Below are 572,411 nucleotides of genomic sequence, written 5' to 3'. Positions count from 1 at the left end.
GCCTGCCCACACCTGGGTCTCAGACCTCCAGCCTTCAGAACTGTAAGAAACAAAATGTCTGTTGTACTCTGCTGACAGCCCTAGCAGGAGAGCACAGTCTGATAAGTGCTTCTAGAGGAAAGTAAATGATGTTGGTTCCGGTTTGCAGGATAGTAAAATGTTTGGTATGCCTGGATGAAAACCAGAAGCTCCCCGTCTCCTGACCTGAGTGAGGTGGCCCATGTGTAGGGGGGTTAACAGCTAGGAAGCTGCAAGTGTTCAGCAGAGACGTGTGGATCCCCAGGGACCATCCTGAGCATCCTGGCTATGCCCAGTGCTGGCCTAACCTGCTCTGTTGTCTTGAGCTGCTCGGGCCACCTCACCCTCCTTTCTTGCCCTTTGCCCCTTTCCTCCTCCCTACATTTCGCAGGGGAGGGATGTAGGGAAGAGAAGCCTCTCTGGCATTGCTTGAGGCCAGCAGCAAGGTCTCCTGCAACCCTGCCTGGAAATGTCAACACTCAGAAGGTTCTTCTTGGCATTTGCTTACTCAGCTGTCTGCCTACCACGGGAGGAACTCAGGAGGACGAGCCCATCAGAAAGATACAAGGTCAGATATACGTCATAAACAACATTTGTTTGGGAAAACAAGAGGCTGTTTGGAAGGCTCAGAAGAAGGTGCCCTTGTTGTCCGAGCCTGTGAGGTGCCCTCAATGAAATAAGGGTCTCATAACAAGGTCTGGGATTTAGTAACTCTTAAGTTATTTTACAGATTTCATGTCTTTCTACACATGGCCAACAGGTACATGAAAAGATGCCCGTCATCAGGAAACACAAATCAAAACCATGAGATACCACCTCACACCAGTCAGAATGGCTAAAATCAACAATACAAGAAACAACGGATGTTGGTGAGGATGAGGAGAAAGGGGAGCCCTCTTACACTGTTGGCGGGAACGCAAACTGGTGCAGCCACTCTGGAGAACAGTACGGAGGTTCCTCAAAAAGTTGAAAATAGAACTACCCTACGATCCAGCAATTGCACTACCGGGTATTTACCCAAAGAATACAAAAATACTAATTCAAAGGGGTACATGCACCCCTATGTTTATAGCAACATTATTTACAATAGCCCAATTATAGAAACAGCCCAAATGTCCACCAACTGATGAATGGATGAAGAAGAGGTGGTGTTTATATACAATGGAATATTATTCAGTCATAAGAAAGAATGAAATCTTGCCATTTTTAGTGGGGAGGGGCAGAGGAAGAGGAAGAGGAAGAGAGGGAATCTCAAGCAGGCTCCACACCCAGTGCGGAGCCCCATGTGGGGCTCGATCTCACAAACCTTAGATCATGACCTGAGCCGAAATCAAGAGTTGGATGCTCAACCAACTGACCCATCCAGGCGCCCCAAAATCTTGCCATTTGCAAAAACATGGGTGGAGCTAGAGAGTATGATGTTGATTGAAATAAGTCAGTTGGAGAAAGACAAATACCATATGATTTCACTCATGCATGTAATTCAAGAACCAAAACAAATGAGCAAAGAGAAAAAGAAAGAGAGAAAGAGAGAGAGGAAAAATTAAAAAAAAAAAAAACAAACCCAAGACACAGCCTCTGAACTATAGAGAATATACTGATGGTGACCAGAGGGGACAAGGGTGGGACATTGGGTTGAACAAGTGATGGGGATGAAGGAATACACTTGTGATGAGCACCAGGTGATGTATAGAATTGTTGACTCACTATATTGCACACCTGAAACTAATGTAACACTGTATGTTAACTAACGGGAATTTAAAGAATAACTAACTAACTAAAGATCGCTTGTCTTTCTTTAGAGGGTGACACTTAAAACTGGATCCCAAAATGAGATGTTAGGGATGAAAATCCACGTCTGAAACACTGTGGCTGCGAGTGTGAGTGTTTCCATGTTCTGTGGCCAACAGGTGCAGTGCTGCCCTGAACAGGTGCAGTACCAGAGCAAACACACCCCAGTTCCATGAACATTCTAGTAATGTGGCAATGCTGATTTTAAAGTAACGTGTTTGGTCTATAGTTTGGCATCTTTAGATTTCAAGATTAAATTTAGATTGTGACGATTATAAATTACCGAGTTTGGCTTTTCAGGAAATATCTGGATCCTATTTTAATCTGAACATAAAGAAAGCAACACATTAGTAGTGTCAAATTCCAGCAGTTACTTAGGGACATGGTGGGCAGTGGGGAGAGACATTCAATAGAAAAGGAAAGTAGATAAAATAATATTTCAACAATTCTGAAGTCTCTTCACATGCAGACTAGGTTTGAGCAAATAAGCAATGTGGCGTGCACAGTAGGAGCCGGGTTTCTCCTTGTCAGAGAAGGAAGGCACAGATCAGCAAGGGGAGGCCAGAATGAACCCGTGGTGCTGGAGGGGAGTCAGGGACCCCAGTGTGGACTCGTCCTCACTTAACGTACCTACAGACAGGCAGATACAGAAATACAGACGTGTGTACATGTGGCCAGCATGCACACATCCATCCCCCCACTCTGGCCCCCAGAAGCCTTGTCATCTCAGATGCGATGAGCATGCCCAGCACGCAAATCTTATGTTCTAACACTGTTGTGCAATAAAAGGAGCCCAGGGTCCTGGGAGAAATGGCTGATGCTAGTGCTGGCCCAGGAGACGAATCTGGAATAGTTCCCTACCAGCAAGTAGGGAAGGACAAGAAAGATCCCAATGGCCAATGCTGGAACGAGTAGAGCAACAGAACAAGTAACGTAGCTTTGGACTGTGACCCAAAGGATGTAATAAATACATAAGCCCAAAGCAATGGAGACAAATGGTTGAAGAAGTAACTAAATAAGCTGGGGAGGAGGGACAAATATTCCCTTCTGTACAAAAATTGTACAGACTCCCCCTTTAGCAGGTGGAGATTAATTACCTCCCGCTGACTGTTGGCTAGATGTGGTGACTGGCTCCCAGAACTGGCTGTGGAAAGGAAAAAGCAGCCTCTACTCTGCACTGGAGAGGTCTAGCAGATACCGGGCTGGTCAGCAATCAAGGTTCACATCATCAGTGATGGACGTGATGAGAAGAGTTCTTCACTCTGGAGTCTTCCTACCCAAAACCCTTAACTCCAGCCTAATCATGAGAAACATCAGACAACCCCAAACTAGGGACGTGCTACAATACCTGACCAGTATTCTTCAGAAGTGTCAAGGTCATGAACAACAAGGAAGAGAAACTGTCCCAGATCAGACCAAGGAGCTGTGGTAACTCAATGCAATGGGGACCCGGGATGGGACTATGTGTGGGACCATGGGAGGGATCCTGGAACACACAAAGGGGGAAAACTGGAGAAAGCCAAATAAAGTCTAAAGTTTAGTTCAGTGATGTACCAACATTAATTTCTTAGTTTCGACAAATGTATCACTGTTTTGCAAGATATTAACATTAGGGGGAACTAAGAAAATGGTATATGGGAACTCTCTGTACTGTCTTTGCAACTTTTTTGTAAACTCAAATTATTCCAAAATAAAAAGTTTATTTAAAAAGAAAAGAAGTCTTGCTCCCATTCTCGTCCTCCACAGAAAGGCACAGGTGGGAGCGGCCAGAGGCTGACTGACCCCTGTCCGCGCACGAGGGTGTGGACATGTCATCGGGCAGTCTTGTTTGCTTGGAGAAGACAGGCTCAGTGATCTGAGCAGGTAACAGAGGCAGATTTTTTTGTGTTTATCAACCCAAGACGGTTGGCGGTTAGCAGGGCAGAAGAGTATTTTTAGACCACACATTCTGAATCTCAAACGCAGCGCATTGGCGTGTGAGGGTTGCTAGGCAACGGTGCCCGTTTTTGCTGAACTGTCAGAGCGAATGAACAGACGAGCACATGGCCCAGATCCGTGGCTCCCAAGGCTTCGGACGCCTGGGAGCCCCATGGGAACGTGGAGCGGGTTCACGTCCCTGCCCCAGGAAGGAGGGCCCGGAGCTCCGGCACCTGGTCTGCTTTTAAGCCAGGCTTTACACTGGGAAGCAGTGGTGGAGAGGAGGGTTCAGTTGCACTGAACAGCATTCAGCTTCATTAATTAGGAAAGGGCGTGGCTCACCTCACCTGTCCTCCCAAGCAAGAGACTCACGCTCAGGGAGAGTAAGATGACAAATCCAACCTGCTATTTGAAAAAAAAAAATGGCAGAAGCTACACAAAATTTGCGGTCTCTGTAAACACAAGGAGCCCGTGGGCGCTAAGGGAACCTGGCGCTGTCAGCCCGCAGGGGATTCGGTGATGAAAACATCGGTCCCTGCAAGGATGACGGCGAGCTTAGACTCCAAAAGAAATTCTCAAATAACGAACAATTTTCCCCAGCAACTGATGTTTCCTTGAAAAAAATTACTCTTTGTCTGCACAAGAAGACAGAATTAATTCATTTTAAATTAGTACCCCTTATTCCAGGGAGTCCGTCTTCCGGCCACCCATGGTGCTCGATTGTCCCGGGTGTCCGCTGGACCTCACCTAACCTCGTCTGCCCAGTCCCGACAAGGCTCTGCCGGACAGGCTCTTCTGTCCTCGGCAGGAAAAGGACAGTGAAAACCGTCATCATTCCTGCATCTCAGGGAGAAAGAAAGCCAAGCATTTTCACTGCAGTCATCTGAAACATCTAAGGAATTACTGCATGGGCTATGATGTGACCCCTACCCCTGTCCCCTGCCTGACTTTAAACATGTGAATACTTGAAAAATTCCCATGAGCTCAGAGACGTCGGCCAACATGGTGGGAAGCAAGATGGCATGTGCGTGCGCCGGGAACGCACTGGGTGTCTCACTCCTGCACGCAGATGCTGAAAGAAATTCTCTCCTGATGCTCACCAGGTGACCTGACCTGGCCCGGGTTTATGGCTCTGGACTGCCAAAAAACCTAAGGTGTTTCTGCTTGCCACTCCTCATGGAATCAGTACTTCCCTGCAGCGACCCTGCGAGCCCAGCTGTGAACAGTTTCTGTCACTGCTGCAGCCACATTCGATGGTGGCTCGGAGTTGCACACAGGCTTGTCACCTGCTTCAGGAGTGTACGAAAGCCTCCTGCACCCCCGAGGTGTTGGGGAGGCCGTGAAGCCCGGACCCCCAAATCCAGCAACACTGCATTTGTGTGAAGATGTTTTTCCAGCTGTTCTGTGAGCTGGCCACAACGCAGCTCGTAAGAAAGGAGCCACCGCGGGGGCACCGAGGCCACGATGACTGAGGTCCTGTGTGCTTCTCCTTGGTGGTGGGGACAGCAGCCAGGCCCCCGCCCTTGTGCTGTTTGTGGATTGGCCTGACCCGTTCTCTAGCCCCCAGGTGTTTCCCAGTGCGGGGCTGGGGGTGATGTCACGAGGGGAAGAGGCTCTCTTCGGAGCCAAGTCGTGGGGCGTCCCACACCCACTCCCCATCTCAGGCTGTAGACGGGCCTATGGGAAACTCAGGGCTGTCATTTTCACTCACCTCCCAAAATGGAAGCCCTTGGCCACCAGCTTTGTACGTGTGCCACCCACACCCCTGCCTCCTGCCTCTCCCCTAGTGGCGGCTCTGACACCCCTCAGCTACGGCTCATCTCACCATGGAGAGCATACCCTCGGCTGACACAACACAGACGCCCCCCAGACAGCCCAATCCCTGGGCTGTCACTGACTCCCTCATCAGGTCCTCCTGCTCCGATCGCCATGGGCCTCCCCGGCCTCCTGTTGGACCTCTGCTCCTAGGCTCCGGCCACTCCCTGTGCACCCGGACCCACTGCTATTGTCCTGTGCTTCATGGTGACCGTGACGTCCCTCCTCCAGGTGGCCCTCACATGGGGGAGTGCGGCACTCCGTGCCCAGCACCCCACGCAGAAGCCTTAGGTCCGGCAGCCCAGCACTGGGGGCCCCTGCTGTCAGGGCCACTGACCCCTGTGTGGTTATCCGCCCCTCCTCCACTGTGTCTCTCTCGCTGCCCGGCCCCATGGGGCCTTGTGTCCCACACACAGACGCCCATCACCTGGTTCAAACTCGGGTGGCCTCTCTCCCATGTTGCACCCTGTGTAAGCTCGGCTGGTGGCATGTCACGGCCTCCTGTCCTCTGCTCTGTGGGTGGCTGAGCCTCGGGGGCACCAGGCGGCTCCACACGTGCTCACACCGCCCCCCACTCTCCCGGCCAGCTCCAGAGACTGCCCAACAGGACGGCGGGGCTCTGGGCCGAAGCCCCAGGTCTGTGCCCAAATCCCAGTTCTGCCCTCAGAGCCCGGGCCTTGCAAGCACCCTGGCCCCTGCGCTCTGCTCCGTGGCCCCACGAGCGTGCGTGAGAGCGTGCCTGCCTGGCAGGCTCTGTCAGGGATCCCCAAACACTAAACGGGCACACGGTGAACCCCAGCAACGCCTCGGTCGCGGCTGTCGTGCCCGGCGCTCCGTGAGAACCCTGCTAACTCCTCTCCCATGGTGACAAAGCTTCCCGTGGTCCCCAGAAAAAGGGCAGCCCTCCTCCGGACCAAGAGGGACCCCTCTGTCCCCCTGACCCTCTCATTCCTCGTCCTCACGTCCTCATTCAGCTCCCCACCTTCTCCTTTACCGGCCCCTTCCCCTGCATCCTCCTGTGTCTCAGTCCCTGACTTTGCATCTAAATGCTCACACACCGGGTGCTGAGCCCTGCAACAACCACCTCTGGGGCTGAGTCCCCAGCAGGGTCCTCTCTCTGCCTCTGCTTGTCTGCCCTCAGACCCTCACCCTGGGGACGCTGCGCCCCAGGCCACACGGCCCGCCCGCCAGCTGGCCCAGTGGCTTCCTGCACGCTGTGCCCTCAGGCCGGAAGTTCTGTCTTGTTTGATCTGCTTCCCCTGCCTCCTGCTCTGCCCTGCGGCCGCCTCAATGGGACTCTGTTTTGTCTTCCGTGAACGCAGCAGCCCCTTGTCCCCCCATAACCCGATGGGGCTGACCTTGTCGTTTCCCACCTGGACCCTTTCTGCTGTTTGTACCAAAGCTGAGCAAAGCTGGACCCCTCCCCAGGCAGGCTGGGGCCCCTGTCAGGCCCCCAGACTCTCCATCTCACCCCAGCACCCTGGCCCAGTCTGTCCCCTCAGTGTGTCCCATCTGCTGTGACCAGAACACTTGTGTCCCCCAAATTCATAGGGTGAACCCTAACCCCTAGGTGACAGTGTTAGGAGGTGGGGCCTCCGGGGGGCGATGAGGTCTTGAGGCGGAGCCCCCATGAGCTGGATTTGTGTCCTTACAAGCGGTCTCCAAAGAGCTCCCTTGTCCCTCCCGCCATGTGAGGAACAGCAAGAAGATGGCTCTATGAACCAGGAAGTGGCCTCTCCGGACACAGACTCTGCACCGTGGTCTCAGCCTTACAGCCTCCCTCCCAGCGCCCCAGCCTCCCCTGGCTCCCCCACCGCTGCGGCCTCCCACACTACCGCCCTGCCCAAGGACTGTTAGTCGGGCCCTGACTCAGGCCTGATCCCCAGGCCTCCCGCTGACCTCCCCTCCCACTCCCAACTCAGTTTCCCAGAAAACTGCACCCTGGTCCCAGTGCCCCTTGCTTGGCTGCTGTCACAGTGACCTGTCCCCTCTTCCACTTGGAGGTTACACATCTCTCTCCCCGTCGGGGCCGAGGGTGCCTAGAAGGCTTCTCCAGCCCCATGGTTCCAGCACCCAGCACATGGGCCGTGTCGCTGCTCGGGGACGAACACAAAGCCACGAGGGGTCCGCCATGCTTAGGGAAAAAGGTTGTGCCCGTGGCTGACTTCCTTCTTTTGCAGCCTGGGTTTGAACAAACGCTCCAATCCAAGTAAGCACCTGGAGCACGCTTGGTCCCTGTTTGTGTCCTGCTCTAGGCTCGCTGCAAGGCGCATCACCTCCCCAGGGGGCCCTGGGTCGGCGGGTCCTTTGCCTGCCATGTGTCCCCCACGCTGGCCTAGGTAGGGACCCCCGAGAGGAGACTCACCATTGTTCTGTGTCTGCCAGACAGCGTCGGCCACGCCCCAAAGGCCGGAAAACACGAAGAACACAGCCAGCTGGTGGGGATGAGGTTTCCACAGCAAGAGAGCGATGATGCAAGACAGGTGGGTCACCGCACCTGCGGGCGTGGAGGGTAGAAACCAGCAGGAAGTGAGCGCAGCCCCAGGGAGGCTTGGACGAGGCGATGCTCAGGGAACCTCTTTGTTTGCTTCAACCTGTAAGTAACGGTTCCTGGAAATACTCCAAACTGCCTTCCTCAGCTGGATGTAAACACTGAACACGCCGGCAGACCCGGGGGTGTGCCCTTCACAGCCTCTCACTGCAGCGCGCACCTGGCCGGGGGAGCCGCTCTGCTCATCTTTGGCCCCCCACCATCCAGGCAGGGCTGGGGTGACGAGCCCTGAGCCTTGCAGGGAGTGTCATTATGTCCTGGCTGGGGAGACCCCAGAGTGATGGAAGGGGGGGGTGGGCTGTCGTGGGTCGGACTGTCAGCGAGTGCTGGGGGCGTGGGGACGGCGCTGGGCTCCCTAGCAGGTGCAGATGTGAACGGAGAGGTGGGCAGAGACACGCAGGCTCATCCCCCCTGACTTTACCCCAGTGGGTGGTGAGTTCTGGCCTCATGATTCCTGCGGACACTGCGGCATCTATGGTTACAATGTAGTCACAGAACAGCTTATGGTGTTGCTGAAACTGCTGCCGGGTCAAAGGGCAAGTCACTACTCTCCCCTGTTCCTGCATTTCCTCATCTGTAGAGTGAGCACTGTCCACTCCCCAGGGCCATCGTAAGGATGAAACAGGAAAACCTGAGCAGGTGACGTGGCCCCTGCTGGGCGCCAACTAATGCTTATTCTTTCCCTCCTTGCTGTGTCCCTGCGCAGACACGGGAGACCCCGACTGGGCCGCCAGGTCACGGTCTCGTCAATGCCCTTACTATTCTCACTGTCTCTGCTTCTTTCTTCCCTTCCCAAGAGGCACAGAGGGGGAGGTGTGCTTAGAACGCAGTCTTGTCCCACCAGGCGGGAACGGGAAGCCTCCCCGCAGGGCCGCGCACACCCAGCCTGCACGCCCTCGCTGAGCAGAGCACGCCCTTCCGTCTGGCCGCCACCATTCCCCCCTACCCGAGTGGCACGGGGTCTGCCTACCCAGCGCGTAGAGAGCGATTCTGCCCGTGTGCTGGGACAGCCTTCCGTAGAGCATGGAGCACAGCGAGTTGGTGGCCGAGAAGCAGATCATCACGTACCCGACAAACTGGATCCCCAGGGCGCAGGTGGTGTAGGACTGCGGGGGAAGCACAGGGCACGTTACCCCCCGGCCGCGCTTGGTGTGGTGGCGAGTCTGGATCAGGGATCGCGGGCGACACTAACACGTGTTCTGCTGTGGGACGGCCGGCGTGCGGGGTTGGCCTCCCGGTGCCAACCGGAGGAGAACAGGCCCATGCTCGGTGGGAACTAACAAGCACAGAAACCTGCGCGCAATGCCCCCACGCCTCCTGTGCCGTGTGTTCCTGTGAATTACGTGGGGGCTGGCGGAGTGGGTCGCTCCCTATTCTGCACACCGGGCGGCTGCCAGAAGGTGGGGAGGGATGAAAGGGCAGAGCACAGAGGACTCTCGGGGCAGCGAAGCCACTCCGTGTGATACCATAATGCTGGACACGTGTCCTTACGCACGTGTCCGTACCCATGGAACGCAAGCACCAGGAGTGACTCTTGACGTGGGCGATGGTGACGTATCATGACAGGTTCACAGGTTGGAACAAACGTCCCCTCTGGGGCAGGACGCTGATAACGGGGAGGCTGTGCGTGTGTGGGGCCGGGCAATGTGGGGCTCTCGGCACCTTCTGTCAATTTTTCTGGGAACCTGAAACAGCTCCATAAATAAAACCCTAAGGGCAAAGAAGCAGATGTGAAGGAAATGAAGGGAATCTCCGTGGAGGCCAGAAGACAGAGGAGTGTTCCTGCACCGGACGGTGGGGTACAGAGCGGCCCCACCCTGGACCCCGGGGCAGCGCGTGCTGTCACCGCCCGTGCCCTCTCACCCACACCCGCCACTCCTGTCCCTGGGCAGAATCAGGACAGATACACAGACGAGCGGGCTGGACAGGAAGCTCTACTGCTTCGGGACAGGGTGGGCCATGGCTGAGGTCACACGCCACGCAGTCTACTGCAATGGGAGGGGCCGTGGCCAAATGCCAAAGGACTGTTTTGTCATTTTTGCCTTTAGTCTTTGAAACGCCTAGACCCTCCGTCAAGGCTGTCCCAGGAGTGGGGGGTGCCAGAGGATCTAGGACGCACGAATCCTGCACAGAGCATCTGTGTCCTAAAAGATATTTGTGGTTAACCTGAAATTCGGATTTAACTGGGCATCTTGCTGGTTCGGCACGTCTACCTGGGAGGGAGCTGTGGTGGGCATGAAGCTGGAGAAGTTTCCTGGTCGAGGAAGGGCAATCCCCGAGAAGCAGCCTTGGTCCTGGCTCTCTGGCCCCTTGGAACCCCAGCTCCCACCCAGCACTTTCTGGAAAAGGGGGTCTCTACTCTCTACCACCCCCATTTGAGGCATCCGTCCCATGGGACCCCGGGATGATCTTTAGGACAAGACACCCATGGGTGGGGTGCAATGGAGGCAGAACCTCAGCGAGCATGCCACGGCCACGAGAGTTGGTGGTGGACAGTGGCCTCGTATTCCTGCTACGCCAGCCCCAGGGGACAGGTACTTCCTCTGCTGGCCTGCCCCCAAAGAGACCTTCCCTACGCACCAAGTGGGCAGCCAGGCATCTAGGGAAACACAGGGCGACAGTGCCTGAGAGCCACGTCCATTTCCAGATTGAAATGCATAATTTGAAAACTAGCATGAGGAGTTCCAGTGTCCTCGTGGGTTTCGTGTTTTTTCCTAAAATAAGGGCACAGGGTGAGAGGCAGGTAGGCCTGACACAAGGCCGTGTTATGTCCAGGGAGCTTGGGCCGTGATGAATCCAGGGAGCTTGGGCCCTTTCCCTGAAGACACATCTCCAGTGAGAGCTGGTCCCTGGAGATAAGGCCCAGCTTGGGGGGGGGGGGGGGCGGAAAAGGGGGGAGGGGGAGGGGGGACGAGGGGGGGCAGGGGAGGGGGATGGAGGAAGTGACCTGAGGCTGAGCTCCTGAACCATAAACTCTGCTCTCCTGCAGCGGGGAAGGATGACCCCCCGGCTCCGGCAGCCCCGCCCCCACCTGGCCCCGGGCAGGTGGCCCGGAGACGCGCACGCGCAGGTGTTAGGGCGCACGCGCAGGTGTTAGGGCGCGCGTCCCGTCCAGCTCCCTCGTACCCTGGTGTAGTCGCCCGCGAGGAAGGCTTGCTCGAATCCGCTGTACATCGGCAGCAGCACCAGGAGGCGCAGGCGCCGGTCTCGAAGCAGCCTGAAGGTCGACAGCAGGGTGGACCAGAAAGGTAATTCCTTCTCCCCTTCACTTTTCTGCTGAGCGTCTTTGATGGGTTCGAGAAACACGGCTACGAGCAGGACCGCCAGGACGCCGCTCCCTGGAGGGAAGCAGAGGGCAGGTGCTGGGGTGCTCACAGGAGCCGGGGCTACTGGCTACTCCTTCACTCCTCTGGGGCATCGGTTTCAAATCCTGGTTTAAGTGAAACGAGGCTGCGGAGCCTGAGCAGAGCCTCTGGCCCGCACCACACACCCTGCGAGATGCCCAGGTCCTCCGCGCCCCTCACCGCTGCTGTTCCCCTCGTCCTCGCTCTCAGGTAACCTCCAGCAACAGCCAGTCTTCCTTTTCAGGACTACGAGTCCTAGGAGGTTATCGTTGGCTGAGCTTTATGTTTATTCTACATGTGTTTACCCACAAGTCCGGGGTGGGAACTGGGGGATCCTGAATGCGAGGGGATACCGCACATTCGAAGACAAGAAATGAAGCAGCTCTTTATAGGCTAAGGAGGGAACTCCCCACGGGGAGCAGCTGGGGAAAGACCGGTGAAGGCTGTGAGGCGCACTGTCCCTCGTGCCGCCTGTGTCCAGCAATGACTGACCACGGGGGTGGGCTGGGGCCGACAACGGTGAGGAGGAGGGACAGCTGGGGCTTTCCCTCTCACGGTGGGTGTGTTTTGAACCACGTGAATGGGCTGACTATGCAAACGCACTCTATTCAAGACGCCCCCTGGAGGAGACACCTGTGCCCTCCTAATCCCGCAGGTGTGACTGCCCCTCTTTCTGCACCATGCACCCCTGTGTCGTTTGGATCAAGGCTAACATTTACTCCTTTTCCTCTTTACCCAGAAGCCTTCTCAGTCCTTGCTGGTTTTGTGATACCTGTGCACCTGTTTCAGGTTTCTCCTCTCTGGCGACACTAGTGACCCTCAGTGCTCTGGCAGCCACAGATTAATCCAGGAGCCTGATGCGCTTCCCGTTTCTCTGAAAGGCAGTGAAAACCCTCCAAAACGGTTTTCAGCCGTGATTTCTAGTCCGATAGCTCAGACCCGTCAGCCTCTAAAGATGGCTTTAATTATTTTTTCTCTGTGCTCCATCTCACCAGCCTGATGTGATACCAAGTTCGTCCCGCCACGATGTGCTGGCTGGGCATTCCTGAGACCACCAGTTTACAAAGCCAGCCCTCTCCCAAGCTGTGGGCAGAGCTGGGGCAGGCACGCAGAGGGGAACCTCACGTGGGGGTGAGGATACAGAAAATGCATTTCCATGGCCTGGGCTGTTCCTTGAGACCAACAATCCTCGACGTTGTGACTTCGGAACAGTATTTTTAATTCAGTTAATAAAAATAGAAAAAAAGCACACATGGCTACTATATTGAACTTTGCAAAAGAAAAATGATGTTATCATCATAGGAAACTGTTAGACAGCCCTGTTCTGCTGTATTTGATTTCACGTGAAAAATACCTAGGTACAACCCAGGTGAACACATTTTGCAGGAATATTTATACTTTGGGAAGATACTCTTTTTCACCACAGGAAGGAGTTCGGTTTGCTGTCCCTGGGACTCCACCCTCTGTGAGCACATACCCGTGTAGATGCCCAGCAGGGTGTAGATGAGAGTCTGCGAGGGACGCTGGGTGCTGTTGGTGGACGCCGTGGCCATCAGACAGTCACTGGCCCCACAAGACAGGAGCTGCTCCTCTGGGATGGCCTCTGTGCCGTCGGAAGCAGAAAGGTGACGTGAGAACACGGGAAACTGATAGGGCAAGGGGCACGGGGAATGAAGCGTGTAGCTAACAGGAGCCTGGACACCCCATAGGCAAGAGTCGTGATAGGTCAAAGTCAGGGGACACGGGCTTGTTTGACCACGTACTTGTCGTATGACTTTCTGGACCTAATGTAAATGCTCAACGTTTCCAAACTAATCAAGAAGAAATAAGGTACATTAACATTAGAACAGGTGTCAGAGCCGCTGGGATCTCTTTCAGATTCATCTGTAGCCATTCCTTGACCTTGGGCAGGTCATTTCTTACCTCTTCTGAGGGTGAGTTTCCCTATCTGCTAAAATACTAAAACGTGCACTGTCAATGACTCTCAGACCATGTCAGAGTCCCTGGAGAGAAGGAGAAGATGTCTTGGAAGAAAGAACATTTGTCGTAACAGGAATCTCATCACATAGAACTTGGCTGGTGAGATCCGCAGCACAGAGAATGAGAGGTGCGGTGGAGGGAGGTGGAGAAGCCTTGCAGGGCTCTCGGGATGCCTCACTCCTTGGAGTCTGTGTCCGGGGATCGCTTGGAGAATTAAGCTTGCTTGCCTGAATGTCTTTCAAAGTAAAGCTGTTCACTCCATTTCACACCAGTCGTGTGCTAGAGACGAAACCTTAATCCCAGTTTCTGTTGCATTATTGCTGATCTTGGCAGCAGTAATGAGTATGGACGGGTCTCCATCCACCCGATGGTTTCCCTTCTTCAGATGCACTTAGCAAGTGATGACATCACATGAGAAACTGGGGAAGGAGGATTTTGGAGTTTCCCAAAGGTGGGACTTTATAGGGGATTGCAGGATGGAAGACCAGATCAGAGAGATAGGGATAATCCTGGTAAGAGTCAGGAGTCAGGACTTTCCCCCGCACCCCACCCCACCCCAATAAAGGTTGCCTGTGAGAATCAGAGAGTTTATTTCCTCTGCCCTTGGTTTAAATCCTCAGACATCCAAGGGTGCAGACATTAAACAGATACACACTTTATATCCATGTCTGGACAAGGTCAGGTAAAGATGTGATTTAAGACAACAGCTGTCAAATTTTGAAATCAGTTAAGGGACAACTGGTCTTACGTGGAACATTTAAGACACTGGACAGTGGATCAATTCAGCAGGACAGTGAATCAGTTGAACCTGTTGGTCTAAAAGGATAGTGATGATTCTATGAACCCAAGTTCCACTGGCAGTGGCCCTTCATTTCCCACGGGCACTGCTCTGCAAGCCCTCTCCCTGCCCCTGGAAGGGCAGGGTCAGAATGGCTGAGGCACTTGTGGATGAGACAGCCCCTCAGACCTACACAGACTGCCCTGAAGAAGAGCTGGCAACCAGGAGAGGCTGGGGCGCGGGCAGCTGAGAACCACATCTTTAGGCTCCTTTCAGGAGCCATCACTGAGCCCTGTTCCCTTTTACCTTGAGTGGGCGTCTGGCCAAACACCAGGGAGGAGATCAGGTTGCCCCACACACCGGATGACTGGAATATGAGAAAGAAGATGCCAAAATACTGGTTCACCACATCTCTGCCAACTTTTCCCACCTTCTCTGCTTGTGTGTTTCCCATGATGGTGAGGTACGTGCATTGAGCGGACCACAGCGGGGCTGCTCCAAGACCCAGCAGTATGGAGGTGGGAATCAAGGTGTACCTGTAAAATAAAATGCAAACAGCGCCTCTTCCTCCTCCATTCTTCCCTACCTCTGTGGAGAAGGAAACTCCATGTCTGGTCTATTGTAAGCATTATTATGTTTATGGATTGGCTAGATGGATTCACCATCCGTCAGACTCAGATAAATGACCAAACCCAGTGCCCTTTCTGGTTTAGAAGAGAAATTCACTGCCAGTGAAGTTCTTGGTGTTTGAAAGCAACTGCCAATGAGCTGGGGTTACGAGTAAGGTTGGGTGGTTTTTGACTATTTCTAACAGCTAAATGTTGAAAATGATTTATTTAGTTTTTGAAACATTGATTGATTGATTTACCCTCTTCACTGAAGACTGCATGAAAACTCTATGGCAATAAGAAAGAGAAGAATGTGAAGTCATCATAATCATTATGTCCTGGATGACAACAGGCATCCCTCCAGAGAGATGCTTGACAGGTGTGTTCTTGGGAATAAGGGTGTGAGGCTGGTGCTCTTAAATCTTGGTCCCAGAGGACTCCTCTCAATCAGGGAGTAAGCAGAGCTCAGCCTGGGCCCCTGCACCAGCTCCAGCCCTGCCACGTCCACTTCCTGTGATGGGGTGAGGGTATGGTGTTGGGTCCATTGGTCACATTCTGCTAAATCCCCTGGAATTCACCCTGGACATCTTAGTCAGGGTCTAGCTCTCATCGCTGGGGCCACAAAGGAGCCCTGGTGCAGGGGGAAGCTCAAGGCCCACAACAGACCTGAGGGAAGGTCAGGGCTGGGAACTGGGAGAAGGAGATGGGCCCAGCAAAAGGGACAGAGACATCTTGATGGGAAAAACTGGGAAGAAAGCCTCCACATTATCCTGTTCCAGACGCAGAGAGGAATTTCAGGAAACAGCACTCATGTTAAAGGGGATACAGTGAGGCATCATGGGGCAGGTGCCAGCTGAGTGCTTGTGAGCAGCTAAACCTGAGCAGGGTGGGGCTGTGCGGGCTATACCAGCTGGCGTAGAAGTTGCCCAGGGAGAAGGCCACGTAACAGCACATGGAGATGACGATGGTCCACTTGCAGCCAAACTTCTTAATCAGGAGCGGCGGGAGGAACATGGAGGACAGGAGCACCCCACCATACAGCGTGCTGAGTGCTGTCACCCCCAGGCCTTCCTCACTGTACAGGCTGCTCTGTGGGGGACAAAACCGCCCTGGTCAGAGGGGCCACTGGCCAAGGGGAAAGAGCTGTAGGTCAGCACTAGGTTCCTGAGACCACCAGCAATAGGCTTTTCCTGGCGGGTGGCCCCCACCCAGCTGACAGGTGAGGCGTGGGGGGAAACCAGCACAGTCCCAATGGAGAGTCAGCTGCTGCTAGAGACCAGGGAGGGGGAAAGCCTGAGGCCCAGGGTGCTGGGGTCACAGGGGGGCAGAAGGCCTCACGCCTTCTGTGATATCTGCTTTCATCTATAGGACAGCTGTGCATTCTTCCCCTTTAACGCTGAGAAATGGGTGCTATTTTCCCCACGCTAGAGATAAAGAAGGGGACACTGTCTCCTTGTAGACTCATACGCACAGAGAGAGAGTTAGATGATCTGGAAGCTGGTACTTTAATGCCTGGACTGTTCACATTCCTTCCTAGCTGCCCCCCCCCAAGACAATGTCCCGCAGCAAGGGACCCTGCACAGCGCAGGTGCAGCCCCTTGGTACTCCCTCACTGTCATTCTGTCCGCTGTGGACCCCAAACCCGTGGGCTGAGTTCTGACTCTGCGTGGCACCCACCACTCCAGGATTCTCTCTTCTCTCTCTCTTCCTTTCCTGCCTCACCCCTCGACGTGCTCTGACTTTCCTTGTGCTTGCTTTCCAAAGGGTGCCCATTCCTCAAGTGCAGATCAAGGGTCTCCAAGAGCCCCTGGATAATGTCATCCATAGACACCTCTGCTTTAATCCTGTGCTAGAATTTCACCTGACCTCTAGCACGCACGACCTGGTGACCTGTGGTGTCACCCCAGCTGACGATGATCCCTGAACTTGGGAAATGTTCTGCGTGTTCCAAATCTCTCCTGACGCCTTGCCCAAAGCAGGCACATAACACAATTTGTGGATTAACTGAGACTGAAAGTAACAACAGTTAGTCCCATGAAAATTCTGAAATCTGGCTGGAAGATGGAGATTGAGCACTCTGCTCTGACGTGGGGGTTATCTGGAAATTTCTGCTTGTGACTCTGGTTGCTAGGAGTTGGTTCAGCCTGAGCCTTTTGTTTCCTTAATACAAACATATGAGTTCCTCCTGTATTACTGAGCTGGTCTCCTCGTATTCCTGAGAAGCATGCAGCACTTCCGTGCGCTGGAATTTCTCTTCCACACGCAGTGCGGCTGCAAATCAGCAAGGCATGCTGGTCACTTACAATCGAATCTGACTGCAAACCACTGAAAAGGAAGACAAATTTCAGTAGCCAAAGTGGGAATCAAGTTTTAAAAGCAAATTTCTTTCCTACGTGAACACCGGGGTTCAAACACCTGTGTCTGCATGTGTTGGGAGAGCAGAGCTGCAGAATTCGGTGTGAGGATGAGGATGTGGGCGTGTGAATCTGAATCAGGCAAGACCTGCTCTCAGAAGCAAGTAGGACATTCACTCAAGTCACTCAACAAATACATCCTTAAGCACATACCAGTAGAGGCTCTGTGCACGGCTCTAGTGAAACCAAAGGAAATGACAACAGCCACTGCTCTCTAAGAGTGCACGGTGGATGGGAGCTGACAGAGTAACACCAGCAAACAGGCCATTGCAATCGAGCCTGAGTCCTGCAAGGGAAGCTAGCCCAGTGCAGTCAGAAAGACCTTCTAGAAGGCATGAAGACCAAATGAGATCTGGAGGATGAGGGGGCAACCTGAGGAAGGGTGGGAGGTGTGGGAGGCAGGAGATGTGGGGGATGAGTTTGCATGGGCCTCGTCCTCAGCTGAGAGGCAGCAGGGAACATCGAGCTGCTTTGTCCAGAGCCGTGAAGCTCTTCTGGGGAGATGAGTCTGAACAGACTGCCGGACTAGACCATGAGGAGTCCCGGCTCAGTCCTGGGCAGTAGGTCGGATCTCTAAACCCATGGAGAGCCTGGGAAGGGAGGTAAGCTGGAGACTGGCGCGCACCGCTGACTTTCACGCACAGAGTTATCCGTCGATTGCCTCCTGGGTGTCGAGCACTGTCTTAGTCAGGGGGACATGGTCATGGAGTAGTGACTGTCCTCCTGGCATCAGAGACTCACGGGCATACTGCGGAGCCTGCCATAGTACCAGGGGAGCACACACAGCTGTGCCCCATCCAGACTTCGGTTCCAGGGAGCAGGGAAGGGGGAGAGGGTGACATCCAAGTGGAGATCCGAATGACCGTTAGCCGCAGGAGTGAGAGGGGCACAGCTGCTGCAGGGGGAGGCTGTGAGAGGGGCACAGCTGCTGCAGGGGGAGGCTGTGTAGGTGTGTGCCTGGGTCCCGCGGTGAGTTCAGATTAGGGCTGGGACCCTGGGGATGCCTGGGACAATCTGTGTCACCCCCTGGAGGCCTGAGAATGAAGCTAACCAGATGAAAGCAGAAGGAATGACAGGGACAGGGAGCCGCCTCCAAGCTTGTGGGGACGCAGCTGCACCAAAGGTCGCTACTGTGCATGTCATTGCATTCTTTGCTAGGCCGGTCCTGACTGAGGGAGACAATGGTCCCAGTTAAACCACGTTTACGTATTCTGGACCAACAGGTGAGGAAATATGGCGGGTTAGGGCAGGACAGAAGGCACGAACTGGGCGAGGGGACTGCCGCACGCCAGAGTTGGAGGTCTGCTTCCCTAACGTCTCTGGTCTTCCAAGGAAGAGGGGGCCTTAGCAATGACCGTGGGTGCTTCTACTCCTGGGAACCCAGGCAGACTGTGGGGGGGGGGGACGTCTGCTCTCTCTGGGCTGCTGCCCCATGCCAGCTACACTTGGAAAAAAAAATAAAAAAGTAACTATCTGGGGAAATATATAGCAAAACTACTCCTTGGCAATGTGACCCCTGCCACAGCTGCTTGGAGAGGCCTGAGGAGGAAAGAGCGCCATGGGGGTCAAACTTACAGAAAGCACTTTGACAAGGTCACTGTGTTGCTTAAAGAGGCTTAGAATCTATATAGTTTAGTGAAACCTGGTAAATTCATGTTACTACCTACTACCCCAACCACAAAGCCAGTCATGAAACCATAGAATTCACAATGATTCATCCTGTGTCTCTCCCTCTAACTATCCAAAGGCAAAGAACATCTTATCGCATCACTAACCCAAGACCCACACCCCTTGTCCAAGGGTCAAGCGCACACTTTCTGCTGGGCAATCCTGCTGGACTGGGTGAGGCTCTGCGTTGCAAGTTCGCACATAAAAACCACTGTTTGCGAGGCTTGGGGAGTGAATTGGTTCATGAGAAACCCTGCGTTCCTCGTCTTCTGTGACCATGGGGATTCCTGGAGGCCAAGAGACAGATGTTCACTCAGGAGTGCTCTCACTTACCTGCAGGCTCTGAAGGCCTCCGTAGGCTGTAAAGAGAAGCAGGAATCCAAAAGAAACCACAAGGACATTCTTCAGGCTTCTTTCCATCCTGCTGATTAAAGATGTCAACCATCAGTGGGCACGCAGACTCGTCGTTCCTAAGAGAAACCAATCGGGGCGTAGGAAAAGCAGTCTGTACCAAGAAGTCACACTCTCTCTCTCGTCTGCGTGACAGGCACAGGTGAGTTAATGGACTCGGTTATCACTGACACCGTGAAGCACCATGGGGTTGTTATTCATTCCCCTTCTCTGTCAGCTACAACAGCCAGTTTCTAACGGGGCAAAAGATTAGGACTTTGATCAGCCTGTATGTACTTGCAGGTTTCCCCTATTAATTTCTAGTAGATAGAGTCCTTAAGGTAATAATGATTTACATATATATATATATATATATATGACGGTACCTTTCGCATTAAAAGAAATTGTCAATTTGCAGAATGTGGATGTACCTGAGTCTTAAAGAACAAAGTATGAATGTGAGCTTCAAGATACATAGCTCAACTTCTGAAAAAGACGTAACATGATTGTAAGATCCAGGGGCCAAAGTATTGGTCTCTCAAAGGCTACGTGATTTTGTAACACTGCAAAAATTAAAAAACAAACAAACGAAAGCCACAATGCCTCCTGAGTATAGTATTTTATAATTGACAAAGGACTTTACATGCATCATTTTATGTTGTCCCAGAGGGAGCTGTGATAATTGTCACTGGAACTCTCAGACATTACTAGACAGGGAGCTGAACTTCAGTACAGGTCACAGATTTTGAATTTTTGGAAGAGAGCAATGCTGTCCAAGGGAACTTTCTGCACTGTCCCTGGCAGCCACTCGAAACATGGCTATAGTGCAATTGAGGAACTGAAATCATCACTGCACTTAATTTTAATTAATTTAAATTTAAATAGCTACCTGTCGCGGTGCCTACCATACTGGGTAGCACCCGTCTGGTTTTAAACAACTTAACCGTATCTCACAGCTAATAAGCAAAACCACTTGTTTACCCAATTGTTTGTTCAATTCTTTCATTCAGTTGTTGGTGAACTTGATGTTTGAAGATTGTTTCCAAAGTTCTGTGAAATCAGCGATCTTTATTTAATTTGGATCTGCAAGAAAAACCTGGCGGTGTTGGTGAGCCTAACATGGTTAGGTTACTGGCAGCACCATCCATGGGAGCATGTCATTCTGTTTGAAGAGCACGATGAAGCCCTTGCAGCTTAATTTAGTCTTGTGAAAATAAAATTTTTAGGAAAATAATGGTTTTATGTGCAGGCAAAATGTGGATTGTCATACTTACTACAGATATGTAAGCAGCATTGTCCCATAAAAGACATCAACATGGAAACAAGTGAGACCTGTGGGTTCAAACACTAACCCTGTCACTTCTCTGCCGGGGAGTCTCACGGGAATCGCACCACTTTCCAAACCCACTTTCCTCTTGAAAAAGAAGAGTTTCAAAAGTTCAGGAAGCTAATAATTGTGAAAGCCCCCAAAACAGCTCTAAAACGTCGTCATCACCAGGAAATATTAGTTGGCTAAGATGACATTTTAACTTTCAGAGAAAATACCACTTGGAACAGTTTTTAAAGAAATCTAATACTTAGTATAACATTCACTTTTTCACACCAATCTTACCGATTAATGAACTCTGGCTTCTTTTTTACTTCCAGCAGCATTCTAGCTTACTTCAGCACTGGTCCGTCTATAACGATTCACAATTGACTTCCACTCTGATTTTAGAAGACCCAACTGAGGTTTTCTTCTGTCACCCACTGTGAAACGTACCTGGTCCACCTGCTGGGATTTGCTCACGGACTCCGGGGAGCAGCTCCAGGGAGCTGCCGCCCTAGCTCTGTGCTGATGCCGCGAAGCCTCAGTCTGCTCCTGTCTTTGCAAGCCACGTCCGTCCCTGCCCCTCTAGCTGTCCTTCTGGTCGTCAGGAGTTCACATGGAAATAACTGCTTTCATACTATCTGCTTCCACTTTCCCTCCTGGTTCTTCCCTTTTATCCCTCATAATAGCGACTTCTTAAACGAACAGTATTTTACAATCTGCCTGGGCTCTCTAGCAGAACAAAATGCTCCCCCCGCCCAGTTTTAATGAGAAACAGTTCACATATAGCACTGTGTCAGCTTGAGGTACGCAGCATGGTTTGATTCACATCTGTTGTGAAATGATTTCCACGACCGGTCCAGCTACCACCCACCTTCTCATGTAGATACAATAAAGAGGAAAGAGAGGAAAGAGAAAAAAAACCCACATTTTTTTGTGATGAAGTCTTAGGATTTAAAAACGTCCCTCTATTTCCTAGACATACATCCAGCAGTGTTACCTGTAGTTGTATCTATATACACAACTTACAACTTACTATCCATTCATTCACTGATGGGCACTTAGGTTGTTTCCATGTCTTGGCTATTATAAATAATGCTGCTATGGACATGGGGGTGCAGGTATATTTTTGAGTTAGCGTTTTCATTTTTTAAAAAAGATTCCATTTATTTATTTGTCAGAGAGAGAGAGAGAGAGAGCACAAGCAGGGAGAGCTGCAGGCAGAGGGAGAGGGAGAAACAGGCTCCCCACTGAGTAAAGAGCCCAATGAGGGACTCGATCCCAGAACTCTGGGATTATGACCTGAGCTGAAGGCAGACGCTTAACCATCTGAGCCATCCAGGCATCCCAGTGTTTTCATTTTCTTTGGATACACACCCAGAAGTGAGATTGCTAGATCATACTGTAGTTTTATTTATTTATTTATTTATTTATTTATTTATTTATTTATTTTAAGATTTTTATTTATTTATTCGACAGAGATAGAGACAGCCAGCGAGAGAGGGAACACAAGCAGGGGGAGTGGGAGAGGAAGAAGCAGGCTCATAGCGGAGGAGCCTGATGTGGGGCTCGATCCCATAACGCCGGGATCACGCCCTGAGCCGAACGCAGGCGCTTAACCGCTGTGCCACCCAGGCACCCCTGTAGTTTTATTTTTAACTTTTTGAGGAACCTCGATTCTGTTTTCCACAGTGACTGCACCAATTTACATTCCTACAGTGCACAAGGGATCCTTTTCTCCACATCCTTGCCAGCTTTTGTTATCTCTTGTCTTTTTGATGATGGCCATTCTAACAGGTGTGAGGTGATATCTCATCGTGGTTTTGATTTACATTTTTGTGATGATTCGAGATATTGTGCATTTTTTCACGTACCTGTTAGTTTTTGGTGTATCTTCTTTGGAGAAATGGCTGTTCAGGTCCTTGCCCATTTTAAAATTCTTTTTTGTTTGTTTGTTTTTTTGCTATTGAGTTGTATGCATTCTTTATGTATAGTACATATTAATCCCTTATCAGATATATGGTTTGCAAATATTTTCCCCCTTCCACAGGTTTTCTTTCCACTTTGTTGATGGTTTCTTTTGCTGTGCAGAGCTTTTTAGTTTGATGTCATTCCACTCATTTACTTTTGATTTTGTTGTTTGTGCTGTAGACATCACATCCAGAGCTTTAGTCCTGTGTTTTCTTCTAGGAGGTTCATGGCGGCAGGTCTCATATTTAAGTCTTTAATCCATTTTGAGTTAATTTTGTGCGTGAAATAAGATATGGGCCCAGTTTCATTCCTTTACATGTGAATATCCAATTATCCCAGCACCATTTATTAAAAAGACTGTCTTCTCTCCATTGAGTATTCTTGACTCCCTGTCAAAGATTAGTTAACTTTATAATGCTTGGGTTTATTTCTTACTTCTGTTCCATGGGTCTATTCATCTGTTTTATGCCAATACCATACTCTTTTGATGAATATTGCTTTATAGTATCGCTTGAAATCAGGAAGTGTGATGCTTTCTGCTTTATTCTTAGGATTTCTTTGGCTTTGTGGGGTCTTTTGTGGTTCCATATGAAATTTTAAGAGGTTTTTTTTTTTTTTCCTGCTTCTGTAAAAAATGCCTTTGGAAACCTGATAGAGATTGACTTAAACCTATAGGTGGCTTATGGTATCACTGACATTTAAACAATATGAATTCTTCCAATCCATGAACGTGGGATACTTCTCCATTTATTTGTGTTCTCTTTGATATCTTTCATCAGTGTCTTGTAGTTTTCAGAGTACAGATCTTTCACCTCCTTAAATTTATTCCTGAATATTTTATTGTTTTTGATGTTACTGTAAGTGGGATCAATTTCAATTATTTCCTTTTCTGAAAATTTGTTGTTGGTGTATAGAAATGCTACTTATTTTCATATGTTGATTTTGTATCCTGCAACTTCACTGAATTCATTGATTAGATCTAATAGTTTCTTGGTTGAACCTTTAGGATTTTCTATATATAAGATAATGTACTTTAAAAATAGAGACAATTTTACTTCTTGCTTTTTAATTCTGACAACTTTTATTTCTCTTTCTTGCGTGATTGCTCTGGCTAGGACTTCTAGTACTATGTTGAATAGAAGCAGTGAGTGGACACCATTGTCTTCTTCCTGATTCTAGAGGAAAAGTTTCAACCTTTCACCATTGAGCATGGTATTAGCTATGGGCTTGTGATATATGGTCTTTATTATGTTGAGATATGTTTTTTCTATGCCTAATTTGTTAAGAGTTTTTATTGAGAATAAATGTTGAATTTTGTCAAATGCCTCTTCTGCTTCTATTGAAATGATTGATTCTTTTCTTTCATTCCATTAATGTGATGTATCACAATGATTGATTTATACATGTCAAACTATCCGTCCTCACATTCCAAATGGTAAATCCTATTTGTTCATGGTGAATGGTCCTTTTAATGTGCTGCTGAATTTGTTTTGCTTGTATTTTGTGGAAAATTTTTGCACTGATATTCACCAGGGATATTGGCCTGTAGTTTTTTTGTTTGTTTGTTTTTCTGGCAGCAACCTTTTTTGGACTTGGTATCAGGATAATGCTGACCTCATAAAATGAGTTTGGGAATGGCCCCCTTCCTTGATTTTTTGGAAGAGCTTGGGAAGAATTGGTATTAATTCTTCTTTGAATGTTTGGCAAAATTCACTGATAAAGCCATCTGGTCTTGGGTTTTTCTTCATTGGGAAATTTTTTATTATGGAGTCAATCTCCTTACTAGTAATTTGTCTGTTCATATTTTTTTATTTCTTCCTTATTCAGTCTTAGTAATTTATAGACTTCTAAAAAATTTTCCATTTTTATTAGGTTGTCCAGTTTGTGGGCTTAGAGTTGCTTATCCTTTGAATTTCTGTAGTATGCATGGTAATATCTCCTTTCCTATTTATAATTTAGGTGATTTTGGTCCTTTTTCTTTTTTCTTTGGTTAGATGAGGGTTTGTAAATGTTATCATTTCAAAGAACCAAGTCTTACTTTGGTTAATCTTTTCTATTGTTCTTCCATTCTCTATTTCATTTATTTCTGCTCTAGTATTTACTATTTCCTTTCTTCTAACTTTGTATTCAGTTTGTACCTTAAAGCATAAAGATTGGTTGCTTATTTGGGATCTTTCTTGCTTCTTAATATAGGCATTTATTGCAATGAACTTTGCTCTTAGAACTGGTTTTCCTGCACCCCACAAGTTCTGATATGTTGCATTTCCATTTTTGTTTGTATCAAAAAACTTTTTTATTTCTCCTTTAATTTCTTCTTTGATCCATTGGTTGTTCTGGTGAGTGTTGTTTAATTTTCACGTGTTCATAAATTTTCAGTTTTCCTTTCATTATTGATTTCTGGGTTCATGACATTTTGGTCAGAGAAGATACTTGATATTATTTCAACCATTTAGAATTTGCTCAGACTTGTTTTGTGGTCTAACTTATAGTTTATCCTAGAAAATGATCCATGTGCCCCTGAGAAGAATGTGTATTCTGTTGTTGGATAGAATGCTCTGCATATGTCTATTAGGGCCATTTGGTATATAATGTTGTTCAAATCTGTTGTTCCCATATTGATTCTCTGTCTGTATGATCCCTCCATTGTTGAGAATAGGGTATTAAAGTCCCCCACTAGTGTCGTATTTCTGCTGATTTCTTCTTTCAGTTCTGTTAGTTTTCGCTTTATATATTTAGGTGCTCCAATGTTGAGTGCAGAAATATTATATATAACAATATAACAATTGTATCTTTTTGATGTATTGACACTTTTATCACCATTTAATAATCTTCTTTGTCTTTTTTTTTTTTTACCATTTTTAGTTTAAAGTCTGTTTTGTCCAATATAGATACAGCTACCTCTGCTTTTTTGTTGTTGTTGTTTCATTGGCTCAAAACGTCATTTTCCATCCCTTCACTCTGTCTATGTGTGTCTTTAAGGCTAAAGTGAATCCCTTCTAGACAGCATATTGTTAGATCTTGTTTTTTTTAATCCACCCAGCCATTCTATGTCTTTAATTGGAGAATTTAATCCCTTTATGTTTAAAGTGATTACTGATAATTAAGAACTCACTGTTGTCCTTTTGTTAATTGTTTTCTGGTTGTTTTATAAATCGGTTGTTCCTTGCTTCTTATCATACTGCTTTTTTTGTGTCTTAATGTCTTTTGGTATCAGGAAGATTTGACTTCTTTATCGTGTTCTTTTTGTACATTTACTACAGGATTTTCCCCTGTGGTTATCATGAGGCTGACATAAAAAATCTTAAAATTATAACTCTTATTTTAAACTGATCATAACTCAACTCCAATAAAATTCATAGACTTCATAGTTTTACTTCTCCTCCCCTTCACATTTTAGCTTATTGTTATTGCAATTTATATTTTTTATATTGTATAACTAAGACTATTGTAGTTATGGTTATTTTTAATATTTTCATTTTTTAACTACTTTTAAACTAGAGTTGGAAGTGAATTATGCACTGCTATTATCATATTGCAGAATCTAACCATGGCTATATATTTCTCATTACCAGTGAGGTTTACACTATCTTTTTATGTTTTTATTGATGTTAATAGCATTCTTTTCCTTCATTCAGAGAATCCCTTTAACATTTCTTTTAAGGCAGGTCTGGTGATAATGAACTCTTTGGGCTTTTGTTTGTTCAGTAAAGTTTTTAGTCCTCCTTCATTTCTGAAGGACAGATTCACCAGGTATAGAATTCCTGGTCGACAGTTATTTTCTTTCAATATTTTGTATATGTCATTCCATTTTCTCCTGGCCTGAAAAGTTTCTATTGAGAAATCTGTTTCTAGTCTTATGGGGCTTCCTTTGTAATTTTTATCTTTTCTTTTGCTGCTCTTAATTTTTTTTTTTTTTGGTCTTTGTTGATAATTTAAGTACAATGTGCCTCAGTTTAGCCCTAATTGGTTTCAACTTATTTGGGATCCTTTGGACCTCAAGGATCTGGACATCCATTTCTCTCCTTAGGTTTGGAAAGTTCTCAGCCATTGTTACTTTAAATATGCTTTCTGGTCCTTTCTCTTTCTCTTGTCCTTCTTGAATTTCCATAATGTGAATATTGTTTCTTTTCATCGTGTTCTGTAATTCCCATACTCTTTCTTCACTCTTTCATTCTTTTTTCTTTTTGCTCCTCTGACTGAATAATTTCTAATGTCCTGTCCTCCAGGTCATTGATTCTTTATTCTCCTTGGTTGAGTCTACTTTTAAAACCTTCTACTGAATTCGTCAGTTCAGTTACTGTATTTTTTTGACTCCAGGATTTCATTTGTTTGTTTGTTTTGATGGTTGCTATTCCTTGTTGAACTTCTTGTTTTGTTCATGCATTGTTTTCCTAATTTCGTTTAGTTGTCTGTCTGTTTTCTTGCAGTCCACTAAACTTCCTTAAGAGGATTGTTCTGAATTCTCTGTCCAACAGTTCATAGATCTCCATTTCTTTAGGGTCAGTTATTGGAGCTTTATTAGTTTCCTTTGGTGGTGTCATACGCACCTGATTTTCATGATCCTTGATTCATTACATTGGTATCTGTGCATCTGAGTAATTGAACTCTTCTAGATGTTACAGGTTTGCTTTGGCAGAGACAGCTCCTCACCAGTCAGCTCTGTTTGGGTTTCTGGGTGTGTCTGCTGATAATGTTCTTGGGGAGATGGGCTCTGATACTATGGTCTATTTTTGGCAAGGCAACTTTTCCAGCTCTGTGAATAGGAACCGGGGTTGTGCTATTGGCTGAGAAAAGTTGAATAGGACTGCTGGTTTGGTTCCCTACGCAAGCGAGGCTGTAGGATGGGCTCCACAGTTGGATGGATTCTCTGTTCAGGTTTACTAGATGGTCAGGACTGGGTACTACATTCAGTACTAGATAGGGCTATGAATTAGTTTCCCTGACTTGGCAGGACAGCAGGACCAGAGCCTGTATAGCTCATGGGTTGGGGACCTGAATCACACTAGAATTCCCAGGTCAGTTGAGGCTCCTGGTTTTGCTCTGCAGATGGGGGGAAATCACTGACTGGTCTCTGTTCAAGTGGCACTGTACGTAGGACTATTGAATGGGCTATGCAACTTCCCGTGTGCTTTGTTTAGGTTGCTTACAGGCTGAAGGCTGTACTCAGTGATGAGCTGGGCTATGAATTAGATGTGCAGGGATGGCCAGGAACTGCAGGGGATGCAGCTCTAAAGCTGATAAAGTTCTTTGTTTCTTGTCTTAACTGAAGCCAACCCACACCCCAAGTTCCCTGGAAGAACAGGGCCACTAGCTTTGCCCTGCAAACTGCAGCTATGCCTGCCCTTCTCTCCACTCTAGCACTGCTGGTCGCACAGCTTTCAGGAGTTGTCACCAAGCCCTCTGGTTATATGGGGCTGGAAGACACTCTGCACAGTGGGTGGGACCATGTCTCAGCCCCTACGCCTGGAAGGGAAGGGGAAAAGCTGCTCTCAATTTCCCAAACAAGCTCTCTGGTTGGAAGTGGCTGGGAGTGACCCTGGGACTTGGCCATGTATTCATTTCCCTGCTTGTGTGCAGCAAGGAAGTGTCCACGCTTGGTACTGGCTTTGCTCTGGGGGCAATTAGCTCTGCCTGCTCGCTTCTCAGCTCATGCACAGCGGGGCTGCACAGCCTCCAGGAGCTCTTGCCAGTCCTTCTGGCCAGATGGGGCTGGAAGGCACTCTCCATAGTGAGTGGGGCTGTGACTCAGCACCCTGCCTGGGCACGGGCAGACTGGGCTCTAGGGCTGGCAGAGCTCCTTGCTTGAGGATCCCAATCAGGCAGATCTGCACCCCACTAAGTTCCCTGGTCAGACCGTACCCCCGACTTGGTTTTGCAGATGAACAAGGCCTCTTGTGGGGATGACTACTTGGGCACTGCAAATATGAACTTGGTCTGCTCAGATCCCAGGGCTGGTTGTGGCAAGCGCCTCCCCCCTTCTCCCTCACAGTCGAAATTCCCAGTGGTTGAGTCTTGCACATTCCCCTGCAATCCCCATGGTATGAAATCAGATTAGGGGCTCCCACAGAATGACCCACACTGCTGGGGAGGCTAGTTGTTACCCCAGTCCCTTTTCCCACTGCATGGACCAGAGGCTCAGGGGAGACGTCTCCGCGTGGGGCTGTGCTGGCCTGGGGGAGGAGCAATGTGGTCAATGTGTGGCCATGTGGTGGCTCCTCTTACCCAGCTGACGCGGTCGACGCGGTCTGTCCTGGTCCTGAGATGTAGGCCCTGCTTCAGCCTCAGGCCCGTGCTCCAGGCTCCTCTCAGGGTGCTGTTCTCTGATAGTTGTCAGCTATTCTTGTGAGAGGGAACGAAGTCAGGGGCACACATAGGTATGTCGCCATCTTAGTGATGTCACTCTCCCAAAATATTTCTTAAGAGATGTCCGCGAGGACCATGCCCAAACCGTTCATGTGATGAGGGCGAGCTTAGTTGAAGCCACAGTGCTTTCTTCATAATTAGAGGGACCCAGCCTCAGAAGTGTGTGTCCACTAAGTTATACATTCCTGCAGATACGCGGCTGGGACGGGGACGGGAATGGGGAATTCCAGAAACCCAAAAGCTGTTTGGACTTGTCAGCCAGTGTCAGCACTGTTAGCAATGCATGACTGGCACCATGAACCCCGGGCCAGGGGGAGCCTCGAACAGCTGGAAACTTAGATATAAATGGCTCAAAATACCAATGATCACTTCATTCCTTACAATTAACATCAACACCTTATCACTTTGAGGAAGAGAGATGATCTCCTGGATCTGCTTGAGTCCTCACCTTACCTGAGACTCAGGAGGTGACAGGCAGGGGGTTTACCAGCCACTAGATGCCACTGTTTTGCCGACCCTGAGCTCGGCAAAAGCTCCCGGAGGGGTGCGTCCTACATCCGTAAACGTCCTGCGGCGAAGCTAAGCTCAGCCTCAATTCCAAGGAAGTCTCATCAGGGATTTGCTCTTTTGAAGAAATTACTTATATAAGCAAGTTAATATCAATTTTCTTGACATTTAGACCTGATACCTTTGTTAATAAAAGCAGCATGGCACAAAGTCAAATCTGTCCTATTCATTAACTATACTTTCTTCTAATAAAGATGAACAATGTATTTGTAAGGAAGGGAGCCAATTATTGCTTACGTTTGGAATTCTTACACTTGGAAAATAAGTGTATTTGGTGCTTTTTGTTCTTTTTTAAAGTAAGAGCAATTTATATTCTCTCAACTCTGGCTTCAGAAAGCATTCTGTTAATCTCTTAGCAAGTGTTTCAAAACAGCGGGAGCCTCGCGGGGGCAGCTGGCCTGCTGGCTGGTGGGTGAGGCCGGCGGCCGTGAGGACCGAGCTGGCCACAGTGCTCTGGAGGCGGGGGGGGGGGTCCTCCTGGATCCCGTCCTCCCCCAGCAGAAGCCCCTTCAGCTCCTTCCCATCACTTCTCAGAGAGCAGAGCCCCTCCTCAAACTCAGCGGAATCAGGGCCCAGAGAGAGACCTGAAATATTCTGAAATATGTTTACTCTCACAGCGCTCGCAAAGCGTATCAGCCCGGGAGCTGTGCTGAGATCCTGGCTCTTCCCTGCCCCCAGGCCCCTCGCAAGCATTTCCACTTGGGCCACGTGAGCGGCTGGACTGCAGCCTGCATCTCAGCAGGAATCTGCCAAGCTCCCCAAGCCACCGCGCCTGCAAAGGCCAAACCCCGTCATCTTGTCCCAGAGAGAAGGAGACAGGCAGGCCATGGGGAGCACTTGGGATGCCCTACATGTGCCCTGCCAGCATCACAACACGAAGGAGTCGGAGAGGGGAAAGTCCTCACGCCATTCTCCCGTATTTGAGAGGCAAGGGAGGCGCCTGGCTTAGCACACACTCGTGTGTGCCCATGTATTCACACACACCTCTTTGTTTTTCAAGTGCACGGTCGGAGGGAAAGCTACTTGGCCGGGCCTGCCCTGTACCAGAGACGACTCTGGGTGCTGAGACCACCGCTCCGATGGTCAGCAAGGGCCCCGTTCCATGGAGGCTTAGTACTGTTGGCGGGAACAGGCAGTAAACCACAAATAGAGAAATCACACCAGTTCAGATGGGGTACACACTGTCCCCCAAATAAAGCAGGTAACGCGACAGAACGGATGGGGAGGGTGATCACATCGGCCCCCCACCCCACATCTCCACGAAGGTGACAGAGCCCACCACTCATGCAGCTGCTCAGCTCTGCAGGGGCTGAGCCCGACCAGTCTGCTCCCCACAGAAAGTGAAAGTTCCAGCCCCGCAGCTCTCAAGCCCAGCAGACCAGAGCCCGAGGCCCTCTGATTGCACAGGGTCCCGCTGAGCCCAGGCAGCAGCTAGGAAAGCTGGACCTGTAACTGGGACAGCCAAGAGCCAAACGCACATTTGCCCACGATCCCCTGAAGAGGGCAAAGTGGTGATTATGCCCGAATGTTCTGGGTAGTTCTCAATCCATTATTTTGTCTGCACAGGCAGAGCTGCAGGATATAAAAGTACCTTGGTAAATCTCCAGAGATAATTGTGTGCCTTTGATCCCACAGCACACAGATATCCAGGAAGTTTGAATTACGTCTGCCCAGACTAAACAACGCCCCGCGTGACGATTTTACCTAGTTTTGTGCCTCCTTAGTTGCCGTCATTATCCTGGCATAGGCCTTCATAGACCTTGGAGGACGCTGGACATTTTCCTGGTTTGCTTTTGGTGGCAAGGAGAATGACTGACTTCTCCAAAGCGCGTTGGGAAATCATTCACAACACCTGCTTCGCTTCAGCAAGCGGCATAACCTGTTTGCAACTACAGGTCCCCCCGGCTGCTTATCTGGGAACTACTTGACTCTCTGGGAAAGATTTGCCGGCGAGATGTGGAAAGGCAGACTGGGACAGAGCCTGGTGTGGCTGAGAACATTTTATGAAGACTTCTACTGAAGTCTTGGTTTTCGCACAAAAACACCTTAAGCTCATTTTAATTAAAAAAAAAAGATCTCTTGGAATTTAAGAAACAAAACAAATCAATAAATAAAGAGAAAAGAAACACACCAAAAACCCCCAGACTCTTAATGGCAGAGAACACACTGGTGACTGTGGGGGAGGGGGAGGGGCGGGGATTCGGGGTACATGCATGAGGACAGGCACTGTGTAGGGTAGAGAAGGGTCGACTCACTATGTCGTACACCAGAAGCTACTATAACACTGTGTTAATTATATTTCAATAAAACAATTAAGAAATTAAAAGAGTTAAAAGAAAAAAAGAGAAAAAACATGCCCATATGGGCACATGTGAGTACAAACACACACACATACGTGTGCATACCTACATACGGTGAGTCTCCAGGCAGACTCACGCCAAATCCTTCCTGGACAACAGAAGCGTGGAAGTTGGGGGCATGTGTCCTCCATTTGATGTCCCTGTTTACTATTCCCATGTTTTTAGAAAAAGCATTTAATTTAAAAAAGAATAAAGGTTTTTAAAGGAAAACAGACTTATATAAAGAAATTTTGTTACAAAGAACTCTAAACATTAAACCAAAACTCCAACTTATGTTTAGGCCTCTGATTTAATCATTAACCTGTTCACCTCTTAGCTTCTCTTGAATGTTCTTGGGCCCCACCTGCTCTAAAAGCCAGTGGTTTACGAAGCGAATGCAAACAGGCCCCCAGGTATCTGCCACCTGCTCACAGCTTCCGGGGCTTCCAGCCTCACTCTGTCCCCCGCCCCGCCCCGCTCCGAGTGCTGCCGTGCAGGCCATCCTTCAGAAGTGTGGCGATGCTACCTCTGTGATCACTTAGCCTTGAGCTGGTCCACACGGATCAGCAGCTCCCGGAGGCCTGCACTGTCTGTGCTGAGCTGGAAAGAAGCGAGACGTGTGGTTGGGCCCCCGGAGGCAGCCTGGCAGCCAGCTGTGCAGAGGGCTCCCCCGTGTTCTGCTCCCGTTTCCCGAGTCCAGCTCCGCACTGGCCGCAGAGGGACGTGCGGTGGACAGAGGGCAGGCCCCTCTCCCAGCCTGAGACCCGCGTGAGGGCCTGCCTTCAGTGGCAGCCGGCACGACTGACGGGTGTTCTCTGGCCCCAAGGATCTGCTGCCCCCCGGCTGGGAGGGGACCACGTACCTCCTTGTGCCATTTGGTGAAGAGGCCACTCGTGCCCTGTGATGGTACGCGCGGCGGGACTGCAGGTCATCACAGGGTGGGGAGTGCGCTTTTGCTCCGAGGGGGGAACATCAGGCTGATGATGTGTTTTGAGAACTGGGAGGGATTGTGACTCACAGGTGAGGAAGGGTTCTGTGCTTACAGTGTATCGCCTGTGGGGCAGCTCGGCCTTTGTGGGCCTGGCTTCCGCCCCCGCGCGCCCCGCGTTCCCAGGCAGGATGCCCCGCGGGTGTGAACCCAAGAATCTCCGCACAGAGTTGTCTCCCGAGTGTTCTTAGCCCGCCGAGAGTGGGCAGTGCACCGCTGGGTCAGCTGGCCTTCTGAACCTGACAGCGGGTCTGCCCCTGGACGCGGGACCGAGTTTTCTTGGGAAAACGGGCTGTGTGTATGGGTTCTACAAGCAAAATCAGGTTTTCTCCGAGTAATCCCTAATATCCTGGCTTTTTAAACATGGTGTGTCCAGTTGATGTCACGGTATTTCACTGCACCCCCGGTGGCCGTGGCTCCAGCTCTGTTTTGTGAAGTGTGTTGGGAGCAAGGACGTAGGGGGAAGCCCACGCTCCTGGCCTTCACACTAGTTTCTCGTCTGCATCTTTCCCTTGCCCTCCCCAGCCACCATGCACCAAGCGGCTCATCCTCACTGCCTCCACAATGCGGTTCTTGTGTGTTCTGAGAGCTGCATGCTCGACCCCTGATTAGCAGCTCTTCACCCCGTGCCGTCCACCGTGCTGAGTAGCCTCTAGTCCTCAGGGTCTACGGCAGAAAATGCGACTTACAGTTTAAAAAGAAACCCACAGAAAAGCCTTCCCCTGCTGTGGTCAAGGTGGCCGGGGTTTGAAAATGTCCGTGCACGTCCCTGCAGCCTCCCCTGGGCTTGTGCGTCTGCAGGAGCCTCGGTGCTCGGCAGGGCGGCCGGGCTGAGGAGCTGGGGCTCGCCCGGTATCTGACGGTCCGCAGCCGGGTGTCCTGGGGTCTGACCGGCGTGTGCGCCTGGGTTTGGCCTCGGCGTGAGTAAAATATTTTGGATTTAGAACATAGACTCCAGCAAATAAGAGAATGTGTGACTTGTGACTACAACCTTCCCAGAAGGGACCGAACATTCTGTGAGATTCACTATAAAATCGTTTACTGAAGTGGCCTGGTGTCTGGAGGAGCCAATTTATTGTTGAAACATTTGCAAATTACGGTACTTCTGGCGTCCTAAGTGAGGACTGGGGCCGCTTGCTGGAAGTTCGTCTTTCTTAGCACGCTCTTGCAATAAGTAAGCAGCCGTAACGTCTCCTTCATCATTACGAGGGGTCTCTGATGCCGTGTCTCTTGTTCTTCAGACCCACGCCTAAAGAGTCAAGTTAGGATGTGTGTGTGTGCGCGTCTATGCAGTACGTGTGCTTACGTGTGTGTGCGTGTGTGTTTGTGTCTCCGTTTCCGCCCCATTCCTCTCCAGCTGCGAGGCCACGAGGGGAACAAGGGAGCACGCATATTCAGGGCTGGGTTTATCGCACAGATAATGTCCTCCGGAGAGACTGCCAACCCACCTGTTTCTCCCACCTCCCCACCTCCCTTCACTTTCGTATATGGGTCCGCACATCTACCTGGGACTCGGGAAGGAAGGAATCAACCTCACTGTCCTTCGTGAAACATGCTGTTTTTCACTGGGAACACTGTACTTTTTCTGATGGGAGCCCGGTGCCTCTTTTTGTGCCCCAGGCAAGGACTCACCAGGAGGAGCTCCCACCGCCCCCATGCGACATAGATGAGACCCTGGTCCACACGTTCTCATGACTCCATCGCACTCACAGAGGACCCCTTGACACCTGTGCTGAGGCAGACCGGCCGTCCAGCTGCCCCTGTCTCATGGTTGAGCAGCTGAGCCGGGAGCTGTCTGGCCCCCTGGAACCATCTCGATGCAGGGGAAGTCCTTTCCTGACCAGCTGACCAGCTGAGGCTCCTCTGAGTGTGTTTGCTGGGCTGTGGGGCCCATCCGAAGCCTGCCCGCTCTTCCCCAGGGAAGTCCAAAGCCAACCCTTGCCGACTCGGATCTGCACACGGGTCAACCCGACCGCAGCCCCCAGGATACAGCCTGTCTCCCAGCCTGTTTGCTGCTTGACTGTGACCTCACCTGCGTGCTTACATTCAGATCCTGAGCAAAGACTGGACGGAGCCTAACTCCTCTTTCTCAGGACACGGAGGACTGGCTCTGCCCTTGGTCTTCACTAGGAGGTAAACTGTTTCCTCCCGGGAGCGTGGTTAAACCTTTTCTCTCACTGAGGGCTAAGATGTCTGTCTCCTCAAAGAGAAATATCAGGAGACCCACCAGGGTGAGAGGACACCCGTCGGGGTCAGGGGAGGCCGCCCGGGGTCAGGGGAGGCCCGCCACAAGGGGGAGCGGCCCCGGCCCAGCCTCCCCGCAGACGTGGTGGTGGACGAGCCTTGTCAACTGCCCTGTTCAGGGGACTTACTGGGCATGAGCACCTGCAGAAAACAAGGCCCACTCACAGGGCCAGGCTCCCCCCTCTCCCGTGTGCCCTTCGAACAGACAAGTCTGGGCCCTTCCAGGAATCTCCCCTCACCACAGACCCTGCTGTGAAAATACCCACTTTCTGAAGTGCTAGCTGCCTGACCTGGCTTGACCATTGAAGTGGCCCCCCAGATGCATTTTCCTCCCCCTCTCCATCTCTAATGAACTCCTTTGTGTTCCTGGAGCTCTTTGAGGCCAGGGAGCAAGTGTTGGGGGCGGGCTCTAGTCCCGAGTCTCCTGTTGCCTTTTACTGAAAATGAGGTCGGCCACCTCGTCCTGTGCTACACGCGTACTCGTTCCGCTCCCGGTCGGGGAGGACGTGCGCTGTCTTCTGACTGAACGGTGCACAGGCAGCTCGGGCGGGCTGGGATGGATCACTAACATGGCCCGCTGGACTCCCACCTGGGATGTCCTCCGGGACGGTGATGAGTTTCAGTAGAAGCTTCTAGAGAGTGGGTGGGTTTCCTACGGTGTTCACGTTGGATACGATTCCCCGAGCTGGCCCATCGCAGCTAAGTTGCAGGTAAGACCACAGTGAGGTCAAGCTGAGGGCCCTTTGATGGGCATAACCAGGGCCAGTCCCGGTGAGACAGGTTACCTGATTCAGCCACTGCTCTACTCATGTTTAAATTTTTCCCTTCAATTCTATCCCCAAGCAAAGGCTGCTTCAGTTCTCTAAGTTCCAAAGTCAAAGTCTTAGGACAGAAGGAGGCAGATTGGGACCAGCTTGAGTCAGATTTCCACCGCTGGTCTGATTCAGCCATGGTGTGGCAGGATGTTCAGGGAGCCCTCATCTGGCACGAGGCCATCCCTGGGGCTGGGAGAGACCCCCCACCCCCAGGGAGAGCATGCAGGGTCCCAGGCCCGGCCACACCCTGCCAGCTTCCCCTGCAAATGGGCTTCAGGAGAGCTCTAATCCCTGACCTCTCTGTTGAGGCCGGCGGGGACATCTTCTGGTCCCACCAAGTGTCACGGTTTGGAGTCACCGAGAATCTCTGTGGAGGGATGGCTCATCACACCAGTTCTTTCTTCATTTATCGCTCGGCTACCAGCGGTCTGAGTCCTGAGCCAACTTTGATGTTTTCAAGCACCGAAAACATAAAATAAAATTACTTGCAGTATAACCTTGCCTCAGAGAAAATTGTAATGTACCAGAAAATCCTGTTTCTCTTCTAGGGTTTGAATCCTCAGTCCCGAGTGCATGGTCAGTATTCCCGTCGGATCCGTCGTGCTCAGGTCGCAGCATCAAGGAACTCAGTCGGGACCATCGCTGGAAGCCCCATTCTTTTCTCTGATCCACAGACAGTTGTGTTCTGGTTCACCTGGAGTCCTGCTTGCAGACGTGACCTCTGCAACGATGGGGTGCTGTGCAGCCCAGCCCCGCTCCCTTCCCCCAGTGCTCTCAGCTCACGCAGGGGGCATGTATTTGCTGGGCGCCCGAGGTGCAGGAGCTGCGGAAGGACCCAGAGACAACGCTGTGCGCGGTCACCGTCCTTGGACCTTCAGCAGGAGATCCAGACAAACTAACGGGCATCTACATTGAGATGGCCCACGACACAGGGCCTGCAGGTGTTTCTGAACAGCTGGAAGGACAGGTCCGTGTGCAGGAGGAGGGCCTCACAGAGCAACACCAAAGCCAGAACCTGGGGGGCACTTGGTGGACGGGAGTCAACTCCACAAGCAGAAGGAACAGTTCTGAAATGGGCAGGAGGATCCCTGGCTCCCCAGACAAATCCAGACTCAGTGTGGTGGAAAAGTAGCCGGGACTCATCCCGGTCTGGTAAGGAGCCTGCCCACCGTTAGCACTGACAGACGGGGTCGAGATCACCGTCCCTGACTCCCACCTCTGTCTCCAGACCTATTTTAAGTCTGTCTTAACTCAGATGCAGACTTTTTTTTATGTAGGTGGAATTATTTTCTATCCTTTTTAAAGACGGTAGACCTCATGTTAACTGTTCTTACCAAAAATAAAACAGGACAATGAAACTAGCCCTTCTTTTGTTTAAAGCTGTATTTGGCCATGCACGGATTTTAAGATTTAGTTTATTAGAACATGTAATGGCATATTTTTTGTTGTGTTTATGAAAACCACACCAAATATATTTCTAAAAATTTTCTTTTCTGGGGCGCCCAGGTGGCTCAGTCGTTAAGCGTCTGTCTTTGGCTCAGGGCGTGATCCCAGGGTCCTGGGATTGAGCCCCTCTTCGGGCTCCCTGCTCTGCTGGGAGTCTGTTTCTTCCTCTCCCACTCCCCCTGCTGGTGTTCCCTCTCTCGCTGGCTGTCTCTCTCTCTGTCAAATAAACAAATAAAATATAAAAAATAAAAAAATAAAAAAATTCTTTTGTCCTTATGTGTTATCTTTTTTTTTTTTTTGGTACATTTAAGTCTTTGATCAACTGGAATTTATGTTGGTAAAGGGACTGACTTTGCTTTTTCAAAATCACTAGCTTTTTGCCTCAATGGTATGTATTGGCTAATCCACGTTTTTCACACCATTTTGCACTGACGTTTTATCAGGCGTTACCTTCTTACACTTACACCTGCATACATGCTGTCCTGTCGTTCTGTCTTTGCAGTAACTTCCCACTGTTCACATCACCGAAGCTCTATATGTCCTGATAGCTGGTGGGACCAGCTCTTTCAGTGTCCTTATCTTCAGGATTTTCCAGATGTCCCTGGAAAGCAGATGCCGAGATGGACAGTTGGCAAGGCATGTAGGGAAGGAGGCAGGGCAGGGCATAGGGGAAACAGGAGGAGGGAGGAGGGGCAACGGAGGGGGAAGAGGTTGTGTAAGATGTGCTGATCCCATCAGAGTAGGGACACCACTTGTCATGTTCTCAGGATGTTTACCCCTCTGCAACTCCCCTGTGGCTTGTCTCGCTGTGGGAGCCCCTGGAAAAGCTCATATTCCAAGAATGAGTATGTGGGGGGGGTGCTGGCCAGCCTGGGTGCAGGGACTCGACGCCCATGTCACTGGCTCCCTGGGGTCCTGCCCTGACTTGACCCTGACAGTGTTGGCTGACATGCTTTCTGTGCATTCGGGGTCCTGGGGAGGAATCAGCCTTAGCTGACCAGCTGTGCACTACACTGGCTCTTTCTAGCAAAAAGCATCCAAATCCAGCCATTGCCAGAGGCACAGAATTTTCAGGAATCTTTTCCTTTCCACAGGTCACTCTCCAGGAAGGCCGAGTGAGGGATTTCAGGGTTTGCTTTCAGCTCAGGCTCGCTCTGCATTTTCTTGGCAGGCCCAGCTAGGAAGGAATGCTGGATTCCCACCAAAATGCCTGGGACAAAGGCCCCAGCTCGCTCGGTGCCCTGACTCTGGGCTGACCCTTTGGGGTTATCCGGCTGTCCGCTCTGTCAGGCTACTTTTACTGCGTCATCCCTCTTAAAAAATAACAGATGACATTAATTGAACCAGCTGATGTTCCCAACACTTCCAATTTTTTATGTCTTTTAATGTAGTGAAATTTATTATGTTTAACAAAGGCCTGTTAGCATTTTCATTGGGTTGGTGTGCATTTATACATGAATATAACATGATATCAGCACAGACTGCAGGAGAGGCCAGGTTCATGCCGAGCTCAGCTGTTAGGCCAGTTCAAGATGGAAAGTGGGTTACAGTTACAAGCCCTGGTCATTTGATCTATGAAGCATCACGGGTGCTCAGCTCCTGAACTGTTGGTGTGAAGCCAGCCTTTTAATACTCTAGTTGTTGGATAAAAGTTAGCATTTGACGATTTCAGTTGTCCCCTGGAGAGGAGAATTGTCACTGTTGTTGGAGAGGACATCTTCCATGGCGACTCAGCCTATGGCCAGAATGCGGTTTTTCCTACGTGTGTTCCATGCGTTCATTAGCTAAGGCCAGACTTGGCTCTGAGGACCATCAAGTCCGGTGGCTCTCCCTGGGAACGTGCCCTCCTCTCTCAGCTAAAAGGAGGTCTCCCTTGGGGGCGTCCCCTTGGTTGTCAGGGCTCCTGGCTCCTTTCTTCCCATCTCACCTCACAGCTCACAGTCACGCCTTTGCCGGCCTCTGGAGCCACCCAGACCCCTTCCAGACGGCAAGGAGGACGAGAAGGCTGATCCCCGGCTGCCCAGGACCTTCTTGGATGCTTTACACATTGCTTCTGATTTTTACACTCTCTAGAGACCCAGAGAGAAAGATGCTTTAACCCAAAAGAGGGCCCAGTAGGGCCAGCTTCCAGAAGTTGTTCCCAGCGATAGATTACGTCGGTTAGTGTGATTTCCCGCCACCATGGTGTGTGAGGCCGGGACTGCCCCCCACCCTCCGAGCCGTGCCTTCTTGAAGACGCATGCCAGATGTCACCCAGTGCTGCACAGAGTGGCTGCCAGATGGATGTGGGTGCCACGCCCTGAAGCTGGGGAGCCGGGGCCTTCTTGCAGAGAGTCAGAGTCGTGGCTGCTACGGGCGCTGGGGCTGCTGAGGAATACGTGGACCAGCCCCTAGTGTCCCTAGCGGCTCACTTCCCAAACTTCCCGAGCCACGGAGCCCCCTCCCCACTCCCCCACCAGGGGGCCTAAGCTCAGATGAGTGGGTGCGGGAAGTGCTTTACGCAGTGGGGGTTCCAAAGCCAAGCCGGGTGGTGCTTCCTGCTGTCCTCTGAGGGGGCAGCCCGGGTGCCCCCAGCGCGGAGGCCTGTCTGAGGCACCCGGTCTCTTCATGGGCAGGAGCCTTGTGTCCACCTCTGGGTGAGTCTGCTGGTCAGGCCCTGCTGCCTCCTCCCGCCACGGCCTCCTCCCGCCACGGCCTGCCCAGCCTGACCACACGGGTCTGGGGGACAGCCCCCTGCTCACCATGAGTGGTATCCATGGCTCAGCGGTCTTCATAGTCATCCACTGGGCATTGTTAATTTATTTTTTTATTTTTATTTTTATCTTTATTTTTTTTATTGAAAGTTCGATGATTCATTAGTTGCGTATTACACCCAGTGCACCATGCAATATGTGCCCTCCTTACTAGCCATCACCAGCCTATCCCATTCCCCCACCCACCTCCCCTCTGAGGCCCTCAGTTTGTTTCTCAGAGTCCATAGTCTCTCATGCTTCATTCCCCCTTCTGATTACCCCCCTTTCTTTATCCCTTTCTTCCCCTACCAATCTTTCTACTTCTTATGTTCCATAGATGAGAGAAATCATATGGTAATTGTCTTTCTCTGCTTGACTTATTTCACTTAGCATAATGCCCTCCAGTCCTGTCCATGTTGCTGCAAATGTTGGTTAATCGTTCTTTCTGATGGCTGAGTAATATTCAATTGTATATATAGACCACAACTTCTTAATCCAGTCATCTGTTGAAGGGCATCTCGGCTCCTTCCACGATTTAGCTATTGTGGACAATGCTGCCATGAACGTTGGGGTACATATGGCCCTTCTCTTCACTATGTCTGTCTCTTTGGGGTAAACTCCCAGTAGTGCAATGGCTGGGTCATAGGGTAGCTCAATTTTTAACTTTTTAAGGGACCTCCACACTGTTTTCCAGAGTGGTTGTACCAACTTGCATTCCCACCAACAATGTAGGAGGGATCCCCTTTCTCCACATCTTCTCCAACATTTGTTGTTTCTTGCCTTGTCAATTTTTGCCATTCTAACTGGCGTAAGGTAGTATCTTAGTGTGGTTTTGATTTGAATTTCCCTGATGGCTAATGATTTTGAACATTTTTTTTTGTTAAAGCATAATTTTCAAAAAGGTAAAATCATGATTCTCATGCGAATTTTCAACAGACACATATCACAGATTTTACTCACGTCATTAATCAGTGAGGGAGCCAGACTGTTGTTACACCTAGTTAGGAAGAGAATCTGAAGAACAGAACGCATACGGCTGGCCCTGGGGTTGTGTGGGTGTGGGGCACCGATCCCTGCCCAGGAAAAAACCCAGGTGTAATTTTGACCACCCAAAAACTGGCCTAATAGCCTGCTGTTGACCAGAGGCCTTACCAATCACACAAACAGTTGACTGACACATTTTACACAAAATATGGTACCTTTTCTTACAGTAAAGTAAGCTAGAAAAAAAGAAAATATTAAGAAAATCATTAAAGAAGAGAAAATGTATTTACAGTACAACACTGTAATTATAGAAAAAAGCCCTGCATGTAAGTGGATTCGTGCAGACCTGTGTCGTTCAAGGGTCAGCTGTACACTTGTGTGTGTGTGTGTGTGTGTGCTTGTATACGTCAACACACATACAGAAACACAGTCAGAATGTTGAAATAAATTTTCTAGTACTTGTAAAATCGGTTAAAATACCTAATAGGAAAGTAGCATCTGGGGTTATTTTTCCACAGGAAATTCACTGACTCTCTACGGAACAAAGTTGGTTTTGCTTTACTATGTACACGGGTGATTTGCATAACCATCCACTTTCAGTAAGTCGGCTTATTATCCCTGTGGAGCTGATCCGTAGTGTAGTCAGCAGGAAATCGGTCCGCGATGCATACTCCCGTGGAGTCACCGTGCAGGGTGGGGCTTAGACCCGTCCTGGTGTTCCGCTGAAGGGAAAGGGGACCATTCCTCCGTCTCACTGCTCCGTCTGGGCAGGCTCTCCGGCTGGCAGCCGGCTAGTGGGGTGCTTTACGTATGGTACTTAATGATGTTCTCATGGCAACCCTGTGAGGTGCAGACGGTTCCCCACCTCGCAGGTGAGGCAGTGTGGATTCAGGGAACTTACGGGGTTTGCCCGAAGCCACGCTGCGGCAGCGCTCCTGTTCTCTGCAGAACTCGACTACTGCAAAGACAGTACCAGCCGGTGACTCGTGGCTGGTGGAGACGCAGGGCTGGTGCCACGCCCGGAGGCACGCTCTGAGTACCAGACAAACACTGAATAACACTATGAATTTTTAAAAATAAAAACCATTTGCAAAGGAAGAAAATGGAAGCTGGAGAGCTGGCAGTGTTGGGTTTTAGATGGCAGACCGAGGCCCGTGGCCTGTGCCCGACCCCAAAGGCAGATTTCCTGACGGTGAGAAAGCAGCTTCTCTGCTCCTGGGTCTCCTTTGCATGTGCTTTCCGTTTGGCCCAACACTTTATGCTGTTCATTCTGTGAGACCAACCCCACGAAGGGCCCGGGTCGGGCTGGGCCCCTGCGGTCCAAGGCAGAGAGCGCGGACTCTGCCCTCTCATTAGAGCCTCGCCTGTTCCAGCACACCATGTCACCCGCGCCGTTACGAGCTTCTCTTACTGGGCTGTAGATATCCTTAGTCTGAAGGTTCGAGTCATGAACTGGCTTCTGATAACCACACGTGCACGAGAGCACCGAGGGGGGTCATGGTGGCTGTTTCCCAGGAGCCCTGGGCTCAGGCAGAGCCCCTTTCTCCGGTGTGACTTCCTTTCAGCTTCATGAGAAAGAAGTGCTTATGGAAACTAAGTATTCTTTCAGAAATGTAGAAACTAACCCAGAGGTTTCTCAAGTACACATGATCTCGGATAATCTTTGGTAGATAAGAGCTAGTTTGCATTTGTTGCTTTAATTAAAATAGGCATGTCTCAGAGTTATCCGTATCAAATACGATGTGACATACAACTTTAATTCCACCTGCGTTTACTGAAGGTCAAGTGCCCTCATGTTACTGCTCTTAAGGAATTTTTCAGTAGGAGAAAGAACTTAAGATGATGGAGAGTCCCATAAAATTTTTGTGAACAATCTAACTATAATCATTAAGAGCAAGCAAATTAAATAGATATAAGTTAAAGGTTTATAAATACAGTTTTCAAGAATAACTATGTTTTATGGTACATCTACTTAAAAATATTTTCCAAAATCTTTTTGATAACTTGAAACCTTAAAATTTTAGTGAACTAAATGATATAGTCATTAAATACCTTGATCTCCAAAAAAGATAAAATACTGAAACATAGATTAGCTACTTTGGCTCCTTATTGAAGAGGAACTGAAGATATTTGAGCCAGTTTGTAAACATTTTTGTGCCATGTTGATATATTTACTATGAGGAAGAATATACTTCTGGGGATTAGGAGATATATTTATAAACTTGCCAATCCCCGGAACGGCAGTGTAAGAGAGTCCACGAGTTTTCTTGGCTTTTACTAAAATGAAGGATTTTAAGGGTTAAATTTTTGAGGGGGCGCCTGGGTGGCACAGCGGTTAAGCGTCTGCCTTTGGCTCAGGGCGTGATCCCGGCGTTATTGGATCGAGCCCCACATCAGGCTCCTCCGCTAGGAGCCTGCTTCTTCCTCTCCCACTCCCCCTGCTTGTGTTCCCTCTCTCGCTGGCTGTCTCTATCTATGTTGAATAAATAAATAAAATCTTTAAAAAAATTTTTTTTTGAATCACTACATGTAATTAAAAACCACTAGAAATAATAAAGCTGAAAGGAAACCACTGTCTAAGGAAAGTAGACTGTGTTTTTTGCTTGAGGAAAGAGGTATGAAGGACAGATCTGTTTTTGTTGTTGTTAAGCAGACAAGTGAGTAATTTTGTCCTAAGGTAGAATGACTAGTTGTTCCAGAATGAGGAACAAAATCTGAATGGATATAAAGAAGTTGCCGAAGATTGTAGAAAAGGAAACGTGGAAAAGGAAATTTGTACGTGGTCAAGCTGGCTGAGGTCAGAATGGATTTAAGTTCTCAAAGAATGAATCTTGCTATCAAAGTACATCCATTCAAAATGAGAATTTGTTTTTCTCTGGTTAAAAGGACAAAGTTTTCTTGGAACGATTGGTCTGCTCTTGGTAAGAGGTCGTGAAAAGTTTTTCTTTGCCTTTTCGGTAATCTGCCTGGAAAGCAAAGACTGCGTGTCTCACCAGAGTGTCCCGTAGCTCATGTCCTCATCGAGTCCTCGACTGTGTGGACGACGGGTCTGCTCAATGAAGCAGCTGAGTCCCATTCACGACCGTGTAGCCTCCTGTATCTGTCTTTAGCAGTCGGTTTGGTTCTATAGATAATGAAACATTTTCAGTTTCCACTTTCATCTTGGTGCAATAGATAATTAAGCATTACTTCATAATGCTCTGTGATCCTATTTGATCAACTTTCAAATTCTCTGAGATTTTGACCACTTCCCCAAATCAAGTTCTTTTTTTTTTTTAAGATTTTATTTATTTATTTGACAGAGATAGAGACAGCCAGCGAGAGAGGGAACACAAGCAGGGGGAGTGGGAGAGGAAGAAGCAGGCTCACAGCCAAGGAGCCTGATGTGGGGCTCGATCCCACAATGCTGGGATCATGCCCTGAGCCGAAGGCAGACGCTTAACCGCTGTGCCACCCAGGCGCCCCCCCAAATCAAGTTCTAAATGGAGTCTTTCTGACCTTGGACTAACTTGGAGATTCCCCAGGAGGTCCCTGGCCGAAGAGACGTCAAGCTAAGCAGGCTTACGTGGCACGTTCGCTGCGTGGGAAGCGTTGTCAGACAGGAGTTGATACAAGCCGCCCGGGGTCACGCGTGTATGGGTGCTCGTTACCGTCACCAGCGCACGTATCAGAAATTGCCTGAACCTTGTGAACTTTGTCAGTACCCTCCTCGTCCACTTATGATCTTAACTTGCTGACGGTCACAACAATGACGACGTTTCCTTATCAAGAGCACACTCCTCATGTCTTTAACTGGCCGTTTAAGAGCAGCGTTTTTGCCATTTGCAGGAAGTCTTTGCTCTGACGCTTCGGCAAAGGTGTTTCATCTTCACAAGGATTCGTGGAAGGACCGACAAGAACAGGTTTCTGATGACTTTGAAAAGACCACTGACCCGGAACAAGGACTGACCTGGAGCCTCCCTGCAGGGGCCAGGCCAGGGACTTGCCCCTTGGGTCCACATCTCTCAATTAGAAGGGGCTCCTGGAGATGCCGTGAGCTCACAGCAGCTGCAGACCTCACACTAAAGCTGACCAGAGAGGTCACGAAGCAGACGGCGTCTGCACGTCACAGCTCTCCCCAGGTCACAGATCCAACCTCATCCCTGGTGTGAAGCCTCTATTCCTCCTTTTGCCTTTTTGTTATTTGATTTTTCTGTCCCTTAACACAAGGAAGACAATGCTCCCTAAGTCTGGTTACTACTGCTGAGTCTCCGCCAGGCCGTGGCTGCGTGGCGAGGTCGCTCCGCTTCCTTGCTGGGGTGGTGGTAGATAATAGGATTGCTGTCGTGTACTTCTGGGCCCAGTCGGTGTGTACCAGAGCCAATCCCTCCTGCTGCCCCCGATCCACGCCGCTGGCGTCCTAGCGAACACAGGAAAATGACAGACGAGCCCCTTGGCGAACCCAGGCTTGACGCCCCTTCGGGCACATTCTCCTATTTATTTCATACCAGCTGGTGGGGCTTCATCCCCCTCGTGGCCGTCTGGTGGCCTCGCGTGCACCGTGTTCTGTCTGTCCCAGGCCCGAAGTGTGAGTTGCTGGCCACGCGTGAACCGCTCGACTCCCTTGTGCCCGAGAGTGGCGCGAATGCCAAAGTCACGGTCAGCCCCTTGCCCATGGAGGAGGACATGAGGCAGAGGTTAACGTACTTCACCAAGGAGGCCGCGAGGCTGAGCCTAGGAACCAAAACAAGATTTAAGCCTGAAATGCCGCAAGGCTAAGACGTGAAAGCTAAGGACAGCCCATCAGAAAGCCCGCTAGGCTTTACGCTACAGCCAAGCAGCGATTCCCTTCCTCGGCCTTTCTCTCTACGGGTCCGTCCGCCCAGGCTCCCGTGGGCCCAGGGCCGCCAACCCCTTCTGGCTTGTTGCTGCCCAGTTGAAATCCATGTTGCTCAAGTCAACTCTTAAAATGGCTACTACGCCTCAGTTTACCTTGTGTCTTCCTCACCTTGCTCATCAGTTTCTCCACCTCTGGCAGATGCCTGATGAATCGAGGAGGGGATCAATAACTACGCATCTTACACATTTCCCGGTTGTATCAGGCCAATGATCTTACATTTTGCTAAGCTGACTTTGTTCAATCACTCAAAGGGAAGGAGGAGTCTGAATTTCCAGCTCTCCTTTGTAAAAATGACACTTGACCTGGGGTCATGTTGGGGAGGAGGAAATAATTCTTCTTTTTTTTATAATATATTTTTTTATTATATTATGTTAGTCACCATACAGTACATCCCTGGTTTCTGATGTAAAGTTCAGTGATTCATTAGTTGTGTATAACACCCAGTGCACCATGCAATACGTGCCCTCCTTACTACCCATCACCAGCCTATCCCATTCCCCCACCCCCCTCCCCTCGGAAGCCCTCAGTTTGTTTCTCTATGGAAATAATTCTTCTACCCTTCTAAGCTCTCAGCTGGAAGCCTATAGCCAGAGACAGGTTTACGAGGGAAAAACAAATGTAAGTTTATTAACATGTGTATGTGGGAGACACCCTGGGAAAAGTGGCTCAGAGCTCAGGCTTAACTACCATCTTTAGCTGAAGACAAGAAGAAGAAGGGGTGGGGAGAGCAGTTATGGGCGGTGACCAGGAGCGCGGTGAACACGGGGAAGGCTGTTGGCTTGTGCACTGACAAGATTCCCTCGTGACTGAGTCACCCCCTCTTCCCAGTACAGGAGGGAGACGCCCTCGTAGATGGAGATTCCCTTTATAGATGTAATTGTCCCCTACAAAAGGTTAGCTTCTCTATTTTATAACATCTCCTGTGTCTGCCGTTTCTTAAAATAACTTTATGCCAAAGAGGCATTTTCGGGGTGACATATTTGGCCACTCTTTAGTGGGGACCTTCCGGTACCTATGCCCCCTGCAGGCTACAGCTCGGACTTTGGGGTCTAGACTCACCCAGGCACGCAGGCCCTGCCAGCTCCATGCACCTGCCACAGAGAGGCTTAGGCCGGGGCGCACCCTCGCACATTCCTGTGCTGGGAGTCCGGGTCCCCAGGCACCGCAGCCTTGCCCTTTGCTCACCCGGGAGGGGCTGTGAGCCCAGCTGTGTGCCCCACAGTGGAGTTGCTCAAGGCCTCCAAACCAGCCTGCTTCAGGCTATCTTGAAACTCTTAAAACTGGAATGATTGTCCTTCCAAATGCAGGACCACACCCGGGAGGAGCTCCCCCATGCCTGGTTAGGCGAGGGAAGTCTTTAGAAGAGAAGCCTCAAGGCAGGGAGTGAAGCTGTGAAAGGCGCAGTTTGACAGAGACGTGCGGGCGCCCACTGCCTTCTCCGAGCACAGTCATTAGGATGCCGCGGTCATGCCTTTAGCATTTTCCCGGTAAAGCACGAAGCTCTTTTTCTCATAAGCAAGTAGGAGAAGACCCACCTCTGCTCCATCCTCTGCAAACGTCTGAAAGGGCACATACGGCAGCCCAGGCAGGCGGCCAGGAGGCTGCTCTCCAAGCCGGGAGGTTCGTCTGCTGAGGGTGGGACCTGGCTCTCTGCTTCCGAACATCAGATACTCAGGTGTTTCCGTAGCTTCCAAGATGAGCTTGGGTTTGCAGATCCCGAACTAGCAGGTGGCCAGGAAAGGCCACGGCAGGAGCTGAAGGGACAGGCGCTGGGGTTCACCCAGAGCAAACCCTTTCTTGAGCTCACAGCGGCCCGCGCTCTCTTGGACTTCTCGGAGAACACGCTTTATTCCACAGCTTAACAATAAATTGTGCGTTACCTCGTATTTTCTTTGAGGTATTTCGTGTGGTCCTATTTTCCCAGATTCAACCAGGACACTTGGCCTCTCACCCCAGGCCAGGGTGTTGTGAGCTCTTTCAAGCACTCTCCTTTCTTCTTCTTGGCTCTCCTGCCCCTCGCGGACACACAGTTGGTGCTAACTAAATGCTTCGCCCCTTCCTGTTTTTGCGGCAGTGCCCTGCCTGAAGCAAACTGTGCAAGTACTTTCTGCGGACGTGCCATGCACACGTCGCTAGGGCAACACTCAGAGCAGAATCAAGAGGAGAATGTTTCTGATTCCTGGACGCCCGTAGCCGAACGCGGTCACACATGCCGAACAGAACGTCAGCAGCGGATCGCAAGTCTCAAGAGTACAATGCGTTCCGTGTGTTGTGTCTGTGTATTACGTCCGGAAGAGGGTTTTCAGGAAGGCTTTCCGCCTGGGGTCACCAGTCATCCCTCCATCTGGGTGTTCTCGAACAAACAGCACCCCAAGGTCCCTGCATGGCCCCACACAGAGTAAGAATTTGTCAGTACCGTCAGGAAAAGGCCCCCTTTTTGAGAGTCTTACGAAACTTCTTGGCTTTTGAGAAAAAAGTTCTTATCTTCCCTGTGACTGATAATATTCTTAAATTCCTCCAACCTCAATGTTCCTGGAGCCCATCCTTGTCCTCTCTGTGCTGATCCCAGAGAATTTAGCTCAGATCCAAACCAAAAGCAGCTGCCTTGTCGGGGTGCCAGAGCCCGTGCCTCCAGAGGAGCCCGGGTGTGCCCAGACAGGTGCAGGCGCCACGGCGGGGCCGCAGGCCTCATGGAGCACTGTGTGTCCCCGTCGTCCTGGGCGGGAGCACCCCGCTGGCTCTGCTGGAGGGCAGGTGTGACCCGGGGGAAACCGGCCGGTCGGGCAAGTCTGCACACTTTGTGACTTCCACGAAGCCAGGCCCACTGCCTCGGACCATTCAGGACACATCAGACATGGGCCATCTGGCCACGTTTGCACAGACTTCTCAGGGGTTCCTTCTGCAGCTGGCGGGAGCCAGAAAAGCTACACCCGTGGCCCCTTAGCCACAGCTAAGCCCGGCAAGCTTCTGGGGGTCAGAGCATGCCACCCCACCTACGGCCCTCAGGCGTAGGAGCATTCCAAGCTGAGGGCAGCTGACAGGCAGACCCAGAACAACTCTCTGTCCTCTCCCAACCAGGAAGGGCAGGGTGATTCTTAATCACAAGACGAGTCTAGACTCGCCCCAGAGATGGCATCAGAGGACACTCATAGCAAACCCTGTGCACACCACCCCATCTTCCCTCCCTCTCCCCCTTGTATTTGTCTTCCCATCCTTTGTCCACATAGAAACTCAAGGCCCGTTTCTTCTCTTGTCACTTGTCTATAGGACAAGTGTTCCTTTGCGGAGAGGATGCCGGAGCCCGGATTTTAACCAAGCCCGAAGTTACTCGTCCCCAGCTCCGCCATGTGGTGCAGTTCTGTCCCCTCTCTCCTGGCCATCTGCTGGGGCCCAACAATGACCCTAAGATGGCCAAGTGCCTAGGACGTGCTGGGAGCGGGGGAGTGGCCGCCAGGAGTCAGCAGAGTCCACGTCTGGCGTCCACTTCCTGGACACCGCTCTGTGTTTGGGGGGCAGGCTTGAGAATCATCTGGAAAACGGAAGAAGATCAGACTGTCCTAAGCAGATGGATGCACGATGCCCACAGTGCCCAATGTCCTGAAGCAGCCAGCTGTGTCCACAGTGACCGATCCTTCCCCAGGCCAGCAGCTGGCCCAGGGTCAGGGAGGAGGTGGCAGGGCTGTAGGCTGGAGCCACAAAGACTGGGGGCTCTGGCAGGACAGCCAGGCAACGTGGCACAAGGCAGCTTTGCCAGACCACCACTTACGGACAGTGTCAGCCCTAGAGAAGCTTGTCAGAGATCGTGAGGGCTCCCTTAGTGTGTGCCAGGGAGCCAGTCCACGGGGCGAGGCCGAGGAGGGGCCACAGGTCATCCGTCCAGCCACGGATGAGGCCTGGGTTTGAACCCGCCTCTACTGGGTCTGCAACCGCAGTGGAGGAAAAGGTTCTCTGTCCCTTGGAGGCGGTTTTACAGCTGGTAACACAAAGTGGCTTTCCCACGCAGACCTGGACTCCTTGTGTAGTGAGAGGGAAGGAGCCCAGGGTAGGGGTGTATGAGAAGAGCAGCAGAAGGAAGTGACCCCCCTGTCACCAGGCTGCAGAGGAACACTGGTTACTGTACACAGGAAATGACCCTGCCCTGTCACCAGCTGCAGAGGGACACTGGTCACTGTACACAGGAAATGACCCTGCCCTGTCACCAGCTGCAGAGGGACACTGGTCACTGCACACAGGAAATGACCCTGCCCTGTCACCAGCTGCAGAGGGACACTGGTCACTGCACATAGGAAATGACCCTGCCCTGTTACCAGCTGCAGAAGGACACTGGTCACTGCACACAGGACATGACCCTGCCCTGTCACCAGCTGCAGAGGGACATGTGGTCAGTGTGCAAATCCTTTGCCTGGAGGATGGAGGAGGGAAATGGGATAGCTGTGGTCTTGCTCTCAGCCTGAGTCTATAAACCAGATTGAAAGAGGTTAAAGGAGCATAAATATGTATCTTTGAAAAAGTCTAGTCAGAAAAAACATCTTTTTTTTTTCTTTTAAGGATTTTATTTATTTATTTGACAGAGATAGAGACAGCCAGCGAGAGAGGGAACACAGCAGGGGGAGTGGGAGAGGAAGAAGCAGGCTCACAGCGGAGGAGACTGATGTTGGGCTCGATCCCAGAACGCCAGGATCACGCCCTGAGCTGAAGGGAGACACTTAACAACTGTGCCACCCAGGCGCCCCAGAAAAAAAATCTTTATCACGCATTGAGACCCAGAGGTTTCTGGCTGCATGTTGGTTATTCTAGTTGCCAGAACCAGGTGCGAAGCCCCGAGCAAAGTCCCCCCACAGTGGGCCTGACGGGGAAGCAGCTGCAGGTGTGCAGTTCTCTTTCACACGTGTGGACAGAGGTATGGCCCCCTCACGACACGGGCCGGGCTGCACCCCGAGTTGGCAGGGACGGTCTGGATCGCTGCTTCTTTTCTCTGATGCCCAAAGGGCCACCAGTGACGGGAAGACTATCCTGGACCCCCAAGTGCACAGACCGTGGGAGGAAAGGGGAGGACACGCAGACACACAGAGACACATGCAGAGACACGCAAAGGCACACACATAGACACACACAGAGACACGCAGACACACATGGGTGCACACACACAGACACACACAGAGACACGCAGACACACATGGGTGCACACACAGACACACACACAGAGACACGCACATGTGATTTCTCTTTGTGGACAGCGTGGTTTCATCTGACCGCCTGGCCATGCTCCTCCCCATCGCGGGTGCGGACGCCCAGACCATGTCCCTTCCCTTCTCCATTGGTGCTGCTCCCGCCTTCCCTGCACGGCCAGCTAGGTGTCTCCCTGGCGTCCTGCTCTCCGTCCGGAGTTTGCTGTTTCTGGGAAGCGCACACCCTCATTCTAGTCTGCCCCCTGCAGACTCCCATCCAGTCCTCTGAGGTATTAATGCCCCAGGGGAGTATCCTCCCTCCCCGGAGGGGAAGTCTGGGAGCTGGGGCTTGTGTCCCGCAGCATCCGTACCGCGCCCTCCGAGCACGGCTGTTGAAGGATGGTGTGGGCAGTCACGGCACTGGGTGCGTCGTGAGAGTGCGGGGACGAGCGCCAGGCCGTGGGGCTTCACGACGGTGGCCTGCAAGTGCGCCCTCGTGTTACCGTTCCCATCTTCCAGACGGAAAAGAGAGGTCCGCTCTGACTCCCCTGCGTGCGTGCCATCCCTCGGTGGACTAGGGCCACATGCAGAAATAAGGGTCGTGGCTTGTTCGTCGGGACTCTGTGTGCCCAGCATGTGGTCCTGCTCTCCGTCAGACAGCTCTGTCCTCCTGTCTTAGCTCCTATCAGGGTGAGCCACAGAGTTTGGGGGGCTCAGTGGAAAACAAAGAAGGAAGGAAGGACCCTTGTTCACAGCGCGGGCAAGTGTGGGAGGGCAGGGAGACATCAGAGCGTCCCTCCCCTGCGGCCGCTCTCGGCCTGTCATGCTGTTCTTCTGCTTGCCACTTCAAGCCAACCTAGACAAGAAAATGAAAACTTATTTGCATCAGTTTTACTGGTCACCTTTATTCTGGGGAATGCCAATTTTAAATGCAAGCATAAAAATGTCTCATTTGCAACATCATTAAAATCGCTGGATGTGTATTTTGAGGCTTATGCGTACATGGGCATTTCGTTCTTATCAGAGCAGTGAACGCGTGCAAGAACGACTCCCCTGCTCTGCTCTCCCTTCCCTCCCAGCACCCCTGCCTGCCTCGCTGGTGAGCAGCAAGGACAGAAGGAAGGGGACCTCTGGGCGCCCCATCCTCCCCTCCCCCGTGTCCTCATTCTCAGGGTAAACACAACGGCCGACCCAGGGGAGCAACGAGTGAGCATGCAGAGAGGAAGGCTGGCCTTTTGGGGGAGGGGTGCCAGCACCCCCTTTCCTGGACCGGAGACGGTTACCCTAAACTCCCACCTCCGCGGGCACCCAGATCCTGAGCTCTCGGGGCATCGTAATGGCTCCGTGCGGAGGGGGAGGCCAGGAGCAGAGCAGACACATGGGAGCCCCTCTCTCCACACACGCTCCACGGCCCTGTGGACTGAGCGCGACGCCACGGACGGGACTGTGAAGCATCCCAGCACAACAGCGGAGTCAAGCATGGGCCCTTCTGAGTGAGGGCAGGGCGACAATGCAGATCTCCTGTGAGGTCTGCCCTGCTCCCTCCTGGCCTCCCCCCGATGCAGGGGGTGTCACTCAGGTCACCTCTCTGTCCCCCTTCACCTTCCCCTGCTGGTCACTGAGGAACAGGTTATTTTGTCGGAGCCTCTGTATTTGGAGCCGAATGGGTACCTGTTCCCGACCTGCATCATCCCTGCTGTGTCTGTCCCTCCTGTCCCAGCTCACAGCTGCTCGCATGGCCACTCTCCGCCCTCCTCAATGCTGGCTCAGCTTGTCAAGCTTCCTTACCACTCAGCTGCTTGATATTCGTCCAGAACACGCCACCCCGAAATACGCCCCTTCGGTATGTTGACTGCTTTGTTCTCCAGAAGCAGCGGGTGCAGACGCGCTCTCTGCCCTCCCTCTTTCTACCTAACAGCGCGTCCTAAGATCCCCCGTGGGAAGGTGCCCTCCCCACACCAGGAAGAGAACATTCTCGTCCCAGAGGCGGGCGTCCCGACATGGAAGTGCGTCTGGACAGACGGACCTGGTACAACCACCCAACTGCCGTGGCTCCCGCGGCCGCCTCCTGCCGCTGCCAATGAGCTGGCGGCCCGGCCCGAGCCGTTGGTCCCGTCGCCCCCAGGGCGCTCTGTTCCTCGTGCAGGATGGCACATGCCCTCCGGTACGTACAAACCAAACAGAATATACGTGTTTCTTCAGGTTTCCGTTTTCCTTTCTGAAGATTCCCGTGTGCACACAGACACGAAACGCATCTGTGTGCTTTCCTGCGGTCGAACAGTGTGCGTGAGCTTTAATTCTGAGTCCAGCCACAGAGCCACAGAGGACGGGAGCAAGGCTTTCTTCTCTCGGCTCACCCGCTGGGACCCTCTGGCTGCCGTGGGCTGGTCCCCCAGTGGACCACCGGGTAAGTGTCACCTTCATGAACAGAGTTGATTAGAATCCGCACGTCAAGCTGGCTCAGTCTGTCTCAGCACAAGAGGGCTGCTGCAAAATTCACGGGGATTCGAGAGAAGCGGAAATTCGTCCCGCTCCCGGCCCTCAGCTGCGTAACGGCCTCTGATGCTGGACACCAAACGGCCGCAGACGGGGACCCGGGCCGGTTTCAGGCCACAGGAGAGCAGGCCCTGCAGTTCTCACCCGGAACCTGAGGCGAGCGGTTGTGAACACGCTGATGTGAGGTAACACGTACAGCACGTGCCCGGGACACAGTGACGGGCTCGGGATGATCCACGAGTGTGCGTGACACGTGTGGTGTGTAACACATGGGACGGATGTGCGGTGTGCAGCGTGTGCGTGACGTACTGTGTGTGTGTGGTGCATGGACCGTGTGTCAATGTACGCGTGTGCATGTTGCAGTCGTCCACTGTGCGTCTGGCCTTGGGAACTTGCTTGGGCCTGCGTCTGTCCCTCGGGAGAGCGTCCTCTACAGGCCTGTCCCCTGAGCCGCCCGCCGTGTGCCATGTGCAGTAGGAAACCTGCCGGCGTTCCCCCTTCGATGGGGCACAGGGCTCGCAGACAGCTCTGGGCCTGATGGAGCCTCCGTGGGCAGTGGGGAGCCTGTGCGGGGAGGGTGGACAGGCTGCCATCTGCGCGGATGAGCCTGGGGCGTCAGGGCACATGGGACAGCTTTGCGCAGGAAGACCGAGCGTCCCGACGGGACAGCGGAAGTCACTTCCCCAGGGAGCGGACGGGGCCAGGGCGGCTGGGGTCCTGACCCCCATTCAAAGCTGGGTCGGTCCTGGGTCTGCCGCTCAGCACAGCCCCTCTAGCCAACCGCCCTGTTCTGTGTACTGAGTTTGCGCGGACGGCAGACGCTCAGTGTTCTCAGCGCCAGAAGGACAAGGGTTTGTCTGTCAGGTGATGATGGGGGATGAACTCGATGCGGACTCATTTCACACGTGGGCCTACGTGGAAGCCTCACGCCGGACACCCCACATAGACAGCTTCCACTTGTCAACTACTCCTCGGTAAAGCTGAGCAAATATGAATTATTGCTTCACCAGAGGTGGGCCTGCTCTGCGGGACCCCGGGGGCCTTGCTCGGCACGGCTCTGTGGGATGTGGGCGCTGCAGAGATGCGTGATCACGAGCTGCTCCGCCGTGATTTCAGTCTGGCTCTGCCAGCAGCGGCCTCATCATCGGATAAGCGTGGGACTCAGGCTCTTCCATTATTTGGCGGGGGTTTGACGAGAGGCCCGTGTGTCCCGGGTTCCGATTTCTGTCCCACTTCCTGCAACAAACGAAACGGGGGGATATCACCACAAAAGGATTCTGCGGCGGGAGACAGGGCGCAGCCAACGCTGAGCCACGGCGCCTCCCTCACTGAAACACCCGGCAGGTGCAGGCGGCAGGTGCAGCCACAGCTCTCTTGCAGCGGTGGGGACAGTTCACCGAAGGAGCTACGTGAGCTGCACAGACAGACAGGCGGCCTTCAAAGCAGGGAAACGGTATTTCTCAAGCACTACCGAGGCCGGACACTGGCCAAGGAGGGCCCGCAGGTTTCATGGCGTGGATCTGGGCGGGACCACAGCAGGCAAGTCGCACTGCCCCTGCCCCCCATGGAGGAGAAATGGAAGGCCTGGAGTGGCGAGCAACAACGGCCCACGTCTTCATGTTGTTGGGGCGGTGCTAGGTCCTCCACGCATATCGGAGCTTAGCCGAGAGAGTTAATGTTTGCTTAGAAAAGCACACTGTATTCCTGGTCAGTAAGTGACCTTCTCTGCGGTCATGCTGGGATCCCTCGGAGTCCCCACCCTTCTGCCCCTGCAGGCCGTGCCCCTGCCCGCCGATCCAGCCACAGAACGGGGAAGGAGAGCGGTCCTCCCTCTTTCGGACGGTTCCAGACATTCCCGCCAGCAGGAGCGTAGGCTCCTCTGCCCACTTCCCATTGGCCAGAATCAGAGCCGTGGCCTGGCCTGCTGGCGGGGAGGCTGGGGGGAGAGAGCGAGGCCCCCACACGTGGCTGCCGGGGCCGCACGCCCCACCTCTCTCAGCCTGAGGCCCTGCCCGTGCTCTCTCACACTTCTGTTCTGAACCCCAGGGCCTCCCCTACAGAGCGGAGGAAATTCTGGAATGAAAACAAGAATGCCCGAGGACCTGGTCTACGAAGGACCGGGTCACAGCAGGAGCCCCGGGGCAAGGCTGCAGCTTCCCTGCCCCTCACTGGGGCACAGCAGGCACCAGGCCTCTCCCCTCCCCGGCCTCCCTCCATGTCTGCCTCGCACCGGGCAGTCAGTTTCGGGAAGCAGGGTGGGCAAACGGCTGGGGCAGAGCCGGAGGTGGGAGGACATGAAAGGATGCTTTTACCGCCTTTGCGGGAACCCGGAGTAGAGGAGAGCACAAGCTGTGGGCTGGTGGGCACACGGTCACCACATCCCCCAAGCCACTTGCAAACGCGAGATGCGGCTGTGGCCCCAGTGGCCTCCTCAGTCTCGGACTCTGCAGACATGGCTGGGGATCCCTGCACACAGTGTGCACCGTGGCTCTCCGCGAGGACACTTCCGAGCAGCCTGCGCTGCGTTCCAAGATTCCGGTTTGTGCTCCTTCCCTCCCGCGCCGGGAGGAGAGGGAGGAAACTGTGGGATTGCAGCCTGCGTGAGGCCGGCAAGTCCCACCATGCGCTCTCTCTTGGCTAACTGGGTAACGGGGACAGAAACGGGGGTCTATCCGCCTGAGGCCCCCAGTAGCTGCCTCTGCTTGCCCACGTGGTGTGCTAAGGGGCGTGAGGCACCAGAACCCCTTCCTGTGGAGTTCCCCGTGCACCCCGCAGAGGCAGCTTCCAGACCTGCAGGTCCTCGTTGTCAGGGAGCTCGCAACCTGCACCAGGCTCCGAGAGCCAAATCAGGCTGCATGACGTCTCCAGAAGAACTGAGACATCAGCAGAGAGAAGGGAGTGAAGCCCCTACGGGCCATAGGCCACGCACTGCCGTCCGAGTGGCTCATCTCAGCAGTGGGACCAGAGGAAGCTGACTTGGAAGGCGTGCCGTCCCCGCCCTCTGCCCAGACGCCCATGACAGGAGCCCTTCTCTCCTGGCCTGATCATCACATTAATCCCGTGCTTGGCTCAAAAGTAATCATTCTTTCAGACTTCAGAAGTCTGGACCCCGCTGACGAAACTGCTGTTTCTCTTGTAAAGCGCAGACTCCAGGAGCTGCCTGTGACGTGTGGTTTGAGGGGCCTCCAGAAAATTCCCCACTTACCCCTGAATTTTCTGTCATGTTTTCTGAGATCTCCCTGTTAGAAATGATTCTTGCTAGACCTTTAAGATTTTGTCTTTTTAAAAGTATTTTATTTATTTATTTGTTTGTTTTCTTATTTTTTAGAGAGGGAGGGAGAGAGAGGAGGTGCAGCAGGAGAGGGAGAGAGAGAATCTTAAGCAAACTCCATGTACAGCAGAGCCTAGGCGTGGGGCTCGATCTCACAACCCTGAGTCATGACCTGAGCCAAAACCAAAATCCGATGCTTAACCGACTGAGCCCCCCAGGCGCCCCTAAGCGTTTGTCTTTAAGGGGGCTGGACGGAAACACCATGCCTCTGAGGACAGGAACAGCACAGCCTCCAGGTCATCAGACCCACGCCCCTCCCCCACAGCAACTACTTGCAATGCTCCTGTGGGATCTTCGCTGGATTCATGGATGGCACGCCTGTCTAAAAAGCAATCTGATGCCTTCGTTTTGTATGAAGGAGAAGCAGGAGGAAAGCAAGGCTGTGGATAAGGTTGTGTGTTAACCCGACAGTCCGTGGGTGCCCGACGGGACAGTGTCCTGCCTGTGTTTGCGACGGAACTTGCAGATGAGAGGCGCTTCTGAGCCTGTGACTCGGGGAAGCAGTTGGCCTCCCCACATGAGCAGGCCTCGTGCAAACTCGTGAGGCCGAAGAGAACAAAAGACAGAGGACCAGAATGTGCCCCCTTCTCCTGCCTCATCTCCGCCTCTCCTGCCCTCTCCCCAGGGTCACACCGCTGGCTGTGGCTCTCCAGACGGCAGGTCCTGGGACTTGTCGGCCTCCATGGCCGCGTGAGCCAGCGTCTCTCATGTATCTCCTCTCATATATATCTTTGTATATATCCCATCAGTTCAGTTCTCAGGAGAACCTTATCCAATAATTTAATAAAATGTGCATTTTTATGGCGGAACTCCTGGGTATAAAAACCCAGAAGATTCAGTGGAGTCGTCTGATGCTGGCTGACCACTCCCTAACTAAGGTCACCAGTTACAGTGATCAAAGCTGCAGACTGACCCCAAGATATCATACAGTGACTCATGTATCACCAATTAGTGGAAGTTTCAAAGCAAGCCCACTGCAATTCACCTCCAAGCCTGGAGGCTGTGCATTCCAGGCACATTCGAAGCACGTTGAGAAGGTGCACGAAGACTGCTGGGGGTGGGTGAAACAGGCTCAGATTCTGGGCACACAGCTGGAAGCTTTTCTCGGCTGTGGGATTATCCTCTTCGCTGCAGGATATTAGCATCCTGCTCCCTGCTCCCACGCCCTGAAGGCCAGAGACTTCTGAAAACGTGACGCCATGCTGAAAGTGTCCCCTAGGGGGCAACGTCACACCGGTCAAGACGCGCTAGGATTAGCAGCAGGTGCAATGCTGGTCCCCAGGAGAAAAGGAGGAGCAAGGGGAAAGGCAGTCAGTGGGAGGCTGCAGAGGAAGATGGGCAGGGTTCTCGGGGGGATGCAGGCCTCAGGGGTCCCATGTCACTTGGGGAAGTGGTATCGTATTTAAGCTCATAAACATGAAAGGAAATTATGACACAGATACTGCCCACCTCTCATTCGTGCCCATGACTGAGTGTGGGTTCTTCCCCTGCCATCAGCCCACACAACCCCACATCCAAACCGTGCACACAGGCACCCAGAAATGCCTGATAAGGGAATGGGGGGGGCCTCATTTTTGTGTTGAAACATTATTTATAAGGCTAGGGAGAAATGGCAGGAAAGGTCTATCCAATCCCTTCTTCGGCGATATAAGGGGGAGCAGGCTTGCTTCGGGACCCTTTGGGGAGCCCAATCCCATTCCACCAGCCTCAGGCTGAGGTTCTTTCTAAGGCGTCTGCGAGACCCAAAGTATTAATCAGCTTCATTGCTCCGAAAGACCTCAATAGAATTTCACAGCAGGCTTTAGATCTCATCTACTTACAAATTCTTATTTAGAAAGAGGGAAACTGGATCCATAAAAAACAAAGGCAGGGAACTAGCAGTTTCAAAAAAAGCTACTGAATATCAGGTGCTTTCTGTACACTGTCCCACTGTCATCCCTTCTGTAAGGATCAGGGGAGTTAAGTAACTTCTCCCGAGGTGCACAGCCAGGGAACTGCCGGGGAGGGCATCCATGCCCACCGTCCTCCAGAGGAAGAACTTGTGGAGGCCAGGACCTCTCATAGCTTTTCACATTGCTTCCTATTTCCTGGGGCTGAAGGGACACTTTGCAGAAAGTAAGATTGTGTGTTTAGGCAGAGAATCTCATGGACTTTAGCTATTGACAGTCCACAAGAGAGTAGCACTAGACTTTGTCCTCCATCGGTCACCTTAAGACAAGTAAACCCAGCAGGTCATCCTCATTTTGTTTTGCACTGAGCCCAGAGCAAGCTTGCCGGAACCAAGGACACCAGTGTGGGGGCTCTGAGCTGCCCCCGCCCCAGGGCTGAGGAGCACCGAGAAGCCCCGTCACTACAAACTGTATGCTAATCTTTTCAAGTGGGGTTTCAGACTGTGCTCTGGAAAGCCAGATTAGACCTGAAAAAAAGGCTAATTCAGAAGCAGATTCTTTTCACTAAGCTGGGAGTCTATGAGGTCATTGCTAGAACAAGAAGAAAAATATTTTGATGATAAATGTCATTGTTTAAAATGTAAAGAATTTAGAGTTTAATTTTTTAATTAAAATTTTTTAAAATAGTGGTATAATTATATCAACAAAAATAATGTCATTTCAGTACTTGAGAATTAACACCATATATCAGACGCCCAGAATAGAAAATACTTATTGCTATCATTATTACTACAAAGGGTTTTATGAAAAATGTAAGTATTTGACGGTTCCTTGAAACTCGTCCATCACCACAGCCTCTTTGGATGACTCTTTGAAGCCGATCATAACCTTAAATTTGAGGCATAATTAGGAAAGGCTAGGGGATTAGGAACCAGAATTTGAGACTAGATGTCTTTGTTTTCAACTATAGAGTAAGATTTCCACCTTTGAAATACTGAGTATTGCTTTCGGGAAATGACTGTCCCTATAGTCCTTACTGATCAATTTTGGGAATTTTGGGGTCTTTGTTTCAAAGCCTTCTCAATTCTTAAGGAAGGATTCATTTGGTTACTTTAGAATGGAGGCCAATTCATTTTCTAAATGTTTACATTTCCGAATTGTATCAGAATATCAAAGCCTATGCAGCCCACACCTATAAACTGTGGTTTACTTTAGGAAATGGGCCTGAGTAGTAATATGGCTTAATTCCCAGCTCCAGCCTTAAGACAACTCTCATAACCACCAACAGAGCATGATTGATTATAGAAAGAGAAACAATGGGATCTGAGTTTACCCACTGGAACCTCTGTCATTTTAAGGGGAGGCCATCCTAGGAGTCAAAATTGGTCTGAGTTTATAATCATACCCTATGAATTAATCAAGCATTTGATAAAGTATGCAATTGTGCAAATGTACTGAATGATGTTGGCAAAGAACGTGCGATCATAAAATGCCCTTCCTACTCCACTTGCATTTACCATGATATTATTCGCAGGGATAATTGCATGTCTTCCAGCAAAAACTATAACTCAGCACGTTTCCTAACCCACCAAGGACAACAGGTAAGCCTAAAATGTGACTGTTTACAATGATCAGACCAGGGCATAGTCACATCTGAAAGGCAAATGTGAGAGTCCATTGAGTTGAAATTTGGATAATTAAAGCATTTTAGTTTTAAAAAAGCGTAAAAAAGTATGAGATGCTAATTATTTCAAGTCATTAATGTGTCTTCTGAAATCGAGTGGAAGGGCAGAAGAAGCTACAACGGAGGAGCTGAGGGAGCGCCGCCCGGCTGGGTGGGCCCGCTAACCCCAGGAAGGGAAGTGAGGCTGCACGTACCGTCTCACGCACCGCACCTGCTCTCCGCGCTGCCCAAAGTTTGCTGCTTCCCAAGGAACCTGGTCCCAACATGCTTTAGAGTCTGGTTTCAAGTTTTAAAGCCATATGTTGGGGTTTTTGTCTGAAGCTGAAAATTCACCTGGAGTACGAATGGGTCGGATTTTCCTCATCAGCCAGGAAGGCATTTTTGAGATTGCTTATCATTAGCAATAAGACAGATAGTGTCCTTGACAAGTGTGGGGAATTCAGCCCCAGAGGCAAGAAACAGAAAGGCAGGAGAGGAAGGGGGAAGGGGGCGAAGGGGATAAGGAGGGGGAGGGGTCTGAAGCCGGCGTGCCTGACACTGGCTCAGTGAGACTGTTCTCTAATTGGAGGCCAGCCTTCCTGTCTCTCAAGCAAGAGCAAGGAGAGGCAGACAAAGGGGAGTTTGGGGGCCACAGGCAGGAACACCAACTGACAGAATGCCTTTTCCCCTTGGGCTTGGACACCCCATGTAGCAAAGCAACCGTTGGGGAATAAACATTTTAATAGCTTCTTTCAGGTTGCTGCCTTTTAAAGTTCATGTCTCTTGACAGATGCCTTGGGTCCCTTCTGAAAGGACTGCAGCACGAAGAAAAATAATTTGGGTAGCTAGGCTTCGTCCAGCAACACAAGCACCTCGTTGCAGGCTTCCAGTTTGTGTCTCCAATGAATGGGCCCGTTGAAATGTTTGAGCCTCTGGCTTTTCTTCTTGTGTCTACTACACTGCGCTGGGGGTGAGGCGAAGCTACGGTCTGTCACATCTGTGTTTGCACCCTGGGGTTCACGTCCTTGTTATCTGTACCTCTGAGATACCTAGTAATTGAGTGATTCACGAGATACATCAGAAGAGTTCCAAGCGACCACAGATTGGAATGGACAAACGCTGCTGGCATGAGCTGTAGCAGTCTGAAGCAGGGCTTCTAGAATCCACAACCCTGGGACATGCTTGGTAGAAGAAAGCTAGCCCATTTCGAGTGGATGAAAGACACGCAGATTACGTAGCCGAAATAGTGCAATCGCCGAAGAGCATCGAACTACACTGATGATTATGTGACCATGAGCAAACCACTCAGTTCTCTGAGACTCTGTTTCCCCGTCTGTGAAATAGCGATATTGCTACTTTTCTAGGTGCAGGAGGCTGGATTGCTAATCCCAGTTCTTCTGTCATCAGTGAAGGATTATATACCTACCCCCTGCCACATGATTTAGCAGTGTTCTCCCCAAGAAGGCGAGATGACGTGTCCCAGGCCATTAATAGTGGGCAAGGTCATGGGACTTGCCTGCCGGTGAACCGTGGGCAGGAAGGTCAGTGTGCCTGCTCTGGGAGGAATCTTCAGTGGCTCCTGTGTGCTCCCGCTAACTCTCCTGTGTTCACTAAGCAGCACCGTCAGAGACAATGTGCCCTGATGAGCTGCGGTCCTTCAGCTGCAGCCCCAGAGTAACATGAACGGCACAGGAAACTTCAGCCTACAGCTTGGAACCATGCCACCCGGGCAACCCAGCCAAGCAAGCCCTGTGCCCATCCGTTGAGCCGCTGTTGACCTAGAGACCCGTGAAAGTGAAAAATAGTACTTGTTCTTGGAAACCACTGAGTCTGGGATGGCTTGTCGCCTGGCCTTACTATGGTAATTGCTGACTAATACACCAGGCGCCTCACAGGTTCCTGCAAAGTTCTCAGAAAACAATTGATATGAAAATGCTTTATGAACTGCTTTACGAAAGTACTCATCTGGAGTGAACTCTCTGTAAGGCAGGAATTTCTGCTACCTCGCAGAGTTCCTAGCACAAAGTAGCAGCTCAGTAAAAACAGTATTAATTGAATTAAAAGATGAATAGATAGATGGATGGATGGACTGATGGATGGGATAAAATATACGTGTATTAACCTTGGAACTTCTACCATAGACAATTTTCTCTTGGAATTTAGTCACTCATTTTTATCAAATATAAATAACCCTGAGAAAGGTAAATTTTTGTTTATCCTAACACCTTAATTTGAGGATGTTCAATGCTAGATACTTGGAGTGCCTATATAGACATTGTAGATAATCAGAGGTGAAGAGTGGGGATGTAACAGACGGACTTCCCACTGTGGCTCGTGGCTTGTTTATATCGAACCTTGGCAAAGGCTTTGGGAGTTTTACTAAAACTAGTATCCTTCCCCAGGTACGTTGTATTTCATAAAATACAGGCACACAGATACACACCCAGACACGCACACTAATGTTGTCCTACATACATTTACATACACTGTATCTGTGTGTCCGCCTGTCTCTTTATCTTCTGTGTCAATGCAAAAAGATTTGAAGGAACAACGAAGTAATGGCTACGGTTCCTCCCCTGATGCTCTGCTCTGGGAGGTTAAATACAGAGTTTTGAGAGGATTATTTGAATTGTTCTGAATCTAAGCACAGAATGTGTGTGCTTCAATGAGGCATTGCCCAGAAATGTGAGCCAGAGCCTTTGTTTCTAATGTTGGTTGTGGGACCTTGAGCAAAACGTAAAATAAGGGAGTTGGGTTAGATGAACTCCAAATTCCCTGAAATTTAACTCTTTTCTGTAGCTTATAATGGGAAGAAGAAGTGTGTTTCCCGGAATCGCTTGGGGACTGAAGCAGGCTGGTGTAGGCCTGGCCCCACCCAGAGCACACAATCCCTTGAAGGAGTCACCGGCAGACTTTCGATTTCCCGGTCTGCACAGGGATGACTGCCACGTTCCCATCATTCCACCATTCCACCAGTCCAAATGGCTTATTCCAGCATATTTGCTAGGAAACCTGCAGTTCTCAGAGGAAAGAGTGAATGTGGCACGCTGCTTTTGTGGTTAAGAGAGATTTGCATGATGGCGTAAGAACCAAAGGACGCCACGTGCAGCCGCGACACATTGCTTCTGGGTGTTTGTTTGGTTTGTTTCCTCTGCTCGTTTTTGCAATGGTCAAAAGTTTCTCTAAGCTTGGATGCTCCTAGGGGACAAATGCAGCCCCCTGGACATGTTTGGCTAACTCTCTGATCTTCGCCACATGCCAAACGGTATCCTGGCCAGCCAACTACACTCATGCTTCCAAGGCAGACAGGTGGTGGCTCAACTCCTTGTGGGCGGTTACGATCCAGGGGCCATTTGTTCCCCTGTTTGGGGTGGCAAGGACCACTTGGAACCCTCCCAGGTTGTGTCAAGGTTCACACTGGGTCTCACCCCCACCCATGCAAACCGTGCTTTATTTATATTTTAATATGCACAATGAAACCATTCATTTTAACTGCTCTGTGCTTGCTTGGAGTCACTGTTGTTGGTGACAAACAGGACAGCATGACCCCAGCCCTGGCCCCGGGTGCACGACAAGGACTGGGAGGGATCAGCATCCCCAGGCTAGCAGCTGTCCTCGCTGTGACCAGCACTGGGCCTCACTGCTCGGAAGGCACACCCTCACCGGAGCAGCAGAGCGAGAGCTGTGCCCACCGGGGCTGTTGGATCCACCTGCCTGCCCTTACCTTTCTGAATGCCGGAGCAACTGTCATCCTGGTCAGGGATGGGGATCCAGCTGCTGCATTTTTAGGGTGCTGGAGCATGTGGCCCAGGACGGAAAGCTCCACTGGAGCATGGTCATGAGAGAGGCATTTGTCATGCACCCACACTCCCCACAGAGACACTGGGTGGGCAGTGAGGCACAAGCCTGTCCAGACCCAGAGCCACGGGGGTTTGGGAAGAAGGCCAGGGCCAGTCCCTCAGGTCAGGGGTGCCTGCCACTATCAGAAGGCTTTCCCTCCTCCCTCAGGTCTGTGGCCCGTAGCTTGGAGCCCACCTTCTCTAGTCTGTTGAACAGTGTGGCTCAGAACGGCTGCTGGTGGGATGGGACCCCCGAGTCTCCCTGCAGCCGGGGCGCTGGAGACCTCTTCCAGGCTCAGGGCTCTGGGGTGCTGTGGGAGACGGTGGGTGTGCCGACAGGGAGGAAGGGAACACGGGAGAGGGATCACAGGGCTGCGGTGGAGCTTGGCGGCCTCTAACTTGCCCCCCACCTCATGCCCCCAGCCTCCCTGAGTCCACGCCAACAGGCAGGAGCCCTTTCTTGCTCTCCTCTGGTCCGTGTGCAGCTGCGTTTCCGTTCAGCTGCTCACTGCGGAGCAGAGAGGACTGTGGCGTGTGCCTGTGTCCCCAACAGCAAGAACGAGTCCTCTCATCTCCTTCCAGGGACCCAGGCATGGCCCCCCAGGGGGAAGTGCATTAAAACGAAGGAGGTCAGGGCTTCAGACCAAGTTGGCATTGATGACACGGAACTGCACAGGCCATGCCTTGGTCTCCCTTCATCAGACCTGCTGTTGCCATGTCGAGGTAAGGCTTCTGCACCGCGGGGCCCAGGCATGTGTCCCGACAGCTGTCCCGCTGGGCTCTCTGCTGAGAGCACAGTGGAGGTCAAGGGCTAAGGACCGTTAGGTATGTGGCTTTCAGCTTGAAACCACTTGTGCCTCAGCTCCCCCCACTGTCAACAGGGTGATAGTAACAGCGTCTGACCCCGGAGTTGTGTAGGGTTTGGAGTGATTCAAGCACAATGTGCTGGAAACAGCCGGAATCTCAGAAAAGCCTCGGTAGGTACAACTGCCATCCCCCCCCAACCCCCATATGTCCCCTGATGGAGTACTAATCCTCTCTCTCCTATCTCTCTCTCTCTGTGGTCCTTCCACCTGCTGTCCACACTGCACGCCAGCCCCAGCCTGGGCCCTGGCCTGCAGACCTGAGCCCGGCCAGCCCATTGCATGTGGATGCCCAGGTCTTGGTCTTCATCCTACAAGGGGCTCTGCATCCAATAAGCAGGTGCAAGGGCAGCCGAATCCTAGGAGCCATGGCTCTGATGTTGTCACACACGCTGGGCCACCGGCCCGTCTCACAGCCGATCCCATTAATTGCACAGAACTGACTATTATGATACCCACTTAGAGAAAACTAAGACCCAGAGAGGGTACATCATTATTTGACACCACACGGCATAGTTGGGGCTTCAAGCCAGCCTCTCCCAACCCCAAAGCCTGCATTAGCCATTGGCCCCTCGGCGTCAGTGTTTGTCCTTCACCATGGACCCCATTCCATGAGGCAGGACTCCAGTGCCTTGTCCTGACGTTTCTGCAGGACCCCCAGATCTGTCCCTCCCCCCGGTTGCTGCCGACACCTAGTTCAGAGTCGTAGGAGTGAAACATCTGCCCTATGTGCACAGCAGCCAACGCCCTGGAGGCAGACAGGGAACTGCGGGCAGGCACGTCTATGCAGCACAATAGGCCAGAACGCAAATATAGCCTCGCCTTCCTTCTGGTCAGCCTATCAAAGTCTTTTACACTCCGATTTTCTCTTCTCAGGAAGAAACCCAAAATCGATACTGTGGGGGGTCTTATAGAAGCACGGCCCTCTCTGAGCCCGGCCCTTATGTCTGCAGGGAGCCCCATCTGTTCAGACAGAGCAGATGGGGTGGTCAGGGCCACCCAGGGAACTGCAGGAAGGCGAGCGCTTCTCCACCCTGTGCACCCGACAGGTCCCCTGGGGTTACTGTTCCTACCGCAGAACTACTTTCACAGGAGTTTCATGGTGTCTAGGTGTCAGTGGTCAGCCTTTGGGCAGAACCATGTGTGTCGTTTGCGGTATGGATCGTCATGAGCCTGTGGGTCGGAGTGGACCACAGTGTATGTACCACAGGAGGCTAACAATTTGTACAGTAAACATGTTTAACAGTCAAAAGGCTGATATCATAGCTGGAAACCTTAGAATAGATTTAAGCCAAGAGTTTCAGAACTTAAGCACTTAGCTAATATTTCCGCAAGACTGGGCGTTGGGTCACCTGAGGCTGATACGTGGTTTGGTTAGCTTGTTCCCGGCAAATTGGAGACCTCTGACTTACTTTGCCATAACTGGGAGTCATCCACACAAATCTGTCCCTTCACTGGAATAAATTTTCACTGAAAATCCTTCGTGGTGTGTTTACGAATTAATACCCTCTCCTTCTGACAAGGAAAACATCACAGATGAGCAGGGTTTCCTCGTAGCTGGAGTTTCACTGCTTAGGGAAGGGGTCTGCCCCGCATCTCGTGAACTGGTCTTGAGAACAGGTCTGCTCAGTTGAACAGTGGTCACGCTTCAGGTGGCCCTGCAGGTGGGCTCTCTAAGTTCATGTAGTTAATAAGAAGCATTTCTTATGGAAACAAAAGAAAAATACAGGTCAACGGTTAGAGCAAATTATGGACCCAGTGTCTGAGTCCAGAGTGCCGCCAGTGAGAAGACCCCAGGGGTCGGGCTGGAAGCATCCTCGGATGGGGTGGGAGCAGGCACTGGCCATCTGACGGGTTTTCCGGGTCCACAGCTGGGATGTCTCTGGTGATCCTTCTCTGCGGCCCATCCAGCAGCAGGCATGGAGATTGTGTCAACACATGGGCTGTCGCGACAATTTCTCTGAAGTATAGCCCAAGTCGTCAAGCAGCAGTGTCCAGGGTTTCAGGAAGAAGGGCACTTTTTGTTCTCAACGATTCCAAGTCAAAAGAATGGGAACAAATTGGAAATCTTAGTTTGGAGAATCAGCCAGATATTCCAGATATTTGAGAAAACCAGAAGAATACAGGACCTAGCCCAGTTTTGTAGGAAAGTGACAACCACTCAAAGACAGTTTATCAGAACTAGAGTCTAATGTCCACAAAAGTGTGTTACTAAAACATAATTTTTCTCTCTAAAATCACCCCATTTCCATTAAAGATAGTAAGGGCCACTGGCAGGCTGCCTCAAGATGGGCCACTTTGACCTGAAGATCATTTTGAGCTGAAGGCAATCGAGACCCTATGGGCTCAAGGGGAACTTTTGCTCCTTCCTTAATTACCTAGAAGAATCTCAGCTGGGGGTCTTTCCCAGAATAGGGTTATTGCCAGTGATGAGTTTTATCCGAGTGACCCATCTGTATGGCAGGGCGAGCATCTAATTACCAAACACCTGCTCTTCTTATCAATCCTGTCAACTGTCTTCCTTCCCTCTGAAGTCCCAGACCCTTGCCCCCTTCTCCTTAGTTCAGAACGACACACATGCCTCATCTTGCCCTACTGTCTCTAGAACTTCTATGTCTGTGTGGATTCCCTGTATGTAAACTGCTACATTTGATTTTCTCCTATTAATGTGTCTCATGGCAACTCGATTCTCTGTCCGGTTAGGAGGACCTTGCGGGTGGCAGGAATTCTTGCTCCCAAACAATAGCCAAATTAAGACTAGTTTGTTCATAAAATAAGTCCAATTTCAGCAGACTGGTCCTGATTATTTACATAAACACAGCAAGAATAGAGGCTGACTATATAGGTTTTTAAAAATCTGCTTTGCTGGAACTTTTCATAAGGAGTTTCAGATCAAGTCTCTAAGAGCCTTTGAAGGCTGAGAGCCAAGCCAAATACTTGCTGTTGTAGATTTGGGGTAATTCCTGCCTTCTCGAGGTCCCCTAAATATCCTGAGGTTCCTGAGCCTGCCAGGAAGTGATCTCCTTACTCACCTGGTGACTCTCCAGGAACCTTGCAAGCAAGGCGTCGGGGTGGTATTTCCAAGGGGCTTCATTGGCTCCATAAAGTCACCCTGAGCCCCTTAAAGCTGTCTGGTCATATCTGAGTCTATGTGTGTCTCCCTCGGATACCACTTTCCAGTCAAAGTCTCGGTGATATGACCAGTGTTTCCAATGGTGTCCTGTTACCAGGAGAACAAATCCTTATTGACTTATGCTGATAATTATAATTGCCATGAAAGGAAGATCACTCACTGAGAGTTTCTGAATTCCGGTGGGTTCGGCTGGGGAGAAAAGGTCAATGGTTCAATTTGTTTGAATGTTTTGTCAAATTTCTGTAAGTCACAGATATCCTAAGAGAAAGTTCCCTTGATTCTGGAAGAGCAAACATTAGAGAACCAGCAATGCTTCGAACAGAAGTCACAAAAACTGTCACATCTTCCTCAACTCATTCAGTCCCGTGTTACTAATTCTTGCCCTGATTGAATGCAGCTCTCCTACTAGTTCTAGAAATCTTAGTTTATTTAGTTTTCTGATCTTAAGGGTGACAGAAACTTGTTTTTGTCAAAAGTCCTTTCTCCTAGTCTCCTTCAAGCTGAAACATATTTGCAAGAGCATCAGAATACACTAGTAACTGTGACAAGTCTCAAAACCGCCACAGTTAAAATTCGCTGAGGAGAGTTCATTACAAAGCAGGCGACAGGGGGTTTGATTATTCTGTGGCACGCAGCACTTCAATAATTAGAATTACCTGTGATGACACTATATCAGAAAACGTCAGAACTTTGGGAATTTTCGTATTGATCTCTGGAGCGGTTATTTCAACAGTGCTCACCCCTACAACAGAACCCAAGACGGCTTCCCAGGAATTTGACATAACAAATAAACAAGCCTAATTAGCCCAAAACACTTCATTTATAATGTAAATTTCAGGAATTTAAAAAATATCAGAAGGTTTAAAGCACATGCCTGAATAGGAGTACAGATCATTGCAAACTTAATATTTAACCATCTGTTCAACCAAGGTGACAATAGGAGATTCCAAAGGCAAATACAATAGGCTGCCCGGTCGTTACCAAACTTTGCTCTTTTAAACCTTGAGCAAATTCAACTTTCTTAAGCAGCCAGAGATCTGATAAAGACAAAACACACAAACCTTGTGTTTCTAGGCAGATTACATTTAAGACAAAGAAAAGCCTTTTCTGATCATTTATTAAGAGTAGACCAATAATCTAGGAAAGTTGTCCTTTTAGCAGAGAAAAAAACAAATTCTAATCTTACACCAGAGTCCCTTTGACATTAAAGCTCATTCATTCCAATTTTAGTCAGTCCTGAGAATGCATAAAGTTATTTTCCAAAGATTCTTTTCTCAAAAACTTTCTACAAGTTTTTTACATTTAGATTTTGTCCCAGGTTTTCCCTCTGTAAAGAACCAGTCTCATTTGGGCACAAAATTATTTTCTTTTCCCTCGACAAAAAGGTATTCCTGTTCTTCACATCTCCTCCCCTTTTATTTTAACCAAAAACAGAAGTCGAAGTGGATTAAAACTGTGTTTGGTAATGAAAGATCTTATGTTCAGTACTTTTTTTTTTTTTTAAGATTTTATGTATTTATTTGACAGAGAGAGAGACAGCTAGCGAGAGAGGGAACACAAGCAGGGGGAGTGGGAGAGGAAGAAGCAGGCTCATAGCGAAGGAGCCTGATGTGGGGCTCGATCCCAGGACCCTGGGATCACACCCTAAGCTGAAGGCAGATGCTTAACGACTGATCCATCCAGGCGCCCCAGTACTTTATCTTATTTGGGAATGATCTAGATATTTAATGACTATCCATCATGTAATTTACTTTGCAAAACTCTAAGGTTTCAAGTTACCAAAAAAAGATTTGGGGAAACCATTTAAGTAGATACAAATATTGCTGAAAAATTCCTCAACTTTTATCTTACTTACATCTTTCCAATTCGCTTGTTCTTAATAATTATGTTGGGATGAGTCAGGAAAGTTTCAGGAGGCATTACAAGCTGTCCATCATGTTTACCTGCCTCTCTTGCTGACAAATTCTGTAACCGAGCTAATTTGACTTTTAGTAAACGTAGGTAGAGCAAAGTATCCGCTTTAATGCTGACAACCTTACAAACACACCTGTTTTAATTAAACCTGTAAACTTCAATTAACTTTGCTTAGTAAAGAGTAATCTTAGATCACGTGAACTTGGAACTTATTTGGGTTAGTTCTCGTCTGTTTTTGAGAATTTGTTTGAGTGTTTAATTTCCTTTAAGCCAATTAAATAGAGCTCTTTTACAAATTAATTTTGGCAATACCCTCTGGAGGTTGAAAATACCACATATCCACACACATCCAAACAGACACAAATAAAAACCTCATAATTATTGTTTGAAACGTTTTAGCCAAGGGTAGGTACGGTGACACGGCACTCACTAGTTTATAAAAGAACAGTCAGAGCCAAACTGGTTTCCTGCACATAGAGTAAGTTAAGTTCACCTGCTGGGAAGGCTAAAGCTTTTTTCTACTAATATTTGTGGAGAAGACCCTTGAGGTTCTTTTTTATCCTTCTAAGTAATCTCGTGGAAGCTGCGGGCTAGATTTGGGGCAAGGGCACTTCTACAGACATTTGTATTTTTAAAAGTCCTCTTTCTCCTTTTTGTTTTGTGTCTGAGGAATAGGGAATGATGTAGATTAGAGCTCCCAGATGTTACGAGACTTCTGAGATAAATGGGAGATCCGGGGATCGGCAAGAAGGACAGATTGAAGGACCTTGAATTGTTTCCAGTTTCACAAAGCTTTGTTAGGTCGGGGCAGTCGCTTTGCATCCTTCAAGGACATGCAGTCTGAGCGACAGCCCTTGGGGCTGCTTCTCCCCGGACACGTCCTGATTTTAATGCAGTGGGGAGGGCCTTACGAACAGCCCCTGCAGGCTCTGAACATCAGCTCGGCTCACAGGGCTGGTGGCAGCGGGAGGGCTGGATGCCGGTCCTCGCCCCGGGCATCTCGTTTGAGGGACACGAAGAAGGTGGAGCGGCAGGAACCAGCCTTCCGGAGTTGATCAGTTTCAGCTCAGTGTCCTCACTATGTCAGAAAGCGTCTCACCATTGCTCACCTAGATGGTATCTTGTCAGCATTCTTTAGGAAGCTTCTGAGTACCAGTGCAATCACGCATCCCGCTCCGGGCTTTAGTTCACCAGCTGGCTCTCTGGGGCTGGTGTGCGGACACACTAATTAGGTGTTTCAAAGGAGCCTCATTTAGGCCATTTGAGTGCCACAATCATCCTCAGGATAACTTTACATTTAGTTAGAAACTTGCCGTGTATCATCCATGTGTGTTGCCCGTGAATCGTTGCCCGGGGTGTGGGAAGGCAGTTCTCCCGCCGCGCTGGTCCATCTCCACGCTAGCAGCTGCGGTGCCCTGCACTACCGAAGGGTTCTGCCGTGGGCCTCTGTGCTGACCGGAGCCATCTCGCCCTCCCGGGGTCACCCTGGAGCCAGCGGGTGGCATTCTGTGGCTTGGTTTCCTCTCGGTTTAGCCTGGCTCAGTGGAAAGTGCCGGAGCGCGGAGGGCCGACGCTTGGCCGCTAAATTACCAGGGCAGGAGGGCTGCGGGCGTTCACCTGCGCTCTCCAAGGGAAGGAGCGAGTGTCCCCTGCCTGTGGGTTCACTCAGAATCTCATCTACGCAGCTGGAGCAGCAAGCGTTCAAACCGGCAGTACTGCGAAGAGTTTCATTTCTGGACGGCTTCTTTCTCTGTAAACTCGCACCATGCTTACATCACGTCACATCGAACTCAGTTATGGGAACACTCGTCAGTGACCCGCCCGGAAACACATTCTACAAACAGAGAGATTTCCCGAGTTGTTTCCATTTGTGTGTTGGTTGCAGATCTGGCCCTGGGAGGATAGGGTCAAAGTGAGGAGCCTCGCGTGTTGATGTCGCCCTCCTGACACCCATTTGTAAGGACTGATACCTTAACCGTGCCCTGAATTCCATTAAGCACCTGCTTTCACACATTTTAAAGGAGTGCAGAAAATCACCCAGGCTCTTGCTAGGAGGGTGTCAGTGTGCTCATCAGTGAGGTCGTTATTTATAAGTAAGACCGTGAATGCCCATAAAATGCTTAGCTCAATGCCCGGCTTCTGATAAGAACTCAAAAACATGAGCTTCAGTGATCTGTGATTAATATTGAAGTTGATTTACTTCTAATCCTTTTTAATTTTTTATTTCTTTTCATGCTCTTTTTTTTTTTTAAGATTTTATTTATTTATTTGACAGAGAGAGACAGCCAGTGAGAGAGGGAACACAAGCAGGGGGAGTGGGAGAGGAAGAAGCAGGCTCCTAGTGGAGAAGCCTAATGCAGGGCTCGATCCCAGAATGCCAGGATCACGCCCTGAGCCAAAGGCAGACACTTACCGACTGAGCCACCCAGGCGCCCCTCATGGTCTTTATTTTTAATCCAGCTTGAGGTTGGCTTGATGGGCTCCCTTCCTGCACCCTCTCTCTCCAGGTGAGCTGCGGTCACAAGAGAGGGTGGGTGATTCAGACTCTGCCCGTGGGGCGGAGCGCACAGAGCTAGGGTGGGCTTCGGAGCCTCTGCACGCACTACTCTGTACACATTCTGAGAGCTGCCGTCCTTCCAAGAGACCTGAGCCTTCCTGGGCTCCAGAGCCCAGCACACCAGCAGCCTGAGGCAGAGCTGTCCAGTGGACTCACCGTGAGGAAGGAAGGGATATTGTTGTGAGCTGCTAAGATCATGGGCTTGTTTGTTACACAGCAAAAAGCTGACTAATGTGTGTTAATGCATACCGACTTTGTTCAAAATTCCAAAGTACAGAAGTGTTTATGGTCCAGGACAACCAGAATTATTATAACAATTCTCAATTGTCGTACAGCTGTCTATGATTCTAGGGAGAGACATTAAAAATAGCAACAATAGTGTGGTCTCTGCAAAGTGTTGCAAAATCATACAGTAAGAGACCAAGAGCGGGTCATAGTTCAGTATGTATTATCTGGAAGGTCCCCCTGCCCCATGGCTCTCCACCTGCAGGAAGAAAAAGGAAGAGAAGAGGAAGCATGGGGAGAGAGGAGAAAGCAGTGGGGGGAGTGGAAGAGAAGAAGCAATTAGAGAGTGAGATTGATGGGGAGTGCACTTTGAGCCGGTTCAAATGTGAATTTCAGGTTATTTTCTATGTGATAATCATAGCCTCCGTCTAGCCAAATGCTAAGCAGTTCACCTTCTGACAGATAAAATGCAGCTCTGCGCTCAGTTTGTGCTGGATAATTTGGAGCCGTCAGTCCCTCCTTTCTCAGCACTGACGCAGGTGAGCGGCTTGGAGGCAGGGGAGGTGGGCTGCTGGGTGCTGTCTCTGGGGTCTGCTCTTTGGGTGTGCACTTTCTGACCGGGTGCCACTGCTCATTCTGCGTCCTTCTCCCACCCCTCCTTCGTGTCTGTCCTCATGTCTTGCATGTTTATGGATCTAGAAATCATTTCTGCAGTGGTAGCCTGGAGGATTCACACCAGCTGTTTCCCCCCATGCCACAAAAGACACTAACAAGTGGCTTTAGGATACAAATCTTCAGAGGCCAGAGGAAGAGAGAAGTAAGCATGGGCAGATGGCATTTCTCCACTCGCAGTAAGATGCCAAGCGGAGTGTGGGAGGGTGAGGATCGAGGACACCCTTCTGTGCTCCTGGCAACCAGGGTGTCCCCTCACTCTGGCCGAGTGTCATCAGACTTAGCTGCCAGACCTCTTTCTGTTCACTGCGTCCTGCCCCCCGTTATACCCTGACACTCCCCACACGCCTCACTGAGGGGTGTAGTGCCCACAGGTCTGACCTGACCTCAATGGTTACACCTCCATGCCAGAAGTTACGGAAATTAGAAAAATTAGCCCCTTGCTATCACCTTGTCCCTGGAACCCCTCTCACTGATCCCTGCCTGTTCTCTCACCTGGGGGATGAGATCAAGATAAAAAATACTGAAGAGGTTAAAAGAAATCTTCCCAGAGCTAGCAGCAGATGCTCCTAATGGAAGGAAATGGTTTTATCTTCACAGGTTGTTTGGGGTAGAACGAGTCTTCCAGTACCTGCATGGCCAATGATGTTGTGGCATCGAGAACATGACGTCAGAGCCTAAAAAACAAATGAGGCACCCCAGAGGGCTGCGTGTCCCGGGCATGGAACCATCCTTCTACTTTCCATCTCTGTGGACTTGCCGGTTCCAGGAGCACCACACCAGTGGGTCATACGGTACTTATTTATTAATCTTTGTACCTGGCGTGTTTCACTTAGCATAACGTCTTTAAGTACCACCCATGGGGTAGCACATCTTAGTTTGAGTTTCTCTAACAAAATACTGTAATAGGGTGGCTTAAACAGCGGAAATTTATTTTTCACGGTTCTAGAGGCTGGAAGGGCAAGAACAAGACGCCAATTTGGCTCCCAGTGAGCTCACTCCGCGGTTGGTCGTCTTCCTGCCGGGTCCTCATGCGGTAGAGAAAGCCATCCCTTCGGGGTCTCTCTTAGGATGACCTTTTCCCTAAATGGAGCTTGGTCGATGAGATTACAAAGTAGTAAAGTCCAGAGAGATCATAGATCTAATTGTGGGAAATAAAACAGAGATGTATTTAGGAGAAGATACAGGATTCACTGTTGCTGCTGCTGCCGTCCAGCCCGAAGGAACCGCTCCGTCCACCTGCACCCCTGCAGGGGCTGCACCTGTGGCCTCATCCCTGTCATCTCCTCATTGGGCAGGTCTGCAGATAGCACCAGAGTGCTCTTCCGAAAACATGAATCAGATCGCGTCTCACTGCTCCTTCGTGGCCTTCCGTGGCACAGTGCGCAGACACAGCCCACACTGCTCGCCATGCCCTGAAAGCCTAAGGTATCCAGCCCTGCCTCTGTCTCCGGCTTGGTCTCCTCCCGCTCTCGGCTGCAAGTTGGCTGACCTGACCTGCTCGCTTTCCCTCCGGCTGGCCGAGCTCACTCCCATGCTGGCCGGCCATTCTGCGCGGAGCGTCCTTCTCCCGAGACAGTCACGTGGCTCGGACGCTTCCACCGCTCCAGTGTCTGCTCAGACATCACCTTCCCCGAGCCTCTGTCACTCCCCCACCTTAAATCACCACCGTCTGCCCACACGCCGTCCCATTCGCATGCCGTGGTATTCCTTCTCGCCTTTCCTGGCATTGTATTACATACATATCCGTTCGTTGTTCCTTCTCTGCTGGGGTATAAGCTCCATGACGGCAGCGAGATTTTGAATTCTTAAATTTTCCATACCCTGCCAAAGAAAATAAAGAAAATATGGCCCGAATATTTTCATGACCTTGGAGTAGGCAGAGATTTCCCTCGTAAGACATGAAAAACTACCGTAATCAGGAAGTAAAAACCAAGATGAAGTGGGCTGCATTAAAATTCAGGACTTCTGTCCATCAGAAGACACCGTTTAGAGGTGTGTTAAAAGAAGGGTAAAAGCAAGTCACGCCGTGGGAGAAGACACTGGCCGTACATAACCCAACAAAAACCTCACTGCCTGAATATAAAAAAAAAAAAAAGACAGATCATTAAAAAAAAAAAAAAAAAGCAGACAACTCAATGAAAAAATGGGCAAAACGACCTGAACAGATTCTTTACAAAGAGGACATCCCAATGGCCAAAATCATGCAAAGACATGTCTCAATTCACTCGTCATCAAGGAAGTGCATGTTAAATCCACAATAGGCACCACTGGAAGAGCGGCATGGCCAGGCAGCGTCGGGCGTTGCCGGGGGTGTGGGCCCCAGACGTCTCACACACTCCTGCTGGCGGCATGAGTCGGTGCAGGTGTTTGGGGAAACGGGGGGCGCCCGTCAGGGAGGATGGACATGCGCAGGGACATGCAGTTCTACTCGAGGCATATTCCCGGCATGAATTGTTCATATATTCACCAAAATACGTGCAGGAGAACACCGATGCAGTGCTTTCGTAACAGGCCAAACTAGATGAGTAAGTGTGCCCTCGTCACACGGAGGAAGGAATGAACAACTGTTGTCCACAAAATCATGAGTGAGTCTGACATAATATGCAGCAAAAGAGGCCACACACTAATAGGTCCACTTAGATTTAGAAAAAAGTTCAGAAATAGAAAAAAACTAATTTATGGCATTAGAAGTGAGGATGGGGGTGGGGTCCATAGGGAGGCGAGGGGCTTCAGATGCAGTTCGTGCATTTTCTGTATGCGTGTTGTACTTTAATCACTTTTGCTTTTAAGGACGCTGCCAAGGAAAGCACAAAGCCCAGATGTCTTGTGGTTGAGTTCCATCAAACGTCCCCAGAATACTAGTTTACTTCATGTTGGGTGGGTAACCTTGATTCCAACACCAGAGAAGGACAGAATAGGGAAAGAAAAAGAACAGTAACGTTCATGTGCAAAGGCACAACCCTTTAACAGAAAGCATTAGCAAAGCAAATACACACATCTCTTTTCACCCTCAGCACAAGTGAGACAAGATAAAAATCAAGACGAAGAAATGGAGTAGAAGAATCCACATAGTTATTTTTCAGAGACGTGATTATCAATGTAGAAAACCCAAAGGAATCAACAACTATTAACTGGCAAAGTCAGTGGACAGAGACAAGTGCATTGCAACACAGTAAAAAAGTAGTTCGAAAATAGAATTTGAGGGGTGCCTGGGTGGCTCAGTCATTAGATGTCTGCCTTCGGCTCAGGGCGTGATCCTGGGATCAAGCCCCGCATCGGGGTCCCTCCTCTGCTGGGAGCCTGCTTCTTCCTCTCCCACTCCCCCTGCTTGTGTTCCCTCTCTTGCTGGCTGTCTCTCTCTCTGTCAAAGAAATAAATGAGTAAATAATCTTTAAAAAAAGAAAAAGAAAAGAAAATAGAATTTGAAAAGCATATAACAGCAGCAACAATGAAAAATAAGGCACCTGGGTATAAACTGGACAAAATCGATGCCGGACCTTTCTGTAGAAAATAAAAAGCCAAGCTGAAGACCTTCATAAGGGCGGAAGCACACGGAGCAACACGCCTGTTCGTGGCTGGGAAACGGGAGGGTGTAGAGATGCCAATTTTTTCCAAATCGACCCAGACTCAATGCGGTCCAAACAACGTGCCAGGAGGTCTTTTTGTGGAGACTGACCGGCTGACTTGTTGGAAGAGCAAACATTCAGGGAAAGCCAAGCCCACGTCTGACAAAGAACAACCAGGATGCGGGGGTTTGCTCCCCAAATGTCCACTTGGGTCATTCTTTTATTGTTGCTCCATAAGTTGGACCACATTCAATAGCTGTGCTAGGAAAGTGAGAAAGCAGCCCGCACAACACACACATAAATGATGACGTGAGTGTCTGGAACGTGCTTCGGAAGCTGCTATAAATGAATAATGAAACGAGAAGCCAGGAGAAAAATGGGCAAAGGACACAAACAGGCATTTCCTAGAAAGGAAGGCACCCAAGGAACAGGGACAGTGTCCCACCTGACAGGGCACTGGGGCAGCAGGGGCTCCGGCAGCAGACGGGGGGCAGGTCAGTCCATCCGCCGGGATTCTCCGCGCCTGGGGTCCCTGCGGGTCCAGAGAACCGGCTGCTTTTCCTCCTTACAGGTTGGCTGTAAGCTTCCAGGTGGAAGCAGAGCTGGCCGAGTCGGGCGCCCTTGAGCAGAGGGAGGCTTCAGCAAGGCCCCCCGACCGGATGTTTGACCCAGGCATAATCTGGCTCTTAACCCCAGGGTCCCAGAATCTCAAGGCTATCTCTGGACTTGGTGACTTTTCTCCTTTTGTGGAAAGTTAGAGAGACACTCCCATCGATGTCTGAAATCAACAGCTGCTCTTATGGGATGAACTATGTCCCCCTAAATGTATATGTCAGAGTCCTAATCACGAGGACCTCAGACTGTGACTGCATTTGGAGAGGGGGGTCTTTACAGAGGTGAGTAAGGTAAAATGAGGTCATTCGGCTAGGCCCTGACCCAATGGGGCTGTCGTCCTTATAAGAAAACAAGGTCAGGGCACAGACACGTGCAGAGGGGACACCCCTGAGGACACAGGGAGAAGATGGGCATCTACAGACCCAGGACAGGGACCACAGAAGAACCAGGCTCACCCACGCCTGAATCTGACCTCCGGCCTCCAGGGTGGGAGATGTCAATGTGTGCCATGGAAGCCGCGTGGTCTGCGGGACGTGTTTACGGCAGCCCCCTGGGATAATCCATGGAGCGCCTGGAGTACGTGAAGCATTCCAACAGGTGTTTCAGATCTTTAACGTGCCACACCAAAGGACCCTTGAGGGTGACATGCAATAAAGGACCGAGCAGGAAGAGTGGGTGAAGAGCAGAATTCTGTTCCACCTTCTGCCCCTCGGGCGGCTTCAAGTCCTATGGAAAGGACTCAGCGATTCACTGCCAATCATTGCATCGTTAGATAAGACAGCAAGTGTGGGTCTTGGGGTTGAGTGGCAAGGAGAGGGGGCCACGGACTTGCTTGTGGAAAATGGGAGCATTCTGGCTCCAGGAAGAAGGGGAACCCGGTCAGGGAACGTCGCCACTGAAAGGGGAGCTGGATTCTTGAGAGAAACTGTCTTTAGAAGGAACCCATTTAAGCAATGAGAGGTTAACATGATGCTTATTTGCTCAAAGTACTTCCAGAGTCTGAGTAAGAACCCAGAGCACATCCTCGGGACGATCTGGGACTTAGTGAAGAAAGCCAGGCCCCAGTCTGTGATACTGCAGGACTGTCGAGAGAACTGCTGTGTTGACAGCAGCCTGATGGGCTGCATGTGACTTTAAAAACCTCCGCGCAGCCCAGGGGGGCTGGGGACGCTCACTGGCGGGGGGCAGAGGCAAGCCCCCACGTACAGGAGTCTCAAAGGCTCTGGGTGCCCAACTATGCCGGAGTGAAAACTTGAGTTGCCAGGAAGCTGATCCTGGGAAGGAAGCCCTGTGGAGGGGGAAACAGATACCGCCTTCACGGGGAAGCCCCTGCAAGCAAACATCGTCATTCTGATGACGCCCTACACTGGGTTCCCTACACCGGGTTCCCTACACCGGGTTCCCTACACCGGGTTCGCAGGGGGCGAGGCACTTCTTTGAGTCCCAACGCTGCAGGTGAAAATGCAAAATCACCGCCCTGGTAAAGGGGGGCCTCCGCTCTGTTGATGCCCCATGACCGGTCCTGCAGGAGCCGCTAACCACCTGCTGTGCCTCTAACATCAGACACCCCCGCAGCAATGAGAACCTCAATGTAGGGCCTCAAAACCGAGGGCTTTTTTCAAAACAGCAAAATCATGAAGGTGGCCCTTGACCTTGTTTGCAAAGCAGGTCGGTACATGATAAAGGACTTATTTTTCAATCTCCTTTCTTGGCCTTGTTAAAAAAACACAACAAAACAAAACAAAAGTACCATGAGCGGAAGCTACGGACTCTTGGCAACATCTGGCGGGAGTGAGCTGCTGGCGCCGCGCCCGGGAGAGGAGGGGCTGTGGCGCCTGCGTCCCACGCACCTCCCGCCGCAGCTGGACGCACGTCTGGAGGGCGTACCAGCGCGAGGCTTGACTCGGGATCCGCTCGAGGGCTTCGCATCTCAGGGTCGTGGGAGTGGCAGGCGTGTTTGCCCTGCCGCAGAGCGGACAGCTGGCGGGTGGGGAGCACAGAGCGTGCCAGCCCCGCCAACACCACCCATCACAGTGCCACCTGCTTCCTCACATTGTGACAACTTCTGACGTGTGACTGGAGATGACACAAGCAGGAGGCTCTGGAATGGGTGGCTTTGGGCTTTCTGCTTCCAGAGATACCGGATCACAGACAGAAATCCTTTCGGGTCCACTTCTTTGCAGCCTCAAGAACGGTGACGCTAAGACGGCCGCAGGGACGGTCTCCCTCCGGAGTTTGTGGCTCGACGGCGGCAGGGCCGAGTGCCGTGGGCTTTTCCAGCAGAGACAGACTCACTGACTCTGAAAAGATCAAATCAAAACCACACCTTCTGTTGACACGGGCAGGACTGTTCCTCTGAAGCTGTGAGTGACTCCCAGAGCACCACACTTTCCCGCATCCCTGTCTCTACACACCCCGCAGCGAGGGCGCGGGCCGAAGCGCCAGGAGTTGGGCATACCTGTTGTTTAACTTAACCGTAATTAAAAATCACCTCGTGTAACCTTTCGGTTAGGTAAGTGATGTTCTAAGAGTTAATAAATGCACAAATGCACGATTCCCACGGTTCTACTGCCCTGCAGTCTCTGCTTCTGAGCCAAGTCACGTGTGCGCGCGCGCGCGGGGAAGCCACGTCGTGGGGCTCAGTGCGCGGTGGCGGCGTGGAATCAGCGAGGTCTTGGCAGACTCCGCAGATGAGGGCTGGCTTTGTGCTTCTGTGGGTTGTCCAGACTTGGGGAAGGGCTGGAGAAAATGTTCACCGTGCAGATTAACTGAGCGTCGAGTCTGCTGCTGAAGCTGCAAGAAGCTCAGCTTCACGTCTGTGATTTGTGCGAGTGTGGGAGGAGTGTCAGCGCAGATCCCAGGTCAACGACGGCGACTTTCTGGGGAAAGAGCCGGCGGCCATGTCATCGGAGGTGTCAGATCACGGTCCAGCAAGCGTGCATGAGAGCATCCTGTAGGAACACGTGGGCCACGCGGGCGTCATGACGGAGGGTCCCGCACACTGTGTGCTCCGTATTGTTCATACCGGTAAACCTAACTACAGACATACATGTTTTATACTCACACAGTTTTTGGAAACCGTAACTCTTGTCTTTATCAGCACACCACTAGATACACAATCATGTCGACAGGAAATGCACACATGAGTCAGACTCCTCCCATCCCAAACACCGGTACCCACGAGATGCACCCTGACGAGAGGGAGGGCGGGACCTACAGTAATGGGGCCGTGCCCCTGTCCACTGTCCTGTGATCTGTTGGGTCTGTGACCCAGGCTGCTCTCCGGGGTTCTGAGTCGGTACATCTGGGGGCCTGGGGTCCTACGTGCGGGGATCCCACAGGAGTCCAGTCTGGGACACCCTGGCCCCACCACATATACCACAAAGGCTCTCCCTACTGGACGCACGTCCCTGCTGTCGGGCCTCCTTGTGGCATCAGGGTTTCCGAGTGCCCCCACGACAGGCTTAGCCTCGTGATGCCGAGTGAGTGTATTCGCAGGGCTTCTCCAGGGACACAGAGCTGGCAGAAGATTACAGATCTTGTGGAAGGAGATTTACAGGGATTGGCTCACAGAGCTGTGGAGGCAGAAAAGTCCCACCATCTGCCGTCTGCAAGCTGGAGACAGGAGGCTAGGGTGCAGTTCATTGTGATCAGGGAGCCGATGGTGCAGACCCCAGAAATGACAGGAGACGCCCCAGCCCAAGCAATGGGGCAGGGAGAAGGGGGCGAGTCCTCTCCCTCTTCTGCTCTCCCCAGACCCTCCACAGGTGCTTTGATCTGGGCGCCCCAGACCGTGGCCGGCCAAGTGGACACACAAAATTAGCCACATTGAGCCGATACAGTATTCCAAATGGAGAATAAAATTTAGGAGATGTAGAAATGGAGCCTTTGCCCACGGTCAAGTTTCCGTTTGAATTATGTAAAGGAAGTGATCAGACTTGAATTTGATTAACTTTCCCAGCCCCCCGTGATTCATTTTCTTCTCTGGCATTTCTCTGCTTCCCATACAGGACGGGAGCGAGAAGCCAGGCGCTGGGTTAGCGCGGCGTCGCAGAGCCCGCTGGCCGCCCCTTCACCTGGAGGCTGAGCCCCGCTGGCTCCCAAGGGCAGCTCCCTGGTCACAGGGTCAGCAAGCGTCCCCACATCAAAACGTCCGAGTCCTGAGAAAGCGCTTCGCTAGAATTCTCTTCCAACGTTATCATTCTCTCCAAAGAATGTGAAACTAACAGTCAAATGTGGATTAAAATATTTTTTAAAATAATGACCTGAGAGAGAAGCAGGGTGTGTGTGAATAACAAACGCAGTGCCAAATACGGTGGGCTGTCCCCGCGCCTCCCCCCCCCCCCAGAGTTCAGGGCAGCCCTCAGGGGTCCCACGGAGGCTTGGACGCGGTCCTCTCCATTCTCCACTTGGCGCTTCCATTCAACTCCTTTCTCTTTTTTTGGTTTTGGTTTTTTATATACCCCTCTCCGCACACTTGCCTGTAAGTTGCTCTTGGTTTAACGGTGCGGTGGGTCATGCCCCCGCAGGCAGGGTGTGTGGGTCTGCTTCTCTGACATGGTGGCCCTATGCCCCCCTCCCCGGCCGGCCGTTCCCCTCGGACAGGCATTGGGACGGTTTCCACTTGCTCGTTACTGCCACCAACCCTGTCCATCCTCCCTGGCTACTCTCCAGGCAGCTCCCTTGCCCACAGCTCGGGCGACACTCCTGAGCCCCACCTGCATAGCCCCGTGGGAGAGGAGGAGGCAGGTGAGTGCTTCTGCGGCCAGCGGGTGGGACATCTGTCACCTCCGCGACAAAGGACCCCCCAGGCTCTCTTCCCCTTCCACAGACAGTGACTTCCTTACAGTGGAATTTCAACCAGCGGCGTTTGTTTTTCAAAAGTGCTCTGCTCTTCTCCACCGAGTGATGACTGACCTCAAATCTGACTCGAGACAGAAAACGTTCATAGAAAGGAGCAGAGATAGGTATTCCAACAAGACAAATCAAATATAGAAATACATTATTTAAAATAACTCTTGGGGGGGTGGTTAAAACCTCTACACATTCACACACATAACATGTTTTATGTTCCACATGAGAGAATCCCTTTATAAATTTGGAATGTGAAAGGATTTTAAAATTATTTCTCCAAATCCAAAATTCATAAAAGATGAGACTGATAAGTTTGATCACATAGAAAATTTTAAAACCTCCATGGCAAAAGGAAAATGGCATATATCAAAGTAAGGGCAAAACAGCAGCTGAGGAAAACATCTGTGGTTTATATCACAGTCAAAGACTAACCTTTGTAATAGATGAGATCAAAACTGATAAAGAGAGCGAGGGAGGGAGGGAAGAGAGGGAGGAAAGGAAAGGAAAGGAAAGGAAAGGAAAGGAAAGGAAAGGAAGAAAGAAAGAAAGAAAGAAAGAAAGAAAGAGAAAGAAAGAAAGAAAGAAAGAAAGAAAGAAAGAAAGAAAGAAAGAAGGGAGGGAGGGAGGGAAGGAGGGAGAGAGGAAGAAGGAAAAGAAGGAAGGAAGGGAGGGAGGGAGGGAAAAAGAAATTCCAACAGTTCAGTAGAAAGACAGGCAACGGATATGAACTGGTATTTCGCAGCCAGGGGAACACAAACAGCTCTTACTCTGATACAGAGATGCTCAATTTTATTTGCAGTAATGAAGGTGTAGTTGAAGCCGCCCTGGCGGATTGGCTCCATGGAGTTGCAGAGAGCGAGGCTGTGGGGACTAGTGTACGTGTGAATTGGTACAAATCTTTGGAAAGCAAGTCACAGTATTTCTCAAAATTACAAACGCACATTCTTTTGACCTAAAAGGACCACTTTAGGGACTTTTTGTGAGATACACTTGCTCACATGCAGGTGGTGTGAATCCAGTCACTCCTCTTTGCCACAGAGCCTCCACCGGGGACAGACCGGGAGCCGCCTGCACACGCATCCGTGAGGACCCAGTACTGAAGCACTGCCCCCCCCCCCCCCCCCAGCGCCGAGGTTTAGCGCTGCTACTGTTTCTGCGGGTGGTTTTCTCCATATTTCTAAATGGTCTGGTTTCTACTATTTCTCAATTATTTTATTATTTCTCCATGAGTGCGTTTACTGTTGGTGTTTAGTAAACAGCTCTCATCGACATAAAACAGTTTGTTTCCACTTTCTTCGTTTGAAGTAAACTGCTGTGGAACTTTATCCAATCACCTTGTTCCGCTTCCTGAGACGGTCACGTGAGTGTCTCCTTTGGCTCATTAACGTCACTTATTGGTGCATTTTCTAATGTAAAACCATCGTGATAGTTCTGACCCCATTTAGTCATTAGTGGATTTGAAAATCAGTGTGCTCACTGACCAATAGATGTTTGTTAAATTGGTCTCCATATTTTTGACATCATTCTGCATCCAGTTGGAATCAAAGTTATATTAGCCTTTTTAAAAATTAGCCTTATGAAAGAAATGACCAGCTTGATTCTTTTCTCCTTTTCTGGAACAAATTATGTAAAATAAGGAATTATCCACTTCTTATGAAGTTGAGACATCAAGACGAAAGAACTCCAAGATATATATTTTAAATAAGAATGACAAGGTACAGAATGGTGTAATACAGTGCTTTTCTATTGTGGGAAAATACACACAAGAAGTTCGCATCAGAGCCGTTTTTAGGTGTGCAGTTCAGGGGCGTTGACTGCTCTCCGTGCAGCTGTCCCCGCGGAGCAGCTCCAGGACGCTTCCATCTTCCAGAACCAAACTCTGTCCCCACCAAACTGTGCCTCCCCATCCTGCCTCGCCCTCACCTCCTGGCACACACGCTTCTACCTGCTGTCTCAGGAATCTGACTACTTTGGGTTCCTCGTGCAAGTGGACTCACACAGTGTTTGGTGTTTTGTGACCGACTGCTTTCGGTCGCATAATGTCCTCAAGGTTCCCCACCTGCAGCAGGTGCCTGAACCCCACTCCTTTCTAAGGCTGATGAGCGTTCACTGAGTGATATACCGTGCTTTGTCCGTTCATCTGAGCTGCTCCCCCCGTGGGGAACGACGCTGCTGGGAGCACGGGGTGCCCCGTACGTGACACGTGGAGCCTACTTTGAATGTGCTGCCTACTTTGTCTGTCCCCGGGCGCCGGCCCGAGAGCAGCACTGTCAGCCCCGCGGGGACTCCGTGGCCTCGGGCTGGTGCCGAGCTCGCGCCACTTTTGGGCTCCAGTGGTGCCGGGTGTGCAGATGAGAATGGCTTGGGGACAGGCCTCGTGCTCTTGCAGACTGTCACCCCCCGCACGGGAATGCATCCCGTCCTCCCTCTCTAACACGCGTCTATGTGCTCGTGTGTGTTGGGCTCTGGGGTCCGCCGCTGTGCCTCTGGCTTCCCTAGCACCTCCAGGTCTGGGGTCAAGGCCGTGAACAAAGGGGCCTCCACGTAGTTTAATTTAACCCTCTTGGCAGGGCTGAGATCACTGGTGTTAATCCCATTTATACAGGAGAAAATCAAGGTTCAGACTTACTTTGGCCAGGCTCACATTCTGATACGTGGAAAGGTGATAACACAATGCGTGTTCACACGATTCTTCTTTGAAAGAAAACATCACTAAATTATGCTCGTAACTCGACCACATCAGGAGGCTACAACTGCTTAAAACTAAGCACCGTGTTTGTAGGGAGAAACTGAGGCTGAAAGAAGAAAACGGTGAGATGATAAATTAGCACTAACTACAGGTTGTCCTGATACCATGAGCAAACTGGAAAAGACGAATGCTTCCGTTCAAATCTTGCTCTGGTCTGGTCCGATCTGTGTGAACACCAGCAGGGACGTCATCCGGGGCTGCAGCAAACGGCCGGGGCTCCCTCCGCACCTACGTCCCTGCAGTCTGTGTTGGGCCCTGCAGGGGCGCCTCCCCCCACCCCGACAGCCATGCTCGCATGGGGCTCACGTGGACGGATCTGCAGGAGAGTCCGTAGGGTACTGCGCGTAACCATGGGGTAACCGTCTGCCTGGCTCATGGAGGTGCAGTAATCAAGTCGGGTCAGGGAGGGCGTCGGTGGCGAGGGCACCGGGCCTGATGTGAATGACAGGAGTGGAGCTCGCGGGACGGGCGCGTCAGTGAGACACAGGCCTAGAGGGGCGGGTCTAGGAGAGGAAGTGGAAGGCCCCACCCTGGCAAGTTCTCCTCCTGGGTGACCCGGGGGCAGGTCATCGCTGGGACAGAGGTGTGAGCGGGCGGGAGAGTGTGAGGTGTGCCGTCAGGGTTGGCCCAGCAGTTGGTGGAGGGGGAGGGGGCCGCCGGGAGGGAGCACTTGCTCAGCATGCCCAGTGGGCGGGGACAGTGGGTCCCACTAGTTCGGGACTCGCAAGGGCCTGGTTTCTCTGGGACGTGGGCAATGCTTCCTCCTCGCCTGCAAATGAAATAGATAAAATCCAGTGATTTACTCAGCTGAACTGTGACATCATCGCAGGTGTAAGGCTTGTTCTCAGTCCTGAATGTCCCATGCCTGCTCTGTCCATCTGCCGCTCCCCCTGCCTCCCCCACCCCCAGCACCAGCAGAGGCCCCAGACACACAGGTCTCCCTGCCTAGATCACCTACTGTCTACGTGGCCACAGAGACCAGGTGGGTGACCGTGGCTCATAAAGGATCGAGGGCTGGAAACGTGGGTGGGGAGCCTTCCCTCCTGCCCAGCTGTCTGGAGCCTGGCGGGCTCGTATTTCCAGCAGCCTCCCTGCCTCCGTCTGCTCCCGTGCCTTGCCTCCCCCATCCTCCTGCTGATTTGTGCCCCCTGCCCCCACAGCAAGGCAGCGTGGGTCCCAGAGAACCGGAGCCCCTCTGCCCGTGTGCTCGTTGACCTCGGGGCCCTCCGAGGCTCCTGCTCTGTGTGTTTGCCGGCGAGCTGCTGTTTTTGCAGGCGGCGGGAATGGGTGTCCCATGCATGGAAAGCAGAGATGAAAGTAGAAGCAAGGTGAGGTCACATCAAGGTCAAGCCAATGGGGTGTGTGAGCCGCTTAGTCGTTCCTGTGCCAGTTTCCAAAAGTGCGTATAAGGAGTCACAAGCAGCCCTAAGGGAAACGGAGGCTGATGACAGGACCTCCAGCCTTCAGTGTCAGAGGTTTTCAAAAGCCAAACAGGTTGTGAAAGACTCCCTCCCCCCCACATTCTGGGAGGGACCCTTGGTCACGAAGAGCATGCTGCATAGTGTCCTTGGGCTCAAGAACAGGACGTTTGCCTCTAGAAGCTGGAGTTCACGTCACCCGTTAGCACGGCTTGCAGCTGGAATGAGCTCGTTTCCCCGAAGCCCTTGGCTTCCGACAGGACAGACCAGGGCGTTCCCCGGTTGGCCAAGCAAGAGCAGACGGGGAGCAGGCATGCTCCTAGCGGGACCTTCCGTCTCTTACCCCGAGAGCACACACCCAGCCCGGGGCCAGCGTCCGCCGCGGAGGGGTTCGCTGGCACACAGGGCCGCTGGCCACGGAGTTACTGCCCAGCCAGGACACTGAATGTCTCACCTGCACGGTGTTCCCGTGAGAGCTGGGGACGGCCGGGCAATGGGGACGGGGCAGTGCTGCTGATGTTTCCCCTCGGAATGTCGCCGAGGAGAAAACAGAGCCTCTCCCGCTGTACTGTGGAACGAGCTCAGGTGAGCTCCTGGCGGGCCCTGCAGTTGTCCAAGCCAATGGGGGCTGTGGTGCGTCCTTCCTCACCTGCCTCCTGGCCTCCAGGAGCGCCTTCCTGCGAGGGGCGGCGAGTTCCCCAGAAGACTGACAAGGATGGGGTTCTAGTCAGGACCATGCGGTGTCCCCAGGCGGCAAGAAGAATGAAGGGGTCCTCATGGGATGCTGGGTCCCAGGGGCTACGTGTTTTTGCCTGGTGCAGGGGTCGACCTCGGAGGAAGAAGGGAGAGCCACTGTGCACTGGGGAAACTAGACGAGGTTTTCTAAAGTGGTCTCCCCTTTACTGAGCAGAAATGATCCCTTCTTGCACTGTAATCTCCTCTCTTCCATTCAAAATAAAGTGAACAAAAGATAAAATAAGTACATCATGGTAAAAAGGAAAAATTCTAAGATAAAATACAACAGAAGTTCAAGTAAAGTACAACAGAAGGTCAAGTAGATAAGCATAATACAATTATTTTGTTCGTTAAAAACAAAACAAAAGCTCCAGGAGCTGCCTTGACTAAGTCTAAAAGTCTTAGAGCCGTTGGGAGATCCGCTGAGGTAGCGACGTCCCGTGGAAATAGAACGCAGGCCTCTTACGTAATTTTACACTTTCTGGAGTCGCCTTAAAAAAGTAAAGAAGAACAGTGGGAATTAACTCAAACTGTGTGTTTTGTACAACTCCGTACACCCTAACGCCCTCATGCCAGCGCGTGGCCGGTACAAAGCCTGTGAGAGGGTCTCACACGACGTTGCTCCTTCCTGACCCAGCGTGATTTGCACCCTCACCATGCGGCTCAGTTCGGAGCTCAGGGGCCGCGTGGGGCTGACGAGCGGCACCGGATCCGCCAGCTCAGTCTCGGCATAAAGGGCGGAGGCGTCAGGTCACCACGGAGAAGGGAAGGCACTCCAGCACCAACCAGAGGCCGGGGAACAGCATCCGATGAGGGGAGCAAGCGGGAGCCGTCAGGGAAGGGGCCATCCACCCCCCGCGGGGAGTGTCTCTCCAGCCTCAGCCTCAGCAGCAGCAGCGAGGGGCGCTGCCCGTCTCCCCGGACTCCAGGCCCAGCGGACAGTGTTGTCATTTGCATTCAATTAGTGGTGAAGCAAAACAATAGGTTATTTTTATTCCCGACTTTATGCTTAGAACCAAATGACAGAATTAGAAGACTATCACAGACACTTCACTTGGAATTAAGATCAGATGGGAGGGAGGGGAGGGGAGAGAGGGAGACGGGCAGGGGGAGGGTTGTGACGCAGTCAAGAGTCAGTGGCGCCGTCATGTTGGCCAGGAGCCCACATCCACATTCCACGTCAGCAGACGCCTTACCATCCGGGGCCCATCCCCCCCGATGCCCTGAGCCACACCACCTGCGACCCTCCCGCGAGAGGCTGTGTGTATTTCTCCACCCCGTGGTGTTGACTTTGGCCACATGACTTGCTTTGCTCCTGAACACCTCCCGCAGCACGAGGAGGACGTGGCCACAGTAGCGGCTCAGAGGAGAGGCCCGTGGAGCAGGGCATCCCTGCGGATTGCAGCCCTGCAGCTGAGACTGCGGACCCCGCGAGCAGGCCGTGCGTGCCCACGGTGGCTCACCACGGAGGGGGAGCAGTCACCGGGTCTAAGCTTGTGCCGACCCGGGGCAGGCGATGCGCCAACACACCACGGGGGCACCCCCGAACTACGCACATGTGGGGCTCACCGCGAAGGCTCCAGGCGGAGCCCTGGGGGAGCATCCCACAGAAACGCGGAGCGGCGAGTTCTCAGAACTGCACGTGGGACCAACTCCACCACCTCCCGCGGGGAGGAACGAGATCACACGGCATCGGGGCCTTCCTGAGACACTGAATCTGAGAAGCAGGATTACAGAGACTTTGAGAGAAAGAGTGGAGAGACCAGAACTTTACACTCAGCCGAACTATTGTGTAACGTTGAGAGCAAAGGAAAGAGGTTTACCACCCAGGCACTCTTCCTGAGAACAAACACATTACTCAATAAAGCACACCACCCACACCAAAAATGAAAGAAAACTCCCCGAAGATCTGCAGTCCAGCTCCCAAATCCACTCTTTTTCCACTGCCCAGCTTTTTCAAAAATGTGTTCTGAGAAGCATTAGTCTCCCGAGATGTTGGGAAGAGTAGGATTTATTGGTCTGATGGGCGTGGGGACCAAGCCTCTGTCACCAGGGCATTCAGTCAGCAGCTCTGGCGAGGGCTCCCCGCTGTGGTGCTGTCACGGCTGCCACGCCATGGGCGAGGAGGGCTAGTTGCCAGGATGCTGGGCGATTCGTCCCGGTCCCACAGCTGCTGAGTAGCGGGCAGGGGTCCGGGTGCTCATCCCGAAGTGGAGCACGGCCCGCGGCCTCCGCCCAGCCCTGAACACGCGCTTCTCTGTGGTCCTGTCCGCCAGGGGGAAGCTCAGACGCCACAGACCGGAACGAAATGTCCGGCTGCTGTCTCCGTCTGCCCAGGGCTCCACTTCTGTTGGGAGGGGTCCTTCCCAGCTGCGTGTGTTGCCCACGGATGAGAGTGTGACGTTCTTCTGACCTCAGTGTTGGGCCCTGGAGGAGAAGGGACACAAGCTGGGATCACGAGTGACCTTTCCCGAGTGTTATTTTGGGGAACGGGGAGGAAGGCTTTGCCCTCTGGGTTGCAGGATGTGACCGTGCAGGTGGGGAATGCTGAAGGCTAGCAGTCACCCCCTGTCAAGTGGACGAAGCCCCGTGCTCCGCCGGCGATACAGCTGCTACAACTTGGCTTCCTCAAAGCCATCTCTTCCTTGTAAAGGACAGAGACTCTTGGTCTGTGGGATGCTGCTTGGGGACGCTCGTCCTGGTAGAAAGAAGCATTTTTGCAGTGAGGGCTGGAGCTGGTGTTGTCAGAGACCGCGGTGGGGGTATTAATCAGGCGGGGTAACCGCTGTCACAAACAGCTCCCAAATCTGTCAGTTATTAGCTTTGCCAAATCCTAATTCTGCTGGTGGCTGGTCTGCAGCAGCTGAGGGACGCCCTGACAACCAGCAAGAATGTGACAGGATTTCCTTCTCCTTTGGTGCCCGCGGCCCTTGCTCATGCTGCTCCGAAGAATGAAGAGGTGGACCAGAGTGGTGGGCAGCAAAGCAAGGTTTATTGAGCGCTAGTAAAGGTTACTGAATGATAGAGTACAAATCTCCTGGGAGGGAGGGGACCCGAGACGGCTGCGCCTGGCGCTTCTAAGTCGAGGGGTTCTGTGGGCTTGTTGGCGGGCTGTTTTGATCTGATGAACCCTCCCTGCGGGTGTTGTCCAATCAGGTTTTTGTTATCTACCGTCATGTGGAACAGGGTGGAGGGCTCCTTCCAGGCTGGGTGTAAACTCCTTTTATGGGTGGTTTCCTTTTAGGGCGGAAGGTCCCCTTGTCCCCGCCTGTCTGTCTTCCAATTATCCTTCATCAAAAAGACAAGGACCTCAGTCCCAACCCTGAGGAACTGAATTGTACCAGCAACCCCAGGGCAGGAAGAGGACCTGAACCAGACAGGGAGGCCGCCGTGAGCAGAGCACGGCACGCGGGGCCCACTCGCAGCCAGGGACACCGTGAGATCCCAAACGCATGCTGTGGAGGTCTCGGGCCTGTGACCCCTTGTTACAAAGCACCCCGGGAGCACGGGGTTCTCAGGCCTGGGCTGACGAGGGGACCGTGGCTCTGTGCTCACTCACGTAGTGGTAGCCACAGAAAGTCCTCTGTAAACGCGTGGCAGGAAGCAGGCGCTCGAGTCCGCGTGAGGCGGCCAGGTGTGGCGCTGCGAGGAGGCGGCCGCCCACTCCGGGAGGGAGAGCGCCGTCTAAGAGCGACTTTTCACCCCCACCCCAGTAGCTGCCACCGAGTCCCCGGCCCCCTGTGGCGAGGGCTCCTTTTTAAAGAAAATCCAGAAATCCAAATTTCCATCTGAAATCTCTTGATACTTAAACATTTGACAACTGGTAATTATTTCTCTTTTGTAACCAATTTTAAAAATGCTAAATTTTCTTCAGGCAACCAGAACATGTTTGTCGGTTCCTGATTTGCGATTTTCTTTTAATCATAAAAGGCCCTTAGTGCTTTACACAAAAACTGGGGGCAGTCTGGTCTGTCTCCAGGTCTAGTGACTTGGGAAAACATCTCCAAAGACTTTTTTTTTTTTTTAAGATTTTATTTATTTATGTGACAGAGAGACAGCCAGCAAGAGAGGGAACACAGGCAGGGGGAGTGGGAGAGGAAGAAGCAGGCTCCCAGCGGAGGAGCCTGATGTGGCGCTGGATCCCAGAACGCTGGGATCACGTCCTGAGCCGAAGGCAGATGCTTAAGGACTGCACTACCCAGGCGCCCCCAAAGCCTTTTTTTTTTTAAGATTTATTTATTTATTTGAGAGAGAGTGCGTGAGCATGAGGGGGAGGGGCAGAGGCAGAGGGAGAGCGAGAATCTCAAGCAGACTCCCGCTGAGTGCGGAGCCTGACCTGGGACTCGATCTCATGACCCTGAGATCATGACCTGAGTTGAAACCAAGAGTTGGACGCTCAACCGATGGAGCCACCCAGGCACCCCGATGAACACACTTTAAACATAAAGGTGCGAATAGGTTAGAAGCAAAGTGACGGAGGAAGATACGCTGTGCAAATGGGAGTCACAGGAAGCTGGAAAAGCTCTATTAACAGCCTAAAAGCAGATGCACCTAATAATAGCTTCAAAACAGACGAAGCAAAGACTGACATCTGAAAGAAGAACCGAAGGAAGCTACCCTTAGAGCTCTCAGTAACTGCTCGACAGAGAAACAGTAAGGACACAGGTTTGAGAAACACCGCCAACCCCCTTCACCAGCGGACATGCACAGGGTGTCATAGTCACTCACAGAGTAGGGCAGACCGCCTTCTGGGCTGTAAAACAGGTCTCAATAAATGTAAAGGGGCTGATATCATACAGAATTTAATTCAACAGAATTAAATTAGAAACCAGTAACACAAAGATAGCTGGGAAATCTCCAAACATCTGGAAATTGAGTAAAGCACTTCTCAATAACCCATGGATAAAAAAAAAAAAAAAATCAGAAAGTGCATTGGCTTCTTGGGTCCACTGTAACAAACTACCACAGACGGGTGCTTCGAACAGCAGAACGTTATTCTCTCAGAGTCGTGGAGGTCGGAAGTCCGTAACCAGTTTTAATGGACTGAAACCAGGGTGCCGTGGAGTGGGGTTTGACCGAGGCTCCCGGGGAGCCTCCTTCCTGCCTCCTGCAGTTCCTGGGGGCCCCAGGGTGCGGTGGGTGTGAGCCTCCCTCCCTCCCGCCCTTACGTTGCCCCTCTGCCTCTCTCGCGAGGATGCACTTAGCCCACCTGGAGGGTCCGGGATAAAGTCCCCTCACAGGACCCTCAGCACAATGACATCTTTGCCATGTCAGGTGATAGCCACAGTTTCCAGGGATGAGGATGTGGACATATTTTTGGGGCCACCAGTCAACTCACCACACAAAGGAAAACAGAAAATGAAAATGCAAAATATTGAAATCTTGGGATGCAACTAAAGTCATAAGTAGAGGGAAATTCATAGTTGTGAATGTTTGTATCACAAAAGAAGAAAAGTATAAAATTAGCGGCTAAGCTCCTGCAAAAGAAGCTAGAAGAAGAAGAACAAAACAAACCTAAGTTAAGTACATGGAAGGAAATAATAAAATAAGGGAAGAAATTCAGGGAATGGAAAATGGAAACATAATAATAATGAATAAAACCCAAAGCTGATTCTTTGAAATAGTCAATAGAATTGATAAGCTTCTAGACTGATCAGGGAAAACAGAAAAAACAGAAATTACCAGTATCAGGAACAAGAGAGTGGACATTGCTACAGAGGCCGCAGACGTGATATGGTAAGAAACGTCACCAACACCGATGCCAACAGACAGATTAGATGGACAAGTTCTCTGAAAGACCCAAATCATCACTGTTGACACAACAATGAATTCTAAAATAAGAATAGCCTTATATCTAACAGACAGATTGAACTTGAAATAAAAACAGAGAGAACTCCAGATGGTTCCAGTGGTGAATTCTAACAGACATTTGGGGAGGAAAGATACCAACCACACACAAACTCTTACCAGAAAGCAAGCAAGGATGGAGACTCCCAGCTCGCTCACTGGAGCTGGCACTCTGCTCGTACTAAATCCAGACAACCTATTATAAGACAAGAAAATTACAAAAGAATATCTCTCATGAGCATAAATGCAAATACTCTCATCAAAGATCAGCAAATTGAATCCAGAAATATACAAAAAGGATAGTATATCATGGTTATAGTGAGTTGAATTGTAGCCCCTAAAAAGATTTGCTAAAATTCTAACCCCAGATACCTGTGCATGTGCCCATATTTGGAAATAGAGTCTCTGTGGGGATAATTAAATTATGACAAGGTCATCCTGGATTAGTGTGGGCCCGCCATCCCATGTGATTGTCGTCCCAGCAAGAACAGCAGGAGACAGGCAGGGAAGAGCAGGTCTCAGGAAGACAGATGCACAGAGAGAGAGCACCATATGACAGGTGCAGAAGTTATAAACCCAGGAACAGCAAGAGTCACTGGACACCACCAGAATCTGGAGACAGCAAGGAAGGGTCCTCCCCTAGAGCCTCAGGAGAGAACATGGCCTGGCCCACCCTTGCTATTTCTGCTGTTTCTATTAATGGCACTCAGGGACAGCAGCCTCAGGAAACTAACGCGGTGATCAGTGGGGTTCATTCCGGGACAGCAAGTCTGGTTTATTATGTGAAAAGCCAAGAATGAAATTCATCCTATTCAGAGGAAAAGGCATAATCATTTCAGTGGGTCTAGAAAAACATATTTAACATCCATAATTGAATAAATAGACCTCAGCAAACTAGAAATAAAAGGAATTTCTCTATTCTGATTAAGGGCATTTACCAAAAGCCTACAGCTAATATACTTCATCCTGGAAGACTTACCTTCTGTCCTAAGACTGTGAACAAGAGGAGGATATGTGTTCTCACTATTTCTATGCAACATTATAGTAGCCAGTGAGATTAGCCAAGGAAAGAAATAGAAGACATGCATATTGGTAAGGCAGAAGAAAAGCTATCTTTATTTGCCAATGCCATGACAAAGTTGCAGAAAATTCTAAGTAATTGCCAAAAAAACTTCTAGATCGCTGAAGTAATTTAGCAAGGCTGCGGAATGTATGGCAAATACAACAATAAAACACATGTTTAAGGAGAAATTTAACAAAATAATTGCAAGACCTAAAAAATTCAGTCAAGGAATGCCTGGCTGGCTCAGTCAGTAGAGCGTGTGACTCTTGCTGTCGGGGCTGTGAGTTCGAGCCCCACGTTGGGGGTAGAGAGTACTTAAAAATAAAATCTTTTAAAAAAATACACTGAAAACAGAATACTTGCTGAGAGAAAGTATAGAAGACTTAACTAAATGGAGACCATGTCCATGGACTGGACAGCAAATATTGCTGGAATGTTAGTTCTCCCCAGACTGATCGATAGCTCCAACACACCAGACATAGAGATGCGTGCACCCCTCCAGGCACCCGCCTGAAGATTTCAATCCATGAGGCCGCGAGGTAGTGGGGAACCTGGAAACACTCTCACCCCCCGCCCCCGGGACTCTCGGGCACATCAAGGGCTTCAGGAACAAGTGTCTAGAAAACTGGCAATGCTGACTCAGAAGCAGGGATGTTCTGTTAAAGGTGCAAGATCGCCTCCTCCTTGAAGATCGGTAGGGGAAGAAAGGGATAAAGAAAGGGGGGTGATCAGAAGGGGGAATGAAGCATGAGAGACTATGGACTCTGGGAAACAAACTGAGGGCTTCAGAGGGGAGGGGGTGGGGGATGGGCTAGCCCGGTGATGGGTAGTAAGGAGGGCACGTATTGCATGGTGCACTGGGTGTTATACACAACTAATGAATCATGGAACTTTACATCAAAAACCAGGGATGTACTGTATGGTGACTAACATAATATAATAAAAAAATATTATTATGATAGAAAAAAAGATCACCTCCTCTTGAATTCTTGAAATTTAAAACATAAACGACCGTGCTGCTATTACTTGAGATTGGAATTACTATAGAATTTCCAAAAAGAGGGTTTTTTTCTTCCTTGTCTTTCTACAACCTGCCCAGACTTTCAGGCTAGAACCAGTCACCACAGAAAACCAGGGACGGTCCCTCTGGGAAGGGCACCAGCAGAGAACGTGGCATAGGACTTCGGAGCTGCCGGTGGACCACTGCCGATCACCATGGTATTCTCAGGTGTGTGTTGTTGAAGGGGATGGTGGTCGTCAATAGTTAGGGAATACTGACACAGTCACGTGAACTAACACGTTACTGGGGGTAGGAATCACAGGTTGGACTGTCCCAGTGCACTAGGAACAGATGTTTCTTAAAGTTAGTTTAGAAGTGGAACGGACCCCCTCCAACCGGGCACTCTGGAGTCAAAGAACAGAAGATGACATTTTAAGAACATGACTTCACTCTCCGCCAGTCACTGGATGCCACGCCACCTGGAGACTCTCACTCTAGATCTTGCCTTCAAACACCCTCGCTTGGCAGCCACCGGGGGGGGGGGGGGTTCAGGACTTTGAGCATCAGCTCCCTGACATCCGGATGGCACCCCCCACCAGTAAAGAGCCTACCTTTCTTCACTGCAAAAGCTCTGTGTCGGTTTTTTTCATTGGCTTGCCAGGCATCAGGCAGGTGAACTCCTGTTTGGTTTGGTTCTAAAAACCAAACAGAACTGCCTGCCCCAGCAGGTGATGGCATGGAGGCTGATGTGACAGGTTGATTGAAGGAAGACGTGCAAAGTCCATCCCTGGGAGGGGTCTGCACGATGCGAAGCACTCCCCAGCTTCGTTTGCAAATTCTGTTTGCAAGGACAAGACTGCTCCCAGGACCCAAAGAGATAACCCCCGCCAGCAGCACAAAGAACAAAGTGCTGGTGACAGGCACCGCCGCCCCCGGGCGCGAGCTCTTGCTGCTTTGACTCACACATACCGAGGACTATTTCAAGAGGGTGGCATTCCCTGATTCCTGCCCACTTGATTGTTCTGAGAGATTAAATCCATACTTTGTCCCCAGCTCCACAACCTGAGAAAATTTTACTCCGCATTATGTAAATACGAAGCACACCCGGGTATTCCTAATTGGACCAGCCTCGTGTCCCTGACCCCTGGCCCCGGGCAGCCCCTCCCCGCGCGGAGGCACAATGCCCCTCCTCAGCTGGGCCCATTATGCATGCGTCGCCAGCAGACGCAGCCAGGCCAGGGACAAAGGAGTGCCGCCGGCCTGCATCCCGCTTTTGTGGCCGCCAGCCATCTTTTGTGGTGTGGCCTGGGAAAAATCTGAAGGGGCCGCCCCTCTGCAGAAACCCTTGTCGGAGAAGAGGGGGCCCTGCCTCCACCTGGCTCGGGAGCGCAGAGCGCAGCCGCAGATCTCATTTCCTAGGCAACCGGAGGCCGGGAAACCAGATGCCACCGGAGATGGGTTCCGTATTGGGAAGGCGAGGTTGGGAAGCGAAGCAGGGAGGCTGCCCCACAAAACGTCATGGCTGACAACCGTCCGAGGTGGGGGGAGGGGAGCCCCCCCCACCTCCTCCAGGAAGGCTGCAGGCACGCGGCCCCTGCTCTCTGCTCCCTTCTCTGCACACTGGTTGAATGATGGACCTAATTGTAAACCCCTGAGTCATTGCGGTGGAGCCAGCCAGGGTTGATTGAATAACAAAATCATTAAAACTGACGAGGAGGCAGAATGCTGCAAAAACATGAAATCCGTGCGAGATAGATGGAGCAAAAAACGAACACACAGTCGTTTGGGCACGCCGCTGGGTAATAACACGCCACTGCATAGACACGAATTGGAAATACATTTTGAGCTAAGGAGCTCCGCATTCTTCACTGGGTGCTTGTCGGAGGCTGTCAAATAAAACTGGGGGCCCATGTCTGTCCGTGGTCGCCCACCTCCCCTGCGCCTGAGGCCCCGAGGCCCCGCCTGAGTGCCTGCGTGCCAGATTCGGCATCCACAACGAGCTCTGCCTCCCCTCCAGCGACACTCACAGTGCTGCCTGAGAGACAAGACACATTTACAAACCAGTCATGTCTTGGATTCGTGTGGTTTTGAGCAGGACACAAGAGACAGGAGTGATTTTCTGCCGGGTGGAGGGCTCCGCTTCAGGCATGGGTGGGGCTCGAGGCTGAGGAAGGGGAAGAAGACGGGGACTTGCAGGCAGGGACAACAGCAAGAGCAGACAAAGCCCCTCGGGAGCAGAGGGACCTCAGGGGCGCTGCCACCCCCCCCCCCCCCACTAACAGCTGAAAGCAAGGGCTGAGTGAACTCATTTTGCGTCTGTAGAATTGAGGAAAATGCACGTAGTATGCATTTTAGGCACTTGGATATTTTTTCACACAGATAGATAATTGTTATAATCTGGAAAAAACCAACCAACCAACCCTGCTTCCTGCTGGGGGAAAAGGGCTTGAGGTTCTTTTCACAACCTATTCGGACCTCGTGTCAACAGAACGAACAGAAAAATGACGTCTGCACATGAGCCAGCTCAAGCTCTTGGATGTCTCCAACCTGCTGCTAAAGGTCTTCCTGCACTGGAAGCCCGGGACGGCTGTGTTGCTTGCGGGGGGACAGCCAGCCTGGCGTCCATCAATATTTGTCCTACAGAAAATGACGGCACTCGGCGACACAAATCCTCTAGCCTTGGCCGTCTTTCCAGCCAGTCCCGTCAGGCAGATTCTGAGCGCCCTCCATGCTTCTACCGGGGGCGGCACAGCGGCTGCTGGGTGAGCACCTGCTCTGGTCTACACGAGCAGGCAGATGAGGCCATGGGTCTGGGGTGTGCCCGTGAGGAGGGAGGACGGTGTGACGGGGGCTCCCAGAGCCATCGGGAAGGGCAGAGCCATCACGGAAGCGAGTCAGGTCGCTCCTTAAGGCAGAGAGTTCTGCTCTCAAAGCCCCACCAACAAGTGACACGGCAGTTGGAGGCGCTGGGGCACCTGCCCGGCTATTTCCAGCTCTCAGTAATAACTCGTTATAAACTGCTGAGGAGTTTATAGTAATCCGTCCTGAATCTGCCTAAGGATTCTGCTCATCATTTCATGCGGAGTTTGCTGAGGGCAGAGAGAGCCTGCGAGAGGTCGTGGGGGTCTGTGGACACCTCCTAGGAGCGACTTCACGTTTTTAAGCAGAACTCCCCCGTCTCAGTCATACTTTGCTATCATCCATCTCCCTTTGTGAATATAAAGTCTTTTGTTCCATCCGCATGTAGAAAACCAGTTTCTCTCCCATCTTCGATTGCTTTCCGCCTGGGTGTGCTCACTTCGGGGGGGTAGGTAATCCTGCCCGTGGCCCCCCTCGCACCCGCCATCCCCTCCGGCTGCTGCCAGCCTCTTCAGATCCCAGTGGGGGGGCCACTCCCCCACACGTGCACCTTGTGGTGGATGCCATCTCCTCGCCGGGCTGGAGGCTGGACTTTGTGCAGGCACCTCGGTGCTATAGCACATTCCTGTTGGACCAAGAGAAAGTGCTGCAGATCTACACTGTAGGCAAGATTTTGTTTGCTTTTCTTATTTGGGGCACATGCTTACAAAAATTAGCTGGACTTTTGCCTGGTGTTCTGATGTACAGTGTACCTTCTTCCATTGGCATTTAATAAAATGTTTTAAGATGGTCTCTAGGCTCCCTGCGGGCTTTTAGTTTTAAATATTTTGCCATAATTTCCCCCAACTAATAACCCTAACTGGTTGCCCCGACATGCGGTCTTGCACATTTTCTTTCTGCTTCTCTTCCTCTTTTGGAAGATGACAGCCCAGAGCACCTTAATTATTGATGATTCTATTTCTCATGCAAATTTCATCATTTTGCAGAAATACTGATATTTTCTTAATGCCTCAGCAATCTGTAGGAGCCATATAGCACTGATGCTGTGGATGATGGCCAAGTGGGAGTGGAGGGGAGGAGGGCTCAGTGACCCCCAGAAGCTGGGACACCGCGGTCTCAGAGAGGAATCCCCAGAACACCCAGTTTCTTTGGCCAGGAGTCCACAGATGGGTCAAGTGGCCCAGGATTCTCCCAACGCCCCAGCACGGCCACCCCGCATGTCCACCTGAGACCCCAGAGGCACAGGCTGGGCTGCCCAAGATGAAGGAGGCTTTGCCAGGAAGGATGTGGGCAGGGACTGAGGGGAGAGGTGAGGGTAACAGGGCTGACTGCGCTCTGGGGAAGGGGAAAGCTGACTGGGGTTGCACCTGACAAGGTGTCTTGCTTTGGAAAACAGTCATGCAGAACGGAAGCTCCCACTGTGGGGGCAGGAGCGGCGGATGCCTCACCGGCTGTTCTCCCTGAACTTGATGGTCTTCTGCAGACATTAGGATGTTCTGGGGTGGCCCGCACCCCTAGCATCTTATGAGCTAAACCACCCCTGAAGGACACGAATGGTTCTCATCATATCAAGTCCAGGGTGTCTATACGATGAAAGCACTCATTCTCGATAAGAAGTAATTGAGACTTTTTCTAAGAGAAACGTGGAAGGTGGTAAAGCTGAATAAAGCGAACGTATGTTTGTGTGTGTACGTGTACGTTGATGTATGTATACATATGCACACACACACACGTGCACACACGTGCATCTGTTAATATATATTCACAGAAGAAAAGAGCATTAACATAACAGAAGGGCCCCAAAACTGCTAACTTCACAGCACAGATGGTATATGGAAGATCTCATGTTCTCACTTTGTTATATTAGAAACACAGTCATGGCTCTGTGGTTCATAATCTCACACAATCTGCTTTAGCTCCACCATTTCTATGGGTTGTCCGGAAAATGCCCTTCCATGTCAGGAAGAACCATTCCCACTGTCTGGGGTTCTGGGGCGTGCTCGCTGGACGCTGAGCCATCGGTCTGTAGATGGATGGTAAAGAAATTTAATTTATGAACGTCCTGCACTCCATAAAGTCATGGGTCCTTCAGAAATCAATCCACCTAGCTTCTGGTCCCGACACCATTACTTTTGTGACAATGTAACTAAGCCTTCAGTACCTTTTTACCAACCGTGAAAATAAAGATACGGCCAGCTCTATCCACCTGCCTGATTATTGGAAATTATTTGGAGACTTATGGGAGAGCACCCTGATACAAGCAGAGACACCTCACCACGAATGTGCTCTGGGGTGACATGGCCAAAGGGCATGGACAGAGGGCGTGGTCAGGGGCGTGGAGAGGGGGAGTGGACAGAGGATGTGGTTAGAGGGCGTGGTCAGGGCGTGTGGTCAGAGAACGTGGTCAGAGGGCTCGGACAACAGAAGGAAAGGAGCTCCTGCGTTTCTTTCTCGGCGCATGAGTTGTCCATGAGCGCAGCGCTCAGGTCCGTTAAGAACTGCGGTCTCGTTATCTGAGATGGAGAAGCGGGGAAGCTGAGCAGATGCTCTGTGAGCTCAGAGCTTGGCTCCGAAGCCCGTCTGGCTTTGCAGAGCCTGTGTGAGCGGGTCTGAATCTCATGCGCGTTCTGGTGTGCTTTCCCGTACCCAGAGCCCCTGAACTACCTTCATACACGGTGTATGTGGTGCATCCACGCATCTCAGCGTGTGCTGGATTGCGTCGGACCCTGAACTGTTGTCTGCTTATGAGAGCGACAAGTGAGCACGTAGGAGAAGAAATGGACTGAGCCCAAGGCCAGGCGGCCTCGCAGACCCCCCTCTGCACAGCAGCGCCCCACCCCGCGTGCGCGGAGGCCTCGGAAGGGTCGTGGGTCCCCGCGGGGCCTCGGCTGATGTCTCCAGCAGGAGTCTGTAGGGCACGGGCGCCTCACGTTGTGTTCAGGTGCTGGTGATTTTTTACAACACAAATGCATTTTCTCATGAAAGCCATGGTTTGTTCCCCAGGCAGGAACCTTGTCCCAGGGCACCGTTCCCCACCCCGTCATCACAGACACACAACCACACAGAACCTCACTCACACGTGGCGAAGACCGCGCCTTTCCAGAACCCTCTCCACGCAGCCATTCTTGTGAAATTCCGCTCTGGGGCAGACATGTGCGAGCTCAGGATCCAACCAGCACCCGCCCTCCCCGGGAGCTGCCCTCACCGCTGCCAGGATCGGAACAAGGGACTGGAGTGGGGTTCATATACCGTGAAGTTGGGGGACTCGCGGCCCTAAAAGCACGGTATACAAATGTGAATATAATGCATTGGCTGTAGAAGGGTCCAGTTTGCAGGGCACTCACACACATGACCATGGTCTGAATCTCGGTGTCCCCCCACATTCATAAGCTGGAAAGCTAACCCCCAAGGTGAGTATTGGCAGTGGGTCCTTTGGGAGCTGATCCGGTCATGAGGGTGTGGCCCTCATGAATGGGACTAGTGCCTGATAAAGGGGCCCTGGGAGCTCCCTGTCCTTGTGCTCTGGAAGCACACGGTGAGAAGACGGCCATCTGCCCCCGAAGACAGCACTCGCCCCAGTAGGCTGGCACCCCGAACCGGGATGTGAGGATACGGTTCTGCTGTCGTAAGTCGCCTGGTCTGTGTGATGCTCTTACGGCAGTCCAGATGGACGAAGACACGGGTTGTTCCGTTCGGCCAGGGTGTATGTGACTCATGTCTGCAGCTGCCGCGGGACAAGCATTATGCCTGCATCACACAGATGGGAACCCCGTTAACTGAACTGTCTCCCCAAGTACAGCTGGGAGATGGGGATGCTGTGGGCCAGTGAGGGCTCTCTGACCGCAAGCAAAAACAGACTCCTGCTGCCCCGGGCATGACGGGCATTCAGAGGGCAACCACACAGGCTCAAAGCCACAGGGATAGTGAGGTCAGAAAGGGCAAGAACGGGATCATTCCCAACACCCCATGTCAACTCCTTACAGATACTGACACCGGGACACAGAAACAATTTGCTTCAGTCTTTGAGTCATATTCCAGGGGGAGACGGGGGTCAGCCCCTTCCTGGCCCTGAGGCAGGCAATGTTCTCAATAGTCAGTCCCACCAAAATATATTTGAAATCATTGCAGACAATGACATTTTTTTTTAAAGATTTTATTTATTTATTTGACAGAGATAGAGACAGCCAGCGAGAGAGGGAACACAAGCAGGGGGAGTGGGAGAGGAAGAAGCAGGCTCATAGTGGAGGAGCCTGATGTGGGGCTCGATCCCATAACGCCGGGATCATGCCCTGAGCCCAAGGCAGACGCTTAACCGCTGTGCACCCAGGCGCCCCGACAATGACAATTTTTGTTGTTGTTGTTGTTGTTTCCCACTTTCTCTTTAAATTGATTTTGTGATGATTTTTTTCCTATTTACTTGGATGAAATTTGGACAAATCCCAGGATTTTTCTGGTCAGTCTCAAGCTCTAAAATGTTCTTCATTTTTAACCACAAACATAGCCTGCTTAGCTATTAAGAAGCCCAGCCCTGTCTAGTGATCACATTTTCACTCTTGATGTGAAGTAGGCGTCTCAGCCAGGGAAGGGGAGGTGCTCACTTTTCACTTTTTAGTCAGAAGGTTCTCTTCCACCCACCTGGCACGTGGCGGTCTACACCAGCTCTGGAAGGGGGCTCAGAGCACAGGCAATGAGGCGACGGTGGAGGTCTCACGGGGCCAGGGCGGTGGTCTGGCCCGATGCTCTGTGCGCTGGCGGGGGAACCGGCCCCTTTCCTCGGGGCTGCGCTCCTGGCTCTGTGGAGGCCTCTGCCCTCCTCTCCACCGTTGGGGATCTCTTGTCTGCCATGTTGTCCTCAGGCCTGAGCCCCTCAAAGGATGTGTCCAAGTCCTCACCCTTAGTACCTGTGAATATGGCCTCGTTTGGAAAAGTGTCTTTGCAGTTGGATTTGAGATCTCAGGATGAGATCCCCCTGGACTTAAGGTGGGCTCTAAATCTGACAGCTGGTGTCCTCAAATAGAAAGGGGGGGAAGATCCGAGGCAAGGAAGGAGCACTCCTGGAAGGAGGCCCATGAAGACAGAGGCAGAGGTGGTCCCACCCAAAGCAAGGACAGGTGGTCCCAGCAGGAGCACGAGAGGCAGCAGGGCTCCTTCCCTAGAGCCTTCTGAGGTCTGATTTCAGACACTGGCCTCCAGACCCGAAAGGGGCACGTTCTCCTTGTTGCAAGCCCCAGTCTGTGGTGATTTCCGTGGCAGCCCCAGGAGACTGATCAGGACCCCAGGACTTGGACAGTGGCTCCTCTGTCACGTGGCCAACATGGCATCCATGTTCTCCCCACACACAGCCTTTGCTTTTCTCACTAACATGCGTGTGCTTGCAGAGATGCGTGCATTCATACATACACACACACACCGTTCATTAGCACCCCGGGGTCAGAAAACCTCAAAGGTCCACCTGGATCCTGGGAAGGCCGTCTCCCCTTGGAGCCGCTTTTGTAGTCCTGAGCCACCCCTTCTCCCCCAAGTTTTCTGGGAGGGATCAGACACGAGCCCTCTGCCATCTGTAGGCTACGGGGCACTCGGGGAACGTGCAGAGTCCCTAAGGCTGTTCTCGAAGCCGGCTCCCTGAATTGAGGTGGAGATGGAGGTGCCTACCACTCCCCCCCGAAGGAAGAGGGAAGTCCCATTCTCTGTTCCCAGCAGCCCCCCGCCGTCTGTACTTATGGGACTCGCGCCTCACTCTGGCACTCAGCGTCAGCTGGATCTTGGTGACCATGAAAACGCCGACTTCAACACTGTGCTGCTCATTAAATAGGGGAAAGCTGGTTCCTCATTGCAGAATGGATGCTAGTCCAAGCAAGAGGCAGTTGATATGAGCAGACAGAACCCAAGAACGTGACTTAGAACAGAGACGAGGTTCACTCCCCCAGCCTGCCCCCTCTTACCTGAAACCAGAATGGCCAGTAAATACCCCCAAAGAGCTAACCTTGTGGCCAAAGCCCCAGAAGGAGGTCTGAAGCTCAAAGGTCATGGGGGAGCATGGGAAGGGGGCAGTTAATCAGGCATGAAGGAAAGAAGGGGAACTTGTATCCCCCATCCCGAGGAGAACAATCTGCATTCATATGGCGTTCCAAAGTTGAGTAACCAAGCTCACATTCTTCCTCGCTGTGAAAACAATTGATCTTGAATGTTCTAGGGAACCTCTGCTGATAGCTGAGGACCATGTTTTAAAGCCCAAAAAGGAGAGGACTGCAGTACAGGGAGGAGAACGAGGTTTGGGGGGGTTATGGTTCCGGGAAGAGTTCCAGGAGCAAATATGGTTATGTTACTAAGTCTGCAGGTATGTAGCTGGAGCCGATTCCGTATTCCAGAACAGGGGCTGTGCAAGTCACTGGGTAGATGTTTCCTATCTGCATTTTATTTCATTTATTTATTTTTATGGATTATTTATTTGTTTATTTGTCAGAAAGAGAGAGAAAACACAAGCAGGGGCAGCGGCAGGCAGAGGGAGAAGCAGGCTCCCTGCTGAGCAAGGAGCCTGATGTGGGGCTCGATCCCAGGACCCCAGGATCATGATCTGAGCCGAAGGCAGATGCCTAACTGACTGAGCCACCCAGGCGTTCCCCTACCTGCATTTTAATTCAGAGACTGAGCTATAATAAATGGAGCTAGAATTAAATGAAAGCCTTTCATCAAATATATTTTCAAAACAGGGAAGACAATGAACAGATGAACAGATCGTTGTCAGCTCCCCTGGTACCTTCATCAGCACAGTCCCCAGAACAGCGGTCAGATGCCCGCCAGGCACCGGTTCTGCCAGCACCCTGCCCGCCGCTGACCTCGCAAGCCATGACTTGATTGGAAAAGGAGGTCAGGCAAAGCAGGAGCTTAAAGTCAGGGTGTCAAGCTGCATTAACTCACCCCAGAGGATTCAGGGACTACAGTCTGGAAACTCTAATTTGAAGGAAAAATTATGTGGCGCTGTCGACTTCCACTCAAGAGCAAGCAAAGGCTCCCTTGCAGGGGTGAAGGTCCTCCCCGCACAGGCTGTGTCACCCAGCTCGTGACATCTAGAAGTCAGGTGGGCCCTGGCCTGCCCCTGACTTCCAGAAGCCGCCAGGGTGAGCTGCGGGGAGGGAGGAAGGAAGACCACGGTAGCTGAGTTTTCGGTCAGGACCCTGAGGTTCCCACCATGGAGCACGGCCAGAAACAGAGGCAGGAGCCCAGAGGCGGCCATCAGCTTCCTGAGCAGAAGGGTCAGACAGGCGAGATGTCCCCCGGCACCTCAGTCCTGCTCTTCCATGCCCTCCCCATCCAGCCCCAGCACCTTCCCCGGCTCTCGTGGGGCAGGGCGTAGATCGGGGCTCGCAGCCCCAGTGGACACCTGTGTCGCCCGGGGCTCAGTGTCTCTGAACCTCAGCATTGTCACCTGGAAGGATGGTAATGACATGCCCATTTCATAGCATGTGCACTTGGAAGGTGAAATAGTTGTGGCCGGGAATCCAGCTCACAAGCCATGAGGCCCCTCACTCACTCTAGCCAGAGATCTTCGTATGCTGTGTGTGCTTGGCTGGGCCGCCGCTGCAGGAACACACCCCAAAGACCAGGGGCCCAAGCACAGGAGCGGTCTCCCCACCGTCTGCAGGCGGGTTCTCCGGAAGCCTCGCTCTCTCTCAGACCCGTCCTCCCCCGTCTTCACATTATCTTCCCTCTGTGAACATCTGTGTCCCAACTTCCCCTGTTTATGAGTCGTATTGGATCAGGGCCCCCCAAGACCTCATTTTAGCTTGATTACAAGTATAAAGACCCTAACTCCAAATAAGGTGAGGTCCTGGGGGTTAGAGCTTCAGCATGGGAATTTAGGGGAACATAAGTCAACCCATAACAGAATGGACCTGCCCAGCAATGCTCATGGTTTCGTGTCTCCTTTCTAAGAACTGGAGGTCACTTCCTGGCTGTAGTCATGGCGCTCAATCTTGGCTGCTGTTAGAACAGTTCAGGGTGATTTAAAAAAAAATCCTGATGGACAGGCCACACCCAGATCAGCCAAGTCAGAAGCCTTGGGAGTGGGGTCCGGGCCTGGCCGGTGTCAATGCTCCCGCAGGACTGACGAGCTCTACTCGATCAGAAATTTAGAGCGATGTGATTCCTGAGTGGGTTTTGGATGAGTCAGAATGTTGGAGTGAGGCTAGAAGATGGTCTCCGTAATGAACAACACGATGGTTCTCCCCGCAGCAGACCCTGAAGAGATGCTCATCGCAGTGCCCACCCTGGGGAAGGATCGGACCCCAGCTGCCTGCCCAGGGGACTCGCCCCCCGGGGTCTTGCTGGCAAAGGCTTCAGCGTCTTCAGGGGGCTGCTGGCCAGCACCAGGCGTGGAGACCCTGCGCTTCTGGATCAAGGTGGCCAGGGCCCTTGGCAAGACCCCTGTGAGTGCTGCCAGCCTTTGTGGCCAGAGGAAAGCCAGCTGGGGAGGGGATGTGGAAAGGGAGGGACTCGGAGCTCTGAAAGCCCAGGTGAGGAGACACTTTTTAGGGTTCACTAATGAAAGCTTCAGTGATGTCGAAGGGAACCCAGAGAAGTGAGCCTGCCCCTGGTGGACCAGGCTTCGGCGGGAAGCACCACACCCTTGGGTCCTGTGGGTGCTACAGCAGGGTCGGCGAGAGACCCCTGGCTGGAGGTGAGACTGGAGCACAGAGCAAGGGGGTTCCTCAGTCATTTCTCCTCTGCTGGACCTGCCCTTCCCCTCCCTCCCTCCTCTGTCCTTCCTCCCTCCCTCCTACCCCCCCTCCATCATCCATCACCCCATACTCACAGAGAACTCCATGTAGAACACCCTGTCTGTCCCTGTGGGTAAGGAGCTAGTGGAGAAGCTCCTCCTGGAGCTTGCAAGTTTCTGGAGCAGGTGTCCAAAAAGTAAGTTAATGGTACGTGTACATCAGCTTCAGATGGTGAGAAACACCATGAAGCAAAGCAGAGCTGGGTCGGTGGACAGAGAAAGAGCAAGTGGGTGGGGGAGGGCTCCATCGCATCTGGGTGACCAAGGAGACCCAGGTGGAAAGGAGACGCAGCCGAAGCGTATTGTTGGACTTCTTCACCTTCTTATCACCAGTTCCCGAGGGCTGGTGTTGCCTTAGCTTGGCCGTCTGTAGGGCAACCCTCCGTCCCCTGCCCAAGATCATGCCCACACTGACCCCAAAGTGGGTGCCCTAGTCTACAGATGAGTAATCTGCACAGGCCACTCAGGGATGTGCTGGGACGTGCTCACACCTGACTGTCTCCCCACCGTCCCTCATCTTCCACCTCACCTGACGTGTTCCCCACGCCCCCATGCCCGAGTGGAGATGAAGGGAGAGAGCAGCCCAGCAGCGAGCCTGCTGCCCACCCCCCTCTGCAGGCACCTGGGCTGGTACTGCGTCACTCCTGACCTGTCTTCTTCCAGGGTTTCCTGGGCTCCGTGTGTGGGACTCTTCACATCCATCTGGCAAACTTCTTAGCTTGCTGTTCAGACTGGGATCCATGGATTTTTTTTCTTTTGTTTTGTATGTTTTTAAATGGAACTCAAGTTCATATCACTGAATTGGTTTTTCTTATACTGGACTCTCCAGCTCCCTTGCATTTTATTAATTTCATGTATTCACGTCCCTGTTTTCAGTAATGCAATGAAAGCCCTACACTCCCAGCACTCCCCCACCAGACACCTTCCACACTGATGATCCCATCTGTGCCCCTCCCCACCCACCCCTGTAGCAGCACTGCCCTCAGCCGGTGCTCCCCCTTCTCCTGTGGCTTCCTGCTGTGGCCTTAGCAGGTGTGTGCGTGACCTCAAGCCTAAGGAGGAGCATTTTATTCAGCTTTTGTCGTTTTTGTACTTTCTGTATTAAAAGATATTCTTTCAGCCAGCAGTTATGGAAGTTAAGTCTCCGCACTGAGGCATCTGAGAACTGGAACTCTTCAGAAATGCAAATTCGTGTATCCCCCCACCCCAGACCTCCAAATCAGGAACCCTGATTTGCATTTCTCTGATTAGTAAGGAGGCCAACAACCTCTTAATTTTCTTATGGGGTGTTTGTGTTCTCTCTTTCCTGAAATGCCTGGCAGAGTTTTGCTCCTTTTTGCTACAGGGTTATTTATCATTTTCTTATTGGTTTTAGTTATTTATATATTCTTGACACTGATTCTTTCAGGTTAAACGCACTGAGAATATTTTCTCCCATTTATAGTCTGTGTTTTCTCTGTGTTGTCTTTGTGATGAGTAGAATTTCTAATTTTAATAGAATCACATGTATTATTTTTGTGGTTAACACTTATGATTCTTATTTAAGAATTCCTTCCTTACCACAAGGACAGAGAGAAATACACCAGTATTTTCTACCAGAGGTTTTAAAGTGTTTTCTTTGGACGTATAAGTCCTAAGACCTTTTGGAATTGCTTTGGATGTGGCGTGAAGCAGGAATCCACGCTCACTGGTTTTTCCAAGTGAATAATCACTTTTTCTGGCTTTATGAGATGGGTTATTCCTCTTTTTCCCTCTGCAATGCTGTGACTGCTCTGTCATGAAGCTAAGGTCCTGTGGGTGTGGGCTTGCGTCTGGGCTGTCTGCTGTAATCCACTGACCATTTTCTATATTCTTATATTATCAGCAACTGTCTTTTTTTCCCTATTTTTAATTTTTTTTAAAATTTAAATTCAATTTAGTTAACATATAGTGTATTATCAGTTTCAGGGGTACATCTAGTGATTCATTCCATCACGTGCCCTCTCCAATGACCATCACCCAGTTACCCCATCCCCCCACCTGCCTCACCTCCAGCAACCCTCAGTCTGTTTCCTAAAGTTAAGAATCTCTTATGGTTTGTCTCCCTCTCTGTTTTTATCTTATTGTATGTTTTCCCCCCCTTCCCCTATGATCTTCTGTGCTGCTTCTCATATTCCATATATGAGTGAGACCGTATGATAATTTTCTTTCTCTGACTTATCTTGCTTAGCGTAATACCCTCCAGTTCCATCCACATTGTTGTAAATGGCAAGATTTCATTCTTTTTGATGGCTGAGTACTATTCCATTGTATATTTATACCACATCTTCTCTATCCACTCAACCGTCGATGGACATCTGGGCTCTTTCCATAGTTTGGCTACTGTGGACATTGTGCTATGAACACTGGGGCGCAGGTGTCCCTACGGATCACTGTGTTTGCATCCTAATAGCTCATAATGAATGTTATCTGGTTTTCACATTCCCTCTCCCTGCGTGTGTTGACCATTCATGGGCTTTTAACGTTTCATCTTTTTATTTTGTTTTGTTTTGTTTTAGAATCAGCTTGTAAAGCTCCACGAACATCTCTGTGGGGCAGTTGGTTGGGCGTGCATTAAACTGATAGTTCAAATTTGGGCGAATTACCACATCTGGCGCTTTGTCCTGATGCTGCCTACGGACACCCGGGATTCCTGCTTAAGTCCTCAACCTCACTGTCCTGGCATTGCCCATGTTACTTGCTGTACTGCTTGCCAAGTCTCCCCTGCCCCACAACCGAGAACCCGGCTCTTCCCTCAGTCGGGAGGCTCCTTCTGAAAGCTGGGGCCCAGCGATGTCTCTGCCTTAACATTAGCCGCCCCTGGAAAAGCAAGCTCTTCCACGTCAGCTCTCACAATATTCTGTCAATAGTTCCCTGATTCACTGTGAGGTATTTTTAGGAAGGCAATTTATTTCCTCTTACTTTAAAACATTTCCCCAAAATTACTATAATTCTTAAAATGCTCTATTATTATTGGAAACCAAAGCAAAGAGGAGCACAGAGTGACTTCCAAGCATTCTTCCCCCAACTTCCCCAGATAAGTTGTTAAAACGGGGCGGGGGGGGGGGGCTTGCCACCTGCTAACATTTTATCCCAACTCAGTTGACAGCGTTTTCCCATATCATCCCCAGTGTAGATTCTGAATGTTTGTGAAATGAGAATCCGGTCCACAAACAGCCGGTCCCTTTTTAGAAATGTCCTCTCTGCCTGGTGCACAAAGTGTGAGATCAGAGGGTCTGGGGCACACAACGTGACAGGTCAGTTTAGAGGCCGTGAAGACGCATTCGGGGTGGCCCACAGTTTTTGTTTCTGTTTGTGTCAAATTAGTAAATCTGCTGTTCTTGTGTCATTGGTTTTGCTTCCAAAACAAACACCCTACTTTTTGATCACAGTCTCAGTGATCTAATCAGGATTATCTGAAATTATAAATGTTAAGGCAAATAGTCAGATTTTACTGCTTCACGGGTTATGTGTTGAAGTAAAGCTTGGTGAGCGTCTGTGTTTCTGGGATCATTCGGTGAGACGGGGTTGAAGGCCCAATGTCATTCAGCTTTCTTCAATTTAAAAATAAATTATTTGGGGCACGGGGGAGAGACTTGTGGATGAAAGAGAATTACTGAGATTCTTGAGACCCGAGTCTTGTCTTAAGACCCAGGACCAAGACATGATAATTCACATAATAAAAGGAAAAAAATCTCAGACTTGAATCCTTAGTAAATTTCCCTTCCACCAGAACGATGGTTACTGAAAGGTCATCCCAAATGCCACGCAGATCGCTGATTGTCAAGCGGTAAGAATTCATTACCTACTCTAATTCTAAACTAAAAATAACTGCATCTCATAAACATTCATGATTTGAAAACTATATCATCATCTCAAAAATGTAATTCAAGTCGGTGAACATTCCCCGAGGCCCTAAGTCAGGCCCAACTCTAGGCTCTGGAAGATGAACGCGGCCCAGGCCCGGCCTTGGAGCTACGCAGCCAAATGCGCCGGGTGCCTCCCCACGGACATCGATCATCACCGCCTGACGGTTTACAGCATCCCTGCTCTTTCTTCCCGATGGTTGGATTCTGCATCAACACGGGTATTGATTAGCTATGAGTCTTGATTGATGGAACACGTCGCTACTCCGCTGCGCCTCGGTTATGTATCTAAAAGACAAGGGCAATCAGCCTGACCTTGGGAGAGTTGGTAGGGGAAAGAATGTAAGGCACCTCCCAACGTCTCAAAAAATGACGTGCACCCCATGCTTCCGTCGGGATGGACCATCGGTCCTTTAATAGGTGCCGTCATGAGTCAGTCAGCAAACGCCTCCCTCCCTTCCCCGAGGTGATGGGTACGGGGAACCAAACAAGGCGTTACGCGGGAAAGACACTGCTGAGAGAGGGAATAAAAAAGGTGAATTGGGAAAATGTCTATCAAAAGGCCACATTTGCCTACTCTTAGGTGGTAAGAATCCTATATTCTGTTCCATAAGCCACAGCACATGGGCATAAATTCGACGAGGCGGGGAGGCTGGCTCCGTCGCAGGCGTGAAGCCTCACTCTGTCAAGCGGTGACCACTGACGGTCTCAACGTTTTACCCGATGGAACAACAGTTTTGCTGCGCTTGTGGGGACGCACTTCGCCACTCTTCTGGATCCTCAATATCGTGTTTGTCTTCAGACCAGGCCTTGAGCACCTGCCTCTTGAGGGTTTGGACACTATCCTCGCAAAACGTTACCTGTAATTAGTCGCACCATGGTAGCATTTTATGACGGAAACGGGAAGAAACGTCCAGCACTGATGGGCTCCACTTCCAGAGAGCAAAAGGAATGAACACTGAAGGCCACAGCACACATGAACTAGGAGGTCACCATTAAATACAGATTTAAAGCAAGAGTGTTTGCCCTTCCGAAGACTCCTTTACAGGTTCCTACTGTCAGGCATCTCTTTGCATTGAAAACACTACTCAGTTTACAAAAAGAGAGAGGGAGAGAGAGAAAGTTGGAGGCTGTGTGGACGGCACGGGCCGCCCCGTGAGGAGGGAGGCCGTGCGCGTGGGCCTGGGCCTCTCCTTTGTGTTGATTTACTGGAATCCTGGGGGGTCTTTCAGGATGACAAAAATGACAGCAACAACCCCTCAAACACGGGAACTAAAGATCGTTGCGAACAAAGGAAATGTTTTGGTAAGAAATTTGCTTCTATAAAAGGAAGTGAAGAAATATAAGTACGTATAACCAGGGGACACATGTTTCTGAAAAGTATTTTGGGGAGAGAATGAGTCTGTTGAAATCCATCCTATGAAAAACGACAACAGACTCCATTTTAAGAAGTATCCTAGGTGGGGATCATTGCTTCATAGCTGACTTGCTCAAGACTAGGCCCCGGAGAAGCCGTTGGTAAATCTGTGGCCTCTACCACCATCGTCCGTGCGCCGGGCTCTCTACCTGCTGGTCATTCACGGTTCACACGTGATCCGATGTCCTGTTTACAAACAGGTGGGTGGAAACGTGGCTGCCGATTTCATGAGAGTCACACAAACGTCCTTGAGGAATAGCTGATGGGAGATGGGGGTTATCTCTGCTATTGGACTAAGGGCCATAAAAGCTCCAGGGTATCCTAAAAACCTTTGAGAGGTTTTTTTTTTTTTTTTTTTTCAAAATCCTAACCACTCCTTCCTTCTTTAAAGAGTAGACCATGTGACCCATGATGGATGAGACTGTTCCTTGTTTAAGGCTTCCCTGCTGAGCGGGGCTCCCGATGGTGGAGCTGCCGCTTGTTTTGACAAGACGGATCTACCTCCAAAGGAAATGAAATACATTTCCTGAGCTCTGAGCACCAGCAGCCTCCCTTGCTCGCCAGCTTTGATGACAGTGCCGAGAGCGGACAGAACGGAGGAGGAAGAGGCCAACACCACGGCCTCGAAGCAACCCAACAGTCCAGACCCCTGTCCTCGAGCGGATCCATGACAACGAGGAGGCTGAGTGCTTGTCCGTCAAAATACTCATTTTTGTTCAATTTGTTATGCAGTTCTCAGTGTGAATTCAGAAATGAAAACACGAGAGTACTGTTCGTTGCGCACGGTGGCTGAGGGGGACAAAGCACGTTTCTGAATGCACACGGATGGGCAATGAAAGGTGGCATGAAATCTGTTTACGTAGCCTCTTTCCCAAGCTTGCTTCAGAATTCCCTTCCAAGGGTTAAACAAACAGCGGCGTGCAGAAGGACAGAGCTGACATCAAAAGCAGTTCTGGCCCCAGAGGGGAAGTAAAACAGAAGCAGAGCCTGAACTCTGGTCTCCGGGGTGGAAGGTTAGGGCCTCACTGCCTCCTCCCGGGACTTGCAAGCCGCGCTGGGAGGGACAGCGGGCAGCGCTGCAGCACGCCGAGAAGCCAGGGGGAACTTGAGGAACGCAGGCTTCTGGAGAAATTGCTGTAATAAATACCTTTGATTATGAAATGCAATTTCCCCAGGAGCTCAGAGAACTACTGCATATTTTGCTTCTAGTCATCTCATGATGGATTTGGGAATTTATTAGAGGCAGGTGTTTTCAGCCTCCAATTGTTCCTTTATTGAAAAATCAAAGCCCACAGAAGTTAAACGCAACCCTCAACAATACAGTGAATCACCCCAAATAAAAATCACCCCGCCATGTTTGTCTGTTTTTTAATTTTTTTTTTTAGAGTTCGTCTATGCTTGAACTTTTCACTTGTAGAATAAATGTGAAACCAGAGGTAGGGGTGCTGGATTTAGTAAACAAAAATACAGGATATTAAATGTGAATTTCGGATAGGCAACAAACACATGTTGGTATAAATGTGTCCTTTGCAATATTCGGTACACACTGAAATTTTAAAATAGGTGTTTGTTGTCCATCTGAAATTCATATTCAGCTGGGGTCCTCTGTTTGATCTGGAACCCTAACCAGAGGGTTTAGTTTCAGCCAAGAAAAAGGCTGGATGTCCTCTTGCCATATTGGCAAGAACTGACTTTTTGAAGCCCCCTCCCCTTCATTAACCCCCCCGGCAAACCTCGGCCCCCAAACCTTCTAGCCCTACCCCGAAACCCCGGCTTTCCCCTCGTAAGTCACTTCGATGGAAGGCCTGTCTCTGTGTCCCCCACGTCATGGGCCTGGTCTAGATGTGCATGTCACAGGGGGGCTGACACTTCACAGCACTCCGTGGGCTCCCCAGACCCACCCCGAGCCCGTGTCCAGGACCAGCGAACGAAGCACCCATTAACTCACCCTAAGCTGGCCCAGCCAAGGTCCTCCCACCAAACACTCTGGGCTGGTTGGCACAAGAGAGCCTTTCTCTTCTGGTCAGGAAGCTGTTATTAGTTATTTTTAAATTTTAAACTAAAATACTACTTTAATTTTGGGATTTTAAGCAAAAAAAACCAAAAACTGTTTGCCTCTTAATGCACAGTAAATGTTTGTGGAATGAATGAATGGATCAAAGTAAGAAACCACATTCTCTCTATCAGAGTGATACCTACACAATTATCCAACAAACCCTTTTGAAAATACACACTGCCTTCCGGGTATTAAAATGCGGCCCCGGCAATAGAATTAAAACGGGCTCCTTCCTAGCCAGCGCATCTTCTCCTTTGTACCTGACGACCACTTCTCCCTGCCCACCACTGTGATGCTGGGGAGGCAGGCCAGCACCTGTATTACGCGTTAAAGCTGGTAGAGCCCAGAGTGGTCCATCCTCCCTAATAGATGCCCGACGTTCACCGAGAGCGTGAACACGTGTGTTGGAAGGAAGGTGGTTCTCACAGCCTCCCCTGAGTAGACATCAACTTGCCCACCAGCCTCACCTGCTACCAAAAACCCCAGTGTCCTGAGAAAAGTCAAGTACACGAACACGTCACTTCTAAAGCCAAGTGCACCCACTTCCTAGCGCTGTTGTAAGAAACTACTGCAAAGTGTATCTCCCTCGGTTCCGATTCCAGAGACCAGAAGTCTGAAACCAAGGTGCAGAACCTCTGTGGTCTATCGAGCGTCCGATTCTTGATTTTGGCACAGGTCCCAATCTCAGAGTTGTGAGATCAAGCCCGGTGTCTGGCTCTGCACTCAGCAGGGAGTCTGCTTGAGAATTTCTCTGCCCTTCCCCCCATGCACACGTGCACGCTCTCTCTCTCTATGAAATGTATAAATACATCTTAAAAGAAAAAAGAACCCCTGAGGTCCGGGGGAGTCCTTGCCTCTTCTGGCTGTGGCAGCCTGGGCGCTCCTTGCACCTCGGCTTACAGCCACAACACTCCTGTCTGCCCTGTCATCACATGGCCCTCTTCCTGCGGGTCCCCTCAGGGCCCAGGCATGTTGATTAGGAGCCCCTTTAATGGCCCCATGGTAACCTGATTGCAGCTGGGAAGACCTCTTTTCCAGGGGCCTTATTACAGGTATGAGGGGTTGGGACATCCACATGTCTCTTTTGGGAAGACACAAATCAACCCATAATACTAAATATCGTGATATTAGGTCACACACTAATCATTCTACAAAGCCCAAAGATTTCCAGCCGCATATTGTCATCCAGTTCAGTCCCCTGTCAGCGACAGGGGCGGAGGACCTCATGGCCCATCAGATAGACACTGAGTCCTGGGCTGGGAGTCCCTCTCGTTCATGAACGTCAATCAGGACCCCGCCCACAGTGCACAGCCGGCACTCGCTAAGTGTTTGCTGAGAAGAGAGTGTGTGAATCAATGAACCACCAACTGAACAAATGAATGACAGGAGAATATGGGTGATTATAGGCAGATACGGGCTCTTGCAGAGCTGGGCCATACTTCATTGGATCTGAGACCCCATCAAAAAAAAAAAAAACCTCACCGTTGTTTTTTGTGTCATAAGAAAGTGAAAAATGTGCTGCCCAAGAAACAATTCTGCCGTGGAATCCTAGCGCTGAGAATCGTGCTCCTACTGGGGGCTTCCCTTCGGTTGTAGGCACCTACCATGAACAGAAACGTAGAAGCATTGGGGGTGGTTGAGGTGTTTTTAAGTCTTCTTCGAGTTCAGCGGCCAACACTTCCAGGTTGTGGACTCACCCCACACACGTGCAGGCTTCCCCACACAGGTCTGACCGCTAGCCTTCAAGAGCACTGTGGACTCGCTTTCCCTACAAGTGGGCTCCATGATCCCCTAACACCCATTCTGTACATGTTTATGCTGGTCTTTTTCAATCTAAACAGAAGGGTCAGGAAAGGTTTCCAGAAACAAGTCAACTTGTTACGTTCCTCAGATGACCTGAGTTACTGGGTGGTGGACACTCCAGGGCCCACAGGTGTCCAGCCACAGCACCAAGAATGACGAGTCTCCATGCTGTTCATAGAGTGTATTCTTATTCACAACGCTCTCACATCTGCAGCAAAACTGTGTCACGGTTTCAGGTCACACACGACCGTCATCAACTAGAAGGCACGTCTTATACCAGAGATGTTACAGTGTGAAGGAAAAAGGCATCGTGCACGGCTGGTGAGTAACGTGGGAGTCCCAGGACCGCTCTTCAGCTCTCTGACAGCCCTCTCCTGCAGCGGCGTCAGCCAAGACACAAGCGTCACCCCATCCTCATGATAAGGCTGCCAGGTGTCCTTTCATGAAAGACAGTCATGCCTAAAACAACCTGTGATTGAATAAGGAACAATAAAGAACAATTTAAGTGACAAGCATGAACACGCTGGGCTTGAATGCCAAAGAGTATTTTTAAGTCACCAATCACTCTGTGTTTGAGTCACGGAAGGGCAGAGAGGACTCTGTGGACACCGGGTTCTACTCTCCATCTGTGGGGCCTGGGGCAAGCTTCTTGCTCCTTCTGGCTCCAGTTTTCACACGTGTAATGTAAGACTCTACAGTTTATTCCACATCCAACATTCTACTCTTAGTTCTCAGAGAAAGACCCTGTTGCACCTGCCGTTGGGCCTCTCCCCAAAGGCCTCACTTGATGCTCTTAGTCGAAACTGCACACCAGGCCCTTCCTTTGAGATGCTTTTATGGTATTTCAAAGGAGCTTAGAGTTACTTTAGTCCAACCTTCTATACAAAACTAGAACTTTTTCTCCAACGTGCCAGTCTTTGAACACACATTCCTTTGAGAACATGCCCATGTCTTAGCAAGAAAGCCAGCTCATAAATAACTCAAGTGGTTAGAAAATTTTTCTTTGCGAAGTTGTTGAAAGCTATTGGAATAGAACAGGAAGTCCAGAAATAGATTCAGTAAGAGAAGAAAGTGCAATGTATATCTAAACAAATGGACAATGTCTTCAACATAGAAAGAGCACTTATAAATCAATAAACCAACAAATAATCTAGTGAGAAAATGGACAAAGAACATGAACGGATAATTGACCAAAAAGAAAATACCACTGGTTCTCAACTCTATAAAGTTACACTCAAGTTTATGCAAAATTAAACTACAAGGAGGTAGTGTTTTCAAGTATCAGGTAGGCAAAGATCAAGAAACTTAGTAACACCGGCTGGACAGGCTTTGAGGAAACAGGCAACTGTATACATCACTGGTAGGAATGTAAACTGATAGAACTTACATGAAGGGATATTTGACAATATCTATCAAAATGTAGAAGTACATACTTTTATCCACCAATTCCACTTCTAGAATAGTGTATCACAGCAGCAATGCTCCAACTTTCTGGTTTCAGGACCGCTTTACACACTAAAAATTGCTGAGGACCCTGAAAACTACTGATATTTACCATATTAGAAATTCAAACTGAAATTTGAAAGATATCTATTACGTTATAAAATAACAACAAACCCATTGCATGATAACATGAACAGCACATATTTTATTAAAAAATTATATTTTCAAAAAATTTAGTGAAAGAGGGTATTGTTTTCTATTTTTGCAGATTTCTTTGATGTCTGGCCTGAGAGAAGGTAGCTGGGCCCCCACACCCACATCTGCATCCAGCCTGTGTGATATGTTGCTGTGGTTGAAGAATGTGCAGGAAATCTGGTCACGCTCCAGAATGAAGCTGGACAAGGAAGGCCCCTGCCGGTTCCCTGGAAGGGTCTCAGAGCTGCGGGGACCACACTCTGAAAAGCCGTGTGTCACAGACCTTCACACACATGTGAGAGGACTCACACCAGCTTGTTCACAGAGGTGTTGTGTGTAACAGCAAAGCAGGGCAACAAAGGGGCCTTGGGAGGGGCTGACAACATAAGTAGAAGTGGAATTTCATGCAATCATTACATCGACTGAGGTGTCATATGTGCGGAGATGGGCCAACTCCAAAGTAGCAGGTGTCAGCAAAGACGCGCCGTTGAGTGCAAAGTCACAAATAAGCCGCTGACGAGTGTGCGTGGACTTTATCATTCGTGAACATACACGTCAACTGTATCTGGAGGGAAATCACCGAAGTGTTCCCGATGCCGCTTGCCCAGAAGGGACTGGGGGGCTCACTTTTCACGGTACCCTTCGTACCTTTGGAATTTTGTATCATGTGTGTGAGTTGTCTGGGAATTAATTAATCAATTACTTAATGTAAACACAGACTTTTAACCTGATTTGCAATGTGAGTCTGCACACAAAACTGGTTACACCATTGTTCACCTTCACTAAATGATCGTTGTTAATAATAATAATACTACCGCGTCATGTAATAACTCTAGCTTCCAGACTGTGCAACCCTGGTCACCCTGTGAGTACGGCAACCTCGGCGATGTCTCCTGAATGCCACCCTTGTCCCAGATTTGGTCAGAGCAGCACAGCAGGAAATAGCTCCTGGACCCGTTAAACTTTTACTTTTTAGTGTGAAACATTTCACGTAAATAATTCCTGGAGAGTATCTTCTCTTCTCCCCAACGGTCTGATTAATCCCCACGAGAGAGAATCTTCCCCAAATCCGGGTGGTTCACCTGCCCTGGCTTGCGACCAGGATGGCGGGTGGATTGTGGGGGCTATGCTTGCTTCTACATTTTGGGTATGTTCTTGGGGGAATAGAGGATCCGCGTGGCCCTATTTCAGGGGAGGGGAGGGAATTTCCTGGAACCAGACACAGCAGCAGAGGGAGCCCTGCTCAGTTTGGCCCTGTGCCTGGCAACCTGGACTCCCTCCAGGGCCAGGAGGGGATGCTGCGCCACTGCAGGGACCCGTGGGACCCCACTTGGCTCTTGCAGGTGGAGGAGTTGTCCCCTTCCCGGGTGGGAACATCAGTGGCCTGGGGCCAGGGCTGGGTGGTGTCCAGGAACTCCAGAATTCCCAGCAGAATCCTGGTCCAGAGCCACCTGTCTGGGGAACTGGGGCCAAGGTGGCAGGGCTTGTTCAGCCGGTCCCGGTCCTGAGCATGACCAGGTCTCATGGGGGTGCACGTGGTAGGCGGGGGGAATCCTGGAACATTTGTGAGGGAGACAGGAAAAGCTGGGCTCCTCGGCCAGGCGAGAGCAGCTCGCAGCAGAGGGGCCTCTCATCACCACCGCCCAGCCCTTCGGTGGCTGTGTTCCCAGCCTCTGCCCACCAGGCCTCTGCCTCCCTCGGAGGTGCACCTGCAGCACGGGGCGCGTTGGGCTCATGAGACTTGATTCCAAAGCCAGCGGCTGGCCCGAAGGGAAAGCCTGCTTACTCCTTCCCGGTTCTCCCTGAGCCTCCCAGACTTCGGAAACAGCCAGCTAGCCTCCCGCGTGCATTCCCCATCCCTGGTGCTTGGCTCTCAGACGCTCTAGCAGGGGCCCCAGTGCCACCACGAACTGCTTCCAGCTGGCAGTGCGCCAAAGCCGGGCAGAGCTTCACGCCCAGCCTGCTGCCCAGACAGACCGTGTGGGTCCCGGATGCTTGTGCCTTTGTTTCCTGCCACCACCCGGCAGCCTGTTCTTGCTGCTGGCCATCTTCCAGGTCCCCCACAAGACCCCCTCCTGCCAGTGGCACCTCTGGGGCAACGGATAGACCACCAGTGATGGTTCTTCACCTGGAGTCAGCTGACCCTCCTCTGCGCGTCGGGGCGTCGTGGCTGAAGGCCGGGTCCACCCGTCCAACCTGCTGGGGAACCCAGGACAATTCAGCTCCGGGATCCAGGGCCGGCTCATGGTACCCAGCAGGCTCCACGCGCTGTGAGGGTAGGAGCTGAAGAGCCTCAGAGGCTCGCGTGGCCTGCTCCGTCTACTTCCGGCTGTGTCTCCCTGAGGGCCCTCCTTGCCTCGCTCAGCCCCGCTGGTGCCTCTCTTCCATGGTGCGGACCGCTCCTGCTTCCGGGCCTTTGCACTTGCTGTCCACTCCTGGAGCGTCTTGTCTGGGGTCTTCTCGCGCTCTGCTCCTTGACCTTCAGGTCTTGCTCACAGGTCACCACCCCCAAGAAGCCCCCCCCCGGCCCACCTTGGAAAACAGTGCCCCCAGCCCCACACATGGCATCCAACACAGAATCCTCTTATTTTTGAGGTACGTCCATCAGTAAGTGAAAGTGTTCTGTTCATTTATTTACTCACTTATTTATGGGGCTCTCCTTCCATTAGGATCACAGTTTCCAAGGAAACAGGAGGCTCCTCTGTCCTTCCCCTGGGTGCCCAGAGCTGGGAAGTATTCGGGAAGTAAAGGAGCGGGCAATTGTGAGAGGCCTATCCCTTCTGGAAGGGGGCAGAGTCATCCTGCTGGCAGAGAGCACCCCAAAGTACGTCCACAGCGAGGAAACTCTCACCCACCACATTCAATCCAGAGCACAAGAGTGGCGTCTGCACAGAGCACGGAAACCGGGTCTCCAAAGGCGCTCGCTCTCCCCCGAGTTTTCTGTTAACGGAGTCAGTAGACGTCCGTGTTCCATGCTCACCTCCACTGATTCCCTCCAGCCCTGCTCTGGGCACACGTGCGCCGGCAGATTTTCCAGCCGTTGCCCCATCTGCTCTGCGAGGCAGCCCTGAAGCCTGATCACCCCGCAGGACGGAGGAGGAACTCTCTCCTCACCCGAGCTCATACAGTTTCCTAGCAGGAGGGTTGTTAGCCAAACCTATTTCAAGTCCACGCTGTATAGTGACTCTTGCGAAAAATTCAAAATCAACTCCCATCATCCTTCCGTTTAAGATGTCTTAGAGCCATCGAACTTTGTGCACTGGGACCTGAGAAATCGCGTGCCTCGGATTGGGGTGCTAAGTACCGACTGTGCTGTTTGAACTATTTTGAATCTAGTTGTCACAGTTTATTAATTCTGCTACGCTTCACCTTAATTTTTCCAAGTTTCTAGCAAATAGAGCTACCTTTATTATAGTTAGATATCTTTATTTATCAGCAAATAGATCTTTATTTTTTTAAGATTTTTTTTTTTTGTTTATTTGAGAGAGAAAGAGTGCAAGTGGGGAAGTGGGGCAAAGGGAGAGGGAAAGAGAGAATCTTAAGCAGACTCCGCTCTGAGTGTGGAGCCTGACGCAGGGCTCGATCTTACCACCCTGAGAGCATGACCTGAGCCAAACTCCAGAGTCGGGCGCTCGGGTACCCCATCAAATAGATCTTTCAGTAAAATCTTCGCACACTTGCGTTTTGTCAAAGACCTGTCAGAAACCTTAGAATAAAAAAAAGAGAAACGTAACAAATACTTTGTATTTGACATTTGCCTATTTGCTGCCAATAATCAATTAAAAAAAAAAAACCACAAAAACCTACAACATGCTGTTAGTAACATCCTGTGCGCCAGGCACCTGACATAGGTCACCCAGACCGTGTCCTGTAGGCCTCACAATAATCCTGTGAAACAGACGTCAACTCCAGCACATTTTAATCCAAATGTAAGCCAGGGCCCCACATGGCTCAGGCTTGCTTGGTGCCACATACAAAAAAATACAGTTTAGTAGCCAAAGATAGTCGGAGGACTGCCAGCTCCCCCAGTGCCTCTCTAGAAGCGCTGGAGAGAGTTGGTGTCGCCAGCAACGTTCCCTAAAATGCCCCCTGCATCTGTGCTCCCGGGCTGCCATGGCACAGTGGTTAGAACAGCAGAACGGTGTTGTCTCTAAGTTCTGGAGGCTAGGGGTCCAAAATCGGGGTGCTGGCAGGACCCGCGTCCCTTAGGTCTCTGGGGGAGGGTCCTTCGTTGCCTCCTCCCAGCGGTCCGCCATGCTCCCTGGCGCGTTACATCTGCCAGTCCCTGCCATGGTCTCCCCCCTCTCCCTCTAAGGACACCAGTCATATGGGACTGACAGCCTGCCCCTCTCCAGTATGAGCTCACCTTCACTTCAACAATTACATCCAGTGACTCCATTTCCAAGGAAGGTGACATTCTGCGGTTCCTGGAAGGACATAAGTTTGGGGGACATCTGAGGACGGCCTCTGCTTACTTCTACGTTGTCCTATGATCCGCTGCTCCTCCCGTGTCACGTGCTTTCCTCCGCCCCGAGCAGCCTGCTGGTGCCCCCTCCCCCTCTGTCAGGTGGCTCTCTGTCACTGACTTGGCTGCCGCCTGCCTTCCTTCTTCTGCTCTTGCCCGTTGCTGGAGTGGGGGAGGAGGGAGACCATCTGTAGACCAGCCTCTCTTAGAAGCTGGGCCAGTGGGGCGTGTGGGGCCGTGAGCGGAGCAGAGCTGGCAGGAGCTGCCCATTCCAGCTGGTCGGCCTGACCCCGGGAGCTGCTCCTTGTGTACCCACGACTTCCCACGAGCATTGTCCTCCTGTCCCCTCTTCCATCCTCAGGGTCGGTCGATCCCTATTTTCTGTCCCACCAGGAAAGGAGGCTGCGGATGAATGTGGGGAGCAGTATCCCCTGGGGTCAGACCACAGTACCTGCTCTCCCGCTTCCTCTGGGCTCCCGCAGAACTGCCCGGGCTCCTGGTGTCTCCTCACACTGCACACGGCTGGACACATGCCCCTTAACGTTCGAGCTCCAGCGTGATACATCCAGTCAAGTTCCCCTTCGATACCAGTAGCAAGGCTGGATTTAAAATTAGTGCTCAGAATTCGTACAATAAAAAAAAAAATTTCAACTGCAAAATTTATAAACATTGTAAAAATCAGAAATGTGCATTTGTAAAAGTAAAATATTAAACGCACATTACCATTTTATAATGGCCTTACTAAAATTTTTTAAATAGTATTTAAAAATGTGCTAAACTCTCCACAAAAGTGAACAATAAATTCTTAGTGGAAAATGGAAGTGAAATCTTGTGACATATTTCTTAACAATGGGACCTCAGGTCAGAGCGCATCTGGGGGCCGGTGTTGCAACAAACACATGGTGTGGGTTGCCTCCACCTGTGGGAAGCCCCCCAGTGTGCACCAGTGCTCCAGCAAAACGTGCGATTTACCTTCATCTTCCCAGTTGTCACCACGTAGAGACAGATTCCGGTGCAGGAACACTGTCTCGTTAACACTCTATTCTTGCAAGAAATATCTTGGATTAGAGTGAGAATTCTTGTCCTAGAAGCTTGGCTTTGACCACCATCAGCTTCTGTGTCCTCTTGAGGATCTTGGGGGTACAGCAGCTTGCTTTCTAAATAAGTGTTTCTTGGTCCGATGTGACAATTTAAAGCAACATTTAACGTCATTAGTATGACCCAATAAAAAATCCAGCATTTCCCAGCTCAGGGAGAGAGCCCACGGAGGTAACCCCCAATTCCACACGGGTGGACGCCAAGCACAACCAAGGCCAACCAACTCTCTTGGCCACAGAATTCCAGGGTCACTCAGGCACCGAGCCGGCCTGGGGACCAGCTCCGCCACGGCCACACGTGTGGGTTGATGTCCTCCCTCTACGATGTCACAGCATCCTGCAACCCCGAAATGCTGAAAAGTGGGGCCAGGGCATGAGCGGTTCAACATTAGCATCTTCAGAATCAAATTCCCTTCACCCGCACGATGATTGGGAGCTCCATGGAGACCTTTCCAGAATTCCGCCCGTGGCTATGGTTTGCGGAGAAGCCTGAGGTCTCGCCTGCTCTACTGTCTGTGTCTATAGCACTTGGCTCTGGCATTTATCACTCTATCCTGCAGCCGCATTTTTCAGGTCAACCCCTCCTCCTTCCTTCTGATGAAGCTGTTATCCCCTTAAAGGCAAAGGCAGAGACAGTGGCAATATTTTCATTCGAATCCAAGTACCTAACATAATGTCTGGCACATTGAAAAATGTTCTGAAAATGTCGGTGTTATATTTCAAAAAGTTAAAGAAGATTCCAGGAAGACATTTTTCAGGGATTGTCGACAGTCTATTTAACAATAGGAAAGTAAAAAATAGGATTTCCATTATTTAGAATTAATGTTTCATTGCTGCCTAAATCATTGTAACTAAGATATACAATCCAGGATATCTTGCTTCTAAAAATAAAACAAAGCCTTCTATCCCTTTGGGAGTGAGAAGGGGCTCTTCCAACCCTTTGTCGTTGGCTTCAGAGCTTACTGGAAAAATTATTTCCATGGAGATGGAGTTTCTCGACTGTCAAGTAGTTAAGGACTTCCAAAGCTACACTATAACACAACAGTGAGCAAAGATGACACGTTTCCTAGGAGTGTGATTTTTTTGGCCTGATGTTCTTGCTGTAAGTAGATGAAGTACACCTGACCGCTGAGCGCCAGGTGTCACTCAGGCACCAAATGTCATTGTTCCAGGAAAACGAGCGGAGGACAGAAAGCACACCCTTGGTCACGAAGGACCCCTGGCAGGTGAGAGCTGGCCATGTCCGGCCTCACTGCCGCCGAATCCCTAGCAGCACCTTCTCCCAAGACGCCTGGTGGTTCTGGGGTGAACCTCTGAGGGTTTGTCCGAGCAGCCGGGGACGAGGCTGCCCTCTTCTCTGCTCCCCGCCCTGCTGAGGGGGCTGCCCCAGACAAAGGAGGGAAACCCCTGTGCTGGTCCGACCGACCCGGACTGCCGGGTCTAGAGGCCAACCCCCTGCTTAGACTGACTTCCACGAGAAGAGCAAGGCGCTCGGCCCCCACAGGCGAGAGTCCGGATGCGGCTGGGTCTGGGAGCCCAGACGACGTCGTTAGGACCAATGTCACTCTCCCACTTCTCCAGACACTGCTTCGTTCCCTTCTGAAGCAAGCTGCTTCCTCACGGGGTCCTCACCAGCGGCAGGCTCCCACTCCCTCATCTCCTTCCTGGTTGCTCTGGGCAAAGTCCCAGGACAAATGTGGATTGGGTCTACTCGGGTCGCATGACCATTTCTGAGCCCGGCGCCAGGCTGGGATGGGATGTATGTTCCATGGCAGGCCTCCCAGATCTGAAAGGACATAGGCCTCCCCTCACAAACCACATCTTTACCCACTCTTGCTTTTTTTTTCTTCCCCGTTTGTCCCCTCTTCCATCCTCTTTCCCTACTTTCAAGTATCTAAACAGTTCTGGCCTTAAGTTTTTTTTATTGGAATAAAGAAGAAGATGGATGGATGGAAGGATGGATGGACAGACGGACGGATGGATGATGGACGGATGGCTGGGTGGAGGAACGGGTAGTCAGACAGCCATCGAGGTCGATGCATTGTTTGCTATTTCAGTGAACATCGCAATGTTTGAGCTGCATCTGCCTGAAAGGCTGGCTCGTCGCTGCCGAGCGAAGCCCACAGCAGAGTCTGGCTCATTGTTAGTGAAGGATCCTGGGGGAGGAAAGTCCCCCTCCGAGGCCACTTTTGAACTCTTGAAGACTGTTTTCTGGAACCATCTTGAGTAGTAACTCTGGCGAGATAGAAAGTTTCTTTTAAGAGCAAAACACGACTTTCTAGGTCTCTCTGTATTTATGCTCTTTGTCACAGGACGTGTGCTGTGGGGCAGCAGGCTCCAGGGCAAGGGATTTTCTGATTCCTTTTTAGTGGAGGATTTTAAGTTGCGTTTTCATTGAAATACACTTGCAGACGCTGACTCACTCTCCAGTGCAGCCTCACTGGGGCAGCCTTCACTCTCAAAAGGGAACAGCAAGAGCCGGGCGCCGAGGCCGGACTGAAGCTCTCCCAGTCCACTTTCTGTATGAAAAGGCTCTGAGATGCGCACTGGGCGTTGTGTCCTGGTGGTCAGACGGGGTGTGGGCCAGCTGCGGCATGGCCTACCTTCCTCCTGGGCCAAGGGCTCAGTACACACACCTGTGCCAGATCCCACGGCGGGGGAGGGGGGGGCGTGTGGTCTGGCCACGGGAGGGCTCGGCCACGGGAGGGCTCTGGCCATGGGAGGCACCTCCAAGCCGCCTGCAGCAGGCTCTCCCCGCCTCTCCCGTGCTGTGCACCTGCTGTGCTGAGCCCCAAGGCCCAGGAGGGAGGCAGCCTCCACAACTGCGGGTTTTTCCTGACGCTTTTTGTAAATAATAGAACAAAGCCATTTTCTGCCAGGCTGAAGGAGCGGATCTGCTGAAGCCCCTGAGTAGAGCAAGGTCCTTTTCTAGGCAGAGAGATCAGAGCGCTGTTGGAAGGGGTTAGGCCGCTGCGTGCAGACGGGGGGCCCTGCGAAGGGCCAGCGGGCAGAGCACGACTTGCACGACCCTCCCTGCAGCACCGTTAACTACTCACACGGCTCTGGGGGCTGCGGCTTCGGCCCCCAACTTCAGGTTTCTATCTGGGCTCTGCACATTTGGCTCCTTTCTTTCTCTCTAGCCTTGCCACAGGGGACATCTGCATATTCCGCTCCACCCTCGCCCTCCAGATGACGGAGAAAACACCTGCTATTTGAAGGGAGGGCCGCTTCGGCCCCATTTCCAGCAGGCAGGGTTCGCATCCCCTACAACGTGTTAATGAAGTCCTCGTTATCAAGCAAGCCACACAGAGGAACGCGGTTCCCTGTAGGAATCAGACTGTAATTGGGCCGGCCCTCGCGTCTCTGGTTTCAGCGTCAGAAAGCGTAGCCAGGACTAACAACAGCACGACAGACAAAGATACAAAAACGATAGATCTTTACAACCCTTGAAAGTAATAGGGCATGCTCTGAGTCCTGTAAGGTGGCCGTTTATGGACCATATACATTCTTACAGATTAGACACCCAGAATATAAACCTACCAAATCAGACCCTTAGCCTAAACTGATAAGCTGGCAGGGATAGATCTCAGTCGCACGCAGAGTCAACCGCCATTTTTTATTCTTTGTTAACATTCAAGTTGGTAATTTTGGAAGTGGACGGTTTGGTCTACTCTGGTACAAAGGAAGTTAAAGCTAAATTTTTTTCCCAATAAATTCCCATATAGGGCAGAGCCAATGAAAATAATTTCATTGTTCTCTGAGTTTCAAGTTAGAAAATTCTGAAAACCTATCGTCACACGATGGAGATATTTGAGGCTTCCATGAAGATCGGGTCTGGGTTTATCTCTTCTTGGCTCCACCGAGGAGGGCTCAGAGGTGCACACGCTTCGCTACCTTGAGCTCAGGTTGGCTGTCCTTGTCGATTCTGGATCCTCGAACTCTTCAGTCAGTATCAAGCTGAGGACACGAGCTCCTCTGAATTCCACTGGGCTTACATCCTCTCAGTAACCCTAAGAAGTATGAAATATGATGATTTACATTTTCCAAATGAAAAAAGTGAGGCTCAGAGAAGTTCAACGCTTAGCTTGTGGTCACACAGCTCAAAGCATGGAAGTCCTAGCCGAAGCCCAGATGGACCTGGGTCCAGGAAGCCTTGCTAACGTGTCAAGGGCAGCGGAGGCTGTGCGCCCCTGGGCTGGGACTCGTGGAGGCGGCCGCCTGAGATTGAGGAAGGGTGTTGAGAGCTGATGCCGAGAGGAAGGGACCCCCAGGGGAGAGCAGGGAGCACAAGGATGGCCGGCCCCTGTCGTCTCGGGGTTTCAGTCCCTGGCTCTCTGGTACGTTTGCAAGGAGGTGTTGCCTTTGGGGATATGCTTTCAGCACATTCATCTGTTGAGTTTTAGGAAATTTTTTAACTGGAAAACAAAAAAAAGAAAATGTGTGAGTTTTCCTAGACCGCAGCCAATGAGCAGAGGCTGAGATGCTCTGACGGCTTCTACCATACTAACTCTGAAAGTAAAATTTCTTCGTATTTTTAAACTTCTTGGAAGTTGACTCCTAAGAGCACTGAGGCTTATTCCAGAATGGAGAGAATCTAAGGGATTCAGAGTTTGCAAAGGAGCCCCGTGTTCCCTTCAGGGGCTCCACCCACCGCTCGGCTTCGAAGGGGAGAGTCAGAAAACCTGGGTTCTTACCCCACTTCTGCTGTTCGCTCCAGGGTGGATTAGCTCCCATTGTCGAACTTCCTCCTGCCTCAGTTTCTCATCCCACATGGAGCAGGCTGATGGGGACAGCCTGGCTCTTCTCTGGGGTCAGCGGTCAGGCCCCTTAGTACCGTGATGTTCACTGGAAATGCAGGATCTCAGGCTGCTGCAGACCCACTGAGTCAGACTCCGTGTTTCTGTGAGATCTCCGGGGGATCTGCGTGCACTTCGCATTTGAAGAGTGTCACCTTAGATTTCTAGGTGGTCTTGAAGCAAGAGAAACAAAGCCATTCTTTTCTGAGAACATAGAGGGTAAGTGGTGTTGCCTGCACGGAGTCCCCACAAGCTGTCCTCAGTCAGGGTCTGTCACCTTTTCCCAAAGCGACCTTGCACCTGCCCCTTCCCATCCAGCATGACCTCGGCTCCTTGCCTTTCGGTGCCCCAAAGACAGACAATTTCTGCCTGTGCGCACTCACACTGTCCTCCTCCTTAGCTCAAACTCCCATTCCCCCCAACCACGCACATCTACGTTACCCTGGAGAGTTGACTCAGTCCTCATCCCTGCTCTGCTTCTCAAGGACTCAATTAGACCTTGAAGGCAGAGAAAGATTCTCTCTATGTAAACCCCTGACCTTTGCACCAAGCTGGGCACACAGGTTATTCTCCGTGGAAACTTGTAGAATGAGGAGTCGGATGTCATCACAAACTGAACCAGAGGGGTGTTTGGACCAGAGCTCACTGTGCACTGATACAAGGATATAATTTGGTTATTGGGTAAATTCCTCTGGTGAGTCAACTATTTCCAAATGACAGAGTAAAAGATCTGGAAGATGCTATGACATCATAAAATAGGATGGAAAAGTGTCATGGGAGTTTAGATATCAGCCTGTATACCCCTCACCCTGCTCTAGGACTGCGCTTGCGATCACTGGCGTGTCGGGGTTGGGAATGTAGGCATTGCATGTCATCTCGTTTGCTATGACTGTGCCTGTGCTTTTCTTTTCTTTTTTTTTTTTAACTATCAGTCAAACAAACTCTCTGGTGAAGTTTCACACAAACTCAAAACTCCAATACCCGACTTTCCACGTGGCTTTAGTAAGGAGTGAATGGTGCCCACGGTGGAACTGTGATCAGAATCAGCAGACCTGCCAGGGTGCTCGGGGGAGGTGCCTGGGAGCAGGACGCTTGCACCTGACTCCCCAGAGTGCGACCCCAGAGCTGACCTCCGTCTCTGCAAAACCAAGCTCTGTGTACAACATCCCCCAAGTGCAACCGTCGCGGGATCCTGGAGGGACTGCACTAACCCACAACGGAGGACTCCGGCCCCATCTCTTGGTGCCTCCCCATGGCTGGCTTTACACGCGCAGGCTCCAGTGCGGGCCCTGCACCGCTGTTCCCTCGTCTGCAGTCCCTCCCCCAGTGATCTGGACGTCCGTTCCTTCACTGTCGTGGGACTTAGCTACCAACATGTGTATCCACCACCCCCCTTCACCTCAAAGACCACATCTGAGAGACTCGCCGTGTCTTCATCGGGAACTGTGGGACACTGCACGGAATCCCATCCGTTTTTACCATGACCATGCCTCTTCTTTCTTCCTTCCTTTCTTTCTTTCTTTCTTTCTTTCTTTCTTTCTTTCTTTCTTTCTTTCTTTCTTTCTTTCTTTCTTTCTTTTTTTCCATTAATCAAAGCAAACTCTTTGGTTGCATTATTCCCCCCAGAAAGATACGTCCAAGTCCTAAGCCCCAGGACCGGTGAATGTGACTTTATAGAGGGTTTCTGCAGATGTGATCAAGTTAAGATGAGTTCCTTAGGGTGGCCTGGGTGCAAGATGACTGGGTCCTCGTGAGAAGAGCGGAACACACACACACACACGCACACAAGCACACATACGCAAGCACACACGCGTGTGCACGTGCACACACACACACACACAGAGGACAGCCACGTGAAGACTCTCCCGGGCTCTGAGAGAGTGTGGCCCTGCCCAGACCTTGATTTTGAACTCCTGGCGCCCAGAACGGGGAGGGAATAGATGGCTCTTGGGGGAAGCCTTGCAGTCTGTGGGGCTTCGGTGCAGTAGTGCTGACGGAGGAGGGCGCTCACCGTGCTCAGAGCTGGCCGTTCCTCCCTCCCCATCCCCCATTCCCACTAATCCCGAGCTGTCTCCGCTTATCTCAGGCCCCTCCTGGTAGGTGTGGCTCTGAGTCAGGGAGCTGAGTTTCCCTCCCTTTGTTACAAGGAAAAAGCTGGGAAAACGGTGTATCAATGACTTATCTTCAGCCCGTCAGAGAATGGAGATTGCAGGCAACCACCTAAGCAAACCTTGGATTCGCTTCTCCCGTGTTGTCTCAGTTCTCCTACGTATCCCTCAAAACCCTGCTGGGAGCTGCCTCTGACACCAGCAAAGGTCATCATTCCTTCCCAGGCACTGATGCTCCTTACACGACTTTTGATGGCAAAAATCCTCCGTGTGTGTTGACTTTGGTTTTTTGTTATTGTTGTTTGTTTGTTTAAAGATTTTATTTATTTATTTGTCTGAGAGAGAGCGAGAGAGAGAGCACTAGCAGGGGGAGGGGCAGAGACAGAGGGAGAAACAGAGCCCCCCCACTGAGAAAGGAGCCCACACGGGGCTCGAACCCAGGATCCCAGGGTCATGACCTGAGCCCAAGGCAGACGCTTCACCGACTGAGCCCCCCAGGTGCCCAGCATGTTGACTTTGAATAAGAGGCCTCGTTTTCATGGACTCTGCAGCCGGGTGCCCTGGTTCCGTGCCAGCTTACGGCCTGCAGGCATTCTGGAAACGTATGGAATCCCTCTGCTTCAACCCCAGTTTCAGACACGGAATGGAGCGCAGTGGCCGCCACATCAGGGCTTTCTCAGGACTCCTGGGGGCAGTGAGCGTGAGGGGCTTGGCACAGGGCCCGGCCCAGAAACCACAGCCACGTATCATACCCATCGGAGGGGCTGCCGACAGGAGCCGGGGTCCAGGCCCCCGGTGCTCAGCGCGCGGTCACGCTCCGTACGTTTTGAAGAACCAATGGATTAATCAGTGTTGCGGTGCTTTGGCGACGAAGGTCGTATCTCAGACACGTGGCTAACGATTGGGACTGTGAGTGGGTTCGCGGACGCCTTGTTTCCCCCCTGACGTAGAGTCTAACGCGTGTTCTTGGATGAGGCAGGCTGGGATTTCCACTGCACGGCCCGGCCCTCATCCTATGCCTTCTCCCCAGAGACGGATGGTGTCATGGGGAGCCGGGCACACACCCACCTGCACCTGGGCCACAAAGGCTGCTTCAACCTAACATGCAGATGGAAATAAAAAAACAGGTTTTTCATAGGACAGATTTTTGAAGAGCTCAAACGCCTTAAAGAATCCTTTTAAATTTATGCTAATGCATTTCCATGAATTACAGCTGGACCAGGAGCTTGAGCGGAGTCATGCCTGTGCAGAGCGTGCGGTTCTGCTGTGTGAACACAGGTCGTCAGCTCTGGTCCTGGGGTCTTTGACCTCACCCAGTAAATCAGGCACTGGTGGGTCCTGTGCAAACCCGGAGCTGAGCGGACATCCTGGCCGGGGACCTAGGAGTCAGCCTCCATGAGACGGCCGTCTTACTTCAGGGAGGGCCCGCATCTTCTCCAGGCCCCCACCAAACAGGAGGGCGATAAGAAGATTCTAGTCTTGTCAGCACAGCCCGGCATCCTTGCATGGGGATGGAGTGTCCCAAACGTTCCATCTCGTGAGTCCCAGAATCCGGGAGGCAGCGTCTCGGGGTGGGAAGGAGCCTGAAGGTGGATCTAGTCTGATCTAAGCAAGCCCCATGACAGTCTCCGCTGCCCTTGCCCACCACTGCCTCACCGCTGTGCCTGGAGACCGTCGGGGCAGAGCCTTCCCGCGGAGGGGGGGGGCTGTCGGGGCCGCGGCTGCCATCCCGAGTCACAGGCCCATCTGGCTCATCCCTCCTCTGGCTCGCCTGCTGGACCTTCCGGCTCAGTTCAGGGGGCCCCACACCCCAGGTTAGTGTCTCATCCATGTGCTCTTAATGCATCCTCTTCCTACCCCACGTGGTATTTCTTTTCAGTTTTTTAAATAATTATAAGTTCATAGGAAGTTGGAAAACATGTAGAGGGAGTTCTCCTGACTCTTCACCCAGTTTCCTGTAAAGGTGACGCCCAGCAGAATCACGGCACCGTGTCCACGGCACCCGGGAAACTCCCGGAGAAGCAAGCTACAGTTTATTCCAAATTCAGCAGCGGTACACACGTGTGTGTAGTTCCCGGCATCCCCCCACCCCCGCAAATATCCCTTATTCTTGCATTATCCCAGGCCCCCGTCCCCGCGCGTGGAGAGGGGAGCCTGAGCCTCATCCCCAGTTCCATGCCATCTTATCACACATGCGGCTTCACCCCTGCCATCACAACCAAGAGAACTGCTCCCTCCCCACTCAGTGGCCTCATGCAAATCCTCTGGCCACACCTCCTTCCCCATCCCAGCAACCACCAATCCGTTCTCTGTCTCTGTCATCCTGTTGTATCAAGAATGTTATATCATATGATTTCTCTCATCTATGGAACATAAGAACTAGGAAGATCGGTAGGGGAAGAAAGGGATAAAGAAAGGGGGGTAATCAGAAGGGGGAATGAAATATGAGAGACTATGGACTCTGAGAAACAGAGGGCTTCAGAGGGGAGAGGGGTGGGGGAATGGGATAGACGGGTGATGGATAGTAAGGAGGACACGTATTGCACGGTGCACTGGGTGTTATACGCAACTAATGAATCATCGAACTTTACATCAGAAACCACCGGGATGTACTGTATGGTGACTAACATAATATAATAAAAAATCATTAAAAAAATAAAATAAAATAAAAATTAAAAAAAAGAATGTTATTTAAATGAAATGATACCATAGTTGATGGTTCTAGATTGGCTTTTCCATTCAGCATGACTCTTTGAGACCCATCCAAGCTGTGTGCATCCATGAGTTTGTTCCTTTCACTGCTAACTACTGGCCCCCAGTGTGGACGAACCACTGTTTGTCCAACCATTCATCTGTCGAAAGGCATCCGGATTGCTTGCTGCTTGGGGTTATTGTGAATAAAGTTTCCGTGAAGGTTTGTATGAACGTAGGGTTCTTTTCTCTGAGCTAAGTCTCGGAGAGTGTAATTGCTCGTCCATATGATAAGTGCATGTTTAGTGTTGTTTCTCAGAAACTGCCAAACTATTCTCCAGAGTGGCCATGGCATTTTGTATTCCCATCAGTAACGTCTGAGTAGTTTCATCTCTCCACATGCACACCAGCACTCGGTATTCTCATTATGTTTTATTTTGGCCATTCTGAGAATATGGTGGTGATATGTCATTGTGGTTTTGATTCGCCCTTCCCTTGTGCTGATGACATTGAGTTTCTTTTCATATGCTGATTTACCATCTGTGTATTCTCTTTGGTGAGATGTCTGTTCGTGTCTTTAACCCATTTTCTAATCGGATTGTTTGGTTTTTGCTGTTGAGTTTTGAGCTCTTGGTATTTTATAGATACAAAGTATCTTTTGGATCCTGGTTTGCAAATAATTAATTCTAATCCATAGATTGTCTTTCCATCCTCTTCAATCAGAGCTTTTTGCATAATGAAAGTTTTTAATATTAATGAGGTCCAATTTATCAATTTCTCTTTTATAAACTAGGCTCTTGGTTTCTATTCCAAAAGCTCTCGGTCTTTACCCTGAGAGTGCTGTAGATTCTCTCCTGTTTTCTTCTAAAAATTTTATGGCCTTACACTCAGCCTTTAAATCCCTGATCCATTCATAGTTATCTTGTATGAAATATGTCAAGATCCATTTTTTTCCCTAAAGATGTCCAGTTGCTCCAGAACCCTTTGTTCAAAAAGGAAGCCATTCCCCGAATGAATTGCTTTTGCAACTTTGCCAGAACTCCAGTGGTCGTATTTGTGTGGGTCCACTTCTGGGTTCTGCGTCCTGGGTTCTCTGCGTGGACCCACTCTTCCTTCAGCACCATGCTGTTTTGATACTACGGCTACACAACCAGCCTGAACATCGGGTGGGTTCCTCCCATTTTAGTTCTCTTTCAAAACATTGTTTTAGCTATTCTAAGTCCTTTCATCATATAAATTTTTAAATAAGCTTGTTCATGTCTACAAGAGCCCACAGAACCTTGCTGGATTTTGGTAGGCTCTGTAGATTTGGGAGCTGTCATCTTTACGCTGTTGACTCTTCAGTTCACGGGCGTGGCAAACTCCGCATCTCCTCGCATCGCCTTCAACTTTCCTTTGCCAACATTTTGTAAAGTTCAGTATACAAACACTGCATTCTCTGTTCCATTTATACCTGGATGCACATTTCCTGGGAGCAGCTGTAAATGGCATTGCTTTTTAATTTCCATTTCCACGGGATCGCTGTCCACTTACGTAAGGTGGTTGATCTGTGAGATCTTACATCCGGGGTCCTTGCTGAGCTCACTTGTAAGGTCTCAGAGCTTTATTGTAGATTCCTTGGGATCTCCTTCATAGGTGATCTTTTCATCTGTAAATAGAGACTCTTTCTTTTCTCCCTTTCCTATCCATATGCCCTTTTTTCCTTGCCTTATTTCTCTAGTGCCAACTTCCAGTACTACCTTGAATGGTAAGACCATCCTTGCCTTCTGCCCAAAGTGAGGGGGAAATAATCATTTCTTTACTATTAGGCATAATGTTAGCTGTGGGGTTCATGTAATATTTTGCACACTATGGTACTTTCCTATTGCTTCTTTAACAAATCACCACAAATTTAGTAGCTTATAACAGCACAGATGCACACTTCGATGGTTCTAGAGTCAGAAGTCTAACGTCAAGATGTCTTCAGGGTACATTCCCTCTGGGGGCTTGGGGATGGCACATGGCTGGGCGTCTGCAGTGACCTTGGAAAAGCATGAAACTGTGCTACTTTTCAGCATAGATATGGCAAGTAATTTCTTCTGAGCAAATAAACTCACAGCATCTGCTCTGAGGTATTCCAGTAGATTTATGGGGATCTTAGTACAGAATATTTGAAATCAGGCTTTAGAAAAATCCAAGCTGGAGGCTTTCTACAGATCTCCCCTGGAGCAAGTACTCATTGTTCTCTAGCATACTGCCCCCAGTTCGTAGCTGGACAGACTGAGGCGGGGAAGAATAAGGAACTCTCTCTTTTTGCATTCCACGATGCCCTTACCTTTGCAAGGCCACACACTATGCTGTCAAAAGTCAGCAGTTCGTCTCCTTTACGAAGGCGTGTTTGTGTCTCCCTCCTTTCTCACTCCTCTTCCGCTGTGTCCCTGAGCACTTGCTGAACACGTGGCTCAGTGTCTGTCCACTTTCTCACTGAGGTGGGCTTCCATTGCTGGGCCTACACCTTCCCTCACCCCTTCGCAGACATAGGCTGCAGCCTCGGAGGGAGCAGCGTGGGGCTGGACAGAGGAAATGGGCTTCGTGGGCCTTTCCAGGATCAGTGCGCATCAGACTGTGTGACTAAGGCCATCATGGGTGGATCTGGCTGAGGTCCACTTGAGCCTTTGTTTCGGCCATGGCTCTTGCATGGGTGGTGGCAGAACTGTGGAGTTGCTCTCCGGGCCTTTCAGAAGGAAGGAGAAGCTGCCCCAAGGGCGGATAATGGGGACTTGAAATTCCAAGAATCACCAGTGCAGTTTGGTGGCCTTGTCTAAAGAGAGAACTTTTTTGGAAAAGAAAACAACATTTTGCTGTTGTTGTTTTTTGCTTTGTCTCTCTCCTTTTTTTAATGAAAAACCAGTGTTTTTCATGAGGAGCTCAATGGGCATTTTGGGCAGGACAATCCTTCATTTTGCAGAAATCTTTGGATTGCAGGATGATGTCGAGTACCCCTGGCACCCCCATTATATGGCTCTGGCACCCCCAGTTACTGGCAAAACTAGAAGTGCCCCTCACATGTGTCCAAAGGGAGCAGACTGCCCTCTCTTGCAAACCTGACCCTGGGTAATTTTAAAGGCTTTGTATTCACTGAGGTGAGAGCTGATGCTCTGGAGACGCTGTTTCTCTAATAAGGGAGAAGGAAGGGAGATGCTGCGTGGGATGCCGATTACCCACATCAGCTGTGTCTTATCTATCCCCGCCATGCGCATGGCGGCCTGTTGAGGCGGACTTGATAAGCTCTCCTCTCAGGGCTCCGGAGCCTCTGATGGGCCCTGAGTCTCCAGAAATGACCACAGCCTGCTTCACAGCATGCATCTCTAGCATTCGCTTTCAGAAAAACACTACTTGTCTTCTGTGTTCTTAATGAAAAATAAAACACACGTATGCACACATACTTTTAAAGCCATACCCCACTCATGAGGATATTTTCCTTCGAAACGGCAGCACCTGGGAGGCTAGGGTGAGTGGGCGGTCCGGCTGTGTGAGCGAGCAGCGGGACGAGGACTCGTGCGGTCAGCCCGAATCATGTATTTCACCCCGTGCTCTACTGCCAGGCAGTGGCGAGGCATACACACTTGTTCGGGGTGGGGGGTCCTGTGTGCGGGTCAGCTGGGAGGTGCAAGTCCCCGCACAGGCTGAGCCCGGCCGGGGTGTGGGGTTACTGCTGAGCCCCCCAGCTCTGGGCGCCCCCGCCCCCCGCAGCCGACTCTGTTTCTACTGTTTGGATTAGCGGGACAGTGGGACGTGTGTATCTTTATTTTTATAACTCAGGGGTGGGGCAGGGAGGTGACAGGCTGGAAGAGAAGGGTGGAGTGGATTGTGTCTGTCTGCTTCCATCAGAGTTCCAGGCCTGGGTTTGAATGGAGTTGCTCGCCGGTGCCTCTCTGGGGCCTGCTGGCTGCGTCAAGGCCCAGTGGGGCAGGAGACTGGCCGGCCGGCCTCTGCTCCGTCCCAGCCCCGCCGGCTGGCCCAGGCCCAGGGGCAGGAGAATCATCAGAGGAAGCACGTTTGCCCCTAGCATGGCTCCTTTCCACGCGGCAGCAATGCTCCCGCAGACAGCTCTGTGGACCACGGATGTGATGACCGCCAAGGGGCCACCAGACACCCTGTGAGGCTCTCCATAGGCCAGCTGTGGCTTGGGATGGCGGGTCCCTATGAACACTGGTAATTTACACTCAAGTCCCAGCCACTCGCAGGACAAATCACATCTGCAGGGTAAGAGTGAGGCTGCAGGGGGGATGGATGGGCAGATGAGGTTGAGACGGGTCGTCCCCCCAGAATCAGCTGCCGTTAGAAACAAAACATGACTCTTCAACCAGTTCACCGGAAGCAGGCACTTGGGACAGACCGGTTAGAGCCTGGCTGCAGTCCGCTGGCTGGCTGGTCCTCTGTCCCCCAGACTGGGGCGGAAGTTCATCGGGGTCCAGCACTGTGACATCAGCTGGCACGGACCCATGAGGGGTTGCACTGTCTGAACTTAAACCCTTTTCCCTCTGGTTTCTCCAGCCAGCAGAATCTCCTCCTGCCTTGGGGTCTGGCAAGGTTGTTGTCAGCACTGCTGCTGTGCTCCCAGGTGCACCCATGTCACAGTGGCCTGGGGCAGGGGCACTGGGGCTCCTCCAATCCAGGCACCAATTAGCTCACAGCACAGCATCCCTCAGTAAACTCTCCCTCGGGCCCCCATGAGTACTGCACAAAGGCCCCAGTGTGGAACAGTCACCAGGTTCTGTCCAGCCTGATGCCCCTCAAAGCCTTTTCTCACTTCACCAGCTCTGGGCGAGGAAGCTGGGATTCTCTGGGAGAGCTTCGGCCATGGCCCCTGCTCCTGGACTCGGCAGAGAGCCCCGGCCCCCCCACCCCTCTCCTCTGAGTCCTGACATCACATACAGTTTGACACCACTTTGCCCTGTTGAATCTACGTCACAGGAAATACTGCCTCGCCACACACAGAATTCAAAAAACACATCTATGTGATGCCTTCACCATGGTGTAAAAAGAAAAAAAAATTCATAAAAAATTCGTGTGTTTGCATATTGAATACGTAAATTCTCGGGCACAATGACGCGAGAAGGAAGGTTTATAATGTCTTATCTGAAACCTTTGAGTAGATTTATTTGGGGCTCGTATTTTTAAAGACTTTTTAAGCGTTCTGTGCATTTCACGTCGACACGATTATGGCCTGCCCACACCTTCTAATCAAATATGCTGGCGTGTCTGAAGCAAAGATGTATCAACAGTCACACAAACTAGGTGTTTAAAAGGCAGCAGTGGCCTCGGTGAGCTCACAGCACGGCCCTGCACATGGGGCCCCATTCTTTGGGGTTTTCCCGTGTCCTCCTCCCATGCTCCCTGGGAGGAGCACCTGAGCCCAGCCTAAACCCACGTGTGCCCTGGTTCCCCGTTCTCACCTCCGTGGCCCCCTCGACCCTCTGCTCTACAGCTGGGGGCGGCCGGGGACCCTGAGAAGCTCTGGGACTTGCCTGTGGCTTTGCTCTGGGCCCCTGTGGCTGAGCCCCCGTTTTAGGCCAGCAGGTTGCTCTCCCCGGCCAGCACGGCATTTCTTTTGCAGACCCTCGCATGCCACAACGGTGCTGACGTGCTCACGTGGGGTCATTCATACTGTGTGTGGAGTCAGGGGCCTTGTGCTGGCTGGGGGCACCCTGTTGGCTCGAGTCAGGCTGCAGCACCAGACGGACCAGGGAAATGACCCCTGGGTTCCAAGCCTTCCAGAGTCAGAATTGCCAACGCGGCGTTGTAGATCAGCAGACATGTGTTTTCACCATGCACAGCACCTCGGGGATGCGGGACGAACGAGGGTGGAAGGGCAGTGTGTGGACGGCTCGCATGCTGCAGTGACACGGTTTGCCAGCATTGTGAATAATTCCCAGAAAACGTCCAGACAAAATTAAGTTCAATCTTCATAATAGTTAGGTTCTTGGCACATTAAAGCCATGGGGGAAAAAAAACAAAAAACAAAAAAAACTTTAGGTTTACATATGAAAATGGAGTCAGGTTCCCAGTACGAATTACTAACTATAAGCAAGTTTGTAGCTGCCCAGTAACTCAGTGCAATGTTTCCAGCAGCCAGTAAACGCGTCTGCTCAGAGACCAGCAGCAGATGCTCGGGGCGACGGCTCTGAGTCCCGGACTGGTGTCCCCGCTCTCGTCACTCCTAGTTTCCCGCTGTTTCCTCGGGGGTCCGGGGTGTTTATGCAGCTAAGCAGATTTCCGTGCCACCTGGGAAGCCTCAGGTGCCCCAGCCCTGAAAGGTGGACTCACACTCTACGGCTGTTCAGAGCAAGCCCCGGCCCAGCGCTGCCCCCAACGGGATCCAGCCCAAGCAGCCAGAGGTGGAGCTCGGAGATCTGATCTGATCCGTCCGGTCGCCCAACGCAGGTGTTCCGAAAGCAGTGAAATGAAGACGGTAATCGTCTTACCCGGGAGCCTGAGACACGGCAAGTTAGCACTGAAATTCCTGGTGCTGGCCAGCTCGACAAGCACACGGAGGGCCACCAGTCTGGTGCAGACCTGCATGTTCCTCTCATTCAAGGCTCCCGAAGTGAGCAGCAACATCGGCTAGGACAGCCTTGGCCAGCTTTGCTCCCTATCCTTGTAGAAAGGTAAGCCCATTGCCCCTTTCTTTTTTCACACCGATTTTCCAAAATGAGTTGCTTTTAAGGGACAGCTTCCCAGTATCAGGACCCGTCACTGAGAAGAGAATACGTTGTTTCTGGGACTATTCCCAAGGATCGGCACACTTTCCCGGCAGTCTCCAGTTTATAAACTGCTCCCCAAGAAGGCTCCAGAAAGTCGTCAGTTGTGCACCCTGTACAGGAAAAGAGGACCTTATTCTTACTCTCGTACTTTACTTTGAGGCCAGTGGTTCGAGTGGTGGAATGGGCACCGCACCTGCTGGCTGGAAAGGTGGGTGAAGCAGTCGGCACTGTCCACCTCTTCAGAACACAAACTTGGCTGTCAGCATGGAAGCCACAGCAGCAGGGGCACTGGTGGCCAGGCCACGTCTGCCAGCGACCACCATGCCACCCAGCCCACCACTCCATCCTGCTGCCTCTGATCCCGCCCTCCTCTCTCAGCTGGTCTCTGGTCTCCTGTTGAACTCACAGCTCTTGACATGGCGTGTGCTGTTTTCGGTTGACCTCCCGCGGCGCCTCCGGGCCCTCCAGCACCGCCGCTCTCTGGCCGCTTCCTCCCTCGTGCGAGGAATAAGACCTGACACACCACATACTGGGTCCTCATGTAACCCAACCATGTGTCTGGGTGTTCAGTGGTAGCTCCTCTCTCTGACATATTGGTTTGGACAAAACACAAAACACACTTTCCTGGAAGGCTCTTTATCTGATAGATATTTTGGGGACATATGAATGGGTGTTCGGTTTGGTGGTAGAGATAGAAAGATCTACAAGACAGCTCTTGCCTTCAGAGGGCTCACAGCATGGTAGGATCCCAACTTAGGACAGCGTGTCCACTTTCAGCAAATCGCTGATTCCAGAACCTTCCAAGCAAGTGGATAGCAGCAATGACACATACAGCCTCTTGTGGATGAAAAGAAAGCAGGAAACACTGTGCTGTGTTTGGGATTTCAGAGACAAATTTTCAGGAACCCCAATGTCTAAAACAGCAGCCTTCAGTAGGAAACAGAGAGAATTGCTCATCCTCACAGCACGAACACAAGCCTGGGGTAGAGGGTAGCGGGAGCCGAGAGGTGGAAGGGCTATGGGTTAGCTTACAGAGGGGGCCATGGTGGCTGTGTTAGGTGACCACTGAGCAAAGACCTGAAGGAAGTGGAGAAGCCAGCCATGAAGAAGAAGAGAGCGGAGGCCTCCAGACGGCTCTGCAAGTCAGGGCTCCACTCAGACAGCAGCGCTGCTTCCCCGCGCCTCTCACTGACCAGAGCTGGTCCTATAGCCTTGTTCCAGATCCGCACACGGAGTCCCTGCTTCCCCCATGGGACGCACAGGCCAAGCCACAAGATGATGGGTGGGGAACTCTAATGCTGTTACGGGAAGAAGCAATAGTAGGGAACAGTGGTCTAATCTATCATGGCAGACGTCTGAGATACCCACTGGATAGAAGGTCAGGGGCCACACAGATGGCTCGGTTCCAGCTGCTGCCAGCAGGGTCCCCTGGGGGGTCTGCCTCCGGGCCTCCAGGAGTCTGTGCAAGGGTCTCCTACCTTGCGGACCTGGGGTCACAGCAGGCACCGTGAGTGCTGCTAGGGGGTAAGGGTCTGAAGCCTGGGCCTGCTCACCTGACGCGCAGTAGCTGGTTCCAGGATTCTGAAGTCCGCGCAGGCACATCCAAAAGTACCTTATGAGCCACATTTGTACTCAGCTTTCCAGCCTGCTTCCCGCGGACCCCGTGAGGCATGAAGGCTAGAAATGCTTGCTAGCCGGGGTGCCTCTGGGCGTGCTCAACACGCTCACACATCCTTTCCCTTCAGCGGTTCCCTTGCCATACACGCTCAGCACCCCTCTTATTTCTCTGAGCAGAAATGCTTTGGCACATCTGCGTGTGGACTTCCCTCCTGGGAATCTCCCCACAGAGGGTGTGACCTCATGAACTCCTTCATGGTCTAGGTCATAGGGAAGGTCGGGGAAAGATCTTCTGCCCTTGCCCCAGGGGGTGTGGGGGTCAGCTGGCAGGTCAGGGCCGGTGCTAATTCTACCTCCTACCCTTGACTCAGCACACTGCGGGGTGCATAGCCCTGTGTCCCCTTGTGTCGTGATACACAGACGGGGTCCATGCATCCTTGTGGCCCAGTGCCCAGCAGAGAGGGAGGCTGGGTTGACGTTGCTGAATGTGAGATCAAGAAACCGAGGACAGGTGCGCGTGGCAGGGGCACTGCTGACATTTAGCTTGCTCTCGTCTCTGTAGAACACTTTATCGACCCACTTATCAATGCAGCCCCCTCCCCACCTCCAAGCGACCCTCAGAAACAAGGACCCGAGCTCCAGGGGTCACCCACCTTCAGTCAGGACCACGAGCGGGAAATGAGAACTTGGGGATCAGGGCGAGACTGTATTTGAGCCGGTGCCTCTGCCCACCCTGCCCTTTTCATCAGCGGGGCCCTGGGGGCCTGGCTTGGAGAACAGGAGAAGGGAGAAGTGGCGGGGGGGGGGGGCTTTCAAGGAAAAGGATAGGGGTCTTCCTGCTCCAAGAGATTGGATCCTGAGCCAAAGTCAACCAAGAGCCCAGGGCCACAGGACCCAACTGTGCATATCTCCCTCCCCTTTCACCTGCTCAGGTCCTGTGTGTGCAGGGCCCTCCCCCTTCACCTGCCCAGGTCCTGTGTGCGCAGGGCCCTCCCCCTTCACCTGCCCAGGTCCTGTGTGTGCAGGGCCCTCTCCCTTCACCTGCCCAGGTCCTGTGTGCGCAGGGCCCTCCCCCTTCACCTGCCCAGGTCCTGTGTGCGCAGGGCCCTCCCCCTTCACCTGCCCAGGTCCTGTGTGTGCAGGGCCCTCTCCCTTCACCTGCCCAGGTCCTGTGTATGCAGGGCCCTCCCCCTTCACCTGCCCAGGTCCTGTGTGTGCAGGGCCCTCCCCCTTCACCTGCCCAGGTCCTGTGTGTGCAGGGCCCTCTCCCTTCACCTGCCCAGGTCCTTTGTGTGCAGGGCCCTCTCCCTTCACCTGCCCAGCTCTTGTGTGCGCAGGGCCCTCTCCCTTCACCTGCCAGGTCCTGTGTGCGCAGGGCCCTCTCCCTTCACCTGCCCAGGTCCTTTGTGCGCAGGGCCCTCTCCCTTCACCTGCCCAGGTCCTGTGTGCGCAGGGCCCTCCCCCTTCACCTGCCCAGGTCCTGTGTGCGCAGGGCCCTCTCCCTTCACCTGCCCAGGTCCTGTGTGCGCAGGGCCCTCTCCCTTCACCTGCCCAGGTCCTTTGTGTGCAGGGCCCTCTCCCTTCACCTGCCCAGCTCTTGTGTGCGCAGAGCCCTCTCCCTTCACCTGCCCAGGTCCTGTGTGCGCAGGGCCCTCTCCCTTCACCTGCCCAGGTCCTTTGTGTGCAGGGCCCTCTCCCTTCACCTGCCCAGCTCTTGTGTGCGCAGGGCCCTCTCCCTTCACCTGCCCAGCTCTTGTGTGCGCAGGGCCCTCTCCCTTCACCTGCCCAGCTCTTGTGTGCGCAGGGCCCTCTCCCTTCACCTGCCCAGGTCCTGTGTGCGCAGGGCCCTCTCCCTTCACCTGCCCAGGTCTCGAAAGTGTTCTTCCTGCAGGAGGCTGCTCTTCTGTGAGTCAGGGAGCGCTCTCCTGAGAGAGCATCTTCCGTGTCTCCACTCACTGAACGTATGGGCAGTCCGGTCACTTTCCCCTGCCAGGGCAGCATCGGGAGAGGTCAGAGGCTGGGCAAGCACAGTGTTGCCTTCATCAGAGCAGAGCCAGTGATGGGTCTTCGGGGAGCTCGGGCACAGCCAGGCCATGCTGCTGAAGTCAGGTCTGGTCAGGGCACAAAGCAGGGGTCTCCCGGGAGTGCAAGGGAGCAGTGAAGAGATGATGTCGCTCCCATCTGTGGTGGATGTCTGCATGGGGTCCCTCAGACTGTGGGTTTCCCCGTTTTCATTATTTTTCTTATGACAGTAAGACTGTCTCTTGGTTAAGAAGTTTGGACAGCCCCATGGTGACATAGAGACCATGGCGTAAATACACGGCGTTCTCATCCATCGGGGACCGTGCCTCTCCACCTAACAGCAGAAGGTGGCCAGTGCCAGCTCTCCAGCAGGGGTGGGCTTTGGGCCCCAGCTTTCCAGGCTCCTGTCCTGCAAAGGGGGTGCTGGGGCCTAGGGCCCCCAGCTGCTCTGGGCCCCGTCAGGTCTTCTTGGGTCCCGCTAAGCTGCTGGGGAGCGTGGCATTTTAGAATTCTGTGTCGCAGTCTCATGGAGGACCCCCCACCCCTTCTATGGAGAATTCCCCACCTACAGAGAAAGGAAGCCTTGCCCCAGAGATAAAGCCTCCCCTTTCTCAAGTCAGGACTGAGTGCAGATTTCCTCAGCTTGAGAGAAAACTACTGCCCCGGATTCTCACTGCGGCCTTCTCGCTGGGGGCCTGGGACGGGCAGTCCGCAGAACTCACATCCTGGCCCTCTGCGGCAGGGCAGCGGCTGACATCACTGACGGGGACAGTGCCTGTCTAGAGCCGGTGCTCCTGGGTTCTTTAAATCAAAGGTAAACCAAGGTGCTTCCTTAGACCAAACCATGCCAAGTCGACGTGTACGTGTTTGCTTCCTCTGTTTGCAAGCCAGGACTTTGGTCCCATGGAGATCAAAGTGCTTCCTCGCCAGACCCCTGCCCCAGTCCTGGTGTTGGAGGAGAGAGCCTCGATCTGCACCACCTGCCCAGCTGCTTCTCCTTGGGTTTGTGTCCTCCCCCCCCCCGCCCCAGGTCGCTGCAGGCGGAGGGAGCCCTGAACCAGCCTTCCCCCAGCATGGGGCAGCGGGGCCTCCAGCCCATCTGCACAGCTGTGTCCCACCACCCAGGGTTCCACCTAAACTCAGCTTCAGCTGCGTCACCCAAAATCCGGCCTCCAAGAACCTGGACTCCTCCATAGAGCAGAACGTTATGTATCCGACTAGAGCAGCAGGTGTCCCGGGATGCGGTCACGGCTGCCCAGCCACGCACCCGAACAGCCCGAAGGAGAGGATCCCGCCGCGATGCTGAGCCTGGCGCTGTGCCGGCCGCTGGCAGGCCTTCCCTGGCTGTGCCAGCCGCTGGCAGCCCCGACATGGGTGTTCCCAGGAGGACGGATGCATCTGTCCGGACACGGTGAAAGAGGACAGGGCAGCGGCACAATGCCCTTCGTGAAGTGGACACAGGTAGGAGCCCTCCCCTGTGAGGAAGAGTATACCTGTCTGTCCACCACGCTGCCAACTTCGTGGCCTAGAGACAGCCAGTGCAGGCTGCTGACAGGACAGGCTGTGCTCCCACAGCAGCACGTAGTGGTCTCGGCCTCCGTGGGCTGGCCACGCGCCCGGGCAGATGCTGCTCCATCTTGGGCCCAGAAAGGTACTTGAATGGATGAAGCCACAGCCGCTACCGTGGGCCAAGCCCGGGCCACTCCTGAGGCAGCTGAACAATGCTCGGGTCTGGTGCCCACGCCTGCCAGGGGCCAGCTCCTCTGTCGTTCTCGGTGTCGTTCATGGCTGCACCCCCAGGTGCACCTGCTGGCTGCCCACCGGCCAGCCCAGCCCCACGCTCCCCGCGGCCACCCCTGCCCAGCGCCCCGTTCCCGCTGTGGGCACAGCACCCCGAGGGCACTGGCCCTGTCCCGCGGCACAGCTGTTCCCGCCACTGCCTGTCGCGTAAACCAGTGTTACCGCCTCTGCTCCGAGAGGCAAAGAGCTGAGGCTCAGAGGTCAAATGACGAATTCCAAGTCACTCACTTCCCCGAGAAGGGAGCAAGCATGGCGGGCACCTCCCGACACGGCGGACAGTTTCCTGGGTTCGAGAAGCCGCTTGCAGGCAGAGCCGTCACATGTGTCTGGGGGTCCGCAGCGGCTTCGTGGTCAACGCAATGTTTGCAAGAGGACATTCCAGGGGAGCCCGGGCCCCTGCGGGAGCGGCAACACACGCGGAGAGCCCTGCGTTCACGGCGCGCGATCCTTCGTGTACGTCGTTACATGCACTTTGCTAACGCTTCGTTGAGAATATTTGCCTCTAAATTTACGAGGGATATTGGTTTGTTCTTTTCTTTTCTTTGCCTGTCTTCATCTGGCTTTGCGGTCAGGGTGATCCCGTACCGAATGAGCTGGAAAGCGCTCTTTCCTCCCCTGTTTTCTGGAAGACTTCGGGGAACGTCGGCACTTTCTCGTCTTCAAGTGTTTGATGGAATTCACCAGGGAGGTTATGTGGGCCTGGCATTTCTCTGTGAAAAGAGTTTTAATTGCTCATTCAATTTTTTAACTTCTTAGGGATCCTTTCAGATTTTCTATTTCTTCCGAAGTTTCTATAATTGGTGTTTTTCTAGGGATTTGTTGGCGTAAACTTGTTCGCACTCTTCCCTTGTAATCTTTTTATTTAATTTCTGAGCTGTCAGTGATTTCCTCTCTTTCATTCATGGTTTTAGTGATCTGTGTCTTTTCTCACTTGCTCTTGTTTAATCTAGCTTGGGGTGTGCCAATTTTGTTGGTTTTCAGACAAATGACTTTTAATTTCATTGATTTTCTCTTGTTTTTCTGTTCCAATGTCAGACTCTCACTGCAGTATTTATGATTTAATTTCTTCCTCTTGCCTCTGATTTAGCTTTCTCTTATTTTCCAAGATTTTCTTGGTGAAAACTTATTGACTTGTTTCTCCTTTTCTAAGATAAGCATTTAAAGATGTAAACACCCTTCTCAGCTTTGCTGTTGCATATCCCATACATTCTGACACGTTCTCTTTTCATTTTCACGTACAGATCCTCTCCTGAGCTTGTGATGGGGTTACATCCTGATAAACCTATCGTAAGCTGACAATACTGTTGTGTCACGGGTGTGTTTCATATACCTAACCTAATATCCTAGCTTAGCCGAGCCGCCCTCAGACGTGCTCAGAACGTTTCCATTAACCCACAGGCGGGCAGAACCATCTCACACAAAGCCCATCTTATAAGAAAGCCTCGAACACCTGGTGTGATTTACTGAGTACTGTGCTGAAAGTGAACCACAGCCTGGTCCTTGGATACAGGATGGTTGTCAGAGTGTCGCTTGGTTTCCCTTGTGATCGCCTGGCTGATGGGAGCTAAGGCCCCGGGGTCACTGGCCAGCATCATGAGAGAGGTGCGGACCGCATGTCGCTAGCCCGGGACAAGATCCAAATTCAAGATTCCAGTACAGTTTGTACTGAAAATATCGGTTTTGCACCATTATGAAGTCAAAAAATCATAAGTCAAAATGTCCAAGTTGGAGACCATCTTATGTAGTCCAAAGTTCCCCATAAATGAAATTCTACTTTGGGGAAAAGGGGGCCAGTAGACTTTTCTGTAGGGCGTTCCTCCTTAGATAACGTCATAAATACAAACCGATACTGGGAGATCCCAGAGGCGCTGATGTTACCGAGGAATTCCACCTCAGGGGTAATTGGGATCTTCCCTCACTTTATCAATACCTGCACCCCACCTCCCTGCACACCCCATCCCCAGATTCTGGTGGAAGACAAAGTGCCCGGCACCAGTTAAGGCCCAGAACTGGGACAAACCACTTGTAAGGAGACCAACTACCCTGGTTGAGAGGTGAGTAGAATAGGAGGTCAGTGTCTCACCTGGGGTCCCACCGCTACCAAGCAGCAGAAGACAGATTCGAACCCACATCTGTTTCAGAGTCTGAAACCCACGCTCAACACCGTGACTTCAACCTGCTTCCACACACGGTGAGCGCCAGGGGAGTGGGAGGAGATCCCAGGCTTCGTCACGTGGAGAAGGAGCGCCAGCCCACGGCCCTGCTGAAAGTCCACGCGTGTCAGCTCGGGGAGACGCATGGGCTCGGGGCGGCTCTGAGCTGGGGTGACTCAAGCAGCGGGATCTGTTGTGCCCTCCTTTCCTGGTGCAGACTGTTGAGAAATGCCCTTCGCCTGCCACCGCGTCCCAGCAGACCGCGAAGTGTCTCAGGGAAGCACGACGGCTTCCAGGCTCCTGCGGCACAGCCGGCGGCCCACGGCGGTCACGAGGACGGCTGTGCTCTCCCGGGAAGGCTTGCTGGCCACGTTTCCTGTCCCCGTCACTGGCCTTGTCTGTAACATTCAGACACGTCTTGCTGGCTCATGATGAGCTCTTCTGGGAGGGTGCGTGTGGTCTGATCAGAGTTCACCAATGATTCATAGTTCATCCGAAAAGAAAGAAAAAATGCTTTTGCAAGTGTATTTGTGCTGTGATTAATTGTAACAATATATCTTTTGAAATGACCGAGATAAAATTATAACACAGAGACGCACAGCTCGTGGGCACACGGATTCTAGTCAGCATCATGAATCAGTTGGGCGTCTGCCCTCGGGGCAAGTCACGTTACCGTAGCTTTGGCTAAAGACACGGTGAGTTCTGGCTTCTGCCAATTTTTTAGGATGGCATCCTGCCTCAGGGGTTCCAATCTGAATAAGGGGTGAAGCTAGGAAATCAGAAGAGGTTAATTCAGAGACCTGAATCTGCAGAAAAGCAGGGAGAAGGAAGGCAAGCCCTCTCCACAGCCCTTGGTCCCATGGATGGAGGGGAACCGGATAGGGTCCTGCAAGGTCCTAGCTGGAGAGAATCCGAGATGCACAGTGACGCAAGAACGGACCTAAGGGGTACATTCCAGGCAGGAACCTTTCTGGCCCAGCCTCCCCTGCCCCATCACGGTGGCCAGCCTGGGTCAGCCTGAGCCAGCAGGTGGCCATTGGGCACACTTCGTGGAGAGGAGGAGGACAGACAATGAAGTCACTTTCAGGCTCACGTTTGGGTGAATACTTGCAGGAAGAATGTGCCAGAAAGTCTGTGCCCTGCCTTTTCCACCCGCCCTTCGTTCAGAGACTGCTCTCGCTCCCTGCTTCTCTAGGGCCCTTCAGGGTTTTGGCTCTGAGTGGACAAACCTCTCCAGCTTGACCTCTTGGCACAGCTGCGGACTTCCTCCTGCACACCCACACGACACGGCCACTGCTGACAACCTCCCGTGCGCACCTGCCCTGGGACCGGGGGGGCTAGAATTAGGGGTTACACCCTGTGGAGCCTCACTAGTGCTGTAAGAGGACAACGTTGACAAATGGCGGCTGCCCGGAGCCTGGGGAGTGGGACCTCCCCACGCCTGCCACCCTCACCCCTCCAGCCCTGGCCTCCCACCATCCACCAGCTGCAGGCTAATGCCCGCACGGCTGGAGGCCCCCTGCTTTGGCCATCCCGCCAGAGTGAGTCTGGGGGTCAGTTACCAGGACGGAGCAGCTGTTGATCATTTAGGGTCTTACCTGTTCAGCAGTCCAGGCCCCCCAGGAGGTGGGGAGACAGGGGGACCTGGGGAGACTGGCCAGTAGACAGTGGGCATTTGTGGATAAAATGGCAGGAAAGAGCAGGTGCTGGGGGTGACAAGGAGGCCAGGGGCTGCGAGGGCTGTGGGAGGCCGTGGGGGTATGCAGGAAACGGAAAATGTTCTCAAATATTACCTGATGCACTGGAGGATTCCTGCTCTCTCCTTCTCCTCCTCCTCTTTGTCACCCTCCTCCTCCCGCCCCCATCTCCCTATCCTCCTCTTCTCTGTCCTCCTCCTCTCCCTCCTCTTCCCCCCCTTCTCCATCATTACTGTTTGTGCGTCTGAGGCTTTGCCTCAGGGAAGAGAAAGTCATTTTCTTGACTTTTGAGATCTTGAATACTTTTGTACTTGTATGACTAAGGCATTAGTCTGAAAGCTAAAACGCTTTTGATTTATAAGATCCAGGCCCTGTTGAGTGAGAAAAGGTTTTTCTTGGAATTCTGAGAGCCGTACTTTGAATATAAATAGTGAGGTCAGGGCAATGAGGTTGCAACAGGAGGCAGAGCAGTGGGAATGAAGGAGGGCACCATGTCAACAGCGCTCCTTCCTCAAGAGACCTGGGGAAGGAAGCTGGCACGCAGAGCTCTGAGGGGTGCCTGGGACGCTCCTGCTACTGACCCTTCTAGGACCAAAGCCCTGGGGACAGGGACGGAGGCTCCAGGGAACAGGACACCCACCCAGCTCCATAGGCTGGGGTCCCAGAGACTGTGAGCCTCAGTGAGAAGTGTGGATCCAGCACGGCCCCTGAGTAGGAGATGAACGAGGGTCCAGGTGGGCCGCAGTGGAGCACCCCCAGGGCATCAGCAGGGAAGGGGGGGAAAAGCCGACAGTTCTCACTTCCTAGGATGCCTCCAGAAGGTGGCAGAGGTGCCAAGTCCAGATGAGAAGCAGACAGTGGCAGGAGCGGGGGTAGGGCCATACAGGAGCAACGGGGCCCTCCCCCCGCCACCGGTGATGGAGACCCAGTAGTGGGATGGCTCGGGCCCCGAACGTGGACTTGTATGCTAACCACCCTTGAACACATTTCATCAGTGCTCTCCGCAGAGTCCGCCCAAGCCCCCCGAGAGCTGGGGTGCCCCTGCACCACACAGAGCAGGGTGGGGTCCCAGAGCAGCCCCTGACTGGGCACCAGCGGCCCCTCCCCGGCCTCCCACGTCTTCGTCCACAGGCCTGTGGGTCAAACGCCCTCCTTCCCTCTGGCTGTTGTTAGAACTCGCTCCAGCTCCCGCGCCGTGTTTTGCAATAACAAAACCCACAGCCATTCCAACAATACCGAGGTTCTCGTGTCCCGAGCCAGGGCCTTTCCTTGACCCCGTGTTCTTTGCTGGGTTTTCTTTCATACATTTTTTGGTAACTGGAGCCAAATCTCAGTGAAGACAAACGATGGACACTGCACCATCTAACACTAGCGTCTGTGAAGGTCATGCCAGCCCTGCTTACGGACCTTCGGCACAGCCCTCTCTGCTCGCTGTTCTTCTGGCTTCTCGTTGCTCTGAACTCTCCTTTCCCTTTATGCCTGAAAAGAGAAAAGTTTTCCGTACCCTCCCCCGGGATGAGAGCAACACAGGGCCATTTATATTAAAAGTAGATTTACTTCGCCTTCCTAGCTCTTCAGAAATGACTGTGCCCACGATGGGCTGCAGAGTGATTCCACGTTGCTCAGTTTCTACGAGTTCAGGTGACAGAACACAGGCTGAAGACGGTCCAGGCATGTGTGTGACTTATCTATTGTGCAGTGAATCACCCCAAAACTTCGTGGCCTCAAACGATAATAAACACGTGTTAGCTTTCCCAGTTTCTGTGGCTCGGGGACCTGGGAGCAGCTTGATTGGGTGGCCCTCGCCTGGAGTTTCTCATGAGGTTTGGAGGCTGTTGTCATGGGATGGGTTGCCTGGGACTGAAAGCCCCACTTCCGAGGTGGCACCTTAAAGGGTTCTGGACCTGATTCCAACGGGTGCGTGGTGGGGGGACCCCACACCATCACCAACAAACAAGTCTCCAACACCAGCTGGGAGTCCCACAATTCAACCCAATTCTAGCACGACCCAGAGAGAGCATCAGAAGACGCAGCTAAGGGCTCAGCTCCACAAGAGCGTCCCCTGCCTTCAGACCCCAGCCCCAGGGCAGATGCTCACCTGTGTTTCTGACAGGCCGGCTGCAGAGTGGAGGCTCCCACGACCCCTACCGTGGGTTTGATTAACTTGCTAGAGCAGCTCACAGGACTCGGAAACGTTTACTTGCATTTCCCAGTTTAGGAAAGGGTACGACAAAGGTACAGATGAACATCGAGACGGAAGATATGTGTAGGGTGAGGTCTATGGGAGGGCTGTGGGCTCCCATGCCTTCTCTGGGTGCACCACTCTCCCCGAATCTGCGTGTGTTCACTCGCCCAGAGCTCTCCAGACCCCACGCTGCTGGTGCTTTACAGAGGCCTCCTCATGCAGGCTTCATGGGCCATCAACTCCATTCCTGCCCCCGTCTTCTCTGTAACTATGGCGGCTCTTTCTGGTGACCAGGGCGCATCCAGGAGCCATCCAGAATCGCCTCAATAGAACAAGAGATGCTTCTAGTGCTCTGGCCCCTTAGGAGATTCCAAAGGTCTCAGGTCCCTCTGCCAGGGATCAGGGGCAGAGACCAATACACATGTTTTTACTGTCTCACACTCACTCTTGTGGCTGGCAAGTGGGACTGGCTGTTGGCAGTAGGCCTCGCCACGCTGGCATCTCCCCAGCATTACTCGGGAGCCCTCACTCATGGCAGCTGCTTCTTCCCGGGCACCCGATCCAAGAGATTGAGGTGGGGGCTCAGCATTCTGCATGATTCCAAAGGCACACGCCTCACCTGCTGCCCTGTGTGGGTCACACAGAACATCCGCGATTCCGCATGAGAGGAGGCTGTTCTGGGCGTGGATTCCAGAAGACAGAGCCACCGGGGACCACCCTGGAGGCTGCCTCCCACAAGGATTCAGGGACGTGGTGCGTGGATAGAAGATAGTTTGTAAATGGCTACCATCACTTTTCATTCGTGATAGCCACAGGTTCAAGTCTCGCTTTGTGCTTTCATTTCCCACCTGCCCACTATAACAACAAAAACAATCTTCTCTTCCCTTCTGGACTGAACCATCATTTGGGAATTAAAAATTCTGGTGTCTTGCTGGGATCTGGGATCTCAGATTTACACCAAATGGTGTCATAGCTTTATATTAATCCACAGAATCCAGTGCAGCCAGGAAAATGCAGAAGGATCCTCCATGGCACCGGTGGGTCATTGCTGGGTGGGGAAGGAGGGGCATGAGAATGGGAGAGAGTTGATTCAATTACCAGAAAGGGATCTGGGATTTCAGAGAAGCTGAGCTTGGCTCAGGTGGTGGTCCAAGTCTGCGAAGCAGCAAGAACCACGATTCCGACTCATATAATCATAGTTAACAACAAACACCCACTCCACACCAGGCACCGTGTCGAGGACTTCGGGTAGATTGACTCACTGAATCCTTACAGTGACCTTGAAGTAGATGCCATTATCAATCCCACTTTACAGATGGGGAGACTCGGGCACAGACAGGTCAAAAGTCTCATGGAAAGTGTGTGCTAGCAAATGGCAAATTTAGGGTTTGGATTCAGGCTGCCTAAGTCCAGTAGCTTACACACCCACAACACTAGGTCTTTCAGCTTGTCCCACCTGAAACCTGAAAATACGGAATGCAGAGGATATCCATGACATCAACAGTAGGTGAGGTCATTAGTGCATGGGGCTCCCTGTGCCTCCCTCAGTCCTTACAATGTGTGCACCCAGAAATCCGAACATCCCAGTTGGACAGGTCCAGCCCAGAGCAGGAGAGGAGATGCAGGGGTAGGTCCCAGTCATCACCATGGAAACTTCCTTCTTATCTTAGAGAGAACCCAAGCATACAGTAATGGCCTAACATCAAATTCTGATAAAGCAAATTCTCATAAAGTTTTGCTGCACTTCTGGTCCACAATCTAGCTACATCACACGTATGAAACGTCTCATTTTATCCAGGCTACAACGGCATTCTATTTCAGGGTTGAGCCTGTGGAACACCTGTGAGGTGGGTGAGGCCATGACACAACAAGATGAAGTTGTTTTGCTCAAAACAACTATTTAAGGCGTGGGATCTGAGGACGGACAGCCGAGGGCCAAATCCCCACTCTGACATGTCCCAGTCTGGTGACACAGCAAAGAAGTTCCTTATCCTTCCCAGCCTGGGACTTGATCATCTGTAAAGGAGGGGTAATAATAGAATCCAGTGTGTAGGCTTGTCGTGAGGATTCAGTCCGTTAGAACACTCAGAACGATGCCTGACGCATAATAACACCCCACAAGTGTGAGCAACGACAGCATTTCATCGAATCTCAAGCAGCCATCATTCCCATGACACACACTACCGTGGGTGCCATCACGAGAGAAGAAATACTGGCAATTAAGCAACACCGCTCCATCAACTGAAAGACACATCCCAGTTCGGGAGATAACAGATCGGGAGAAAGTGTGAGTGTTCGCCCTGCAAGATGCAGCGTTGTTGTGCTCTGAAGCCATCTGCCAGAAAGACGAGGGCAGCAGATGCTGGCCCCACAGCCTCGGCCGCTGAACCATGGCGCACGAGGTGTTGGGAGCAACACCCGGGAACGTAACAGGAGAGTGGTGCTGGGCGTGAGATGGTGGGATGGCAACTGGAAAATACAGTCTCACCTTCACGTGGTCACATGCTTGCTGAGGTTGGAATGTCCGACGACGGGAGCAGAATCAAGAACCACAGTCAATGGTCTAGATGCGGACCTTCATTCCATTTACTCTAATAAAAACTATTAGTCACAGTCTATATACAAGGTCAAGCTCTCTGGATGAGAATGAGGCTCCATTTCTGCCCTCAACGAATTTTCTATCCAGCAAGAGATAAACACATAAGTAACTAACTTGCAAGACCCCAGTAATAGCAATCTCTGGGATACAAGAGTGATTTTATCTCGTGTGGGAATTCCCAGAAGAACTCACACATAAGGCAGGTTTATTATTATTAAAAAGTTGGATTGGCCACTTGCTGTGTTTTACAGTGATCCAGGCCCTGGCCTTGTCTTATTTCTCCATCCCTATGTGTCCTTTGCCTGAGTTTCCCCAAATAATTTATTTTTGTCTTATTATAGTCCATGTATTTTGGTAAGCCTCTTTGAGTCTTCCCCAGAACAATGTGGAGTATTACTACATAAGAAAACAAAACAACATACCACATGCATTCTGCTAAGGTTTTTAAGGTTAGAAAAATTGTTTCTATCTTCCTAATGCTTCTATCTGTAAGAGCAAAGTGGTGGGGGAAGGGGATGAGGTAGAAAAACCTAGAAGTGACATGCGCACATAGAAATGAGGAGAAGGAAAAGCTCTGTGCATTTCAGTTATGTATTGCTCACTAACAAGCCGTGACAATTGATTACTTCCCAGGGCTCTGTGGTCAGCGCTGACCTCTTGCCCCCATGGGCTGTTCTGTCATGGCATTCTGCTGGGGGGACTGCAGGGTCAACTGAGAAGGCTGACCCCCTTCTCTTAGGCTTCACGACACAGTGGCCCTGGCTCCAAGACATGCGTGACATCATTTTGCCACAATCTGCTGGCAAACAAATTGCAAGGCCAGCCCAGCCCGACCGAGTGGGGCAGAAAAGACCCCTCAGTAGGGGACAGCACAATACTGCTGTCATATTTGTCATCTGCCATGGGAGACAAGGAGAGGGCCTGTCAGTGGGATAGAATCAGTGAAAACAGAGGATGAATATAATAGTGTTTCTCCTCTTAACATTCCCTTCAATACTCTGAGAAATCATTTTTCTTAAAAAAAAATGCTTTCCCCCAAGTTGTAGTCAATTGAAGTACTGTGTTCCTGGCACTCAGGCTTCTGGCCAAGGATGTGCTGGTGAGTAGATGGTGGGGAGTGGAAGGGGTACAAGGGACAGGGGCATGGAGGAGAGCTGAGGGAGAGAAGGAATCAGGGCTGCCCATGGTGTGGGGTTGCATGGTGGACCGAGGAAGGAGGTAAGGGTTCACTCGTCACTGGTGTAGTGCAAAACCAATGTGACTTTCGTGATGGACCAGTTTGCACACTGCTTTAATAGAGATCGTTTTTAAGGAGCCTCAGTCAACTGCAATAAGAAGGACACAAACAGGGAATCGCAGACAATGAGGGGTCAAAACTCCTTAACCATTCATCAAGAAAGGGATAGCTTCTGAAAACAGTGAGTCACATATGGGTGATGCAGACTGTCTCCAAAGGAACTCTCCTCTTCCACTTCCTCTATGGGGTCACTGAATATATATGAATAACCCCCTAAAATGGCCCAAGCTCAGGACTATCTTTAGAGACTCTGGCTTGATAGGATTGAGAAAAATGAGAAAAAACAAGGGGCCTATGAAAAATAGGGTTACAGTCAGAGTGCTGAAGTCTTTAACAAATGACGACTATTCTGTGCTAGCTATATGCTGTGTGCAGTGGAGGTACACAAATACACCTGCAAAGGCGGCTGATCCTCAAATCACTAGTTGGAAAGATAGAACTTATACTGATAAAACATTAGAAATCAATCACCACTATCATCACCATCACCATCATCATCACCATCACCATCATCACCATCTTCACCATCATCACCATCACCATCATCACCATCATCACCATCTTCACCATCATCACCGTCACCATCATCACCATCACCACCATCATCACCATCACCACCATCACCATCATCATCACCATCACCACCATCATCACCATCATCACCATCACCATCATCACCATCACCACCATCATCACTATCATCACCATCACCATCATCACCATCTTCACCATCATCACCGTCACCATCATCACCATCACCACCATCATCACTATCATCACCATCACCATCATCACCATCACCACCATCATCACTATCATCACCATCACCATCATCATCACCACCATCTTCACCACCATCATCACCATCACCATCATCACCATCACCATCACCACCATCATTATGACATCATCATCACTACCACCACCAGCGCCCCACTATGGCTGAGCACCTCCTGTCGCCAGGCACTGTAGCATCTGAGCTTTACATGCACTGTGGCCTCTGGGCTTCACAAAGACCCTACACCTTCAACCTGGCCTTTTATAGATAAGATGACAAAGACAAAGGGAGTTCACTACTGGACCAAGATCACCAGCTGGTCGACATTAGATCTAGGAGTTGAGCCAGGCTTGGCCTGACTCCAGAGCCTGTATTCCTAACCACTCTGCTTCCCTTCTTTCCAGCATGCAATGACCCCAGGAGAGCTCCTTGCTCAGAGCTGACGAAAAAAAAGCAAACGTAACAGTAGAAGAACTTTTTCTCCAAATATGTAAATGGTGCACACTTGCACTTTTTCTTTTTATTCTACCAACTCTTTAATTTTTGCAAAAAAAAATATATCAATTTGCACCTAAACGATTTATTTTAAAAAATCCTATCTTCTGATTTCATAAGTGACATGCACAAAGTTGAAACTAAAATCAATGTGAAACAATTTGTAAAATACTTGAGAAAGATGAAAACAATCAGCTCTGACAAGCCTGGAATTCAAGATGCATTTGCCTGGGTCACCAGCATAACACCACCCCCACATAAATCATCTTCCTCTTCTGCCATCCTGGGTTTATCAGGGACATCCTTGCCCTGTAATTCATCCTGAACCCACCAGGTTTACCTTTGGGAAAGTACTTAAGCACCACCCAGCTAAAAGAGATAAAGATTTAGAATGCATTAGACATGGAGGTTAGAATGTAAACACAGAAATCTCCATTAACCTTCTAATCTGCGGGTCAGAAGGAGGGATTTCTGAGCTACAAGGAAAATACAATGCCCATTTCCTGGAGACCCCAGCCAGCTGGTGACAGAATTCAGGTCACAGAGATTAGTTATAATAACAGAAGGAAACAAAAGGTGCAGTGCATCTCTGAAAGACCAGTGCCCTGCGGCTGCTCATTGAGAATGCTGAGCCTGAGATGCGCCCAGAGAGAGCCCTCCAGCCAGCTGCAGAACTGACTCTGTCTGGGAGTAACTGCGTCTAGATGGAAGGATGCACGGGGGGAGGGGGGAGAGTGCAGGGGCGGGGCGGGGGGGGGGAGGATGACGTAAACAAGCAGTGGCACGAAGCCCTGGATCGCGCACGATGGCGTGCTGAAGGTGCACCCCGAGCTGCATGCCCGCCTGGCAGGGGCCACGGGACTACGGACAGTTGGCGGGAGTTTGACTTCCAGGCTGCTCATGTACCCTGGGCAGCAAGGGTCCTGTGCAGGCAGCAGGGGAGGTCAGGGGGGTCACAGCAGCTTCCTCAAGATCGCTGGGGACGCAGGAGGACACACCACCTCCTGACTGCGTTCAGGGCAGCTTGGCGTGCGACTCCCTCTCCTTGCTGCTTCTGCTCCCTCTCCCCAGACCCAGACCTTGCCAATCTTCTGAACAAAAGGTGAAAATTGTGGTCAGCACCTGATGTTGGGTTGGAAACTTAGAGTCAAAAAAACTTATGTTTCCAGCTGTTTTTATGAAAATATGACCTATTGTTGTTCCCCTGTCCTTGAGGTGACTTCCCCCAGAAGAGCTCAGCAGGAGGCAGCCATGTCTGTCTCCATTGCTCGCTCCTGTGGCCTCAGCCCAGCTGGGGGGTATCTTTTCCGGGACCATGGCCTGAGCTCTTGCCCCCCATCACCCTGACCCCCCACACAGACATGGATCCGCACGGCCTTCTCTCGGCCAGATCCGTAGAAGGCAGAACTGAATCTTCTACCATGTTCTGAAGCTTCAGTGACACCGTATACACCACACGCCCTTCCAACATTCATGTCCCTCCTGGAACCTCAGCACGTGGCCTATCTGTACTGGGGTCATTCCAGATTTAACTGGTCATAGTGGAGCGTGGAGACCTCGTATCCCACACGACTCGTGTTTTCACTAGAGGGAGAGACACAGACTCAGCGTGCCGAGGCAGAGCACCAAGCCCCGGCAGCCGCCGCCAGAAGCAGGAAGGGGCGAGAAAGGCCCCCCTGAGCCGAGGCACGCTGCCATCCGCTGCATTCAGTGAGTTTGTGCTGGTCCTGCCACCTGGGCTCCAAGACGGCCACGGGCACTGCGTCTCTCCCCGTGTCTCTCCCCCAGCAAGGTCACTGTTTCCGCCCCACCGTCCGCCTGGGTACCTGTGTGGGTTAGATACGGAAGAGATGGAAAGGTGGCCCAGACCGTTAGCATCACCCCGGGGCCACCACAGGCCGGGGGGAACGTGTGTGTGTCGTTGGCGTGACAACAGGAGGAGGAAGTGCTGTGTAATAAATACCACTCGTGAGGGACGCTCAGCCCGGAGCCGTGGGGTCCAACCGCACGATCGCTGTGGAAATCCGCATTATCCACGGAGCGGCGGAAGGTCCCCCAATTCCAGCACACGCGTCGCACTGGCCGAGAGGCCCCTGTGAGCCTCGATCCTAGAAGGTGACTCCGTAGAGCGGGGAGCTCTGTGTTGGAGAAGGAGGCCTGTCGCGCCCAGCGCTCGTCTGACGGCTTTTGTGCGGCGCGTGTCTCAAAAGGTGGCCAGGCCCCCATGGGAGGGAACACGCCGAGGGCTGCAGGTGGAGACATCAGGGTGCTTCCCTGTGGGGCAGCAAACTGAGGGCTCGGCTTGTGAGGACAAGCTCACGCGCGTGCACACACATACGCACACACTCACGCACACCCACAAGCACACGGGTTGGTTCTGTTTCTCTGGAGAGCCCTGGCTGATACAGTCTCCCAGCACTCACTTCCCCACAGCCCTGGCTCAGCTGGATGGTTTGGGCTGCGACTACTTAGCCCTGACTCTCAATTCGCTCACCTGTGACACGGGGACAGCTGCCTCACAGGCTGAATAGATGGAGGGTATGGACGCGCTCTGCCATAAGCCCCCCCTGCAAAGCTGCTATTTCCAGCCTAGGACTTCCCAGAACACACTAAGGGCTGTGTCGCCTTCCTGCGGGCTTGGGCCCCGTGACCTGTGGCCACCTCGGGCAGCCTGGCGGCTCTCTGCCCCGCTCCCCACCTCCTCCAGACCCAACATGCTCACATCCCATTGTTACCTCCACCCCCTCCCCCAACTCTGATGAAATCACGGTGCCTTGTACCCTGGACAGCGAATCAGGACACAGTGACCCGTGGGAAAGGTCAGAACTGTGGGTGTATTCAAGCCAGCCGTTGACTCTGGCACCAGAAACAGACGCTGTTGTCTGCTTGCCACATGCCAAGTCTGCTGGGCCCCTGCGGGGCTGTGACACCAGCCGCCGGGGCTGTGACACCGGCCACCGGCTCTGGCCGGGTTACAAGCAGGTAGCTGAGGACAGCTGACGCGTGCGGATCTGTTCCCAGCGCTCTGAGATGGCCGTCTCAGTCCCAAGTCCCTCCCGTGCCAGCAGCTTCCAGGCTAGAACGCACTCTGTGTACGCACCTCCAGCCCCCAGCGGTCTGAACCAGTTGGAGAACGTGCTCCCCGCACCCTGCTGTCCTAGGGCTCTGGGAGCAGGCGCAGACGCAGTCACTGCGGCAGAGGCCACAGCGGAACCCCTGTGCACAGAACCCCCTGCCAGTACCCCCCACCAGGACATCAGCTCTCTGACTTGGGGGTGGTTACGGAACAACAGCCAAGCCCGTTACAAATGCCTATTCCCGGGCCTCTGGCGTGGCCCGCATGCCCTCCGGTGGTGCGCGCCATGTCTGCAAGGATGGGATCCTTCTCTCTCTGGCCGACTTGCCTGGTCCTGCTCAGGAGGATCCGTCAGCACGAGCAACAGACGTCAGATCCGGACGGTCTGGAAGCACCAGGCATAGCTCATTTCAAATTTGGAGAGACATGACTGCACAAAGTCTTGTGTTCAAATAAACACCTCTCATAATATGTGAATAAATAAAGCTCAGAACAGTCCTTGGAACGTGCTGGTCAGAAGGGCTGCTTGGGGAGAGGAGGAAGGAAAGCAGGAACCCCATGGGCCTTGCCCCAAACTCCAGGGCAGCCCCACGGGTTCCACGGCACTGCCTTTGAGGAGCATGGTCCAAGAACCAGCAACCAGACCCCCGGATGGAGGACGAGGAGCCTGAGGCCCTACGGCTAGCACCGGGTCACAGCGCACACCAGCCGGGGCCACAGCTGGCTCCTCAACGCGGGAGCAAAGGTCGGCAGGACCGAAACGTCGGAGGCGCCACGCGGAAGACAAACACCGGTGCCCTCCCCCCGCGGCTCCCCGACCTCCTTCTGGAGGGTGCCCAGCCCGTTGTGCCAACCGGAAGGTACTGACCACACTTGAAACCAGCACCATCAGGAAGTGATCGGTTTGCCGTTTCCGAAGCCACCCCTCCCTCCGATTTTCCGCGCGGAGCGTGCTTGCGGGAAGTGTCCTGTGCTAGCCAAGGCCACGAGGTCTCTATCACCACAGTCTTGGCGAAACTACTTACCGGCGCTGTGAGTGCTGATGCGTCACCCCACGTCCCCGCCCGTGAGTGTCCTCAGCTACAAAGTGCATTCGTGAGCGGTGTCCACGGTGTCACGATCAGGGTACCCTCCAGTCTCTGGCGGCGGCCTGCACGCGCGCGGGGTGATTCTTCGTGCGGTCCCTTCATTGTCTCTCTGCGGTCCCCAGGTTCGTCCTCTCTTCCTCCGCCCCCCGCCGCTCCTTATTCTCCGATATCCGGGCGGCCTGTTCATCCAGCCTCCCGCGGCTCCACGATAGAGGCCCTGGCTTCTAGCCGCCCTCTTGCCATCACACCCTTCACCGTTTTAAACTTTCAAACGGCTCCTCATCAGCTACCAATCTAAAGACCAGCGCCCCCCCCCCCACCAGGAGTTCAAGAACTTCTGGAATTGGATTTCACCTTGGACACCAAACCTACTTTTCCTTCTCCCCAACATTAACTCTGCCCCCTTGCCAGCCTATTTCCTCTGGAGCAGCCCCCTCCCCGGGCCTGCCCCCCGCTGTGCCCGTGCCTCCGGAATCCGCTCTCGCTGGTACCCCTCTGACTGTCGACCACTCTCGAGGCCTCACCTGCCTTGTTTCAGAACAGCGAGTCAGTCCAAATACGGTCCAACCTCCAAATTCAAAGTTGCTTCCTGTCAACAGCTCTCAAAGAACAGGAAAGGAATTCCAGTTCACTCTCCCGACAAGTTCCCTTTTCTGTCCTGGTCGTCCCCTCTCATCCTGAAGCCTCCCAGGCCGCCTGCCTCCAAACCCCCTCCTTCCCGAGACTGCAGCTTATCCCCAGGCAGGTGCTTCTCCTTCCTCCCAAGCCTGCCCACATCCCGAGCCCTCCCAGCCTGCAGCAGCTATGAACATCTGCCCCAGGCCCCCAGGAGGGCTGCTGGACCCCAGCGTGCTTGTGCCCCCACTTTCTGCAGTGGTGTGGGGAGTCCCTGGAAACTGGCTTCTGTCACCATGTGAGAAATTTTCATGGTTAATTTCTAATAGATAAAATCCTCCACCTCATTACAAGTTTATTGTCTGTAATATTCCAAAATTCGACACTGCCTTAAGGTCACTTAACTGATCTTGCTCACGCCTTCTGTTCCGAAGCAGATGACAAACTCCTGAGATGGGCAGTGTGGGCTTGTTTGTCTGAACGCCCCTTCACAGCCTCGCCCAGCACATCGCAGGGGCCCATCAATACCGAACAGAACAAAAGAAAGCAGTCCTCACTGCGGTCAGGCAGGAGGCATACCTCCTCCGCTCCATCCCTTGCAACTCGATGAGATCTCACTCTAAATCACATTACGGCAAGGCAGAAACTATTTCCAGATCACAGAAGGATTCTGGCACAATTTTGCAGTGACCAGAATATGCTTGGTGATCCCTTTCACCGTGGGGCTCCCCGACTGTCATTAAACACATGAAACATAGTGGGATTCGGCGTGGCTCCAGACATCTGCTAAGCGTCACACGCAGGAGTGTGCGTTACCTGTCAGAGCGCACGGTGCCTGCACACAGTCAGAGACCCCGATCTCGAGCAGCGCGGGAACATCTGGTGTCGGGATGTGGCTTCTCCCCGGATGAGCAGGTTTTAAATACCAAGCTGTGTTAGGTGCCTTGTGGGAGACAGGGATATCGTAAATTAGATTTTTCGTCAAGGTTGCTATTTCATAACATGTCGTAGGCACTCAACAAACATATAGACTTATGTTGCAGGAATATTTATAACTATTAAACATCTCAAATCAGTCACCTGCTCATGCTTATTATTTTAAATACAATCTTTCCAACATTCTTTTAAGGGAAGCTAACATTGCACAATTAAATACAACATGACACAGGATAATGCTGATGTTTCCTGGGAAAAGTTTTTAAAATGCTATAAAAGGAAAACATTCTCGTTTGGCATAAGAGAGCAATTGACCCTTAAAATGATGGCTATCCTATGTTCTAAAGGCAAGTCAATGCATTTCTCTCGGACTTTCTTGAGGTCAATAGCAAGGTTGTCAAAATAATTTTGGAAAAAGTGAATCCGCCCACGAGGCCCTAGAATTCCATTCAATAAACATAGAGAAAAGACTGACCGGCCTCACTCATCTGCTGGGGTTGGTTGTGTGTCGGGAGGGGAGTGGAGAAATCACGAAGTAGAGAGTGGGCGTTCCAAGAATGCATTCCACTCTGGGTGTGTGAACAGGGAATGTGGTCTCTCTGCAAGAGTGGGCCCTTCTGGTGCTGGCCCGGCCTCCGGCACAGCGGGGAGGAGGCGCGATGAGCACAGGGAGTGAGAAGTGAGCTTCATGGAGCTACTGGGGGGAAGGCACACAGACTCTGGTAACAGGTCTGTAGGACCGGACAGGCCTCCCTCTTCATCTTGCCAGTGCGTAAAACATTTCTCAAATATTTCAGTGTTTGATGAATCTGACCAAAATTCTTTACAAAACAGGGTCCCATCGTCTACCTGACTTTCTGAGGGAGTAACGTGGCGGTCCCAGACTCTACTGTTTGTTTGGGGGGTGTCTTCACTGCGGGCTGCAAACCCACTGTAGTTTCTCATGTCCGACGTTGACCTGTTGAGCCGCAGACTGGTCAGACGAGTCCCAGAGGACACTCATTAAAGCATTTTGTTCGAGATGCAAAATGAGGCTTCTGTTCCGTTACACCTGTGTCAGTAAAAGCATACAAGACTAGTATGAGTATTTTCAACAAAGATTTGCACAACATTTAAGGGAACTTTCAAAAATTAAAATGTTTGCTGCACATATGGTTGGTGGCTTGATGGTACTGTGGTGTTTCAAAACATTTTTAACAACCAGTCTACTTTTTTTGTACAAACTTGTCAACAACACTTAACTCTGAGGTGTGAGGAACTGTGGATAAAATGGGAACGTCCACCTTGGGTCAAGGCGCTCCCTTGCACACACAGCCAGGTGTGCCCACTGCTCCCTCCAGGAGGACCTTCGAACCATAAACCCTCCTCTAGGGCTCCTGGGACCTCTTGAGAGTTTGTGGGTCTTTTCCAACATTGGCGATGCTGAGGTCAGTCTTCCCAGCCCCTAGGAAGCCTCTCAGCTCTGTGGTCCATCAAATCACAAAGATTTCCTGCAGGATGTTGCACATTTCCAGTTTTGACTTCACAAATGGCTCACAATTGAGAAGGTTTTGTATTTTTATTGAGTTCAGATTTTATAGTTTAATTTTCCACTGCCTCCCTCTGTTTCCGGAACAATCCTCACCCCCTAGCTATTTATATCCTCCCAGATGTAGCGAGGACTCAGGAGAAAGTGAAGGGTTTGGCAGACCTCTGTTAGATGCTTTATCATCAGTTCCATCAGGAATACATTTTTTAAAAAAGAAAAAATTGTATTTCATCTCCACACTGTTGCCCTTATTTTTCCACGGAGATAGTTACTAACCTCATTTTTATTATCTAGACACAGGGCTCTTCACATGCACAGTGATCAACATCATTATTCAGACGACGATAATCAGCAGGCATTATAACTCCTTCAGGTGTAGTTCTTCAGCCAACTTTGAATTCACCTAAGTATAGTATTTCTAACCCCCTTTCCTTTCCCTTGTCCTTAAGGGACATCAATATCTGACCTAAGTTAAGGCACACACAGTTTCTCCACGTGGTAAGACATCACACTCAAGAAATAATGCAACTTTGGCGTGGCGTTTTCTCTTAAGTAAGACGAGCCTTTTTCTTTCTTCCCCCGGCATTCCCCAAACATCTTTTTACATCTAGACTGTCCACCAATAGATAGCCAGTTCACTCGTCTCCAAAATGACCCTCAGCCTCATTTGGAAAGAGAGAACATCTCTCCATCCCTTTCCCCTGGAATCTCCCTCCTTCTCGAGATCCCACTAGGATCTCCTCCAAGAGTCTCACCGTCTCACTTCCAAAATCCTCTAGATCATCTGAGCCAGACAGCTCATACATTCTTGTGGAAAGCAGGTATTTTCATATTATTTTCTGACTATTTAGGATTTCAGTCCCCACAAGTTTACTCTGTCCTTTCTGTCTGAACACCATTTTCATATAAAGGAAGTGAAAAATAAAGTATAAACTGAGTCATTCTGGTTTCTCTTCCATCTGTTAACATTATACCATCTGCTTCTTGTTTCTTGCACCAAACAAAATGAAGCAAAACAAAAAGCCTGAGATGATTCTGGACTAAAGCGTCATGGCCGTAAAATCAGACAAAGGGAAAGATATGGAGGGATTTATGGATTCCTAAATGCAAGATACAGGCGAAGGTCCTGGCTTAGACATAAGGAAGGCCTGCTGTTGCTCTTCAGTTCTTTTCCAGACTCGAACCAGCTACCAGGTACTCCCAAGAGCAAATGGAAATGTCCCCCAAGGGGCACATTGAGAGGAAACCCAATCCAGTCCCCACTTCTTTCTCCTATAAGAAATGTAAGCTATAAACTTCTGAGTGGGCAGAAAGTCCTGTGGGGCCCAAGTCCAAGCAAAGATCTGCTGTGTCTGAGTGAAAAACCACTGCCTCTGTGTAATTACTAAAAAATTTCCAAAAGTGATAACTGGCCAGCTGGTAGGTTAAATAAAAAGGAATTATAAAAAATATATTCAAACCCGGGGTGCTTGGGTGGCTCATTCAGTGAAGTATCTAACTGTTGATTTCAGCTTCGGTCATGATCTCAGGGTAGTGAGATTGAGCCCTGCATCAGGCTCCATGCTGAGCATGGAGCCAACTTATGATTCTCTCCCTCTCCCTCTCCCTCTGCCCCTTCCCCTCTCATGTGCTCTTTCTATAAATAAATAAATAACTTGTAAAAATCTTTAAAAAATATATACTCAATCCAAAAGTAGGCAAAAAAAAAAAAAAAGAGGAAAAAGAAAGGACAAATAGGACAAGTAAAAAGCATTAAGAAGAGGATAGATTTAAACCCTACCACATCCATAATCATGCAAAACAGAATGGTCTAAATATTCCAATTAAAGTCAGAGACTATCATCAGACTAATCTAGTCTGACTAAAAAGAGTTAAGGCCACCAGTATCCTGCTGATCAGAAACCTGACTTGGAAGACATCTTGGCAGCATCTCATACAGCTGGACATCCTCTTCCTACAATATGGCATCCCACACCCCAGCAACAGTCCATGGGAAATGAAAACATACGTCCACACAAGTTCTGTGTGCAAATATCTAAAGCAACTCTATCCATAACAAGCAAAAACTAGAAAACACTGGAATGTCCAAAAGTCGCTGAGTGGAAAAACACACTGAGGGATTCTTCTCAGCATTGTACTGGAAGTCTTTGCCTATGTAATTAGACAAGAAGAGGAAATGAAAGTTATACAGACTGGGAAGAAAGAAATAAACCTGTCTTTATTTGCAGGTGATATGATTATCTATGTAGAAAATGCAAAAGAATCAACAAAGTCCTGGAACTAATCAGCAATCATACAAGGACACAGGCCAATACACAAATCAATCACTTTCTTATATATCAGCAACGAACAAGTGGAATTTGAAATGTAAGACACAATACCATTTACATTAACACCCCCAAAATGAAATACTTAGGTATATCATTATCGCTCAGGTAAAAAAAAATATGGACAATATCTGTTTGAGGGAAAACCACAATACTCCAATGAAAGAAATAAAAAAAGAACGAATCAAATGGAGAGATGTTCTATGTTCATTGAAAGGAAAACTTAATATTGTCAAGATGTCAGTTCTTCCCATGCTGATCTATAGATTCAATGCAATCCCAATCAAAATCCCAGCAAGCTATTTGTTGATATCAACAAGCTAACTCTAAAATTTGTTTGGAGAGGCAAAAGATTCAGAATAGCCAACACAACGTAGAAGGAGAAGAACAAAGCAGGAGAACTGACACTGCTCAATGTTAGGACTTCCTGTAAAGCTACAGTAACCAAGACAGTGTGGTATTGATAAAAGAATAGACAAGTGTATCAATAGAACAGAATAGAATCCTGAAATAGACCCACTGATCTTTGACAAAGAATAAAGGCAATAATGGGGCACATACATTTTTTCAATGGTTTTGGAACAACTGGACACCCACATGCAAAAGAAAAAAAATGAACCTAGACACAGGCCTTACACCCTTTGCAAAATAACTCAAAATGGATCACAGACCACATGTAAAACATTGGAAGATAACATCGTAGAAAATCTAGGTGACACTGGAATGGCCATGGCTTTGTAGATGAGACACCAAAAGCACAATCTATGAAATACACGATGGACTAGCTGGACTTGATTAAATTAAGACCTTCTTCTCTGTGAAATATAAGGTCAGGAGGATGAGGAGACAAGCCACAGACTGGGGGAAAATATTTGCTGAAGGCACATCTCACAAAGGACTGTTATCCAAAATGTATGAAGAACTCTTAAATTCAACAATAAGAAAACAACCATATTAAAAAATGGACCCAAGATCTTAACATGCAACTCACTAAAGATAATACAGATAGAAAATAAGCTTATGAAGAGATGCTTCATATCATGAGACATTAGGAAAATGTGAATTTAAACAAAAGTGAGATACGACTACATACCTATTAGAACAGGCAAAACCCAGAACACCCACAACACCAAATGCTGACAAGGTTACAGAACAGCAGGAACCCTCACTCATTGCTGGTGGGAATGCAAAAAGTGCAGCCCCTTTGGAAGACAGTTTGCTTATTTCTTAGGAAACTAAACATACTCTCACCATACCATCCACAAATTGTACTTTTTGGTATTTACCCAAAGGAGTTGAAAGCTTACATCTACACAAAAACTCGCACTGGATGTTTATAGCAGCTTTATTCAACATTGCCCAAACTCGGAAGCAATCAAGACATTCTTCAGTAGGTGAATGGATGAATAAACCAATACATTCCAACAATGGAATATTATTCAGTGCTGAAGAGAAGTGCTCTCTCAAGCCATAAAAAGACAGGGAGGAACATTAAATGCATCTTATGAAGTGAAAGAAGCCAACCTGAAAAGTCTACAGACTGTATGATTCCAACCATGTGACATTCTGGAAAAGACAAGGCTGTAGAGGCCACAGAAGATCAGTGGTTACCTGGAGTTAGCTGGGAGGGGTCAACAGGTGGGGTCTGCAGTGTCCTCGGGCTGTGAGACTACTCTGTATGCTACCATAATGGTGGATAAATATCATCGCACGTTTGTCCAAACCCGAAGAACGTACAAGAGTCCACCCTAAGGCTCACTGTGGACTTGGTGGTTACGACGTGTCGGTGGGGGTTCAGCAGTTGTAATAAATGCACCATTCTAGTGGTGCTTGTTACTGGGGGGCTGTGCCTGTGAGGGGGTAGGCAGCCTCTGGGAAACTGCGGCACTTTCCTCTCAACTTTGCTCTGAATTTAAAACTGCTCTGAAAAAATAGTCTAAAGCATTTAATGTAAACAGTCTTTCACTATCTTGCTGATGTTCAATAAGCATCTTTTCTTGGCTAGCTCTGTGCTGCTCATTTGAAGGCATTGGTCTCTCAGGTTAGTACACGATGCATGCTTCTTACTTTCCTATATGCAACGATCTTTCTGCAGAGAGTTCACAACGGAACTTTTGTCTGTGGCTTTTACCACCTGAGCTACCTGAGGTAGTGCCCCCTTGGAATGAAAGCTGGGAATAAGAAGCAGTCTTTAATCACTTGGACTGTGTTTCTAGAAATTTTGTTGCTGGATATATTCGCTGCCATCAGTTTCAGTGTGAAGACAGGCTTGAGTATTCAAGATGAAAGTCCTTTTTATCCTGTGGGTCATGTGGAAGTTGCGGTTGCTAAGAGACCCGTATCTGGGTGTCCGGTGGGGCAGAAGCTGTCAATCACCTCAGGTGATGCCTGATAACATGCCAGGTGCCTTCACTCTCACCAGGGATATTTCCTTTCGCCTTTGCCCATCCTTCCTCAAATGACTTATCTACAGAAGAACTCTGCTAACTCGAAGAGATAAACAAACAGGAAGACCTTTAAGGAAGCAGGAAGCATCTGTTTTATACACGTCAGCTCTTCTGAGGTCTAACCTGATGCTCAGGCTCGCATGTTTTTAGAGAGAGAGACAATCTTTAAATGTCATCCGAGTTCCCAGACTCATGGATAAGCAGAGGTCTCAAAAAGTCCCCGAAGAAAGGTCAGTGCCTGCCACTTTCAGATAAAAAGTAAGGTACTGCCAAAATGTGTTGTGTGGTTTAGAGAGATAATTTCTGGGGGAAGGTGATCTTTTAGAAGCACGTAGGATATTCCCTACTTCCCCCTTCAAACCAAAAGATTTTTGTGTAACTAATCACTCCTGACTAGAGCAGACATAATCCTCTTCCTAGAGTTCATTAGCTCCACACCTGGTCTACCTCAGTTCCCAATACCATTCTCTAAGGAGAAAAAAATGTCCCAGACAGAACACTGAAGAAGTCAGTTCAATTTCAATCTCTATTTTCCTTGGACTGAAAAATCCATGATTCTAAAACCGACCCAATATTGTAGACAAGTGCTTATCACTAATTCTAGGCAATTTTCTGCTCCTTCCAAGCAAAAAAGAAAAGAAGAAAGAAGAGGAAAGCAAGCTGTGTAAATTGGCCCTGGCCGCAGACACGCTCTCCTAGGCTGGGGGGAGCACCCCAGAACTCAGACAACAGACACTCCCAACCTTCACCGTCCACAGAGACTTTTCCTCACAATGACTGCCTGCTGAGGAAAACAAAATCCGAGGCTTGAGGCCAGAGAGTGAGGGAGCCCTCGGAGTCCTGGAACGCTAACAGGAGCACCTTTTGCCCCGAGGCACTGTCATGGAACCCAGTGCAGAGGTAAGTGTTCCAGAACAAAATCCATTCCCTCCACGCACCAAGGTCTGTTTTCCGTGGACGGTAGGTTTGCAACATGAGGTGGTGGAAGCGGCTGTGCATTTGCTGTCCGGCCGCGGGTCACAGTGAGTCTGTGGGCGCAGCCCCCTCATTCACAAAGCAGGAGGCACCCGTCTAGCCCGTGGAGCTTCGTGCAAGAGGGTTCAGTGAAATAAGGCCTAGAGCCTGTATGTGTGTTGACTACATTTTAATTGATGTAGATCAAATACCAATCACATTCATATTTAAAAATGAGACTCTTGCTGTAGCAGATTCAAGTAACGTTTTTGTGGTTCAACAGACCTGGCCACCAGCCGGGTCGTGAGGTTCATTATCTGAGCATTCTTGGAAAAGCAAGCTAACTTTTGTGTGCCTTATTTCTCTTTTTTTAAAATGAGAATATCAATGCCTACCTCATTGGGTTGGGAGGATTAAATATGATAATGAACGTGAAGCTTCAACATGGGACCTGCCAAAGCGTCAAAGCCCCATAACACTTGCTAGATTACAGGATGACTGAGTTCTGTCTGTGAGTGTAGGTACAGATACCCATACAGAATCATAATTATCGGGTGCCCCCCAAAGTGGCAGTGTTATGTGGAGGACTCCGTCTCTCAGAGAAGACGAGAGAATCCAGGGCGTCTGCCTGCTGGGCTAGTCAGTGCTCCAAGACAGGCAATTTACCCAGTACATTTTAAAGACAGAAAAATATCTGAAAAATCTGAACGGTGACCTTCGTTTCCAACAATATTGTGGATAAAATAGGTTGAACATAGTCCATAGTGACACCTAGAAATGCTGACTAAAGTATGTCAATCATTCTTTTAAATACGTAAGGAGCAAACCCCACAGACGTCGGAAGACCAGAGGCAGTCCCGCAGCAGCCCTGGGCAGTTGTTGGATTCAGAAGTCCCTAGGAGGTTGGGGATTAAAACCAAAACCCTAACACAAAGACGGGACCTCAAAGATTTCCCCTCAGTAAAAGCGTACACTGAGAAAAATCCCTTTCTGGCAAAAGGAGATGGTAAACGAGATTCTCTCTTTCCATGGGCTCTGATATGGGGGGAAAAGGGGCTCCCCCGAAAATTCATCACCATAGGCCTGTTCTCACCTGGGACTGGGGTTCAGATTTTTACTATTCAACATTAATAACCACCAGCCATACTTAATAAGGGAACGTTCTTTATAAAAGAAATGTCAGCAGGTAATGAAAAGGAAAAATGGAACTAGAAAGTCAGCTTTCTAGAACACTATGGAAATTACTGATTCAAGCAAGGGTTATCAGTTGTTGATATAACCATCAGGCACATGTCTGAAGGAACCAGGAGTCCAGAGAGTACCAAAGTGTCGCCACACATAGTCCTTTCTAGTCAGATGGGGTGAGGAGGGGTTAGGGGAAATGCCCAGCACTTGGACGGGGCAAAGCACGTGTCCCATTGGCCATGCTGAGCACGCTGTCCCCTACCCACCTGGGGGAATCACATTCCCTAGGGGGGGGTGTATCTTTGTTGACTCACAATTCGCTATTGATTAGGATATTTTGTAACTCTGTAAGGACAGGTGTTAAGCTACAGAAATTGATTCAGTGCAAACGATCCTTTCCTCATAGCAATAAAAATGAATTTTGTCCTGTAAAGGTGCAAAAGAAGTCTATCTGGTAAAAAAAAAAAATACCCCTAAACTTCACAGTTTTGTCATCCTACAGGACTTTCCCCTGTGCTGTATCTACTTAGCAATCTTACTATAACATTGTTTCTTTCAGTGACTACAAATACTTCTGTCTTTTCTAGAATCCTTTGAACAAAGATTGTCATACTCCTTGTTGCCTTATTGATGAGTTAAACAAATCTCTGTCACTTCATATTTGTTAAGAGGCATGTTTTTGATTTTTGGAAAACTCTATTGACAAAGCATAATTGTACGATGGAAAGCTCAATCATCATCTTAACCCATCTTAAGTCATTCTTAGCATCCTGAATGATCAAGATACCATGTGTCCCCGATTGACGTATCTTTAACAAATATGTATGTATTTTTGATGTAGCCTAAACAGACTTTGGAAGTAAATTCCAGTTTGAAAATAAAATGGGGACTATGTCAGATTAATCCAGTTTGAAGGATATAATGATCAGAAGCAGTTCCTGGCTCTAGCTGAGGTCCTGGTTTAAAGACACCAATTGCAAATAACATTTTGGGACAGTGGGGAAAATTTGAGATGGACAGTGTATATGGTAAGATGAAAATGTAATTTTGGGGAAAGGTAGAGTTAATTAACCAGAAAAGTTCTTGTGTATGTAATAAACCTATTACATTTATTATATTATTTCATTATTTTATCATCTATCATTATATTATCATAACATAATTATTTTATACATTATAATAAATATATAAAATAATATATCGTATAATAGTACAGATAACAACATAATATAATTATTATGTCATATTACAATCATAGTAGCATATAATACAACAATTAATACTATAATAATTGTCAATAATCATTATCATGATCTCAATTTAATAAAAAAGAGAGAGAAAATGCACACTGGGAATACAGGTCGAGAGATAAAAAGGACGACAGAAGGGACACCTGGGTGGTTCAGCCGGTTAAGCGTTTGACTCTTAATTTCAGCTCAGATCATGACCTCAGGGTCATGGGATAGAACCCCACCTTGGGCTCTGTGCTCAGCGCATGCCTCTCTCTCTCTTAAATAAATAAATAAATAAATAAATAAATAAATAAATCTTTTTTTTTTTTAAAGGATGATAGAAGACAGAGTATATATACTGAGATGTATAATAACAGTGGTAAACTCAGGGTGGTAGAAATATTTTTGTTTTCTTATCTCTTGTCTCTTGTTTTCTAATTTCTAAATACAATTTTACTGTTTTGTAATAAGAAGTGTCTTAAAAATAAATTAAAACACACAAAAACATTGATAATGAAAACTTTCAAGCTGAAAAATTTTTAAGAGTAATCTAAGGATAATAACTCTGTGTCTTGTAGCAAAAGCAATCGCAGGATTTTCTGGGTGGACCCATCCTCCCCAAACCTGGGAAGGTTTTCCCCAGGTATTTCCTCACAGGAGAGCGGCTCACGATCCAAAGTCATAAACACACAAGAGTTTTTTAAAAGACAAAAAAAAAAAAAAACTTAAAGCTGGAGAGGAAACAGTACTACATCAACCAATTAAACAGTGACTGTCTCACTTACAATGATGGTTGTCAGAATAATTTATTAGAAGAACTAACAATACATGAATGTCATCATAGAATTCTATGTCCCACCAAACTATCTTCCAAGAGTGATGATGAAACAAGGATGAGCATTTGGGGCTGTGAGAACCAGGTGAACAAATTCTGGAGAGTAGTCTGCAGGCGCAAGAGGTGGCTCGGGGGAGAGGAAGAGGGCTATTGACGGCCCTTAGCGTTGTTAGCTTTCAAAATTCACGCTAATATTTCAAGAGTAAAAAGTTTTTCTATTTTTATAGAAAACACATCTCCAGAGCAGTGCAGAAATCAAAAGAAATATAGGAAACTCAATCAAACAAATTAGAAGAGAGACAAACATGGGATGGGAGGGAGACCAAAAGCAAAGAAGGAATAAGTATAAACCAAAAATAGGGTGATAGAAATAAGGCCAGGTTTTTAGGAATTAAAAATGTGAATGTTCTGCCCTCATCAGTTAAAATACAGAGACTCTCACATTGGATTTTTTAAAAAAGAAGAACAACAAATACAGCTCTCTACTATTTACAATAAATGCTCAAAAACATGAAAACATAGGTTGGAAACAAAAAGCTGAGGGCGCCTGGGTGGCTCAGTCAGCTAAGTGTCTGCCTTCGCTTAGGTCATGATCCCAGAGTCTTGGGATCAAGTCCCACGTTGGGCCTCCCTGCTCAGCAGGGGGTGGGGGTGGGGAGTTGGGTCTGCTTTTTCTTGTCCCTTTGCCCCTCCCCCTCCGCTCAGGCCCTCTGTCTCTCTCAAATAGATGAAATCTTTAAAAAAAAAAAAAACTAAAAAAAGTGTGTATCAGTTAAATAATAAATAAGGAAGCCAGTCTAGCTACATTATTATCAGGGGAAAAAAACATAGAAAATAGAGAATTTAAAGCAGTGGACATTATTAAGGATAAATAGGGCATTATTGTATTCATAATAACTAACATGTAAAATCTAAAATTATTTACACATAATAATTCAGCATTAGAATTTTTAAAACAGAAATTTGAAGAAATCAAGCAGGAATGGACTAGTCTAGAATCCTAGTTGTTCCTATTACGATATATTATATAGTTATTATATATTACATTGCATCATTTTCTATCCTTCTCCGTGGGCCTGAAATACTCATGACAAAGCAGTCATGATTTTGGAAATGTAGGGAGCAGCTGCATTCTACTTCGAGCGTCATGTCTGGCCTGCCAGGGGGACCCAGGACACGGCAGCGTACCAAGAAGCCCCTTTGTGAGGCCAGCTGGGCAGGGCACCTTCCCTCCCACCCCCAGTGGGACTGTCTATAGAGATCTCCCAGCTCAGGGTTGAATTTGATTCCCTAATGGGCACCTGCACTTAAGAATCCGGCCTCTGTACTGAGCCAGGCTTTCAAAACGCCTTCAGATCACCTTTAAACCGTGACCATCAGGAAGGAAATAAGAGTGAGGACACAACCTAACTAAATTCACTCAGTGCACAGACATTTCTAGGAAAAAGCCGAGTTTAGACTCAGCAACGCAGATCCTCAGACCATTTTCCAAAGAAAGTCTGTCTCGGGAGCGGTGGGCTCCTGGGGTCACACCCTGGGGAGATGGACTGGGCGTCGGAGACCGCACCTGGCCGAACCAGCGGGTCTGCGTACCTTCAGCCCTCCCAGTCCATATCTCAACACTTGTCTTCCTCTAGCTGAAAGCTGCTTTTTCTTTCTTTCTTTTCATGGCAAAACTGCATCGAGATACAAGCCGAAGCCTTTGTTATTAATCCCCCACTAACAGTCTCCATCAACACACAGGATTCCTCTTTCACCTTGGGGGGCAGACAGAGGGACTTAAAGTAGCCTCCAGGGCTGGGGAGCAGGACAGTCAAATGATGTCCTCTGTTCCCAACAAGAGAAAAAAAAAAAAAATAACAAAATCACACACTCCTTTTTTTGCCCGGCAGAAAACATAGATTTTAGACTGGCCTCGTTTCAATGACTCACGCATCCTTGAAATCCGTGTAGAGTTCCTTCAGCTCTCACTCCCTAGCGCCAAGAGTTAAGAAAACAAAAATGAAAAACTGCTAAATGGTTTCTTTCTTATTGTATTATTATTTTGTAATAAACAGCAGGATTGCCGGCCTTAAGCAGAGGCTCAGAAAACGCGCCTGGAAGAGGCCAGGCCCACAGCGGACTCAGAGCCAGCATCGGGCCGGGTGCCCGCGAGCCTTTGCGAGGGACACGGCCTTCCGAAGGGGACGCTCCTCCTGAGGGTACTTGTGGCAACTACCGGTCTGTTAGATGTTCTCCGCTACAAACCCTGCTCGCAACTACTCGAATTTCCTGTCTGTAACACTCTTTAGGGTCTTTAGAGAAACAAATTCAATTTAAATTATAAAATAATGTTTATTATAAAAATACCTAAACTACAGAAAGTTTAAAAGAATATGGAAATCACTTGCAATAACATGAACACTCAGATTTCTTCCATATAGTTGTCTATTTCTTAAAACATTTTCAAACTTGTTTTTCTCCCTGCCGCTCATCAGGGCTGTTCCCACGCCCAGCGTCCCCATCCTCCCGGAGACAGGGAGGCTGCACGGCCTGCCCTTGGTGAAGGTGGACGTGGCCGGGAGCCCGGCGTGGGTCAGTGAGTTCGCGTGGGGGTGATGTCAGTCACTTCCAGATGGAAACATGTACAGCCCGAGTGCCGTGACCACATTCCCTTCCTTCTGCAGGGAGACTATAGAAGTTAAAAAGCCTAATTTTTAAAAACGGGGCAAAGGGAAGACTGAATTCCTAAGCTCACCTGATCTCTGGCAGGACTTACACCCTAAGTAATGCGTCAAGGGAGAGCCCCCATCAGCCGGGCCCCTGCTGACTTTCACTGGACGGATACGTGATATACACAGAAGCATACAGAAAATTCCGTTGCTATTTACCACTAAGCTTTCGAGCGTGTTTGTTACCCCAGCATATCTAGCCTATCCTGACTGAAACACCTGGAAATACGTTGTGTTTCTGGATCATCAACTATACTTTAAAAATATGCTTTCTACTGTACTTGAAGTTCCATAGGACTACTCACCTTTTTCCTACCTCTTCCCGGGAGGGGCTCAGGAGAAGCACCTGGAGCCCAGGGAACTGTTTCACCTGAATACAGATGGCGGTGTGCCTGCCTTGATCACTTCTCTAAAGCCAATCCATCCTTCAGTTATCCCCACTGTTGCTGCCTGTGGTCCTCTCTGACCCACGGCTCCTTTCTTGTGATGGCTGGGCTAGTGGCTAGGATTTAAGGATGGCAACCGAGAAAGGTGGACCCCCCCATCTCAGCTCCACCGTCAGCCAAATGGCCACAGCCATGGCGCGCCTGTGACTGCCCGTCTCTTCCAGCAACACGAGAGTCCCCCTGCATGAGTCATCCGATTAGGAGGGCATTCGGAGCCAGCATGCCTTGAGGATCTGCCAGGAGGGAGGTGCGCCCTGCTTCCCAGCTACGGGCACACTCTTCACGCGGGTGGGTCCATACTCACAGACTGACTCCTAGAGTGGGTGCAAGAAGAAAAGGCCTGGCTGACAAGGACGGCCGCACACCCACCTTGTTCTAGCAAATCACTCCGTAAGTTCCGGTGGGCGCTCAGAGCAGCTGCAATGTCTGATCGTTGAGAAAACACGACGCGACAAAGCGGTGGTGAGTTCACGTGTTCATCTGCATGATGTGTCCCCCCACATGGGTTTGGGGAAGCCCGTGGATGTGGCGCGTCCCTGCTTGATCACTGTCAGGGTCGGGCCTGGCAGAATGGCTGAGGGTCACCAGGTGTCCATCCTGGAGGTCAGCACGCTCAGAGACTGTCTTTGCATCGTCCTGGGCAGGGCACACACGCCTTGTCCCCAGCCCACGCTCGCAGCCCTCCACTGGGGGGACCCTCAGGCCCAGCCGAGGAAGGGGGCTACAACATCTAAGGGAGAACCAAGCTCTCAGCAAGTCTGGGTTTTCCAAACCCAAGGCAGGTGTCAGTTAGAGGTGAACGGCCTTCGGGGTCCAGTGCCCACCTAACCTGGGGAGGGAGTGAGACTAAATTGCCCCCCAAGCCTGAGAGCAGTCCAGGACTCTGTTTACTTCCTACAGGTTCTCAGGCCCTGCTGGCCACCTTCAAGCCTGGGTCAGGACCAGGATCAGGTCAGGGATGGGATCAGGATCCGGTCAGGGCTGGAATCAGGGTCAGGTCAAGGTCAGGGCTGGGATCAGGATCAGGGCCAGTTCAGGGGCGGGGTCAGGGTCAGGTCAGGGCTGGGATCAGGGTCAGAGCCGGAGTCAGGGGCAGAGCCAGGGTCAGGGTCAGGTCAGGGCTGGGATCAGGGTCAGAGCCAGAGTCAGGGTCAGAGCCGGGGTCAGGGCCAGGTCAGGGCTGGGATCAGGGTCAGGGCCGGGGGGGTGACTCGGACCTCCCCCTGAACTGCTGACAGAGCGGGCTCTCCCAGAGTAAACATCACCAACGGAAGGAGGAAAACTGAGGGGAGTTAGTAACGTCGTTCACCAGTCTCTGCCGGCCTGTTCAGAAGGTAAAGAAAGAAATGTCTTGCCTCCGGGACCGGAGAGGTGGGAACCTTGCCCTGGGCCTGCCCTCCCCTTGCCCGGCCCCCCTCCCTCACCCAGGCCACCGGAGGGCTGTGGGAAACGCCAGCCGGACTCTGGCCCACCCGGAACTCCACGGGACAACGGGGCCGTCCTGCTTCCTGTGCTGGCCCCTTCGTCCCGTCCCCTTCATACCCGCTGGAGCACAGCACGGAAGCCCCGCTTGTTCAGATTTGTGCCTGAGCTTTTTCCTATGTGGCTGTGGCCATGAGGCGTCCTGAGCTGGTCCGTGGCGCCCCAAGTGGGGCGGCTACTGTCATCGCCCTTATCTGGGACTGAGGCCCAGTTGAGGGGCCTCGTCCTCCCTCACACCCAGCCTCCCCGAAGGCCCGGACTGCTCCCCAGTGTCACAAGTGGGAAGACAGGAAGGACCCCGCAGGCAACTAGAGGAGGAGAAGTGTTTGCTGAAGATAAAACTCGGCAAACCTTTCTCAGCCGCATTAAAACGCACCCCACCCTGAATCAAATACAAACCCAGCGGCCAGTCGTGAAGGCTGTGGTGTGTGCCAGGCCCCAGGGGAGACATTCCCGCACTGTGGCATGCCGTCCTCACCCAGACTGACCTTGAACCCGGGACTGCGGGGCCCTACAGCTCGTGCCTCGAAACCCTATTCGTGGCTGCCTAGACAGGGGGCCATTGTGGTGTCAGCTGTGCTCTGAGTCACGGTGAGGGCTGCGCCCATCCTTGTCCGCCCTGTGTAACCACGGGGAGCAGGACCTGGGCAGCATGGCGCCCGCAACGCCCAGCCCCCTCCTTCCAACCTAGCTCCCCATCTCCTCGTGTCCTGCACACAGGCTCACCCCACGGCTTCTGCAGTTGGGGTTTTGCTCTGTTTTTCAGAACAGATTTATACTCTGAACAAATTTTATCAATAATTAGAGAAAGTTCAAGCAAAATGAATGTGCTTTAAGGTTGCAGGCAGCTTTGAACATTTCAAGCAAACAATCATATTTTTTTCCTGAAGATTGTGCCCTGGGAACCTGAGCAAACAGGGTCGCCATGGAGATCCCAGATCCTTTCTGCGCTGAACAGAGGCTTTGGTGGGCGGTTCCTGTCTGACCACGACAGCACAGTGATGTGCAGGCCCCTGCTCGTCTCAGCTCAACCACGTTTTCCCTCTAAGGGGTCAAAGAGATCTACTGCGATCGTGCAGACTGTCATCAAACCAAGGTGATATTCGTGCAAAATACACGGTCTGAACAAAAGAATGACTTTCCACTCTCCCTTTTCAGAGATATGGTGGCCAAGTACAGTCAGGTGGGAGAGCCCATTAGAGGAAGTGTCGTTGTCTCCAGTCACGCACGTTCCGAGTGGGGAAGGCGGGTGACCCCCATGCCTCGGGCTGGTCCACGCTGCAGCTCTGCCACCCCCCATTCCTCCGCCCTCCTCTCCCCAGACGTGCAGGTGTGGCACGGGGAATCCTTCCTGGCTTTCCTCGTACCCCGTGCTGACCATCGAGTCCTGGCTGGTGGAAGTGGAGTTACTATTAGCCAGAAACCATGAGCCCTCGTGGGAAGTCACCCACATTGATTCAAGACAAGTGAACCTCTGGGTCAGGTTGGGAGGGACCTCTGGCTTCAGATTCGGACGGCTCGCACTGTCCCTGTGTCCCAGCCTCGGACACGCACTGTGGGCAGAAAGCAGCAGCAGACTGGCAGTCTTGAGCTGATCTGATGTCCCCGCAGGGTGTGAGCAGCGTCCCCGAAGTGGCTCGTCTCCCCGGGTCACGCCTGTCTGCTGGGGCCCTAGGGCAAGAGCTGGTCCACTTCCTCTGCTCCTAAGCGGAGGACCTGGAACCAGGGTTGGCAACCACGGCCCGTGGCACAGACCCGGCCCCAGGCTCGGCACAAGGAAAGAAAGGTTTTTACCTTTCTTTAGGTTTCTGTTTCAAATGACAAGGAGGGAGGTGCTGAGCGCAGAGCACACAGAACTCAGCATTTGTCTCTTTCTGCCTTCTCAGCCGTGGGAAACCCTTGTTTTCTTTCGTGAAACTGGGTCTTCTGTTCCCTCCATCCACGTGGGGAGGGGGGTGCCACGTCTTTCTAGAGCTGAGCTCTAGTGCTGATCCCACTTGACGTCCTACCATAAGCGGCCTAGAGTTTTTCCACACTTTTAAGAGGTTGAAAAGTCAGAAGAAGAAGAGTATTTCTTGATACATAAAACTTGTAAAAAACTCAAATTTCAGCGTCCAGAAATAAAGTTTTCTTGGAATAGGGCTTCAGCCCTCTGGCGTGGACGGTGTTTGCGTGTTGGTGGACCAATGCCAGGTGCAGAGCTGCAGACAGCGGTGGGGGGGGGGGGTGCCACAGGGACGCTGAGCCCACGGCCCGAGCGTTTGCTCTCTGCCAGGACCGGGAGTCTGCGGACCCCTGCGCAGCAGGACCACCTCAGCTCGGCTGTCCTCCGAGTCTTCTGTCTTGTTACTGCGGTGACTGACTTCTGCCAAGTCATTTGACTTTTTCTTCTCTTTTTTCATTTTAAAAATAATTCATGTTTGGGACGCTGGGGTAGCTGAGTCCGTTCAGCATCCAACCCTTGATTTCTGCTCAAGTCATGATCTTAGGGTCATGGGCTAGAGCCCCTCATAGGACTCACACTCAGTGCAGAGTCTGCTTAAGATTCTCTATCCCCCTCTTTCCCTCCCTCTGCTCTCTCTCCCAAATAAATAAAGAAATCTTTTTAAAAAATAAAATAAAATTCAGCAGCTGTTTAAAAAGCAATGAGAATAATTCTCCATGTTTAACAAGATTCCTCAAATAAACTCCAAATGCTGAACTGGCCCGACCTCACATTCTTGGGAAGGGCAGGAATAATAATAGTTGTATTGATTTTCTTTCTTTTTTTTTCTTTTTACAAAAAATAAAACTACAAAAACCTTAAGTGATCTTGTTTCTCTTCAAAGAGCGAAACAGCTTTGCAGGCAGATTTTAGGGCCAACTCTAGAGGAGGTCATAAAAAGCGTTTATTTATTCCCCAAACGCCTGCCATACCTTTGGCCCTTTGCTCCGGCTGTCACCCCGCCCTGGACCACCCTCTCTCCTGCCAGGCGCTATCTGTACCAGCAAGCTGCCCAGCCTTCCTCAGACCGATCTTGGGTCCCTGAGCCCCGGGTGCTGCCCCGCTTTGCCCCGTTTCATTCTTTAAATCTGACTGCACTCTGGTACAAGGAAGGCGAAGTAATTAAACAAAAACCTGACTGGCTTAAAGTAGAATTGTCTTTCAAATCTAACTTATTCCCCAAATTTCTGGTGACGAAAACCAGAAGCAATGCCGTCGAGGGCATGCAGGGCTGCCGGGGACAGAGAGGCACTGGGGGCCGGGGCTGTCACCGTGTCTGCCTGTGCTCGAACACACGCACCTGTGGGGACACACACATGTGTGCGCTCCAGCCAGACTCCCTACGGCAGGACTGAGGGGCCCTGGGTCACTCATGGCTGGCGACAGTGGCCAGGCTGCCCTGGGCTTGGGGTCCTGGTGCCCTGTCCTGGGAGACAGAGTCACGTGACGGCCTACATGGAAGCAGCTGCGTCTTGCCAGTCACACTCTGTCTTCCAAGCATGTCACACGGTGGCAAGCACCCCATTAGGCGCCCCAGGAAGGAGGCCGGTGCGAATTCTTTCTGCAGCCTCGGAAACAGGCAGAGGAGAATTAAGGGGAAACGTGACTTTTGAGCATTGGGGACGGTCCCCACAATCGATGGGGTCTCCACGATGCACGGGGGTGGCACATAGAGCCTGTGCGCACGTGGAGAGCTCCCCCTTCTGGGACAGGTGCTGTGGGTTTCCGGGTGCCACGGTGGGGCAGGCGCGTCCACAAGGCCCTCCTGGGGATGATGGGGGCAGGGGTTCCTACACACAAGGCACCTCCCACTTCCATGCTATCAGAACTTTTCAAACCTTGTCTGAATTCCTTTGTCAAATGTGGTGAAGGACGAACTTCCCAGGTCACGAGCCCGGGAAAGAACCGTGGAACGAGTGAAAAGGGGTTTTCCAATGTGCATTTCCCTCTCTCAGAAATTAAGGTAAATTCTAAACAAATCAATAATAAAATAAGATGAATAACCCTATAATAAACATGCTGACCTCATCAAATGATTTGGAAAATGCTTCTTCCTCCTTTTCTTAAATTGATTGTGGAATTGATTTTACCTTTTCCTCAGAAATCTGCTGGAATTTTGAGGAATAAAGTGAAGCCACCGAGTCTGGAGTTTTCTTTGTGAAAAGGTTTATCGTTATGAATTTTATTTATTTAATAGAATATTTAATATTCAGGGTTTTTGAAATCTTTTCATGACTTAGCTCTGGAAAATTGTGTCTTTTAAGGCATTTATCCATTTTTATATGATTATCATGGTAAAAAAAGACATTGAATTTATCATCTTAACCATTTTTAAGCACACAGTTCAATGGTGACAACTCTACTCAGATTGCCGTAGAGCAGATCTCTAGAACTTTTTCATCCTGTAACACTGAAGCTCCGTACCAGTTAAACATTAATTTGTCTCCTTTCTCCTGGCCCCCAGCCCCTCATAACCACCTTTCTTCTGCAGTTTCTCTGATTTTGACTCCTTGGGATATTTCATGTGCGTGGAGCCATATAGTATTAACTGGCTTCTTTGGCCCTAGTATAATGTCCTCCAAGTTGGTCCATGTTACAGCATGTGACAGAATGTCCTCGTTTTTGAAGGCTGGATAATATTCCTGTGTGTGTGTGTGCGCGTGTGTGTGTGTGTGTGTGACATTTTGTTTCTCCATTTAGCAGTTGGTGAATATCTGTGTTGCTTCTACTTCTTGGCAACTGCGAATGACGCTGTGATAACACAGGTGCACAAATACCTCCCCAGGGTCCTGCTTTACATTCTTTTGAATATAGACCCAGAAGTGGGATTTCCATAATAGTAATTCTACTTCCAAGTTTTTAAGAAACTTCAAAACTTTCCATGATGGCTGCGCCGTTTTCCGTGGTGCGGCGCGGCCGGGCGCAGACTTCTCTGCGTCCACTCCAGCACTTACTACGGTCAGTGCTTTGCCAGTACGAGCATCGTAGGGGACAGGTGCCATCTCACTGTGCGTGGATTTGCATTTCCCTGGTAATTAGTGTTGTCGACCATCGTTGCATGTGCTTATTGGAGAAACACACAGATCTGGGGCTTCTTCCCAGGAAGCCCTGCCCCGTAGGGGTCTCTGACTACAGAGCAAGACCCCCAAGGCCACAGGCATGCGGGAGCGCACGGCCACTGACAAGGCTCTCTCCACGTGATCCTGTCCCCAAGGGACAATGGCACCCGGAATCACAGTAAATGGATTATTTCAAGTGGAAAGATCCTCCCAGGCCATCAAGACAACACCTTCATTTCACAGACAAGGCGACTGAGGTGACTTCCTTGGGGCCACCGGTGAAACCTGTCAGTCTCGGGGGAGAAGTCTGTATTTAAATCACACACCAAGCAGGCCGATCAAAGTACCGAGTGGTCTTCAAAATCCACATTCTTTCTAAGTCAACAAACACCAAATGAGGTTCAGGAGTGGCTCTCTGCTGCTGTGTTTCATACATCCCATGACTAAGTTTTACATTTGCAAGGCATTCTCCCAGGAATACAGATGAATCAGGGATGATCTGTGCTCCTAAGGAGCCCGTGATCTTGACACGTAGAAATGATGGGGCAAATAGTAAGGGAAACTGATGTCACCTTAATTCCAAAAAGCCCATGGGTGACATTGGGGTGAGGAAGATAAAATTAACAGCAATGAGTGTGCGAGACCGAAGGGCACTGGTGGAACGCGAGGTCCACGTCTACCCTCGCCAGCGCGTGGCTGTCAGAAGGAAGACACCCTCCTGGTCCACATGCCCAGAAATAAGGGTCACAGGACAAGAGAAGTCATGGCCTCCTCCTTCTGATCACGAGTCATGAGGTGTTTCCTGCTGGTTCTGGGCCCTGGTTAGCCCTCTGACCAGAGCAGCCCTTGAGGGGCTATGAGCAGGACCTGTAAAGGGTGGACACTTTTGAGGAGGAAGGTGGAAGAGACGGGTCACCAGCCTGCTGCGTGGCTCCTTCCCCATGTGTGGGGGTAACTGTGTGCACAGGGCTTGTGCTGGGGGTGTGCAGACCACGATCCCATCACAGTGGACACACGCAGATTTCAATGCAGCATTTACACCAACACTTTAGTGCCCTGTGTTTATTGAAAGTGTCTTCACCCATTTCCAAGTTCAGAAAATGCAAAGGCTGGGGTGCCTGGGTGGCACAGTCATTAAGCGTCTGCCTTTGGCTCAGGGCGTGATCCCCGTGTTCTGGGATCGAGCCCCACATCAGGCTCCTCCGCTGGGAGCCTGCTTCTTCCTCTCCCACTCCCCCTGCTTGTGTTCCCTCTCTCGCTGGCTGTCTCTCTATGTCAAATTAATAAATAAAATCTTTAAAAAAAAAAGAAAAAAAGAAAATGCAAAGGCTAATAAACGTCCCCATCCATCCAGGACACAAGAATGTTCCATCTCTTGTCTCACCCGATCAAAGAGAAAAGATACTTTTAACACAGAAAAATTACCCTGATATAGATGCCTGTGTAATGAGCGTTTCATCTCGATGGTGAAACTCCACTCGGCAGGAACAGTGTGAAAGGATCAGACAAAAACAGACAAAACGACGTCCAAGTCCCTGTCTCTTGCAGACCCTCCTCCCCATCAGCAGGCAAGTCCAGCATCGCAGGACGTGTTCCCCTATGCTCCGTGTTCTCCTGTGACTCCCGCCGAAAACGCCCATGGCAGGTGAGCGGCCGTGTGTGTCCAAGCCTGTGTTGCCTTCCCACTGCAGTGTCTTCTGTGCTTCCCAGAGGCCCTGGAGTTACATCCGTGGACTCTGGGGCTGCCTTATCTCAATGGCTGGCCCCTGAAGTCTGACAGGTCAAGGGAGGCCAGAAGCTGTTGCGGGTCCTGATGCAGCCTGTGTGGTCCAGTTCGCTCCAAAGAGGATGTGGAAAGTAGTCTAGCGTCATGTGTGGCTCACGTTGTCACTCCAACATTCCCACAGCGGGTGGTGCTGCTTAGCTCATGGGTAGACCTCTCACAGATGGACCCCTGCCCTTGTAGGAAGAGGCAACGGAGCTCTCCTTCTCCCCTCCTCCCCTTCCCTCCACCCTTCCTTCTGGCTTTCTCCCTCCCTCCATTCCTCTCCTTCCCCCAACCTTCCCCACCCTTCCCTCTCTCCCTCCTTCCCTCTCCCTCTCTCCCCCACCTCTTCCCCTCCTTCCCTCCCTCCCTCTCCCTCCCTCCACCCCTCCCACCCTCTCCTTGCCCCCCTCTCTCTCTCTGTCTCGCCCCTCCCTCTCTCCCTACCCACCCCTTCCCCACTATGGGAGGACACAGCAAGCAGATGACCATCTGCAAACCAGGAAGCGGGCCCTCCCCAGGCACCCACTCGGCCTGCTCCCCGAACTTGGACTTCCGGCCCCCAGAACTTGGAATGACCGAGACCCTAATGAACTGATGACACTTCGCTGCCTGATTGAGAATAGCCACAACGATAGGAGCTCTTGAAAGATAGTTTTCATAGGGCTTAGTTTGAAATTAAATTTTTCGCACCAAAATCCCTACCCTGTGGCCAGCAATGAAACGGATCACCAAAAGTAGCACAGACTCCTCCTCCGCCAGCCACCTGCAGCCTCTGCCCCCATGTGAGCGAGCCCCGTCCATGGGACTATGTGCGGACTCCTCTTATCAGTCACCAGGCCCCATGGAGGTGGCTCGATGGCCTCTCTGCACAGACGAAACCACCCCAGATGGCAGGAGCTGAAGGGCTGAGGCCGGGCAGAGCGACCTTGAAGCGGGAGACCAGGGGCTGAGCACAGGCACAGGTGTGCCCACTGCCAGACCTCGATGCCTTCCAGATGTGAGCGGGTCCCCGCCCCCTGACCTGCTGGCCGCAGCCCACGCATTCTGACCTAGAACATCCCACAGATATTTCCACGCAGGGACAAAGGACTTGCATCAGCGACATCAGGATTCAGGATTAGGGAAGAGTGAGGAGTCTGACCTCAGATCGCCTGGTTCTATCCCGGCTCTAACTTCCGATCAGCAGGAAGTACACCAGCTCCTACGCCCTTCCCCCCTTTCCGTGCCTCTGTTCTCAGCCGAGAAATGAGGTCCGCATTGCCTACGTCTGCGTGCTGTGAGCTGCCAGGAAGACCCCCCACTGCCGCCTGCCCCAGTGCAGGGAGCCTGTCTCTGGGAAAGCCGCAGAGAGGCAGAGTGGTGGGGCCTGCGGGAGGAGGGAGGCAGGCAGCCCCCGAGGCCCAGGGCAGGCCTGTGAAGCCACTCGCCTGGGATGCTCGTTCACCGGCCCCCTGTAGTTCCCCTGGACCAGACTGAGCTGGGTGTCCTTCCTGGGCGACTGAAGCGTCCCACCCCAGATAGGGGGCTCGGGAGGCCGGGTAAATGGAGGTCATTTGTGTTTCTGATAGCGAGCGGGTCAAGGGCTTAGGGAAAACTCGCTGCCAACGGCTGTTAAGGACGGGCAGGGTAGCCCTGGGAGCCCCAGGTCCACTCTGGTGGCCCGGATTCACTGTCCCCTCAGGGAAAGTGCTGACAACCACTGGGGAAAGTGAGGCCTCTGATGTCTCCTCACGGCCAGACCCCGAGGGGCAGGAAAGGGCCCACATCAGAGCGGAGATGAGCTTGAGGGAAGACACTGCAGGGCGAGGGCAGCCCTGGGCGGGGGCGCTCCTCAGGACGGTCTCGTCTGAAGTTTCTTGGTGGCACAGGGACCAAGGAACCTGCAGCCACCTAGGAGGGCAAGCCCCCCACTTCGCCTGCGGGTTCCATCAAGGCAGGAAGGCGGCATCTACCGGAGGGCTCTCGTGGACTGCAGGAGGGCGGCTGGGGCTGCGCAGCCCAACCCGGAGAGCAGGTGCCTGTCTCTGCTGGGCCCCCTGGGAGGCGACTCGGAAGGGAGGCGGCCGGGCTCCGGAGCCAGCACTGTGGGCAGAGGACAGGTCCAGCTGCCAGGCAAGCTCTCTGGACAGCTCGCCCCTGAGTGGGAGACACGCGGCCTCCCTGCCACTGTTCCGATGGTGCAGGCGGGGCCTGAGGCTGCGTGCAGGCTGCTCGTGCAAGTCGGCGGGTCGCATAGTGGGATCGCGCGTGGACCTATGGCCCTCGAGCCGCCTGAGGCCTTTGTGGGAGGACGGAAGGAACCACGCTGTAGCATGTCTGCCGTGGAAAGTCTTGGGGACAGGGTCACGTGCTCCTACCCGACCTTCTGGAAACAGTGGTTCAGGCTGCCGCTGTTTGCCACGGACCCCGGCAGGCCGGGCCAGGGAGAGGAGGCAGCAGGACAAAGATACGTGAACCGTCGCCACCGCCGTCTGCTTGAGCACCAGGTACGTGCCGGGTCCTGCGGCTCCATGAGCCCCGTGGATCCTCACGGCAACCCTGCAAGACCAGAAGGACGCCCCCATTTCACTGGTGAGGAAGCTGATGCTTTACGAGGCCTACGGTTCTCGCTCGTGAATCAGGATGATTGATTCACACCACATGGGCAATGGAGTCCGTGCCCTGTCGCCGCCCACCTTGGCCACACTTACCTTGTTGTTGTTTGGACCTGCAGTGGCTGTGGAGAAGATGTGAGGCAGTAGCCTTGGCCCCAAGCAGACAAGCTCCCAGCGCTCGCGGGCACCTTGCTGCGGGCCGGGAGACTCAATCCCTCTCCAGCCCCATCACTTCATACAGAACATCAGGCAGCAAAACTGTGCTGAAAGCAGGGGCTCCTCCGAACGAGGCTGCAGGTGATGCCACAGAAGCATGAGGTAACCCCAGGTTAGCCCACGAAAGGCTCCCTGGCATGTCCCCCAGCAGGGTCTGGGGTGCCCCACCCCAGTGCTGGGCTGCGCTCTCCCTGTCGGGAAGGCTGCGCCCGCCCGCACCCACCGAGGCACGGCGCACACCAGGCTCCTTCCGCACCCATGCGGCGTCCCCAGGCAGCACGAACGCACATCTACTCCATTCATCCACGTGCACCCAAAGCCCTTGGTCTTCGTGGCGCGCGTGTGCGCCCTGCATGCCCCTTGGGGAACGCTGTGCGGGGGCTGCCTCCTGGGAGGGGCGGGAACCACGGCCACAGCCCCACGGTCAGAGGGAGGCTGCTCCAGCCACGGGATATGGTTACCTTTTGCCCTTACGCACGAAAAGATCGACTGAAGAGCCTGAGGACTTGCTCCAAACCACACCCATGTCCACCCCAACGGCTCACGCCCAAACAAAAAGCGTGCCACGGGCCATCGTGAGGGCTGCATTGCTTCAGAGACCCTCAGTAAGAGCTGAGACGGGCCCACGTGACGTGTTACCCCCCTGCATGGAGGAAGGGCGGCCTTTCTCGAGGCGACGGGGAGAGGGCCCTGCAGGGGTGCCAGGTAACCACGGACGAGAGACTACGCTCCGAGCCTCGTCGGTAACATGGGAATGACGGTCTCCTCTACGCAGCCGGACATGTGCACCTGAAGAAGGGACAAGGGCTCAAACGCGCAGCGGTCACATTTGCTGTCCTGCCTTCTGCGAGCCGGGCTCTGGCGGGGCACAGGGTCACGAACGGAGCAGGCGTGACCCTGTCAGTGAGGACAAGGAGCTGCTGCTGATCCCACCGGGGGCTCCCCTCCCTGCACACGGCGTGCGGTGCCGCCCAGAGCACCTGCTTTCGGGGTGCAGACAAGGGCTGCAGGGGAGCCGGTGAGGAAAGCACCCCCCCGGGGCGAGAAGGGGCTGGGGGCACACCCCCCACGATGCTGCTGTGCCCCCAGGGTCCCTGGTAAAGAAGGGGAGGATTCACAGGAAGAACAAGCAGAAAGAACAAAGGGGCAGACGTGGAAAGTGCAAGAATGTTCTGGAAACTGCACCAGTCTGGCCGGACAGAGTGTGAGGACAGCTGTTATCTCCGGGCACTCGGCACGGGGGTGGCCTGAGTGACACTGGGAGGGACCAGGGGTGTTCCCAGGAGGACACGGCAGCAAAGGCCATGCTGCGAAGGGCGTCCTGGAGTCCAGAAAAGGGAGGACAACATCCTGACTGTTGATCCCAGTGTGACCTGAAAAAGCCTGGGTCCCCCGTGGCTCAATCTTTGTTTAAAGTCACATTCAAGGGGCGCCTGTGTGGCTCCGTCGGTGAAGCGTCTGCCTTCGGCTCAGGTCATGATCTCAGAGTCCTGGGATGGACCCCCGTCGGGCTCCCTGCTCAGCGGGGAGTCTGCTTCTCGCTCCCACCTGTGCTCTCCCGCTTTCTCTCTCAAAGAAAGAAATAAAAATATTTAAAATAAACAAATAAACAAAATCACATTCAAATTACAAAGGCTAGCTGCTGAGAAAGAAAGTTTTCAAGTGACTGAATTGTGGGTTTTTGTCCTTCTCTGCCTCCACCTTCCTCCTGCTCCCGCCAACACACACACCCCCGGGCGGGAATAAAGACCCAATCCCCAGCAGCACTCCTTAACATCCTTCGCTGACCTCTCTGCCACTCCCTAAAATTCCACACTCACAGCAACTGCTAAAAATCTTTATTTTTCTTTCTGCTCTTAAACCTCTTCACGGGTCACGTTGTGGCCACAACACACCCACGTCACGCTCTGCTCGAGCCTCTGGAGGCTGCGAGGCCTGGGGTCCCCCAGCCCCCGGCCGGCAGACCTCCCCATGCGTGCTGTCCTGTGTTCAGGATCCGAGGGTCCTAACGCCAGCACAGTGTGGGGACTCTCTTCAAGAAAAAGAACAAAAATATGGGCACAGAGGGAAGCATGAATGAGAAAAATATTTAGAACAGAAAAGAAATCACAACAGATTATAACTATTCGAAAGCTGGCAAATGCAATAAGCATAAGAAGAAAAGAGAAAAACTCACCCTTTCTGCTAATTAAGTGCCTGATGATGACTAGCATTTTGAAGAGTTTCCTGCAGAGAGATCATCAAGCCCTTTTCCTCCCGCACAGCTTGAATTAGCTCCTCCTCCACGGTGAGGGAGCTCGTCACGTGACCGTGTCCTGCGTGGGCTGTGGGCGCACCCCCGTGGGGGTCTCTGCATGGCGCTGGCCCGGTTCTACCTGGGGCCCTCAGCCGGGCCGGGCCCTGGGAGTCTGCAGCCGCAGCTCCAACCTTCAGCGCCCGTCAGAATGGCCCGGAAGCGCTTGAGGTCCAAGCCTGGCCCAGCCCGGGAGGCAGTCTCCAGGCCTTTAGAGTCCACAGTTTAAACCACGAACCTTGGGGGCCAAGGACCCACTGAGGCAGACCTGCTTCCTAGGAGCCAAGAGGAAGGTGTGCTCACCAGGTTCAACGTCCGAGCGTGAGAGGCACATCAGCCCTCGTCAATATTCATTCTCCCTCCGCATCCAGGAGGCCGGGCGGTTTCTCTCGCAGCACCGTGCGCCTCGGGGCACGGTCCACAAACCCGCGGCCGTGGCTCCTCGTGGCCGTGGCTCCAGTGCCTCCACCCCAAAGGACTTAGGCTGGGGGGCAGCCCTTTCACCGGAAGGCAGGCGAAGGGGCTTGTTTTAAAACTGAGTTTGCACAGCGAATACGTGTTCGTGTAGAACAGAAAACAAACATTAATTTAGGTGACGATGTTCCTAAATACACTTTGATTCACAGTGTTCCTACCACAGACGCCCACGGCTTCACAACGGGTCGCCTTGACGGTGTTTGGACTTCGCGGCAGTGCAAAAGGAAAGCATTTCACCACAAATTGTACTTGGAGCTTTGAATTTGGATCTTGTCCTGGGCGAGAGGCACGCAGTCCGATCCTCACTCGGACGCTGGGCCGTGGCTCCGAATGGCAGTTCTGCGCCAGCCACGTGACCACAGGGGTCCGCGGCCAACACAGGTTTACTAGGAGGTCACCCCCTCGTCAGTCGAGGAAGATCGGCACACTCGTTTCCCAGGGCCGCCGTGACACTTTGCACGACGGGGGTTCGAAAGGGTAGGAGGGTGTTTCCGGTCCTGGAGGCCGCGTGTCTGAGATCTGGGGCCCGGCGGGGACGAGTGCACTGGCCTTGCTGGGGCCCACAGCAGGGCTTCTAGAGGAAATGGGAGTGCACGGGTTTTGCTCTATTTCCTCTAAACTGACAGGTGAAGTCTCGCACACCCGTAGGCCTTCTCTCCAGGGAGCACAGGAAGGGTGGACAGGAAGGTCACGGTCACCTTGCCCTTCCTGCACCTCCCCCACCTGCAGGCCCAGCCTCCTGTGAGGCTCTGTGGAGAGGCCCGAGGACCACGAGCAGGAAAGCATCACATGATGACTGGGTTGCGGCTCCTCTACGGCTGAGGAGGGAAATCTCTGCGGAAAAGCTTCGAAGCAGGTAAATATGCTTTCTCAGACAGGTTCCAGGCCGGCTGCAGGGGTCAGGGTGATAGAGACGCACTGGCCTGACCTCCATGGCTCGAGACAGGCCTTCACAGGTGTCCTGGGATCTGCAGCATCAAAGAGTAGGAACACCGTGCAGAGAGGATTTGCCGGCAACACGCAGCCACACGGAACGTGGGCTGAGAACGCCTTGCCACAGCTCCACCCTCTCACCCTGCACCGGCCACGGCGTGATCCGTCGCCCCCTGCTCTGTCTCTCTCGCTCTCTGTCTCTCCTCCCTCCTTGGTTAGGCCCTCACTCCTGCAGGTAACTAGCCTTACCACCTGCCACATCGTACGTCCCCTTTCTGAGCCTGTCTTTTCATCTATTAAACGCTGGCGATAAAAACCTCTCTGATAGAACGTTAGTGAATATAAATGATAAAATGGAAGAAAAGCGGTTAGCACCATGTTGGTGTGCAGTAAGTACTCAATAAAAATGTCTCGTACTTTAGAAGTGAATGAGTTAATGTTGTCAGATCCGGAGAAACTTCCCCAGGGTGGGAGTGCTATTTAAAAACAAATATTTTTTTTTCTTTTCAAATTCTAGTTTCACAGTGCCTTTCAAGTGAAAAACGAGCAGAAAGGCTAACCTTTCTGTGTCCTTGGTATCTGGTTACAGACCAGGAGTGGGTAAAGGCCAAGAGAAACCCAGTCTTAGGAGAGGATGATTCTGGACATGCGCCCCGGCCATCAGCAGCTGGCATCCCCTGGACCTTTAACAAAGGGGATCAGATTCCCCCCTCCCCAGCCCAGGTTGCGGGCGCACAGAGCGAGCATTCATCCCGCAGCCCTGTGGGGCGCGGAGCTCAGTACGTGTGGGCCTGGCGCTGGGCTGACATCAGCGTCCGCCTGGAAACCCAGGACACACCTGCTTCGAGGGAGTATGTGTGCAGACCTTTTATCCCAGACCCAGCCCTGCAAGTGTGGGAACAAGAAAGCTGGCATCAAATCACCCAAGTTTGCGTTAGTGGGTGGGACCTGCCAGAGATGTGCCTCGGGAAGGTCAGGGCTGAGCGCCCAGGGACACGCTGACTCCCCGCCTCTCCCAGGGGATCAGCAGAAAGGAGGCTGGCCGGAATGAGCTCTGGACGTGCCACGCGTTACATCGTCTGCTTTGCAGCCAAGGTGGTCTGATTCTGGAGCCGGAACGCTGGTTGAGACAGAGTGAGGGGGTAACACACACGCTGTTCTGCCCAAAACCCAGGAAGGCAGGAGGATCAACACCTAAACCCCTTCAGCTTCCCAAGCGGCCGGACAGGGACCGCCAGGCACGGGAGTGGTCCAGGGCGTTGTTCCGGAAAGGTCCAGCGACAAAGCGCCTCCCATCGGCCAGTGCCCCGTTGCTGGTGTGGCATCGGTCAATGAGAGTCTTCTGAGAACAAAGGAGCCAATTTTGTAGACCTCTGATTTTTAAACTGGGATTTCAGCAGGAAGCCCCAAACAAAACAGATTTTAATTCTCTTTAGTGTTGCACACACAGGGGCCATGTTATGCTCTTCTGTGTTCTCTCAAACTATTTCCAAAGCTGCTGATGAAAAACATCTACAGCTGAGTCACCCCACACCGGCCATAAGTTCGGGTTCATTTCAGTCCAGGAGTTCATTGGCTGTAGGGGCTGGATCAGTGTCCTGGTGCCGCCCAACAAAGGACCACAGCCTGGGTGGCTGAGAGCAACAGAAACCCATCCCCTCCCAGTTCCCAAGGCCAAAGGTCTGGGTGTGGGCAGGGCCGCACTCTCCAGGAGAGGCGGAGGGGAGGGTCCGCTCCCAGCCCTCTGCCCTTCCGTCACGGGCCTCCTCCTCCCAGCTGCCCCACCCCAGCTCCTGCCGGGGTCACCCCCTGGGCCCTCACACGGCATTTCCCCTTCTCGTAAGGACTCAGTCACACTGGACAAGGGTCCCCCCCTAACGGCCTCATCCTAACTCGCTAATGTCCACAAAGACCCCACGAATGAGGTCACTTCCCAGGTACAGTGCTCAGAACTTGGGGGGGGGCACAGGTCTACCCCTAGCAATTACAAACTTAAAATTTGAGGTATGTTTAAAAATAGACACACCCTGTGCCTGTTCCTCCGAGGACCGGCATCTACTTGAACTTGTCTGTTCTCTGTTTATTAGCTCACGCCTAGTAAACTGAAGTCCCTAGAGGGCACAGAGCAAGCATTTCACCATTAGCCCTGGATCACCTTCTGCTTCCCACCGAAACCACCCCAGCCTGAGCCTGGTGAGCCGCTCCTTAGCTTCTCACCGAGGCCACTCGCTGGAGGACCAGCCCAGCGCCCCAAGCCCCACGTTCAGAGTCTTTCCCTGGCTCATTTTTTCCTGGTGGAAGCTCTTAGCTCTGTCAGTGTGAGCACGCGAGGCCCTGGGTTGAGCTGCCCCCCAGGAACGCTGGGGAGGTGAGGGCTGCGTGGGGACGGACAGCTGGATGGGGGCTGTGGTTCGGAGAACAAAGAGTGTAAGGACTCGGTGTCTGCTCTGTGGGATGGGAAGACCCCACCACTGACCACCCCTGTGTGTCAGATCCCGCCACAGAAGGGCTGGCACCCGCCACCCTATGGGCTGAGCACGAACGGGAGGCAGGAAGCCTGGCTGCGGGTTGGCCCCAGTGCCAGGCAGGAGGAGAAGCCAATAATAAATATTCATGTTTTCTACGACTGACACAGTCTTCATTTGCATGTCACTCATTAGAAATGCTGGTTAAAAAAAAAGCTCACAATGTAAAAAAAAAGAAAGAAAGAAAGAAAGAAAAGAAAGGAAAGATTGCTATAGTTGAAAATAAAGTGGTTTGTCTCAGTAGAAGATGAAATAGTCACATTAATTTCCAGGATTTCCCTGTGATCCTGTTGGGGTCTCAGATGCTTGAGGCAGCACAATGTGCACATTGCCATTTCAAACAAAGTCAATGTCAAAAATGACACTCTGCGATTTTTTTTTCTGAAAAGCAAAAGATACAAGAGAAATTAATTCACGAAGACATTGAATGCTAAAAAAATCTGCAAGCAGTCAATAGATGAAGACTAGAGAATGAAAGACTCATTTTTTGAGGTTGATAGGAAAACGAGTAGCGGAACCCACAGACTGAACCCAGCAGGAGTGACTGTGTCTCCCCGAGCGAGAGGAGTGAACAGCTGGGGACAATAGTGGAGAGCGGGTTAGGAAGCTCATGGAATAACTACAAAAAAAAGAAAAAAAAACCACCCCCTCCCCGAGATTGCTGAAGATATTCTTCTATTCAAAATAGTGATAAAGACAGTAATTGCCAATCAGATAAAGCTGAGAAAATACCATTTTTTGGAGATGGGCACATAGGTCGGGCAGCATACATGTAGACAACCTTCCCTGTGAGGCTGCCCTCTGCAGAGGTCCCTCCTGAAGCGTGCCCACCCTGAGGCTCGTGCCCATTCAACCCCCTCCTTGAGGATCTCTGTGGGAGTGCAGGGATCTGTGCATGCGAAACTACCTAACTTGTGAACGGGGAGGAGCCTGCTCACAGGTTTCTACTGAAGACCTGTATGTGTGGACATTGCCCAGAAGCCTGGGGGACAAGATGGTGGAGACAAGGATGAAGTTGGAAGAGATGTCATTACAGATCCACACGCCGATGACGACGAACGTCCAGTTAGAGCAAGTAAGTAGCACCATCCGCATGGGCTGCACTGCGGTGAAGTCCAGCCGGACCTAGGAGAGCGGGTTCTACTGTCTAGGGATTTTCGCTGTGTAGGAAAGAACTTTAAAGAAAACAAAACTCTAAGATGATTTTTTAAATAAAGTGTATGCGTTTAGAATTCAAGATTGGTTTTTAAATGAAGTAAGGTTTAAAGGTTATTTGTAGATTTAAAACTTTGTTTGCATTTAGTGTAGACTGTGATTTTATCTACTTTGGACACTGGGTTTTGACAGTATATAATATATTCTCTGTTCAAAGACACACCTTGGCAGAATTTGGTGAGTGAGGCATTGCTGCTTCAGATCAGCTGAGAGGGGGAAATGTGATTTTGTACATTTGTGTTTGGTTTTTGAAGAATCGTTTTCTTGAAGGAGCTCAAACCCTGTTACAAGTGTTGGCTTCATAAGCAAAGACAGTGGGACTGGATTCTTTGAGCTGATCTTAGATTTCACTGCTGATTCTCCAGGCTCTGCCGACAGGTGGGAGCTGGTGCAGGACCCAGTCACCGTGCCAGCATGGCCTCCGGCTCAGACCACACCTGGGACATGATGGGGCCCACAGCTCAGCCCTCCCCTCAGTCCCCGCGGCGGGAGCGCGTCACTCACGGGTGCTTTCAAATGCGGTTGCCTGTGCATTGCTCAGGGTTTCATTCTCCAGATCCCAGGACACTCTGCGTTGGGGTGGAAGGGGGCACAAAGAGCCCCAAGCAGCATTCACAGTGCATGATTCTCTCTGGAATTTGATTTCAGACAAATAGTCTGGAAACGTTTATGTTTCATTCATCAACTTCGTCAATGTGTGTCTTGGAATGGAGACTGTATTACATGCTGTCAAAAAGCCAGTGTTGGAAGCCGATAAAAATCATACCTGTGCTAAATGCAGAGAAAGTTTTAAATCTACAAATGGGCCCAGCCATGGTCCTGGGACACCCTCCCTCCCCAGAGCTAGCGCCTTCTGGAAACACTGCTGCCCTCCTGCAAACCAGGAGAGGCCCCACTGCCCAGGGGTCTGTGAGTGTCCACATCCTTGGGTGAGTCCAGAGTTGGGGTCTCTGCCGCGTTTCCAGTCCCTCTGCCTCGCACAGCTTGAACTTCTTGAATATTTTCACGTGAAATCAAAATTTTCCGTCACAAGTAGAACAGTGGTCCCATGTTACATGTTATGCCAAACTGAAGTCACCAGAGTCAGAAACAATCAAGGCCTCCCCCTGCCAACACGAGGCCCTGCTCCTGCAGGGGTCTGGTAGCCTCAGGCTGGATGGCAAGCTGGGTCCCTATGGAACCCACCATAGCTGGGACAGGAGGCCAGTGGTAAGTGGCCCCAGGGCTCCAACATCACGACCTATGAATTGGGATGGGGTCTCAGGGGTTCTCATGCCCAGTGGCTGAGAGGTTGTCCAACTGCATGCCCCGGAAGTGGTGGCTGAATCTAAAAGAGATCATCACCATCAGAATCTCCTTAGACCCTCTCCTTCACAGTTACTCAAAGTTCTTTCACATTTTCCTTAAGAATCAAGATCTCTTAAACCATTAGTTCATAATTTAAAGGATCAGTCAGCCAACTCAGCACTTCCATCCAGAGGCGTTTGACCACAGACGTCAGGCACCCACCTGGTGATGGAATTTAGCCGCATGGAGCTCCTGTGACTCAATCCCCTGATGAGTTTCTATTGGGTCATGGAACTGGGAGCCTGGGAAGGGTGCACCATTAGACTGCTCCTGCCTCCAATACCATGAAGGGAGTGTTCCATTGAAATTCCAACGATTATCCTCTCTTCCTCTAATATGTAATCATCTGACACATTCAAAGAGTGTCATTACAGGCAATCACTTTCCATTAGTTATTGATCCCCAATGTCCCTGTGGTTTGGCATTACCAGCCCACTTGCTCAGCTCAGCAATCCAGTGCAGGAAAAGACTCACTGACTTTCAAGAACAAACTAACACAAATTGAAGTAAAAGAAAAAAATTCTCTTTCCATGTTCCCAAAGTTGAACAGAACCTAGGAGTCTAAAACTAGTAGTCCTTGTGCTCGGGCAGGGTGCCATGTGCTGCCAACAAACCACACTGTACCCTTCCTAATGATGTCTCCCAGAAGACCTCCATGGCATGTGTGTGCACGCACACACACACACACACACACACACACACATGCAAACACCATACCACTACCATCACCTCCCTACTCAGAGAACACACACACATATTCACTACCACCAATACCAGCACAACCACCATCACCATCATCACCACCACCATCACCACCATCATCATCACCATCATCACCATTGTCATCACCATCATCACCATCGTCACCATCACCACCACCATCACCAGCATCATCACCATCACCATCACCATCATCATCACCATCATCATCACCACCACCACCATCACCACCATCATCATCCTCACCAACATCACCATCATCACCATTGTCATCACCATCATCACCATCATCACCATCACCACCACCATCACCACCATTACCACCATCACCATCACCACCATCATCACCATCATCACCACCACCACCACCATCACCACCATCATCATCATCATCACCAACATCACCATCGTCACCATTGTCATCACCATCATCACCACTACCACCACCAAAATCACCACCACCATCATTATGATCACCACCATCATCATCATCACCATCATCACCATTACTATCATCACCATCACCAACACCGTCATCAACATCACCACTACCTTGGGTTGTTTTTTTCATTTCTTCATTCAGAACTGATTAAATATTTCCTCACATACACTGGCCTCCTCCATTCATTCATTCAGCATTAATTAAGTGCTTCCTATATGTATTTATCACTTTGCTAGGCCTTGGAGAGACAGAAATAAATAACCCATAATCCCTGCTCTCATAGACTATAAGGGACACAGAAAAATAAACTTTGCCTTACTGTATAAATGCCATCTCTTATACAAGTCAGACTCTAAAAAGCAGGGTAAGTAACAGAGGTCTAAAAGAGAGCTCTGCTGTTTAGATAAGGAGTGGTACTGCCTGACTGAGAGAACCAAACCCAGCAAGCTGAGAAACATCCATCATCACCACCTACCCTCCAACATGGATTTCAATGCCTCCACAGAACACTTGTGGGGGCTGAGATCTTATAACAGGGAAGGTGCTCACATTGAGATCAGCGCTGGCCTACAGGTGTTCGTCAGGAGGAGGGGTTTATGAAGGTGTTTCTCTTCACCAGGACCGGTCACCAGGTCCCAGGAGGCTTACAGAATCTCCAAGAATAAACAATGTAGCTTTATGACACATTCCCCCAGGAGCTAATGAGATACTCTTAGTCTAATCACATGGGCATGAAGTACCAACCTCCCAACCACACTCCGCCTCCCTGAGCTAGCTGTCATGGCTGCAGGAACAGGAGCTCTGTGAGTTCGTTCATCAGACTGTCGCAGAAACAGATTGGAAATTGATCCGCAGATCAGTCTCTGGTGTCCTGAACTTACATGTGGAGTATGTGTTCGTCAAGTCAATTTTTTCAAAAGGGTGTCTCCTTTTGGTAGTTAGTCAATAATGCTTCACCTTTTATAGAAACCAAGACACACCCGAAGCTCAGCTGTCCTCCTTCATTTGCATGGGGTCACTGCAAACCGGAAAGCATTACAAAACTCTCACAAAGTACAGTTTCAAAATGCTGTGATGCTCCCAATTGATGGTCATGACACAGCAGTGCCAGGAAGTTAGAGCTCATCTCTCTAGGTGATTAGGCCAAACTCCTGAAATGTTTCCCACACTAAACCCCCCCATGCTACATTGCAAAACTGACATGTTTAGATCTCCAAGATTCGTGGCTGAGTGACAAAAACCAGTTGTGGAACAGCGTGAATTGTCTGAACCTACCTATGGAGACCTGAGTGTGTATGTGTGTGTGTGTGTGTGTGTGTGTGTGTGTGTGTGTGTGTACAGAGGAAGAGACTGGAAGGAGCTCCTATAAAACGTTGATGACACCTGTCTTGGTGGATGAAACTGGGTGTAGGGAGGGAGAACTCTTGCTCCACAGCTGTTAAGAGTATAGGAATTTTTTAAAGATTTGTTTATTTATTTATTTTAGAGACAGAGTGTGGGTGGGGGAGGGGCAGAGGGCGAGAATCTCAAGCAGATTCCCTGCCAAGCACGGAGGCCAACATGGGGCTCCATCTTACGACCCTGAGATCATGACCTGAGCTGAAATCAAGAGTCAGACACTTAGGCGAGGGAGCCTCCCAGGTGCCCGTAGAGTCTAGGATTTGGAGTCAGAACAACTAGAGTTCAAATCCTCGTTCTGAGGACACTGGATTCGCTCTTTGACAGGCATGCTTTGAACCGTGATCTTCTCAACGGTAAAATGTAAATAACAACAGCACCTTCCATGTAAATTTATGTTAGGATTAAACGAGAAGCCCGTTACCATGTCATAAATACCCCATGATGATTGGTAGGACTTCAATTTTTTCTATTTTGAAGTAGATACGTGCCTGTATCTAGAAAAGGTATTGGTTGTTGTTTTTAGTCCACATCACTTAAGGCCGGGGCTTCTTGTCCTTGTCTCTTAAAGACAGTGCGACCGAACGCAGTATTTGGGACCCTGCAGATCAAGCTGGATGACACGGTTCCCAGAGCCAAGCCCCACAGATTTGGTTCGTGATGTCAACATCAGAATGGAGGAAGAGTTGGTGTCTTCCCCACTGGGATTGCACAGTATCTCTCCCACCCTCTCTATTCATAGAGATGCTGTTCGGAGCTGCCACGTTTGAGACCTGGGTGGCAGGTGGGCTGCAGAAGATGGCCCCAGCCTCGCAGAAAACACCGCAGGAGCTGTGCTGCACGAGGACCGTCGGCTCCATGGGATGTGGAATACCCCGTAAGGAATAAAGAAGCTCAAATGCTGAGTGGTGGCTGGTTTGCAAGGTCTGGTGACAAGGGGGTTCTTCACCCTTCAGCCTCTCCTCTCCAGCAAACTCATCTCTCTAGTCTGGGGGGGAGGACACTCTCCTGCTCCTCACAAAACATCGATGACCACAGCACCTGCCAATCACCCAGGGAACATTTTCACCGAGGGTCTTCCATATTATAAAGCTGGTCTCCCACTTCAGCTCACCAGTTTACAATAAATACTGAAAATCTCAGCACCTGTGCTGAGTTACGAGTTTTACTGCCTAGTGTGAGGTTCCCCCTAAAATAACAGGAAGCTCCCGTGTCCAGGGACGTCTGCACCACAGCCCAGACTCGGGAACTCTGAGCCGGAGACTTCCCTGGGCACAAGATGGCCCGCTCCCCACTTGTCTGAGGAAACCCCGGGAGAGTTTGATGGGATTTGCCTCCCCTTATCACACGTTGCCTTTACTAGTGAGCTCCCAGTACAAGGCTCTTACTAGGAATCAAAAAATAACATGCTTCAACCTTAGCCTGCTTTGATAAGCCAGTGGCCAATTTAGGTCACTCTTAGGCAACTTTAGCCAGAAAATAAGAATTAGACCTTCCTTGTGGAGTGGACAGCTAACTCCGAGGGCCCACCTCCAGCTGCTATTTTGTATTTTATATATGCACACATACGCATATTTGTATCACAGGTGTGTGTTGAATACATAGCATGTGTTTATATTAAAATAGCATTTGTATATGTTATTTTAAAATATATACTAGATACCTAATATAATTTATATTATATATATATATTTACTTTGTACATGTTAGATGCACACATTTTAAAATACGTGTTGAAATACTGAAAGCCTTGGAGCTATTTGCTATCTAGACCTCAGGGGCCGGGAGGTGTGGATTCCGGGTCTCTGCTGGGCTGTGGACTAGGTCACTTTGGCAGACTCTCATAACTCTCATAATGGCTCTTGACTTCTGTTACAAAGAAAGAGGCACCTCCCAGAGAGGGGATAGGGGTCTGTGCACCGTAGCAGAAATGGAACTGGGGAGGGAGTTTCTCTCGTCTGGGCTGTGAGCAGTCAGGGGACAGTCAGGACAGAGGGTCAAACGTGAGAAAGGCTTCAGTCTCTAGAGGGAAGAGAGGAAAGGGGGCTGGGGAGTGGACATGTCCAGGGGGTGGGTGGGGTCCATGGACCTGCTGGAGGGGGCCAAGGCCCCTCAGCAGCCCTGCTGCACGGGCCACCCTGCCTCCCCTAGGCCAGGGCGTCCCGCTCCGGGGCCGGCTGTGTCCCGCCCACGCTGTCCCCAGGAGTCACGTCACTGCTGGCAGTGCCCTGGCCGCCGCCCCAGGGAGCAGGGCCTGCAGCTCAGGCTCACCTCAGCGACCCCTCTTTTCCTCCCTCCTTCTCAGACTCTGAAACGTGTCCTTAGCGTCACCTGCGCTGGGACTGGGCACGAACACGGCTTACAAACCTCACACTTCAAGTTATTTATAGCTTTTCATCACAGCCCTAAATAACACAGAAAATTATAACACATCACAGTTATTTGAAGCCATGAAAACGTTCTCTCAGCACTTTTTATTTGCAGCAAGGCCTTCAGACTCTAAAGCCCATGTCCTGTGTGGGTGTGTCCCTCTGGGGGGGGGGGCTGGCTTCCTCAGGAGGTCTGTTCTCTCTCCCCCTTTTCCCCAGAGGCCCCGGCTCCCCCAGGCCCCTCTCCCGAGGCAGCCTCACAGGTGCCCTAACAAAGAAAATCCCAGCTGCTCAGATCAGAATGACCTCTGGTCATGTAGTAGGATTCCATTTCTCCCTAAGTAAACTGTGGGATTGTTTTTCTGATTATAAAGGTACTCCATGCTAACAGTGCCTAAAGCACGAGCATTGTTCGTGTGCTGACAATTTTTTTATTTGAATTGTTTTTCTTTAAGGAATACATGGTTCAAAATTTAGAGCTACAAGGGGGTCCCAGTGCAAAGTCTCCCTCCCACCGCCATTCCCAGCCACCCACTTTCCTTCCCTGGACACATCCAGTGGAACCGGCTTCTCCTGCACCTTTCAAGAGATATTTTGGCATAAACAGATACGTAAGGAACTGGGAGCTGCCCACAGCCTCGCGGTCGGGGGATGACGACATCAGTGCAGTGTGGTCGCCGCTGGACTTCCCAGCTCCTAGCCCTGCAAGCACGGGGACAGGCCTCTCGGCACTGACTCCTCTCTGCCTTTCTGTCGAGTCTGGAGCCTGGGGCCCATCAGCAGCCCAGACCCGGTCCAGCCCAACTCACCCAAGTCTCTGCTGACTTCACTCAAGTACAAGAGGGCATGACGTTTCGTTTCCCACTCGTTCTGAGATGCCCTGTTGAACATGATTAACAGTCTGTTCAACCTTCAGAACTCCCCCCAAGTTTACTAGAAATCACCATGTTTTCTTTTCTGTCCTTTTTTTCTGCCCCAGTTCGAGCTTCCTGGGGTTGTTCCAACGGTGCCGGTCCAACGACCTCTAATGGTAGCATCACTTACCCCCAAGCAGCTAAAACCAAAAGGGAATTTAAACTCTACTCGAAAGAGTGCTAACGGACACATACCCCGTGGGGAAAAGATACATGTGTGCCAATGTACATGAACTAGTCGCGTCCACAGCAGAAAACAGAGGAGTCTCAGAAGTGTAGCACTGAGCCGAACACACACGCCCCCGGAGTGCACACGGCGCTCTCCTTTTACAGACGGGACCAGATGGGCGGGATGCACAGCATATGCAGGGCGCTCTAAAGGAAAGCAAGAAATGTCTCCCGAGGACGAGGTCAGCGCTTCCCCGCGGGAGCAGCTGTGGTGCAGGTCCCCCCCCCAACCACTGGGCCCGGTCACCTGCGGTTTGTTGAGCTGGGTGATAACAACACAGCTGTTCACCTGCAAGTTATATTTTCCTAGAACATGTTTTAAAAGAAAAATATCACATCTGGCACCAGAGAGAGAATCCATATAATCCAAGAGAAAAGTTGGCAAAGGGTCAAGACGGACGATTACAAGAACTTGTTAAAATTGTGATCAAGTTTTCCAGCATTTCACTTTCTGGGTATTTGAATCACCATTCAGCTTTTTGTTATCATAGAAAACTTTAATATTGAACCATACTCTCTTCAGGGCTGTTCAATCAATAATTCTCAACGCTGCATCATTGCCTCAGAATCTCATACGTGTAACTGCCCCTTAAGCCAACTAAGGATGTTCCCGAATCTCACCAAGTGAATTGTAAAAATTATCCATATGGGTATTTAAATCATCCCCCTGAATTTCAAGTCAAACGTTTCTTTGGGTCATAAAACGTCCACAACCTTGTTGAGGTGCTAGGAGAAGATGCGAAGGCGCCCACACCGTGGGGCCGCCAGCCCGTGTCGCGGGGGTCCCACAGTCACACGACATGCCCATCCCCTGAGCCCCTGCAGCGACTCCCAGGCATTTCTGGTCCACACTCAGAAGTTTATGTGTCCTTGGGGCGCCTGGGTGGCTCAGTCGTTAAGCGTCTGCCTTCGGCTCAGGGCGTGATCCCGGCGTTCTGGGATCGAGCCCCGCATCAGGTTCCTCCCCTGGGAGCCTGCTTCTTCCTCTCCCACTCCCCCTGCTTGTGTTCCCTCTCTCGCTGGCTATCTCTCTCTGTCAAACAAATAAATAAAATCTTTAAAAAAAAAAAAAAGAAGTTCACATGTCCTCCTAAAACCAATGCTGGTCATTCAATAAACAAGAGCTGCAGAAAAATTCGACAGTTTGTTATGGGAAGCCATGGCTCCACCACCACATCCATCATTTGTGATCACGTCACAATGAAGATGGAGGAAACGGTCACTTTCCTCGGGGTGTGTGGGGAATGGGGGGCAGCCCCCACAGCAGGATGTGGTTTTGCCAAGATTGGAACACGCTCATCAACCATTGCCCTTTGTTGGCCCGAGCTGGGACTAGCAGTGGACGCGGAATTGCCAGCGACCACTCCGGTCGCTCTGCACACACGATTTGCTGAGGGGTCGCTGTCTTATCGGAGCTACACAGAGTTTTCATTTGGCTACGGAATTCGTGTGGGAGAAGTGCCACTACCATGAAGGTTGCTTGTCTTCAGGGTAAGGACACAGATGCCACAGCCACCAGCACTCTGAGCAGGGTCCCATCCTCACCGAGTCCCTGTCTCCTTTCCTACCTCCGCTTCCTCTCCAGTGACTGGGGAGTTCAGCTTGGTCTTGGGGGCAGAAGGAGGAAGGGTTGGGGCACAGGGACTCGGCTGTTTTGGAAACATGTTGGCAAATTTGAATAACTTATTTGGACAAGGAGCTGTGCCTTGGGTGCTCATCTCATGGTGCATAGCAGGGGCACATGGGCCCAACCAAGCACACAGCTCATATAAAGCTTGTGAGGACGTCACGCCCCCTCCCATTCCATTGGCCAGAACAAGTCACATGACCAAACCAAAATCTGCAGGGGGGCTTCTACGCTGCCCCAAGGAGGGGTGGGCGTGCGCGGAACACCACTCCATCTACCACAGGAGCGTTGCACAGACGCTCTTCACCCGTCAATGAATGCCGAACATTTCCACACAATGCCAAATAACTACACGGCAGGAGGCATCATCCCATGGAATCAATGAAAATAAGCCGTGAGAGCTATTCCTCTCTCATACAAACACACACGTCTGTGACAGTCATATTCAGCTGGCAATCGAAAAGAAAAACAGGGGCGCCTGGGTGGCAGTCGGTTGAGCGTCTGCCTTCAGCTCAGGTCATGATCGCAGGGCCCTGGGATGGAGTCCTGGGATGGGCTCCCCGCTCAGCGGGAGTCTGCTCCTCCCTCCGCCTGCCACTCCCTACCCTCAACTCAGGTTCTCTCTCACTCTGCTCTCTCTCTTAAATAAAGAAATAATCTTTTTTTAAAAAGAAAAAGAAAAGAAAAACATATAGATCATGAAACAAATACAAATTCAAAATGGAATTTTTGGGTATCAGAGAGGCCTTTGGGAAAGCCATCTACACTCTTGCAGAACTTACCTGCTCTGTGATCGTGCTTCCAGACGTGGGAGGAGAGGTGATGATACACCACACTCCACTGAGAGAAGTTACACCAGAAAACCCCACATGACATTTGATTCTTTCCTTGTTTTTGATAAGGATTAGTCACTAATGCAGTGAACACCTAAAGTTTGCTAAATATGTGAGAAAATAAATGTGCTAGTCTATCTCCTGTTTTCATTTTTCAAGATAATGTCTCAAACCAAAACTGTTTCTATTATTCGTTTTGAATTTTTGGTGCCTACTTTAAGCAAATTCACTTTAAATGGATAATGAGGACCTTCTGAACAGGGGCTCAGGGTTTAGGCTCTGAGACCAGGAGACTTAGGCTTGAACGTCAGTGTGTCTATGACAGCTGTGCAACTCTTGTGACTTTCGGAGTGTTATTTAGCCTCCCTGTGTCTGAGTTCCCTCACCCACCCCTCACTGACCCTGGAAGCGAGGTGATGTGTCGGGAGCAAACATGATACCTAGCGTGTAGTAGTGATAGGTATCGCTATCAAGATTTTCAGGCCACCCTACATCTGAGTTTAAAATTCTACTTAGTGTCTTTATAATTTTATGTATTATTTTAGGTTTTCTAATTATAGTAAAGTTCATATAAGTAAATTAAGCAAATGTGCTGAACTAAAACAGCCTACACGTTTCAGATGATACTTCCACCTGTTCTGGAATCTATTCTATGTTACATAAGAAAAGGAGGATAAAACTCAGAAGAATATAATATTTATGCAAAAAATTAACATGCACTGAAGGGATATAATTAACTAGACTCAAATAGTTCCTGTGCAGCAGGGCATAAACTCCTGTGCTCAGTGATACTTTAAGGTGCTGTAGAGACAAAAGGAGAGCTGGAACTCACATCTACACACACACTGTAAAGTGTCTTTCCCAGCTTGCTCTGCACTCCATTCACCTTCCTTGTCACCTCTGTGTGGGCATAGTGGAGGAGCAGTTGTGGGTGAACAGATGCCAGTGTAGAAAAAAAAAAAAGCTAAAGAGAAGAAAGGAGGGAAGAAGGAGGGAGAGAAGGAAGGAAGGGAGGAGGGAGGGAGGGAAGGAATGAAGGAAGGAAGAAGGGAAGAAAAGAAGGGAGGGAGAGAAGGAAGAAGGAGTGCACTGCTTCTTAAAATTTATATTGCAAAGACATTATGATATATTTGGTATTTTTCATTATTTGAAATCAAATAAATTAGTCAAAACGTGAAGGCTAGTTATTACGGCAGATGACTGTCAACACTTCTCAGGGTGAGAAAATGTGTTTATAAGTCATGCCAGCACGGACAGCCAGGAAGGCATTGAGAAGATGTTCTGTATCTGAACTGAGAAATCAGCAGGGGCAAGAAACTGCATAGAAAATCCCTGTGTCAGGAGAGAAGAACAGTTCCGGGGGGAGGAAGCTGTCTGAACAAAGCCATGGAGACATGGGAGAGCACAGTGTGTGCGTGTGCATGTGTGTGCGGTATGTGTGTGCGTGCGTGTGTGAGTGCATGTGTGTGCATATGCGTGTGTGCGTGCACCCATGTGCGTGTGCATGTGTGTAGGTGGACTTGCAAGTGATGTATGTTGCCAGTGTGTACAATACTAGATGGAAAGGAGTAGAAAATGAAGTGGAGAAGAGGGCAAAGGTCAAGCCATAGGAAATTTGCACATCGTTCTAATGGATTGCAATGACACCATCAAGGTCAGTATCAAAATACGGGGTGAAGACTGGCCCTCTCTGAACTGGATGAGAGCCATGCACCCTCCCTGGAAAGTGCCCATATGCATGATCACACAGACGCACGACGCCCAGCCCACAGATGTAGATATTCATATACCCACAAGCTAACAAGGAGCTCAAGAGTTTCACTAGGTTGAGGGCCATGGGGTAAACAGCTCATCAAAACTCTCACTCCAGTGGGAGAGCGGAAGTGCAAGTGGAAGGGAAAATTGGGAGAAAGACCTCATGATGGCCAAGAAACACCACCACATACACATACGACCACCACCAGGATGGTGGGATCCACCCTTCTCCCCCTGCCACCATACGCTCCAGGACTTCAGACTACATAAAAGAGGAAAAACAGGAAACCCCAGTGCTTATCTGTAGCTCAGAGGAAACTTGAACCATCTTAAGGAGAACGGAAGTAAAAGGAGTGCCATCTACTCTGTGTCAGAACAGCCAGAAGGGGGGACAGAGCAGATAAGAAATAACATGGAGACTGTGAACACCAGACCCACAAGCGGGAGAGAAGGAAGCACAGTGCTGAAAGCCAGACTGAGACCCAGTCTGGGAAGAAGCAAACCTCAAGGACCAGATGGAAATCCCCACCAGGATTTCTAATTTAAGAGGGTTGGTCGCCCTGACCAGACAGAGCCGTGAGGCAGAGCTATGGCTGGCAGCGGGAAGGGAAGGATAGTAATAGTAGTAGACTGGACATCCATGCACAGAATGCCATGGTGTTGCTGTGGGGGCACTGAGTAAGCAGTGGCAGAAAGGCAGCATGGCCAGCCAGTGACTCTGAGCAAAGATACACTTAAGAAATATGATGGGGACACATGCTGCACATGGGACAAAGACCTGTCATCCCGCCTCATTCTCTGCCTTTGACCTCAGAGACATCTCTGGCCACCTACTGTTGCTTTCTTCCTGATTCATCTTCGTCTCCTTGTCTATTCAATGCTAGACTCCCTAAATCTTGTTTCTAGTAATACTTGTCTTCGTATCCTGTAATCCCTTCCCAAGAAATCTCATCTATGATCGTGCCTCCAGTTACCCTTAAATGAAGAGGACTTTCAAAGCCTTATCTCTAGCCATACCTCTTCGATGTGCTCAGGACCTACCCATGCACCTGCTGCTTACCATTTCCACGTGGACATCATAACTCCAAGTCAATATACTCAAGATAAAAGTAATAACCCCCTTCCCCAACCGCTATGGTTGTCTTTTGGGGTCTCAGTGCTGGTCCATGGCACCACCACCAGCACAGTTCCACTAACCAAACCAGACCCACTCTAGCAGCCTCATATCCAATCCATGCTCAGCATGTATCAGTTATACCCAGGTGCCCCTGGAATTCACCCATTTTCTCCATCTGCACTGCCACCCCTCTTGTCCAAGATGCCTATGCCCATCAGTCCTCCTCAAGGACAGTGACCACCCTCCTGACTCTACATGGCTCTGCTCCCTTCTGAACCATTCAGGGTGCTGCAGCCAGAGTGACGATGGGGACTCCCTTCCTAATTTCAACCCAGATGCTCAGCCACGCTCTTGGGGTGTGATGGCCCCATGGACTAACTGGCATAGCCCATGGGGATTTTTTCAAAGTCAGAACATAATCCAAGACAATTCAATCAAGATGATTTAAACTAAATTCTGAGACTTTTAAAAGCCTCTCAAGGAAGCAGACTTTTCTTCCCCACTGGCCAAGAAAACAGAGCCTGTACCCAGGTGGCCATTTTGGAACCAGCCTCCCTGCCTCCTGTCTCCGTCAGGAAGGGAGAGCCTGCCTGATAACAGAAACCATTCCAAGAACCGGAGCCCAAAGTTAGAGACACAAACCAGGTCACAGTGTTTCAGCCTGGATCGAGCATCCCTGAAATTTTTTTAGCGACTCGGGCCAATAATCTCACCCACTTTGTTTTCCCAAACCAATTCAATTCAGGTTTTCTGTAGAATAAAGCAAAAGCATCATGGCTGTTACAGTTAACATGTGAGTGATCATATATCATTTCCCTCTTGACAAAAATTCTTCAGGTGTGTCCTGTTACTCCTCGTTCTTAAGATAAAACCCCAAAATTTTTAACAGGGTCTCCATGGCCCTGATCTCACCCATTTACCTTTCCAACCACATCTCAAACTGCTCTGCACCTTGCTCTCTGCACTCCAACTGCACAGAATTTATTTCAGGTCCCTTACCACATTCCTTCATACTGTAACATCTGTGTGCTTAATTTTTTGTCTGGAACGCTGTCACTTACCTATCACCAGGTGACTCATTTTTCCTCCAGGGAGCTGGGCAAAGTTAGATTCCTATAACATGCTTTATAGAGTTGTGGTCCTTCCCTCCAAAATACCTTCCACAGCTGGTAACTAAATACTGCTTAGTGTGACTATTCCATTATCTGCCTCCTGCACTCTATGGCAAGCTGTGAGTCATCAGGGACATCTGCTGCTCACAGCTGCACCCTCAGCACCTACCACGGCAGCACACAGTAGGTGCTGAAAAGTGCCTGTTGGTGGATGGATGGATGGATGGACAGATGCGTAGATAAACTGTCCCTGAACTCTGGAGGTAGGAGTCAGAGACAAAGAGTGAGAGGTTTCTGGCTTGCGTTACTAGGTGGAGACGGTATCTTTAACTGAGCTAGAGAAGGAGAAACTGGGCAAGGACGTGGTGTGTACATGTTACTATTTAAATAGTGAGAGGAAGGAACAAGTGAAATTAAGGTTACAGATACAGCCCATGTTCCCCACAACTACTGAGGGAAATGCGTTGTATTCCTCACAGTCAAGTAAGAAACATTCGATTTCAACCAGCAGCTGTCTTTGTTCCACACATCGTAGCTACCCCTGATATGCATATCTTAATCTGTTTCCTACACCGGCCTTGTCTGGTGTACACAGCCTGGCTCCCCTCACTGCGTCTTCCTTTCTGAGCACTCACTCGGCTTCAAAGCACTTCATTCCGTCCTGATTGTCATGGATGACACCTTTCTGTCCTTGGAACAATAATTCTGTGTAATAGTGTGGAAATCTAGCATGTTTGCCAATGACTAGAGCAAAGAGTGTTTTTGCTCAAGACTGAAAAGGACAAATTGCAAAGCTTTGGCACTCTTGGAGCTGAGTGGGAGCCCACGGAACTGGAGATGGTACACATTGCAGAGCGAAGGTGTCATTCAAAAATAAAATACCAAGGCCTGATTATAGTCAGTGCTGTTCACACTGTAACCTTAATCCAGCTGGTTTAATTTCCCTTAGCGATATCTTTGCAACCTATTCTTCCTGATTATTTAGAGATAAGTGATTACAAAGACATATTATTTCAAATATTTTATACAATGAGAAAAATATTTATGTGGATTTTTCATTTTTGAGATTTTTTTTCTGGTAGGATTTTCATCTTGGTTATTTTTTTTAATTTTTTAAAGATTTATTTATTTATTTTGAGAGAGACAGAGGGTGTGTGCACCCAAGTGGGGGGAGGGGCAGGGGAAGAGACAGAATCCTCCAGCCAACTCCCCACCGAGCACAGAGCTCAACGAGGGGCTCAGTCTCACAGCCCTGAGATCGTGACCTGAGCCGGAACCAAGAGCTGGACACTTAACCGACTCTCCCACCCAGGGGCCCCGGTTACGGCTATTTTAAAATATGAGATACAAAATACTATGTGACACACCATTATTCTTAAATACAGTTCACACTTGGTTTGTTAACACAGACATAGAAAGTAGAAATCTTTGACGCATTAAAAAAATGGATACAAGAAAATAGAAAAATAATTCTTTCAAATAACTCAGTCACATGTGATTAATTATAATCCACATAGTTGCATCAGGGTCTGAACCTCCAATTGGTCTCAGTAAGTTCCCCACAGAAGCCACGCATTTAAACCGAGGGGGAAAGCTTCAGTGAGTGAAAATATGTATGGGAAAGTATCTTGTACGGTTACTTTTGGTTGGAGCACGGGGCATCGAAAGTGGCCGAGTAAGGAATGAATGAGCAAGCTGCTGCGTTGGGCCGCAGAAGGGCGGGGCAACGGGGACCGTGCCCGGGGCCATGGCGGAAGGAGGCTGAGAAGCAAGCCCAGCAGTGGGTGGAGAGCAGGGACGACAGCCGGCCAGGACTGCAGGTCTGAGTGGGGCCCCCAGGAGCCCCCACACTCCCTTCTCGCTCAGTAACAGGACTATCCAGAGACGGTATTTCCGCTGAGCACACGGCATCCTGGAGGCGAAGACCACTTTCCCCGCCTCCCTTGCAGCTCAGGGTGGTGGTGTAGAATGCAGAACAGTGGGAAACACCCACAGGGGCCTCCGTGCAAGGGGGTGCACCACCCTCCCCCCTTCTTCCTCCCGTCCTTCCGGCTGGAATGTTGGCTCCGGCTTGAGCAGTCCTCTTGGGCAAGACATGGAAGCTATGCACTGAGATGGTCTGAGCCGCAGGAGAGAAGGAGCCTGTGCCCTCGAGATCCCACGGCCTGCAGGGCAGCCCTGGGCTGCTTGCTTGAGACTGTGTTCAGGACCACGGGTGTAAGTGTGTGCCAGTTGTAGTCACACCCAACCCTAAATAGCAGGTGACCTAAGCACTGGAATACACCTGATTCTTGACGAACACAGCCCTCTAGGGTTTATCTGGGAAAGGGGTCCAGGACTCCATGCAGGTGAGCCCTCTCCTTGCTCCTAAGCGCTGGGATTTGCAGGATGACAGAGTGACTTGGCAAATGGGCTGAGATGTACACATGCATGTGAACACAGACACGTGAACACACAATACACACATGTGAATGCACATGTGAACATGTGTGCATACACGTGAACTTGTGTGCAAATGTGTGTATGCGTATGGTTGCAAACATGGTCACACATGATGCCTGTGAACACGCCCATGTGAACGTGCGCGTGCATGTGTGTGTGCATACGTGTTGTTCCTTACGCCAAGTCGTCATGATCCTTAAGCACAAAGGTGACAAATGCCTACTCGTTGCAAGGGACCAGATTTCGTAACTAACTAATAAATTCTCACGAGGTGTCAGAAGCAAATTGTGGTAACCTGAGACTTCCCAGTTATAACCAGGATGATGTGTTTACAGAGGAAGAAAAGGCAGAAGCTTAAAATAACTCTATGTGCACCATGCATGTTCTAAATGCATGGAACAGTCTGCTAGTTGATGAATTCGGGGTGTGTGGAAAGAGGAGTATTTAAATTCCTTTCTTATTCTGAGTGCTGTAGAATTTTCTTTAATACAGAAAGATTAAAGCAAATGAGAGAGGAGCTGGTTCTAATAGGAACATTTATGAAACAGGAGAACGGCTTGCCCTGGTTCCCAGGGCCCCAGAGAGATCTCTCTTCTCTGTGGACTGCAGAACGCCCCTCTTTCAGTGAACTGTTGAGAGTTGAACAAGACAGAGAATGACAAGGTAAATCTCTTTCTGATCGTCCCACATTTGTCCCTGCATTTTGCAGGCCCCCCACACGGGCATCCCTAGTCTCCCTAAACTAGGGGCAGGGATGCGCTGAATGTCCTTAATGCAGCCGGAAGTTTACACGAAACCCGAAAATTCTGACGTCAGTAATGTGAGAGCTGAGAGAGGTTTCGTTTGTGCAAGGCGACAGTGAGAAACAATTTAAGAGTAGATCATGTGTCAGATATAATAGTGATGCATTCATTGAGGAAAGTGGGCACAGGGAGGCAGCTCCCTTTGTCACATCCCGTGGAGCAGCGCCCACAGGCTATGGGCAGACGTGGGGGCTGGGCGGGAATCATGAAAGCACCGGGGGATCAGTGGACACGCAGAAAGGAGTACTGGGTGTTTATCGTTATTTGTAATTGTGTGCTTCACATTCCTTCTGCCAGAAAGATTTATTTTACACACACACACACACACACACACACACACACGCACTTATTTGAGAGCCAGTTGTTAATCATTTCCCAGCACGGCTCGTCCCACCCACCCGCCCTCCCTCGGCTTCTCCCACACAGTCTTTTCCCTGATCTAAAAATAAATTTCCTGGTATCAGACAGGGAGTAATCCTATCCAAGTTTCGAGGATCTCCAGTGAAGGAGCCATTGTCTTGCCTTGGAAATCTTCCAGAGACAGAAACATACCTATTCACTTCTTTCCAAACCCGCCTGGGGCCCGTAGGCTGGCCGGCTGCGGGCTGCGGGGCTCATTAACATTTCAGAGAGGAGTGTTCCTTCTGCAGTGCGCTGCCGGGGTGTGTGTTCGCCGACCGCGGCAGTGACCGCAGCTTCCCCAGCCCGCTCTTGTAACTCCACGTCCAAGCACGCGCCTGCCTTCCAAAGAGCTGCCCAGGAAGCAGCTCATGGATGCAGAAGCTTGAACATTCTTGGAGGCTCCCCCCACCCCCCGGTTTGCACCTGCCCTCAGGGCGGCTTGTGAGGCACCTGCATAAGCGGTCTTCCTTCTGGATCTCCCCCGGTTTGTGTTATCCAGCAGCATCATTCACTCTATTTACCCAAAATGTTCCCAACACGTTCTGCCTATTTGTAGAAGGAAAATCCACTTTCAGACTTAAAACGTGCCACCACGGACGAGGGTGACATGGACTAGGACAGATGTCTTGTCTCTGGGACGCCTCACCCTGGCCACACAGCTGAAATAAAACAAATTCTGGAGGAAATTTCTAAAGAACTTGCCACCGTTGTTGACCGAGTCCTCGTCATGCAGAGGAGTGTATGACCTCACACGCTGACGGGGCTCCGGGGGCAGAGCCACGAGCACGCAGCGTTGACAGCACACATGGTCCTAAACCCACAGCTGCTTCATTCCTCACCAGTGCTTCCCAGCCTGGGGTGGGACACGGTGGCAGCCTCCTGAATGCAGGCCTCTGGGACTCCCTCCAGCGCCGCCCTCCCCAAGCAGGCCCAGATCGGGCAGCTTTACACACCCTGGCTCTATGCTCCCGAGCTTGATGGCCTCGCCTTTGTGACACCTGCACAGCCCCAGATGCCACGTGTTTCCCGCGCAAAGGGCCAGCTCTCACCTGCACCCTCCGCACGGGGCCGGCCTGAGCCGCTGGGGGCTGGGGTGCCGATGGCAGCAGGGAGCCCAGTGGTGGGGCTGCCCCTTGCTGAGCGTTGGTGGGGGGTGCCAGGTGCTGGGAGGACCAGCATGCCATGGACAGGAAAGGGAGACCCTTGGCCTGGCAGTGCACTTCTTCCTTCTCTCCGCATGTCCCCATGCCAGGAGCCCCGGGACACCATCTGACAGGTGCAGGGGCAGTCAACAAAGTGCCATCTTCCCAGACGCCAGCAGCACTCACTGTGCCCTCTGACCCTGCTGCTGACCTAGCTGCGTACTGGGCCCTTAGAGGGGGCAGGCCGTAGACCATTGGGGCCTGGAGGTCTACACTGACGTCATGCAAGTCCACGTCCTCCTCCTGCTCCTGCAATCCATCCCCAGAACCTTCCTCCCAGAGAAAATGAGGAACACACCCGGGGGTATGGTGGTGTTGGCTCCCCCACCCACAACCACAGGTCCCCACTGGGCGGCCAGCCATGACCTTGTGTCTTCTCTTCACCTTCATCATGGGCTGCTGCTCGAAGATGTTACTTGCTTGGGAACCATGTTTCAGGGCATCCATCTTGAGGTGTCCTTGCGGCAACATCCTTTCCCTTGCTCGGCAAACGTGTTCTGACCACATACTTCTGGGCTCATCCAGGGAGGGGTGAACGGGGCGCTTAACCCTCCCAATGTGGCTGCTTCTCTAACCTCAGAGGCAGACGGCAGAGCACCAGCCGTGTCCTCCCTGCCCACCCCCCGCACCCCTGCTCCACGACAGGCAAGGGGAAGCCCCAAACTCACCATTGCACTGGGTGTCTGCTCAGTGCAGTGGAAGGAATGGAAATTCAATGACACCAAACACAAAAGTCATTCTGAATTCAAAAGTAGGTCAGAGCGGCTGTACCCCGGCTTGCTTTCTCCATCTGCCCGTCTCACGCTTGCCAGCCCCAACCAAGCTCAGAGCAGATCTGACGCCGTCCTCTGATGCCTCCCAATTAGCCCTTTGAGCTCTGATATACAGGGAGGAGGGCATGTCTTCTGCATACAGGGTTTGACTTTTTCCCACCCTGCTTCCTCCCTTTCATGTGTCCCAGGAGCAAGCATTAGCCCTGGGATGGTTGGCTGTGTTGGGGGACAGAGACGGGTCACTCCGACACCCACAGCCAGAGAAAGGCTCGCAAGGTGTGCACTTCGAACACACGCGCTGACCGATGGCTCAGCTCGACACGAAGCGTTCGTGCACAGACTGCAGAGCGAGTCACTTTATTGAAGTTGTGAGCTGACGCATCCCCTAAGGTGCTAGAGCGGGACGCTTGTCCCACATTTACTGTCACCGCGTGTAGCACGTGTTACGACAAAAGGCACAACTGTGCAGTGGTTTGCAGTTCTACAAACAGATGGCTGTCTATTTTGACTCATTTAGAGCTTGGCACGATCCCCTGTTCTTCCTTCCTGCCTTTTCCCAAGGGGGAAACTGAGGTGGGGAGTGTATTTCCAAGGAAGTACTGTCTTCGGCGGTGGGGCCTGCTCCTGAATCCAGGGCTCTGAAGCCATGCTTGCTCCGCTGGGAGGCTTGGCTGCGTTTACCCGCAGGGGTGGAGCCTGAGTCTGTGGGGGCACGGACTGCTTCCGTTCCAGGCACTCTCTGTCTCAGAAAACGAACGACCTCGCATCTGGAGCGACTCCTGAGCCCTGATCCGAGAGCCACCTGGAGTCCGGGAGGCATCCACCCTTCCCCCCTCCCCGCTCCTCCTTCTCCCACCTGCACGGCCGATGCCGCCTGCTGGCCGCCTTGCCAGGGGCTGGAAACGTGCCAGCTTCCCGACTAACAAAGGGCCTTTTCTTTGAGGATGGCTTGAAGTCTGCAAATTCCTGCCACATTCCCGAAGGATGAGACAACCCCGCTCCAATGACAGGCTGGAAAGGCTGAAGTAAAAACGCTCACTTGGTGCCCGCCAGAGCCCAGGTCCTGCGGTTCGGCTGAGGTGGCGATGGCCCTGCCGCCGGGAGCTGGGCCGTGGGTCCACCAGGCCGCTCAGGGCGCTCTGCTGCGTCAACGTCCCTGCTGCTTCTTCGAGCAGCCTGGTCACAGCCTCAGTCCTCCACGTCCCACGACCTCCCCCTCCGTGGTCTGCGTGGGGCCCCGTCCACATCATGGTGTCCGTACGGTCTTCAGGCTGATTTCGTGCCAAACCACGCCTGCAGTCCACGCCTTCCTCGTACCTTCCGCACTGCCTCCTGGTCGCGTCCTGCCAAGTTGGATTCTTAACCCCACTGGGCGGTCATGCCCCACCTGCGGCCCACCTGTCTTGCTCTCTTTCTCAGCTCAAGAGCCTGGAAGCACGTGAGTCCCACTCCTGGGTGCCCGCCGCCCGCCGCCCTCTCCCCCGCCCACACCACGGCCGCACCCCGAGCCCCACCACGTCCCTCTGGATGACCGCACGGGCCTGCCACTGCTCTCTGCACAGAACGTTCGCCCTACGTGGCCGGAGATCGGAAACACAGATAGATGCTGCCACTGCCTCGTGGTCAGGGAGGACGGCCTACCTCCCTCGGGATAAGCCCCCCCTCTGCCGGTTCCCCCGGCCCAGCGCACAGGCCTCCGCACACAGCGCGCCCACACCAGGTGTCCTTGGTGGAGCTCGACGAGCTTTCCTGCCTCCTGCTGCTGAACCACGGCTCCCTCCTGAGAGTCTCGTCCCCCAGGTCCTCACACCCGGCTCCTCGTCACCACGCAGGTCTCAACTCACCGGGCTCCTCCTCTTGCTACCACCTGTCCCCATCGCGTTCTGCCCTTAGTCTCGCCAGTCAGTGAGGAGGCAGAGCCAGAGAGTGCAGAGGACCCGGGCTGGAACCAACCTGCCGTCCCATTGGTCCACCCACACCGGGCAGTACTGTTCAGCCTCAAAAGGGGAGGAGACTCAGTCACAGGCTACCGCCTGCAGACAGCATGGGCCAACGCTGTTCCCAGAGCAATAAGCCAGACCCCAGAGGACAAACACGGCCTGATTCCTCTCCTAGGAAACACCTCGAGGGGTCAGGTCCAGAGACATGGAAAGGAGAACAGTGCGGGCTGGGAGCTCAGGGACAGGGGAGAAGGGGAGTTCGTGGTTCATGGCAACCGTTTCAATTTGGGAGGATGAAGGAGTTCTGGAGGTGAACGGTGGGGATCGCTGCACTGCAATGTGAACGCACTCAGCACCCCTGACCGCTGCGCTTGAGGACGGTAACGTGGCAGACTTGGTGCTATGTGTACGTCACCATAATCAATAAATGCACGTGTGTGCACGCACTCGCACACTCTGGGTGGCCACCGGGTCGGTCCGCTCCCTCTGTCCGGTCCAGCACGGTCCCTGCCATCCCAGGCATGTTGGGGTCCCCACGCAGCAGGACCCCATTGTGTCATCCCCCCATCCAACCCTGGCGCTGTGAGTAACACGTCCACTGAGCTGGTCTCCCGGTCAGCAGGGCTCCACGTCCAGGTAACCGGCGGCCTCTGGGGAAGCAGGGCTCCCCCTCTGCATGTTCGAGAGCGGACTCGGGGCCTGCGTCTGGCCGGGAGCGCTGCTCCTGTCTCCGTGGTGTCCTGGCTCTGGCGTTATGTATAGGCGTCAGCAGAGCGCTGGAGACACAGAAAGTTCAGCGGCCATTGTCCCCTCTGGCCCGTCCTGCTCCCTCGCAGCCCTGCGGGGTCGGCCAGGAAGGCTGGAGTTGACGCTCGAGGACTCGATTAACATGCAAACATCTGTTCGGTGGCTGCGAAGGGCGCTCGTGAGTGTTGTTTTAGCAGAAGGAGACTTAACCGTATCTTCTTGTTTATTTTGGAAACACTGTTTATCTTCTCCACCGAGGGTGCGGTTGTTATTTTTGCCTCCGTAGATTTTGTCGAAGAGCAGCGTTCCCGGAACGGGCGCTGAGTTGCTCTGAACGACACTCTCTTTCACTGAATGTTTCGGCCACACCAGTTTTGTTGCTTCTGTGCAGAAGCCGTGCGGCTGCCACGGCCTTTGGGGACAGGCTCCCTTTTGTCACTCTCACTTGCACTTGGCCTCTCTTGCTCTTTCCACAGATGCAGCTTTCCCCAGAAGACTGCGTTTCTGTGTGTGGCTTCTTGGGTGGCCCTTCCCCACCCCTCACTCCTCTTCCTCTGAAAAGCTGGAATGGGAAAAAGAAGCACGGAAAGTACAAGTTCCGTGTGTTCCCAGTCCACCTGCCGGTGTGCTCAGTAGCACACGCTGTCCCGCATGGCCGCCACCCGGCACTGTGATGGCCGCAGACTTGGAGGAAGGCAGGGTCCTGGCCCCTGGGTTCACAGGAGGCAGGGCTGGCAGGGAACAAGGAGATCCAGGAGCAACCGCAAGTCAAGGGCACCAGGGACACTGCCCGGAGACCCCAGAAGACATGTGGCCCCGGTCAACATAGACGCGCCGTCCATCGCGGAGAAGCTGACCTCCTGTCCAGGGGCTGCACGTGTCAAGTCGAATTACCAAACACAAGTGGACGACTGTCCGACTGACCCGAAGCCCCAACAAGGCCAGTGCAGACAAACATCCCTGTTGTCCCCAGGCCACGGCTCCCCCTCCCGGGCCCCCTCCTGTGCTCCCTCGCTGGGCTGCAGTGGGAGGGACGGAAGCCTGGTCACACAAGAAATTGCTCTCCTGAGCACATTTTTCAAAAACGACATGTTTTCCAGAAAACATTTTCAGGGAAAGGTGTTGCCATGACAACAAGAGGAGGGGCTGAGGGAGGCAGAGTGAGGCCACAGTCAGGTCGTGGACACTACAGTGGCTCTCCTCCACCCCCACTGGATGGCTCACAGGTTGCCACCCTACAGCGGGGTCCTCCAGGGTCCTGGGGCCAGCACAGAGGACGATCTGCTTCCTCCTGGCCTCCCCCAGTGAGATGGGCTGGGGCTCCCCTGTCCGCAGAGAAGAGGCAGGCAGGGACTCAAAGAACTGGGAACTCCCCTGAGTTGAGCTCAGGCCTGATGGTTAAGTAAACCCCCGGGGGGCCAGGAGGCCCCCACCCGGCTCTGAAGGAGCCAGGACCAGGGCTGCTCTGAGAGCATGTGGAACCCCCTTGCAAGTGTCGGCAGGGAGTCCAGAACTTTCCTGGCCACGCAGGGTCCAGCGAGCAGTCTGGGTCCCCTCAATCTAGGACACGCGCACACAAGGGACTGACCTGTGAGGGCTGCCTGGCTGGGAAGTCCCGGCGTTCTCCTCTCCATCTCGCCTGCCCGTGGATGTGGGCCCCTCCCATGGACGTGGCAAGGAGAAGATGCAGTGACCACAGCCCAAGGTGGTCCTCCACCCTCACCCAAAAAAAGCACCAGCCTCAGACGCCTCGGGTGCTTAAGGTCCACAGGCCTGGGCCTGCCTCTGGGATGCCCGGACACCCAGATCCCCTCCACGGGGCCGTGACTACGCTTGTCGTATCCCTGTGCCCCGGAATGAGCAGCCTGCCCCCTGCACCAATGAGCTTCCAATCACACAACTAAAAGGCATAGACGAGGAGCCCTGTTCTAGAGGCCGCGCTCCTTGTGGTGTCCACACTCACACCCCAGCTCAAGACAGACGGAACTCTCCGAGCCCCTGCCCTGGCCTCACGGCCCAGCCTGGCCTCGCCGCTGTGGTTCTTCCTCGGGAACACTGGGAAGTATGTAGCTGGTAAAGGGCTACGGCCCGCACCGGTGAAATGTGGCCCCCCCGCTCTGGGGCCTCCAGCCCCGTGGGATGTCGCATCGCCCTGCTCACAGTTCCGAGGGCAGAAATCCATGAGCACAAGGGGCCTGGAGACATGACCTTTCACCCCAGCCCTGGCCTGGCTGCAGCCTGAAATGTGACCCCAAGCACTAAAGAGGATTCCCAGGAGGCTTCGGGGGTGAGCCCTTCTCTACTTCAAAAAAACAAACAAAAACAGAAGAAAACCAAGCTTTAGCAGTAACAGTGTGTACTGACTCACTTCCGAGAGGCTCAAAGCCTCGGGGTCTACACAGAAGCCCGTTCCACAGCTGACATTGAACACGGACCACTTCTCTGACACGACCCTATCTCTGGGGGCTGGCGTCCAATGGGACACAGAGGAGCTAGTATAAAACCGGTCGATAAGGGAAGAACCCATTCTTGGAAATTAACTGTGCCCTGGAGACCAGAGTCTGTCTGTACATTTCCCGGGGGTCCGTGACATTAGGGCAGGTTCTGACACTGTGGGCCAAGACCCCACAGGTAGAGCCACCCTGCAGTGAATGTTCCTGCTAGCCTACATGACAGCTAAGAGAATAAGATTCACAATGAAAGTAAGTGAATCTGTCAGATTTTCAGGGAGAAGAAAATGAAAGAATCCCAGACACTGAGGTTCCAACTGAATTGGAAAAGAACTTGGAAAACAGCAAGGCAGTTCCTCTTCTTTTCAGCCTCCATCCATCATGTGTGCGCGTGCAGCACCTTCCATGCACCAGGGCGACGGAAACAAGAGGAATAGGACAGAGGGCTTGCTCTCCCTGGGGGGACAGTCTGAGAGCTAGGGAGGGAGGGATAAGCATGGAGACATTTGTGATACTAAATAAAATAGTAGTGAATGCTCATGGAGCTTTAGAGTTGGCTCCCAGCTCCATCCTGAGGCCTTCACTTAGAATCTCGCACTGAATCCTCATACGGAGGGAAGAATTACCAGACCCCACTGTACAGTGAGGAACAAGGCAGAGCGAGATACGTAAGTGGACCTTCACTGAAGGGCTGAATTCAATCCCAGGTTGCCTGGATCAAGCACCCATGTCTTTCCCCTACCCTATGCTGTCTACATAACAGGTGTTTCTCAACTTGATCATTTCTGGGTGATTTATTGAGCTCTGGGTGTATAGGCATGCATGAAAGAGCCATGGTCCCTGTCATCATTTTGCTTACAATTGTGATCTAAAGAGAGCCCCCAGAGATAAGCACATGCACCCCGAAGAGGACCCAGGCCCGCTGCCTTCACTGGAATCCCCCGTAATACTCCCGGGGCCTTGTACCAGGCCTCTGCTTGGTGCTGTTCAGATTTAGAAAACTTGGGGTTTAGGAGAGGCTCCTATCACTCATAACTAGAATTATCCATTTGGAGGCAAAAGTGATTGGGGAAAAATTTGTCTTTTTGGTACAAGTGAAATTTCCCTGTAATTTCTCCTTTTGATTCTTGCGAGCTCTGCCTCCAGGCCACCATGGACTCTCTCTGTTCTTCTTTCATAGGATAACTGTGCAAATCTTTGGGAAAAGTTCTGAATTTACCACCCCTGTCTCTTTCCTCTCCGTGATGAACATCAGAAATGCCATCCCCCTTTCTTCTAAGAACCGGTGTCAGGATCTCCAGCAGCCTGGCCGGCCCCGGAGGATGAGTGTGAGCTCAGCGATCGTCCCGTAAAACTCGGTTACGGACTTGGTCCGCGGCTACCCTGGGGAGGCCGTGAACTGCAGGTCAAATACTGCGTGCATTTGCTTATGGACATGTTCCAGGGGAGCCTTACTTAACGGGGTCCATGGCCTTTGAGAATCACGCCTTGAGGAGGAGGAGGTGAGATCTAACGCTCCAGATGCCACCTGATCGCGTACAAGGTTTGACCTTACACTTACCCTCAAGAAAGCTAAGCGTTGGTATTAAGCAACATCTGTAATGACTCCAGGGCAGGCTGTGGAGTCAGATGGCCAGAGTTCAAAGCCCAGCGTTTGATTTTTAGGAGATTACTTCATCTCTCCAAGCCTGAGCCTCGTCCTTCAGAAGAATTAAATGAATTATGTGTGTGTGTTCGATGTATATGTTTTTATTGCACATATACACCCACACACACGCATAGCACTTGCAAACACGCGTCATTAACAGTAAACACGCCTCGGGTATCTGCTGTTACTAGTAGAGCCCAAAGTCATTCGGAATTTCGGTCCGTTAAGCCCCCAGATCTTGTAGCTTCGCGGTGTTGTGTTTTGTGTGTTTTCTCTTCAGAACTCCCCTGCTCACGTCCGCGTTGAATTTCCCCCGTTGCTGTCTTCATGGTTTTAGTCCTTCGCATTATGCTCAGTCTTGATCTGTCATTCTGGTATTGGCTCTGGCTTGCGGATACACCTGTCATATTTATTTCGTATTATTCATATTTATTTAAATGTCCCGCTTCCGTGATGCTTACACATACTTTTTCAGATTGTAGTGTTTTAGGAGAAAGTGCATCTCACGTACAACATGGGTAGTGTTTTCCTCCTGGAAAATGCATATTAAGTTAGGGTTATGTTTTACGTCTCCTGACATCTTATCCATGAGAAAACGTAGTGAGTTACAGCCTGAGCAGGACAGGGGAAGGCTCTATCTGAGGACATTGCTCCAGAGCCATGGTTCTCAAACTTGACTCCTCGTTGGAACCACCTGGTGATTGTCGATCACCCTGGTGCCCGGGACCCACTCCGAGGAGATTCTGATCATGGGCACCGGATGCTCACGGAGCACCCCGGGGGTGCTGACACGCCGTCTGCGCTGAGACCCTCTACTGCAGACCGAGCCAGCGCTTCCCCTCACCCCCACTCGCTTCCCGCAGCGTCTGCAGCGGCCACGGGCACCTGCTGCTGGGATTCGCTGTGAGCTGGCACCCTTTGTCCATTGAGGACAGCACCGTGTTGCCAGCGCTGTGCTTCTTTGTCCATAGAAAGCCCCTGGTGTGTGCTGCCTGGAGGGACCACGTTGATTTCAACCCACCGACCAGCATTCTAGGTTTGCTCCCATAGACCCGTATCCCCAGTGTTCCAGCTGTAGCAATGGCTGTAGGACCGCAGGCTTTGCTGGCGTTTCCACCGCATTTCAGCAGAAAGGAGCAGAGGAGGCAGCCGAGGGACACCGAGTGAGCCTGGGGTCTCACCCTGGAGCTGCAGTCTACTGAGGACCTGTAGGATGACGCCTACCCTGGGGACCTCATTTGCAGACGGACGGGGCTGTAATACCCAGACAATAAAGACCCACTAGTTCCCGATGTTTTCATTGCACAAACTTGGAGCCGTGGACTTCCCATCCCCTCGCAGCTTTACAGTGTGTTCAAGGCTGTGGCTCTGTGGCAACATTCTAGACAAAGGAGGTCATTTAAAACGTGGCACTGTGCCCTGCACGGAGCCCAGTGTCAAGCCCCTAAAACCAGGCGAGGCCCCGGGAAAGCCCCCGGTCACGTCACCCCTTCAGGGAAGCGAGTCTGGTGTGGAACAAAGGTGGGTTCTCTTGATCCGAGAGCCTTCGCGGCCGAGTGAGCCCCCCCCATCCCTGTTTACTCTGCTCACCCCCCCCCACCCCCCGCGGCTCAGGCACAGCCACAAACGCCTTCTGACTCAGAGCGACAGCGAGGCAACAAAGAGCCGCCTGCTCGCTGAGGCGGAAACACAAAGGCTGGCCCCCACGTCAGCACGCGAGGTCCGGCTCGGCCCCCAACGGCATGCAAATGTGTTCCCGGCGCCAACGTGCTGCATGGAGTCCTGCCGGACCGCACCTGCTGCCTCCAGGGCCCAGCGACTCGCACGTCGTCAGCACCTGTGTGCGGGCACTCGCATCCCTGAGGTATTTTGCTATATATTCCTGCCAACTCTGCGTCCTGGGACCTGCCCGAGTCCAGCCCTGATTTCTACCAAACACAAGCATCCGGCGCGTCAGGTTCTGGGACTAGGAGTATAAAGGGGCAGCCAGGGCCAGCGACCGTGGAGCCTCGCCTGACCCAGTGTGACCCGAAGGTGAAGTCACGGACCTACCACGTCCCCTGTAATGGGGACTGATGCGATCACATTGCATTTAGATGCCATTTGTCACATTGGTAGGAATGTGGCTCAACACACAAGGAGGATTTTTCCGAGTATTTCAGCTGTGTAAGTGTGCAAATAGCAGACCGCAGCAAGGCCCACAGCGAGGAAGCCGTGCACCAGCTCCAGGCCCACGGAGCTCCACCTGAGGGCACCACCCTCCCCTCCTAGAATGATTTCACTCATTCCCCTTCATGAATTCCTACCAAGTGCGGCTTTTTTGCTGCAATATTCACAGACTTTTCTTCAGAGCGAAGATTGCAGAGAAATTCTAATCTGAGTCAGAAAAACTGCTTATTACAGGCTTGATAAACCAAATTATGATTATGAACATAATTTCTATTACTTAGACTTACACAGAGAGAAAGCATAGCCATCCATCCCTGCCGGGACTCCTGCAGGCCTTCCAGCGCCCATAGTCCCTCACTTGTACCGATAAAGAGGCAGTCACTTAACCTCACCCGGCCTGACCCACGCCTGCGTGCTGCTTGAACCGGAAGCCGGGTGAAGGGCCTCCCGTTCCTCCTTCCGTAGCTCCGGGAGAAAAGTGGCAAGTTACCCTCAGTCCTGCTTCTTTGCTCTTCCCCCTGCACGTTCGAGTTCCCCGTGCGGAACCCCAGCTCCAGAGAGACTGCGAGAGCCCAGGAGGGGCAAGTGAGGGAGGGAGCAGCTTCCCACCCGCCCCACCTTTCAGGTCGCATCCGAGTCCCAGACGGGCTTTCCTCCGCTTCCCTCTCCCTGGAAGGAGCCCGTGTGTAGTACTAACGAGTGCCCTGCACCAAGTACGTGTGAGGCCATCACACGCGTGTCCATTCACGCTTGTGAGCAACAGGGTGAGAGCTGTCTTATTCCCATTGCACAGGGGAGGACACTGAGGCTCTCCTGGGTGGCAGATTTGGGACTCAGGGTTCTGCCTGGGCCAACGAACTCCCAATCTCTGCGTTCACCCTGTGACCCCGCACACTTCGCCCCTGCCGCTCTCCACTGGCCTCTGTTGCCCCTGTGGGCTTCTCTTCCAGGTTCCTAGGACCGAGGCCGAGGCCGCCAGCACAGCATTCTGCCTACGGGGATTAGCCCAGTTATTTGTGCTTGACTCTCCTGCCGCATGCAGACCTCTGCCTCTGTCCCTCTCACGCCAATTTAAGCCTGATTCCATGTCCTTAGCATACGAATCCACGCTCCCATCAGAAACAGTTACAAGCTGGCCACAGCAGCCCTTCTGTGCTCGCCTGGACCTCCCCAAGCCCCCCGCCCCGGCCCCAGGCAGCAGAGACTGCCCCTTGCTTGCTGGCCTGGGATGGTGCCCTCCGTCCACCGTCCCAGGTCCCAGGAGGCGGGCCTGTGGCCAGGAGGCTCTGCAGTCCTGACCGTCCTGTGGGTCAGGGCCACAGAGGCTTACCACCCTACAGGATCCCGAAGTGGCTTGGGAGCCACACCAACCCAGAGAAAGACGCTTTTGATGGAACATCCAAAAACTGCAGGGCTTGCCCCCTCCCTGGCACCCTCAGATTCAAATCTAAAGAGGATGTGGGAAAGGATTTGCAGATGGGCGTGGGCCGCGAGGCTGGAGAAACTTTCCTATGGAATGCAGTGCCCCCTGGGTTTCCCTTTCCTGCTAAAAACCCCATTGCTGATGCTTCTTCCTATCGTTACTTTGGGAGAGTAAGACACACTCATGCTTTGCCATTGCCCCATGAATACGTATGCTGTGGATTATTTTTAATAAAACGGCTGAATGTGTTCTGAAGTGAAGTAAGGAGGTGCCCGCAGGGTAAGAAAGCCTCACACTCCTTGGCAAGGAGCCTGGGACTGTCCGACAGCCCGCGTGAAGGGATATACGTTAGAAGCCGCCGTTGAAAAGGCTGAGTGTCCCACAAGATGATTTTCCTGTAAACTAACCCTTTACCACAGTCCTTAATTCCTCCCTTTTAAGAAGCAGAGAGCAGAGAGGACTGAGGGGCCTTGTGGCCGCAGGTCTGTAGGCAGCAGAGCCACCGGCACTGCCCACACCCCCGTGGCCTGGTCTGTGTGCCTGGGACATGACCAGTCCCCGTCTGCCCAGGACCCAAGGAAGCAAACCTCAACTTCTGCCGGAAAGTCCTCATCCGACCAGTACGTGAGGATTAGAGAGTCCTTTGTGGGAATTTGGAGGTGCCCAGAGTCTCCGGGGAGCCCCTGGTCAGCCTCCTGCCTCGGGGTACCGTTTGCTTAGCAGATAACGGGGCACGACGGCTCCGCGAGGAACAGCCCCACAGTGCCGGCTGGATAACGCAGCAACCGTCTCTGCTGACCTACAAACCCCTGTCTGTCCGAGGAGAGCAGACACTGCTGACGTCCCGCTCCTTCCGCACCAGAGTGAAGTCGGCCAATGTGGCTGGCAGGCCTGGGCCTCCTCCTCTGCTCTTTCGGAGGGATAACTTCTCCAAGCGGGGGACCGCTCTGCTCAAGGCTGCTAGCCGTCCCAGCCCTGCTGCATCCCACACCAACCCACAACGCACTGTGAACCCCACAGCCAGCCTTTCCAGTGCGTCCGCAGAGCCTGAGGAAGCCGGGTCGATGAGCAAGGCCACGGCGGTGAGCCCCGCGAGCATCGGCTCCGGATCCTGTGTCTGCTACAGAAGCAGCAAGGCCCCGGCAGGAAAGTCAGAATTCATGGGCTGGGGACCCTGGCTGAACGATTCGGGCAAGAGAAGCCGCGCGGTGAAGATTGGGCCGGCATTCCACGGGCGAGGGACCGAGTCAACACTTGCAGACACACTGTGACTTCAGCGTCCCTTCTCCCCACCTCCCTGTGCGATGGCACCGGCTAACCACCTTGCAAGGAATGGGTGGGCTTCTTGGCCCCAGCGGTAAAGTCCTAGTGTGATGGGGGCGCCTGGGGGTGCAGTAGGTTACGCGTCCGACTCTCAGTTTCAGCTCAGGTCAGGATCTTAGGGTCGTGAGATCCAGACCACTGTTGGGCTCTGTGCTCAGTGTGGGGCCTGCTTGAGATTCTCTCTCTCTCCCCCCCTCGGCCCCTCCCCCCCATAAATAAAGAAATCTTATTAAAAAAAAAAAAAAGTCCCAGGGTAATAGTTAGGAATGAGACCGCTAAGCTCAGAGGCTGGGCCAGGCTGCGTGGGAGGGTAACTGGGCAGGTGCCTAGGGGGCCCACGGGGGGTGAGCTATCACAGGCAAGGTCAGGGGCACGGTGTTGGGTGGAAGAGGGGGCACCGGGGACCCGCCAGCCCTGGGACCTGCCTGTTGGTTTGAGGTCACAGCCACTGAAGGCTGTGTAACTGGAATGGCAGGAGAGAGATCACCGTTCATTGAGGGCATGTTCCGGAGCACCGGGGGAGACAGCCTCAGGAAGAGAGAGAGTTCTGAAGGAGAGCTGTGATTCCAACGTTCAGCTGTCTTCGTGCTTCTGGCGGTGCAGCTCACGGAACGTGACCCCTTCCCTTGGGACGCAGTTCTGGGACTTGCAAACAGACGGGCAGGTCAGCCTGGGAAGACCGTCCTTGAGAGAAGCAAACTCACTACTCCGTGCAAGAATGCAGCACCGAGTCTCCCGGCGGCTGTAGGGGAGACTGAGTCAGCAGCCCACACTGAGGACTGGGAGGTGGGCAAAGGCGTGGCTAGAGGGGGTGAGCTCCAGGGAGAAGGCAGGGACCCCGGGGCAGAAATGCGGGGAGCAGGGGAGGATACGGAATAACGGTAAGTCTAGGCCAATAACGTGAAGTGGTTCTGCACCCTCACGGCCTCCCTGAGCTCCTCCTGCGGTCCAGCCCTGCGTTAGGGGTGCTCTGGGGGAAAGAGAACAGAGCAGTGTCCGCCTGTGACAGACAAAGGTAGAGTCTGTGGGCCCGGGTTGCCAGGACCAAAAAGCCGCAGAAGCTGGAGGTCGGATCCGGAAGCATCTACAAGAACACAAGCCTTCTACCGCTGCTCCCCCACCCCCTAAACACATAAATCCTCAGAAGTATTTGGAAGGGCTCTAGTGTCCCCACAGTACACCAGACAGGGCTCAGGCCCAAGGATGGGATCTCCAGCACAGAGTGAGCCCGCAGGCCTGGAGACACAGGGATGCATCGGGGTGGCCTGTGCTGTGCCGACCAATTCAGCAAGATGGCCCTACAGTGGCTCCGTCACCCCATGTCCTCGTGCAGGAGGCTTTCTCCCCAGGCGCTCCAGGGGAGCCTCGGGAGGGAGCTCCCACACCGCGGCTGAGCCGTCCCGGTCAGCCCGTGGGGTCCCAGAGGCTGGGGAGCAGCCGCGGGGGTGCGTCCACACCTCCAGCTCAGAGAGAACAAACTGGCTTCCTGGGTTCCCCGGGCTCAATCAGCACCCCGAGGGAAGATGGGACGCCCGGCCATTTCCCAGTGTCATGTTGTTTCTGGATGATGACGTGATCCACACAGTTAAGATGCTCCGTGGTCATTCTCAGTCAATGACAAATGTAGCCCAAATCTGCCAAGTGCCTCTAACGTTGTTTGGGACAAAGAAAACTCTTAATACTTTCATTTTATTAGATACATGGGAAATAAGGACTTGATTCACAAAATAGTGATCATTCAGAAAAGTGCTTCTGACTGGTACCGAGTTCAGCACCCTTGGCAGTTGCTGTCTGGGGAGTTGCCCCAGGTCGGGAGGGACTCAGGGTGCGGTCGGCGCACTGGGGGGGGGGCACTCACAGCCCACCAATCCCACGCACGGCGGCCACAGCCGGAGGTCCTGTGTTCTGCTGCTGCCGTCTGGACCCCAGTGATTTGCATCGGTCAGCGCAGCGAACTTACAATCGGGGTGTGTTCGCTCGGTGGCGTCCTGGAGAGGAAGGACAAGAGAGCCTTGTTTCTTGTTGGGCTGGGAGGTCAAGGTCCACCACGGCGGCGTGTGGGTTTTCCCTTCTAGGACAACTCTCCCATGCAAGTTTCTTCAGCGTGCCCTCCCTCTGGGCATCACCGTGGGCAGAAACCATGCACGCGCCATGCCTCCCACTCACAGGAGGAGGGGCGCTGGCGCTCAGCCCCCTTGCCCGGGCTCAAGAAACAACTGTGGCGGGCCCTGCTTCCAGCCCTGTCGGCGAGTGTCTCCTGCTCCAGGATGCTCTGAGCGTGGGAAACCAGGAGTGGCGTGGCACTATGCTAAGCGGACAGCACCGGCCACTCTTGTCCGAAACGGAACACACCGAGGACACATCTGTCACTCCGTCTTGAGAAGGCATCTGCTCACGCCAGCTGCCTGGAGGTGGAGATAAAAATTGGCCCCCAGTCCTTGCAGTTCGAAGCATTCATGGTCAGCAAGACAGAATCCATGGGAGAAGCGGGGACAGTCACCTGTCCTCTGAACATGTGGGAAAACCAGGAGTCGGAGAGAGCCAGCGCCACCAACTAAGTGCCAGCATCCCTTCACCTGCCTTTCTGAGAAATGATCAGTTCTCACGGCGGGTAAAGGGCAGCCTGGGTGCTGGAGTGTGTTCACGCAAACCTAGCAACAAACCCAAACATGAGATTTCCACTCCCGTTTTGACTCAACAGGACAGTCCGCAAAACTCACGCTTGTGCCTAAAGTGAGTGAGTCTCGTCTGGGGACTCAGAATGCACCTGCCCACATTCGGGAGTGTTCTGATGGAAATTAGCCCCACACCCGAAACAGTAGAAACACCTGGTTCCGTGTCAGGCTCCTTGCTCCTCGGGGAGTCTGCTTCTCCCCCGACCCTCTTCCCTCTCATGCTCTCTCTCGCTCTCTCTGCCTCAAATAAATAAATAAAGTCTTAAAAAAAAAAAAAGACAGACAGAAAAAGAAACAGGAAAATCTCTCAAAGAAACACAAACCCTTCACCGCACCAGGGACGGGGTGCAGTGTTTGCTCTTACCGGGGGTGAGCGCGCGTCACACAGAAGGGGCAGCTGTGATGACCATGAATGGTGGACTGGACTGCTTGCCTCCATCAGACCTCCAGGGGCCACGCAGACACCGTGAGCCCACCGTGACTTGGCTCCAGCAGCCCGGGTGTCCCCAGGCCTTCTCCCCCCGGCCCCGTCCAAATCCGCGCTTAACCCGCAGCATGGGTGCTGTCTCCAGGAGGACGGGAGGGGCGTTAGCAGGGGGTGAGCACCTGGGCTCCCAGAGCATCACCGCCCCGCCCACCGTCTGCCAGTCCGTCCCTCGTGACCTGCGTGCCACTGCGCTCACCCCACGGCTCTGACGACCTGGACCTGGCTTCATGCTTCTGTGTGCCCTTCCCCACACCAGGCTGCACCCAGCAGCTCGCTATGTGATTCTCTGGCTTCCTCTGTTTCCCCAGGGTTTTCCTAAAGGCCACACGTCCCCAGCCCTCCCGGTCCTTGTGTGTAGACTCCATCTCGTGTTCCTGCCCAACCACAGTCCGTCCTTCCTTCCTCTTCAACAGGACGACGTGGGAAAGAAGGGGCCACAGGCTTCACGGGTGCCCCAGGGGCTCCAGGAAACACCGTTCCCTGCAGGTCCATTCAGCAGTAGCAGCACCCTCTCTGCTCTGACTCCCCGAGAGAGGCCCCAGCAAGCACCATGCGGTACTTCAGCTGGTCTCTCCGGAAGGATCTGCGTTCTCGAGGGCAGAACTACATCTTACAGGCTTCGGCGGCCGGTGCTGGGTCTAGTACGTAACGTGTACCGCTTTGGTCGACCAGCCCCCAACGCCCACCCCTTGCCCCAGAGTCAGGCGCTGCTCCGGGAGGGTAGGAGGCACCGACAAAGCCAGCGGGGCCTCCCAGCCTCGGTCCACACCTGGGACCTGGGAGGACGGCTGCGTCACACCCCCTCCCTGCATCGGTCGGTCCCTCCTGACCTCGGCAGCAGGACAATCAGACATGATGCAGAGAAGGGAGGCCCTCTCCACACAGCTTCACCTCACTTCTGAGAGCAGAAAGATTTCAGTCACTGATCTGGGAAATAACTTACAGAGTCGTGTGTGTGTGTGTGTGTGCAGATACGAGTTTCACGTGCGCACGTATGTATTCATGTATGTGCACACGGTGTGTGCGCATGTGTGTGTGCACGGGTATATGGGCAAGTGTGTGCATGTGCACATACATGTGGGTGTCAGAGTGCACACGTGAGCTCTGGCAGCACGGCTGTCCGTGCTCCCCAGGATGAGAGCAGGGAGTGGCCGCCAGGCTCCGTTTTAACCCTTGGGCTTGCTGACCGCCAGAGGAAGAGAAATTTAAGCTACACCGACGTCCTACCTTGTTGCTCGTGTTTTGCTCCAGTTTGCTGGACTTTTATTGAGATCTCTGCTTTTTTTAGTGGTGTGAGATCTGGGTCTCGTGATCACGTGAGAAGCGCATTTCTGTCCTCGGTGAGCAGGACAAATGCCAGCATGCTGCAGGACCAACGAGGCCCACAGGCTCCTGGAGGGGAGGGCCTCTTGAACGCTGCCAGCACGGCCGGGGGACCCCGTGGGAGGGGGGGTTGTCGTCGCAGGCGGCCTCCATGCATGAGAGCTCAGTTTCCAGCAGGAGAAAGGGGAGCCGGGAGAGAGCAGCAGATGGAGGCATGAGCTAGCTGCTGCTTCGTCCTTGAAGAATCAGGGAGATGTTCAGAAAATCCAATCAGCAGTCGGGAGAGCCAGACCAGAATGAAAACGGTGGGGCGTGTATGCCGACGTGTCCTGGAGACCCCGCCGCCCCCTGAATTCCCACTCCCAGCCGTGGGCCACCTCAAGGTAGACACGCACATGCAGGAACCCCAGGGACCCTTCCGCTCAGGATGCGGAACTTTCCAGAAGGAAGAGCCAGAGGCAGCACCGCTCTGCACGTGTGGAACCCCATCCCCCACGAGCCCACAGCGTGCCTGCCTCTCTGGTGTCCACGTAGAGACCGTGTCTTCACGTCCGAGTGGGAGAGTCTGCGTGGCTCGAGGGCACAGCCACACCGCACGTTCACTTAACGTCGTAACAAGGCAGCTGGTCCCTCGCTCTGTGATGCTCGCGGACACGAGTCTTTTCTGTCAGAGGAGGACGGGTCCCCTCCCCTGGATTCCACAGCCGCTGTGTGGACAGACCGGTCCCACGCCTGGAGTTCGGCTGCTGGGAAACTCCCCTTTCCTACAGAGGAGTAGGACTGTGCCTGGCCAGAGCTCCATGCCACCCCCAGACCATCTGTGAGGGACCCCAGCACCCTCTCCCTGGCACCGAGCACAGTGGTGGCTGAGCTTGGACACGCACATCCACTGCACGCCATCAAGTGTGGATGCTCGGACCACGCCACTGCGGTTGGGACAGAACCCTCCAAGAAGCAAAGCGGCTTTGGGTCTCGAGTTGCTGTAATCGGGAAGCACTGAGGCTCCTGGTGAGTAGGCAGTGGGTGTCCCGGCAGGTCATTCAGGACTGTCGGGCTCTGGGAGGATGAGGCATGAGTCAGGCCCATCCGCACCTGTCTCTCCGACACCCCTGCACCTTGTAGGAGACCGTGAGATGCTGGTCACGAGGCTGCCTGAAGGAGAGATGGAAGGAAACGGGGTTTATAGAAGGAAAGTTGGACTATTTGTCACTTTCCTGTTAGGAATGATGGTCTAGCGGACATGTGTCTGGTGTTAACGGGCACCAAGCTGCCTCTACAGGCTATCGGCCCACATCTAATCATCCTACACTTGGTGGAGTTTCCTTGAACGCTTCCTTCTCTCTTCATCCGGGCTCTGATCCTGAGACCTTCTCCTCATCAGAAATCAGAATTATGGAGAATCTTCTGTTCTGGAAGAACACGTCCTCGCTGGCCCAGCCGCTCCCCCGAGCCCCTTGGTCTCTCTGAGCGTGGCTCCAGCCCCAGGAGCCCTGATGCTCAGCAGCAGGGGCGGGGTCATTCTCGTCAGGCGCCTCCTGCGTCTCCATGGCAACAGGGTTGGCGTGGACGCTTCCGTGAAGGAGGACAGCAGCCATTCCTCTAGACTCGTGCGTGTGAAGACTTACAGGTAATGAGGCCAGGCCTCTACATCCTGCTTCCCCTGGGCTCCAGGAAGACAGTGCTGTGACCAAGCCCCCACCGACCTGACAGGCCACAGCGGGGTAAGACGGCAAATTAGGCAAAATCCCACGGGCTTAGGCCCACAGTCAGGAGCAAGGAGCCATTGCTCCCGTGATGTCAAAGCGTGGAGAGTCCCATCAGTCATGAGAGGAGGGTGGTGTTGCCTTCTGAGCCTCTGTGCAACGTGCATGGAAATCAGGTCAGTTTTCCTGGCCCTGCTTCCCATGGAAGACGCCCCAAGATTGCAGAGGCCCCGAGGGGGGAGGGCAGAGTCCTCCTGCCCAACAGCACCTCAGCCCCGTGCACTCAACGTGCGGCCCCAGCTCCTGACCCCGCAGGTCAGAACGGGAAAAGTCATTATGAGGCCTCGGGAGGGTTTTCCCCGTTAGTGGGATCGCTTTGCACAGGCGTCTCCAGGGTGTAGCTACAGATGGGCATCATCTACGGCCATCACTGCTGCTGTCAGCAGAGGGGGACATTTTTGCAAACCTGACCTTCCTTGATCCCCGAACCACCCTCCAGGTGTCCTGGCTCAACGGGGACTAAGAGCCTCACATGGGAATCACTCGCTGTGATGTCCGAGGACCTTTTGTGCAGCCGAGAGGAGGCAGAGATGGACGCCTCTTCGAGCGCCGTTCCTGACTCCCACCCCGACACTTCTTGATGTGTCTTGTGAGGTGGCCAATGGCTCGTCTGCGTGAATCAGGCTTGCTTCCCAGCCTGTGCACGTGCCTCGCCTCATCCCAGCGCACACTCCGGGGCCGTCCCACTGTGCCGGCGGTCTGCAGCGGCCCAGCCCATCCGCGCCATCAAGGAATCTAGTTCAAGACCCAAACTAGCCTGTCCGCGGTTTGCAGGGTCATGACGTGCTCCTGAGCCGGCCGCGGGCACTGAGCCGGGCGGCGTCTGAGTGACGGGTCGCATGGGAGCATCTCTATTTTCTTACACTGAGTTTACTGCCAACTTCTCTAAAGGCCAAAGGTCAAGTTTAAAATATCACGCTGTACGCTTGGTTTGAGATCATCTTAACAAAATTAATCCATAGTCTCATCCTGACAAAGACACTAATGCCCAAGTATTCTAAATACAGATCCCGATCCGGAGAGAGGACCTTACTCTATGGATTGACGGTCTCCCCCACATCTGAGCTTGCATGTTGGTTCTCGAAGCTGTTATATCTTTGCACTGGCCTTCCAACATCAGGTCAGCACACTGTCTGTGTTCAAGCAACAAAGCCTTTCCCGAGGCACCAGAGCCCTAGTCCTTAAAGCAGTGAGAATCGACGACCGCAAGTCCACTCGCAGGAACCGACGAGAGTGACCCCCAGGCAGAGACACTAAATACAAACTCACCGCAGAAGGAACTGTGAGCCATGGGGGCTCGAGTAACCCAGACTTCCAGCACGGACGGAGATGTCAACCCCAGGAAGGCCCCCGACGGAGGATGAGGGGACCCCACAGAAAGCCTTGGGAGAAGGACCACACGACCCCGCTCTGCACCGCAAGGAACCCCCCCAGAGAGCTGACGGAAAGCACAGCTTACACATGAGGGATATACAGCCTTCAGGCCACAATTAAAGGGGACAATTCAAGTAGATAGAAGCAGGTGTGGAGACGAGGCCATGACAGCCTTGGTGGGTAAACAGCTCCCCATTCGAAGGGAATGAAGGGAACAGACAATCCAGCCAGGATCCTATAAACTGTCCTGGGAGGGAGCAGGGGGAGGGAAGAAGAGAGACTAGGGGAACAAACTGATATTAACAAACCACGAAAAATACGGGGATACAACTCAGTCTAGGAAAGAGGAAATATTCTTAAATAAAACTAACATCTCGGCATAAGAAACAGAAAGGAAAGGAAAAAGGCAAACTGCCCTCAGATTTGCCCTGAAGACCCCCAAAGGCACAGGGAAATGAGGGGACAACCACGTGAGCCATGTCGTAGCGTCCTCGACACGTGGGCAGCAGAGTGACGCCATCGGACACAGAACCCTGGGGATGAGAGCGCTCAGGACGCCGTCCTTGAACATCTACGTGACGTCCGCGTGGCCTTGTGAAGCCTGAACGAAAACCAGAACGCGTTTCCCTCCTCCACTCCCCTCTTCTCCCTGCTCTTTGATTTTCCTTTATGATAATTATTCATCACCTTCCCTTTTTCTTTCTCGAGACAGGGGACCAGCGGAACTTGCCGGGCCAGCGCCAAGAAGGCGATTGGGGCTGACAAGAAGTTTCCAGACCCATCAGGTCTCTCTGAAAGACCAGACAACACAGAAGGAGCTCCGTTGTAGGAGCAGTGACAGAGACCGCTGCCGAAACCCCCTCCTTCTGCCCCAGTAGCAGAGCCGTAGGGGGGCCCCGCGGCCAGGCTTGCAGCTCCCACGCCTCGCCGCTCCGGGAGCCCATGATCCCTCGAGACCGAGTTCTCACGGTGACACGTAACGCCGAGGGTCCCGAGAGGAAAGCTCTGCTCCCGGCACGCACTCACCCCCTCCCCCACTGGAAGTCACGCGTTGAAGGCGGCATTGCCACACCGTCCTGCTTCTCAGGACGGCTTCACGGAGCAGAGCTCCCGCAATTCTGGAGCATTCGTGGGACCGCCAACTAAGGTACGCACACGCGTGCTGCTGTTGCTGGGGAAGTCCTAATGGTGTGGTGTTACTTCCCTGTAATCCAAGGGAAATGCAACCAGGAGCTTAACGTGCCCTGGGTGAGAGGAGCCCTCAAGGTCACTCCAACTCCAACCATGTTTCTCCATCCCCACGCACACTCACATTCTTCCCTGAGAAGCCCTCCTCCTGCCATCTCGGCCGACCTCGCCCCACCCAGAAGAGCTGGCTCCCAAGTGTAAGGCACAGCACCCACGGCGAAACCTCAGCACTCCCATCACCAAAGATGGAACGTCTGCGAAGTCTAGAAAAGGAGAATATAAGGAAGGAAACCAAAATCCAATGAATGTATGAAACGAAAGATCAGATGAAAGTGAATTAACAGAGGGAAGAGGGACCAGAGAACATCGCCGAGAACGGAGCACGGAGGCCGGAGAGCAGAAGAGAGACGAAGAGACGTGATAGATAGAACGTGGGGCCCAGCATGTGTATGCCACCCGCTCCCCAACAAGTGAGGAGGAGAAGGGAAGAGTGGTCATTAGGAGGTCATGGCTGAGCACGTTCCAGAATTGAAGAAAGCCATGGGTGTTCATTCTGAGGTGACACCATCTGTCTGGACAGTGCAGACCCCACCAGTTAGGGGCTCAGCCCCACACAGCTGCCCACGTCAATGTTGTCACCTCTGCTTCCGACCAGCTGGCTGTAGACAGGCAGTTCCCACGGCCCCTGCTTGGGTCTCACTAATCTCATTCCGCGGCCACGGCAGCTCACAGAACTCGGAAAACACTGCGCTTGCTGGGTGGCCGCTGTGCTGGGAGACTGTGGAAGGGCGTGCCTGAGGAGCAGCCGGATGGAAGAGAAGCCCGGGGAGGAGTGTCCACGGTCTCTGAGCCCATCGCTCTCTCCACATCTCGTGTCCGCCGACCACGCAGCCGCCATCAATGGTGAACTGCATTTCCGGCCCCCTCCTCTCTTGGGAGGCCAGGGTGGGCTGAGAAGTCCAAGCTTCAGACACTGGCAGCTCTTCCTGGTGACCAGGACGCGTCCAGGAGCCGTCCAGGGTCACCTCAATAGAACAAGAGATGCTTCTAGGGCTCTGGCTCCTGAGGGATTCACAAGGGTGTCGGGAGCTCTGGGCCACACACCAAGGCCGAATGTTAGAACAACAGAAAAAACATACTACCACCAAAAATAACAGTAATTTAACTGACAGATTGACAGCAAACTTCTCAGGAAACGGTGCTGCGCGGCACGATTGCTCAACAGCGAGAGAGAGAAAGGCATTTCCAGACAGAGAGCTGCCCACCTGCAGCCCCCACCAGAGACTCTGGTCCAGGGAGCAGAGAATTAGAGCCAGAAGTTAAAATGGGGTGTGGTAGGAGCGATGAGCCCTGAGATGTGTAGAAATGGTGACAAACGTAATAATAACCAGTGAGGGTGAAGATGGAGAGCCGTGACAACAATACCGAACTAGAGCAGGACCGAGGAGGAGGGGCCGCGGAGGCCAGTGCACGGCGCTCCCGCGTTCTCTGCAGAGGGGGGTGGATACTGTTGCAGGCCCTGCTGGGTGGAACAGGCTGGCTAAGCTGTTTGGCGTGCGTGCTGCAAGAACAGACACAGAGCTGTAACCCGTAGCGTCAGGAGGGAAAGTGGGACAAAGAAAAACAGACCGTTTCCATGAAAGTACACTAAATCTGGAGAAAGCGAGGAGCACCATAGCAAATAGAACCAGAGCAGGACGGCCACAGTGAGTCCAAACAGATGAGGAGCCCCGAAATATACAGAGTACACCCACCTGGGACACGGGACAGCAGACTCAGAACCCGTGTTCTCGGCACGGTGCACGGAGGGATTATCTGGAAATGGACCTCCAGAGCCTCGCCACAGGTCCGCCAGCGGCAGATCGGACTTGAAGCCTGGGGAACTGGTGCCCCGGAGTTTCCAATTCAGATGGTCCGAACGCGGCTTGAGGGGCTGCCCAAAACAGGGAAGAACAGAGGACATCTCAGCTCTTGCCTTTGCAGGGTCTTCTCATGCAGAGGGGCTCGTGCTCCAGGTTTGCATGCAGAAGAGCTCTCCTTTCGCGGGGTACTTCACCCCTGCCCTGGGAGGGCAGGCCTGCGGGGAGCAGGGGGCTCCCCGGCGGGGGCTGCCTGGGCGAAGCGAAGCCTTTTCTTCCTGGGAGGCCCCAAACACTGCCCACCCCCGTATCCTCCCATGGGGATGGGGGCTTGCGGAGCACACGGCCATGTGCAAAGTGTCTAAGATGCATTACTAAGTAAAAAAGGGGTAACAGAGTCACATGTATAACAGGATCTGGTTTTCTTTTTTTTTTTTTTTAAGATTTTATTTATTTGTCAGAGAGAGAGAGACAGATCACAAGCAGGGGGAGGTGCTGAGGAAGAGGGAGAAGAAGGCTCCCCGCTGAGCAGGGAGCCTGACACGGGGCTTGATTCCAGGGCTCCGAGATCATGACCTAAGTCGAAGGCAGATGCTTAATGACTGAGCCACCCAGACGTCCCTCACACGATCCAATTTTCATGAGAATTCACTCATGGGCTTTGTTTCCAGTTGGGCACGGAGAAGGAGAAGCAAAACAAGAAGGTTGTCCACCAGGCGCTCACCGTGGTTCTTGGAACGGACGTGGGCAGGGCCGTGGATATTATGGACATTTGTATTTTCCCATCTTTTCCCACTATTGTTTCACTTTTTTAACTAGCCTGTGTGTATTGTACAGAGAGAAAATGCAAAACAGTGAGGGTGTTTTTGTAACGTAAAGTTTTATTCATGCACGTTTTAAAATTGCTCTTGTTCTTTTTAATAAGAGAGGATTTACCCGGACACCTCGGGGGTTGGCTGGTGTGTTTATCCACCCAGAACCTTCAGGATTACCTCCACTCTGACACAGCGGAACAGCGCCAGCTCTGGCTTCCTTTTTTATTTGATTTTTTTGGGTCTTTCTTAGGGGGAAGAGGGAGTGTAGGCTGTGAAAGACACACTTGGCAAAGATTTCTCTTTGTGTTGGGAAAGAATTAGTTTTGAATATACACTACAGCGTATTTTTATTCATATAATAGCATTCAGAAATCCAAAACGGATTAGATTTTTCATAGTATTTATATACAAGTTGTTTTTTTACCATGATAGGGAAAACAGAGGAGATCACTTAATTTCTCTGTGCCTGTCACAGTCCGATGAGACACCGAGGCCCCTGGGGATGTGTGTGTATCGAGTGGACAACAGGGGACACCCACGTGGTCATCAGCCATCAGTACAAGGGTTTGTGTCCATGGACGGCTGTCCTGCAGTCCCAGACCACCGTCTGTCTTTCTGCGATGCCATCTGGCTGATGGACCAGCCTCTGCTCTGGGCCATTGTCCCGAGTGTGAACGGCCTTTTTCTCACTGTAGGCATGCTCTGTCTTCTTTTCTCTCTTTCTTTTTTTAGGATTTAGGGTTAATAGCCATTCATCTCCCAAAGGCCCCTACAATGGGCACCAAGGAGCCCCCGATGCCCACGGCCCTCTCTGCAGGATTCCCAACGCGGGCTCTCCGTCTGGAGGACGAAGGGTGAATTTTCTGTATGTGGGGCATGGAAGGTCTCGGCACATCACAGTCATGATAGAAATCAGCGCCTACTTTGCAACCTTGAGATGGTGACTGTTTCCCCTTCTTTTCCACGTTACAAAACTGAGACTGCGAGCTTCCCGAGGGCCCAGGGCCAGTCTGTGCTGGGCTGAGGTGGGAACGGAGGCTGATTCTGGAGACTGGCTGTGTGCAGGACAGGGTTCTGAGTCGTGAGCAGTCTGGAGGGGACTAGTCTCTAACTAGTCCTCCTGCGGGACAGTCTCTAACTGCCTGGCCAGATCCCCGTGGAGTCTGGGGTCAGATGCGCCAGGACGTGCCAGGCGGCAACCACGAAGGACATGATTGGCAGGAGCCGCGGCTTCGAGAAAGGGAACGAGTCCAAGACAGCTGCTGAGGCAGAGCGGGAAGCTGGGGTACGGTGACGAAGGATGCCGGACCCCAGAGACGTACTGGGGCCGTCCTCAGGAAATGCCACGCAGCAGGGTCCAGCGGTGTGGAGCAGACGTCCCCTTCCTGTCTCCACTGCCAGCAGCAGCCCTGACGCAGGACAAGGCCGCAGCAGGTGCGAGAACCCCTGGTTGCTGAGCACACAGCCACCTGGCCCGTCTTTGCTGCCGGGGCACGTCCCCCTCGAGCTCACAAGCCCATGCTGTCTGCACTCCTCCCTTCTGCTCCCCACCCGCCGCCCCTACCCCGGTGTGCTGAGGGGCTGCGCCAGGGGACGCGGCCTGCGCGATGTGCAGATAGACCCACAGGACCCTGCTTTGCAGGACGTAGGCTTTCACAAGCAGCCCTGAGGCTGGCGGGGCACGGAGGGACTGCAAGAGACCCCTGCCCCATGCTGTCTGGAGTCCAGAGCCTGCTTTGGGTGGGAGAGCCTGTCCTTGGCCATGAGGCATCGGCTCTCTGGAGAACAGAGGGTCCAGTGAGCCATCCGCCCCCCTCTCCATCATGCCTGCCTCTGCCCTGCTGACACAACTGAGGTTCTGTTCCCGTTCTGTCCCTCCCTGCCATCAGAACCTCGCCCTGCTGGGGCTTCCTTCCCCAGGGCAGGAGGTGGGCGGAGGTAGGTCGGGCAGCCTGGGGGGGGGGGGGCGGGTCTCTGCGCTGGTGTGCCTCACGCACAGTCGGGGGCTTTGGTGGACTGGGCCTCGGGGCCTCCTCTGGGCTTGGCATTCAGGACCTCCTCGGAGCCCTGGGCGCTCACAGGCGCCTCCTCCGGGGACAGCCTGGCACGTCTCAGAGGAGGATCAGGTGGCCTGGGTGTCTGACAACAGGGCAGACCGGCCCGGGAGAAAGAGCGGAACCCAGTTACACGACTGATTCATGACACCCACGTCCACACCCGACCCACACTTCCCGTTTCCTGGTGTGTGAGCTAATACATTTCCTTCTTTCTTTTAAAGCCGTTTGAGTCAGAGTTTCTGTTTCTTGTAGCTGAAAGTACCACCTATTTCCTTTCATGGCTAAAATCCATCTACCCGTCGTCCTGGAACCATAAAATCAAGTACACAACATCCAGACCCGGCTTTGGGGATGAACCACCCGACCTCGCCCTGACCTTCACTGCAGGGAGAACCCAGACCAGGGCGCCTCTCCCGCTCTGCGTCACCCGTGGACAGAAAACCCGTGGACATCTGCTTGAGCCTTCGTGCCTCTGTTGAAAAGGGCTTTCTTAAGAGCTATCAGCCCATCAAAATGTTATTTCTTAGGCCTGTTAGGATATCCTGTCTGTGAGTTCCGTCTCCATGGGTGTGGAGACAGCAGCACAGACGCAGCCCGCCTCACCTTAGCGAACCCCCAGTGGGTGGGGTAACACTCAGACAGCAGTAAGTACCGACAGGGAGGAAAAATGGCGGACGAAGTCCATCTTGGTCTCTACGGCATTGTATACAACGAAGCCGTCTATAAACAGTTTCAGTTTAAGGAGCAAAACTGGTCCTCAAACCTCAAAGCCGGTGGGATTTTGATTCCTGTGTAAGGGCAGCCTTGTGTATTTAAATTGTATAGTCTCGTCCTTTAAATTCTTTTCAAAAATTATATTCTTCTACGTAGAATTCTCTTTTAAAAAAAAATTTAGTTGGGGACGCCTGGGTGGGTAGTTCAGTCGTTAAGCATCTGCCTTCGGCTCAGGTCATGATCCCAGAGTCCTGGGATCGAGCCCCGCATCAGGCTCCCTGCTCAATGGAGAGTCTGCTTCTCCCTCTCCCTCTGCAGCTCCCCCTGCTTGTATGCATGCTTTCTCCCCTGCTTCTGTCAAATAAGCAAATAAAATCTTAAAAATAGATAAACAAATAGATAAAAGAATTTAGTTAAAAGCAACAGGAATGACGTCAAATCTGCATGTGGTCCTGGGACAGCCCACAGCATGTCCCCAGTCAGTGAGTGAGGACGGTGGTCACCCGCCAGGACAGGACAGCAGGACAGAGGGGACCCCAGGTCTGAGCCCAGGGGGCAGAGCCTGGCTGAGACGTGCTTGCCGTACAGAGGCTGACACGTACCACATGGCCCCTTGTGGCACGTCTGGAGACAGCCTGCGGGGACTGCGACCCGTGAGAACCCACCCGCTGTGCGGAAAGGGTACAGCCTCCGTGCACGGTCGGAGGGAGAGATGACGTGTGTGTGTGAACGTGCCTGACTGTGAGCATGTGAGTGTGTGTGTGTGTGTGTATGAGTGTGCGTGACTGTGAGTGTGTAAGTGTGTGAGTGACCATGTCTTGGTGTGAGCACAGTGCGTGTGAGTGTGCATGACTATGGGCACGTGAGTGTGTGTGTGTGAACATGACTTGGTGTGAGTGCAGTGTGGGGGCCAGGGCCGCGCGGGGCAGCCGAGGGACCAGAGGCCCGTGGCTGGGTGCTGTGCGCGGACAGGAGCGCTAACCTCCCCTCAGCCTCTGCCGGGGCCTCCGCGGCCTCAGGCGCTGTGCGTGTGGCGTGTTGGTGCCTCCCACCCCGCCAGGATGCCCGCATCCTCGGGTGACTCTGCCGGGTGCCCCAGGTTCCCGTGCACACAAGTGCTCAGGGTGAGTGCAGCCCCACAGAGAGGCCTGCCCAGCCCCTCCCTGGCACAAGCCCAGGGCTCCGGGCCTATTGCAGCCATAGGAACTCGAGGCGCTGTTTGTGGGGTTGTGTTGTGCAGGGATTGTCCCCCGGCGTCTGCAAGCATAGGAAGGCAGTCTGCTGGCCTTTCCTAGTCGCTGCTGGGCACCAGGACAAGGCCCGGAGCTGCCGAGAGCACCTGGGGCAGCCTGTGCTCCACAGTGACTTGGTGGCCCAGGAGACTCTGGGACAGAGCAGAGCCTCCCAGCCAGGCAGGCCCGCTGGGTGGGACACACTACCCCCACCCCCCACGGTCACGATTCCTGGTAGGGCCACTGCCACTCCCCCTGAGACAGCCTCGCTCTTCTGCTCCTGAAGACAGACATCAGGAGACTTCCAGAAGCTCCTCCAAGAGCGAGAGAGTTCCTCCCACTTTGTGGATCAAATGTCCCCTCCTCAGGGCCTTCTCTGAACCCTCTCCATCACCGTGTTGCAGGATGACTCTGGGGGGCCCCCCTGCCGCCACTGCAGCCCGCCCTCCACACAGCCGCCCACGCCCATCACTCTGGGGAGGCTGGAGCTCTCAGCCCCACTGGCCGGCCGCACCCCCACCGGGCGGGGCTCGCCCTAGACCCAGCCTGGGCGAAGTGCAATGCGTACTCGTGATGTAAAGATGCCAGCGGGGAGGGGACAACGCAGTTCGGCTGTGAGATCAAGGCCGGCGCGGCATTGTCGCAACACCGCTCTGTAGCTCACGCACTGTGTCCTTATGTTAGTGGATGAACTTTACATATACCGCGTGTTATAAAATGAAATAAAAACATGAGTAAAGAAATCAAAGGAAAGGGAAGGAAACAAACGTCCTGATAAGATAACATGAGAATGAAGACTCGCAGACGCAAGCAATCTGAGCAACTCCACCCTGTTTCTGAAGCTGGGCCAGAAACATCCTCGGGAGCTTCCTAGCTGCCAAAGCAAAAGGGGTCCCAACATTGCTCAGGAGAACAGCTGTCAGCTGGAAGATGTGTGCTTTCCGCTTTGCTCTAAATACACTTACAAAAACTGTGCAGAGCGGAGAGGTGTTCATGACTGTTTTCTCTGCACAGCGGGCTTTAGGGTGAGTTTTCCCCACTTTGTGCATTTTGTGCTTTACAAATGCTCTACCCACGAGCGTGTCCACCCAACAGTATTATGTTCGGGTCGGTTATCTACTGTCACAGTGACAACCACAAGAGACAACCACAAAACCTCAGTGACCAGACCAAGACAAGCACTTGCTTCACTCACAAATCTGGGCGTTGTGTGGGCAGTTCTGGGAGGGGGACTGGGGAGACATTCATGTTTCGGGGTCAGCCGGATCGGCCGGGTGGCCTCGCTGAGTGCCGCCCCCTCAGCTGGAACTAGTGGCAGGTGTGGCTCAGCTCCGTGGGGGCTCGGGCTCCAGCAGCTGAGCCCCCGTGCCAGTGCAAGTCCGTTCAGGCCTAGGCACCCCACGTGCCACAGCAAGTACAAGGGCACCTCAGATCCAAGAGGAAGGAGATCCCTCTCGACCGGTGTGCAGAGGGTTTGCATTGGGCTGGCACCAGGCCCCCTGGACACCCCCGTGAGCCCCTCGGCACACCGACAGGGGCACAGCAGGGCTCAGTATCAGAACGTCCCCGCTCAAAAATGACCAAAACCTTAAAACATCCGGACACTCACCAGTGATGCATTTGGGGAATGCAGGCTCCGGGAATCCCCTGGAAAGATGCCCACCTTCCAGAGATGGTACCTGAATGGCTATGGTAATACCCCAGAGCTGACCCAGGGCCTCTGCCCCACTGCATCCCAGCCCCCAGCTGCTGGCTGTCACTCCAGGAGCACAGCACACACCCGCCGATGTGGAGCCCCAGCCTTTTGTCCAGGGAGCACCCTTCCTGGCTTACGGCATGGAGAGCACCTGCTGGGCTTCACTGTGATGTTTCTTTCCTTCCAGGATAACAACGTCCGCACCTGCTCAGCTCTAGGAACAGACCACGCGAGCGAGCACGCGGCATTGTCCCAGTGGCTGCGAACAGCGCCTACTTCTCTTACTGCCCCACACGGCCAGGACATGGAGGGCAGGGCCTTCGCCTGATGTCCAAACCGCCCTCGGTCAGTCTTGACTTTCGTGTGAAGACTTGGGGAGGAAAGCAGGTCTCAGAGAAGTTGAGAAATTTGGCCCAAAGTATGGGAGCTGGGACTTAAACCAGGTCATTCTGGCCCCAAAGCCTGAGCTCTTCACATCAGTCAGAGAAAGAAGTGAGAGGTTGGAGTGATTCGCATCAGTAACTCTGATTTTCCAGACTCTGACCTGGAGGAAATTGTGCAAATACCATAGGGTGGCCGCCAGAACTCACTCCCGCATGCTCAGAGAGCATCGCTCTGCGCTCGGCGCCGAAGGGGGTGTGCTCGGGTACGTGAGATCCGGCAGCCCCTGGTTTTAAAAGCTTTAGGAGTTCAGGCAGCTATTAAAACTCCAGTAACGTAAAAGGGAAACAGATGGCAGGTGCCCAACCAGGTGGCACAGATGTGGTGACAATATTGGCTCATTACAAAGTGGGGCACAGGGCCTCACCGAGCGCCCTCTTCCTGATGTGAGAGTTTGTTCATATGAAACCTCTTTCAAAGGCACACACACCCAAGGACTGGCCTTCATCCACAGCAATGAGGTGTGAGGGGGAGGGCCCCAGGGCATGGGGAGGGGATCTAGAACCGGTAGGAGTAGAGCGGAGGGTGGTGGGGAGGCCGGGCACCAGGGCTCGTAGGTTCTGGGAGGGAGGGACCAGAAGAGAGAACTGTGTCCCATTCTGCCCCATATTCCAGGTGGCTAATAGGGCCTCGGGGGGAAACCGCCTTCTGTGTTTCTTAGGGAAACATATTAACTGTGTGGGGGGAGACAGAACGTGGCAGTCCTGGGACCAGGAAATGCAGGGACATAGACAGTAGACTTAAAACCCACCGGGTCTGTGCAGCAGGACCACCCCTTTGTCCCTTTGTTCTGAGGGCGTGCTCTTGGGACAAAGTCTTGAAATACCCCAATAGGCTAACTCAGAACTGTTAATGACTAGTTTTTACATATAACAAGCTTTCTTTTCTTTTTTTTTTTTTAAAGAATTTATTTATTTATTTAGAGAGAGCAAGTGGGGGGTGGAACAGAGGGAGAGGAAGAGAGAATCTCAAGCAGACTCCAGGCTGAGCGTGGAGCCCAATGCAGGGCTTGATCACACGACCCTGCGATCATGACCTGAGCCGAAATCAAGAGCTGGACACTTAGCTGACTGAACCACCCAGGCACCCCATCACAAGTTTTATTTTCAAAAAGAGTATGTCCTTTGAATTAAAGGGGAGAGGAACCTTGAACCAGCCCATGGGTTATACCACAACTTGGTTGGGAGGTCACTTCCCCAGCATATGGGAAGGCCATTCCCAGGGAAACATGGAGGTCAGGAGGCCATTCCCAGGGAAAAGGTGGGTGCAAAGGTCATTCCTGGGGGAACAGGTAGGTGGAAAGACCATTCCCAGGGAACATGTAGGCAGGCAGGCCATTCCTGAGGGAGCAGGTGGGTGAGAAGGCCCCTCCCTCGCAGGGAGCAGCTGGCCCCTCCCTCGCAGGGAGCAAGTGGCCCCCAGCAAACCTGCCTCCCCCCCCTGGTGTTCGGTAGCATCAGGTGAGGGGTGAGGCATCCCTCTCGGCTTCCCGCTGGAGAGGCTTATGCTGGAGAGCACTTGTCCCCTCGCAGCCCCAGCCCCATTCTCCGTCCAGCTGGAGCGACGGAAACGTTCACTGGAGAGGCCTCCCAACACAAGCTTTTCACAAACCCACAAGCTAGAACCACTGAAAGGGACCGCACTCCTAAGGAACTCACTAGCGCCCTCCACGTGCCCCCTGCAGGGATGCTGCCCCAGGGCCTCAGCAACCCAGTGCCACTAAGCTGGGGCTGTCCTCACAGACTTTGTCACCTCTTTGCACCCCCCTTGAGGCACACAGCCCGCTGGCATGGAAGACGAGGGTCTCTTTCTCCACATTTCGAGCAAAAGCTGTAAACGGCGCATGCTGAGTGCTCACCATTTGGAACTTGCAAACCAGGGAAGAAAGGCCGAATTCTAGAGAGCTGGTTGTAAATTTAAGTATGATGACGGGTTTCGGGGGATGCGGGTGTTGTTCTCAACTACCATAATCGTCAGTATGACGGCATGATTCTATCCTGGAAAAACCCCACGTGACACAACTGAAATTAGTCGGAAAAGTCAGTTTTCAACATGCAAACTGCATGCTGTGCACTGAGCCATGATCATTGAAATTCCCAACGAAGATGGAATATTAAATCTAATTAACACCTTCCGAAATTCAATCTTTTCAGCGGAGACTGTTACAAGAGCGGCGCCCCTGGGCTGCCCAGTGCAGTCTAGGTACACAAGTTCAGAAAGAGGCTAGAAGCGAGGAGTAGCTGACACCATGAGACAATCAGCTGAGTAGGTCATGGTCACTCTTCACACATGAGGGTGGCCACGGCACAGGACAGACGGGTGTTCGTGGAGAGGGCAGGCCACCGGCTTGGGGCCACCAAGCACTCAGCGCCCATGGGCTCCCCGCTGTTGGGAGTCCCATCTGACAGGTGTGGGCGGGTGGTCTCCCCTCCCTGGGGGGGTTGAGGGTGCAGACACTTCTCCTGTAACTCACCATGCATGGATCTCCCTACTTCTGCTTGTTTTTCCAGCCTGGGTGGCCCCTTACTAGCAGGCAGGGGCTCCGAGAGCACATGTGACCTCAGCCACAGAGTATCATGCCCGGGTAATGGCGGCGAGAGGTCAGGGCTTGAGTCACAGAGCTGTCACATGAACAGGAGACTTTGGGTTGGAATCCAGACTTTTTTCTGGAGCTTATTTCCATCATGACTTACCGCATGTGTTTGTAAGTGTGTGTTCATTCAGTGCCTACTTACTGTCTACTATGTGCCAGGCACATCAGTGAACAAAATAGAACAATCCCCCTCTCAACGGGGTCTACACCTGCGAGAGAGACAGACACAGACTGTGACATAGCACAAGGCCTCAGGCGCAGACGTGACAGTCGGTAAAGCTGGGGTGTGGGGGGCTCAGGAGGCCTGCAATCTTAGGAGTCATTGGGGAGTGGAATCCACGGGCTGGAATGAACCAGAAATCCTTACAGACACCTGTGAGCCATCCCAGGAGAGACAGAGAGCAGTGGGAAGCCCCCCCAGGATAGAACGGAGGGGCATCGGCGTCTAGAGGGGCTGAAGCCCCACCACGGAGGGAGGAGTGTTGGGGGGGGGCATGTGGGGAGGGGCTCAGGGAGGGAATCATCCAGAGTGCCAGATGCCCCAAAGAGGAGGCCTAGGAGTTGAACACTACAGAAATTACCTTAAATTTTAAGTTATTTAAACACATTAAGCCCCCCCCAAATAACCCCAGGCCACAGAACCACCAGCCTGCAAAACTTCAGCAAGAAGCAATAAGGAAAAACCAGTCCAATGCACAATAGTAACATCGACAGAAGAGAAGACTATAATTTCACGCCCTTATCTTTTTCTTAAAAAAAGATGTATTTATGTATTTTAGAGGTAGGGGGACACAACCAGGATGGGCAGGGGGAGAAGGAGAGAGAATCCCAAGCAGACTCCACACTGAGCACAGAACAAGACTCGGGGCTCTATCCCAAGACCCTGAGATCATGGCCTGAGCCAAAACCAGAGTCAATGGACGACCGCCCCCTCTCGCCCCTCAGGCCATGATCTTTTAAAGTGAAGTACGTGGTGGGACAGAAAGTGTAAACGTTGACAAACAGCCCCGACCCCAAGAAACAAAATCTCAGAGAAGAGAGTAAGTGGACAAATTTCTGAACAGCTTCACTAATAAATCTCAATTTGAAAAGAAACACCCAATGGGCAGTTTACGGAAAATGTATGACACGCATCCCGGGCTCAAACGTCACATCCCACCACCGCCCAGCCACCGTACAGAGAGCAGCCTGAGACAGAGCTGACGGGGACGCGGGGGGAGAGACAGGAGTGGGAACACGGCGACCTGCAGGAGCAGAGCTCAGGACAGGAGGTGAGGCTCTGCCTGGGGGGAGCCCCATCCTGACAGAACCAGAGGGAACCCGCTTGAAGAAGAGGCTGTGCTGGGAGCCTGCTGGAATAATGACCCTCAGCTCTTGACACAACTGCACCAACACAAGAACACGTTTCAGCTCCACACACCCCCTTCGCTCCCAGGGACGCCTTCAAGCAGCCCCGAGCAGGTAGGATGCAGAACCCAGCCCTCCAGGGGAAGCTTCCTGTTCTGTTTAGGCAAAGAGAGGACTGTGAGAGAGCTGCCCGCTTGGAGGGAGGGAGGGAATGGGGAGAGAGGAGGGAGGGGGAAGGAATGGGGAGAGAGGAGGGAGGGGGAGGGAAAGGGGAGAGAGGAGGGAGGGGGAGGGAATGGGGAGAGAGGAGGGAGGGGGAGGGGAGGGAGGAAGCAGTGAGGGAGGGAGGGAGGGAGGGAGGGAGGGGGGAGGAGGGTCAGCCTGACCGAAGGAGAAGGGAGGCATGGGCACTGTTCAACACATCCCAGCTTTAAAGAAAAAAGAGAAGCGGGAAAGGGAAATCGCATGAGAAATACAGAGGTCAAGCCTACTCTTAAAACATATTCCAAGAAATAGGAAAAGAAGTTTTAATAACCAGTTATTTGAAATTTAGCTAAAAATAGAGTAAGAAATCACAGAGAATTGAAGGATGAAAGAAGACAACAGAACAAAATGAAAGTCCAGAGATGTGGAAACAGATGGGAGCCAGTAAGTCATCATTAGGGAAGGGATGCCCATGCCCGGGCCACAGGGAAGCCCTGGCCACTAAGAGAGAAGGCTCCCGGCCGTGCTCAGATACTCACACAGTGAGAACGAACACAAGAGCAACACCGAGAAAGAATGTTCCGTTGAACACGAGAAAACGCCGTGTTTGCAAGTTTAAAAACGGTCAAAAATGGCAATTTCACGTGGTTCAACTTAGACACGGAGAGAAGCCAGACAGAAGGGTGATCGGTGTGTCAGAAACACGAATGAATAGACAAGAAAGACGTTCATGGAATTGAAATGATTTTCCTGAAGTGAAGGAAAAACCACATCTGCAGATAAAAAGGACACTTTCTCTTGTTCCAGGAAAACTCGGTCACAAGCATTGGTCACTGAGACCCATCACAGTGACGTAACGGATTTCAAGGACGAACGGTGCCTCGTCTGAGTGTCCAGACAGGAGGGCGGCTGTCTGCGTCGGCTACCCCGGGGAAAAAGGGCCGGCCTCAGGCTCTTCCAGCAGCACTGGGTGCCAGAAGGTTCTGGAATAGCCCACTTGGGTCAGGCTACCCAAGAATCACACAGCCTCTCAACCCCAGATGAATTCGGCTGGCAGAGCAACCCAAGCCTTCTCAAAAAAAATACTTGACGTCGAAAATTCAGCCATCCGCCAACTGAATCAAAAGTATTTTAAAACTTAAGAGTGAAAAAGCTGGAATAAAAAGTCGCTGAACCTCTCGAATGTAGAAAGGACCAGAACTGCGTGCAGGGGCCACGGCGGGTGCAGAACACGCAAGCCTGCAAACGAGGCGTCACCCACACAAGCTGGGGGCAGCGGGGGGGGGGGGGGGGCGGTGCACATGGATACAGGGGCATCAGTAGGACTTCTTAAAGTTACAATGCTCAAGGTTTTAATTTTAAAAAAGAAACTTGACCTTAACCCCAATTTCTTAGCTTCTTTCTTTGATCCTCTAGGTTTTTAAGAACTAATATCACTTATTTAAAAAATATGTATCAACATATATTTCCTTTCTTTTAATTTTTTTATTAATTACAAGTAATATGGAATCTATTAAGTGGCATATTTTAAAAATCACTGATCTTATTTCTGTAAAATGATTTCCATCTACTCTCCGACAGAAACAGCTGCCTTGAGAAATCTCTGAAACGTTGACCCAACATGAGCAGTGGTCAGTACAAGGCGACGAGATTGGAAATGAATTTTTGCTTTGTCATACTTAACAGCACCCTCAAAAACGCCATAGTTACTCTGGAAAGAGGCGGCCAGGGTACGGTAATGCCACGGCTCTGGCCTGGCCGCCTAGCTTCCCCGGGCTTCCCCTGCTGGTACCATTCTTCTCATCGCCGTGTTGGCAGGCGAGGGCCATGGTCCCTGCTCCACCTGTTTTTAAACACACAGCCTTGTCATTTCCGGCCAATTAAAATCATCTCAGAAGATACCTCGTAGTCAAAAATATCCTTCTGTTAAGAAAAAGATGGTCATTACCCCAGCGGGATAGTGATCAGTAGAGAGGTAGACTGGCTAAATCATAGTGTTTAGAACAAACAAACAAACAAACCCAAAAAAGGACTCTGGTAAAGTCTCCCTGATTTGCCCCCAGCAGCCTGTCCCAGGAGCATCCTGGGCCCCGTCCTCCCCTCTGCCTTCACCCAGGTAACAGGCGAAGGCAGGCCTCCCCACGGTGCGAGCGTGGGAGGGCACTGCTTAGAGCTGTGGTGCCCCCGTGGGTACAGTGCACACGCCCGCAGAGGCCTGCGGACCCCCGGCTCAGGCAGGCTCTGCTACGGCGCTGGGTACACCGGCACAGACGAGCCAGTGAGGCCGGACAGGCAGCCAGACGGTGCAGACAAACAGGCCATAGTGTGCAAGGACTCCACACACCCATGGAGGCCAGCTTCTCCTGCAGGGGCAGTCCAAGAGGAGTCCAGAAGGACAGGGGAAACGGGGTGAGGTGCAGAGAAAGGGGAGACGCTTCTTACCTCACACGAGTCAGGAGCTCACTCCTGTGCCCTCTAACATGAGTTGAATAGCCATTCTTGTCTTCCTTGGGGTCCCAGGAGGCAGGAAGTTGCCTTGTGTGAAACCGTACTTTCCAGCCCCTGCAGTAAGGATCTGAGCTGTAGGAAGCTGCCGGCAGGGCTTCCAGGAAAGCTGACTAAAGAGGGCTGATTCAGCTGGATGGAATGGAGATGTGATGGCCCCAGCTGCAGCTGCTATCTTGCAACCATGAGGAACTTTGCAGACAGAAAAGATCTGGGTCCTTAATAACGGGGAAAGGGAGGTGTAACAAACCAACCCTAGACAGCCTACCTCCAGGTTTATCTTATGTAAGTAATGTGTTTCATTTTAGATATTTTATGTGAAAGAGAAATAAACTCTGTCTTTCTGACGTGGGTTTTCTGCTACATAGGCATCTGAATCTAATCTAAGTGATACAGTGAAATGCTCTGATAAAAAGTTGGCTGTTCTTTACTGTAAACTAATGCTTGACAAGGGAGCCTAGAATACTTAATGGAGAGAGGACGGTCTGGTCAATAAATGGTGCTGGGATGATTGGATATTCACATGCACGAGAATGAAATGGACCCCTATCTTACCCCACTCACAAAACCATGAACTCCAAGTGGATTCAGGACTGGAAACCCCAAAACTTCTAGAGGAAAATAGGAATAAATCTCCTCGACGTGAGTTTTGGAAGTGATGTCTGGATGTGACGTCTACAGCACAAGCAACAAAATCAAAAATGAATAAGCAGGACTATACCAAACAAAATCTTCCGCACGGCTGAAGGAACCATCGAGTAAGGAAAAAGACAACCTATGGAAGGGGAAAAAATATTTGCAAGCCACATATCTGAAAAGGGACTAATATCCAAAAAATAAAGAGTGCATATAACTCAATAGCAAAAATAATAATAATTATTATTATTATTATACCCAATCTGATTACAAAATGGGCAAAGGACCCCAATAGACATTTCTCCAAAGAAGATACAGATGGCCAACAGGTACGTGAAAAGATGCTCCACATCACCCATCATCAGGAAATGCAAATCAGAACCACATTCTCACACCTGTCAGAATGGCGAAAAGCAACAACACAGGAAACAACGGATGTTGGCGAGGATGTGGAGAAAGGGGAACCCTCCTGGACTGTTGGTGGGAATGCAGACTGGGGCAGCCACTGTGGAGAACAGTAAGGAGGTGCCACAAAAAGTTAAAAATAGAACTACCCTATGATCCAGTAATTGACATACTGGGTATTTACCCAAAGGAAACACTAACTCAAAACAATATCCGCACCCCCATGTTCACTGCAGCATTATTCACGGTAGCCAAGACATGGAACCACCCTGCGTCTGTGGCCGGATGCTTGGATAAAGAACCTGGGTTGCTCACAGCGGACTATCACTCAGCCATTAAAAGCTAAAGAAACCTTACCGTTTATGACAGCCCGGGTGGGCCCCGAGGGCATGACGCCCAGGGGAGTAAGTCAGGCTGAGAAAGACAACTACTGTGTGATCTCACTTGTATACGGATCTAAACCAAAAATCCACAGACAAGTCTCCAGGCAACAGACCAATAATTCCTGCGGACATAACACACAACGTGCCGAGCGCAGGTGATGCCGCGGTAGCTCAGAAGGGGATGCGTGAAGGGAGTAGGTCACGAGTTCTCACTACAAGGGAATTTCTTTCCTTTTCTTTCTTTTTCCCTTTTTTTCTCTGTATTGTGTCTGTAGGAGGAGACAGGCGTTCGCTGGACGTGGGGTGGTGATCAGGAGGATGGGGAGGAAGCCTGCTCCTGTCCCTTCTACGTCGTGCTGGGGATCCTAGGCTGTCCTGTAAGGAAGCAACCGTGAGGACAGGGGTAAGAATCACTCCAGCCACTTGCAGACGACGTAACTCTACTCAGGAGATACGGAGGGAGTAGAGCTAATACACGTGTGAGACGTCTACAGAGAAAACATCCAAATGGCGTGGAGGTCAAGAGAGCCAAACAATCGCAGGTGTGGCGGGAGTCTCGCATCACGGACCACGGGACAGGGTCCCAGAGATGACCCCCGGGCTCTGGCTCTGCACAGCCGCGGGAAAGGGGCGCTCTGTCCTGTGTTGCTGCACGACAAAGCACCCCGAAACTGAGGGCTGGAAGTGGGAGCAATCTGGTCTGCCTTCCTGGAGACAGCTCCGCTGCGCAGGGCCTGGCCCCGCAGGAAGAAGCAAGGTGCGCCCAGTGCGGGGCGCTGACGCGGGGTTGCTCACGGCCTGCAGAGGAGCGAGAGCCCTCCACGTGGGACAGCAGACGCCACTCTGCTCTCAGGGAGCACCTCAGGTCACCGGCTATCCCCGAGCACCGTTCTGCGGGTCGGAGCCAGTGATCCGGCCGCGTGTGTTGAACCTTCTGTGCAAGTCTGGTGGAAATAACTTAAGCAGCAAAGTTTTTAAAAAGATTTTTATGTATTTATTTGAGAGCAAGCAAGAGAGCGCATGAGGCGGGAAGGGGCAGAGGGAGAAGCAGGCTCCCCGCTGAGCAAGGAGCCTGATGCGGGACTGGATCCCCGGACCCCGAGATCATGACCTGAGCCCAAGGCAGACGCTTCACCGACTGAGCCACCCACGCGCCCTGCAACAAAATTTGTTGTGGTTATTTACCAATCTTTGATTTCTTTGTCTTTTGAGGTTAAGAAGGACTTTCTAGTAATATAATACCATGTTAACTGTACTGGAATAAAATAACAACACAAAATAAAATAAAATAAGTAAAATAAAAATCATTCAATCTCCTCAAGCCTTGGTTTCTCCATCATTAAAATACAGATAATTGTACACCGAGAAAGAGAGAGAGGGAGAGGGAGAGAATGAGGGAGGCCTTTCCACCCCTGACAACCAAAACCCCAGTCATTTATTTTCATTCATCAGTTTTAGAATTGTTCTCACAACACTCAATTTCTCACCTGAAAATTACTTTTGCAAATAATGCAAATTGGGATCTTCCCCCCCAAAATAAATAATTGTCCCAATACCATTTATTAAGTAATCTACAATGTCCCTCACTAACAGATCTGGAGCTGGGGTCTCCATCTGCGTCATTACAATATGTTGTGACTCCCGATTCACATAACCTCCTACTGCGTTTGGATGTCTCATGGGCTCAGGTTTCCCACTTAGTTTCTTTTCTTGGGAATTCTTGCCACGTCGGGGCACCTTGTTCGTCTCCGGTTTTGGTGATCTTAAACTGGTATTCCGCAATAACACAATACAGCAGCTTCCCACCATGATGACTTCCCTACAGCTGACGTAGAGCAGTTCCTGGGAAGGGTTTTAGCGTCCACGACCTTGCTGACTGTTCACAGGCCGGGCGTCATTACAGTCCCCGTCTACAAGGGGCAAGACATACAGAGAGGCTGCCCAGATTGCCCACGGACGTAGAAGCAAGACCATCCGCTGGGAGAGGAAAACAAGAACTAGGGGCTGGGGGCCGCCAGTCGGCCGCGCTCAGGCCACTCCAGCCCCCCCACCATCAGCCCGTGCTGGGCCATGCGGCTGAGCTCCGCCTCTGCGGCCCTTTATCTGAGAACCGTAGTTTACTGAGGGTTCGGCTGTTCTCTGGGTGGGGGTGGCCTAGAGCAGACTCGAGGCCCCAAGCCGTCGTTGTCATCTGCACGGCTCCGTGAGGGACTGTCCAGGGCTGTGAACAGAGCGAGGCGAGCCCCCGGCGGCCTTCTCCCAGAGCCCCACGTAGCAGACATGCTGTGCGCGCGGCTTCCCCGGCCGCCAGGGCCTATCTGTTCACTGCGCTGGGGATTGAGCCAAAAGTTGCTCCACCGTGAAAATCTGTCTGTCTCGATAGGAAATGCAAAGAGAAAATCCAGGATGATTGGCGGAGCAAATTGGAGCCCTGCTTGGCAATTCTCTTCTCATTTGCAAATATATTAGTGAAAAGCCCGAGGCAGGCTGGGCCCCTTTCGTGAACCCAGCCTTGCGAAGACAGACCCTCATCTAAGAGCAGAAATGGGAGATTCCAGATTTCACAGCTGCTTGTTTGGCTAGAATTCACCATGAGTTCAAAAAAAAAGTCACCCCGGGCTGAGGAAAGGTGATTTTACAGGACAACTTTCCAGCCTGATGATGTCAAACACCCAGATGCTGTTCGAGGCTAACAGAGCTTGGCCTGGGGCGGGGCCTAGTTAGGGTGGCGGGACTGAAAACTACCCTCGGATCTTCTGTAAGTCTGTGGTGTTTAGAGCCTTCAAATATCAATACTGACGCCCAGAACGCGTGTTTAAATGGGGCCCGACTATCAATCAGCACAGAGCCCGAGTCGGCGGCCATGCGGGGATGACATTCGGAAGTTCCTGCAGGCCGCATTCCGACCCTGGCGGCAGGATGTGGGGCGGCCCAGAGAGCTCGACACGGACGCAGAAAGGACCCCTCCCCTTCCTATCTCTTCCTCACTGTCCTGTTTCAAAGACGCAGTGACGCAGAAAACATTCAAAGATGTTGCTTGTAAAGTTCACGTGCGTAATAAACAGCCACGAGCTCCAGTCGCTGTGGACGCTGCTGTGGCCCTGGAGACACAGCGCCTCCAGTGTGGGAGGGAGCTGACGATCGCCAAGACGGCAGCGGGGCAGGTGCCCTATCCTCAGACCCCGTGCCCTCCCGCAGGACCCCTCATGGACACTCTGCTTCCCCCGGGCTCACTGCCCATCCTTACCCTTCATGCAGCCCTTGGGACCATCAGAGATCTCAGGTGGGTCACTAGCCCGGTCTCTTCATGGGCATCACCCCACAGACACACTTCCTAGCTGGACTGTCCTCACCCGCCCCCAGTCATCTCAGATCGCACAGGGCAGGGTCGCGCGTCACCTCCCTGACCCCACCGTGATCTCCTCCCATGCACACAGCTGGAACCAGAAACCTGGGACTCACTCTCCCCTCTCTCCGACCCCAGCAGCCTCGATTCCGTCATTCTATATCCTAATACAATCCTGGCTCACTCCCTCCCCTTCCTCCCACAGCCACCTGCCCGGAGACAATCCACCATCTTCCTTGTGCCACCTGGGCCGTCTGTCACCTGCAAGGCCAGCCTCCCGGATGTGGTCCCCAGCGGGAAACCCGGGTGCGCACAGTCCCTCCACGGGTTGGCAACTCGCGGGACACTCTCCTGGGCACGAGCTGCAGGTGCACAGACCAGATGGCTGGGCCGGAGGGCAGTGTGCGCTCAAGAGATCCCCTGGGCCTCCGACCCCAGTGCAGCCCCCTCGGACCTCAGAGGGGCTGATGCTGATTAAGGAAGTGTTCGCCAGCCTGGAGCTTCTGACCCCCCTCTTGCTGATTCCCTCTGTGGACCCCCGCCCCTCTCCCAGTGTTTGGACAAGTGTGGGGCTTCTGACCAAACAGTTGATTTAAACAATGGCCTAAATTCATTCCTGGGAGACGATTTTCCGCCTTTCTGAACTCCGCCGTGCCCTGGGATCCGGGTTAGGCACTGTGCCACTTCCTGCAGGAACGTGCCATCCCCCGGAGGGAGAGGTTCCAGGCCAGGCAGGACCATAAGCCACAGCAAACCTGACCTCTCGGTGCCCCGCGCCTGAACTCCCCACGCCCCTGGGCCATTTGGGTTTAATGACAGCCTTTTCAAACACTGCTTCCCAGCCAGCCTCTGACTGCAAAGGCTTCTCCCCCCACCCCCACCCCCAACACAACTGCGCTTCGGATCCCGGGGAACATGAACCAAGTGGGTACCAAGGGTGCGCCCGGGAGCCCTCACAGCAGTCTGGGGGACCGGGGCTCCGTGTGCAGCTGGGATAGGATGAAGGCGGTCCTCCTGGGGCCTGAGCTACAGTGAGCCCTGCACACGCCCTGGCTGCTGGGCTGGGAGGGGCCCCAGCACAGGGGTTCCCACCCACCCACCGTCAGAGGGAGGCTGGGGGTCTCCCGTGAAGCAGCCCCTGACCTGGATCCCAGGGAGAGGGGCAGGACCAGACCCTCCCACCAGCAGCGGCTCTGTGTGCATGCAAACAGTTCCGAAGTTGGTCCTTGTGTGGTCAGGTCATTTATGCCTGACTGAGCCTTTCATAAGTGCCTACTGTATACCAGTCACTGTGGTAAGTGCCAGACACCGAGGGGTAAGAGAAAGTTCTCCCTGAGGGAGTTTATTTAGCTGGAGCTAAGAGTGAGTTTCAGGTCAGTGCAGGGGGTGACATGCGGGCCCCAGGGCACAGGAGGGCTCTGTCCCCAGGGCAGACACCCTCTGTTCACCGGGCACCTCCGGCCTTCTCCACTGGGCACATGTCCTTGAGAAGCTGGCAACATTACATGTCCCCATTTTACAGATGAGGACGCGAAGCCTGGAGAGTTTCCATGATTCCTAGGATCATGACAAGTGAGAGGGACCCCAGGGGGTGCTCAGAGCCCTGCCACAGGGAGCTTGCCCCCACCCCAGCCCACCACCTCCCCTGCCATCTGGGGTCCCCAAGGGATAGTGGGAAACAGCGGGAAGCCCCACAGGCCCAGCTCTGGGATGGCTGCTCTGCTTCTCCCAAGGGGCACCCCACCCCCACCGTCTTCCCTGAACCTCGAGTTAACCGGCCTGCCTGGGGGTGCATTTCATGCCCTTTCCCCTCTGTGGTCACGCACAGTCCTGGAATCCATGTCTGTTCGCTACGATACTCAGGACACCTCTTGACCCTGAAAGTTTTGCCCACGATGGAGGCACCCTGTGACCCTGCCGTGGGGACGGACGGACAGGCCGCAGTGACCCGGATCCTGACGTGGCTTTGCGGGCTCCGAAGCCTGCATGACAAGGCCGCACTCTTGCGGTGCTAACGATTGTTCCTGTACCAGGGGGGTCAGCCAGGCTCGAGGCTGAGCCAGCGTTCGTCCCTCCCGCCTCGGCCTCCTGACGCTCTTCAGAAAGCCGAGCTCTGCAGTTGTAAGAGCCATTTCTGTTTACGGTGCTGCTCCACGTGCTTCACGGAAAGACCTGAATCCCCACCTCAGCAAAAGGACAGATGTTTCCAGAAGAGCTTGCCGGTGATTAGAAAACTCTCGCCAAGATATCCCTTCCCAGCAAAACGACCTTTCAACTTTCACAGTGCAAAAATAAAAGAAAAAGCCACACTGTGGATACCGTCTTCTCTTCCAACACAGGTGACCCCAGCATTGAGTGAGCTCCTGGATACCACGGCCTCGCTGAGCACTGCCCCGTCCGTGAGGCAGGAAACACAGAAGGACCCACCACGTTCCAGATGCTCATGACGGTCCCTGTGCCTCTTCGCAACGGTTGAGGGATGCAATTACTTCTCTGTGCTGAGGGAAAGCCGCTGAGCCGCAGAGGGCTGAGCTCTCTGCCCGACCAGAGCGCAAGGTCCTGGCACAAGCCACAGGTTCCCAGATGCCGGGCTCTGACTGGAGCCTGTGCCTCGCCCCCGCTCAGGCCTTCCCTGCGATTCTCGAGGACCCGCCGTGAGTGTGAGGAACACGCTCCCGTGGAGAGGAGCTAGTGCGCAGTGTGTCAGCCGCGAAGAGACTGTTCCCCGGGCAGGCGTTCCCCAGGCGGGGGCTGGCGCAGGACTGCTGTCCTCCCTGACTCCACATGCACACTCCCTGGAACAGACAGAGGACTGTCCGGAGAGAGGGAGGCTCAGAGGGTCAGGAGCCTCTCCCAGCAGCCCCGCTACTGATCCCGCCTGCAGCCCTGGCCGGACCCTGCAGTCCTGCCCAGCCCAGCCCCCACAATCCCACCCATGATCCCACCCACCGCCACCACGGCTGTCTGCCCAGTGCTGTCCCATGAAGTCTATGCAGAGAGTGGCGCTTCCGTCCTGGGCGGGGGCACCGCGCTCCACACACAATGGAAACAGGGAGAGGCCCCCCAGGCCTCCCGCAGGACAGGATGCCGAGCAGCAAGACTGGCAGTGCGGAAACACAGTCAGAGCTGTCTCCACCCGCAGCTGGAGGGCCTCTGTGGGGACCTCCTGTCCTCCCTGCAGCCTGTGGCTGGCCGGCCACCTGCCCTGCGCCTGTGCCCTCACTGAACGCTCCCTAAGGAAAGCGTGCACAACCTCAGAGCGGGACAGAAGGGGAGTTGGCCTCTGCTTCCTTGGGCCCCGGCAGTGCTCCCCGTGGACACGGAGTCCGCCCAGCACCCTCATGTCTCAGCAGCCCCCCTGCTCCCTCCTGTGTCCCGCAGTCCTCAGTGAGCCACACCAGCCGGTGAGGGCTGAAAACCGCCCCTGCGGGGGCACCCGGACTCCCTCCCACCTGCCTTTCTGGGAAGGACACCAAGCTGTAGTTAAAATCTGTCTTGCAAGACCTTAATCGGTCGCACGGGGAATTTCTTTCTGCTCTACGTTAAATGGAAGTGTGCCGACACTGTGTGCACGATGTAATCAGAATTTTTAGGGGAAGCTCTGTGCTTTGTAAAGGGTCTAGAAACTCCTACAGTGGCAGCTGGGCTGTCTCAGGGCTCAGGGACCCCTCCAGGTGCTCTCTTTGGTCTGTGAGTTTCCTTCAACGATGATTGTGTGCCCTTCAAAGACTGGAGAATGTCTATGAAACGAGAGGGAGACTTCACTGTCTGGCCATCTTTCAGGATGTGCTTTGGAATGTGGGCCACATCTTCACATCCTGGGGTCCGTGGGCCCAACATATGCTGCCCCAGGACAGCTTCCAAATGTGTCCGCGAAATACGAACGGAGGGGGGTCTCAAACCAGTTAACAATGGAGGAAAGTCTGGTTCCAAAATCCTTGCCCAAAGTCACAGGGAGCAGAGCTAGCAGGTTCCAGAGGCTGGGCCCAGGGTCCCTCCTGGACGGGACAGGTGAGCCACTCAAGGGGGAGGGAGGGTCAGTGCAAGGAGGGGCAGGAGCTAAAGCACAAATGCGTTTTCTCTCTCTTTGTGCGCATAAATGAAACACTGGCCTTCTATGCTTGGTGTGTGTTCACACGGTCATGCCCCCGCATGCATGCAAAGCACGACCTGGAGCACGACCTCCATCCCCCTGGAGAGTTCCCTTCTGCGCCTTTCCGACCAAATGCCCGATTCTATCCCTGCAGACCAGCGTTGCTCGTTCGGACCTGGCGCCCGGGGATCAACAGGCCGCAGTCCTCCATATTTGGCTTCTTAACCGCTGTGCTCGAGACGCCGTGGTGCTGTGGCGGGAGTCGTCGCTCTGAGCAGCGTCCCGGTGGGTGCACGCGTCTCTGTTTCTCAGCTACAGGAACTTGGGTTCTGGTTTGAGCTGTTTTGCTCACCCAACAAAGTCTTTTGATAGACACATATCCTCATTCACTTGGGTAAATGCCCAGATCATAGGAAAGATGTGTTTAACTCACGTGGAAACTGCGAAGGGTTTTCAACACGGCTGTCCCAGCTCACAGGGCCGCGATACACCATCTGTGCCAGTGGGTGTGAAGCGCATTCCACCGCGTTTGATTGGGCTCTCTGTGAGGATTCATGATGTGGACATTTCCATGCTCACTACCGATGTGCCCAGTTCAAGTCTTGTGTTCCTTTTACATTGGTTTATTCATCTTTTACTATTGATTCATTGGAGAACTTTATATATTCTGCATACAAGCTACCAGCTACATGTGCCACAAATGTTTTCTCCCAGTTTATGACTTGCCCATCCTTTTTCTTAAAAGTATTTTTTGATGAACAGAAAATTTTAATTTTCCTGAAGTTCAATCTGTCATGTTTTTCTTTCTAGTTAGTGCTTTTAGCCTCTTGTGTAAGAAATCTTTGCTTTCCTCAGAACCATGTGGATTTTCTCCTGTATTTTCTTCTAGAAGCCTTATGATTCTGAAACTTATATTTAGGTCTGTGCTCCATTTAAATTAATTTATGTGTATACAGAAAGAAAGAGGTCAAGGTTCTTTTTCATTTCCATACAGATGTGGAGTTGTTCCAACAACATTTGTTTAAAGGGATTTTGCTTTCTCCATTTGATTAATTTGGCACTAGTTGAAAATCAATGCACCTTATAATGTATGGATTTATTTCTGCACTTTATTTTGTTGCATGATCTGCATGTCCATCTTTTTGCCAATACCAAACTGTCTTGATAACTGTAGCTCTGTAGTAAGTCATGATTCAGGCAGTGTAAATCTTCCAAATGTGTTCTTTTTCAAAATTGTTTTGGCTATTCTGGGTCCTTGGAATCTTCAAATAACATATAGAATCATGCTGCTAATTACTACATAAAAAAAAAAGAACACCGTACTGGAACATTGATAGAGATTGTGTTGAATCTCTTTCAGTTGGGGGAAATTAACATTTTAATGATACCGAGTATCCCAATCCATGAACGTGGTACATCTCTCCTTTACTTAGACCTTTTTTGATGTCTGTCAGCAATGTATTCTATTCTTCAGTGGGAAGGACTTACATATATTCCACTAGATTTATCCCTAGGCATTTCATGTTTTTGATGCTATTTTCAATAGTAGGATTGGTTTTTTTTTGTTAATTTTCCAATTGTTCATTGCTAGTTTAAGGAAATGCAACCGATTCTCATTATTCGCCTTATATCTTGTGACTTTCTGAATTCATCTAGTCTCGAAATGCGTTTTGTATATTCGGTAGGGTTTTCTATATGTGCCATCAGTGTCATTTGTGAATAACAAGTTTTATTTCACTTTTGGCTTTATGTCATTTGCTGTTTATTGCCTTATTGAGCTATCTGAAACCTCTAACAAAATGTTGAATAGAAGTGATAAGGACATCTTTGTTCCCTATCTCAAGAGAGAATGACTATTATTTTACAAGAAACAGGATGTTTGTTATAGATTTTTCATTTATTCTCTTCATCAACTTGAGGACATTCTCTACTATTCCAAGATGACCAAACATTTTTATCATGAAGTTTGTCGAGTGCTTTTCCACATCTATGAGATCATATGGTTTCTCTCTTTTCTTTGTTAATGTATTTTCTTTATTCCAAGGAGAAATGTATCATTCTGGTTCTCAAGGAGCCAAGATAAGTTTTGGGAAACTTCTCAAATCTAAAGTTCCTGTCATGTTCCTTAAGGAGAAAGGCTAACACACGCCTCCAGTGAAATATTATCATCATCATGCTCTGACTTACCCTCTACTGGTGACTGCATTGTCTTCCAAATGGAAGCAACTTGAGGCATGGCTAAGTGCAGGTGGAGATCAAAGTTTCTAATCCTTTCACTGTAAGCTCTGGGGGTCAGGAGCTTAGGAGTTACTTCCTTAAAATGCACTTGATTGCAAACTCTCTGAGGGCAAAAATATTCATATTGTCTTCACAGGGGCATGCCCTGCACCTAGAACCAAGCTTGGCACATTGTTTTATTCAATAAATGTTTATTGAATAAATGAATGAGTAAATGAATGAATGTATGGGTGAATGAGTAAGTGAATAAGTGAATGAAATATTAAGTGAGTGAAATGTAAATTACCCAGTTGGGATACAGACACTTCACTGAATAGATTTGAGTGCCATATGTACATGTGGCTGGAAATAGGATGGAGCCGCTCTCACTGTTCAATACAGAAGGAAGAAAGCAGACATCCAAAGGACTCTGGTTACTTTTTTTGGTTTCGGAATGCCCACGTATTTACTATTTTTGGTAAATTCTGTCTGTTTCTTGCCTTCAAAAGAAAAGTTCAAATGTGTTTATCTTCATCAACAGCAAGAAAAAGAGGAAATTGCCCTATTTCACACCCTAGCGACCCACTGCCAAATGTTTGCTTTCCATCCCCACACTTTTAGGGTCTACTAGTCTAGAGGTCTTAGTTCCAGAGGGAGGAATGCTTCCACCAGGAGACACAACAATGGTTTCATTGAACTGGAAGTTTAAGCCGCCATCCGGCCACTTTAAGCCCCTCCTGCCTTGACTCCACAGGCATAGAGGGGGGTCCTGTGTTGCTGGGGTAAGTGATCCTGACCACTAAGGGGATACTGAGCCACCACTTCAAATGGGGGTGAGAAGGGATGTGTCTAGAATGCAAGAGATACCTAAAGGTGTCTCTTGGGACTACCATGTCCTGAAAATCATACCTTCAGATGGGTGGCAAACCACAACAACTCAATTCAAGGAGGACTAGGAACGGCCAAGACCCTTCAGGAATGAACCAGGTAAGAACCACCACCAGCTGAGATGCTTGCCAGGAGTGAAGGGAGTGCTTATGGGTAGAGGAAGAAGGCAGTTGCAAGCACCAGCTACGACTTGGCGACTGGCTGCAGAAGAGGACTGTAATTGTTGTATTTGTTCCGTATTTTGTTATGAATATGTTTGTATACATATTGACCAGATATTTTTGTGTTCTTGCTTACTTCCTCTTTTACCATCTGACACAGAAGAACTGATCATAACTTTCTGTCACAGTATAAATACAGGGTATCAACAGAAGAGTAAACATCACACTAGGACTTTCCCTCCGCTTCTGGAGAGAGGGTGAGTACACAGGAGAGCTGTGTCATGTTAGGCATTTGGAGATTAACTACAGGCTAAGGAGACTAGATGGGTCCAAGCTCATGAAGGATGGACTGGGATGGTCAGTTTCATTGTCAAGCAGGCTAAGCTACAGTCGTCAGTGACTCAAACATCCATCTAGGTGTCGCTGCGAATGTAAATGTGATCAAGGTCCCCAAGCTTGTGTGACTCTGCATAAGGAATGTAACTTCGAGTCAGGAAGATGGTCCTAGGTAATCTGGGGGGGCCTGACCCAACCTGTTGAAAATCCGGAAGAGAAGAGCTAAGGTCTCCCAGACGAGGAAGAAACCCCCTGTAGACAAGGCCTCGGCTGTGCCGAGGGTCCCTCTCCCCCACCACCGATGGCCTGCCCCAGATTCAGACTTTCCTCCTCCCGCAACCACACAGGCCATCTCCTTTGCACTGAATCTTCCATGTTTCCCACTGACCTGTTTCTCTGCACCCTGACTGACACAGATCTCAGAACCAGAAGTGTGGCGAAACACACACTGACCAGAAAGCTGAGAACTGGGACAGAGAAGAGAGGGCGACTCCAGCTCCATCGCACATCCGAGAAATACCTGGGACCCTAGAGCAGAAGGGGCAGTGAGGTTCTCCCGTTGCAGAATGATTTTATAATAATTGTACATACATCTGTTTTTGAGTAGTGTGTGGTCAACAGCTTTGGCATCAGGTGGGTCTGAGGACTGAGGACACCGTTAATGGTGGTTGTCACGGTCACTGTCATTGCTGTTCTTCTGTACTTCTGTAAACGGGGGTCCCCCGCAGACCAGAATTTCAGAATGTATGCCAGTCCAAGGACAGTGGCAGGAAGATCTCCAGCCGGCCTGTCAATTGGCCATAATTACACCCACATCTCCAGGAGAAGAGGTTTGCTGAGCACACACAACTTCTCAGTAACCTCCCCCTCCGCCCTGCTCCCCAGGCAGCCTCCCAGCGGCTCACTGCTTCTGACGCCTCCTACTTAGGAAGACATTCCAAAGCCACCCATACCCGGGGCGGGTTTCCCCAAGTCCACGAAACCTCCGGGTTTGAATGCAGAATTTAGTATGTAAATGCATATGTGCCTTTTTCTGGGGACAGGTTAGACAGCTTCTACCAACTCCTCAAACCAGTCTATCAAGGTGCTCCCGCCCTCAGAGGAAAAAAAAAGTTCAGAACCATTGTTGTTGTTTGTTCTTAGAGGAAACATGATTCACACGACCTCTCCTCTCCGTCAGACTGTGAGCGCTCCACACGAGAACATGGTTGCCACTTTAGGACACCGAAGTTTCCAGGCAGGTTCAGAGCTTCGTGGGCATTGCAACATCCCCAATCCTATGCACCCTGATTCCTGTGTTAGATCATAGACTGACTCCGCAAGCGGGTTCTTACTTGGGGCAAACATTGTGTTCAACAAAATACCTTTTGGGGCCGTGGGGAGTCCATGGGAAGCATGGCCACATCATCTCAATGAATCGTAAGCGATGTGGCTCACAGATAAGAAAATCAAAGCCCAGAAAAGTCGCAGAATGTTCATAAGGTCACACGGCAGGCCGTGGGTCTGGGATTGGAAAAGACTAGAGAGAGAACAGCCCAGCCTTCCTATTTTAGAAATAAGAAAAGCTGAGGGCCAGGGGCGCCTGGGTGGCGCAGCGGTTAAGCGTCTGCCTTCGGCTCAGGGCGTGATCCCTGCGTTACAGGATCGAGCCCCACATCAGGCTCCTCTGCTGGGAGCCTGCTTCTTCCTCTCTCACTCCCCCTGCTGTGTTCCCTCTCTCGCTGGCTGTCTCTCTCTCTGTCAAATAAATAAATAAAATCTTAAAAAAAAAAAAAATAAGAAAAGCTGAGGGCCAGAGCTGCCTTGGCCACGGACAGCCACGCAGAACGACAGCCCCCAGGCTAGCGCGCCCCCTACTTAGGCTGCCTCCCCACCGGGCAGGTCTGAGCCTTCGGATGGCACAGGCTCAGCGGACAGCGAATTCCAGGCATTCTGCGGGATTCCACTGACCTCCTTATCAGAGGGTGTGTGAGTTTACCTTATCTCTTTGAGAAGTATCAGTGAGAGAAGTCTTCCATCACCCCTGCTTTAAACCGTTTGGAGGAATCCCATGAGCATCTGGTGACATCTTCAAGGAGAGGGTGGGAGGGACCAGAACCTCTGGGGTACTCCTGTCCCCTCACACAGCCAGGTGTAAGGCAGTATAATATTTGTGTGTGCGTGTGAATATATATTTTGTCACATATATAAAAACCCATACTTAAATACCCTTTATATTTAAGCTTTAAGGCAATGGGCATTGGGCGCGGGGCTCTGGCAGTGCCGGGGGCTGGTCAGTTAGCAACTCCCCTCCCAGGATCTTGTGTCTCCACAGGCAGAGAGAATCCCGGGCTAATCACGGGGACATCGGCATTCAGACCCCAGCCCCCCATCACTAACAGCCTGCGGGACCTTGAGCAGGTCATTCCACTGCCTGTGGCCTGGGGCTGGCATCTGTGAGATGAGCGCTGGGCTTCAGGTGCAAGCTAGGAATTCTATCCCACAGGCCTACTGGCTCCACAGTACCTTAAAAATAGGATATTTCATTGTAAAACTTAAATATCTGACTTCTCTTAAAAAAAAAAAAAAACGAAGAAGGTGCTTTGGCACATAAGTGCTTCCTTCCTGCTCCATGGGCTGTGGGGCCCAGCCCCCAACACCCTCCCGGGCCCCACATTTGTACCCTCCCTGGGGGCTCCTGCAGGCAGCACAGGCCTGGACACATGCCCAGGCGGTGTCCCTGACCGCGGCCAGAGCTGCCGTCTGGCGACTCTTGATTCCCAACCAGACTGCATGGGCCCCACGCAACGTTGACCCTCTGCTGAAGAAAATGTGCCCTTGGCTTTGGGGAAGCAGAGCTGCTCAGATCCAGCCCAAAGGAGAAAGTCCACTTTCAGAGAAAATATGTGTGCTATCTGTTCCTCAAGGAATTCAACCATCAGAACGTCTGGCGGTGCCACTAACACCATGGGAACGAAACCAGGAATTTCTCACACGGCCCGGCCAGGAGGGCTATCACGAACGAGCTCGGCACGCCTCCAGGCCTTTCGCTGCCAGACACCCCCATCCCGATATCTCCTCGTGGGGCTTCGGGGTGCGCCCGGAGCCCTGATGTCTGCTGCACGAGGCCGCCCGGCGTCCCAGACGCGGTGGCCTGCTGGGGCGGTGGCTCTGCTGAGCACGCTCTGGGCTCCCGGCCGCCGTCCCCCACGGGCCCCGACGGCTGGGGTCGGAAAGATGACACAGCTGTTTGAACCCGACACTGCGAAGGGACTCTTGGTTGTTTAGAATATGTTCACGATTGCATTTTCCAGGACTCGTGCTCTGGGGCTTTTTTATTGAAGAACGACAATTTGAAGCTGAACGTTCGAAACCTCCATATGGAAAGAAAAGAGCGAGCTCTGGGAGCGCGTGACTCTTCCATCCGCTTGCCACCCAGTTGGGCTGGTGTGCTTTCTCCTCCGGTAGAATTCCCTGAGAGCACACGATAATATATTCATCCAGAGAAGATCGTAATCCCTTTTGAGATGGCTCTGCTAGCTTGAAACCTTCAAGAGCTGAGTCTTTGATGTGCAGTGTTTACCGCGGATGGGGCCTGTGGGACACGGGGAACCCTCGGGGAGCCACGGCCGTTGTGGGGAGGTTGCGGGGAGTGCTGTGTGGGTTCCACGCAGCGACTGACCTGCCCTCATGTCTCAGGGTGGGTTCTGGGAGCATCCTGATTGCCCAGCGTAGGGTAGAGGAAGGTGAGTGTAAGTGGGTTTTGGTGCCTGGCGTAAAGTGAAATAATGTTCCCCAGCTGCATGCGTTATTGATGGCATGTTCTAAATTTTTAAACAAAATAAATAATGTATTTAGAACAGTGTCGTATTATGACTGTTTACCAGTTGGATGGTTTAAAGGTACCAGAACAATGTGAAAGTACTTTTTTTTAGAAATTAGCATTCTAAAGAGACAACAGCATTTTGACTTTTAAAGCCCTCTCTCGCTGTGTCTGGTGACCTGTGTCCTAGCTCTGGAGGAAGGGGTGGGAAGGGAGGAGACGGGACCTCCTGCACTTCATGCCCACATCTGACTTGGTGGGGATGTGTGTGTGCGTGTGCAAGTGTTGGGAGGAACGGGACATGGGCATGAAAGAGGGGGCGCGTGATCCCGTCCCCCGGAAGGCACCCATCCACGGCAACCCTGCGCCCATGCCTGCTTGGGAAAGACCCCGACGCCAGGAGCGTCGATCTTCTCTGCCTGGCTTCGTCCTCTGCATCCAGAGCCCCACCAATGAAGCTGGACTCACAGCACACATTTCGCAAGGTCTCAGAATCATTTTCCAGACTTGCTGATGTCATTTGATTTGATTCGGCTCACTGACCATCGACTATGTAGGCAGCAGGGCGCTGGGCTCTGGGGATACAGGACGCCAGACAGGAGGTCTCCTGCTCCAGGATAGAGGGCCGGGCAGTGGGGAAGACAGCAGTGCACTTCAAACCACATTAGCTCGGGGGTCCCCGTGGAGTCCCCAGGCTGGGCTGGAGGCTGGGATGGCAATGAGAAGGGTGCCCTGGCATTTCTGACCCAAAGTCCCCCTGCATTCAGAGGCCTCGGACCTGGCAGATTGCCCCGGCATGAGGATGCATTCAGATCCCCACGTTCTGGACACAGAATGGTGCCCTAAGCCACTGCGTCACCACTGACTGTGCCCAACTGCAGTCGATTCCCATGTCCTGGGGCAAAGGCCCTCTCTCCGTCCTCATTTCAGAGCATCAGCCACCCAGAAAACGCGGGTGCAGAGCAAGGGCACCACTGGAGCTTTGGCACTGGGGGGACAGAGGTGGGCCTCCACCAGGCCCCCAGGGTGTGAGTGCTGCAGCCAACTGTGGCTGATCGCCCCCCAGGACAGTCCTTCCTGCACCCGGAGAGAAAGCCACTTATAGGGCCGTGGAGAAGGAAGCACTGGGGGAGGCTGGGCTCCAGCCCCAGGAAGGTCAGGCCCTGTAGAAGGCTTGATAAATGGGACGCAGACACATGTTAAGAGAAGGGGTCTTGGATGGCTTCCAAAGTTTACTATTCACCTCCTGAAATTTTATGCAAAATTATGTGTTTTTGTGTTTGTGTGTGTGTGTTTCTGGGGAAAGGATCTGTGGCTTTTCATATTTTCAAAGGGCTTTGCTATCCCACAGTTATGGGATATTTTCTTACATTTTATGCAACGGGGACCATTTTAGAAATGTACAAGATTTCTGCTCTTCATCCTAAAATCACTTCCATGGGCCCTTCTAACACGTGTCCAGAGCAAGAGTGAGCCCAGCAGAGAGCATCTGGGAAGCAGAGGGTTATTTTTAAAAATTGGTCCCATCTTCTAAGATTTGAAGGGAAAAGCTCACATTTTAATTGTTTTTAAAGGAAAAAAAAAAGAATCAGTGGTATCGATGACCAAGTGGTTTAATTTTTACCACCTTGGGATACCAAATTCATTAAAAGTTTCTATTTAGAACCGTGATCCCGTCCGTCTTACAAATCACAGCACCCTCCCCAGTTTCCAGACTCCCACAAATCAGCTCCCTTGTAGATAATTTGTACATTTCGTGACATTTAAGTGAAATGCCATTTGGATGACCTGCAAAGTCTATCTTAGTGCCGTTTCTATTAGGGATGCCACATGATCCAGATACACACATCACACCACCTGGGGACCCACAGCTTCACCTCACAGGTGTGTCTCCCTGCACGCGTGCTGAGAGTGGGGGGTGCTATCTGCCCCAGGCATGGTTTTGAGACTAGATTTGGTGAGGTCAGTGCAGGTGCGTAACACAGGGCCCAGGACTGCCAGGTTTTCTTCGTGGTTCTGGTTGTCTGCAGCTGCTCTCCAGGCTCTGAGTCCGCAAACCGCCAGCCAGCCTCACATTTCCGTCTGGCGCCTGCGGGAGTTGCAAACTCCCATGTTTGAGTAGCCCCGTATGAAGGACCAGTCCCCTGTGGCCTCTTGCTCTTGGTTTCTCGGCTGGGGAGACGCTCAGGGCAGGGAGCCGGTCCTGCCACCCAGCACAGTGCCCAAGCCTGGAAGCGCTTGTACAGAAAGGTCACACCTCCTTCATTGAGTGTTGAGTTCACCGAATCCCGTGGAAATGCTGCCTAACCTGTGTGTCCGCCTCCGGGGTGTGCTGTGGGGAGGCAGGGACGTGTGTTATTTCAGGAGGAAGTTACATAAGCCCGAGGCTGGTCGGAGCTGTGCAGTCCCTCCAGCACCCCAGATGCATTCTGGGACCTTAGCCCCCCAACTTCGGGGAGGATCTGTGAATCCTTCACGGGAAGGGAAGACACAAAGATTCGCTGCAAAGTGCGCAGACGCCCGCTGCATGAGCGAGGTGCTCCCCACAGGGCAGAACCCGCGGCATGTCATCTGCATCCTCGGTGGCCAGAGCCCCCTCCACGCGCTCGTCCCCTCCTCGAGTGTCCCATCCTGAACACCACTGCTGCCCAGTCTGCCCTCTCCCCTCCAGGGCATCTCCATGAAGAGCCTCACAGCCGGCTCGAGCGTGGGTGATGGAAATGAGCTCAATAGGGCACATCCAGTGTCCCTGGCGGACCCTCCAGTTTCAGATCTGAGCTGCTGTGCCGTGCTCCTGGAGCACTGCTGTGCTGAGGACAGCTCCTTCTCCTGGGAAGGAAGCTTGGAGAGTCCGTTCAGAGTCTGAAATCAGACAGGATGCTCAGAATCATGTGTTTCCATGGTTTCTGCACGTTCCTGCTTCCCAGAGTTCTCCTCTGCGGTTCTGATAAAAGCTGGATGGGTACTCCTCAGGGAGAGGAGCCACAGATGCTCAGGCCCAGCCCCTCCTCGGGCTCATGGACCCCACGAGGTGTGTGGCCCCCTGCGGACAGGGCAGGCACGGGAAGGTGTGAGCGCCTCGTGGGGCCGGCATCTCTCTGTCATCAGCCAGGTGGTGACCTCGGGCCTGCCCCTTTCCGGGACCTGTGCCTCATCCTTAAACAGGGGAAGGTCCCAGCCGTCTCCAGCTGCGTGTGAGAGGCCCTGCAGGGGGGGCAAGGTTGGGACCCCGCCAGGCCCAGGCTTATGGATGTGAGGACTGTAGGCATGACCTTCCCCTCCCCCTCCTCAACCCAGTGAGCTCTCCTCCGATGTAGAGTAAACAGAGAGTTGCACATTCCAGACAGTTACTACAAAACTTTCCAAACTTTTCAGGTCACGTTAAGACAGCAGTAGGTAAACTCAATGAACACAATCATCAAAAAGCAAGGTTTGAAAGCATCCGTTGTTTCTGAAGCGAAAGATTAAAAAACCAGCCTGGATTCAAACACCTGATCGTGGCTTCCATGAATGCAAAGGTCCGGTGCCCCACGGAGACTGTGACACACACTCTCGACCCCGAGATGCTGCCCGTCCCCACCCCCAGCCCCGGGAGAGCGCCCTGAAGCTCAGGAGTCAGACGGGCCAGGGGTGTGGTTCGACTCCTCGCACCTCAGCCAGTTCCTCGGCCTTGCTCTCGGCGTGCGGCCACCCTGCCTGGGTCCTAGTCACCAGACTGCTGGCCTCACTGAAGCTCGGGCTGACCCACAGCCCCACAGCAGACCCTGCATCCAATCCCAGGAAGCTTTGTCAAATGCCAAGCCCCAGGCCCACGGTAGCACGCTCCTCGGGCACAGCCCACCCTCGGCCCGGCCGGCCCAAGCGTCTGGGTTTATTTCCACTTCCCCCAAAGCTGTGCTGCTGAATAAACAATAGACTTCCCTCTAAATCGTGATTGAGGGAAAGTACAAATAAGATCCAAACCCATCTCAAGAACTCATTAACAAAAGGAGAATACCGAGGGGCCAGGGCTGGAGCTCGGGCTGGGTGTCGGCCACTGTCCAAGGAGAAGCACCCCGCCAGCAATTATGCCAGATAAACCGCCCAGCCTGGCTTCGCCGGCCCCAGAACCTCAAAGAGAGCATGAATCATACAACTTCAAGGCCTGGGAAGAGACCTCAGAAATTGAGACCCTATCTCAGAGCAGGACCTCTCAACAGCAGTGTGCCGGGCCCAGGGGACCGCGAGGTCGCCGAGTCTGAGTCCGCGGGTGGGGCCTGAGACTACGCGTCCCCAACCAGCTGCCCGCGATGCCGGTGCCGAGCTCCTGAGAACAGCAACACGCTTGGGAACAGTGTGGCCCGAGTGTGGGCTGGCGGTTCCCGCCCTGGGATGAGAAGGTGTGGGAACTCAGGGGGCTGTGCCTTCCGGAGGCCCAGGACACGCTGCAGGCGGCTTGAGTTGTCACAGAGAGCTTCCACCCCGGCCGGGCGTCAGCCCTGCAAACTCTCGGACTCGTGGTGGTCGAAAGTGTTGAGTTTTTAAAAATGACTTTAGGGTTTTTATTTACTATTATTATTATTTTACAACTTTAAAGCAAAACTCAGGTGTGTAATCAGAAGTGGTTTTTCTCCCTTTGAAAAATGTTAACAAAAGGCTTCGGATAAATAAAACATTTCGTTGGGGTCAGCCCACTAGTGGAAGAGACTTGTGGTCTGTCCACATAGGCGCTGGGTGGCCTTGGGCCAAGTAGCACCCTTTCTGTGTGTCATGTGCTCACCTGCGAGCTGCAGGTGGCAGTGGGGCCTTCTGGAAGGACTCGGTGAGTCATACACACTGTCACACACTTAGTGTGTGTAACGCCCAGAAAGCTCTCATCAAACATCAGTTGATAATATTCCTGTTATTATTTCCTCCTTCATTGGCGCCTGGGTGGGGAGATTCATACAAACGTGTTGAAATCCTCAGGACGGATTATAGACTTGTGAGGTCGGAAACTGGGTTGTTCCCTTAACTGGAATGCTGGTGAGTTCAAGATGCGTGGCAGACAAGGAGAAACGGAGCTTACACGACACCTAAGTGTTAGAAAACGCTCCTCCGCTCAAGCCGCTGTGACTTCTCAGCTCTGTGGGCCCCCAACCTCGGCCCCCACTCATGAAGGGCACCATGCTAGGACCTAGAAGACCCCTTCCTGCTTCGGAAGATCAGAATTTCATGACTCATCGGGGGCAAAGGTGTTACCACCAAAGCTGCCTTCAATCTCACCTACAACGGACTGGTTTTATGGGACCACACCTCCCCACTTATGGGGCCTAGGAGACAGGAAGGTGACCTCAAGCTTGGGATCTCAGGATGAAAAGCAGAGTCGGAAGGCTGAGTAACACTCCTGCAAGGTCACGGCATCTTCTAGAAATAGCACTTAGCACAAGCCACCCCTGGGATTAACCCTTCCATTCCCAGCAGGCCTGGGCTCCTCCGCGGAAGGGCCTGCCCTTGGCCCCTCAGCGTCTGTCGTAGGAAGGCCTCAGTGCTCCCGGGCGCAGGAGATATTCATCAAGTTCATCCAGTTTCGATCAAGTATCTCATTAATTATTATTATCACTGCTTATTTTCACTGGTGGAACATTACTTTTTCTTTCATTGGTGAGGCTGTCCTGTTGTTTGGCGTCGTGCAGACACACCCGTGCGGGCTGACAAAACGAGCGCAGGAAGGGGCTTTGCCTTCGAGCTGGACAACAGAACTGCCTTCCCCTGACGGCGGACGCGGCTGATGCAGGGAGCCGGGCCCGTCCACGGCTCCCCGAGCTTGCACAGCACGTGGCTGGGGGAGGCCTGGGGCTTTCCATGGCCTTCCGTGGTCAACCTGGAGGCTGGCGTTTGCTCCCACACCCCAGTCCCTCCGAGGGAGACCCTCGCCACCAACCACGTCTCAGAACCACCCGACGGAGGCGTGAGCCTTCCTGGGGATCCCCTGAAGCACCCTGTCATCAGCTAACTCTGTGCGACGTGCTGTGATGAGTAACACACGGCTCCCTCCCTCCGGAGAGACATCATTCCGGGGAGACAGGCAGGTTAATTACTAACTGACACAAGGCGGAGTAAAACGAGCGCTTTAACAACCATGTGGATGGCGCGCTCTGGAGATGCCGGGCGCAGCGATCTAACCTGAGTGGTGGCGTCTGGGCTGGGGGGGCGTGCCAGCGGCTCAAAGGGCACCGTGGGCACTGACGGCCACAGGAGCGTGACCCAGATTGGGAGTGGCGCTCAGTCTCCCAGTTTCTGTTCAGGCGGACGACCGCTGACGTCACTCAAACACTAAAGTGAGATAGGTGTGCGCTGTGAGTCGGCCGCCGACGCCCCCTCGATCCAGCCCCTGGCCCCTCACGACACGTTTGCACCCGGTGTGTGCTCTGTCTGCGTGTCTGTGAATGGAAGCAAACGCTCACGTGTGTTCTGATCCCCTCTGCAGACCCGGTTCTGCACGGCAGCGTGTTCTGAAGATCCTTCTGTCCCGGTACCTGGAGACCTTCCTCGTCCTCTCCCGCCCGCGGGCTGGACCTCCGGGTCCTGTCCAACCTTCTGCTCTCTCGAACCGCCGCGATGAGTGACACTGTGCGTGAGTCACGTCGCAGGTGTGCTGGCGCTGATCAGATTGATGGAGCTGGCTCCTGGCCAAGCTCCGGGCGTCTGTAACTTTGGCAGACAGTACGGATTCCCATCCGCAGGTGTCACGACGTTGTGTGTGGCCACGGGCGGCACGTGCCACGGGACGGAACCTGCCTCCACAGCCCTGCGGCGAAGTGTGCTCTCCAGGCTTCGGCTCCCGGCCGGCCCACGCAGAGAGAAAGGGAGTCTCCCTTCAGCATTCCTGGTATCGGAAATGACGAATAGCCATTTCAGGGCTTGTTCTTAGTAGAAAGATCATTCGGTCTTTCTGTCCACATGCATCTAAATATCCAGTATCAACGTTAGAAAGTCAGAAGGGAGACCAGCGTCACACATCCCATCCTGCGGCACTAGCTCATTTCCTCTCCGATACAAATGAAACTGGCGAGCGTGAGAAGCGCCGCTCTGAGGCGGCAGGGCTCAGTCTACGGCGCAGTTGACATTTAGCACAGAGAAGCAGGAGGGCCTTGCCGATGCTACCGTGAGCTACAGTCAGCCGCTAGCGAAGACTGTCCGCCGAGGCCTGCTGGGAACGGAAGGCTTAATCCCAGGGGTGGTTTGTGCTAAGTGCTGTTTCTAGAAGCAAAAAAGCAAAACACAGAGGACAGTGTGAGGAAGGGGTGGGAGCCCGTCGTGGCACAGCAGGGCCTCGGGATCTCTCTCCTCTGAGGCCGGGGTCCTCGTGGGCGTCTGGGCCGCCAGTCGTGTGCGGCTGCCAGTGCCTGTGAGGGAAGGACCCCTCTCGCCCCATGTATGGACCCCGAAGCCTCAGCCCTCTGTGCTCAGGATGCCTCCACTGCAGACAGAGGCTCAGGCCTCAGGCCTCCTGAGGTCTTACCCATGGCGAGGGAAGGAAGATCCAGAGGCTGTCTCTGATGCAGGAGCCCGTGGCTGGGTTGGAAGTCCACCATTATTTTTAATTCAATCAAAATAGTGCAATGGAACGTGGCGGTGGGGACTTGACCTCAGGTAAAGCATGGTCTGGTGGCGGGCCACATGCCAGGCCGGCCACGGAACTCCTGCACTGGCCTTGGCGGTTGGCCGGTGACTGTCTGCTGCCTCTGACATGGCCAAGTGAGTCCGGTGAGGAGCTGAGGTCATGGCTGAGTCCCCAGGCCAAGGCCACAGCCTGCCCCGGGCCCCAGCGCCCACCTGCCCAGGGGGACACCCCGAGGGCACAGCACATGGCAGGGTTCCACAGAGACTGATTACTTAATTACACACCCGGTGAGGGAGCCCACAGCAGGATCCCAGGAGTCCCTGGCTTCACTGGCCGCCTCTCTCCCATTTCCCCTTCCTGCTGTTCCAGAACATTCCTCCTAGCCTGGGACAAAATCCTCCCCGGAAAAGTAACATTTGGCTTGAATGAGTGGGCAAGCTAGTCTCCCTCCGAGCTGCTGCCCCGCTCTGGAACCAAGCAGCCGACCAGGGGAGCGATTCCACCTGCGACGGGGGTCCCTACCACAGTCTCTGCACTGCCACTCACACAGACGCTGGGCTTGGGATGCATCACCGTGAAACAGCCCTTCTTCCCCATCTCCCTGTCTGAGCCATCAGGAGGCTGGACACAACGTGCCTCAAGCACGGGCTGCCACTTACTGGCCCCTGACCTTGGCCCAGTTAGGCCTCCCCAGCCTCTTACTTCATCTGTAAAATTGAGGAAATATCCCCAGGATCTTGCAAAGATTAAATGCAATCATCACTACAGAGACTGGCCTTCGGATGGGCTGTGAAGTGAGCTGAGCATTCGGGTGGACTTGGGGTGGGAGCAGAGTGTGCAGGCCGAGCGCCCCTCACCCCCCAAGAGGCAGGTTCAGGGGAGTGGTTCTCAGCCCAGGTCTAAGTGGAGAGGCCTGGGAGGCAGGTGAGAGTCTGGGGTTTGGCAGAGGGGGCTGCACGGAGCTGGGCACCAAGCTGATGGTGCTGGGAGAGGTCAGTGCAGGGATGAGGAGCAGAGACTGAGCTCAGCCCTCCGACGGTAAGAGGTCAGGGAAGGAGCCAGAAGGGGAGGCCAGAGGGAGAAGCCCAGGGAGGCGGCAGGGAAGCAGGAGAGGGCTCTGGAGGAAGGGCAAGGAGCTGGGCCGAGGGCCTGCGGTTTGAAGAGAGACCGAGGCAGCAGCAGGAGTGCAGGCAGACCGAGCAGTCAGGTCTAAGTCTAAGGAGGACCAGAGAGAGGCAGCTGGTCAAGTTTGCTGCAGGGGTGAAGGAAAGCAGCGTTCCCACAGGGTAAGCATGTGCTCTCCAGAGATGCTCAAAGCCATCCCCTCCCGGCCCGGCCCTGCCCTGCAGCAAGACACCGACAGTCGGGACTGTGGGGCGGCCAGGAGGTAGCTGGGCCTTGAGGGCACTCGGAGGACAGTGTGTGCGGAGATGCTGTTCCAGGCTCAGGTAGCGAAGGAGCAGACGCGGGGCCGCTGGGCACTGAGACCGCGTAGAAGCTGTCGTCACCACTCATTACACACAGGGCTCTGCTCTGTTCATTAAGTACAATTTTAGAGATTATTTTCCATTTTAATGTGCAATTTATCTTTCCTATGCCCAAGCCTGTGGGAATATTTCACTGTTGCCCCCGTGGACTCCTCTCCACCTTTACTGCTCTCATCTGCTCTGGGGACAGAAATCACATCAGGCACCACCGAGAAACAAAGCTCTCCAGGTCAAGAAGGCCCTCCCCGTGGAGAGAGCCTGCCGCTGTGCTCAAGACCCATGCAGGGTCACGCCTGTAGCAAGAGCTCCAGCAGAGACGCTGAGTGGCGCAAACAAGCCCACGCCGCTCACTCCTGTGTCCCACGGCCCACTGACAACTAAAAGAGCAGGAGAGCCCCCTCCCTGACTCCCCTGTTCACTGGGGCCTCAGTGGGACGTCGAGTCTCCCTTCTGGAACCTTATCTGTCCCATATCCCTCCTTACATCCTGCAGAGGAAAGTTCACCCAGATCTGGGTTTAAGGGGCCCCCGGTGCAGGGGAAGAAACCGAGACTCCGTTTGAGGAAGAAAGGAGAAGGAGGGAAAGAGACCCACCTCCCACCCGCTTCTGGCAGGAGAGGCTCTCAGACTCACACCTGCCAACCCAACCCTGAGCCCCTGGCAGGCGTCAAAACCACACAGTGCAGAGCAGGAAGAGGAGGACTTTATGGAAAAAGTCCTGATGCTTGGGGGGCTGGAGGGCAGGTGAAGGCGAGAGACCCCGAACTGCACACTTGCACACAGTAGGCACTTAACAAACATCTGGGAGTGGCCTGGGTGGACAAAGGGAGGAACTGAGCAGGAACCAAGTGAGCAGACTCGGACTGTGCTGACCTGAAACCTCAGGCCCTGGTGGGTGGGAGCCACGGGTGTCCGCTGTGGATAGGGCCGCTGGAGCGTCTCTCCGAGACTTACTTGGGCTCCGCCAAGAGCACGGCGCTGCAGGCTTCCCGTTGGCCTGGAAGGGCCGAGGTCGAAGGTGAGGATGATTTTGAAACTATGGGAGGTTTTGGCCCTGTCCCTGGTTTCTCAAGCCTCTGTCCAGATCCGTGTGATTTGTACCCTGAACGGGGCTTGCGGCAGCTGCCTCCAGCCCAGCCGGGGCAAGGGAGCCAAGGAGCTGGGAAACTCTGCCCCTTGGTTAATCACGGCAATCCTGATATCATAAATAAACAAGCAGCAGACACTGTTCCAAGCACTTTCCATGTGCTAACCGGTTGATCCTCCCAACGGCCTTGTTTTCAGCCACATTTTACAGTTGAGAAGACCGGGCAGTTACCGAGCCCCCAAGGCCATGGGTGAATCGAGGCCTGGGCTGCAGCCCCGGGGAGCGTGACCGCACAGACAGCTCGCGGCCAGCACGCTACACCGCCTCTCCCAGCCTAGGGCGCGAGGTCGCAGCCACCGGCTCCTGTCTAGCCGTCCGTCCATCCGTCTGCCCATCCCTCCCGCCATCTGTCCTTCCACCTGACTGTAGATCTGTCACCGACAAACTTAGCAGCCCAAACAAGGGGCAAGAGATAGAAGACCCGCATTACTGCGCGTGTGACGCACGTACGCGTGTCAGCCAGCCTCATGTCGGGCTGACATCCCTCTCCTGTCCGTGTGTCAGGTTGAGCTCACTATCGACCCCTCCTCTGGCCATCCTGGTCCTCACCCTACCGGCCATCCCCATGTCGCACACCACCCTTTCATTCCCCCAGGAAAGCCTTTCTTCTCTTCCCCCAACTTCACCTGATTCCAACAATGCTGCATTTCGCCAAGGCACCAACTTCACTACGGAAGGAAACTAACTGGATTTTCTATGATGAATTACCCAAACCAGAGTGACGTAAGGAGAGGATTGTATTGATTCGTGAAATGATAACCCAGCACGTCCAGTCTTCCACCGCGTGGCAGCCGACCCTGTGGCCAGTGACACACCCCTGGCTCTAGTGTGAATACAGGATGAGCTAGGAGCTCTTGCTCGCTTGTGTTACACCGGCATAAGTTCAAATGTCAGCACGCAAACTACCGCCGGGAGATAGTGTGAGCGCCAGTCCGCAATGGAGTCTTTGTGTTTCCATCTGGAGCGAAGAAAGGAAAACGGCTTTGATCGATAGGTAATGTGCACGGTTGTTGGGGTTTTCAAATACATAAACACAACCTTTAAATGGAGTTCTGTAGAGCTACACTCACCGCTGCTTTCTTCTTACTGGACTCCAGCTACTTCAGGCTTCTGTAAGGTTATTACCATGGGACAGGGTTGCAGACCAAAAATAGAATGAAGGGAATAAAGAGTAATCTTGGTTTCCATCCAGATTTTTAAATAACGACGCCACTGACGGCATCTGTGTGACGTTTCACACCTCATCATTTTCCTTCCTGTTCTGGGTGAGCGCCGGCTCCGCCGCGTGTCCCGCGGAAGACTGGCAGCCGATGTTTACGAAGTGTGTGATGGCGATGCGTGCTGCTCGCGGACATCCGCGGTCTTCTCGTCGCCTTCTAGCACCTGGGAGACTGGCCTTCCTGACCCCTCAAGGTGGTGGTGGCGGCCACGGGGCAGGATCGGGGCCGTGGGTGTGTGTACAGTCTGTACGGGGCATCGAGTGGCCCGTGTGGGTGCCGCCAGGCCTCATCACTTTCCCTTGGCTCCGGGATTTGCCAGTCCTGGATTCAGAGGAGACCAATCCAGAGGACCTGCTGTCGATGCCCAGTGGACACGCAGACAGCACCCTAACAGAAGTGTCTTCGATGTGCTGGACAGGGTTCAAAACCTTCAGCTGAAGCAACCCACGCTGCACCCAGAGCAATACTTCGAGGTTGGTCTCCCTTCCTCCTGGGCGACAGACGTAGAAACGGGCGCACAAGGAGAGTAACACCAAATGGAACCAAAGTTTAGGATGCCCTACGCCGCGATGCTTTTATTGACTAAGTCATTTTATGGAGATCAGGTTATGGTTTATGGCCAGAAATATTCAGTTTTGTATTCACAGTTGTGGAGAACAGCAGCAAGATGACCTCCCCTGCTTCTTGGTCACGCAGGGATGTGGCACTTGAAGAAAGGCTACAGACCAGGCAGGTTTGCCGGTAGGGGTGGTAAACCACGTGTGCGCGGAGTAGGCAGAGACAGTCGGCAGGTCACTCCTCGCCATTGTGGGCTTACAGCGGCGTCGTCCCCATGCACCAGGTTCAGAAGGTGCTGTGCACAGAGCGCGTCTCCGCCCTCCCCACCCACAGCCGCCAGCTTGCTACGAACCAGGGGTTCCGGCTGTGCTTCTGGAAGTCCAAGGGTTCCACGGGGGGAAACACAAAGGAAGAAAAGTGGGGGGCGTGCTCCAAACCCAGCTCCCCAGAGCACCTGTGTTTCCTGAATTCAGGGACTGGATTTCTTTTCTCAGTCTGGTTTGAAGAAACACTTGCACGGCCTTGGGAAGGCTGGAAGCTGAAGGTGTAAATGGAGCCCGAGCCTTCGAATCACCCCGAGCAGGGCTGTGTTCCCACTTCACTCTCCCACCCTGCGTGACGGAATTCTGAAGACTGGTCCGTAGGTAGCCCACATCACCTCTCCGTGTGCAAAGGAAGCAAATACAAGCAGCCTTCTGTGTCACATCACTAGAAAAGACTTGCCCGCTTAACGTCTCCTGTTTTTCTCACTCAGCTTCGGGCAGAGCGGCCGGGAGTGTGCTACTGACACACGGATTTCTAGTACGATACTTTCCATCTGGCAGAAGTCCTGGTTGGTTTTTTGCTGCATCCCAATGGACTTCAAATTCTGTATTAGTTACCTCAAATGTAGTCATCTTCAAAGAAATTCACCGGCCCCCGATATCTGAATTAATCATAAACTCAGTCTCTCGGAGAAAGTCTCATGTCCCGGGCTCTCCCTCCAGGCTCCAAACCACTGTAGGAGCACCTGGGACCGAAAACAAGATCTAAAAATACGCCTTGGCCTCAATTAAGAACAGCTCATGCAAGGAAACCGAGCCAAACGGGATCGGAGCTCCTGCTGGCCTTTTCACGGGGGCAGCAGGGTCCGCACCGGACAGGGCTTGGGGACAAATAGGGTTCTGAGAGTAACGAGCTGCTCGGGTCAGAGCTTCGAGCCTTCCAGAACTCAGCCCGGGGCTCCATCGCTTCGGACGGGCCAGTGAGAGCGGGTTCATTTCTCACCAAAGCAGAAGGGGAGCGTCGGGAGCAGCAAGAACCCGAAGACGCACAGTGAGGGGTTCTGTTGCCCCTCAGCCCTCCCCCAACCGCGGTGGCCGGGGGAGCAGCTCAGAACGGGCTCCCGTCTCCCGTCACCCAAAGGCAGAGCCGGTCAGAAACCAGACAAGCTACTCCACAAAGCAGCCTGAAATCCCCCCGAAACTGACCCAAATCGTGTCACTCACTCCTCCCTGGGCCTGGGCCCGGCTCCAGGGCACGAGCTCCCAGGCACATGCAGGCGCCACCCACGGCGGAATGGGCTGGTGGGAGTCGACTTTTCACCGATGTAACCGAGTCGTTCCTGGAGACCTGGGCCCGTTTCTCCAGCAGCGGACCCACCTGACAGCCCACAGACCAGGATCCGTCAATCCCTCTGCGGGAGGTCTCCCTGCGCCGCCGCCGCTGACCTCCACCCGCCGCGATGCATGGGTTTAGACCTGAACACACCGCTCGCTTTCCCGCGAGGCCCTGTCAAGGTCATTGGGCCCACGCCCTGAGAGCTGGGCAGCCTGTTCTTTGAAGTCAGAGGACCAACCTGCAGCAGGGGCGTGAGCCCCCGGGACCTCAAGCCTTCACCCTCGAACTGTGAACTGGAAACAGCAGCCCCCTCTGTACAGTGTTGTGACCATGTTTCCATGTGAAGTGGCATGTGCTACCCGTAGGCATTGTGTTTATTACTACTACTTGGATTTTTCTGACTGATGGACCAATATTTCTCCCACATGTATTTCAGAGGATCTGTAAGGCTGCAGGCGTGCGATGGGCCCCGATTGTTGGTACCCAGAGGTTATCGTGATGGTCGGTGGGAACGGGAGGCAGCTCAGGAAGCCTGTCCTGCCTGTTGGTCTCCCTGCCAGGGCTGGGGTGCGCCCTGGGCCATGGAGAGACCAGCACACGCGGGACTAGCCTGCAGGAGAGGGGTCCATTCCCTCTGGGGGCTAGTGCTCTGTGTTCCCAGACCAGATCCGATTGGGTCATTTTGTCACCAGCCAGCTCAGTTCCCAGCATGTCACCCAAGACAGACACCTCCCCGGGCCACTCTAACCCTCTTCAACATTCAACAGAGCATGCGGGGCTGGGGGAGGGCTGGATGGAACCGTCCTGGGGGTGCTTTGCCCTGGCCCACGCGCACAGCCCGCACCTGATGGATGTGGCTTCATTCCGTTCCTGTACCTGGAGTCCCACCTCGTGACCGGGTCCTGACCTGCTCCTGCAGCGCCTGCTCCCACCTACCTAGTGGGTTAAAACGGCCGAAAAGGCACCTACTGTTTTTCCCGATTCCTTTCTTCTCCTCCTCAGGTTAAGTTATGACTCAATGGTGAGTACTTGGGCGTATTTGAAATGATCCTAGGGAGATTCCGTCGCTCTCCTTTTCTGTAAAATAGTCCTGCTTCTCAAGAGATAACATCTCTCTGTACTCCACACCCTCTATGAAATGAAAAATAACATGCCAAGGTTTTATTTAGTTTTGTACAGGGACCAAGTTATAGCTGAATAAACAGAATGAGTGACCAAAGGCAGCCTAGACAAATACAGAATCGGGCTCATGTTTTTAAAGATGTATTTATTTATTTATTTACTGTGGGAGGGGCAGAGGGAGAGACTCTCCAACAGACTCCCCGCTGAGCACAGAGCCTGCCCATGACCCCGAGATCATGACCTGAGCCGAAATCAAGAGTCAGGCGCTCAGCCGACTGTGCCCCCCAGGCATCCCACAGAATCAGGCTCTTTTTTAACAACTGGGTTGTAAGTAAGAGAGAAGTCTGGTGTGGCTCCCTGCACAGCATTATTCCTAAACATACTTGTGACTTATTGTCCTCCATTTCAATGAAACATTTTACCCTAAAACAGCCAGCTCAATGTTTTTCTCCCGGTGATGTCACCAAAGACCCCCACAGACAGCCTCCCCAAGCCTCACGGGAAGTGCCTGTGGGACAAAGAAGGAGAAGGAAAGACCAGGCTCGGTGAGAACAGAGGCAAGGAGGCTGGCCGGGAATGGGACTCAGGTGCAAACAGCCAGGAATAGAGAAGCAGGTCCTCACAAACCTCACCAGGCAGCCCTGCTTCAAAGGAAGGAGCTGGGGAGGCTGGAGTCTCCCCTCCCTTCCTCGCCCCCCGTCCACCCTCCACGGAAATCTAACAGGAAACCAGCAAAGGGCCTGGAAGTCCTCCCGCCCGGGGCAGTGTTTCCAGTGGGAAGTGGAATTCTCCAGAGGAAGTCTCCGGAGCTGGGGGCCTTTCCATCCCGTTAACAAGAACACCTGACTCCTGGCACCTTTTCTGAAACATAAGGATCACCGCCCAGTAAAGACACGGGGTGACAGAAGGGGACATCAGCACCAGTCTTGGTTGGAATGGAGCTTCGTGGGGGGACAACAAGGAAGGCCTGCGGCCACGTGTCTGTCCCAGCCTGTCCTTGCACCGGCAGGTGAGGGCTGAGGGGCGCCCGTCCTTCCCACTGCAGCGGTACCTTCAAGATTTTCTAGACTTGGGCACCAGAATTTTGTCGTGTTTTCTTATGGCCGTTTCTCGTAGAAGCTTCTCTGCATTTTCTTTTCCTCAGTGTCACCTCTCACCTCCAGGCATTGAATCATGCACCTGTCCTAATCCCCGACATCTGCCAACTGCCCGCAGGACGCACCTGCCAACACACTGTGCCCCCAGCAGGCACGCCGCAGGTAGTGAACATGGACCTGAGTCCCACGCACTCTGCCAGCTTTGTGACACAGCCCACTGCTTCCTTCTTGACTCCACCACTCTCTGTGGCTTCGAAGACCTTTCCCCCTCCACGCGACCCTGTTCCCACCCATCCAGGATGGCCCAAACTCCGAGTTTCCTGCTGAGCTCTCCGCCCCTGCCCACCCACCGTCCTTTTTTACTCGTCTCCCCAAACTGCCCGTGAGACCAAATCCAAGCCCCCAGCTTAGGATGCAAAGCCTTCCAAGAACTCATCCTTCTTTGCCAACCCAACCTTGTAGAGCCCATCATGCCTCGGACGGCGCCCCCACCATCCTGTGAGCCCTGTATGTGGGCGCCTCCTCCATGCCGTTGCACATGCGGCCCCAGTTTCCCCAGCAGCACCCAGATGATCAGTACAAGCCTCTGCTCTTCTTGCTGGTCCCCATGAACCTGACGTCACGCCAGCTCACACTGCACTCGGCCTCAAGGCTTTGAGCATCTCAGACCCAAGTCCCTCCTCCCTCCTCATACTCCTGGTGCCGTTTCTGGGCTATGTATTCACTCGGCAGCCCTCACGGGCGTGAACCATATACATGAGGACATGAGCGTCTTCAGGAAAGAGGACGACCTGCCCTATAAATCGTTGTAAACCATTCTGCTTGTCCCTGTCGATGTAGGCACTCGATGCAGTGGGGAAGACAAAATAGTTAACAACTGCACAAACAAATTAACATATAAATATATGTATAAATGATAAAATATATCCCCCTTGTTCTCTAAACTATGAAATTATTCCATCAACATGTGTTCATACATAATCATTTACCCAGAGAGACAAATTCCAGCACAAATTGCTTATCCAATCATTCTAATAATTTCCAAATCATCGACAGACCTCGGAACACATTGGCATGACTTCCCGTTGACATGGGTGTTCCCGGAAGATGCCCCAGCCTGAGCCACGGCACGACATGGGGACTCCACAGTGTTTGCACCAACACCCTTGCTAATTACAGAGTCGTCAGGCGACCTCGGCCTCTGTGGAGTTCCTTTGCCGTCACTGACATTGCTCGTGGCACAGAAACCTCTGTCAGCGTTTGCTATGCTAGCAACAATGTTCCAGGCAAAAATTCCAGCCCAGTAACACTGTCTGACACTTTGCACGTCCGGTGTCTCCACCATTAAACTGAATCATGAACACTGACTGTTGGATTGTCATGTTCAATTAGCTGGCTGCTTTTTCTCTGTCTACAGAGCCTCACGTGTCCTTTGACCTAGTTTCAGAATGCCAAAAATATGAAAACCTTAACACCTCATTTTATCTTCTTCGTTTTCCACATTAGACCACAAGTATGTTTTTACATAATATATTAGACAAGCTGGTTGTGTCTGCTCTTGGATGAGGTATTCATGCTTCTTTTCAAATTTCATATCTGATTTCTTCCTCTGAGTATCAGCTTCCACTGTCCCTTCACAGTCCCTTTGTTGATTTTTTTTTTTAAAAGACTTTATTTATTTCCTTGACAGAGAGAGACAGCGAGAGAGGGAACACAGGCAGGGGGAGTGGGAGAGGAAGAAGCAGGCCCCCAGCAGAGGAGCCCGATGTGGGACTCGATCCCAGGACCCCGGGATCACGCCCTGAGCCGAAGGCAGATGCTTAACGACTGAGCCACCCAGGCACCCCTGTTGATTTTACATTTTCACTGACTCACAACATACAGCATCCACCCGGTGTGAGGTACCGTTCTAGGTGTGCGGGACACACCAGCCACCATCGGCAGCAAGAATCGCAGAGCTCTCTGCCCTGGGGGTGCTGACAGTGTAGGGGAAAGAAAATAAATACTAAACAGAGCAAGGAAGAAAGTGCTGTGCGTGTCAAGGAGGTGAGTGCTGTGGGAAAGCACCTCGAGCCGGGACGGGGAATCCGGGCAGGTGCCGCCTGCGAGAGTGCAGATGGGAGAGCCTTCTTCGTCCTCGCTGTAATGCCTGAATCGAGTCTTTCCTCTAATGCAAGGGAAGTACTGACTCCTCTGGCGGAGTGTCGTGTATCTGAAAGCCCATCTTCTCATGTCTAACCACCCCATTACACGGTTGTTCTTAGAGACTGCACGAACCTGGACACAGCTGTGCCGCCTACCCACCAAGGTCCACAAATTCTTTCAATTTACATTATGCATAGTATTTAGTTCTCACTGCTGTTTTCTTGATATATGAAAAAAATATGAAGCGTTTTTGGGAAAAGATATAAGGTGATCAACTTACACATTTAATTATACCATCCAGATATAATCAAATGTGGTCATTGTAGACAAACCGAATGAAAACATCCCAAAATTTTAATGAAAATTTAGTAGTGACGATATACTTTCTCTCTATAATGAATTACAATTAAGTTACAATTTCAGTGTCATTATCATGACGTGGGCACTGTTTATACATACCTGATGTGTTTTATTTGGGAGGGTTTCCCACTGACATGGCTCAAGCACCAATAGTAACAATCGACGTGTAGCCACATGTACCCCTTCTGGACACAGGAAATCATGAAACCATCCAACTGTCTCCCAAGTCCCTGCGTTTTGCCCTTCAAATACATTATTACAATATTCTTAAGTGAAGGAAAGGAACTAGGACCAGTCATAGCTGAAATTCTGCTGCCTGAGTTTGTAAGCTTTCCCAAAAGTCGTTTTCACGTTTCAATAGCTGCATATCCTCCCGCGACGTCTAGATCACAATGATCTACGTCAGTGTTATTCCTTTTGTTAAAGTTCTGGTAAGTGTTTCATGTCTGAAATGCCTGATTACGTTTAGGCACAGAGGTGATATTAAAGATGATGATAGTACTGTCTAAATGGTTTTCATTTGCTTTATCAATATCTCCTCATAAAAAATTCCCTGTTTTTATTATTTTAAATGTTTGCTATATGAAACTGAATTATGACATTCTTTTAAATTTTTCCTCATTAATTACTGCAAGTGTTCTTTATGGAAACCAGAAGCCTCTAGTAGAACACGATTATCTTTGTGCTGAAATACATAGATGATTAACATTTTCAATTTTTACCATTACAAATGTTGGCAACATCTGCATCTGCCTTTATACCAACACCAATAAGCCACTCGTATTTTGTTGAAATACTCAAATTGTTTTTAATTCAGGAATGCAGCTTTTCTGATTCATTCTTGCATAACATCAAATCCTGTTCCAAGCTGGTCTGGTATTTACACGGTATCAGAAGACACTCCCAGCCGCAGATGTTATTTCTTCTTCCTTGTTCCCCAAGATTTGGAAGATGAGTGACCATGAGATTTAAAGGGACCATTAACCCACTTATCCAGAGTGGTGTTTGCTTATAGTATTTTATTATAAATCCTGCAGTTACTACTTACATAAGAAACACAGCACAGCACAAAAGTAAAACTATAAGTTTCTCAGGAAACAGTAAGACAGGAGGCCCGTGTATCTGTAGTTGTCATGGTGGTCTATCACAATTAGCATGACCTATGTTAGAATTCCTATCATTATGAAATCGTGCCCCTCTCCTGGCTTCTATTTTGCTACTTTCCAGCCCCTGTGGAGACACTGCAGTATCTTTGTGCACGGTTCTTCCTGACAGCATGTTGTTGCCTGGTGGCTTCTGGATGGGCCACTGGGTCTCTGCCTCACTTGCTGCATGCAGAGCTGAACTGAACAGAATTATATTACCATCACCAAGGGCTATCCTTTCAACACGTGGATGGCTCTTGCATCTAACTAAAGGAGCAAAGAGTTGGCTATCCCCATTTATTGCCCGCACCACCTCTCCCGATGCCAGCACAAGCCAGGCTCGCCCCCAGTGTTCTGGGGCCAGGGGGCATTGGCATCGATGTGCTTTGATGGACCTTGCTCTGCTGTGAGTCTCCAGGCTGGGACCAGACTGCTTATATTGTTTTATGTCAGGATCTGCTGGCCTCTCCCACGGAGCTCGGAGCTGTGTTCGTCACCCTGGCATCTTAGGCCAACATGTTTCTGTACGGGACTGACGAAAATCCTCATTGCTTTACCCAGTTTCCTTCTCTCAATGTTGTGAGATAAATGAGAAATGTGCACAGAGGGCCTGATTCATCTTAAGCACCAGGTAAACGTCAGCTGCTCTCACCATACTGTGCTTGAACCATATTGTGCTTGAACTCTGGATATTATCTGGGCTTTCCCCCAGCTGCTGTTGTCATCGGTGCAGACACGAGATCCTGCCCCTGCCCGGGCACTTCCTGTGTGCACGCTTTAGGGTTAGCTGCAAACGTGCTCATGTCACCCCTTTGATTTGTTCTTTCAAGGCCTGGATTCCATCATTTTCTACTAACTGGGGGTCTGATCAGCCCATTTAGGTATTTTTCAATCAATGTTCTGTTTCTCTTCTTTGTTTTGCTGCTTTCATGTGGAGGATTTCCCAACAACCATACAGAAGAATAAACAGTAAAGCTGTGACCAATTAAGTTTATAATTTGCTGACTAATCCTGCCATAGGATTGATGAACACTGCAATTCCTACACAGATTTGAAATTTCTTGCAGCCTCTCTCAACTGTCTAAATATTTAGACACATGGTATCTAAGCCATACTATGTCTCTCCCCAAGTACTCAGCTCCCAGCTTGGCCCATGAATAGAGAATGAAATAGTTTTGTTTACGGTAGAGTGGGAGTCTTTTTTGAGAAATACAGTGAATTAGGATTTCCAAGCTGGGAGCGATTCTTTAGAGAAGTGGGAGAGTTGCTATAACCAGTGAGGTTCGTGGCAGCAAGTGGGGAGCAAGGGTTTTATCAGCGGGAGACCTGTTTCTGCAGATCACGTGGACAGCGGTCTGGGAGCACCGTCCTCCCTCCTGCAAGGGGCCAGCCCCTCAGCCTCTGCCGTGTGCTCACGGAGGAGGGAGAGAGGGCAGCTGGGCACCAACGCTGGGAGCCCAGGGCAAGGGAAGTCATGGCTGGGGAAACGGAAACAGGCAAACTTTAGCTTCAGGTCAACACTTGAAAAGCATCTACCCCAAATATGCTCACATGAACGCTGTCGTGAGCTGTGAGACTAACCTCCCGCCCGCCGCCTGTACGTGTCTGCTGAGGTTCTGGGCTGGGAGGAACCTGGCCCAGTCGGAAGCGTTAGCTGAACCATCTCGGTCAGATAAACCTGAGTCTCACCGGCGGCCTTCTCTGTGGCTGGTCTGCCTCCCCACATCAGGGCCTCCCCGAATCCTCTGGCTTTGAGCTTCTCCCTGCAACCTCACTTTGTGCGCCGATCCATAAAGCCTGAATTTGCAGACCCAAAACAAGCAAACCGAGAAGTACCCGCTCGTTTGTCTAAACTAAGCTTCACCATCATCTACGGCACAAACGAAGCTCGAGCTGGGGATGAGGTGACACTAGGGGCAGGTGAGAAGCTCACGTGCATCCACATGGCCACGTGGGAGTAACGGGACTGCCTCCGATTCTGTTCAAAGCAAGGTCAACCAGATTCCGGGGCCTCGTGGTCCGCTGCTTCGGGGGGGGGGGGTGGTGCTCCTACCGCTTGTACTGCTCACCACTACGGTCATGTCCCCTGCATGGGGCCTTTCGTCTCGGGCCCCCTCAGCACCGGGCAAGTGGGGGTTATGTTTAGAGGGTTGCGTGCCATGTCACCACCCATGGATGGCCGACAGGTAAGTCTCTTCCAACGTCAGTGCCAGCCCGGTGAGACTGTCCTCCCCTGGCCCCCGAGGCCGAGCTCAGCGCTGGAAACAGTGCAGTCCGCACTATCTGTCACCACCCCAGGCACCACGGCTGCAGCCGGCTGCCTACCCCAACCAGGTCTCCAGCCACAGCTGGGCTCCCGCAGCCTTCTCCTCTCCCTGCTCTCGCTGCCCCTCCGTCCGGGCGGGTTCACAGCACTACCTCCCAGCCCTGCCAGCCGGCACCAGGGTCTCCCCCTCGCCGCGTTCCTCCCCAGACGCCCCTGCTCAGGCCTCCAGCGCTCAGGAATGGCAGAAGCTCCAAATCACGCCACACCAGGCCACAGACTGGTTTGTCTGGTTCCGGAGACTTTCCTCCCACCTGGTCCAAGCACTCAGATGACGCTTGGCTCCTGGCGCCTCCCGTCCCCTCCTCCAGCCGCGGCTCCAGCCACTTCCTCAGCCTCCATCGTGCCGCCTCTCCAGGCAAAGTCTGCCATTCTCTGTGACACATGCTGTGTCTGCAGCGCCGTCCTGCCTTCCCCTCACCCCGTCACACTCCCCACACCGCCAGCCAGAGGAGAGCTGGTGGCCCCATTCTGCAGATCGGGACAGACCTCAGAACGGTGGGACCCCCTGGCTGAGCAGGGCCAGAGCAGGGCTCCCGGGCTGGCCCCCTAGCTGGAGGCTCAGATTCCTCAGCCTGCAAGTCTTCGCCACACTCACCCCCCATCTTCCCAGGCCAGCTGTTCAGACCCCTGACGTGCAGGAAGCAGTTCTGGACAGGAAGGCGGGTACCTGGCTGAAGAAAGCTTGTACCGTCCTCCAGGCATGGACATCCCCAGTGCTCATCATCACACGTGCTCTCCTTAGTCTACGGCAGTGTTTTCTGAATTATTCGTTTTTAAGTGAGTCCTCTACTTACTCCTTATTTCACAAGTGTACCTTCTACCTACAGCTAAAGTCGAAGCTTCCAAAAGACAGACTATTTAAAAGATCATATAGCTCCTTTGCCTTGGTGACATATTCCTGCATAACAGATCAGCCCACAATGCAGTGGCTTAAAAGCCACAGTGATGGCTGCCGTCTCTCTTGTTGCTGTGGGTCTGGAATACCGAGGGGGCACGGCAGGATGTCTGTCCCTGCTCCGTGATGTCTGGGGCTACAGTCACCCCCATGTCTGCCAGTGGACGCTGGTGTCAGCTGGGAGCCCAGCTGGTCCATCAGCCTGTACACCCACATGTGGCCTCTTCACGCGGCCTGGGCTTCCTCAGGACATGGCAGCCAGGGCCCCAGGGAGAGAGTCCTGACAGAGAGAGAGAGCCAGGCAAGAGCGTTCTCCTTTGGCGACTGAGCCTCTGAAGTTACAGAGCCTCACTTCCACCAAAATTCATGGGTTACCAAGTAACAAGATCCCACAGGTGTTCAAAGGGAGGAAACACTGACCCCACCCCCTGGGGTAGTAACGCCATTCATGGTAAGTTCTAGCAAGAGTATGTGATGGGAGCAAAATAGACAGGTGTGGCGGCCGTTGCAAAATGGCATCCGTCACAGGCTCTGAAATCCTCACTGAATGAACACAAGCATGCCACAGGAATGAGCGGATGGAGAGGGTTTTCCCACCTGTGGAATGGATTGTGGTGTAGCCTAGACCGTCACGTGAGCCGTACTCTCTGCTTCATTCATCTGAGTCTCCCCCACGAACAGTAAGTTCCTTGAAGGCAGAAACTGAGTCTTGGGTCCTCAGAGTTTCCCCAGTGCCTGGTCGTTGCTCAGCAGCACCAGCTGGAGGAAGGGAGGACGGAGGAAGGAAGGAGAGAAAGAGGGGAGGGTCTTCAGACCACCGTGAACTCCAAGAGCCAGTGATACGGGAGGTTCTAGCTTCAAGACCCCTGCTCTCAGCGGGGAAAGAACCAAAACACGCTCTGCGGTGGAAGAGAATGAAACGTGAATTAATCCACTACACTATTCTCTCTCCAAGGCCAAGAGCCATCTCTGCCTGAGGGGTGGAAAGAGTCGGTCTTTCAAAAAGCTCCTCTTTGGACACACTTTGTAAATTCGGAAGGATGCCCCAGAATGCTCTGATTCAAATCAAATTAAAGCTGGTGTACCAAATAGCAATTTCACTTCTGTTTTCCTTTTATATATCAGGGAATTTTTGCCCTTTAAAAGAAATAATTCATTTAAATATCTAATGAACATTTCCTTTGAAAGCATAATGAAGAGAACAGTTTAGATAGTCAGTATTTTTTAATGTTAGTGCTGGGTCAGAAAGGGGAGCTTTCTGATTTTGAAAATTAAAGTTACCGCGCCTGGGGCTCAGTCGGTAAAGCGTCTGCCTTCGGCTCGGGTCATGCTGTCTGGATCCTTGGTCGGAGCCCAGCGACGGCATCGTTCATCAGCAGGCTCCCTGCTCAGAGGGCCGTCTGCTTCTCCCTCTCCCACGGCCTTCCCCTGCTCATGTGGTCTCTCTCTCTCTCTCTCTCAAATAGATAAATAAAATCTTTTAAAAAAATAAAATAGTTGATGGAAAATAAGAGTTAAATCCACCAAGTCTGGAGGTTTACATAGAATCTAATAATGAAAATCTACTCAAAGATTATGCAAATGGAGAATATTTTCAAATCAGTCCTGAGCTGGGCAGTCTACCGTATTACTCTCTTGATATTTCTATATGACATCACAGTCATTTTTAAATGAATCTGTTCCTGCTTTCCAGTTCTGAGCAGCATCTTATGAAACCAGGGTGTGTTTTGCAGCACGCCTGGTTTACCTTCCTCCTAATTTCCAGCCCCCAGGACAGAACAGAGCTTCAGCATGAACTTTGACCTCTTAGATTTTCCACCAGCCACTGATCTGAGAGCTTTTGAAATTATTCTAATCAGTGTTTTTAATATTTCATTGCTGAATGTTTAAAAATATTAATTTTCATTTAATTTCAGAATAGGTCATGTGTTCATGTGATCAGACAGCACCCCCTGACTTCCCAACTCCCAGCACGTAACCGTGGTTAATAGTTAATAGAGTCGACCCCACACAGTGTCCCCAGCAAAGCCCCTTGGCTATCCTCGGACCTAAAGGGCAAATAAGTCAAAACTCTGGGCTTGCACAACAAAGAGGAAAGAAAAAAAACCCTTCTCTTCCTTAAAAACAAAGGGTGATTTGGGGTGAATTTTTCCGATAACCGCCTGATGGCCCCGTGCCATGGAGCTCAGGGTCGCCTCGGCCACAGCTTCGGCCACTGTGAGCTGACAATACTGCCCGGCAGACGACCTTCCTCCAGACCACAGCCAGTCAGATCTTCTGTGGAATGTCAATTTATGAGTGCAGAGATCATCTAATTACTTCCCACCTTGAAGAGATACAGTCAAGTGGCTAAAATGGAAACTTTTAAAAGAAGAATTATTTTTGCAAAATATTTGCAGGCGCTTAACTTTCAGTATGCCTGTGCTAGGTACATTATTAACATTAAGAGTTAATGCCAGTCCTGGACGATATTCCTCCAAAACCCTGTTTGCCTCAGTTTCACTACTCAAATCAGTTACTCAAAGACCATCTAAGAAAGAACATCATTTCATTAATAACTGTGAAAAGATTATATATAAACGTATTATATAATCACTATATACTACACGATAATGTTATATATAATAATCGTAATGTATAAATATTATTATAATATATCAAATATATTTATATGTAATAAAGAAGTCAGATATAAAAAACAAAATGTCAGTGGATATTTGTGTGGTCTTTTGATGGAAAAAGCCTATCTTTTTAACAGACAAAAGCAAAGAAATAACCCACAAGCAAAACAGTTACAGATTTTATACCTGAAATGATAAAATGTCTAGATGTCAAAATTTTAATCAATGAAGTTAAAAGTAAATGAAAAAATTAGAAGAAAACATTCACATTATACATGAAAAACAAAGCATTAATTCATCTAATGATTTTGATTATTTCGAAAATCAGTAACAGATAAACCCCGTGAGAAAAATGGGCAAGGGCATGAACTGGCAATTCTTTAAAAGTACAAAACAAACGTCAAATAATGTTTCACTTCTCTAGAATTCAAAGTTGACGTCAAAAAATGAGAAATAAATTTTATCAATGAAAAGGTTATATTTATTTCTTTTTTATTATGTTTTGATAAGCATCTTCTTTGGACAGGATCTGTTAAACGGGACACTCTCCAACACCAGCGGAAGAAGATAAATTTAGGCAACTTTTCTGGACGGAGTTTTGGCAATACTTACCAGGAGGCTTAACAATTTCAAATGTTATGACCCATCTATTCCGGTACTGTGAGCCTATGGGAAAATCAGGAATGAGCAGAGTTGCGGATATAAAGATATTTGTTGTAGTATTATTAATAACCATGAAATAGTAGGTCCCAAATGTTCAAGAAAAAGAGAAGAGAGAAATTAATTGTGGAGTTTTTTCCTGTGATGGAAAACTACACAGCCATTTAGACAAAATGATCTGAAGAATATTTACTGACCTTGGGAAATATTTAAGTCAATATTAAGAGAAAGCAGCAAGCTGGATACGTGTGACTCACCGGCGGTGTGCGCCCATGACCCACATCTCTGCATTGGTGACAAGCTCTACCTGTGCGTTCGTTCTAAGGTACGCCCTCCACTCAGGGTCGCCAATATGCTGTAGTATTCCCATTCTGGTGCACAGAAAAAAGATCGAAACAAAATTCACAGAGTACTGTGGTTTCTCTCGCCCTAAATGGTGGCATCGACAGGCAATTTTATTTTGGCTCAAGACATTGTTTTTCTAAAATCTCCATAATGTGTATTTATTACATTTATAATTTGAAAAGGGAGCTATTTTTAAATGTAAAATACAGTCTTTAATCTGGGATGAGATGGACTGCTGCTTTGAGGGGGGGAGTTTATTTTAGATCTCCTTTCTTAAATCAGATTTTCTTTAGGTAATTTATCTAATGCCCAAGCACAGAGCCATTTTGGTAACGCATCAAGACCATACAATGTTTATATGTTTATTGATGATTTTCATCATTTTTTAAATTGATAAAAATCTTCCAAGTGAAAATTGAAAGTTAAATTCAATTTCTAGTATTTTTCTTGCTAATGTAACATATCTTCGAGAAAATAAACACAGACTTATTTTTTAACTTAAGAAATATGTTTTTGTTGAAAAAAATCTTAAGCAGAAGGCCATTAACTAATTCCTAATTTCTTCTCTTCCTATTTCTACTCCAAGAGAGTAAATCAGTGAGTTGTGCCATAGACCACGTTACACTTGGAAAACGTGCACAGAGCTCGCTGCCCAGAGTAGGGACGATAATCAGACAGGCCTGGTTAACAGCACAAACAGCACATTTACAAAGAGCTTCCAAGAGCTTATAATCAGTCAAGCTACAACTACTTTTAAATGATTCGTGCCCTTGTCTTTCTGTCAAAATCCAGCCCATCACGGGAAACATGAAGACTGACCCTGCCCTGAGTCCGGCCGCGGTAATGCGAGCTCTGCATTCTGGCCGCGCGCACGTCTCGGCGGCATCGATTCCCGCACCAGCTGTCTTGCTCCTGATTGAGCTCCCGGTAAAGCTCGAGCTCCCAGGGGCCAAGCCGTAGCCCCTGAGACGCCCCGTCTCACAGCTGGTGCCCAGAGGTCATGCAGCTCAAATCCCGGACGATAGCTTGCACTCAACACATGACAAGTCCTACAAGCCCCAGAGCTCCAGAGGCGCTCCTGCGCTCACCTCCCCCACCCCCGGAGCCGATGTTGGGCTGTGCCAGAGGGACACGGCCTCGGCAGCGGCTCCAAGTCAGAACTCGCCCGTGCGGAGTCCTCCCCCCCCCCCCCGCCCCCAGCTGCGTGTGTGCTGCAGCTCCATGGGTCTCCATGGACCTCTATTAAATGAGGGACTCCAGGGGCAAGCAGGAGCAATCGAGAGCAACAGCAGGACCAAATACAAAGTATAAAACATGCAGTGCAGCATGGAGGAATGTGTGCAGGGTTGAGCCGTGCCCACAGGGGCCTCAGGGACGCAAGCCTGGGGACGTGCCGCAGCCCACCCTCTAGGGGAATCTAGGCTGGAGGAGCCTCTGCCGGGCTCTTGGCTGGGGGTAGAAGCGGTGGGAATGGGCCTTGAAGTAGGAGACCAGCTGTGTGGGCACTTCTGTGCCGGCGTCTCCCGAGGGCCCTTCTGGAAGTGGCCGTGGGGCACAAACTGCCCTACGACATGGAGTGTGCACCCACGCTCCGCTGTCAGCACCCAGCTGCTCCACGGCCTCCAAGTCGGCTCCACCCACACCTGCCAGGATCACGGACTTGCGCAGGTGGGAGGCGCACACCACGGCCTCACGTGCGGCCTCCACGCCTGTCACAGCACCATCAGTCGGCAGCAACAGCACGAGGTGTTGCGAGCCACTCCCCTGATGTGCAGCCTGGGGTGCCAACATGGCTACGTGGTTGATGATGCGTGCAGAGTTGGTGGGGACGTAGAGGCGAACTTGGGGCAGGGCTTGGCGGTAAGCATCCACAATGCCCTGGATGCCTGTGCAGCAGGGGTTACTGGGGTTGAAGATCAAGGCAAATTCATGGGACACCTGCAAATCAGGGGTACCTGGGCCTCAAATCCAAATGCTGGGAACAGCTTATCCGAGTCATAGTCCAGAATCACACCGCGCACACCCCACAGTGCTGTCAGGTACTCGTTGACCCCTGTTGGGCTCAGGTACAGCAGGGATTCCGGGGAGGAAGGATCTCCACTGGAGCCCGAGAACTCGACGCCTACAGTGAAGTTGATTTGACAGTGTCCCATCACAGAGTCTGGGAATGAATACCGTGTTTCTACCTGGCAGGCTGTAGGAGCTTGCATCGCACACCCGCACACCCCAGCCTCATGGCCCGTGACTGCCTGTCCCTGTGAGTTCTGCCCTCTGTGCTGTCCGCACGGGCCCTGTGGGCTTTGCTTTCATCCCCTCTCATTTCAGTAACAGGATCCCGTGCGGTCTGCCCGGCACGCCACACAGATGCCTAGGTCGCTTTGGAGTTCAGAGAAACCGCAGGAAGTTTCTTAAATGACACTAGATGTGGATTCTTCTCTGCACTACCCACTACTGTGCCATGACTTACTAGATTACAGTAAATGTTGTCGGTGGTTTATCTGACGCTCAGACTGACCTGGGCTCGCTCTAGTTCTTCTGCTGCGTCTGGCAATGCGTTCCCTCTGGGATGTGTGCAATGAGCAGTCCGAGCTGGGACGCAGAGGTCACGTGCAGGAAGGAGACACTTGTGTGGACACCCTATCCCGCCTGTCCTGACGCCCAGGAGCATCTCTCATGGCCAATGTCACTCCGTCCTTGGCTCACACCGAGCCCCTTCAGGAGCCGTGCGGGTGCCTGGAACACAGACGAACAGTGGTCTTTGTCCTCATGGAGCTTCTGGGAGAAGTTTCCCTCCACAGCACAGCCCAAGGGGCACACGCTCTGATAGCAGCAGCCCTGGGAGCCAAGAGACACCTGTTCTCACAGAGGTTGACTCTGACCTGCTGACATTAAAAGGGGAACAGCCACTATCTCGCCCTCGTCCCCTCACCCACCCCCCGCCCCCAGCCCCCCCACCTCTGCTATCCTGCCCTTGCCCCCCTCCCGCCATCCTGTCCTCACCCCCCCTTTAGCTGTTTCTTGGTTACCACGGAGACATCACTTCAATTGGGTCCTTCCTGTCTGTCTTGGGGTCTCAGGTTTTAAGGCTGAACCGTTACAATATGATTCCTCTGGCACTTCCCGTAATGACATGTACTCACCTGACAATACATCGTGTCTTCATCTCCACTTCCAAACAAACATAATGCATTATCTCCAGTGCATTTTATAGTAACTTAGTATAGGGAGAAATGCAATGAAAATGTCACACAAAATCCATTTGCATAAAGTCCAAAAATAGCAAAACAAAACAGCCTTCCGAAGGCAGCACCGTGGGGGCGGGGGGCGGAGAGGCTTCTGGAATCCCCCATGTTCCGGTTTTGACCCGGACTCTGATGACAAAGCTGTGCTCAGTTGGTGGAAATCCACCAAGCTGACCCGTTCAGGGCACTTTCCTGTATGTACACTACATTCCACAAAGAGCGAAAGTTGAACAAGATATTAACGGGAAGCAGGGCTGGGTTACAAGGCAGGAAGGTGTGCAGGTGTCAGCGTGTGGTGTGTCTCGGCCTCCAGGTGCTTCCGGGGGCACGCAGGGTGGGGACGTTGCCCGGCTGTGGGTCCCCTGCCCTTGTCAGAAAGCCTCCGTTGCATAAAACCCAGACCCCCGCACGGTCGTGGGCGCTGTGGCCGCCCTGCCACCTTCTTGGGGCAGCAGCGCTCGGGGCACGGACAGTGGGCAAGCTGTCCCTTTGACGTGGTTTCTTGGAGTGCTCTGACAACAAGTGCGTCAGGCAGGAGGGCACGTGCAAAGCTCCCAGCAACGCATGGTGCTGGAACAATGTCCTTTCCAGGCAGCGGCTGCATTTTTCAGGTTCATGTTCCTTTAACTCTGAAGCCCGGCAACACCGGCAGTGTTTTCAACAAAAGGCCGTCTTAGCGACCAGGACTCTGTGATGGGCTTGGGAGGTGCTGAGCGGGCGGGCTAGGTGTGGCGGCACTAAACGCATGGGACGGCGTGACACCCAGGGACCGTGCTGCGTGGAGCAGGTGCCAGTACCGCAGAGGAAGCAAACCCGCGAGCGCCCGGGTGGTCTTACGGGAGGCTAACACTGCCACGTTTCCGCTCGGCTGGGGTGTTTTAAAGCGTAGCACCAGAGCAGGCCGATGAGAAAGCCGATCAGTGAATCAGTGCTCTGAGTCTCCCCACTTACAACACGTTCAAGCTGAATGCCGTGTTCACAATATCTAAGTGTGGGCTGCAGGGTCTGTTTCTGCCGTGCTTTGGGGCTGATCTTCTAAGCTGTGGCCAGTCTATGCACGCCTGTCGTTCCTTCCAGAACAGCGTCAGGGCCTGTGGCCTGTTGGGGTCATTCCCTTTCATCCATCCTCTGTCACGGGGCCTCCGGCACGGGTGTCGCTAACCAGCCCCTGGGAACGCACACTCGCAGGGACACACAGGGCTGCTGCACGAAGATTCTGGAGCCGCAAATGAAGCAGATGGGGCAGCAGGTGCGTGAAGCCCCCCCCGCCCCCCAGCGAGCCAGCCGCACATCTCCACCCTGATGTCCGTGTTTTACTGCCGTTCCTTTTATGACAAGTACCTACAGTAGTTCCTGATAAGAGCTTAAAATCCAAAGTCCACCTCACTTTCAACGTCTTGGGATTTCAAAAGGTCAGTGCTGTTGAGGTTTGGTTCAAACTCTGAAAGTAGGGTTTGGTGCTGCTGTCACCAGCACGGTTCTGGGGGCTTCCCTGGGAACACGCAGCAGAACAGACCCTCCCCCCAGATTCACTCCTTCACCTCCGTCCACCTCCGACAACTCCCGGATGTACACACCTGTCCAGGATCCTTGACGGCGCTCTCAAGGAGGCGCTCCCTGTCCTTCTCCATCACGGCACCCTTTCACCTTCCCCACTGCACGTAGTAGGACATGCCATCTCACATTTATCTGGGACCTTCATCTCCCTCATCAACACGGACATGCCAGGAGGCAGGAATTGGGTTTCCCCATCGGGAAAAATCACGTGCACTGCCCGATGCAGGTGCCGCTTGCCAACACCTGCTGGTGAGTGAGCTTAGTTACAAATTCGTGCAGGGAAAGCAAAACCCGTCTGCACCCTTCTGCAGCCCAGGACCTGGAGCAAAACCACTCTGCTGAGCCCTCGGCCAGCACAACCTCTGCAGGAGTCCACACTCAGGGCTCCTACCAGGCCTGCAGGTGCAGAGCCCGCCCCACCCCTGCCCCGTAACCTGGAGGATGCTGTCATGCATGTGGGGGGCTTGCCCTCATCCCCGGCCACATGGGGAGGCGGCCCGTGGGAATAGCTGTCACAGAGCAGCCCTGTGACAGGGAAGGGGCCGAGACCCCACAGGTTCACATGCCTGAGGTCCTTCGGGGCAGGCCCCTTGCAGCCGTAGTGTTTCCTGACACACTCGGCAAACGGTGTTTATGCCCGTGTTCACTCACGCAGTCACTGTGTTCACTGTAACCATAGCCCTGAACAGGCAGACAATTGCTCAGGATTGGATGCCAGTGTAAGGATTCTCAGAGTCAGGCAGACAGATGAAGGGCGGATGGATAGATGACAGACAGACGAGAGACACAGATTGAGAGGCGGTGCCTGGCTCTGAGAGACATGTATCATCATCATGGAGACAAGTCGGAGACTTGAGCGCGGGGAGAGCGTTTGGTGGTGTGCGCACGTTCATGCGTCTGTATGTTCTTGCGGAGGAGAGAGGAGGGGAGAGGAGGGAGGAGAGCAGAGGCTCACCCGTCCTTCTCTCAAACAGGCAGTCACGTGGAGAGCTGCAGCGGACACTCCCCCCCCCCCCCCCCCCCCCCCCCCCGCTTTACCCAGGCCCAGAGTGAAACGGGCAGGCCCAGATCCGGGAATGGTCGACTGGGAGACAGACCGCGCCCTCCCCGGCTTCGAGTCCCTTTTCCGGGCCATTTCCGGTCTCCAGCTGTGGCCCTGCACACATCCCACCACAGGGCTGCCTGCATCTCTCCATTTTTCTGTGCCCGGGCTGCTCAGACGCTGGGGGAGCTCACTGCACAAGCGCAGAGACAACCCAGAATGACGGGGCGTGGGGAGGAAGCAGCTGGGCTCTGCCCCAGGCACCCAGGGCCTGCAGCAGTGACCTCAGTTAGGCTTGGTTGCCATCCTTGGTCCTCTTTCCCCTGCCCTGTTTCCCACTCCCACTCCCCGGGTCACTGCTCCAATTGACCTTTCAGAAGGACCGGGACAAGACCCCACTTAGCCGTCGTCCTCAGAACCACCAGGCCCACACTTCCTTATCTACCATATTTGATGATCCCAATAGTGCTGCTTGTTGGAGGCCTGAACTCCCTCCCTGAGGGCATCATGCGCCCGTTTGAGGTCAAAAAGGAGTACTCAGGACAAAGACTGCCCAAGTCTGCAGCTGGTGCTCAGAAACCGCACAGCTACTCCAGCCAGAGGTCAGCCACGCAGCCTGCGGGAGCTGAGCCTGGAGGCGGGGGGGGGAATGGGTCTCTGCACACCAGGCGCCCATCTGAGCAAGGGGTGCCGCCTGTGGTCTTCCCAGGGCAAAGGCAGCAGCAAAGCCAGCCTGGCCCAGCTCCTGAGGCCCGATGTAGCAGGGCATTCAGAACCAAGCCCGGGGGTCAGAGCCCCATCTGGCACTCCTGGCTGGCTGCTCTGTGGGCGTGCGCCCACCTGGCAAGCCGGAGCTGGTCCAGGTCTGCATGCAGCCTAGCCCCGTGCGGGCGACTGGCAGATGGAGGTCAGCTGGCTCCGGTCGGCAGCACAATAGAAGGATGCGGGCACTTCCAGGCACTGAGGCCTGGTGGCCGGGAGCGCCATCCCACATGGGCATACAATACTTCAGCATTCCAGGCTGGGGCAGGAATGAGCCCCCACAGAAGGCAGGAGAGACACGTGGCCGGGAGCAGCCTCAGCGGGGCAGCAGCAGGTGCCAGCAGCTGGGACGGCTCTTGTTCTCTGAGGCCCTTCCGTCCCCTGACTTCTCACCCCCTCCGCGTCATTCCTGCTGCCTCCCCCACCCCCCAAAGCCAAGGATAGGGCTGCTGAAGAGAGCCCGCTGGTCACCATCAGGGAGGCTTCTGGCAGGAGCCGGCGAATGGTCCGCGGTGAGGTCGGCGGACGCAGGTCCACAGTCAGCAGGCGGGGCCCCAGGTTTGGGAATCCAGAGAGAACAGTCCTACAGCGAGCACGCACGTTGCAGGTCAGCGCGTGTCCGGTTATAGCGGGAACAGAAGACGCATTCTGTAGCAGCCCTGCTGTTCCGCTGCCTGAGGAAGACAGTGACAAAGGGGAAGATGGTTAATTCGTCCATTCTGGAAGATTCCAGGAACTCCTGAGGAACGCAGACCCCGGCTGACTGAAGCTCCAGAGGCAGCTCTTCGGTCTCCAGAGACTGCGATATGTTGGGGACAAGCCCATGGGACGGTGTTCAGGGTTGGCTTGAGTGCACAGGAACGATTCGGACCCACACAGATCAGCCTGCACCACTCACAGCGGCTCGGGACACTTGGCTTGTCCAAAGAAGCTGTAGCGAAGTGAGCTGCTGGTGCTTTTTCAGAGGAATTACCCCAACCATCGTTGCTACTTCGGCAGCGGAATGGGGGTGGGGGGCAGACATGGTCTCCGAGGTCTTCTAAACTGTGCTGCTCTGAACTTGGTGAAGAGATTCTGGAATATTCCTCAATGACAAGCCATAACGTGCTTGCAGTCCTATCAACTAGAAACAACCCTGCCTCACGGTCACGGCGTTCGCACGCTGCTCACGCGTGGCCTCGGTTTTAGGCGCAGAGCATGCGGGACCAGGTCCCGGGGCCGGCTGAGAGCCTCGCAGGCCCCGGCCAGCTGCGCCAGCGTCTCTGAGTAACGTGGACACAGCGACAGAGCCTCAGCCTGGCATCGAAGGTCGTGAGAAACAGAAAGGCGCTCTGTAAAGTGCCAAGTGCTGAATGCTGGGCCCTTCCCCTCTCCGTAGAAAGTTATAGAAGAACGTGGGATTGACTAACAAGCAAAATGATCGTATGAATTGGTAAAAAGGGGAAACTTTCTGAAATTCAACGAAATGTCCAAGGTTAAGGGATTTTTAACAACCAAGTGAAGTAGAACTCAAACCTCGAGTTCGTGGCTCCGCTAGGAACGAGTTTAAGTCGTTCTGAGCGAGCAGCTGCTGGTGCACAATTGTTTCATCTTTACCCTTCATGCGACCGAACCAGTCAGCACATGGGTTTGCTTGGTGACTAGGCTTTCTCCATCTTGGGAGTGTGCCACCTGAAATCCTGCCCCGGGCCCTAATGGTGACCTTTGCTCTTAAGAAACTTCCTTGTACGGTGGGCCTGAGAGTGTCCTACCCGTTCAGAAGGGAACCGCGAGGATGGCGGAGTCTCCATGGGTGTGGGCCCACACTTCCTGACACCTGCCAGCGGCCCAGAGAAGCCGACCACGTGTGGTTTCTACAGCCGGCCGCTGGCCAGTGGCCTCTGACCAGGAAAGGGTCGCCCATGTTCATGCTCAGAGCCTTGCTGAGTGGCCAGGTGTCTTCCTTGGCTCGTGGAAGGGTTCTCAGCCCTCCGGGGAGCAGTGAAACAGGGAGGACACGCAGTGTGCTCCAGGCCAGGAAGCATGTGGTAGCCCAAACTAGGCCAGCCCAGCCCCGCACAGCTCGATCAACTCAGTCCCGCGGGTATTAATCAGACAGCCGAGGTGTGCTTAGCACTGCGCGAGGGGCCGCGAGGACTGAGCAAAGGAGGTGTGGGTGCGGGCCTTGAAACATGGAACTTACCGACCAGAAAATACGCCTGCCAGAAATGGCAGCCAGAAACATCAGAGCAGAGGGGACAGCGAGGGGACAGCCAGACATCAACCCCTGGGGAAGGCAGGGCTTCCGTCCCTGCTGGAAGCCCCTGGTGTCTAGTTCCACGCTCGGACCTCCTGGCTCCCAGAGGCAGAACTACCAAGATCATCTACGTTTGCCGTTAGCACAGTGGCCTGCGTTATCCATAGTCACGAACGGAACCAAGCGGGAAGTTCTTCAAGTTGGCCGTCGTCGTATCAACCTGGCTTCCTAGCTGAAAACAGTGAATATTCTAGTCCATTCCAAAACAGAAACAGTTTTAAAAAAAGGCGGTTGGGTAGCCCAGGGAACCCCGGCCAGGGGCGCAGGCAGAGGGCGGCTTCTGGGTGCGGGCCCTGTGCCCCTCAGCACCCAGGTTCCCACCTCTGCTGCCTCCCGCGAGCGTTGAGCCCAGACCTCTGCAAAGATGTCATTCCTTTCACGCTGTCCTGGCACTGTACTGGTTGACAGTATTGGAGAGTGAACTGTTTCATACAATTCATTTTTCTAAAGGCTGACATTTGTAAAACCATTTGGGATGGTTTGTAATATGTGAAACTTTCTTTTTTTGCATTCTTGAACAGATGACAGTTTAACCTTCCTCTGATGTGTGTGATTCAGCGCCTTTGTGAAGAAAGGAAGTTTGGGGTACATCGTATCACCTCGAGCCACTGACCTGAGAGGGGCTCCAGGCTCCCGTGGCTGAAGTCCTTTGTGGTTTCGGCTTTCTGGAGTCTTTGCTTCTTCCTCCTCACACTTCTTGCCGTATTTTCCTTTAATAGATTTCAAATCTTATCTTGTGGACTATGAAACATGCCGGGTAAGTAATGACAGAAAGTGAAAACAACTTCAGGACCAGGAGAGAGTCCAGGGAAGGGCAGACTGGGAACATCAGGCTGTGGCCCCTGTGCTGTCCCATCCACTGCCCCCCTACCAGCTCTGTACCCCACACCCACCTGCTCCACACCCCCACCCCCAGGCTCCACACTGAGGCTTCAGGCTCCGCACGGGGCTCCAGGCGGCCACGGCGAAGAGGGGAAGCAGAGCAGCACCCTGGTACATCCGGCCTCCTCACCCTGGCCCTCCTCTCCCCTGCCCGGTCTCCGTCCCCAACACCAGTGTGATTCATCCATCCCTGCACCCCGAGTTCCCCGCTCCGCCGCCTTCACCAGCAAACCTCCAGAGACGTGACACTTCCTGTTTCTATTTCCTCCCTTTCATTCAGACTTCGGACAGCTAACATGGGCCTCCCGGTCCCCCCAGTAGACCCTTGCTTCCTGACTGACGAGTGCGGCCAATAGCACGGCCTGGCCTCCCTGAGAGACCCCACCCGCCCCAGCCTCCTCCCTCTCATCCCTGGAAGCTGTGCTGTCTGGACCGTGTTCTCCCTCTCTGCCACTGTCACCCTCCTCTGTGGGCTTCTCTTCTCCCACCTACCTCTTAGATGCGGGCCCCAGGGATCACGCACTCTCCTCTCACCTCCGCACCCACGGGGAACGCTGTAATGCAGGGTGGCCCTGGCCTGCGGAGGGTCATGCCTTTATCCACCTCTTGTGCACCTTGACTTCTCTCTCTGCAAACCCGATTCTGGAGCTTATGAGACCAGAGCCGGCCTCGGCAGTGATGAATGCCCAAGGCTACAGGGCTGGGAAGGGCATTGGAAGAGCCTGCAGAGGGAGGGAAAAGCATGGGGGAAGTGAGGGAGGCAGGCGGGGAGGGGCTCGCAGAGGCTCTGGGGGGTGTTGGGGGTCTCACATCACTCAAGAAGGGCAAGGAAAGAAATGCGGCTCCTGGAGTTTCTCCTCGGGCCTGGGACTGAGCCACAGGGTCACCCACGTTCCTGCACCATGGTATCATTCTCTGCTTGCCTGGTATCGCTGATGGGAGCGTGGCCTGCTCATGTCGGCCAGGCCTGCCTCCGCTTTGCTGTCTGTGTGAATGGCATTTCCCCGTCTTCAGAGCCAGAGCGGGAGACTTCTTCCTGCTCCGAACCACTGTGGTTCCCGCTGGAAAAGGAGGCAGGCGCAGGAGCTGAACCTAGGAGTCCTACGGAGGGACCGTTTCCACGGGTGTGGGAAGGGTTCGAGAACACAGGAGCGGGTGGGACGTTGCAGGATCTTGTTTCCGCGAGATTTCTCTGTGGAGACAGAAAGCGGATCTGTGGCTGTCTAGGGCTCGAGGGACCCGGCACGGTGCGAGGGCTGCTAAGGTGCAGGTGCCATTCCAGGCTGGAGACAGTGCTCGCGTGGCCTGTGCTGCCAGCTGCCCGAACGGACCAAGCCTCGGGTAGTGCACTTTGTATGGTGTGCGAATTATGTCTCAACAAAGCTCTCGTGTGTGTTTTAGTAGGGTGCGGGGTGGGTGCGGGGTGGTGCGGGGTGGGTGGGGGAAGCATCCAGACATCTAGGAACCAAGTGCTGGCAGGAGGCCATCGCCACAGACACAGGGTGGGGGCAGGGACGGGCCCTGACTGAGGTGGACACACACAGCTGCGTGTCCTTCACTCCTACTTCCCTCCCGGATCTCGGCCGCCCCCACGGCGTCGATCCAGTCCCTCCTTGGCCTCGATGATCAGCTGCTCATCCCCAGCAGAGTGAGGATGGGGTGCTGGGACGTGCTGCGGCTGCTCCTTCCTGCAGGCCTGCGGGGGAGCGGTGACACGGAAGGCCGTGGCTTCTGGTGGCGCCCACTCCCACAGAGCCACTCTCGCAGTCCCAAATACATCAGCCCCAAAACATGACATGCTCAGACGTTGGCCCTGGAAGGGGACCCCAGGCCTCCACCCCTCTGGATGCTGGCTCAGCTAAGTTCCCGCTCAGTGACAAAAGCACAGTCGGTCAAGGGAGGGGAGGAACGTAAGCAGAGCTCCTTAAACGTGGCCTCCTCCTGCTTTGGCACGACACCCACTGTGCCCAGACGTTCTTGTGAGGCTAGGAAGGCGCAGGGCTCAGAAGAGGGGCAGAAAACAAAGATTTGGCGGCCACCAATGCTGTCCGTCTGCTTGGTTCTCACGCTATCATAGGGAGCAGGGTTAACAGCCCCGTTACAGGTGAGGACACTGTCCGAGGTGTGGAGAAAACGACCAGGTGACCAGCCCACATCAAGCCATGGGAAGTGGCAACAGCAGGACGACCTGTCCTGACTTATTTGCAAAGTAAGCAACGTTCATACAGGATCTCAACTCAGGGCAGGTGTGGAAGTCATCGCTGCCTGCCTCCATCAGGCACTTCTCATCTGTTATGGCCAGACAGCATCGGCATCCACTCTTCCTAGCCAACAAATATGCCTTACATTTTGTGTTCCTGTTGTTTATTCCCCAGCAAGAAACCATAACCATCGTTAAGCATAAACAGAGACGGGGCAGCGAGTTTCGTTGGGGGCAATTTGTCACAAACTGAACTGAACTCAAGTCTTCGCCAACAAACTGAAAATCACATCTGAGGACACATCTTCTGGGAGCAGGGCTTGCAAGAAAATCTCCAGAAACACACCATAGAACCATTTTTCAGTGAAACTAAACATTAAGGAGAACTTGGTGGTTTGGAGGCTTTCCTTAAACAGAAGTTACTAGAAGATGTTTTGACAAAGAAGAAGTGCTATTCCACGTGGTTTAATATTTCATAATTTCCCTGTGAAATTTTTATAAAAAGCTCTGGTAAAAATGTTTAAACACTGTAAACTCTTGTAGGGGTAGTAACGTTACCACACATCATCAGTATGCAATATTGGCAGACATCCAGTAAGGGAGGGAGAGAATATAAAAGTTAAGGGGATTCTGCCCTTTTTTCAAATAGGAACTGGAAACACAAGAGAAAACAACAGTATTAGTGTGTCTCGGCAGAATTTGTTATTGAAAAATAATGCATCATCACTACTACCGTGTCATAGCTCCGTAACTCGGTGAGCCTGAGAAGCCCGTTTCTATCTCTCGTTTTCTTTTCATAATCCGGTCATAGTTGGGTGTTCTATTTCCTGCAAACTACAGTATGAAAACACCATAAGGGGCACGTGGGTGGCTCCGTCGGTTAAGCATCTTACTCTTGGTGTTCAGCTCAGGTCCTGATCTCAGGGTCATGAGACTGAGCCCCGTGTCAGGCTCCACGCTCAGTGTACAGTCTGCTTGAGATTTTCTCTCCCTCTCCGTCTGCCCCTCCCCCCTACTCATGCGAACACGCTCTGTCTCTCTCAAATAAATAAATCTTAAAAAAAAAAACACAGTAAAACAGAATTATGAGCAATGGACATTCTTTGGTATCATCTTTTTTCTTAAAAACATTTGCTATCCTGTACAAAGTGTGCTTTTGATGGATAAGATTTTAAATACAAACCGATGCCAGACACTGGGGCAACCTACACAGACGTGTAAGTTTTAGTCTATCATTTGGAAGTATCTAAATAGTTGACTTGAAAAGAGAAAAATGCAAAAAACTGCATTTACTTTTCATCTGTTTGTCCTGTAGACAGCTTCAGAATGTGTTATTTAGATATAATTACAAGTACCAACTGACCAAAAAAAAAGTAATGATTGGTTGACAAATACTTACGATTTTTAGATGTCAGGAAGGACGCATACTTTTGAGGGACTAGCATTTGCCAAGGCGATCTAGCACCTCTTCTAGTTCTCATGATAATAACACCGACAGCAGGTTGGCGACCGGAAGCATGTGAGGGCTCACCCTTCTTGCAAGTAACAGGTTAGCCTGGCACAGTGCCCAAAGATGCCGGCAGAAGACACAAGCCTCTTGGCTCAGAGACAGAGGGCTTGTTGCTCCCAGCAAAGCAGGACGTGAGTTTCACGACCACCTCCACCCCCTGTTCTCCCAGGCCCCCAGGGTGCTGTGGGATCTTGGGAGATGCTGCACATGCAGTAGGTCTGTGCCACAGCTGACCAGCTCCAAGCCTAGGAACTCTCAATCTTTTATAACCTACTCTTTGCCCCCCAGGAGATATTATCTTTATTGCACAGGCCAGTGAAAAAAATCCGCCCCTTACAGATAAGATAGAGGAGGACACTCCTGTCTCCCAAGGCTGTTTCCTCTATCACCATCCTGGGAAAGGTGGTCCTAACAAAAGCTGTCAGTGCCACTGCCCACAAAACATGCAGAAAGCCAGAGAGCCATGAAGGATTGTCTCTGAACAGTGGATAATATTCCACTTATCACAAATTCATAAATGCAACACTTAAATGGCAACCAACTTGATCAAGGTCATAAAGCTTATCCAGTTGAAGAATCAGGATTCACATCTGGGTGGGTCTGACTCTAAGCTAATCTCCCTACCATACAGCTGGATAGCAGTCTCCCACATAAGAGCATAGTTAATCCATAGATAAAAGGCGCTATTACCGCAAATTCCTGAATTTATCATGCCTATACCTGGGATGTTTAACATTGACAGACCTATTATCATCGATCCTTTTAACCATGTCTAGCATTATCATCCTGCATTTTTCAGATGAAGCACACAAAACACAGAAGTAAACCAGCAGTAGAATCAGAATTGTGGTGTGTTTAAGAGACATCCTTCGAGTATTCAGTCCCAGCTCTGGAATGCAAGGCAAAGCAGGAACCACCTCTGTCCATCGCCTCTTCAGATCATGTGACATTTAACACTTCAGTGGTGGCACTTGAATTTGGGCACACTGTAGTTTTCTTTCTTGTAAAGCCAATAATATTATATTCATACATTTTGATAATTTGGTAATCTAACATAAAAAATTAATCTGGGTCTGAAAAAATTTTATAAGTCATTGTTATATGTGCATTCCTGGGTGATTTTTTTTTTAACCAGGAAATACTTTTTTTTAAAGTTGTATTTAAGCTTAAAAGAATTATAGTTTATTTTTAGACACGAAGAAAGATTTTACACAATTGAAATGCATGGTTTTATTCCCAGTGTTGATTATTCTGATTTACTTCTAAAATGTTTATGCTGTACATGCCCTTTTTTTTTTTAAAGAGGGACTCCTGAATTTGTAGACTAAAGCTTTTCTTTTTTTTTTTTTTAAAGATTTTATTTATTTATTTGACAGAGATAGAGACAGCCAGCGAGAGAGGAAACACAAGCAGGGGTAGCGGGAGAGGAAGAAGCAGGCTCATAGCGGAGGAGCCTGATGTGGGGCTCGATCCCGCAACGCCGGGATCACGCCCTGAGCCGAAGGCAGGCGCTTAACCGCTGTGCCACCCAGGTGCCCCCCCCTTTTTTTAAAAAAAGAGGCAAAATTGCCAAAATTAAATGTCTTAAAAAGGATCAGAAAGAAAAAAGTAGCCAGATTTTTCCTGAATTCAACCACCTCAAGAAGTGAAAACCACAACAGGAAACCACTCTGACCAAGCATACGACATTTGCTATATATATAACATGATTTGGGCTGCAGATAAGTAGAATCTTTTTCTCTAACTTTATTGAGGTATAATTAACATACAATGAACCACACATATCCATTTAATCCTTTTTTCTCCCCTCCCAGATGTATGTTTTGTAAATGTTTCCTTCCAGACTTGAATAGAATCCTGGCATCTCGATAAAACTCAAACATAAATGTTTCCAAATTAAAGCTTCTTAAATTAGCTGTGAAGTTTTACATTTTTAATTTGTATAGAAAAGCAAGATATGAAAACAAGGAAAAGCAAGATATGTTACATTCTACTTCTAACTAAAACTTTTCAATTTAATAATTATGTCCAACAAAAATGTTATCTGATTTTAAAAATTATATTTAATAATTTAGGAATAACTTTTTCATTGGCTAAGAGTATATTTTGAAATATTAATTGTACAACATTATCCTTGATTTTTTTTCTGTCAGCCAAATGAACTAAGATGAGAATGTTTTAATCTATAAAATTCATGTTAATTTGCACTCTATTAAGCATATAAGGTAGTGATAAATAAGTCTATATTGTGCAATAGTCATAGTTATATTTTGATCATATAGAACTTGTGTGCTAATTTTTATCATTTAGAAAAAAAGCTGTTCCACAATGTAGATAAACCTTGAAAATATTATACAAAGTGCAAGAAGCTGTCACAAAAGACCACATATGGTATGATTCTTTTTATATAAAATGTCCAGAACGGGCATAAAAGTAGAAACAGAAAGATGACTGGTTAACTAGGGTTGCAGAGTTTGGGACAAAATGGAGAGTGACACCTAATGGGTATAGAGTTCGTCCTCGGGGTGAAGAAGATGTCCTGAAATTGATAGGGTGATGGTTACCCAACTCGGAATATACTAAAATCCACTGGCTGCACACCTTGAAGGATGAATTTTATGGTATATGAATTATATCTCAACAAAGCTGTTACTAGAAAAAGCTGTTGGACTTCCTGCAGTAGTATAGAAGAGCCCACTTTCCATTCTCACAGTGCTCAACGAGACACCTGCCTTTCCCATAATTCCATGGCTTTCACATGGTCCACCCAGATCAGTAAAACCAAGACTTGGTGCTTTGAAAAGATTAATGAAACTGAAAGACCTCAAGGCACAAATAATCAATGTCAATCATGAAGTGAGAGACATCACTACAGGTCCCATACATATCTCTCACTTCATGAGCACATCATGCAAATAAATTTGAAAATTTAGATGAACTGAATGTAATTTCAGAAAAAGGAAGCTTGCCAATGCTGACACAAGAAGAAATGGAAAATTTGAATGCTCTATAACACTTAGAGAACTTCTACACTTAAAACTCCCCCACTCTTACCACTCACACCCAAAATGAAACTCTAGGCCCTAGAAATTCTATCAGATTTTTGGGGGGGGGGTTGGGAAAATCAGAGAATAGAAAAAGGGAAACACTCCCCAATAATTTTTATGAGACTGGCATAGCTTTGACCTCAGAATCTAACAAGACAGTATAAGAGACAAAAATGATAGGCCAATCTTCCTCATGCATATGGATGCAAGATTTACACATAAAATATTATCAAATCAAATATAGGAATGTATAAAAAGGGTAGCACATCTCAAAATTTGGGGCTCATTCCTGGGGGTAGAATAGTAATAATATTTTTAAAAAGAAGAAAATTATATGATCATAGAATTAATGAAGAAAAAGCATTTGAAAGAACTTAAACCCATTTATGATTAAAAAAAAAAAAGCTCTCAGCAACCAGGAATGGAGTGGTACTCCTTTGTTATGGTGAAGGGTATTTTTTTAAAAAGTAGGAATAGAGTCGAACATCACTATTTTGACAAAGGTATTAAAAAAAACATTTACTAGTGAAATGTTGAAACCTTTCGGTCCCAGATAAGGAAGTAAACAAGGTTTTGATATCACCACCTTTATTCATCACAGCCAATTCAATAAAGATATAAGGGTCAGAAAAAAGGAAATAAACCTGCCATTATATGCAGTTGATATGACTGTGTATGTAGAAAACAAAAGTTATTAGCATGAATAAGTGAGTTTAGCAATGTTGTTAAACACAAGTCACTGGGGGCCTGGGTGGCTCAGTCATTAAGCGTCTGCCTTCAGCTCAGGGCGTGATCCCAGCATTCTGGGATCGAGCCCCGCATCGGGCTCCCTGCTCAGTGGGGTGTCTGCTTCTTCCTCTCCCACTCCCCCTGCTTGTGTTCCCTCTCTCGCTGGCTGTCTCACTCTGTCAAATAAATAAATAAAATCTTTTAAAAAATAAAAATAAAAATAAAATAATAAACACAAGTCACTATTTTAAAATCTGTATTTATGCACTAGCAATAAACAGCTGGAAAATGAAATAGTAAAACATATACTATTTATAATAGCATAAAAAATCAAATATTTAAGATTAAATCTAAAAAGAAGATTCACAAGGGCTACATAGAGAAAACTATATGACATTATTAAGAAAAGTTAAAGATGGTGGGGGGGGATATACCACGTGCATGGATTAGAAATGCTTTTATTATAAATATATCAATTCTCTCCAAATTGATCTGTAAATCCAATGCCATGCCAATAAAAATCCCTACAATTTTTTGTGGTAACAGACAATCTGATTGTAAAATTTACATGGAAACCGAAAGGATCAAGAAAAGCCAAGATGACCTTTAAATAAAAAGAACACAGTACAAGGGCTTAGTCTACCAGATAGCAACATTTATTACAACATTTTGGTAATTAGGGCATTTTCTTGTGCAGCAATAGACAAGCAGACCAAAGAAACAGAATAATTAGTTTAGAGACAGACTCACACACATGTGGACACAAGGTTTATGGCAAAGCTGGCTCCGCTTCGGAGCAGTGGCAGGAACTTTTTAATAGTGACGCTCAGAAAAACTGGATAATCAGCATGGAAAAATATAAAACATAACTCCTACCCTGAACAGTACATGACAATTAATGCCGAGCCTACCATTTATCTAATGCGAAGGGTAAAACATTGAGAGAAGATGATAGAAGAGGAAACCTCTGCGGCAACAGGATAGAGACAATTTCCCGGATGAGACATAAAAGAGCGCTCACCCTGGAAGGAAGGGGCATACAGCAGACTACATTCAAGTTGGAAACTACTCGAAAGTGAAGAATACAGGATGCTGTTGAGAGAGTGCAGAGGTGAGTCGCAGAGCGGTCACGCACCAGATAGGAAGTTTACACCCCGGACGTGTCACTAGTTGCCACAAACCGATCAAGAAAAGACAGATGACCGAGCAGAAAAATAAGCAAAAGACTTCAAGAGGCACTTCGCAAAATAGGACATCCACACAGTCCGTAAATATGTGACGAGACGGTCATTCTCACAAAAACAAGAATTAAAATAATAAAACATCACTACTTGGGCACCAGAATGGCTCCAGACAGAACCAAGGGCAGTCCTGACCCCGGGCTGGTGGCGCTGAACACGTCCGCTCGTGTCCCAACGACCCAGCAAGCCGCTCCAAGGCACACACCCCACCAGCATGCTTACTCACGGTGCGCGTAAAGACGCCCACAAAACTATCCAGGGCAGCGCTGTTCCCCACAGTCAGAAGTCGGCAATCATCCAAAGGCTTCCTATCCGCAGAAATTACCTCACGATCATAGGATGGGATGGTGCCCAGCAATTGCGATGAAAAAGCCACCACACACATCTAAGCTGAAGGATCCTGACCGCCCCCCCGCCCGGACTTTGATTTATACGGTTCAAAAACAAGACAAATTAACCTGGGATATGAGGAAATAGTGTTTAACTTTGACAAGGAATGAAGGGGACTCATTGAGAAGAGACCTAAGTGGGGCCACTGGGGTGTTAGGAATATTCCATTGTTTTGTTTTATTCTATAAACTGGTGTGTTTGTGTTGCATTAACTGAGCTGGTACACTTAGGTGACTTAAACATAAAAGTTACAAAGATTAGAAGGGTCCCATACGAAGAGAAACATCAATGACAAGGATATGTGCATTCAGAGGAGAGAGTATTACCAAGCACAGTAGTCAGCTGGGTTCCCGGCAAGGAAGGGGCAGGGAAACAGAGGGTACCAACCAGGATTCCTAATACTGTTGTACTTCTCATCTGAATTTCTTACCTGAAGGCAGAATGCCCAGGAAAGGGTGGTCCGGGCTTTCGCTTTTATGTGGCGAAATTCCTGGTCTGTGCTCTGTGCCCTTCTCCTAGGACCAGCTGAGGACGCTCATTAATTCATCATTGTGCTTTCCCCAAAAACACATGGAACCGATACACAGCTAAGTAAATGCAGTTGCAAACTAAAACAATAATTCCGCTTTTGTCCCTACAGCTGTCTCCTCAGGGACCTAGTCTGGGGTTGATTCTGGACTCCAACGCCTTGTTTATAAAATGCCCCAAATATGTCAGGTGATTTCATGTAGAGTCACGTTACTGGATCTGTCGGAAGGTGCTCTGATTACAAATATCTCCAAATACTGAGTTCTCATTTTGGACTAGAACACTTTCTTCCGGACTAATTATCGTTGCCCTCCCAGAAAAGCTGTGAAATCTCACAACTTCCTGTTTTCAATAAGGCAAGTAGAGTGAAGTCAAGTCTTAACTGATGAGAAGTGGACACCTCCTCTTCTTTTACTTCTGTAACTTTGTCCCTGTTTGCTAGTGAATACTGTCTATATCAGGGCTTTAAAATGAGCTTTTTGCCATGTGTCACCTCTCATTTTGATTGACAGAAGGCAGGCTGGATCTGGCCCACAGGCTGTAGTTTGCTGATCCCTGGCTTAAATTATTAACCTGTGTTCATATTAATCCATAGACCACATGACCTTGGAAATAAAGGTCACTTGTGAAAATGTGGATTTATGGTGTAGAAAATCATACAAGACTAGAAGTATTTAGAATGTGCTTTTTTAAAGATGGAACTCACCCTGTTTTGCCACTCCCTATAATTGCCTTGCAACAAATAACCACATTATTAAACTAAAAAAAAAAAAATACCATTTGTCATTAGTCTTTGAATGGACATCTCTTTGTGAATTTCTGTATTTAAAGAAACTGTTTTTAGCTAGGACAGGATTACCTCACCCATAACTGGGCATACACCTGTTGGATACTTTGTTATGTATACTCTTGGCTACAGCCTCTTTAAACATTTAATTTTTTACTCTATTGCCACTTCATTATATTCATAAATTGAAATTCAAATGGTAATCTTGTCTTCTTTATTTAATAACTGTGGGGAAAATAAGAGTTAAAAACTCCTCCTTGAAAAAAAATCTTATTATTGAACCAAAGGGGTCAATTTCTGGCATCCCAATCCAAATGAAAGGATAAAATCATAGAAAATTCTCTCAAAACTTGCTGCTGAGATTAATGTTTTAAAAGATGCTAATGATGTCTTAAGTTTCTCATGGAAATTGCAACCATGACTTATTGAAATTATATAGTACCTAATACTGTTCTGCTAATAGTGTATTTCTAACCACATTAAGGCTTTATGCTACTCTAGTGAAAGCATCACGGTCTCAGTACGTATTAATATGCAATTATTTTAAAGAATTTAGTATCTAAACAACAAACTGCTTTCATCTAGTCTACAATGTAAGTTACTCTATAATGATGGTATATTTATTCATTTTGTCCTTAATACTTAAGCAAATCTGTATTAAACAAACAAAAACCCCTGAAATCAAAAATAGTCATATATTTCAAAATAGATACTTAGGTCTAGGGTAATTGAAGACATTTGAATAACAAAAATTTTTTATTTTATTTTTTTTACTTTTCTGAGAATTGTTTTTAAATAGACTTCTCTTGTGAAAATTCCACCTAAAATTTGTTCTAGAAAGACAAGAATATTACTACATAATAATTTAACCAAATTAATTACACAGTTATGTTTTGCCTTATTAACTACCTGAAAAAGACATATGTATCTGTGCTTTACTTTAAAAGAGATTGGGGGCACCCAGCTGGCTCAGTCAGTAGACCATGCTACTCTTGATCTCTGGGTTGTGAGTTCGAGCCCCATGTTGGGTGTAGAGATTACTTAAAAATCTTTAAAAAGGTTAAAAAAAGAGAGATGATACTTTGGTGAAAATATTGGACAGAGAAATTTGTCTGTGTAGTCTTGTAAGTGCCCTACAAATAGTAGGAAAAATAAATCTTATTCTCTGAAATTACTTTAAGGTTTGTGCATTTGCAGTACTAGGGAGAGAGAGGGATCTCATTAAGGGCGGAGCTCATAGGACTGCAGCTCGCTTAACCTTTCAGGATCCTCAGCAGCCTGCCAATTACGTAGATAAGACAATTGGGGTTTACAAAGATACTTGACCACTAATGGCCAATGATAGTGTGGCTTTCAAACTTGGGTCTATGTGACCCTCAGTCCACGCTCTTCCATCATGCTGGGGTGTGACTGCAAACAGAGGGATGGGGTGACATGGGGGTCCTGGAGTGCCCCCCCAGTTGTGGTTAGCGGGGGAGCACTTCCGTGGTGGGGCAAGTTGTCCCATGGTAGTAAGCAGCCCCCACTTTCTAGTGCTTCACACCCACTGTGGGACCCAGTGACCCTGCAGGGTTGGTTGTGGCTGAGACTGGGCTGCTTCTGAGACTGGGACTTTTCCAGGCACTGTGGCAAGGGAAAACAGGGCTGGCTGGTCACTCACTGGCTCTTAAGTGACACACTGCTTCTGCACCATTTCATTAATCAAAACAAGTCACACAGCCATGCCTAACATCACAGGGGTGGAAGGTGAAATTCTCTGTGCTTACCACAGGAAAACCAAAACCAGCAAACAGCACGGATGTCTAGGGAGATGGTTAGGATTTCAACTGTTGGCTAGAAGAGGGGATATTCCCAGTGGAGGGAAGATGTGGGAAGCGGAAGCAAATTTGTGAGATGGAGAGGCGAAAGATTTGTTTGGCATTCACCTGTGAAATAGTAGGGAACTATGCTAACAAAGTGAGCCGGGCTGAACTGACTGCATGCGAGGGTGTAATTAGGGTGATCGCAGCTATGATATGATTTATAGTGTGTTAGGAGGTTCGCATGGGTTTGAGATAGGAGGGACGGTGCAGCAAAATCACAGGAGGGTACTGAGGGTAAAGAGAAGTGCCAGGGTTAGGAACGCATAGGACATGCAAAATGAGAAAGGAGGGAGTGAGGACAATCCTGAAATCAGAGCGAGGAGCCCCCTGGTCCAGCGTTTGGAGAAGGCATGTGATGGGGTGGGGGTGGGGGATGGCAGGCTGGAGAAAGAGGGGAAAGGAGGGGATTGGCAGTAAGACACACTTGAGTCTTGGAGATGGAAACAACTGGAAAGGTGGCTTAGTAATTTGGGAAGGATAGCTGAGCACTTGTTTTCTCCCACATACAGAATTATAGTTTAAAAATTCACGGTACATAATGTACCAAATTCGTTACATTGCGTTGTGATGAAAACAATTGTAATAATACATAGCAAAACACAAGCACCCGGTCAGATATTCATTAGAGCGTTCTAATGCTCAAAACCCTCCCAAGGCTTTAGAGGCTCACTGCAATGTTCTGAACAAATGGAATTTCTAACGTAGTGCATTTTAATAATTAAAAATATGCATAAAAAGTTACAATTTTACAATTTTTCTTTTTTCCACATCCATAAGCACGAATACTTCTGTGCTGTCTCACTCACTTTCAAGTCTATTAGAAAAACCTTGCTTGCACCCCCGTTTTTGTCATGTACGTTTTTAACCCTACGATGCCAACGTTCAGATTAGAATGACATCTCCACAGCCACAGAGTCTTGGCGAGCACGTTCATGCGCCTTACTTGAATTTGAACTGTGTAACAGCTCTGTACGTTGGACAGTCAGGTAGTCACCACCATGATGTTTATTTTTCACCAGAGGAAACCGAGTCCCAGAGAGCTGCAAGGGTCCACTCACTGTCCTATAATTAGTGTTAAGAGACTCCCGATTCCCATGCTGGTTCTGTGACATAATGGAGACAGTCTCACCTAGGTGTGACTTCAGTTGTGTGACCTTGGAAAAGTCACAGTCTGAAGGTCAGAAAGGATCTACAGGACCATCTAAGCCAGCGGTTATCAGACCTATCAAAATCACTCAGGGAGATTCTCGATCCTGACTCCGTGTCTAGGATTGGGTTGAGGGAACGTGTAGGCTTAAAAAGTCCTCTGAAATGTGAACGTGGAGTTGAGGAGGATTTGTTTGTCTTCAAGTTATGATAGTGCTATTAGAAAAATATGCATTTTTGACAGGGTTTGTCTTTTTTCTTTGGTTTTTTAAAGATTTATTTGAGAGCGAGAGTGCACACGCAGAGGCACGTGTGAGCAGGGGAAGGGGCAGAGGGAGAGAGAGAATCTCAAGCAGACTCCGGGCTGAGCGTGGAGCCCATCACGGGGGTCAGTCTCACAAATCTGAGATCATGACCTGAGCTAAAACCGAGAGTCGGACGCTCAACCGACTGAGCCACCCAGGGCCCCCAACAGTCCTTGTCTTCTAAGTATACATTGGAAACACTTAGGAATGAAATTAAATAATGTCTGACTTCCATTTAAAAATAATCCAGGGAGGAGGAAAGAGGGTAGAGGGTACGTAAAGCAGGCTTGTGATGACTGTGGGAGCGGTGGAGAGGCAGGGGAGCTCTCTATACTATTATGCCCATGGATAGGGCTGAAAGTTTTCTATCCTAACAAAGTTACAGCACAGTCAAAACCTCCCTAGGAAACTCTGATGTCCATCAACTTTTGGAATCTCAGCTCTAATCCAGCCACATCACTACAATTACAGAGGTTCCTGTCCGCTGGGCCGTTTGCACTCAGCCGTGTTATAGTGATATTGCTGGAGAGAACTCACCCACTTGCCTTCCTGGCCAGCGGCAGCAATCAGGAAGTGGTTTTACTGAAATAGGGTGTTTAGAACACAGTTGACCCTTGATCAATGCAAGGGTTAGGGGCGCCAACCCCTCATAGTCAAAAATATGTGTGTAACTTTTGACTCCCCCAGAACTTAACTACTAATGGTCTACTGATGACCAGAAGCCTTCGATAACATAAACAGTTAACACATATTGTACGTTGTATGCATTACATTAGGTATTCTTATAATCAAGTACGCTAAAGTAAATGGTATTGAGAAAATCTTAAGGGAAATACCTTTATCGTACCGCACTGTAAAAAACCCCTATGTAAGCGGACCATCCCAGTTCAAACCCATGTTGTTCAAGGGTCAGGGGTGTGTGAAGTAGGGTGAGCAGGAGTGGCTGGACGTGCGTGCCCCCGTGTGCGCCTGCGCTCTCTCACCTGCGGTCTGTCCCTTAAAAACAAGGGCATGTTTTCTAGGCCCTCTCTTGGATTCCATTCCTCTTCCTTCATTTCCAGTCCCTTCGCAGGTAACTACTAACGTTTCCACGTTGACCTTTACCCCGCAGGCTCCCAACTCTGTATCAGGGGTCGGTTTACTTTCCTTCATCCTGCTTGGATGATTTGGAAGCACTTTTAATTTACAGACTCATGTGTTTCTGACATTCTGGAACATTCCCACCTTTTATCGCTTTAATTACGCTTGTTTGTCATTTCCTTCATTCCTCCGGAATTCTAATTAGATTAGAGTGAATCCTTAGCCTATTGTCCTTGTCCCTCAAAGGACTCCTGTCTTTAAAAATCTCTTTCCATTCTACTTTCCAGATGCGTTTCTGAGCATGTTTCTTCTATTGCATTTTTGTCAATCCCTACATTTATCATCTCTAGGATTTCTAGTTGGTTCTTTTTAAATATACACTTGTTTTATTTCTGCCAGTTCTTTATTTCACAATTTCTTATGTCTTTTTATGAGTATTATCATATATTTCTTTAAGTTTCCTAGGTATTTATTTAAAACTCTTTTTAGAATGCTTCATTATTTTTGTCCGGAGTGAATTCATCTTTTTAAAAAAATTTTTATTTAAATTCAATTTAGTTAACATATAGTGAGTGTATTATTAGCTTCAGAGGTAGAGTTTAGTGACTCATCAGTTGCATATAACACCCAGTGCTCATTACATCACGTGTCCTCCTTAATGCCCATCACCCAGTTACTCCCTCTCACCTGCCTCCCCTCCAGCAACCCTCAGTTTGTTTCCTATGATTAAGAGTCTCCTGTGGTTTGGCTTCCTCTCTGGTTTCATCTTATTTTATTTTTCCTTCCCTTCCCCTATGTTCACCTCTTTTGTGTCTTAAATTCCACATATTAGTGAGATCATACAATTGTCTTTCTCAGATTGATTCATTTCACTCAGGATAATACCCTCTAGTTCCATCCACGTCGTTGCAAATGGCAACATTTCATTCTTTTCGATGGCTGAGTACTATTCCATTGTGTACATATGCACCACATCTTCTTTATCCATTCATCTGTCGATGGACCTCATCTGGGCTTTGTCCATGGTTTGGCTGCTGTGGACGTTGCTGCTGTAAACGTTGCGGTGCAGGTGCCCTTTGGATCACTATTTTTGAATCCTTTGCATAAGTACCTAGTAGTTCAACTGCTGCGTTGTAAGGTCGTTCTATTTTTAATTTTTTGAGGAACATCCATACCATTTTCCAGAGTGGCTGTACCAGCTTGCATTCCCGCCAACAGTGTAAGAGTTCCCCTTTCTTCACATCCTCGCCAATGTCTGTCGTTTCCTGAGTTGTTAATTTTAGCCTGGAGTCAATTTATCTTTCAATTGCTACTTTTGATGGTCTGTTAACATTTGGTTTGTGCATGTGTTATGGAATTTTGGGTTTGTCAACTCATCCTAGGTGGCAATTCTCTCAATCTCTCTTTCTCTCCCCCTCCTTTGGTGCCTCTTTGCTCACACCTTCTTCTGGCTAACAAAGGCCTTGACCTGGTCCAAGTGGGACCCTCATCCTGGAGCAAGGAGTGTCGCTCTGGCGGAGGCATCCACATATACCAAAGTGTGGCTTAGCTCAGTTCCTGGTCAGAAGGCTGGATCCGTGTTTCCTCCCCTCCCTGTGGGCACTGTAGTCCCCACCGCCCAACAGGACCCCACCTCCTTGTGGGATCTGTCTGCTCTCGGTCCTGAGTCCAGCAGGATGGCTTCTCCAGCTCCTTCTCACCCCTGTGCACTTGTGTCCAGTGCAGATCCTCAGGGATGTCTGGTTGTTTCAAGCACCCTCTAATTTTTACATTTTCTCCGTCTTTCATCTATCATTAGAGTATATTTAGAGCAGGGCCATGTGTGTGGCACCAGGAACTCGAGCACAGACACCATCTTAACCAAAGCCTCAAGCCAAGATTTTCACTTCTCATGAGATTGTGCAAACATCAGCACTTTTAAAAATGTTTAATTGTACTGCATTTCCAAAAGCAAACACCTATAATTTGGTATTTTTGATTTCCAGAGATGCTAGTGGATAAAGCAGATGCTTGGGGGAAAGTCCAGAGATTTTCCACTTTCAGGTTTCCCACGAACAACACATTTCTCAACATTTACTTCTCTTGGTTTCTCTAGTTCTTACTGCTTGCAAAGCATTTAACAGTCCACGTTGCCTGCATTTGGTCTGTGTTTTCATTTATTCAAATAAAATGGGAGGTTGCATTTAAAAATATGTTTTCTAGCAAAATTATATATATTCTATACACCAGCATACATTATATATACTTTATATTATTTATGTAAATAATTATATGACACATTTTATTTATATTTTATTTTTATAATATATAATTATATTATAAAATATATATGTTTGTATACATATATATCATACCCACTGTCTGGCAGAAAGGGGCATGAGACATAGGGAGTAAAGGTTGATATATCTGTGCATTTGTTTCTTCCTAGGTCTATTAAATTCCTGATCTTTTTCCTGACACTTTCTATTTTCCAGAACCTATGAAAATTGGGGCAGGAGTCAGGTTTATTACACCTTAGAATCTGGCTTTCACATTGTCTCCTGCATTCTCTTTGTTTCTGTTGAATCAAGGGCACCAGTGGCAAGAGTCATGTGCACGCCACTCCAGAGACCAAGACCTCTGTTGTAGGGATGAGGCGAACACGCCCTCTTCCAGCCCCGCTGTCTGGAACTATACCTTTTGTTACCTAGAGAAAAGGTGAAAGGCTGCGTGGAAACCATCTGTGGCCTCCGTGCTGTGGTGTCCAGCCTTGTAAAGATTACTCACTTGAGAGACGGCCCTTCCACAAGGGGGCTGGTGGCGTTGGAGTGTGTGCCGTGCCCCACGGTGGCCTCCACGCCAGTCAACGAATATTCATCCGACATCCATTACACGCAACACACGGTGCTGTGCTCAGTGCGGGGAGCAGGGACAGAAGCAGAGTCAGAAAGACAGGTCCCAGGCACCAAGGGGCCTTGAGTAAACTAAGGTAACATGAAGCAATTCTCCAACACATTAAGGGTAAGTGACCAGTGTCGCAAGCTGTAATTCCCCTCTAACCCCTTACACACACACACACACACACACACACACACAGTCTATTTCCTTTGCATTCAGTGTAAATACCTTCTTTATCTATTTAAGATTTGGCATGTTTTCTGAAGTATTATCTTAATTTATAAAATGCTAATAAACGTGTTTAACCACTGATGTCTGAGTTGGTAAGATTAAATTCCTATTTTAAGGGCTTTTTGTATCTCTGCTTTCTCTTGTTTCCTGAAAATTCTAACAGGTAACCTAAAATTTAACTATCAAGAACATGGCAATATAATGCAGGAAGAACTTAAAGGTACATTCCTCCATTTATCAGTAAAGTAGCACATACCCTCCTTACTTCTGGAGACTTAATCCTTTGGAATTTCTCTCTTTTTAAAACTTAAATTTACAACACTGACCTTCCTAGCCATGGGTTAGGCAGAAGAGGAAGAGTCTGGTTATCTAACTTTCTGTAACTAACTAGATTAACTTCCACTTGTGGAGACTACCTGGAAGGTTGTCTACCCGAGAACGTTTGCTCTTTGTAACTTTATTTATCCCTTTACTTGAAATTTTACTTAAAGACCATCTTCTGAATTGAGAGATCTAGCAAAAGGACTCTTAAAATGATCTGTACAATCTTAGGATTAAAAGATTTCAAAATTAATTTACTGAAGTATGACATTTATTGGTGGCTAGAGAACTAAATGGCCTCTAGATCCCTAAACATGGTTGATACGTTTGTACCATCTGTTCTTCTGAGAGGGATTAAGCTCCTAATCTTTCTCTTGGCATTTTCTACTTTCCAAAGCTTGGGAAAATTGGGGCAGGAATAGTTTTATCACATTTGGTTGGTCTTAGAACGGGGTTTTCATAATATTAAAAAAAATTTTTTTAAGTTTAGAGTTTAACCAGAATTTTAAAATATCATTACTTATTTGTTCCCATTACATTATACTTTAAGGTTTTAAGTAGATTAAAGTTTAAGACAGATACTTAAAAATATTTGTAGATCAGGGCAGATTTAAGCAGGAGCTCTCACTCTCTCAAGTGTAACTAAAAAGAATACTTTAAAAAAACCCTAAAAGTTAAATATGAAGTGGAAAATAAATCTTAAAACAGATTTATAGATGAAATAGATAAATGAAATAGATAAATCTGATTTCTTAAATGTATCAGAACTCAGTAGTAACTGAAAATAGAAGATCGTGTCTAATTATTTTTATAATGTGGTATCAAAATTAACACAGGGATCAGTGTATTACCTTGAGGTCTTGAACAATGGAAGGATGTCAGCCTGAACATTTTCATGGCCTGAACATACATACACTGGTTCTTCATGATTTAGGAATCCTAGGTATTCTACGGATTTCGGGTTGCTTTTACAACTTTGTCAATAAACTCATGCTGGTTGTGACCTACTATGAGTTGTAGTTTGGATATTAATATACCACTCACACATAATACAAATGGGGATTTTTAATGAGACTCACAAAAACTACAATAATTAACATAGATGAAGAGCCTTCTATGTGTCCTGCATCACACTGCAGGCCTTCCGTGCATGCCAGACATTTTTTGTTATAAAAACAACACTGCAGGGAGCTCCTGCTTATTTTCTAGCAATGCTGAATTTTCTCTAGCAATACTACAAGTACTCACGTTGGATACCAGCAATCTACTCACCAGCTTTGCAGACCGCGTCACTGTTCAGGAGCGAAGTGGTTCCTGGTGACAGCATCATCAGGAATCAAGCTCTTATGGTGAGAACTCCGCTGGCATGGTGGCTGATGACTCGCATGGCGCGTGGAATCTAGCGAGACAGTTGACACCACGACGTGCACTGCAAACACAAAACAAAAAGAAAAACCAGCTTGGGTCTATAAAGAAGCTTAGAAACTAAAGGTATAAAGGAAGAGAATGTCAGAACATGAAGATAGCGTTTATACATATTTGCTTTTCTGCAAGTCACCACCTTTTAATTTTGAGAAAGCAGACCACAGAACTCCTGAAGGATCCCTGCCCCCCCCCCCGCCCCAGGCCCTGGCTTGGTGCCTCCGGCTCCTGGGCTGAAAAGCCTCCTTCCGCAGCTGCACTGTAGGAGTGCCCTGGAAAAGAAGCGGCAGACAAAGCCCAGCAGGGCTGATGGGGTCTCTTCTTTCCTACAAAAGAAAAGATCCGATTGGTGGAGAGAGAAATTATCTCCACACTGGAAGACAGAGTAATGACAAAAATAAAGAGGCTTTGTCAAATATAACTCACTATTTTCATTCCTTAGCTCTGGCGTTTCAAAGATGAGGGCTTATGGTTACAGCGCGTCACAGATATTATAAGAAACCAACTTCACCTGAGTGAGCACTGCATGGAGGAAAGAGTCTGTTGGAATGTGTTCTGGGGCCAAAAATAATTTTTGGGGGGGACGTAGGGGGCAATTAAAGAAAGCACCTAATGCAACAAACCTCCCTAAAATTTGGAAAACTTGCTAGTGCAATTAATCTGAGGACTGCACACCTACTGGGGCACTCAGGGCTTTAACATGGGGTGAGGTGCCATTGCCGCGCCCCTCGCTTGTTCTCGTAGCTCTGCAGAGCCTGAGCCATGTCTGCAGGCACAACTGGTCTGGGAGAAGAGGTATTCTCCGAGTAGACGCACACAAAGGGAGCTGGGCACTCCAGCTCCACACCGCCCTGCGGGACACACCGGGACAACAGCAAAGACTCAAAGACGCAGGAGCGCAGACACCGGGAGCAGTTCACAGACCTTGTCTTTGGAACACACGCGGAGCATACTAATGCATCCTCCCCCGAGGACAGCAGCTCCACAAGGTTTGCTCTGATTGGACCCCAACAAAAAGGGAATCACCCAGGAAGGGGCACATTAGCGATCTACAGACCCCCGCGGAACCCGGGCGTGGTGAGAAGGGAGCAGAGCACACACAGGCCCTGCTGCAGAGGTCAGTACCCGCAGCACCCCGTGCTTGCCAACGCGCCCACGGGGCTTTCTGCCGGCGCTCTGCTGGCCCTCCACCCTTGATTGCCCACACCCACCCTGCCCAGCCAGCCCAGCCCCGCGCGCCCAAACCCAGCACCAGCCCTCGGAGCCCGGCCCCGCGCGTCGGAACCCGGCCCCGCCCGGCCGAACCCAGCACCCTGCAGACCCAACACCTTCGGAACCCAGCCCCACCCGGCCGAACCCAGCACCCTGCTCACCCAGCACGCTCGGAACCCAGCCCCACGCTGTCGAACCCAGCACCCTGCTCACCCAGCACGGTCGGAACCCTGCCCCGCGGGTCCGAACCCAGCACCCTGCAGACCCAACACCTTCGGAACCCAGCCCCACGCGGTCGAACCCAGCACCCCACACACCCAGCACCGTCGGAACTCAGCACCCTGCTAAGCCAGCACGGTCGGAACCCAGCCCCACCCGGTCGAACCCAGCACCGTCGGAACCCAGCACCCTGCAAACCCAGCACCGTCGGAACTCAGCCCCACCCGTCCGAACCCAACATCTTGCAGACCCAACACCTTCGGAACCCAGCACCCTTTAGACCCAGCACTATCAGAACCCAGCACCCTGCAAACCACCACATTTGGACCCAGCCCAGACCGTCCGAACCTAGTACCCTGCACACTCAGCACCGTCGGAACCCAGCACCCTGCAAACCAGCACCTTCGGAACCCAGACCCGCTGGTCCGAACCAGCGGCGTCCGAACCCCCGCCTCCCGGCGGAGCCCCGCCCCGCCCGGCCCTGGACCCCGCCCCCGGCCTCTGCGCGCGGGAGGTGAGGCGGCCCGGCGCGCGGCGGCCTGCCGGCGGCCGGCGCAGCAGCACCTAGCGGAGGCCGCCCGAGGTGCGGCGGCGCGGGCGCGCGGGGGCGGGCACGCGGGCGCGGGGGCGCGCACGGCGGGCGGGGCGGGGCGGGGCGCGCGGGCGGCGTGTGCGGGCGCTCGGGCGCACACCGGCCGGCGGGTCTGACGCGGGGCGGGCCGGCTGAGGCGGCCGAGGCGGCCGGGAGCCCGGGAGCCCGAGGCGGCGGCTGAACCCGCGGAGCCCCGGCACAGCGCGGGGCGGCCGAGCGCGGGGAGAGCCGGGCCCGCGGACCTGTGGGCGCGCGCGGTCCCACCCGGCCCGGCCCCGACCCCCGCGGCGGCGCGGGCCGAGGAGCGCGGCCGGGAGGATGTCGGCGGGCGGCCGCGACGAGGAGCGGCGGAAGCTGGCAGACATCATCCACCACTGGAACGCCAACCGGCTGGACCTGTTTGAGATCAGCCAGCCCACCGAGGTGAGCGCGCTGCCCCTCCCCGCGCCACCCCTCCCCCTCCGCGGAGCCCCTCGGGCAGCCCCTCCCTGCCGGCGGCGCCCCCGCGGGGACCCCCCAGCGACCCCGCCCCCGGGGCAGAGCTCCGCGCCCCAGGACCCCGGGGTCCGCGGGGCGGGGAGCGGACGCGGCGCGGTCACCTGTGCGGCACTAGGTCGCGGGCCCGGTCGGAAGCCGGGGGCGGGGTCGCGGGCCGAACGCGGGGGTCGCGGGCCGGGGGCGGGGCTGCGGGCCGGGGGCCGGGCCAGGGGTCGCGGGGTCGCGGGCGGGGAGAGAGGTCTCCGGCCGGGAGTCGAGCGGCGGCTGGGCGCGGGTCGTAGGGGCGGGGTCGCGGGCCGCGCGTGAGGCCGGGGGCAGGGCCGGGGTCTGCGCGGGGAGGCCGTGCGGTGGGAGGCGGGCGTGACTCGATGGAGTTGTCCCCTGACTGCGGCGCGGGGTCGGCGGCCGCTCCGGACTGTGGGTAGCGCGGACCTTTGTCACTCGGGCGAGCATGTGACCGGCGGTGTTTTGCTTCAGTGGGTTTGAAAACTTGGGGGTTGCCAGCCGCGAGTGCAGAGTAAATATCGGGAAAGTTCTAATTGTGCGCATTTGCTGATAACGCAGCCCGGAATTGAACTCCAGTGGAGAGAAAGGCTTTCTCCCATTCGTTCCCGGCCGCCCAGGTTGAAGCCGGGGCGCCCCTCCCCCCGCGGGGCCGGCTGGGCGTCCGCGGTGACCCGGCCGGGGGCGGGGGCCCGCGGGGGAGGGCGCGGGCGGGGGGCTGGGGGCCGGGGCCGGGGAGGGGCCCGGGGCCGGCGGGCTGGGGCTTGGGGGCGGGGCCGGGGCGGGAGCCTGGGGCCTGCGGGGAGGGCCGGGGCCGTGTAGGGGCTCGGGGGGTAGTGCAGAGGGTCGGTGGCCGAGCGGAGGGCCGGTGACCGAGCAGGGGGTTGGGGGTCGTGCAGGGGGCCGGGGCGTGCGGGGGTCGCGGGTCGTGCAGAGGGCCGGGGGCCGTGCTGGGGGCCGGGGGCTGCGCCCGCCCAGCTCCGCAGCTCCGGGGCCCGCCGGCGCGGCCTCGCCTCAGGGCGACTAGCCCTGGGCGTGCTCCCGAGTAAAGGAGGAAATCACACTTGCTCTTGGCCTAGGACAATGGCAGTTGTTTATAGCGAAGCTGCTCAAAGAATTCTGAAGGGTTTTTTAGAAAACAGGTTTGAGTCCGGGTCTGTGGGCTAGGAGCGGTGACGTGGGAAAGAGGAGAGGAGAGGTCTGGCAGAGACCTGGAGGTGGTTTCATAACAGTAAAAGCTGAGAGTTGTATCTCATCCCCGAGTTGTAGTTGCGCAAACTTGGACAACATGCCGCGCACCTTACACAGGATTCCAGCACTCTGGGGAAATGACTGTAATAGCACCTAGTTTTGATTTGTTCTAATAGCTAATGTAAAGTCAGTAGTATTTGCTGAAGTCCCAGCATTTATGCACAAATCATGTTTGCCAAGTTTGAACATTCTCACGAAATTTCATCCTGGTTATCATTAGCTCCCAGTCTGTATTTTTGAGTGAGGCTGACATTCACGATTTCAACTTCTTGGGCTTGTCTGTGGTTGGAAGAATTTCTTCTGTCTGGGTGGGTAGAGCCCTTCATTTCGATCCTTAGTTGAGTGCTAATGCACATTAGGGTTAGGTTGCCATTTCCGACACTGATGAGTTACTCCTGATTCACAGCTCATCTTCTCAAATGATTTTCAGTTAGGTCCTAGTAAGCAAATTAACAGTATGTAGTTGTGCTCCTTCATGGACTCATTAGCACGTCTTCTGAAAAGGTGACATGCAGTAATTTAACTTTTAGCATGATGTTTTTCAGAATAATGGATTCATTTTTCTTTGGTTTAAAAAATTGGGATGTAAAATATTATCATGGTACATGGTTGGTTTGCTTTTCTGTTTGAATGAATCTTTTTATAATTGTTTTTTGAGAGATTTTCCAAGTCTGGTTGAGAAAAGGAATATTTTTTTGATTTAGTAATAGATAATTCAGTTTACTCTTTGGGATTTTGAATTGAGTTGGCATTTAAAAAAAATCTAAATCAGAAACAGATTATAGTTAATTGGTCTCAAAAAAATTCTATTTTTAAGCACTCAATTGGAACTTTTTCTCTGTATTCTTAGAGGTACTAGTAGGTATTAAAACTGGCCTGTCATTTGGAAAGCTACTTTTTATGTAGTTATTCTGCAGGTGAGAAATTGCTGTGTATGTGTCTTGAAGCAAAGCAGATTTGAAGGGCTAGTTTTAAAAAGGATGACGAATTCCATTAAGTAGTTTCTCCTCCCCATTTAACATTTGATCTGTTTAGAAATGATTCTCCAGAATTAAATGGGAAAGCTTTGCATAATGAAATAAACTGGTTTTTTTAAATGTCTGATGTTATTTATATGTTTTTTCACTCTCTAGAACCTAGTTCACACTTGAGTACTCTGTGTTCTGGAGAACCTTTGCATACTATTACATTTATTCTGGTCTTGCAGGTTGAGCTTCACATTTAACAGGTTGTATTTTTCATTATGATGGAGGTAAACTTTCATGTTAGTAATTCTCTAAACCAATATTTCAAGGTTCATGGTTTTTACTTTGCTTTATCTAAGCTTGTGTCTAAAAGTGTGTACCATCTGATAGGAAGTTTTACTTTATTTACTTTATTTGGCCATCACAAATCATTTAGCTTTCTGTAAGAATGTAAGTTTGATAAGGCCATTATTAATATTCAATAAATGTTAAGCAAATTTAGTACAGAATTTGATTTGTAGGAATGCGATTTAAGCCTTATATTTAAATATTTGGATAATCTTTTTATATATCTATATGAGAGTATAGTTGTGGTTTATTTTCTTTTGTTTGCTTTTGGGGGGAAGGGTACAGTAATCAGTATCTGTTATCAAGTTTTATAACTACATTAATCATTTGTGTTTGGTGGTTTCAGGCAGTCTTGATGACCACTGATAATTCTGTGGTTTCTATGTTCAGTAAGATGATAAACTTGACTTTTTGGATTATATTTATTTTTTAAGAAAATTAGAATATGTTCTGAAATCAACCTTGTTAAGTGTACTTTTTCCTTCATATTCACATTTATGTGTAAAAGGAGGGCTTCCAAAGAAAAAAACTAGTTATATTTTGTCATCGCGTATTTTTCAACCCCTTCCTCACTTAGGTCCTAGATTCTTTTGGAGTTGTAAAATGAGAGTTGATTTAAACTTAATATTTGATCACTAGGAGACTGATATTAAGTTGAATTAAGATCTTGATTACTGTGGAAAACATAGCTCCTAATAAATGCTTCGTAAAGCTTTTTAGTCCTGTTATTTTCTTAATGTTAAGGCTTTATTTCTTTTAGAGATTTCTAATTATTTATTATGGCAGAATGCTTGTTGCTAATCTTGACTTCCCATTACTTCCTCAGAAGAGGGCTTCTCTGGTTACCCAAAGGTCTCCCTCTTGGTTTTGGAGTCCTGTTGCTTAACTTATCGCAGTGTTGTTATTATAGCCATTGGTTTCTGTTTCCCTCCAATTACATGAAAGCAAGAGCATAGAATTTTATTTTATTAAACATTGTTATATCTTTCACCATGGTAGGTGCTCAATAAATATTTTGCGGAAAAAGTGTTGAATATGGCTTCCTTTCTGTATACCTTTTTTTCCTCTTTTTTTTTTTTTTTTTTTAGATTTTATTTATTTGTCAGAGAGGGAGTGTGAGCAGGGAGAGGGGCGGAGGAGGGGCAAATTCCCCTGGGAGCAGGGAGCCTGAAGCAGGCTCATCCCAGCACCCAGGGATCAGGACCTGCCTGAGCCAAAGGCAGACGCTTAACCGACTGAGCCACCCAGGCATCCCTGTATGCCTTTATTCTTGACAAAACATAGGGTATGTACATATTGAAAACTTGGTGAGATTATCTGTTAGGCTATTAAACATTTATGTTTTCATGTGTTACTCTTTTGCATAAAGGTTATACCTTAATGCAAAAACTGTTCTAAGTAGTTGACCATTTTGCTTCATGAGATGGTTCTTAAAGTCAGTTTTGTGTTTTGTTTTGTTTTGTTTTGTTTTGTTTATTTGATAGAGAGGCAGCCAGTGAGAGAGGGAACACAAGCAGGGGGAGTGGGAGAGGAAGAAGCAGGCTCCCAGCGGAGGAGCCTGATGTGGGACTCGATCCCAGGACTCTGGGATCACGGCCTAGGCTGAAGGCAGATGCTTAATGACTGAGCCACCCAGACGCCCCTTAAAGTCAGTTTTTTAGGAATAATTTATTGATTTCATTACCTTCTTTTTGTGTTGATGGGAAAATATAACCTAGAATTTGTACGTACATCCACATTTGCTTTATTAAAGGTGAATATGTTATGTTTTAATATTCTGATTAATCTTCAGAAGTAATGTGATTCATATTACTCAGAGATGTGTATAAAAAACAACTTCCGGTTTGTCAGCAGAGGTGGAGTAGGAAATCTTCGTGTGAAGTAGTAATAAGTTGCATAATTTGTAGCTAAATCTGTATTCCATACTAGTGCTTAGGTTGTAACGATGCTTCTTCAGAAGACTTAACTATATTTGAAACTTCTGAAAACAGCAGTTGTGTTATCGAGCATCGATACTTCAGAAGATCTCTTTTTTTGGTGACTAATATATAATGATATAGGCAGTTGCCAGTGATGTGTTTTTAGTATTTATAGGCATCTCTGTCCTTTTTTTTTTTATTTGAAACTCAATGATGGTTGTAACTTTTTTTTTTAACCTTTATTTCCTGTAAGAACTGGTTAAGATTTGTTTGTATGGGTGTGAGCCTGTTGGTCTGAGGTAAACCCTTGTCCAACACTGTTGAACATCTTAAGTTGAGACTGCATCTAGACTAGCTTCAGTCTGCTCTCCTTCTGCCAGTGAAACCTTACTTTAATTTCTGTAATTTATAGACTTAATGGAATGTAACTGTTGTAACTCGGCTTTTCTAGATCTGTAAAATTTGGATTGTGGTTCAGAGCATGGTAGTAGAAGTGACTCTTTTATATTCTTGAAAAAATGAGTCACAGAAGATCAAGGTAGGTACTAAATTTGTGGGGAGCTTCTGAAAAGAAGGTTTAGGGTTATTCCATTAAGGATGGAGCTGAGCAATTGTGGTGTGTAAGGCATTATTACCAGGTGTTGCTTATTCTGGTGGCATAGGTTAATTTGTTTATAAACAGTTTTACCAGACTTGAACTTGGGTGTCATGTCAGAAAATGCTAATAGATAATAATAGCAATTATTTTGATTGAAACCTGTTTTCCTTTATTATAAATGAAATGGTTGTGAGTACTGTTAATAGAACATAAAACTAAACTGATCTCTTAATTGAAAATTATTTTCAGGTTAGGTGAGTTGTTGAATTTTGTTCAGAAGCTTGCTGTTTCCATTATTTTCCTGGCTGATTGTATTTAGCATGTACTCATTCACCTTGAAGATGCCTTGGAGAGAGATGAAAATTTGTTTGACCTACATTTACACTTGGGAGTTAGATACTAAACAATTTGCCAAATCTCACGGACCCTTTCACCAGTTTTGGGTGTGTCTCAGTCTGTTAGCTGACACTGACAGGCTGGCAGGGCCTGCAAATCCATTGGTGGGCTTCTAGTTAGTGTCCCCATATGCATGAGCTGATGGCAGATGTGGGCATATTGTCAAAGCTGGGCCATCTGTATGCATGAGTTATGAATGAGCAGAAGCTTAACATTGCCAGTCACATATTAGGACCAAATAGAGCAGGCAGAGAGCTGGTGAGGGGGATTTTGTTTGCCTATCTCAGGTCATCAGGTTGAGGTTGGGCTCTAGTAACAATAGAAATGTAAAATTTCACTCACCATTTTGGTATATGTGATTGACCAACATTGTGTTATAATTACCTTAGAAAGTGGATGTATTTTATAAGGTGAAAGTAAGCACATGCAGTAGTAGTTTGTACGTAAACTGGGAAGTATTTTCCTGGTGTAAGTTGATTGTAAAAGATAAGGATAATTTGAAGTTTCATACTTGCAGGTGTACAAGTGTGTGTCATGAATGAATTTACTTGGAAGGACTGAAATTGAATATCGTACTATGACTGGAAAATAGCCAGAATTTCTGTATTTTTACTCAAAAAAATTTTGGTGTTAAAGGAGATTAAGTTGTGTGGCTTAACAGAAAATGATGTGAACTTTTGTTGCCCTTGTTTGTATTGTCATGTTTTTAGGTTGATTACACATAGCATGCTTTGCGCTGTGTGTGTATGTGTGTGTGATTGAAGTGTAGTTGCCATACAGTATTCCTAGTTTCAGGTGTACAACAGAGTAATAAAACAGTAATATGTGTTTACATACATTAGGAAGTGGTCTCCACAATAAAGCTAGCTAGCATCTGTCATCATCCCAAGTTGTTAGATGTATTAACTAAATTGTCTCTGTTGTACATTGTATCTCCATGTCTCATTTTATAACTGGAAGTTTGTAGCCTTTACACCCCCTCCCCCATTTTGCTGCCCATCTTCCTACCCTCTCTCCCCTCTGACAACTACCAGATTATTTTATGTAGCTATGAGTCTGTTTCTAGTTTTGTTGTTATTGGTGGTGTTTGTTATGCTTAAGTGAAATCATATGGTATTTGCTTTTCTCTGATTTACTTCACTTAACAAAATACTCTGTAGGTCCATCCATGTTGTTGTAAACATCATGATTTCACTTTTTTTTAATGGCTGAGTAATACTCCATTGTGTATGTATGCCGTATCTTTATTCATTCACCTGTTGATGACCACTTAAGTTGTTTCCATATCTTGGCTATTATAAATAATGATACAATGAATGGGGGGGGGTGCCTGTACCTTTCCAAATGTTTTCATTTTCTTTGGGTAAACAGCCAGAAGTACAAGTGCTGGATCATAGGGTAGTTCTATTTTTAATTTCTTGAGGAACCGCCATACTGTTTTTCATAGTAGCTGTACAATTTTGCATTCCCAGCAATAGTGCCTGAGGGTTCCCTTATCTCTGCATCCTCACCAACACTTGTTATTTCTTGTCTTTTTGATAGTAGCTACTCAGGTGTGAGGTGATATCGTCTTGTGATTTTGATTTGCATTTCCCTGATGATTAGTAATGTTGAGCATCTTTTCATGTGCTTATTGGCCATCTGGATGTCTTTGGAAAAATGTCAATTCACAGTCTCACTTTTTCTTTTTTTCTATTGTGTTGTGTGAATTCTTCGTTTGGATAGATGTGATGTGTGGTTTGCAAATATTTTCTCTCATTCTGTACATTACCTTTTCATATTTTTCATGGTTTTCTTTGCTCTGCAGAAGCTTTTTAATTTGATGTAATTTTATTCATTTATTTTTGCTTTTGTTGTCCTTGCCTGAGGACACAGGTCCAAAAAGATGTTGCTCAGACTGATATCCAAGAGCTTACTGCCTGAGTTTTCTTCTAGGAGTTTTATGGTCTCCCATTTACATATAAGTCTTTATTAATCCATTTGAGTTTGTTTTTGTATATGGTATAAGAAAGTTTCATTTATTAAGGTCCAGTTTCATTTATTCTACATAGTTGTCGAGTTTCCCCAACAACGGTTATTGAGTAGATGGTCTTTTCTGCATTGTATATTCTTGCTTCCTTTGTTGAAGATTAATTGAGCATATAAATGTGGGTTTATTTCTGGATTCTCTGTTTTGTTCCATTGATCAGTGTGTCTGTTTTTGTGGCAGCTCCTACTGTTTTGGTTACTGCAGCTTTGTAGGTGTAGTTTGAAATCAGGGAGCATCATACCTCCGGTTTCCTTCTCAAGTTTGCTTTGACTATTTGGAGTCCTTTGTGGTTCCATACAAATTTAAGAATTATTTGTTCCAGTTCTGTGAAAAATGCCATTTGTGTTTTGATAAGGATTGCGTTGAATCTGCAGATTACTTTGGGTAGTATGGATGTTTTAACAACATTCTTTCCGTGGGTTGGGAGAATATTCTCCCAATCGATGAGCATGGTATATCTTTTCATTTGTTTGTGTCATCTTCCATTTCTTTTCATCAGTGTCTATACTTTCCAGTGTACAGGTCTTTCACCTTCTTGGTTAAATTTATACCTAGGTATTTTATTCTTGTCAATGCAATTGTGAATTGGCTTGCTTTCTTAATCTCTGTTTCTGAAGTTCGTTATTAGTGCATAGAAATACAACAGATTTTTGTGTGTTAATTTTGTATCCTGCAACTTTACTGATTTTTTTTTTTTTAATTCCAGTAGGGTTCCAGTAGTATGTTGAATAAAAATGGGAAGAATGAGGGGTGCCTGGGTGGCTCATTTGGTGAAGCGTCTGCCATCGCCTCAGGTCATGATCTCAGGGTCCAGGGCTCAAGCCCCGCCTGCTCATGCTCACCCTTTTTTCCCCTTTATTTCTCAAATAAAAAATAAAATCTTTTTTAAAAACGTGGTGAGAGTGAGCATCCTTGTCTTATTCCTGATCTTAGAGGAGAAACTTTTGGCTTTTCACAGTTAAGTATGGTGTTAGTTGTGGCCTTTATTATTTTGAGGTATGATTCCTTTATACCCACTTTGTTGAGAGTTGCTTTTTAAATGTTGTCACTGCATTATAGTTGGGGTGAACCAGATGGAAAATGTGAGTAATAATTATACCAGCACAAGAGGAATAAACTGGAATTGTCTCCATTAACTCCAGGTACAAACAAGATGAACTTGTGTAAGTGGTTTGTTTCAGTTTCTGAAGTGTCAGACTTCCTTCAGTTTACTCTTGCTGCCAGTGCTCAGTTGACCTAGGTAGAATGGACGAGACCATTTTCACAGAATATCAGATATTTTCTTTGCATTTTTAAAACCGTCTTCCATTTGGGTAGCACGGAAGCACGCTGCAAGAGGACCATACCACTGTTGAGTCTAGCTCTGCCACCGTCCATAGTACAAACGGTGCGACAGGTTGTTTCAAATAAAGAACTCTTTCTCTGAGAGTTTGGCCGTTTTTTTTGTAGTAGAAGAGAGTTTGACTCCTAAAATTAAGACCTGTGAAAAAATGCTCATTCATGAGTCTTGTTTGGGTGTTTATTGGTTAAGAGCAGTCCAGTGAGCTTGTTATATTCAGAATTATAGCTAATCGTTCTCTGTTGCTTGATTTCATATATGTTTTGCTAAAGGAAAATTAGACTTTAGCCTTTTGCAAATTTAAATTGTTGTTCTTTGTAAGAATGTACTTTCTCTTTACCCTTGTTTGCTAAGAGTGGTACTTTCCATGGTGATCTACTTATTATTCTTTTCATTTCCTGATTTTTACAAGAGAACCAACAAAATTTCTCTTAGAATTTCTTTTTGTGCCGCCGTTATCAGTCACAGTGTTTTGGTGCTGAGACTTCAGATTGTCAGTTTTTCCCGTAGCTTTGAACCCAGTTCCATATTTAGGTGCGAAAATGAAGTAGGAGCAAAAATACACACAGTGTTGGGGTACCTGGGTGTTTCAGTCAGTTAAGCATTCGACTCTTGATTTGGGCTCAGGTCGTAATCTCAGGGTGGTGGGATTGAGCCCTGCATTGGGCTCGGCACTGGGCATGGAGTCTGCTTGTCCCTGTCCGTCTGTCTCTCCCCACACTCTCACTCTCAAATAAATTAAATCTTTAAAAAAAAATGCACTGTTGGACACAGTCACATATTTAAAAACCATCGTATTCTTAAAATGGATAACTTCTATATACATGTTTAGGATAAAGCCTATGCATTGGGAAAATGTCTTTCAAATATGTTATTTTTTGGTGGATATTGGTATTATTATCTGAGTAAATTTCTGAGTGCACCAGACCTCTAGACCAATGCTTGTAAAATATACCATGATTTTACATGAGCTTTCTAAGGAGTTTCTAAGTTACATTACATTTCACATTAATGAATTTTTGTTTTGGCAAAACTTGGGGTGCTTTTGGGGGTGATTATTTTTAAGAGACATTGGTTAATAAAAGAACCTGTTATATGAAGGCTTTTGGTTTGAGCCTAAGTATTCTAATTTTTCTACTAATTCTTCTTTGCAAGATCCTTTTAAATGTTTTTTATGTTGTCACATTAGAGTTTGTCTGTCTTGTTCCTTGACTCAATTTTTTACCCATGCATGGTTTTTGCCATCGTGTATTGGCCATATAGAAAATACTGGGTCACTGAGTTATGTGGATTTTCCAAATGTTGGAACATTTCTTTAAACAATATTGAAGTACTACGTTTATTAATATTACCGTTGATCAGAAAAATCTTAAGTTTTCAAAACATCTGACTTCCTATCAAAGCTCCTGTTTTATTACTGGCAGCACTGCCATAGGCAGCACTTGAAGGGATTGGCTTGCTTCCTTCCTGTTTGAGGAAATGCCTGCCAGATACTCAAGCCTGAAACAGTATAGCTTGTCAGTCATTCTTCCAGGTAGAAGTGGTATTCCATGAAGAATCGTCTCCGTCCGCTAACGTCAGCAGTTCACAAGTGCGCTTTCTTGAGAGAGCCATCAAACTGGTATGCAGCCCGTGTAGAAATTTTTCCCAGTGTGGTACATAGATTGTTGAACAAATGTGTACTCAAGACTCAGACTTTAATAAAATTATCATTTTTTCTGTTTTATCAAAGACAGTCTTAAGTGAAACTGCACCCCTGTTTTTTGGGTTATTTTTTCCCTTCTTTTTTCTTTTTTTAATGATTTTTTATTATATTATGTTAGTCACCATACAGTACATCCCTGGTTTCCGATGTAAGGCTCGATGATTCATTAGTTGCGTATAACACCCAGTGCACCATGCAATACGTGCCCTCCTTACTACCCATCACCAGCCTATCCCATTCCCCCACCCCTCTCCCCTCTGAAGCCCTCGGTTTGTTTCTCAGAGTCCATAGTCTCTCATGCTTCATTCCCCCTTCTGATTACCCCCCTTTCTTTATCCCTTTCTTCCCCTACCGATCTTCCTAGTTCTTATGTTCCATAGATGAGAGAAACCATATGATAATTGTTTTTCTCTGCTTGACTTACTTCACTTAGCATTATCTCCTCCAGTGCCGTCCATGTTGCAGCAAATGTTGAGAACTCGTTCCTTCTGATAGCTGAGTAATATTCCATTGTATATATGGACCACAACTTCTTAATCCAGTCATCTGTTGCAGGGCATCTCGGCTCCTTCCACGATTTAGCTATTGTGGACATTGCTGCTATGAACATTGGGTGCACCCCTGTTTTTTAAGTGTGGATTCATAGCAGTGAAAAATTCATTGATTCTGAGTACAGTGTGATGTTGCTGCCTGATTTGTGCTCATGTGCCATCGGTTCGGCCCATCCTTACTTTTGAACGTTATGAACGCCAACACAATGAGAGGCTAATACTGTGTAAGTACCAGCGTGAAAAAGTTTTCACTTCACGGTTATCTTTGAAAGACCTGAGGGGAACCCCAGGGATTTGTGGATGGTAGTTTGTGAGCTACTGCCCCAGAATACTCAGGGGGGTTTTAAGAATTTTGGTTTGTGTTTGAATTTTGGTTTATATTTGAAGGTGGGTACTAAAGCCTATATTCATGGTATTTTCCAACTATGGCTATAAAATTAACATGCATATCATTTAAAATGTGAATGTAGGGCTCAATATGATAGAAGGGTAGATTTCAACATGTATTAATTTTTTACTTATTATTATATATTTGATTATTTTCTATATAAGCACCTATTTTAATTTTTACTTATCAGTAATAAGATGCAAACATTTACACGTTTGTTATTGAAGAAGACTGTCCCACAACCTCACTAAAGTGGTGACCTATGAATTTTATTACTGTAATTCACCCAGGATAAGAGTGAGGCCACTCCTCCTCGTGGGTCAGTTCCGGGTTCAGAGAACAGTGCTGTCTGATGTAGTCCAAGGTTTACGGTGGGTGGTTGTGGTGTTTGATGCGGGCTCCCGTCTTCTGGCACTTGTCTGTCCTTTCATGCTCTCCTTCCCACGTGTGAACTTTGAATTAGGCCAGCCGTTGACTGTGCGAGGATGTCTTTTCACTACTGTTTTTGGTTGTATTTTTCCTCAGCTTTAGTGTATTTCATGAGCTAACACGCGAGTACAGACAGATAATACTTATTTTCTTTAAAACCTCCCATACACAATATGGAATTTTAGTACTTCAGAGTAGTATGTAAATATAGTACTTCTAAAAATGCATGTGGTAAAAACAAAATATTAGAATACTGGATTTATGTTCAAGATGAATTTATTTACTCAGTGGCAACTTGTTTTGCAACAAATATATTGTGTTGTTTATTTATGGTGAGGTGTAAATTCATTTCAATTTTTTTGGTGACCATTTCCTTTTTATAGATAGCATTACAAATTATTTTGATGATACACTGCTTTTAACCACTGAATGAAATGTATTAGTAAACATATTTTTTTAACTTACCAGGGTAATAAAATACAGATAAGAAATCTTACTTGCTGAATAAGCTAGTTTGTAAAGGATTCCTTTGTAGATCAACTAAGCTTCTGCTTACTCAAGAGGAGGAGCTTGCCAAGAGTACCATGGACAGTGTTTTCACATGTAATGTTTTAGGGCCTCAAATATTTAAAAATGTGTTTTTAATTCAGTTTTGGCAAAGGTGGCCTTGTTGAGTTCTTGGTATAGTTAACGTGTTTTTATACCAAATTTGCTGATTCCAGTTTTTAAAAATTATTTTTTTATTACCTTCAGGAAATTGTTACTTAGGGAATATCAAGGACAGTCAAATTAAGACCCCCAAATCTGGAAGAGCATTAGGATCATTTATGATATTATTTTATAGTTTATTTTTAAAGTATATTCTTGAAAATGTAGTTAGACATAGAAGGAGTTTATGCATTTACTGTAGGAGAGATGATATGTTTAAAAATATTTGTTTTATATTATGAAAGTAATATGCATGTTTTAGAATATTTGGGAAATGCTTGAAGCGTGCGTGTATGTTTGGTTATATGTGTTTATTAATTATTTGCATTTTTAGTCATTACTGAATCCTGTTTCTTAACCAGCCATATGTCTGTCAGGAATCCAGTTTCTGAAAGTTACCTAGGTTATTCAGATAGCTGCAGTACTTAATGTTTTGTGAATGCATGCTATCTACATACCTGATATTAGCATAAAATGCTTTGCGTGTGTTCTCTTTTTTAGTTCTTACAGCGGTCTTTTGCAGTAGGTGCTTTTGCCTTTTCTCTTGAATAAGCAGATGCTTTGTTGATCTACAAAGGAATCACTTACAAATTCCTTTATTCATCAAATAAGATTTCTTATCTCTATTTTATTACCCAGCTAAATTAAAACAATCTGTGTACTAATAAATGCTTTATGTGTGTTATCTTTAGTTTATGTAGCAGTTCTGCGAGGTGGGTGCTTTTGCTCTTCACATTTTTGGGTGAAGAGACCAGGGCGCAGGAGATGAAATAACTTGCTCAAGGGTGTGCAGGTATAATGAGCTGAGGAGCCGTGATTTGAACCTGGGTATTCTGACTCAAACCCCTAGCCACTGTGTTTGTAGAATTCAGAAATTTAAGATCACTGCAATGAAAGCAGTGTTTGGAAATTTTGTAGGAAAATAATTTATAAATAGGATAATTTAGGGGCACCTGGCTCGCTCAGTTAGAAGAGCATGTGACTCTCGATCTCCAGGTTGAGTTCAAACCCATGTTGGGTGTGACGATTACTTAAAAATAACATCTTAAAAAAAAAACAAAAAATAAAGGATAATTTAGAGCTTGGTTTTCAGAAAGAATCACAAGCATGGTATAAGGGACCCCTTTCTGTGTTATTTATGTTGTATGTTGTGTGCGTATATATGTATATCTTTATATACAGTAGACATGAATGTATTGATTTTCTAAAGCTTTATTTTGTCTTTTTTTCTTAGAAACAGTGGATTGTATGCTTTGTAGCCAGCATGGTGCATGCCATACTTTAGTTCTAACTGAGCAGACTTGGAGCAACCACAGTGAGAGTATGAGGGAATTTTGATAGCTTCACTGATAGCTTTCCTGTGCCTGAGAGAAATAAAGACCAGGCTTCCCCAAGGTTCTGGCACTGCTGTATTTAGACCCCTATGTGACGGCACGGGTGTGATTTGAGTTTGTACCTGTCCCTTCCTCTCTTGACGTGCTTCCCCTTAGTGCCATCCTCCTCGGGTTAGCTTTGTGTCACCTCATCCCATTTCTGGTCCACGCTTCAAAGTAAACAACAATGAAACTTGTTTGTTCTCATCACTGTTGGGGCTTAGTTAATTTACTTTCCCGTAAGGTTTTGTTGACATATTAACTAGCGATTTTTCCCTAGGTAATGTTTGAATTTCAGTGGTTTTCTAGAGATAATTCCTTGATTGTTGCTAACAATTCTGACTAACATCTATTGAGCAAATATTTGGCATTCTCAAACTAGAAGGGGGAATTTCAGATAAAATGGCAAGTTTGGGGGCAGTGTAGTGGACCTTCTCAGATCATACAAATTAACTTCTCTGGTTATGAGCTTGTGTTTTCTTACATGGAGGAAGTTTCTAGATGGGAAATTAAATATACTTTTATGGATCAAGGACTTTGAATAATTGATTGTAAGTTATATAATTTACATGTATACATTACACACATATATAATTTACGTGTTAGGATATAATTTTGTACCAGCAGCAAACTAAGTGTTGTCTCTAAACCAGTGTTCTGGGGTGATTAGACACATGCCACGCCAGGTTTTCCCTCTCTTGTATTCTAGCATAAATAGAACTTAACTGTAAGAAGTTATTATTTTTTTAACCAAGTGGCAACTAAACCAAGGAGTGCCACTTGTTTCTGATCTGCACAGCTTCTGAACAAGTTTCCAGTCCTCCTGGAATGTTTAAATTTTATTAGCATAGTGACATTTTTAGACATTTTATCTTTAGTATGTAATTACAGATGCATGTAATTGGTATCACCAGCTTGATTGTTCAGAACCATTGCAGATTTTACATTAAATACTATGAAAATTGTTTGCTTCTATGAACTTCTGTGAACAGAAATTTTGGAAATAGTTATGTGCCTACATCACAGGCCAGGTGATAGGAGAAATTGCTTCTGTGGTGTGTGTGTTTTTAGTGGCTCTGCCCTGGTACAACTATGGACATCTAGACATTCCTCTTGGGTTTTTCTTAAGCTAACACAGCGTTCATTCTGGGCAGTATTTATTGAGGCTTGCTGTGTTTTAGGCTTGGTCAGAGACTGGCCCTGCAGAGGTGAAAGGATGAAATGGTCTGCTGTCCAAGGAGGAAGGGACACAGACTGACCATCATGGCTCCATTGTGCCGTCAGAGCAGAACCTAAGTGCAGCCAACACCTCTGACTGCATTTCGGGCCTGAGGTTGAATCCTGGCTGTCCCACTCAGTAAATGTGTCCCTCTCTGTCTCCGTTTCCACGGTCACTCATTTACTAGTTACCTTTTATGGGCCAGTCACTTTAAGTGCTGAGCATGCAGAACTTCATGGACACAGGGTTCTTTTCTCAGATAGCTCCCATTCTAGTATGGAAGGTAGATTGAAAAAAACACGGCAGTAATATGGTAAGTGCTCTATTTGGATGGTGGCGACTAGGGACATTTTCATAGACTTTGAGATGAGTCTTTAGATGGCAAAGAGTTTTCTGGAATTTTCTGTCTGGGTAAGGGGGAGGGCATTCCCGGCAGAGAGCGTTATTGATTCAGCAAACATGAATCATCTGGTACCTATTGTGAAGAGATGAGCAAAAGGCATACTTGTCAGGAATGCCTTTGGCGGCAGACGTGCACAGCTAAGCAGATATAATGTTTGCAGTAAGTGCTGTGAGGAAGGAAGACCCCAGTGACCTGGGCAGCAAACCTTTCCTACTTGCAGGTCGGCAAGTTTAACCGAGCTATAGAAAGGAAGTGTTTCTTCTGAATCCTGAAGAATTTGTAGGACACAGATGGAGGAAGGATCGAGAACTTGTAAAGTGCCCAGTCTGGCTGAGTCCATGTGTGTGCCTGGTGAGCTGCAGAGTGTGCTTTTCCTCGGTGTTCACTCTTCCTTCCTGAGTGAGGGTTGTGAGTCCTTCTTGTGTTCCCAGTGTCAGGCGTGACTGTTTGGCTTGCTCTCACCAGTGACACATGCCCCTCTGAGCCCAAGGTTTAAGTCCCATGCCACACTGCTGTCCTTGCTTCTCCATGAATTAGTCTGTCCCAGGGTGGGGGGGTGGTGCTAATTCTTTCAGCTTTGGTACCAGAAAGAAGACTACTGGAACAGTCCCAGCTACCCACACACTGATGTGCTGTCATGAGAAAGAAATCTTTGTTGTTGTAAGGCACTGAGATGGTGTGTTCTTTTGTTTTCGCAGCATAACCTGGTGACCGAAGTGTAGTGTGTGTTTATGTGTCATCCTTGTGTGTCTGGAGTGCAGTCAGTGACTTATGAAACTGGACGTGTTAACCAGGGCCAGTTTCGTATGGGCCTTGTTAGCCAAGTGAGGAATGTTCCAGATGAAATAATATGATGAGATTTGCTGCTCAGCAGGCCTTCCTGGTAGCAGAGTGTACGGAGTGTAGGGAGAGAGAGCTTGGAGGCCAGAGACTTACGGGGTATTTGGCCGTTGTTTCTGTGAGATAAAGGCCTGAACTAAGGCCGCTCAGTTCACAGGGAAGGAGAGAGTTTAAGCTCAGGAAGTACCACAGGGGCGCGGAGAGTGATGAGGGGAGAGAAAGTCCAGGAGAGTCCCAGGTCTGTACTCAGCCACCTAGACAGACAGTAGGACCCTGAACCAGAATTTAAAAAAATGTACACATGGTAGATCAGATTTGGGTGGGAAAACAGGAGGTTGTGTTTGAGATAGTTTGAATTTGAGGTGCTTGGGAATTTCCAGGTAGAAGGTTCCCATGCAGACAGCTAAAGAGGAGCAGCAGCAGGGAAAGAAGGGTGATGGCGGTGGGTGGGGGGGAGGGAGCCAAGGCAGAGATGAGACTGCTAGAAAAGAGTTGTGTGAGCGAGAAAGAGCCCCAGGACAGCAGGCTTGAGAATACCCCACTGTCTGGAGCCGGAGGAGGAGGGGGGAGTGGTGAGCGCAGGACAGAGTGGCTCTAGAAGGTTGATGCGGAAGAGAAGTCGTCTTGCTGTCCGGATCAGGGGGACGGTTGACAGAGGGAGCCTCCCCTGCTGAGCCTTCTCCTCTGTGACCTCTAACACCTGCTAGCTCGGCTCATCACTGCTGTTCTTGCCTGGCAGCCCTACTGCCCTACAAAACTGCTCTTCTCTAGGTAGCCTTGATCTTCTCATTGCCAAAATCACTTGTCCATTGTAGGACCACAAAGAGGCTTTTTTCTTTTTCTTCTGATGGTATTAGTCTGTTCCTTTCTTCCCTTTCCCCTTGGTTGACTCCATTTACTCTTCTCTGTCTTGGCAGCGTCAGTGTTTTAATACCAGAGCCTATGCTCTACTTCTTTTTTCAATTAAAGAAGGCCTGTACTTAAGTATGGGACCATTCTGAGACCATGGGGGCAAACAGTTACTGACTGTAGCTGACATGATACACTTATTTTACATTTATTGACTTCCAACTATGCACGCTCCATAGTACGGAATGTTGCTGATATTCCCGAGTCACGGGATCCTGTGCGAGAGGGCATTAGCAGACGCCCTGATCTCCTGGTAGCCGCTTCTTCCTGTGTCATCTTCTTCCTTCCTCTCCTTTCCCAGGACTGGATTGTGAATGTTATGGCTGTTGTTGTAACATCTGGAGTCTGTATTTCCTAGACCAGGCAATCGAGGTGATGGCTTGCCTTTGCCAAAACAGTATTGCTTTTGAGTTTAGGCTGGCGTTCAGTTGGTGACTTTTCCTCAGGAAGTGCCGACTGGGGCTGGTTTTCAGTCCTCCTCTTTGATCGTCTTCAGCGCTCTCTCGTAATGCTGTCACATGTGGACATTTAGTCCTCTCCCATTATCCATAAATAAAGGCCTAAAAAAACAAAGCAAAAACTGTGTTTGATTTCGGTGGCCAATCTTAGAGGAAAGGAGCTGAGGAAATGGAGTAGATGATGAATAGTAGCGTAGGAGTGGAAAGGAAAATAAACGTAAATCTGGGGAATCCAGCAGCAATCAGTGCACTTGGGTAGCAGTTTAGAGTCAAGATTTATCTTAGAACTCCAATATTATCTCTCAGGTAAGTCTATATGAAAATATCAGTCCTCTTCAGCGTAAACTTTTGATGATCTTTTTGCTTCCAGTCCATTCTGTGCTCAAATGTCCAAATAATTTTCCCCAAACTCCTGTACCTCCAGGGCTCCAATTGCCAAAATGTTGTTTTAGCAATTCCTGACCTCTCTTCCCTAGTATTTGGGAAGGTAGAGTTGTTGTTGTTGGGGGGGGGGGGGGTATCTGCATAAAGCTGAGGGCATGATGAATTTACTCTAGGAATTAGGTTGTAAGTATAAGAGAGCTGTTTTATTTCCAAGATTGAGGAGTAAGTCGTTGATACCAAAGCACGTTGTCAAACACTTGGGCTCTTAGACTAAACTTCAGCTCTTTAAAAACAGTGAGGCATGGGTATATACTGTGCTGTCAATTTCAATTGTTTAACTTTAAACATAGAGGTTAAATTTTAGAACTTTTTCATTGCTTTTTACTCTAAGAGGCTGAACTCTTGACTTCACCAAAACCTCTCCTGTCCAAGGCACCAGTGACCTTCACACTGCCAAGCCCAGTCACCATTTCATAACCCCTTGATCCTGATGCATCCTCCATGGAACTCTTCCTCCATGTGGCCTCCAGGACTGGTCTGCTTTCCTTTGCTGAGTGAAGGAGACCCCAGAATTTGACCCAAGTACTTCCTCTCTTCTCCACACTTACTTGCTGGGTGAAATTTTCCCTTCTCATGATTTTAAGAGCTGAATTGCCCGTGTTTATATTCCTAGGGTTAATCATTGCCCTGAGGTTAACGTGTCCAGAATGGAACTCTCATTTCCCACTGTCCCACTCACATCTGCTCCTAACAGTCTTCCCCATCTTTGTAAGCATTGGGCAAGTCACTTTTATTTGTTGCGTATGCCCACAACCTTGCAGTCATCCTTGATTCTTTTCTTTCTCTCAGCCTTTATACTGAATCTCTTCAGCAGATTCTGGCAGCTCTACCTTCAGAATATTTTCATCATCTAACTACTCGTTGATGCTTGGCCCAGCCCACGCTGTCCTCATCTCATCCAGACTCTTGCACTGACCTCTTGCCTGATCTTTTTCATTCTTTTTCCCCCTGTCATCTACCTTTGCTCTCTTATCTGTCTTCTACACAGAGATAATACTTCTAAACCTTAAGTTAAATCATGTCATTTTTCTGCTCAAACTCTTGAATGGCTTTTATGTGACTCAGAATGTACCGTGGCCTACAAAGCCCAGTATGATGCCATTTCCCCCCCCTTCTCATTCTGCCCTAGCCATAGTAGTCTTGTTGTTTGTCAGACATGCCACCTAGGCTGCTGTCTTGGGGGGGTCATTTGTATTTGTTTCCTCTGCTTAGAATGCTCTTTGCGTAGAGTTAGGGCTTTGTTCAAGTGTTCTCTCCCACTTATACCCCCAGTGACTTTTGGTCCCTCTGCTCTGTGTAATTCTTCTTGTGTGCCAGTCTGTCCGTAGTGTGTATCTCCTCCTGCTGGGTTATACCTTCCCAGAAATAGGGGCTGTTTTACTTTGTTCATCGCTATTTCCTCATTGCATAGAATTAGGAGGAGGAGGAGGAGGAGGATTTAACTGGAAATAAAAATGTTCCATCTCCTAGGCTTAGTTTCTTCTCTAAGTCTTCCTTGACTAAATTAAAGTTTTTATTTCTTTTTCAAACATTTACTGTAGGGGCGCCTGGGTGACTTGGTTGGTTTAGTGTCTGCCTTCAGCTCAGGTCGTGATCTCAGGGTCCTCCCTGCTCAGTGGGCACGCGTGCGTTCTCTTTGTCTCTCTCAAATAAATAAAAAAAATCTTTTAAAAAAACACATTCACTCTTAAGTTATTATTCCCATATTACTGAATGTTTACATTATTTATTTATTGAATGTGTAATTTTTACATTTTTAATACAATTCGAAAGCATTACTGTGAAGTGAGGTTTATCTTTGAAATACTTTGCATTCCAGCTTTGGAAGTTCTGAACTCTGGTGTTGGTTTTTGTTTTTTCCTCCCTTGTGGACCATTCTCTCCCCTTCCCTTCTGCCTTCCATTTCTTGAGAATTACTGCTAGGAAAACAACCCAAGAACCCTTGTCCTAACGGCTCTGACCTGTTCCAAGTAGACCCGTGGTTGTACGGCAGCCCGCCTCCTTGGCCACTTCTTTTATTGTGGGGACAGCTCCTTGGGAGACCTGAGCTTCTTCCTGGGCAGTGAGGTGTCTCAGTGCCCCCAGGACTTGATGGCATCTTACGCACCGAGCTGTGATGTAGGGGCTGCAACCAGTCTGTCACTTCATTCGTTCCCAGAGCAACCAGGGATGTCTGACTGTTTCTCTTTCAGTTTAACTGAGGCCCAGAAATTTTAAGGAACAAATAGTTACAGACCTAGCCTTTCCTGCTCGCTTTCTTTCCGCTTTTCCAGAGATAACTACTAACTGGAAGTTATGAATGATAGTTCACTTATTTTAACTGTTGTGTAGTAGTCCATTGTCCAGAATAGCCACGGTTAATGTATCTCAACCCCTACCTGGAAATGATCAGGTGGTTTATATTTTTCTATTGTTACAGATGTGGATTTAATGAGCACCCCTGTCGGTGTTTCCTTCTGTGCTAATGACAGTTTTTAGGATGGATACCTAGTAGTTTCTTGGTCATAGGCCATGCTGAGATTCTGGTTTACCAGGACTGGCAAATTGATCTTTGAGATGTTTATATCAGTTTGCATCCTACATTTCAGAATTTCCTACCTTTTCAGTGTATTCAGATTTTTTTTTTTAACAAGCTGAAATACTTATTGCTTATATATTACCCTGATTTCAGTGAATGGACATGTTTTCTTATGGTCATTCTGATTTTCTCTTTGAATTGCGTGTTTATGTATTTTGTATATATTTTTTCCCATGAGCTGTTTGTCTTTTTCACATTGACTCATAGATATTCCTTGTAAAATCTGAATCCTGATTTTTCATGTTACATATTTTAGAAATATGTTGATGTTTATGGTTTCTCATGTTTTACAGTGTCTTCTGTCACAGATTTTAAAGCTTTTGAAATGGAGTTGGGTTTGTTTTTTTTGTTTTTTTTAAGTTTTATACTTTTTCTTTTTCTTGTTTGATGCATGTATTCCATGTTTTATTCTGAAAGTTTTACGGTTTGGGTTTTTACGATTATATATGTAGTCCCTATGGAATCTCTACGATATGGTTGCCCACCTCCGCCTTCCCCCCGTGTAGTGGGTACAGCAGTGCTGGGCATTCTGGAGCCCATTCTGTACACCTGTTTTTCTTGCCTTCCTTCTTGGAGTTTTCTTTTTATAAACTGAGCAGTGTACTTAAGAGAAAGTTTATTTTGCATTATCTATCATATAATGTAACGGTTCCTGAATGTTTAGTCTACCATCTTGCTAGAACTGGGAGTTTTACAGTCTTATTTTATACAGCAGGGTATGTAAGAGGCAGTGTAAAATGTATGGCCTCCTGTTTCAAAATTGCGTCAGTAGAAATTCTGGCCCACCTGGTGTTAGCTGTGCCATCATGGTCAAGTGACTTGGTCTTTCGAAGACCTGGTTTCTCCTTTGCAAGACCAGAAAGTAATAGTACCCGCCTCATAGGGTTGCTGTTAGCACTGAAGGAGAGAATGCAAGAAGAGCCACGGTGGCTCCTTCAGTACTAATGAAATTTTTTAGGATGGATGCCTAGATGTGTTAGATGTTCTTATATTTGTATTGTATTATCATCATTGTTTGTGTTTTGTTTTTTCTTTCCCTTTCTTGTTTTGTTTGCTGTAGCAGAACATCTTCCTTGTTCATCTCAGGACAGAAATTTAGATCTGTCTGCTTGTCTTCACACAGTTGATGTTATTTCTGGGAGAGAGGAGGTTTCCAACAACGTGCTGAGGTTTGATAGTGTGCGTTTTAGGCTGACTCTGCATTCCATATCTTAAATTGAAAAAAAAGTTATTTGTCGCTGTTTGTTATTGTGTGTGCATGCATATCCAGACGCAGTAGTATTGTCTTCAAAAGTCTCCTTCAGTGAGATTTTGTGAGCAGTGTAATTTTATATGTAAAAACACAATCAGTGATATCCAGGTTTTCATTTCACAGAACCTAACACTTACCATATTTCTGTATCTTTTGTTTTTGAGTTCATGTCTATGACATTCCATTAATTACCTAAAGAATTTATTCCAGAATGTACTTTTTTAGTCTAGATATGTGTGTGTGCATTAGCGTCCTATGTTTAACAGTTTGGACGACTTTGGACTAGGAGGTGCAAGTATTCTAGTAAGAATATTTAGTAACATTAAGTGAGAATCTATTCAGTAATTGCTTCTCTTTATGATAATTTTCTTTTGCAGTTATCTATTAAGAAGACTTTTCAATTGAACTGTGAGCTGTTACCAATGTTTCTTTGCCCCTACATAGAGATTCTATGTTCCTTTTCTAAATTAGTGCTGTTAAAAATCCTCCTTAAAAACAGGCCTCCTTTTCAAAGTCCTTGTGTTGATTTATGCACCTTACCTTTTGTTTTTCTCTTGCCTGGTACTAAGTGACATTCCAGTCTGCTGGGGTCATTTGATAATGCGGAGTGAGACAGGAAGTAAAGTCAGGAGGTACTGCTTGGCACCAAATACGCAGCTTGAGATCATTCCTGATACCAAGGGAGAGAATGTCAGATATGTGCACCGGAACAATACTTGCACCGAACAGAGCGTTTGTTTAGTTTGTCAAATCCCAACTATAAGACAGTCATAGGTCTCCTCTGTCCAAAACTTTGTTTGTAATTTGTTCTTTTTACCTCTGTCCCAGGCCCCTCTCCAGTATCTTGTGTGAGGCATAGAGAACTCAAACAATAGTCTGTGTTTTAAAATTGTATTGCACCTGTGTTTTATGGTAGTACCAATGCAGTCCCATCGTAGAGATTTGAGGATATTTTTAATTCAGGTAAGTTGCGTGAAGTTTTTTTTTAATCGAAATAGGTTGAATAATATGAATTCAATTTTTAGTCTACAATACTACTGTAATAAAAAGATATAGATGGAAACATTTTGATTAAAGGAAGCTTCTTTGACTCAGTCACCAGAGTATTTACTTTGATGTGGAAGTTACTGTAAATTAACAGTAATTGATAGTGTACTTATTTGTGTATATAGTTTGTATGGTGCATTACCCTTGTTCAAATTTAGAAGGACCTTTTTATTTATTTTTTTTGTTTTGATTTTTTGAGAGAGAGAGAGAGAGAGCATGTAAGTGAGGGCATGTAAGAGGGAGAGAGAATCTCCAAGCAGATTCCTGCTGAGTGGGGAGCCAGATGTGGGGCTCCATCCCCCATGACCCTGAGATCATGACCTGAGCCAAAACCAGGAGTCAGACGCCTACCTGACTGAGCGACCCAGGCGCCCTGAAACTCCTTTTTAATATTTCACATACTTTAAAAAGAATCTTAGTACAGATTTAAGGAGCAGGTTATAAAAATATGTTTTCTAATTTTATGTTCTTGGCTTTTCTTTTTTGGTATTATGATATTGAGGCAGAGTTCAGGAATTTTGTGTATGTTGATTTGGTTATAGTCAGATCGTTGGAAATGATCTGAACTTTTGGATATTGAATTTCAAAAGCAATTATAAATGTTGTTAAGTGTCATTTTTTCTATAAAGCTTACTATTTTGCATTTTTCAGATACTTTTAATATAGGCTCAGTTGGTTTTGCTTTTGTATTTTGTTTTGCTAGAGATGGGATTATGTACCTTTCATACTGGTTCTCATGTAAGTATGAACCCTTGAGAATGTGCGCGCAGAAAGTGACATTTATCATCGAGTGCCTTATTCATAGCAGGTGCTTTTATATATAAATGATGTAGCAACCATAAAATCCTGTGAAATAGAGTAGCCTTTCCATTTTATAGACAGGGAACAAGAGAACTCAAGCATCTCGCCCAGAGCCACATGAGCATTCAGTGAAAATACCGGAGTTGGAGCTAATGTCTGGCCATTTCCAAGGCCCTGCCTCACTTTCTCTCTTTCCTCCACACACCTGTTGCTTGCTCAGTGCAAGCCATAGATGCTTGGCCTCTGATGTTAGTTCAGTATCTATTTACAGAATCCAATTCCTTGAATTTTTTCTAAGGCATCTGTATTTTTATGAAAATAGGTTTATTTCATATTTAATAATTACTTCATAATTATAATTTATTTTTATATTAAACACTTTTAATAAGGAAAGATTATAGATGAAACTCACTTATATCCTCCCCACGACTTAAAAATTTTCACAATTTCATTGTTGTTGTTTTTTAAATTTTATTTATTTATTTGAGAGAGAGAGAGAGACAGAGAAAGCACAGTCGGGGGGGAGCAGCAGAGGGAGAAGCAGACTCCCCGCCAAGCAGGGAGCCTGATGCAGGGCTCAATCCTAGGACCCTGGGATCATGACCTGAGCTAAAGGCAAATGCTTAACTGACTGAGCCACCCACACTCCCTCAAAATTTCATTGTTCTTAATTCATTAGTTTTTGTTTTAGCTGAGTATTTTAAAGCAAATCTTGAAAGCTGACATGTTCTTTTTCTACTTTCTTCTACTTCAGTGTGTATCTCAAAAAAATATAAGCATAATGTAGTAATCCTGCCCAAAAAGTTAACCCTATTTCCTTACTGTTCTCTAATATCTAACCCACTTTCAGATTTCCTCGTCTCTCTGAAAAACGATTTTTATGGTTAATTTATCTGAATCAGGATCCAAACAAGGTCCACACATTCTATTTAGTTACCTTATGTCTCTTTTTAATCTAGAGCATTCTCACCCCTCTCCAACCGGACTTTTATTTCATGTCATTGACATGTTGGAAAGAACTGGCTAAATTTTCCTGTAGAATATCCCCATTCTGGACTTACCTTTTTTGTTTCCAGGGATGGTGGTGTTTGACTTGTTTCCATAGCTTTAAAGCCTGCGTTGGCTTCAGATCCAACTATTTGATAAGAATGTGTGGTCAAGTCGTGTTGTTTGCCGTCTGTGGCCTCACTGGCTGCACAGCAGGAGGGGGCCTGTGTACCCGGAACCTCCAGGGCAGATTTTAGTATTATAGACCTGGGCCTGATCGAGTAGGGCTTACAGAATTGTGGTTTTCTAATTCTGTCATTTCTGTCACATCGAGTGGCTAGAATTTTTCTTTAAAAAATAGAAACAAATTTTCTGCATCTACGTTAAGAAAAGCAGAGTTTCTGAGTTCTTTTACTTTAATTGCTTATTTTCAGATCAAGGAGTTGGTGCCCTAGTTACCTGTAGTGGTGACAGTGATTATGATTTTGTTTTTGGCTTGCTTGGTTTTCTTTACTATCATTATGAATGTGAGGATTTTTTTTTCATTTTTTAAAAATAAGCTTTTTAGTTAAATTCCAGTATAGTTAACATACATCGTTACATTAGCTGCAGGTATACAATATAGTGATTCAGCAGTTCTATACATTACACAGTGTTTATCATGGTAAGTATATGTATTTTTAAAGATTTTATTATTTTTTTAAGTAATCTCTACATCCAATGTGGGGCTCAAACTCAACAACCTGGAGACGAAGAGGCATGTGTTCCCCCGACTGAGCCAGCCGGGCACCCCTTCATAAGTGTCCTCTTTAATCCCCTTCACCTTCTCCCCCCATGCCCTCACCCACCTCCCCTCTGGTAATCATCAGTTTGTTCTCTAGAGTTAGAGTCTGATTTTTGGTTTCTCTCTCTCTCCTGCCCTCTCCCTTTGCTTGTTTGTTTTGTTTCTTAAATTCTACATACGAGTGAAAGCATATGGTACTTGTCTTTCTCTGACTTATTTCACTTAGCATTATACTCTCTAGATCCATCCACGTCGTTGCAAATGGCAAGAATTCATTCTTTTATATGGCTGAGTGATAGTCCATTGTGCCTGCATACACCACCTCGTCTTCATCCATTCATCAGTATGGACATCTGGGCTGTTTCCACAGTTCGGCTACTGTTGATAATGCTGCTATATACATCGGGGTGCGTGTGAGAACTTTTATGTGTTCTGTGTTTCAGTCAGTTGTAGTCATTATTCTTTCTGGCTTTCAGTTTTCCCCACATTTTGGCCAGGTGCACCTTTTGGTTGGCTAGTTTTGAGAACTTCCTTTTTTTCTCGCATAACAAAATGTACCAAACTCATCTTGTCCATTTTCTGACTTACACATGGATTCAGCCATTTCTCCAAGGAGCCCTGACTCCTTCTAGTGGAGAGTGATAGGGATCATAGTCTGGGTGCTACACATGCTTATTTTTTTGGAATTTGTCATTCGCTTCAAGGCCTTTGCATGGAAAGAACTAGGAGATATTTATTTTTTGTGGGGAAAAAAAATCCAAGAATTTCTTCTGTTGTTACCAATTCAGATTTGGCCTTATAGGGTTTTTATTTAATTTCTTTGCTTTTTTAAAAATTTTAATCTCCTTTCTCTTAAATTGAAAATCTTGTTTTATAACTAAATTAACACAATTACATGTTTGCTTTATTCTATCATATAGTTCCTGTATTATACATAATAATGCCAATATTACTACTAACAATAGGACTTCTGAATGAAGATTAATATTTCTTTGCAAGATATTTGTCCTTAGAAGAGTAGAGTCTTACCAGGGATGTAAAGTCAAAATACTATTTTCTAATATCACTTGAAATAAATATGTTTTTCTGTATGGTAATGTAACCAACCCGATACCTTGTTAGACATTAATTTCAGTTTGTTTTAAATTTTTAGTGATTATTTTGTGTTAAAATTTAATTTTTATTATTTAAAATAATCATATGGTTCCAAAGTTGAAACTGTGTAACCAGTTGCAGTTAAAAAGACTTTGTCCATCTTCATTACGTTTTGGTTGATCCACTGGAGGAAGGTTTCCTCTTGCAGATGTGATGAAGTACATTTGTGTGTGTGTGTTTCCTACCCTTTCGTGTAAAAGATGCCTGCTGTGCATACTGTCCTGCTCTTTGCTTTTTGCAGCTGTGTATCGCGTGCACTGAGCTGCGTCACAGCAGAAAGAGCTTTTCCTCATTCTTGCCAGTGGCAGCGTTTTACTCGTTATCTGAAAGTCCCAGAGTTCACTCTGCCTGTGCCCTTTGCTGGGTCGTTTCCACACTTGTGCCCGTTACAGCCCGGCCCGTAGTGAGGTGCTTTGCACGGAGTGCTTCACATCTGTACTAGCGCATCTAGGGGTAGAGCCACGTAGGTGGATTGCCCGGTCAGAATGTGCATGTATATCTAGTGTTGCCAAATATTGCCAAATTCTGCTCCCTGAATATGTACCCTTTTTTTTGCCACTGCCCAAAATAGAGTATGTTGTCAGAATTTCAGGTTTTTACCGGTTTGATTGTTGAGAAATGGCATTTTACCATTACCTTTATTTGAAGTCATTTTATCATGGGTGAGATTGTTCATCCTTTTTTTATGTTTGAGTCATATTTGCCTCTTTTCTGAGCTGTCTGTTGAGTTTCTGAATTTTTTTGGCTCATTTTTTCAAGTGTGTTATTGGTATGTTCTCAAATTTTAGGAACTCTATTTTTTATATATTTATTGGCGGCGGGGAGGCAAGGAACGGTTTATCCTCCCAGCCAAGCAAAGGACGAGGCCCACAGCCGTGGTGGCAGCAGAGACAGCCTCTCCGGCCACAGAGCATCAGTGGCAGCATTAGCGGCCGCCCACGTGACGGCGTGGAGCCGGGAGTGTTAGGCTGACCGACTCCTGTTCCCCTGTGGGTGGTGCTTAATGAGGGCTGGGGTGGGGGCTTGAATGTGAGGTAAGGGGCATCTGGAGTGGCTCAGCGGGCTGTGAAGATATGGCCGGAAATGTCATCGAGGAGCCATTCAGTGCCAGGTAGGAGGATCTCCCCGGTGCACCTGTGGTGTCTGTGGATGGAGCCCAGCTCCAGGCCTGGTGGATGGCCTTAGAGAACAGCGCTCCCGGCGGGTCCTGCTTGTTGGCAGAATGAGGCAGGGTGCTCCAGCCAGGCGCTCCTTCACCACGGGCTCTGGAGCTCCTGCCGGCGATCTGGCTGCGCTGGCGATCGGTGCTGTCCACCACCCAGAGGAGGCCATCCGTGCTCTTGGGCCAGTTCCGCCAGTAGGACCGCAGGGACTGCTGGGCGCTCATGTCCCGGGGTTCAGCCTCAATCCTCCGTGCTCCAGGTTCTCAGTGTTGAAGCCCAGCATCGGGGAGGTGGTGCTGATGTCGTCCCCATGGAACTTCATGAGGGGATAGTTGTTTTGCCAGCGTTGTCCGGGCTGAGCATGAACACTCGCAGCTCCCACTCTTTCTGATTCACCTTCAGAGCGGTCAGAGGCCCCATGGTCCCGGTAGCCCCCACAGGAACTCCTTCTGTATTAGAAGATTATATTTTTCTGCCATGTTAGTTGGAAATGTTTTTTCCCTAGCGTGTCACTGTCTTGAGACTTTACCTATTGTGTGCTTTTTTTTCCCTCCAAATGAAAATTTGTTAACGTTTCTTTAGTTGCTATTGCTATATGTTATGTATTTATATTTTAGTATATAATTTTTAAAATATAGATTTCCATGAAGATGTCTGTTGCACAATAAAAACTTTAAAACCAGTGTGTGACCTGAACATGTGGACACTGTAGAAAGGTGAACTTAACTGTTCATAGAAATGTCTGTGGCCAGACTGCGAGGGAAACTGTCTTGGGGTTAGGGAAGCTGTGTAATCCCATTCCTAGGAACCATTATGGCTCAGGAGAGGGAATGATGGCATTTGGTGTGTGCACATGTGTGAGAGACCGAAGGGTTACCAGGTTTGTAGATAAGGAGATGCATCAGCCCTAATGTATCTGGACTTTATCAAGGAATTTGGCAATGTCTTCCATCATATTCTTGTGTTGATGACCTACCTGGGTCTAAGTACAGTTAGATGAATGAGGATCCAGTTGTATTCTAAGGCTGTTTAACAGCGCCAAGCTGGAGAAGTGCTATTAGTTGGCAACTAGCATGCAAATGACTCAGTTTAAATTTTACTGGAACCTCTTGAGAATCAGCAGTATTAGGTGGTAACCAAAAAGCTGATGTAATCTTAAATTGCATTAATTACAGGTATCGTGTTACAAATAGCAATGTATTAGAGTTGATCAGAACTACACATTTGGAGTTCTGTGATCGGTTCTGGAAGTGGTATCAGGCTGGGTGGATAGAACACAAATGTGTTCAAGAGAGAAGTGAACAAAATAGTAAGTGGATTTGGAATGTTGTCACTGGAAAGGGAACAGTTGAAGGAACTAGAAGTGGAATGCTGTTCTGGAGAGGAACTAGACTTGTTCTAGATCCGCAGTTCTCCACAGGGACGGCTTTGTCCCCTGGAGGATGTATGCAAATGTCTGGAGACATTTTTGGTTTCCACACCCGGCTGGGTGCTACTGGCATCCAGGTTATAGAGGCCAGGGGTGTTCTTGGCATCCCACAGTGCATAGCACACCTCCCACAATGAGACTTATCCAGTCCCAAATGTCACGGTGCTGAGTTCAAAAAACCCTTTCTCAGACTAAACTGGTTTAACTGTCACCCGTGGTAAGAAAAAGAATTGCATTTCACTTTGTAGGCCCAGGGCATGCACAGGGATAACTGGAATTAAAATTTTATGAGCCAGTACTTGCCCCGTTTCCTTAACCCAGAGTGCATTGTATCCAGTAGAAATCTATTCTACTGTATACCATTTCATTAATAAATGGGGAAAAATGATCATTCATAAACCACAGTTTGAATATAGGCCTAAATAATACCAAAGGGTAAAATTAAGCCCAACTAGTAAAGCTCTAGGAGATGCATTTGCTTTTGTATAAAACCATACGTTCTTGCTGTCGAGCTGTACAGCGAGTTTGCCATCCCTGGAGTTGTGACAGGGGTTATTAACTTGAGGTCTGTGAACAGACATCACAGGGTCTTTGAACATGGATGAGAAGGTAATTACATCTTTACTTTTAGTAAATAAATTTTTATTAACCTCTGAGATATATCATTTTCTTCACTTATAAGATTATACTTATACTGACTTCAGAATCAGAGTTGTATGAATCAACCCTAAGGCTTCCTCAGTATGTTAATAAAGATGCACTTATATTTACTATATTGTGGTTTTTAAAATAGATTTTATTTATTTATTTGACAGAGAGTGTACAAGCAGGGGGAGCAGCAGGCAGAGGGAGAGGGAGAAACAGGCTCCCTGCTCCTGGGACCCTGAGATCATGACCTGATCCGAAGGCAGATGCTTAACTGACTGAACCACCTAGCGCCCCAAAAATTATTTTAATAACTGTGTTTTACTGTAATTGTTTCCTTTGTAATCTTTTGTATTTTATTTAATGCATTTAAAATATTTATTCTGAGAACAGATTGTTGGGCTTTGCTAGACTTCCAAAGGATCTGTGGCAAAATTGATTATAACCTGGGCACTAGATATGTGTCTTTTAGGGTTGTTTTTGTATATCTGTTATGCAAATGTATTTAAAGATTACACTGGAAATATAGACATAATCTTTGATCATGAATGTGGTAATTGCTCTTTTGTCATGTGGGTTTAATGTATTCTTTAATTAATCATCTATCAGTCCCCAATATAGTGTGGCAGCTATTCAAATAGGGATTTAAAAATTCTCAGAGTACCACGGGGAAGACTTTCACTTTTTGATCCCCCCCTTCTCCCCCCCCCCCCATGCTGACTTAGGAATTGGGTAGATTTCTGATTCCATTAGAGTCTAGCAGCAGAACAGATTTAACTTGCCGTGAAAGTTGAGAGTCCGGGCTCACAAATGTTTAGCCATCGTGAGCAGACAGTTGTTAAGTAGTCACTGTTGGCAGTATCACTGAGGCATTTCAAAAAAATATGTCGGCTTATTGGTTTTCACAGCAGGCTGTGTTTTCTGGCAGATAACTGTTTTATGTATAATGTTTAAAGGTGTTTGTGGACTGGATGGGTTTTTGTTAAGAGTTTGTAAAACGGGAGATGTGTTTGTGTTCTCTTTGGGGGGGAGTGTGTTTTAGTTCAGAAAACTTGCTTTTCACCTGGAAGATGACTTTTCCCCTATTTCAGTAAACTTGGTCTTTCTCAACTTTGGTGAACTAGCATCAGGACGTTAGAAGTAAAGTAGTTGGCTCACATGGAACAGGCGTACACTGTGATGTGTTAGAAATTACACCTTTATTTTCAGACAAAAAAAATGTTGGATTGAATCATTTTATTATAAAAACCAAATACATATATATGTAGGTAGAAAGTCCTTTCCTGGATGCTGGTTGCTGGGTCAGAGGGGAGTTGCTCTCACGTGATTGTATGCCCGGTTCCATTCCTACCCACAGAGTAACCATGCCCTGTGGAAGCCCTTTCTCACGGAAGAGGAAACAGATTCTGGAATGTTGAGCTACCTCATTGTAGAGCTGGGATTGGAAGTGAAGAGAGGAAGCCCTACTTTTTTTTTTTTTTTTAAAGATTTTATTTATTTGCTTGAGAGAGAGCGAGAAGCAGATGCCCCATGGAGCCGGGAGCCCAAGGCAGGGCTCAGTCCCAGGACCCTGAGATCATGACCTGAACCAAAGGCAGACACTTAACCGACTGAACCACCCAGGCGCCCCAAGAGGAAACTCTTAATCTGTACTCCGTAGTTATCTGAAAGGTAGTTCAATATAAAACAAACCTATTTACTTAGTTTTTACAGAAACCTCTTGAAGTACCGTTTACAAGGTACTATAATTAGTGCTATTAGAAACAAAACAGGGCACCTAGCTGGCTCAGTGGGTACAGCATGATCTCGGGGTTGTAAGTTAGAGCCCCACATTGGGTGTAGAGATTACTTAAAATCTTTGAAAACAAACAAATAAGCAAAAAAGAAAAAAAAGAGAGAGACAAACAGACTGTTAATAACAGAGAACAAACTGGTGGTTGCAGGGGGAGGGGTTGGGTGGGTGAACTAGGTGAAGGGGATTAAGAGGACACTTGTGGTAATGAGCACTGAGAATCTATAGAACCGTTGAACTGTTATACACCTCAAACTGATATAGCACTGTATGTTAATTATACTTGATAATAAATACATAAATAATGTTTTTAAAAAGAAAACAGGGTTTCTTAGGAGCTCCCTACCCATAGGAATGGGGAGTATGTGAGAAGGGTAGGGAAAAGGCCCCATTGGGAATGAATGCCATGGGAGGAGTAAGCATGAGCCTGGTGAGGACATCTTACAGTTATTACTTATTTTAAGCTTTCCTGAAATGCATATAATTTTAAAGAGTATGCTTGAAGTACTAGTGTTTAATAAACAGTGTTTATACAAGTAAGATCCCAAAAACCCATATTCAAGTATTTTGTCCGTCTTCCACCTAAATTATTAACACACAAATGGCTGTTGTCCAGTTGATTGATTTATGTACTAATAATAGTGTGTGTGTGTGTGTGTGTGTGTGTGTGTGTGTGTGTGTGTGTGTTTTGGGGCACAGCTGTATTTTTTCTTAACATTTTGCACCTATTTTTGGAGGCCCCAGCATTAAAAATGAATTATGTGTGTGTAATAAAGTGGTGTGTTCTGTCCACTGCCCTGTTTTCCATGGAGAGTTGGATGATTACCTGTTACAGTTAGCATTGCTTTGCTGCAGGCGAGGAAATGGCTTCACAGAAATGCTGGACACCGTGAGAAAATGGATTAGCATGGTGGACCAATTTAGCTTTAAAACAAATGGTTCTGAGTAGCTCGAGCAAAAGGAGGTTTGAGGTCGCCCTGGTGAGTTTTGCTGGTTTGGAGAAGGCCACTTGATTATCAGTTTCATTAGTTAATAAGACTGATAAAATATTTAAAAGCAAATCTCCACCTTTAATCCTTTGTTTTTTGCATTGGCTCTCTAGTAGTTTATAGTATAGCCTTCTGTGGTTGGGTTTTTGTTTTGTTTTGTTTTTGTTTTTGGTCTGTTCTTTCTAATAAATATTAAAATGATTTTGTTCTACGTTGTCATTAAATCCACCCCAAGTAGTGTTCCATTTCTGTTGTAATAATCTTTGTGATAGGGGTGCCTGGGTGGCACAGCGGTTAAGCGTCTGCCTTCGGCTCAGGGCGTGATCCCGGCGTTACAGGATCGAGCCCCACATCAGGCTCCTCCGCTATGAGCCTGCTTCTTCCTCTCCCACTCCCCCTGCTTGTGTTCCCTCTCTCGCTGGCTGTCTCTATCTCTGTCAAATAAATAAATAAAATCTTTAAAAATAATAATAATAATAATAATCTTTGTGATAATATTTCTCAGGGAGAAGTTTATACAAAGGTAAATATACACTTTCAGGAAAGAAAGACACTTGGTTTGTGGTCAGGAAGAAGAACCCTGAAGGAAAGGAAACAGGTGATGCATTGCGTCTTCTGCTTCTCACTTCCGCCATTGCCCTTGACATATGGTGCCCGGACTGTGGTGATTATAGTGCTAACCCCAGTCACCGGCCTGCCTGCTCCAAACACAAGTCTCTTCCTGAAAATATGCTGCTAGCAAGTAGGCACTTCGCATAGGTATCGGATGACCTACAACAGTGTTTTTGAATTTTAAATATTATCATCTCTTGGGTAATTTGTGTAAGGACTTCGTTAAGGAGATATTTGTCTTTGTAAAATTATAACCGTATTGGCTGCAACGTTATCAGATTATTAGCCCTGTTACTGACACTTCATGGCTGCTAATTACGGATTTGAAGTTTTGTTCCAGAGTCCGTATCAGTTCAGAACAGACAGATCACAGCTGGAAGAATTGGATATTGTTATTGGCAGTTTTGACTCAAATTTGTTGTTATTTTTATGTGCGAAGCAATGTATTAGAGACTGAGGGACGGCCTAGAACAATGAATCAGGGGCTCCCTCAGGAAAGCTGCCGTCTAGTGGGAGCACTGATTGCTAGTTCTTTATATAGTCCACTCCTCAAAACAAGCTTATTTTCATTTTATAATTAAGGAAATTGGAGCTCACATGCATATCAGAGAGCTCACTCAAAGATACAGCTATTAAGTTGAAATGCCAACTTATTCCTACCCTGCTGCAGACTCCCAGGTGTCCCTTGCACCATGCAGTGGGCAGGCTGGTAGGCTCATAGAGGAGTTAATCGGGCACTGTGCGCGGTGTGAGCCTGGCCTCCAGTCCCAAAGTGAGCTTTAAGAATACTTGTATCTGAATGCCAGTTCTGTCTAGGTGGGGATCGACTGCTCTGAGTGTTGGAGTTCTTTTTCTTCATTGTTTGTCCGGAACTCCTCTTGTACCTGTTGTAAAGAAAAGGAAGAAATTCACACTCCTCTTCCTCTAGATGATGAAGTGTCTTGAACAAGGGGTGCAGAGCATGGTGCTGTACCAGGTGAGGTTTCCAGGGACAGTAATGCTGGCTGCATCGCAGCCCTGCTCCTTGGTGAGCCGTCTGATTATAGATAGAGCATGCTTAACACCTCCGTGGACCTTCTTTTGTACCCCCTGTAAAGTAGGGATGATAATAGCACCCAGTTCATGTTTGAGGAATCAGATACTGAACTCCTGGTATCTGACACATAGTAGCCCTTAATACGTTAGTTATTATTGTTTGTTAGTTTGGTCATTACACACTGCACTTTTAGGTTGAAGAACTTGATTTTATCAATTTTCTCAGGTCTGATAAAATTTTGTGGACTTAGTCACACAGGCCAAACTTGTATTTGGCTGAATAATTAAACACAGTGCTAATGTATTAATTTATTAAGTTGTTATTCTAGTAATAGCTATACTCAGATATTCTGTGTGATATTGAGATAACCAAGCAAACTAAGTTAATATTTATTAACATTTATCTAGTGCAAATGAAATCAAAGGTACTTTTAATAGGCTGCTTTGTTTAGGCTTGGTGTAGAACGTGGAGATTTGTTTCTTTAAAAACGCCAACAGAAATATTTCTCTGTAGACATGGGTGCTGCTGCTTGCTGGATCTCTGCCCTTGGGTTTACTCCTATTTTTTCCTTTTATCTCAACATTTTATGTGAGATCAGTAGCAGAACCACGTTAATAATGGAAATTTTGTATTTGTAGTTTCCTCTTAAAAGCAGTAGTAATCTATACATAAGGGATTTTTATGAGGGTGATTTCATGAGGGATCGCCTCCTTTCCATGCTTGCCTTACCAGACTCACTTTTGAGCCTTTCCTTTGTGTTCTTGCCAAGTTGGGCATTTCCTCCCAGATCTTTGATGTCTGGTAGTTTTGGAGTTACCTGTTGACAGTTATCAGAGAAAGTGGTGCTTTCCTGTCTTCGGGATCCAGAGGTACACCTGTTTCATTCCTGTCACAAATGATGTACAATTACTCTGTTAGCAAATTGATGGAGTGGGAGCTTACTTTGTAACCTTTTTGGTTTAACTTCATCTGTAAACCATGAGCCATGGGAGGAGCCAGGGTAGTTTTGCCAATTACTATTTGAGACTGTTATTGTAATATAGAGATGATTTCAGAGTGGTAGTGGTGATGATAGTGTCAGAATCCTGGGATAAAAGTAGGACTCCCATTATAAACACTTGAATTTATACAACTGATTGTGTAGAGTAGTTCTTGTTTCCTACGGTGCTGTCTTAGGCTAGCCTGCCAGGGTGGTGGATAGGGACAGCTGAACCTGAAGTGGAAGCTTTTGAATGATGAGAGGGACGGGCCAGGGGAGGGGTGAGGGGAGAAGACCAGCGAGCAGAGGAGAGCTGGGTTAGCCCTGAAGGGGAAGTATTGAGAGGAAGTACTTGGTGCACAGGAGCTTTTGTTAGTATCAGTAATGCTGCACCTGTAGTAGTAGTAGTAGGAATAGTGCTGTCCTGTACCGACACATGCATTTACAGTATAGGAGCACCTTTCACCGGCACTGTTACTTTATGGAGTATCAGTAATGCTGCACCTGTAGTAGTAGTAGTAGTAGTAGTAGTAGTAGTAGTAGTAGGAATAGTAGTAATAGTAGTAATAGTAGTAGTAGTAGGAATAGTGCTATCCTGTACCGACACATGCATTTACAGTGTAGGAGCACCTTTCACCGGCACTGTTACTTTATGGAGTATCAGTAATGCTGCACCTGTAGTAGTAGTAGTAGTAGTAGTAGTAGTGCTGTTCTGTACCGACACATGCATTTACAGTGTAGGAGCACCTTTTACTGGCACTGTTACTTTATGGAGTATCAGTAATGCTGCACCTGTAGTAGTAGTAGTAATAGTAGTAGTAGTAATAGTAGTAGTAGTAGTGCTGTCCTGTACCGACACATGCATTTACAGTGTAGGAGCACCTTTCACCAGCACTGTTACTTTATGGAGGTTTCGGGGTTGCCAGACTAAAAGATAAACCTTTAAAAAGGATGTTGCTTGACTTTCTTTACTGCTTGACCCAGGCTGAACAAAGAGGCAGTTTATATAATTTTGAGAGACCAGAGCAAGACTATTAATATCGCTCCCATTTTGCTAACTCATAAAGCTTTTTTCAGTCTCACCCCCATAACCCAAGATCTGTGGTTCAGTGTTTTTTTTTTTTTTTTTTTTTTTACACACATGCTCACTTATCCTGTATTTTCCTTGGGGCAGTAGGAAATGGGTAGGATGGACTGACTGCCAAGTGCTCGGACAGTGTCTGAGCAAGCACGGTAAAACTTTAGGGCTAGAAATATGTGTTAATGTCTCATTTTCTGTTTTAATTTTCGTATAGTTTTTACAGTTAGCCACATTCTAATATCCCATAACTATTATAATTATTAGTGAAGAATAAGCAAATAGATTGGGAGGACGTAGAGAAAAGCTTACCTGTGATGGGCTTTGAGCCCATAGAAAGGCCATTGCCAGGAGTAAAGCTAAGGAGTGACATCATCTGACTTACTTTTAACAAAACTTGGGATGGATTCTAGGTGTCTGTTGAAGGTGGAATGACTTCACGTGCTCATGTGGAGGGCGAGAAGAGGGGAGAACCGATGAGCCAGTGGACCTTTGGTGGGGGGGGGCAGTGAGGGCAGCCACGGAGTTAGAAACGCTCCTTGGAATTTCGTTGGGACCTGTGCTTTTTCTGTGTTCAGGGAAATAATGGGGTACACAGGTGCTCTGGACCTAACCCCCCCCCCAGTATCCCCAGGGAAAGTGCAACCCACCAAACAAGAACCAGGTTCTCTCTGATGCAGTGGTTCAGCTGTGGGATATGAACCACTGAGTCTTACGGTTGTAGCGGAAGGCCTGGAAGCTCATGTGAGTTTCAACTAACTGAACTGCATTTAATTAACTAAAGAGGGAAACAAGGAAATAACAGGAAAGAGTGTCCCATAGTTGCATGGGCTACGGTCTGTCTTACAGTAGTATTCCTTCGCTTGTAAAGACCATTGTATTTTTCTCTAGAAGTAAGGTTTTGAGAAATACTTTAATTGTGTTCATTGATTTGGGGCAAGTAGTTCATATTAAAATTAGTTGCAGTTATATTCTGGAAAAGCTAAAGAGTCTCCGTTTACTCACATTCATGGTAGAGTTGGGGCTAACGTCTCCCTGTGGTTTGAGAGTGGTCTCTTCATTGAGACTTCATAATCTCAAGGCTGGGCAGGACCTCAGGGACCGATAGGCATGTACTTTGGGGACCAGGGGATCTGGGTTTTAACTCTGGATTTGCTGTATAACTACTTGAGTAAGCTATTTAAATTTTGTGTTTTAATGACCAAACCTTGAAAATAGAGTTTAGTAATAAATCTACTTAACGGGGCCGTTATAAAGCCATAGTAAAATAATGCATGTCAAGGTGTGCCTGGTACTTGCTGAAGACCCATTAATATTAGCTGTTACTGACATCACCTACGCTACAGCCATTGTCTTAGATGTGACACGAGTAAGGCAGGAGTTGTAAATAACTTGTCCCAAGTCACATAATTAAATTTGAGGACTAAAATGCCATGTCTCTCAGTTTCTGTCTCAGATGTTTATGGTAATGAAACATCTTTTAAAAGTGGCAAATAGCCTTTTTTTGTTTATTATTGTTATAAAAAGTGAATCTTTTTAGAATGTTATTTTTCCAAAAATGTATCTTTTTGTTTTCTTTTAGGATTTGGAGTTCCATGGAGTGATGAGATTTTATTTTCAAGATAAAGCTGCTGGAAATTTTGCAACAAAATGTATTCGGGTATCTAGTACTGCCACCACTCAAGATGTGATCGAGACACTGGCGGAGAAATTCCGGCCTGACATGCGGATGCTGTCATCCCCCAAGTACTCCCTCTATGAAGTGCATGTCAGCGGAGGTCTGTGCGCACACACAGGGTGCTGGCGGGGTAGCCCCATCTTGGATAGAGAGTTCCTGAAACACTCGTTTGTCCAGAGGGCCGTTCAGTCAGTCCAGCCCTGCTTTCCCTAGGGTCCTTCTCTTTCCAGAGGGGTTGGGGAACATCTGAGAAGCGGGCAGAATGTTCTCGTGTCTGTGAAATGTTCTTACAAGATCCTGGTACACACATCTGTGGGAAGTTAGAATGAATGTGTTAATTTAATACATGCTTATTTCTTCAGAGATAAGTAGCATGACATTTCTTCGTTAAAATTAGCCAGCAGACCTCCGTGTCGCACACATTGATGACGCGGTGTGGTGCTTGCTTTTGGAGCAGTAGTTCATGGGGCTCTTTTGTGTACATTCTAATACGACCATTAAATTTAACCCAGTTAAACACTTTGTGAGTCTGAGCCATCAGTCTTACAAAAATGAGTGTTTTGTAATGTGAGACAGTATATTTTCATTATTCTTTGGGAGTAATTAGGGTATCTTGAGGAAATTGTCTTATGTAATTAGTAATTTCTCCTTGTTTTTAATGTTTAAAATTTCTGAAAATATCCTATGTACCTATATCAAATAACAATTTTAGGTTTAATTAGAAATGTAGAAATTTCTTAAGTTTTTTATGAGTGCTTTGGAAATACTGAGTCACCTATGAAAAATACAAATCTTAATCAATGCAGCAAGTAAAAGATTACATACGGCCCAAACCAAAACTTAATACATGTTAAATTCCATCCTGAAGTCCTTTTTGAACATAAGTTATTTGTTTTAACTTCAAAATTACGGCTCTCTGTGTACATTTGAAATTGGGTGAACAGTTTTGTACTGTTTGGAATTTGGGTTTGACCACACCCTTTTTTCCCCAGTAGAATTATCAGATAGGCCATATTCGTTCATTACTCTGTCACCATTATGAGGGTGTCCCACTACACAGATAATACCAAAGCTAGATTTGACAACAGAAGATACTTCACTTTGGATGGATGGTTTTTCTGAGGTTGAGTTTTTCCTTTACCTCGGAATCATTATAACCAGGTTATCGAGAAGAAGATACCTCTCACCTCCAGACCTTTTTGTGTTTTCACTTTTTGGTCATTTGAAAACCACCAAGTGAAGTCTTTAGGATAATATGTAAGATTGGAATTTGAGATCTAAAAATGGAGTGATTTTGATTATGTTAAAAGAAACCTTTTCTTTTACATGTCCTTTAATTAAAAAGTAAACTATCTTAGCTGTAGGGGCTGAAAACACAATAACGGTGTCTGGAGAAGAAGGGGAGAGTCTTGCCCACACCCTGAGCTGAGCGGCTAGGACAGTCCGGCTCTGTCCGTGCTCGTGTCCGCGCTCATCGCAGTGGGCTGCCTGTGCTCAGATGCGGGGAGAGCCCTCGCGTGCGTGTGCTTGATTTTCGGGTCACGGAGCCCCGAGCATGTCAGTGATTTTTCAGTGGCACCCCTGGGCCAAGGGAAATACCTAACATTTCGTTTTATTGAGTAGTTTGATTCAGACAAGTTGATAAGCATTTATGCTCCAACAACCGGATAGATGTTTGAAAAAAGAGTGCACATAAAATGAAAGGAAAACTAAAATTTTCACCCTGATAGGTTGTGTGCCTCTTGGGCCCTGCCCAGCTCGTCGATTAGAGGGGGAGCCCTCATTTCTTAGCCGTGTTGGTTTGGGGCAGTGCTGGTGGTTCTGTACAGTACCCCGGAAATCCCAGCTTGACACCGGTGTGCCTCGAGCAGAAGGGATTCCGCGGGCCGGTGTGGACTGGGGGCTGCCTGCAGCTAGCAGTTCGTGCAGTGTCTGCGGGATGCACCTTGTTTCCCTGGGGATTGAGCATGGCCCGCAGCGAGTGCTCAGGGCACCTCACCTCATTCTTGTGCACCGTAGGTCCAGGGCGCTGAATCCTAGGCCCCAACCCGCCCTTCAGCCCCACGGAGACTCCATCTTAGCCTCTCCACGTATTAGGATTCCTTATGTGAAATCAGCTGGGAAAATAAAAAGGATTCTGCTGTTCAACAGCAACAGCAGTATGAGAACCACTAAGGCAGAACTAGACCTTAAAGTTACAACGTTGTGGTAGGACCCTGACCGTATTTATATTTAATAGTTAGGCTCACATGCTTTATAATACCTCACCCTTGTTTTTATTTTACTTTTACAGTTTTGACTTAGTTCTTAAAATTAGTTCTCTAGAAATATACAATGAAGGATTTTGATCTAGTACAAATTTTGCAACAAGAAGAATTTGGTAATTTTGGTTTGTAGCAGGAATTTCAGACTTCACCCAGTCCCTAATTTGTTGCTCTAATTTTCATTTCTCATATTTTCAGTTCATAAAATAATAAATTAGAGTTTGTTACTCCTGTATTCTTATAATTAACATTGCTGTTTACATACAGTATTTACTAAAAGCCTGTGTAAGACTTTTTTACCCTGTAAATTTGTCCCGTTGATCCCTACTTCCTTTATCTCGGTAGTTCTCCAGCTGGGCTCTGTGTCCTGTGTTTGCTGCCCTCATTGTAGACATCCTATAGACAGTTATGTGAATGATTTTTGCTGACTGTAGGCTTCTAATAAGTGGCTGAGGTGTGCCGGGCCCTCAGGGGAGCCTGCTCTGTGGGCTGCCACGTTCCTGAGGCATGTTAGATGTCCAGCAAGCAAGGAAGGAATACTCTAAACCTAGCACTTTATCCTAACGAAGAGACAGGATGGTGGTTCCATGGTGGGAGGTGCTGTGAGGGCTGGACCTAGTGAGTTTGGGAGTCGAGAGATAGAAAGCAGGGTACAGCTGTCACAACACTTGTGTGAGAAGGAAATCTCATAGGTCAGCCGAACTCCTGTGTTACGTTAACGTTGTTTCCTTGTTTTCCAGTTGCATATATGAGATAATTTGATTTACAGAACTAGGCTGATAGCAAAGCCCTATATATATTTTTTCCTAGTTTGTATTTCTCTTATTTTCCCAGTTGGATTCTAAATGTGGTAAGGACGTCATCCCTGGTCAGTGTTTGGCACTGGCTACATGGTAGTATATATTATAGTGGCAACAAAATAGTAAATAATTAAAACTCTCACATAACATTTTGAATTACATTTCAGCCTGTTAGTAAGTACTTGTGGTAATAAGGTATTTTATGTCTATAAAATTAAACTTATATGAGAATGTTGTATTTAGCTAGTGCCATTAAATAACCATGACTTAACTTTTTTCGTTTCATGATTTGAAGAAGAAAGAAGATTGGATATAGATGAGAAGCCCCTAGTTGTTCAGTTGAATTGGAATAAAGACGATCGAGAGGGCAGATTTGTTCTTAAGAATGAGAACGATGCCCTCCCTCCTAAGGTAGGACCCCCTCCACATCTCATGCTGACGTTGTCCCGGGCCCGGGTCGGCCCGAGACGGACATGAGACTGGCGTTAGTGCGATGGGCCTCCACCGAACTTTCCTGTTTGCTGCATTTCCTAAATGACTTTTTTACCCTCCTCCCTGAAAAAAAATTAAAAGGAGTTCTACTTCTCTCTGTTTCATCCTCTGTTTCACTAAATAATCCCTAATATTGCTCTTTACTTTTGCAAAGAAGTTATGGAAGCTTTTGTTATTAAGAGATTTAATGTTCAAGTATAATCAGCTCCAGGTTTTTTACCAAATTAGAAAGTCAAAATATATTTTAATAAGAATCACAAGGGAAAATAGAACTTTAATAACCTATTTTGTGTGTATTTTCAGTACAACCTAATAAGGCACATTTAAAACCTTTTCCATACTCTGTGTGTAAGATTAGACAGAAGCAAACTTCCTGGGCTGATGTAATGCAGTGCAGTGATACTAAAACTTTCTCAGGTGGTAGGGTGTCTGGAATTCCTGTGCTGCTATTCTTATGTGGACCACTATGAAATACAGATAAGATTTGAAACTAACTGTAATTTCTGTGTTAAATCAAATGGCATCTTACACTAGAATTCAGTACTGACAGGTGATAGCAAATGCAGAGGTCAAGAATATTTTGAGAAAAATCTTCTATTTAATTATTTTGGGAAAAGAGTGTCATTGTTCACTTCTGGAAACAGAAAATTTTCACTTAATTTGTGTGATGTTAGTGTTCCATGTTGAAGAGTTTTAGATACACAAAATGTGTTCTTGGCCTTACTCATTACTTGTGCTTCTAGTGGCATTGTAGCAAATCCATATAAAGTAAGAAGGGACAGCTCTCTCTCTCTCTCTTTTTTTTTGGGCCCATATTTTATTTCATTTCTGCATCGTGAATTTAGCTGATGTGCCTAGCTGTGGGCTAGAGATCCTCGTTCGTGTGGATTAGACCTCTTACTAGGGTCAGGACAGTGCTGACATGGCTAGCAATGAAAATAGAAATACTAACTTAGATAAAACAGAAGGTAGTTTATTTCCCAATACAGTAACCATTCTTTCGTGTTTTTCTTGGTTCTTTACCAGTCAACCTATTAATTATACCCCCGCCCCAAAAAGTCTGTGTAGGCCATGTTGTAAATTAAGAATAAATAAGCAGATAAACAAGATCTGGAAAAGAAATAGGAGTTTTTGCAGAAACAGGACTTATAATTTTGCTTCCAAAAAACCATTTCTTACAGTATGCTTAACATTTCTTTGATGTTAGAGAAAACATATATAAAGTAGATAATGATTTAAACAGTTATTTCCTTTTTTTTTTTCTTTTTAGATTTTATTTATTAAAGAGAGAGAGAGCAGGGGGAGGGAGAAGGACAAACAGACTCTGTACTAAGCATGGAGCCTGATAGGGGGCTCAGTCCCACAACCCCAAGACCATGACGTGAGCTGAAATCACGAGTTCCATGCTCAACCAACCAAGGCACCCAAGCGCCCCAGTTATTTCCATATTTTGATTAGCCTTTTTTAAAAGTAACTTTATGTAAATTATTTGGATTTTTATTTATGGAAAATCAGATTTCATAGTTTTCTTGCTGGGTTTGGTTTTCTGTTTGCTTGCTTGCTTGCGTATGAATTTTGAATCAAGGTAAAATACACACACGATGAAATGCCCAGATCTTGGATGTATAATTCATTAAATTTTTCTAAATACACACCGGTAACCGTTAGCCGGTCAGGGCAAAGAACATTTCCATCCCCCGGACCTTCCCCTGTTGCAGTAGCTGGGTGTTGGCCGTAACGTGAGATGAAGTTAGCTCAGCCGTAGAGAGCTTGCTGTGATTCTGTGTAACAGCCACCATAGTGACGATGCTACTTTTATCAGAAGGCTCAAAGCAATGGACCTGAGAAGCAGGAGAAAGAAGGTGTTATCCAGAACTTCAAGAGAACCCTCTCAAAGAAAGAAAAGAAGGAGAAAAAGAAGAGAGAAAAAGAGGCAGTAAGGCAGGCGTCTGATAAGGATGATAGGCCTTTCCAAGGGGATGACATGTAAGTAATTCTGGACGTATCTCTATTTCCTTTTGCTCTGATAAGCTGAATGTTTTTAATGTAGTGGATCTCGTTACCTTGCCAGGTTAACTGTGAAGAGGATGAACATCCGTTAGGAAGTGAATTTCGGTACCCTCTGGCTCTTGTGTGTGGGGAAGGTGGAGGGTCTCAGCTAAGCAAGGTTTATGGCCGACCACACCGGTCTCATGGGTTTGCTAATCCCAAAGAAGCAGGCTGGTGAACAGGGTTGTTTTATCTGAGTAGACCATTAATGTCAGTGGTTTCTTCACCTTTGTCTGGCCTTTCGTTTCTGGTGTTTTTGGTCCTTAAGGCAGTAGTGCTTTCTTACAGACCTTAACTACACTGAATGCTCATCAGAGGTTGGCAGGAACAGCGAGAAGAGCCGCTAAGGTTCAGATGCACCATCTCGTTGACTCCAGCCCGCCTGCTCCCATTCCTTACTGCGTCATCCCAGCCCCATGATAGTTGTACTTAGCTCTAGAAAGGCTTTTGACTTCTGACCTCAGAGCTGATGGAATAAGGGAGATCAGTGCATTTCGATTGTAACAGAAAAGACATCAGAAGAAACTGACCTTTCCCCTTAGGTGGGAGATCTTGGCATAGTCCCGCCTGTTTTCCCATGAGTCATTCCGTTCATCAGGCCAGCAGCATGTTGTGCACTCCCTCCTAGGCCCCTCCTCGCCTTGCTGGTGACCGCAGCATGGTGTCTGCACTGTTCTTCTGTTGCTGAAGTAGCAGGCATTCGTGTTAGGAAGTCAGAGCATACAGATTTATCAGAAAGAGAGGAGGAGTCAGCTGTCATCACAGGAGCCCAGAGAGAGCCGTAGGTTGGTTTGTTTTTGTTTTTTTTAAGATTTTACTTACTTATTTGGCGGAGAGAGCGAGCAAGCTCCCAAGCAGGGGGAGCCCCAGGCAGAGGCAGAGGGAGAATCAGACTCCCCACTGAGCAGGGAGCCCGATGCGGGACTCAATCCCAGGACCCTGGGATCATGACCTGTGCTGAAGGCAGACGCTTAACTGATTGAGCCACCCAGGCATCACTATAGTTTGTTTTTGATACAAAAATATGTACTTCATATGTTTATGTAGAGTTTTTAAACAAATACAGTCATAAGCTTTTAAAACTAGAGCTTTCCACATGACCTTTTCCCATTAGAATATATCATATAAATGCATATATATATATATGTATATATATACACATACACACATACACATACATATATTCACAAGTATATATTTTCACAAAAGTATGAAGTCGTCTAAATAATTAATGTAGGAGTCTCTCATATAGTTTTTTCAGATCTTATTTCACTGGCCCCTTTTTGTGTGCCTGTAGGTACTTCACAGGTTTTTTGGTCCTATAAGTAATACTCCTGTGACCATCCTTGCTCTCCAACTCTGGGAGCACTCTGGAAGGACAGCTCAGGGGCAGCCCGAGGACGCGTACATTGCCAGACTGCTCCTGGATATGTCTTCTGGAGCCCACAAACCTTCTCACTTCCTCCTACTCTGAGAACTGTCATACACTCTCTCCTCCACAGTGTGTAATACCTCCAATAACTCGAATTTATCTTCCCATTAACAAGGTAGATGTCTTTTTACACATTCACTGACCATTTCTGTTCTGTTGTAGTGACTTCTTCAAGTCTTTCTTTATTGTTTGGTACAGTGTCCTGTATCTATTGAGGACAATTAACCGTTCCTTAGTTAATGATGTTCCACTGTGGAGTGGAATCGAGCCCATTTCAGATTGCATCAAAGTGGGTTTAGGTATTAATCCGTCAGGCAGTGATGTCTGTGTAATGAGCATAAACTCTTGAGTAAAGTATTACATAGTAAGGCTCTATTTAGCATAAACAGGAGACAGAATTTGTATAAATATATTGCTTATACATGAAAAAACCTAAGAAAAGGAGCATTTGAAACTTAGGCTATGGTTTGTCCTATTTATCAGGTTTATAGGGTGATATGTGGTCTGTTTTTAGAAAATTAGTTACTTAAAACAAGTTAAGTTGTTGAATTTGGTTGATTCAAAGCTTGATTTTGTGTTAGAAAGAGTGAGCAGGGGCGTGGGGGAAGGGCAGAGAGAGACTCTCAAGCAGACTCCCTCCTGAGTACTGGGCCTCACATGGGGCTCGATCTCGGGACCCTGAGATTAAGACCTGAGCCAAAACCAAGAGTCTAACGCTCAGCCCACTGAACCACCCAGGGGCCCCAGTGCTTGATCGGTTTTTAGTTAAATTATTTTTATGGTTAAGAATGAAGTCTTTATATTTATCAAAATTTAGTCATCAGTCTTTCTTTAATATGCAGTCTTCAACTCCTCATTCTCTATAGTTGACTCCTTGTCAGAGGAACTGCTGGAGCATTTTCTTTTGAAAATTTAGCTTCAAGAAAGTGAATGTTGGTAAATCATTTAGTTCTTTAAAAATTATGCCATTTGAGTTCAAGATTTACTATAATTTTAAGAGAGATTTTTACTAAATAAAAGTATATTCGATCCTCTACTTCTTATGGTTGGAATGTTTTATCACTCATTTCGTCTATGTTAGGAAAACACTGGTGGAAATTCCTGACATGTATAATTTATACATTTTTCTTTTAGCCTGATTAGTGAACCCACAATAATTAAGTTACATAAACTCACCATGAGATTTCAATGATAAATTTCTATTTAATTTAGTGTGTTGCTTGTACCGAGAGGACCTTCGTTTTGTATCCGCAGCACTCGTCAGCACGTGGTCACTGGTCCACAGCACGCCGGTGCTCGGGACAGCACGAGCCCACGGACATCCGCCATGGGGATGTTTGTCTGATTATAGTGCAACTCCTTCTAATACAACACTTAGAAAATACTGTCGGTGCCTTTCTTTTTTTACAGTGAGAATTCCCGACTGGCTGCAGAGGTTTACAAAGACATGCCTGAAACTAGCTTTACCCGAACAATTTCGAATCCGGAGGTGGTCATGAAGCGTCGCCGGCAGCAGAAACTAGAGAGGAGGATGCAGGAGTTCCGGAGCTCGGATGGGCGGCCCGACTCAGGTACCCGTGGCCCGCGATCCCCATGCTGTGCCGCAAGCGGCGCCGTGTGCCCTGTGGGTCTGCTACAGGACCAGCTTTGCCTTAAGTACAGGAGTTCCGTTCACTAGGAGATATGTTTAGTTACGTATTTTTTCCCAGTGCGGCTCTTTTTTGTTTTTATTTTTGAATTCTGGAAAATATATATGAAAGAAGACAGAAAGATTCCCGTGTACTTATTATGCAGCTTCCATAATTAATAACTCGTGTCTCATCTCTGCTCCTGCCTCTGTTACTCCTGTTCCCAAACTGGACTAGTTTGAAGCAAATCCCAAATTACTCAGTATTCCCATGTCTTTGGAACTTAGACAGGGCACTGTTTCAGTGTAGCGTTCCCCACGGCTGCCAGCCTGATGGAAGCTGGCTCCATCCCGTGTTCACTGTGATCCTCAGCACCCTTCTAACTGAGTCTTAGTTACATGTTTTGTGGGAACTGTAGTGTCACTGATTCAGAAACAGTGAGGAGAGTGAGATTACGCATTAGTTCCATAAATAATGTTACAGATTACTTTGAGATCCAGCTGATAATCTGTTTATTTATATCCTGTCTTGTTTGATGAAAGATTTGAAATAACTTAGAAATATATGCACTAAAGAAAAAAAAAGGAAGAGGAGGGAATGAAAATACAAAAACGAAGAAGAAAGGTAGTAAAATTTTTGAAAGAACAAGAGGAATGCTCAGAGATGCCTAACATATGCTGACCTACCGCTGGACAGACCTGGAGGGATTCTCATAGGAAGGAGTTTGACATGATCGAAATGATCATTTCCTCAGTGATTCCTTAAGGAATATTCAAGTATGCTCAGGGACGTGTGAGTCATGGTAAACATAGGCTAGCTGAGAGGATCCATTTTTGTAAGTAACTTAATAAAATATTTTTAGAAGAAATACGCTTTTAATGTGGATTAGAGTGTAACACTTATATGTATTGTTACAGGAAACTCTTTGCATGTCACTTCAGGCTGTGCCCACAGAGACCCATATTTATTGGGAAAATTTGGTGGAAAAATTGGATATGATATGTTAATAAGCTGCTGAACAGTTTTAAGGTGGGAGTTCAGAAAGGTTTTAATGTAGCCTAAGCTTCAGGTCTGGAGTGGTTTCCATGGGAGCAGAGTAGAGGATGGATCTGACGGAATTGAATTTGGAAGTGAGCACATGCTGCCTGCGTGAGGGATGGATCTCTGAGCGCAGTTGGCTGGTACGGACTGTAACACCCGTTTCCAGTCAGGTGGGTATTGATGGATGGCAGTGAGAGAATGTCTGGGAGTGGAAGCCAGGTTTCATGGAGCTGCTGCTGTGATCTGGGGGATGTTCTGACCTGGTAGTTCAGTGGCTTGAGACCAGGTTCTGGTTAGCAGTGTCAGATGGAAAGAGAGATTGGGAGTAATCTGTGGTTGCCAGGCGGCATCACTGGGCATGAGTGAGATCCTTTTTGGTAGAAAATATACAGGTAATGGAAGAATTTAAGGGAAGGCCACTGTTGAGAGGAGTAGGCAAAGACAAGAGGGGAAAAAACAAAACAAAACAAAAAAAACCCCCAAAGAATCAGGAGGAAAACTAGCAGAAGATCCAAGAAGTAGAGGTTAAAGGGATAGTTGGGAGAAGAAGGGACATTTTTCTATATAGACTTCCAGGAAACCCTAAAAAACTAAATATTGTTAGCAAAATAGCTGTTAATGGTTAATACTAAGGACATCAAATATATTAAGTTCAGCTATTTTGTTTGTCTTGAATAAATGACTTAGAAAATATATTTTCATAACCTGTTAATAGTTACTAGCTTAACTGTTTTGTTGGTAGAAAATGTGGGGGTCGTGGTCACATGTGGGTAAGGCTTCTGGGACGGACAGTTCAGTCTGTTATTTTCCTGTGTGGTTAGCCTGAGGATTGGTTCCCTGAGTTCTCAAGACCTGACTCACTACACAGCTGATCAGACTCCTAGCTTGTAAGAAGCTTAGACCCTGGACTTTGTAAAGCCTTTTAATGCTCTGGTATATTCACTCTGTGGTATCCTCAAAGTGTAGTTGGCCCCGAAATGCCCTGTATATCTCAGTTTGTTGATTCGTGGCACAGTTATGGCCGTGGATTTCTTGCTGGGACGTCGTTGGCAGCATCATGAGGCTTTTCTAGGAGTCTGTCCTCCTGCCTCAGCTTTCTCACGAGCTGTTTTGGGAGCGGCAGGGCACTGTGACAGGGGTCCCGTAGTTGGGGTCCTGGAGAACCGCAGGCCTTGGTGTGCTCCTCTTCAGAGCTGGGTGTAGCAGTCCTACTTAGTCTTAGAGCTGAAACGTACATTTACACAAGTCAGTTTCAGTCCATAGTAGGGACTTTAAATGGTGCACTGCTCCCCTCTTCTTCCGTAGCGGATTCGGTGGTGTGCATCTCTACGATGAGGGTACCGTGGTGTTAGGCTTATCAACTGTGAAAACCTTTTGAATTAGACTCCACGCTCATTATACTAAAACCAAGTCGAGTTTTAGATACTCTAAAACATTCGGATGGTTGCTGAAAGTCATTCCATCCAATAGCTAAGTTCATTTGGCTAGTGAATATGAATTTTATAGCTACCTCATCATGATGTATCCTTTAGAAGAAGTGCTGCTTAAAATTATGTTATCCATAGGAACCATACTGACTTTTTAAATGATTTTCTGGTAAACCCTGACCTTAAATTTTTTCACACCAAATAGTCTTTCATCCTCTATGATCTCTAACTTTGGGATTGCAAAGAACTTGTCTTGGCTTTTAGCAGATGCAGAATTTTTTAGAAAAATTAAATTTCTGATCATTTGCATTTTTTGGTAGTCATGTAGGTGAGGATACAAGTCCATCTCTTCAGCTTTCAAAACAGGTGTGGTCTGGTTTGCTCTTTGGTTGTCTCACTAAAGCACACAGAGTTGTTACCTCAGTCTACAAAATTTTTACTCATTCTCTTGTACATGTTTTTCTTATAAATTCAAATATGCACGTGGAAGTAGAGTGTGATTAAATCAGAAGGGACTGCGTTTTGGTGCAGTGGAATGTGTGTCCAGTACTGGCCTCCCTGCTGTGCTGTCATCGCCACCTGCAGCTGTTCTTTACCCAGAAGCCGGGGCCTCGTGGGGAAGCACGAGTGGCATTCTGCACACTCCTACATACACAGGCACAGGCTCACTCTTCCGTGCGTGCGCACACACAGAGCCAAAGCCTCCCAGTGGCTACCGCTTCAACTAGAGTCAAGTCCAGACTCTCAGATCATGGTCTGGCCTTGGCCAGCGTGGTCGTGGGTGAGGAAGTCCTATGTGAGCTGGCCTCGGCCAGTCTCACTGCATTTCCCTCTTTTCACCTGGGGTTCATCTCGGGCTGGTGAGCCCACCAGACCCATGCCAGCTGTAGGCCTTAGCACCTCCAAGTCCCTCTGCCCAAGAAGCTCTTGAGGTGGCCATGAGGCTGCTGTGTGTCCCTCAGGGTTCGTGGCAGGTGCTCATCTTCATAGAAGCCTTTACAGTCCCAGGAAGCTCTTGGCCATTTTCTTTCTCACAGCTCTACTTGTGTTTGTCACAACATGTACCACTATCCTGTTTGTTTTCTTGTTGGTCGTCTCCTCCTGCGCCCCACAACTACACTGTAAGCTGTTGGCGGGCGAGGACACCGACCTGTTCATTGCTGTGTCCTCAGCATTGGAACACGGGGGCCCCCAGTACGTGTGAGTTTATATGTGCTTAAACATGTTGACAGGCAGCACTATCAGAACACTCTGGAGTTTCTTTTCTCATCCTTTACCCATAGTGAAAATCATTTCATCATTATAAAAACTGTTAGGGCTTGAAGAGGGGACAGAAACAGTCTTTGTCATACAGAATTACTCACTATAGCCAAGTGTTGTTAAACCAACAAGTGACTGTAAATGTGTGTTTTCCAGGAGGACATGAATATGGAATTATTACACAGATTCCATCTTTGTACTCCTTCCTGCTGGAACTTAGGTGCCCTTTGTTTTGAAGTGATCATAAATGTTAGCTATTTTTGTTATTGGAATAAAATAAAATAGTGCTCAAAGATGTCAAAATGTTTTTTTCAGGTGGAACATTGAGAATTTATGCAGATAGTTTAAAACCAAATATTCCGTACAAGACAATCCTGCTGTCTACCACAGATCCTGCAGACTTCGCTGTGGCTGAAGCTTTAGAGAAATATGGCCTGGAGAAGGAAAATCCCAAGGATTACTGCATTGCCCGGGTAAGTAACTATCAAATCAGAACTTAGCAGTATTACACATGCTACAACTTCACATTTAAGTGGAAAGATAGTCTTTAAATGAAGTTAAATGTAGGCTAATTTTCTTCTTGTTTTGCATATGTAGGTAACTTAATATTTGTAAAGTGTTTTTCTAATGGTTTTACTAAGATACATGATGAAGAGTCAGCTTCTCAATAAAAACTCCAGTTTGCTGTTCTAACTAGCACTTGGTGTCTGCGCTCAGTCATCGTCTGTCATTTCTTACAGGTACAGACTGAGTATCTTTCGTCCAGTTCTCGCAAGGTTTGGGAGCTCTTATTCCTCAGAACTGAGTGGGTCACATTAAGTAAAATCCAGCAGGTTTTCTCTTCTGAGACAGACTACTTGGACAACTCTTAACCCTAAAGTCAGTGACAAGTGTGTGGTGACTTCTTCATGACCAGGATTTCCCTGTCAGATCACACTGGCACTGGATTTCACCAGAGATGTCTTCCTTTCCTCATCTTAGCAGATCATTACTAAATCATAAAATAGTGGGGTTCCTCATTTCGGTTCCCCCCACACACACAGGATTATGGAGGAGTGGTTACAGTGTGGTAAACTGCACATGCTTACCCTCTGCAGCACCTCTGGGACTGGTGCGCCCCCACGAGGAACACCTTGGCACTGCAGAAGTCTCTGTGTGCCTCTGTGTAATTCATCCCTGACTTCCACAAAAATAAAAAAAGATTTATTCTCTAAAGGGCATCATTAAAAAATGAAAAGTCAAACCAAGTCACAGACTGGGAAAAAACATTCGCAATATATGTGACTTAATACATAGGACTTAAGCTGTATATCTCAACAGGGAAATTAAAAATGTTGGTTTTTTTTTTAAAGATTTTATTTATTTATTTGAGAGAGAGAGAGAAAGCATGAGCAGTGTGGAGGGGCAGAGGGAGAGGGAGAAGCAGACTTTCCGCTGAGCAGGGAGCCTGATGCAGGGCTCGATCCCAGGACCCCAGGATCATGATCTGAGCAGAAGTCGGATGCTTAACTGAGCCACCCAGGTGCCCCTCCTGCTGTGTCTTACAGAAGTTTTATCGTTTTAGCTTTGACACTTAGGTCTGTATGTTCCCTTTCAAGTTAACATTTGTTGTACGGTGTGAAATTCGGGTAGATGTTCATTTTTTTCCATGCAGGTATCCAGTGGGTCCAGCACCATTCATTAAGAAGGCTTTCTTCTCTCCTGCTGGGTGGTTTGACACCTGTGTTGAAAATCACTTGGCCACATCTGTATGTGGTTCAACTTCTGGGGTCTCTTTTGTTAATCTGGATGTCTTGTGTCTTTCTGTGAGCATCAGGCTGTATTGATCACTGTAGATTTATAATGAGTCTTAGAATTTTACTGGGTAAAGTAAGTCCCGATTTTGTTTTTGCTTTTAAAAATTGCTTCAGTTATTCTAGGTCATTTGTGTTTCTGAATAAACTTCACAATCAGCTTGTCTGTTTGTACGCAGAAGGTGCTGGAATTGTGACTGGGTGTGCATGGGTTCTGTAGATGAGTCAGAGAGATGTCCACCCCTGCAGTGTCCAGTCTGCCAGGCTGTGAATACAGGGAGCCTCTTTGTTGATGTGGTCTTTAAGCCCTAGCAGTATTTTGTAGTGTTCAGTGTAGAGGTCTTAGACCTCTTTTGTTAGTTGCAGATGGAATTAAATAAAAGGGCTTGTTGAGTTTTATGGCTTTTTTGTTGTTGTTGTTGAAAAGCTAAGAAGTTGTATTCAATTGGAAAAACTGTTTGGCAGTTGGGTAATTTTATGAATATAGCTCAGTTTTTAGCTGAAAATAAGAAAACCAATTTTTTTCTCATTAAAATCACAATAAAGAAAATAATCTGTATAAATGCACAAGAACAAAGAGAATGAAAGAAGAGATGACAAAAGAGCAGAGTTATGAATGAAATTCTGTAGAAGTAAATGACGGGTATCCCACTTGTTGGGCCCAAGGAAACCTGCAGAGAGAACCTAGCAGAAAGAAACTGGCCAAGTGTCCGCATCACAACCCCCAGCAGACTTGGGAATGAGGGGCTTTTTAGCACTTGCTGAATTAGCATTGAAGTTGGGCTAAAATGAAATTGGGTTGAAAGTCTTCATAGGAAGCTGTAGACCCCACCAGATTCCCTTCCCCATCCCCGCTGCTGTGTCCTCTCTCCATCTGAAGGCTGTGGTAGAGGTGACTGGGGAGGAGGCCTTGCATTTGGGGGTAACAGGCATAGCAGGGTATGGCAGGGGTATTTACGAAGATGGGAGGGTGGAGTGGAAGCTCTGCCCAGGGTACTGACAGCCAGAAGATTTAATGAGTTCTCCCAGAAGGCAGTCTCCAGCCAAGTGAGAGGGATCTGTATGGAAACTGACCTGTGGAAGTTCAGTCCAATAACCTCACTCAGCGGGCTCCCGACAGTAATCCTTGCCCTCAGTAATACGCTCAGCCCTCACCTTGAACTTGGTTGAGCCTCACTATTGAATGTGAACGGATGGCCAAGCTCCAACAGACATTTAAAACACTTTTAAAATGAAGGACAGACCAACACAAACAGGTAAAAGAACCTGGTCTTATTTCATGGATGAGACAAGGCAGAAAGCAGATGGAAATGTTCAAAAACTGAGAGACTCAGGGATAAGGAAGACTGTGCGTCTGTGGAATAAGACTGCAATGCTGTCGTGAGGACACTCAGAGAAGGAGACCTTGGAAATTTAAAATATAAGTAAATAAGGGATAGGAGAAAAATGCTAATAGAAGGACTGGAAGATAAAGTTCAGGATATGTGCCCAAGGTAGAACAGAAAGAGAAGAGATCAGAAAGTGAGGTCATCTTGTAGAATACGTAGCACTTAGCTGAAGGAGGGCCAGCGAGGGAGAGCAAGAGGACGTGGGGAGAGAGGTTACCAAGGACATGTGCCAGGATGTCTCCCAGAACTGAAGGGTTTGAGTTTCTAGCTCGAAAAGGGCCCACTGAATAATGGTACAGTTACTTCAAAAAAGAGCCAAACCAAGGTGTATTATTTTGAAATTATAGAAGACTAGAGAAAAGAGTATAATGATTCCAAAGAAAAAGATTCTGGTCCCATGTAAAGGGCCTGGGGGCAAGATTGGTGCCAGTCATTTCAGCATAACCGTGGAGTCTGGACTACATGACATGACACAGTGCTTTCTGATTCAGAGTGAAATGATTTCCAATCCAAACTGTCGAGTGCTAGATGAATGGAACAAAGACATTTCAAAACATTCAGGGCAAAGTTTACCACCCACTCAGCCTTTCTCAGGGAGGACGTCCTCCAGCAAAATGATGGAGTGGGCCAAGAAGTGGAACAGTACAGGCTCCCCGAACAGGATCTAGCACAGGAGGTCATCGCAAGGGTGATGAAGAAGGACAGAGAGTCTGGAAGGTGTCTCTCTGTGCAGTCACCCTACATAGCACCCGCTGCCCAGTGGAGAGGGTGTTTGAGATTGAAAATAGTGTTTCTAGTGAGCTGATAAATGGTAGTTCTACTGTCTAAAACAGATGACCGGTAAATTCCGGAGTGTGCTTCTGTGAGGGTCTCTCTTCAGTTCTGCGTGTTACAGCAATAAAGAAGCAACAAACGAAACACCCGTCGCTAAAGGAATGCTTGTGCCACTGGAGACCTGTCGCTATGAAACATCATGAATTAAATCTACACGAGTTGACTTGGGGATACATACATTTTATAAAATGGAACAACACAACTCTGCGTGTGTGCATCCATGACCGTGGAGAAAGACACCTAGGAAAACTACACAGCAGCTTACCAGTTACCTGCATGAAGGGAGGGAGGAGGAAAAGAAGACGGAAATATACGTGTGATTCAGATGAGAGCCCTTTTAAACGAGATGGATCGATGCATAAAGATCATTACTGAAGGAGTGATTGTAAAAACATTTATCTCACAGTGGGTTTTTTTTCTTACTTATGCTTTTCTATATTGCAGTTTTTTACAGTGAACCTGTATTATTTGGAACCAAAAAAAACCCAAAAAGAACCAAAACAAAACCCAAAGCTCATTTCTTTGTGAGGTAGGGAAAGACAGGTGATCATGAGTGTTGTTTTTCGATATGCTCTTTCATTTCCTTTGGTCTCACTAGGAGAGAGTAAGAAATGGTATTGATAAATTAGAAGGGACAGTGATGCTTCCAGAAATAAAGGATACATTTTATACTGGATTTCTGGAGAATAGGGTTCATAGATAAAGAAACAGTGTCCTGAACTGAAATTCTACCCTACTTTGGGGAGGGGAGGGGATTTGTGGGGTGAGGAGAGGAGAGTAGGTAATCATGCATTCCCTCTGAAGGGGAAATACTTCAGATACAGGACATTCTGGTGCATTTTCCTCCTGGTGGTTAAGTATGAGGTAGAGGAAAACCCTGTTGTAGTAATGCTGGGTTTGGTGAGATTGTTGCTTTTCTGTTCAGGAGGAATACATAGCGAGCATTACTGTATATCCGGGAAGTATGCTAATGCCTCCGGAGTAATTGGGCCCATGGAGAAGGATGGATTTGGATACATGTTCCTTATGCTTTTGGTTAATAATGGCTGTAGAAAGTGTGCCTGGTCAGAATAAAATCAGTCAATCAGTAGTGTGCCTAGGGTCTGCCGTGCTGAACAGAGACCTGGCCCTCTTCCAGCTGCGCCCCTGCTGGTCTGTGAGCACCCAGGGCAGGAACTTCGTTACCAGCGCCTAGCCTTGCGCCTGAGACTTGGGACTGCTGAGGTGTTTGCCAAGGGAATGTTTTTGTGTAAGTGCATGTAAATCTATTAAATAATACTTAATTCCACGTAAAGTTGCATTTGATACATTATGTGGTAATGAACTATCATTTTTTTCCCTTTCATAAATTTCTGCTGTACTTTTACTGATGAAATTCCAACATGAAAGGGTACCTTAATTGGGGTCATGAAGTTACAGAAACCTACTTTGGGCATGTAGTGGCAGGCCTTTTTGAGGTCATTTGATGTTTTCTTTTGAGGTCTCCTGCTTTGGGTTTGTTCTGTTCTGTTACGTCCTTACAGATTCCACTTCGCAGGCTTCCAGGAGTGCAGATCAGGAGCAGGACTTCATTATTGTTTTAGTCTTGAGTTAGGTATTCTTTGTTCTCTTGGTTTGCCGTCTTACCACTTATGTGATAGGTAGCACTTCCATATTCATTCATTTGTTATTTTAGCTATTTAATTATTCAGTAAATATTTAAGTTCCTCTTACTTGTTAGATACTCTGTTGGGATACAACAAGCAAGAGCTGTTTCTAAAAGAACTTACACTAAATGGAGACAGAGAAGCCAGGAGTGAGAAATAAGAAACAAGGAGCACTGGAATGAGAGTGGTGGTCAGGGAAGGCTTCCTGGAGGAGCTGTGGTTGAGTTAGACATGGACGCTGGGAATTGAGCCTTTTAGGCTCAAGAGATCGTGACACGTGGAACTCCTGGCCTAATCTGAGAGCTCTGAGTAGTTGGGTGTGGCTGGGATCTACCAGGGTGCGTGACAAAGATTGGGACACAAGAGAGGAGTGAAGTCAGGTTCTGAACTATGTGTGTTCTTTTTTTTTTTTTTAAAAGATGTGTTTATTTATTTATTTATTCGACAGAGATAGAGACAGCCAGCGAGAGAGGGAACACAAGCAGGGGGAGTGGGAGAGGAAGAAGCAGGCTCCCAGCGGAGGAGCCTGATGTGGGGCTCGATCCCACAACGCCGGGATCACGCCCTGAGCCGAAGGCAGACGCTTAACCGCTGTGCCACCCAGGTGCCCCATGTGTGTTCTAAGCCCAAGATACTGAATTTAATACAAAACGGTATAAGGAAAGATTAATTACTTTAGCAAGACAGTGTGTTGTAATACATTTGTCTTTTTCAGGTAATTTGAAGCAGTATAGACAGAAGTTACAGGGTTCTGTAGAGAGAAGTTACAGGGTTCTGTAGAAGACTCTAATCCATTTGGTATATGAATATGATGATGTATTTGGACGGTAAGGTTTATTGAGATAACGTTATTGCGGTACCATAGGTTGAAAATAATGTTCAGATGCCAGTGGCTTGGCTGCTTCACCTGTTTTCTATAGTTGTGTGTTGGTTTGCGTTAATACTAAATTAGAATGATGGTTGAGTAATATTCCATTGTATATATGGACCACATCTTCTTAATCCAGTCATCTGTTGAAGGGCATCTCAGCTCCTTCCACGATTTAGCTATTGTGGACAATGCTGCTATGAACATTGGGGTGCATATGGCCCTTCTCTTCACTACGTCTGTATCTTTGGGGTACGATTTCTCAACATTTGCTGCAACATGGACAGCACTGGAGGAGATAATGCTAAGCGAAATAAGTCAAGCAGAGAAAGACAATTATCATATGGTTTCACTCATTTATGGAACATAAGAAGTAGGAAGATCAGTAGGAGAAGAAAGGGAAGAAGAAAGGGGGGGTAAACAGAAGGGTGAATGAACCATGAGAGACTATGGACTCTGGGAAACAAACTGAGGGCTTCAGAGGGGAGGGGGATGGGGAATGGGATAGGCCGGTGATGGGTATTAAGGAGGGCACGTATTGCATGGTGCACTGGGTGTTATATGCAAGTAATGAATCATGGAACTTTACATCAAAAAAAATAAATAAATAAAACGAAACAAAACAAAATACTAAATTAGAATGAAAGAGGGGCAAAAATCCAGCAGATGCATGAGATTATTGGGCTACTGTCACCTAGACTTTTCATCTGTATTACTGAGGTCTTTCTCAAATGATTAAGAAAACTGTTTGGCTACCATAAAAACATAAAAATTAATACAGCATTTTGATTTTTAAGAGTGTCATGAATGCAGTCTTTTAAAACAGATGCTTAAAAACATTTGTTGAATGAATAGTCCTGTGGTATAGCTAAATGATCTGATTAAAATTTAATCATAAAGACAGATTATCTCCAAGAAGAAGAATGCTGTGCTGTTTTGTTGTTAGGTTCTCCTGAGAGATCTCACATTAGATGAAACTACTTTATTTTTTATTTTTTATTATAATGATTTTTTTATTATGTTAGTTATAAAAACAATTATTTGTTGATGTGAAGGTGGGTTAGGGACCAGAGACTGAGCAGTAGTGGAGTGATCTTTCCTTAGGAAATTACTTAAATTTGACCATTACATACCATCCTTCCCTATAAGAGTTTGATAAAAAACAAAAAAAAATTACTCCACTAGTTCTTTTTGGGGACCAGAGAGGCAGGTAGATAAAAACAGCCCAATCACCTGGCTAAGCTTGTCATTGGAAGCTGTTGTCCTTCACTTTCATTGATAGTTGGAGAATTGTTTGTAGTGTTTGATCAGTTTAATTCTACCGTGACTTTTATTTATAGTAAATTCTGGTTTGTAAATCCTGGTAATTTACTTTTTAGGGATAACACAGTCAACTATTTTTCCCTTTCAGGTTATGCTTCCTCCTGGAGCCCAGCATTCTGACGAAAAAGGTGCTAAAGAAATTATCCTTGATGATGATGAGTGTCCTTTACAAATCTTCAGGGAATGGCCAAGTGACAAAGGTAAAGGGTAGTTGTATTTGTTTAAGAATTACTTATACATTAAATTTCTGCCCAATTTGTTTAACTGTGAGGATGCAGGGGAGCGTGTGTGGCAGTATTTTTTTTTTTTTTTTTTTTTGGTGGCTGTTCGCTGTATAGTTTTGTAGCTTCTTCCTAGACTCACCGGAGGCTTCCTGTATGGTACCCTTGTCCTGAGGGCCACACTCAACTTGTGTGAGTTTGGGGTGTAGACTTGGAATAGGCTGTCCCGGTGTAGGAGAACCTTGTCTGGAGGGAATGGGGCGGGAGTCCAGCACTGTGTTGGCCAGTGCAAGAGCACCGTTCTCTGTCAGCAGTGGGGTCCTCTCCACGTGGGGCGCTTATGACGGGGACAGTGACCTGCAGCCTTAGAGATTGTCCAGGAGTTTAGTCATTTCAAATGAGAAATCCAGACTGTTCACTATTCAGACAGTTTCCCCTCATTATTTCAGAGCAGTGAAGGTTGAAAGCTATGTTTTTGAGGAAATCCAGTTTTCTTGCTTTCAGCTTCACACTGTAAGCCGGCTGTCCTGGAGCAGAGGCCTTAGCGTAATGAAGACATACAAATTGATTGCCCGTTCGTCCTATCAGTAATGTAGACTGATAGTTTAAGTTAAAGTACACTTGCTTAGTCTACCTCTTTCTAGACAGTTTAAAAGTTGAATCATAATTATAAAGTCAAATTGCTTTGAATTCTGAGTTAATTCAATTAAATTAAATAAAAATCAGATCAACTAAAAATATGTTTGTATATATGTATTTGTGTATGCATGTGGTGTGTGTGTGTGAATGTGTTTATTGATCATGGTGTTATTTACCAATATGAACATTCATTTGTTCTTAAACTGATGTATGTTGTTTTCAAGCATGTAATGTGCTTGGGTAGTTATTAATTTAAAATAATCTTTGGAAATTGCTAGTAGAATTTTTCAAAACACAAGTGATTATTATTTCCTCTGCTGAGTAAAAGTATAAATTGGGTAAGCCTTTGCTCAGTCACTCCTTGGGAGATGTTTAATTATATTTTCTTGGTAAATCTGAGAAGAGTTGACAGTGAGTCATTTGGCCACATATGCTGTGGTTTGAGTCTGCTTGATGATTGACAACGTGTACTGTTCTAGGGGTTTTAGTCTTTCAGTTGAAGAGGAGACCACCAGACTATGTCCCAAAGAAAACTAAGAAACACGTCGATGGGAAGCTGGTGAAGGGCAAGGAGAGAGCAGAGGGGTCGGGCTATGGCTCCGCACTTCCGCCCGAAAAGCTGCCCTATCTAGTAGAGCTGAGCCCAGGTGAGAAATCCTTTCAGTTTACATTATTTTAGCTTCAAATGTTTATACTTTCAATGAATTTTATTTAAGTATCCTTTCTGTTGGCTGACAACCTTTTTTAGACCATTTATTTTTTTAAAAGTTATTCTTATAAGATGACATTAAAAAAAACCCAGAACCTTAAGGTCACAGGATATGTATATTTATGCGTAAAAAAAGAGTCCACATGGACAAAAATGAATATTGAAAAACAAAATTTAAAGTAGTGAATATGGTGAGAGTTTAAGGAGAAGTTTTTAAATGATCTACTTTTAAAATTTTTTTTTCTAAAATAACCTTATGAAATACTTAACCTAAAAATGACAAACTGAAATGTACTCTTAGGGCAAATTTAGTAGAAGGAAGTGTGTGTATATTTACCAAACTATTGTTTAATGTACGAACACTGTCTGAAAACAGTATCTTTAAATTTAGCAGTACATCTAAGAAATCCATCTGTAAGAGAAAGGTTATCTGTTTGGTTTTAAAATAATAATTGACCAAGTTTATTTTCATGTTTGGCCTCTAAATATTTCTTTTTAGAGCTCTCTTAATTAAGATAAAGCTGTTGTTCGAAGTTAGCCATGAGGTAGAGAAACACGTTGACATTCCTCCAGAAGTGTTTCTGCACATGTCCCAATGTAGCGTATGGATGTGACGTGTATATATGGATGTGACATTTTATCGTTCAGCTAAGCGACATCATCTTTGTTCATTTGGTTCAAATAGTAGTGTGTAACCTGTGTTATGAAATGCTGTGAAGAACAGAGAATTGAGCTCTCCCACCCAGAACTGCTTCTATTTTTTATTTTTTAAAGATTTATTTATTTTGGGCGTTGATGAGAGAAAGAGAGAGTGGGGGGGGAGGGGTGGAGGGAGAGAATCCCAAGCAGACTCCCACTGAGCATGGAGCCTGGTATGGGGCTCGATCCCGGGACCCTGAGATTGTGACCTGAGCCGCAATCATGAGTGAGATGGCCAACTGACTGAGCCACCCAGGCGCCCCCAGAACTGCTTTTAGATAAAGCTCAATTAGTAAGTACAGAAAAAGCTGGAAGCCAAAATAGCTTTGTAGATAGATCACCTGGGGTTGCTTGGACAGGAATTATGTCTTTTTCTTCTTTGATTCATGAGCATTTATTTTTGTTTACAAGATTATAGCTAATGAGTAGATGGGGTACGTGTGGTCCTGCAGTCTTACGGCCCACGTAGGATCCGTTTATACAGGAAGAATGGTATTGGTTTGACTGGTGTTCTGTAATTTATCATCAGTGACCATATGCTGTAGTAGTTTTTATACTTAATTATGTTTGAGGAGTTTTTTAAATTGATTAGCTGTTTGTGAGGAGTATGTTAGTGTTGCTTTGTCCCTCGGTTCTCCGGCTGAAAAATTCATTTAAACTTCCTCACTGTGGTTTGGAGACATGTCCCAGTATTGCTGTGCGCCGGTCATCTGTGGCAGTAACAGCAACTGAGGGCCAGCCGTTCGTGTTGGAACTTACCTGTTTCTAGGATCTTTGGGCATTGGGTCTGCTTTTTAAAATTTTGCATTACATGTAGAAACTAATGATTGTTTTCTCTAAAGCTAAATTTTTGAGGATTTGGGAAATTAGTCTAGAGAGAATTGATAAATAGCAGCTGACATAGAATAATTTTCAAATGAATAATGGAAAGGTGTTTGGATGGGCACAGAGACAGGATGAGAATTCATTCCTTCATCTATCTGACAAGTATTTATCGATACTTATTATGTGTCACACCCTCCCCGTCCTGGGCCTTTGAGATGGACCATCGACAAAACAGATTAAACCCGCTGACCCTGGCAACTTCCATTCTAATGAGAATTGCTGTTTTGACTGCTTATTTCATATTTTTAGTTTCCCAGCTAAAAAAATATCTAGACGTTTTTGTAGGCACAGGAAGATAATAGGCCGTAGATAAAAGTTAATTCTCCAGTACTTTTCACCAAATACCGGGTTAATGCTCCTAACACATCTCCTCCCTTTGTGGCAATCTGCTGCCCTTACTCAGCACTCGCTGTGCAGCCGCTTCAGGGAAAGCAGTGAGGACACAACTGAAGAGGGCCGTTCCTGCCTTCACGTGACTCCCGTGCAACACAGTGTGTGCCGAGTCCCAGGGACTGCCTGCACCTGGCGTCCCTCCCGAGCACTTTGGGCTGCCTGCCGATAGGCCTGCTTGTGGTTCCGCAGGTGTCTGTCCTTCACCTCGGCTCCCCCTGGCTCCGGGGTGAGCAGTTGGTGGTGGGCCTGGAGGCTGGGCCGGGGTCTTTCTCACACTAAAGCCGTGTTCTGTTTACTAGGTCATGCTGCCTTTTTCAGTTTTCATTATTATTTGTTGAGCACAGTCAGCATGCTGAATGAAATTGATTTCTTCATTTATAAGAAAGTAATACTGGTAAATGTTGACTTGTCACGAACAGATAAGTGCTGTCCTTCCACTGGACATATTACCAACCTAGCAAGTATCCTCAAGGTTGGGCTGAGGTGCAGGAGTTGTAGATGGGAGGTTTTTGAGATGTGGGTATATGCTTATGCTGTCTTTACTGTCTTTTGGAGAGGTGGGGAGTAAAAAGTCATTTTATTCTTCGGTTTGGATTTGAATGTGTTCTTTTAACAGAAGGAATCAGCCGAGTTGGGTGGTAGTCTTCAATATGATTAACTAACTGTTGCTCTCCTGCTGCTTGGTGACTCACCTGTTGTCTTGGTGTTTTCCTTAACAGTGTGCATTGGTTTCTAACACACACACTGCCTGGAGTGCTGTTGTCTTGTCCTCACAGCTCCGAAAGCTATGGGTGAAACGTGCTTTTCATCCTTTGAAAGGTGTCCCACTGCAGCTCACCCTCTCCTGTCTCTCTCCTCCTTCCCTCTTCCGCGTGTTCTGCATGGCCTCTGTCCTGCCGATGCTGCCTTCACCTGGGTCCCGTGCATGTGTTTCTAATCCCAGGGAGAAGGAATCACTTTGCCTACTACAACTATCACGCTTACGAAGGTAATGCTATGCTTCATACTACTTGTTAACTAGAGCACTAACAGAACCTCTTGGGCAAAATACTGTTAACTGGCCAGACATTTTATGTATTAGTTTTTTAATTGATACAAACAACTTTATTCTAAGAAATTCAATGTACTGTCACTTTGTACTTGTCTAGTAAGCATTCCATATACAGCATTTGCTTCATTTCACAGAAGTGGATTTTACAAAAATGTCCAGTTCCTTTATTCAGGCTAAGTCTAGAGTGAGAAATTGGACTGAAGAAGGACAGGAGCTGTGTTCCTATCCTTCCCATTCTCCCTCCAAAAAAAGTTTAAGAAGAGGGGAGAAGCTGGGGGAGGAAGTGGTGGGGTGGGGGAAAGAGTGAGGGTGGTGGGTAAGAATGCACCCAGGATCCCAGGACCCAGAGGCGGGTGGGAGGCACTGCTCGGTTACACATTCGGGCTGTAAGTGCTGGTGGGGAAGAGGTATCCTAATCAGTGGCGTGTGTCTGACAGTATTTGGAGGGTGAGAGGAAGACTCAACCATATACTTGGCGTTTACTCATATTTACCATCCTTTTTGTAGGGAACTAGTGTATTACATTATGACCAGGTTTTAGGGTGTTGCTTAGGATTCTCCTTGTTTTCCTGGTTGAAATTTGTTTCTTCTTGTTAGCAAAGATGTACTTTTTACTTAGAACATGTTTCTCAAACTTGTGTATGTCTGTCATCTTTAGTAGTACAGCTAGTTTTTAGTTTTATGGAAATACTTTGTCTGTTTTTATGTTGTCAGTGTTATTTTTTTACATGTTGAATGTAACAGATGCTTTCCCATACTGTATAAAGTTTACCCACCTTTTAGCATCTTGTATTTGTTTGTTGAATTACCTCCAAACTGATGGTACAGATTTTCATTGGATATTAACTGAACTTGGAGTTTTGGTTTTTGTTCTTTTTAAACAAATTTATAAACAAGTGATATTTATCACCTATTTTGGTACTCATATATGCATGGAGTCTAAGACCTGTTTTTATTGTTTTTTTATTCCTCAAAAGGATTCTTTAATGTTTTCATGTGTTTGTTAATTTCATACTGCGAAGTAATGGAAACTAGAGAGAAAATGGCGTTTCCTTTTTTACCTGGTGTGTATAAAAAATGCATAGAATAAACTCATCAAAACTTTGACCAAAGTGCTTTTAGTTCTCCAGTTGTATTTGACGAGAGCTAGTTTGTTTTTCTGAATAGAGTTAGTAAAAATATGCTCTAAGCCCTGTGCTTCAGTAAGCTTCAGAAATTTGATAGTTTCTTAACTGTTATTTGATTCACCAAAATATGAACTCTGGGGGGGATGTGAATGTGTGTTCAATTTCTCACCATGCCTGGGACATGGGAAACGCTCAGCGCTCTTTAAATGAACAAGTTCCTCCCCTAAGTGGCATGGCGAAACGACACTTAGCACCACACACTAACTCCATCCGGGGTTCACCAGGGGAGCAAGCAAAGGCAGAAGCAGAGTTGGAGGCATAGAATTGTAAAAAAAAAAAAAAAAGTGTTCTTTAAAAAATGTCCTTATGCTATGTTCATAATGGTCTATTTCCCCTTAATATTTAGAATACTAAAGAAAGTTTCCAGTTATAGCTCAAATTTAAAAAAAAAGCAGAAAAACAAGATACAGAACAATGTGAATAGTAACTTAGGGGTACCAGAGTTGGAAAATAAAATTCACGACACCCAGAGACATTAGCAATTTTAGATAGAAAACCAGTTTTTTGTGTAAGTGGGCCCCAACGATTGCCCATTTGGCTAGATGCCATGTATTTCATTTGTCAACCCTAAGGAGTATTCTAATGTTGGTGCAAAAAAAAGAAACACGTGTATTGAGTTGCTTAACTATATGTGCATAAAACAAATTTTAAAGATTTGCCTCTAGGTGGGAGATCAAGGCAGCAAAGAAGGAGTGCTTTCCATTGCACCTTCCTGTGCCTTGTAAATGTCAGACCACATGAAGGTTTATATAGTTTTAATTCTACATTATGACATAAAGAAAAAACCCAAAAACCCTCTGGTAGAAGCACTATTGTATGTGGGAGGGCTGCTTAGATCTGTGTCTGCTTTTAAAGGTGCTCCAGATTTTTCATCTGTGGGGAGGAAGGGTGCTCAGGTGCTCTTGTTCAGTTGAGGAAGGGCAGAAAACACAAGGTATTGTTTTAGGCAACACTTTTCTTTGTTCATTAATGCCTGGGAGAAGGGAGTGAGATATTCCAAAAAGAAAGATGTTAGTTACTTGAAGATTACCAGCCTGTGTCTCCCCTTACTCCCGACTCAAACCAAACACCATCGTATCTAGTAAATTCTGTGGCCACCATTAGGGTTATTCAGAACCTGTCCATAAAGGCTTTATCTGTATTTTCTGTTGCTGTGAAGTGTAAGAAAAGAGGGACTGGTAAGCAGCTTGCTTCTCGCCCATGTATGGGGAGGTTTCCAGTGTAGTGACGTGGGGAGAAAGAAGGACTGGAGGGGAAGTTTGTACTTCCCCCCTTTTTCTTTATACTTGTGAATCTGTTGATGTAGAAAAGTACATAATACCCATTTATTAGTCACAAGATACCTTTCAGAAGCACTCAAAATGCAGACGAGTATTAATGTGAATTTTTTCTTTCACCCCTAAACACATATTTTTCATATTCTTGTATTTTTAACTTTGTTTTGAAATAATTGTTCATCATTTATTTGCTTCTTTTGCTTTCTTTGTAATTCATGTGTGTAATTTTCTGTGTAACGGTACTGCTTTCTTTTCTTCATTTTTAGCTACTAATTACTCACCGTTAATAAATTAAATCTTTGTTGAATGTGTACTGTGAACCAGATACTGTACTGAGCACCAGGCTCAAGAGATTTTTTTTTTTTTTTTAATCTAGCCCTAGCCAAGGAGCTCAGAGATGGCGTGGGGTGGGCAAGTAAATGGAAATAATCATGGGCTAGGGTTAGTGGTATGAAGATAATGTAGTCCGTGGTGCTGTGCAGGATGGGAAGAACTCAGTGCTTCCTGACTGGGATTATTTATTAGGACCACTTATGGTTAAAGCAAGCAAAATAGGCAACATCCCTAAGGGTTCTGATGCCTCATTTTGGATCAGGACATGGAGTTGGAGTTGAAAAGCACTTTAAAAAGCACGAATGCTTCTGTTGCCACCCCAGACAATGAGGATACTGTAGCTGTGAAGCATTTAGATGATGAGCCGGTTTTTTCATGCGTATTAGACATTGTGGCTCTCAAACACAGGTTGCTTGCATCCTGATTGACAGGTTTCGGAAATATTTCAGAAATGGGAAATGTGATTAGAATGTTATTTTGTGTAGTCTACAGTTAACAATTCTAACAGTTTTTATATTCACAATGTGTTTTGTCTGTGAGAGTTCAGACCACACCACAGCTAAGAGATTTTAGTGGTCTAAAATCCACGCACAGTCCCAGTGTTTAACTTCTGAAGCTCTCACAGCCTAATTCCTGGTCCCAGTGACCAGAGATTTTAACTGGCAACTTAATAAGTTGAATCAGCTAGTTATTAATGCAATGAAGTAGGTCAGGGAGTCTCTGCGTGGCCCTTTTGGGACTTTGCATACCCACACTAGGTTGGCTGTCACGGCTGGAGATGGTGTCAGGATACATTAATTCTGTGAGGCATGTTTCCTTGTATGTTAACAGCTCTGAAATGAGAACAGATCTCTGACTGACACCCTGTGTTAGGTTGAATATAGTAGGTGAGAAGTGAATCAACATTTGGGTATAAATGAACGGATGTCCTGGCGCTCGTTGTTCTTCCTTCTCCTCCCCACGCCGTCCCCATCTTAGAAGTTCATGCACAGGGAAGTTAAAGATTTCAGCCGTTCACAGAGGTATAAAATGACTCAAAAACAAAAAAATCCTGTGTACCTTTCCGCCCCCACCCCGACACTTGCCACTCCACAAAGCTAAGCACTTTTAATGGTAGTTCTTACTGGAACTTACGGTCAGGAATGGGCACTGGAATCACTTGGGAGATTATTCAGAAGGCTTGTGTTGGCCTCATCCGCAGAAATTTGGGTCCAAAGGTCTGCATGAGCTGTGAGGTTGTGCACTGAAACCTCCATCAGTGACTCCGCCGCGCCCCGTCAGTCTGTGTGGTGCCGTGTGCTGCGCAGGCGGCGAGTTGCTGGGGGAACAGTCTGCTCTGAAGGGAAGGTCCGTGCGTCCGCCTCATAGAATTGCTCTTCAGAATCATTCACAAAAGTCCAGGGCTGCGTGGTGGAGAAATTTCTTTTTATGTGATAAGGAAACGTAGGTTATGGATGATGATGTTAGCACCTTAAATTAGATTAAATAGAAGCTGATGTGTCTGTGTCTTAATTTAAAATGTCTATATCCAGTTAGTTAAATTGCATGATTTAAATTTGGAGAGTTCTTTGAAATGAAACCCTGAGAATTGAGAACTGTTATGTCATTTCTAAGATAACCTTTTGTTTGCTTGCTTTGTTGGCTTGTTTCAAATAACACAAGAACATCAGACTTGGCAGATGAAGCTTTGTTCTTCTTTCCGCAGACGGCTCTGACTCCAGAGATAAGCCCAAGCTTTACCGCCTTCAGTTGAGCGTCACTGAGGTTGGGACAGAAAAGTTCGATGAGAACTCCATCCAGGTGCGCAGACGTGCCGCGGCTCTCGCGCCTTCTGTGGCTCTTAGGTTTGGGTGGGAAGGGGCACATGGTTCAGCACCTGCTGCCCGGTAGCCAGGCAGGAATGGACAGACAGGAAGGACTTTACTTTTAACATAAGTAGCTGCGTCCTCTGGGTCACTTTCCTTTGCCTCAGCACGAACAGAGCAGGCTGTGAAATTATGTCCACTCTTCACCTCTGGAGTCTGACCTGGTCGTGGAGTTCCTCTGAGACTCTTGGCTTTTCTCCAGAAGGTGGTGATGACTGCATGGGTCTTTTTCAGGATTGGGGGAGGTAGCCCGCTACTGGGTCTGATGCCTGGAGGTGTGAGCATTCCCTGAACGGTAGTTATGATGCTAACCGAATGTGGTTCTCAGGTGCTTAATGAAAACAGCAGAGCGTGTTCTTTAAGTGAGGAAGGCCAGAGTTCTTACCTGATGGAACTCAGCTGACCTCTGGCAGACTGCCCTTCCCCTGTGCTGTCATTTCCCTGTTGCAAATGAGGGGTCAGGTTATTTAGTATCATTTTCAGTTCTGACATCCCTTCCTTCGGCACAACAGTGAAATATAAATAGAATTTGTAGTCCTACAGATTTATTCTTAATTATCTAATAAATGTTTAAGATGACCATGTGCTTTTCAATTCAGATTTACAGTGTGTCTTAAGTTACTCGATGCTAAACGTAATGTGTTCAATTATTTTGACCCTATTTTGACACTGTTTGTTTATTTTTATACTGTGAGGGGGGATCCACTTAAAAAACACCCAAAAATCTAGTTTGTTTTATTATATTTATCATAAAAGAGGAACTCACGGTTTTAAAATGCTGGGTTTTTTGTTTTTGTTTTCAAGTAGGCTCCACACTGGGCGTGGAGCCCAGTGCGGGGGCTTGAACTCATGACTTTGAGATCAAGACGGGAGCTGAGATTGGGAGCTGACCAACTGAGCCACCCAGATGCCCCCAAAATTCTGTTTTTAAATACCATGTCCTTGATGATGAAAGTTCCTTTGATTTCATTGTAGCTGTTTGGATCAGGAATTCAGCCCCATCACTGTGACCTCACAAACATGGATGGGGTTGTCACCGTCACACCAAGAAGCATGGATGCTGAGACTTATGTGGAAGGACAGCGCATCTCAGAGACAACCATGCTGCAAAGTGGAATGAAAGTGCAGTTCGGGGCATCACACGTGTTCAAGTTTGTGGACCCCAGCCAGGACCACGCTCTGGCAAAGAGATCTGTGGATGGAGGCCTGACAGCCAAGGGTCCCAGACATAAGCCTGGGTAATTCCTGTCCATTAGCTTTAAGAGTTTAGAGCGGTTTGATTTATGTGTAAAGGAATATGAATTAGGCATACATCACAGGTTGTTTTATTTTTAAAAATTCGAAGTGTGGTTTGTTGTTCTTGCCGATTTGGGTTGGTTGCAGAGGAAAGAAGAAAGGGGTCTTGACTTGTAAAATTGGAAGTTGTGGCTGGTTTTAGATTAGTTTTAAATTTTGTTTTTTTAGCCAGTAGTTTATTCTTTTATGAAGAACTGTGGTGTTTTATGTAATGATCCCACGTAACTAAAATTTTTGTTGGGGTGTTTTTTTCTGTTAGTAATGATGAAACACACTACGTTAACAAGCTCTTTAAGGAATTAAAAATATTTTAGCTCCACCTAGTGCCTTTCTGAGGACTTGCGATGTGGGCCTATTACCAAAAAAAAAAATCCTTACTGATCATCTAATTAAACTTTTGACTGGGGGAGGGAGTAAGACTTCCTTTTTGGTAATGGTAATTTTTTAAAAGACTACGCTGTTTAAGTCCTTTGTCATCCATCTTGCAGGCTGCTAGGGCATGGGTCTTGGGACAGTTGCTGCCATGGCCCTTCCCACAGGCTGTTGAAGGCAGCCAGAAAGTCCACTGAATACGCGGCAGCTCTCTGCCCCAAGAGCACTGTGTGCGTACACTGCGTGTGGGTGGTCTTCTCGCTGCTGCCTGTCCCATAGTTTTGTTCTGTGACCTGCCTTCGGTTAGCCTTCCAGAGCTGGTACTCTGGGGCAGGTGCGAATTGTTAGTTTCTTCGTGTTGGTTGTTTGCCAGTTTCTCGGCATTGTAAACTCTGAGATCATTCCTGGCGGGTTATCAGTTCATTTGGTGTCCATTTTGAATCCTGGTCCAGAAAAAGGATAAAAGGCAGCTAGCACAAGTAAGACTTAATGTCTTTCTCCAAGATGACACTTCGTGGATCATCACACATGTTCCCCTAGGCACCTGGGACGTGGGAAATTTCATGGGCTGATTGAGACCTTCTGTTCCCAGCCGCTCACCTCCAGCTCCACGTTTTGGCCAAGGACCTGTCCCTCGGTTCCCAAGGAAAACCAGCGTGGGCCCTGACTCTCAAGAAAGCCCATTTCTGTCTGACGAGTCTTCCACCTTTAAATGGGTTGTATATCTAAACTCATCCTTCCGTTTTGTGTCTGGGAGGACCGGTGGTTTTATATTCCTTTTTTAAGGTTGTATTTACTTATGAGCCACGTCCGCATTTCCTGCCCCTCGTTGTGACCTCTCTTTGGCCCCTTTGCTTCAGCCGACAGTCCTGTTCACATGGTTTCCATTCTAACCCTCCGCTCTTCTTCAGGCCCGCATCTTTCTTTCAGCACCAAACGGGATGACAGGCTCAGTCTTACTTGCCGCTGACCTGTAGGATGTTTGGCCAAAGAAGTCATCATGGGGAATGGTTTCTTCTGGCCTGTTGCACATTGTTTTTCAGTGGTACCTGCGGTTTTTCCCAATCATGCTTCATTCCTGAGTTTTAGATCATACTTATTTTGATGTTATGAGTTGCTATTTTAGTGATAAGACTGTCCTTGTCCCTTTACCACAGCCCTCAAGTTTTGCTCGGCAAGGTTTTCTGGCTTTCTGTATATGAGGTCCCTCCCCAGTTGTTTTGCCGTTAATGGCTTCTGCTTTGGAGGCCTGCGGGTGTCTGTTCTCATCTTCTTTTTGGCCAAGAGCAGAATCATACTAAGAACATGGCTTACTTTGACGGGAATGTGCTATGAAATTTTATGTTTATTATTACATCTTTTTCTACAAACCTCGTGAAGACTGCTCAGTGGTCGAATATACCAGTACTTACACGTACATCCATTAATTAGAAAGAACTTTCTTTTTTTTAATAAACAGTAATTTTGTTCTATCGTCAAACTGTTATACAAATGGTAGATAACCCTTTTTTTTTTCACAGATGTGTATGTATTTTTTTTTTATTGAGGTATAATTGACGTGTTAGTTTCAGGTGCAAAGCATAATGATTCATTATTTGTATATATTGCTAAGTGATCACCACAGTAAGTCTAGTTACCATCCATCGCCATACATGGGTACTTTTTTTGTTTCTTGTGATGAGAACTTACAAGATTAACTCTCTTGGCAACTTTCAGATATGCAGTACAGTATTAGTAACTAGTTTCCATGTCATATATCACATCTCCATGGCTTATATTTGTAACTGGAAGTTTTTGACCCACCTTACCCACCTGCCACCCCCTGCCTTTGGCAACTACCGATCTGTTCTCTGTGTCTGTGAGCTTCAATTTTATTTGTTTTGTTTTTTTAGATTCCACGTGTGAGTGAGGTAATACAGTATCTGTCTTTCTCTGTTTGGCTTATTTCCCCGAGCACAGTGCTCTCCAGGTCCATCCATGTTGTGCCAATGGCAAACTTCCCTTCTTTCTTATGGCTGAATAACATTCCATTTTATATATGTATATACCTAATACAGATTAGTTATATATATAGACAAATATATTTATATGTTATTTATATGTATGTAAATATAGGTAAACATATATAAATATATAACTAATATATTTTTGATGGAGTCCTTAGGGTTTCCTATAGGTAATAACATGTAATCTGCAAATAGTGACAAATTTATTTCTGCCTTTCCGATTTGGATGCCTCATATTTCTTTTTCTTGCCTAATTGCTCTGGCTAGGACTTCTAATACTGTGTGGAATAAAAGTGGTGAGAGTGGGCATCCTTGTCTTGCTCTTGATCTTAGAGGAAAAGCCTTCAGGTCTTCATCATTGAGTATGATGTGGCTGTGGCCATGTCATGTATGGCCTTTATTATATTGAGGTACATTCCCTTTATATCTGCTTTGTTAAGAGTTCTTATCGTAAACAGATACTAAATTTTGTCAAATGCTTTTTTTGCATCTGTTAAGTTGATCACATGACCTTCATCCTTTATTTTGTTAATATGGTGGAACACATTGACCAATGTGTGGCTGTTGAACCATCCTTGCATCCCTGGACTAAATCCCTCTTGATCTTGGTGTGTGATCCCCTCAATGTAATGTTGAATTCAGTTTGCTAATATTTTGTTGAAGATTTTTGCGTCTGTTCATCAGGAATATTAGCCTATAATTCTCTTTTCTTGTTCCCTTGTCTGGTTTTGGCATCAGGGCAATGCTGGTCTCATAAAATTAGTTTGGAAGAGGTCCCTCCTCTTCTGGTGTTTGGAGAGTTTGGGAAGGATTGGTATTCATTCTTTGAACATTTGGTGGAATTCACCAATAAAGCCATCTGGCCTGGACTTTTGTTTGTTGGGTGGTTTTGATTAATGATTCGATCTCCTTGCTAGTAACCGTCTGTTCAGATTCTCTGTCTCATCATGATTCAGTCTTGGTAGTTTGTATGTTTCTAGGAATTCATCCATTTTTTCTAGGTTGTCCAGTTTGTTGGCATATAGTTGTTTCTAATAGACTGTTAGTGTTATTTTGTTTCTGGGTACCAGTTGTAAAGTCTTCTCTTTTAATTTCTGATTTAATTTTATTTATTTCCTTCCCTCTAGTAACTTTGGGCTTTGTTTGTTCTTCTTTTTCTAGTTCCTTGAGGGATACATGATGCATGTGTTCTTAATTGCAGATTTCAGAGTTTGTGTCTTCAAAGCCTTAGTGAATGGTGGCCTAGCAAGGTAGCACAATTTGATGTTGATGGTCAGGGTGGGACTTCTGTTGATGCATTTGACGCATTTGTTCACCTCTTCACGTATGTATTCATCCAGCCTGCATTTGTGGAACACCTGTGTCACATGTCACTGTGCTCTGGGCTGAGGTGGCCCAGACATGGTTCTTACCCTCAGTGGTCATACTTAGATAATGTCATTAAAGTAATGAATAAAATCACTTTGCAATCATTTGCATATTCAGAATGCAGTACAAACAGGTCCATGTTAAACCTTAAAGTCTTGTTAGCTTTGGGGGAAAAAATAAAGAGCTTTGCATGGTGTTGAGTAAATTTGTTATTTTAGGATGGTAATTACAAGTGGAGTCAAGGCGGCTTTGGCTGTATTTCTGTGCATCGATAACGCAGAGTTCCGAATAGGTACAGTGTATGTGTAGCTTTGATGGACGACAGAGGGAGGTGAACTGTTGTACTTGTGTTGTCATTATCAGACTCAAAATGACTGCATTTCCCATTCAAACCATTAGAAACCAGGAGAACAGTTTCTGTGTCTTGTGAATATCTTGGTGACAGGGTAGGTGACAAAGTATTTAGCTTTTAGTACAAGCTTTTACTTTCTTAGTTTACTGTTTTAAAGTGTGATACTGTTTTGTTTTCCAAGATGATTTTGTTTTCATGGTGATGAGGTAGAGGAAGAATTGGTGCCTGATTGAATTTGAAACATTGTTTTGAACTTGTGCGTCACTGTGGTTTCGTCCTGTAGATGAGGCTTAAATACAAGCTTAAAGTTAGCACAGTGCTGCGAAGCCAGACTGTTGGCTTTCAGATAACAGCAGACATTGTCATTCTTTCTGATTACCTTGGGCAGAAGCCCAGGGAATTTCAGCACTAACCCATCCTGTTGGTTTCCAGGTGTTTTTAGGGTTCTTTTTTTCCCTTTCCTGGGGCCTCTCTCTTGGGCTGGGATTAATGGATTGTATTTACCCTTATTTGTGCCAAAGAGCCATAGCTTGCTTCAGGTTATTGACTGTTCAAAAAGAGATTTTGTTTATTCTGAATTTTTCATAATGATGGTTTTAAAAGTTTGGTATTTTTAGATATTCTGAAAAATTATTTAAAGTAGAGTAACTCTTGATCTGGTTACTAACATTATACAAAAGTTCGCCGTTTCTTTATTATAGCCTAAGTGGTGGTATCCATGAGCTTTTAAAAAATCATCATATTGACTTTTGGAGGATGGCAGCTTTGCTCCTGTGCCTTACCCTCCTTGAGCATGGTTGCCTTCTCTGTGTTAGGAAATGTCTTAAAAGATATGATCCTGAGAGTATTAGTATATCGCAGTAAGAAAAGTTCATAAAGTTGTTTTTTAAAGATTTTATTTATTAGTTAGAGAGAGAGTAGAACAGAGGGAGAGGGGAAAGCAGGCTGCCTGCTGATCAGGGAGCCTGACATGGGACTCGATCCCAGGACCGTGGATCAGGACCCGAGCCGAAGGCAGACGCTTAACAGCTGAGCCATCCAGGCACCCCGAAAAGTTTATAAAGTTTTAACAGCTTTTTTATTCTGTAACTTTATATGCTGAAAATAAAGCAATTTCTTGAGGCTCTTTGAATTGGGATATTTAGCCATTTCTTTTGTATTATTGAGAAAAACAATGTCTTATCATTTGAGAGTTATTAATTCTATGTATTTCTTTTTTTTTATCCTGAAAGAATCGTTCAAGAGACAACTTTTGATTTAGGAGGAGATGTTCATAGTGGAACAGCACTGCCAACAAGCAAGGTAGGTGGTTTATATGACCTGATAGGACTGTGTTTGTGCGGCATCATAGGGCGCCGTGGACGAGTTATTGGTAGTGTACTGGTAGGACTATTGCAAAGACAGCTTCACGGTGGTCTCTGAGGGTTGTCCCAATCTGTCGTGCTGTTTCCGCAGTGATACGTAACATGCCCGGGGCCGGGCAATTGTGCTTTTTCCTCCAAGCAGTGCATCCGAGGCTCATCCTCTGTCTAAGCAGCCCTTCTTGGCCAGGTGACCTCCTAAGATAACGGGCTTTACTGTCATCCATCTGCCAGCTTACCTTCTCTGGCACTTTGCTTCCACAGTTATCCCATATCTTGCATGATCAGGGAATTTGTGGCCTCATTTTGGTTATCTATCGCTCAGTAACTAAACCACCCCACTAGTTGGACTAAAATAAAACAGTACCCATTTTATTTACTGACAGTTGTACAGTGTGGTTTGGACTCGCCGGGGCTGTTTGTTTGCTCGTCTTGCTGGTGGTGACTCGTGTTGCAGCATTCGCTTCTGGTGGGTTGGTTGGGGGCCTGACAAGACCTCCCTGTCATCTCAGGTTCTCTCCCTGGGACCTCTTGCTTATCTCTCCCTGAGGGCAACCAGATGTTTTGGTGTCTCACAGAATCATGGAATTAACAGGCTTTCTTAGGCTTGGGCCACGGCTGGTGCCCAGCTTTGATTCCCTCACCTTCCATTGGTTAAAGCCAAACACAGGCTTAGCACAGATTCAGGGAAGGGGCTGCTCTCGGGGGGGGGGGGGGGTGGGGGGAGCTGCTCCTGGTGCAGCTGGCCGGGGCCATGGTGCGGGACTGCTCTAGGTGTGGGGGGGGTGGGGGGAGCTGCTCCTGGTACAGCTGGCTGGGGCCATGGTGCGGGGGCTGCTCTAGGTTGGGGGGGGTGGGGGGGCTGTTCCAGGTGTGGCTGGCCGGGGCCATGGTGCGGAGGCTGCTCTAGGTGCGGGGGGGGGGGGGGTGGAGGGGCTGTTCCAGGTGCGGCTGGCCGGGGCCATGGTGCGGGGCTGCTCTAGGTGTGGGGGGGGTGGGGGGAGCTGCTCCTGGTACAGCTGGCTGGGGCCATGGTGCGGGGGCTGCTCTAGGTTGGGGGGGGTGGGGGGGCTGTTCCAGGTGTGGCTGGCCGGGGCCATGGTGCGGAGGCTGCTCTAGGTGCGGGGGGGGGGGGTGGAGGGGCTGTTCCAGGTGTGGCTGGCCGGGGCCATGGTGCGGAGGCTGCTCTAGGTGTGGGGGGTGGGGTGGGGAGGGCTGTTCTAGGTGCAGCTGGCCGGGGCCAGGGTGCGGGGGCTGCTCTAGGTAGGGGCAGTGGGGTGGGGGGGGCTGTTCCAGATGCAGCTGGCCGGGGCCAGGGTGCAGCAGCAGCCCCAACATGCTGTAGCGCCTCCTGTTCTTAAACACCCGTCCTGAGCCCTCCAGCTCTTGCCCCAGTTTTCTGCTTCTCTTCGTTGCATGATTTCTTGAGGAGGAAATAATCTCTGCTCCACTTCCTGTCACTTCATCTTCTTCCTGTCGCTCCCATTTGGCTCCTGCCCCTTCATGGGGACTGTGTCATGGGCTCTGCTGACGTCCGGCTTGCCCAGTCCAGTACTCGTTTCCCTCTGTCGGCCTATGACGGGTCAGCACCACTTATGCGGGGCGCTTCCTTACTTCAGCCTCAGGGTGTCGCCCTCCCGATTTCTCCCACCTCCATGCTTGTCCTCCTGGGTCTCATCTGTTGGTGGTACCTCCTCCACGTCTTCCTCCACTTGACCGCTCACCTTCGTTTCAGACCTGTAGGGCCCCTTCTCTCCTGTGTGTACGTGTTCCCAGGTGACCTTATGCAGTAGGGGAGTTACAGTACATCTACACAGTAATTATTCTTTTTTTTTTTTTTTTTTAAAGATTTTATGTATTTATTTGACAGAGATAGAGACAGCCAGCGAGAGAGGGAACACAAGCAGGGGGAGCGGGAGAGGAAGAAGCAGGCTCATAGCGGAAGAGCCTGATACACAGTAATTATTCTTGACTGTATCTTTGGCCCTGACCTCTGCAGACTCCAAAGGCTTGCGTGATACAGCTGTGGTGACGTCTAAGACGTATTTCAAGTTTAACATAGCTAAAACAGAACTAGATTTTCTTTCTCAGATATCCTCCTTTCTTTCCCTGATCCTTCCCCGTTTCAGTAAATGATATCCTCATCTGTAGCATTGTCCCCACAGAACTCCATCACTGGTTATGCTGGGTTCCTGCCCTTCCCTCGACCTCTACATTCAGTTGTTGGCAAGTTCCGTCTGCTCTTTGTCTGAAATAGTCCAAAAGTGCCCATCTTTCTCCATCGCTGCCGTGAGTGGTCGGGCAGAGGCTCCAGGTGTCACACGGCAGGAAATCGGCATGGCTTCTGAGATGGCTGCCTTTCCTCTACTGCCCTGGGCTTGTCACTCTTCTCCCAGTGGCCAGGCCGGTGTTCTGAAAATATGAATTCGATTCTGTTACTGCCCTGCTTTTCACAGCCTCTCATCCCAAATATCCCACACTCTTCCCTCTCTCTCTCACAGCTCCTTCTGACCTGGCCTGCCTTCCCTCTTGGCTTAGTCTGTGCCAGCCACACCTCTTTCCCATCTGAACGCTCGGCATATTTGCTCTTCCTAGAATGTTCTTCCCGCTGGTTCTCTTGCAGCTAACCCCTTCCTAATGAGAACTCAGTTTACACATCACCTCCTTGAAGAAATCTTCCTTGAGCATCCTGGCATAATTACACCTTACTTTAAATTCTTTGTACGAGCCTATACTGCCATCTGATCCTTGTCTCGTGTGCCGTCTGTGGAATGTGAGCTCTGTGCAAGTAGGGATCTCACTTGACGTGTTCATTGCTGTGCTACTTGTGCTCAGAAAGCGCTCGGGGCATTGAAGAGCTGCAGTAAAGAGCTGTTGAGCGACTGTGAGCAAATACTCTTGGAACCAAATGTAACTATCTTCATAAAAAGTTGAGTTTCTTAGGGGCGCCTGGGTGGTTCGGTCAGTTGGGTGTCCGACTCTGATCTCAGCTCAGGTCATGATCTCAGGGTCATGGGATTGAGCCCCACGTCGGGCTCTGAGCTCAGCAGGGTGTTGTTTTGAGGGTTCTCTCTCTCCACCTCCCTCTGCCCATCCCCTCCACACGTGCTTGTGCTTTCTCTCGTGCTCTCTCTCTACAATAAATAAATTAGATCTTTTTTAAAAAGTTTAGTTTCTTACAAAAGTGTGTAGTTAAAACAGAAACCTTGATAAATTAAGGAAAAAATGTGCAGAAATGAAAACCTTTCATCTGCAATTTATAGTTGGCTATTAGAAACATTTTGATGGATCCTTTTCTGAGCTCTTTATGTTACAGATGTGTTCATTTATACACTTTCAAATAATTAAATACCCGTGCACGTGTGCAGACACACACACACACACACACACACACACACACCCCTTTCTGTCCTATGGCCTTTGGCTATCATTTTGTAAGCATTTCATTTGAAAACAGACTAAAATTATTTTGTAATATGTTAGCTTATAAACATACCTTAATTTTATGTATTATGGCTTTATTATTTATTTACAACAGTTTTTTTGTAGTCTCTCGCCATCCATTGGCCAAGCATTTTTATTTCTATAAAATATATTTTATGGACGTAATTACTGTGTGTGAATGTATATATTTATAAGCCTGGTTGTCAGGACACCCTGTCCTGGTGAACATTTTAAACAGTGTAATCAAGGATTAGTTCAATGAACTTTGGTGAATAGACAACAAAATGTTACACAGCCATTACAGTTCTATAACATAAGAATATTGTAAGATGTTTACAACATATGAAAAAGTATTTTTTATAAGGAGTATTTTTACAAATGCTTTACAAAGTATTTTTTACAAATATATTTTTTACATTATTTTATGGAAAATAAGAAAAGCCGTAAAGATAAATACAGCCCGAAGTTAACACTCTGGTTGGTAAGATGAGAATGATTTCTATTATCAAGCTCAATTTCTACAGTAAACCAATATAATGAGAAAATTGACATAAAATTTTTGCTACAATGAATTTCTTGTATAATTTTATTTATTTTTTTTTTAAGATTTTATTTATTTATTTATTTGACAGAGATAGAGACAGCCAGCGAGAGAGGGAACACAAGCAGGGGGAGTGGGAGAGGAAGAAGCAGGCTCATAGCGGAGGAGCCTGATGTAGGGCTCGATCCCGGAATGCCAGGATCATGCCCTGAGCCGAGGGCAGACGCTTAACCGCTGTGCCACCCAGGCGCCCCATCTTGTATAATTTTATTGATTCTGCTCTGATTATTTTCTTACTAATATAGGTTGCTTATCTGTTTTGTCTGCCATGGGTTGGTTAGGGATGTGCCCTGCTTGGAAGAGCTTAAATGTACTGTACTAGGTTGCTATAAATGTGTTTTTTTCTGTTATTTAAGGGCAGAGAATAAACCAGTTTCTGTACTCAGTTCTTCATTGGGTATTGAGCTGTGATGAGCAGATTTTTAAATCCTTTCTTCATAAGTAAAACAAAGACCCTGACTTTCCATGTTGTGCATATTCTCTCAGCTCTCCCGAACTAAGAGAACTTATTGGGGTAGTTGCTATTGTTACTGTACTGTGTGAAGAACCACTTTTGCCTGACTGTGTTTTGAAGCCCACGTCTAGCTCTTTGAAAAGGAAAGTGGCTGTGTGTTTTATTGCTCTTTCAGTGACAGTGTGTTTTGGGGCATGCCTATGTGGACTTGGCATCCTCAGCATTGCTGCGTCCCCTGCATCCCTCTCCTGCCTCCCCCTGCCTGGCAGCCTTGCATCCCATCTCCCCCTGCAACAGTAAGTGTAAGCCTGATTGGTTTGCATGGCGTTTTTAAATGCTCTGTGTCTTCCCCTGGTTTAGAGCACCACGAGGCTGGACAGCGACAAGGTGTTGTCTGCCTCCAGCACGGCGGAGCGCGGGATGGTGAAGCCAATGATCAGAGTAGAACAGCAGCAGGATTACCGCAGGCAAGAAAACAGGTAGGAAGTAGTTCTTTTCTTAATATGAAAGAAGTGGAAGTATTCCTAGAAAGGGCTTGGGGTAAAGATTATTGAATCTACTGAGGTTTGGCTCACATTTTTAGAATGTTATTTTCTTTTCATGTTACTGAACTGAAGAGAAAGCTTCGTGAGCAGTGGTACCCCTTACCCCTGGGCCATGGTGTCGTCTGTCTGGGTGAAAAGGGAGGCACTTTGAGTTAAAAATGTTTCTGTTTTAAATGTGCTATTCTGTAAAACATGGAGAAAGGAAGCTTTTCTAGGATGTTAATATTTGATAATTTTTATATTTAGACAGTCTAATCATTTCACCCACCCATATACAAAACCCTTACATGTGTAAACACACAAAGCCAAACATGACTTCAGGTGGAGTTTTTAGGATTTATTGTGTGCCGTGTTAGTGCATCTTATGTTCTGCTGAGATGCCTAGGGGTGACTATCTGTTTCTCCTGCCATTGTTCTTGCCTAGTGTTTTTGAACAGAGAACTTCTGCATTTTGTTATTTCCTTTTCTTAACGATTTTTAAGTATATCTTACCTTAATTAGAATCCTACTTCCTTGTGACTTTTAACATTGTTTAAATGTTGAAAAGTGATGTCAGTGCCTCACACACTGAAACAACGGGTGGTGAGTCCCAAGTGCTGATGAGCTTCCGCTGCAGCGTGATGTGGCTGGAGGGCTTGTCCCGCAGGGTTCTAAGCACATACAGACGGCAGTCGGGAGGGAGCTCGTGAGTGCCGGATCACGTACTCTCCGTGAGCAGCAGTGGAACTGGGAGTGTCCATCTTTTGGTGCTATTCAGGTTTCTGATGAAGCCGTCCTAACTGTTCTCCCTCAGATCTGGTAACTGAGGCGGGTGACTGGTGACAGGCAGCTGATGTAGTTTTTAATTTTCCATCTTCCAGTAGAGGGCGCTGTGTGTTATAAGTTTTTAATATCATTTATCACAGTAATTCAGTTTGTAGATTGATATGGGAATCTCGGGTTTTTCCCTTGTTTTTATCCTGCATTTTGGTTATTATCAAGATTTTTGTCGGCTATGTGAATTTTTTTAGAGGTAATAATAAGTCTACTTTCTGTGTCTGTCCTTGTTTTTGGTGGTATATTCTAGATTAAGATACTCCAGATGGTGAACTAGTATCGTAAAGAGTGCCTCTGTTTATCTATAAGGTGATCGAGAGGAGTGTATCATAGTTCTTAGCCCATAAATATTTGAATGAGTGAATAAATCAAATGTGTGAGAGGAAAGAGCGATTAGGATAACTCTTTTAGGGTGTGCAGAATTAAGTGTGTGTGTGTGTGTAAGTAAATATAGTAGATTAGCACAGTGTGAGATAGACATCTGATGGTTCACTGTACGTTAGAACTGATTTTATCCTGTGAGCAAAGATTTTACCAAAGCTTTTATTGGAATTACAGGTGTGTACTACTTTGTTGATATTACAGCAGTGATGGAAAAAGATGGTTCTTCTGTTTTTGGTCTTTGTTTTTCGCATACACAGTGTGGGTATAAGCGATGCTTCATTTAATCGGTTTAGTCATAAAATCTAAGTTGTTTTAATAGGTATGTTTAAAATGCTGATTTCAGTCAAGGAAAAATCTTTTTGAATAGTGAAGTGCCTTATCATTGACACTTTTTAAAATTTTTTTGGTGAGATTTTAAATTCCTTCTTTTTACTAGATTTGTCAAATTGATGAAACAATTGGTAAGGTTCATCCAGTTTGTTGTATAGATAGTAAATTGAAAATAACTGCTTATCTGCAATTGTAGATGTCTATAAATATAGCAGTTAAAGAGAGACATGTTAACATAAATTGGACATTTAAATTCTGTTGTTTATAAGAGCTTTTTTATACCCGAATTGTTGAGTTAAATCCAAGTTATTCAATCACAGACAGGATAAGAAACTTCAAAACATATAATTTGATGGAAAGACTTTTCTTTTTCTTCTAGTGATTATAACAGTTTGAGGTTAACTTGCTGTGTTTCTCGTTGCAGCTCCTTAAGCCCCCGGGGGAGGTGGGCGGGGGCGGGACGGGCGCATCCGCCGCTGGGGACGAGGGGCTTCAGTCTGTGGCCCTCACAGGCTCCTCTCCCTCATCTCCTTTCTCAAAGTTGTCACAGGAGCCAGTATATTGAATGAACAGTCAGTAGCAGTGACTGCAGACGCTGAAGTCGGGCAGGTGCGTCACCGTGTGTCCAGTGTTGCTAGACTTCGGTGTTGCTGCGGAAAACAACTGTCCTTTAAGTCACCAGCAAATTTATAAGCACCAGTATTGCAGTTGACTCTCCCTCCCACCGGATGGGAAGCTCTGTTTTGAGTACTGGCCTCAGTTTTGTCTGAGCCGATATCTGTGTCAGTCGTTGCTTTCATCCCCGGGTAGCTCATTGTAGCCCCACTCTTCACTTCCACTTACGTTTGTGCGAAGGTACAATACATGTTCCTTTGCCTTTGCTGTCAATTTTAATTTTCTTAATCTATTCGAAGACAGATTTTTGGAAAATTTTTCTTGGTCATCTGTTAAAGCTGAACTAAAGTGGTAAAGATTTAAAGTCTTCAGGAATCTAATCACTTGCTAGTTTGTTAGGGGTGGGGGGGCTACTTACAAATGCTATACAGAAAACATAGCTAGTTGCCTACTAGCTTAGAGTAATGATTACGTTGCTTGAGATTCTAATCACATGTCTGCATGAAAGAGCAGTTAAACTGAACACCATCCATCGAGAGCGGTATAAACCTAAGGTAAGGAGATCTAAATTGGATTTGTAATTATTTTACACATTTTAGAAATTCTGTGCTTACTAATGGCTTTCAGATGTTTTTTTGACCACAGTGCACAACACAGAATGCTGTTGTACGTTGTGCCCCAGTGGAGACATACCTACGTGTGTGTACATTAATAACCGAAGGAAGAATTTCACAGAACAGTGAACCTTCCGTCCTCCCAGTGGGGGCGGGGTGGTCCGCTATTTGGAGAACTCCTTTATAGAAATAGAAATGTACCTAGCCTTTGAAGTTCTTTGATCCAGAATACCTGGAAATACATAAACATGAGTACGGTGCTAATTCTTCGAAGTGTTCCAAATCCTGGCTGCTCCTGGTTTACATTGCTTGGCGTGCCCGGGTTTGTAGTGCCTGGCTAAGTGATGAAAGGTGTTTGGAGTTGATGTTGGCTTCAGGAAAAAGCTGTGAGTAGGCTGTCGTCTTTTGAAGGCGTGCTTCCCTGTGAGCGTCGAGAAATGCTAATACGGAGTGACTGAAGGGGTCTGCGGGGTCATCTCTGAGCTTTATCAGAAGCCGAGGCAGTTGTCTGGCTCTTGGGGACTTGTTTTTCATGTGCAGAAGCTCAGGTGCGGGCTCACAGTGGTTTCGTTTTTCTCATGTCTCCTGGCAGTGGCTTTTCATTGTGACTCGAGCCATTGCCGTAGCAGGTGCGTGACAGCCTGGTCGCCCTACTCCGCACGAAATCTTCATGAATAATAGAGAATTGTGGTCAGATCAGTTCTCATGATGGAAGCAGATACTTCAAGGAACTGACCTCCGTGAGGAGTAGGGATATGATCACTCCCAGTATGCTCATCTGAATATTTGAATGGTTTCCATGTGAACACGAGTCATTGGGCTGTGTATTATTTGTAAGAACTGTATGAAGACTGTAATAATAGTTGCTGAAATAGGCATAGGTTGTTAGTGATGTTATGAGCCACATGACCTGATTTTAAGAGATGGGCACTTTCTTCTTTCAGAACTCAGGATGCCTCTGGGCCTGAACTGATACTGCCTGCAAGCATTGAATTCAGGGAAAGTTGTGAGTAATTTCAGATTCCATTGTTAGTGAATTATTTCTTGTTCCATTTTCCTCCATCTGATTTTCATGGGTTTTTTTTTTGTTCTTTTTTTTCTTTTTCTTTTTGAAATCTTTTCACAGCTGAAGATTCATTTTTATCTGCCATTATAAATTATACTAATAGCTCTACCGTCCATTTTAAGTTGTCACCTACATATGTATTATATATGGCATGTCGGTATGTATTGTCCAGCCAGTACAGACCTGATGTCAGTCCTACAGAGCGTACTCACAAAGTGATTGCACTAGTCAACAAGATGGTGAGCATGATGGAGGGGGTGATTCAGGTAAGCCTCAGCCCGCAGAGCCAGTTCAGTAAGTGTGCCTCTTGTTTTACACCAGCGAAGCCACTGGCTTTCATGTTCCCGACCCGTCACATGTGTGACTTTACCTCCAGAGTCTTTTCTGAATGCAAGTTCTGTAAATAGTGTGGACAATTGCGTAGCTTTAAAAGTTGAAAAGAAATGTAAACTTGTTTTCTGTTTCTTCCTACAAATGTTAGAATAAGGGAAGGTAATCTGTATGTGGGAACATAAGGATCACGGTAAAGACCCTTAAAATGCAGTAGTTGTGAGAACGTATTGAGACTTGTGGATTTTTTTAGAATTAAAAAAAATAATTTGTTGAGGTGAATTTCACATTAATGTAAAAGTAACCATTTTAAAGTGGCTCATTCAGTAGCATTTCATACATTCACAGTGTTGTGCAGCAACCACTTTTGTGGTTCCAGAACATTCCCACCACTCCAAAGTAAAGCCCTGTGCCCATGAAGCAGTTTGTCCTCAAACCCCTCCACCAGTCCCTGGCAACTGCCTTCTTAGAATCTTCTCATGGTTGTGAAGGGTTTGCTCTTTCCTAGTGAGTGTATGATGTTGGTAGTAATTATGTGGGTTTTTTGATAGCACTCATCTAGGTGCGATGGACATCACGACATTTCTCGATGATGAAATGTTCAAAATCTTTCATAAAACTGTGTTGAAAGCTTAAGGAAGTAAGGGTATTCTCTTTGTAGTATGGTTTGTTTCAAGTATTCTTCATCTCTAGTTAAAAATGGCATAGCACTTTTCCAAACTCACGGATAATTTGAAGATTTAATCTTAAGTCCTTAAAAGTAAATGTAAAGATTTTTTTTTAAGTTTTTCTAAACCACTTATCAGTGGTGTTATTCAGCCACGAAATATAAAACTCTAGTTATGTATCATGAAGCAACATGATTAGATGGTTTGGTGGTTTTCCTCCTCTGAGGATAGTTTAAGCAGACTAATCTATTGATTCCTTCAGAATTGTTCTAAAAGGCCAAATTTTTCAAGAACTGTTTCTTTTATGTTTGAGGGGTTAGCCTATGACTCTAATGGGCTTACGGTTCTTTGACCCAAGTGAGGAAACAGCTAAAAAGGGTTGTCGTTTTATTTGGATCCCATTCTGTGTTCCTCTTTTACTAATGTATAAAGAAACCTAGATTTCCTTTCAGCTCAGAGCCATTGTCTGTCTTCCCTCATGTTGTTTCAAATTGTGAAACTCCTGTCATCAGACTACTGTCGATAGACTTTCTGATTGAATTTGAACTACTCAGTGAGATCATCATTATCAGAACAGGTCTTTAAAACTACAGATTTAGGGTTAGTAGGTGATTGGAGGAATCCTAAAGTTTCAGGAAAGAACTATAGAAATGAATAAATGCTTTAATTTGTAAAAACCTGCTTTCAAAAACCAATTTACTCTGTTTTAGTATAGTTATGTTTTTTATATATTTTAAAATTTTTTAATTTTATTTTTATTGTTTCTGTTGGTCTTTTCTGTCTCTTTCATCCTATTAAACCAGGGGATGGACACTCATCTTACATACCCCTAAGTAGTCAGACACACGATATCGTTAAAAGACGTCAAGAAGTCCTTCATTTATAAATCTTTTAAAGAGATGAGTGTATTCCTGTGTTAATTGTCACATTTCTGTATATAAATTCTGGGAATTCCCTCCCTTACTGCACCAGTGTTAAGAACATAGAACTAATCCTTTATGTCCTGTACTTCCAAAGCTGCTTCAGAGCCAGGAGTGAATGTGTAATTTGGGAATAACATAACTAAATGTCGTACCTTCATGTCGTACCTTCATGTTAGTGTTTTGATTTTTTTAAACTATCATGATTGTTTACAAGTTTCTTTCTCTCGTTCTGCTTGATTTCCCTTCGTCTGTTTTTCTCCAGGAAGTAGACCAGGTTGATCAGGTAGGACGTGCTGCTGGGAACTGGTCCTGGCTCTGTCGGCTTAGCTGAGTTTCTCGCGCTGCTTCCATGTCAAACACAATACTCCAGCAACCGGACTGGACGGTTCATAACACTCATTCAGCAACTGAAACATGCAGTACTAAATCCTTTTTTGACTGTGCAACCTTTATCAGCATTTCATAATTTCTGCTTAATGCACTTGAGTGTGGATATGAAATGACAGAAGTTCTGTTTCTCCTCTTTCTTGTTTATCCTTGGTTCCTATTCTTTGGATCTCATCTGAAGCTGCCTGGCCTGCACATGTGGTCGGGAGATGATGTGATAGATCAGTACTCGATACCCAGTTGCTCAGCGTCCGAGCTGGTGACTGCGTGTATCAGGGTGGCTGTGGGTAACCATGGATAGACGCGCGTGTACTGCGCAGATTACCAGATAACGCACCATCTCCAATTGGGTGTTGTAGGGTTTGATCTCTGTTTCCGGCCCTGCTTCCACACATGATAGCTAACTGGATCCATGTGTGTGCCCATGAACCCTAAGAAGACGTTTCAGTTCCATTGCTGTGAACGTATCCAAATTCCTTTGCAAGTATCTGGTATCTGTGGTAAATACTTTGGTGACAGTGGGAAGTACTGGTCTATCTCCAGCAGCTTTTCAGGAGCATTCCTTTTTTTTTTTCATTCTTTTTGTTTGTCTTGGGGTTGCTTATGGGGTTGTGTTCTGCCTACAGAAACAGAAGAATATTGCAGGGGCACTTGCCTTCTGGATGGCCAATGCATCTGAGCTCCTCAACTTCATTAAACAGGACCGAGATCTTAGTCGAATCACATTGGATGCCCAAGACGTTTTAGCACACTTGGTTCAAATGGCATTTAAGTAAGGAGCACGTTTTTGGAGATTACACTATTCTGTAGAGTTTTTTTAAAGGTTTTTACTTACCCTAATTGAAGACAAATAGCGAGAAGCATGAATAACTATATGCCAAATGTGTTGATTTAAGAAATTGAATTTATTGTGCTGTGTTTCAAGAATCCTGAGAGTAAAACTGTTGTATTGGAAATGGAAAATATTTCTAAACAGTATAAACTGTCCGCGTCTGATGTCATGTCTGACAGTAGCAGTGCCTCCTGCTGGGGTTATTAAAATTACCCACGTATTTTCAGATATCTGGTTCATTGTCTTCAATCAGAACTGAATAATTACATGCCAGCCTTTCTGGATGACCCTGAAGAGAACAGTCTACAAAGACCAAAAATAGGTTAGGATGCTCTTTTTCTTTTCCTCCCTCCCTCTCCTTCTCTCTCTCTCTCTCTGTCGGCTTTCCTTCTTCCCTCCTTCCTGTTTAACTTCATTTTGATAATGCATAAGAAGGAGGTATTTTCAAAGTAAATGAGATAACCTGTTGGATTTGGTATTCCTCAGTAAATCGTAACTACCATCTGTTTTAAGAACAGCTCTTGTTTTGGTGTGCGTGCTTTTTCGGGAAGTCTTGGGGTGCACTGCAGTGCGCGTAGTTAGCACCCGCGTGTGGTTTCAGACCTCACTGCCGTCCCCTGTCTGAAGAGACTAGTGTCTCAAAAGTGACTGAGGAGGCATTCTTATCGTAACTACCATTTTCCGAGTTCACCGTTTGCTCAGGACTCTTGCTTTCGTCTGTGTCCCCGCACAGATGATGTTTTGCACACGCTCACGGGAGCCATGTCTTTGCTGCGGCGCTGCAGAGTCAACGCCGCCCTGACCATCCAGCTCTTCTCCCAGCTCTTCCACTTCGTCAACATGTGGCTCTTCAACAGGCTGGTGACCGACCCCGAGTCAGGACTGTGCTCTCACTACTGGGGGGCGATCATCCGCCAGCAGCTGGGACACGTGGAAGCCTGGGCAGAAAAGCAGGGCTTGGAGCTGGCCGCCGACTGTCACCTCAGCCGGATAGTGCAGGTGGGCTGTCCTGGTTCTCACCTCCCTGCAGTTGGGGGACTTAATGTTGTCAGTGCCTCTCCTCTGGCAGGGGTCAGAACTTGGATTCAGCAAAACGGATGTTTGATGGGCACAGGTAAAGCCGCAGTGGTGCGTTGGTTTGCTCGGTGCTTCAGCGACACACATGTCTCACAGTTCAGGAGGCCGGAAGTCCAGGGTCAGGTGTGGGCAGGGTGGTTCTCTGCCTTCGTGTCCAGCGGTGTTCTCCCTGTGGGCATGCGTATCTCCACACGTCCACTCTTTATACGCACACGTGTGACCTGCTGTCCTCACTTCCATCAAGACCCTTTCTCCAAGGCAGGTCGTGTTCTGAGGTACATGAGCTTAAGACTTCGTATATGAATTGTAGGGGACACAGTTCAGCCCGTAGCGGGTGGTGAGCAGTAGAGTAAGTGTCCTGAAAGGGTTCTTTGCGCTGATAGCAGTAGGTGTATTTGGGGAAGCTCTTTCGCATATGGAGCCAGGTGCCCACAAAGCCATAGCGGAGGCACAGAAGAGAAGGTGAAGGGTCTGAGCATAGCACTCGGCAGTCCTCACATCCTGAAGGACGACAGACGGAGACGGAGAAGGGGGCAGAGGAGCGCTGGACGGCCGTGTGCCGCAGCTCGGCCGGTTCTCAGGGCGTCCCGACGTAGCCCCCACAGCACACGGGGCTTTGCAGTCGAGGAGATGAGGGTCTGCAGCCTCAGAACCGAGGATGGGTTTCTTTTATTATTATTACAGTGTACAGTTTTGCATTTTTTCTCAATTTCTTAATCTCTTTTAAAGTAATTTAGTATAGGAAGAGGCTACTATCCTCCTCCTAGGATTGCATCAGCTGGCTATTAAAAAAAGTCATTACAATGAAACTTACTCAGATGCCAGTAATTGGTAGCCGGAATGGTTGTGATGTAAATGTTTACAGTTTCTAAGAGAATTTTTAAAAATGATTTATGAACATAAATAATTGAATCTCATTTCCATTTTTATATTTTAGTAAAATATAAATGTATATATTTTAGTAAAATTAAGAAATCATCTAAAAACCTAATTAAACAATGCTTTTTTAGTTCAATTCAATGTTAATGGAAGTGTTTCCCTAAAAAACATCCTGCATTTCAAAGTCAAATTAGCAAGTTATTACAGTTTTAAATGTTACATAAAGGGGAATATTTATGAAATACTTTTGAATCATATCTCCTGTTAACTTATTCTTTTAAACAGGCAACCACTTTGCTTACAATGGATAAATACGCACCTGATGACATTCCGAATATAAACAGTACCTGCTTTAAGTTAAACTCACTGCAACTGCAAGCCTTGTTACAGAATTACCACTGTGCACCCGATGAGCCTTTTATCCCCACGGTGAGTGGCACCAGGTCAGCCACGCAGCGTGAGACACGTTTGCACAGGGGAGTTTGCGATTCAAAAAAATGGGGTGGGCGCATTTATAATTACTTTTATTTCTTTAATAAATAAGCTACTTAATCATCTCGTAAGATCATTTTTCTTGTTGATATTTGAGTTGGGGTTCAGTACAAGAAGTAGAAAATACACCAGCATTTTAAGAAAAAGGGATTTAATTCAGGGAATTAGGTTCTTGGAGTCACTAGAAGGACTGGAGGAGAGGAAGAGAATAAGTTGCCCTGGTTCCCAGGCTCACCACTGGGACCTGTGGCTCAGAGGCCCAAGAGCCATGGCCACAGGCATCCGTGTACCGTGAGGGGCGCGGAGTGCCCCCTCACATCCCCTGCACGTCCTCATGTGCCGCCGACAGCAAGCGGCGTGGCAAGGGGGCCTCCCCGACCTGTGCAGATGAATCGAGTTTTGACATCCGTGCTTCTCAAGAGGAGGAGTGGAGGGTGAATGGCCTGGTCCACGGTGTGTGCTACAATTCCTGTGCCTAGGGTGAGGAAGGCTGCAAGGCTTGTCACCACGAATACAATCGCTCAAAGCAGGAGTCCCGACGAGGGAAGTGCATGAGGTGGATGGGTTGACCTCTGGTATTGACTTTATGCCAACAAAAGACGTGTACAGAGTAGTGGGATTGGAAATCCGCAAACGCCCACTGACAGAACAGCATATAGACGGTGCTGTCACCGTGGAAGGAGTGCAGCATGGCCCTGAGGCGTGAGTTTGCACAGCAGATGAAATGCACTGTGCCGTGTGCACAGAAGGCAGACGCCGAGTCAGACACTTCCGTCTGTACGGGTTTCAAGAGCAGGCAGGCGGGATCTGTGGCGGGAGAGCCCCAGGAAGCTGACCCGGGGAGGGAAACAGGGTGGCGAGGGGCTGCGTCTCCATGAGGTCTCCGTTCTTGAGCTGGGGGAGGTTGAGGTGCTGTGTTCACTTCATCGGGCTGTATGGTGAAGGTGTGTGAGCTGTCCTCTCTGTTAGCTGGGAACAGGTATTTCTGTCCTGATGGTTTACATTTACCATTGTGTGAGCCTTTTCTGTCCTTAAGAATTCTACAAAAATAGGATTATTAGCACCTGGATGTTAAAAAATGGCAAGGAAAAAAATGACTACTTTTGAAAAGGGAAAACCATTTTCTTGTGATTGACTCATTTCTTTTTAAGGCTGCAGGTTACTTGAGATTAATTACGACTGTCTTGGTTCATGTGTTTGAAGTCGGTCCTTTGCTAGTGATCTGAAGACTGGTGTTAACATGCTGAGAGATTCGTTCTCCCTCCGCAGCCCTGCCTGTGCGTGTGTGGCCGCACTCGCACGAGGAAATCTGGGTACCAGTCCGTTAGCATGTCATTCTCACTGTGCGTCTGTGTTCTGATCAGGACCTGATAGAAAACGTGGTGGCTGTGGCTGAAAACACGGCTGACGAGCTGGCACGCAGTGACGGGAGGGAGGTGCAGCTCGAAGAGGACCCCGATCTGCAGCTGCCTTTTCTTTTGCCAGAAGATGGCTATTCTTGTGATGTTGTCAGGAACATTCCAAATGGTTTACAAGAATTTTTGGACCCTTTGTGCCAGAGAGGTGAGTCTCACTATACCTGGAGTCTGAACTATGACCCGGGTTCGAGTGAGCATTGTACCGGTGTGTGTGTGTGTGTGTGTGTGTGTGTGACCACGGGTGTGGAGCACACACCATGTGCTTCTGGAGAAAGCCGTGTTCCAGGACGTGGAAGTAAGCGTTTCATGGTGATAGGGTCAGAAATGTCCTGCCACAGAGTTCCTGTGGGTGTGTTGCGACCCTCCCAGGGGCACTGGCTGTGCTGGCGCTGTCGTAGCCACACTTCTGTCTGGGCTGGTAGGAAGGAGAACTTCATGTTGCTCCTCCCATCGTTTTTTGTAGCCTGGGAGCTTGGCTCATCCTCTAGAACTGAATTGTCCGTGTGTGTTGCTACCAGCAGAGTTGTCAGGAACAGCACGAGTGCTGCAATCAGACCATCTCAGCTCGTACCCCAGCTCTGTCAGCTGTGACTTCCAGTCTTTAAGGTGGGCACGTGGATAGCAGGCGCTCAGGGGATCATGCTGAGGACCGGGTCAGCTGCCTGTGGAGCGCTTAGACCTGGGGCACAGAGCACATCTCCCACGTAGCGTTGGCGCTGTCGCCACTGTCGCCAGTGCGTGCGGCACCTGCTGTGGGCTCAGCACCTGCCGTGGGCTCGTGAGCCATACTCCAGCTGGTCTTGTCTAAGGGCAGTGAGCTCCCTTGTTTGATCCTATACCTGTTTACATACTCTTGTTGGAATGTGGTGATAAAAATACCACACTTACAGGGCGCCTGGGTGGCTCAGTCAGTTAAAGCAGCCGACTCTTGGTTTCAGCTCAGGTCATGATCTCAGGGTCCTAGGACTGAGCCCCGAGTCAGGCTCCCTGCTTACCAAGGAGTCTGCATGAGATTCTCTCTCCCTCTCCTTCTGCTCCTTCCCCCCAAAATACCATGCTTACACCTGAAGCACGAACTTTTAAATTAGACCACAGTTCAGTCCCAGTCTGCTACATTTTGTAGCGTGGAGCTCAGATGAATAGAAAAATAGATTCAAAATTCAAGAGTTAGTTTAAACAAAAATAATAATATCAAAATTAAGGTTTTATGTTCATCTTTGTGAATTTGGTGAGTGTGATTTTTAATTTCAATGACTATTTCACATGCTACAATAAATAGATTTTTATGTCTTTAAACGTTTTGATAGTTTAAAATTTCCATTTTACAAAGGCTGCTTCTCGTAACGAAAGGGTAGTGTGTTAGTTCCTCCACTAGCAGATGTGGCTGTAGCCATCCCAGGAAGGCTGACTCTTGTCTTCTCTCAGTACCATCCTCAGAGCACCAGAGCTGAGGTGTGTGCGTCTTCAAGGAGCCTTGTGTAAAGGAGAAAGGGGCTGGGACAGGAACCCGGGCTCCTGTCTGGGGCGAGCAGGGAGGACAGAGGTCCAGGCTGCAGTGACATCTGGGAAAGCTTCAGCCAGGCATGGGCGTCCCAGCAGAGTGGGCCTGAACTGGTCCCTGGCACCAGCGTGTGGCCTCAGTGCCGAGCCCAGGGGCATCCGTTGCTGTGTTGCTGTGCGGTCACCACTTGTCACACCTGTGGGGCCACGCCCATCAGCTGGCTGTCTTCACCACCTGGGGCACCCACGTGTGGGTTATAGCAGCAGCTCCTGGCCCCCCATCCCCCGCAGCCATCAGGTGCTTCTCTGCGCATTGCTGCTGGCTCTCCTGCCCCAGCTCTGCCCCTTCACCCCCAGGATCAGAGCACACTGGCGGCTGAGCAGGTCCCCTCCGCACGGGCTCCGCTCCCAGCCCCGTCCTTAGTACTGACTGCGATTGCGCGGCCACGCGGGTGCCTTTGTGCCTTATCCCCTTACCCCCTGTTCCCGCTGCTTCACTTGCACGCTTGTATTTTTTTTCTTTTTCTTTTTCTTTTTTTTTTTTAAAAAGATTTTATTTATTTATTCGACAGGATAGAGACAGCCAGCGAGAGAGGGAACACAAGCAGGGGGAGTGGGAGAGGAAGAAGCAGGCTCATAGCAGAGGAGCCTGATGTGGGGCTCGATCCCACAACGCCAGGATCACGCCCTGAGCCGAAGGCAGACGCTTAACCGCTGTGCCACCCAGGCGCCCCATGTATTTATTTTCTTAAGTCCCAGTCAGGTAGCCCTTTGTCTAGAAAACCTCAGCCTCCTCTTGACACTTAAGCCACTTTCCCCACAAGTGAGTCTGTGTTCTTTTGGGATATTTTTGTGACAGCACTTGAAGCGCATCTGTCCGTCTCTGGGGTTGAGCTGGAGTCCTGGGGGGCGGGCTCCCCGTACTCTCCCACGTACCTGGCATGGGGCTGCTGGGTGTCAAGTGCTCAGCAACTGCTGCTCTTCACTAAGTTCTTGTGAACGAGCACACGGGAAGACTCATTCACTAGCATTTTTGAGATGCGTATGTGTAATTTGTGGTGTGTGCACAGCTGCCGGTTTGTAATGTGTGCCATAAAGGAAATACTGCCAAGGTGGGAAGAGTGAGCTCCTGTCTCGGTGCCAAAGTTTACTCTGACTTCCCCTGAGGCTCCCCTGAGTGATTGATTTCAGAACCTGTGTGATATTTCATCATGGTCTTGGCGTCCCCGTGTTGTTCCGTACGTGTCAGATGATAACACGGCCTACTACAGAGGTGCCTTTACAAGACTTACAAAGAACTAGGTGTTTCTTTTATGACATCACTGTTTTTAATTCTTCATGCTCAATTCTTTGTAAGCCAAATAAAGAACTACTATGTGCTCTCAATTTATATTCCTTTTGTTTTGTCCTATGACACAGTTGTGTGAGAGAAACCTATAAAACCAGCACGGACTCATACCTGATCCGAGCTGCGTTCCTTCAGCCAGGAGAGCAGAACATGTCTGCTTGTTGTGTGATCCAGCCTTGCCATTTGAAAAAATAAGAAAATAAGAAAATTGTTCATTTCAAAATCATGATAATCACAGTCCCCTCAAGTGGGGGAAGGAGAAGTTGTAGGTCATATTTTAATGAAAATGGATTGAAATAGTGATTTTTTTAAAAAAAGAATCTAAGTTTATATACTTTTAACTGCATTCTGTGGACATCTCCTTTTCCCTTTACTGCAAAAAACCTCATAAGTGCCCAAAAATAACGGGCGGGCCTTCCTCACCGCTGGAATCCAAGAGTGGGAGAGTGCCAGTGCCGGCTGGCGCCAGCTAGGGCCCTCCGCAGCCCCAGGTCCGCGGGACTAGGTGAGGCTGTGCGTGCTGGCAAGAGCCGTCACTGTGATGTCAGGCATGTGCTGTGCTCCTCGTAATTGTTTAGCTGCTAATAGTAGTAAGACCAGACCACTTTGGAGAAAATTTAAGAATTGTGCAAGGCCTATGTGATAATACGACTCTGTCAGGAAATTCCCGAGAAACACAGAATAAGAATTGACTAAATGAAAAAATGAAGTATTTTGAATTGAAAAGCTTAGTTTTGTAAAGATGTCATTTTTTCATTATGGGAATATCAGAGATACTCTTTAAAACATTATAAAATGATTCTAAAATTTATTCGTAAGAAATTTAAGTGACTTGTAAGGAAATTTGGACAGAGTCACAAGAAGGGGTCCCTCCTACAGGTCGGATCTTGTACTGCGTGAAAACTGTAGAGCCCAGGGTGTGACATCGTGGGCAGACATGTGCACTAGTGTCATTTCTGGTCTCTGTTGTGAAAGGTATTCTGGGTATTGTTGAGGAGTGCTTGGCCAGCAAGGAAGGAGTTATAGTGCCCTTCAGGGATTTCTTATAGAAGTAAGGAGAAAAGTTCTCTGAAACAAAGAGAAGGGAAGACCAGTTTCACTTTTCAGCATGGTGTTGAGTTCCACTGGACCAAAACAACTAACGAGTTTAAATGTCTGATAGTTCTGTTTTCAGAGGGAACAAATGTATGTAGAGTAGGAAAAATAAATGTCTTTAGATATGAAGCAGTTGGTATGTGATGCTGCTTCCCTCCTTAAAGATGACGTGGCTGATGTGCTGTGCTCTTCAGTTTTATAATTTGCTTGTTCTCTTCTCAGGATTTTGCAGGCTAGTCCCTCATGCACGCTCACCAGGTACTTGGACGATATATTTTGAAGGTGCAGATTATGAGAGCCACCTTCTGCGTGAGAGCACGGAGCTGGCAAGTATCGGGAGGGCCCTAGGTGGAGTACAGACTGGCCTGTATTCCTCACGGTTTGAAAATGTCACACAGACTCGTTCCTTGATTATAGTGAGCCTTGTTGTGATAGGACTATTTTAAAATCACCTTTAAATACCCATTTTATTTTAAAAAATCTGAAACCATGATTTACATATTTTTTTTTCTAGGCCATGTCTGTATGCTTTTGTCCATAAACAAATGGTATTTTTAAAAATAAAGAATATTTCCACCCATAGCTATACCAGGCTTAATGTTAATACATATTTTTAAAAAATATTAATACAATAGCCTTACAAATTTTATTAGAAAATGCTTTTCGTTAGTAGAATTATTTTCTCCTTATGGTTGGTTCTACCTTGTTTTAAATATGTATCAAATCACTTGCTGATATTTCGTATCTTTTGAAAGAGTAGTCAATCCTCGTATTTGCTAGCTTTATACATTTTATGGAAAATTCTGCTTTCCCTCCTACAACAAAGAATGTTTCCTCATGCCCTAGAACGTGACAGCAGACACAGTTGTCCTATACTACATAGGCTGCCCTGTCTCTGATTAATAGAAACAAATGAAATTTTTCCTTTTCGAACTTTGTTGTTGAGTTTCATTTAAATCTTTCACTTTAAATATCCTTCTGTAATTGCCATTTTCATCTTTTTAAGCCACTTACGGGTTAGAAGGCGCAAACAGATGTGACCGTATTTTTGTCCAGGTTCCTGTGGGTCGGGGTCAGTGTGTTACATGTGGTTGCATGTGGCCGTTTATTCACCTGTCCACCGAGTCCCAGGAGGCATGGAATCGTCCAGTGTGCCTGGGCCAAGATGTAGAGATTCTGGTGTGTGTGTGAGAACAGCCGGAAATGTTGTGAAGCTCAGAGACTTCCTTGTGCCACCCTAAAAACTGGTGCCTGCCACGTATCTGATTTCTAAGAAAACAGATTGTATAAGGTGGCAATACTTAACGTCAAGTGAAGCATGTCATGTGTGTTTTGTATGTCAAATTCCAGGTAATTATCTGTCATGACTGAGTAGCATGCTTCAGACTGGAGCATGTGTCCCCCGTGTCCAGCCGCTGGTTTAGTGATAGTAGCCCTGTCACATCGGAGCGCTGACCACGTGTACCACTGACGCAGTGACTGTGCCCCCACACGTGCTTCAGCCTCACGAGCTGTTGGCCACATCCCACGTGACCGCAGCTTCCAGCCCCCAGACTTTACAGGACAGCAAGCTCCTCCGTAGGTGGGGTCATGGGCCTTCATCCTGCCAGTGTGCTCAGAGACCCCTCGAGGGCTTTCACGTCTTCCTCTAAAAGAAAAGTGTGTCATCTTAATCCTAATCTTACTGACTTTCCTTAAAGTGTTGTCTCACTGACCTTGGTTCTAAATTAACAACCCACATGTATAATTACCACTTGTTGGCAGTGTGCCTTCGTACTTACGTGTTTGATTAAATTACCCCTTAGTGTGCACCAGTATGCACTGGTGATTTTCTTCTGTAATTTTGTTTGCTCTTTGGGTGAGGTGTACTGTGTATATACCATGTAACTTCAGTGGACAGTTCCTCATTTGCTTAGGGATCAGTTCAAGAACTGGCCTCCGTTCCTGAGCCATAACTTTATTACCCAAAGTATGTAGAGCAGTGCTGCCCGCATCTGGGGTGGTCTAACCTTAGATGACTCTTGCGTTCTCCCAAGAGACAGATGTTGGGTCATCTTTGTTACAGCGGTCTTTTCTGACCTCCCCATAGATGGTGTAAAATAGGTTTACATTTCTTCTTTAAAAAACACCTAGTAATTAATTTTGAAAGGTAGTAAAGTAACATCTTAATTTAATTTTTATGATTGGGTTTTTCTGATCTGATAGTAACGGAAGTGTAGTTTTGTTTTATAAATTAAGTTCTTTAACATTTAAATAGCATTTTTGACTAGTTTCATCTTCGCGGCTCTTGAGTCGGGAGTATTGATCCTTTACCGGGCTACTCCACGAGCAGTATCTGTAATCCTTGCTCGTTGTCTGTGCCATTCACCACAGTGAGTAGGATCGGCCGAATAGCTCATGAGTTGTCTAACCTAGAAACACTTCATTTCAGACATAAAATTAACCTTTCTTTTTGTTCTTCAGGCTCAGCCTCTGAGGAAAGAACCTGAAATAATCACTGTGACTCTTAAAAAGCAAAATGGGATGGGCCTCAGCATTGTTGCAGCAAAGGTAGGACACAGTTGGGACGTGAGTTGTCACACTTCCTTCCCGGACCTTGAGTCGGTCAGCAGTCGGCAGAGCCGAGCGTGTGGGAGCCCTTCGCTGCCCATGGACAAAGCGCGCGTGCACGTCTCTCTCTCGGGGGTGGGTAGTGGTGTTTCACGAACGTGTCCACGGTACGCAGGCTCAGGCAATGGAGGGACGGCGTCCTGCTCTGAAAACAGGAGCTGTGGAGAGTGTGACCTTGACGTCGAGCCAGTGCTGCTCCTGGGAGGCAGGCAGAGTCAAAACTTGTTGGGCCACAGCAGGCACGGGAGAAAAGGGATTCCTTAGTCTGAAACAGGAGCAAGGTCTCGCACATGGTCAGAGCGGGGCATCGGACGCCTTCTCAAGCGCTAGGGCATGGACGCGTCCCCACTCGCTCGATACCAAGGTGGACCTCTGCTTCCCCTGTCCAGGCGCTGTCTTCCAGCGGGTGTGCAGCAGGGCCTAGGAGGTCGCAGCCCTACTTGTGGGGCACTGGGAGTGAAGCGCATCCCAGCTAGCCTTAAGAGGGAGTGGTTGGGGACAAGCAGGGATGGCGCGAAGCCGGGCTGCGGGCTGTGTGTGCGTAATGTGAAACCTGTATGGCTAAGGGAGAGTGGAGTGAGGGAAGTGGTGCTCAGGTGATTCTGGAAACTCCTCATTGACGGTGAGGGGTTTGCACCGTATCTTGTAGATCTCACAGAGAAACAAAAGGGTCACGATGGAACTGACGTTTCAGGAAGCTGTGTCTGGGAAGGGCGTGGTGTGTAGGATGAATAGACTACAGCTAGGATCCCATTTGGGAATCTGCTGGCCAAGGCGAGCCTTTGTCGGATGTGGACAGGAGGACGTAGGGCACAGTGGTCTGGTTCTGAACCGCCAGGTTACGTGGGGTCACCCAAAATGGGCCAGAGCGTAGGTCTGGAACCTGTTAGCCCCTCTCATACTCCAGAGTCCCTTACTCCTGATAAGGGTCATGCTTGGGGGCTATATTTCCAGACTATTCTGATTTAATGGACCCACAACTCAGAACTTTTTGGAGTTGTGAATGGGAAGGTATTAGACATGGACTATTTTCTTTGCTTACCAACTGAATCAAATTCTCATTTTTAGGGAAAAAAACAATCAAGATGAAAAATTATCTTGCCACACTCAAATACACAGGAAAACTTTAACCTGCGTTATTTCCTGTTAGGTGTTTATATATGTGGACCTCCCTTCTAGTGCTCGTCTTACTTGGGATCTGAAGTACTACTGCCTGTGGGGCAGCAGGGCCACTGTTTATTGGCAGCTCCATCTTTTCCAGCTCAGAAAGTTATGCTCTCTCTCAGTACAGAACAGCCTGTTTTCTAAAGAAGCAAGTCTGATTTACATAAGCCTCTTTGATCCTTTCCCTGGCACCCGGTAACATGTAAAGGCGTCGCATACACAGTGAGGCCCCATGTGGGTGCCGCCCGCCCCTGCCCTCCCCGCCCCTGCCCTCCCCTCTGGTCTCTGTTCTTGCCAGACAGCTGGGTGTCAGTGGGCGGTTAGGACAAGGAGATGGGCTGAAGTCACAGTCACGCCTTGATTCACTTACCTGTGCCTATGGGTGAGAGGGAGAAGGGAGGGCACGGTCCCAGCCCTCCATTCTCCCCCAGGAATGGTTCCTGCTAAGGGTTAGATGGCAGGCAGTGGGGAGAGTCCTCTAACTGCCAGGAGGGGTCCCTCCACCTTTCTATAGACCGGAGCAGGGGAAGGAGTGAGAAAGGAGTGAGTGAGCCTGGAGGGCAGGACCCCTGAGGTCTCTACTGGAGTGCTCAGGCCAGGACCAGCAACGACAGCTGGTCCACCTGGCCTTCGCCCACACTGTGGCTGCTGGCCACGCAGCTGTGCTTCTGTCCTGGTGGTGGTTCTCTGCACTTGCTCGCCTCTTCCACCCCTACCTCTGCTGACTGCCACTCCCTCTGAGCTCATGTCCATCCTGGTTTGCATTTGCTTTCATGCAAGGAAGCATGGGGGAAATGGTGTTCTCTCTGTAGTCAGTAGGAAGTACTTTTGTCATAAAAATAGAAATGACTCTGGAATCCTTGCAGTTACAGAAGTATTTGTAACTTGTGGTAAGAAATCATGGTAGCACGGTGACTGATTTCTGTTAGCCTTGCATAAGTTGGGAACACACAGGATTTAGCTTCAGGTTATATAGTAGTCTTAAGAGGAGTCTTTTGTTCCTTTCACTAATACTAGAATAATAAACTCAGTGTGAAAGTAGTAGCTAATTGTTAGGGTACTGTTTATTCCAAGAGAGAATACCAAGTGCCTGTTATGTAAAAATAGAGTATAATTTTCACTTTTTAACCTTTAAGTCTCTAGGTTTCTGTTGGTGGTTTTCTCTACTGACACATTAAAAAAAAAAAAAGATTTGTAGAAAAAACTGGAAAATACCACTGTTAGCATTTCTAATTGGGATATAGGATTATAGAATTGGGGCTTCGTGGGGAATAGAACAACAAAGGAAGTTAGAAAGAAATCAGAAGATCCCCTTTTTAGTGCCCAAAGCTGGAATGGAGAGCATGGGTCCTGTGTCGCATCTACAGCAGACTGGCTGGTACCTAATTTCTGAAAGTAGCGTGCTCTCCTTCCCGCCGCCTTCCCACATGGCTCCTGCTGCAGCGCCTGCCGGAGCACCTAGGATAGGGAGCACATGCTCAGTGTCTTCACCCCTGTCTCACCTCTCTTCATAGAAGGCCCCATGGGAGGGAGGCCTCGAGGGCCTGCTCCTTCCTTTCCTAAACTGGGAAGGTGACATCCCCTCCCACATTTCAGTGATTTCCGCACTGTTCTTGTTTCTGGTCTTTTTAAATACTTTCCACAGTGAAACTATAAATTTAGAACTAGAAGAAAAGTAATAATAAAAGTTTTTTGCAAAGAGATTCTAGATTTAATGCTAAGGTGGTTAATTCATTAGCTTATTAAACAGTAGATTTAATAAAACTAAGTATACACCTGGCTCTCGTGATTGTTTCTCCCACAAGAATATCTTTATCAGTACATAAACCCTTGATTACTTGAGAGGTGAGGCAAAAATAAACAGGAACGAGTGAATGACACCAGAGGTCGTTATTATCCAGGGTTATTTATTGAATGTCTAAATGCCAGTGGAGAGTGGAGATCAGTGAAGGCCTTCTTGAAGAAATGCCTTTTCAGCTGGAACTTCAAGGATGCGCGCGTACTAGCCGGGTAGAGGATGGTGGGCAGAGAATCTCAGAAGAGGGGCCGCGGGCAAAGGCGCAGCTGTGTGGCTGGAGCACTGTAGTGGGAGCAAGCCTTCCGAGGTGCATCTGGGAGAGAGGGGGCGGGACTGCGTCCCCTGCAGCAGAGTCCGCGTGCTTTTCCTGCGAGGGCCTGGATGGCAAGTATCTCTGCCTTGTGGGCCTTGCGGCCTCTGCTGCAGCTGTAGGTTGGCAGCCAGTGCGGGAGTGTGGCTGTGTCCCCGAGGGACTTAGAGTCCCTGAGGTCTTGACGTGGTTGTGCATTTTAGTATCGCTTAGAGAAGTAGCTGTTAAAGGGGGTCAGATAAAGGCACGATGAGATCAGAGTGAGGTTTCAAAAGTTTATTGTTGGTCCTTCAGAGAGCACGGGTTTGAGGGGCTCAGAAGTGTAATCAGAGCAGCAGTGGTAAGTAAGCTATCACCAGTTTCCTGGTGGAAGGTGACAGAGGCTCAGCCCTGGGAAGCGGCCACAGAGGCAGGTGGTCGGCCCGGCCACAGGGGGTAGAGCACTGTCATTGAGGTTGGGCCGGCTGTCTTGTTGCTGGTGCGCTGTGGATGCTAATGCCTGTTTGTTGAATAACAGCTTTCCCTGTGGCGGATGAATCAGCTGTGGTGGGTGAAAGAGAGGAAGAGCGGGGTGCTCCGTGCCCCTGCCCTCAGCCACGGAGCCTGTGGAAGCGGCACGTACTGAAAGCAGGGCTGGGCCAGGGGGGAGGTTTCGGCAGTGGGAGAGTCAAGTGTTCAGTTTTGCACAAGCGACCTTTGAGATCTGGGACGGCGGTCTGGCTAGATGAGTGAGGGTATTGTGTCGCAGACAGTTGGATATATGGGTATGGAACTCAAAAACTGAGAGCCAGACAGCACGCAGAGAGATGCTCTGGAGAAAGTAACTCAGAGAATACGGTCCGTTAAGTGGACGCTGTGCCCCTTGAAGACATAAACAGGGCATTAATGCCTGGTCTTGAAATGAGCGTGAATTTTGCCGTTCCCCACTGCTCCACGTAACCTGTTTTTCTCAGACTTATTTGTAATGTCTTTGGTACTAGGAAAGGAACACTCTGCCATAAAAATCAGAAGTCATTTAATGGACACGCGTTGCTAGAACAGCCCGGTGAGGCTGATACATGGCATAGGTCTGCATCAGCTATAACCATAGAGGATGTTTGTTTTCAGGGTTTCAGGAATGTGTTTTAAGTGCCAGGCAGGCCAGTGCACGGGGTGGGGGGTGTTTCAGCACGATTGGGAACTGTTGCTTCCTTTTTGCTGGGGCGCAACTCGCCTCCTGTGCTGGTCCGGTGCCGCGAGATCTACGTGTGCACCTCGCGGAGCCCCGAGCAGACCACGGCTGGACGAGTGAGAGGGGCCGTGGGAAGGCTCTGACCCGGCTCTCGCTGGCCACACGGTGCCGTGTGTCATCTCGCTCCCTCGGTGCTGCTGCGTGTCTGGCACAGAAGGGCCTGGAGGCCCCAGTAACTCTTCCTGGTGTCTGTGTAGTTTGTGTTTTCCTTAAGCTGTTGTGGTCTTTGTATTTGGCCCAGTCTTTTTTTCATGTTTTTCCTAATTAGGCTAGCTGCTGTGAGGCTGGACGATGTTTTGATGTTAAGCTCCCTGACGCCCCTTCCACATTGCGGTTCAGTTTTATGAAATCCAGATGATTTGGAACAGTATGTGTGTGCAGTTTACTTTTTTAAAACATTGCTTTTGGGGAAGTTTAGTATGCTGCTTCTTACTCGTCTGTGGGACAACACGGTGCTTCCTGTTTAATTTGGATTTTTAAAATACAAACAATTCCCTCTTTATTTTTCTAGCTCTTTTTAAAGTTTAATAAAGTACCAAGTGAAGGCAAGTCAGAGCTGCCTTGTTACGTAAGAGCCTGAGCGCGGCACTCGCTGCAGCCCGCGCGGCTAAATGCCGCTCGGTGTCCTCATGTCCAGCTCAGAGCTGTGCGGATCCGGGTCCTCAAAGACCAGCTCTGTTGGTTGCTGTGGAAAACGGAGGGGGGCAGACAGCTGTTTTTTTCCTCAGTTGGAGAAGCCGCTGCGGTGCTGGGATCAGAATGTGGTTCTCTGTTGTCGGAAGAGCAGGATCGCTGGTGAGTTTCCTCAGGGTGCTGTTGAGGACGTGGCTGTTCTCGGGCAAGCTCTGAACTGTGACCCTTCCAAGAGCGCGGCTGCCTCCAGGAGAACTTGTTGAAACCCACCAGCCGTTCACTGGCTCCTGAGCCCTGCGTACCGTGGCTCGTAATTACACACCCAGGGGTTGGTTGCTCTGTATTTTAATATTGCACCTTCGAAAGGTTCATAAAGTAAAAGTTCCTCTACCCTTTTTGCACAAGAAAAACACCCATGTACTCCTGCTGGTCATAATATGGTGAAGATCGCTGGAAATAATGCTGAGAGCCCGTGTGGGGCTTGCTGGGGTACAGAGCCTCTGCACCAGTGGGCGCATTAGGTGGCTTTGACTGTCTCTGAAACCCACTTTTGCTAAAAGTGAACCTAAAAATGACCATTTTTAAGGTACTTAGGATATTTTACTATTTTATTTTGAAACGAACAGTTGAATAGTGTCTTAAAAGTATTTTAGTTTGTGCTTTTAGACTATATACTGATTGTAAGTTTTTAAATCTTAATTAGCTTAGAACATAAAAAAGATTCCTTTGTCTTAAAAAGAAGATGAAAACAGTCTTTATTAATATAGCACCTTCTCACTGTTTGAAGAGTAAATTCCTGACATGAACTACGATTAAGTCCTTTGAAGAATTTGAGACCTTCATTCTCACATTCTTTAATGTCTTATTGTGACCATGAGGGAAAGACCTAGTCAAAAAGATGAAGTCAGGAAATTTGGTTCCTTTTTAAAATCAGTTTCAAAGTACCCAGTGTGACTGCAGAATTTCTTCTGTTGTATGAAATGACTAGTGCTCTCCATGACTATTGTTCATGAATTTGGAAATAATGTTTCATGTTTTTGTTCTAAAAGCAAAACAGTAAATTAAGTTATATCAAAGAATAATTTTTTACCTATTTTATAATAATGGTCTAAGTGCTAATTTCTTGGATTGATGGAATTATTGAATTTCATTATAGTAGTCACATAATAGAAACGTTAAAGCTCTGAAGCAGAATCATTTCACATGATAGGACGCATGGTAAGAAAGGATCTTTATATGGCTCACTGGATGCAGGGGATCGGCTGTGGTTGTGGAGTACCCCAGTCTGGGTAAGGTTCAGACTGCATCAGCCTCGCCCACTTGCTCTCAGCCGAGGCCTGGGAGTCAGGTCTCCTCCCTGCACGGGGCATACCTGCATGAGCAGTGGACAGAAGCCAGGAGCTCGCCTGCTGTGGTCTCGCTCCTTTCATTTCCACACCACCCTGAGGTCTTGGGAAAGCCCTGCACCCTTGTGCTCGTGCAGTGCACACACACCGCAGACCTCCTGCAGCCCATCTAGGGACCCAACTTGACTCCCCTGTGTAGTTCATTTCCTTCATTTCATAAAGAGGGAAAGGAAAGATGGGATGTGTTCTGTATTCTGTGCCAAGGGTAAGCAGTGAACAGAACTGGACCTGGAGCCTGGCTCATGGAAACCAAGCGTAGGCTTGTTTATGACACCACACCTGTCCGGGAGCACCTGGCACGTACTTCCAGGGTTGTTGAGGGTGGAATGTGTATCAAGAACAAGTTTTAAAACTGATTGTTTCAGAATTAAGGTAATTCCCACCAAGAAGAGCTTTTCAATGTTTTTAAAACCCTTGTCTGAATTTTAATACTTTACGAATCAGAACTCCTTGTCTGATGGGAAGTAAATCTACTTTCAGACCCTGAGAAGGGAGCACGTGGGCAGAGAGTTGTACTGAACATCCTGATGAGTTTTAAATACTGCTGGGCTCACAGGTCCTCCCGGCCCACTATTGTTCTGGAACCTTCAGTAAAGAGCCCACACTAGGTCTCCAGCCCTGGGAACAATAGGCTTGACTCTTTGCCGGCATATCTTCCTTCCTCCTGCTGCTGCCTTTTTTTTTTGGCTTGTGTGTTAATGATGTTTTTATGCTGTTAGTCATATCATACTCCCCCACACACTTAGTTGGCCACTGAGCGTTTGAGGCGTAGGCTCCTCCTGACTGAGTATCTGTGCCCGAGGTGAGAGGACCTCACCCTCCGTCTTCTCAAAGATGCGCCAGTGGGAGCAGAGACTAGCTGTTTGGGGGCAGCCGGTCCTCATCTGACACGTAAGCAGCCAAGCCACGGGTGCATTTCCTCGAGTTCTGGGGAATGTACGGTGTGTAGCAGCTGAGTTCTTATTTCTGCCTCAATCGTTCTGTTTGGGAACCTTTTCTGTTAACTTACTGCCATTCTTCTTCTGCCGTTTTCCACAAGGAAACCCCAGTACACTTCTGCTACACCTCTCTTCCCGGTGCCCTGCCCTCCTCTTCTTCAGTAATCCCACCTCCCTCTCCAACCCCTCCTCTCCCTTTGAAAGGAAAGAGAAGCAGATTCAAGGCGCACTTAAGATTAAATCCTAAAATCACACCTGGGATCTCTGTTACTCCATTTTAATTGCTTTTCTAAGGACTAAGGATCTAGCTTTTGCATTTCTTTTGCGTGGCCTGGCTGGGGCATATTTGGTCAACACTCTCTGCTCTCTAGGAGTTTGGAATGATATTGGAGAGCACAGACGCCAAACAGAGCAGCTCAGGCACTAGACCGCCATGTCACTCAGAGTGTCTTCGGAAGGGAAAATGTGGCTTTGATGCTTAAAAATTTACTTCTCATTAGTTTAATTAAAGTCCAAAATTGTACTTAGTGTCATTCATAATTCCTGGTGCCTGTAAAATATATAACTGCTTTTCAGGAGACCCTTTTTAAAAGGAATTTGAGGGGTACCTGGGTTGCTTGCTTCTCCCTCTCCCTCTGCTGTTCCCCCTGCTTGTGCACACTCTCTTTCTCTCTCTGAAATAAATCAATAAAATCTTTTTAAAAAATAAGAAAAATAAAAAGGAATTTGATTTGTTAAGTGGGAATGGATAATTCTGGATGATTCTGATTAATCTTTTAATTTTACAAATACAAGACTAAAAATACAGAAATACCTTCAAATACAAACTTAGGTAGCTTTAAACAAGTAATCCTTAAAATTATTTAGCCTTTCCATTTTAGTGATTATGGTTACTCTTCCCATGGTTGGAAATCAGGATGTATAATGTTATATATAATGTATATTATCTTGTGCTAAAATCTTGTTTTTACTCAGTTATCTGCATAATTATAAATTTATTGCTAGTACCCGTGGCTACTAATAACATATAGTGTGAAAAAATCTATAGTGTCAGAATGGTGGTGTCCAGTAGAATGTGTGAGCCACAAAAGTAATTTTAAATGTTGTATTAGCTACATTTAAAAAACCCTGAAATTAATTTTAATAATGTGTTTTATTTTATACAGTATCCAAAATGTTATGATTCCAACATATAGTGAATGTAAGTCATTAATGAGATAATTAGGTTCTTTTTTCCCTACAAAGCTTTGATAGCTGAGTATATTGTATACTCAATACACATTTGAGTTTGGACTAGCCACATTTCCACATTGTGAGTGCTCAGTAAAGCCACATGTGGTCTGTGGCCACCATACCGGACAGCAGTCTTAATAGTGTCTAATACCATTCCACCAACATTTGGTTACTGTTTATATAGCTCATATATACATTCTTTTACTGACAGATGTGTTACGTTGGTATGTAGCGGCAAAAACTTTCTGAACCCCATTTTCCTTTCTTAATTAGAAAAGGAATGAACTTAGGGCACCTGGGTGGCTCAGTCAGTTAAGCATCTGCCTTCAGCTCAGGTCATGATCCCAGGGTCCTGGGATCGAGCCCTGCATCGGGCTCCCTGGTTGGAACGGAGTCTGTTTCTCCCTCTCCTTCTGCCCCTCCCCGCCCCTCATGTACTCTCTCTCTCAAATAAGTAAATAAAATCTTTAAAAAGGAAAAGGAGTGGACTTGCCTTACAAAGTTCAGTCTTCCTAGGCTGGGTTAGTGTGTGCATTACTCTTCAGAAAGAAGACATAGTGGTTTAATGCTTCTGAAGTAATTTTGTTTTATACAATTATCATCATAGTGTCTAATCTTATTTTTATTCAGATGAAGTGGGGCAGGTAGTGAGAGCTTTGTAATGTTAAGGAGTTATTGCAGCCTGACGGACGGTAAGTTTGCCTCGGTGCTCCCTAGAGCTGACCTATTCCCAGTCCGCGTGCCATTAGCAGGGATGAAGCAGCACTATATGCCCCTCTGTCCAGCCTGCCAAGGTGGACGTTTCAGACCAGGGCTGCTGTGGCCAGATGGAGACACTGGGTCCCCTTAGAGTTGGCCAGAGATGGCGGTGTCTTGGGTTGAAAGTAACTACCCATGTTGATTTTATGTATATACACACATGTGTGTATGTGTGTGTGTATGGTTAGAAATTCCTTAGACTTTGGGGGCGCCTGGGTGGGCTCAGTTGATTAAGCGTCTGCCTTCGGCTCAAGTCATTATTTCGGGGTCCTGGGATCAAGTCCCGCATCAGAGAATCCTTTGCCGCTCCCCCTGCTTGTGTGTGTTCTCTCTCTCTCTCTCTCTGTCAAATAAATAAAATATTTAAGAAAATAAATAAATTCCTTAGACTTCTTTGATTTCTGAGTATCCATCTGTAACTTTGTTTTTCTAAAATAATTACCAGTGGAACTGGTCATTTCTCTGTACAGCAGTTGTATTTGTAGTTTTTTATGTCCAGTTTGTAACTGTGAGCTGCACATGAAGTATGGATAGGAGTCAAATAAGCAGAGGTGGGAGGGGACCAGAATGAAAGGAGGGAAGGGAATTCCAATGGAGTAGGTCTGCTAAAGGGACCGTGTCTACAGGAAAGTTAAAGGTTAGCGGAATGGCAATGTGTTTATGGAAATGTAAGCAGTGGGTCTGTTAAATAAGGACTATTTCTAGGTAAGCAGTGTAAGGTTGAGACCACATTAGTAAGATTCAAATGCTAACCAAAGCTTGGGTGCCTCTTTAAGAATATTCTAGATCCACATTCTTCACTTGTGTATCACCCTCTCCCAAGAGTATTTTTTTTAATGTATTTAATCATTCACCATCAGTGACTTAATTAAAGTCCGTTTTTATGACCAACCTTAAAAGGACCTTTTAGAAGCCTACTGGGTCTTTGCCATTGAGGTCTCTAATAATCATTGTCTCATAATTCCTCAGATGAAGATCTCCTTTTCTGAGTAGCTGATACACTGATAAATTGAACTTGGAATTAAAGACGTGATTGTAGCTTAGAACTTAGGAAATTCCCATCACGTAAGAAAATAATAGCATTTCTTCAATGCTGTGCCCTTCCCATCGTCCATTACCCAACTGTAATGGAAGATAGCTTCTTCCAGAAACAGTACATGTGGTACCATAGTCTGAAATGCTTAGGGTTCCTAACTTGTTAAACCAGGAACGTTCCAGTGTTACCAAGTCAGTCTGTGATAGCTGCATCAACTGCTTCCTGACCCACGAATACTAACACTAATATATTCATTCAGTAAGATTCTGGACTGCCTCATGGTAGGGTTTGAGAGGACGGCAGTGACCACGTGGTAGGAGGACAGACGGCAGCGACCAGGGAAGGGAGACAAGGAGAGCTGTCTGTATGGTCAGTAGCTGGAATACAGGACAGAGGAACTGTTCCAGGAATGTAGGTGAGAGAGAGCTTGTGTGGCTTGGCCAGCAGTGGCAGGTGAGCCCAGGAGTCAAATGACGAAAGCGTTTTGGCAGACACATTGCATCAGACGTTTTGTGTGGAAAGTACAACATAAACAAAGGCAGGAACACGGAAACAGGATGGAATGAGGGCACAAGAAGGAGGATCTGGATCAGGCATAGTGTGTTGTGAGAGGGGCGAGAGCCTGAACTCGGGTTCAGGGGGCAGCAGCTGCTCCAGTCTTGGGTCAGGAGCCCCGTGTGGCATGCTTCAGGAAGGGGCTCCTGCGGCAGGTTGCACAGAGGGGACCAACGGGACAGTCACACAGAGGGCTTGCCAGGACTGTTGGGAGGTTTATGCTGGAAACTTCTGCCCATATTTAAAGATGTAACGGTCACGATGCTGTCCAGTGCCTATATTACGTGATCAGTTTTACTTGAGTATTTGAACACAGGCTTTGTAAACCTCACACCTCACATCCCGAAAGGTGCTGCAGGGTTTGCGGTCACTTTCATAGTATTTGCACATCGTGTGAAGTCTCCTGGATGGAAATGTGTATTAGTTGTCTAGAATGGAATACGGGGCCTGGTAGCTCCCCTCAGGGGTGTGATTCCTGGTCTGAACGAGGAGGCTGAAAGCAGAAGGGGGTATCACAGTGAAGCTACCATTCATTCTGAGTGTGGAACAGAGGCCCCTTCCCAGAGTGGGCATTGTGACAACGGAGCTAACTGTCGGCCAGCAGAGAGTATGTGAGCAGGGCCTTGACATAGGGAGAAGCAACATGTTTTTTCTCTTGTTCTTTTATCGTTCTGTTTTGTGATTTTAGAAAGACAGAGTTCTCTTACAGTTTGTCTAAATAAATGTTATTTGTTTCATTATTAATAATAATCTCTTATAGGGGCACCTGGGTCACTCAGTCATTAAGTGTCTGCCTTCAGCTCAGGTCATGATCCCAGGGTCCTGGGATCGTGCTCCACATGGTGGGGCTCCCTGCTCAGTGGGAAGCCTGCTTCTCCCTCTGCCTCTGCTGCTGCTTCCTTACTTGTGTTCTTTGTCTCTGTCAAATAAATAAATAAATAAATAAAATCTTATTAAAAAATTAAAAATTTTAAAAATGTATATATTTGCTATTTTGTTTATATCACTGTTACTAAAAATATTAGTATTACTGGTAAACATTTTTCTTTTCAAAGACGGTGGTAATTGAGTATCTTCGTAAAAGGACAGTTTTATGATCTGTACTACATCATGAAGATGTCAGTGCCCACCCATTCACACTAACTGCATCCTGAAACGCTGTGAGCACTGCTTTGCTCTCAGTCAGACGGAGAACACTGGAAGCAGGTCATTATGCTCTTAGAACCTTTGAAGAAATGGTCTGGCCTCAGGTATTAGCTGTAAGGAAACACCCTCCAGCATTTGCAGAAAAGAGGAGGGGGATTTTCAGTGCCCCGGTCGGAATTATTAGACGCTACAGAGAAGGCCGCTCTGGAATACAAGCTTCGTGAGGTCCGGGGCGTTTTCTGCTGTCCACGGATGTGTGTGCAGAGCTTAGGACAGCATAAGGGAGCATTCAGTGAGTATTTGTTGAAGGAGTGAAGTTGTCATTTAAACAGCTGAGTTGTTGAATTAAGCAGTCAATTGCAGATTACATAAAAGTATGAACTGTATTGGGGAAAAAATCATCTAATTAGATTACATGCAAGGGGATACTGTGTGTCATATAACCGATGGGCTGGAGGTAGGGGCTGGCTTACAAGTAATTTCCCTGAGTGCGTGCTAGGTCTCTGGGTTCAGGGAAACCCAGGATTGGCCTGCGTGAAGTCAGGGAAAAGGTGCATCTATTGCTCTGTTGCTGTCTTGCTAAGTGAGTGACATGCTAAAATTCAGAAAGTTGCCATTTATTGAGTGCCTACCATGTATTTATAAAAAAGTATAAGCTTAGCCAACTATCTCAGTGCTTCGTGTGTGTGTGTGTGTGTGTGTGTGTGTGTGTGTGTGTGTCAGAAGGACCAGGCAGAGGTCTCAGGTTGCACTTGGTTATCCTGTTGTGTTGGAAATGCTGGATGATTTTTAAGGGGCACCCGTCTGTCTGTAGGCAGTCGGGTGTCTGGGGCTGGGCAGATGTGCAACAACGGGGTATGGTAGTTGTCGAGGGACAGACAGACACCGAGGAACAGATGAGAAAACCTAGGCCAGAGGGTGGGGAGCTGGAAAAGAGGGGTTTGATTTTTACCTTGTGTAGAATTTGTATAAACTCCGCTCGTAGGTAAGGTGACCACATGAAATTTGAAACATACTGTTTCCCAAAATTGAGTTGTTTTGTTAAATTGATACACTCTATGCCATTTTCATAATGAGAAACATAATAGATGGTTTTAGGGTCACAAAACAGTGGCATCCTACATGCTGGATTTTCCTGAGGGAAGAGCGGGGACAGGCTTCAGCAGAGCTCCCCAGTCAGACTGTCCTCTCCAAACCAGCTCTGTTAGCAAAACGGAGAAAGTGGAAATTATGTACTTCCAGAGTGTTGTGGAAAATTTGTTTCAATTAAATCATTTATTGAAATCACTGTCCTTACAACTCCCTGGGATACCTTTTATATTTTTGCTTTTATGACACAGTACTGCATAACTATTGCAATTACCCTGAGCTGAGAACTGGATCCTCGGTCGTGGAACACTGGCAGTACTATCCAAGTGAGATTTCACGCATGCGAGTGCTTCCTGCGGTTGTTCCACAGATTGTCCGTATTGGATCTTTAGGTTCTAGTTGGAATGTGCAAGTGGAATGTTGGTGATTCTGTACAAGACTTGTATATATTCCTTAAAGCTGTTGCACAGAATCTGCTGGTCCAGACGGGCCTGTGGGTCGGGGCGCTAGCTCCGCCTTCATCGCAAGTTATAGTACATGATCCTTCAGTTGAACCAGTGCACAGGATTTTCCACAGAGCCCTGCCTTACTACCTAAGTCCCTCTTCCTAGATGCCACAGGAAGTTTTTTCTTGTTTTAAATTTTAAAATACAGCTTTGGAAATAATAAGGGGATATAGGCAAATATTGGAATATAAAAATACTATAATAAATTGCTTTTGTATAAAAATGATTAGTAGCCTATGTCATGAGGGTAGCTTTAGCTCTCACTTAAACCTAGGACCGTCAGAGCTGTTTGGAATTTCCATTAGGGTGCCAGGTCTTAGTCGTCTCATCATCTGGTTTATGAATAATCAGTTTTTCAAGAGTACTTTTCCTTGATTTAGAAACCTAAAGTAGATACATTTCCTGTTCGTTTCTTTGTATTTACCTAATAGTGTGTTAATTTTATTAGTTCTAATTCTCATGTAAAAACAGGAACCAGGACTTTTGTTACAATTATCTATGTACTAGTTTTATTTTTTTTATTTTTGTTTTGTTTTACTGAGTATTGTATTTTTAACTCTGTATTTTCAAGCAGTGTTTCCTGCTTTGTTTTTGCTTAGGGTGCTGGTCAAGATAAACTTGGAATCTATGTCAAGTCTGTTGTAAAAGGAGGTGCTGCGGATGTGGTTAGTATCATTTTTAAAGATGTAAGTTTTCGGTGTGTCCTACTCAGCAAATGACCTGCGATGCCCCACTGATACTTGTAGTTATAAAACACCATGTCGACTGTTTGCTGATTGACTTTCCTCTTCCTCCTCTTGCCCTGGCTGTCCCCACTGTCCAAAACACGTGCCTTTTGGGTGACACAGGATGGACGCCTGGCTGCAGGTGACCAGCTCCTCAGTGTGGATGGACGAAGTCTGGTAGGACTCTCTCAAGAAAGGTATTGTTTATGTATTTGTTTAAAGCTGAATATTAACATGTTTAGGGATATTTCACATTTGGAATTAGAAGACAAAAAATAATGCCAAAAAGCTGTGCCCTTACTCCTCACCTTTTTAAATGTAAAACAGTGTATATGACGCCTCATTTGTTAGCAGATTATAAATACGTATTTTGGTTTGGAGCAGTTTCTTTGAAGCTTAAAAAAACATACTCTTGGCACGTCCTGGGAATTTGAGTATCATGTTACCATTTTTACTGTGCTAACAGGAGATGTGTGCTTAGTTAATCTTTAAAGCAAGGAATGGGCAGCAGGTCATCTGTCTGGAGGTCGAAACTGTTATTCAGCATAGCGGTCGGTCACTCTGGTCACAGGCTGTCATTGTGAAGAGCGGGCACTGCATTTCGTTTTCTTTACGTTTGTGCCACTCTCTTCTTCCTAGGGCGGCAGAACTCATGACAAGAACAAGTTCTGTGGTAACACTAGAAGTAGCAAAGCAGGGAGCAATTTATCACGGCCTCGCCACCCTGCTCAATCAGCCGTCCCCGATGATGCAAAGAAGTAAGAGCTCCTTGTGGGGAATTGCATGCCGTCTCTTCCTTTGACTATTGCCAGCAGTAGCTGGCTTGTAGCGCCCACTCACCGCGTGCCAGGCGTTTTACCGTCCTGATCTTCTCTTTGTAGCCACATAAACTCTGTGGGTTAGGGTCTGTTGCTTTCACGATCCCAGCTGGGGCTGCAAGCACTTCAGCAAGGTGCCCAGGACAAGTAGCCAAGAACTGTGTTCAGGATCTGGCCACGCGATGATTCACTAGGTCCATGCCCCCCAGAAGCCCCCGTGGGACTGGCCGGCTGCAGGAGGATTTCCGTCCGCCCCGCACTAGGCCCTTAGTTGTAGCCAATGTGATGTGGGATATAACGTCTTCAGAGCACAAGTGGGATTCTCTACTGAAATGACATCTGTGTTGTGCGTATGAATAGTTACTTCAGTCCTGTGTGCGCAAGACATGATTATCCTGTTATATGTAGTTCACTTTAAATTAAAAGCTCAGTTATTTGGATAAGGTAATCTGTGGTGGGAACCATGATTTTGTACCAATATCAAAAATCTCAGAGTAAAACCAGTAGATTTAGGGCTTTTTAAAAAGGATTAGTTCAGAAATCACAGGGGAAAAACCATTAGGACTCACATTATCTTTTAAATCATTATATACTTTGCATTTACTTTGCTAACTTTGTGCACAGCCACTAGGTCTGGCCTTGATGGACCTCCCTTCTCCATCAGTCAGTGATCTGGGGGCTTTGGCCAAGTCCAAGACCTGAAGTCGACCTCATGGTAACACAACGACAGCAACCAAAGCTTCTGAGAACCTGGGCCTACTGTTTCCTGGAATAAACAGAGAGTGTATCTTAACACAACCATGTGTTGTAGTGTAGACCTCGACTGAGCGTATTTCTTACTTATTCGCACGACCGTACTATATTGGTGCAGCTTCCAGTCGTTCCAAGAAGCAAACCAGACTGTGAGTTAGAAGTCAGAGGGAAGCTGTTAGAACAGAGAACACACCCAGGCTGCCCCACAGGGAGATCCAGAAGCCAGAAGGAGAGCATAGACAGTCACACCAGCTGTTGGCCCTGCTAGCTACTAAAAGAATTAGTGTGCTTTAGAAAGTGAGGGAAGTGTATTTATCTCTCACTTTTTAAAAAGGTTACTTTCAAAATAGTCTTGTGACTTAACAGGTGGGGTTTATGAGAAAATAGGTTGGAAAGAGCACCTTTTCCCATCAGTGCCAGTTAAATGTTGCTTTTAATAAAGATTCTCTGGAAAGATTGTACTGTTAGATTAAAAAAAAAAAATTACCTTATTTATTCTGCTAAAAATAAGGTCTTATGAAATTTTTAATATTTGTAGATGAATCTACATATACAAAGTCTTTCTTCGAAGACTAATAAATTGGTTGTTTAAAATAAATTCTTGAACAAATGAGGGGAGCCTGAATGCACTTTGATTTCAGTTTCAGACCGTCGTGGCTCAGGTAAACCCCGACCAAAGAGTGAAGGTTTCGAGCTCTATAATAATTCAGCTCCAAACGGGTCACCTGAGAGCCCTCAGCTGCCCTGGGCAGAATACAGTGAACCGAAGAAATTGCCGGGCGACGACAGGCTGATGAAGAACCGGGCTGATCACCGCTCTAGCCCCAACGTGGCAAGTAAGAGGGGTCACTTTGCCTGGCCTGCCCTGGCCTGGACATGCATGGTCACTGTCAGTGTTGGGGCACCCCGTGCTTGCTTAGTGATCAGAACCATAGGATTACCTGCATATAACCGGCCAACGGACATGTGCTTTTTGTGAGAGAGATCAAAAGTAATGTTCTTCCAGGGGTGCCTGGTAGCACAGTTGTTAAGCGTCTGCCTTCGGCTCAGGGCATTCCGGGATTGAGTCCCACATCAGGCTCCTCCGCTGTGAGCCTGCTTCTTCCTCTCCCACTCCCCTGCTGTGTTCCCTCTCTCGCTGGCTGTCTCTCTGTCACATAAATAAATAAAATCTTTAAACAAAAAAAAAAAAGTGATGTTCTTCCAATAGAAAGTAAAAGCTGGGTTAGAACATGTTTGATTCAGTTGATGCTCGAGACGAGTCATTGATACTGTCTCTGAGGACTTGGCAGGCTGCCAGCAGGAGCTTCAATGGCTTTTATACTTTTGAAGGATTGTTAACGAGAAGAAGAATCGATAGAAGGATATGCAACACATGTAAGGTCTGCAAAGCCTAAAATATTTACTGTCTGTCCCATTGCCAGCAATGTTTGCCAGTTCCTGGTCTATAGATGAAACTTGGTAGCTCTGGGCTCTGATTCTTCAGGAGAGAGGAGTGGGTGCGCTGAGCGCTATTCTGTCACGTGGGTGCTGTTTGTCTCTGCTGACTCCTCACTGGCAGTTGGAAGATGGAGGAAGGAGGAGGAAGGAGTGTGACATCGAGTTTGTTGATCTCATGTTAAACTTTCTTTTCCCTGACTCCTTCCAACAGATCAGCCTCCTAGCCCTGGAGGGAAGAGCGCGTACGCCCCCGGAACAACAGCTAAGATAACGTCTGTCTCCACTGGGAACCTCTGCACTGAGGTGGGAGGACGAGGCGAACATCCTCACTACAGCAAATACTTAGGCAGAATCCCTAAACTGTCTCCTCACATGTTCACTCTGAAAGTCAGCAGTGCTGAGAATTCCTGAGGGCTTCTTCATTTTTAATATAATAAGGAAATTAGCTTTAAATTAAGAAGTCAGGGCAAAATAAAATGTTTTTCATTATTCTCAGTATAGGATCAGACACTTAATTTTTAACACATTTTTAAATATATCTACTATATTTTAAAAAAACAGATCATTGGAAATTAAATTAATTTATGTACAAATTGCCAAAAGCTCACTTTTCTTTCTTCTTCCCATTTTACAGGAACAGACCCCTCCACCTAGACCTGAGGCCTACCCCATCCCCACTCAGACGTACACCAGAGAGTATTTCACCTTCCCAGCTTCCAAATCCCAGGACCGGATGGCTCCTCCTCAGAACCAGTGGCCAAATTATGAGGAGAAGCCACACATGCACCCAGACAGTAATCATTCCAGTATTGCAATTCAGGTTAGAGAGAAGGAGTCCATGAACATTCACGGCCTGCAAAGATAAGCCGGTTGACAGGGTAAAATCTGAATGGTTTCAGAGATACGTTGATACTCTCTGGAGGACAGCACTGAGACTGATACCTTTTTTCTTTCCTGGTTTTGTGGTTAACTGAGGAAGAGGGGATAGGAAGGAATACTAAATATGAAAAAGAATGCTTTATTCCCTTGCTGTTTGATTAGTGAAGGGCTAGTAATAGTGCACCTTCGTTACAGTTTGTGAGGCAGGATTCCTGATTCAAGGAGTGAAAAATGAGTGGTGTGTGTTTTTCTTTGTTTGTATCAGTCCAAGCACTGGGATGCAGACATAACCATGGTCCCTGCCCATAAAACTATTTATGTGGTTGGGAAAGGAGACGGATAAAGTCCATACAGTGTAGGAAGCCCTGCTAGCGATCTGGGTCCTCCCTGAGTCGCAGAGCTACCTTTCATTCTAGGTGTGACTAGCACCTGGGCTCCCGCATTACAACTCTCTGAATAGAAGAGCTTTTCAGACCAAAGGAGAAGGCGCAGAGATGTGCCGCTGAGCAGGAACCAGGCTCGGGGCAGGGGCAGTGGCAGGCCTTTGCAGCCTGGAAACACACACAGCAAGGGCTTGACGTGATAAGCTGAAGAAATTGGGTTTTATCCAAGTTAGTAGAGAAGGGAGTGTCGGTCTGAGTCATTGAGGTGAGGAACGTTATCAGATGGGATTTTCTGTTTAAGAAAGGTAACGTTGCATTGTGAAAGACTGGGAGAAGAAATCAAATATATGCATAGATATAGGCACAGTCTAGGATATGTAACAAATACGGGTCCTGGATAGTGAATTCTGGTTGTGGTGCTTTAGTTGGGGTGGTTGGAGGAACCCAGGGAGGAGGTGCAGCTGAGCTGAGCCAAGGCCAGGCGAACAGAGGAGGACTCACAGTCACGGGCAGGTCAGGACGAGTAGCAGGGAAGAAGAGCTACATTCTCTGAGGGCAAGAAGTGATCCTGAGGTCACAGATGTTGTCATCTTGTCCATGGCGCCATCCTGCCTGTTTCCTAGGGAGGCCTGAGTACCCCAAGTCCAGTCTGTCTGGGACCGTTGGATGCCCTCCTCTGCCCCCCTCCCCCCCGCCGGCTCTGCCAGCGAGCTGGAGTTAGCAGAGAAGAGGTCTTCCTCCAGATTTCTCTTTCACAATGAAGTACTTGTGTGCCTTGCTTCCTCTCGCGTGATTTGTTAACCCTTAGAAGATCTCCTTCCCCTATGTCAAGATCATATACACGTTTTCTGCTATTTTATGGGAATACCATTATTAAGCCCCCTGGTTCCTAGTGTATGTCTGCCGTTTCCTTCTGCCTCACCTCGGGGATAAATGAGAATAGAAGAGGAAGTCAGGGAGCTGAGAGGTCAGCGCATTGACACGTCACTTATGTGGATCCTGACATGACTGAGCCTCGGGGTAGGACTTAGCAGGGGATACATGGAGAGATGGGACGAGGGCACCAGGGGCTCACGTGAAGTCTGCAGGGAGAGCAGAGCAGTGATCCAGGAGGCTCAGTGCTGCAGCAGAGAAGAGCCCATGGGGAGTCTAGGGCTGGACGTCTGAAATCTCGTACTTTAAGAGTATCTGTTCTACAAATAGCAAGAAATTTAACGATACTGTAGACTTGAGCATCAGTCGAACTGCTCGTGTCCACTTTTATGCCCGTGTTTTTCAATACAGTGCTTGTTGTAAATGTATGTTCTCATCCTGATGGTTTTCTTAATGACATCTTCTTTTCTGTAGTTGACTGTGTTGTAAGAATACAGTATATAATAAGACATACCAAATACGTGGTGATTGACTGTTGATGTTTCTGTAAGGCTTCCAGTCAACAGTAGGCTGTTAGTAAAGTTTGAGGGGGTGTGTGTCAGAAGTTGTATGTGGATTTTTGACCACCCAGCGTTCAGTGCCCCTAACCCTTGTTCGAGGGTCTGGACACTGCCCAACAAGCAAGAAACGGTTTCTGTGGGCATAGTGCAGCTATAGCAAAATGTGGGCAATAAATGTTGCATTTTTCTATCAGGCTACTGTTTTTTTTAAGTGATACTTCATTTTTTTGTTGTTGGCTTATTTTTTAAGGAAAGGAAAGCGCTTATTTTCCAGATTTTCATCTTTAATTTCTGCACATCAATAGGACAAGAAAAAGTGTTTGACATCATAGTGAATCATTTCTATCAATATTTTTTTTTTAAGATTTTATTTATTTATTCGACAGAGATAGAGACAGCCAGCGAGAGAGGGAACACAAGCAGGGGGAGTGGGAGAGGAAGAAGCAGGCTCATAGCAGAGGAGCCTGATGTGGGGCCCAATCCCAGAACTCCAGGATCACGCCCTGAGCCGAAGGCAGACGCTTAACCACTGTGCCACCCAGGCGCCCCCATTTCTATCAATTTAAACTACTTTTAGACATGCCGTTGTGCAGAGACTAGCCCTTTGGGAGAGTGTGTTCGTTTCCGTCTTTTCCACATATACACACTGTGTTTTGTACCTTTCTAAGACAGGAACAGAGACAGCCAGGTGCCTGGCTTGTCCTGGCATGTGCCCAGCTCTGCCGGAGTTTTCCCAAAGCCAGTCATCAGCTGGTGGAACCATGGCTGGCGTGGTTAAGATTTGATCATGACTCTTACTCAGAATTTTACTACAGGGAAGTAAATCTTGTTGCTTTTCATGTAGTTACACTAAACACATTGATCCGTCAGTTGTGGGAGGAACCACAGTGCAGATGCGTGTGAGGGCCCACCGAAGAGTGGGGAGGCCATGCTTGTCCATGAAGTACCTGCGTGTCTGTGCCGTGGGTGTGTGTTTGCCAGTGATGCATACAGGAAGTACAGCTCCCCTGGTTTGTAGCAGATAAAGAGATGCCCTAGAAGGGCACTGACCCCCCGACCCCGACATGGTGCCGCACGTCATGCATGCCACAGAGCTGGACGGTTTCCGCCTCTGTTCAGCACTCCCTTAACGATTTCCCTAAACTGTGTTCTCCCTGAAGATAAGATATATGTATTTTTAGTCATTTTTTTCTAAGCGGCTGAAATAGAACAGTTTTCCTTTTTTATTTTTCCAGCGTGTTACCCGTTCCCAAGAGGAACTTCGGGAGGATAAAGCATACCAGCTAGAGAGGCATCGAATCGAGGCAGTCTTGGATCGCAAGTCTGATAGTGATATGTGGATCCATCAGAGCTCCTCGGTGGGCTCCAGCACCTCCAGCCAAGAGCACCTGGACCACTCCTCCAAGTCAGGCACTCCCGCATCCACTCTGACCAAGAGCGGCCCTGGGCGCTGGAAGACGCCAGCCGCTGTGCAGCCCATGCCCGCGGCCGTCTCCCAGCCTGTCCAAACAGACCTGCCCCCGCCGCCGCCGCCACCTCCCACCCACTATGCCGGAGACTTTGACGGAATCCCCATGGACTTGCCTCTCCCTCCACCTCCTGCCGGCCAGACAGGACCTGCGTCTGCTCAGGTGGCGGCCACAGAGCGGCGGAAGCGGGAAGAGCACCAGCGGTGGTATGAGAAGGAGAAGGCCCGTCTAGAAGAGGAGCGGGACAGGAAGCGCAGGGAGCAGGAGCGGAAGCTGGGCCAGATGCGCTCCCAGTCCCTGAACCCGGCCCCGTTCTCTCCTGTGACCGTCCCACACGTGAAGCCAGAAAAACCGTCCACACTGCAGAGGCCCCAGGAGACGGTCATTCGGGAGCTGCAGCCCCAGCAGCAGCCCCGCACGATTGAGCGCAGAGACTTACAGTACATTACGGTCAGCAAAGAGGAGCTGTCGTCGGGAGACAGTCTGTCCCCAGACCCGTGGAAGCGGGATGCCAGGGAGAAGCTGGAGAAGCAGCAGCAGATGCACATCGTGGATATGCTGAGCAGGGAGATCCACGAGCTCCAGAACAAGCCCGAGCGCAGTGCGGAGGAGAACGACCGCCTGCGGAAGCTCATGCTGGAGTGGCAGTTCCAGAAGAGACTCCAGGAGTCCAAACAGAAGGACGAGGATGATGAGGAAGAGGAGGACGATGACGTGGATACCATGCTGATCATGCAGCGCCTTGAGGCTGAGCGGAGAGCAAGGGTAAAGGGGAGAAGTGCTGTGGGCATGAGTACCTGTGCGTGTCGCTCGTGGGGATGGCCACGCCCAGGCTCCCGGAGGGTTGGCAAGGGCCCTGTTCTCTCGCGTGGGGTACCTGCTGCTGCTAGCTGGTGTCCTGCAGAGTGAGCCAGGGTTAGAGGCACAGACGTTGAAAAGTAAATACCATCCACATGGGACTTTGCTGTTTTAATGAGCAAACTCGTAGTTGTCCTTCTCATTAACACTTCAGTTGAGAAAACAAGTTAATAACCACTAATTTGTTAGTAACCAGTAATAATCCTCATCAGGGGTTGGCAAAACTTTTTCTTAAACAGCCAGAAAGTGAGTATCTGAGGCTGCGTGGGCCGTGGGCTGTCTTAACGGTGCAGCTCTGCGGTCGAACAACAAGAGCCAGGCGGGACCTGAGCAGCGAGAGTGCTGTGCGCCCCGGAAATGTCCTTCCCAGACGGGTGGCGGGACCTCTGCTGACCCCTGGTCTCGATTATCAGCACTGGGTGGGGGCTAACAGAGAAGAGTGCTGAGAACCTCGGAGTGACGGTCTTCCTGTCCTTCCCAGAAAGGCACTCTGCAGAGGGCTCAGACGCTCACTGAACGACTGTCTCAGTGGTAGTATAAAGATACTGAGAATTTAGTTTATTCCTATTTCTCCGTTTGATAAAAGTAACTTGCTCTTTTCTTTCAAATAAAAGAAGTGAAATTTGTGTTCGTTGAACACAGTAGATCATTAAAGTGCCAAATTTAAGATTCTTTGTTACTTTATCAAGAGAACGGTTGACAGAGAGGCATTTAACAGTAAAAATCTGCAAATTGCTATCAACCTGTCATGTTAGTGAGTTTGTCTACAGTGCAGGGTTCTGGGGAAGGACAGCCTGGAGCATGACTTTTGGATTTTGTTTCTAATTGCAACTTTGATTTGATACTGTCAGTACCAGAGATCTAAACAAATAATTGTTAAGTCAGATGTTTCAGTCTTCCCACATCGTGATGCAGCTAATCTTAGATAATCATTAGTACATAAAGCCAGCAGTCTGATCCCTTTTCAAGTTTGTCCTGTGAATTATTTTCCTGAAACATGTCACACACTTCTTATTATGCACATATTCTCAGCAAGCAGTATATGGAACTTGGCCCAAAATTCAGCTGGAACACTGAGGTGTCTTAAACAAAAGTCCAAATGTTAATTGTGACGTGACTCTGTTAGTATTATCCCAGTCACCAGTAATAAACATCCTTAAAAACAGCTCTGCTTACCATCAGTATTGTTCTACTTGAAAGAACAGCTGCAGTAACGGATCAGTGACGGTGTTAGAATTGTTTGTGCGGTTTCCACTCTGGGGTCAGGACTCAGGCCTCACCCGTGTACACGGCGTCTGAGTGCTCGGTGCAGGGTCCCCTGCTTTGGCCGGTGCCGCTAGTGGCGGGTCATCCGAGGAGCTGAGTGTGCTCCTGGCCTCAGATCTCTCACCCCCCAGAACAGGAGAGCATGCTGCATGCTGAGGCCACACTGAGAGTGAAGCCCATGTCTCTGGGAGAGAAGTAGACATCGTTAACCTTTACTGTGGTAACTGTGCCCGGTGGTGAGAAGTTAGCACCACATCGTGGCATTTCTGCAGCTGTTCTCCGCAGTGAACTTTTACTGAAAGTCTGTCAGGTTTTCCAAATGGTTCAAACAGTGACTGTTTCAAAGCCTCTTAGTATGAATTAGAGATTTGGGAGGTTTCTACGATAATTTAGTTTAAAATGTCTGTGTATTTATCATTAATCATATTTAAGATGGATATCTTAGTCTCCCAAGTAAGAGAGGTCAGGGAAATTGTACTTTTTAAAGTTTCTTCCATGTACCTTAATAACGAACTCAAGTGTTTAATACATTTGTGGACATTTCCTATTTCTGAGTCTGGGAAGCTGGTCTGTAGCGTGTACTGTTCCCATCAGGTTGTCCTTCAGACGCAGATGGAGCGTGGGAGCAGCAAGCATGCCGGTGGTGGTGGAAGACAGGTCTAAACTGGACTTTTTTCACACCTCATCTTTCTTTTTTTTTTTTTCCTTCTCTGTTACCTGCAGCAGACTGCTCTGCCAGCAATCTCTGTTCTAGATTTGGTATGTTCTCATTTCTTTCCCTTTGGTACTTTTTTCCTGTCTTGATTTTCTTTTTTTCTTTCAGTGGTGGTGGTTCTGTGTTCCCAGTAGACCCATCCCAGGGGCGTCCTGGAGCAGGATGTGTAGTTCGTGCCTCGGGAAGCATGCCTTTCAATGTGTTTAGATCTAGTTACTCTTTGCTTCTCTCCGTTAATTTTAAGTGTTACTGTTTGTTTATGGTTTTTGACCTTTTCTCAGTTTTAGTCATAAAATTGTTCTGTGTATTCTTACATAATCATAATTACATGAGCAAATGAAAGAAATTTTGCGATGAATGAACTATTTCATTCTTAGTACCTTGGTAATAGATTTTGAATAATCAACTATTAGAAACTCAATTGAAGTGGTATTCACATTGTTTTGCCAATTAAGATGTAACTGTCTAGGATATTACTGTCTGTTGGTAGAATAAGAGAGCTTTTCAGTAAACATTTATTCTGTGTTTCCTTTAATAATTTCGCACGGACTTCAGTTTAGTTCATCAGCCGTACCAGTTTACTGTTTGCCGAAAAATGCTGGAGTCCTTTTCTATTGTGAATTCACTGTGTTTGATGTCAGTATTGGGGAAACTGTGTTGTTCATTCAGTCTCTACAATGCTCAGGCACCTGTTACCTGTGTCATCGGCCAGAGAATGATGTACTGGCTGACGTCTGTTACATTACCTTGAGGTCATTTTTTGCTGGTTGTCTTCTAAATGAATACGGGCAGCATCAGACAGAACTATAAACAGTCCCTGAGTCCAGGTCTGACTTTGCTAGCCTTTTCACCAAATAACAGCCCGCCCTTTTTCTTCCTATTTTTTTTTTTTTAATTTAAAGAGTGTGGTAGCACTGTTACTCCAAAGAGAAGTCACTCGTGGAGACAGCTCCCCTCTTTGATGGCCGAAGGGCATGTTGTTTTAGCTTTACTTCTTTTCCCACAGGAGACACAATATGTGTGTTCTTGCCATGCTTCTGTGGGGTAAGGTGTACGTACGGCAGGTGGTTGGAAGACGTGCGTTAGCGTGGTTTCTTTGTGTCAGAGGCTCATTCAGCACACGCTCACGGGGTGTCCGTTACGCGCCGGGTGCTGACCTGACGCACTGGCTCTAACAGATTCCCCAGCTCTGTGGGCCCGGCGAGAGTCCTCTGTGCAGATGACGTGACAGACGAAGAGTACCTAAGGAGCAAGGATTACACAAAGATTTGTATTTTAGAGACACAGTGCAGAGTTTTTCTTTCTTTAAAAGGTAGTTATTTTGAGTATTAATATTGACTTTAACCACCACATTTCTGAGCATTTCTTAGCCTAATTTCCCAGTGAATATTAATATTATTACCAGTAGTGTCATCATCTATAGAATCCTTCCGTCAGAGTTGGCAGTTTGTCTGGGGCGACCTCTGCTAGGCGTCAGTCCTCTCTCTCAGATGAGGGTGGCGGGTGTGACCGGGCATGTAGGAAGCATACCCTGTGCGGCTTTTACAGCGTGCTATTCAGACAGGACGTCACGGGACGTTCGCAGTGATGACTGGGCTCAGTGGAGCGGGTCCTCTGCCCCGGAGCAGCCGCGTCTCGGCAGGCTTGGCTCTGCTCGCCCTCGGGTCTTTCAGTGGGCCGCCTCCCGATCTGGGACCCCCATTTCCATTTGTAGCCCAAGCCCTCTCAGATGAAAGACCCGTCCGCATCTGCCCGTGTAACACCTCCACGGGGGGTCAGACAAGACTTGGCAAACCCCATTGTGTTCTCCCTGAAATGCCTGCTGTCCCCGGCCCCGCCGGCCGTGCTGCTCATCTCCTCTGCCTTCGGCCCTCCAGTCTCAGTAGACTCTTCCAGTTGCCCCGTCTGTGGACCTTAGTAACCAGAACCCCCAGTCCTCTCCATCGAGAAATTCAACTGGCTTTACTTTCTCAGAATCTGACCCCCAGACACCCACACTGGCCTGAGCCACTGCCATTTCCTCACCGCAAAGGACTTCTTGCTGAGTCCCTTTTCTGCCTTTGTTCCCGTACGGGCTGTTCTCAACACAGCAGCTACAGGGGTCCTAGTTAAAAGACGTTAGATCTCAGGAGCCCTCAGAACCCAGCAGCAGCTCTCCTGTGCCTTAGAGAAACGTCCTAAGTCTTCCTGTGGCCATGAAGTGCTGTTGTTCCATCCATGCCTTCCCATGACCCGGCCTACCCTCCCCTTCACACCCGCGCTCTGGGGTGGGTGGTATCAGCCGTCCCTGTAGCTTTCCCTGACTGAGGTCTAAGGGCAGCTAGTCCTTCTACCCAGTGACAGGATGTGCAGCTCATGCCTGTGTTGCCCTAGGTTGCCAGATAATTACATACGTTACTCTCTTGTTTCCTCATGACAGCCCTGTGATGTGGGTAGAACAGAGGGACAAGACCAGTGTTGAAGAGATTCACCTGACATCATATAGGCGGTCGGGATTCTAACCAGAGTTTTCTGAGGTTATATTTATTTCAAATTCTGCTACACAAAAATGTCTCCTGCTCATGAAACTCTTGCTAGGGACCGACTTTCAACTAGAAATGGACGTGACCTGACGGTCTTTCAGTTGGCTGGTCTCAGGCTGTGTCTTGGTGCCATTGTAACGGCTCATCTGCTGACTCAGATGACCTGACAGCTCAGGGGGGACATCCTTCCACCGTGGGGTAGTGCCAGCAAAGGGATGTTTTCAGGGAACTCAGTAGCTCTCCTGTTTTCCTCCCATGAAGGCCCAGGCTAGATCTGCCCTTGTCAGCTGCCCCTCTGTCTGGTCTGCATGTGGGACGGTGGGAATTGGGCAGACCTGAGCAACCTGAGCATAGAAGGGGTTGGACTAAAAGCAAGAGTTAGTCAGAAACCCCGTTGGAAGGTGCACTTCCGGAGAGAGCTACCTATAGGAGAGGTGGGCTGCTCTCTGCCTCTTCACACAGAAGTACCTTGCCGCAGGAGTGAGCAGTGGATGCAAAGTGTGGGCCGTCTTACTCCAGGAAGTAAGAGGAGAGTATGTTCCTAGTAAAACCAACTTGCCTGTGTTTTGGAGTAGAACACAAAATTCACATGCTTGTGTCAGATACTACAGTTGCGTGAAGAGAACTGTGGGTGCGGGTTGTGGGCTCTTTGAGCTCCACGGCCTACTTGGGACTGACTTCCCGTCTCTGCCACTAGACTGTTAGACTGCTCTAACGCAGCTAAGCCATAGATCTTACAGCTCCTGAGCAAGTTGTCCCTGTCCTCACACTGAAGAGGCGGAGGCACGGCCTGTGCTAAGGGAGGGGAGCTCACTGACGGAGCGCCCAGCATCGTGGGCATGGCTTTCCTCAGCACTCTCGGCGTGGGGCTGGTGGCTGAGGACTTGCTCTGGACCCGAGTCAGGGGCCAAAGCCCAGTGGTAGTAAGAGGCCTGATCATAGGGGTTGCTCTTGGGGGGGGGTAATTAAAAATTTTAGGGTGTTCCTAATGGGTGGGAACATAGGCAGAAAAGCCTTGCCCAGGTTCTTAAGGACAACCTGCTCAACAGACTTTTAGTGGTATTTTCAGTGAAAATGTCAAAAAGTAACGGACACCTTGGCCCTATTTTGTATTCCGTTATCTCAATGTGATTGTCTCCCTTAATGGGGCTTATACTATAAATTCAAAATACTAGTTAATGTTTTGTGGTATAAAGTCATAAACACAGATTTCAACATAATTTTTTTTTTAACCTGAAAATGCCTTTTTTAGAAATGAGGACCTCCAGTGTAGCTAAACTGGTTCAGGCTTTGAGGACTGGCTTTAGAAATCCCAGCTTAGTTCTTGGTTTAGAATAGCTTCAGTCTGGGCTGTCCTGTGTTCATTCTGTAAGAATTCTCCTTCCAGCCATTCAGATCTGCTCCCCTGAATATAACTTCCTACCAGACGGCTTTCATACTTGTCACTTTGCATTCGTTTCCTGTAAAACAGTGAGCTCATCTCCTGTTCATTTAACTCCAGTGTGAACATAGTTTGTCCTCGGATCTCAGCCATGAAATCTGTAGGAAGTTGAACTGCCCTTTAACTGCTACTGAATGTCAGCTCCGCGTACCATTCTGAGCTATTATTTGGAGTAAATTAGGAGATTGGATTCTCTGTTCTGTCCTTAATGGTTTTGGGGGAGGAGGGTAGAGTAAAGCGGCATGCATGTGCAGAGCAGAACAGTCTTTTGAAGATGAGAGGACATGAAGCAGTGTACCCCATTGTGGAGAGAGGCTGCCCTGGTCCTGATGGCACTGGCTCATTTACCGACTTGAAGAGTAGGCACTAATGAACCTAACCCAGGAGACGTTTGTTTCCTTGCTTTCCCCATCCAGATTGAGAAGAATGAAGGCTTTTAAGAGGAGGCTGTTTACAGATTCGTAAGACAGCATTCTGTATCTGTAATTACGAGAATTGTAGCTGTTCTCATTTCTTAAAATTATACTCCTCTTTAATTTAAAAGAACGAGTGGGCTGTTTCAGTGGATTCTGGTTTTCTTGCTCAGACTTGTTTTTAATTAGGTCTAGTAAGTATAACGTGATGAATTAGTTCGTGTTTTATTGGGTAACAGAAAAACTTCTTTCGTTAATGCAGTTTTACATTCTTCTATAAATTACTCTTCTGTAGAATATTTAATATTCTCAGTTGCTGTTGTATTTTGTTATTTTTATTTGGGTACTGTTTCTCATAATTTGGACTGATGACTATACCATGCTTGATCAGTCTTCACGCCGCTGGCCGTGAGCCCTCCTATGGGGGGCTCTCCTCCTGTGGGGGGCTCTCCCCAGGGCAGGACGCCGGCGACAGTTCTTCCTCTGTGCTGCGCTTCTCAGGCGGCAGCGCCTGCCCCTGCTCCAGAAGCCACCCTGCCCTCCCTCCTCGGGGTATTTCCAGATTGTACTCAAAGAGAAAGTTAAGTACATTTTTCTTCTTGACAAGGCAGTTTTCATTTTTTTCCTAAGTTTTAAAATTGCTGACATGAAAAAGTCTAGTGACACAGTTTGTTACTTTCCCACCAGATGCAGTGTTTATTCCACAGAAATCAGGCAAGAGTGAAGTTGTTAGGTTTTTGTTTAAAAAAATAAATGCAATTCAAGTCCAGTTTCTATTTTTTGCTATGAACAGTTTATGCAGTAACTAGTAATTCTGTAAATACTGAAACACACCATGAGCGATTTTATGTAAGGGATTCCTGCAGTGGTTTTAGCAATTAAACTAGGTGGCGTTGAGTTACATTTTCATTTTTTAAATTTTGCATCCACTCCTCTTGATGTCAAGGGTGGTGCAGGGCTGTGGGCGCTGCTACAGGCTGGCTCTGTCGCAGACGACAGAAACAGAAGCAAGCTTCCAAAGTTGCCTTTATCCCGGCTTGTAACAACAGAGGTGCATCCTGCTTGGTTCTGTTCTCGTCAAAGGTACCCTGAAGCTGTGGTGCTTAGAGAAATCTGATCGGAAGGATCAAGGAGCCAGAAACCAAAACAGCTACATCGTAGATTTTTGAAGATATCTTGAAGCATTTACATGTGTGAAGGAAAGATACTAAATTTGTTTTGTGTTGTTTCAAAAGCAGAACCTGAATGACAAGAAATAGAAGGCAAACCGTCAGGTGATGAATTTTAGACACACAGAACTTTTTGACTAGTCATTACCTGAAGATAGAGTGCCCTGTCTCGGGGAGGTAGACAGTAGGTTCCCAGACGGCAGACGTAATGCAGACAGAGCGGATAAGTACTTGGCAGACATGTAGCAGAAGGAGGTAGCGTAAGGTTCCTTCCAAACTCCAGGTTCAGATTCTCTGACTCAGAGTTTGGGGGTATCCCTGGGCTGAGAAGGAATTCTCGAAGTCCAGGATGGGGTCCAGAGAAAGTGGATGGCCACGGTCCAGCGTGCTAGAAGTCTGGTGCCCAGGCAGAGGCGGGCTGCTGTCAGCGGGGCTCTCCGCAGACCCACGTCCCGCTGCAGTCATGTGCTGTGGCCTCCGCCCCACCCCGGGGAGGCCAGAGTCTGCGTGCCATACCACACAGGAGCGCAGGCCAGGAAGCGCAGGGGAAGAGGGCAGCAGGGAGTTGAGTGGGTTCCAGAGTTCCATCAATTGAGGGTTTTGTTTGTTGTTCGAGTCTGCTGATTTACAGGAGCTGGTTAAACTGCCATTTATTCTAATATAAGAATCATACTTGTTTCACGTGTGCATGCATGAGACAGAGTCCTTCTTTTTTTAAGCCACAGTTAATGAGAAAATTATAGACCTTTGGGACCACGCTTTTAGGGAACTTATTTTGAAATTGTAGAGCGCTAAGATGTGTATGCGTTACTGTCTGCCAGCAGTGATTCTCACCTGGTATCTTGTGTGTGACTGTGTGTGTGTCCTGTGTCCGTGTGTGCTCGGTGCGCCTCGTGCTGCTGGGTGCACAGAGCGGAGGTTAAAGTCACTCTGCTGTTAGTTACAGGATGAGGAGCGGAGGCGCCAGCAGCAGCTGGAAGAGATGCGCAAGCGGGAGGCCGAAGATCGCGCCAGGCAGGAGGAGGAGCGGCGCCGCCAGGAGGAGGAGAGAACAAAGCGAGATGCTGAAGAAAAGGTTATGGTCCTCTAGGGGCAGCTAGAAGTGTGCCAGATTAGCCTGAACCCGTCGATGGGCTGGGGAGAGGGGCTAGACCTTACACGTATCCTAACATGCGCAAGACAGAACAGGGCCTGGACCCCCACCTGTGTTCTCGGACCCAACACTTGAGCCCGACCTGGCCCACCTACCTCTCTTCCGAACTGTGTCCAGACTCTCTTACCCTCTGAGTCTTGTCTCTCTCCCGCTTCTGAACTCGTAGGCCTGGTTATGATGAGTGAGCCTCTTCACAGCCCGCCCGCTTACCTGGGTTCTTCCCTTTCCTGGACGTGGTCCAGCTGGTTACTGGGAGGTGATGCTCGCGCGCTAGTCGGTCAGAGGGAGCGCGAGCTGTGGGAGGCGACAGGAGCCTAGTAACACAGGCGGTGCACACTCCACACTTGAGATTGCTCACTGACATCACTCACTGCTGGTTGATGGGAAGAGAGCAGATGGCTTATGGAAAACACGGTTCACGGAGAAATCAACTAGGATGTAATCTGATAAGTATCCTGAGTCACTGCTTGGTTTCCATGTGCGGATTTTTTTTTAATGAAAATGATCTTTTGAGTTGTATTTTAAAATGACAACTGATTTGACTTATTCTGAGAAATGGGGCCTGTGCCCTGCAGCCTCCTGCTGTGCGTGCCAGCCTGGGCCCTCCCGCAGGGCTCGCCTGTCCTGGACGTGGGCCGGGAGAAGCGCATCCCCTCTGCTGCTTCCCGTCTGTGAAGGCAGAGGCCGGGAGCGCCCCAGCTGCCGATGGCGAGAAGTTGAGTTTTTATTCATCACCCCTTCTTTGATAGTCCAGTGAACTGTATTCATAGAGCACCCTCCTCCTGCCCCAAAAACAGAACTTTAAGGAAGCTTTTTGTAGCGATAGAATCTATGCGGATCTCTAACGAGTGAAAAGCAAGATTGACAGAAGCGATGTGACTCTTTTAGTAAATAATGCTAGCACACGTACCTCTGTGGACATAGCGACTTCTGTGTCTTCTAGACCTTCAGTCTCCCTTAGAGCCTGTCATCATATTATTATCTTCAAAAGCCGTGTCCCAGTAGATTTGCAGTTTTCTGAAGGAGTCTGAGCTTCCAGGGTTAGGTCTCCCTCGACTCTTTACCTTGTGTTGTGATAAGTCAGAATCAAAATCAGTTTCTGAAACGGGCGAGCCACTCGGGTTCTCCGTCGGGTTGTGTGTTGTCTTGCTGTTCCTTGGCTGTGTGCAGCCTCCGCCTTCCCCAGGCGGCCCGGCCTGCACAGACCCGCCGCCGTGCGCGGGAGCAGCGCGCCTTCTGTGGGGACGCTCTGGGGCTACTGGTTTTTCCAGTGTGTGTGCTCACAACTCACGATGATGTCAGATATGCTTGTGTCTTAGGAACTGCTTCTAGAATTGAGTGCTCACTGTACAAAGAAGCTGAATAACCTATTTTTTATACAGAATGTCCACAATTGATGGGCTTGCTTTGTTACAGGAAATGTGTCATTCATTTGTGGTAGAATACCGACTGGGTTATGTAATTGTATCTGCTCTCCGTGTAACTAAAGGGTATTCTGGTTTCCTCCTAAAATGTTCTCCATGTCACACTAAGGTTCCTGACAACTTGATGTAAAGGCCACAGAGGTCATTCTGGATTGGATTCACCACCCCAAGCAAACACTTATTTTGTGTAGAAAATAAGGTACAAAATGTCTTTCCTTCAGGATGTCTCAACACAGAGTGACAAGATCGAGTGAGAAGTTGGGTGTAGGGCCATGACTGGGGCTGGCATCGGTCCTTGCGGTTTCCTCCCTCAGAAGGGGAAGCACTGAGCCCTGTCGTCCAGTGCGTGTGTGCTCCAGAAGGAGCAGGGAGGAAACGAGCGTACGTGGTGAAAGGGGGACTCAAAACTTGGATCCTCACGCCAGCAAGGGCCCCAAAATGAGTTTTCTTTTGGTCAAACGGGTTGAGAATTCACTCGGTTCAGCAGCACCACATGCATCCAGGCTGAGGCCCGTCCTTCTGTCTGCTCTTGTATCCCCTTTCTTACACTCACTTTTTCCATGTGTTCTAGAACTTTTGTCAATCTTTAACAGAACCGTGCTGTTACCTTTTTTAATGTGAAAATAATTTCAACTCTGTCAACTGTAGTCTGTGCAGATATATGTCAGAAGAAAATGTACAGTATGTGTCAAAATATATTCGAATATCGTGTTGCTGTTGCTCTTAATGCTTGGCTCTCTAATTTTCTGTCTGTCAGGGAGTTTGTTAAGATTTGAACAAGATTTGAACCATCAATTAAGAACTGTGGACACCACATTTGTTAGATTGTTGCTTTGGGAAAATGAGTCATGTTTCTTTACAGTTGATGGTTTCTGTTAACTTCCGTCTGGATAACTGGAAATAAACCAGGTGACTTAATCGTCCTTCTGGTTGAGGAAGGGCTGTTCTCTGAATGCTGGGGTTCGATGACAGAGCACGCGTGTGAGCTTGCCGTTCTTGCAAGTACCCTGTAGAAAGCCAGTTAGAGCCTATGTGGGGTTTCGTTTTGTCTGTAAACTGAGCAGTCACAGGTAAGTTCATACCCTACAAGAACAGAAGGAGAGAGAGACAGAGAAGCAGCAGAGGATGAAGGGTCTGGAGGAATAATTGAACAGGGACAGTGGTGTAGTAACCAGAAGCTGGAGCCTGGAAGTCCCTAGAGTCTGCTCGTTCATGCTTTGGAGCAGTTTTAAGGCAGATAATCCCACGGTGGGGTGAACGTGTCCGGGAGCCTCCGGACTGTTTCCAGGTGGATCTGCCCATGTCTGTCGTAGATGTTGAAACTTTGCCGTCCCCCTGGATTCATGATGAGTGTGTGGAGTCAGGGGACAGAGGGTAAATGTGCCCTTTCATGCCCCCCGAAGGCCCCCTCCTGACTCTGATCTTTGCACTTTTGTCTGTTCCGCCTGCAGAGGCGACAAGAAGAAGGGTATTACAGCCGCCTGGAAGCTGAGAGGCGCAGACAGCACGCGGAGGCCGAGCGCAGGTTGCTGGAGCCGGAGGAGCCGGGTCTGTGCAGACCTCCGCTTCCGCGGGGCTATGAGCTCCCGTCCCCGTCCCCTCCGGCTGCCGCTCCTCCTCCCCCGCCTCAGCGGACCGCCTCCTCCCTCCAGGCGCAGGCCCTCTCCCCAGACTCCGTGTACACCGCCAGGCTCGTTGCGTACCACGAGGAGGAGGAGGCGGAGGAGCACTGCGGCCTGGCAGGTCAGGATAAGCACTCTTGCACGAGGAAGTCCCTCGGGCACCTTCTTCTTCCCGCCGCCCTTAAGCCGCAGCAGCCCCCCTGCCCGCCGCGCCCGGCCTCCGATGGCATCTTTCTCTCCAACGCATTCCAGCCCCCCTCGGCCCGTGCCAACAGTACCGCTCACAAAGCAGGCCAGCCCCCGCCCCCTCCAAAAGAACCAGGCTTCTGCCAGCCCAGCCACTCGAAAGGTAGAGGTAAAACGTGGGACCGCAAACCAAGCCCTCTTTATCTTCCTGGTTGGAATCAGGGCTCTGCACCCCGCTGCTGTGTGGGCCCCTCGATCAGCACTCGCTCGGGAATTGATTTCGCCTGATCACTAGTCTCAGCGCGATCTCCCCCTACCTCCAATTGTCCTTTCTGTGCTAAGAGTCCTTTTGGCAACTACCCCAGCTCCCCAGTTGCTTTCCACCCGTAGGGTTCTGTCCCTTGGACCCACTGGCAGCGGCTAGCCCTCCGTTACTCCCCAGCCACTTGAAGTACTGTTGGTCTTGGCCTCCATTCTCTGCCTCTTCAAATAACTCTTACATTTGGTTGAACAAGTGCATTTTTCACACATCTTGGTGTCTAAAGATAAGAGTAAGATAGTCTTCCTAGCGTTGTTAGGGTCACATGCTAAGTTTTGTTCTTTAACATGAGTAGAACTTTCCGTTCTGGCTTACGTGGCAGTGGTTTACCAGATGACCCATACTTTCCGTGGTAGTTTGGGTGGAGTGGTTGGTGCTGTGCTGTTGATGGTCCTGCTTTAATGTGAGCTGCCTCACGCCAGGGACATAGAACCCAGTCGTTGTGAAATTACTCCTTTTCCCTCTCACTGGTTTCATTCCTTCCCGTTACTTGACATTCCCCGCATGTTGCAGTCCTAGTACCCAGACCTTGACAGGCACGCGTTTGCCTTGAGTTAATGTGATCTCTGATGTGACAGCCCAGCATGACGGTGGTCCTGCCCACAGGCGCATCCACCCTGACCAGTGTCGAAGATGGCACTGGAAGGGATGTTAAAATATCCAAATTCCAAGTTCCTCTTACTTTCTTAAAATTAGAATGCTGGCAATAAACACTGTCAGATTTAGCGGTCTTCGTGAGCACAAGGGTCTTCTAAAATGCTCCTGGCGCAATGCCCGGGACTCACAATTCTAAAAGAAGTTGAATGATCGAAAACATGCGTGACCTTGGCTCTTCCAGAAGAAATGCGTTCATCAGGGTCTCTTCCCACCGGCGTCAGAGCTTTGACCCACTCTGAAGGCTCAGCATATAATATTGAGACTGAGTCAGAAGCCAAAATTAAATCTTTTCATAAAATTTCTGTTGTCCATATCTAGAAAGATTTTTCTGGAACAGTAGTAATTTTTGAAGCGAGATGCCTTTAGTCTCCTTGCATCACGTTACAAGCTGAAAACTTGAGGTGTTGTGCCAGGACACAGATGAGGTTTGCTAGCGCGATGTTGGGCTAGGTTTTCATTTTTGACCACCTCAGCTTTCACTCATACTACTAACCCTGATTTTATTTCACACCAAAAAGACCACGTAGGAGCAGGTTATAGCCTGCATTTGATGGCTCGTGCCTCTTTGAAGACTTCCTTCGTAAAGTACAAAGCTGTCTGCGCCAAATGCAGAGCGTTTCTGACCTTCTCCTCGCCATCCCACTCACATGGCCTCACCCCTGGGTTCAGCTTGTTTTTCTGTTGTGAGCGCTCCACATGCTTTAGCAGGTGGACTGGTTTCTTCCACTGGGGTGCCTGGGGAAGGGGATTGGGGTACAAACTGGGATAAACAGTGTCTCATTCTAGCACAGCAGCATATTTAAAAAAAATTTCTTTAACTGGAGCTCTTTGAAAATTACTTGAAATGTGCAGTATTAATTCATATGTAGCCCATGGAAAATGCTCAATATTCTGAATTAGCTTTGAAAATTTTGAGGAATTGATTTTTACCAGTGGAAGAAGCAAGTATCATTCTTACAACAAAGCTCAAAAGATACAGCATTTTCTAAAACAATGAAAATTTAGAATTAAAATTGAAAAAAAATCCACTCTGCCGATAATTGAGGTGGAGGCCACTCTGGGTTACCCCACATTGGAGATACGGGTCTGTTCCATCTTTTGAGTCTTTGTGGAGGATGACTTCCCACGTGGCGATCACAGGGACCCTCACTAAGGAATGGGAAAGATGCAGTGCCCCGAGGAGCCCCAGCTAGCCTTGTGCTCCGTCTCAGCCCACCAGCTACATTGCACAGCACGTCCCTGCCTACGGGAAAGAAGCAAGAATTCATTTTCGTGCTGCTGTCTAAAAAGGAAAATTTACTGTTGAAATATTGTAGTAATTTTGTGGCCTGTCTAACCCAACACCCAGTCAGCGTTCGCTGACTATTTTGAGCATTTATCGCTCCAGCTTGTATCGTCATAAGCAAAAGGTTCTTCAAGCATGAAATTTTTTTTCTTGCTGATGTTATAATTAACAGAATACATTAGTATTGACGTAATGCACTATGACTTTAATAACATATCATTAGTGGTACTATTATGTTATATTTGGATGCATTTTAAATTTTTTATCTGCGTCATCTCTTTTGATGTTTAACACCCCTTTGGAGTGGATAGAGAGGGCGGTGCTGTTCCCAGGCTGGGTGCTGTCGGTCACCCCGGGAGCCGAGCCGGGACTCAGGCCGGGTATCCCCCAGGTCATGCACTCCTCCTCTATGTGCGTTGGGTCTGGTTTCGAGTGAGTTTGTATTTACAGCATTTATATCAAACAGTAGGGGTTTTTCTGTAACTCCATTAGTTTAAAAAGTTTTTAGTAATTATAGCCATTTACATAGCAGAAAAATTCAGTAGCTGTCCTGAAAAGAGAAACTTGAGGCATGTGATCAGTGCTTACTGTTTGCGTTACATTTGCTCTCACTTATTTTGTAAGGAAACCAACCTTCCATGTCAGGAGTATCTGACAGTCTCCCCATTTAAGTCAGTCTTTTGTGGATTTTTCTTGTGAATTCATGGTAATTATGCATCTTAACTGACTTGAACCTTTGGCTGCCGCTCCTTAAGGCCTGGGCTGCACCCGCCCCTGTCCTGACGGCACAGCTGGCTCGGAACGCGGCCTGCTGATTGGGTTACTCAGGCCACTGAGAGACATGAGCTTCAGATCCACGGGTCTCCTCATAGATTTTCAGTACTCCTCCGTGGGCACTGCATCTTGATCGTGACTCAAGTTTTAGACATTGTGCAGGCACTTTAACTTTGACTTTTTCTTTTATGGAAAAGGACCAAACTCTTACATGGGATCGGCTGGGACAGCTGTTGGTGCCCATGATGCTTATCGGGATCCAAGAGAGAGACTGTCTAAAAGGTATTTACGGCTGTGCTGGTTCTGTAAGGAGGCTGGAGTGAAATTTTAGAGACTTCATTATCATCTCAGACGTTTCTCATCGTACACAAGTGTGTGAGCCTAGAGGCTCTTTTATCTTGCGTTGCTAATAGAGTTGCATTTCAGACAGTGATGTAGGTGTCAGGCTTACTGGTCAGAACTCCAGAAGGAGCTGGGCATGCTGATGTCTGCTTCCGCCGGCAAGGATGGAAGATTCTAGAGCAGCATCCAGACATCCTGCTAGACAGCCTAAGGCCAACCCTGATGATGCACGAACAGTAAATGGGCCTCGTGTCTGCACCGAGCACCCTCACCTAGACTGTAGTCCAGATAGTTCTGGGAACACTGATGTTGAGCTCACGAGAAAATCTTGAGTATTTTACACTAACTTGTTAAGGTAGGTATACTGATAGATGCCTCTCACGTACGTGCGGGCTCATTAAAATTACATGTTTTTAAGCTGTACCTCTTTAGTTAAACACACCTATTAAGAATCCCCAGCCTGCTAAAATTGAAGTGACTGGAGTTTTGAGACTTAGACGTGGCTGCAGAAAGTTAATAGTTTAGTCAGGAGAACATTCTGCCCTTTTTCTTATGTGTCTAACAACAGCCCCAGTGATTGTATTTATGGGAAGGATTATGGCAAACCTAACAAGGAGTGAGTCTCCCTCATGGAAAATTGTACTTAATTGCCCATTATGTAAAGTCACCTCACTGTGATTGGAAATAACTGAGGTTATTTCCACGGTGACCAGTGACGTCTTGCGTTTCCTCTGCTGCAGCCACGATGCAGATTTACCTGGGAGTCCGGGAGCCCCTGAGAACTTGACGTTCAGAGAGCGCCAGCGCCTGTTTTCACAAGGTCAAGATGTGTCCAACAAAGTGAAAGCCTCTCGTAAATTAACAGAACTGGAAAACGAACTGAACACAAAATGAGATGAGGACGAGGTGCCGTGTGCACCCCAGGGTCCTGTTGGCGCGGCTCTGGAGGACGGGCTCGGGGAAGAGGCCACATGCGGCATGTCCGAGTCACAGAAGCGCCGTTTCTGAGACGGCGGGGATCCAGGGATGGTCCCGCTCCAAGAAGCTCTTTTCTTTCAGCAAGAGATGATCATTTATACGATGTAAACACTGTCTAATTTCTTAATTATCTGACACACAAAGATACGTTTTTTGTTTCTTTTTTTAGAGTCTGAGTGGGAGGGGAGAATGCAGGGCAGGAGAGCACAGCGGGGACACGTCTTCCCCTCTCCCCGCGTGTTGCAGAGACGCCGTGTGCGTTCTGTGTCGCAGATGGCGCTGTAGCGACCGTGCGGGGAATGGCTCGAACTGCCCAGACCTTGTTTGCACTACTGAGTAGCAGCTGCAGACCGCATCCCCTGAGGGCGAGGTGTCCCCTTCCAGGAGAGAGAACACCCGAGGGCGCCCGCATGCGGGCTCTGTTGTCCCTGGCGGTCCCGAGGCAGCTCAGACCCATGCAGCCCAAAAGGGAGGTGGTGCCCATCGGGACCCTGCCTCCTCTCCTTCCTTCCATCCAGGGACAGCCCTCCTGGTACATTCTAAATAGGCGATTTAAAAAAAAAAAAATTCTCCAAGAAGAAAATTTTGAGAATTTGAGCTTAGGATATTTTATTTTTATAAATGTCAGATTATTGTTAGACTAATAAATCATTGGTGATTTTGAAGATGGCAATTAAAAGCTAGGGAGTTCACTAAATATTTCGACTATTCAAGGGAATCTACAAAAGAGGGTATGCTTAGCTGGGCCATGCTGATGTGGGGAGAAACAGAAGTGTCTGGGGGGGTGGAGGTTGGTACTGACGCTTGGGCGCAGCTGTTGTCAGATTCTACATTGGAGGAGGGACGAGTTACAGCCGCGTGCTGTCTGGGAGGGAAGGCTCAGTGACCTGTGGTGTCTGTGACTTAAAATGCAAGACAGACTCGTACGGCAGTTCAAGCCATTTCTTTTTACATTGAATAGAGTTATTTAATTTTCATTTTTGAGTCATTGTTGATCACTGTTGTTTCTTCAGCTGTGAACGTGTGGCTGATACGGGGAGACGGATCTCACTTCCTTTTATACTGTGTGCTGTGAAAGTGCTAAATTACTTTGTGATTATGAACAAACTTTCTATTTGACAGAGCCCTGCTGTGGGATCTCGATGATTCTTCTGTACCGGATTGTTCTCTTACAAATGTATATGTTAGAAAAATATGCACACTTTCAATAGAAGAGGGAGAGGCTTTTTAGCCTTAGAAATCACTTTAATGAGAGCTGTATGATAAATCGTTGAAATGCGAGTGTAAATATTTTTACGTCTATCAGGGTTCTTATTTGGAAGTGTGCTCTCACCATTCCCCTTGTTTGAGAGAGTCACATGGTTCTAAGTGTTTATGAAGGATGTGGGTGTTTGCTCTGGAGGTTCCAGGAAAAGCAGGCCCCTCCCAGATAGCTCAAGAACACTGGCCGCCTTACAGGGACTAAATCCACACTTTCTTTCATGAAAAAGATGCAGATGAATTACTATTCTGTTAATATATAGAAAAAAAACAGCAAATACACGTAAGTACATGCAAATACATGTAAATATTGACGTACAGGGGTATTTGTATGTGTGGTTGTCAGGCCTGTAAGTAGGTGGGCTGGGCCACCCGTGGGTGATGGGGTCAAATGTGAACACGTGCTTTTCGTAACTGCGTCACTGTGGGGGCATCACAACTGCTGTATTTTCCCATCTCTACTGTACTTCATTTGCAATCTATTTTTAATAAACTTTGTATGTATTTAAGCGTGTTTCCTATTATTGTAGTCGTGCGGACAAAATTACATCTGTGAGCTGCACCTTTGCCTCCCGTCCCCTTCTATCTGTGTGGTCATTCACGAAAGGTCCCCTGAGGGTCGCATCTGTGTCAGGCGCTCTTTCTGGTTTGTCCTGATCATGCAGACTATTTGACAGAGGCCACGGGCCACTCTGACCGTGGTGTCCTGTGCTCAGCTCCCCACCCCTGCTTCCACGACCTGGGCACATCAGCAGACCCGGTGGTTACACAGACTTACACGGTCCCTTCATTGCCTCTTGGATTCTTAAGCACACCCTGCACATAGTAAATTGTGTGGGCCAGATATCTTGGCAATGCCTCAGTGGTGAGGATCTGCCCGAGGCGGCTCGTGGGAGGTGGTGGAGTCCCGACAGTACCCAGGTGGCGCAAGAAGGGAGCGGGGCAGTGTGTCGGGGCCAGGCGCTCTGGTTACACCAGGAGGGGCCTCGGCCCTGCCTCTCCCGGGTGCTGCCTTCTGTGCTCCCTGAGCCTCGTCCACCTTCCTTTGTGGTCCTGGAGCAGCTGTGCTGGCTGAAGGATTTCAAGGACAGCTTTCCTGCAGGAGGGAATGTCTTAGGGCTGCAGAAGCTCAGGGAGGTGTTTGGGTAGGACCAGCTGCTTACATACTGGAATGAGAATATTCTCTGGTAGTGTATTTTAATGCCCAAAAAGATGCTTTAAAGTTTGGGAGGACAGAAACTTAGAGACTGACTCAGGTTGTCTCAAGGACCATAGTTCTGTTGCTCCTCATGGAAGTAATGAGTCTAAGCTACCGAGGCTTTCTGTCGTGTACGTCATAAAAACAGCCACTGCAGGGTGTTCTAGCATGTGCTGTTGGAAAATGATTTCTGCTGCTTTGTTCCCTGGGAAACTGATTTCTTTTGGGGGCAGGGGGCCAGAGAGAGAATCTTAGCTCCACCCCCAGCACGGGGGGCCTGACAGGAGATCAGGACCCCAGCGGAAATCAAGAGGCCACCCTTTACCGCCTGTGCCACACCTGCACCCCGCGTGGGAAGCTGATGTTGAAGACTTCAGTCATACCTTCAGGGAAACAGCCACAGCATGGTCTCTGTGTCCATGTCACCTGCAGCAGGGACTGACTCTCACGGCAAAGGAGATGCCGAGTGACAGGTTTCAGTGCCCGACTATTCATCCAGTTTATTCAAAGTCATGGCGCCCCAAAAGATGCTCATGCGGGTCCACAGTGGGACCTGAAAGTCCATTCCTCTCACAGTTTATTTCACAGGTAGAACTTGTGTCTGCGCCGTGTCAGTCCCCAGGGACGCTGGTTCCAAGTGTCCCACAGCAGGTGCAGGAAGGCAGAATTCCACTGTTGACGTAAGCACAGTTCATCACCCTACACAGCAGGTGCACAGGACACTCAGGGCTTCCCAGGAGGACTCCATCTAACTCCTGGACGTCGGCCCTTCGCGGAAATGGCTTCCCTGCTGAGAGGAACGGCTGTCGCAGGCAGAGGAGACCCCTGGGCAGAGAGGCTGCCGCCTGCAGACGTCAGGAGCTCAGGGCCAGGGCAGGAGCCCTCGGCACGGGCAGCGGCAGCCCAGGGCTCCAGGGAGGAGGGCCTTCCACTCAAGGAAACTCACAGCCTTCACGCAGCTGCCTGCAGGGGGTCTGGTCACCTGGGGAGACAGCACGGGAAGGGGTGGTAGGCGCAAGGGCCTCACGGATCGAGAGGCAGCACCTAGGTCAGCTGCTGACCAGCCACTGCTTCATCCCTTGGCGCTGCTTTCCACATTCTCCCTAATCACTTAGGACATTCTGTTCTGTAGTAGCTGCGTGGGAGGAGAAAAGGCAAACAGGAGAAGTAAATTTCAGCGTATTCTTCTTAGCCCGGATGTCCGAAAACCCTGGTCAATACGGAGTCAGCACGAAAACCTGCGCATGAGGTACTCTGCATTCTTTCTCTTGGGAAGCCTTTAAAACCCAGCGTGTATTTTCCACACCGCACATAGTTGGGACCAGCCTCGGGGAGGCTAGGCTGCTGCCCGCAGCCCCGACCCACCGTGTCGAAGGCGCCGGTTCAGATGAAGGCGAGTGCAAGTGGCACCAGCGTCTGTCTCGAGAAGCGAAGCGCCTGGGCCAGGTGCAGTGGTGGGAGGGGCACAGTGGGAGAGCGGGCCACAGCACCCTGCCACTCCAGCCAGTACGGCCTGCCCGTCTCCAGTGCCGAGGCCCCAGAGTGGGAGCGCTGTGTCATGTGTGCACAGCGCGCACTCGTCACACGTGGTGCATCGTGTGTGCACATCACATGTGTGCAGGAGCTCCCCGGGCAGGGCCAGCAGGCGCACCCCCCGCCTTGCCAGCCCTCAGCAGTGCAGAAGGAGGGCTCGCGCCTGGGCGGCCGCCCCGCCAACCCCAACTCCGCGGCCTGTCTGTGTGTGTTCTGTTTCAGGCAGTGTCTTCTGCGGGGCGCGCCGTGGGAGCAGGACGCGGCTTCTTCGCAGCGACGCGGCACCTTTGCCCTGCCTGTTCCTGCGGATCCGTTCAGTGAGTCAGCAGATGGTGAACTGAGTTCCTGCGCGCCAAAACTTGTTTGTTTGTGGACTACACAGATGGCCCTCTCTCCACAGATCAACGTTCTATGGGGAAGGAAGCAATGGTCACTTGGCAGACGTGAAAAGGACAGGACAGGAGTTAGTACTTTGTACCACCCAAAGAGGCTTGTCATTTATATGGGATTCGGAACACCCACAATATTTAGGAAATAGTCTTCAAATGGAGCCCTTCCCCTCCTCCACCCCATCTTCCCCTCCCCAGGCCTCCCTCCTCCCGGGTCCATCCCCTGACCCCGTCGCCGTGGAAACCACGGGGGCGCAAACGCCCGCCCACGCAGATTCTGTCGGCTGAGAGCTGGGCCTGGCGATGCCCGCGCAGGGCGGGCGCTGGAGATGCTTCTCGGAGCAGCGGGTCAGGCAGCTGCAGCGCCAGGTACAGGTGAGCAGGTGCACGTGAGCGCAGCTGCGGCCACACCTGCAGCCCCACCGGCCGGGGCTGACCGCCCCCTCCCACCTCTGAGCTTTGGGGGCGTGGCCAGTGTGGGAGAGTTGGGGTGATGGCATCCGACGACCCGTAGGGCAGAGGCCCCCGTCATCTTCCACCTTCAGCTTGTAGGGTGTGAGGTCCTTGTCTATAGTCCCCCTCGACCTCACCCCACCCCCACCCACACCTGAGGCCTCACTGCCCCTCACCTGAGGCACCTGTGTCATCCGCCTAGGGCCCTCCTGTTACTTATTGGATGTTTACTGTTTTCTGTGCTAAATTTGGGAATACAGTGGTTAAGCAACCACACAGCTAATTGTTCTGTTCCCTGCTCTCTTGGAGTATACCCTTGAATAAAGGAATAAATAGTCAAAATAAATGTAAACCATGAATGTGACAACAACAAAACTGCGGGTGGGGGAAGGCATCACTAAAGTTTCTACATTTCCTAAAATGTCCAGTTTTCAACAAAAAATTACAAGACGTGAAAGAAACAGGAAAGTGAGACGTATCCACAGCAGGGAAACAGACAAGAAGAACATGAGCATGCAATATGTTCAAAGAACTAAAGGAAACTGCATTATGGAAGTGAAGGAAAATATGATAATTTCTCATCAGATAGAAAATATCAATAAAAAATTATTTTTTAATTAAAATCTTAGAGTTGAAAGTAACTGAAATGAGGACATTCTCTAGAGGACTCAAGAATAGATTTGAATAAACAAAAAAGGGATCAGCAAACTATTAGATTGGTAGAAATTATGCAATCCTAAAAACAGAGAGAAAATAGAAGAAAAATGAATAGAACCTCTGGAAAAGGTGTAAAACCTGTAAGCACACCAGCATTTACATCATGGGAACACCAGGAGAGAAGAGTAAGAAAGCAGGAAAAATATTCAAAGAAATAATTGCTCAAACATCCCAAATTTGTTGAAATTTGGTACACATAAGTTTAATGAACTCCAATTAGGATAAATACAAAGAGATCCACATTCACCTGCATCTTCAAAAAATAAAGAGAAAAGCAGGGAGAGAAGAATGACTTGTCATGTCAGTGCACGGGGACTGTCAGCACACCCTCATCAGCGTCAGTGGCAGTCAGGGCAGTGGGTGACACGTTCAAAGTGCCGAAAATGCTGTCAACCAAAAATCTTACATCCAGCAAAACTGTCTTATAAAAATGAAGGCAAAATAAAAGCATTCCCAAATAAACAAAATCGGAGAAAATTTGCTGCTAGCAGGGCTGCCTTATAAGAGAGGCTAAAGGAAGTCCCTCAGGCTGGAAGCAGGTGCCACCCACGGAAACACACATCCACAAAGAATGCCGGTAAAGACAGTCATGTAATTATAAAACACAGAGGAAAGGTGTATTTTTCTTCTTTGTTTCCTTCACTGACTTACAAAGCAATTGTGTAAAACAATATATGTATAATTGTGTGGTTGTAACTATAACATATAGATTGTAATATATTTGACAAAAGTGGCACAAAGGAGGTGGATGGAGGCAAAGTTTTGTTGGAGTAAGGCAGTGACACCAGATGGTAGCTTGAATGCACAGGACCAAGTGAAAGAGAGGTCAGAATGGTGAAGGCCAGCAGAGCAAACAATAAATATATATGTGCTGTCCCTTCTCCCTCAGCTTCTTTAATGAACATGAAATTTTGTAAGGTAGCCATGATCACACTGGACTGTTGCATCTGTAACATACATCGACGTGGTGTGTAACAGTACTAACACAACAGATGGAAAAGGAGAATACAGCTACAACAGGAGCATTTCTGTATCTCACTGGAATCTGACTGTAAATGTGAAGTAGACTATTCCAGGTTCAAAGTACAGGTGAGCCCTCAAGCAACCACTGAGAAAATTATTCAGAAACTAGTAGAATAGTTCATCAAAGAAATTAAGATTTCACCCCAGAAAATACTTAATGCAAAAGAAGGTAGTAAATGAGGAACCAACAGGACAGGAGGCACATAGAATACAAAAGTGAAATGTTGGGCATAAAGCCACGTCAGTGACATTCAATGTGAATGGACAAACTGTCAATCAAAAGGCAGGTACTGTCAGACTGGGTAAGAAGTCACATCTAACTACACACTGTCTGTCTACATGGGACATGTTTTAGATTCAGAGATACAAATAGGTTGTAAGCAAAAGGGTGGGGAAAGACATCGTGCCACCATCAGCTACAAGCAGACTGAGTGACTGTACTAATATCAGACAAAATAGACTTTCAGATGAAAACAATGTTAACTACAGATAAAGAGGGACGTTTGTTCATGATAAAAGTATCATTACATCAGGAAGATAGGAAAATTATCTGTGCACCTAACAACATGGCCCAAAATTGGCAGCATCCAAGAGAGAAAAAGACAACTCAAAAATAATAGCTGCAGACATCCACCCTCCCTTCTCAGTAATGGACAGACAGACTGGACAGAGGACCAGCAGGGAAATGGACAACTTGAACGACACTAATGAACCAACCTGACCAGGTGGATATGCACAGACCAGCCTGCCCACACAGCAGGAGGATGCAGTCTTCTCACGTGCGCACGGCGGGCTCTCCGGGTTAGACAACCTGCCAGCCACAGAGAAGCCTGAACACATGGAAAAGGATAAAGAGCATATCAAGTATATTCTCCAGTAACAATAGAGGGGAGTTAGAAATTAATAACAAAAATGAATTTGGGAAATTCACAAATAGGTGAAAATTAAATAAGACAGTCTTAAATACCTAGTGGATGAAAGAAGAAATCACAAAGGAGGTCAGGGACTATTTTGACAGGAGTGAAAGTGGAGATGCCACATAGCCAAGTCCATGGGATGCAGCTAGAGCAGCCCCTGAAGGAGCATTCGTAGACGTAACACCTACTCTAAACAAGAAGGCAGCTCCCACAACAACAGCCTGAACTTCCACCTCAAGGCACTGGAGGAAGCAGTGAAGCCAGACTGAAAGGCAGCAGAACAAAAGCACGACAGAGACTAGAGCAGAAACAAGTGCAACAGAGCCTGGAAAAACTCTACAGAAAATGAAGCAGAAGAGGGCTCTGTGAAAAGATGAACCAAACTGGCAGACGCTTCGTTTGACTCAATAAAATTAATAAAATCAAGAAGAGAAGAGAGAGCATTACTACCAGCTTCACAGAAATAAAAAGGGAGCCTCGGACGTGCTGTGAACAGCACCGCTGACAAGTCAACCTGGATGAGATGCTCAGATTCCTGCAGAGACACAGATCAGCAAAACCGACTCAGGAAGAGGTAGGAGATGTGAACACAACTGTAATGCACTGAGGTTACATGAGGAATCAGAAATCTCACAAAGGAGAGCCCAAGCCCAGACAGCTTCCCTGGTGAATTCTACCGAACATTTAGAAAGGAATTAATACCCATCCTTCACAAACTCTTCCGAAAAATAGAAAGGAGGGAACACTTCCCATTCCATGAGACCAGTATTGCCCTGATGCCAAAACCACATGAAAACCTCACAAGAAAACTCCAGAGCAGTATCTCTTATGAATATAGATGTAAAAATCTTCAAAAAACACTGGCAAACTGAATCCAGTGGTATATAAAAAGGATTATAACCATGCCCAAGTGGGAGCTAGACCCCCAACGGTCTAGCATTCCAAAGTCAGTTAATGTGATAGACTGCATCAATAGAAGAAAGGACAAATCCCATGATCGTTTTGATAGATCCAGAAAAATGCTTTTGACAAAATTTAACTCCCCTTCATGATGAAAACACTCGACCAACTAGGAACAGATGGCGACTCCTCAAGCTGATAAAGGGACGTCCATGAAACCCCCCAGCTGACACACTTACGGTGAAAGGAACGAGATGAACAGATCCACTCTCACCACGTCCATTCACTACCTTCCCGGACGTGCTTGTCTGCGTTGTAGGCAAGAAGACAGAAGGAAAAAGGACCTATCAGAAAGGAGACAATTTTCGTTTGCAGATGACATGATCTCATATGTGGAAAATCCCAAGGAGTCCACCAAAAAACACGATTAGCCCTAGTAAGTGCTTTCAGCAAGGTTGAAGAATATAAGATACAGGTCCAAAATCTATTGTATTTCTACTTCATAACAATGAAAAACACAAAAATGAAATTAAAAACAACAATTCCACTTAGAATATCATCAAAGATCATTAAATGCTTTGGAAGAAATTTAAGCGCAGATCGCAGACCTGCACATTGGAAATGACGGTCAGCATTAGCCGTCAGGGCTCAAATCGCAGCGACACAACCCTTGCTACCCACTCGACAGCGGTGCGTAGAGAGACGGAGGGTAAGTTTTGGCAAGGGTGCGGACAGCTTGGAATTGTCACGCACTGCAGGTGGGAGTGTGCGGCTCCTCAGACGCTAACCAGAGGTAGCACACGTGGCTCCCATCCTAGGAACACATGCAGGCGAAAGGGAAACGTGTGTCCCACCAAGACTCGTTCAGGAATGTCCCAGCCATACTTCCCAGAATAACTAAAAACTGGAAACTGCCCGAGTGTCCTTCAGCTGATGAATGGGTAAATACATGTGGTGCAGTGGTACAGTCGAATATAATTGGGTAGGATGCCACGGCACGGTTCAGCCCTGAGAACGAGGTGGCCAGTGAAGGAAGCCGCTCGCAGGGGGCTACGTGTCCTATGATTCCACTGATGCAAACTGTCCGGAAGTGGCAAATCTTTAGAGACAGTACGTTAGTGGTCTCCTAGGGCTGGGTTGGGGGTGGTCGGGGTGATGGCTAAGGGGCTTCCTTTTGGGGTAACGAAAATATTCTCAGACTGATTTTGGTGACGGTGGCAAAGCTGTGAGTACACCCAAGCCGCCGATTGTGTACGCGGGGGCTGAGTTGCATGGACGTGAAATACAGCCCCATAATGCTGCAGTCAGGGGCGGCGTCTTGGTGGATGCCAAAAGTGGGCTTCTGTGGAAATAGTCAAGGTTTTTTTTTAAGAGGTGAAATGGACTGAACATGGTAACAAAGTCCACATGACAGCCAGGTTTCTGGTTTTATAACCAGTCACAAAGAGATTGTCCCGAAATGATCACAGTTCTCCAAGAGCTGTGCATCATCAGTGGGCTTGGGAGGGATTCCCTGTAGAAAGGACGGCCCCTGAGCCACCTTCCCAGAAACCCATGCTTTCCTGTCCACCAAGGCCCCCAGTGGCTGGCTTGCTCAGCATTTACTGTAAATAGCTCATATTTAAACTCCTCTGCTTAAAATCCTGCAGACAACATTGCCTTTTTCCCTGTCGTTCCTCCTCCCAGACCTCAGCCTCCTCCCCAGAGTCTCACCTTCTCTGTGCTCCTCAATTCAGCAAACTCATTCCTGCCTCAGGGCCTTTGCACGTGCTTTTCCCTTTGCTCTGGTTTTCTCGCTGGCCCTGCCAGCGCTCCTCCCCCTCGCACAGCGGCCCTGTCTCTGAACCCACATCACTGTTTTAACTGTGGTGCCCCCGCTGTTCCCCCAGCTCACTTATCCCATACACTGGCTTTTCCACGTCTCCCCACGAGTATGGGAACCTGCACCTGATTGGTTCACGTCTGTGTCCACAACCCCCAGACAAGTGCCTGGCACATGACAGATTTCTAACAGACAGCATTTGAATGTGAGTTATGCAGGGAAAGAAGTGCTGATCTGGTGTTCCAGATTTTAATTTGCATATAGGTCACCTGGAGCTCTCACTAAAATGCAGACTATGGCAGATTTGGGGCTTTTTGAGCAGCTTGATTGGGGCATAACTTATATACCATAATGCAGGACTCTGCTTGTCCAGCAAGCCCCCAGATGCTGCAGTTGGGGGCCCACCCTTGGAGTAGGGGTCGTAGACGTGGAGCACGGGGGCACCTGTCTGCATCAGAAGCAGTTCCCACTCCAGCTGGTCTCCTCCCGCAGCTCTTCATGGACGTGGGTGCTGGCTTCCTTCTGAGGGTGGAGTGCTTACTGATGAAGATCAGTTATGGTGATAATTTCCCTTTTTGGTCTTGGTTGTAGGTCAAAGAAGAGCGGATAGTTGAACTGGAAACCGAAAATGCTGTCCTTCACCTGAGACTGGCCCAGGTAGTGCCCCCACGCATCCAGCAGGTGAAGCTGGACCGAGTCCTGCCTGGGAGGACTTCTTCCGCCAGCCCGTCCCAGGTCTTCTTCCCTCTCTCCCATCCACTGCGTTGGACTCCTGTGCTGCACGAGCTTTAATCCCCGTGCTCACGAGTATCTAGGGAGTAATGAATTAGTGAGGTCCCTGCGCTTCACTGAGGTCGAACTTAATGGACATGACTCCCCCCAGCTGAAACGTACAAGTGGGTGTTCAGTGCACTCGTGGTTGTGCAGCCATCATGACACCCCCTTCACCTGCACCCCGAAGACCCTCGTGCTGCTGGAGTTCATCCCCTGCTCCCAGACCAATTCTGACATCTTGGCACAGATGCTTGCATGATTCGAACCAGATCTGTCTACCTCAAGGGTCTGAGCTCCACGCTGGAAGGGTGGGGGAGCACGGCGGAGAGCGCCAGGTGGGAGCCTGTCCATTCCGGTCTCACACGGCCAGCCGCTGCTGCCACCTGAAGATGCGGGTGGGCCCTGTGTGCCGCAGCAGTCCATGTGGGAGGAGAAGGCCACGTGAAGATGGAGCAGGGGGCATCCACAGGTGCACTGACGCGGCCACGGCCAGGGCGCCTCGGTGGCCACGGGAGCCGGAGAGAGCCACGGAGCCTCTGCCCGCATGGCCGGCCGCACCTGGATTCCGGACGCTGGCCTCCAGGACCGCGAGCGGATGCACTTGTGTTGTCCTAAGTCTCCCAGGTGGTGGTGGTTTGTTATGAAGGCAAGTTTGGAAAGAGCGCATCTGAGTTCCTCATCTTTAAGTTACGACCCCTGCAGATACCTCCTCACGGCAGAACCACGTCTTCAAACTCTTGACGCTCCTCGAATAACCCTGCCAAGTTTCGCTGAACCAAATTCGTTGCACTAAATCGTAGATGAAGTTAGCACGATTCGTACTGCTTCCTAAATTAAGTATCAATTTGTTTGTTTTGGTGGCGCTTCCGGCCCAAGCCCTGGAAAGCACATCCCCTGTGTTGCACCTGAGCTTCGGAAGAGCATGGACGGGGAAGAAGCGGCCGGCCGGCGGCGGATGCGGCAGCGGAAGAGCACGGACGGGGAAGAAGCGGCCAGTCGGCGGCGGATGCGGCAGGTGCCTGGGAGCCGCGCTGCTGACCTTCTTGGCTGCAGGAAGCCCACAGCAGACTTCCAGCCTGGGCGCTGGGGCCCTTCCCCCTGCCGCAGGGTCAGAGGCGCAGAGCAGATGGAATTGCGGAGTCTGCGACCTTCTGCTGGTGAGGGTTGCCACAGAGCACCTGCGGTGTTTCCAGACATCAATGACATGAAATTAAGAACATATTTTTCACATTTAAGATTGTTAGGTGTACCGCGTCAGTTCTACAAAGCCTGTAAATTTTTGGCATTTGTATGGTAAGGCCCTCTTAGTCATTTTTGATGATTATAAAAGAGAACATCTTCATTCTTGTGGCCCACGCCCCCTGCTCCGCCCGTGTGCCTGGGTGGAGACGGGTGGGGTGCATCTGGGTCGTGAGCCGGGCACGCGGGGCTCTGCCAGGGCCGCTGTCTGCTGGACTCCGTCCTCTCTGTGCAGAAAGTGGCTGGTCCCGGCTCTGGGACAGCTCCTCCCACCCGTGGACACTGTTCCTTTTTTCAGTGTCTCCCCCAAAATGAGTCCGACCGCCTTCCCAGAGCCTCTGTGGCTGCCCACTCCCCCTGGACGCCTGCAGCTTTCTGCCCGTTTCTCCGAGACCAGCCCAGCCCTGGAGGCCAGGCAGCCCCACGTCCAGTGCACAGGACTCGGTCGCTCCCCTCTGAATTCCTGCTGGACCTACAGGCGATACCGGGGACTTTAGGATACAGCTCTGCATATTTACATGTACATTATTTTGTTTCTGGAGAGAATCTGAGCCTTGTGATTTTAGGGCCTTCATTTTGCTTCAGTTTTGTCTTCGGTCACCCGAGGGGTGGAGGCAGTGAGCCCTATGGTGCCCCGAGTGCTGGTCTGTACGAGTCTGTGCCCACACGGCTCCCGGCACGTGCTGTGCGGGCCGCTCGAGAGGTGGTCTGTGGTCGTCATAATCCCACGGATGGGCGGTTCTCCTGGGCTTCCCTGTGGTGTAACAGATTCTCCAGCCTCATCAGTGGCCCTTGCCAGCTGCCACCTCCGTGTCCCATTCACTGTTGCACGTGGAGCTCAGACGTCCACCCTGCTCCTGGCGCAGGAAGAATTTGCTTGATGTGGTTTCAGGAGCATTACAGCCAAAAGCTTTGACTGAAAGAAAACAGCCGTCCTCAGGGTTTGGAGTCTAGGGAAAACGTTGGTTTCAATCACATGTGAACTGGCAGGAAGCCTCGGCCTCGGGGGTGGAGGATGCGGACTCAGCTGCGTTGGGCCGGCGCGGACCCCTGACCGTCAGACGGGTCCGTCCCGAGAGGCACGAGCACACCTCTTTCTGGCACCTGCCGGACGTCTCCCACTCTGGAGCATAAATGCAAGGGAGTGGAATGCTACTCGAGTTAACAGAACACTCTGTCCCATCTGCCCCCAGAATTCATTTACTGACCACCATGGTGCTTTCCTGCTTTTACGGTATTGAGTGGGATTCAGTCAAAGCTCCTGATGCACCTCCTGACGCCGATGAGCCTGATCAGGTGAAACTGCCGTCTGGAGTACTTTATTTCCTTTCTGTCACCAGAGGAGCGCCCAGGCCTGTGTGACGGTCAGCCAAGAGCAGAGCCTTGAGTCCCCGGGTCGTGCTCCTTGCGAGCTCATCCCCGTGAGATGTGGACTGTCCGCAGCCGTCGGCACGGAGGGAGTGTGGTGGGCCGCAGCGTGCAGAGCCGTGGATCTACGGGCAGGCTTCCCGCCCGACGCAAAGGGGGCCAGCCTCTGCCCAGCTCACGGCAGCCTTGCCTGTTACCTGCTGCAGAAAGAATCGTAGTGAGGGACGTTCAAACACCCAGAAAATCATATTTGGCATCAGAGAAAGATCCCCAGCTAGGTGGGGCCCCGACGCCCGATGCTCAGCGGCTGGCCTCCGTTTCTGGAGCGGGCGGCGCAGGTCCTCAGGGGGCTTCATCCCACGCCCTGGGCTGTCCCCACACCGGCCTCCCGCAGCAGCTCCTGTTCCAGGAGCAGCTCCTGTTCCACTCTCTGCCGTCCCCAGTCAGGTGCAGACGCTCAGGGGGGAGCCCCGCATCCATTGGGCCTCGTCCTCACGGCAGGGGCCTGCGTCGGTGACCGTGTGTCCCACGCAGACCCCACTGCCCTGGGAGGCCTGCACCCTCCTCTGTGCTCTCCCCAAAGCAAAGCCAGTTCCACTAGGGAAGTGGGCACACACGCCCCGCGGCTCTGGGGCTGTGCACTTCCTGCTAGAACACATGGTAAATCGATCTTACCGCGTCACAGAGGCAACGATGTCATTGTTCTCACCGTGTGGGACGGCACAGCTGCGTGTCTGAGGGGAGACCTTCTGCAGTACTTACGAGCTGCAAGGACACCGTGGGGAAGCTTCGACACTCACTGTGGAGAACAAACCAAAACAAAGAGCAAAACCCCAAATGCATCACCTTTTCCTCGGGACCTGAGTTATGGCCCCTCCCCAGCTGGCCACGCGGCCCAGGGACCGGGAGCTGCAGTGGCCCTTGTCTTGTCCCAGCGTGTCCCCTCCCAGACGTTCCCAGGTTGTCCCTGAATGTGTCCTGACTCATGTACTCTGTCCCCCGTGACAGCCCCCTTCACTCCACCCTACTCCGCCGAGCTCCCAGACCCATCTTCCTAAACAAGTATGTGTCGTGAAAATCCCCGCCGTCTTGGCATTGCCCTGAAGAAAACACCCAGGCACTGACCCTATTATTGACGAGGCCTGCGGCCTCCCCCTCACCCCCGTTCCCCTCACTGTTCTCTCCATTGTTGCGTCGACCAGACAACGTGGACCCTTAAACCCCTGTTGCACGCGGATGTCTTCAGGCTCAGCCGCCCTGCACCCCGCGTCCACACGGCCCTACCTCCGCACCCCTCCCCGTGCCGCCCCACCTGCACCCCCGTCCCAGGGCCGCCCCACCTGCACGGGCCCTGTGCAGCGCGAGTGGTGTGGGCCGGGCAGCGGTTTCCTGCACGCAAGTGGGGCTCAGTGGACAAGGGGTGAATATTCTCCCCTCAGAGAAAGTGCACCTGCCCCAAGGTGTTCAGACTTTGAATCGTCCTTTATTCTCTTGTGCACAACAGTACCGAGGAATGACCGGAACGGGGGGCAGCACGGCCGCAGGACTCTGCTCCCGGTGCCACGAGCGGGACCCCCTATGGAGAAGCGCAGCCCCGGCCGCACCCCAGCTCCGCCGCGGAGTTCAGGTAGGAGCGGTTCCCCATAAGCTGGACTCTCTGTTTACGCAGCGGATTCGTGTCCCGTAACTCACAGCGCTTGCTTTCTGGTGAAACCGTGGATGTTATGCCCGTCAGGAGAGATGTACTCTTGAGAGATTAAAAGGAGCTTGACGTAAGGAAGCCGCGCTCCTCGGTTACCAGTCGTGGATTTTCCAGCACGGTTTACCCACGTGGCCTTCTTTACTAGACGGGGGCAGCATTCCTGTGCCTGTGATGCTCTGCTTTCCTTGCGGCTACCTGCTGAATAGGAGGCCTGGGTCCTGAGTCCACGTGGGAAGGAGAAGCTCTGTGTGGCCGTGGGCCGGGCTGTGTGGCACCGCCCTGCTCCCGCTATGCTCCTCTTCCTGACTCCAGTGTCAAATGGTAGAAAACGGCTTAATGCAGGTCAGGTTAACCAGGACACACGCCACCGCGGTCCCAGGGGAGCCGCTCCTGGTGGAACTGCTAGGGCGGCTGGGAAGAACAGTCGGAAACGTGGCCATGGCCCAGCGCACCTGGCAGCTCTCCAGGGTGAGACGGTGCTGCAGTATTTTTATACCATCCTGTGAGTAGGAGCATTGTTCACCTTTCGTTACAAACAATGTGACCAGGGTAGAAGCTAGAAGGGAAAAAAAGATCGTTATCACAACAACAAAAACGCCATCTGTAAACATGATTAGTCTGCCCAGAGAGGCTTGTTTTTCCTCCCCACGAACTGAACTGCGGGAAAGCTTGCAGAATAGATTTATGTAGGATGAATCCTTTGTCGTCTTGCAGCTCAGTGGAAGGGGCTCCATCTCTGACAAAAGTGGGTAACTTTATCTGCATTCCGTGTACTAAAGATACTATAATTTAATTCCATATGGACATTTTATCGGAATGTTTCCCAAACATCTGGAAACAGTCTCCATTTTACAGAAGAGAAAGACTTAAGAAACCAAGGACACGTATCTTAGATTGGCTGGGATTTCGTGATTTGCTTGCTAGATGCCAAACTGCAGGACGTCAGCTCCTTCCTTCTGGGCCTTTTGTCCTGGTGCCAAACAGTGTCTGTCGCACGGCCTCAGAAGGGAAGAGCCCCTGACGTGGGGGATACCGCTTATCAGCTCCATTGTCCCCAGAGTTCTCTAAATGCTCTCGCAGGTGTACCTGGACACGGGTCACACGCGCACAGGGGCCAGCATGGCTCTCGTTATGTGCTCAGGACAGTGTGGCCCCAAGGGTGGTCACGACAAGAGACCAGAGCTGTGTTCCTGCGTGCAGAGGGTGGCATGGGGGCTGGGGCTGGGTCAGCCTCGCGAGGAAGTCCACAGCGGACAGAAAGCTGTCCTCCATCTAACGTGTAAGAACTTCAGCTCTAAATAGATTTTAGTTCGTGGGAAATTGTGTGCATGGTTGTGTTATCGTGTGGCTGTGTTCTTATCTTATAGACACTTAGGTGATGGCTCCCTACGGTGCAATGTGGTCAATAGCATCCTCTCGGTTGTGTGTGTTCTTATGGTCCAGACACTGCAGCAAGATATAGAGGCACTGCGGGCCTCTGCCCTGGAGGTTTTCAGAGCTTGCCGGGAGCACCTGCAGGACGGTCTTTCCGAAGTGGTGGCGGCTGTCCAGAGGGCACAGCTCTGCCACCAGGCTCTGCTGGGTAAGCCGTGGCCCTAACCCAGTGGCAGCTCAGCCTATTGGGCGGAAACAGAGGACCCCCAGGGAGGGGAGTTGGCATCTGCTGTGACTTTGTGCTGCTCCTGGGCGTGGACACGGGCAGACCCCGAGGCAGGGCTGGGGCCACAGTCCTGGTGGCCACGCCCCTCAGGGAGTCCCCTGTCCTCTTGGGACGGCAAGAGGCTCTCTTGACGTTGCTGCCTTCCCTGCATGGGGGCTGTGTCCCCGCTGAGCCTCCTGTGTCAGATGTTCCTGAAATGCGGTGTGACATCGCATTCTGTCCATTCAGCTCTTTCTTGGGCTTGGTCACTACTGGGTGGAGACGGGGATGTTCTTGTCACCTACCAGACCTACAGCCCAGGGAGCAAGATGCTTTGGCCCCAGGGCTGTAAGTCCTCTCCCTGGTAGCACCATAGGAATGAAGGCGAACTGGTTGGGTGGGGCCCTCCTGCTGGGTCTCAGGCTAGGGACAGGCACGCACGTGTGTGCTCACGTGCCGTCCTCCATGTCACGTGCTCCAGGAACGGGGACAGTACTGTTACCTAATGGGCAATGGTGTGCCTCGGCCCTGAAAAAGGGGGGTGATTTACAGAAAACCGGGGGAAGGGGAGAAGAGCCCGGCTTTCCCTCAGGACGCCAAAGTCTCCTGCAAGTGGAGCAGGTCACGGGGAGAGGTTTGAAGATCCTCTCCTGAAAACCTCACTGGCACTTGGGGTAAAATTGTCCCCGCAGCTTGGCAGTCAAAGGCGGGTCACCTTGAGCGGTCCTTGCAGGAAGTAAACACGCGGTATGAGCTGGAGAAGCAGAAGAGGAAGGTGCTTCACAATCGTTTGGTGGTGAGCAGTCATTCACGGTTCCCAGAAGGGTGGCAGGAAAGGGGACCTGGAAGAGGGACTTCAATGAAAGGTAGGGGTGGGGGTGGGGCGGTGGACGGCCGAGGGAGGTGTGGCCCTCAGGGAGGTGTGGCCAGTGGGGAGGTGTGGCCCATGTGGGAGGCGTGGCCCGCAGGCACGGAGGGGGCTGGGCTGATGGGTCAAGGGGTGGGATGGGATCCGGATGGGACCGGACCAGCCCCTGGGGCCTCCAGGTGGGCGGTCAGACACTCAGCTGAGCTCGAGGGCGGGGGGCCAGGGAGGGGCACACGTTTGCGCAGGGGTCTGCGGAGGGCGCGCACGCCCTGAATGGTGAGCGGGGATCCTTAGAGCTCAGCCTTCCTGGCCAGCCCTGACCCCAGCTTTCTTCCGCCGCCATCAGCAGGATGCCTAGGATGGCTCGCTTTCCTCTCTTAAGCGGTGTGGAGTCTGAGGCCCAGGAGGTGTGAAGACCCCGGGTTCCATTCCTGTACAGGACGAGGCCGGGGTTGATGGTTTGTTGGATGAACTTGGCTTCGGTGAGGTTTGCTGGCGTGCAGGAGCCCCGGCAGTTCAGTCCCACTGAGCCTATGCTCCTGGGAACTCCCGGGCCAGGGCTCCCCCATGGGTTAGTAGGAGTGGCTCTCACTGTCCGCGAGGCTGTCACCCCGTGTGGCTCGGGCTCTAGGCCAGGACAGCAGAGCACATCCATGGCGCGCTTCCTGCCGACCAGGTACTCTGTAAGCACCTTGGTGCATGTTCCTACTTGGTCTTGACAGCCGTGTCGCCCTGCTGCAAAGACCAGGTGAGAGGTGAGCGAGGAGCCGCCGTGCCAGCACTCTCCCCGGGCGCCTGAAAGGGCCAGGCGGGCCCTCGGGCAAGAATCAGGTCCAGGTGGGACAAGGCTTGGCGCTCCGGCTGCGTTCTGTGCTCCGGAAGACATACCAGCCGACCACAGGTCCCGGCATCAGGGAGGCCCAGGGACACGACAGCCCTACAGTCTGTAAATCAGTTGGGTGCTTCACTTACCCAGTGTTTACCAAGTAAAAGCAGCTCTGCCTCATGACTGATTGACTCAACTGGCTGTGAGTCCCGGGTAAGAATCAGGGATCGCTGAAGGATGCTTTCTGAGCACTTGGAGAACACGTCGCTCCCTGGAACCAGCGGAAGTGTATGGGAACGACAGTGTTCTTGTGTCCTTTCCAGGTATTACATCAAGAAAGGGGAGAGATGTGGGGTATCTGGTCTTCAGCCAGGCATTTGCAAAAGTGTGACATGAAATATTAACGAACAGAACGTCAGTATGAGAGCTGTGAGCCATCCCTCACAGGCCAGCCCCCCCCCCCCCCCCCCCGGTTTTTGGACTCTGTGGAAGTGGTGAGGGAGAGACAGGCCCGCCGAGCCAGGGACTCCCGCCCGGATGACAGCCAGGAAAGGGGCCGTGTAGGGACGTCCTCTGGGCTCTGTCCAGACTCTCTGGATCCTAATTCTTACTGACTTGATGGAGATGGAAAAGCATATTATTGTATTTGAGGATATGAATTTGAAAGGGATTTATAGCAAACACATTGAATGGCAAAGAGTATCCCAAAATATTTCCACAGGCTAGAGCGCTAGGCTCAAGCAGAGCAAGTAGGCTACAAAATGCCCAGTACCCAGGTGCAGACTGAGGACATGGGACGAGAGGAGGAGCTCGGGAAAGCTGCACGAGGACAGGTGACCGCCGGCGACTGCCGTGCCTTGTGAGCTAAGATCACTTTTTAAGTAGAAAACGTGTTGGAACTCTCATCACCGTCATGGTCGTTGTGGGTGTTAGCAGGAGTCCCTCCTGCTGCCCTGCCACAGGAGCCCGCACTGCAGGCTCAGTCTGGGGACCTGGTCCCTCACGCCCAGGCTTCTCAGACCACATCCCACTGTGCCGATGGATGCCCGGGTGCCGTGGAGTGGAGGTGGCCGTCCCTTTCACTGGGTGACACTTCTTCACTCACTGGTGCAGCCACCACCCAGGTCACCTGACACTGCCCTTCACCTGCCTTCTCCCAGTTTCTCCCGCCCGGCCCTCCCCCTCCTTCTGCACGGTCTTTCCCGTCTGGTGACACAGTGTGGGCTCGGTTCCCAAGGCCACGTCTTGTTCCACAGAATGCTGGATTCTGGCAAAGCTGCAGCCATGCTGACAGTTCCCCTGTTTTCCCACGGTGTGTCTATCGTCTGGGGGGCTGGGGAGGAGCAGAGGCTCCGTTCGGGTGAATGCAGAATTCCTGGTTTTAGGTGATGATCCCAAGCACGGAATAGGTCGTCGGTGTCAGGGGCTGCCAAGTAAGCTGGGGGTTGCTCGGCTGCAAGGGCGGGAGAATATCAGAACACCAGAAACGTGCGCCTGGAGATGTGCTGCTCATTCCGGGCACGGTGCTTCGGGAGGGATAAAACCAGACGAGGCTGCCTTAGCCATTTGGGGAGTGCGGCACACAACATGCGCGGGGTGGGGGGGTGCTGGTGGGAGTGAGCGCGGAAGGGCGGTCCGGGGGACACAGTGGCAGACTTTGTGTTTCTGACACGCTGTCCTGTGGAGGAGGAAGAGACGTCCTCATCATGGCTCCAGCGTCGTCAAAGGACCAGTGGGTGAACGAGGCCAGCGTGGGGCCAGAGGGAGGGGTGCGGCAGAGCCAGGGTCCCGCAGGAGCTGGCCACTCCCCGTCACTCGTGGGCCGAGCGCAGACGTGCACACTGCCGTGCTCGCGTAAAGCGGCACGTGTCTCGGACCGCGGGCACGTGTGGCGCTGCTGCCACACTCCACAGCCGTCGGTTCTCCCTCTGTGGTTGTCTCCGCGATATCCCGTCCAGCCACGGTCTAGACGAAGGCTTTGCAGGGCCTGGAAAAGTAGCAGAAATACCAGATTTCAGAAACGTCCCCTAAAATGCCTCACAAGTGGGATGCAGGTGGCCTTTGAGAGGTGTTTTCCTGATACTTATCACATGATCATCATTTGCCAAGTGAACAAATTTACGTGGGGATTTTCAAAAAGCTTTAAAAGAGCACTGACCGCCCGGGGTGGTGTTCAAAAGCCGGGGTGTGGGTGGGCAGGCCAAGGCTCGCGTCCTGTGAGGCGGTACCCGGGATGCGTTCTCTGAGGAAGCAGATGGTCCACGCAGCTGTGCGCCTCAGCTCACAGGTGCCAACTCTCTGTCGTAGGAGCTGAAAGGAAATATCCGAGTTCACTGCCGGATCCGCCCCCTGTTGCCCTTCGATAAGGAATTGGATGATGCAGCTTCACAGGACAGGTAATCTGCATTTGCACTGGGCGTGCGTGTGCGTGTGCAAGCGTGTGTGTGTGTCTAGTTTAAGGAAAGAGGGCAGCAGTTTCCCGTGCCTCCAGTGTTCCTACGGCGGGCCCCAGGGCAGAGTTTCTCATGCTCTGGGTGAGGGTTGTTTTCTGGAAGGACCGGAGCAGCTAGAGGCCGCCGGAATGTGGCTTGAACGTGGCCAGGATCTCTGCGCGGGCTCCGTGTGCGTCGTAGGGGTCCTGCTGCGCGATGGCTCAGGCCTGTTTCAGCGACTGGCTGGGCCGAGCTCTGGCTGGCCCTTTCTCTGTGTGTTAGTCCGTGAGAGGGGAGGGGCGTCCTTCTTTCCTTACTCCGGAGACCCCTCAGGGGTGCGAGAAGGTCATGAGTGTTGACGCAGCTGCTATCTGTGACTCGGAGAGAGTTTTGATGGTATTAATGAGTAACACAGAGTTATCTGAAATTGTTTTAGTTGGCTGTTTACTTGAAAACCATACTCAATAGGGCTTTCCCTTCTTCCCTGGATGAAACAAACCCGCATGGAAAGGTCCGCCCCGCTGCCTGCAGAATGGATTCCACATTCGGGGCCCTCCAACCCACGCGATGCCACACACTAGCCCCCTGCTTCCCTTAGGTCAGCCTCCTAGGTGGCTCTGTAGCCAACAGGCCCTCCCTCTGCCCTGTGAGTTGGCTCATGTCGGGGTCCTCCCCTCGCCCGCCCAAATCTTGCTCTTCCGGAAGGGCCTCCCTCAGGTCTCACAGATGTGTATACCCTACAGCCTAGCCCGTGACTTTGGAAGGTCTTCGGATGGCCTGGGCCAGCCCTACAGCACGAAACACAGTTGGTACCTTTTTGACAGCAACTGAATCTAGTTAGCTCAGTCCTTCCTGAGCCGTGGTGGCTGGTGGTTAGCCGCCGTTTGTCGGGCCTGAAAGTCAGGTGTGTCGGGAACTGTGGTGTAACCAGCCGGCGGTCCCCTGGTGCCGCGTCTCCACCAGCAGGTGGTTTCCCGTTGCCATAGCAGCATTCCAGCTGCTGGCGTTGGGCTGTTTCCATCATCGCAGGAAGCCCCGCTGTTGAGCTTCTCAGCACTTCACCGGAGGCCTCGTGAGCTTTGTTCGTGCTCCTAGCTCGCTTACGTTCGTTTGACGTTTGCTCTGAAGCACGTTGCATTTTTCCAGGTTCACGACTGCCCTCCAACACCCGAGTTCCTGAAGACAGAGACTATGCTGTAAGGTTTGCTGTCCATCAGCCACCCCCGAGACTCGGGGCAGAGATGTTATTTCACTCCTACGACACACAGGAGTATGGAATAAGAGCAGAGGTGTGAGAGAAATCATTTCCAGAGAACGTGAAAAGGAAGGAGGAGAGGGGACACTGAGGAAAGGGGAGAAAATCAGAGACGATGCAAGAGGGAGGCGTGAGGCAGAAGAGAGGGGCGGAGAGACAAAGCCAGCGGCAAGGAGAGGACCAGTAGGGAGGACCAGAAAGAGAAAACAAAAGGAGGGCTCAGCAGAAACAAGAGTGTGGAAGAGTTTCGGGGTACCTGGGTGTCTCGGTTGGTTAAGCGGCCGACTCCTGATTTCGGCTCAGGTCACGATCTCAGGGTCCTGGGATTGAGCCCCACATTGGGCTCTGCATTCAGCAAAGAGTCCACTTGAGATTCTCTGTTCCTCCCCCTCTGCCCCTTTCCCCACATGCTCTCTCTCTCACTCTCTTTTTAAGGAAGGGAGGGAGGGAGGGAAGGAGGGAAGGAGGGAGGGAGGGAAGGAGGGAAGGAGGTGAAGAGTGTGGAAGAGTTTGTATGTTGGGGAAACAGATGGAAACTCCACAGTGATGTGTATTTTCACTGTCCTTCTACCCCCAGCTCCATGCCTGCGGGAGTGGTCCACGCCGTCGATGACGTGAGTGACATCCCCAACACACTGTCTTTGGAGAAGCTTTCTGTGTGATGGTTCACATAGTCCCCAGATATTTCAACCCCTGAGAGTAATTCAGAGATGGGTGAACACAGAGTAATTTCCTCCTTTACTCCATGCCTCCTGGATAATGAGACGGGTTCTATTGCTTGATTTCCACGGGAGCGAGGAATTAATGAGGCTCTGGGTGCACTTCCCTCGTCTGAAGCCACAAGGCTCCTAACTCTGGGAGTGTGTGAGGAAAGTCGCTTCACCTTCGTCTTACCCTGGTTTTCCGGCTCCCAAATCAGCACGTGCATGAACGGGACATGAGGGTGAGAGCTAAAGGAGGAAACACAAGTCTAGAACCAATGCAGCTGAGCTTGACCTGTGTGGTTTTAAATTTATGCAGTGGCCATATTTACTGCCAGCTCAGGGTCTTGTGTTCACTTCAGAACCTGCGTGTTTCTTAGCTTTATCTACCCAGAGGGCCTGGAAGTAACGGTGGGAACCCAGCTCCCAGCCTGGCTTCCACGTGCGGGGACGTGGGGCTCCTCGGTGACTGTGGGTGCAGAGTGCTAGAACGTCATCAGTCTGTTACTCTAAAAAGCTACAAAGAGGTAAACATTTATGATGCCTTTCCTGTATGAAATGCATTTCAGGGTAAAGGAATAGTTGACTAGGGAGAGTTTTTCTTTGTAGAGGATTCTAGCTAATACAGAGAGAGTGATAAAATTAGAAGTCGGCAGTTGAAGGCCCTAATGGCGCTGGGGGACAGTCTTCAGTGGGTGCTAGACCGTTAGGGGTCAGCAGGATCTTTACCATGGAAGGTTCTGGAATCCCTTGGAACCCCGAGCCCTCGAAGTTTCCTGACAGCAAGACGCTCGGACATTAGGAAGTGGTGATGGGATGTGGTGGTGGACGCAGCCCCACGATGGAGGAACTGGGGCTCAAAGCCGAGCCTGCATCTAACGGAGGCTCAGGGTCTGTCGTTCTGAACGGGAGGAGAAAAATCAGCCCAGTCAGAATGTGAGACACTTCACAGGACAAGTGGCCCGATTTCTCTGAGAAATCCGTAACACCAAGAAAGGAGACAGGACCCGGAAGGAGAGACGCACCAGGCTCACGCACACCTGAACAAGCCAGCTGTGACCACACATTTTGGGGAAAGCCAGAGAAGTTGGAGTACGTATGGGGCCATAGTAACTTTATGAAGTGAGATTAGTAACAGCATGGTGGGTGTGCGGAATAAAGAGTCCTCATCGGTTAAATCCAAGCATGATGTTGTCTGATATTTAATTTAAAATATGCCAGAGAACTGGCAGGTGGGTTGCGCACGTGCGTAAAACCAGATGGACGAGTGTCAGGAAGGCTGGGTGATGGCCCCCTTATCCCATTGCCCCCAGTTTTGTGCACGTTTGAGTGTCTCCATCAATAAAGCTTAGGAACACGGGCTTCTGCTTCGGTGCGGGTTATGACCCTCTCAGCGTGAGCGTAGGAGGCACATGGAATGTGAACTCTCAGCTGCAGTGACGGCTTCTAGACCACGAGCCGTGTGGAAGCCACGTGCGGAAGCCACGTGTAGCTGCTCGCCCGCCCCCGCCCCGCCCCCCCGCCGCCACGAGGTGGGCCGTTGGAGGCCATCCTGCGGTGGTCACCTGTCATAACCTGCAAGGACCCTTCAGTCCGCGGATCGAGAGGCCCAGGGAACCGTTGAGCTGTGTTAGACGCCCCTCCGACAGACTACGGAAGTAAGCACTTCAGAAAGTCCTTAGTTTTAGGTATTTTTTCACGGATCATTGGATGCATTGTATGTTGCCTTAAACACCAAGAGACAAATTAAATGCTCATTCTTGGGAATTTGAGTTAAAAGAAGCCGTCAGGATCATCCTCTTAATCTCTTTTTATAGGAGAAGATGCTGAGTAATGGTGTTGAAGTTCTGGCCTTTTCTGCACTTTGCATGGTCTGTGGGTGCCCTGGTCGACCTTCAGGAGTTACTTTTCTTTAGGAACATGTCTCCTGAGCCTGGGGTCTGGCCCTCACGTGCTGAGAGCCTGCTGGGCTCCTGTCCCGTGTTATTGCTGTTCTTTGCTGTTCCTACATTCATCCTTGTCGCCGTCCTCTCCAGTCCCGTCCGAGTCCCACTGAAGTTTCAGGCTCAGAAGTTGGAGGGTTTTGTGCTGTTCTGAACTTTGCCCATCTAGATAAGACAGCATAGCTTTTGGTTGGGTGATTTGGGTTTTGTTTAAAGAAATCAGTGGACTCCAAGTTGTTTTTTAATGTAACAGAGCTGCTTGTTTGGGCGCTTGGTATCACTGACTCTGCCGACAGGGGCGCATGGTCGGTGCGGTGACCCCACCGCGGGCTCTTATTTCCAAAGTCGGAAGGGGCTGAGTTTGTGTTGGATTTCCTTTCAGGCTGCCGCCGAATTCGACATTGAATCGTCTTGGATTCAACCTGTAAATAGAATCCATCTCAGACGGAGCCGCAGCCTGGCCCCTCTCCTGGTTCTCCGTGGCTTGTGTGACACTCAGCTAGGCAAGACCAGATGGCCGGCTCGTCACTTTCTGCGGTTCTCCCTTACTTTTCACTCTTCCTGAACCATTCAGTCTGACCCTCCCAGACTGGAGTTTCTGAATGCAGCTAACAAAGCCTAGTCAAGCGATTCTCATGCAAATACCTGTCCTTGGGGTCAAAACTATTTCTGAGAAGTGCTTACAAAGACTGACGGATTTGTGATGCCCAAGACCAAGTTTGCAATGATGAAAGCTCTGTACGGTCCTTAACGGATTCCTTGTCCTTTACCTGGGGTTCACCTGGTCCTCACAGTAAGCGGGGTGGCCAGCACCCTCTGCAAGCAGCTGTGGCTTCCGGAGAAAGCAGAGGCGCGGGCATGGGGCGGGAGCCCCGGGGTCTGCCCCCCAGAACGGCCCCAGCCCTGCTGGGATGAGGTGAAAACACAGTGAAGGTGCCCCGTTTGTGTCCCTGCTCTGGACAGCCCTGAGTCTCAGCACTGTACTTGGGACAGCTCGCGTGCTCTCCGACCGCAACATCCCGAACTGAACTCTTGGTTTCCCCTTTGGACGGACTCGTCTTCCTGTCTCTGTCTGTGCAAGTGGTAACTCCATCCACTCGGTTTCTAACGCCAGAAAGGGAGTCACCATGGACTCTCGGCTTATCAGCGCTCAGTTCTGCAGGAAACTCTTCCCTGGGTCTCGCCTTTGCGCTCAGGGCCGCGCTCCCCTCCCCAGAGCTAGCTGACCTGGTCCTCTGTCACCTGCCCGTGTCTGAGCCACTCTGAAGATCAGTGGAATCAGATACATGGCCTCCTGGCTCAAAACCCCTCCATGAAGGCTCAAGAAGCTAAGGACAAGGTTGAAAACTCTTGATTCCGACCTCTGTTTTCTGGTCCATCCGTGCCACCAGACCGTTGATGCACGGTTCTTGTCACGCTGGCCTTGACTGGGAGCAAATGCTGCCTGCAGGACACTGCACTTCTCCTCGGGCCAGAACGCCCTCCGGGCTCTGGGCCTGGCCCACCCTCCTCACCCTGCGTACTCAGTACAGGCATCACGGCCAGTGAAGGCCCTCCTGGGGGTCCCAGTCTGAAATGCACCGTCTATGCCACCTCCCTGCAGCTGTTCACGTCTTCAGGGTTCTTGGAGGAATTTGTCTTCAGCTCTTCTGCTTCACCCACGCCGGCTTCGCACCGGTGTTCACCACAAGACTCAGTTCGGGACTGGACACAGCCTCTCTCCATGCACACGAGGGAGTGAAACACACACTTCTAGTTCATTCCAGGGCACGGGGGGCCTCCTTATCCATAACAGGACCAACCAGCGACGGCGGACATCAGAAGGCCCAAGTCACGGGTGGAGGGTGCGGCCTCGGCCGTTGCCCAGCTGCTCGAGGCCTGTGAACACCTACTCTTTCCTGCAGTAAAATTGTGTGTCTCACGGGGGTTTTCTAGAATCAAGATTGAGTCCCTCAAACATGAACCAATTTTGAAGAATTGAAATTTGTCATAACGGCAAGTGTGACTTTTACAGACTTGTGGTCAGAGGAAGACGTTTGGATTTTTAAGGAGTTACAGGATTTCAGGAATCAATTCTCTTTTTCTTTTGTCAGTTTACTTCAGACTCATGTTCTTCTCTTTCTAGTCCGTTATTTCATATTGTAATCCAGATTCACAAAGAGCTTGTCCCCCATCCCGTCTCCGGCATGCACGGTGTCCCAGGACAGGACGTATTCCTCATGGGAAGACGCATTCGCCACGGGCGAGGGGCTGCCACGTGGGGACGTCCATAGAGCAGCCGGTGTCCGAAAATGACCCCCCTCCCCAGTATCTACTACGGGGAGAATTCCCGGTATTTCTTTCTTCCATGAATGACGAATTTAATCCAAATTGTGGAACTACGGACTTGCCGCTGGGGCCAGACTCCACTGCGAGCACATTTCACAGACGGCAGGAAATGAGACTTTGAAAGGAAGAGTGACCACACAGTAGCAGTGACCACGACTAGTAGCAGAGTCAGAATCAGCAAGTCGGTTCTGTTTTCATTGTACTGACAGCTGTGGCTGCTTCTCACCGAAGACCCCGGAGAACCGCAGAGCCTGTGAGCATCGGCGTCCCACAGGCCCGGGCAGGGTCCGCCGACGGGCCAGGCGGAGCTGGACGCCACCGTCAGACGCTCACGCCGTGACGTCCTGTCCCCTGTCCGGCATGTGGAAACTTGCCAGCATCTCGCCTCGATGCACGCACACACACACACACGTGTGCCTGTGAGAGGGGCCGCCCTCCCTGACTGTGTTCCTGATCTCAGAAGGGAAGTGGTGGCGAGAATGCCTGCAAGTGTAGGCCCCGCCCTGTCGGTCACCAGCACGCTGTGAATGTGGAGGGAACCAGGAGCTACTTAATAATATTTATTAGCAACACGCAAACATAATAATGCATATATTCGTCCAGCTGTTTTTGAAAAATAATTCCAGCAGGACATGAACACCGTCCTTTGTGTCCTCGTCAGGGCAGCAGTAGAACAGCATAACTAATACTGCTGTGTAGGCTACGGTCGCTTAGACAGAAGTTGGCTGCTTACGGTCTGTGGCACAGCGTGTGGGGTCTTGGGACTCCCCTTCTCGGTTACTGGCACGCTGCGCCAAGCGTCTCTATCCTTAAGTCATCCTAAAGAATGTACGACACATCGTTTGCACTTGGTGTAGGGTACACGACCTGTGGTCTTTGTCTGACTCCTGGAGCGAAACACCAGTGAGCAGAGGGTAGCTTTGGGTGGACAGGGAACAGGTGTCCCGTTCCCGGGACGAGGGGCAGAAGCAGCCATGCGTGGAAGGGGGGCTGGGTGGCACCCCGCCGACCAGGTGTCGGTGTCCGGCCCTGAGGGATCGACAGTGGCTGTGTTTCCGGTGACAAGAAACAGGGAAGGAAATAGGGATGCTTTAGGGGTGAATTTGCAAAAACATAAGGAGCATCTTTGAACTTGTCAGAGGCAGAAAGGCGGGGCACCCACGTGCAGACTGGCAGTCTCTCTGAGCTCAGCGTGCACGAAGAAACAGCAGGATGTGAGTTCAGATTTGAGTTCAGTCCGTTGCCCACGGGAATATAGAGCACAGACAAGAGAATGTGTTCCCTGGAAGCCTTTCATGAGATGCGTCAAAAACGCCTGCAAACCGAGACAAACAATCCATTCGGAATAGGGCCGAGACTGTGAGCAGCCGGTCGGAGAACACTGGCTGGGCCCTCCTGTCTGTTCGCCTCTTTCCAGCCCTGCCCCCTCTGCCATGCTCACAGGTCCTGGTCCCAATGTCAGCCCCTGCAGCTGCCCTGCTCCCACTCAGAGGGAGGCCCGCAGACCTGCGGGCACTTGGAATGCGGCTCGGGTCTCCCCGTAGTGTGAACCTCTCTGCAGTCAGGCGCTCCCTGGATGACCACATGGGAACAGGATGACAGAGGAGACACACGTGCCCCCATCCGGGCTTCCTGCTCTTACCAGCAAGATGTGTGGGACCTTACACCGGCCACCAAGTTTCCCGGCCTCCTTTCCTTGTCTGTGGACCTGGCTGGAATCACCTAGTTTCATTTTTTTATAGTTTATGGCCCACGAGCACCTTCCCTTAGCTGTTGGGCTGATGGTGCCCGAGGGCCTGGGGAGTTTCCCACCATGGCATCCTCCTGACTGCATGTTCATTCTTGGTGCAACTCCTCGTGTTCCCCTGTCCTCTACATGTCCTGTGCAGAGGCAGGTGGACCCAGAGGCTTGGCCAGACCCAGGCTCCGTCCCTGAGGCAGGAAGGGGGTGAGTTCTTTACTGGGTGGTGCTTCTCTGTGATGGGAGCAAAGGTAAAGCTCATCTGTGTCACCAGGTTACGAAACAGGGTTAATCCAGCTCTGTCCTTCCTTCTTCCCTTACTCCTGGGAACTTTTAACCAGACGCTTCCCCCATGTCCTTGCTGTCACCCAGAGGGACAGTCCGCGGGGATGCTCTGTTCTTTCCCCTCTATCTATGAGCTTTGCAATAACGAGGGGTTCCCTGGCTTCCTGCACAGGTGACCAGTGGAGGTCTGTTAAGTGTCGTGATAATGGGTGAACTCCCCTGCTGGGCTCTCTCCAGCTCAGAGGCCGGGCTCCAGAGTCAGGGAGACCCCGGGGCCTCCTGACCTCAGCTCTGTCTAGCGTCCTCACTCCCCCATGCTGTGCAGTTCAGAGGGAAACCCACCACTTTATTTTGTAGGGACTGTCCCTGAGGTTTGTTTTGTTGTCTGGTTGTGCTGTTTTTATGCAGGACTTGGGGTGGTTCAGAGTCTATACCTGCTTGTTTAGCGCAGGGACATCCAAACCTCCATGAACCCATCACACAGTGCAGGGGCGGGAACATGGCGATGACCCCCCCTCGCCGCCCCGTCTGAGGCCATCTCCACTTCAAATCTTATTTTGAGGTGTCTTCCATTGAACAGATACTATAAATATAGATGTTAATAAAACCTATAAATTATACAATATTTATAAATACTTAAAATACTTACACATTAGGTATAAAAACTTACATAGATTATACTTACAAATAAAACTGTATACACTATAGAGGGTTATATGTATATAAATTTCCTATCTGTGTTTGGTCCTAAGAAGTCATTGGCTAGTTTTAGTATTTGGGGGGACTGAGGTTTTCAACTCAACATGTTTGGTTTTTTTTTTTTTCATAGACAGGGTCTATGTTTTTTTTTTTTTCTTAAGATTTTCTTTATTTATTAGAGAGAGAAAGAAAGAGAGAGACCACAAGCAGGGGCAGCGGCAGACAGAGGGAGAGGAAGTCGCAGACTCCCCACTGAGCAGGGAGCCAGATGCGGAACTCGATGCTGGGACTCTGGGATCATGACCTGAGCTGAAGGCAGATGCTTCACCGACGGAGCCACCCAGGCGCCCCAGACTCAACACAAATTTGCTGAGATTTATCTGTCTCGATGCAGGTAGCGACTCAGAGGAACCAGTGAAAACCTACCGACCACAGTGATGACCATCTTTTACTGTTTTAGCTCTTTTGGGCCGTGGAACCCAAACGTCTCCTCCTGGGAGAAGATTGTTGCCTTATACTTGCAAGACTCACAGCCCGTCCAGCAGGTTTTGCGGAATAAGGAGCTGGTACTCCCCGAAGATAGTGTTGAGTGTCTGCCAGGGGGAAGAGGGAGCTCGGATACTGGTGCTGGAGTCACAGCACGTCCACTGCCCACCTCCACTGTCCCCAGCGGAGGTGAGCAGCCTCCCTGTGGTCGGCGCGACGAAGGCCAAGAACCGGGAAGGAGCACCCAAGGGCAGGGCCTTCCATCCTGAATGGAAGCCTTCGCTTAGCTGCTTCTGGTCTCAGCGTGTGGCAGTTGGATTAAAATTGACTTAGCTTCAAAATGTGACGGCTGAGTCGGTGGCAAACAGTTGTGTGCCCTCGATGTTTCTGAAAGCCGTCCGAGGGGACGGCATACCGATACGGAAGCAGCTCAGTGTCGGGAGAATGGCTTTGTTCATTACCGGCTCTGAGCGGGGCACCTGCCACATGGCGCCCCCGATGAGCCTCGGGGTCCCACGAGCAGGTGCGCCCACGCTGCAGGGGAGCCCCGAGGGTCTCCACCCACCCTGCCGCACGTCCGGCCGTTCCCCTCCGGAAAGAAAGGGTGTCGTAGAGCAAGAGCTTGAAATTTTAGATAAAAGGAAATTATCTTAAAAGGCCGATGGAATGAATCTTACTTGTGAGGAGAAGGGATGTTTAGCAATATGAATGAGGAGGTATTTGTTTGGATAGGCAGGAAAGAACATTTAAGCTGTGTTTGGGAAAACGAAACTTTGCTCTTGGAATGATTTCAGATGTTTAAGATGTAGTGATCCCACTGTAGGATGACATTCTAAATAGCCATGGGGAGCTTTGGACTCAGGCTTGTTTTTATGGCTTTTTATGTTCCTTATATGGTGTCCCTTGAGCTTTTGGGTGAGACATTGTGAACCTTAGCATTTTTCATTTGTTTTTCTTTATGGTTAAAACTCCACCGTTTGAAAACAGCAGTAAAACACTTTGGGGTGTGTGTTCCTGTGCAATTCATCGTGAGGCACTAGGGTTATGAGTTGGCATAATGTTAAAGGAATACCACCACGATCAGGCAACAGAAAAACGAAAATATGTCTCTGGGAGGGAGGGAGGGAGGGACTGAGGATGGTGGTCAGATTCTGGGTCTGGGAGCCAGGAATCTGGGCTCTGCTCTGAAAACCATGTCCGTGCCTTAGTCCTGGGGGGTGTCTGAGAGCTCTTTCTTGCATCTGCTTTCAGACTTTGGGAGTGGAAGAGATTTAGGAGCTCCTTCTGCCATAGACGGTATTACCGTTGTTACCTAACATCGCAGTTACCATATGGGGATAGACTCTCCTGATGCCACTCTGGCACACGGTGCTCCGTGGATACTCAGCGGAGAAATGTGCTCCCCATCAGCGACTCCCTGGCGAATAGCACCTGTTTCTTGAAAGCCGGGTTGGGACAGAGCCGCACACAGTCTCCGTGTATGTACCAGATTAGGCGTCTCGAGAGTTGTGCCACAAAGGAGGCCGCAGTCAGGCCCCTCTCCTTGCTGGCCCAAGTCACCGTGGACCGGGTTCCAGCCCCATCGGCTCTGCTGAGCTCTTCGTTATGGTAGCAAGGGGCCTCCTGCTCTGCCAGGTGCAAGTGACAGCTGGCAGTGAGGACCTGAGTGACCCCCGCCCCCGCCCCGTGCTGTGCGCCACCCTCTTCTCTGTGTTACACTGACCTCATCCCCTTCCTGTTCCATTTACATGTCAGGATGACGTCTAAGGCAGTGACATAGAGAGTGACCTGGAAGGGCACCAGCTCGGGGGAGGGCCCGGGGTCATCTTGTTAGCCGGGGCGGCAGCAGGTGTCAGGAAGGGGAGAGGGACGCAAGGCGCTTGACTGAACGTGTTGGCAGGGCTACTACTTACTGATTGTCTCACAAGCTGACTTCCCCGGTGCCCACCTGTGGTCCCCATAGCATTTTGCTTTCGGTTATGAAGACAAAAAGGCTCGGCTCTCTGGCGAGATCGGTATGTAAGCCGGGGGCCCTACAGAGTCTGCACGCCACAGCCCACTTCTGTGTCTGCAGAGCGGCCGATCTCTCTGTCTGTCTCTCTCTCTCTCAAAGCACCGGTAAGAAGACGGGAAGACACATCTCCAACAGCCATCGTGGAAAAATCAAATGTCTATGGGTTATTCACCACTGCAATTGTTGTTGTTGTTGTTGTTGTTTTTTACTTCTTTCTGTACGCCAGTCTTTTCATGAATTTACACTTCGTTTTAGAATTGGAACAAATTCAAAATTTTATTTTTTCTTTGCCTAAGGACAGGGGATCTACAGCTGCATTTCTTGCTCAAGACAGCCTTTGCTTCTCTGCACACACGATGGCTTTGGAGATAGTTTCGCAAGATCAAAAGTTGATGGGTTTTAAAAAAAGAAAACTTTAAGCACCAGCAGTTATCGTTAAATTATAGCAAGTCTGAGATGGGACTTCTTGAGTCCTGGGCAAGTCTTACACCTGACTTGAGCTGTCAGGTGCCCCGAGAGTCCGTGTCCTGGGCCGTGGCGTGTCTGTCTGCTGTAGAGAAGGAGCCCGCTGGGCAAGCCTCCGCAGATGCAACTTCTCCCATCAGCGCCTGGCCCGCCATTCCCCTAGAGGGGAAGTAAGTGTTACAGTCTTTGGGGACCATATGGTCTCTGTCTTGTTACCCAATCGTGCGGTTGAGTAAAATGCATCCGTAGACAGTCTGTAGCCCAGGGTGTGGCCGAATTCCACTAAAACTCTGTTTGCAAAAACAAGCGACAGGCCGGACTGGCCCAAGGGCGGTGGTTTGCCAGCCTCCGCTCAGGATGGTCATTGCAGCCCTGGCTGAGTCTTACCGCCTTGTGTGCTCTTTTTTTTTTATTAGGAAACCGTCCTGGTGAAATGTGACCGGCCTGCTCACGCTTTGATAAATAAGACGTATAATTTTGAGAGGTAAGTGCTTTGACACATAAAGCAGCGACAGACAAGGACGAGTCTGGCATTGACGTTTGCTTCCCGGGGTTCGCCGCACAGCTTGTCGTTTGCGCTGAGCGCCGAGCAGCAGGGGCAGTTTAGCGGAGCAAGCGTGTCTTTCCTGCAAGTGGCACAGGAGCACGGGGCGTCCCCTGCGGCCAGGACGTGACCACACCTTTTGCAGAAAGTAAGTGAAATGGAATCTAGAACTGGATATGAAGCATAAAACCGCAAAACGCAGAAGGTCTTTGTGACCTTGAGAAACGCCACTAAAAGCGTGACCGGTACGAGAAAAACATCTACCGACCGGACTTGACCACAGTGAAACCGTTCGCTCGGTGTGCAAGCTGGGTAGGGGAACGTGCCGGAAACCCCACGCCGGAGAAAATCCCTGGAAATCAGAGCTCCCCAAGCACGTGTACCCAGCCAACAGAACAAAGCAGCCCCCTCAGCAAGTGGGCAAAGTGTGCGGACAGACGTGCCCGCAGAGGGAGATGCCGCCGTCCTGAGTTTCCTGGGAGGGTCAGCTGCGAGCCCGGCGAGCCCCACCCCCGCACGTCAGGACGCAAAACCCGCTCACACCGACCGGGCCAAGTGCTGGTGGCCTGACGTGAAACACACACCGAGTCAACGACCCAGATGCCCCGGGAGAGACACAGGCAGGGGGGAGGAGAGCGGGTGAGAGGCCCCCTGCGCCAGGAGGTTGGGAAGAGATTGTCACCCAGGAGCCTGCACGGGGACGCTCTGGGGAGAGCTGTTCTTCGCGGTGGTGGCGTTGCTGTGCTTTTGTCGATAACCCGGACCTGTTGCTTCAAAAGTGAACCGTTCTCTGTGTAAATTTTAAAAATACAACCAATTTTTCAAAGAGACTTTAAGAGACAAATGAACCAGTTGTGATGTGTGGATCCTGATTCAATCAAGAAACTCCGACTCTGTTTTTACAAAGAAAGCTGGTGTGGCCGTGTGGGTTTCCGATCCAGCCCGCTGCCGGGGAGAAGCAGGGCCGGGTCGTCGTCGTCGTCGTGGGATCAGTCGATGCCAGGATGTGCCTGTCCTGCGTGTGATGCCAGCAACGCAGAGTCAGTGACAGCAAAACCGATGGGGCCCAGGGAGAGAGAAGCAAACCCCTCAGTTTGGTCAGAGACCCCGCCTCCTCTTGGAGACGACAGAGCAAGAATACAGAGGTCGGTAAGCAGAGGCCCCTCGAGCGTGTGTATTTGATCCAGCAAAGTAGAAGTTAACCAGCCTCTCTGTCTTCCTCTGAAATGATGGGAGGACCTTGGAATGCTCAGGCTCACATCTTGCAGTCACCGGGTTAGACACAGAGACCCCCAGGCCGTGGGCTCCCCCGGGCTAAGGGTCCTGAAGCTCTGTCACTCCCCAAGACGTGCTGACCACCTCCGTGAAGACTGGATGTGGAAGAGGGGGACATGGAGGGGAAATGTCGTCCCTGGGGCGGGCTCTGTGACTGCTGGTGACCCTGCACAGCAGGAGGGTGCCCTTCACCGCTGGCTGCCACAGCCTCCGTGTCCTCTCTAGGGACACACGCTCTCAGGGAGCCCAACCTCCATGGTGGAAGGGTCACCCCCTGTGGCCCTGGTGCTGGCGAGGACACAGGAGGGCTCTGGCTACCAGCCATCCCGCCACCCCGCTGTGCCAGATGTGGGGTCCAAGGCTTCTTGGCCCCAGAGGAACCCCAGAGAACCCATGCAGGGTTCTGGCCCAGGAGCGCAGTCAGACCCGCAGCTCACCCACCCTTGAGACCTTCTGGTCACTGCTGTGGTGGCACGAGGGCACGACAGTCTCGGTCAAACACACCGCCGCCTGTGCGTCAGGGTCTCTGCCCCGGGGTCTCGTCCGTGTCACTGAAGCACATGGTCCTGGGGTGACGGTCTTGAGCCTTTGCCTTGAATGATCACATCCAGGGCGAGAGGGTCGGCATGGTGCTTCCCTCCGCACATGGACGCTCTTCCCCGCCGTCCCCCGGCTTCCACCACGGCTGGCCGGGAGCTTGGCGGTCACTTTGTCGGATGAACATGCCCAGACCTAGTAGGAAGAGACTTTACCCGCAGGGCTAGTTCGGCCAGGGAAGGATTCCCTGCACAGGGCCGTTGCTGCCGCATGGAGGGCCTCTGAGGGCTGCCAGCTCGCCGGGGTCAGGAGAAGGGCTTCGGTTTACAGGAGCGGAGTGGGAGGCTGCCTCGGGGAGCACAGGCCTCACCCTGAGGCCAGCCAGTCTCGGGGGGGACGGCTGTGAAGGAGCCCCCAAACCCTGGCCCGGTCTTCATGGAATTGCTTCAGTGTGACATTGCCCTCGACCCTGGGGCCGCTATCCATATTCACGCGGTCTGCAGGTTTGTGGTTGTGGTTCCTCCTGGGGGACCCCCCACCCCCATCTGGAGCCCGAGGCACACAGCACACTCTCTACCATTTATCAGGACCCGCCCTTCAGGCCTTGCCGCTGCAGAGGGCCTGGGTCCCCCATCCCTGTGTGTCCCCCTCCAGAGGACCAGCCTGGCTCACTGTGCCACCCCGCAGGGCAGCCCCATCTTCTCCGCAGTCCGGCGGCCTCTCCTCCTGCAGCTGGAACGTTCCCCCCTTCGTCCTTCCAGGCTGTATGTGTCCTGTTTGGCATTTCTGCTTACGTGTCATCAGTGTTAGGTGCGTGTGGAAGGGGGCAGGTGGCCACACCTCCCGAACCCACCTTGCCACGGGGCAGGTCTTTAATCCACTTCACGTCCATGTGGCCCCTCAGATTGTTCCAAGCACGTTTCTGCAAATCAAGTCACTCGACCTTGTCAGGAACACCTGGGCAGGTGCCACAGGTGAGGACACTAAGGCTCAGCTGGTCCCATGCCCTTTCTGGAGTAAAGTCTGAGTCTTCCAATGATGCCCGCACTGCCTGCAGGAACCGAGAAGGGATGGCAAGGGCGCCGGGGCAGGGACGCATCGGCTGTCCGTCACCGGGACCTTGTTTTGGGGAGTAGGGAGGAGGGGTGCCCGCACCTCACTCAGACACCGGGATTCTTGGGTTGGTCTGTGGCAGTGGTCACACACACTGGGGATCGGACCAAAGAAGATCTCGACTGTGGTGTTTGAACAAAAAAAGAATTAAAGGAATATGTGCACGTCACTGTGTATCTGGGTTCAGAAGCAAGAATTGAAATCTCCGCAGGAATTTATGGAGGGGAGTCGTGTTTTGGTACTCAGCACCGTGCCCCTGGTGAACGGCAGAGTGTGCGGGGCTCATGGAACCAGGCCGCTGCCTGTTTAACAACAGCTTTTTATGGAACTAATAAATGTCAAAATATTTTATTTCCGTTCCGAAAGAAAATCTCAACAGTTTCAGTACTTAACCCCTTTTTAAAAATAAATGTGTGTCAAAGAAAAATACACTCCTTACTCTTCAGGGAAAGTATGAACGGGCCCGAGTCAGAGGAGAGTTGCTGTTTCCCAAGAGGAATAAAAACATCTTCTTATTTGTTAAAATGGCAAACTAAAGTAACAGCCGTTGGCCCAAACTGCTGTCAGAAGAATACTGAGTCCTTTGATTGTCTCAAGTCTACTTTCTGAATCGGGCGGCTGAAGGCGGCTGCATTCTCTCCTTCGGTGCCTTTACGCCATCGTGGACCCCCGGCGTGTTCGTGTGGACTCCCCTGTGGTCACAAGTTCGAGGCTTCCCCAGCTCCCGCTACAGCCGGCGGAGGGCTGTAGGTGAGCCGAGGGCCTGCAAACCAGGTCCTGACAGCTCAGTTAACCAGGAGTTAACCAGGTAGAGAAGAGAAAGGACACTCCAGGTGGGGAGACCAAGGTCAAAAGGCACAGTGAAGAAAGCAGAAGAGGGTCAAAGACTCCCGGATGCCTCCAGTGGGGCTGGGCGTAGATTGGAGCCAGTGGGGGTGCTGTCTGTGCAGAATGAACACCCCCCCACGTGGCTGGCCTTCCCCGGGCGCCTGCAGCTTCCCGCTGGGACCTGGGGCCATGCCTGCCCTGGTTGCAATGTCACCTACGCCCGGCTAGCTTCTCTCGCGGGGGCTGGACGTCTTTTCAGGCGGCCGAGAGCCGTGCGCGGTTCTTCTCTGTGAACGCTCAAGTCTCTAGACGCTCTTCTCCAAAGACAAAGAAAGGACTTCTAATATGAGGAGAGATGTAAGGAGCATATGCCTACAATAGAAGGAGATGTTTAAGTTTAACACAAAGAGGATTGGCCTTTTTCTTCTCTGTTTTTAGGAACATTTTGTATGTTAGGGATATTGATCTTTTATCTGTGACTTAAATTTCAACTCTTTTTCCAGGTTTATTTGTATTTTTTTTCTGAAATCTCTTAGCCACACAAAAGCTTTTTCCCCTTTAACTCAGATTGGAGAAAAATATACCCACATGTTCTAGTAATCACGCGGTTTATTTTTTACATTAAACATTGTGCTCCCTTTGGGATGTATCCTAGAATAATTAATGTCCAAGGAACGGATCCAGTTTCACCTTTTTCCGTGTGCCTCCCCAGTTACCGTGACAGCACTTAGTGAAACAATCCTGTCCCCGCTAATCTGAGACGTCTCCTTTACCCACAGCTGCCAGGCGCAGTTGGGTCTAGTTCTGCATTTGTCTCGGGCGCCCTCGACTGCTGGCTCCCGCGCCCACAGGAGCTGGCAGGTGCAGGCTTCACAGCCCTCCCCCCATCTTATGTAACCAGCTGCTTCATTGTGTCCAGCTGCTGAGCTCCTGAGTTACGACTCGGTACAATATTACCAAGTGCAGGTGGCAGGACTTTGACCTTGGCTTCATGTTGGTGGGAAAGACGTGAGTGTTTCAGTAAAATGCTCACCAAGGTTAAACTATTTACAATGTAGGAAAAGTTTGCCAACCCCTGCTGTAGATTAGAGATTGAGAAGACATTCAGCCAGCAGCCACGGGAATGCCTTGTTTGAATCATGAGTTTTAAAAACCGACAGGAAAAGTAAGCTTACCAGAGAACTGGAGAAATGTCAGAGAACACGGACTGACTTTGGAGGATGATGTTAAGGAATTACCATTAATCTTTAAAAATGTATTAATGGTAACGTCATGATGTTTTTGGAAGTATCTTCAGCTTCTATAGGGTCCGACTGGAGGGCTGCGGGCTTGCACCAAGTAGCGGGCCATGGGGAATTTGGTGATAAGTTAAAAAAAAAAGATTCAAGGGGCTCCTGGGTGGCCCCGTCAGTTAAGCATCTGACTCTTGGTTTTGGCTCAGGTCATGATCTCAGGGCCATGGGATCGAGCCCCACGTTCAATGGACATTCTGCTGAGAGCAGAGCCTGCCTGAGAGTCTCTATCTCCCCTTCTCCCTCTGCTCCTCCCCGCCCCTACCCCACTCTCTCGCTCTCAAATCATAAATAAATAAATAAATAAATAAATAAATAAATAAATAAATCTATTTTAAAAAAAAAAGATTCAGGAGCTCGGCAGCACACCACTTGCCCCAAATGATCATGCCCAATAAGCAACATTTTATACATTTAAAATTACTCCAGCTTTGGAGATACCAAGGATCAATTGGACATTATGACACATTTTGAAAATGAAAGGAGAGAGACATTTGGTACCAGCTAAATAAAAGCCTGTATTTCAGACATCTCAGCTTAAATGCAGAGCACATTGGATTCAGTACAACTGACCACGAGGGCTTATTTTGTAAATTTGGTAGCCTAGCCCAAATTCTGTGTTTCAGCTGCATTCCAGTCTTGTTTCGAACTGTGCAGTGAGCTGCAGTTTTTAGGAGTTCCTTCCCCCTTAGCTGTATTTGTGCTTATAAACACAGAACCACATCGGATTCCCCTTTCCATGGCGGACATTCCAGTCCCATGACACGTAGGGACATTCTGCTGAACTAACCTGGGGCCTAGGAAAACAATACTTTGAAGAGCTTGAATGTAAAAATTAAATATTACATATCCAGTGTTGCCCAGAGTATGATTTTTACATTATTCTTGTCAGACCCACTTAAGTGGAGCTAATTTAGTCCCAGGATAATTACATGGTATCCTTTCTTTTTTTCTTGCTGGCTTGCTGCTGCTTTCTGCTTTGCAAGCATTCATAATTGTGTTTTTATAACAGAGGAGACATTTCTTCGGGCTCCTTAGCCTCTGTTAGCCTGAAAGGTAATGGGGTCCATCTCTTACTGTTACAAGATGGTTCTTGGTTGGGGGCTTGGATAGGAAGTGGATAAGGCTCTGGTTTTTAGCAGGTTTTCATATTTGGTCACTAATGTAAACTTCTTGTTCTTCCGATAACGTGTCATTTTCTCTTTGCCTCCCAGAGTTTATGGTCCAGCAGAATCTCAGCATGCGGTATTTGGGGATGTGTGCCCGCTGCTTACGTCTCTCTTAGATGGGTGAGTTAAAATATCTTCAAGGTCAGTGATCACAGTTATGAGTAACCGTAAGCAGATCTCAGTTATGCTACAGAATGCACGTGTGACGTTAGAGTCTGAGCGTGTAACACGACGGCAGAGCAAACCTGTAGCCCCATGTCACTTAGCGACCATCAGGGGGAGTGGGTCTGCCTGCCGGGAAGGGGCCCACCCAGGACTTGAGGAACGGCTGTCAGTGGGCACTACCCTCCGGTTCTAGTGACACGTGAAGACTGAGCTATTGCCCTTGTGCTCCCTGGGACTCTTTCTGCATTTTAGAATTTTCAGAAAGTCTGTGGAGCGTGTCAACACTGCACTGGGGAACTCATCATCCCTTTGGGATGGAGCCGATTCCCAAGGCCGCGGGTCACACCTTCTGAGTAAAGACTGCGTCTTTAGCAACAGATGGAACCAGGTGTGTGTGGCTAAGACACAACACTCCCAGACTTCCTACTTCAGGATGCTGGGAAGAACCCCGGTGTGGTGGGGGTGTCTGCACACAGCGTCCTGAGGAAGGCGTATTTGCGTTTGCCCAGCAAAGGCTGCCACACAGCCAATGTCCACAGACTGGAAACTGTCATTATAGCCCCATTTCCGCCCGCGGTGCCCCGGCACCTAACGCACATTGCGGGCGCCCAAAGGGCACAGGGTGTGATGGCTCAGGTCCCCATGGGAACCCTGGGCCTCCCGCTGCGCCCACTGGCAGGGCCGAGCCTCCCGCGATGACATGGCTTCTCCTTATGCTCTTCTTCTGGAATGCTGGGGCTCTGAGATCCATCCAAAGAGAAAGTTCTTCCGTGGAATATGATAGGAGGGCTCCTTTTTCTTTTTTTCTTTTTTGAAGTAGGCCTCTTTTAAGTAAGCAGATTCCAGAAATAAAAAAGGCACAGTGGTTAAATGCTCTTTGCCAGAGTTGCCTTTCCATTTTAAATGTGAAACAGATGGCATTATTGTAAGTCCTGAGCTGCTTTCGTCAAGGGGCTGCCTTCCTCTCTGCATTCCTAAAGGGCCTGAAAGGTCCCTGTAAGAAGAGCTCGCGATCTGCTGAGACCAGGGTATTCCCGCCGGGGAAGTGCACCGCGTCTCCTCGGGGAAGGTGTGAGATCCGAATGCACTGAGGTTTTTGCTATAAAGACCTGGAGACGTCCCGATCCCGGAAGACACACAATGTAGGGCGGTAGCTTCGAGGTCCTTGTCGGTCTTCGCCCTAACATGCTTCCTGCGGGACTGGAACAATCGGTCCTGGAGGGAGGCCCCCCGGTCCCCATTGAAGGTGCCGGCCAGCCCGAGCGCTCCTCGAAGTCCTGGGACCCAACACGGCCTCTGCTGGACTGACTCGCTGGGAGCGCCTCGGGCCAGTCAGTCAATCTGATTGAAAGTCGAGCCATGAAATCAGAGTCTCGAGGTGGGGCCTGCGTGGGGACGTCTCTGAAGTGGGGTCAGGGCTTAGCACTCGGCCCTGGAGGTCTGGGTCACCCGCACCTTCATGGCCAAGAGTATACATTTATATCATTTATATATTTACATCATAAATGTATATCCTCTCATATAAATTTATATCTATTTCAAATATTCTTTTGATGTTCCCATCTTGACATTTTTGGCTAAAGAAACAGCTGGAAGGAAATGCAGGGAGCCCGCAACCATCCCTGTCCTCTGTGGGGTGACCCCCAGCTGTGGGGCGTGGGGGGCAGCGCGCCTGTCGCAGGGACCGCGTTGGCGCATTCTGGCTGACTGCCGATGCGGCATCACCGGGTCTCTTGGAATAACAACGTCTGAGAATAGCAGCGCTCGCCGTTGTGTATGTGATGGGACGTGTGTGTACAAAACCAGCGGGAAGTGGTGTTCCGCGTGCATTAGAAGCAGCACGAGTTCACCGAGACGAGCTTGCGTCGGGCGGCCCGGCACTGCACTGACGGAGAGGATGGGGCAGAGGAGGGGTCTTGCTCAGGGTGGGACCCCCGCGAGGACCTTGAGCGCAGGGCGCCAGCGGCGGGTGCCCAGAGGAAGTGTCGAATCACCGAGGAGAAGCAGGTGCCGATGAGGTGCATGTGAGTGTGTGTAGCGTGAGTGTGTTCTAGCCCGATACCGCGTAACCAGACAGCAGCGGGGACTACGCAGAAAACAGCTACGCCCTACGAAAGCCTGATTTGTAAGGGATGGGGGAACAGAGGGATACAGAGCGACATGGACCGAATTTCGCATCCGAGGCAGCGTTTCTCTTAGAAGCCAGTTGCGGCCGGAGAGCACCGTGCTCGCCGCAGCTCTGAGTCTGTGCTGGGTTTCAGGTACAACGTCTGCATTCTGGCGTACGGACAGACGGGATGTGGGAAGAGCTACACCATGCTGGGTCCACATTCTGAGGAGGAGTGCGTCCCAGCGCGGGGCCCGCACAGCGACCTCGGGATCCTGCCCAGGGCTGCCGGGGAGCTCTTCAGGTACCTGGGGGCAGGGAGCGCGGGAGGCGGCAGCACCGCGAAGGGACACGGCCGAGCGCCCCCATTCACAGAGACCGCACCTGATGCTCCTACCGGAACACACTATGGTCCGGTGTTTAAATACTCAGAGCCTTGGTACCACAAACACTAGAAATTCTTATGGCACGTTCATGTTGAAATTCTGTCGTCAAGATAAAACTTTTTAAGATTTTATTTACTTATTTTAAGGGGGTGGGGCAGAGGGAGAGAGAATCTCAAGCAAACTCCCAGCTGAGCTTGGGGCCCGACTCAAGGCACGATCTCACGACCCTGAGATCGTGACCTGAGCTGAAATCAAGATTGGACACTTAACCGACTGAGCCACCCAAGCACCCCCAAATCAGAACTTCTTGAAAGAGATCCCTAGCTAGACAGTTTCCCTGACCAGAAGAGGGTGGAGCATGGAGGTTTTCTGTCCTAGAAGGGAGGGGGACAGAGGGAGACCCCCACTGTCTTTTCCTTACCTCTTGGCCCTGGAAAGAGTAGACACATCTGGTTTTCTTCTTCGGAGTTACAGTGAACTGGGCATGTTGAAGATGCATCTGTTCTGGGGAAACATTTCCGGAAGAAACCCACCACATTTTCATGATTTTACCAATACAGTCACTCCCAGAAAACGTTAGTAACAAGTTGTCCTTGCAGCCCAAGTTACCAGGGAATGCGGGAATAAAGCTGTGACATTCCATCCTCTAGGCCTGGACGCTGACTGTCCCTGCCTCCAGGGGCTGCTGTGCAAGGTACCCATTCTCGCTTTGCTCACCCTGCTTTGTAAGTGCTGTGGGCACACTCCGCGACCATGTGTGGTAGTTCCCAGGGAGACGGCCAGCGCCTCGAGAGAAGCCGTCTTCCAGCAGCAGGTGTCCCAGGGAGCCAGGGACGTTCTGTGCTGCCCATACCCTGAGATTCGGTTCCTGTCTCTGTCTCCTTGCCGAGCCCTTTTGTGTCTTAAAATCAGACACTTCTACACAGCCTAACATCTTGGAGCCTCTTCAAACTGATATTCCTTAAGTATTAGTGCGCACAGACAATGCATCTATTAGGTTTACTTGTGCTAACTACTTCTGAGAAGCACCTGTCAGGACAGGTGAGGCTGTGCCATGTAACAACCATTCCAGAAATCTCAGTGGCCACGTGGTGAGGCCGCCCCTCCGAGTGTGTACCTGTGGGGTGTCAGAGGTGGGGAGGGAGGTCTGGGGTGTGTGACCAGCCCCGCGGACTTCTGGGAGGAGCGCTTCAACCCCGCCCTTGTTGCATCAGCCCAAGAAGGCACGTGGCTGCCTCAGAGTCCCCAGGGTGGGGCTGGGGATCTCCGGTCACAAAGACCTCCCTCTGGGGACACTGTACTCCATCAAGTGTTTGGTTTAGTGAGTCCCAGACATGCTCAGCAGAGCCAGGCCGGTGCTGTCCTCCTGAGAGACCTCACCAGCCAGCAGCCACGTTGGTTGGAAGCTAAGCAGTGGCCACGTGAGACCACGGCAGAGCTGCAGCAGCTCTAGGCTTTCCTGGGTGTCACGTGGAAAGAGGGGTCGCGGAGGGACCCTGGCGTTGGGGAGAAGATCTTGGTGTCTGCCACGGAGGAGAGGGGCTGGGGGCCGCCGCCCTTCCAGGCTCTGGGGCCCTCGCTGGAGCCTGCGGACCGCCCTTCCAGCGCCCTGTGCTCATTCGCTCCCTTGGCATCGTGAAGGTGCCTGCTCGGTGTGACATCCATTCCGAGAGCGCCAGCTGTCCACGTGGGTGGAGAGAAGTCAGCCGCATGGACGGTACGAATTGTGAAGTCACCAGCCACGGGTATTCCTTCCTGCTAAGCAGACTCTCAAGGCCCGGAAACAGCGCTGAGGCAATAAAGCATTGAGGCCTGAAGTCACGGGCGGGAGAACAGCGGGAGCTGAAATTTATGGGCCTCCTGGCCTCTCGTCTTGCAACAGGGCCCCCACGGGCCCCCCAGGAGTCAAGCACAGCCTTGATGGCCCCGCAGATGGGACTTGACAGCTTTCCTGAGTCTTGGTTCATCGTATTCCCGGTGTGCGCCGTGTGCTTGCGGAAAGCTTGGTTTACAGACGCGCCTGTCTTACCCATAAGGACAGCAAACAGACAGCAAAGGCCTGGAAAGCGCCCGTGTAGGTCAGGAGGGAATGGTAGACGTGACGTCCCCAGCCTCACTGAGTAGTGAGGTCGCGTCACGGACGAGTGCTCACGTCACCTCGTTTCTGCAGTGGGCTCTGTGTCTTGAGTCGGGGCGTGGACTGAACGTGCTCCGGGCCCGTAGCGCAGTGGCCCAGGGCATGCCGGTCCTTCAGAAGGAAGTTAGAATCTCTGATTTTCCAGTTGCAGGGCCACAGGCAAGGCTTGCCTCCCTAGCCTCGAGTTCACCATTTGCAAAAAGCAAGAATAGTTGTCCAAACACAGAACATTCCTGCGGCCTTGTTTCCTACGCCCAAGCAGACTCGATCTGGAGAGGAGCGTGCTCAGCCCCACCCGCACGCAGGTGGGTTTGGGTGCCTGACTCAGAATGCAAGTCGTCCGTCTGTCTGCCCCAAACACAAGGCCGTAATGACCTCAGGCCTGGATACCAGGGGATGTTCTTGTGAACCCTTTACCCTAAGAAGTCTTGCTCTGGGACTCCTGCGGTTACCAGAGGAAGGCACTCCCCTGCCATTGTATTTTTATTTATTTATTATTTAAATTCCATTAGCCAGCAGTACATCATTAGTTTTCGGTGTAGTGTCCACGACTCATTAGTTGCGTCTGACACCCAGTACTCGTCACCACACGTGCATTTTAAACACAATGAATCCCACCTGGGGATTCTCTCTGGCTCCTTCCAAGCCGGGTGCTGGCACCGCGTCTTTGTGGCAGATCTCAGCTTATCAGCCAATGTTAGGGGGCTTTTCTACCTGCCAGGCCGAAGGCACAAGGAGTACAGAGAACACACGTGGTAATTTCCGGCCCTCAAACAGCCCAGAACGAACACAGACAGGACCCAAGAGAATGCGCAGGATGAGGGCGGCCGCCCCCTGCCCTGCTCGGGGCCTCGTAACCCCTTTCTGACCTCACGGGAGCCTCACGTGTTTTTACCACACCGCACTGGGATGGTTTACGTGAGCCTCCTGCCGACTGAGCGCTCGGCTCTTCAAGGCAGAGACTGAGACCACTTTTCAGCACTGTTTGCAGACCCTAGCGAACTACTGCGTACCAGAGGGGCCAACGAACCATGCATGCAGCAGATCAAGAAAATGTTAATTTCATGGAAGAAAATCTTCAAATCAACTCCCTGGTATTATGTAGATAAGAAATTTCGAATTTGGTTTTGTGAGCCTGAAGCCACGGCCATGGACACGAGGGGATGGAGCCACATGCAGAGGTCAGGTTTACGCGTGCGTGTCCTCGAGAGCGGAGGGGGACGCCCAGCCCCCAGCTCGGCTGACCTCGCTCTTCGCTCTTCCCACGGCTACTCTTCCTAGACTCTTCTCCTCAGAACCCAGTGTGGGGGACGGTCCGAATCTGAACTCTGTGCCAAAAAGTATTTTTAGTGGAGAATTTACTTTTTTCTTTTGTCTCAGTCTTTCTTGTTTTCTTGACTGGATCATCAGAAGACATTAATGGCTCATTTTACTCTGGCCTCTCCGTAGCTCCTGAGTAAACTCAGTGTCGCCGTGCTTGCGTAAGACACACCAGGCTGCGTGCTTCCTCGGCAAAGACACCCTCCTCCCACGCTGGCCTTCCAGCGCCGGATCCAGAATTTCTTTATGGACAGGAAAGCACCTTAGTCAGACTCAGATGGTCTCACTGTGCACATGTCAGACAGGCACTGATCCCCAGGAGATAGGGGCGGCCTCCGTGGGCTGTGTGGGGAGGTTAGTGGAAAGGCGCCAGCAGAGACGTGGGCGGGAGGAGCTGGGACGGTGGTCACTCTTCCTCTAACTGGGGTTATGGGGTTTTCTCTAAGCGGGTCGTATCTGTATTTTTAAACCTTTCCATGGTCAGCACATAGCACTTTACAATTTGAAACAGAAGACGATGTGCAGCCTTGTAAGAGGCTGGGTAGGTAGTCAGGAGGTCACGGGCAGGACTTGGCTGGAGGAGTCCGCTCTCGGTCCTCCCTGGGACAGAGCAAACCCCAGCCCCGGAAAGGTGCTAAGAGTCCTCCTGTCCTTGCAGCTGGCTTTGGGCTTCTGCGTAGTGATGAGACTCGGGCCAGGGGCTTTCCGCATGGAGGCCCATCCCCTCGTGGGCTTGGGATCCTAAGGGTACCTGCCGACGGCTGAAATCATTCATTCAGATAAAGCAGCTGTTCCCTGGGCAGCTGCTTACCCTGCAGTTTGACCGGTGGTAAGACGGCGCCCGGTACTCACGGGCTGGGAGTCTCACTGCGTGTCCGGGACCCTCTCCTATGAGGCTGTTCCCCTACAGCTTTGTTCACGGGGCCGCCCAAGTCCCCATGTGGGCTGAGTCCCTTGTGTCCCCCAACCCCTCCCAGGCTTATTTCAGAAAACCCGTCAAGGAGCCTGAAGGTCGATGTGTCCATAGTCGAAGTGTATAATAACGACATTTTTGACCTTCTGGCCAAAGAGCGTTGCACAGTGGTGTCTGGGCCCAAGCGTGAGGCACCGACCACCAAGGCCGCAAAGCGGGAGGTCTCTCCGCCCACCCGACGGTGAGTATTCGGCCACAGCCCGGCTTCTCTGAGCGGCCGGCAGCTTCACCAGGACCCTGAGTACAACCCACGTGTTGGCCGGATCTGCACGCGTACCACTGAAAGGGTTCGCTGTGTTGGTGCACTTAGGACATGTCGTGCATTTTTCAATTTACTTTAGAAATTATCTTTTTAAAATCAATTAAAACAGACAAGTTAATTAACCTTTTAAAATATCTTGATGAAAAATGCATGGGACAGGTCCTATCCCCATACTCCAGATGAGGGAGCGAGCTTGGAGAAGCAGACTTGCCTGCGGTCCCAAGGTTCACTATAGACATCTTCATCTCCACTTGTACGTATCAGTATTTGATAGAATATAGTAATTATTCATCTTGTAGCAAAGGACATCTCCTCCTACCGATTAAAGATGCGTGTTCCCTGAATCCACGTCTGGGTGTCCGGTTTGCTCGCGGGGGTGGGGAAGGCTACCGCCCCTTGTTGATGAGGGCAGTGAGCCTGTCCTGGGATCTCAGAGTCAGTAAGGGAGGGTCTGCAGCTCTTTCTAGCATCTGAAAAACCCTACAGGATAATACATTTAACTGTAAGTTTGCACAACGTAACCAGAACTCCCAGCTTTTGACCAGTAAGACTCGGAACAACATAGGTCCTGCTGATGGGAAGTTCTAATTAGCGGTCATCTCTCACTAACTCAGAGAGGGGCTTTTATTGGAGTCCCCGGGGCTGTACTAAATAAACGAATGCGTGATGTGAACAGTCCTGAAACAGTCGATCATCCATCGTTCACGACACGTCGGTGGAAGGCGTTTGATTTGCTGCGTCTTATTTTGCCTAAGATATGCCTGAGTCCACTTTCTTGCAGTAGGTCCACTTGGTCTGTGTGACAGGGTGGGGGCGTCCCTGGCCGCCACCACGGGCGCGCCCCATCACTCCTGCGCTCTGCCAGGCCCGTGCACAGTGCGGAGGACTTCATCGCGCTCGCCGCCGGAAGCCTGCGGCTCAGGGCACAGCTCGCCACCCAAGTGCACGCCCAATCTTCCAGATCCCACCTGATAATAACGGCCACTCTAACCACAGCCCCCACCTGCAGCAGCCCCGGTAAGCGGCCGTGCGTGCCTGGGCAGGGGCATGGAATAGAAACTGCATGGATCCCCAGGGTGGGAATTGCAAACAGAGCTTAGGGGGATTGGGAACCCCGGCTGAGAAGAGAGGGGATCGGGGTGGGGGGACGGGAGGAAAGGCTTTTTTAGATAGGTTATGACACGGGGAGAACGGGCGTATTTGTATCTGGGAATATGATGACCGCGTCGTGAGTGAGACTGTGAGTGAGATTTGGGTTTAGAAGATCACAAACCAGTATATACAATGGTGCCAGTTACGTAAGAAAAGTAAGGCACATGTTGCAAGAGTCTGCACATCCTGGTCGGTGAGGACAGGGCCAGCACACAGGGTCGCCTGCGGGACTCACAAAGCACAAGGCCCCCAGGCTGGGATGGACGGGCTAAGGACCCGAATTTCTGCAGGCTCCCCATGCCAGAGCCCACTGGCGGGGGACGGCTGGTCCAGGGCCCTGCTTCACACGCGGTCACACAGACGCCCGGTCCCAGTGGGCGGCATGCCCCTGACCCCGTGGCCACCAAGGTGGCCCAGGCAAGGGAGGATGGGGGGGAATGCAGAGATTCCTGACCACCCTGCACCCCCTGAACTCGTCCCGACGAGTCCCAGGACCAGGTGCACCTGCAGGGAGGACGGGGCCATGCGTGGGCAGGTGCTGTCCAGGGAGCCCATAGTCACTAGCCACACATGAGAAGGTCGTGGAGACCAGAGTGGTTTTTATGTTCTTCTTGTGTTTTTCTATTTTTTTTGTAATTATGTGTATTTTTTTATGCTTTCCACAGTGAGTATATACTATTTAGGCTTTTAAAAAATCTCTTTAAGAAGTCTGTTTAGGAATAATGCTCGATGAAATGGACACATACTTCGAGATGAAGAACGGTTTTCTCAGGATTTCTTTGGGGGAAATAAACTGTGGAATTTACCTCCGTCAGGGCCCAGTGGGTATTAATTCGTGTCATAACCAAATATTTCCGGGAACATCATTCAGTGCTCATGGCACTACGTGGGCCCTGGCCTCCCCTCAAGGGTGGTGCACTTCCCTCCGCCCTTCCCTGTGTTACCCAGAGAGGCCCCTCCCTGTGGCCAGGCTCCCCCCTCAGCTGTCAGTCAGAGGAAGTCCCCTCTGGAGTGTGGTCCTTCGGGAAGTTGAGGGAGGCTTCGTGGACGTCACTCCTGGGTACATGTCACCCCCTTGCAGCTGACCGGCAGTCACATGGACCACCACTCGAGGGGCGGCCCTCCTGCGGCAGAGCCTCACCCGGGTCCCCGGGGGCCCAGGGACCCGCGGAGCAGGTGCACGCCAAGCTGCAGCTCGTGGACCTGGCGGGCAGCGAGTGTGCGGGTGAGCCCAGAGCAGGGGCCTCTGTTGGGGCGAGCAGGGTTGTGGGGAGTCCTGAGTGTGGTTGCCGTCTGCAGTGACCTCACACCGGCTCCTCCCAGTGGGCCGCTGTCTTTCCACAGCTGCCAGACGCACTCATCCCAAAGCGATGCCCTCCTCCACGGCTCTGCAGCGGCCAGCCCGTTCCCAGTCGAGGCCATGCAGGGTGTTGCGGGAGGACGTCGATGGGACTGAGGGTCTCCCCACTCAGTGCTCCTCTCCTGAGAAGCAACAGTTTTGCTTTTCCTGGTTCATTTCCTGAAGTTGCCGGAGAATTTGTTGCCCCTGCTAACCACGTGACTGGGTCTTTGCACTTTCCCAGGTGTGTCTGGAGTGACAGGATTGGCCCTAAGGGAGACTTCATTCATAAACCGAAGCCTGGCGGCCCTCGCAGATGTCCTGGGGGCCCTGTCCGAGCGCAGAGGCCACATCCCGTACCGCAACAGCCAGCTCACCCACTTTCTCCAGGACGTTCTCGGTAACGATAAGGCCCCCCCACAAGAGGCCCCAGACCACAGGACCCCCAGGGGGTGCCATGCCGCCCTGTCCCCTGCCCCGGCACGCCCACTCCCGTGGGGGGCTCGCTGCTCCTGGCCATACCTCCTTGGGGGACTTCCCAGCCCCCCAGGTCACTGTTGTCCCCCCGCAGTATTTCCAGCACTATCTTCAGTGTCGCTGTGCACTGGGCTGCTTGGTTTGCACGTGCCTGCCGAGCCCTCCAAGTAGGTCCTTGGCTCCTCACAGGGCAGCCTCCGTGTCCTGTGTCCCGTCCCGTCGGGCGTGTGGTGGGCTTCACAGCTGTGGGGACGCTCTGAGCCCGTGTGGGCGCACGGCGGTGAGCTGGGCCCCGTGCTGTGTCCCCTTGTTTGTGCCACACATTGGTTGCAGGTGCCAGAAACCCAGGCTGAGTTCCACACGGGGAGGGGACAGGTGGGGATCGTCTGCTCCTTTCCGAGCTGCAGCTTACCCTGAGGATAGCTGGGGGTAGAATGTTCTAGGCTTTCCAGGCATCTCCTCTCTCACTGTAGATGGGCTTTCTCCACAGGAAGAGGCCAGGCTGTTACAGCCTCTAAGAGGGCCCCAGGGCGAGTGGCTGAGAGCAAGGGGGCAGGGCCCACAGGGGTCACGTGCAGCCCTTGCCATGGCCTCCCAGTGTCTGCGCTATTTGCCTTCCCCGTCCTTCTGTCCTTCCTCAGCTTTTCCTTCCATGCTGCTCAGCAGCCCTGTTGTCCAACAAGCAGAAGCAACGGGCTGGGGACTGGGGGGCCCCGCCAGCTCGCGCCCTCGCCAGGAGTGGCCCAGCCCCACTGCGGCTTGCGCCTAGGCCCGCGCCCCCGCAGCCGGCGTCCCGACTCCACGCGGGCTCTGCAGTAGCTCATGATGCCGGGTTTTTCTTGGGATTCTTTTCACCTACTGTTGCTTCTTATTTTAAAGGAGGTGACGCAAAACTCCTGGTGATTCTCTGCGTGTCCCCCTCCCGGAAGCACGTGGCAGAGACACTGCGGTGCCTGGGGCTTGGGGCCCGGGTGAGGCAAGTCCAGCGAGGCCAAGCTGGAGGGGGCAGTCCGGCCTCCCGAAGACCCAGGTGAAGCAGGAGCAGGGGTCGTGTTGCATGTTGATGGGCTCTCCACCCTTACGATGAGTTTCCCATCATTACTTGACCATGTACGTGCCCCAGAATAAGCTCGTTTACTTTGGACTTCATAAGCCTGTTGTTTTCCAAGGAACCAGTGACACAGGCTGACCCATCATCCAGGAGCCGGAGACGCCCAGCAAGAAGCAGACGTGTCCCAGGAGCCCCGGGGGATGGGACTTGGGGGCAGGCGTCTCAAGGCTGAGCAGAAGGAGCTGTGCTGCTGCCGGCCGGCAGGGAAGGGGCGAAGACCAGACGAGGCCCCGGGATCAGAGCGCAAGTTCCGGAACCCCAGCCCTGGGCTCTCCTGCTGGCCGCCTGACCTGGACTAATTCCTTAGCCCATCAAGCCCGTCCCCTCATCTGCAAGATGCCAGGTCCGCACAAACACCCCATGAAGAGCAGATGTTTTATGTCATCATTCCTCCTCGTGATGACGCGTCGTCCCAAGCCGACGTCCCAGAGCTGGCCATGATGCCTGACACATGGCGGAGCACAGGCTCTGAGCGTGGGGCCCGTGGGTGGGATCCAGGGGCCCTGGGAACTCAGATGCAGAGCGAACACCCCCCCATTGTGGGCCGCGTGCTGATGAAGTGTGTGTGTGTCGCAGTTTCAGCGTAGTCATGGGGGTTGCTTCCGTGGAAGCCGCGCTGAGCCGTGCCCACGGGCGTGCGGGCGTCAAGACCAACAGGACACGTGGCTGTGTGCTCGCCGCGCATGTGGCCCTGGAAGTGAGGCCCAGACGCCGTTCCCCGCTGATGCGTCCGTAGCACAAGCGGCTTAGGTGTGCGGAAAATACGGTCAGACCGCAGCCTGTCTTATGTGAGAGCGAGCAGAATGATTTTCTGGTGATTAGCACAAAGCCCGCAAGCCTGCTCCCTGCGTGTGGCTCCAGGGACGGGGTGCGTGGCCGTGCGGAGGGAGGCACGAGGACCCACGCCTGCCTCAGTGTCGCCGGGGCGGGGGGGGGGGGGCGGGCAGCGCGTCCAGGGCCACGGCTACTCACCGCCTTCCTATTCCTCCCCGCACCTCCCGGGAGCCCGGTTCCTGCCCGGCTTTCGGCCCACGTGGTGCGAGGCTGGGCACACTCAGGCAGGCGGCAAACGTGCCCCGCACTGAAGGTAACGGGGCTGGGAGTCCCCTGTGGGAGGGGGACTCCACAGACGGCGGGGGCGGGTTATGTAGACGATTGGGAAGGTGATAGATTGGCCGCTGGAGGACAGACCGCGATGAGTGTACGCTGTGAGCGTGACAGCGACAGCAGCACGTGGACACAGCATGCAAGCCGTGACTCAGACGTCAGCAGCACAGCTGCTGGTGATACGATTTTCCAAAGAGGTGAAAACCCAGCAAGGTCACGGACAAATCCGTTTTAGAGGCCCTGACGCGGAGGGGGTGATGGTGACGGTGACTGAACAGTCGCCCCAGGCTTCATGGGAAGCAGTGCAGGGCAGTCTTCGCCTGCGAGTGTCAGATGGGTGTTAGCAGGTGGGGAGGGTTGTCCTGTCACTGCAGGATCCCCGTGGCAACCTCACACCCCCCAAGGCTCCGAGACGCCCCCACGGCTCAGAAAGATCCAAATGTCCGTGAGGGCAGCCCTAGAGCGGGTGTGCGTCCCGGGAGCCTCTCCAATGCAGCCTGTGCGGGACACGTTGCTTGCGTCCCAAGGCAGGTAGGGGACCGCGCCGGGCGGGCTGGAGAGTGATGAAGTGGGTCTTTGGCCACTCTTCAGGGCGCAGCCCACTGCCCAGCAAGAACTTTCTTCCTCGCACGCACTGTGAGTGGCCACCTCCGCACCGTCCGTCCCCTCTGCAGCCCAGCGTCCCGTGCCTGCCACCCCGACGCCCCCTCAGGACTGTCCTGCGAGACGGTCACTGGCCTCTGGAAGCTGAGGCAGTGACAGGCCTCACTGTGGGAGCATCGTGGTGCCCACTCCCGACAGAGCAGGGACGGGAGCATTTGGGGCAGGGGGAGTGCGTGCGCACAGGCTCACCGTGTGAATGCACACTCAGGGCCTTTGTCAGCACGTGGCCATGGCCGTGGCCGTGGGAGCCCCCAGGCCTCAGGGTGGCGGAGTGCCCGGCCTCGGGGCTGCTGTTCCGTGTTGTCCTGGTAATCGCGCAAACCTCGCCTCTGACTGGGTGTGTTTGGCAAAGACAGAGAACACTTCGTCGGTGGAGGAGGGGACGTTGAGCCTTGGCCTTGGGGTGGGTGTCACTGTCCGGATGCCAGAGTGGGTCCTAGGGCTTTAGGGCCGCACGAATCCCCGGACCTTCCCCTGCTCCTTGTACACAGCCTGCATCTGTCTCTGCCGCCTGCGGGGCCTGTGTCTCCCGGAGGTGAGGGCTCGCGTGCACAGGAGGGAGAACATGGGGGGCACCCACGGGGAGCCCGTGTCCCACATGCCCTGACGCACGCAGGGCACCGTCTTCTCCGGGCACCCAGGGCCCTCCACTCCCTACCTGACAGCCGCCCGCTGGAGACCCAGCCGCTGGGGACACGACAGTGAACGCGGCAGAGCCCCCCGGAGACTGCAGAACCAGGATCGGAATTAGTCCTGCCCCCCTCCCTGCTCCCTTCCCCTGACCGCCCCTGCCCCGGGGACAGAGCGCCCTGACCTTCCTCAGACACTGTTCAAGCCGCTGTACCGAGGGCACGCTGCGCACAGGGAGCCCCCGCGCCCCTCAGGGCTTGTCTACCGCATTCTTGGGACTGGCTCACGAGGACGGCTTTCTCTCCCTTGCTTGGTGCCCCCACCCCCAAGTGTATTTCAGGGATGCTGAACCACCAGCGCTGGTCACGTCCCCCTCCATGCGCATTTTCCCTGCGTGCCGTGCCATAGCTGGAGCCGTGGTGTCTGCTGGCGACAACGTAGGAAGGCCAGGGCTGCAGGGAGCGCGGCCGCGTGGGCGTCAGCGGGAGGGGTCCCCGGCACACTGTCTGGGAAACCCCGCCCCTGGCTGTGGGGGGGGCAGCTGCAGGGTGAGGCCCGGGGCCAGGGCGGCGGGGGCTTGAGGGCCAGAACGGGGACAGCTGGGGGTTTCCCGCGGGAAACAGTGAGGTGACGGATTCCAAAGGTGCTGAGTTAAGTACTTGGATAGAATAGAGAAGCATCCAATGAGAACTCTTAAAAAGTCAAGAGCACGAACAACCCCGAGACCCCGGGGCCCTGCCACACCCCCTGTTCTGAACTCCAGGCTGAATACGGGCTGAGGCCCCCCGGTGCTCCGCCTCCCGGTACTCGAATGCTTGGGGGCAGCGGGGCAAGCAGGGGGGCCACAGGCCTTCCTCTGCCTCCCCCACCTCCTGGAAGCCACTCTGTCCCCGCCTGGGGGTCAGTCACCTGTGAACTCCACACCCTTACCCCCCAGACCCGACCTGCACCCCTTGGCTGGGTCCCCGTCCTGCTGCCCTTCCACGAGGGGCAGTGGAACCAACCCTTGCGGGGGGTCAGTAGTCTTAGCCACCTATGGTTAAAAACGCCTTCAATCTGCAAATTTTAGAGAACCACGTAGCCATGTGCTGATGGGCCAAGGCCGAACTCTGATGGGCCTCGTGACCCCCCTGCTTCCCTCCTCGGAGCCCCCGGCCACTGTGCCTGTGGCCAGCTCCTCTCTACAATCCCCAGGTCTCCTGGACAGACGCCCTGGTCCCCAGTCTGCTCTTCTCCTCTGCCGAGCTTCAAAGCGCACGCAGCGGCTCTGGGGCAGCCCACCACGGAGTGGCTAGCCTTTCCTGAGAAAGGACGTCCTGTGCTCGGGATTCTGTCTCCCAAGGAGGTTGGCCTAGGTGACCCAGGGGCCACAGGGCAGAGTTCACCAAGCCTAAGTGAAGGTTAGACATGCCCTCTGGACTCCTGGGTCCATGACTTCAATGGTCTATGGGTCCCCCGAGAGCCACAGGCGCCTTGCACGGGCAGCCGGCCCAAGCAGAACTGCCCCCAGGTCCATTTGCCCTGTCCTGCATCCTAGCAGGGCGGCAGCCAGTGCTCCCCAGTGCACGCCCGACTCCCCTGGCCTCACCCCAGGGTAGGTAGGGTCGCAGCAAGAGCAGGCAGTTGGCCAGGGATCTGCATCACACCAGCCCTCAGGGGTTCTGTGAATCTAGACCTGGTAACCCAGCCTCTGGCCTCCATCAAAACCTGGCCCAGGCCAGGCTGGAGAGGATAGTGGTCAGCGCTGGCCTACACTTTCCTGAGCCGTCTGCCCACTCCTGGGGTCCAGAGAGAACCTGGGTGGGCTTCCTTTCCGGCCCCATAGGCTGTAGTGCAGGGAGACGTGTGGGCTTTGCCCGTGCCCTGACCTGCCACAGCCCTGCGGGGCCACACGACCCTCGTCACCGGTGGTCACCCGTGGTCTCGGGGTGTAGGGGAATCAGCCCACTTAGCAGCCCCAAGCGAGCCCCGACCTGCCTCTTCTCACAAACCATCCATCCCTACTAGTTAAGACCCATTTTCCAGGAAAACATCTGTTTTGCCTGAAAGACAAAGTCCTAATCTACACAAAGGAGAAACTGGTATTTCTGACTTTCCGGCCACTCTTGCCTCCGCTCTGTGTCTGGCTTTCACTTTTTCCGGGTGGGCAGGAGTGGGGAGAGCTGGAGACCACCAACCCGGCCCCCTCTTGGCCTCTAATTGTGCTCCTCGCTCAGCCCAGCAACCCGACATTACCCAGTGGTTAACAGACACTTGGCATAATTTTCCTTGTCTGTCCATGGGGCCTGGAGGAAGGACAGAAATAGGAGCCCCGCCTGGGTTCTGGTGGTTTCTTGGGGTCAGCCAACGGTCCCTGCTGCCCCTTCTGCCAAGGACACAGGGCACTGGGCCTGGCCTCCCTCCTCCTTTGGCCCCAGCCATTCACAGATGGGTGGCATCCGGGGCGATGGGAGATGGAGCCTGCATGGGAGCCCCAACTTGCACCAAGAGTAGCCGGTCAGAAACCACATGGCCCTGAGCACGCGGGGCTGGTCCAGCCCCTCCCAGACACCCAGGCCTGCAGCAGCGCGGGGCTGAGGCCCACAGCGTACCTCCAGCACCCTCTTGTGGCAGCTGGGACAGACGTGGCATCCCCGTGGGCGGTCTGCCAACCCCTATCCACTCACCACGTCTGCTCACCCTCCCGTGTGCACACGTGGGCCTGTGTGCGGGGCCGGCCCGCCAGCTCGTTTCTGCCCCAGCCGACACCTTCTCTGTGCAGCAGCAAATCAGTCTGCTGGGCTGAGCTCTCGTGCCCACGTTTTCTTTGAAGGAAAGGAATATCCACGGACCTTAGACCAGAGCAGGCGCAACCCCATTTGTTACTATGGGGACAGGTCTTGTGATTTTGGAAACTCATGGGAAGCAGCAGCCCCAGACGGTTCTGGATGCCCTTCTCCCACCCTTCAGGCCCCGCCTGCTGCCTTGCTCGGGGGGGCCCCCCTCAGCTTTTTCTCTTGTGGCCACTAGACTTGGTGCCCTTGGTAGCCCAGGGCCGGGTACTTCCTGCACAGGGACCAAACGGGCAGCCCAGAGAGCCTGCCCCACCACCCCTGACCCTGGCCAGCCCCTGCCCAGGCCTGGCCTGTGACGTCTGTCTAGTGAGGGGGCCTGGGTGCGCATGGTGACCCCTGGCTCTCCCCGCCCCTCCAGCCCCCACAGCAGCACTACCCCTTCAGCAACTTCAGGCCACAGAAGGTGGGTGGAGCAGCCTGGCTTCTCTCTAAGGAACGCATCAGGTAACCATGAGCCCCAGGGGGCATGAGTGGCCCTCCACGTGCCCCTGTCCGGGAAGTGCTGGGACACAGCGTGTGTTCACAGGAGAAGCCCCCAGTGGACCAGCTACCAGTGTGACCGTGCAGCCCCGCCTCCTGGCCTGCCCAGCGCAGGCTGGTCCAAGTGTACGTGGGAGGTGTGGATTTAGTTCTTTATTACACGTGCCCAGTGTGTACGCACACAAGATTTCCTTTCACAGAAAGGGTCAGGAAGCCCAGCCAGAGGCGGCGTCAACCTTGCTGTATGTGTGCATGTGTGTGGGCGCACACACACATGCATACACACGTGTGCACGCACGAACACACATGCACACGCACACGTACATGCACGCATGCATACACACGTGTGCACACACGTGCACACATGTGCACACGTACATGCTCACACATGCATACACACACGTGTACACACACACACACACAATGGCTCGCAAACTCTGCCCTCTATCACCAAAATGAGCCTGAGCTGAGGTCCCATGCCCACGTGGCCTTCCCAGCACGAGCACAAGAGACACTGGGAGATGTCCCGGGCATAGGGCTGTGTGGCAGTGGGCTCCCCAACACCGCTGAGTATTCGGGACCACCAGGCAGGCACGAGTCAGTCCATCTAGACCAAGGGGACAGCAGGTGTACAGGTGGGGATCCTGTGCAGGGGAGAGGCCAGAGGGACCCAGGTAAAATGAGCCGTACCACACCGATGCCCACTAGGAACCTCAGGCTCGGGGCTTGTTACGACCGTCTCACAGCCCACCGGCTCCAGAGCAGCTGCTCTCGGGGTCTCTGACGGGATGCAGGGGCCCAGCTGGGGTTAGGAGGCAGGTGCGATGCAGCCAGACCCCGCTTTTCCACCTGGGGACACAAGTGCTAGTCTGCTAACATGCACTCCGTCCACCAGCGGGCTCAGCCCAGCGACTCTGCACCATCCAGGTGGCGGGGGGCTCCAGGAAGGCCACCTGCAAGCAGGGTCTGGGGGGGAGGGGAGCATGCCTCCACCCCAGGGAGCCACCCTGCCTTGGAAAGGAAAGCACAGCCCTTAATTACAGCGAATCCTCCCAGCCTGCTCCTGAGACACACGGTCCAACCGCAAGCTAGCCGCTGGGGCTGGGCTGTGCACCTGCTGTCACAGGCTGCCTATGCACTGGCCTCTGAACGCATGGATGGTTCAGCCCTGAGTGAAGGTCAGCTGTCCCTCAAAAGCACACTTTTCCAGAACCTGCTACCGCATGAACGGTAAAACCGCCCAGCTGTTCGGGTGTGAAGCCTCCAACGGGAGTCAGGTGAAGCTGGGAAGAACCTCGCCAGACATGGAGGACAGGTCAGGTGCGGAGGGTGGGGCTGAGGCTGGTCCCTGCTCCACCCCATCTCACCTGCAGTCTTCTGACCCCTAAGGGTAACCAGCACTGTCCCAGGCCGGGAGCCCTGGCTGCTCCCGTGTGACCTGTGGTGGGAAAGGACCGGGACACTTGGGCTCTGTCTTAGGGTGCAGAGGGAGGAATATGCAGTGTGTAGATCGTGGCTAGCTGCCTCTGGTGGGCCTAGCTGCCTCTCTGGCTTTACGAGCTCTGCAGGGGCCCAGAGTCCAGAGGATCCTGCGGCTTCAGCCATGGTGCCTCTGGGGATGTCTGTATCCTGGGGGTGGTGGACAGGGGTCATCCACCAGCCAGGTCTGGGGTGACAGCCAGAACCACACCTCACAGACAGGGATTGCAAACAGAGTGGTCTAGCAGAAGCCTGTGGCCAGAGCTGGGACCAGCGACCACGACCATGGTTCAAAGGCTCCCAGAAGGCTGTGCACTTAGTCTAACCACCCATCACGGGTCAGTGCAGAGAGAACCTGCAGGCGCACAGCGAACACCTCTTCCTTCCCAGAACAGACAGGGGGAGGGCAACCTGAAGGGCCAGCACGGCCCACCCCCCACTCGCCGGGAGACTGTGTGGTCAAGAAGACTTGACTTCTGCCTCCTGGTGACCCAGATGGATGGAGCTGGGGCCGTCATGGTTGGCACGAGAGTGGGACCCTCCCCTCCAGGTCCGACACCAAAGCCTGCTCCTCACACTGACAGGTGAACGTGCAGGAGGAAGGAGTGCAGGCAGCGGGCCTCTGTCAGCCAGGCGGTGGCGGGAGCCTCCAGAGCAGGAAGGGGTGAGGGCCGGAGACAGTCCTGCTGTGGGAGGCTGCCAAGCTGTGGGTGAGGTGTGGATCAAGCCCTCTGCGTGGGTGTAGCCGTGCTGTGTAGACAGAGCCCCAGGGGGACAGGACTTGCCACATGGATGAGCCATGCTGTGTAGACGCAGCCGTGCTATAAAGACAGAGCCCAGGGTGGATGAGCCGTGTCTCGTGGATGCAACAGTGCCGGCTGGACAAGCTGGGCAGCGTGGATGAGCCCCAAGTGGGCGGAGCCACATCTGCAGGCATCTACACCACGAACTCCTGTGGGAGCTGGTCGTCCTTGCACAGGACCAGGAGGAGGCTGTTCGTGGACCTCACCGCATGGGTTCCCGGCAGTGCGTGGTCCGGGCTGCGGTGCTGTGGGTCTGCCTCTGGCATCTGCAGGGGAGAGTGAGGGTGCATTCTGACTTCCCGCCTGCCTCTCCATCTCTTGCCACCCCCCCAGTTCTGTCCTCCCTGAGAGCACACACCAGCACCCCTGGCTGGGGAGGCCCGCACGACGGCCTTTTGCCCCCGGCCCCCAGAGTCCCTCATCTGGAGGCTCCCGCCCCGCCCTGTCCTCACTGCAGCCTGCAGGGCCCACTGTCTACACAGCCCTCTTCTTCTGTCCTCCCACCTCGTGCCACCCGTGGCCGCAAGCTCTGTGGGCAGGAGTGGGGCACAGGCCATGGCCCCTCTGTTCTCAGCCAGGACAGCTCGGGGAGGGAGCGGCTCCTTCGCCGTGGGCTCCTCTCTCCCCTCTCCTATCCTGGAGGTGACCCCTACAGGAGGTGCCTGGGTCCCCGCTGGGGCCCTGATGCAGAGCCCACCCCTGTCCCAAGGGGCCTCGGGGCTGCTGGGTGGGGGGCTTGTAGCCCTAGGCTTTTTTCTTCCTTTGAACTCGGACGTGGTTACTATTTGATCGATTCTGGGATAAGATCCGGAGGCCTCCTCGGAAGTCGAGAACAGCTTCCCACCCCCATTTCCTGTGTGAGGAAGCCCGTCCAGTGCTGGGGCTCACAGATGGGCGCCCCGGGGCCCGTGCAGGTGGGGGCCCAGCGAGCGCCCACCACACTGAACTGCAGCAGGCACTTCCCATCCCGCAGGGCGGCTCATGCCGCAGAGAGGCCGTGCGGGGCTGGGGGATACAGGCCGACTCATCGCTCTTTGGCGGCCATGTCCTGTCTGCCATCCCTGGGCCGTGAGCCCCCAGCTGCGTTGGGAGCTGACCCTGCCCAGGGCACTGTGGCTTTTCTCCCCCTCCCTGGGTCTAGCTCCGTCCCTCTCTGTGAGTCCCATCACAGCCTAATGTTCTCTCTGTCCAGGGAGCCATCCCCAGGTCCGCTCTGAGCAAGGCGGGTACCTCCAGCCCATAACCACTGGCGTCGGTCCCTCCTCCCGCCCTGGGGAGCCTGGAGCAGCCCCTCGAGGGCTTGCCACCCAGGGATGGTGGACCCTGCCCCCCCGGCGATCACCCAACCAGGGAGGCGGAGGCCCAGGGGAGCCAGCCCTGCCCTGCTTTGCTCCCCCGGAAGCCTTCCGCTCCCCCACTGCCTGACTGCAGGTCCGGGGATCTCTCCCCGGGGGCCTCCAGTGAGCCTGGGCAGGCCAGGAAAGCAGGTGCAGGAGCCGGCCTGGGGCTGCCCGGCATGGGGCAACATACCTGGTGTAGGGCCTTGGCACTCCTGCCCCTCACCCCGGTCAGCGGGACCTGCACGACTGCCGTGGGCCCTGGGCCAGAGGCTGTGAGGAGGGGGTAAGGTGTGAGCAGAGCCAGGGACGAGCTCTGCAGCCCACCCTTTTCCCTCCTCCCCTGGGGACTCTGACTTGGGACCGGGAAGGGACTGGGAGCCTCCATGCACCCCTCCTCCAGGGGCCTTGGCCTGCAGGGGTGGTGAGAGAAGGTGGTCTGCAATCATACACCGGGTCCTGCGTGCTCCCCACGGAGGTGTCTGAGCCCCCTTGAATGTGCGAGGCTTTCCGTGGGCCACAGTCAGGGCCCCCCGGGTTCCTCCTCGCTCAGGTGGTCCTTGCCCGTGGAAGCGACAGCCCCGGCACAGGACGCCTTCCCGTGGGGCCCCCGCGGGACCAGCCCTGCAGGGGCCCTCCGCCGTAAACCAGGCAAGGGTCCTAGCCCTCACCGCCCCCCCGCCCCAAGCTCTCACTGCCCCCTCCTTCCTCTCTGGTAGCCCGAGTGCTTTGGTTGGCCAAAGGCTCCGATGTCCAGTCAAAACAGGCTCTTAACTGGGCAAACCCCGTATTATTATTGTTATTGTTCACAGTGGACTGCAGACTGCAGGCTTGGACAGAAACGCAGATAGAAGCCACGTGGTCCTTTACCAGCAAACCAGACCACCTGACCCTGGCTGGCCCTAGTGACCAGAGGTGACTCTGGGCGACCCGGCTGGCTCTGCTGTCCTGAGGTGACTCTGGGAGACCCCAGTTGGCCCTGGTGACCCGTGGTGACTCTAGGTGACTCTGAGTGGTCCTGGGTGGCTGGGACCTGCAGCTGGTCCCCACAAATGCCCGTCACGTGCACAGCTGAGGGTGCTGTGGATGGTCAGGAACAGCAGAGTCAATGGGACCTTCCTGGGGTGACAGAGAAAGCATTCCAGGGCCCTCACACACCCAGCCACTGCAGAAACAGCCCTGAGGGCTAAGCTGAACAGACACTGGGTCCTACAACTCCTGGAAACCTCTCGTCTCGTGGCCTCACCAGCCCCGTATGGCTGGATGTGACCTCACGGGCCCCGTGGGGCTAGAGAAGGCTCTGGCTGAAACACTCCCTGATGTCTGGATGATGAGGGAGGGGCACTGGCCAGGTCGGGCTCCCGAAAGTCCGAGGAGCCTCTTGTGACCAGCTGCAGAGAAGGCCGAAGGACCCCACCACACCACACCCACACCGAGGACCCGCTGTTCTCTGACCACAGGCCCAAGGCCACCTCATGGCGGGGGGGCCTGGTCATGCTGGGGAATAGTGAAGGGGTCACATAGAAATCACAGTCACGTGCACCCCAACCTCTCCGGGGGTGCGGTCCATGCGTGTCACCTTGGTGCCCACCACCGCGGCCCAGCCAGGGGCTGGCCGGGACGCACACTCACCATCTGCCCAGCCCTTCGTGTCCCCCTCGGGCCTGTCCCCGCTGCCACCGTCCGTGCAGTGGCTGCTCTGGCTGGTGCTGGAGCTGCAGGGTGGGGCCTCTGCACGGGGAGCCTCCGCACCCAAGGGCGCATCCACTGACATCTCCCCGGGCTCCAAGGGCCGAACGTCAGCCTCGATGCCTGATGTGTGGGAGCTGCTGTGGCTGTCGGCCGACCGGACGGACAGGCGGTGGGGGAGGTGCTGGCTGCTGCCCCCACTGTCCCTGCTGTCCCCGCTGTGAGGGGAGCCCGGGGAGCCCCTGCCGCCCGGGTCCAGGTCCAGGTCCAGGTCCAGCGTGTCGCTGATGTAGGACTCGCGATAATGCTTCTTCTCTGCGCAGGGACAGGAGGGACGGCCAGTGTAAGAGTGGGCACAGGAGGGGGACAAAGGCGCTGTCTTACCTTCCTGGAGCTGCTGGTGGCCACCAGTGGCTGTGGGGACCTGCCAGGCACCCTCACCTTCCACGGGCGCCGAGGCCCAGGAGGTGCAGTGCGAGGGAAGGAGTGTGCCGTCCAGGGATCACGGCCCTGGGTACCCACAGTTACAGCCCAGCCCACCCAGGGGGCCTCTGTCACCGCAGCCAGTTTGCTCCCGATACACGCCCGAGTAATAGTTCCCTGCAGCTTGCACGTGGTTCTCGGCTTGAGGGACCCCCACGCGGCGGCCTGCACATGAGCAGCACGGTCACAATCACGCAGACACACGTCACCCGATGCCACCCCGCCCCCTGAGAACGCTTTCCCAGAATCCAAAAGGTCCCCGGGCCCCATCTCCGGCACTGGGCTCCGGGAGGCGCAGTGTCGCCTCCTCCCGTTTCGAGGGGGACGCAGGAGCCCAGGGGCCAGCGCAGGCCCCCCTCTTGGTGCTGGAGCCCGGTGGGGAGCAGGCAGCGGGCTGGCGCGCACCTTCGGCCTCCTCCCGCTGCTGTAGCCTGCGCAGAGCGGGCTGCAGGACGAGCCGCAGCTGGTGGCTGGCGCCGAGCAGCCTCAGCAGGTGGCGGGAGCGCCAGGCGCAGCCCGTGTAGAACACCAGCTTCCGCGCCGACGGCAGCCCGTCCGGCCACACCTCGAACTTCTTCCCCTGAACCGAGAGGAGACGACATGCAACTTCATGGGGAGACCATGGGACAGCGCAAGCGCCATAAGCAGCAGCCGTAACCCCGAACTAGGAAGCCACCCCGTTAGTCCCAGTTCCGTGCGCAGTGGCGGCTCGGGGCACACAGCACCCTGCGCTCAGTTGTAAGAAGGTGGCTAACGCGTCCCCTCAGCCTTGGCCAACGCCATGGGGGTGCCCGAGTCCCAGGACGGGGCGCCAGGACTCGGTTACGCGCCCAGAGGAAGGGTCTGCCGCAAGCCTCTGTCCGGCGCCCCCGTCTGCAAGCTCCAGCCCCGAGAGCCAGGCCAGGCCCAGGGAGGCGCGGTGAGGCCAGGACAACAGGCACAGCGGCAGCTGGAGGCTGGCGGCCCCAGCGGTGTGTTTCTATGATGGACTCCTCATTTCCCTTCGTGTTCTCCCCACGGGAGATGGAAGGTCTCCTGGGATCGGAACGCCAGGGGCCAGGACAGGGGCTGCAAAGTGCTTCCCAAGGGCAGGGCCATCTATGCCCTGGACGCCCCGGGTGCAGGGGCTCGGCCTGCGCCCGCACCCCCACAGAGGACGAAGTGCCCAGGAGATGGCCTGAAGTACAAGTGTGTGCTGGGCTCTCCTGGAGGCTGAAACCCCTCCCACTTTGCCCCCCTCAGACACGTACCAAAAACACCACCTTCCCAACGTGGGACCAGGGGAAGTCATAGAGCAGCTCCGGGGCATGGCTCGTCTCCTGCAGAACCAGAGAGCCGCTCAGGAGGGTCCACTAGAGGACGAGTGTGGCCCTTCAAGGGGAAGGAGAATGGGGAGAGGGGAGTGACTGAGAGGGGGAAGGAAGAGGGGAAGAAGGTGGGGGTTGAGAGTGGAGGAAAAGGGGAGAGGGGTAGAGTAGGGATTGGAGGGGAGTGGGAGGGAGGGAGGGCGCTCCACCGGCTCTTCCCCAGCACCTGATAGATTTGCATTCCGTTGAGGGTCAGTCCCAGGATGACCGTAGGTCTGTCATCCTTCTTATCCTAAAAGAACACCAACTTCAGAGAGGCCAAGAGCCCTGTGCCTGGGGTGGTGGGTGGGTCCCACCACGGACAGCAGGATCCCATTTCTCTCTGATGCTAGAGGCCTATTACCCACCTCCCTGCCTCCTTCACCAGCCCTAACTCTCCTGTCCCCACGTAGGTGAGCTCCTGAAGCCCCAGTCATGAGCCATCAGCCCTAACTTCCTCCCAAAACAACCCGCGTTGCATGCAGACCCCGGCAGGAAAACACCAGCATCAGCCCCATTCAGCAGATTGTCTCCTTCCCGCCAGCTAGAGGCCGGGCAGCTCTCATCACAGGGAAGCCCAGTGGGGTCGGGCCACCACCCCACCCAGGTTGAACTGACTCCACACTCTGGAGCTGGAATGGCGCCCCACCCTGACAAAGCCACCCTTTTACTACAGTAGTGGGGACGCTGTCTGCCCTGTCCCGGGGCTGTGTCCCAGCTGCCCCCAGGCTCTGCTCATCTGGGGCAGAGGCAGCTCTGAGGTGGCCTCAAGTCCCGGTTCGTCCACGCCCTGACCTTGTAGAGCCTGAAGAAGTGGACAGGCACGTCCTCGAGCCGGCAGGCCTCCCTGATGAAACGCAGCACGGCCTCCGTGGGGTTCAGGCCCCGCTGCTCACGGTGCATGGCGGGCGCGTGCCTGAGGATGTAGGCACTGCCCCTCCTGGCGACGATCTGGAGAAGAGGCACAGGCCCGTCAGGCCCGGCCTGCTCCCTCCTCCCCCCCCCACCCGCCCCTCAGCCGGCCCCAGCGCCGGGGCCACAGGTCCTCCCCTGGGCTGGCGAGTGGCAGGCGACGGGGGTCTTACCCACGGTGGAAAGTAGGCGTGCGGCTCGAAGTACCTCCCCACGTGCACTGGCTCCCGGTGGTTGCCCAGGTCAGCCTGCAGCCCGTAGGCCGCCAGCAGGAAGTAGGCCTCCTCCCGGTGGGCACACTGGGACCTCAGCACCCGCTCCTTCAGGTGACAGTAGTACAGGTGTCTGGCCGTCCTGTCCCTGGAAGGCAGCAGGGGGTCTGGGTGAGGGGCCGGCTCTGGCCGGGTTATCCAGGCACACCCGGTGGCCCTCTGGCTGCCTCGGGCCCTGAGCCCTCAGGGCTCCTCCGAGTTCCAGGAGTTCCCGTCCTTGTCACACCACAGGCCACTTTCCATGGTGGCACAGACCAACTTGGCCCGTGACCTCTGTGGCTGAGAGGCTTGGGCGACTCAATGCTCCAACCGGGAGTGCCAAGGTCAGACTCCTTCTCCAGTTAGGACGCTCCCTGGCGTGGTGGGTAGAGCTCCAGAGAAGAGCACATGCGCGGGGGCTAGCTGGAATCCACTGGAACGAGGAGCAGACCTAACCGACAGAAGCTCTTCCTTCTGCCGATTTTCCAACAAGAGGCAAGAGCAGGCTCCGATCTTCTAACACCATTGATATGGTTGGCCACATAGTGTAGGGCCACTGCCCTCCACCACCCTCCACTTTCCAGTTCTCCCATCGATGACTTCTCCAGACCCTTCCACACAACCACACGGCCCCACTCTCCAGAACCTTCCACACAACACATACCCCCACCCCCACCCTTCCTCCCCACCTGTCTGACATTGGCCCACCTGCAGGAGCTCAGGGAATTCCTGGGGACACTGGCCCTCTTCTCCTGTCCCTGTTCCGGGAGCCACTCAGGTCCCTGGAGGGTCCTGGGGAGCTCTGCGATACCCTGTAAGCTCGGGGGTGGATCTCGCCAGAGAGCAGCTCCCACAAGCCAGGAGGGAGCCTGCCGGGGCGCCTGCCCGCTGACCCCTCCACCCAGGCACAGACGCCCGCGGGGGTGCCGCTGAGAGCCTGGAAGCCGAGGCCGGACGGCGCCCGTTGCAAGCACAGCTCTTCAGACCCCGCACGCCCGCAGGTGCAAACCCGCCCCGGGGAGGGAAGCTGCGGGCGTGGGAAGGACACACGGCCACAGCGGATTTCAGTTAAAAAGAATTCCTGTGGCCGCCCAGCAGCAGCGCCATCGTGCTTCCCACGACCTGGTTCCCGGCTGTTTTCTCCATCCCAGAGAATGTCCTTTGACCCCAGCAAGTTACCTCAGGAGCCTTCCGTTCTCCACGTAGAACTGCACCCTGAGGAAGGTCACGAAGGGCGCGCGGGGCCGCCCACTGTCCTGTGGGAGAAGCACCGCGAGCTGACGGCGGGATGGGCCCTGGCGCGATGTCACACCCGGCTCCCCGCGTGGGCCGTTTCATGACTTTCGTGATGCTGTCTTACGTCTTGGAAGGACACCCCCCTGGCATGTCGTCTGCACACGCAGGGGCACCGCGGGCCAGCGACCGAGGCCCCGCGGGCAGCTCCGGGGCGGGCCGGCCCCAGGGACACGCGGACGCCGGCTCGCAGGGTCCGGGGACAGGCTGCCGCCCGATGTCTAACTTACTTTGTGCCCTTCCCGCTTCCAGTCCTTGGAGAAGTACTTGCTGAGCTTCTGCTCCAAATCCATAAACATGTACTCGTTGTCTGAGGAGAGAAGCGGGGTCTTGTCAGCCAGCCCAGTGCCTGGCGCTGCCCTGCGGTCACTCGTATCTGACGGACGCCCGCGGCGCGTCGTGGGTCGGCGAGCTGACGGAGCGCGTCACTATGTGTGCCGGCTCTCCCAGGTGGCGGGCGTGAGTGCCTCGTCTGCAGGAGCCCTCAGCCCAGGGCTCCTCTCCGGCCACCGACTGGGTCCTTCACAGCCAGAAACACCTGTGTGTCGGGAAACACTCACCAACCTGGAGCCCGCACACCTCTGTCCCTGTCTCTCTGCCCCTGTCTGTCTGTTCCTGTCTGTCTATCCCAGTCCCTGAGCTGCATGCAGAGGTCTCCTGCCTTGATTTTGACTATAGACCTCAGTCCCAAACATGTGCCCTCCTCACAGCCATGGGGTCACTGGAACATGACCTTCCACGACCTTCCCACCCAGAAGGTCCAGATCCCGAAGGAAGGGCTCCAGCCCCGAGACCAAGTCAGCTCAGCTGAAAGGACAGGCCACGCTGGGTGTGCACGGGGTGCTTGCCGCAGGTGGGGCAGCTCGGGCCTGCCTCCCTTGCAGAGAAGGAGTCTCGGGCATGGGGTGACCCCAATTCCTCCCTGGAACCTGCCTACCAGCTTATTCTCAGCGAGGCCATCACGGATGTCCGGACTCAAAGGAGCTGGCCAGAAAGGGCCACTTGGCGGGAGCCAGACCCTCCCCTGGGAGCTCCCTGCTGAGTAAGTGCACCTCCCCCAGGAAGACCACTGGCAGCCCCCCCCCCGGCCCCGTGCAGCAACCCCGGGGGCTCTTCTTGGCCAGCCCCCAGCCCCTGCCAGCCCCTCCATCCTGGACTGGTCCTGCGGGGGCCCCCAACTCCTGCCTGCCCCCCACAGCCCGGCTGGTCAGCTTGTATGCCGTCTTCACTGGGTGCAGCATACGTGGACACGCACACGCACGTGCACACACTCACGCAGGTCACAGTTCAGAGAGCCGATGTGGTTCCCCGCCTGGGTTCCAATTCCCCAGCATCATCGTTCAAGCATTTGAGTTCCAGTACCATCAGCCTGAAGACGGGGGACGCTGAGCCACCAGCCACTGCTGCTCCCCAAGCTCCTGGGCCTCCTGGGGCCTCTGCTGCGACGTGTGGGTTCACCTCCAGCTGCTGAGGGCTTGATCCCTTCTTGTGAGGACCCCGGCCCGTGTCTGGGGAACTGCCCCCCGACCCGCTGCTCCATCTCATTTTCACGAGGCCTTCTTGGCCACAGGGACTCCCAAGGGCCCATTGGCTTGGCTGGCACATGTGGGAAGGAATCTCAGGGCTGTCCTAGCCCATCAGGTCCATGGGAAAGGGGGCCCTTTGGTGCTTCCCCCCACTAATGAGAGCAAGGTGGTCTCAGTGCAGAAAAGCTAGCACACGCAGAAAACAGAATGGAGCAGAAACCAGCCTCCCTCCATCCTGAGATGACTGTTTCCAACACCTGGCTCATGTCCTTTACCACTTACGTGACCCTCTCTTCGGGTTCCAATGTGCCCCTAAAGCTACTCTAAACCCTCAAATACCAGAGGCTGCCAAGAGCAGAGGGAACACTTCCTCCCCCACTTCCTGCAGACAGCGACAGCAACAGCAGAACCCAAGGGCAGAAACCAGCTCCCACCAGCCCAGGGGCGCGCCTCATGCCGATTTAAAAGCAGAAAGCCCAGGCAACCTTTGCTCATCTGGGGAACAGGTAGGAGGAAGAGCACGTGCAGCTGCCTGCCCTACACCCGCCCAATGTCCCCGGGGAGCGCCACGTCTCTGGGGGACAAGCCCTGGACCCTGCAGAGTCTGGCAAGCATCCGAACAAAGTGTTTAGCCCCTGCGAGCCTTCAGCTGTTCCCTCATTCCTTCGTCAGAAGTCTACCCCCTGCACCCGACGGCAGAACATTCCCCGCATGCCCAGCCACGCGTGGCCCAGCCCAGAACCCTAGCGGGGCCGTGGTGGCTCAACTCCTGCCCAGGCAGGTGGCCTGAGGGGCTGGAGGCCATGCAGGACCACGGAGGCCCGTGAAGGCGAACTCCCACATGGACACGGGCTTTAAGTGGTGCAGCTCAGGGAGGGGACAGCACCACGGCCCCGACTGCTGCCCAGAGATCCAGGCCCCCAAGGCCGCACCCACCTTGGGCCTTCATGAATTCATCGTGCATCCCTGAGCCCCTCTTTGCAAGGCGAGCTCCAGCACTTGGCCACGCGGGTCCTGGAAGATGAGGTGTGCGTCCGGGGCCGTGGGTCCCCAGCCCTCCCCCAACAGATACCCCACAGCTCGGCCCCCACTGGGGCCCCCCAGGAAGTCGGGGCCTTCTGCAGCCATGATGAGCTCCGTCCCATGAACCAGGAATAATTCCATTCATGAAGCATAAAAACCCAAACCCTGGCACCTCCCCAAAATAAATGGGCTTTTATGCAAATGTTCATTTCCTTTGATGTCTCACCCACGAGGACCCAGACACAGAGCGGCAGCCATCCAATGGTTAAAACGGGGGTTGTGGGAGCAAAGCTACCCATTAACTTAGCTTTCTGTGCAGAATGGGGAAAGTCCACCAATATTAAACTTTAACAGCAAAGCCACATTCTGCCGCTGCGGGCTCTGCTGTCTGCCTGCTCGCAGCCCTGTCTGTGCTTCTGGGACGGGAACAGGAAGTGCTGCCTGACAGACAGCAGAGCGGGCGGTCGGCCGGGGGCCCTGCCATCCCCCCCAAGCCTGGGCGGCTGACACAGGGTGCCCTAAGGCCACACCAGGGGGCACTGAAGGGTCAGGCAGCCCCGAACAGGAATTTCTCTACCAGCCGGGAGGTGAGGACGATGACACGGGACAAAGGCCCTGGACACCATGTCGGGGCTGTGGCGGGATCGTGTCCTTCAGAGACACTTTAGAATCTGTGGGGTGAAATCACCGCCAAGTGCCCCCACAGGAGGGGCTGGGGCCCTCGGGGCCCTGCTTTCCCACGGGGTCTCCCCCTTCTCACTCACTGCCCCCCCATCCCTGACCTGGACACAGCCTGGGGACGCCCACCCACCCACCTGCGGCTGGGGACGGAGGCCTGGAGAGTTCAGGCAGAGGGCTGACGGACGGAACAGACCCTCTTTCTCTGGTGCTTCATCTCGGCGTATTGGGGAAAGGGTGCTGTATACTGATAGCCCCAAAGCCCCAGTGAACGATGACAGCCGTCCCAGTCATAGCACTCGTCCCAGGCACAAACAGGTGCTCAGGCGCCCTCCCCCTGGGGCCACCCTCAGAGCCCCCTGGGGCGGCCCTGTCTCCCACGCACAGGCAGCCCCTTGAGGTCTCCTGCTTCCCTCCTCCCCCTGGGACCCCTCCACCGAGCCTGGGGTTCTGCAGAGCCCTGGACCTGGGGGTCGTAGAGGGAACCCCGCAGGATGGGAGACAAGGCTGGGTGGCTCCCTGCCTCCTTCCGCTGGCACACCCCACCCCTGGGTTTCATCCGGTAGAGTCCCAGGAAAGGTTTCTTTTGGACCCAGGGCTCTGCTGTTGGACCGATGTTTCCAGAACCCGGGACACAAATGGCTCCTGGACAGCAGAATCGGACGAGCAGGCCTAGCCCAGGGGTCCCCGTTCACTGTTTTTTCCAGAAAGAACCAGAGTAGATCGGGAGTCTACTCTGCTCTTCCCTGAGAACAGCCGAGGGTGCACACACGTGAGCATGTGTAAGTGTGCAAGCACGGGAACGTCTGTGTGTGCATGTGAGCGCGAGTGTGCTCAGCGCAGCGTGGCATTGCCCAGACAACCTGGGTGCACACTAGAGCACGTCGGCTATGGGCGGCACAGGCAGGCACCCCTTGGCCCTTCCCCGAAGAGGCGGGTGCCCCTGGGCAGGGGTCCCCTGGGCGGGGTCATTGGGGGTAATGCTGACTTACTTCTGACCACACTCAGGCCAAAGAAGTGGGCGTCTCTGATGCTGGCCATGTCACACACCTGCTGAAAGAGCTCACGACCAGTGGCCTGCACCTGTAAGACATGGGGGGGCTCAGGGCCTGGAGACGGGGTGCGCAGTCTGAGGGGGGCAGGAGGGCCACCGCTGCTTCCCACCCAGGCTCCCTGGTGCCTGCCCAAGCTGGACACTGGAGGCCCGCCCACCCAGCCGGGCGGTGAGAGACCGCGGGTGTGGGGAGCCTGCTGTCTCTGTCCTGGCCCGTGCGGGGACGCCCAGGGACGGGGGTGGGCAGTGTTCTCCATGCCCCGCAGGGCATCCCCACAGGCCTTTCTCCTCAATGTACACCCACCTCACCCAGGCCACTCCTGAAGGCAGGGCTGGGGCGTGGGCACCCCAGAAATGGGTCCCTGTTGCTGGACACCCAGAAGGGGCTGAGGGTGCTCCGAGGGTCCCTGGCCCCACCAACCACCCCCTCGGGCTGGACGGGCGGCTGTGGGGTCTGAGTCTTGCGCCTTCGTGGACCTACCCACGTCAGCCTCCCTACAGGCACCTCCTGCCGGGGGTCAGTCCCCTGCCTCAGGGAACGCCAGCCCCCCATCACCCGCGAAGCCCGCAGCTCCCACTCGCAGGGTCAGGAGCCGCCCACACCCCGTGCATGGGACAGCTCCCCAGGTGTGTGTCGTCTGTGCACGCAGGTCAGGTGCTCTCCTCCGACATCCGCTGTCCCGTCCATTTCCCGTTACCCCAACACCAGTCCACCTCAAGCCTGCACCCGATTCCAGCAGGTGTTCCCAGTTGCAGCTGTCTCACGAAGGCCAACTTCTCTACACTTTGGCCGGTGCTGGACCAGAGACAGTCCGCCCTCGCTCTGGCCGCTCCTCTGTCCCGGGTCCCCTGGCACGGCCACGTCTGCACCTGCCGGTGCCTCTCCGCTGTGCGTCTGGTGTGCGCCTCTGTCCTCTGCATCTCCCAGAGCTGCGGGCTGGTGCGTCTGGCGTCACGGTCCCTCGTGGCCAGGGCGCGTCTCCGGCGCACAAGGGAGGCCCCACCCACGTTGTCCGTGGCAAACTCCTCGCCTGCTGGGGGCCACCCAGGCTCCGGCCCCCGCAGCAAGAAGGAGTGCCCTCCACACAAACCAGAGCAGTGGGAGGACAGGTCTGCGCCACGCACAACGCCCGCGGGCTCTCGCCCCGCTAGGAAAGGAGTGCACCCAGGCACGGCGCAGCCCCTGGGATTCCAGAAGCGTCTCTCCACCGTCTCAAGTCAAATGACGCGGCTCTATTTTCAGGGATGAATCGCCGTAATATCGGCTTCATCGTCATCCATTACATTTGGCAGCAGACATGGGGTCAAGCCTGCCACGCGGTGATGCATACTCCCAGCAAGGGTCTTCTCGGACATTACTTCCTAAAACCCGGATGTACAGACATGTGCGGGCAAGCATGGGGGCCCGTCATGGCTCACGCTGTGGCACACCCTGAGAGTAGGCTGGCGGGGTGTCGGTGCCCCGCTGTAGGGCCTGTAGCCTGCCTCGGTATGCCCCGTCACCGGCGGGGACTCGCCACCTCACCCAGAGGGTTTCACATGTTGCTGGGTCCTCCGGTTAAAACCCGCCAGCGACGCTCAGGGAGGAGACAGGTGAAGGCCGCTGTCCCACCCCGCCCTCCTCTCCCCACACAAGTCCTCCTCCTGCCTCCTCCCCAGGCCAGAGCCACCTCGAGGGACGCAGGGAACCCCTGGACACCCTCCGATCAGCTCCAGCTCCTCATCACCAGATGGGTAAACTGAAGCTTGGAGAGACTGTCGCTAAATCCAGAAGTGAGTGTGTTCCTGAGCACGTAATTTCCGGGAGACTTCACTTCACCATCACCAGCGAGCCGGGTGCGGTCCACCCGCCAGAGGCAGCGGGAAGCATCAGTGCAGGACACGGGACGTGGGACGCGGGACACGGTGCAGAGCCCTCCCTCTCCGCCAAGCCTTGCTCGTGTTAGGGCCACGTTAGCATGAACCGCTCTTGCCCTGGGGATTTAAACAACGTCTCTGGGCCCAGCTAACTTTCTAGGGGTTTTCCTGTCCCTCTCAACTCAACGGAACACATCAAGGGAGAGCAGAAAGGGGACAGAGATTCCTTCCCCTGACGGGCCGGCAGCCCAAGCAGCGGCCAGCCACGTCCCTCGCTGTCCCCTGGAAGGAGGTGCTGGGACGTGAACTTCCTCCTCCGCCAGCAGTGTGCACCAGGGACCTTCCGTTCAAGGCCAGGTGAGAGGGCGGTCCTTCCTGGCACCTCGCAGACCCAGAGCCTGCTGCCCCAGAGGGTATGCCCCCGCAGGGTCCACTCTTCACCCCGATGTGAGGGCACGCACCGACTCAGCACTCACCCCAGTTTGGGCCTCCGTGTCCCCCTTTGTAAAATCAGACTGAGAGAACGAGCTAGAGCGCACGCAGAGGGTTAAGTGGGCCAGTGTGCATAACCCCCCCGCGAGTGCTCAGCACGGGGCTTCTAGTGGGGGGGGGGGTATGATGCTGGCGGTAGTGGGGCAATGGTCATCTGGATACCAGAGACTGCCTGGATCAGGGGAACTTAACGCCCCTTCACTTTTCACTCAAACAATTGATAAGAACTGGGAAGAACCACCATTTCCCCAACCTGAACCTGACCTGTCCTGCCCACGGCCCACCAGGAAGGGTCCAGAGCACAGCGTACATCAGAGCTGCAACAGGTGCTAGCCGGGGGGGCTCGATGTCGCTGGCGTGGCACCACGGTGGGTACACCCTCTGTAAGTCCAGTGTGTCCCCACTGACGTTTGCTCCACGACCAGTCCCCATGCACCCCGACAGCGATACACGGCGAAGGGGATCTGCGCCCCAGGCCCACCACGCACCTCTGGGGAGGTCTCTACCAGTACCCGCCCCACCCCTACTCTCTCCAAACACCCCTGATCTCCTGCTTCTCCTACTTAGGGTGTTGCCTGTCTAGGGAGAGGGGACAGAGCTGGACAGTCTCCAGGGGGACGGGATGCTGGCTGACACTTCCCGTGACCATGGGCCACCCTGGAAATGATCACCTGGGGACCACTCCGTCCCCGGGGTGACCGGCGGCATGGGAAAGGGCAGCTTGGTGCCGAGGTCATGACCGCACACAGGACTTGCCACATCTCCAGGGTGTGTGGGTCCCCCGGAAGCGGGCTATCCAGAGCCTGGTGACTCCGGGAAGTTTGTCTGCGGTCAGGTAGACAAGCCACTTCTTGTTGCCCATCTTGGATTTTTAAACAACTGCACGGTCTGATGGAGATTTGTGGAAAAGCCACGCGGCTCGGTCACGAGTTCAGGCGTTTCAGGCCTCCGGAGAAATGCTCCAGTGAATCCTGACCTGCTCTTGAGATGAGGCTTCCGTGGGCTGGCAGGCGAACGGCTGAATTACTGGGTTACACGATCGGTATGTCACGAGAGGGGACCTGAGTAATGGGAGAGGCGCCTCTCGAGGAGCCTGTCCAAGCGAAGCCATGGCCCACTGTCTTTCCGCAGCCTCGGCGCTGGCGCTCAGAGGGAGGGCAGGCAGCCCCAGGGGGGCCTCCGCTGGCGGGGGGCACGGGTCCCTGCACTTGCCTGGGGGAGGCGGAGGCCGGGGCCAGCCGGGCCCTCACTAGTGGGTGTCCCCGGGGCAGGGGGAAGGTGCTCGGGAAGGGCCAAGATGCCGCCTCCCTGAAGACGCAGGGCAGGCGGGCTATCAGAGACCTCCGGCAAAGTGGGCTCACTACAGAACCCAAATGCAGCCGATGGAGAATAAAGGGGAAGAACGGCCAAACTGAGCCCAGGGCCTCGCCAACCGCATACGTGTTTGAACGCCACAAAGCTTTGGTGTTTGAGATGAATCGTGCCACAGAATGCCACTTACTTCCTAACAGTATCACCTTGTTGGAAGAGGGGACCTATGACAGCAGTCTCTGCCCACCCCCCATGGCCCCCCACAATCACCCCGCAGTGACTCCCCACGGTCCCCCCCATGGTCTCCTCACAGTCCCCCCGTGGTCACTCCCACGGTCACCCCCATGGTCTCCCCACGGTCTCCCCATGGTCATCCCCATGGAACCCCCACAGTCGCCCGTGGTCTCCCTCCATAGTCCCCCCACAGTTACCCCTACAGTCACCCCCCATAGTCACCCCCCATGGTCTCCCGTAGGTCCCCCCACAATCACCCCCCACGGTCCCTCCCCACAGTCACCCCCACCATCTCCCCCACAGTCACAACCACCATAACCCCCACGGTTCCCCCCATGGTCACCCCACCCTCAGCTCTCCCCCACACTCACCCCTACAACCAGCCGCAGCTGCTCCCGCGTGGGCAGCAGAACCAGGACGTCCCTGGGCTCTGTGGTCATCTCGCTGTGTCACGTCGCTCTCGTGGCGGCATGCAGACTCTCAGGATGGGGCCCCTTCCATGGCCTCCTGCAGGGAAGAACTGGTCAAGGGCACGGCTAGGGAGGGGCTGAGCTGCCCACAGCTGTGTGCCTCCCAGACGGACACGGGCCATGTGTCACCACTGGTTAGGCCCTCCCCGGCCACCCGGCCACAGGTGGGGAACATAACACCCCAGACTCACCAGGGGACCAGGCGCCTCTTGAGCTCCTGGCTGGGGAAGTAAGTGGAAGACGAGCGGGGCCAGAAATCCAGCCCGTGGCTGGGCCGGGACAAGGTCCAGGCTTATAAATAGCTGGGACACGTGCACGTTGATTGGAATGCAAATAAACAGTGCCGGGCTGGCCCCACCCTCCCCTGCCACCGGCTGACCCCACCTCCCCCAGGGCCCACCTCACAGCCCCCCTGCGCCTCAGCCAGCACTGCCCCCTCCTTTCCAGGGACCAGGACAAAGGGTCACGTAGAAGCCCACGCGGACCACGCAAGTGCCGGAACCAGGATCATTCCTGAGGCTCCCGGAGAAGCTGGAGGGAGAGCGAGGGCAGGGCCCGCAGATCCCAGAAGGGCACCTGGAGTATCGGGGCCCCCAGCCAGGTCCCTAGCGCCCCCTCCTGTGGAGGGGAACGAATCAGGAATGAATGGATCAGCAACACTGTTCCTGAAACGAACGTCCTGTAGGCTCCGACTACCTTTAGCGGCAGAGACCCATGCCGCAGTCCCTGGCCGAGTGTCACCTCCTACCTGCCCCACAGTGAGTAATACTGCCACAGGGGAAGGCCGGGGGAGCTGCCCCCCCGTGAACTCTGACCTCTGGGAAGAAGGGTGGCCCCAGACCGGAATGAGGGGGCTTCGGCTTGGCGTGTTCCTGCTCCTGGGGCATCCAGGGGTCCCGGGAGGGGGGCTGGGCAGGTCCTGGGAAATCAGGTCCCGCTGCCCCGTCTGCTCTCGCCCTGCAGGTGTGAGGAGGTCGGGGACGCAGACGAGGAGAGGGAGCTCTCCCGGCCCTGCCCCTCCGCCCATCGCCCCTTCCACCCAGACTCGGGACCCTGTAGGCCGAGCCGGTCACCTGAGAATCTGAGAGGCCACTGCCCTGTCTTTTTCTCTCCAGAGCAGATGCAAAGCTGTCCATCATCGGACACATGTGTATCCTTTCCGCTGGCAAGTTAACCATTTTTAAAAAGGCAAATAGCACCTGAGAACACATGCCGGTTCTCGTGATATCCACTGGCTTCCGATGGCCTGTGACCCAGTGACTAACGGTCACCATACAGGATGGCGGGAACTGCTCCTTTCCCAGAGCATCTGAGCACACGGAGAGGCCGTGGAGCAGCAGGCGACCCTGCAGAGCACACACGTGTGCACATGTGCACGCGCACGCACAGACCATGGAGGAACCATTGGCAAGCGGTGGTCCTCCCACGGAAGGAGTGCTGAGAACCAGTGCCAACATCCGGCCATGGTGCGTCTGGCCTCAGTGTTCTCCCCTCACCGTGGGTGGGACCCCACTGCTTGTGTGGGTGCTGGCCGGGTTTCACAGGACTTTTGGCTAATGAGCTGCAAACACCTCTAGTGATAAAAAAGGAAGAGAAACCCCTGCATTCCTACCAACAAGTGGGATTAAGGGATGGTCATAAAGACGGCAAGCCCCCGACCCCCACCCCCGCCCACCTGCCTCACAAAGCCGCTCAGGAGGCTGCAAGTCCCAGGGCCATGGCGTGGCCACGCCACCCCGAGCTGAGCTCGGGAGGTCGTCTCCCGGGAAGCCTGCTCTGCCAGCCTGGGGCTGGCTCCCCGCCCTCCGCACCTGTCCACCTGTAGACAACCACTGTTCTCAGGCTTATCAAGAAAAGCTTTCCTCCTTTGGGGAAACAGAAACGTGGCGAGACCCCAAAAGACACGCCCCTTCTGAACGCCTGTCTTCTGAAGGAGCTTGTCTCCATCACCGTGGGGAGGGGCGGGGAGAGCCGCCAGGGAAGGAGGCGGCTCCCCTGCACCCTGGACCATCCCAGCCGCCCTGCCCGCCCCTCACCGTGGCACCCGGAGGTTCGCCATGTGCTGGAGACTTGCTCTTCATCCTCTGCTAAGAATGTTCTGAAAATAAAGCTTCGGAAATGGAAATCCACAAAACACTGGGTCCACAAAGCAGTGCGGGAACACCGTTCAGCAACGCCGGGGCACGAAGGGGCCGGGACGAGAACCGATACCCAAAGTACCGTGCTGCCCGGGACGCGCCAGCCCACAGCACGCGTTTTGTGTGAGTCCCTAAAACGTCCAGAAAAGGCAACAGCCACAGAGGCAGAAAGCGGGTTTGTGGTGCCTGGGCTGGAGGGATGCGTACAGGCTACAGCTGGTTTCAGGGTGGCGGGAACGTCCCACAGCGAGATGGCGGTGGTTGCACGGCTCACAGTTCCACCAAACTGCGTTAAACCGTTTGCTGAAAAGGAATGTATTTTACAGTATTTCAATCATACCCCAATGAAGCTACTGAAATACTGAACACATTATAGTGCCATAGAAAAACACAGAAGTCCTTCACCAGACGCCAGAGCTGGGACCCTGCCCGGCAGGCGCGTCGTGAGCACACGTGTGGGTGCGTGCGGAGCACACAGCCTTGATCATGGAGGACACTGGGGCGCCGGCCTCTCCTCCAAGCCCACTCCCGCGCAGCTGGTGACGCGGCCTGCCCTTTTCCTGCGTTGGTCTGCTTGTGGTCATAATCATAGGGGTTAGGACTCTGCATTCAGAGGTTATGCTGCTTAGGTGGGGGCTGTGACAGGGTCTGGCTGTGGCCTTCCCTCGCCTGCGCCCCAGCGTGCATACGCTGTGCGTCTTCCTGTGGCACCCGGCCTGCGGACCCCGAGGGTCCTCACAGCACCCCCCAAAAGTGCTTCCCTCGTTCTCACTGTTCCCCGAATGGAGGGGTGCCCAGGGGCAACCTAGTTCGCTCACTTTATTAGCAGGGAAACAGAGGTGCAGAAAGCAAACCCGCTGAGAGCCTTCTGGAACCCCACAGGGAGCACACACTCTTATTAGCGATGCTGGAAGGAGAGCTCAGCATTTGGGGGAGCGGGGTCCATCTGCAGCACTGGGGCAGGGCGGGGGGGCTCCCTGTCCCCGAAGGAGCAGGAAGAGCTTGCCGAGGGAGGGGAAGGGCAGCGGGAGGCTCTGTGCTGACCGCACAGGACTGTGTTTTGCTTGCCGCCCAGGCGGAATTCTTGACCGCAATTAAACCACAGCCCCACGGCAGGCGGGGCGTGTGGGAGGGCCACGCAGCCAGAGCCACCGTCGGGCCCCATGGCCGCGCCCGCTGCCTCTTCTCTTCACCGACCCTTGTGTGGGCTGCGGCAGGAGTCGCGGCAGGGCCACCTGCTTTGTCGGACAGACGCTGCCGCGCATGACTTCACAGGCTCCTCGAGGTCGAACGACAAGCACTGTCCCCGCCATCCTGGACGCGGACCCCCGGGGCTCACACTCATCCACCCACAAGCCCCCACGGCACACAGCCATAGGGTGCATCTGGGAACAGGGACAGGACAGCGACATGACAGTGACACACCAGGGGAGCAAGGGGGCCGAGGACCTCTGGAGCCAGAGGCTGGTGGGGGACCCGTGTCCCATGGATGCGGCAGGACCAGGGCTGTGAATGTTGCGCCTGCAGGAGCATGAGGCCTTCAGGCCCCAGGGGAGGGACCACCCTGGGTGCACAGGGACCACTGCCTGCCAGGCCCACACTGTGCGAGCGTCTCTTCCCACGAGACAACATAGGTCAGAACCCCCCGCAGCCCGTGGCCCCTGAGACAGGCCCTGCCCGGCCCCCAGGCAGGAGGGTCACCAGGCCAGGGGCGGGTGGCTAGCTGGGACAGAGGTCATCGACCACCTGCCCCTTCATGGAACACCGTCTCTTAACGGCCATGAATCTTTCAGAAACGGGGGCACAAAACCGTTGAATTCGTTGTATCTCAATGGCGGGTGACTTTTGTGTCAATGCTCATGGAAGGGCTCCCTTCCGAGCGACGAATCACAGCAGACACGTGTTCTCAGAAAGATCAGCGTCCCGTTGAGCGAGGGGCTCCTTAACAGAAGAGCATCTGAGCGCCAGGAGCGGGCAGCACGGGAACTGTCTGCCGCGAGGGGCCCCAGGTGCCAACACGGGTCCCCCAGGAGCCCCCAGACCTGGGTCTGGCAGACAAGGAGAGGGATGTGCTCTTGTTCCCGGGCTGGGGGCCACAGCATGCCCCCCACGTCCCTGGGAGATGGGAGAAGGCCCCCCACCGGCAGTACCAATTGATGCATTTGTCACAACGTGATGCTGTATTTCCAGCCTCCCTGCGCCGGGGTCTCCCCTGCAAGGCCCTGAAGGCTCCCGGAGAGCCCAAGGGAGGGGGTGCCCCGCGCACGCCCCACAGAGCACCAGGTGAGGCGGTGGCCGGCAGCCTGGGGGCCTCTTTGGGGGCAAAGACGAGTGGTGGCCAGTGAGATCGGCTTGTTGGCGAGTGGGGTTTGCCTGCCGAGAAGGGGTCCCGCCTCAGGCTCCCCCTCCTCCCGCGCACACAGCCTGCCCCAGGACAGCGCCAGCCTCCAGGACGTCCACTCAGACAACGCTATGTCAGTTCCCTCTTGGGCATGGCATTTAACGGCGGAGAAACAAGACATCTTCCTCATTCCATCCTGCCCCGCCCCTCCATTCTGGGGGGAGTCCCTGTGGACAGGGGCCCTTGTCACCCTCCTGAGCCCTCCCACACAGAACCCCAGAACTGGGGGTCACCGCGGTCAGCCAGAGGGTGGCGGGGATGGACAGTGTTTGGTGTGCACCCGGAACCGCCCCCCACAGGATGACAGGGCTCCCACGCTGTGGGGTCCCCGTGGGAAGCTGGCAGGAGTCCCACCGAGGGCCCCACACCCTGGACAGGTGGCGAATTAGGGCAAGGACGTCATCGCCGCCACTAAGGCAGAGATGAGAGGACGAGGCTCACAAGCTGGGTTCCAGCCTGAAGGCCGCCACCGCTGTCCGTGTGGGGCACGGGGTGGGACCGCACCGGTGCCCTCGGGCCACCCCAGCTGAGCCCAGACACTCACGCCCTGGGCCACAGGAAGGGCAGGAAAGGCAGGCTGCAGCAGAGAGCTGGACGAGCAGGAGCGGGGCCGGCAACCCTGACGGCAGATTCTCGGCATTCTGTCCCTGCACGCCTCCCCCCTGCGCACAAACACTAACCAGCTGAACCCACTCACCACAACAGCTACTAACTCAGGACTTAAAGGTTCGCTGTTATGCGGACCAGTGGGGGAGGTCTGGGGGAGCTGTGTGGACAGACAGACACACAGACAGGCTGAGCCTCGGAGCTCTGAGCTCCCTCCCACCCCTCACCCTTCAATCCCCGTGAGTTACTGGGACAGAAGCGCGTGTGATTTCCCCGCCTGACTGTCTGTCTGCCGGGTGGCTCATTCCCACCTGCCTGCCAGCCTCCTTCTCTGGGGCACGGGCCGCAGATGCTGTCCCTGGGAACCTGGGCTGTCCCACTCTCCGTGACTCACAGGGACGTGGGGGCTGCAGCCGAGGGGCGGGCTGTCTTGTCATCCACACGGCCAAGTCGCTGCGCGTGGTGACCGTAAAAGGCAGACTGGCTTTTAGTGCCCTTTATTGTTGTTTCTCCATTCTTACGCCTGCACCAGGCCAGACCCTCCACCGCCCCTGGGGCCCCAGACGTCCCAGAGGGCACCTCGCAGGCAGGGCGGGCAACTCTGCTTTAGACAGAGGAGCTGCGGGGGTTCAACGCGAGAGCAGGAGTCTGCCGCGAGAGGAAGAGAAGACCTCACCCAGCTGGAAGAGCGCGGTCTGGAGCCTGGGCCGGGCAGCACCGGCCCGAGCCACAGCACTCGGCAGGGTCCCTTCTTCATTTATTCAGGGAACGTGTGCTGAGCCCACTGACGAGCTGCCAGAGGGGCTGCCGTCATCACTGAGAAGCAAAGACGACAGCCCCTTCAGCAATGGCATTCCATCCCTCCTGCTGCTCGGGGCACAAAACTTGAGGCCACCTCCTTTCTTTCTCTCCCCTACCCCAAATCCAGACAGTAGCAAATCCCAACGGTTTTACCTTCAAAACACCCCTGCATCTACCTGCCCACACACCCCCTCCCCCACCTGGTCCACTCCTCTCTGGACTATGGCAATGGGGTCCCAAAGTCTCCCCTTCCAGACTCGCCCACCACACCCAGCACCTCAGCCTCCAGAATCTCGCTTATCAGGGGACAGATCGTCACACTTCTGCCCCAAGTCCAAAAATGGCTCCCACCTCCCTCAAAGGAGAAGCCAGAGACTGAAAGTTAACTGTGGCCTTCGAGCCCCTCCAATGGCTGGCCCTGTTTGTTCTCTGGCCTCCCTGCCTTCCTGCCCCGGGACCTTTGCATGTGCTGTTCTTCTGCATGGAAAGTTCTGTCCTGCACATCTGTCTGGCTTGTTGCCTCGCTGCTTTCAGAAATCAGCTCACATGTGTCTTTGCTGGGGAGCCCGTCCTGTCCTTCACAGCACTGAGCATAACTGGACACTCTTGTTTACTGTCTCTGTCTCCCTGCTGGAAGGAAGCTCCATAAACTCTTACTCACTGCTGCAGCCCCACTGTGTGTACTCAACAAATATGTGTTGAGCTAAAAAAAAAAAAAAAACCGTACGTGCCTAGAATATTTGCCAGTTTGATCAGCGATCCTGTTCGGCGGGTTATTGACGTCACTGTGCAGACTTGCAGACTGAGGCTCATGGACTGTCTCCGGAATCCGGGCCTCAGGCTTCCGCCCATGGCTTTCCTACCAATTTCATTTCTGGCCTGTTTGCTGGAACCTGGGGTCGTCGAGAGGCCCTTACCTGCCTGGTCTGCCAACTCTCCCTGCAGGCCCCTCTCCCCGGCGCATGTGGGCTCCCTGGGTCCATTTCTTCACTGCCTTGGGCTCAGTAGGACAAAGGTGCCCTGCGAACTACAAGGTGCTGTCATCACCAGTGTGTGCTGCCAGCTTTCCAAGGACTTGATGGAAGAAGACTATGGACATCCCAAATCTTCCCTGGTTATTACGACAACTTCTCAGTAACTAACACGTTATTGCAAAGCCACATGCCTGACATCAGAGCTGCAGGGCTGCAGAGACCCTGGGGGGAGCAGCCCATCTCCAGACTCCTACGGGGCCAGGGCCCCGGATCCTCTCCCACGAGCCTGGCTCGGGCCTTTCTCTCCACCACGAATGTGCGCTCCACCCTCTTCCTCCGGTCAGTGCTCGGAGACTGCTGCTTAAACTCAGCTTCCCCTCCAGACTCCTCCCCGCTGGGCTCTCTGCAGACTTCCCAGCACCTGTGGGCCCCAGTCTTTCCTCCTCGATGGGCCCTCACCCCAAGGAGCAGCTTTCCTATGCCAGCACGCATCTGTAACCCGGGAACCCTGCAGCAGGCCGAGCACGCTGGGAGGGCCCGAGAATCTGCATTTTGAGCAGGTTCCTAGGACCGTGCCTGAGAACCAGGACCGTGGAGCTGCACACGACCCCAGCAAGCACCCTTGCCGCGTGGGACCACGGCCCCCACCTGGAGGAGGGACCCCGTGTCTACTCACTGCCACGCGAAGGTTGACACCCCAGGGTATGGGACTGACGGTCTCATCCTGCCCCCACACGCCTCGTCCCCCTCACTCTGGAGCAGGCGTGTTGTCAGGAAGAAGTGGTGTCTGGAGCGCCAAGTCTGAGCAGCTGAAATCCCAGGTTCCACCCCGGCCTGCAGCTGGCACCCTCTCAACCTTTGGAAGAGCAGAGCACCGGGCTCCCTCCACCGGGCTGCTCTCAGCAGCTCAGCGAGGCCGACCTCTCACTCTCATCTCCCCTCAAGTGCCACGTCTGTGGAGAGGCCACCCAGCCCCCGGCTCTCCCTCCCGCCACTCGCCGGCCCATCCCCGTGTTTCCGTTAACTCCCAACATGCAACGTGACTGCGACGGCTCTCCTAGTGTCCTGCCGATTACCCGCCCTGCTCACTGACGGAAGCTCCTGCCCAGCACAGTGTGTGTGTCCTGGCCGCTGTGTCCTCACGACCCTGACAAACGTCTGTTCTCAATCACGACCCACTCAATGGATGGACACCTGGCCCAGGTAGAAGGCACCACCAGGGTGACCCCCACGGCGGCTGTCCCATGAAGCAGACCTGGCCAAAGAAGAGAAGCACAAAGGCAGCCCTGACTTGTATGGAGCACACAACGTCCAGTCTAGGAGGCTGGTCCTTAGAACCCAAAGTTGTTAGAACTCAATATCGCAGTCTTTACTGGAGCTCCCACCTCACAACTCAGGTCATGGTCATCACACGTGCTCCCCCACCTCACAACTCATGGTCACGGTCATCACACGTGCTCTCCCGCCTCACAACTCATGGTCACGGTCATCACACGTGCTCTCCCGCCTCAGAACTCAGGTCACGGTCATCACACGTGCTCTCCCGCCTCACAACTCATGGTCAGGGTATCACACGTGCTCTCCCGCCTCAGAACTCAGGTCACGGTCATCACACGTGCTCTCCTGCCTCAGAACTCAGGTCACGGTCATCACACGTGCTCCCCCACCTCAGAGCTCAAGGTCAAGGTCATCACTCATGCACTCCCCCTTCTAGCCTGTCAACTGCAATGAAGGAACAATGATGTCCAGCCCCACATGAGAATGTCACTGTAGACTAGAACGAGGTTCTTTCCAAACTTATATGTTAACTCTTACAAGGTGGCTCATGGTTCCTGGACCAACTCCAGGGTCTTCCCTTGCTCAGGGTGGTAGCGGTATCCCAGAAATGTCAACCAAGACAAATTCACAGTCTTTCTACAGAACCTCCAAAGAGGTTCGCAGATCTTTGCAGCAAACACGGGATTTAGAGGCCATGTCTTCGGGACTCCTTAGAGACTCTGTGCATTTGTTTGGAGTAAAATAAATGTAATCTGGACCTCACGATTAGACTCTGAACAGCCACCGCGAGAGCTGCTCCTCATAATGATCCAGAACCTTCCGCTCCTTCACTTAGGAAGCTGAGCTCGGGTGCAGGTAAACCGGAACTAGAGGCAAACAAGCCCCTTTTGTTCGAGGGTAAAACGAAGCAGTGTGTGGCTTCACTGTGTTTCCTGTTCCCCTCGTCGGGCAGCCTGTGCCGCGTCGTCATGTTCAACAGTGACCCTCAGCGCCTGCTGCCCAGCCGGGTCCCTCTTAAGAGACGCCTGTGCTGTACGGGCGACCCGGGTCCCCGCCAGCCTCTCTCTAGCAGGTGGCCTTGGAGAGTAGCTTTCCCAGGCTGGTGGCTGGGAACCCCCTGCCCCCTTCTCAGCTGCGGTTTCGCTGCCGGGGAGCCGGGCTAACACCTGGCTACAACCTGACACCTGTACTCCGTATTTCATTTAAATATATGTTATATTTATGCTTAAATTTTCCCAAGTGCCTTCATCTCCACAGTCGCGTGAGACGAAAAGGTCAGTATTGCCTCCACTGTAGAGCTGAAGGAAATCAAGGTCCAACGGGGATAGAATTGCTCGAGAACAGAACGGACCAACGAGGCTAGAGGCAAACCAGGAGCCGGTGCTACGTCTACCGCCCGCAGTCCTCCCAGGCCTGATGCATTCCCAGGGGGCCTCCGGACCAGAGCAGCCCTGGGTGCAGACCTTTCGCCTGCAGCCGCCAAGATCACTCCCGTGATCCCACAGGCAGCGAGCAGAGGAGTCCGACGCAAGGGGACAGTGCCTGGGTGTGCTGGATTTACAAACCAGAGTCAAAAACACAGACAGGGGGGCTGAGCAACAGCAAATGTGTCCCTTCAGCCCCCACGAGACGAAGTGCTAACAGGCCCAGCAGGACGCCAGGCGAGGGCGAGTGCTGCCCAGGTCAGTCCCTCCCTGGCGCCCGCAGATTCCCAGAAGACACGTCTCCCGTGGGCACAGCACCGTCCTCTGCTTGATGCCCACCTTTTGAAAAGCTAGCTCCCTACTGGGCACTGGGACTGAGTCACGGAAATAAATTCGTGAACTGGGCTTTCCAGAAGTCAGGGGCCCACAACTTGGATAGCCTGGTATGGAGGGAATGTTGAACCAGAGGTCAGCCTGGCCTAAGGTCAAAGCCACGTCTCCGTCCTTCCCAGTGAGCGTGGACAGAGCGAGTCACAGCACAGGCAGGCTGGCAGTAAGGAGGGTACCCACCCGGCACGTCTCCGAGCTCTGACGCCAGGATGCCCCGAGCCCCCTTGCTCTGCGGAGAAAGCACGTGCGGCTCAGTGAGCCTGGACTGTCGTGTCTGGCAGAGCCCCCCGCCTCCGTGGAAGCAGCCCAGGCCCAGCCGTGTGTCTGTTCCGACCCGCGTGACACACACACAGCTATGCTCCATGCCCGGCTCCCCCGCAGACAAGAAAAACAGCCCTGACGCGAGCCCTCTGCATTCCCAGCATCTTCAGAGAGACTGTTGGTCCAAATTGTTGCTGACGGCGAACAACAGTTTAAAATACACACGAGCGTCCAAGCAACGATACCAAGCTAACTTTTTAAACACCGATAGCACCCATAGCACCATTCGTGAAATTCTGCTAGTTTCAGCCACAAAGCCAGTCTTGGTGTGGCCTGGATGGCCTGGTGACATTCCCTGAAGTCACTCTGATCCTGTTTGCCAGAGCTGGTTTCTGCCAATACTGGGCGCTTTCCACGGACCCTCCACGTCCTGGCAATGCACCAGTGCTCGCCTGGGAGCCCGGACTCAGGTCCAGCACCACACATATCCTCCCTTTCTCAAGGAACTCCAGAACAGCGTCAGCAAACGCCCAGAGCTGACAGAGGTCAGCCTATTAAGGTGCATGTGGGTGAAGGGACGCTGGCCTCTGGGTGGCAGGTGGCCCGAGGATCAACCCAGGCCTGAGGAGGGAGGGAGGAGGGGAGAGAGGGAGCCCCAGGGCAGCCAGTGGAGCCTGGGGGGGCACTGAAGCACCTCCTATGATGGACTGGTTTCTCCAGTTCACTAGCTGGCCACCTGGCAAGACCCCTGGGAGTACAGCAGACTCGGGAAGAGGGGCAAATGCTGGGACTGGGGCGCCGCAGGCTGGCCTGACCGTGGGGCTGGGCTGCAGGGTTCTGCTGTCCCTGCAGCCTGGGGAGGGGAAGGGCTGTGGGCCCTGGGCTGGGGCCAGGCAGGGTGGGTGAGAGGCTGTTGCCATCAAGGCTCCTAGAGTTTGCTTATCCCCTTCCCCAGGGGACAGAGGAGCCGTGGGGTGGGGTGCCGCTCTGGTCAAGGACCCAGCTTCTGCTGAGGGGGCGTTTCTGCCCAGCCACACCCTCTGCGGAGGGCGGGCACCAAGACCTCTGATCTTTGACTCACTCGACTGCCGCCCTGGGGCCCCAGGGGCAGAGAACAATTCAGCACTAGTCCATGCAAGCTGTGACCCTCCCATGCCCAAGGTGGGGTGGGGTGGGAAACGCCCCCAGAGCGTGCAGGCTCCTCACACAGGGGACCCCCAGATGGTCTCAGGCAACATTTGTTTTGCACCTATTGTGTGGACCAGACTACTGGTTTCTGATTCTACTATAACCCTGCAAGTCTGTGGGAGGCTAGGGCGGGGTGCAGGGGGCTGGGCAAGCTGCCCAGAGTCCCACCGAGTCGCGCCCGGCGGCTGAGCCCCGGAGTGCCTGGCCGGCTCCAGCGGCTGTTCCGACGGCCTCCAGGGCAGCCTTTAGTGGAAGAGTTTACATGTGACCGGAGCGCATCCACCTGTGTGTAGACCCTGCAGGACAGGGGAGGCCACCAGCTTCCCCTCACCTTCTCCCGCGCCCTCATCAGCCGCCCCTGGGCCACTAAGCGTTGGGACCTGCCATGGTGGGGGGGGGGCACTCCGGAGGGCCTCTCCCACGAGCTGGACACGGCATTTGGAGGCCCCATCCCGCTCCCCTGACCTTGGAATGCACGCCCTGCCTGCTGGGAGATGTTCCAAGGACTCAGCCTGGGGAGGGTGAGGTGCTGCTAAGCCCATCTGGACAGTAGACATGACTGCACCCCGTGAACGGTTCTATCTAAACTCTTAAGGTCCTGGCAGGCAGGCGGGGGCGGGGGGGCTTGGAGTCTTGGGGTTGCCCAGGACAAGCCTTGTCCGTAGTTCCCCTGCTTGTTAAAGCAGCCACCTCCCAATCTGGAGGGGCCCGCCTCTTTCTTCAGTTGCTCCTGGCTCTCTACGTATGGGGCCCCATTTTGAATTTCACCTGGGAAGCTCCTGGGGTTTCAAACCAACAAATGGCAAAGCATGAATCAAGAGACGGTGAATCTGTGAATGTCACTCCTGTTTTCGGAGGGTGAGCAGAGCGCTGTGGGAACCTTTATTTAGTGGGGCTCATAGCCACAGATGTTGGCCGGCCTCCCCGGGGACCTTAAGGGGGCTGACAGGGCTGTGCCCAGCGGTGAGAACCAGGTATAGCCCTGCCCTGCAGAGCCCCGGGCCCTGTCAGTTTGTGTGTCCACTGGGCTGGGCCACAGTGCCCAGGGGTGTGGTCAAACATCATCTGAATGCCACGTGAAGGTGTTTGTAGGTGAGATTAACCTCCATGTCAGTGGACTCTGAGATGCCCCCATCACGTGTGTGGGCCACATCCAATCAGTTGAAGGCGTCAGAAGTCTGACGCCCTGAGGAGGGTTCTCCTGCCGACGGCCGTGGGCCGCAAGCGGCAGCATCAGCTCTGCCTGGGTCTCCAGCCTGCAGGTCTGTCCTGCAGATTTCAGACGTGCCAGCCCCACAACCGCGTGAGCCAAATGCTGCAAACCTCCCCTCCCCCAGTCTCCCCTGCACGTATATCCTGTCGGTTCCATCTCTCTGGAGAACGCTGATACTCCCCAGATCCCACACCCACTCTCCTCATCTAAGCACACGGTCCTGGACCACAACGGCACCCACGGCCTCCTACGCTCATCCTGAACAGGGGGCCTAGCTGCCCCGTCCACTCTGATGCCATGAACTGCCTTTTCCTTCCCTTCTCTCCCCACTGGCCATGCACCTACTGCTGGAAGGCCACGCCCTCCTGTCACTCGGTCGCTTTCCTCCGTTCCTCTGTCCACTCTAGGGTTCCTTGCTGGGGCCCCTGAGGCGGCCTGCTCACCCTGGCGGCCTCCACCCTCCTTTCGCCTCTCCACACAGGGCCTGGGATCCGTACAATACGATGAGACAACATGAAGGCCCCACTGTCCCTCGGCCCCTCTAACCCTGGCCGTGGTGGGCCACCCTCACCCTGCCTCCTGTCCTCCCTCTGCCCTCTCCTGGTCTGGAATTCCCCAAGCCCCCTACCCGGACCTGCCCTCCCAGGGTCTCTGCCTGCAATGCGTTAGCTCAGACCTGGCTCCTTCCCGCCACCCGCCCCGACCCTGAGACGCCCCGGGCTGATCACGACACAGACAGTTCTGCCACCGTATCTGTGGGTCTCCCCACTCGGTGACCCACGCTTCTCGGGGCAGGTCCCCAGAGCCCTGCAGATGCGCGAGACCAGCGATGCTGAGGTGCTCTACCCAGAGAACCCGTCCCGCTGCGGCGTCACCTTTCCCTGTGACATACTGAGGGTTTCTGCCTTGGGCTTCCTGGAGGGGAAAAGACCCACACGCCTGTGTGTCCTGCCACCAGCCTGACCCACGGCACACAGCAGGTGCCCCACGAACACTAGTTCAAAGAAACAACAGATTTCAGTGTCAACAGTGCCTCCCTCACCCCCCATTAAGCCTCTTCCTGGGGGCCACATGTCAGTCCCAGCAGGCCAGCAGGCAACGGGAACCTACAAGAGCAAGGCCTGTCCCAAGGTGGCCCCGAGCCCACGCGGCAGCCGCAGGGCAGGGCAGGGCAGGCCAGGCCTTGGGGCACAGCGGCTCGTCTAAGCAGACTCTCGACCTCCTTCCTGGGGTCCCACAGTGACTGTTGGGGTCACGCTTGCCCTGTCCCAAGAGCAGGATTTGGTGTCCTGGGTGTCCACGGACACTCCATAAACATCCACTCCTTCCTCCTCCATTAAATTGTCGGTGGAAGTTACCCGAGTCACGACCCCCTTGGGGTCACTGTGCTACTTCTCAACGTCGCAGCGGCGCCACGAGAGCGGGTCATGTCCCAGGAACCAGCCCTCACCCAGTGCCGCCACCCACCATCCCTCCGAGAGCTCCCAGGGGAGGGGGGCGTCAGGGTCCTGGCCAGGGGCCATGAGCAGGAAGTGAGAGTCCAGGGTCACGCGGGCAGCTGGAGAAGCACAGACCAGAAGCAAAGGGCCGATACCCCTACAGCACTGAGCCGGGGCTGGCACGCAGCGTGCGCTCATCACCATCAGAACGTCTGCGTTGTAACTGGGATGGTTCTTCTGCTACGTACTCACACCAGCCTCCGTCCCGGCCGGGCTTGCCCACTCCAACACAAGCAGGCACGGCAGAGACGGGCTGCCGAGCTGGCTGTGTGCAAGGGAGAGGCTGGGAGGGTCACTGGCCGTCTAGGCCCACCGTGCTGCCCCTGCCCTGGGTGCCCAGGGTCACGTTACGTGTTCAACGGGATGGAAGAGCTAAGATCAGGTGACCCCAGCACCGTCGTGACAGCGACGCTGACAGCAGGTGTCGTGTGACAGTGCCCAGGCCAGGGGTCCCGCCCCCGACAGCGGAGACCTGAGCTGCTCTGCAACACCCCGTCCTTTCAGAAACAGAACGCCCGATTCCCGTCACGCACAAAGTGCACAGTCTGAGCCTCAGGATGGTACTTCGAACAAAAGTTTAAGTAAGTGATTCTGGGTGGAAAGTTCTCTGGAAACCACCGTCTTAAGACTTCAAAACAAACGTGGACACCTCCTACAAGTAAAGAAATAGTCTGTCACTCACTAAACGGAGCATCTGCACAACGGCAGACAATGGCACGGTACCAGCACCCCCCACCCGGGTTCTGAGCCCCATGCTCCCCAGGGAGACCTCTTGCCGGGGTTAGGTAAAGGAACACGAAATGTGCCGGAAACGCTGCGGATTTACTCACATCCTGTACGTTATCTGTAGACGGTCTAACCCATGGCAAGTGCAAAAATGCCTCAGTTAGCCAAAGCTGGCCATCAAAGCTCCTCAGAAGTTACAGCAACTTCTGGAAGAAACAGAATGCGGACCTTCTCCAGGATCTGGTCAGGAGGGCGGACTGCACGGCTGAGCAGACGGGACCAAACAGAGACAGCTCGGGGCAGTCTGGCTATGCTGGGGCCAGGGAGGGGGCAGGTAAGCAGGCACTGATCCCCCCACCTGGACAGCAGGACCCCCCCTACCCCCCGCCACAGGCCTGCTGAAAAGCACACTAGAGTGCTAGGGTTCCTGCCTTCCTTGGTCTTCTGAGGGCTGAGGGTTTCCTGAGGTTGGACTCCACATCCCCTGGTCACTGCAGGGCTTTGGTGCGACACCTGAGCCCCAAGGGGATTCCACTGCGCTTAAGCAAGCCTGGCCTGCAGTGCCCGGGGGGCCCACGACCCCAGTCACTAGACCATCTGTGGATAGCCCCAAAGGAATCACTTGGACACAACCCCCATGTGAAGTGGGGACACTTACACAACCTCCTCTTGTTGGCACCCACCCGCCCCCAAAGGTAAACCATCAGCGTAGGCCCCGGGTGGACCTTCGTCCTGGCTTCCTTCTGTCTGTTTGGGGCCCAGTTCACTTTCTGCTAACACTTAATTGTTGGGGGCATTGGGGCCCCACAGAAAAGGGGGATGGGCCTGTTTCAGGGCCACCCAGCTGGCAGCAACCTTCCCACAGTTTGCTTGAAAGGTCCACTCAGGTGGGAACATGCCAGCACTCACGCACTGACTCCTCGGACCCCGACCTCGCTGGTCACCTCTGACCCCACACTCACAGACCTGCCCCACCTCCCCAACCACTGCCTGCTCACTTTCGCCCTAGCCTTACTTTCAGGAGCTTTAGAGGGCCTCCTGGAACAAAGGAAACGTCCTCCACTACAAAGATGTCATTTTGTCACCTTTCTACTCCTCTCCACGCACCCCTGCACAAACCACCCAAACCACCTAAGCCTGCCCACCTGGCAGTGAGTCCTGCACCACTGAGGTCAGTACCCCTCCCTGCCTCACCCCTAGGGGGAGGCAGGTGCCCCCCTCCCCCGAGTTTCCCCTCCATGCTTTCCACGTTGGGGGGCCACGGCAAGGCTGCAGGTCCCGAAGACCCAAGTCCCCCCAGCCTCCTCCAAGTCTGTTCAGGCACTCTTGACTCCAGGCGGCTCCGAACAAGATCAGGAAACCGAAATCTCGGGACACACCCGGGTCGACGGTGGGGCGGGGAGAATAAAGAGGCCGCGCATCCCGAGCGCCCCTGCACCTGCCTCGGGGTCCAGTTGGAAAGGGGGGACGGGGACGCGTGCAGAGGGGAAGAGGCAGAGGGGGAGAGGGATGGTGCGAGAGGCAGGGTGGTGGGCCAAGGGGCCCGGGAGCAGGGACTCCGACCCCGCCTCTAAGTCAGAAGCCACCGAGGGGGCAACAGGGGGCCCAGGGGAGGGACTTCGGGGCGCAAACTCCTAAGGGAAACGGTGGCGGCGAGGTGACAGCTCGTTCAGCCCAGTGCCTTGGCCCCCAGGGGCCCGTCCGTGGGCGGGGTCATGGCGAGGGGACGGACGCGCTCACCTGCGGGGGTCGCAGTCCCGGTGCGGGCCAGGCTCACGGTTCCGGGTCGGGGTCGGGGAATGGGCGGGGGTCAGGCTCCGGGTCTGGACCGGGGTCCGGGGTAGGGTCCGGCTCTGGGTCGGGGTCTGGGTCTGGGTCGGGGTCTGGGTCTGGGTCTGGGTCCGGGTCGGGGTCTGGCTCCGGCTCCGGCTCCGGGTGAGGGTCCGGGTCGGGGTCAGGGTCGGGATCGGGGTCCGGGTCGAGGTTGGGGTCCAGGTCGGGATCCGAGCGCAGCGGCGTGAGCGCGGCCGCCGCTTTCCAAGATCTCGTCGGAGCCCCGCGGAAGGCGGCGGTTGGGGCGATCGGAGGGGGCGCGCCCGAGCTGCGGATTGGCCGACGCTTGGCCCCTCCCCCAGACCCCGCCCCTCCCTGCCCCGGCCCCGCCCTCTCCCCTCCCTTCCCTCCCTGCCCCGCCCGGCCCCGCCATCTGCTTTCCTGGTGTGTTATGTGGGGTGCTGGGCACAGGGCCGTTGCCGTGGGCACGAAGCTATTGCAGTCGCGGGAGCCCCAGGGAGGGATGTGTCCTCGAGGAAGGGCTGAGGTTGTCCGCAGACACAAAAGCAGATCCTGGACTGTGGGAGGGCCTGGGAGTGAGCGGTCCTGAAGGTTAAACTTCACTGGCTCCAGGGGATTTATCAGATCACTCCCTGGGGGTGACAGGCATGCTCTCTGACCTAGACACATTCCAGCAGAAACCTTTAGGAGTAGCGGATGGGCCCAATCTTGGAGTAGCACCTACACCCCCCTGAGGCCTGCGGGGGTGGGAGTGGGGCAGGGAATTGGCTCAGAGGCCTCTCCTAGTAGTAGTAGTGGTAGACCCCTGGAGGGGCCCGCTTCAGTGCTCCCTGGGCTCCAGGTGCCCGCGTCCCAGTGCCCAGTCTCCGGGAGGCTGCTTCCGCCTCTCCTTCAAATCTCAGCTTCTCATCCCTGGCTGCCCCCACGCAGGGCTATTCCCAGCTTCGTTGTCCTCACACTTGTCCTCTTCCGGTACATCCCCTTATGCAGGACTCCCCAGTTCCGGTGTGAGCCCCACCGCGCATCCTTTTGTCTGTTTTGTTTACTGCTGACATCCACACAGGCAGAGGAGGGCTCATCTCTCAGGGCCGCACAGGACATGGCACCACAGGCCAAGCTCCTCCAGTGCCTGTGGGTTGCTCTCCTCTGGACTCCGCAAGTTCAGCTCCGCCCTCCGTTCTACCACAGACTTCTCTGCAGTGTGGTTGCTTGCGTCTTCCCCACTCAACCCCGAGAGCCTCACGGTTGTAACAATGCCAGCCAGCGACCCCGTATCCGACCTTCCCATTTTACAGAGGAGAACGCTGGGGCTCAGAGAGGACCCCAGCAAGGAGCTGTGGCTAAACGAGCAGGAAACAGTCTTCCCAGTTCCAGAGCCTGGAGGACATCCGTCACACACTGCTGTCCGCACCTGCTGTTCACTGTTGCCCTCAACACTTAGTGAGCAAGACTCCTTAGTCAGCAGGCAGAAGCTTGTTGAAGAAATGAATATATCAGCAAACCATTATAAAGTATACTGTTACATTTATGATGTAACTTTTATACCCCTTGAAACAGTCCTTTCCACTAACTCACGTGATCAGTCAGCAGCAAAGCGGACAGGGGAAGTATTAGCCAGTGGCTGAGCACATGCGTTCTGGAGCCTGACTTGTGAGGTCCAAAGCCTGACTCTGTCACCTTCTTGCTCCGTGGTCTTAGTATCTTAACCTCTCTCTGCCTTTGTTTCTCTATCTGTCAAATGGGGTTAAGAGTAGTACTTACAGGCGTGTCTGAGGATTGATCGATTCAGTATCTATAGAACATTCAGAAACTGCTTGGCACCGTAAGTGCTGTAGCCTTTCTACTTTTCCCTACACAGCGTAACGGTACGTGGCAGAGCAGCTGAAGAGGGTGAAGCAGGTGCAAAGCACCAGGCGCTCCCCTGGACAGCAGGGCGCTCCTGCGGGTCTTGATTTACTTTCCCCTTCTACTCCCTTTTAGCAACAGCGATGACAGAGCAGCGACTCATTGGAGCAAAGATGGCCCGTGCCGTCTGTGAGCTGGCACAAGAAGGACAAATGGATTGCAAAGGCCTTGGTGCTGGGGACAGGTTGTCACAGACCAGCTGCCGGACAGCTCAGAGCTTCCTTGGGGACATTTGCAAGACACAGACCTCAAGAAAGGCTGTGGTCCAGGTGTCATGATGCCCGGAGGGGGTGTGTGATCCGGTCCTGGGGGTTTCTTGTTCTTGGGGTTGTTCCTCAGCCTGGAGGATAGCATTGCCAACTCCCACTTGCCCATAGTCCCTGCCTGGAATCCCCCGCCGGCCACCTAAATCCGCCCTGTTCCAGTTCACACCGATGGCCAGGAGGCCCCCCTCTGGCTGCTTCCTTTGTCCTGTCCTCAGTCCAGATGGGGCTGCAGGGAATCGGTTCTCCCCTTGCCCTGCCAAGTGCTGGAAGTCGGCAGTGGTGGTTACACTGTTCTCCAGAAAGATGTGTGGAGGTGCTGCCACAGAACCTGTGAATATGACCTTACTTGGAAATTGGGTCTTTGCTGCCGTATCAAGTTAAAAGGAGGTCCTGTGAGGGTAGGGAGCCCCGACCCAATATGACTGGTGTCCTTATACAAAGAGGAGAGGAGACACAGAGACAGACAGGAAGGAGACGTTCATGTGACGATGGAGGCAGAGATGGGAACAGAGGCATGCCACAAGAGCAATGATGCAGCAGGAGGACCCTCCCCCAGAGCCCTCGGGGGAGCACGGCCCTGCCAACGCCGGATCTTGGCCTTCTGGTCACCAGGACTGTGAGACAACAGATATTACTGCTGGAAGCCTCCTCTGGGCTCCTTTGTGACGTCGGCCCCAGGAAGCTAACACAGACACGATGTTGCCCGTGGCCGTGGTCCGTGGCCCGGGCTCTGGCTGAACACGGCCCAGGTCTGGGTGGCTCCGCGGCATGTTCGTGTGGACGCGGCATCAGCGCTGAAATGCTGGATTCAGCTGCCTCTGGGGTATTTGCAAACTGAGCCAAACAGGAATCCATGTATCCCATTTTCTGAAATTTTTGTGCCAGGACGGGGCACAAGAAGGATGGGGTTAGGGCGTGGTTTCAAGTGAGAAGGAAGTAGTTCCTGTTTCTAGCTTCCCATCCTTCACATGGCTGTGCAGGGAGACGCTTGGCCTTCCGTGTTGGAAGCGTGTGCTTTTCCCTTGAAAGATGCAGCCGGGTGTACTTGACATGAGTTTCCCAGGGCTGCTGGAACAAAGCATCAGAAACGGGGTGGCTTAAACCTTTTTCATGATACATCCCCAAAGGCAAGAGAAACAAAAGATAAAATGAATTTATGGGACTTCATCAAGATTAAAAGTTTCTGCACAGCCAAGGAAACAGTCAGAAAAACTAAGAGGCAGCCCACGGAATGGGAGAAGATATTTGCAAATGACACTACAGATAAAGGACTGGTATCCAAGATCTACAAAGAACTTCTCAAACTCAATACATGAGAAACAAATAAACAAATCAAAAAATGGGCAGAAGATATGAACAGACACTTTTCCAATGAAGACATACAAATGGCTAACAGACACATGAAAAAGTGTTCAAAATCATTAGCCATCAGGGAAATTCAAATCAAAACCACACTGAGATACCACCTTACACCAGTTAGAATGGCAAAAATAGACAAGGCAAGAAACAATTGTTGGAGAGGATGTGGAGAAAGGGGATCCCTCCTACATTGTTGGTGGGAATGCAAGTTGGTATAGCCACTCTGGAAAACAGTGTGGAGGTCCCTTAAAAAGTTAAAAAATGAGCTTCCCTATGATCCAGCCATTGCTCTACTGGGTGTTTACCCCAAAGATACAGACGTAGTGAAGAGAAGGGCCATATGCACCCCAATGTTCATAGCAGCATTGTCCACAATAGCTAAATCGTGGAAGGAACAGAGATGCCCTTCAACAGATGACTGGATTAAGAAGTTGTGGTCCATATATACAATGGAATATTACTCAGCTATCAGAAAGAACAAGTTCTCAACATTTGCTACAACATGGACGGCACTGGAGGAGATAATGCTAAGTGAAATAAGTCAAGCAGAGAAAGACAACTATCATATGATTTCTCTCATCTGTGGAACATAAGAACTAGGAAGATCGGTAGGGGAAGAAAGGGATAAAGAAAGGGGGGGTAATCAGAAGGGGGAATGAAACATGAGAGACTATGGACTCTGAGAAACAAACTGAGGGCCTCAGAGGGGAGGGGGGAGGGGGGAATGGGATAGGCTGGTGATGGGTAGTAAGGAGGGCACGTATTGCATGGTGCACTGGGTGTTATACGCAACTAATGAATCATTGAACTTTACATCAGAAACCAGGGATGTACTGTATGGTGACTAACATAATATAATAAAAAATCATTTAAAAAAAAAAGAAACGGGGTGGCTTAAACCCACAAGAGCTGATTCTGCACAGTCCCGGAGGTGAGAGGTACAAGATCCAGGTGCCGTGCTCCCTGCCACTCCCAGCTGTGGTCTTGCACCAATGCTGGGCATCCCTTGGCTTGTAGATGCCCCACTCTGATCTCTTCTTCATCCCCACAGGGCCATGTTCTCTCTTGTCCTCCTCCTATAAGGACACCAGTCATGTTGGGACAGGGCCCACCCTGCTCCAGGGTGAGCTCATTGTAACTAATTACAATCTGCAACCACCTTATTCCAAATCCCGGCCCATTCTGGGGTCCTGGGGGTTCGGACATCAACAAGAGAAGGGACACTATTTAACCCCTCATATGCAACCAAAGCAACCCCCATCCCTCCTTTAATTCTGCCTCTCGTGACCAGGAGCTGTTCTCACCTGGACCAGGGTTCAGGGGACCACAATAAAAGCTGCTTCCCCAGAGATGTGGCTTAGTCTCTATTTTCAGGCTTAAAGTGGACGTTGGCCACAGTAATACCAGGACCGAGGTGCAGTTGTTTCTTCTAGAAGAATTGGTGGTATTTTGTAGGAAGAGATCTGGCTTCTGACCCAGCTGGCCCGGGAGCTGAGCAGGGAGATGTCATTGCCAGTGAGGACTCTTGTCCCCAGGAGGAGTCCCCCAGCTACCCACTGCATTAGTGGTGAGGGATCTGGCCTCTCACGGGCCCACCAGGAGCCCTGGGTGCGGCTCAGAAATGAAGCGAGACTATCGATGCCATCAGACACCAGTGCATGTTAGTGGCCCAGGGGAAGGACTTCGAAGTGAAATTCAAGTAACCACATTCAGAACAAGAAGCCACGCCTTTGCCATGTCCAGAGTGGAGATGACAGAAAGGACGGAGGGACCCATTCTATTGTCTTGTCTTGAAACAAAGAGGGATGTTCTGTTGGGACCAGAGTCTGAGGTTTTGCTGAACTCAGAAAACAGACCAGCGGCATCCTGCCTCTACCCTTCTAGCTAGAGCTTAGGTCACACGCCGCGTCCCTGGGAAACGAGTCCCCGAGGGAGAGATGCCCACACGTACTCAGTACTGAACACGGGACTTTAAAAACGCTACTTGTTATAGCTGGGTATGCTAGTGAAACACAGGCTAGGACCTTCCTGCCTACCTAAATCACAGACTCACCACCTGGTAACTTTTTTTTATTAATGTGGCTAATTTTTCATGCATTTGCCATGCTGCACCGTGATGTCTTCAGGGATGACTAAGGCATGGGGCACAGACCACACCTGCTCCAGGGGCCCAGGGCGGACACATCACTCTGGATTTTGTTTTTGCACTGGGTGTCCGGGTGGCTCAGTGAGTGAGGTCAAACTCTTGGTTTCAGCTCAGGTCATGATCTCAGGGTTGTGACATCAAACCCCACTTCAGGCTCCGTGCTCAATGGGGAGTCTGCTTGAGAACCTCTCGCTCTCCCTTTGTCCCTCCTCACCCCTCCCCGAATCATTTTATCTGTTCTAGCTTTTCTGTCTCTCTGTTATAATGCGTCCTATTGCTTCTTGTGTAATCAGTCTGTCTCCTGTCACCCCTTCATTTCCCTTCTCTGATGTGCGATCGTGCGGCCATTTGGCTGAAGAGGGTGAGAATCAGGCCCTGGATCCCCGTGCGTTGGCCCCGCGGAAATAGCCCAGATATTCTTAGGTGAGCACAGCGAGCGCCCCGGTACCTAGACTTGGGGGTTTTCTTGAAGTCACTCACAGAGAACTTCGTGGTCTCTCAGTTCTTGGTTGTGGTTCGGGCAGCTGAGTTTATCAGTGATTTTCTGGCAGAAAGACACCATTGTATTTAGTAAAGCAGGTTGTGTGTGTTGTTCCTGCCAACAGGAGAGAACACAGGATGGAAGTTAGGGTGATTTTCAGTGCCTTCCACTCAGATCCCGCGTCAGATTAACCCGATCCAGAGTAGCTCCTGAGCACTCATTGTTGGCCCCAGTGCCCCAGGGGAAGGGGCAACGCGCTGGGCAGACGGGCTGGGCACCCGGCAAGTACCCAGCAGGGCAGGTGGGCAGGAGATGGCGAACCTAGCGCCTCACAGAGCGTTACGGCATGAGAACAGTAGGATCCAGGACAGACCTGCTTGGATTTGTTTCGGAGAATGAGTTCCCAGCCTTACTGAGTCCATTCGTGGGTCCCGGGGGCTGTTCTGTCAGAGGACCTCAGAGCCTGGCATTTTCTCCCAGCTGGCCTCCAGCAGCCCCGCGGCCACGCAGCCTCCCCACAGAGGCCAGAGTCCCGCACCACTAAGGGTGCAGTGCGGGCATGGGAGGAGGAGGGGAGGCCGCCATCGGAGCTCGCTGCGGGATGTCCTTGTTAGGACACTTGCGGACGTCCCAGGACTGAACTAGAGGCAGCTCGCGCCCCTTTGGACATTCACAGACCTTAGTGACCATGCAGACGCCACAACCCCCACAAAGCTACACGATTTAACTCACTGTTCGCTGAATCTGTTCAGGACTGAACTCGCACACTATTTCATCCTTAAAGATTTTGTTTATGGATTTGAGAGAGAGTGTGAGAAGCGTATGTCCTTGTGCAGCGAGGCCGGAGGTGGGGGGAGCGAAGGGATGGAGAGAGAACCCCACGCAGATTCCTCACTGAGCGGGGAGCCAGTCCCAGGATCCTGAGATCACAACCCTGAGCTGAAATCACGAGTCAGACACTCAACCGACCAAGACACCCAGGGGCCCCTGAGCTAGCGTGAGAGCAAACGGACGCGAACCCAGAAACACCTGCACCCCCACAGTCACTGCGGCATTGTTCACAATACCCAAGAGGTGGAAACAACCCAAGTGTCCAGCGATGGATGGTGGATACAGAGATTGTGGTGTGTGCTTGTGTGCGTGTGGGTGCGTGTGTGTGTGCTCCCTGGGTGTGCGTGCGCGTGTGGGTGGGTGTGTGTGCGTGCCGGGGTGTGTGTGTGGAGGGCGAGGCTATCCCCCACTCAGCAACACGGGACAGCAGCTAAGGGTCCTACAATCCAGTTCAGTTCTGACCCCATCTACCTGGACAGAGTCAGACCCCACAGGTTAGGGAATCAGATCTACACACGCTGTCCCCTCCAGATGGTCAGCTGTGCTCCTGACCCACAGACTATAAATCGGAGGTTTCCAGAAACCCCTCTTTGGGTTTGATTAATTTAAGAGTGGCTCACAGGACTCGGTCAACCAGTTAAAGTGCTTCGACCAGTTAAACTCAGGAAACTCCCAAATCTCCACTGTTTTAGATGGAACAGGACAGGAATGGCCCGATGTGAGAGACACACGAAGGGCAGGGACTCGAGAAGGGTTCGGGCCTCTACAACCTCTCCAGGGCCCCACCCTCCCCCAGTTCCCACCTGTTCGCCAACCCGGAAGCTCTCCAAACCCTTCACTGGGGTTTTCATGGAGGCTTTATTACACAGGCCTGTTTGATGAACTCATTGACCATTGGTGATTGACCCAACCTCCAGCCCCTGCCCTCCCCCAGGGCAGGGGGTGGGACTGAAAGTGCCAGACTCTAGTCTTGTGATCGGTTCCCCTGGCAACCTGCCCCCACGCTCGCGGGGCTTTTCAAAAGTCACCTCCTTAACACAACAAAAGACCCGTTTTTCACTCAGCACTTGGGAAATTCCAAGGGTTTTAGGTGCTTTGTGCTGGGAGTCGGGACAGAGACTCTCTCTCTCTGGTTCTTATCTTAAGTCACAGCATCGCTGGCGGATACGTACAGGGTAGATCGATGACGTGGGGCATCCGACGGAGGGAACCGCCAGGAGTCTGCAGGAAAGAAGGAAGAAAAGTCTACAGAAAAGTCAGGGACAGCAGGGGTTAAACTGGAAATGCCAGTTACACTAACCTCTCAGTGCCAGGTTACAGGAATCCCAGAAAGATCCTGAAGAAACAGGACAACTACTGGGGGAAGAAAAAGCTGAGTGGCCCCAGCTTGGCAGCCCCAGGGCTAAGCCAGAGGGAAGGGAGGCACCAGAGGGGTCTCCTGGGGGCAGCCTAGGGCAGGCAGGGCAGCCTTTTCGAGGGCAGGGCATGGCAGGTGCGGGGCTGCGGTCCTGCGGAAGTCATTTCCATACCAGCCCACCCAGCCCGCTGCAGGCTCTTTTCCTCCGCCTGGAGGCTCCAGCCCAGTAGACCTCTGCCCTCAGGGCCCTGTCAGCTGGGGAGGGGGGAGGGCATCTCCAGCTCAGGGAGCCACCCAGCTGAGAGACCGGGGTGCAGGCTCTGATCCGCAATGCCTGGTGTCCTTACAAGAAGAGGAGAGAGGGACAAGATGTGCACAGAGGAGGACCGTATGGGGACACGGGAGAAGATGGCTGCCCAGGAGCGGGGCCTCAGCAGAGAGCAGCCTGCCCACACGTGGGTGCCGACCTCCCGCCTCGCCTCCAGGACCGGGAGAGAACAGAGGTCTGCTGTTCAAGCTGCCAGGTCGTGGTTTGTCATGGCGGCCGGAGCTGACTACCGCGGTCCTGGCTGAGACCACTTGGCTGCTGCAAAGAGCCTCCGAATGTCCACACTTCTCATGCCCACCCAACCCCGGGCTGCTTACCCAAGGAAATAAACTTCTAGAAAGGACAGACGCACTCCCCTTCCTTAGGGTATCGCAGCATGTTTCACACGACCCAAGACGTGGCGACAACCTACACGCCCACCCACGCATGCAGTGGGAAAGAAGCTGTAGTATGTTACCCGAGGGTCAGCCGTTTGTGACAGCGTGGGTGGGCCTTGGGCATGCTAGGCTAAGTGAGAGACAGGCAAGCACTGCGTGACCTCACACGCGAACCTGAAATATCGGCCTGGGTCGCACGGTGGTTACCAGGGCTGGGGGTTCTGGGGAAGAGACGGGTGGCGTCTAAGGGTCCAGACACCACAGAGACCCAGCGTCCAGGACAGTGAGTACGGACAGCTGTGTTGTACCACAACCATCGAGCCGCGCACGGTCTGAGACGTAGTTCTCCCAGCCGCCGCAGAGAAAGGGTGACTAAGCCACCAGCAGGGACGCTAAGGATGGCCACACCGACAGTCCTAGTTCAGCACAGAGCAGTACGTCATCCACGTAGCCCTCGCACACCTTGAATTTACACAATGTTCCATGTCAGGTACACGCCGTAAAACATGACCTATACAGAGAGGCTCGGCAGATGTACATTTCTCAGAGGGAAGTGGTTAGATTTATAACCGTGGAAACAGGCAGGCTAGACAGTCACGGCATGTTACCGTATGAAAATTATTTATAAGGAGACGGCCAGAGAAATGGGCAAGTCCAAATTCTGCACTTACCTCTTTATTGTTAGAATCGTGTGAGAAATTTGTAGAGGAGAAAAAATATCTAAAGTGTCCAAAGCTGAATAATAATTTTTGAAAATGTTGCAGCTTTACTTTTTGTCAAAATTTCTTTTTAGTTTAAAAAAGTTTTAATATGTGAAAATATTTCTTTAAAGGAGAGGAAAAAGCTGAGGGAACAGTGCTCCTCAGGGATCTCTCTTGCTCCCTCCAGGGATTTCCTGGAGGGACTGGCTGCTGCCCCCCCGTCGCCTTGCGTCGGGGACACTCCCAGACCTGGGCTGCACCCCAGGAGGACACAGGGTGGGCGGAGAATCAGATGAGAAGCTTGTACATGACGTTGGTCCATATGGATTTTCACAAAGATGTCTTTTTTCTTCAAACTCTCAGATTTGCAACAATGTGCTCAAAACAGAAAGAACTCCAAAATCAAGAAAGCTTAGCCCTTTCATGCAAACTTTTGAAATTGTTATTGCTTACTTCGCAGGAATTTGTATTTATTGTGTGCGTGTGCGTGTCCTGTGTGCATTTGCTGTGGGTGTGTGCCGTGTGCGTGTGCCGTGTGTGTGTGCCGTGTGCATTGGATCCTCAGATCTGGACAATATCTTTAGGCACAATTGCCCATTGACCATATTAAAAAAGCACAATAAGAAAAGAACCTTGTCTGTAGCCCACCCAGCACTGCCTGCTGCTGGAGCTCGTAGAAACTTCTGGCTCTCTTCACGGTCACATGCACACGTATGCAAATGCACACGTATGCACATGTATGTGATTTTGTTTCAAGAGCGGGCGGGATCGGGTAATATACAGCTTACCTCCTCACTTAGCATAAATTGCGAACGTCTTCTCGTTAGCAAATATAGAGTAATGACGTCATTAGAGTGGACACAAAGTGTCCCATTTTCGGTGTATCCTACGATTTAGTGAACTGGTTCTCCGCTATAGGATGCGGAGGTGATGTCTGATCTTCCTCCATCCTGAGCAACGGTTTGAACATCCTTGCGTTTAAGTCCGGGCCACCGAGACCCTGAGCTCCCGTTTCTCGGGCTGTATGGCTGGAAGCTGCATTTCTGGGTCTTCAGAGTTTTCACACGTATTTCTGGACTGGCCCGTCCTGCCGCCTTGCAGTCTCTCACCTCCTCGGCGATATCAGATAGGTGTAATTCTATACGATCTCCGCCAACAGGTGCAAGTCTCTGAACTCCCTAAAAAGCCTGAACGTTCTCGCTTCAGTGTGACTGTTGGTCACTGGCAGGTGGAGCTTCGGGAAACGTCGGGGGCACTCTTGCCTCTGCGGCCGGGCGTGTCCATCCACCCTGCTCCTGGAGCGGCTGCCCATTGCACTGCGAGCTTGCAGCGGGTGGGAGGAGGGGCCCTGGGTGCACAGGGGCCTGGCGGTTTTGGCCCCCAGGGAAGCCCTCGGGCGGGGGTCCCCCAAGGGGTTGCCCCTCCCACAGAGGCGGCTCACTCACCGAGTTTGGGGGGTTGTGGGGGGAGATGCCTCCTGAAGAGAGGGAGCTCCCGCTGGAAGGGGGCGTTGCGGGGGGGCCAGTGACAGGCCCCCGCATGCCAGCCTACGGTGTTGTCAACACTTTGTAAACTTTGCAGAAGCTGATGTTTTCATAAAGCATAGCTTCTTCCCGTTTCGAGTCCCTCCGAGCAAGCCCCTGGCACACGGGGTGTCCGGGGGTCTAGCTGGGCTCTCTGGACAGCAAAGGTGGCCCCCGTGCTTTGGGCCGGACTGGCAGGTGTGTGGGTCCGTTGTCTGCAGGCTCCTCCAGTTGACCACGCACGCGGCAAACTGGGCTGGGCCCGCGCTGACCACCACGCTGACCTCAGCGCTGACCCTGACACCTGCCCCGTGTGGGCGCGTGCGTGCGTGCGTGTGTGTGGTCGGAGTTTGTATTTTGGCCTAAGAACAGTCTCAAGAGATTTCTGTTCTCTCCTCAGCACTGACACGATGCCCAGAAAACAAATTCTAGGACACACGACACTTCCTTGACCCCAGCTCATTCAGGCCCTCAGGCCTGCAGGTGAAACATGGCACCTGGACCCCCACGCTGGCCGGACGCCCGCCTCCCGAGGGGCAGTGAGGCTGGTGTGGGGGGCACCCGTCAGGAATGAGCTCTGGGGAAACTGTGACTTTCATAGTCAGTGTCCACACGGCAGGTCCGTCGGGTGCCCCAGCATTTCTCCCACCCTGGTGCCTCCCCAGGCCTCCCCGGGCTGGGTGGGCTTGCCTCACTGCTGCATGTCCCTCCCAGCAGCATCCGTGCCCACCCCCAGGCCCAGGCTCTGTGCTGAGAAGGAGGCCTTGTGGAGGGGCACCGGGCCCCAACAGGTGAGGATGAAGCTATCTTGGGCCTCCAGCCCCGTGAGCCCCGTGAGCCTGCCCTGAGAGGAGACTGAGAAGGGCTTCCCCAGGACGTGGATGGAAATGCTGCCCTACAGCCCTTACGTCTCCTCTTTGGGCTGTTTTGCTAGGAAGTGAGAGCTAGCTCGCACAGGCGCGAAGCCCGGTCATTTATCAGCATAGGGTGTGGCTCGGAACTTACCACACACACATCCAGGTCATACCCTGACACTAGCTCTCGCTCCTGGTTCTCGGGCTTTCACTGTGGACGATACACCACTGGCCTGAACTCACACCACCGGGAGGTCTGAGACCTGGGACCTCGGGGTGCAGCGTGCCTTCTCCACGAGGTGCTTGCAGAAACGGTGACGCGCCCCCTGGAGCAAGTCAGGCATGGCGGTGGTGGCCATGGGCAGCTGGTAAGCCAGAGCTGAGTGGCCGTGGAAAGCACACACAAATGTGAAATCAGTGAGGACCGTTTGTCCCCATCACTGCCTGCCTCGCGTGGCCCATGGGAGTCACACTTTGCATTCTGCTCTCGAGCCGCCAGCACATGGAGAGAGGCTTTCTCTGCCTTTCCCTTCCTCCTATAGCATCTCGTGCTAGCGTGTGGGTGGCAGCCAGGTGCCTGGCAGGACTGGTCTGTGCGCGGGCTGGGATGACAAGCCTGGGAAGGCTGCCAGCCGGCGGCCTCAGGGCATGCCCTCCCGCTCTGCCAGCCTGTCTGGGAGCGCGGCCGGTTTCACATCCTGTTTCCCGTGGGATTGGTGAAGGGAGGGTGGAGGTCGGTCCGAACCACGTGCAGAAGCCATTCCCTCCTCCAAAAGGGCAGAGGTCCCCTGTATGAGTAAGCGAGGAAGGTGACAGCCTCACCCCTACCCACATCACTGACACTTGTCTGGTTTTTACGACCACAGGCTACGGTACGACAGAAAACACTCAACACAGAGGAATGTCCAAGGGCAGAACATGGAACCAAAATGTATTTTGTTGACTTGAAATGAAGACAGGTTGAGGGTCTGAGAGAGAATGACTGGAAATAAAACACTGATTGCAATTGGCTGAAAATTAGATTGACAAGGTCAAGTGTATTTTGATCTAACGTTATAAATGTGTTTTTAAAAAGTCAGCTCTACCTTGTGGAATTATGGGATTTTAATACAAACTTGTGTTCTATCGAGTTGGAAACAACTATGTTGTAAATAGCCAGTCACACAAAAGAATTATACTTTAATTTTGCGAGGTTCCCCAGACCCACCACGCGGGGCAGGTTTGTGGCGCCATCTGGTGGCAGCATATGGAGCTGTCCGTTGTATGTTTCCGACTTCCCTCTTGAGTGGAGGCCCTGTGCTAAGAGCCCTCTTCCTCCTCTCCACAGCTCATACTTGGGCCGTTTCCTGCTGGGCAGTAACATTCTTTTGGCTATGAGTACCCCACATCCTCTCGAGCAGAATTCCTGAGCCAAGAGAAGGGAAAATTGCTTCGAAAAGCAATGAGCTACACCAAGTCAACGTGCTGAGACCCGGCAGCCTCCAGACACCCATGTCCCTCCGCGTTGTCCCGTCTCTTAGAGCTCATCTCAGCACACCCGATTCCTTTCCTACCCTGCAAAATAAGTGACCATTTCGCTATCTATATTCTTCCCTCGTTTCAATACTAACACTGCTGTGACATCAGTTTCCACTTATAATTGCCTGGCATATTAAGTAGGTATCTGTGCATTAGCTTAGGACTGAAACCACATCTCTACATCCAGTTACTGGGAGTGTGCATCAACAGTCACCTCCAATATTCTCAGGCCTGATGATTCGCACACTATTCTACAGTCTTGTGGCTTTGCCAGTGAGGCTTGGTGTCTACCTGGGAATGCTCCCATCCCCATCAAAAGCCTGCCTGAGAAGATCCAAGTGCATGCTATCTTGATCTACACTGTTCAAAGTCAAGAAAATTGTCCTACCCAATTCGAGTGGCCCTTCAGATGCACCCAGCCCGCTGGCTGTACCTGAGATGGCAGGATAAACATTCTGCTGTGTGGGAGGCGTCTGTCTGCGCTGTTTCTCACCGACAATGCCAAGTGTTCAGAAATTCCACAAGAGCTCTTTGTTTTGTTTACCAAGCTTATCACTGTGTAGGCAACTTTACATTCAAGCTGATGGACAGAGCTCTGCTTCTTGGTCCAGATATTTTCTCTCTTAATATTTCATTTTTGTGGAAAAGTTCAGTATTGTTCTCATGCTGCTGGACAGACAGTTTACCTACTGGTGCAGAGTGTCTTACGGCAGCCACCAGCTTCTACTTCGAAATTGTCACCACCGTCATCACCATCATCATTACCATCCCTGCCATCCCCACTCTCACCATCATCACCATCTCCACCATCTCCACCATCATCATCATCACCATCATCACCACAATCATCACTACCATCATCACCATCACCATCATCATCACCATCATCACCACCATCACCACAATCATCACTACCATCATCACTATCATCACAACCATCATCACCATCAACACCACCATCATCACTACCATCATCACCATCATCACCATCATCACCACAATCATCACTACCATCATCACTATCATCACAACCATCATCACCATCAACACCACCATCATCATCATCATCACCATCAATACCATCATCACCGTCACCACCATCATCACCATCATCATTGACATCATATCATCACCATCATCATCATCATCACCATCATCACCACAACCATCGCCACCACCATCACCATCATCACAACCATCATCACCATCATCATTACCATCCCTGCCATCCCCACTCTCACCATCATCACCATCTCCACCATCACCATCATCACCATCATCACCACAATCATCACCACCATCATCACCATCATCAACACCATCATCACCACCATCATCACCATCACCACCCTCATTGACATGATATCATCACCATCATCATCATCACCGTCATCACCATCATCACCACAACCATCATCCTCACCATCATCACCATCATCGCCACAACCATTATCACCATCATCAACATCACCACAACCATCATCACCATCATCCCCACCATCATCACCATCTTCATTACCATCCCTGCCATCTCCAATCTCACCATCATCACCATCTCCACCATCTCCACCATCATCATTATCACCATCATCATCTCCATAATATCATCACCGTCATCACTATCACCACCACCATCATCACCATCATCAACACCATCATCAGTGCATTATCATCATCATCACTGACACACAAACTACTCTCTCTAAAGTCAAAATGTGATGAGTGGTGGAGTTTGGATTTGAACTCTGACAGTGACTCCAGAAAGTACATTCTTGCTCATGCGTTCACTTTATCTGACTCAGTTTCTTCATCTATAAATTGGAGATAATGAAGGTTTTGTGTGGATAACACAGTCTGATGTATATAAAAGGCTTTGCATGGCACCTAATATGCACCCAATAAATGTTGCTTTGTGGACCACAGTGATGTGTTTGCTCAACCCTCTATGAAATAGTGTGTATTTATTCAGTAAATAGCTTAGTTTCTGTTAAGTGCAGGGGGAGAATGATCTGACCATGGAAAGACCACCCACTGGCAACCATTTGTTACATTGACTCCCAGTGACTGTGGCCATAGATGGCCACCATCTTGGTTGGGTGTGCCCCAGTGACGTTGATGCAATGGACCTGAACTGGAGGGAAATGTGTATCCCCTTCACCTGCCAAAGGCAAGCAGATGCTGGCATGGGCACAGCTTCCCTTTCTCTTCTGGCCCCAGAGCTGGCTTCCCCTCCCAGGAGCCCTGGAGTGCTTTATCCTGCCATCGGGGGATGATCGCAGCTGAGATTACAACCAGGCTTAGAAAACTCTGCTCCAGAGCAGTCAGTCCACATGCTCACCATGTTTCAACTCCAACACCTTCACGGACCCGAAATCATTAATTCCTGGGTAAACGTCTGCACAAGGGGTTGCTGGGGGGAGAGGCAGCGAGGGGCTTGCTCTGGTGGGACCCCCACGGCCCCCTGGCTCTTCTGGCCATGCTGTGGTCACCCTGTTCCCTGGTGGGAACTTTCCATGGTGGGCCTCGCCCTGGGCAGAGAGCCCCCATGGGGCTCTATCCACGCTGTCTGCCTTCACTCACTCCCCAAACGGCTGCGGAGCTTGTGTCCCGTTCCGGACGCCTGTGCACTGGGAAATGAAGAGATCTACGCACGGTCCCGTCCTGGGTGAAATCCGAGTCTTGCCAGCAGGGATCAGACTCCAGGGCTCTGAGTCTCAAAGGCTAGAGAGCACCCGGGGAGTTAGCCATGGTAGTGGACCAGTAACGAGGGCTGCACTGAGCACCTGCTCCACAGACCCATTTTATGCACCATCAGTATGCAAAATGCACTCCACGGAAACAGTAGCCCCACTCGTCTCAGAATAACTGATGAGACTCTGACGGCAGAAGGGCTCTTGGGAGCCTGCTTTCTGGGGAAGGCTCTAGCCCCCAGCCTGGCACCTGCCTCGTCTGTCCCCTTTTAAGCTATCTCCAGCTCATCTCCATACACCTTTCACCCCAACTGCTGTGGTCTCAAGGTTTCTCTCCCCCCAAATTCATACACTGAAACCTACCCCCCCCAATGTGAGTATTAGGAGGTGGGGCCCTTGGGTGGGGATCCGGTCATGGGTGGAGCCCTCAGGAGTGGGATGAGTGCCCCTACATGGGAGACCCCAGAAAACCCCCTCGTCCTCTCCCTTATGTGAGGACACGGAGAGAAGACAGTGTTTATGGACCAGAAAGTGGGTCCTCAGCAGACTTTGACTCTGCTGGTGTCAGAGTCAGTGGTCTTGTGTTCCGGCCTCCAGAACCGTGAGAAATAAGTGTCTTGTCTACACGTCCCCCAGTCTGCGGTACTGTGTTAGAGTGGCTGCAATTCCGTGACTGATTTTTAAGGATGAATCCCTCAGCCCTTGAGAAGAGTGAGACTGAAGTGGGGTGTTAAGTGCTGCCTCTTGCACAGCAGTACCTGGGGCCTGAGGGACACTCTCACCCAGTCCCTCCCCTGGCCAGCAAATGGCCCTCTGAAGTCCAGTGGTCACTCAGGGCAGGCAGGGCCCCTGAGAGCTCAGCTTTCCTTAGTCAGGGGGTCCAGGCCCTCCTCTGCTGGATGCAGGGGTGGGGGGCCAGCCCCAGTGACCCTCTGTCTGAAACACACCCGCATCCTGGCCACTGGCGGAGGTGCTGCTGGGCACTCAGGGACCACTCAGGGCAAAAGGAGGAGGGGGTAATGGTGGGATAGTTTTGGAAGAACTTGGGGGCACACCAGGTGCTCCACCCCTTTCACAGATGGAAACACTGAGGCCCAGAGAGGGTGTCACAGAACGCTCATTTTCAAACACATCAGGAAAGAACCAAGACTGTTTCCTAGTGATGGTCTGCAGGTGAGGAAGAGCAAGGATTGGGGCGTTTTGTTTAAGGGTGAGACACACAGGGTGCAGATGTCGTCAGGGGTCCCTCATCCTCGGTGACCTGGCTGTGAAGATCACGGGGGCCTCCTGGGCCCGGTCAGGAGGGGCCACGTCCAGGCGACCTTGGGCTCTGGGGAGCCCACCCCAGTACTTGCTGTAGTTGAGTCGAGTTTCTGGAGATGGGGCATTGGGGATGCTCTGGGGGGCCCCTTCCCATTCGTTCCATGATCACACTTGTCACTCCATCCTTCCTGGAGGACTCTACGATTTCCAGGCTCTCCTTTCACGTGTGGAACAATCCTGCTTGCCCCCCGCACGTCAACAACCTGCCCGTTAGCCTGCGGGGAGCCCTTAGGACTGAAGCTTCCAGCTGCAAGACGAAGAAACAGTGGACGGTTCTGGTCTCACCCGCGGTCTCCCCTGCAGAACGACTGCATTTCATTTTGTGAGCAGATGGCAGGCTCTGTCAAGAAATGGAGAGCTCCGTGTGGAGTTTCTCTTTGAAGGAAGGGGAGGGAGGGAAGGAGGAGGAGAGGGAAGGGAGGAGGGGGGAGGGAGGGGAAGAGGAGGGGAGGAGGAAGAGGAGGCGGGAAGGAGCAGGAGAGGAGGAGGGGGAAGGGGGAGGGGGAAGAGCAGCAAGGCCTGCAGACAGCCTCAGGGGGCAGCCCCAAGGGCCCCAGCATCCCACACCTCCACTGGGTGCTCCTCGTTTCCTGCCTGACCCACTGGGGTCACGATACTGACCTTGGGGACCCTACTAAAACTTGAGAGAGAGAGTGTGTCTCCAGTATTGCACACTCTTGGCTGCGTTGACAACCTGGAGGGAGGGATCCTCCAGAGACTCTGCCTTTGAAACAGGAGTGGGAGCCACTTCTCAGACCCAGACGCGGCCCCTGGACACAGGAACGGAGGGGCTGCTCTTCAGGGTGGAGGTGTTGTCCTCACCCCGGCTCCGGCCCCCTGGGCAGGTGTAGGCACCGAGCAGCGTGTTCTCACCCAGCGGCCGCACTGGGGGCTCGAGGCTTCCAACAGCCCTCTGTGGATGAGGCCTCGGCGTGGCCCGGGAGGGCCTGGGGGGGGGCAGTCAGGGCCAAGGGGGGCCAACGGTGAAATTCCCGGTAGGTGGAGGCCTCACGGGGTCCTCGTGCTGGCCAGAATGTGTCCCCTCCGTGCCCAGAGAGAGTTATGGAGCCTGCACCCAGGGGCTGCCAGGGCCGTGGGGGGCAGGGGTGTGGAGGCTGCAGCGGCTGCTGACTTGCACCCCCTGACCCGAGGGCACCCCCTAGCCCTCGCCTTTGCACGTAGTGAACCCTGCTGGTCCGGCCAGAGGTGTGTCGGGTGGTCCTTCGGGGAAGGACAGCGGCCGACCACGGGTTGCTCTGCTCTGAAATCTCGGCCCCCCTTCGTCCAGCGCCGCTGCCCCACACCCCTCTCCTCCCTCCGCGGCCGGCGCATGCGGAAGGCTGAGCAGCCGTCCGTCCTGGGGAAGGCCCCACGTTCCCATTCTGTTTGCTCCCTTTTTGGTGTCACTGGACTTGTTCCTCTGCCCCCGTCTCTGGGCGGCAGGTCTGTAGACGCCGGACAAGCGCGGTTCCGGGTGGGGCTGGGCTCCTCTGCACCCGGACGTGGCCTCCGTGGCCGCGCTGCCGCCGCTGGGCTCAAGCATGGCCCCGGACCCTCCAGGGCAGGCTCCTCATCCAGCCGACATCCACGGAGAAAGCGACTTTGACTGAGTCCCCGTTTTCTATTCCTGCCGTCCCTTCACAGTGTTTTCCGGAATTAAAAAGTAATCATCAGTTAGGGTCAGAGGCTCACAATCAGGGTTACTCTGAGGTGTAAATTGTTCACAAAAGGCAGGAAAATCACTTCTCTTTGTCTGTTTTCCGGTAAGTTCTCATTTATCCACTTATTACATCTATTATTTTCTGTCTCTCCGTGAGGACACGACCGCTCCCGGGGCAGGACCGCGGCGCCACGTGCCCGCGAGCGTTCAGCGCCTGGCGCGCACCTGTGAGTGTCTGCTGCGTGAGGGCACGACTCCTGGGGCAGCCAGGCAGCACACGACCTTGAGCCTGTGGACATTGCTTGGGTCCCCACGCTGCCCCCGTGTCCTCTCAGACCCAGAGCTCTCCCCATAACCTGGGAATGGACGGGAACTTTGCAGTGGCTGCAGGAGAAGGCTGGTGGATCGTCGGGCGGGGCTGTCCGTGGGGCTGTCGTGGCGGTTTCGCCGTGTTGCTCAGGACTGACGGTGGGGGACACCGAGCTGGGTCTCAGTGGCTGGATTCTGTACGAAGGTCCCAATGTGGCTGCCAAGTGGGTATCAAATATTTTGTTGGGAAATGCAAAAATGTCAACTCAAGGTCAGACTGCTGTCTAGTTTAAATGTCAAGCATGACTTACAGTTCCTGCCTTGGAAATGAGAAGACAGGAACTTTCCCAGGGTGTGGCTCCCACGAGGCGTATCCAGTAGCTTCCATTTGCTGATTGAATGGCTCAGCTTATGGCCGTCGTAAACTAGCCTAAACCCTTCAATTAATTAGATTGCTTGGATTCAATAGAAGGGCCATGGAGTGGTCTTGGAAATAATCTGATAATATTGTGATAGCTTTGAAGACTATGTGAAAATATCAAAGGGGGTTCACCTAATTCCTCCCACTCTAAACCAAGTGCACAGAGAACCGTTTGGCATATTTTGGGGAGCCTTTTGGGAGGCGGCCTCACTAATCACTCCTCGGCAATCTGGAGAGCAGAGCACGGTTCTGGGAACTCGAGGGGGTCAGGCCACAGGGCGCGTGGGGCAGCAGAAATGCCCGTGCTCTCTGGAAGCCCACGTGGTGCT

General features: G+C 50.7%; 4 protein-coding genes, 3 long non-coding RNA genes and 1 pseudogene across 35 annotated transcripts in view; 2 read left to right on the top strand and 6 right to left on the bottom strand.

Annotated features, from left to right (window-relative positions):
* UNC93A (unc-93 homolog A) overlaps positions 1-31,279 on the bottom strand; it is a 32,594-nt gene extending 1,315 nt beyond the window's left edge. The window contains exons 1-8 of the mRNA XM_026505210.4: positions 31,189-31,279; positions 19,218-19,354; positions 15,710-15,891; positions 14,501-14,730; positions 12,914-13,039; positions 11,219-11,430; positions 9,063-9,198; positions 7,907-8,038 (exon numbers count right to left, since the gene is read on the bottom strand). Coding sequence (XP_026360995.2) covers positions 7,907-8,038; positions 9,063-9,198; positions 11,219-11,430; positions 12,914-13,039; positions 14,501-14,730; positions 15,710-15,891; positions 19,218-19,304 — 1,105 coding nt within the window. The 5' untranslated portion in view covers positions 19,305-19,354; positions 31,189-31,279. The remainder of the gene's footprint in view (positions 1-7,906; positions 8,039-9,062; positions 9,199-11,218; positions 11,431-12,913; positions 13,040-14,500; positions 14,731-15,709; positions 15,892-19,217; positions 19,355-31,188) is intronic.
* Positions 31,280-285,242: 253,963 nt separating this feature from the next.
* LOC130543516 (uncharacterized) lies at positions 285,243-291,416 on the bottom strand. The gene is made up of 2 exons (XR_008958902.1): positions 290,107-291,416; positions 285,243-289,584 (listed from the first exon to the last, which is right to left on the bottom strand). It is a non-coding gene; the product is annotated as an uncharacterized LOC130543516 (long non-coding RNA).
* Positions 291,417-310,352: 18,936 nt separating this feature from the next.
* On the bottom strand, positions 310,353-324,601 carry LOC130543515 (uncharacterized). Of its 2 annotated transcripts, none has more exons than XR_008958900.1 (2): positions 324,531-324,601; positions 310,353-321,915 (listed from the first exon to the last, which is right to left on the bottom strand). It is a non-coding gene; the product is annotated as an uncharacterized LOC130543515 (long non-coding RNA). The 2 variants fall into 2 exon arrangements; XR_008958899.1 differs by lacking the exon at positions 324,531-324,601 and adding an exon at positions 323,688-323,805.
* On the top strand, positions 324,170-461,993 carry AFDN (afadin, adherens junction formation factor). 24 transcript variants are annotated; one of them, XM_057310889.1, is made up of 34 exons: positions 324,173-324,354; positions 362,614-362,809; positions 366,072-366,184; positions 368,088-368,251; positions 371,157-371,317; positions 375,418-375,575; positions 383,043-383,154; positions 384,294-384,461; positions 392,054-392,148; positions 393,189-393,451; positions 398,840-398,909; positions 403,828-403,946; positions 407,716-407,777; positions 407,898-408,103; positions 410,021-410,041; positions 410,772-410,917; positions 411,205-411,299; positions 411,711-411,976; positions 413,219-413,362; positions 414,790-414,988; positions 419,009-419,112; positions 421,250-421,336; positions 435,800-435,865; positions 436,049-436,122; positions 436,565-436,683; positions 438,138-438,332; positions 439,148-439,239; positions 439,571-439,756; positions 442,867-443,865; positions 445,948-445,983; positions 452,425-452,559; positions 455,513-456,032; positions 459,102-459,186; positions 459,987-461,993. In XM_057310889.1, exons 1-34 carry the CDS (start codon positions 324,250-324,252, stop codon positions 460,138-460,140), a joined length of 5,715 nt encoding a protein of 1,904 aa, XP_057166872.1. In that variant the 5' UTR covers positions 324,173-324,249; the 3' UTR covers positions 460,141-461,993. The 24 variants fall into 24 exon arrangements, with proteins under 24 accessions (XP_057166874.1, XP_057166872.1, XP_026343739.1 ...); XM_057310888.1 differs by having other exon boundaries at positions 324,175-324,354; positions 366,069-366,184; XM_057310892.1 differs by lacking the exon at positions 324,173-324,354 and adding an exon at positions 328,136-335,757 and having other exon boundaries at positions 366,069-366,184.
* LOC125283628 (ADP-ribosylation factor-like protein 2) lies at positions 352,364-356,432 on the bottom strand (annotated as a pseudogene).
* Positions 461,994-465,950: 3,957 nt separating the features above from the next.
* LOC113247102 (uncharacterized) lies at positions 465,951-475,906 on the bottom strand. 2 transcript variants are annotated; one of them, XR_003313168.4, is made up of 3 exons: positions 475,510-475,906; positions 474,493-474,616; positions 465,951-474,017 (listed from the first exon to the last, which is right to left on the bottom strand). It is a non-coding gene; the product is annotated as an uncharacterized LOC113247102 (long non-coding RNA). The 2 variants fall into 2 exon arrangements; XR_008958901.1 differs by having other exon boundaries at positions 470,672-474,017; positions 475,158-475,906.
* Positions 475,907-476,613: 707 nt separating this feature from the next.
* On the top strand, positions 476,614-511,963 carry KIF25 (kinesin family member 25). Its single transcript, XM_048226120.2, has 14 exons — positions 476,614-476,798; positions 476,887-477,101; positions 477,851-477,954; positions 481,160-481,248; positions 483,117-483,153; positions 493,618-493,685; positions 500,005-500,079; positions 502,386-502,535; positions 507,052-507,228; positions 508,175-508,326; positions 509,543-509,686; positions 510,045-510,200; positions 511,157-511,307; positions 511,447-511,963. Exons 1-14 carry the CDS (start codon positions 476,728-476,730, stop codon positions 511,454-511,456), a joined length of 1,599 nt encoding a protein of 532 aa, XP_048082077.2. The 5' UTR covers positions 476,614-476,727; the 3' UTR covers positions 511,457-511,963.
* A 5,277-nt stretch (positions 511,964-517,240) lies between these two features.
* On the bottom strand, positions 517,241-552,286 carry FRMD1 (FERM domain containing 1). Of its 4 annotated transcripts, none has more exons than XM_057310882.1 (14): positions 551,980-552,286; positions 535,242-535,377; positions 530,915-531,005; positions 529,158-529,235; positions 526,926-527,005; positions 526,582-526,658; positions 525,325-525,511; positions 525,035-525,190; positions 524,427-524,492; positions 524,144-524,212; positions 523,299-523,473; positions 522,354-522,725; positions 520,915-520,994; positions 517,241-519,650 (listed from the first exon to the last, which is right to left on the bottom strand). In XM_057310882.1, the coding sequence occupies exons 2-14, from the start codon at positions 535,308-535,310 to the stop codon at positions 519,519-519,521; spliced, it is 1,632 nt and encodes a 543-aa protein (XP_057166865.1). In that variant the 5' UTR covers positions 535,311-535,377; positions 551,980-552,286; the 3' UTR covers positions 517,241-519,518. The 4 variants fall into 4 exon arrangements, with proteins under 4 accessions (XP_057166865.1, XP_044235892.1, XP_057166866.1 ...); XM_044379957.3 differs by lacking the exon at positions 551,980-552,286 and adding an exon at positions 535,532-535,617; XM_057310883.1 differs by lacking the exon at positions 529,158-529,235.
* Between the last annotated feature and the right edge of the window lie 20,125 nt (positions 552,287-572,411).

The sequence above is a fragment of the Ursus arctos genome, unplaced genomic scaffold (genome assembly GCF_023065955.2).
Source record: "Ursus arctos isolate Adak ecotype North America unplaced genomic scaffold, UrsArc2.0 scaffold_13, whole genome shotgun sequence".
NCBI lineage: Eukaryota > Metazoa > Chordata > Mammalia > Carnivora > Ursidae > Ursus > Ursus arctos.
This window is presented reverse-complemented; position numbering and strand designations above follow the sequence as displayed.

What these genes read in the sequence shown, in the direction of transcription:
- AFDN (XM_057310885.1), top strand. Translation starts at nt 346,246, where the DNA reads ATGCCTAGATGTGTTAGATGTTCTTATATTTGTATTGTATTATCATCA. An exon ending in TTGGTTCAAATGGCATTTAA is followed by an intron (nt 410,918 to 411,204) that starts GTAAGGAGCACG and finishes ACGTATTTTCAG; the next exon opens with ATATCTGGTTCATTGTCTTC. An exon ending in AAGGAGGTGCTGCGGATGTG is followed by an intron (nt 435,866 to 436,048) that starts GTTAGTATCATT and finishes TGGGTGACACAG; the next exon opens with GATGGACGCCTGGCTGCAGG.
- KIF25 (XM_048226120.2), top strand. Translation starts at nt 476,728, where the DNA reads ATGGGGGCTGGGGCTGGGTCAGCCTCGCGAGGAAGTCCACAGCGGACA. An exon ending in TGGTCCACGCCGTCGATGAC is followed by an intron (nt 483,154 to 493,617) that starts GTGAGTGACATC and finishes TTTTTTTATTAG; the next exon opens with GAAACCGTCCTGGTGAAATG. An exon ending in CCCCACCTGCAGCAGCCCCG is followed by an intron (nt 508,327 to 509,542) that starts GTAAGCGGCCGT and finishes ACCCCCTTGCAG; the next exon opens with CTGACCGGCAGTCACATGGA.
- FRMD1 (XM_057310882.1), bottom strand. Translation starts at nt 535,310, where the DNA reads ATGACCACAGAGCCCAGGGACGTCCTGGTTCTGCTGCCCACGCGGGAG. An exon ending in TGGCCTGAGTGTGGTCAGAA is followed by an intron (nt 529,236 to 530,914) that starts GTAAGTCAGCAT and finishes CTCATCTTCCAG; the next exon opens with GACCCGCGTGGCCAAGTGCT. An exon ending in GCAGCGGGAGGAGGCCGAAG is followed by an intron (nt 522,726 to 523,298) that starts GTGCGCGCCAGC and finishes GTCCCTGCGCAG; the next exon opens with AGAAGAAGCATTATCGCGAG.